This window comes from Ranitomeya imitator, chromosome 10 (genome assembly GCF_032444005.1).
Source record: "Ranitomeya imitator isolate aRanImi1 chromosome 10, aRanImi1.pri, whole genome shotgun sequence".
Taxonomy (NCBI): domain Eukaryota; kingdom Metazoa; phylum Chordata; class Amphibia; order Anura; family Dendrobatidae; genus Ranitomeya; species Ranitomeya imitator.
The window spans coordinates 52,196,473-52,616,385 of record NC_091291.1 but is presented as its reverse complement, the minus strand read 5'-3'; the positions used below and the strand labels follow the sequence as shown (position 1 = coordinate 52,616,385).

At 46.0% G+C, this 419,913-nt stretch overlaps 2 protein-coding genes and 2 long non-coding RNA genes across 14 annotated transcripts in view; 2 read left to right on the top strand and 2 right to left on the bottom strand.

Moving 5' to 3' along the window:
* Positions 1-8,831: 8,831 nt before the first annotated feature.
* LOC138652019 (uncharacterized) lies at positions 8,832-31,875 on the bottom strand. Its single transcript, XR_011315555.1, has 4 exons — positions 31,494-31,875; positions 11,593-11,730; positions 11,367-11,515; positions 8,832-11,274 (listed from the first exon to the last, which is right to left on the bottom strand). It is a non-coding gene; the product is annotated as an uncharacterized lncRNA (long non-coding RNA).
* On the top strand, positions 29,131-296,508 carry LOC138652018 (sulfotransferase 2B1-like). Of its 8 annotated transcripts, none has more exons than XM_069742708.1 (8): positions 29,131-29,375; positions 29,676-29,722; positions 162,261-162,402; positions 205,241-205,452; positions 235,627-235,753; positions 235,835-235,929; positions 286,094-286,274; positions 296,231-296,508. In XM_069742708.1, exons 3-8 carry the CDS (start codon positions 162,267-162,269, stop codon positions 296,353-296,355), a joined length of 876 nt encoding a protein of 291 aa, XP_069598809.1. In that variant the 5' UTR covers positions 29,131-29,375; positions 29,676-29,722; positions 162,261-162,266; the 3' UTR covers positions 296,356-296,508. The 8 variants fall into 8 exon arrangements, with proteins under 8 accessions (XP_069598809.1, XP_069598807.1, XP_069598811.1 ...); XM_069742710.1 differs by lacking the exon at positions 29,676-29,722 and adding an exon at positions 77,930-78,007 and having other exon boundaries at positions 29,227-29,375; XM_069742706.1 differs by lacking the exon at positions 29,676-29,722 and having other exon boundaries at positions 29,145-29,375.
* Positions 296,509-312,040: 15,532 nt separating this feature from the next.
* LOC138652076 (uncharacterized) lies at positions 312,041-314,626 on the top strand. Of its 2 annotated transcripts, none has more exons than XR_011315568.1 (4): positions 312,041-312,655; positions 312,724-312,863; positions 312,970-313,125; positions 313,221-314,626. It is a non-coding gene; the product is annotated as an uncharacterized lncRNA (long non-coding RNA). The 2 variants fall into 2 exon arrangements; XR_011315567.1 differs by having other exon boundaries at positions 312,724-312,879.
* Positions 314,627-326,305: 11,679 nt separating this feature from the next.
* The window catches only part of LOC138651265 (sulfotransferase 2B1-like), a 275,352-nt gene continuing 181,744 nt past the window's right edge, over positions 326,306-419,913 (bottom strand). For all 3 annotated transcript variants that reach the window (XM_069741329.1, XM_069741330.1, XM_069741331.1), the window contains 4 exons: positions 383,529-383,655; positions 383,354-383,448; positions 362,101-362,281; positions 326,306-326,614 (listed from right to left, as the gene is read on the bottom strand). In XM_069741329.1, the coding sequence (XP_069597430.1) occupies positions 326,490-326,614; positions 362,101-362,281; positions 383,354-383,448; positions 383,529-383,655 (528 nt within the window). In that variant the 3' untranslated portion in view covers positions 326,306-326,489. The remainder of the gene's footprint in view (positions 326,615-362,100; positions 362,282-383,353; positions 383,449-383,528; positions 383,656-419,913) is intronic.

Sequence of the window (419,913 nt, the reverse complement as noted above, 5' to 3'; positions counted from 1 at the left end):
CACTGTGTGTACAATAATATTACATGCCTCTTTTTTGACTGTGTTGTGCAGTAACCCATATTTTTTCTACAGTCGCAGACCAGAAGAACCCGAAAAATGTGGGTACACCCAATAGTTGAACAACGAACTGTAAAGGGACATTTTTGTGTTGTATATCAAGATTTGAGGAGGTAAGTTTTTCTTATGTGAAATGACTTCCTATAAACTTATCCATGTCTGACCAAATCTTTACTCCTTTTTTCCAGATACCCAGATAAATTCATGGTGTTTTGTTAGCTCAGCATACTAGCTTTTGATCGACTTCTTTCTTTAGTCCGTGCTGAACTGACATACGTGGACACTGTCATGCGGAAGTCCACCTCTGCTGAGGAAAAGCTGCTCATCACCTTGCGGTAAGTATTTTGGAATTTTTTGTTTTGTATGTCATAAGTCCTCTTTGACACATCAATGTCTCCGGTACGTGTGGTGAAAGTTTTTCCATGTTCTGGAGACACTGACAGATGCCGATTTAAAGGGAACCTTTCCCCCCCAAAATCGTCGCTGAGCTAAGCCCACCGGCATCAGGGGTTTAGCTACATCATCCTGGAATGCTGTACATAAGCCCCTGATGCTGGTGGGCTTACTTCACCCTCGATTTTGGGGGTGACATGTTCCCTTTACTGCCGAGTCTCGCAGGTGAAATCCATCTTCTGGCACCGGCACTGCGGAGCGGAGCGTGCAGCTCCATGTGTTGCTGTGCGGGTGAACGCTCCACTCCGGAGTGCCGGCACCAGAGGAGGGATTTCACATGCGAGACTCGGCAGTAAAGGGAACATGTCACCCCCAAAATCTCACGTATGTGTTATCCCGGCCAAATGATTTGGTGTACGCACAGGTCAGCTTGATTTCATGGAGACTTTTTCTTTTTTTTCTTTTTTACAGGTGTGTAACTGTGTCAGGCATTAGTAACGCATGGTGGCCATCCATGTGTTACTAATGCCTGATACAGTTACACACCTGTACACAGATATCACTGGTCAATTAGTCCTTATCGTTAGTATTGTGACATGTGAAACAAACCTGTCAGCCGTTTTGGCCACTATAGAACACGTTGAAAACCGACCTATCTACTCCATTGTTAAATTGACTGGGGAAGTGTGACTGGGGAGTTATTGACAGCATTCGAAGATGTTCTTGAAAAAAAAGAAAGGCGGTGGCATAGCAGCCATAACTGCTGACAGGTTTCCTTTAACTTGAGGATGACCTTACTAATAATCTTTTCTTTTCCTTACAGATTTCTGGCCACAGGAGGGAGCTATACATCCCTACACCTCCAATTTAGAGTTGGTAAATCTACCATCTCTCAAATTGTGAGGTGCAAATGTACCGTCATCTGGCAGAAGTTGCAGCCCATCGTTATACCTTCCCCAACCGAGGAGACTTGGCTGCAGGTTGCAGCAGACTTTCAGTCTGTGGCCAATTTCCCAAACTGCATAGGTGCAGTCGATGGTAAACATGTAAGGGTTCAGCAGGCAACACGATCAGGATCACGCTTCTTTAATTATAAGAAGTATTTTTCTGTGGTCCTGATGGCGGTGGTTGATGCCCATTGCAAATTTGTTGCCATTGACGTTGGTGCCTGTTACAGTACCCCCAGCACCAAGAATATGTTATGCAGTATATGTATGTATAATAGTTTCCATGTGAAATGCATTGTCCACAGGCTGCATCCCTGGTCAGAGGGGACAAGATATTCTCCTTCTGACCTCCCCCACCTTTGTAATTCCCAAAGTAAATACCAGCAGGCTCCGGGCCCCTTGCGGCTATTGTAATGTATGTCTGGCCTGCTTTTTCTATTGGCCTGCCCTGTGTGTCTGTGCTATATATTCTGTGTCCTGTGAATAAAGTGTGCTCTTTTAGATTGGAAATACGTGGAGTAGCAGTCAGCTTTTAAATGCTCTCACGTAATCAAGGAATTCCAGCCAGCGTCCTTCATTCAGAATCCAGCAAAAGCAGAGTGGACCTCCTGAAACACGGGGGGTGCTGAAAGAGGTACTACAGCACAGTAGACCCCGTTACACTGGTGGCAGACAGCGGGATGTGATACCCCTTCTACAGGAGGAAAGGAATGAATGGAAGACAACTACCAGAAGTTAAAGAGGACTACACTAAAAGATTTGGTGGAAGCCCGAGGGTTACTCGCCAGCAACAAAACAAAAGCGGATTTGATAGCAGCCATCATGGAACACAACAGGGCAGCGCCCCCCAATGTGAATGTGGAGGAGACTGAATTCCAGAGGGAGGTAAAGAAAAGACTGGCGTTCTATGGCCCGAACCCTGCAGTAGAGATCATACGAGAAATGATGGCTAGTGTTGAGCATTCCGATACCGCAAGTATCGGGTATCGGCCGATATTTGCGGTATCGGAATTCCGATACCGAGTTCCAATATTTTTGCGATATCGGGAATCTGTATCGGGATGAAGATTCATGTGTAAAATAAAGAATAAAAATAAAAAATATTGATATACTCACCCTCGGACGCGCCCTGGTTGTAACCGCTGCAACCGCCATGCTTCCCTTCCCGTGACGTCATCGAAGGTCCTTCACGCGCTCATTCTTAGGAAGGGAATCATAGCGGTTGCAGCGGTTACAACCAGGACGCGTCCGAGGGTGAGTATATCAATATTTTTTATTTTTACTCTTTATTTTACACATGAATATGGATCCCAGGGCCTGAAGGAGAGTTTCCTCTCCTTCAGACCCTGGGAACCATTACAGGATACATTCCGATATTTGTGTCCCATTGACTTGTATTGGTATCGGATATCGGTATCGGCGATATCCGATATTTTTCGGATATCGGCCGATACAATCCAATACTTTCAAATATCGGAAGGTATCGCTCAACACTAGTGATGGCTGATGTGCGTACTGATCGGAAGGAAGAGATGGCCGAGCGGACCAGGATAGAGCTAACCAAGATGGAGATGGCAGAGCGGACCAAAGTGGAGCTGGCCAAGATGGAGATGGCAGAGCGGAGAGAGGAGAGTCAGCGAGCAAGGGGAGCTCTGGCCTCCGCCCAGGTACCTTCAACAGTAAGCCACAAAAAGATCCAGTATAATGCCTTCCGACAGTTGGGGGAGGCAGAGGAAGACATTGATGGCTTTCTGCAGGACTTTGAGCGGCAGTGTGCCCTTCATCAAGTGAAGCCGGAGGAACGGGTTCAAATTCTGGCCAGCAAGCTGACAGGCCGGGCAGCGGACGCCTATCGCACGGTACCTGATGAGGACTGTATGGACTATGAGCAGATCAAAGAAGTGATCTTGGCCCGGTATGTGCTGACACCAGAGGCATACCGCCAAAAGTTCTGCGGACTTATAAAACGAGTAACCGATAGCCACGCTGAATGGGCCTGTAAATAACGGCGGTCACTGCTACAGTGGGTACAAGGGAGCCAAGCAACCACTAAGGAGGACGTCCTCCAGCTCTTCTTGTTAGAACGATTCTTTAATGGACTAAACCCCAAGACACAGGAATGGCTTCAGCACAGGCGGCCAATGACTCTTGAGGAAGCCGCTCGTCTGGCCGATGAACATCATGACGCCAGGAGGCCTCAGTTGTCTGGATCAAAGATGGTCACTAGGGGTCCGCCCATGGACCTGGAGGGCCCCAAACCACCAAAAATTGTAGGGGAACCAGCTAGAAATCTGGCCTACCACAGTTCCCCTGGGGCGCGATGCCACACCTGCCATCAGCTGGGCCACCTGCAAAGACAATGTCCCAACTGGACTCAGCATACCCAGTGGCCAAAGGCGGGAACAGCTACCTTCCGCCGGGCCGCTGTACACTGCTACCAAGGTGAAGCTGACCCAGCATTGGGGGCTACAACTAACCAAGGGGTGGAAGACATGGAGGAAGTGCTGCATGAAGTAGACCACGTGCAGGCAGCCCGGGCAGATAATCGACAACAGCATCGAGAGGTCGTGTGGGTTAATGGGAAACGCATGCAGGAACTAAGAGATTCCGGAGCAACTTTGACCCTTGTGAAGCCTCATCTCGTCCGGGACCAAGAGAAGACAGACCGGACAGTGGCAGTCCGTGTAGCAGGGGGAGCCATACATCGACTGCCCACTGCCAGGATTCACCTGAACTGGGGAGTTGGGGATGGACTTGTTGAGGTCGGCTTGATGGAGGATTTGCATGCAGACGTTTTGCTGGGAAATGACTTGGGGCCCATGTTGTCTGCCTTCTCGGTTGCCCCTCTGGCTGAGACATATCCTGTGACCACCCGGAGACAAGCTCGAGCTGCGGAGGCGGAATCACACTCAGAGGAGACCTAGGTAAGACATCCCAGCCCAAAACATATTCCCATAGCCAGACACATTTCTTGGGCCACTCCAGATGAATTTAAGAGGGAGTTACTTGAGGATCCTTCATTGGAGGGATATCGTGGGAAGGCACAGGAGGGGAGAGGGGTACTGGAAGGGGAACAGTTTATATGGAAGCAGGGACTCCTCTAAAGGATCACAGAGCAGCACCACACAGGAATGAGCCCCACTATAAAACGACAGCTGGTAGTTCCCAAGAAGTATAGGCAGGAGTTACTGCGAATCTCTCATGAAATACCCTTGGCCGGGCACTTCAGCGTCAGTCGCACCAGGCATCGTCTGACACAAAACTTCTTTTGGCCGGGGGTAACCTATGATGTTCGTCAATACTGCCAGACCTGTGACAGTTGCCAGCGCATTGGCAAGAGGGGAGATCGATGCAAGGCCAAATTACGCCCCCTCCCCATTGTGGAGGAACCATTTAGCCGAGTAGCGGTCGATCTGATAGGGCCGTTAGCCAAACCCAGTCCGTCAGGGAAAAGGTATATATTGACAGTGGTAGATTATGCCACACGGTATCCAGAGGTGGTTGCGTTACCTAACATACTGGCAGAGACGGTGGCGGCTTCCCTGCTCCAGGTTTTCTCACGGGTTGGATTTCCCCGGGAGATTATCTCAGACCAGGGTACCCAGTTTACAACAGAGGTGACCAACCAACTGTGGAAGCTGTGCGGCGTAAAGTCCATTAGAAGCGCCCCGTACCACCTGCAAACCAATGGGTTGTGTGAACGCTTTAACGGGACTTTAAAACAACTCATTGGGACTTTTACCAGGACCTACAGGGACTGGGAGAAATTCTTGTCTCACCTCCTGTTTGCCTATTGAGAGGTGCCCCAAGAATCACGGAGTTCTCCCCATTCGAACTGGTATACGGGAGATGGGTACAACTAGACTTAGTGCTAGAACACTGGGAAGGGGAGGGCATCATAGAAGGGGTTCCTATTGTACCCTATGTGCTGGAATTTCGGGACCGCCTACAGGAGCTGACCCAGGCTGTACGTGGGAACATGCAGGTGGCCCAGCGGCGCCAGCGCGTATGGTACGATTGGAGGGCCAGAGAGCGCACCTTGGAAATAGGGCAGAAGGTCCTGGTGTTAGAGCCCACTAGGCAGAACAAGTTCCAAGCTGCCTGGCAGGGGCCCTACCAGGTAGTGGGGAAAATAGCTGACACCACCTATAATGTCGCTGATTGTGACGACCCCAGGGTTATCCGCATGTTCCACGTGAATATGCTGAAGCCCTATCGGGAGCGCCCTGAAGAGGTAGTGGCCATCTGTGCACCTGAAGCAGAGGATTTAGCCGGACTTCCCTTGCCTGATGTCTTAGGGGAGAGGACTCAGTCTAAAACATGGGACCAGGTACACTGGGGTGAAGACTTAGGTCCCCGGGAGAGACAGCAGGCGGAGGAGTTGTTGAGGCAGCGACAGAGGATGTTTTTGGGGAAACTCGGGTACACTCACCTGGCACAACACAAGGTTGAGACCCAGAATCAGACCCCCCTGCGACAACCCCCCTTCCGCGTCCCTGAGTCTGTACGAGAAGGGATGCAACAAGAGATACAAGAGATGTTGCGTTTAGGGGTCATTGAAGAGTCAGATAGTCCCTGGGCATCCCCCGTAGTGTTAGTGCCCAAGAAGGAGGGAACTACATGGTTTTGTGTAGACTATCGTAAGCTCAATGAGAAAACAGTAACGGATGCGTATCCCATGCCGCGTGTGGATGAGTTGTTAGACCGGCTGGCGGGGGCAAAGTATTTGACCACCATCGATCTATGCAAAGGCTACTGGCAGATTCCCCTTAGTGCTGATGCTATTCTCAAGTCGGCATTTGTCACCCCGTTTGGCTTATTCCAGTTTCGAGTTATGCAGGCTGGCTGACCGGCTTCTGGATGGTCTCCAAGACTATGCGTGTGCCTACCTGGATGACATGGCCATCCACAGTGCGACATGGGACGAGCATCTAAATCACCTAGAGACAGTATTAGACAGGATCCACAAGGCCGGAATCACCCTGAACCCAAAGAAGTGTCACATGGGCAAAGCAGAGGTTCAGTATTTAGGGCATTGGGTGGGAAGTGGGAAACAGAGACCAGAACCAGCCAAGATTGAGGCCATAGCCAAATGGCCCACCCCACGCAGTAAAACCCAGGTCATGGCGTTTCTAGGGACAGCGGGGTATTACAGGAAATTCGTTACCAATTACAGCAGCATGGCCAAGCCCCTCACTGATCTGACCCGTAAGAACCAACCCCGCCAGGTAACCTGGACCCCAGAGTGTGAGGAAGCCTTCCGCCAGCTAAAGGACGCCCTCACCAATACCCCTGTATTGGCTGCACCCGATCCAACTAAACGTTTCCTTGTTCACACAGACGCTTCTATGTTTGGATTGGGGGCAGTACTAAGCCAAGTCGGGCCGGATGGCCAAGAACAACCGGTAGCTTACCTGAGTCAGAAACTACTACCCCATGAAGTGAGCTATGCGGCCATCGAGAAGGAGTGCCTGGCAATAGTATGTGCACTCAAAAAGTTGCAACCATATTTGTATGGACGACAGTTTTCCCTCATAACGGACCATAATCCCCTAGTCTGGCTTAATCGGGTCTCCGGAGACAACGCCAGATTGCTGCGGTGGAGTTTAGCCCTACAACCTCTGGACTTCACCATCCACTACAGACCCGGCAAACAAAACGGTAATGCCGATGGACTAAGTCGACAAACAGAACTTGTACCAACCCCATAAACTTCAGACATCCCCAAACCGATCCGATAAGGATCAGACTGTGTATGCCGATCGCGTCGCTGAAAAGGGGAGCCGTGTTACAGAACCCACAGCACCAAGAATATGTTATGCAGTATATGTATGTATAATAGTTTCCATGTGAAATGCATCAGTCCACAGGCTGCATCCCTGGGCAGAGGGGACAAGATATTCTCCTTCTGACCTCCCCCACCTTTGTAATTCCCACAGTAAATACCAGCAGGCTCCGGCCCCTTGCAGCTATTGTAATGTATGTCTGGCCTGCTTTTTCTATTGGCCTGCCCTGTGTATCTGTGTTATATATTCTGTGTCCTGTGAATAAAGTGTGCTCTTTTAGACTGGAAATACGTGGAGTAGCAGTCAGCTTTTATATGCTCTCACGTAATCAAGGAATTCCAGCCAGCGTCCTTCATTCAGAATCAAGCAAAAGCAGAGTGGACCTCCTGAAACACGGGGGGTGCTGAAAGAGGTACTAAAGCACAGTAGACCCCGTTACAGTGCCTATGGTAGTACTGGGGATTCTCGGGTGTTGCGAACTTCACAAATTGGGATGCAAATTCTTCAAGATGGCAGAACGCTCCCAGCCCCAAGACCTTTGCCGGGTTCCACACATCCAGTGCCCTTTGTGATGGTACCAGATGAGGCCTTTGCTTTAGCGACCAACCTGCTGCTCCCATACCCACGAAGGGGAATGGATGCCGGACGAAGGATTTTTAATTATCGGCTGAGTCGTGGACGAAGATATGTGGAATGCACCTTTGGGATCATGAGCAGTCAGTGGAGGATCTTTCACACCCATCCAGCTTGATACTGACACCGTTGACACTGTGATTAAGGCTTGCCGTGTGCTCCACAACTATGCTCATGACTACAGCACTGACATAGATGTGGAGTACCAGCAGTCAGTATTTAATCCAGTGGTCAACGTAGGTCTGGGAAGACCATCCAGCTCCGGTGCGTGTGTGAGAGAAACCTTCACTGACTACTTTATGAGTCCAGAAGGTGCCGTGCACTGGCAATACTCCTGTGTCGGTTATGTGCAGCCGGACAAGCAGAGGGTGGACGAAAAACTAAACCAAAGCCCGAAAAATACTCTGAAGACCAAGAAAAATTATTACGCTTTTTTTTGCCAAAAATTTGTATTATATTTTCATTGATTAAAAAATATTGCTAGATCCAAATTGAAGAAAGGGACAGTGCCACACCAGGAAGTGAAAAAGCAGCTCACATTTTATTCTGCTTTCTGCGGCAACGTTTCGGTCCGAAGACCTTTGTCAAGCACTAATATTACTAATCTGAATGTTTTTTTTTTTTTTTCTTTTAAATTTTAAGTATTCTCTTTAGTATAATTATAAGTGATGGGAAAGAGACCGTCACATTATTGTCTCTTCTCCATCACTGGTTGTGTGAATGTTATATAACGCAGAGGGCCAATAGTTGTGTGTGTGCGGTGCCGTGAACGAAGGGTAACCTTGGTGGCTTCATCAGGGCCCAGTCAGGAGTTGTAGGCCTAAGAAGATATTTTTATCTTGTATCTTCTGTAGGTCCCCCAATCCTTTTATTTTTACAAAAATCCAGCTTATTTTATTGAGTTGATAAATTGATAAAAATTATTTGGGTTAATACCCCTTATATTATAGTTGATTAAATACGCCAGTAAATGGTGAAAATATAAATTTATTTAAAACATTTAAATACCGTATGAACAACGCAAAAAATGCTTTGTTTTAAGAAAAACTTACATACAAATTTTTTCTCATTAAATTTTCAATGAAAAGAAATCTCAATTTTAAGAAAATAGGTGATTTTTAGATTGCTTGCCAACAAAAAACCTGGGTGTTGGTATACACAACTAGTGTGACAAACTGTATTGAAATGCATTTAACTGTCACACTTTGAATTCATTTAAACTAGTGCAGTCCTGGCCAAAACCAAATTGTGAGTTGTTATCTGAATAATAATGGCTGTTAGGTCGGTGATAGTGTTGCTCATGCTGCAGTGGCTGTGGCGGTGGTGTCGGTGGTGGTTTTGCTCTCACACACTGTGTGACATGTTATGATAAGGCAATTCAGTACCACAATGGACATAGAAGCCAGAGCACATACAGTGACCTGACAATAACCCAAAAACATAGAAAGAGCTCTGAGACGTGGAAACTCTGCTGACCGCAATCCCTAATCCTCTCCAACACACACTAGAGGCAGCCGTGGATTGCGCCTAACGCTCCCTATGCAACTCGGCACAGCCTGAGAAACTAGCTAGCCTGAAGATAGAAAATAAGCCTACCTTGCCTCAGAGAAATACCCCAAAGGAAAAGGCAGCCCCCACATATAATAACTGTGAGTTAAGATGAAAAGACAAACGTAGAGATGAAATAGATTTAGCAAAGCGAGGCCCGACTTTCTGAACAGAGCGAGGATAGGAAAGGTAACTTTGCGGTCAACACAAAACCCTTCAAACAACCACGCAAAGGGGGCAAAAAGACCCTCCGTACCGAACTAACGGCACGGAGGTACACCCTCTGCGTCCCAGAGCTTCCAGCAAGCAAGAAAAAACAAATACGCAAGCTGGACAGGAAAAAACAGCAAACAAAATAACAAAAGCGGAACTTAGCTATGCAGAGCAGCAGGCCACAGGAACGATCCAGGAGGAAGCAAGTCCTATACTAGAACATTGACTGGAGTCCAGGATCAAAGCACTAGGTGGAGTTAAATAGAGAAGCACCTAACGACTTCACCACATCACCTGAGGAAGGAAACTCAGAAGCCGCAGTACCACTCTCTTCCACCAACGGAAGCTCACAGACAGAATCAGCCGAAGTACCACTTGTGACCACAGGAGGGAGCTCTGCCACAGAATTCACAACAGTGACACCCACTACAATGTCTGCAAGGGGGCAATTGGTGCAGGATCCTCAAATGCATCCAAAAGAGCATGCACAGAGCTCATAAATTTGCTCTGTCTATCCGGTGCCAATAACCGGGCCTTGCTTGCTATACTTGAACCAAATAGATCCATGTAATCCTCTTTAGCTGATTTGTTAAGAAGATCAGTTGTATCATTGACCCTTTTTGTTGTTTGATCTTCTTTTTTTTGTTTTTTTTTTCTTTTTTGGGGGGGTGGCTGTTATGACCTGGTGGTTAGGAGCACCCGGAATGACCTGATAGTTAAAACTCACACAGGACAAGCTCTGGGATGTGGGAGCTCTGCTGACCGCAATCCCTAATCCTATCACACACAATAGAAATAGCCGTGGAGCGCTCCTGACGCTCCCTAGGCGCCTCGTCACAGCCTAAGAGCTAGCTAGCCCTAGAGATAGAAAATAAAGCCTATCTTGCGTCAGAGAAATTCCCCAAAGGAAAAGGCAGCCCCCCACATATATTGACTGTGAGTAAAGATGAAAGTCACAAACGCAGAAATGAAACAGGTTTCAGCAAAGGGAGGCCAGACTTACTAAATAGACAGAGGATATGAAAGGTAGCTTTGCGATCAGCACAAAAAACTACAAAAAAACACGCAGAGTGTGCACAAAAGACCTCTGCACCGACTAACGGTGCGGAGATGCTACTCTGCATCCCAGAGCTTCCAGCTAGCAAGACAAAATCATGATATCCAGCTGGACAAGAAAACAATGAACAAATTAGATACTATCAGGAACTTAGCTTCTGCTGGAGTAGACAGGTCACCAGAAAGATCCAAGAGCGAACTGAACCAATGCAGAAACATAGACAGCTGGCATGGAGTAACGATCTAAGTGGAGTTAAATAGAGCAGCCAACCAAAGGATAAACCATGTCACCTGTGTAAGGAACCTCAGAAGCAGCAGCTCCACTCACAGCCACCAGTGGGAGCCCACGGACAGAACTCACCGAAGTACCATTCACGACCACAGGAGGGAGCTCGACAACAGAATTCACAACAGGTGGCCCAGTTATTGGCACCGGATTGACAGAGATTTGTGGGTTTAGTGGCACATCATTTTGGTCCGCCGAAGCTGTCCCAGACGATGTTGAACCAGATGCAGATGAAGTTCCTGCTACAACAGGGATTGAGCCAGGTGCGCCAAAAGAAGGTACATCATCTGCTGACTCCACTGTTTCTGGGGTTGAGTCCTCTGCGGGCTCAGGAGCCGGAATGTTCCCTTCAGTGCTGTGAAAACAAAGACAAGGAATTTTTTAGTTTGATACAAAAAAATTATATTCATCATTACTGCATTCACTTCAGTTTTAACAAATCACCACCTCAAAGTCCTGCTGGTGAGCAAGAAAGTCAGGTCTTCATACAGACTGAAGTTCCGTTTGACCGGGGAAGACCCGCTTTTCGCAAGGGTGCTCTGCATTTTTTTTAAGCGATCTCGCACCGACCTCCACTGCTTGTTTGACATCTTTATCTAAAAGAATACAATAATATGATCATTACATTCCCTTTAAAAATTATTGTTCTGAAAGGCGTTAACGAAATAATTACTAATTTGCTGCTGCAGGGTCCAGTTGTAGCCATCATAATCGGGAAAAAGGTCACGGTAAATCCTGGTCCAGCAGTTACCCCGTGCATATTTGTCTTTGTAGGCCTCATCGGCCGGATCCCAGATGGTGGGCATGTCCCCTATCTATGATGGATAACAAAAAGTAATTAAAAAACATACTCATATGTACTACTTATACATTAAAAAATGTATTCATTCTCAAAAAAATATAGAAAATGTAGACACAGCGATAGGTTTTATATATATATATATATATATATATATATAAAACATATCTATCTCTCTCTCTCTCCATATATACCGTATATATATATATCTAATATATAAAGCTGAATGTGTGTGTGTGTGTGTATGTATGTCCGGGATTGGCATCTGCACTGTCGCAGCTACAGCCACAAAATTTTGCACAGTCACACGTCTGGAGCCCGAGAGCGTCATAGGCTATGTTGTGAGGCGAAATTTTAACCCCGCACGTTCCAATTCACCAAACAATTTTGTCCCTATCTACATAATGGGGAAAAAAGTGAAAGGAAAAGTGTTGGAGGCATCGCAGCTACAGCCACAAATTTTTGCACAGTCACACGTCATGGCCCTGAGAGCATCATAGGCTATGTTGTGAGGTCAAATTTTAACCCCACGCTTTCCAATTCACCAAACAATTTTGCCCCTATCTACATAATGGGGAAAAGTGAAAGGAAAAGTGTTGGAGGCAAATTGACAGCTGCCAGATGTGAACAAGGGGGACTTAAAGAGTGAGAGCGATGGCGCCAAAGAGTACATACCGTACAGTTGCTAAGGTGGGGCCCCGACATGAGATACTCACCACACACGGGGATATGAACACACACACAAAATGCGCCACACACTACCACGTGCTTGAACACATATCACCCTCAGCACACATTTCACCATACATACATCAACCTCGCCACATAAAAGTCGAAACACAAAAGTCGCCGCTCAAAACTCGCCACGTGCAAAACTCGCCACATACAAAAACTAGGCTCACGCAAAACTCGCCACAAGTGCAAAACTCAGCTCATGGAAAACGCGCCACACGCAAAACTTGCACACGCGTAAAAAATACCCACATGCACAAAAGTTGCAACACATGCAAAAGTTGCCTCACACGAAACTTGAACATACTCAAAAGGCATCACACGTAAAACTCGCCACGCGCAAAACTCGCCATGCGCAAAACTTGCTGCACACAACTTGCTACACTAACCTGTCACATGCAACTCGACACACAAAAAGTTGCTACACGCATTTTGCCACACAAAACTCATCTCACAAAAGTCGCTACATGCATGTCGCCACACGCAACTCAACACACACAACTTGACAAACAAAACTCACCCTAAAGCACACACAAGTCTGGTATTATCCTTCAAAAATAAAAATTTGATTAATAAGCAAACAAACTACAAGAGCAACAAATGTACCATATAGGAAATATGGCAGCCGTCAGTCACATGACCTGTCTATTATGTGTATGTGTGAGCTAATATATACTGCCAGGGGGAGGGCTTCCTGTTGGCTGGGGATTTATCAGGCTGCCAATTTAGCTTACAAATACTGAGGTAAAAATACTGAGTAAATAACGTGTGAACGAGGTCTAATATAGAAGGAGATGACACACAGGTATATACTATATACAGGGGAGATGACACACAGATATATACTATATACAGGAGAGATGACACACAGGTATATACTGTATAGAGGAGGAGATGACATACAGGTATATGCTATATACAGGAGGAGATGACATACAGGTATATACTATATAGAGGAGGAGATGACATACAGGTATATACTATATACAGGAGGAGATGACATACAGGTATATACTATATACAGTGGAGATGACACACAGGTATCTATATATATAATTGTCTAAGGGTTTTTCCGTCTGTCTGTCTGTCTGTCCTGGAAATCCGGTGTCTCTGATTGGTCGAGGCCGCCAGGCTAGTTTTCGTTTGTCCAATTGTTTGGACTCTATTGCTTTGCAAATGTCTCTTTTTGTCCAGCTTGTCACTATGTCTTATTCAGGCTAGCTGGAAGCTCTGGGAAAGCAGATTTGCCCCTCCACACCGTGAGTCGGTGTGGAGTTCATTTTTGTAAACTCTGCGTGGATTTTGTAGTTTTTTATACTGACCGCACAGTATCCTTTTCTCTCTGTCTATCTAGTTTAGTATTGGCCTCCTTTGCTGAATTCTGATTTCATTTCTGTGTACGTCATTTCCCTCTCCATTCACAGTCAATATTTGTGGGGGGCTATCTTTCCTTTTTGGGGGTTTTCTCTGAGGCAAGATAGCTTTCTATTTCCTTCTTAGGGGTAGTTATTTCTTAGGCTGTGAAATGGTGTCTAGTGAGAGTCAGGAACATCCCACGGCTATTTCTAGTGTTGTTGTTAGGATTAGGGACTGCGGTCAGTAGAGATACCACCTTCTCAGAGCTCGCTTCATGTTGCGATTTAGCCACTAGGTCATATCAGTGTGGCCTCTTAACCACCAGGTCATAACAGTACAGCAGGCCAGAAATGAATTAAATGCATCTCAAAAGAAGGAAAAGAAAGTTCTGAACCATTTTTTTTTCTGTGCTCTGTTCTGTCTTTTTTTTCCTCTTGATATCTGGGTGGTGCTGGATATATACTCTGGTATGGAGGTTCAGAGTTTGTTTTCTCGTGTGGATCAACTTGCTGCAAGAGTACAGAGTATCCAGGACTATGTTGTCCAGACTCCGGCTCTAGAACCTAGAATTCCTACTCCTGATTTGTTTTTTGGGGACAGATCCAAGTTTTTGAACTTTAAAAATAGCTGCAAATTGTTTTTTGCTTTGAAACCCCGTTCTTCTGGTGATCCCATTCAGCAAGTAAAAATCATCATATCCTTACTGCGTGGTGATCCTTAAGACTGGGCTTTTGCTCTTGAAACAGGGGATCCGGCATTGTTGAGTGTAGATGCATTTTTTCAAGCGCTCGGATTGTTGTATGACAAACCTAACTCAGTAGAGCATGCTGAGAAAACACTGTTGGCCCTGTGTCAGGGTCAAGAAGCGGCAGAGTTATACTGCCAGAAATTTAGAAAATGGTCTGTGCTCACTAAGTGGAATGAAGAGGTTCTGGCTGCTATTTTCAGAAAAGGTCTTTCTGAAACCCTTAAAGATGTTATGGTGGGCTTTCCTACGCCTACCGGTTTGAGCGAATCTATGTCTCTAGCCATTCAGATTGATCGGCGCTTGCGTGAGCGCAAGGTGGTGCACCATATGGCAGTGTCCTCTGAGCAAAGTCTTGACTCTATGCAATGTGATAGGATTTTGACTAGAGCAGAAAGACAGAAATTCAGACGTCAGAATGGCCTGTGTTTTTACTGTGGTGATTCTGCTCATGCTATTTCTGATTGCCCTAAGCGTACTAGGAGGGTTCCTGGGTCTGTTACCATTAGTACTGTACAGCCTAAATTTCTCTTGTCTGTTACCCTGATTTGCTCATTGTCGTCCTTCTCTGTTATGGCATTTGTGGATTCTGGCGCTGCCCTGAACTTAATGGACTTAGAATTTGCCAAGCACTGAGGTTTTTCCTTGGAGCCTTTGCAGAGTCCTATTCCCTTAAGGGGGATTGATGCTACGCCATTGGCCAAGAATAAACCTCAGTATTGGACTCAGTTAACCATGTACATGGCTCCAGCACATCAGGAAAATATTCGCTTTTTGGTGTTGCATAATTTGCATGATGTTGTTGTGCTGGGTTTTCCATGGTTACAGGTACATAACCCAGTGCTGGATTGGAGATCTATGTCTGTAACTGGTTGGGGTTGTCAGGGGATACATAGTGATATTCCTTTGATGTCCATTTCCTCGTCCCCTTCTTCTGAAGTTCCTGAGTTTTTGTCGGATTTCCAGGATGTATTTGATGAGCCCAAGTCCAGTTCTCTGCCTCCTCATAGGGACTGTGATTGTGCCATTAATTTGATTCCTGGCTGTAAGTTCCCTAAGGGCCGACTTTTCAATCTGTCTGTGCCAGAGCATGCCGCTATGCGGAGTTATGTAAAGGAGTCCTTGGAGAAGGGGCATATTCGCCCGTCTTCATCACCGTTGGGAGCGGGATTTTTTTTTGTTGCCAAGAAGGATGGCTCCTTGAGACCTTGTATATATTATCACCTTCTCAATAAGATCACTGTCAAATTCCAGTACCCTTTACCTTTACTTTCTGACTTTCTGATTTGTTTGCTCGGATTAAGGGTGCCAGTTGGTTTACAAAAATCAACCTTCGAGGGGCGTATAATCTCGTGTGTATTAAACAAGGTGATGAATGGAAAACAGCATTTAATACGCCCGAAGGCCATTTTGAATATCTTGTGATGCCATTCGGGCTCTCTAATGCTCCATGGGTATATCAGTCCTTTATGCATGATATCTTCCGGAATTATCTGGATAAAATCATGATTGTGTATTTGGATAATATTTTGGTTTTCTCCGATGATTGGGAGTCTCATGTAAAGCAGGTTAGGATGGTATTTCAGATCCTTCGTGCTAATGCGTTGTTTGTGAAGGGGTCTAAGTGCCTCTTTGGAGTTCAGAAGGTTTCTTTTTGGGGTTTCATTTTTTCCCCCTCGGCTATTGAAATGGACCCTGTTAAAGTCCAGGCCATTGATGATTGGACTCAACCTACATCTGTAAAGAGCCTTCAGAAATTTTGGGACTTTGCCAATTTTTATCGCCGCTTTATTGCTAATTTTTCTAGTGTGGTGAAGCCTCTGACCGATTTGACGAGGAAGGGCGCTGATGTGGTGAATTGGTCCTCTGCGGCTGTTGAGGCCTTTCAGGAGCTTAAACGTCGTTTTACTTCTGCCCCTGTGTTGCGTCAGCCAGATGTTTCTCTCCCTTTTCAGGTTGAGGTTGATGCTTCTGAGATTGGGGCAGGGGCCGTTTTGTCTCAGAGAAATTCTGATGGCTCTTTGATGAAACCGTGTGCTTTCTTCTCCAGAAAGTTTTCGCCTGCTGAGCGTAATTATGATGTCGGCAATCGGGAGTTGTTGGCTATGAAGTGGGCATTTGAGGAATGGTGACATTGGCTTGAGGGAGCCAAGCATCGCGAGGTGGTCTTGACTGATCACAAGAATCTGATTTACCTCGAGTCTGCTAAGCGGTTGAATCCTAGACAGGCTCGGTGGTCTCTATTTTTCTCACGTTTTTATTTTGTGGTCTCGTATATTCCGGGTTCTAAGAATGTGAAGGCTGATGCCCTTTCTAGGAGTTTTTTGCCTGATTCTCCGGGAGTTCTTGAGCCGCTTTGGATCCTCAAGGAGGGGGTGATTCTTTCTGCCATCTCCCCTGATTTGCGGCGGGTACTTCAGGAGTTTCAGGCTGATAAACCTGACCGCTGTCCTGTGGAGAAATTGTTTGTTCCTGATAGATGGACTAGTAGGGTAATTTCTGAGGTTCATTGTTCGGTGTTGGCTGGTTACCCTGGGATTTTCGGTACCAGAGATTTGGTGGCTAGGTCCTTTTGGCGGCCTTCCTTGTCGTGGGATGTGCGTTCGTTTGTGCAGTCCTGTGGGACCTGTGCTCGGGCTAAGCCTTGCTGGTCCCGTGCCAGCGGGTTGCTTTTGCCTTTGCCTATTCCTGAGAGGCCCTGGACGCATATTTCCATGGATTTTATTTCTGATCTTCCTGTCTCTCAGAAGATGTCTGTCATCTGGGTGGTTTGTGACCGGTTTTCTAAGATGGTCCATTTGGTGCCGTTGCCTAAGTTGCCTTCCTCCTCTGATTTGGTTCCATTATTTTTTCAGCATGTGGTTCGTTTGCATGGTATTCCGGAGAATATTGTGTCTGACAGAGGTTCCCAATTCGTTTCTAGGTTTTGGCGGTCCTTTTGTGCTAGAATGGGCATTGATTTGTCTTTTTCTTCAGCATTCCATCCTCAGACAAATGGACAAACGGAGCGAACCAATCAGACCTTGGAGACCTATTTGAGATGCTTCGTGTCTGCTGATCAGGATGATTGGGTGACCTTTTTGCCGTTGGCCGAGTTTGCCCTTAATAATCGGACTAGTTCTCCTACCTTGGTTTCGCCTTTCTTTTGTAATTTTGGTTTTCATGCTCGCTTTTCTTCAGGGCAGCCTGAGCCTTCTGACTGTCCTGGTGTGGATTCTGTGGTGGACAGGTTGCAGCAAATTTGGACTCATGTGGTGGACAATTTGACGTTGTCTCAGGAAAAGGCTCTGCGTTTTGCTAACCGTCGTCGGTGTGTTGGTCCCCGGCTTCGTGTTGGTGATTTGGTCTGGTTGTCTTCTCGTCATGTTCCTATGAAGGTTTCTTCCCCTAAGTTCAAGCCTCGCTTTATTGGGCCTTATAAGATTTCTGAAATTATCAATCCAGTGTCTTTTCGTTTGGCCCTTCCTGCTTCCTTTTCCATTCATAATGTGTTCCATAGATCCTTGCTGCGGAGATATGTGGTACCTATGGTTCCCTCTGTTGATCCTCCTGCTCCGGTGTTGGTTGAGGGGGAATTGGAATATGTGGTGGAGAAGATTTTGGATTCTCGTTTTTCGAGGCGGAAGCTTCAGTATCTGGTCAAGTGGAAGGGTAATGGCCAGGAGTATAATTCTTGGGTTGTTGCCTCCGATGTTCATGCTGCCGATTTGGTTCGTGCTTTCCATTTGGCTCGTCTTGATCGGCCTGGGAGCTCTGGTGAGGGTTCGGTGACCCCTCCTCAAGGGGGGGGGGGTACTGTTGTGAATTCCGTTCTGGAGCTCCCTCCTGTGGTTGCTAATGGTATTTTTGTGAGTTCTGCCCTTGGGCTCCCTCTGGTGGTTTCGAGTGGAACTGCTGCTCCTTTAGGTAGCTGTAGCAGCTGCCTTCACTAATCGCCTTGCCTGGGTTTGTTATTTAAACCTGCTCTGGGCTTTAGTCTATGCCTGCTGTCAATGTTCTTGGTTGGATTTGGTTCTCTCCTTGGAATTTTCATATGGCCAGTCCTTGTCTGCAAAAGATAAGTGTTTGCTAGTTTTCATTTGTCCATTTGTTTGGACTCTATTTCTTTTCAAATATGTCTCTTTTTGTCCAGCTTGTCACTATGTCTTATTCAGGCTAGCTGGAAGCTCTGGGAAAGCAGATTTGCCCCTCCACACCGTGAGTCGGTGTGGAGTTCATTTTTGTAAACTCTGCGTGGATTTTGTAGTTTTTTATACTGACCGCACAGTATCCTTTTCTCTCTGTCTATCTAGTTTAGTATTGGCCTCCTTTGCTGAATTCTGATTTCATTTCTGTGTACGTCATTTCCCTCTCCATTCACAGTCTATATTTGTGGGGGGCTATCTTTCCTTTTGGGGGTTTTCTCTGAGGCAAGATAGCTTTCTATTTCCTTCTTTAGGGGTAGTTATTTCTTAGGCTGTGAAGAGGTCTCTAGGGAGAGTCAGGAACATCCCACGGCTATTTCTAGTTGTGTTGTTAGGATTAGGGATTGTGGTCAGTAGAGATACCACCTTCTCAGAGCTCGCTCCATGTTGCGTTTTAGCCACCAGGTCATATCAGTGTGGCCTCTTAACCACCAGGTCATAACAATACAGGTATATACTATATATAGAAGGAGATGACATACAGGTATATACAGGGTGGAGCGCGGTAATTTGCTGATTTGGGAATGAAATAAAAAAATTATGATCATTAGAAAAATTTATTTTATATTTTAATTATACTGAACAGTAATGGAATTTTTAAATTACATGGTTTTAAATAGTGTATCTGGCAAATGTCGACCTTCGCTATCCACACACTGCTGCATACGTTTTCTGAAGTTTTCATGAACTCTAACAAGCATGTCCACTGGTATTCTGCCAATTTCAGCTTCAATATTGTTCCTTAGGTCTTCCAAGGTGTTGGGACGGTTGATATACACCTTAGACTTCAGGTAACCCCAAAGGAAAAAATCGCATGGGGCTAAATCTGGTGAGCTTGCTGGCCAGTTCACATCTCCCCTCAAAGAGATAAGCCGTCCAGGAAACATTTGCCTCAAACAATTCATGGTAACCCTCGCTGTGTGTGCAGTGGCACCATCCTGTTGGAACCATGTATCCTCTAGTTCCATTGCCTCAAGAGCCGGCTGAAAATAATCCTGTATCATAGACAAGTACCGTTCGGAGTTCACAGTTATGGCACGACCATTATCCTGAAAAAAGTAAGGACCAATGATGCCTACTCGTGATATGGCGCACCACACAGTGATGCGGTCCGAATGCAGAGGTCTCTCGTGAACTTCTCTGGGGTTTGTTTCACTCCAGTAACGCATATTTTCTTTGTTTACACACCCACTGAGGTGAAAATGTGCCTCATCAGAAAAAAACACAATTGCGTCACGGGGTATCGTTGCTAACATGTCTTCACAAGAGGTCCGCCGTGTCAAATAGTCCCATGCTGACAAATGTTGGACCACGCACATTTTATACGGGTGAAAATTCAGTTCATCATGAAGAATCCGGTGGAGAGAATGTCTTGAAATGCCAAGAGCAAATGATTGCTTCCGAGCAGAGCGTTTCGGAGATTGCAGTACTGCTGCTCTAACTCTCTCAATGTTTTGTTGTGTTGTAATCCTTCTCTCAGGTCCCCTTCGTACACATGACACATTCCCTGCTGTTCTGAATGCATTCACCCAATTTACAATTGATTGCCGTCCAGGAACACATCCGCGTGAAGGACTACGAATTGTAAACGAAAAGCACGCTGCACTGCAATGATCGAGTGGGCATTTGAAAAATACGCTTCAACACAAAATGACCTCTCCTCACGTGTCCACTGCATGATGGCAACTGAAAGGCAGAGGAATACAAATCTCCCATCAGCCACTGTAAGCCACACCCACTCTCCCCTCTCTTCGACCGACAGTGCCGCCACAGCATGCAGTGCAAAAAAGCAAATTACCGTGCTCCACCCTGTACTATATATAGGAGGAGATGACATACAGGTATATACTATATACAAGGGAGATGACACACAGCAGGTATATACTATATACAGGGGAGATGACATACAGGTATATACTATAAACAGGAGATGACATACAGGTGTATACTATATATAAGGGAGATGACAAACATGTATATACTGAGGTGAAAATGAGAGGTGTGAGGTGAAAATGAAAAGGTGTGAGTGCAGTGAGAGGAGTGAGGGAAAATAGTGGAGTGATCGGAAAATGACAGATGTGAGGTCGAAATGACAAGTGTTAGGGGGGAATGAGAGGAGTGAGGGAGAAAATGAGAGGTGTGAGGGAGAAAATGAGAGATGTGAGGGGGAAAATGAAAGATGTGATTGGGAAAATGAGAGGCATGATGGGAAAATAAGAGAAGTGAGGTGCTATAACTAACCACAGATATTTACTATGCCCAGGCAACGCCGGGCTCTTCAGGTAGTATATATATATATATATATATATATATGTTATAAATACATATGTATACCCATAGAGAGAGCTGATATTAACACAAAGATGTAGGATGGTTTAGGAAAAACCCCGGAATCATAACCAAAAAAGATTTGCAGGATCCTGTTTTTTGTCATAGACTTGTATTAGCGACGGATTGTGACAGATTGCCATCCGTTTCATCCGTCATGCGCAGGATCTGGTGTTAAATCAGTGTCATTCTGGCGGAGGCGACGCGGATAACAATGATAGAAAGAAGCCTAACATGGCCCTTGGCCGGGATGACACATGCGAAAAACACGGCTAAGTCATGCATGTTAATACCTGTTCTTGGCAAATGCACTTCAGAGCGAAGTTTGCAGCTCCATGTATTGGTCCGCGGCCGCAGGCTACAATCATGAGTAACAGCGACAATGGCGGGTATTAACAAGCAAGAATTGACTGTGTTTAACACATAATAAAATAAACACCTATAGAGAAAGGCACCACACACAAAATAGTATAAAAAATACACTTTATTAATGACATAAAGACCACAACAGGGTCATAAAATAGCCTAAACAGGCAAGGGTGAGACATAAACAGTCACAAAACAATGATGGACAAAAAAACCTGGAAATAGCAACAAAACATATATAAGTACTTGGTGTAACAGTATAATTCACATTTAGGATATAGGCATACTAAATAAAGCGACAAGGCATGAAGTGGCGTTTTTCTGTAATAATTGATAGGCAATATTATAGTTGTTGCTCAGTATAAAAGAAAAAATGCACATAACACCATATTGAAGGTAACACAGATATTGCACACAAGACCAGTATGTGTCATAATCTTAGTGAAAAGGCTAAATAAGCCATATAGACCAGTCTGTAAGCAATATAAGAACCGCCATTGTCTAACTATTAACCGCTAAAGTGCCTAAAAAACAAGTGTTTACCCAAATGATAAAGAGAAGCCAGGAGTCCACCACACCCGACGCGCGTTTCGCAATGACCCCTGGACGAAGCATTTCATTGCGAAACGCGCGTCGGGTGTGGTGGACTCCTGGCTTCTCTTTATCATTTGGGTAAACACTTGTTTAACGGACACAGTATCGACGTAGATGTCATAATGGTTGCCATGGCGACGATGATGTTATAAAGGTTGCCTTGACCAATCAGCGACGGGCACAGTCTGCTGCGAATTCTGCGAATTCTGGAATCATCATTGTCCATATACGGGGACATGCATATTCTAGAATACCCGATGCGTTAGAATCGGGCCACAATCTAGTAGTATAATACACTCCTCAGTCCTCCATATAGTGTAATGTACTGCCAAAGTTCTCCAAATAGTATAATACACTTCTCATAGTGCTCCATAAAGTATCATGCCCCGCCATTGTCATCCATGTAGTACAATTCACTTCCCATAGTATAATGCACCCCATAGTTCTTCATATAGTGCAATGTATTCCCCATAGTCCTTTATACAATATATGCATCTCACATATAGTATAATGATGCCACTCCAGAGTATAATGCAGCCACCCAACAGAATATATTGTAGCCCCTGAGTATAATGTAACCCCCCAAAGAATATAATGCAGCCCCCTCATATAGTATAATGCAGTCCCTGCATATATATGGTAGCCCCCTCAGAACATAATGCAGCCCCTCATAGAATATAATGTAGCCCCTCCATAGAATACAATGCAGCCCTCCTCATATAGTATAATGCAGCTCCCCATAGAATATAATGTAGCCCCCTCATAGAGTATGATGCAATCACCCCTCATAGAATATAATACAGCCCCCCATAGAATATAATGTAGCCCCCAGGGAATGTAATACAGCCCCCCCCTAGAATGTGATACAGCCCCCCCATAGAATATAATACAGTCCCCTCATAGAATATAATGCAGCACCCGATAGAATGTAATACAGACCACCTCCCCACTGCTTGTTTGACATCTTTATCTAAAAGAATACAATAATATGATCATTACATTCCCTTTAAAAATTATTGTTCTGAAAGGCGTTAACAAAATAATTACTAACCGCTAAAGTGCCTAAAAAATAAGTGTTTACCCAAATGATAAAGAGAAGCCAGGAGTCCACCACACCCGATGCGCGTTTCCCAATGACCCCTGGACGAAGCAATTCATTGCGAAACGCGCGTCTGGTGTGGTAGACTCCTGGCTTCTCTTTATCATTTGGGTAAACACTTGTTTTTTAGGCACTTTAGCGGTTAATAGTTAGACAATGGCGGTTCTTATATTGCTTACAGACTGGTCTATATGGCTTGTTTAGCCTTTTCACTAAGATTATGACACATACTGGTCTTGTGTGCAATATCTGTGTTACCTTCAATATGGTGTTATGTGCATTTTTTCTTTTATACTGAGCAACAACTATAGTATTGCCTATCAATTATTACAGAAAAACGCCACTTCATGCCTTGTCGCTTTATTTAGTATGCCTGTATCCTAAATGTGAATTATACTGTTACACCAAATACTTATATATGTTTTGTTGCTATTTCCTGTTTTTTTTGTCCATCATTGTTCTGTGTCTGTTTATATCTCACCCTTGCCTGTTTAGGCTATTTTATGACCCTGTTGTGGTCTTTATGTCATTAATAAAGTGTATTTTTTATACTATTTTGTGTGTGGTGCCTTTCTCCATAGGTGTTTATTTCATGTTCGGCTAACCACGATAGGATACATTATAGGTGTTGTGTTTAACACATGTGTAATCCTGGACTATTACCTCTCTTCCAACTGCCTGGTAGCGTGGTGAAAAATTTAACTATTGCCATTGTAAGGTGACTTTAATAACCCCGGGTAATAATGGATAATTATTAATGGTTAATAATTATTAACCCCCCCAAAAAAATGGCGTAGGCGCACGCCCAATTTTCATGTCCAGAAAGGGAAAGCCAGTGACTGCTGACTGCTAATTTGTAGCCTGGGAAGGGGTTAATCTTCCAAGGCTATGAATATCAGCCTGCAGCTGTCTGCGTGGCCTTACTGGCTAATAAAAATAGGAGGACCCCAGAAAAAAAAATTACGTGGGGTCCCCCTATATTTTATAGCCAGAAAGGCTACGCAGACAGCTGCTGGCTGATATTCACAGCCTAGATTGGGGCCATGGATATTGCCCCCCCCCCCCGTCTACAAATACCAGCCCGCAGCCACTCCAGAAATGGCGCATCAGTAAGATGCCCCAAATCTGGCATTTAGCCTCTTTCTTCCCACTCCCGTGTAGCAGTGGAATATGGGGTAATAAGGGGTTAATGTCACTGTCACCACCTCGCAGTCCGGGGCGCCTTCTTTCTCTTCCCCGCCTGCTCTTACCTCTTCTGGTCCTGTCCTTAGCCAGCAGGGTCACGCTCCGGTCGTCTGCTGGCGCTCCGGGGTCCGTCCCTGCAGACATGCTGCCCGGGTCCTTGCTCCCATGTCTGCTGCACTTCCTCCTTTCTCTCCCTCTCCTAGGGAGTGCATAGGGGGTGGGCAGGTGAGCTCTCTGGCTTCTTAAAGGGTCAGCCCCTCCCTACTCACTGCCCCTCCTCCCGGCCTATCACCTGGAGGCTGGAGGTATATAAGGATCTCAGTCACTCCTGGACGCCACCTGGGCAACTTCTATTATCCTGAAGTTGCTGCTCCAGGTCTTATCCTGCTAGGCTTATCAGTCCAATTTGCCTGTCTTACTCTGTGTTCCTTTTTCCCTAGGATCGAGTCTGGTCTCCACAGCATCCTGAGTCCAGTATCCTGTGTGGTTCCCTGCAGTCTTCTTCCTGCTTCCAAGTTCCACAAACAGCCCTGTTTTGTTTATTAATTTCTTCCTACCTCCTAGGTCGGTTTAACACAGGTGTCTGCCTCATTGGACCCTCTATTGGTGGTCTAGGGGAAATCCCTGTATAGGGGTCACTCCAGCCTTGGTCTCCTTAGAGGCTTTCTGGTGTTGTGGCCCTGTGGCCTTCCTTTGGGGTGTCTCCCCTAGTGTTTGAATTACTGCACAATAAAGCTTTTGAACCTGCTTTCCTGGTCTGGTTCTCCCTTCCTGGTATCAGTAACTGCTGTATTTGCGGTCCAGTGGGTCCACCCGATAGACACGTCTGTAGGGCGTGACAGTCACCTTGCTATTGTAAAGTGACCTTAACCCCGATTAATAATGGAGAAGCGTCAATAAGAAGCCTATCCATTATTAACTCCAAATTACTGAAAAACAATAACGCATAAAAAATAATTTTTATATTCTAAATTTTACCATACTTACAAATCCCTTGATGGTCTGTAGTCTTTTCTGACATAGTCAATTAATATCGATTGTCCCACGACGATCTGCCTTGGAGAACAGCCACATCAGGAAATGTGACTGCTCTCCACGGCTGCCAAAACACACTGACAGGAGCAAAAGCTCCTGCATTTTGCTTGCGCATGCGCAAGAGTTTACCGGAGTTCAATGAACTCCGGGACTCTCACTTTACGACACTGCTGTGTGAGAAAATTTCACAGCAGGTCAACTGCCGTAAAGTGAGCTCCCGGAGTTCATTTAACTCCAGGAAATGATCGGGCAGCTCCGATACACTGCAGGAGCGATTAACTCCTGCAGTGTATCACCGGAGGACGTCACGGGACAAGTGAAATTATGGATTACGCCGGATTTTTTTTTTTTAAGTATTGGAACGGGATCATCGTGGATGGTGGCCTTCGGGGACGTATGTGTTGAGTATGTACTACATGTTATATGTTGTATGTAATGTATGTTTTATGTGTGTTTGTGTTTTTAACTCATTGTGGTCAGTCGCCTGACGATGGGACAACTCTCCCATCATCAGATTTCAATGGGAGAAGTAGTCAAATCCGACAAATGACTACAGTAGGTCACTACTGACAGATAGACACACAGACAGACACACAGGCAGACACTACATACGATTTCCACCATACGCTTCACATTGAACCCCATGCGATGGTACGACTCCATTTTCACTACACTCTGCCCACACACTTCCTCCACATCACTGACATCACTTCCTTCGGCAGCGGTTTTGACATCCAAATCTGCAGATAATACTCAGATGGTTTTTACATCTGCGGTTTATCTGCAGACAGGGCCGGACTGGGACTAAAATTCAGCCCTGGCATTAGAAGTTACACAGGCCCACTTGTCACATGGTGACTGTATAATATCTTTGTACACTTGTAGGTTACAAGAAGTGAAGGGAGTGTAACACGACTATATAATATATAATCACAGCATTACAGCTCGGTCCTATTTATTGCTTTTAGTTGCAGTACCAAGAAAAGCCGCTACTTTACCTACATAACTGGATCTTGGGATGAGATGACCAAAGGCTATGTAACCTCATTCTGATGCTCCATATACTTTGCCTACAGACACTTTTGATTCCGCTGCGCAGTACGAGACCCGGTGACTCTGAAGAGCGGTGACATCAGTTACATCACCGCTCTTCAGATATTCCGGGTCTTGCGCTGAGCTCAGCGACTGTAAAGAGCGGTACTGTTACTACCGTCACCGCTCTTCAGAGTCGCTGGATTTCACCAGGTCTGGGCTAGTACTGGGGGTGTCTGATAGACACCTCTCCATTACTTACACCAGGGATTGATAGCAACTGACATTACGCAGCTGACATCAACCCTTAAAATCATTGCACATACCAGAATTAATTTCTCTGGTGGCTAGGAAAAGCAGTAGAGTTAGCGCTATTCCCAGGCGTCGGGTGCTAACTACAACTAACATCATCCTTGCTTCATCTCCCTGCGAAGCATTTCTGTTGTATTTACATGCGTTGATCTCAGGCCGCTAAACGAGTGTAATTGACAATACTGAAGTCGTTCACTTGTTTCCCGGCCTCTTTACACCAACTGAAAAAGACTGAAGGGAACAGAACAATCACAATTAGATCAATCTGTCCCCATACAGTATCATGTTATCAGCAGCACATCTACACTTTACACTGGTGATGTGCTGCTGAGAACAAGGATTTCTGTTCCCACTTAAACAATCCAATCACTCGATGAATAGACGGCATTTTGCTTGTTTAGTATAATACACCACATAGTCCTCCATATATTATAATGTGCACCTCAGTCCTCCTGGACCCGTTGAAGCACTCAGTGTGCGAAACAGCCATCGTCCTTTCTCCAATACCGCACCCTCACATGTACCTGATGTTTTAATGGATGTATAATCATTCTACTATTTTACTCCAATAAAGAACACGAATGCTCAGCATAAAGACGGGTGAGTGCCGCATATTTTTCTCTTGTTGCTTGGATTTATATTCAGCTATATGCTTGCTATGCAGAGCACCTTATACCCATCAGCTTCGTGACACCTGCAGTTCGGCTTCTCATCAGAGTCTTATTCCATGAGAACTAGTTTGTCTCTATTATTATTATTATTATTATTATTTATTGTTATAGCGCCATTTATTCCATGGCGCTTTACATGTGAGGAGGGGTATACATAATGAAAACAAGTACAATAATCTTAAACAATACAAGTCATAACTGGTACAGGAGGAATGAGGACCCTGCCCGCGAGGGCTCACAATCTACAAGGGATGGGTGAGAATACAGTAGGTGAGGGTAGAGATGGTCATGCAGCGGTTTGGTCGATCGGTGGTAGCTGCAGGTTGTAGGCTTGTCTGAAGAGGTGGGTCTTCAGGTTCTTTTTGAAGGTTTCGATGGTAGGCGAGAGTCTGATGTGTTGTGGTAGAGGGTTCCAGAGTAGGGGTGATACGCGAGAGAAATCTTGTATACGATTGTGGGAAGAGGAGATAAGAGGGGAGTAGAGTAGGAGATCTTGTGAGGATCGGAGGTTGCGGGTAGGTAAGTACCGGGAGACGAGGTCACAGATGTATGGAGGAGACAGGTTGTGGATGGCTTTGTACGTCATGGTTAGGGTTTTGTAGTGGAGTCTCTGGGCAATGGGGAGCCAGTGAAGGGATTGACAGAGGGGAGAGGCCGGGGAATAGCGGGGGGACAGGTGGATTAGTCGGGCAGCAGAGTTTAGAATAGATTGGAGGGGTGCGAGAGTGTTAGCGGGGAGGCCACAGAGCAGGAGGTTGCAGTAGTCAAGTCTCTAGTGCTGTTCATTTCATTCTTCGCTAATATGATAAAACTGCAACACAATAAACGGGGGCCCAGAGATCTGCTCGACCCCCCACACAGAGGCACGCGTCTCCGTCTGGTGATTTTCAGTTGCCGGCAACACCCTGTAGATTAATTTGGAAATCACTGAGTCAACCGTGAAGGATCACTTTAGATCCTCCCTCAACAGAATGTAATGCAGCCAGCCCCCATAGAATGTAATAAAGCCCCCCCCCCCATATAATGTAATACAGCCCCCCAATTGCCCCACAATCCAGTTATCACTCACTTGATATATTAAAAAAAAAAAAAACACTCTCCCCACCTCTCCTCGTGCCCCACTCTGCTCCGACACACAGCAGGTGCGCAATGATATGATGTCATCGCGCACCCACAGTGTCAGCGCGAGGCAGACCAGGGAATGATGGGAGAGGGAGCGACAGCGGACGCTCTCTCCTCCAACATTTAATTCAACTGTACCGGCGTCATAGACGCCAGTATAGTTGAATGCGGGGTGGGCGATGAGGGGGTGAGTCTGCGCATGCGGGAGGAGTCAGCCCTGGTGCCGCTGATAGCGGCAGCGGCCCACTCCTGGCACCAGCCCCTCTGGCATTTTGCCAGAAGTGCCCAATGGCCAGTCCGGCTCTGTCTGCAGATTTGACCCATAAAATGGAAGTCAATGGGTGCAGAAACGCTGCTGAACCACAGAAAAGAAGTGACATGCACTTCTTTTAAATCCACAGCGTTTCTGCGTGGATTTTTCCGCACCATCTGCACAGTTTTTTTTTCCAATGAACAACATTGGACTGTACATCACAGTGCGGTTCTGCCAGTGCCTAGCCTACAGCTACCGCCCCATGCCGTGCTACATTTGCTGCTTCTATAAGTAATGTGGGACTGCGCAACTTGCCCTCTGCTTTCTGCTTCCTGTTAGCTATAAACTATAGTGCAACATTAATTAACCTACGTCCCTAATAATTGTTATGTTTCAGAGTCTAATTTTCTCTGTGAATATTATTTTCCTGCTGTTCTTTGGATGTTGCTTTTTTCACCTTGTGAAATGTATTTTGCCCATTGGGTGGAGATATTCTGCTGAATATTTCCCAGTGCAGAATCGTCATGTTATTGGTTTTGTGAATAAACCTCCTATTCATGCTGTGATCAGACAGATCATCTGACCACTGGGTCTATTCACACATAAGAACGTGTTTTTCTCAGAGGCTCAACCTCTACTGAACGTAAGTACATTTTACATTTCTATACAACTCTCATTTCCGCTTCGCTTTGTCATAATAGAAGGTAATGAATATAATATTTAATGATGCAATGCTGTTGAGCTTAGAAATGACCAGTGTAAAAGGCATCACTAAGCTCTTTGATTCAGAGCTTGTGCCCCAATTTTAATTGCATTGTCCCAATTCTCTAGTTTATCTATTTGGTGAAATAAAGAAATAACTTTATAGAAATGTCTGCACCACCCACCTGATTCACTATAGTTTTCACTACTTCTCACTTTCGTCCCTGTTGCTTCCCCTCAGTGGAGTCCTCAGTACAGCCGAGAACTTGAAAAGAAGCTGCCTATTATGTACGTACAGTATGTTAAGTTTGTAAGGGTGTGCATGTATGAAGAATGTATGAAGGTTTGTGTTTGGATATATATAGGAATGCAGATTCTCTGCATCAGTGTGTGCATATATGTAGTATATGTGTATGTATTAGGTGCACATACGGTATGTTGTGAATGTGTGTGTGCGTAAATGTGTGCCTAAAAAAAAATGTCCATATGTGTGTATTGGAAAGCATTATCACTAGTAATGGGTGAGCACTAAAATGCTTGGGTGCTCATTCCTCGGGTCGAGCAAATTGGAATACTCGGGTGCTCGACCCGAGCAACTAGCTCAATGTAAGTCTATGGGAGTATTTTTACCGCGATCCCCCCCCCCATCCCCCGAGAGTCCTTTTAAGGTCTAAAAACATCTAAAAATGATGGAAACACTGCTCAAATGACACAGGGACATCATGGGGATCACCCCTGTAAGCATTTCTGACTCCTAAGTCACAGCTGTAAGCAATGTTGTCAGAGTTTCATGCCATTTTTACAGGTGCACCAAAAAACATACAAAAACGAAACCGAAATGGATTTTGCTGGGAAATATGTTAAGGTGCATCCTTTCCAAAATAATGACTTGTATATAAGGCAAAATAATTAACCCCAGACCAAAAAGTTCCTCTACCACTTGGGCTATGTTCACTCGCAGCGTTTTTGATGCGTTTTTCAACTTTAACATTGCTTTCAACTAATGCAAATACATTCACTGGGAAATGTCATTGTAACATTTAACAACCCTAGCTGGCCCTGTGGTGTAATAGGGTGCAGGGTTGAATATGTCACCACTAGTGTTGAGCGATACCGTCCGATACTTGAAAGTATCGGTATCGGATAGTATCGGCCGATACCCGAAAAATATCGGATATCGCCGATACCGATATCCGATACCAATACAAGTCAATGGGACATCAAGTGTCGGAATGTATCCTCATGGATCCCAGGGTCTGAAGGAGAGGAAACTCTCCTTCAGGCCCTGGGATCCATATTAAAGTGTAAAATAAAGAATTAAAATAAAAAATATTGTTATATTCACCTCTCCGGCGGCCCCTGGACATCAGCGGGAGGATCCGGCGTCCGGCACGGCTTCTTTCTTCAAAATGCGCGCCTTCAGGACCTGTGGAATGACGTCCCGGCTTCTGATTGGTCGCGTGCCGCCCATGTGACCGCCACGCGACCAATCAGAAGCCGCGACGTCATTCCTCAGGTCCTAAAAGGCGCTCATTCTAGGACTTTAGCTGAGGAATGACGTCGCGGCTTCTGATTGGTCGCGTGGCGGTCACATGGGCGGCACGCGACCAATCAGAAGCCGGGACGTCATACCACAGGTCCTAAAGGCGCGCATTTTGAAGAAAGAAGCCGTGCCGGACGCCGGTTCATCGCGCAGATGTCCAGGGGCCGCCGGAGAGGTGAATATAACAATATTTTTTATTTTAATTCTTTATTTTACACTTCCGATACCGATACCCGATATCACAAAAATATCGGATCTCGGTATCGGAATTCCGATACCGCAAGTATCGGCCGATACCCGATACTTGCGGTATCGGAATGCTCAACACTAGTCACCACGGAACAGACAGACCAACTGTTGAAGGGGATTTATTAACAGGAGTAAGATTCTCCTCGCAGGGAGTAAACAGAGGGGTTAATACAGATAAAGCAAGCAGTATAACAGTACACAACAAGTTAACTGAAGCTATGAAACAGGTACGCAGAATAGAAATGGAAAAATGAGTGTTCTTGTAACTTATCGGTCCAGGGAGATCCTGACTGGAGGGTCCTTATTCCAATATGGGTACAGTCACCAGCAGCACTTGAAGAATCTGAAGTCTTTCCTGTCTTCTGAGAACTGGAAACTCTGGGGTTAAACCTGTGCAGTCTTTTCTCTTCAAAGTGAAAACTGAAATCATGAACTAGCACAGTCTCGGTCACTGCTGCAGAAGTCTGGCAGTTTCTCTGTAGTAACGATGTCACACACACACTGGGCAGTTACTTATCACACTCAGGGATCTTTGCTTGTCACTGCGGTCACCAGGGCTGCACCCAAGTCACTGTCTCTGCGCTGTCAGGGGAAGAGTCTTCTCTGATTCAGGAGGCTTCCGAGTCTACACCCTCACATCCAGCCTTCACTCTGGTGGGTATCTCAGCCTCAGTGCCCTCACGGGGAGCATGTTGTGAATTCTGTGGCTGAATTCACTCCTGTGGTCACAAGTGGTACTGCAGCTTCTGGGCTTCCTCCCTCAGGTGTTCTGGTGAGCTCGTTGGCTGCTTTGTTATTTAACTCCACCTGATTCTGTCTTCCTTGCTCCTTGTCAATGTTCCAGTGTTGGATCTGAGCTTTGGATCTTTCCTGTGGCCTGCTGCTCTGCTTAGATAAGTGCTTCTTTGCTTTTGTTGCTATTTTTTCTGTCCAGCTTGTCTATTCGTTTTGCTGGAAGCTCTGAGACGCAAAGGGTGTACCGCCGTGCCGTTAGTTCGGCATGGTGGGTCTTTTTGCCCCCTTTGCGTGGTTTTTTGCTTTAGGGTTTTTTGTAGACTGCAAAGTTCTCTTTGCTATCCTCGCTCTATCTAGAATATTGGGCCTCACTTTGCTGAATCTATTTCATCCCTACGTTTTGTCTTTTCATCTTGCTAACAGTCATTATATGTGGGGGGCTGCCTTTTCCTTTGGGGTATTTCTCTGAGGCAAGCCAGGCTTGATTTTCTATCTTCAGGCTAGTCAGTTTCTCAGGCTGTGCCGAGTTGCATAGGTAGTGTCAGGCGCAATCCACAGCTGCCTTTAGTTGTGTTTAGGATAGGTTCAGGTATTGCGGTCTACAGAGATTCCACGTCTCAGAGCTCGTTCTATTGTTTTTGGGTTATTGTCAGATCACTGTATGTGCTCTGATTGCTGGCACACTGTGTCACTGGATTGCCATCATAACAGTACAAGGAGCCATACTAATGATTCTCAATAGAGGGAAAAAAGAAGTTCTGACATCATTTTTTTTCTCAGCTCTGTGTTCAGTCTTTTTTTTCCCCTAGACATTTGGGTGCTTCAGGACACAGCTGTGGACATGGATATTCAGGGTCTGTGCTCTTCAATGGATAATCTCGTTATAAATGTACAAAAGATTCAAGATACTATTGATCAGAAATCTATGCTAGAACCAAGAATTCCTATTCCTGATTTGTTTTTTGGTGATAGAACTAAGTTTCTGAGCTTCAAAAATAATTGCAAGCTATTTCTGGCCTTGAAACCTCATTCTTCTGGTAATTCAGTTCAACAGGTTTTGATTATTATTTCTTTTTTGCGCGACGACCCTCAGGACTGGGCATTTTCTCTTGCGCCAGGAGACCCTGCATTGAGTAGTGTCGATGCGTTTTTCCTGGCGCTCGGATTACTGTACGATGAGCCTAATTCAGTGGATCAGGCTGAGAAAAATTTGCTGGCTTTGTGCCAGGGTCAGGATGATATAGAAGTATATTGTCAGAAATTTAGGAAGTGGTCAGTACTCACTCTGTGGAATGAATCTGCGCTGGCAGCTTTGTTCAGAAAGGGTCTCTCTGAGGCTCTTAAGGATGTCATGGTGGGTTTTCCTATGCCTGCTGGTTTGAATGAGTCTATGTCTTTGGCCATTCAGATCGGTCGACGCTTGCGCGAGCGTAAATCTGTGCACCATTTGGCGGTATTGTCTGAGATTAAACCTGAGCCTATGCAGTGCGATAGGACTATGACCAGAGTTGAACGGCAAGAACACAGACGTCTGAATGGGCTGTGTTTCTACTGTGGTGATTCCACTCATGCTATTTCTGATTGTCCTAAGCGCACTAAGCGGTTCGATAGGTCTGCCGTCATTGGTACTGTACAGTCCAAATTCCTTCTGTCCATTACCTTGATATGCTCTTTGTCATCGTATTCTGTCATGGCGTTTGTGGATTCAGGCGCTGCCCTGAATCTGATGGATTTGGATTATGCTAAACGTTGTGGGTTTTTCTTGGAGCCTTTGCGGTGTCCTATTCCGTTGAGAGGAATTGATGCTACACCTTTGGCCAAGAATAAACCTCAGTACTGGGCCCAGCTGACCATGTGCATGGCTCCTGCACATCAGGAAGTTATTCGCTTTCTGGTGCTACATAATCTGCATAATGTGGTCGTGTTGGGGTTGCCATGGCTACAAACCCATAATCCAGTATTGGATTGGAACTCTATGTCGGTATCCAGCTGGGGTTGTCAGGGGGTACATGGTGATGTTCCATTTTTGTCTATTTCGTCATCCACTCCTTCTGAGGTCCCAGAGTTCTTGTCTGATTATCAGGATGTATTTGAAGAGTCCAAGTCCGATGCCCTACCTCCGCATAGGGATTGTGATTGTGTTATCAATTTGATTCCTGGTAGTAAATTCCCTAAAGGTCGTTTATTTAATTTATCCGTGCCTGAACACGCCGCTATGCGCAGTTATGTGAAGGAATCCCTGGAGAAGGGACATATTCGCCCATCGTCATCACCACTGGGAGCAGGGTTCTTTTTTGTAGCCAAGAAGGATGGTTCGCTGAGACCGTGTATTGATTACCGCCTTCTTAATAAGATCACTGTTAAATTTCAGTATCCCTTGCCATTGTTATCTGACTCGTTTGCTCGGATTAAGGGGGCTAGTTGGTTCACTAAGATAGATCTTCGTGGTGCGTATAATCTGGTGAGAATCAGGCAAGGAGATGAATGGAAAACTGCATTTAATACGCCCGAGGGTCATTTTGAATATCTAGTGATGCCGTTCGGACTTGCCAATGCTCCATCTGTGTTTCAGTCTTTTATGCATGACATCTTCCGTGAGTATCTGGATAAATTCCTGATTGTTTACTTGGATGACATTTTGATCTTCTCAGATGATTGGGAGTCTCATGTGAAGCAGGTCAGAATGGTTTTCCAGGTCCTGCGTGCTAATTCTTTGTTCGTGAAGGGATCAAAGTGTCTCTTCGGTGTGCAGAAAGTTTCATTTTTGGGGTTCATCTTTTCCCCTTCTACTATCGAGATGGATCCGGTTAAGGTCCAAGCCATCCAGGATTGGACTCAGCCGACATCTCTGAAAAGTCTGCAAAAGTTCCTGGGCTTTGCTAATTTTTATCGTCGCTTCATCTGTAATTTTTCTAGCATTGCCAAACCATTGACCGATTTGACCAAGAAGGGTGCTGATTTGGTTAATTGGTCTTCTGCTGCCGTGGAAGCTTTTCAGGAGTTGAAGCGTCGTTTTTGTTCTGCCCCTGTGTTGTGTCAGCCAGATGTTTCTCTTCCATTCCAGGTCGAGGTTGATGCTTCTGAGATTGGAGCAGGGGCGGTTTTGTCACAGAGAGGTTCTGGTTGCTCAGTGTTGAAACCATGTGCTTTCTTTTCCAGGAAGTTTTCTGCTGCTGAGCGTAATTATGATGTGGGCAACCGAGAGTTGCTGGCCATGAAGTGGGCATTCGAGGAGTGGCGTCATTGGCTTGAAGGAGCTAAGCATCGCGTGGTGGTATTGACTGATCATAAGAACCTTACTTATCTCGAGTCTGAAAAGCGCTTGAATCCTAAACAGGCCCGTTGGTCGTTATTTTTTGCTCGCTTCGATTTTGTGATTTCGTACCTTCCGGGCTCTAAAAATGTGAAGGCGGATGCTCTGTCTAGGAGTTTTGTGCCCGACTCTCCGGGTTTATCTGAGCCGGCGAGTATCCTCAAGGAAGGAGTCATTGTGTCTGCCATCTCCCCTGATTTGCGGCGAGTGTTGCAAAAATTTCAGGCGAATAAACCTGATCGTTGTCCGGCGGAGAAACTGTTCGTCCCTGATAGGTGGACTAGTAAAGTTATCTCTGAACTTCATTGTTCGGTGTTGGCTGGTCATCCTGGAATCTTTGGTACCAGAGAGTTGGTGGCTAGATCCTTCTGGTGGCCATCTCTGTCACGGGATGTACGTACTTTTGTGCAGTCCTGTGGGATTTGTGCTAGGGCTAAGCCCTGCTGTTCACGTGCCAGTGGGTTGCTTTTGCCCTTGCCGGTCCCGAAGAGGCCTTGGACACATATTTCGATGGATTTCATTTCTGACCTTCCCATTTCTCAAAAGATGTCAGTCATTTGGGTGGTCTGTGATCGCTTTTCTAAAATGGTCCATCTGGTGCCCTTGGTTAAATTGCCTTCCTCCTCTGATTTGGTGCCTTTGTTCTTCCAGCATGTGGTTCGTTTGCATGGCATTTCTGAGAATATTGTTTCTGACAGAGGTTCCCAGTTTGTTTCAAGGTTCTGGCGAGCCTTTTGTGGTAGGATGGGCATTGACCTATCTTTTTCCTCGGCTTTCCATCCTCAGACTAATGGCCAGACCGAACGAACCAATCAGACCTTGGAAACATATCTGAGATGTTTTGTTTCTGCAGACAAGGATGATTGGGTGTCCTTTTTGCCGTTGGCTGAGTTCGCCCTTAATAATCGGGCCAGCTCGGCTACCTTGGTCTCTCCATTTTTCTGCAATTCTGGGTTCCATCCTTGTTTCTCTTCAGGACAGGTTGAGTCTTCGGACTGTCCTGGTGTGGATTCTGTGGTGGACAGGTTGCAGCAGATCTGGACTCAGGTAGTGGACAATTTGACCTTGTCCCAGGAGAAGGCTCAACTTTTCGCTAATCGCAGACGCCGTGTGGGTCCCCGACTTCGTGTTGGGGATCTGGTTTGGTTATCTTCTCGTCATATTCCTATGAAGGTTTCCTCTCCTAAATTTAAACCTCGTTTTATTGGTCCGTATAGGATTTCTGAGATTCTCAATCCTGTGTCCTTTCGTTTGACCCTCCCGGACTCCTTTTCCATACATAATGTATTCCATAGGTCGTTGTTGCGGAGATACGTGGCACCTATGGTTCCATCTGTTGAGCCTCCTGCCCCGGTTTTGGTGGAGGGGGAATTGGAGTATATTGTGGAGAAAATTTTGGATTCTCGTGTCTCTAGACGGAAACTCCAGTATCTGGTTAAATGGAAGGGTTATGCTCAGGAAGATAATTCCTGGGTTTTTGCCTCTGATGTCCATGCTCCAGATCTTGTTCGTGCCTTTCATGTGGCTTATTCTGGTCGGCCTGGGGGCTCTGGTGAGGGTTCGGTGACCCCTCCTCAAGGGGGGGTACTGTTGGGAATTCTGTGGCTGAATTCACTCCTGTGGTCACAAGTGGTACTGCAGCTTCTGGGCTTCCTCCCTCAGGTGTTCTGGTGAGCTCGTTGGCTGCTTTGTTATTTAACTCCACCTGATTCTGTCTTCCTTGCTCCTTGTCAATGTTCCAGTGTTGGATCTGAGCTTTGGATCTTTCCTGTGGCCTGCTGCTCTGCTTAGATAAGTGCTTCTTTGCTTTTGTTGCTATTTTTTCTGTCCAGCTTGTCTATTCGTTTTGCTGGAAGCTCTGAGACGCAAAGGGTGTACCGCCGTGCCGTTAGTTCGGCACGGTGGGTCTTTTTGCCCCCTTTGCGTGGTTTTTTGCTTTAGGGTGTTTTGTAGACTGCAAAGTTCTCTTTGCTATCCTCGCTCTATCTAGAATATCGGGCCTCACTTTGCTGAATCTATTTCATCCCTACGTTTTGTCTTTTCATCTTGCTAACAGTCATTATATGTGGGGGGCTGCCTTTTCCTTTGGGGTATTTCTCTGAGGCAAGCCAGGCTTGTTTTTCTATCTTCAGGCTAGTCAGTTTCTCAGGCTGTGCCGAGTTGCATAGGTAGTGTCAGGCGCAATCCACAGCTGCCTTTAGTTGTGTTTAGGATAGGTTCAGGTATTGCGGTCTACAGAGATTCCACGTCTCAGAGCTCGTTCTATTGTTTTTGGGTTATTGTCAGATCACTGTATGTGCTCTGATTGCTGGCACACTGTGTCACTGGATTGCCATCATAACAGGAGCACTACTTTTAGGGGAGAACGGCGCTGCAGGCTGCCCTCTCTTTGGTGCGCTGCCCTCTCTCTGCTTTCCTGCTCTTTTCTGACCACACCCCTCTCTCTTCCTAGCAGTCACCTGGTCCCCTCTGTCCAGGGCAGAAAGTCTACCCCCAACAACCCAGCTGTCTGACTAAGTGGCTCCAGGAAAGGAGCAGGGAAAGCAACCTCCTTACATGTGACACATACAATAAGGAGACGCATCTTGTTTAATTTATGAAAGATGGACTCTTAAAGTCACAAAGCCTATTTTTAGAGGGGCCTCAGGCGGCATTAATATTCTTAAAGGGCCATTATTAAACAGTGGGTCTCCTGTCTCCTGGTGAAATCCCAAGAAACAATGAAAACCCTATATTAAGGGTCACCAATCTAACCCAAGAAGAGGTGCGAAACCGGCTAAATAAGATTAAAATAGATAAATCTCCGGGTCCGGATGGCATACACCCACGAGTACTAAGAGAACTAAGTAATGTAATAGATAAACCATTATTTCTTATTTTTAGGGTCTCTATAGTGACAGGGTCTGTTCCGCAGGACTGGCGCATAGCAAATGTGGTGCCAATATTCAAAAAGGGCTCTAAAAGTGAACCTGGAAATTATAGGCCAGTAAGTCTAACCTCTATTGTTGGTAAAATATTTGAAGGGTTTCTGAGGGATGTTATTCTGGATTATCTCAAGGAGAATAACTGTTTAACTCCATATCAGCATGGGTTTATGAGAAATCGCTCCTGTCAAACCAATCTAATCAGTTTTTATGAAGAGGTAAGCTATAGGCTGGACCACGGTGAGTCATTGGACGTGGTATATCTCGATTTTTCCAAAGCGTTTGATACCGTGCCGCACAAGAGGTTGGTACACAAAATGAAAATGCTTGGTCTGGGGGAAAATGTGTGTAAATGGGTTAGTAACTGGCTAAGTGATAGAAAGCAGAGGGTGGTTATAAATGGTATAGTCTCTAACTGGGTCGCTGTGACCAGTGGGGTACCGCAGGGGTCAGTATTGGGACCTGTTCTCTTCAACATATTCATTAATGATCTGGTAGAAGGTTTACACAGTAAAATATCGATATTTGCAGATGATACAAAACTATGTAAAGCAGTTAATACAAGAGAAGATAGTATTCTGCTACAGATGGATCTGGATAAGTTGGAAACTTGGGCTGAAAGGTGGCAGATGAGGTTTAACAATGATAAATGTAAGGTTATACACATGGGAAGAAGGAATCAATATCACCATTACACACTGAATGGGAAACCACTGGGTAAATCTGACAGGGAGAAGGACTTGGGAATCCTAGTTAATGATAAACTTACCTGGAGCAGCCAGTGCCAGGCAGCAGCTGCCAAGGCAAACAGGATCATGGGGTGCATTAAAAGAGGTCTGGATACACATGATGAGAGCATTATACAGCCTCTGTACAAATCCCTAGTTAGACCGCACATGGAGTACTGTGTCCAGTTTTGGGCACCGGTGCTCAGGAAGGATATAATGGAACTAGAGAGAGTACAAAGGAGGGCAACAAAATTAATAAAGGGGATGGGAGAACTACAATACCCAGATAGATTAGCGAAATTAGGATTATTTAGTCTAGAAAAAAGACGACTGAGGGGGGATCTAATAACCATGTATAAGTATATAAGGGGACAATACAAATATGTAGCTGAGGATCTGTTTATACCAAGGAAGGTGACGGGCACAAGGGGGCATTCTTTGCGTCTGGAGGAGAGAAGGTTTTTCCACCAACATAGAAGAGGATTCTTTACTGTTAGGGCAGTGAGAATCTGGAATTTCTTTCCTGAGGAGGTGATGATGGCGAACTCAGTCGAGGGGTTCAAGAGAGGCCTGGATGTCTTCCTGGAGCAGAACAATATTGTATCATACAATTATTAGGTTCTGTAGAAGGACGTAGATATGGGGATTTATTATGATGGAATATAGGCTGAACTGGATGGACAAATGTCTTTTTTCGGCCTTACTAACTATGTTACTATGTTACTATGCTGTTATTGCCTATGCAGTGAGTGGCTGGGCAGCCAAGAATTATGACGCACCCCAATACCCCTTTCATGAGAGGTACAAGAGGGCTTCCTGAAAAAAAGTTGCATTGAATGCAAGGCCTGCCTTGCTACCAAGTCATATGCACCCCAATAGGCCTTTGAAGCCAGGTACTGGATGGCCACAGGAAAACCCACTTCACATTCTTCAGTTGGTCCTGTCATACTGTTTCCTTATGCATTGAATACAAGGGCCACCTTAACCCAAATTTGCACGCAACACAAAACCCCTTGGAAGAAACATGGAGGAGGGCCTAATAAAAAACTGTCCCATTACAAAGGAGCGGGTCTCCTACACTTGTAATGCCCATACACTAAGTGCATGTGCTGATAAACATTTCCCCATGGGGGGTACATTTTTTAAAAATATTTTATGGGCATCATAAACACCCTTGGCATAAATTGGACTGGCTGTATCAGCACGGAACACGTTAACCCTGGTGATCTTGTGGTGTAGAATAATGAGACGTTGATGAAAGTCTCATTAAAAACTAAGCCCAATTTAAAGGAACGGGTCTCCTAGATTCGCAATGCCCATATGCTAAGTGCCTGTGGCTGACAAACATTTCCCCCTGGGGGAGTAAAATTTTATTGGGTATCAAATTATTAATGGGCATCATAAACCACAATTGCACAAAAATTTAGTGACTTTTGAATCACGGAATCTGTTCACTCTGGTGTTCTAGTGGTCGTGGATGATGAGGATAAGGAGGAGGATAACACCAAACAGATCAAGTCATGAAGGGTATAACCATGTGTGGTTGTGAAGAGGTACAGGAGAATACACCTCCACAAAAAAGACAATGTATTGATGGTTAATATGTTTCGCTGTTTTCATTCAGTGGTGTACAGAAATCTTGCCCAATCTAGCCCTTGTTCATTTTTATAAGAGTCAGCCTGTCAGCATTTTCAGTTAACAGGCGGATGTGCTTATCTGTTATAATTCCACAAGCGACACTAAAAACCCGCTCTGACAGAACGCTAGCAGCAGGGCCAGTCCAGGACCTCCAAGGCATAGAGATCCAGATCATGCCATGTGTCCAGCTTGGATACCCAAAAATTAAATGGCACAGAGGTATCCAGGAGGACATGTGTAGAATCAGCAAGGTACTCCCTCAGCATCTTCAAAAACATTGCACTTTTTGTGACAGCACCCCTTGCCTCTGCAGCGCCCCAGAGACCTGGTCTTTGCAGTATGGCCCCAAGGCGAGTAGCGGTACATCCGATGGCACTAAAGAGTTCTCCTGACCAGGTATCACCAGAACACATTACACTTCACACTCCGGCCACTAGGGGGAGAAAAAGGCTTTATTTATTGGGCCACTCCTCACACTGGTAAAACTAGGGGCTGGGGAAGAAGTTAGTCAGAAGCTGACTGGGTTGGAACCAGGCAACATCCCGTGGCAGGGGGTGATGCAGGGAGAAGGCACAGGGGGGTCCCTGTCAGGCGTGGGAACCTGGCAGGTGCCTAGCGAACAGAAGAGAATGTAACGGAACCGCGCCTGCACACCTTGTGGCGGTATCCTAAGAGAGAGACAATGAAGGGAAGAATATTGTGGAAGAGTGTAAACGAGATCAGCACAAAGGAGAGCCAGTAAGAGTCGTGCCGAGAGAGGAAGGCAACATCTTACTGAGGCGCATAGTCGGTGGCCGGATCACCGTAGGAGTAACTGACTTCAGGCCTTACTTCAAATTCCGCTGGACAGTTGATTATAGGTTGGCTGTCTACCTTCTACACCTACGAAGACATAGGGGGCAACATTGGGAGAGGGGCGTCTCTAGGGTCCCGTAAGACCTCCAAGCCTTCCCGTCAAACGGGTGACGTCCTAGCCAAAATATACCTGGGGGATGTTAGAAACTAGCAACATCTGGAACCAAAGAGAGAGAGAGAGAAAGCTGTAGAGAACAAATGAACGAGAACAGCAGTTGTGAGGACTATTCCTAATGCTCAGCAGGGTAGGACTACAACACACAGGTGCTATTGGTAGGCAACGATTTCCATCTGCGAGGGAAGCTCTGGATGTGCCCATCGGACCGGCCGGTCTCTGATAGCCCGGTTGTACGTGCTCTGGACTGAGTATATTGAAGCCTTCAGTAAAAAGGTAAAGAGACTGCAACCTTGTGTCCTCATTATTGCCTGCACCTCACACCATCACCATCCACCTTACTGGGAAGCCCTGGGGACATACTTCACCTGTGGGAAGGTATACCATCCAGCTGCCATTCCATCACCCCAGCGGACCCCACAGCAGCATCGGTCACCCTGACCGAACACCACAGGTGGCGTCACGAACCCCTGACAGACTGTTCTAACAGCTTCATTGGACACCCCTTAGCAGGGTCATGACCGGGTCCAGCCACCATGACAACCGCAGAACTGAAGAGAAAGGACCGGTACCGAGTGATCTGTGGCCCTGTGTCTGGGGGCGCTCCACCTCTGTATCGGCACGATGGGAGGGTCTGAGAAAACTGTCTCAGAACTTTGACATTGTTCCCCTGCCTGTGCTGGATTGCACTTCTGTCTCTCTCGCTTGGACTCCTTGAATGTACAACAAACTATGATGTCTGCTGCCAACCTTCTCAGAATGGACCTTTTTTTATTAACTCCACTACATGGGCTGTCATGATCCCAATGGCAGGGAATCACAAAAGGACAAGCACAAACGAGCTCTAGGGTGATGGAACCTGAGCTGACCGCGACCCTAAACCTAAACACACAAATAATAATAGCCGGGGAACGTGCCTACGTTGATCCTAGACGTCTCGCACCAGCCGAAGATCTAACTTCCCCTATTAGAAGAAACACAGACCTCTCTTGCCTCCAGAGAAATACCCCACTGAAATAGCAGCCCCCCACATATAATGACGGTGAAATGAGAGGAAGGCACATACGCAGTATGAAAACAGATTCAGCAAAATGAGGCCCGCTAAAACTAGATAGCAGAGGATACAAAAGTAAACTGTGCGGTCAGCAAAAAACCCTTCAAAAAACCATCCTGAAATTACTTGAACTCATGTTCCAACTCATGGAACATGAGGAGCAATTACAGCCCACTAGAGCAACCAGCAGCAAAGAAACACGTATCTGCAAGCTGGACAAGACAAAAATAAAGCAAAACGAGAAACAAGAAAATCAAAACTTAGCTAGTCCTGAAGATTACTGAAGCCAGAAGCTGAGGTAACAAAACACTCTGATAACCTTGATAGCCGGCCAGGAAATGACAAGAAAGCCCGGTTAAATAGGAAACTCCCATATCCTGATAGAACAGGTGGAACCCAGAGACAGCAGAACACAAATCACCCAGTACCATCAGTAACCACCAGAGGGAGCCCAAAAACAGAACTCACAACAGTACCCCCCCCCTTGAGGAGGGGTCACCGAACCTCACGAGAACCACCAGGGCGACCAGGATGAGCCCTATGAAAACCGCGGACCAAATCATTAGCATGAACATCAGAGGCAACCACCCAAGAATTATCCTCCTGACCATAACCCTTCCACTTGACCAAATATTGGAGTTTCCGTCTGGAAACACGAGAATCCAAGATCTTCTCCACAACATACTCCAATTCTCCCTCCACCAGCACCGGAGCAGGAGGCTCAAGCTAAGGAACAACAGGTACCTCATACCTCCGCAACAACGACCGATGGAACACATTATGAATAGCAAACGATGCCGAGAGATCCAAACGAAATGACACAGGGTTAAGAATTTCCAAGATCCTATAAGGACCGATGAACCGAGGCTTGAACTTAGGAGAAGAGACCTTCATAGGAACAAAACGAGAAGACAACCACACCAAGTCCCCAACACGAAGTCGAGGACCCACGCAGCGACAGCGATTAGCAAACTGCTGAGCCTTCTCCTGGGACAACTTCAAATTGTCCACCACATGACTCCAAATCTGATGCAACCTATCCACCACCATGTCCACTCCAGGACAATCAGAAGGCTCCACCTGACCAGAGGAAAAACGAGGATGAAACCCCAAATTACAAAAGAAAGGAGAAACCAAGGTAGCAGAACTAGCCCGATTATTAAGGGCAAACTCGGCCAGCGGCAAAAAGGTAACCCAGTCATCCTGATCAGCAGAAACAAAACACCTCAAATAAGTTTCCAAGGTCTGATTAGTTCGCTCCGTCTGGCCATTCGTCTGAGGGTGGAATGCAGACGAAAAGGACAAATCAATGCCCATCTTAGCACAGAACGTCCGCCAAAATCTAGACACAAACTGGGATCCCCTGTCAGAAATGATGTTCTCCGGAATCCCATGCAAACGAACCACGTTCTGGAAAAACAGAGGGACCAACTCAGAGGAGGAAGGTAACTTAGGCAAGGGTACCAGATGAACCATTTTAGAAAAGCGGTCACACACAACCCAGATGACGGACATTTTTTGAGAGACAGGGAGATCCGAAATAAAGTCCATGGAAATGTGCGTCCAAGGCCTCTTCGGGATAGGCAAAGGTGACAACAATCCACAGGCTCGAGAATAGCAAGGCTTAGCCCGAGCACAAACCTCACAAGACTGCACAAAAGAACGCACATCCCTCGACAAGGAAGGCCACCAAAAAGACCTGGCCACCAAGTCTCTAGTACCAAATATTCCAGGATGACCTGCCAACGCAGAAGAATGGACCTCGGAGATGACTCTACTGGTCCAACTATCCAGAACAAACAGTCTCTCAGGCGGACAACGATCAGGTTTACCCGCCTGAAACTCCTGCAAAGCACGTCGCAAGTCTGGGAAGACAGCTGACAAAATCACCCCATCCCTAAGGATACCAGTGGACTCAGAATTTCCAGGGGAGTCAGGCACAAAACTCCTAGAAAGAGCATCCGCCTTCACATTCTTTGAACCTGGTAGGTATGAAACCACAAAATTGAAACGAGAGAAAAACAGTGACCAACGAGCCTGTCTAGGGTTCAAACGCCTGGCAGACTCAAGGTAAATCAGATTTTTGTGATCAGTCAAGACCACCACACGATGTCTAGCACCCTCCAGCCAATGACGCCACTCCTCAAATGCCCACTTCATGGCCAAAAGTTCCTGATTACCAACATCATAATTCCGCTCAGCGGGCGAAAATTTTCTAGAAAAGAACGCACATGGCTTCATCACCGAGCAATCGGAGCTTCTCTGTGACAAAACCGCCCCCGCTCCAATCTCGGAAGCATCAACCTCAACCTGGAAAGGAAGCGAAACATCTGGCTGATGCAACACAGGAGCAGAAGAAAACCGGCGTTTAAGTTCCTGAAAGGCCTCCACAGCCGCAGGAGACCAATCAGCAACATCAGCACCCTTCTTAGTTAAATCCGTCAAAGGCTTAACAACACTAGAAAAATTAGTTATGAAACGACGATAGAAATTAGCAAAGCCCAAGAACTTCTGTAGACTCTTAAGAGATGTAGGCTGCGTCCAGTCACAAATAGCCTGAACCTTGACGGGATCCATCTCAATATTAGAAGGGGAAAAAATATACCCCAAGAAAGAAATCTTCTGGACTCCAAAGAGACACTTTGAGCCCTTTACAAACAAAGAATTGGCCCGCAGGACCTGAAACACCTTCCTGACCTGCTGAACATGAGACTCCCAGTCATCAGAAAAAACCAAAATATCATCCAAATACACAATCATAAATTTATCCAGATATTCACGGAAAATATCGTGCATAAAGGACTGGAAGACTGAAGGAGCATTAGAAAGTCCGAAAGGCATTACCAAATACTCAAAATGGCCCTCAGGCGTATTAAATGCGGTTTTCCACTCATCACCTTGCTTTATTCGTATAAGATTATACGCACCCCGAAGATCAATCTTAGTGAACCATTTAGCCCCCTTAATGCGAGCAAACAAATCAGTCAACAAAGGCAAAGGATACTGATATTTTACGGTAATCTTATTCAAAAGACGATAATCTATACAAGGCCTCAAGGAACCATCTTTTTTGGCCACGAAAAAAAACCTGCTCCCAAAGGGGACGAAGATGGACGGATATGTCCCTTTTCCAAGGACTCCCTAACATAATCCCGCATAGCAGTATGCTCTGGCACTGACAGATTGAACAAACGACCTTCAGGAAATTTACTACCAGGAATTATATCTATAGCACAATCGCAATCCCTGTGAGGAGGAAGCGAACTGAGCTTAGGCTCCTCAAAAACATCCCGATAATCAGACAAAAATACAGGAATCTCAGAAGGAGTAGATGAAGCGATAGAAATCGGAGGTGCATCATCATGAACCCCCTGACATCCCCAGCTTAACACAGACATTGTTTTCCAGTCAAGGACTGGATTATGAGTTTGTAACCATGGCAGACCAAGTACTAGAACATCATGTAAATTATACAATACCAGGAAGCGAATCACCTCCTGATGAACGGGAGTCATACGCATGGTCACTTGTGTCCAGTACTGAGGTTTATTCATAGCTAAAGGTGTAAAGTCAATTCCCTTCAAAGGAATAGGGACTTCCAGAGGCTCAAGACTAAACCCACAGCGCTTGGCAAATGACCAATCCATAAGACTCAGGGCAGCGCCTGAATCTACATAGGCATCGACGGAAATGGATGATAATGAACAAATCAGAGTCACAGACAGAATGAACTTAGACTGTAACGTACTAATGGCAACAGACTTATCAACCTTTTTTGTGCGTTTAGAGCATGCTGATATAACATGAGCTGAATCACCACAATAAAAGCACAACCCATTTTTCCGCCTATAGTTTTGCTGTTCACTTCTGGACTGAACTCTATCACATTGCATTGTCTCAAGTGCCTGTTCAGAAGACACCGCCAAATGGTGCACAGGTTTGCGCTCCCGTAAACGCCGATCAATCTGAATAACCATAGTCATAGACTCATTCAGACCTGTAGGCGCAGGGAACCCCACCATAACATCTTTAATGGCCTCAGAAAGGCCATCTCTGAACTTTGCAGCCAGGGCGCACTCATTCCACTGAGTAAGCACTGACCACTTCCGAAATTTCTGACAATATATTTCTGCTTCGTCTTGCCCCTGAGAGAGAGCCAATAAAGCTTTTTCAGCCTGAATCTCTTGGTTAGGTTCCTCATAGAGCAAACCCAATGCCAGAAAAAACGCATCCACATTAAGCAACGCAGGATCCCCTGGTGCCAATGCAAATGCCCAATTTTGAGGGTCACCCCGCAGGAAAGATATAATAATATTAACCTGCTGAGCAGGGTCTCCAGAAGAGCGAGATTTCAAAGAAAGGAACAACTTGCAATTGTTCCTAAAATTCAGAAAACTAGATCTATCTCCAGCAAAGAACTCTGGGATAGGAATTCTAGGTTCAGACATAGGAGCATGTACAACAAAATCTTGTATATTTTGAACCTTAGCAGCAAGATTATTCAGGCTCGAAGCTAAACTCTGGACGTCCATGATAAACAGCTAAGGTCAGAGCCATTCAAGGATTAAGAGGAGGAAAAAATCAGCCAGGCTGCAATTAAGGCTAGGCAGCAACCTCAGAGGAGTGGGAAAAAAAAGAAAAAAAAAAAACTTCCTCAGACTACTTTTCCTCCTACTTCAGCCAAAACTTTCGGGCCGGCTATACTGTCATGATCCCAATGGCAGGGAATCACAAAAGGACAAGCACAAACGAGCTCTAGGGTGATGGAACCTGAGCTGACCGCGACCCTAAACCTAAACACACAAATAATAATAGCCGGGGAACGTGCCTACGTTGATCCTAGACGTCTCGCACCAGCCGAAGATCTAACTTCCCCTATTAGAAGAAACACAGACCTCTCTTGCCTCCAGAGAAATACCCCACTGAAATAGCAGCCCCCCACATATAATGACGGTGAAATGAGAGGAAGGCACATACGCAGTATGAAAACAGATTCAGCAAAATGAGGCCCGCTAAAACTAGATAGCAGAGGATACAAAAGTAAACTGCGCGGTCAGCAAAAAACCCTTCAAAAAACCATCCTGAAATTACTTGAACTCATGTTCCAACTCATGGAACATGAGGAGCAATTACAGCCCACTAGAGCAACCAGCAGCAAAGAAACACGTATCTGCAAGCTGGACAAGACAAAAATAAAGCAAAACGAGAAACAAGAAAATCAAAACTTAGCTAGTCCTGAAGATTACTGAAGCCAGAAGCTGAGGTAACAAAACACTCTGATAACCTTGATAGCCGGCCAGGAAATGACATGAAAGCCCGGTTAAATAGGAAACTCCCATATCCTGATAGAACAGGTGGACACCAGAGACAGCAGAACACAAATCACCCAGTACCATCAGTAACCACCAGAGGGAGCCCAAAAACAGAACTCACAACAATGGGCCCTCTGGTACTGCAACATTTTAGTACACCTACCTGCCTCTGGAAGAAGAGATTGAAAGTTCTCCTTGTAGCGTGGATGTAGAAGTGTCACCAACCAGTAATGATTGTCACTGAATATTTTAATAATGCAATTGTCACGGGAAACGCAGTGCAACATAAAATCAGCCATACATGCCAGACTGCTAACAGGCAAGAGTTCCGTGTCCTCACCAACAGGATGACTGACCATGCTGTCCTCCTCCTCCTCCCTGTCCTCAGGCAATCCATGCAGAAACAGACGGTATGACAGCTGTGCTTGCAGTACCGTCATCTTTAGTGCTTGAAAATAGCTCCTGTTCTTCCTCCTACTCCTCTTCCTTATTGTCTAACAATCTACGTTGGACAACATGAGACTGGGCTGATTGTAATCACCTTGTATAGTTCCTTGAGCCATGTCCTAGTGCTCCGCCTGCAATGCATCCTCTTTAATTGTGAGCAGAGAGGTTTTCTGAATGCAGAGAAGCAGGATGGTGACGCTAATTATGGCATCATCGCCGCTCATCATCTTGGTGCAGTCCTCAACGTTTTGGAGGATGGTAAATATGTCTGACATCCATGTCCACTCCAGAGGTCAAATGTGTGGAGTCTGAACTGAATGCTGACGGCATTGTTGACGCTGGTAGTCAACAACTGCCCTCTTCTGCTCACAAATCCTTTCCAACATATGGAGTGTAGAGTTCCAATGCGTGGGGACATCACACACCAGTCAGTGAGCCAGAAGATGCAAATGCTGCTGAAGCATGGCAAGGGTGGCTGAGCTGTAGCTGACTTTCTAAAAAGGGCAGACAGGAGGCGAACTTTCAATAGCAGATCTGGCAGCTCTGGATAGCTTTTGAGAAAACTTTGAATGACGAGGTTAAGCACATGAGCCAGGCAAGGTACGTATGTGAGCTCACCTTGCATCAGAGCCGCCACCAGGTTCTGGTCATTGTCACATATGACCATGCCTGGCTGTAGGTTCAGCGGTGTCATCCAAAAAATCTGACTGCTCTTTCCACGCTGTCCACAACTCTTCAGCATTGTGTGGTTTGTCACCTAAGCAGATTTGCTTCAGCACAGCCTGTTGCCGCTTGGCTGAGGCAGTGCTGCATTGCATCCAGCTACTAACTGATGTGCTCATTTCAGAGATGGAGGCTGAAGTGGAGGAGGAGGATGAGGTGCAGGAGGCAACTGTGGGGGCAACCCTGATTGACGTAGGCCCCGCAATCCTCATCGACGAGAGGATGTGTTGCATCCCAAGGTCTGACGGGGTCCCAGATTCCACTATTCTAACCCAGTGTACCATCAGTGAGATGTACTGTCCCTGCCCTCAAGCACTTGTCCACATGTCAGTGGTTATGTGGACTTTCCAAGTAACCGCATTGTTGAGGGCATGGATAGTGCTGTGGGACATTTACTGGTGTAATGCAGGTACGGCACACTGGGAGAAATAGTGGTGACTGAAGACCGAGTACCTTGTGACAGCCGCCACCATCAGATTGTGGAAAGCTTCCGTCTCAACAAGCCTAAAAGGCAACATTTCAAGTGCAAGCAGAAAAGAAATGTTAGAATTTAGTACTGTGGACTGGGGATGGTCAACTACGCAAAACAGTGAAAGAAGCAGTGGAGTAACCTGCACACTGTGTTCCTTGAGCCTAGGGTTCAGCCCACAAAGTCGGGCGCTTTGCTGCCATGTGCCTGATCATGCCAGTAGTGGTCAGGCTGGTAATTTTGCTACCCCTGCTGATGCAGGCATCGCAGGTGCTTCAAATGTCCTGTTTGAGGTTATCTGCAAAGTCTTTAAAATATAACCAGACTCGGAAAGATCTATCAGTTGGGATGGCAAATTCATGTTGGTGCTACGGGGAATGGATGCAAGCCTTCTGTCTGCGGCCACCACACTGCTTCTTCATGCCTGTTGGGGTGCTAGGTCTCTTTCCCCATGTGTGCTGATATCCTTGATCTGCATGTCTTCCTGCCAGGTTGGGTCAGTTACTATGTCATCCACCACTTCGTCTTGCACATCCACACCCTGCTCCCCCTCCTAATTTTCTGGCAATTGTGTCTCATCATCATCCACCTCTTGTGACACTTTCCCACCATCGCCTTTGTGTGACCGTGGTTGTTCAAATCTTTGTGCATCGCTACATGCACGTTGACCGGCCGAGAGTCCGGAATCTTCAAAGCGAAAACTGAACAGCTCTTTGGAGTGTCCAAGTGTGGGATCAGTTGTTTCAGGCCACTCGGCATGGTGGGTGGAAGTAGGATCAGGGTGAGTAATATACGGTCCACACTCACGGCTACTCAGACTTGACCATGTGGAAGACGTGGTGGTGGTGGCTAAGTGACTGGACTGGAAGCATTATCCGCTATCCAACCAACAACCGTTTCACACTGCTCTGGCTTAAATAGTGGTGTGTTGTGGTCCCCTAGAAACTGAGACAGGAATCTCGAGTGAAAAGATGTGGGTCTTTGTTGTGGCCCACTTTCAGCTTGGCCACGGCCTCGGCCTCTGCATGCAACATCAGCATCACGTCCACTTTCCCGTCCTTTGCCCCTTGCCTTGTCCATTTTAAATGGACTACTGAAACATTTTAAAAGTTCAATACAAATGGATTAATTTTGAGAACACTTATATGTGATCAGTGTGCCTGAAAAGCATGTATATGGAGACCACAGATACACCGGACGTCTGATGGAGATAACATAAATATGTGGCCTTTTTAAAAAAAGTATATATATTTTTTCAACCACAAAATAAAGAGTTGAACAAGGCTAGCAGACAAAACAATGCAATGTATGCCTGCAAAGTGAGGATTTTGACACCACAGATACTCCGGGCATCTGATGGAGATAACAGATTGTTTAAACATGTGGCCTTTAAAAAAAATATTCAACCACAAGATAATGAGTAGAACAAGGCTAGAAGACAATACAATGCAATGTATGTTAGGGGTCAAGTTCCCGCCTCTGCACAGGGGGAATCTCGGGCTATCTCCGCTGCGGTCTCCTATTCTTCTCCTGCCAGCAGTGGAGCCTGCTCAGCGGAGACGTTGGTCCCAGCGTCTCGCTCAGTCTGACACTGTCCTACTTTTCCTCTTCTGAGCATGCCCAGGGTAAGATCTCTCATTGGAGTTCAAGGGTCACATGCTTAGATACTGCAGCAAATCCCATTGGTCCTCTAGGACTGTCCTGAAGTTGCTCAAGTTCTGTGCCTCCCATTGGTCCTTCTGGGAAGGTCCTGTACTTGCTGCAGCTATAAAAGGTTCGCATGACCGCACGGCCATGCGCTAGTATCAATTCATGTCATGAGATTTGCGCCAATGTGGTCATACATGTGTGTATTCAGGTCCCCGGCTGAAATAAGCAACTAGAATACCGGCTCCTCCGGTGAGGAGATTGTATGAGTGCCTCTTTGACTGCGTGACCACAGACTTCTATCTGCTCGGCAGTTGCTGTGTACTCCTGTGAGCTAAACAGGACCCAGTGCTTTCTTTATAGGCGACTCTGTGAAGTAACAGTTTTTTTCTACCGCCATAGAGTGCGGCCATTTCCCAGCAGCAGGTTCTCTCCTGCACGGTGGACCCCGGGCTGCGAACACACCAAATATCATCTCACTATTTACTCAGTGTTTTCTGCCAGCCCCTAACAATATATGCCTGCAAAGTGAGGATTTTGACACCACAGATACACCGGGTGTCTGATGGAGATAACAGACTGTTTAAATATGTAGCCTTTTTAAAAACAAAACAAAATTCAACCACAAAATAATAAGTAGAACAAGGCTAGCAGACAAAACAATGCAATGTATACCTACAAAGCGAGGATTTTCACACCACAGGTACACCGGGCGTCTGACAGAGATAATAGACTGTTTAAATATGTGGCCTTTTTGTAAAAAAAAAATTCCAACCCACTAAATACTGAGTAGATCAAGGCTAGCAGACAAAAAATACAATGTATGCCTGCAAAGTGAGGATTTTGACACCACAGATACACCAGGCTTCTGACAGAGATAACATACTGTTTAAATATGTGGCCTTTTAAAAAAAAATTCAACCACAAGATAATGAGTAGAACAAGAATAGAAGACAATACAATGCAATGTATGTTAGGGGTCAAGTTCCCGCCTCTGCACAGGGGGAATCTCGGGCTATCTCCGCTGCGGTCTCCTATTCTCCTCCTGCCAGCAGTGGAGCCTGCTCAGCGGAGACGTTGGTCCCAGCGTCTCGCTCAGTCTGACACTGTCCTACTTTTCCTCTTCTGAGCATGCCCAGGGTAAGATCTCTCATTGGAGTTCAAGGGTCACATGCTTAGATACTGCAGCAAATCCCATTGGTCCTCTAGGACTGTCCTGAAGTTGCTCAAGTTCTGTGCCTCCCATTGGTCCTTCTGGGAAGGTCCTGTACTTGCTGCAGCTATAAAAGGTTCGCATGACCGCACGGCCATGCGCTAGTATCAATTCATGTCATGAGATTTGCGCCAATGTGGTCATACTTGTGTGTATTCAGGTCCCCGGCTGAAATAAGCAACTAGAATACCGGCTCCTCCGGTGAGGAGATTGCATGAGTGCCTCTTTGACTGCGTGACCACAGACTTCTATCTGCTCGGCAGTTGCTGTGTACTCCTGTGAGCTAAACAGGACCCAGTGCTTTCTTTATAGGCGACTCTGTGAAGTAACAGTTTTTTTCTACCGCCATAGAGTGCGGCCATTTCCCAGCAGCAGGTTCTCTCCTGCACGGTGGACCCCGGGCTGCGAACACACCAAATATCATCTCACTATTTACTCAGTGTTTTCTGCCAGCCCCTAACAATATATGCCTGCAAAGTGAGGATTTTGACACCACAGATACACCGGGTGTCTGATGGAGATAACAGACTGTTTAAATATGTAGCCTTTTTAAAAACAAAACAAAATTCAACCACAAAATAATAAGTAGAACAAGGCTAGCAGACAAAACAATGCAATGTATACCTACAAAGCGAGGATTTTCACACCACAGGTACACCGGGCGTCTGACAGAGATAATAGACTGTTTAAATATGTGGCCTTTTTGTAAAAAAAAAATTCCAACCCACTAAATACTGAGTAGATCAAGGCTACCAGACAAAAAATACAATGTATGCCTGCAAAGTGAGGATTTTGACACCACAGATATACCAGGCTTCTGACAGAGATAACATACTGTTTAAATATGTGGCCTTTTAAAAAAAAAAAATTAAACCACAAAATAATGAGTAGAACAAAGCTAGCAGACCAAAAAATGCAATGTATGCCTGAACAGGAAAAAATAACCAAAACTAATACCGTAAAATTACAACTTTATTTCCTCAAAAAATTATTTATCAAAAATACTTATTAACAAATCAGGACTTTTAAAAGCATACACAGCACCCAACAACTTGAAAAAAGAGTGGGTCCATAGACAACCTAGCCAGATTTTCCGATATAGATGGGTGGGGGCCTATGTGGATATATTGTCACTCTACCTATCCCTCCTTTCTCCCTACCTGCCTGCGGTGGTTGGCACCCTCTTGGACGCAATATGGTGCCCCCGCTCCTCGACGGCTCACCCTGCCAACCCTACGAGTCCCTTACCATGAGTCAAACACCTTAACTGCAACCATATAACCTAAAGCCCCCATGGCTAGACAGCAGGGCCCAGAAACCAAGACAGGTAAATGCTAGGTACAAAATCACCAAAATGTTACCCAATCTTATATGGTCTGAGAGTCCTATATATAACTAACTAAATAAAAGTCCTGCTCTAATAGCTGTTACACCCTAATAAGTCCCTGAAAAGGCATCCCTACCTGCCTGCGGAGGTTGGCACCCTCTTGAACGCAAATTGGCACCCCCGCTCCTCAGCAGCTCACCCTAATAGCCCTACTAGATCCCTTATTTTATACAGGGATACTACAGGGGAAGGTGCCTTAGGGGCTATACTAGTGAACCAAATCCACGGACCCCCTTTATTTTATATGACAGTCAGTCTATAACCGCAATTAAAAATCAAAAAACAAAGCAAAAACCAGGGAAGGTGAAATGCATTCAAAAAACATCCAAAGGACACTTGAGAGAAGATATATTATCAGCCAACAGGGGTTTACTCACAGACCCCTCAACAAATGTATGCCAGATAAATGATTAATGGTGACAGCGTCTTCTTAGTTCAATGTGTCTCAATGTTGCTTAAAGCACCATACCCAAACAAAGATTGTAAATCAACATATGGTGATAAAATCAAAAATAGAAAAACACTGATACACTTATCTGTGTTCATATCACGCCTCAACGTGTTTCCCCCCCATGATGTGGTTCCTTAGGAGGCATGTGGGAAATTCTGTGTGTATGGATCACATCAGAGATGTATGCTGCACCTGATTGCACCCACAAAATAATGAGTAGAACAAAGCTAGCAGACCAAAAAATGCAATGTATGTCTGAACAGCAAGACGTTGGAGACCACAGATAGACCGGGCATCAGACGGAGATAACAGACTGATCAAAATGTGGCCTTGATTTTTGGGGGCCCACCAAAATTGTGTCAATAGGTAGATTATGACACTAAAAACAAAATTGGAGTGCTAAAATTGTAAAATATTTACCGCAATGATATCGATGCGTGTGGCGTACAAATTACAGTGATAAATATAAGAATTGTAGCTAAATATTTTTTGGGCAATCTACAGATTTTTGGGGCAGCAAAATGGTGTCCAAAAATGTTGTAAGACACTCCAAAAAAGGGCAGATTTTTCTGATGCCTTGGACAAAAAAAAATTGTAGTATGCAGCGTGGCCAAGCAAATAAATGTAGAAAGAAGGGGGCTATGGATAGCTTTCTAATAAAATTAGCAGCTATAAACTGCACAAAAAACAAATTGCCACAGATACCTACAGCTATGTATATATAAAATACGCAGCAGCATACAGGAATGGAGCTTTTTTGAGGTATGCAGTGAGATCTATATGCTCACATACAGTGCCTGACGGCCTTGCAGTGATGTGAATATGTGCACATAGACTTCCCTGCCTACCTAGCGCTGAAATCTATGTACTCCCGAATTAGCCCTAAAAAGGACTTTTGGTTTATCAGGATTTGTGGATTGAACACTAGTAGACCCACACTAACTAACAAATGTAAGAATCTGACCCTATCTCAGAACAAGCTCTCCCTACACTTGCTGAGTCCGGAGCAGAATGCGGCAAGCAGGGCGGCCCCAGGTCTCTTATAGACCTGATGACGCTGGGCGGCCAGCCAATCACTGCAATACCACAGCAAAGACGGTGTGGTATTACAATGCATGGCAGACAATCCCTGCATGCTGTTTGGCTCTCTTAAAGCACAAAATGAAAAGGAGGGGACCTGATCTCCCGCCGAATAATCCCGGAAATACTCGGTGCTCGCCGAGTACACCGAGCATACTGATACTCGGGTGAGTACCGAGTAGTTGCAAGCATGTTGGCTCATCACTAATTTTTACTAGTGATGGGCGAGCACTAAAATGCTCTTGTGCTCGTTGCTCGGGTCGAGCAAATTGGAATACTTGGGTACTCGACCCGAGCAACGAGCCCAATGTAAGTCTAAAAAACAAAAGCAAAATGGATTTTGCTGTGAAATATGTTATGGAACATCTTTTCCAGGGAAGTGAATTATATAAAGAAAAATAACTAAACTCAACCAAAAATGTTCCTCCACCACTTGGGCTATGTTCACACACAGCGTTTTTGATGCGTTTTTCAACGTTAGCATTGCCGATACAATTGCATTCACTGGGTAGTGGGATGCTCATGCTTATGATGGCGTCATCTGCACTTACCAGCCGTGTGCATTCCTCAAAACACTGAAGGACTTGACAGAGGTCTTGTAGCTTCGACCACTGCACACCAGACAACTCCATGTCTGCGATCCAACTCCCCTATATTTTATAGCCAGAAAAGGCTACGCAGACAGCTGCGGGCTGACATTCATAGCCTAGAGAGGGGCCATAGATATTGGCCTCCTGACTACAAATACCAGCCCGCAGCCGCTCCAGAAATGGCGCATCAGTAAGATGCGCCAAATCTGGCACTTAGCCTCTCTCTTCCCACTCCCTAGTAGCGGTGGGATATAGGGAAATAAGGGGTTAATGTCACCTTGCTATTGTTAGGTGACCTTAAGACGCCTATTCATTATTAATCCCAAATTACTGAAACACAAAAAAAGACAGACAAAAAAATATTTTAATATTCTAAATTTTACCATACTTACAAATCTTTTGATGATCTGTAGTCTTTTCTGACGTAGTCCATTAATATCGATTGTCCCACGACGATATGCCATGGAGAACAGCCACATCAGAAGATGTGACTGCTCTCCACGGCTGCCCAAACTGTTGTGAATTCTGTGGCAGAGTTCACTCCTGTGGTCACAAGTGGTACTTCGGCTGATTCTCTCTGGGAGCTTCCGTTTGTGGAGGAAAGTGGTGCTGCAGCTTCTGAGTTTCCTCCCTCAGGTGATCTGGTGAGGTCGTTAGCTGCTTCTCTACTTAACTCCACCTAATGCTTTGATCCATGCTTCCTGTCTATGTTCCAGTGTTGGACTTGTGTTTCTCTGGATCATTCCTGTGGCCTGCTGCTCTGCATAGCTAAGTACTTCTTTGCTATTTGTTGCTATTTTTTCTGTCCAGCTTGTCTATTTGTTTTGCTGGAAGCTCTGGGACGCAAAGGGTGTACCTCCGTGCCGTTAGTTCGGTACGGAGGGTCTTTTTGCCCCCTTTGCGTGGTTTTCTTTAGGGTTTTGTGTAGACCGCAAAGTTATCTTTCCTATCCTCGTTCTGTCTAGAATATCGGGCCTCACTTTGCTGAATCTATTTCATTCCTACGTTTGTCTTTTCATCTTACTCACAGTCATTATATGTGGGGGGCTGCCTTTTCCTTTGGGGTATTTCTCTGAGGCAAGGTAGGCTTATTTTTCTATCTTCAGGCTAGTTAGTTTCTCAGGCTGTGCCGAGTTGCATAGGGAGCGTTAGGCGCAATCCACAGCTGCCTCTAGTTGTGTTTGGAGAGGATCAGGAATTGCGGTCTACAGAGATCCCACGTCTCAGAGCTCGTTCTATTATTTTGGGTTATTGTCAGATCACTGTATGTGCTCTGATCGCTATGTACATTGTGTTACTGAATTGCCTATCATAACAGTACAGGAAGCCAAAAATACTAATGATTCTCAATAGAGGGAAAAAAGAAGTTCTGAGACCATTTTTTTTCCTTTGCACTGTGATTTGTCTTTTTTTTCCCCTTAACATTTGGGTGGTTCAGGACACAGGTGTTACAATGGACATTAAAGGTCTGTCTTCATGTGTAGATCAGCTCATGGCAAGAGTTCAAGATATTCAAAATTTTGTGGTTCAGAATTCTTTGTTAGAACCGAGAATTCCTATTCCAGATTTGTTTTTTGGAGATAGAACTAAATTTCTGAGTTTCAAGAATAATTGTAAACTGTTTCTGGCTTTGAAACCTCGCTCCTCTGGTGACCCAGCGCAACAGGTTAGGATCGTCATTTCTTTTTTGCGTGGCGACCCTCAGGACTGGGCATTTTCTCTTGCGTCAGGAGATCCTGCATTAAGTAATATCGATGCGTTTCTCCTGGCGCTTGGATTGCTGTACGATGAGCCTAATTCAGTAGATCAGGCAGAAAAAAATTTGCTGGCTCTTTGTCAGGCTCAGGATGAGATAGAGCTATATTGCCAGAAATTTAGAAAATGGTCCGTGCTCACTCAATGGAATGAATCTGCGCTTGCAGCCATTTTCAGAAAGGGTCTCTCTGAAGCCATTAAGGATGTCATGGTGGGATTTCCTATGCCCGCTGGTTTGAATGAGTCTATGTCTTTGGCCATTCAGATCGGTCGACGCTTGCGTGAGCGTAAATCTGTGCACCATTTGGCGGTATTACCTGAGATTAAACCTGAGCCTATGCAGTGCGATAGGACTATGACCAGAGTTGAACGGCAAGAACACAGACGTCTGAATGGGCTGTGTTTCTACTGTAGTGATTCCACTCATGCTATCTCTGATTGTCCTAAGCGCACTAAGCGGTTCGCTAGGTCTGCCGCCATTGGTACTGTACAGTCAAAATTTCTTCTGTCCGTTACCTTGATATGCTCCTTGTCATCGTATTCTGTCATGGCGTTTGTGGATTCAGGCGCTGCCCTGAATTTGATGGACTTGGATTATGCTAAACGTTGTGGGTTTTCCTTGGAGCCCTTGCAGTGTCCTATTCCATTGAGAGGAATTGATGCTACACCTTTGGCCAAGAATAAGCCTCAATACTGGACCCAGCTGACCATGTGCATGGCTCCTGCACATCAGGAGGTTATTCGCTTTCTGGTGTTGCATAATCTGCATGATGTGGTCGTGTTGGGGTTGCCATGGCTACAAGCTCATAATCCAGTATTGGATTGGAATTCCATGTTGGTGTCCAGCTGGGGTTGTCAGGGGGTACATGGTGATGTTCCATTTCTGTCAATTTCGTCATCCACCCCTTCTGAGGTTCCAGAGTTCTTGTCTGATTACCGGGATGTATTTGATGAGCCCAAGTCCGATGCCCTACCTCCGCATAGGGATTGTGATTGTGCTATCAATTTGATTCATGGTAGTAAATTCCCAAAAGGTCGACTGTTTAATTTATCCGTGCCTGAGCACACCGCTATGCGCAGTTATGTGAAGGAATCCCTGGAGAAGGGGCATATTCGCCCGTCATCGTCGCCATTAGGAGCAGGGTTCTTTTTTGTAGCCAAGAAGGATGGTTCGCTGAGACCGTGTATAGATTACCGCCTTCTTAATAAGATCACTGTTAAATTTCAGTACCCCTTGCCATTGTTGTCTGATTTGTTTGCTCGGATTAAGGGGGCTAGTTGGTTCACTAAGATAGATCTTCGTGGTGCGTATAATCTGGTGAGAATCAGGCAAGGCGATGAATGGAAAACTGCATTTAATACGCCCGAGGGTCATTTTGAGTATCTAGTGATGCCGTTCGGACTTGCCAATGCTCCATCAGTGTTTCAATTCTTTATGCATGACATCTTCCGTGAGTACCTGGATAAATTCCTGATTGTGTACTTGGATGACATTTTGATCTTCTCGGATGATTGGGAGTCTCATGTGAAGCAGGTCAGAACGGTTTTTCAGGTCCTGCGTGCTAATTCTTTGTTTGTGAAGGGATCAAAGTGTCTCTTTGGTGTGCAGAAGGTTTCATTTTTGGGGTTCATCTTTTTCCCTTCTACTATCGAGATGGATCCGGTTAAGGTCCAAGCCATCCATGATTGGACTCAGCCGACATCTCTGAAAAGTCTGCAAAAGTTCCTGGGCTTTGCTAATTTTTATCGTCGCTTCATCTGCAATTTTTCTAGTGTTGCCAAACCATTGACCGATTTGACCAAGAAGGGTGCTGATTTGGTCAATTGGTCTTCTGCTGCTGTGGAAGCTTTTCAAGAGTTGAAGCGTCGTTTTTCTTCTGCCCCTGTGTTGTGTCAACCAGATGTTTCTCTTCCGTTCCAGGTCGAGGTTGATGCTTCTGAGATTGAAGCAGGGGCTGTTTTGTCACAGAGAGGTTCTGGTTGCTCAGTGGTGAAACCATGCGCTTTCTTTTCCAGGAAGTTTTCGCCTGCTGAGCGAAATTATGATGTGGGCAACCGAGAGTTGCTGGCCATGAAGTGGGCATTCGAGGAGTGGCGTCATTGGCTTGAAGGAGCTAAGCATCGCGTGATGGTATTGACTGATCATAAGAACTTGACTTATCTCGAGTCTGCCAAGCGCTTGAATCCTAGACAAGCCCGTTGGTCGTTGTTTTTTGCCCATTTTGACTTTGTGATTTCGTACCTTCCGGGCTCTAAAAATGTGAAGGCGGATGCTCTGTCTAGGAGTTTTGTGCCCGACTCTCCGGGTTTATCTGAGCCGGCGGGTATCCTCAAGGAAGGAGTAATTGTGTCTGCCGTCTCCCCTGATTTGCGGCGGGTGCTGCAAAAATTTCAGGCTAATAAACCTGATCGTTGCCCAGCGGAGAAACTGTTTGTCCCTGATAGGTGGACGAATAGAGTTATCTCTGAACTTCATTGTTCGGTGTTGGCTGGTCATCCTGGAATCTTTGGTACCAGAGAGTTAGTGGCTAGATCCTTTTGGTGGCCGTCTCTGTCGCGGGATGTGCGTACTTTTGTGCAGTCCTGTGGGATTTGTGCTCGGGCTAAGCCCTGCTGTTCTCGTGCCAGTGGGTTGCTTTTGCCCTTGCCGGTCCCGAAGAGGCCTTGGATACATATCTCTATGGATTTTATTTCTGACCTTCCCGTTTCTCAAAAGATGTCAGTCATTTGGGTGGTCTGTGATCGCTTTTCTAAGATGGTCCATCTGGTACCCTTGTCTAAATTGCCTTCCTCCTCTGATTTGGTGCCTTTGTTCTTCCAGCATGTGGTTCGTTTGCATGGCATTCCAGAGAATATTGTTTCTGACAGAGGTTCCCAGTTTGTTTCGTGGTTTTGGCAAGCCTTTTGTGGTAGGATGGGCATTGACTTGTCTTTTTCCTCGGCTTTCCACCCTCAGACTAATGGCCAGACCGAACGAACCAATCAGACCTTGGAAACATATCTGAGATGTTTTGTTTCTGCTGATCAGGATGACTGGGTGTCCTTTTTGCCTTTGGCTGAGTTCGCCCTTAATAATCGGGCCAGCTCGACTACCTTGGTTTCGCCGTTTTTCTGCAATTCTGGGTTCCATCCTCTTTTCTCTTCAGGACAGGTTGAGTCTTCGGACTGTCCTGGTGTGGATACTGTGGTGGACAGGTTGCAGCAGATTTGGACTCAGGTAGTGGACAATTTGACCTTGTCCCAGGAGAAGGCTCAACTTTTCGCTTATCGCAGACGCCGTGTGGGTCCCCGACTTCGTGTTGGGGATCTGGTTTGGTTATCTTCTCGTTATATTCCTATGAAGGTTTCCTCTCCTAAGTTTAAACCTCGTTTTATTGGTCCGTATAGGATTTCTGAGGTTCTTAATCCTGTGTCTTTTCGTCTGACCCTCTCAGATTCTTTTTCCATACATAACGTATTCCATAGGTCATTGTTGCGGAGATACGTGGCACCTATGGTTCCATCTGTTGAGCCTCCTGCCCCGGTTTTGGTGGAGGGGGAATTGGAGTATATTGTGGAGAAGATTTTGGATTCTCGTGTTTCAAGACGGAAACTCCAGTATCTGGTTAAATGGAAGGGTTATGCTCAGGAAGATAATTCCTGGGTTTTTGCCTCTGATGTCCATGCTCCCGATCTTGTTCGTGCCTTTCATGTGGCTCATCCTGGTCGGCCTGGGGGCTCTGGTGAGGGTTCGGTGACCCCTCCTCAAGGGGGGGGGTACTGTTGTGAATTCTGTGGCAGAGTTCACTCCTGTGGTCACAAGTGGTACTTCGGCTGATTCTCTCTGGGAGCTTCCGTTTGTGGAGGAAAGTGGTACTGCAGCTTCTGAGTTTCCTCCCTCAGGTGATCTGGTGAGGTCGTTAGCTGCTTCTCTACTTAACTCCACCTAATGCTTTGATCCATGCTTCCTGTCTATGTTCCAGTGTTGGACTTGTGTTTCTCTGGATCATTCCTGTGGCCTGCTGCTCTGCATAGCTAAGTGCTTCTTTGCTATTTGTTGCTATTTTTTCTGTCCAGCTTGTCTATTTGTTTTGCTGGAAGCTCTGGGACGCAAAGGGTGTACCTCCGTGCCGTTAGTTCGGTACGGAGGGTCTTTTTGCCCCCTTTGCGTGGTTTTCTTTAGGGTTTTGTGTAGACCGCAAAGTTATCTTTCCTATCCTCGTTCTGTCTAGAATATCGGGCCTCACTTTGCTGAATCTATTTCATTCCTACGTTTGTCTTTTCATCTTACTCACAGTCATTATATGTGGGGGGCTGCCTTTTCCTTTGGGGTATTTCTCTGAGGCAAGGTAGGCTTATTTTTCTATCTTCAGGCTAGTTAGTTTCTCAGGCTGTGCCGAGTTGCATAGGGAGCGTTAGGCGCAATCCACAGCTGCCTCTAGTTGTGTTTGGAGAGGATCAGGAATTGCGGTCTACAGAGTTCCCACGTCTCAGAGCTTGTTCTATTATTTTGGGTTATTGTCAGATCACTGTATGTGCTCTGATCGCTATGTACATTGTGTTACTGAATTGCCTATCATAACACCAAACACACTGACAAGAGCAAGAGCTCCTGCAGTGTGTTTGCCCATGCGCGAGAGTTTACCGGAGTTCAATAAACTCTGGGACTCTCACATTACGACACTGCTGCGTGAGAAAATTTCACAGCAGGTCAACTGCGGTAAAGTGAGCTCCCGGAGTTCAATTAACTCCAGGAAACAAACGGGCAGCTCCGATACACTGCAGGAGCGATTAACTTCTGCAGTGTATCACGGGAGGACGTCGCGGCACAAGCGAAATTATGGATTACGCCTTTTTTTTTTTAATTATTGGAACGGGATCATCGTGGATGGTGGCCTTCGGGGACGTATGTGGTGAGCATTACTACATGTTATATATTGTATGTAATGTATGTTTTATGTGTGTTTGTGCTTTTAACCCATTGTAGTCAGTCGCCTGATGATGGGACTACTCTCCCATCATCAGATTTTGATGGGAAAAGTAGTCCCATCCGACGAATGACTACAATGGGTCACTACTAATAGACAGACACACAGACAGACACACAGACAGACACTACATACCATTTCCACCATACGCTTCACATCAATCCTCATGTGACGGTACGACTCCATTTTCACTACACTCCGCCCACACACTTCCTCCACATCACTGACATCACTTCCTTCTGCAGCGGTTTTGACACCCAAATCCGCAGATAATCCGCGGATGGTTTTTACATCTGCAGTTTATCTGCAGATTTGACCCACAAAATGGAAGTTAATGGGTGCAGAAACGCTGCTGAACCGCACAAAAGAAGTGACATGCACTTCTTTTAAATCCGCAGCTTTTCTGCACGGATTTTTCCGCACCATCTGCACAGGTTTTTTTTTCCAATGAACAACATTGTACTGTACATCAAAGTGCGGATCTGCAGCATTTCTGCACAGAAAAATCCGCTGCGGATCCGCAGCACATCTGCACCGTGTGCACCACCCTAGTGCAAAAAATGATGTCTGTGGTCTGCCAGTGACCCTCCGTGTCTAGCACGCAGCTACCGCTTTATGCTGTGCTACATTTGCTGCTACTATAATTAATGTGGGACTGTGCAACTTGCCCTCTACTTTCTGCTTCCTGTTAGCTAAAAACTATAGTGCAACAGAAATTAACCTTCGTCCCTAATAATTGTTATGTTTCAGAGTCTAAATTTCTCTGTAAATATTATTTTCCTGCTGTTCTTTGGATGTTTCTTTTTTCACCTTGTGAAATGTGTTTTGCCCATTGGGTGAAGATATGAATAATATTTCCCAGTGCAGTGCAGCGGTGTCATCCAAAAATCTGACTGCTCTTTCAGTGCTGTCCACAACTCTTCAACATTGTGCGGTTTGTCACCTAAGCAGATTTGCTTCAGCACAACCTGTTGCCACTTGGCTGAGGCAGTGCTGCATTGCATCCAGCTACTAACTGATGTGCTCATTTCAGAGATGGAGGCTGAAGTGGAGGAGGAGGATGAGGTGCAGGAGGCAACTGTGGGGGCAGCCCTGATTGACATAGGCCCCGCAATCCTCATCGACGGGAGGATGTGCTCCATCCCAAGGTCTGACTGGGTCCCGGATTCCACTATTCTAACCCAGTGTACCATCAGTGAGATGTACTGTCCCTGCCCTCAAGCACTTGTCCACATGTCAGTGGTTATGTGGACTTTCCAAGTAACAGCATTGTTGAGGGCATGGATAATGTTGTGGGACATTTGCTGGTGTAATGCAGGTACAGCACACCGGGAGAAATAGTGGCGACTGAAGACCGAGTACCTTTTGACAGCCGCCACCATCAGATTGTGGAAAGCTTCCGTCTCAACAAGCCTAAAAGGCAACATTTCAAGTGCAAGCAGAAAAGAAATGTTAGAATTTAGTACTGTGGACTGTCGTATTGGCTGGGTATTTCCATTCGCGTTCCAATGACTAGGCTGCGCTGAGACAAGGATGTGGACGGGCTTGATGATGGTGCTAGTTGACTGTGGGCAACAACAGGTACAGGGCACATGGCTTTTTTGCATGCATGGTGGACTGGGGATTGCCAACTATGCAAAACAGTGAAAGAAGCAGTGGAGTTACCTGCAGACTGTGTTCCTTGAGCCTAGGCTTCAGCCCACAATGTCGGGCAATTTGCTGCCATGTGCCTGATCATGCTGGTAGTGGTCAGGCTAGTAATTTTGCTACCCCTGCTGATGCAGGCATGGCAGGTGCTTCAAATGTCCTGTTTGAGGTTATCTGCAGAGTCTTTAAAAAATAACCAGACTTGGGAAGATCTATCAGTTGGGATGGCAAATTCATGTTGGTGCTACGGGGAATGGATGCAAGCCTTCTGTCTGCGGCCACCACACTGCTTCTTCCTGCCTGTTGGGGTGCTAGGTCTCCTTCCCCAAGTGTGCTGCTGTCCTTGCTCTGCATGTCCTCCTGCCAGGTTGGGTCAGTTACTATGTCATCCACCATCTTGTCTTCCACATGCGCACTCAGCTCATCCTCCTAACTTTCTGGCAATTTTGTCTCATCATCGTCCACTTCTTGTGACACTTTCCCACCATCGCCTTCATGTTACCGTGGCTGCTCAAATCTTTGGGCATCACTACAGGCAATCTCATCTTGCCCCACTTTAAGTTGACTGGCCGAGAGTATGGAATCTTTAAAGGGAAAAGAGAATCGCTCTTCGGAGTGTCCAAGTGTGGGATCAGTTGTCTCAGGGCACTCGGCATGGTGGGAGGAAGGAGGATCAGGGTGAGCATTATGCGGTCCACACTCACGGCTACTCAGATTTGACCATGTGGAAGACGTGGTGGTGGTGGTGACAAAGTGACTGGAAGCATTATCCGCTATTCAACCAATTACCATTTCACACTGTTCTGGCTTCAATAGTGGTGTGTTGCAGTCCCATAGAAACTGGGACAGGAAGGTCAAGCGAGAAGATGTGAGTCTTTGTTGTAGCCAATTTTCAGCTTGGTCTCGTCCTCTTCATGCACCATCAACATCACGTCCACTTCCCCGCCCCTTGCCTTGCCCATTTTAAATGGACTACTGAAATATTTTAAAAGTTCAATACAAATGGATTAATTTTAAAAAAACTTATATGTGATCAGTGTGCCTTCAAAACACACTGTTAATTCATTGGAATGTTGGTAATTTTTTTATTTTGTTCTTAGCAAATTTTATTAATAACTAGGGTAAGTCACACCAAAACCAGTTCAAAGGAGCACTCAAATGCAATTTTTTAAACCCACTGATAGAGGAGGCATCTGACAGAGAAACCACAATGTTCAATATGTGGCTTTTTTGGGGGGGGAAAGTAAATTACTGTCACGAAGTAGGCTAACACAACGATAAAAAAAAGTTGAGTGTATGCCTTAAAAGCAAGTATTTGTAGACCACAGATAGACCGGGTGTCTGACTGAGATAACAGACTGTTTCAATATGTGGCCTGGAGTTTTTAAAAATTTTCAACCCCAAAATACTGTCTAGAGCAAGGGTAGCAGACAGACAAAAAAGTGGAATGTATGCCTGAAAAGCAAATATTCAGAGACCACAGATAGTCCGGCTGTCTCACTGAGATAACAGACTGTTTCAATATGTTGCTTGTAGTTTTTAACATTTTTTGAAACCCAAAATACTGTATAGAGCAAGGGTAGCAGACAGACACAAAGTGGAATGTATGCCTGAAAAGCAAGTATTTGGAGACCACAGATAGACCGGGTGTCTGACTCAGACAACAGACTGTTTCAATATGTGGCTTGGAATTTTAAAAAAATTTTCAACCCCAAAATACTGTATAGAGCAAGGGTAGCAGACAGACAAAAAAGTTGAATGTATTCCTGAAAAGCAAGTATTTGGAGACCTCAGATAGACCGGGCGTCTGAGAGAGATAACAGACTGTTTCAATATGTGGCCTGGAATTTTTAAAAAAATTTTACCCCCAAAATACTGTATAGACGAAGGATAGCAGACAGACAAAAAAGTGGAATGTATAGATTTTCACGGTCTTTTATTGAAATGACCTGGCTGTAGTCTGTGGTGTGAGCAAGCAAATAAATGTAGAAAAAAGGGGGCTATGGATTGCTTTGTAATAAAATTAGCAGGTATAAGGTACAAAAAAAAAATCCTATCCATGAATACCTGCAGCTAGGTATATATAAAATACGCAGCAGCAAACAGTAATGGAGCCTTTTGATGTATGCAGGGAGATCTATATACTCACATAAAGTGCCTGCATGCCTTGCACTGATGTGGAAATGTGCACATAGACTCCCCTGCCTACCTAGCACTGCAATCTATGTATCCCCGAATTAGCCCTAAAAAGTACTTTTGGTTAATCAGGATTTGTGGATTGAACACTAGTAGACCCACACTAACTAATAAATGTAAGAATCTGACCCTATCTCAGCAGCAGCTCTCCCTACAGTAGCTGAATTAGGAGCAGAATGCGCCGAGCAGGGCGGCGCCAGGTCTCTTATAGACCTGATGACGCTGTGCGGCCAGTCAATCACTGTAATACCACAACAAAGATGGTTGCTGCATTACAGTGCATGGCAGACAATCCCTGCATGTTCATTGGCGCTCTAAAAAGCGCCTAAATTTAAAGTAGGAGACCCAAACTACCGCCGATTAATTCCAGAAATGCTCGGTGCTCGCCGAGTACACCAAGTACCGTGATACTCGGGCGAGTACCGAGTAGTGGCGAGCATGCTCGCTCATCACTAATTATTAAATGACAAGTATGCAGTTCTATTTTTATATAAAGTAATGTATTTATGACATTATTGGTCTCCACTTGGCATATAACTTGGGCAAAGTTCCTGATTAGTGATTAGCAAATTTGTTAGGAAAACGATCGCCAAACATAAATTCGGCACAAATATGGCACATTCGGTTTACTGATCGGAAACGCGAGCAAAATTTTTAAAAATCGGTAACATTCGGTAATAAGTGCGGGAAAATATTTGCATTGCCACAAAAGTATTTTCAGTACTTTTGCAAAGATAATGGTGGTGTATCATGAGTGTTTTGCATGTGTTTGATGAGGGAGGGGGTTTGCAAAGCTCAGAGGTGCATTCTTGTAAACATTTTTTTCCCCTAACTTTATGTGTGCACATTGCGGCTAGCCAATCAGGGCGCATGAAGCATCCACAATGTCCTAACACCATATAAAGAGAGGACATCATGCTTCAGCACCATTTTGACACTGTAACAGCGCAGAGAGGCTTCTCCTGACGCTGGCACTGTTAGCAGCAAGATTTTAGCTAATTAGCTAGGCAGTTGTATATCAATCAGATAGTGTAGATAGCTGGTGTCCAGTGTTGCTGTTCAATTTACCCTACGGCATTATTTTTTGGCCATCACTGAGGTCCACAGACAAAGCCAGCAGGGCACATGTCCTACATGTGTGTTGTGCACTGCTTCTATTGTGCTCCATGCACGAGTATAACATTCTAAATAATATTTTTTCACTAGCTAAATGTGAAACAGCCTGCTGTATCAGACCTTGTCATTGGATGCTGTGGTGATATGAAACTGTCTGCAGACCTAATGCACATTAAAAAGAAATTATAATTTCTCAGTTGCAAAAAGTTAGACAGCTTGCCATATCACACTTTGTCATATTGTTGGGTTGAAATTAAGCTGTCTGCAGATCTCAAACACATAACCAAAAAATGTTTTCAGTTGCTAAACTTCACACAGTAGGGGACCTGACTTTAAAATAGTTTGTAGCATCTAGTGAGTTATAGAGGCCTGATCCAGAAGCCGCAAAACAAATTCTTCTGCTCCTAGTGTCAAACAGTAGGGGACCTGACTTAAAAATAGTTTGTGGCATCTAGTGTGTTTTAGAGGCCTGATACAGATTCCAGCAAACATTCTTCTGTTCCCATACAGTAGGGCACCTGACTTTCAAATAGTTCATAGTATCTAGTGTATTATAGAGGCCTGATCCAGAGGCCACCAAAAATTCTTCTGTTCCTAGTATCATACAGTAGGGGATTTGACTATAAAATAGTTTGCAGCAAGTATTGTTTTATGGAAGCATGATCCAGAGTCCACCAAAAATTCTTCTGTTCCTAGTGTCATACAGTAGGGGACCTGTTATGACCTGGTGGTCAGGACAATAATGGACCTGGTGGTTAAGAGCACACGGAATGACCTGATAGTTATTGATAATATGGGACGTGGGAACTCTGCTGACCGCAATCCCTAATCCTATCAACCACACTAGAAATAGCCGTGGATTGCTCCAAAACAAAACAGCCCCAGCTCCAATCTCAGAAGCATCAACCTCAACCTGAAACAGGAGCGAAACATCTGGCTGGCACAACACAGGGGCAGAAGAAAAACGACGCTTCAACTCCTGAAAAGCCTCTACAGCTGCAGAAGACCAATTGACCACATCAGCACCCTTCTTGGTCAAATCAGTCAACGGTTTAGCAACACTAGATAAATTAGCGATGAAGCGCCGATAAAAATTAGCAAAGCCCAGGAACTTTTGCAGGCTCTTCACAGATGTCGGCTGAGTCCAATCGTAAATGGCTTGGACTTTAACAGGGTCCATCTCGATAGTAGAAGGGGAAAAATGAACCCCAGAAATGAAACCTTCTGAACTCCAAAGAGACACTTTGACCCCTTCACAAACAAGGAATTCGCACGAAGGACCTGGAACACCATTCTGACCTGCTTCACATGAGACTCCCAATCATCCAAAAAGACCAAAATATCATCCAAATACACAATCAGGAATTTATCCAGGTACTCTCAGAAGATGTCATGCATAAAGGACTGAAATACTGATGGAGCATTGGAAAGCCCGAATGGCATAACCAGATACTCAAAATGGCCCTTGGGCGTATTAAATGCTGTTTTCCATTCATCGCCTTGTTTAATATGCACAAGATTATACGCCCCTCGAAGATCTATCTTGGTGAACCAACTAGCTCCTTTAATACGAGCAAACAAATCAGACAGCAACGGCAAAGGATACTGAAATTTGACTGTAATTTTATTGAGAAGGCGGTAATCAATACAGGTCTCAAAGAACCATCCTTCTTGGCCACAAAAAAGAACCCTGCTCCTAACGGTGACGACGACAGGCAAATATGGCCTTTCTCCAAGGATTCCTTTATATAACTCCGCATAGCGGCGTGTTCTGGCACAGATAAATTGAACAATCGGCCCTTAGGAAACTTACTACCAGGAATCAAATTAATTGCACAATCGCAATCCCTATGAGGAGGTAGGGCACTGGCTTTGGGCTCATCAAATACATCCCGATAATCCGACAAAAACTCTGGAACTTCAGAAGGAGTGGAAGACGAAATAGACAAAAATGGAACATCACCATGTACCCCCTGGCAACCCCATCTGGACACAGACATAGATTTCCAGTCCAATACTGGATTATGAACCTGTAGCCATGGCAACCCCAAAACGACCACATCATGCAGATTATGCAACACCAGATAGCGGATATCCTCCTGATGTGCAGGAGCCATGCACATGGTCAATTGGGTCCAGTATTGAGGCTTATTCTTGGCCAAAGGCGTAGCATCAATTCCTCTCAATGGAATAGGATACTGCAAGGGCTCCAAGAAAAAACCACAGCGCCTAGCATACTCCAAGTCCATCAAATTCAGGGCAGCGCCTGAATCCACAAATGCCATAACAGAATAGGATGACAAAGAACAAATCAGAGTAACGGACAATAGAAATTTAGACAGTACCGTACCAATGGTGTCAGACCTAGCGAACCGCTTAGTGCACTTAGGACAATCGGAGATAGCATGAGTGGAATCACCACAGTAAAAACATAGCCCATTCCGACGTCTGTGTTCTTGCCGTTCAGATCTGGTCAAAGTCCTATCACATTGCATAGGCTCAGGCCCATGCTCAGATAGTACCGCCAAATGGTGAACAGCTTTACGCTCACGCAAGCGTCGGTTGATCTGAATGGCCAAAGATATAGACTCATTCAGACCAGCAGGCATGGGAAATCTCACCATGACATCCTTAAGGGCTTCAGAGAGACCCTTTCTGAAGATTGCTGCCAGGGCACATTCATTCCACTGAGTGAGCAGAGACCACTTTCTAAACTTCTGACAATATATCTCTGCTTCATCCTGACCCTGACACAGAGCCAGCAAGATTTTCTCTGCCTGATCCACTGAATTAGGTTCGTCATAAAACAATCCAAGTGCCAGGAAAAACATCATGCAATGCCGGATCTCCTGGCGCAAGGGAAAATGCCCAGTCTTGAGGGTCACCACGTAACAAAGAAATAATGATCTTTACTTGTTGAACAGGGTCACCTGAGGAGCGAGGTTTCAAGGCAAGAAACAATTTACAATTATTTTTGAACTTCAAGAACTTAGATCTATCACCAAAAAACAAATCAGGAATTGGAATCCTAGGCCCTGACATCGGATTCTGAACCACAAAATCTTGAATGTTTTGTACACTTATAGTGAGATTATCCATCAAAGAGGACAGACCTTGAATGTCCATGTCTACACCTGTGTTCTGAACCACCCAGATGTAAAGGGGAAAAGAGAGACAAAACACACTGCAAAGAAAAAAAAATGGTCTCAGAACTTCTCTTATCCCTCTATTGAGATGCATTAGTACTTTGGGCCACCTGTACTGTTATGACCTGGTGGTCAGGACAATAATGGACCTGGTGGTTAAGAGCACACGGAATGACCTGATAGTTACTGATAATATAGGACGAGCTCTGGGACGTGGGAACTCTGCTGACCGCAATCCCTAATCCTATCAACCACGCTAGAAATAGCCGTGGATTGCTCCTAACGCTCCCTATGCAACTCGGCACATCCTAAGGAACTAGCCAGCCCTAAAGATAGAAAAATAAAGCCTACCTTGCCTCTGAGAAATTCCCCAAAGGAAAAGGCAGCCCCCCCACATATAATGACTGTGAGTAAAGATGAAAATACAAACACAGAGATGAAATAGATTAAGCAAAGTGAGGCCCGACTTACTGAACAGACTGAGGATAGGAAAGGTAGCTCAAGGTAAGGTCAGCACAAAAACCTACAAAAAGACCATGCAGAGGGCGCAAAAGGACACTCTGTGTCCCAGAGCTTCCAGCAAGCAAGACAACAATCCAAATAGCAAGCTGGACAGAAAAATAGCAAACCAGAGAAAAACAAGCAGTCACTTAGCTTCTGCTGGGAAGACAGGTGACAAAAACGATCCAGGAGTGAACTAGACCAATACTGGAACATTGACAGGTGGCATGGAGCAAAGATCTAAGTGGAGTTAAATAGAGCAGCCAGCTAACAAATTAACCTCGTCACCTGTGGAAGGAAACTCAGAAACACCCACAGCCACCAGAGAAAGTCCATGGACAGAACCAGCCGAAGTACCATTCATGACCACAGGAGGGAGCCCGACAACAGAATTCACAACAGGGACCTGACTATAAAATGGTTTGAAGCATCTAGTGTGTTATAGAGGCCTGATCCAGAGGCCACCAAAATGAGTCTGTTCCTAGTGTCATAAAGTAGGGGAACTGCATTTTAAATAGTTTGCAGCATTTAGTGTGTTATAAATGCCTGATCCAGAGACCACCAAAAAATTCTTCAATTCCTAGTGTCATACAGTAGGGGACAATTGACTTTCAAATTATTTGTAGCATATATTCTTTGTCATACAGGCCTCATCCACACCCAAACAATTCATTTTTCTGTGACTAACGCGATACAGCACGTCATACTTCACCTTGGAATTTTCTGCCGCTGAAATTCAACTGTCTGTAGAGGTGGTGCAGAGTTTAAAATCTATTTTTTTGTGCAAATACTGTGCTCCTACCACACTACCTAAACAACATGTCTTTGAAAAAGCGAGGCCGTGGTGGAAGGGGAAGTAGGCTTGGTATACAAGGTGTATATGGGGTACGTGGTAAGGTTAGTGAAAGTGCTAGTGAACCAACAACGTCACGTCTTATGCAAAGACATCTGACAACTTCTGTTACTAGAAGGGATACTCCACAACCTTTCTTTGGCAGATGCACACTAGTACGCCTTGTTGATGAGGCCAGAAAGGGCACGTACTCGAGTGGATGGCAAGCACAGCTTCAAGTGGCCTCTCCTCCTCTTCCTTCACCTCAACATCACAACCAGTACAGTCCACAGAGGTGGCACTCACATTCCTGTACGGAATTACAGATGGGTGAGTCTGAAGCGCTGTTTACACATTCTATGCCATGGTCATCAAAAGTGTACTAAAAAGCTTCACAGAGTCAAGAGGAGGAAATCTGCATCGATGTCCAAGATTTTTTCAGCTTTGATCCAGGGCAGGTTGCAGTAGGGTCAAACAGGATCCTGACCCTCATCATCAGATGTTAACTCCTGGGTGGCAAGGTGATCATGATGAGATGCAAATATCTGAGGCTCACGTGGACTGTACTGTGCTGTCAGGGCTGGAAGAGGAGGAGAAAGATTCCAAGGGCGAGGAATGTGATAACACAGAGGACCTCAACAATCATTAGCCGCCCCAATCGCATCTGCTGCTTATTCATCCTCCTCTGTTACCATGCCAACTATTGAGATGCAGGTCTTTGATGGCAGAACCTCAGGTTCTTTACCCTCTCCAGTCATGCTGAGAGCCCGCCTTCAGCTGTAATGGAAGTGGACTTGCCTGCTGTTTTTCACTGATCTCAGATAAAGAGCACACCACAACTTTCTCAATCCACCATAAAATCTCTGCCTGAACCTCTCTCACGGTTCAGCAGTTTTTCCGGTTCACTGTATTCTGCCCTCTCTCAGCACTACAGCTAGCTCATGGTTTCACTGTTACAGTCATGTAAAAAATTGTTTCCTCCTACGCATGACAAAGCTAAGAGGTTGAACTCCACCATCTCCTATCTGTTTGCCATGGAAATGCTGCCTTTCAAACTGGTAGATACAGACAGTTTCCGAAAGTAGATGGCTGTCGCAGTCCCCCTGTACCAACTGCCCAGTCACCATTACTTTTCGAAGAAACTGTGCAAGCACTAAACCAGCATGTCGCAGACATCACCCATTCATTGACTAAATCTCTGTCTACCAGAGTGCATTTCACCACAGACACTTGCACGAATAAGCATGGACAAGGGCGTTACATCTTGCTGACTGGGCACTGGGTGACTCTGGTGGCTGTCGGGGCAGGAGCTGCTCCACAAGTCTTGGAATCTCCAAGACTTGCAGGACAAACCTCTACATTTCACACTTCATTCACTGCTTCTGCCTCCTCCTCTATCTCCTCTAGGGCCTCCACTTGCGCCCTCAACCTCTGCCTTAACCCCTTTACCCCCAAGGGTGGTTTAGACGTTAATGACCAGGCCAATTTTTACAATTCTGACCACTGTCCCTTTATGAGAATATAACTCTGGAACGCTTCAACGGATCCCGGAGATTCTGACATTGTTTTCTCGTGACATATTGTACTTCATGATAGTTGTAAAAATTTCTTTGATATTACCTGCGTTTATTTATGAAAAAAATGGAAATTTGGCAAAAATGTTGAAAATTTACCAATTTTCCAAATTAGAATTTTTATGCAATTAAATCACAGAGATATGTCACACAAAATACTTAATAAGTAACATTTCCCACATGTCTACTTTACATCAGCACAATTTTGGAACCAAAATGGTTTTTTGTTAGGGAGTTATAAGGGTTAAAAGTTTCTAATTTTTACAACACCATTTTTTTTTAGGGACCACATCTCATTTGAAGTCATTTTGAGGGGTCTATATGATAGAAAATAAACAACTGTGACACCATTCTAAAAACTGCACCCCTCAAGGTGCTCAAAACCACATTCAAGAAGTTTATTAACCCTTCAGGTGTTTCACAGGAATTTTTAGAATGTTTAAATAAAAATGAACATTTAACTTTTTTTCACAAAAAAATTAATTCAGTTCCAATTTGTTTTATTTTACCAAGGGTAACAGGAGAAAATGGACCCCAAAGGTTGTTGAACAATTTCTCCTGAGTACGCTGATACCCCACATGTGGGGGTAAAACACTGTTTGGGTGCATGGCAGAGCTCGGAAGCGAAGGAGCGCCATTTGACTTTTCAATGCAAAATTGACTGGAATTGAGATGGGACGCCATGTTGCGTTTGGAGAGCCCCTGATGTGCCTAAACATTGAAACCCCCCACAAGTGACACCATTTTGGAAAGTAGACCCCCTAAGGAACTCATCTAGGTGTGTTGTGAGAGCTTTGAACCCCCAAGTGTTTCACTACAGTTTATAACGCAGAGCCGTGAAAATAAAAAATCTTTTTTTTCCCACAAAAATTATATTTTAGCCCCCAGTTTTGTATTTTCCCAAGGGTAACAGGAGAAATAGGGCCCCAAAAGTTGTTGACCAATTTGACATAAGTACACTGATACCCCATATGTGGAGGGGAACCACCGTTTGGGCGCATGGGAGAGCTCGGAAGGGAAGGAGTGCCATTTGGAATGCAGACTTAGATGGAATGGTCTGCAGGCATCACATTGCGTTTGCAGAGCCCCTAATGTACTTTAACAGTAGAAACCCCCCACAAGTGACCACATATTGGAAACTAGACCCCCCAACGAACTTATCTAGATGTGTCATGAGAACTTTGAACCCCCAAGTGTTTCACTACAGTTTATAACGCAGAGACGTGAACATAAATAATCTTTTTTTTTCCACAAAAATCCTTTTTTAGCCCCCAGTTTTATATTTTCCCAAGGGTAACAGGAGAAATTGAACCCCAAAAGTTGTTGTCCAATGTGTCCTGAGTACGCTGATACCCCATATATTGGGGTAAACCCCTGTGTGGGCACACGGGAGAGCTCGGAAGGGAAGGAGCACTGTTTTACTTTTTCAACTCAGAATTAGCTGAAATTGAGATCGGATGCCATGTCGCGTTTGGAGAGCCCCTGATGTGCCTAAACCAGTGGTCCCCAACTGCAGGCCTCGAGGGCCGCCAACAGTGCAGGTTTTCAGGATTTCCTTAGTATTGCACAGGGGTTGGAATCATCACCTGTGCAGATGATCACATTACCACCGATGCAATACTAAAGAAATCCTGAAAACCTGCACTGTTGGCAGCCCTCGAGGCCTGGAGTTGGGGACCCCTGGCCTAAACAGTGGAAACCACCCAATTATAACTGAAACCCTAATCCAAACACACCCCTAACCCTAATCTCAATGGTAACCCTAAACACACCCCTAACCCGAATCCCAACCCTATTCCCAACCGTAATTGTAATCCAAACCCTAACCCTAACTTTAGCCCCAGCCCTAACCCTAACGTTAGCCCCAACCCTAACCCTAACTTTAGCCCCAACCCTAACTGTAGCCTTAACCCTATCCCCAACCCTAACCTTAGCCCTAACCCTAACCCTAGCCATAACCCTAACCCAAGCCCTAACCCCAACTCTAACCCTAGCCCTAACCCTAACCCTAACCCCAGGGCCGCCATCAGGGCATTACAGCCGTGACTGGCGTAAGGGGCCCGGTGAGCAGAGGGGGCCCGCATCGGGCCCCCTCTTACCTGCTCACCGGGCCCCTACCGGCAGCCGCAGGCTGAACCGGGCCCTTAGCGGCGGCCGGCGCTGCAGCTGTACGCTATTGACATGCGGGCCCGCGCCCGCACGTCAATAGTTAACAGCCGCCAGCCGCAGCGTGCAGGTCGCCGGCGTCTGACGTCATTGTCAGTCGCCGGCGAGTGCACAGTGCAGCTGCGTGGAGAGATCAGGAGCGCGGCAGGTAAGTAGAACTTTTTTTTTTTCTATTAAGAGCGGAGAGCGGCGATCGGGGGGGGGGAGGTTTGGGCAGAAGGCAGCTGGACACAGAGGGGGCAGAAGGCAGCTGGACACAGAGGGGGCAGAAGGCAGCTGGACACAGAGGGGGCAGAAGGCAGCTGGACACAGAGGGGGCAGAAGGCAGCTGGACACAGGGGGGCAGAAGGCAGCTGGACACAGGGGGGCAGAAGGCAGCTGGACACAGGGGGGCAGAAGGCAGCTGGACACAGAGGGGGCAGAAGGCAGCTGGACACAGAGGGGGCAGAAGGCAGCTGGACACAGAGGGGGCAGAAGGCAGCTGGACACAGGGGGGCAGAAGGCAGCTGGACACAGGGGGGCAGAAGGCAGCTGGACACAGGGGGGCAGAAGGCAGCTGGACACAGAGGGGGCAGAAGGCAGCTGGACACAGAGGGGGCAGAAGGCAGCTGGACACAGGGGGGCAGTAAAGCTGGACACAGAGGGGGCAGAAGGCAGCTGGACACAGGGGGGCAGAAGGCAGCTGGACACAGAGGGGGCAGAAGGCAGCTGGACACAGGGGGGCAGAAGGCAGCTGGACACAGAGGGGGCAGAAGGCAGCTGGACACAGGGGGGCAGAAGGCAGCTGGACACAGAGGGGGCAGAAGGCAGCTGGACACGGGGGCAGTAAAGCTGGACACAGAGGGGGCAGAAGGCAGCTGGACACAGGGGGGCAGTAAAGCTGGACACAGAGGGGGCAGAAGGCAGCTGGACACAGGGGGGCAGAAGGCAGCTGGACACAGAGGGGGCAGAAGGCAGCTGGACACAGAGGGGGCAGAAGGCAGCTGGACACAGGGGGGCAGAAGGCAGCTGGACACAGAGGGGGCAGAAGGCAGCTGGACACAGAGGGGGCAGAAGGCAGCTGGACACAGAGGGGGCAGAAGGCAGCTGGACACAGAGGGGGCAGAAGGCAGCTGGACACAGAGGGGGCAGAAGGCAGCTGGACACAGAGGGGGCAGAAGGCAGCTGGACACAGAGGGGGCAGAAGGCAGCTGGACACAGAGGGGGCAGAAGGCAGCTGGACACAGGGGGCAGAAGGCAGCTGGACACAGAGGGGGCAGTAAAGCTGGACACAGGGGGCAGTAAAGCTGGACACAGAGGGGGCAGTAAATCTGGACACAGAGGGGGCAGTAAATCTGGACACAGAGGGGGCAGTAAATCTGGACACAGAGGGGGCAGTAAATCTGGACACAGAGGGGGCAGTAAATCTGGACACAGAGGGGGCAGTAAATCTGGACACAGAGGGGGCAGTAAATCTGGACACAGAGGGGGCAGTAAAGCTGGACACGGGGGGGGGGCAGAAAGCTGGACACGGGGGGGGGGCAGAAAGCTGGACAGGGGGGGCGGGGCAGAAAGCTGGACACGGGGGGGGGCAGAGAGCTGGACACATGGGGGGCAGAAAGCTGGACACATGGGGGGCAGAAAGCTGGACAGAGATGGGGCAGAGTGCTGGACAGAGATGGGGCAGAGTGCTGGACAGAGATGGGGCAGAGTGCTGGACAGAGATGGGGCAGAGTGCTGGACAGAGATGGGGCAGAGTGCTGGACAGAGATGGTGCAGGATTGGAAACAGATGGGGCAGGATGGATACGATGGAGACAGATGGGGCAGGATGGGGAGATCATATGGGGTAGAATGGATACTCATGAGGGCAGGATGAGAGAACATATGGCTGGAGCCTGAAATGAGACACACGGTGGCCAGGATGGCGAATATTACCATAGGGGCTAATTAAGGGATATTATTATTGCAGTGATGTATTTATTTTATTTTTTGAGTATACTGTTTTAAATGGGGGGGGCGGTCCTGTTACTGTGTAGAGTGATACTATGTTGCCTTCTTCATGTGGTGTAATGTAGAAGTTGGGAAAATTAAGTAATGTGTTCTACAAGCGGAACTCGAGATAACTGTTTTATTTCCTGCAGAGACGAGTCCTGGCTGGATAAAGTGATGGCGGTCTGTGCTGGATGAAAGATGAAGGACTTCACCTAGAGACGTCACTGGTGAGTCAGTGTTACCTATACACTTACACTATACACTGTATACTATATACAGAGGTCCTGTGTACAATGTCACCAGTGATCACTGTATTATCTATACATTATATACAGAGCTCCTGTGTGTAATGTCACCAGTGATCACTGTATTACCTGTACACAGACACTGCTTACTAATTACAGATCTCCTGTGCATAATGGCACTGATGGTGATAGTATTGTGGGGTTTTTTTGTATTACTGATCAGTATTGTAGTATTCAGTCATTGTTGGTAATATGTGGTCTGGTCATGATGTGGAGGTAATATGTGGTCTGGTCATGGTGTAGCGGTATTTGTTCCTTGTATTTTATATTATTCGATCACTGTGGTGGTAATATGTCATCTGGTCATAGTGCTGTGGTATTTGTTCCTTGTATGTAGTATTATAGGTCATTTTAAAAATTGAAAAATAAATAAAAATATACCTAAATTGTATTGCATATTTTAACAAATATTTAGTAGGTTACAGTAGAGTAGGGCCCGGCCAAAAGTGTCTACCTTGTTGTGGTGGCGGCTTAAAAAATCTTTTGGCCAAAACAAAAGCTGCCGGCTATATGTGTGATCTGGTGATGGGAACTGTTAATGTGTGATAGGTGAGAAGTGGAGATTTTCCAAGAGAGAGTGGTGGGACTGTGGACAGTTCGTGGGGTGGAGCCTGGAGGCGGGGCTGGGGTGGAGCCTGGGCGGAGTTTCAAGGGGGCCCCGAAAATTTTGCCAGTATGGGGCCCCGAAATTTCTAGTGGCAGCCCTGCCTAACCCTAAAGGGAAAATGGAAATAAATACATTTTTTAAAAAAAATTTAATTTTTCTCTAGCTAAGGGGGTGATGATTTACTTTTATTGCAGGTTATTTAGAGGATTTTTATGATTGTCAGCCGTCACACACTAAAAGACGCTTTTTATTGCAAAAAATAGTTTTTGTGTCTCCACATTTTAAGAGCTAGAATTTTTCCATATTTTGGTCCACAGAGTCATGGGAGGTCTTGTTTTTTGCGGGACAAGTTGACGTTTTTATTGGTAACATTATCGGGCATGTGACTTTTTTATCGCTTTTTATTCCGATTGTTGTGAGGCAGAATGACCAAAAACCAGCTATTCATGAATTTCTTTTGTGGGGGCGCTAATACTGTTCCATGTTTGGTAAAATTGATAATTGCGGCGATACTAAATATGTGTACTTTTATTGCTTTTTTTGTTTAGATAATGGGAACAAATTATGGGAACATTATTATGGGAACATTATGGGAACAATTTTTTTTTTCTTTTTTTAGGAATTATTATTATTTTTTTTTTACACATTTAAATTTTTTTTTTTTTACATTATCTCATTGGCCCAGGTTGGACATCACTATATAGTGACAGATCGCTGATCTGACACTTTGCAGAGCACTGTGTCAGATCAGCGATCTGACGTGCACTACTCCAGGCTTACAGGCGCCTTCTCTGATTTTGGATCCGGGGCCTGCAGGGAGGAGACGCTTGGTACAAGTTGAGCACATCGCCTTGTACCGAGGGTCTCAGGGAAGCCCGCACGGAGCCCCCACCCTGCGCAATGCTTCCCTATGCCCCCATAACGCTGCGATCAGTGTTCCAGGGGTTAATGTGCCAGGGGCGGTCTCTTGGCTGGCTGATTGCTGCAGTGCCATGCTACAATTTGTACTGTGGGGGAATTGAGGCCACTTTCCTGGAGTCTATCCCTTATTTGATATGTTTTGGCAGAATTTGGGGCTGTTATAAGGTGTTGTGCATGCGTTTGTTTTTGCCTCCCATTGACATGAATGGCGTTTGGTTATGTTTTGCAAATATTCAGCGAATTAATTGGCAATATTTTATTTTGCAAATTCGGCGATCGTAATCCACACCGAACATTGAAATATTCGCTCATTTCTACTCCTGATATACCTCTAATGGATGCTATACAGTGGCATTTGCCACCTGTAGGTCCACATGGTATACTACACAGTTTACATTTTTACTGTACATTGTGCAGGACAGCATACTTTACTATGCTATGATACCCAAAGGCAAAGGAAGTGCAAAATCAGAGTAAAGTGAAAAAGTTTATTCATTAAATTTAAAATATTTAATAAAAAATAGAAAGATTAATGGTGAGGGTATGAAAAAAAGGTAGAGTGAATCCGTGGCATCCAATATCATGAATGAGACATTTATGACAGGTAATGCACAAAAATACCCAAGTGAAGATGATCACAACATGGATGTGTATCATAAGTTAAATTCAAAATGGCCTAAACAGTTGATATACATGTGTGACAATCAAAAATAGCATGCCAACGTGCTAGTGCAAAGGCAGTATATTCGTATAGGAGATGATGCCAGTAAGCCTATGATCATGTGAAGCTACTCCTAGTATGGATGGAGATGCAAATAAAAAAATCAAAAGAATATCAAATAAATATATCAAGAGAAAATGTTCCACACCAATTGAAATTGCAGTGAGCTAAAGTGCAGATGCATGGGAGGTGGAAACATTAGATAATTATGTTGAAAAGTAAAAAAAAAATTCATAAAAATGGGCATAAAACAAAGAAGTGCAAAACGACAAAATCACAGTGCTGAGTGTAAGGGAATGAATGACATGATACCAAAACCGGTGTGAGGAGGTTGCTAAGGCAAAAAAATCTCCGATACGCATTTCGCTGTCGCTTCTTCCTTACACATTCCCCCTACGTGGATGACTGGATTACATACTAAGGCCGGCGTCACACTCAGTGTATAAAAATATGGTCTGTATTTTACGGCCGTAATACGCCAGAAAAGTAAAAAAATGGTGATCCGTAAGTACTTCGTAGGCAGGGTGTGTCAGCGAATTTTGCGCATGGCATCCTCCGTATATAATAGATTATAGATTTTCTCGCAGGCTTGCAAAACCGACATACGGACATACAATGGATCCATGTGCTCAAAAAATCATAAAAACATATATACTGTCTATATATATATACCGTATTTTCCGGCGTATATGACGACTGGGCGTATAAGACGACCCCCAACTTTTCCAGTTAAAATATAAAATCTTCTCAAAAGTCGGGGGTTGTCTTATATGCCGGGTGTCGTCTTATAGGGTGGGTGTGGAGCAATCTGTGGTCGACGTATATAGTGGGGGGGAGTGGTCCCGATGACGAGGTGAGGGAGCGCCTCACCAGGAAGGTGTAAGTGAAGCAAACTGTCAGCGTCTGGGATGCCAGGGTTATGCAAAAGAGAGAGAGAGAGCGGTGCTGTGCCTAGAAAAACACTCCTCTTTCACTCATCTGGCTCGCCCTTGTATCCTATTATCTCCTTCTCTGCCCCTGCTTCACTTACACCTTCCCGGTGAGGCGCCCCCTCACCTCGTCATTGGGACCGCTCCCCCCACAATATGCGGCGACCGCAGATTACTCCGCATCTGCCCTACAAGACGACACCTGGCGTATAACACGACACTCGACTTTTGAGAAGATTTTCAGGGGTTAAAAAGTAGTCTTATACGCCAGAAAATACAGTATATATATATATATATATATATATATATATATATATGTCAGTAAGACACATATATGTATATATATTAATATTTCATCCAGCGCGAGATAGCTTAAAAGCCAGTAATTCAATTGCCGGCTTTTGCTCTCTCCTTCCTAAACCCGACATGATATGAGACGTGGTTTACATACAGTAAACCATCTCATATCCTTTTTTTTTTGCATATTCAACACTACTAATGTTAGTAGTGGGTATGTGAAAAATTTGGGCTCTGTAGCTATTGAATTAAAGGGTTAAATCCCAGAAAAAATTGGCACGGGCTCCCGCGCAATTTTCTCTGCCAGAATGGTAAAGCCAGTGACTGAGGGCAGATATTAATAGCCTGGAGAGGGTCCATGGTTATTGCCCCCCCCACCTCCCCCGGCTAAAAACATCTGCCCCCAGCCACCCCAGAAAAGGCACATCTGGAAGATGCGCCTATTCTGGCACTTGGCCACTCTCCTCCCATTCCCGTGTAGAGGTGGGATATGGGGTAATGAAGGGTTAATGTCACCTTGCTATTGTAAGGTGACATTAAGCCAGATTAATAATGGAGAGGCGTCAATTATGACACCTATCCATTATTAATCCAATAGTAGGAAATGGTTAAAAAAACACACACACACATTATTCCAAAGTATTTTAATGAAATAAACACACAGGTTGTTGTAATATTTTATTATTCTGGTAATCCACCTGAAGACCCTTGTCCTGTAAAAAAGTTAAAATTAAAAAAAAAGCAATATCCCATACCTTCCGTCATTCTGTAACGTCCCATGATGTAAATCCATCTGAAGGGGTTAACTATTTTTACAAGCAGGCCTGCTAATGAAGCTGTGCTTCTGTCTGTAAAACCAAAGTAAATGAATGGAATGTAGGTCATTGACCTGTAGTTACCTTCAGTTGCGGTGAGGCGCCCTCTGCTGGATATCCTCATATGAACTCGAGCGTGGGAAAATATTCAGAAAAGTTCCCAGGTTGAATTACCGGCTTTTAAGCTATCTAGCGCTGTATGAAATATTAATATATATACATATATGTGTCTCACTGATATATATACCCCTATACTATGTGTACACATTTTTCTTAGCTATTCTATTCTAACCTGTCAGTGTGATTTTACTGTACACTGCACTGAATTGCCGGCTTTTCTATAGAACACCGCTGCGTATTTCTCGCATGTCACACTGTTGGTCCGTGTGTAATCCGTATTTTTCTCGCCCCCATAGACTTTCATTGGCCTATTTTTTGCGCAATACCGTGACAAATGCAGCATGCTGCGATTTTCTACGGCCGCAGAAGACCGTATAATACGGATCAGTAAAATACGGCTGATTGGAGCTGGGGCATAGAGAATCATTGTACCGTATGCAATCCATATTTTCAGCACCTCTCTTACGTCCGTAAAACACGGTAGTGTGACGCCGGCCTCATTGTGTGGTCTTCCAGCGTGTGGTGACCATACTGGGCTTCATTCATTATCTCAATAGCAATTACGTCAATTTGCAGTTTACTTTCAACGGTCCCATCAACATCATAGAATTTCTTGATATTCCCCTCATGAGCGTTGTGACAACAAAAAAATTGATATGTTCCCTTTTTTGAAAACCAGTCAGTGGCAATACCACATTGCGTGTAGAAAACTGCCACCCTTCTCATACAATTGCAGCCATTCCTTATGGAGAGTTTGTTGGAGCAAAGAGATTATGCTCTTACAACACGGCATATTTAAAATAATCATCTATTATTAAAACCAGACTGAAGAAAATAGAATACACTAACAAAATTATCGCTACAGCCTAAAATAAAACCTATGGGCTAGAAAGAAAAGAAATGTTCTCCTGCTCCTCCAAAAAAAACAAAATGAAAAATTAATATCCTAATGAGACCAATCAAATTATTACTTTCAGTACCCCATACAGCACTCAGTTCAATAAAATCAAAAACCTTATAATGAAATACATCCCTGATTTACACGAAGATGATAACTTACTTGACATCTTAAATAAAGGTATTAGGCTTCTTTCACACTAGCGTCGGAATCTCCCCGTCGCAATGCGTCGGGGAGAGATTCCGACCCTAGCGTTTGCTGCATTGCACAATGGAGGCAGCGGATGCATTTTTCCGGCGCATCCGCTGCCCCATTGTAAGGTGCGGGGAGGTGGGGGCGGAGTTCCGGCCGCGCATGCTCGGTAGGAAAAAGCGGTCCGTCGGGAGAAAAAAACGTTACATGTAGGGTTTTTTTCTCCCGACGGTCCGCCAAAGCACGACGCATCCGTCGCAAGACGGATGCGAAGTGTGCCAATCCGTCGCAAATGCGTCGTCAATAGAAGTCTATGGGGAAAAAATGCATCCTGCAAGCACTTTTGCAGGATGCGTTTTTTCTGCAAAACGACGCATTGTGACGGATTTAAAAAAACGCTAGTGTGAAAGTACCCTTAGGCTACTTTCACACTTCCGTCTTTTCAGATCCGTTGCAATGCCTCGTTTTGGGAAAAAAACGGATCCTGCAAATGTGCCCGCAGGATCCGTTTTTTCCCCATAGACTTGTATTAGTGACGGATCGCGACGGATGGCCACACGTCGCATCCGTCGTGCGACGGATCCGTCGTGTTTTGGCGGAGTGTCGTCTGGAAAAAACGTTCAGTGTAACGTTTTTTTGTCTGCGTCGAAAAAACGTACAACAACGGATCCTGCGGCGTCTGTCGTTGGCTAGAATGGAAGCCTATGGATGCAGGATCCGTTGCTGTCCGTCATATGACGGAATCCAGCAACAGATTCCGTTTTTTTACACTGAGCATGCCTGGAAGGATTTCTATTTCTTTAATTTAAATGTGTTGCCAGAAGGGGAAAATCGATAGGCACTCAGCTTTCACCCAGTCTATACGAAAAACGCCCCAATAATACAGCATGGCTAACGGGGAAGGGATTTCACAAATGTTTCCGCAAAAAATGCAATATGTGTCAATACGCTAAAAAACTATGAAAATAGCTGATAATCACAATATTAATTATTTTATTCATTGTGAAACATGTTATGTTCGTTTATTGCATCAAATGCACTGTTTGTGGAATTGGATACATAGGATGCATTAGCCGCAAACTGAAAAAAAGAATTTCTGAACATATTTACAATATTAACAGCAGTAATATAACTTATTCAGGAGCAGTTAGGTTACGTTCACTCTAGCGGCGATGCAACGCACAACGCACGCAAAAACGCAGCAAAACGCACGCAAAAACGCTGCGTAGTTTTTTGGCGAAATTTGGACGCAAGAAAAATGCAACTTGTTGCGTTTTCTTGGTCCGACGCTAGCGGCAAAAAAGACGCATGCATCGCACAACGCAACAAAAAAAACGCATGCGTCCCCCATGTTAAATATAGGGGCGCATGACGCATGCGTCGCCGCTGCGTCGCCCGACGCAAACTAGCATAATATGTTAGTGTGGACGTTACCTTAGATACTTTTTAGAACAACATGAAGGGAAATTAGATAGTTTTAGTTTTTTTTGGCATAGAGAGAGTTAAAAATCCGAAATGTGGTGGTAGTTGGCAGCACAAACTGTTTATGAAAGAAGCCTTTTGGATCATTGCATTAGACCCTGAACAGCCTAAGGCCAGTTTCACACGTCCAGATAATTCCAGTACCATACAAAAACGGTACTGGAGTTATCCGTGTCCGTGTGCACACGTGGCACATCAGTGTGGCACACGTGTGCCGCCCATGTGCCCACTGGGTACCACACGGAGCGTGCCGGAGACAGCGCTAAAGTTTAGCGCTGTCCCCGGCATTGTGCTGAAGCCCCATTCATATGTTCCCTGCAGCAGCGTTTGCTGCAGGGAAGATATGAATATTAGTGTTTAAAATGCAGATCCAGGTCCCCCCCCTCCCACTTCCTGTGCGCCTCCCAAATCCCCCCCCCCCCGCTGTGATTAAAATACTCACCTAGCTTACAGATGCCTCGCCGCAGCGTCCTCTTCTGGCCGCAGCTTTTCCTGTATGCGGTCACGTGGGGCCGCTCATTTACAGTACTGAATATGCGGCTCCACCCCTTTGAGAGGTGGAGCCGCATATTCATGATTGTAATCGGCGACCCCACGTGACCGGATACAGGAGAAGCTGCGGCCAGAAGAGGACGCTACAGCGAGGGATCCGGAAGCTAGGTGAGTATTTTAATCACAGATTTTTATGTGTCTACGTGTGTCAGTGGCTCCGGTACGTGAGGAAACTGTCACCTCACGTACCGGAGCTACTGACGTGTGAAACTGGCCTAAGGGAATGAATTATAAAACAGATACGGTGTTCATTTATTGAAAAAAACATTCTACACAAATATCGTTATAGTTTTGATACGTTTTTCTTTTATAGATATAAGTATCCATTGCCACACAAATATATATATATACTGCGTATATGTATCCAGCTTTCCAGTGTTGAATGTTTTGCATAATTGGTAATTGGTTGCACATGTGTGATTTTTTTCTTTAAAAGTCTCATTCCACCTTGTAACTCATGTACTGTATGACTAAGGGGAAACCAGTGCCAGAAATGCGTCAGAGTGTTCCTGCCAAACATGTGGAAATGTTATATTTTTTGACTATGGAATAAAGCTTTGAAGATATTTGTACAGAGGTGCCTTCGTCCTCCTTATACCTTTGTGAACATGTAATGATTAGTGATGAGTAGTGCTGAGCATTCCGATACCGCAAGTATCAGGTATCGGCCGATATTTGCGGTATCGGAATTCCGATACAGAGTTCCGATATTTTTGCAATATTGGGAATCGGTATCGGGATCCATATTCATGTGTAAAATAAAGAATAAAAATAAAAAATATTGATATTCACCCTCGGACGCGTCCTGGTTGAAACCGCTGTAACCGGCAGTCTCCTCTCCTAAGAATGAGCGAGTGAAGGACCTGCGATGATGTCGCGGCTTGTGATTGGTCGCGTGAGCGGTCACATGAGCGGTCACGCGACCAATCACAAGCCGCGACGTCATCGAAGGTCCTTCACCCTGCATTCTTAGGAGGGGAGACTGCTGGTTACACCGCTAAGGTCCAGGGTCCGCCGGACGGGTGAGTGTATCCATATATTTTTTTTTTTATTCTTTATTTTTTACATGAATATGGATCCCAGGGCCTGAAGGAGAGTTTCCTCTCCTTCAGAGCTTGGGAACCATTACAGGATACCTTCCGATATTTGCGTCCCATTGACTTGTATTGGTATCGGATATCGGTATCAGCGATATCCGATATTTTTCGGATATCGGCCGATACAATCCGATACCGATACTTTCAAATATCGGAAGGTATCGCTCAACACTAGTGATGAGCGAATGTACTCGTTACGCAAGATTTCCAGAGCATGCTCTTTTGTCCTACAAGTATTTTTTAGTGCTCTGAAATTTAGTTTTTATTGCCGCAGCTGAATGATTTACATCTGTTAGCCAGTATAAGTACATGTGGGGGTTGCTTACCGCTGGGGTTGGTTTGGCCCCAGCGAGGCTCCATAGGCCAGTGATGTCACACGCTGCTTTTTAGTGTCGGCCATTCTTCTTCTGTGTATCCATGGATGCCACTGGCCAGGACGTCTCCGACTCTGCACGGAGTAGCGGTAACTCTCTGCCTGCTGCTGTCAGCATCGGAAGATGTGCGCCTACCTTCTAGAGCATGCGGGTAGTTATCCTGCCCTAGCCAGCACCGGCGTGTGCAAGTTCCTTCCTCACACCATCCGGAATGCGGTCAGCTCCATAACAACCTAGCAAACGCCTTCCTGTATTAGGTATGTAAAACTCGCAAATAGGCATCAATGGCATCTGTATCTATATTGTGTACCAGGATTGAAGTATATATAGGCCCAACATATATTCTAAAGGGCACCTTGGTTGACATGCATATTAGTGGTGCGCACGAGGTGGTGTATATGATCTTTCAGGACAGATTTGGTAATATTGTGATTCTCTCCAGGCACTTGTAGCGCGGTATTTCTCATTATTTATCTAGTCTACTTATTGTTGGCAGAATAGTCACAGTATCTGTCCGATATAGCAGCAGCACTTGTGCGTTTTTAAGTTGTAGCGCCAGTGTATTTTATAAATTTTAAGCTAAATATGGTGCTTAATAAGCATTAATTTTAGTTGACCTATTGAGCTCTTAGGATTGTTCTTATATAAGTACTGTTTTCCTTTTTATATTTGTTATGACGTGTTACTCCTGGGATTGAGTGTGTACACTACCTGTGCTGCACTTTAATATATATTTTTGTGTACTTGTGTATTACGGTACACAGGGCTATTCATCGTTGAGCGGGGGCGCCATTTCGCATATTGGGTGCCATCCTCCGGATTGAGGTAGGTGCAGAGTAGGACTCATTGGGGAGAACTAATCTCTTTTTTTTTAATCCTACCCCCACTTTGGAGCTCTTTGATCCTGATCATCCCCATGTTTAGGAACACTTCTCTCTTTAATTTTTTGGAGTGTGTTTTTCTATTATTTTGTGTTTTACATGTAATTTAATAAAAGTTATATTTTAGGGGTTATCTATGTTGGTTTCTAGGCGATAAAGCAAACCAGGACGCAGTAACCCCATGTGGAGGAGTCTCTCCAGAATACAAAAATAAACTTGCTTACTGAAGGAATAGATACACCATATATACAATAGGTAGCAGAAATCACACTTGACTTTTACATCTCCTGTACTATACAGAGGTTCACGCTTTGTGTTTGCAGGTTGCAGCACATATCTTGTGAAGAACAATAATACATCAAGTCTCAGCCTGATCCGCCATCTCCAGTTAGCTTCTTCATACCCTGGCAAGCTCAGTAATTTTTCACCAATGGTCCCAGGTCAGGCCTGCATGCCAGTATCAGTAACGATATTCCACTATGCAGTCTCAGGGTCCACGATAACCCATTGCTATCGCCTTCTGACCTCCACCTCTGTACCCCAGAAGCTGAACTCTTCAGTGTACTACTTCTTCCTCATACACAAGGCACCCAGTTTTCCTGCAGTTTCCTGATCTATCTGTCACTTCTTTAATTCAGATGCTGGCTTGCTACCTGTGTATCAGGATCACTTCTTTAAAGGGGTTGACCACTATTTTACAAGTCACTTTCAAGTGAATGAACTGCCATAGATAAGCTCTTTTTGAAACATATATTTATGTCACATGAGCTGCTCTCTTCTCTCTCATGATGCCTGGCTGATAATTTCCTAACTTCCTACGATGTCACTTCAACACCTCCCTGAGATCTGTGGGGTTCTGGAAACTCGTGGGTGGGCATATCTTTCTGAGTCGGTGGCTGGGACTCCATTCATTAGAGCTTACAGTGCTCCTGTGCATGCTGCTGCTGACACCGCTCTCTTTTCAGACATAGCTCTGGGCTGCAAGTCAGCAGTGAGCACAGACCTGAAACTCTGCTTAAACCCCTCACTCAGCATCATCCAAAGCCCCAGCTCCATCTCTTATACAAGACACTGTTGTTACAAGGAATAAAAGTAATGTTCAATGCACCAAGACACCAGCCCAGAAAATAAGGATTATCCCATACCCCCCTCACTGCCTAATAGATTGAAAGGATGGGAATTAAGGGATAATCCTCATTTTCTGGTCTGTATCCTGGTACTTTGTACATTACTTGCATTCCTGTAACAACAGTGTCTTCAATAGGAGATGAGGCTATGGCTCTGTGGGATGCTGTGGGAGGAGTTAAGGCAGAGGTATAGGTCTGTGCTTATTGCTGATTTGCAGCCCAGCACAAAGGCTGATGGGTAATTAGTCATAAGAAAGAAGATTATTGTGAGGAGGAAGTAATGTCTATGTGAAACAGGTATTCGGATGCAGTGACACAGACGCACAGAGCAAGGGTTAACAATTACTTATTTTATCCATACAGGGAGCGACAGGAAATAAAACAAATAAAGGATGAGGGTGAAAACTAGGGGAAATGTCATTCAAAATGGCAATCTATATATCAATTCCACTTAGCGTGAATCCGCTGTCCGTTTCCGCTCCTGGGACAGATGGTTGGTCGGCCACCAGCTGAGGCTGGTGATGAGTTGTTCCGGCTTCCCCACCTAACAAGCTGTCCTCACTTCTGGCAGCAGTGGGCGGTCACCGGTCTTACCTGCTGAGCCCCTAGTCCGTTATGCTGCAGCTCCACCAAGTGATGTTCACCACAATTCTCCACACTGCGTGCGTTCGTCCGCAAGCACCCCGAAACCCAGCAGCCATTTCTGTACCCGGATGTGATCGCTACTACGTGGCTTATTTTTCCCCGCAGTTCACTGTCGTTCCTCTCTGAATCCTCTCTCCGCGGGAAGCCCCTTTCTTTTCCCACCAAAACCCTTTTATACATTCCTGGCTCGCCACGCCCCTTCTACCCAGGTTAAAGAACTTCGCCATCCCCATTCTCCTTCCCTCCTGCAACTGTAGGTTTAGCCCCCACAGTTTCGGACCCAGTGTTCTGTCAGCACCCACAGCCTGGTCTTCTCCTTTACATCTATGGCAGGGCACATAAAGCAAAGCAGAAAGCCATAAAACAAGACAAAATTGGAAGAGAAGATTCAAGGGGTTCTTTAGGGGAATGTCTTAAGCATTTGTGGCAAAAACAGTAACTGAGTTGGGTAATGGATATACTCTTTAATGTGTTACAGAGCGAAATTTACATTCTTCAGTGACACCTGTTTTTATTCTGCCCAATAGTCTCCTAACCCACAGCTCCCGGGGGGCTGAGGAAAATTCTATACCAAAACAACTTCTTTCAGTATATTTATTGGAAGAAATGCACAGCCAGTCAATGTACTCAGAAGACATGGTTATGGAATAAAAGGAGAACATGATGCTAATGCTAAGCTGTCTTACTGGCTTATAGAGTCATTGTCAAAGGGGCACTGTCAGCCATAATGGCATTCTAAACCTGTGCGAATCTCAAGAAGGGAATCAGGTAGGCGGACATGAAGCTCATGACAATTCCCGCAAAGAGGCAAATATCACACAACTTTCAGGGAAGATGATTATGGGGTGGTCAAAATTTGGATACAAGATGGGGTGCAAAAGGTAATGCCATCAGAGGAGCAGGGTGTTGGTCATGGCGACGCACAGTGCTAGCAACATGCTGCTGAAAGTTTCCCTGGGGAAAAATTTGCTTGTTTTATGGTCATTATGCAAATTGTCTCTTCAGAGAGGAAGAGAGCTAGAACTCTAGTGCCACCTATTGGAAGGTAGCCATCCTACAAGTCAATGTTGACCCTTTAACGAGCCTTGTCACATGACTTAGGATAATAGCCAAACCAGAATCTCAATTTGCAGACACTGTGTTTCGGGGTACTGCCCCTCGTCAGTGCAAAGCGGAGATCTGGTTTGGCTGTGTGAGAGGCATCAGACCATTATCCAAGAAGTCTCATTTCTCCCCTCGAAACACAAATTTCTCTACTCCAACCTGTACTCTTTTTAGATGTATTATTTATTTATTTTTGTTTAAGTGAATGTGTCACATACATTTTTTAAAAAGAACAATAATACCACATATAAGAGGCAAATACTGTCACAATATGGCCAGACCACATATTACCACCACATAGTGACTCAATAATACCTCGTACAAGGAAGAAATACTGCCACACCATGACCAGACCACATATTACCACCATATAGTAACTGAATACTATAATAATGTTTATTAAAGGGAACCTGTCACCCCGTTTTTTCAGATTGAGATATAAATACTGTTAAATAGGGCCTGCGCTGTGCGTTACAATAGTGTATGTAGTGTACCCTGATTCCCCACCTATGCTGCAAAATACATTACCAAAGTCGCCGTTTTAGCCTGTCAATCAGGCTGGTCAGGTCGGGTGGGCGTGTTCACAGCGCTGTTTCTTCCTCAGCTTTACGTTGGTGGCGTAGTGGTGTGCGCATGTTGAAGTGACTAATCCACTGTGGGCACGTGAACAAGCAGCGCGCGATCTGCGCTATCATCCCCTGTCATCGGTGGGGGCGGCCATCTTCCTAGGGCCGCGCGTGCGCAGATGGAGTGCTCTGCTGCACGGGGCTTCAGGAAAATGGCTGCGGGATGCTGCGCGTGCGCACAAGAGATCGCGGCGGACATTTTCCCAAAGCCGAGATGCAAACTCGGCTTTGGGAAAATGGCTGCCGCGATCTCTTGTGCGCACGCGCGGCATCCCGTGGTCATTTTCCTGAAGCCCCGTGCAGCAGAGCACTCCATCTGCGCATGCGCGGCCCCAGGAAGATGGCCGCCCCCACCGATGACAGGGGGTGATAGCGCAGATCGCGTTCTGCTTGTTCACGTGCCCACAGTGGATTAGTCACTTCAACATGCGCACACCACTACGCCACCAACGTAAAGCTGAGGAAGAAACAGCGCTGTGAACACGCCCACCCGACCTGACCAGCCTGATTGACAGGCAAAAACGGCGACTTTGGTAATGTATTGCGCAGCATAGGTGGGGAATCAGGGTACACTACATACACTATAGTAACGCACAGCGCAGGCCCTATTTAACAGTATTTATATCTCAATCTGAAAAAACGGGGTGACAGGTTCCCTTTAATACAAAACCACAATACTAATATTACCATAAGTCCCATTATACACAGGAGCTCTGTACATCGTAAACAGTGCATAATGTGAGTGCACAGGTAATACAGTGATTATTAGTGACATTATACACAGGAGCTCTGTATATATTGTCATTGTACAAATAATATTGGGATTAGAGATGAGCGAATATTTCAATGTTCGATTCGGATTACGATCGACGAATTTGCAATATTCACAGATTAATTTGTGGAATATTCACAGAACATAACCAAACGCCATTCAAGTCAATAGGAGGCAAAAACAAACGCATGCACAACACCTTATAATGGCCCCAAATGCTGCCAAAACACATCAAAAGAGGAACAGACACCAGGAAAGTGGCCTCAATTCACCCACAGTACATACAGTATTTTAGCATGGCACTGCAGCAATCAGCCACGCATGAGGTATCAGGGTCTTGGACAGCATTTACAGCTTTCAATTTAACCTCACAGTAAGATGAGGTTGATGAGAGTTCGATGTAGGCCTCCTTTGCTGGGATCCCTGATACCACATGCAACACTTCTACGTGCTTTCATGCTAAGCCATACTCAGGTGGCACAAATATCAGTTTTGTAGACTAGACTACCATTGTCAGAAAAATTTAAGGATAGTAAAACAGGTAATTGAGTCTAAAGAAGTGGAGGCCTGACGGTCTCAGAGGCCTACTGCTACAGGCAACACGCATGAAGGAGACCCAAACAGGAGTGTTCACATTTCCAAAAGTTATTTGTTAGGGGTCAAGTTCCCGCCTCTGCACAGGGGGAATCTCGAGCCATCTCCGCTGCTGTCTCCCATTCTTCTCCTGCCACAGTGGAGTCTGCTCATCAGAGACGTCGGTCCCAGCGTCTTGCTAGGTGTGACGCTGTACAAAGAGTTACTGCTGCTTTTCCTGCTTTTGCCACTGAAGTCAGTGCTGGGCAGCGGCGAGCAGATGCTTCTAGGACTAAGTCCTGCTTTTCTCATTCTGAGCATGCCCAGAGTAAGATCTCTCAGTGGAGATCGAGGGTCACATGTTCAGATACTGCAGCTAAATCCATTGGTCCTTCTAGGAAGGTCCTGTAGGTGCTCAGGCTCTGTAGCAGCTTTTCATTGGTCCTTCTAGGAAGGTCCTGTACGTGCTGCAACTATTTAAGGCTCGCATGACCGCACGGCCATGCGCTAGTATCTTCTAAGTTATGTGCTTTGTGCCTGAGTGGTCATGTAAGACTGTGTTCAGCTGAAATAAGGCCCTAGAATGCTGGCACCTCCAGCGAGGAGTTTGTGTTTGTATGTATTCAGGGACCAGGCTGAAATAAGCCCCTAGAATGCTGGCACCTCCGGCGAGGAGTTTTGTGTGTGTGCATGACCACTGACTGCTCTCATTTGGGTATTTAGCCTGTGCCTCTGTGAAAGTCTAACAGGGCGCAGTGCTTTGCTTTCACGGCTACTCTGTGAAGTAACAGAGCTAGTTCATACCACCATATAGTGCCGCCGTTTGCTAGCAGCAGGTTCTCCTGCACAATGGACCCCGGGCTGCGATCGCATCAACTACAGTAAAACATCTATTTATTCGGTGCGTTCCGCTAGCCCTAACATTATTGGCAGACACCACAAAAGTGGCATCAATTTCACCATGATGGAAATAGTATATTAGTGACTGACATGTCTTCCACTATGCCCAATCCAGCAGATGGGCACCCAACCAGGAATGTTCAAATTTAAACAAATGAGGGCCTTATACCACAGAAGTGGCATAAATTTCATGAGAGTAGAACTAGTTTTATAGGGACTTACAGGTCTTCCACTACACACAATCCAGCAGAACCAACCCGCGAGTGTTCACATTTCCAAAAATTATTGGCAGACACCATGAAAGTGGCATCAATTTCACCACAGTAAAAATAGTATAATAGGGACTGATAGCTCTTCCACTACACTCAATCCAGCAGATGGACACCCAACCATGGGTATTCACATATAAACAAATTAGGGCCTTTCACTACAGAAATAGCATCAATTTCACCACAGTAGAAATAGGATTATAGGGACTGACAGGTCTTCAATTACTTCAAATCCAGCAGCTGGACACCCACCAGTAGTGTTCATATTTAAACAAATTGGGGCCTAACATCACAGACTTGGCATCAATTTCACCACAGTAGAATATACTATAGTATATTGTATATTATAGTACTATAGTACGGTATATTGTATATAGTAACTATTTAGTATAGTTATAATAGTATAATAGGGACCGGCATGCCTTCCACTATACCTAATCCAGTTGATGGACACCCAACCAGGAGAATTCACATTTAAACAAATGAGGGCCTTACACCACAAAGAAGTGGCATAAATTTCACAAAAATAGAAATAGTATAATAGGGAATGATAGGTCTTCCACTACACTCAATCCAGCAGATGCCCACCAACCAGGAGTGTTCATGATTCGCCCACCAGGGCCATGGGGTACCCGATATTGAGTCCGGTGTTCACCGGGGATATCAGAGTGGCGACCCGGTCCATGGCCCTGGTCGCCCATGTAAAAGGGGAAAGTCTTTAAAGGGGTTTGGTGAAAAGAGTTTTTTTGTGACTCCACCTGTGGTACTCGGTCAGTGGGGACCGACGCTGCATTAAGGGGTCCTGTGGGGTGATGTTATGGCAGTTAGATGGTATAACTTCCCACAGGTGAAGTATATCCCCAGGGCTCCCGATGTGTAGATGGAAGATGGTGAATGGTGCAGTAAAGAACGAGGACACAGGTTTGCAGTCTCTTCACCTGGCTTACTGTAGGCTTCAGTCCAGGGCAAGAGATCACAGGTTCAGGCAGGGTCCGACTGACTTGGAAGCGAATCCAGAGTTCCCCTTTACCAGGTGGTGTTAAAAGCCTTCCTCTAGAGTGGTGATGTTGTAGTCCCTTACTGCCTGTGGCTTCTGATAAGATCCTCACAGTTTTTCTCTGTCCCCCATGTAGGATAGGACACAACCCCATATGACAGCTGACTCGAGCCTTTCTACAGGATCTCTATCATGACCCGGGCTCTATGCGTCACTGTGCCTCCTTGGTATTGACGCGGACAGGTAACTTGCAGTTCAGCTGTCCTGCCGGTCTCTGCTGTAAGTGGTAGAGTCCCTTACAACTTCGGTATTCCGGCTAACAGTTGTCACGCTGCAGCAATGCAGATATGTTCAGACTCCACGAGGGAGAGTGGGTGAGAGAAAAAGAGGTGTCACTTGCTGCACCGCAGCCCAGTGCAAGCTGCACTGCACCACCAGGTGGCGACAGAGAGTGGTCAAAACGAGCCAAGTCAGTAAATGTCGGTAAGCGTATAGTTTAAAGGGGAAAACAGAACTCGCGGTCAAAATACAAGCCGAGGGTCAGAACCAGCCAGGAGCAAAGGTACCAGAGACATGAGACAGAGAACGGAGTCAGAGTAAGCCAAAAGGTCAAAAAGCCAGACAGACGTGTGGTAACAAAGACGGAAAACAGGAGACGAAGTCAGAGTTTTAGCCGAGTCACAAACAGATTGGATACACACCAGAGTCACACTAGGTCAGGTACAGGAGACAGGTGAGGTACAGGTAAGGGAGGTCAGAGGCAAAAGGAACACAGGGGTTTCACAGGTTAGCAGTCCCAGCAAGCCCAAAACTATCACTGACACAAGCTGCCAGCAAGAGCACCAAGAAATAGCCATTCCCAAATCAAAGAGAGGCAGAAATAGTTAACCCCACCATGACCAGACCAGAGTAGGAGAAACAAAGCAAACTCCAACCCAGATCATGACACTGGTTATCTGCGCTTCATAGGGAGGCAGCTCATTCTCAGCTGGTCTCCCCTGACATCACTCTCCTGTGCTTTGCTCTCTTTCGCACTCACTGAACGATGTTCTTTCCTTCTGCATGCCTTTTTCTCCAGGGGCTGTAGTACTTCAGACTACAGGGCCCCTTCAGACCCTCTGACACTCTATGTCGGTCTGCACTCTCCTTTGTCTCTCTGTGACAGGAACTGACTCACTTTCCTTCCAAACCACAATATATATAAGGGAGTCACCTAGGAATAGGATCAAAATCTCCCCCTTGTGGCCTGGAGTGTGAACATGTTGTATGCATTGTGATTACCTGATAAAAAGATATCCCTCATTGCATCCAAGCGTAACATCACTCTCCTCGTGAGGAAAGCAATGTCACTGTGACGACCAGGACCCTGGGGTGCCACACTCCCCCCCGTTAAATCCCGTCTCCCGGAAAAATGGGAAAAAGAAAAATAAACAGTTACAAGTTAGATGAAAGACATACAACATTTTTGATTGCTTGTAAACAGGTAAAACACGTTAATCAATGTAACTGGAGCTTCCCTTTATGGGAGGAATTGATGTCTGAATGTTGCTGGAACATACAGGTCCTTCTCAAAAAATTAGCATATAGTGTTACATTTCATTATTTACCATAATGTAATGATTACAATTAAACTTTCATATATTATAGATTCATTATCCACCAACTGAAATTTGTCAGGTCTTTTATTGTTTTAATACTGATGATTTTGGCATACAACTCCTGATAACCCAAAAAACCTGTCTCAATAAATTAGCATATTTCACCCATCCAATCAAATAAAAGTGTTTTTTAATAACAAACAAAAAAAACATCAAATAATAATGTTCAGTTATGCACTCAATACTTGGTCGGGAATCCTTTGGCAGAAATGACTGCTTCAATGCGGCGTGGCATGGAGGCAATCAGCCTGTGACACTGCTGAGATGTTATGGAGGCCCAGGATGCTTCAATAGCGGCCTTAAGCTCAACCAGAGTGTTGGGTCTTGCGTCTCTCAACTTTCTCTTCACAATATCCCACAGATTCTCCATGGGGTTCAGGTCAGGAGAGTTGGCAGGCCAATTGAGCACAGTAATACCATGGTCAGTAAACCATTTACCAGTGGTTTTGGCACTGTGAGCAGGTGCCAGGTCGTGCTGAAAAAATGAAATCTTCATCACCATAAAGCATTGACCCTGCCCTTGATGAAACACAGTGGACCAACACCAGCAGCTGACATGGCACCCCACACCATCACTGACTGTGGGTACTTGACACTGGACTTCAGGCATTTTGGCATTTCCTTCTCCCCAGTCTTCCTCCAGACTCTGGCACCTTGATTTCCGAATGACATGCAAAATTTGCGTTCATCAGAAAAAAGTACTTGGGACCACTTAGCAACAGTCCAGTGCTGCTTCTCTGTAGCCCAGGTCAGGCGCTTCTGCCGCTGTTTATGGTTCAAAAGTGGCTTTACCTGGGGAATGCGGCACCTGTAGCCCATTTCCTGCACACGCCTGTGCACGGTGGCTCTGGATGTTTCCACACCAGACTCAGTCCACTGCTTCCTCAGGTTTCCCAAGGTCTGGAATCGGTCCTTCTCCACAATCTTCCTCAGGGTCCGGTCTCCTCTTCTCGTTGTACAGCGTTTTCTGCCACATTGTTTCCTTCCAACAGACTTACCATTGAGGTGCCTTGATACAGCACTCTGGGAACAGCCTGTTTGTTGAGAAATTTCTTTCTGGGTCTTACCCTCTTGCTTGAGGGTGTCAATGATGGCCTTCTTGACATCTGTCAGGTCGCTAGTCTTACCCATGATGGGGGTTTTGAGTAATGAACCCGGCAGGGAGTTTATATAAGCCTCAGGTATCTTTTGCATGTGTTTAGAGTTAATTAGTTGATTCAGAAGATTAGGGTAATAGGTCGTTTAGAGAACCTTTTCTTGATATGCTAATTTATTGAGACAGGTTTTTTGGGTTATCAGGAGTTGTATGCCAAAATCATCAGTATTAAAACAATAAAAGACCTGACAAATTTCAGTTGGTGGATAATGAATCTATAATATATGAAAGTTTAATTGTAATCATTACATTATGGTAAATAATGAAATTTAACACTATATGCTAATTTTTTGAGAAGGACCTGTATATACATGGTATGCATACTTTCAAAAATAGAAAACAGTACTACAGTTGACTATGAAATGCAATTACCCTCTAAGGGTATACTATATTTAAGGCTTCAAAGGGCAAAACAAACGTCATCTATTCTGACTATATCAAATACTATCACTTTATTAAACAAAGTGCAACCAGTTCAACATTTTACTATGCTTTCTGCTGCATATTTCCTTATCAACTGAGGTAGCATTTTCAAAAGTGCAATTTATTATTGAAGTCAATCATTTAAACAGCAACAACAATGCGAGGGACTCATCATGAACCCCCAACGTAGGGATGGGCAGGCTTCAAGGCGTCTCGGCGCTCAGCTGCATCCGCAGGAGTTGGTTGCTCAGCTCCTCCACTTCTTCTTGCAGGAACTCTGGGACTTCGATAGGTGGCTTGCCGCGACTTCCATCCTGGTGGCTGGGGGAGTTCTCGGCTTTCACCCCACGCTCCTGGTCTGGGCTGCTAACCATGTCATCCTCCACGGTCCTCTCTACTTCCTCATCTCATTCCCGCTCTCTTCTGCGAGGGCGGAGCTTCTTCCTCCTCTTTCTCTCGCCATTTAGGATCAGGAGGCGGATCTCAGTTGCTGATGGGCAGGTCCGCATGGTGCAGAAATATTTGGAGTGGGTGGCCATTATTTTCACGCCTTGCAACTAGTCCCCGCCCACGATGGCGCACTTTTCTTTTCCAGTGCTCCTCGTGGCGCTATAACGGTGGCAGTTTTGGCGGCAATTCACAATGCACAGTCTCTCAATAAATCAGTTAGGCACAGTCTTTTAAGCACACAAGACCCGATTCTCAGGGTCGGTCCATCCTGTTCGTGATGCCAAAATGAGTCGCTCGCCTGGGCCATGGGGTACCCGGTGCTGGATCTGCTGTTCACCGGGGGATGTCACAGTGGCGACCCGGTCCATCGCCCTGGGTGCCCATGTAAAAGGGGAAAGTCTTTAAAGAGGTTTTGTGAAAAAAGTTTGTTCGTGACGCCACCTGTGGTATTCGGTCAATGGGGACCGACGTTGTTTAAGGGGTCCTCTGTGGTTATGGCAGCTAGATGGTATAACTTCCCACAGGAGAAGTATGTCCCCACGGCCCCCGATGTGTAGATGGAAGATGGTGAATGGTGCAGTAAAGAATGAGGACACAGATTTGCAGTCTCTTTAACTGGTTTACTATAGGCTTCAGGCAACCGCAGTCCAGGGCACCAGATCACAGGTACAGGCAGGGTCCGGCCGTTTTGGAAGCAAATCCAGAGTTCTCCTTTACCAGGTGTAGTTAAAAGCCTTCCTCTAGCGTGGTGGTGTTGTAGTCCTTTACTGCCTATGGCTTCTGATAAGGTCCTCACAGTTCTTCTCTGTCCCCCATATAGGATAGGACACAAACCCGTATGACAGGTAACTCGAGCCTTTTTACAGGATCTCTATCATGGCCCGGGCTCTATGCATCACTGTGCCTCCTGGGTCTTGAGGCAAACAGGTAACTTGCAGTATCCTGCCGGACTCTCCTGTAAGTCATAGAGTCCCTTACAACCTTGGTATTCTGGCTACCGGTTATTTGCTCTCCTTCACGCTCACTGAATGATGTTCTTTCCTTCTGTATGTCTCTTTCTCCAGGAGCTGTAGAACTTCAGATTACAGGGTCCCTTCAGAACCTCTGACACTGTATGTCAGTCTGCACTCTGCTCTGTCTCTCTCTGACAGGAACTGACTCACTTTCCCTCCAAACTACAATGTATATAGGAGAGTCACCTAGGAATAGGATCAAAAGCTCCCCCTTGTGGCCTGGAGTGTGAACACGTTGTGTGCATTGTGATTACCTGATAAAGAGATATCCATCATCACATCCAAGCATAACATCACTCTCCCCATGAGGAATGCAATGTCACTGTGATGACCAGGACCCTGGGGCACCACATTCACATCTCCAAAAATTATTGGCAGGCACCACAAAAGTGGCATCAATTTCTGCACAGTAGAAAAAGTATAATAGGGACCACAGGTCTTCCACTACAACCAATCCAGTCGATGGACTCCCAGCTAGAGTTTTCACATTTTAAAAAATGAGGGCCTGACACGAACGAAGTCATGTCATCAGAATAGAAATAGTATAATTGTTATTGACACGTCTTCCACTACAGCAAACCCAGCAGATGTAAACCAACCATGACTGTTCACCTTCCCAGAAATTTGTGCTAACATTAGCAGAAGCAGCAGCCACAGAGGCACAGAAGCTGCGCTAAAGATATCACAGAGTGCAGTTACTTGACATTAATGCATCACACTAAAAAATGCAATATCACCTAGCCTGTATAGTCTGCGATTGGGGTGCAAATGTTCTTGGGGTTATATGACTTGTTGTTAGGCGGTCTACACTTTCAGGGAACAGCCAGCTGCGCTTATCCGTCACCACCAGCGGCCCTGAAGACACGTTCTGAGAGAATGCTGTCTGCCGGGCACGATAAAACCTCCAAGGCCTGTGTGGCGAGCTCAAGCCACTTATCTATTTTGGAAGACCCTCCCTGATGGTATTGATATTCAGTTGTAAACACTTCTGCACCATCTTCTCCATTCGTTCACCACATGTAAGACTTGGACTAAAAAAAGTGTCGAATGACTCACAGTTAGTGTTGAGCATTCCGATACGCAAGTATCGGGTATCGGCCGATACTTGCGGTATCGGAATTCCGATACCGAGTTCCGATATTTTTGTGATATCGGGAATCGGTATCGGATCCATATTAAGGTGTAAAATAAAGAATTAAAATAAAAAATATTGATATACTTACCTCTCCGGAGGCCCCTGGACATCACCGCTGGTAACCGGCAGCCTTCTTTGTTTAAAATGAGCGCGTTTAGGGACTTCCATGACGTCACGGCTTCTGATTGGTCGCGTGCCACTCATGTGACCGCCACGCGACCAATCAGAAGCCGCGACGTCATTCTCAGGCCCTAAACTCCTCATTCTAGGAATTTAGGACCTGAGAATGACGTTGCGGCTTCTGATTGGTCAAGTGGCGGTCACATGAGCGGCACGCGACCAATCAGAAGCCGCGACGTCATTCTCAGGTCCTAAACACGTTCATTTTAAGCAAAGAAGGCTGACGGTTACCAGCGGTGATGTCCAGGGGCCTCCGGAGAGGTGAGCATATCAATATTTTTTATTTTAATTCTTTATTTTACACATTAATATGGATCCCAGGGCCTGAAGGAGAGTTTCCTCTCCTTCAGACCCTGGGAACCATCAGGATACCTTCCGATACTTGGTGTCCCATTGACTTGTATTGGTATCGGATATCGGTATCGGCGATATCCGATACTTTTCGGGTATCGGCCGATACTATCCGATACCGATACTTTCAAGTATCGGACGGTATCGCTCAACACTACTCACAGTGCTTCTTTCACAAATAACTCACAGTGCTTCTTCCGCTTACATCACTGCTGATGCTAATGTTTTGATGTTAATGAATTGACATGCCGGAGATCGGCAGACTAGAGCTGTGATGTGAACTGTGTGATTCACTGCTGTCTTCGGGAAAAGCTCTCTTAAGGTTGTTTAAAAGTTTGTTTCGATACTCCAGCATTCTTGGGTCCTTTTCCAGCGTGGGATGCATCTGGCAAAATTTGGTTTTATAATGTGGATCTAACAGAGTGGCAACCCAGTAGTCAGCAGTATTCTTAATCATAACTATATGGGGATCATGTTGCAGGTAGTGCAGAAAGAAGGAACTCAAATGCCGGGCTCTACCATGAGGTCCAAGCTCATGCTGTGTTGATGGCTGGGTTACAATGAGGCTCATTTCCTCCATCCCCTCCCATCAACCAGGAACAACAGAGTGGGGAGGATTATCCTCTTCATCTGACAGTTGCTCACCTATCACCTCTTCCGCCTCCATTTTTTCCTCGGATCTTGCATCTTCGATAACAGTTTGTTTTCACCAGCCCCCTTGATCGCAGTAATCCACCCTCCCTTGGCACCTGCCTGGGTGATGACAGTCTGGAACTTAGAGACAATGTTATCCTTTCCGCATCCTCCTTTGCTTCCTCCTCCTCTTCTGGGACCACCTTCTCCTCCTGCAGGCTATTCAAAGTCTGCTCCAGCATTTAGATGGAAATAGCTCTTGGTAACAAATAGAATTATAAGCTTATAGTACTCAATATATGCTAGATAGTACCAATGTAAGGATAGGATTCAACAAGGACACATCGACAACTTGTATTAAAGGAGAAGCAGGGAAAAATACGATCAGAAATTCCAACATCGAAATGAAAAAATTACATCTTTATTGTATGAGAAGCAGGGTAAATTATCCAACAAAAGTCCAAATGGAAATAGCAAGTGGATATATAAAACTTAATCTTTATTTGGTATATATAAAGTTATATCAAAATAGAATCACATTAGAACGAGTAAGAAAAGGAGGGGGGGGGGGAACCCCTGTGCAAAGGTGAACCCTATACCAACACAGAAATGGGGGGGAAAGGAAGAAGTAAATAAAATGCTGACAGTGCAAAAGGGTCACCAATCCTATGACCCTGTAGACAACAAAGGGCTAGTAGCTTTATAAAGTCCAAAATATTCTAAAAAACAGGACATAGATGTGTGTCAATTCTCCAAGCAAACCTACAAGTATGTCAGCTACTAATGTTCCTTATGACCACAGTCACTTGCAGGGTGTCTCCCTATTCATCAAGTGCCATGACTTATAATGCCCTTAATGACACAGTTACTGGGTACCCAAGTATGGTATAATCAAATCCACATGAGTATACAAATAGTTCCCTCTGTCAAAGATTACTTATTCAGCATATATATATTTAACCACTGTCAGTAAAGAGGCAAGTTGTACTCCCGTATTCCTTTGTTTTACACATTGGCAGCAAGGCCAGCCCTGCTGCATAGTCAGTCATATGCACCCAATTACGCCTTGGAACCCACATACTGGATGGGCCCATTAAAATCCACTTAACAATATGCATTTTATACTCCCGTACGCCTTTGTTTACACAGTGATAGCAACGTCTGCCCTGCTGCATAGTCATATGCACCCCATTACGTCTTGGAACCTCCACACTGGATGGGCCCATGAAAATCCAAGCAAACAGGTTATTCAGTAGATTCCGCAGATGTGAATCCATAGGCAAATGGGATCATGCTACCTTATCAAAAAAGTTATGAGCGTCCCTTGTGGTCATTATTATGCGGTGGCTATGAAATTTATACCAAGTTTGTACTGTGACGCTGGCTTGTGTGGAACAGCGTTATGATTAGTGTTGAGCGATACCGTCCGATACTTGAAAGTATCGGTATCGGATAGTATCGGCCGATACCCGAAAAATATTGGGTATCGCCGATACCGATATCCGATACCAATACAAGTCAATGGGACATCAAGTATCGGAAGATATTCTCATGGTTCCCAGGGTCTGAAGGATAGGAAACTCTCCTTCAGGCCCTGGGATCCATAGGGATGTGTAAAATAAAGAATTAAAATAAAAAATATTGATATGCTCACCTCTCCGGCGGCCCCTGGACATCATGCGGCTAACCGGGTGGCTTCTCTGTTTGAAATGCGCGCCTTTAGGACCTGGGAATGACGTCCCGGGTTCTGATTGGTCGCGTGCCGCCCATGTGACCGGCACGCGACCAATCAGAAGCCGCGACGTCATTCTCATTCACAAAAACTCCTAATTCTAGGATTTGAGGACCTGCGAATGACGTCACGGCTTCTGATTGGTCGCGTGCCGGTCACATGGGCGGCACGCGACCAATCAGAACCCGGGACGTCATTCCCAGGTCCTAAAGGCGCGCATTTCAAACAGAGAAGCCACCCGGTTAGCCGCATGATGTCCAGGGGCCGCCGGAGAGGTGAGCATATCAATATTTTTTATTTTAATTCTTTTTTTTACACATCCCTGTTGATCCGATACCGATACCCGATATTACAAAAATATCGGATCTCGGTATCGGAATTCCGATACAGCAAGTATCGGCCGATACCCGATACTTGCGGTATCGGAATGCTCAACACTAGTTATGATTTATGCCCAATAATATGGGTAAATCTCACCCGATGTTGGAGGGACTCTGATTGCCATGAAATCTTGCAAGGGAGGGTGAGGTAGAAGTCAAGTGAGTCGCCCGCCAGGTCCTGGGGTACTCGCCACCAGGCCGGTTGCATTTAAAGGGGTGGACACGGTGGCTGCGAGCCGGTCCGTGCCCTGGACATTTAAATGAAGGGGAATGGTCTTTTAAGGGGAATTGTGAAAGTCTATTTTCGTGACTCCACCTGTGGCTCTCGGTCAGTAGGGACCGGCACTGCTTTAAGGGGTCCTCTGGGGTGATGTTGTTGCAGCAAGGTGGTGACGCTTCCCACAGGTGAAGCAGGGTCCCCAGGGCTCCTAAGGTGTATAGCATGGATGATGTGTTGCGGGTAAATAACGGAAGACATAAGGCTACGTTCACATTGGCGTTCCGCCAATGTGCGTCGCTGTTGCGCCGGCGACGCGCCGGCGACGCAGCGGCGACGCAGCGGCGACGCGCCCCTATGTTTAACATAGGGGACGCGTGCGTCGTTTTGGTGGCGTTTTTCGCCACGTGCGTCGTTTCCGACGCTAGCGTCGGACGCAAGAAAACGCTACATTGTAGCATTTTCTGTGCGTCCGATTTTCGTCAAAAACGACGCACGCGTCGCAAAACGCGCGCGTTTTTGCGCGCGTTTGCGCGCGTTTTTACGTGCGTCGCGCGTTGCGTCGCCGACGCAGGGCGGCGCAACGCTAGTGTGAACCTAGCCTAAGAGTGCCATTCTTTACCTGGTTTACTTTAGGTAGAAGGTCACAGGTCCAGGGTAATGGCAACAGGTAAAGAAGGAGTCCAGGCAGCCTGGAAACAAGTGGAAATCCCCTTGGCAGGTCAGGTTGAGAGCCTTCCACTGTGCGCTGCTTTTCTGGTCCCGTGCTCCCTGTAGTTTCCAGGCAAGGTACTCCTTTTTCTCCTGTCCTCGGATGATACCTGCACGGTAGGCAGCTTGAGCCATTCTCTTGGGGTCTCAGACACAGTGACTCCAGGCTCTAACTGCTGCTGTACCTCAGGTGTTGTACGGGCAGTTTATGTATAGCCCTATGCCCTCCGGTTCTGCTATCGACCTTTCAGTTGTCCACAACCTCAGACTCACGGTGCCCTTGTTTCTGCACTCTGGCTCCTAGGAGGCCCAATCTCCTTTCCTGTCTATCTTCACTCTCAGACTATCTGACTCCTCCCCCAAACCAAGATCTATATATCAGGGAAGCTCCCCTAAAAACAGGGTTTTGAGATCCCCTTCTGGCTTGGAGTTAGAATGTGTTGTGCGAGGGATAACCTGCTAAAGGGATCCCTCTTGTCTCCAGGCATAGCACTACCCTCCCCGAGAGGAAGGCAGCACTACTGTCGTACCCGAACTCCTGGGGTGACACACAAGCCTCTGTTGAAACTGGCGTCTCTCAACACGTTTCATCCTCTTGGAATCATCAGAGGAGTGTGACAACCTGTATCAGCCGCTTTCAGTAATCCACTCTCCCTTGGCATCTGCCTGTGTGAAGACATTTTGGAACTTAGAGACAATGTTATCCTTTCCGCATCCTCCTCTGCTTCCTCTTCTTTTGGGACCACCATCTCCTCCTGCAGGCTATTCAAAGTTTGCTCCAGCATATAGATGAAAATAGCTTATGAACAACATTGGTAACAAATAAACGTATATGCATATAGTACTCAACATATGGTAGATAGTACCAATATAAGGATAGGACTCAACACGGACAAATAGTCAACTTGTATTAAAGGAGAAGCAGGGAAAAATACGATCCGAAATTCCAACATCGAAATGAAAAAATTACATCTTTATTGTATGAGAAGCAGGGTAAATTATCCAACAAAAGTCCAAATGGGAATAGCAAGTGGATATATAAAACTTAATCTTTATTTGGTATATATAAAGTTATATCAAAATAGAATCACATTAGAACGAGTAAGAAAAGGAGGGGGGGGGAACCCCTGTACAAAAGTGAACCCTATACCAACACAGAAATGGGGGGGAAAGGAAGAAGTAAATAAAATGCTGACAGTGCAAAAGGGTCACCAATCCTATGACCCTGTAGACAAAAAATGGCTAGTAGCTTTATAAAGTCCAAAATATTCTAAAAAACAGGACATAGATGTGTGTCAATTCTCCAAGCAAACCTACAAGTATGTCAGCTACTAATGTTCCTTATGACCACAGTCACTTGCAGGGTGTCTCCCTATTCATCAAGTGCCATGACTTATAATGCCCTTAATGACACAGTTACTGGCAGTGGCGTAGGAAGGGGGATGCGGGGGGGGCGGTCCGCCCTGGGCGGCACAATGCTGGGGGCGGCCGGCGCTGCAGGAGGAGAAGATAAAAAAAAAAAAAAAAAAAGACGCCCCTTTAAATCTTCGGGCGGCGCCGTCCGCCGCCACGACCAGGGCCAGCTCCCCCCACCCCCGGGTCCCGCCCCCCGCTCTAATACTCACCTCTCCTGGTTCCTGCGGCTTCAGCGTCCTCTGACTCTGCGACGTCTCAGAGCAGAGGGCGCGATGACGTCACTACTGTGCGCGCCGCTCTGCCTCTCTGTACTGAGCGTCGCAGAGCCGGAGAGACGCTGACTGCACCGGACCTGCGCTGGGAACGGGAGAGGTGAGGATTTTACTTTTTTTTTTTTTTCTTTATGTCTGACTGTCTGGGGCTGGGGCAATGCTGGAGACCATGGGGCAGATTGCTGGACACACTGGGGCAGTACTGGAGACCATGGGGCAGAATGCTGGACACACTGGGGCAATACAGGAGACCATGGGGCAGAATGCTGGACACACTGGGGCAATACAGGAGACTATGGGGCAGATTGCTGGACACACTGGGGCAATACAGGAGACCATGGGGCAGATTGCTGGACACACTGGGGCAATACAGGAGACTATGGGGCAGATTGCTGGACACACTGGGGCAATACTGGAGACCATGGGGCAGATTGCTGGACACACTGGGGCAATACTGGAGACCATGGGGCAGATTGCTGGACACACTGGGGCAATACAGGAGACCATGGGGCAGATTGCTGGACACACTGGGGCAATACAGGAGACCATGGGGCAGATTGCTGAACACACTGGGGCAATACAGGAGACTATGGGGCAGATTGCTGGACACACTGGGGCAATACTGGAGACCATGGGGCAGAATGCTGGACACACTGGGGCAATACTGGAGACCATGGGGCAGAATGCTGGACACACTGGGGCAATACTGGAGACCATGGGGCAGAATGCTGGACACACTGGGGCAATACTGGAGACCATGGGGCAGAATGCTGGACATACTGGGGCAATACTGGAGACCATGGGGCAGATTGCTGGACACACCGGGGCAATACTGGAGACCATGGGGCAGAATGCTGGACACACTGGGGCAATACAGGAGACCATGGGGCAGATTGCTGGACACACTGGGGCAATACTGGAGACCATGGGGCAGAATGCTGGACACACTGGGGCAGTACAGGAGACTATGGGGCAGAATGCTGGACACACTGAATACTGGAGACCATGGGGCAGATTTCAGGACACATTGAGGCAATGCTGGAGACCCTGGGGCAGACTTCTGGACATACTGGGGCAATACTGGAGACCATGGGGCAGATTGCTGGACACACCGGGGCAATACTGGAGACCATGGGGCAGAATGCTGGACACACTGGGGCAATACAGGAGACCATGGGGCAGATTGCTGGACACACTGTGGCAATACTGGAGACCCTGGGGCAGATTGCTGGACACACTGGGGCAATACTGGAGACCCTGGGGCAGATTTCTGGACACATTGAGGCAATGCTGGAGACCCTGGGGCAGACTTCTGGACACACTGGGGCAATGCTGGACACTGGGGCAGATTGCTGGACACACTGGGGGTAATATACTGGACACACTGGGGCAATGCTGGACACTGGGGGTAATATGCTGGACACACTGGGGCAGACTGCTGGACACACTGGGGAAAGGCTGGACACTGGGGCAGATTGCTGGACACACTGAGGGCAGATTGCTGGACACACTGGGGGTAATATGCTGGACATACTGGGGCAGATTGCTGGACACACTGGGGGTAATATGCTGGACACACTGGGGCAGATTGCTGGACAACATGGGGGTAATATGCTGGACACACTGGGGCAGATTGCTGAACAACATGGGGGTAATATGCTGGACACACTGGGGGCAGGACTTGAGGCATGGGCAGAATGTAGATACGGGGCATGATTGGAGACACGGGGCAGGATTGGATCATGGGGCAGGACGGATACGATGGAGGCTGGTGGGGCAGGATGGGGAGATCATATGGGGTAGAATGGATACTCATGAGGGCAGGATACGACAACATATGGCTGGAGCCAGGAATGAGATAAACGGGGCCAGGGTGGGGAATATTATTACCATAGGGGATAATTAAGGGATATTGTTACTGCAGTGATGTATTTATTTTATTTTTTGAGTATACTGTTTTAAATGGGGGGGCGGTCCTGTTACTGTGCAGAGTGATACTATATCACCTTTTTTTCTTCATGTGGTGTAATGTAGAAGTTGTGAAAAATTAAGTAATGTGTTCTGCAAGCGGAGCTCGAGATAACTGTGTTATTTCCTGCAGAAACGAGTCCTGGCTGGAAGGAATGATGGCGGCCTGTGCTGGATGAAAGATGAAGGACTTCACCTAGAGACGTCACTGGTGAGTCAGTGTTACCTATACACTGACACTATACACTGTATACTATATAGAGGTCCTGTGTATAATGTCACCAGTGATCTCTGTATTACCTCTACACAGACCCTGCATACTAAGTACAGATCTCCTGTGAATACTGGCACTTATGGTGATAGTATTGTGGTTTTTTTTTTATTACTGATCAGTATTGTAGTATTCAGTCACTATGTGGTGGTAATATGTGGTCTGGAAATGGTGCGGTGGTATTTGTCCCTTGTATGTAGTATTATTCGGTCACTATGTGGCCTGGTCATGGTGTGGTGGTATTAAGTCACAGGTGTGGCATGTGGGGGTGACACCATTAGGCCCAGTTTAAGTTCTACAAAACAGGAAAACCATTTTTGGTAACCTTTGTGTGTATTGAGCTGGGAGGGGGGATGGGGGGGGGGGCGCCAAACTCGGGATCAGCACCGGGCGGCAAAAGCTCTAGCTACGCCTCTGGTTACTGGGTACCCAAGTATGGTATAATCAAATCCACATGAGTATACAAATAGTTCCCTCTGTCAAAGATTACTTATTCAGCATATATATATTTAACCACTGTCAGTAAAGAGGCAAGTTGTACTCCCGTACTCCTTTGTTTTACACATTGGCAGCAAGGCCAGCCCTGCTGCATAGTCAGTCATATGCACCCAATTACGCCTTGGAACCCACATACTGGATGGGCCCATGAAAATCCACTTAACAATATGCATTTTGTACTCCCGTACTCTTTTGTTTACACAGTGATAGCAACGTCTGCCCTGCTGCATAGTCATATGAACCCCATTACGCCTTGGAACCTCCACACTGGATGGGCCCATGAAAATCCAAGCAAACAGGTTATTCAGTAGATTCCGCAGATTTGAATCCATAGGCAAATGGGATCATGCTACCTCATCAAAAAAGTTATTAGCGTCCCTCAGTGGCGTAGGAAGGGGGGTGCGGGGGGGGCGGTCCGCCCCGGGCGGCACAATGCGGGGGGCGGCCGGCGCTGCAGGAGAAGAAAAAAAAAAAAAAAAGACGCCCCTTTAAATCTTCGGGCGGAGCCGTCCGCCGCCACGACCAGGGCCAGCTCCCCCCACCACCGGACCCCGCCCCCCGCTCTATACTCACCTCTCCTGGTTCCTGCAGCGCCGGCAGCTGCAGCGTCCTCTGACTCTGCGACGTCTCAGAGCAGAGGGCGCGATGACGTCACTACTGTGCGCGCCGCTCTGCCTCTCTGTCCTGAGCGTCGCAGAGCCGGAGAGACGCTGACTGCACCGGACCTGCGCTAGGAACGGGAGAGGTGAGGATTTTACTTTTTTTTTTTTTTCTTTATGTCTGACTGTCTGGGGCTGGGGCAATGCTGGACACACTGGGGCAATACTGGAGACCATGGGGCAGATTGCTGGACACACTGGGGCAATACAGGAGACTATGGGGCAGATTGCTGGACACACTGGGGCAATACTGGAGACCATGGGGCAGAATGCTGGACACACTGGGGCAATACAGGAGACCATGGGGCAGATTGCTGGACACACTGGGGCAATACAGGAGACCATGGGGCAGATTGCTGGACACACTGGGGCAATACTGGAGACCATGGGGCAGAATGCTGGACACACTGGGGCAATACAGGAGACCATGGGGCAGATTGCTGGACACACTGGGGCAATACAGGAGACCATGGGGCAGATTGCTGGACACACTGGGGCAATACAGGAGACCATGTGGCAGAATGCTGGACACACTGGGGCAATACTGGAGACCATGGGGCAGATTGCTGGACACACTGGGGGTAATATGCTGGACACACTGGGGCAGACTGCTGGACACACTGGGGCAAGGCTGGACACTGGGTCAGATTGCTGGACATACTGGGGCAGATTGCTGGACACACTGGGGGTAATATGCTGGACACACTGGGGCAGATTGCTGGACAACATGGGGGTAATATGCTGGACACACTGGGGCAGATTGCTGGACAACATGGGGGTAATATGCTGGACACACTGGGGGCAGGACTTGAGGCATGGGCAGAATGTAGATACGGGGCATGATTGGAGACACGGGGCAGGATTGGATCATGGGGCAGGACGGATACGATGGAGGCTGGTGGGGCAGGATGGGGAGATCATATGGGGTAGAATGGATACTCATGAGGGCAGGATGCGAGAACATATGGCTGGAGCCAGGAATGAGAAACGGGGCCAGGGTGGGGAATATTATTACCATAGGGGCTAATTAAGGGATATTATTACTGCAGTGATGTATTTATTTTATTTTTTGAGTATACTGTTTTAAATGGGGGGGCGGTCCTGTTACGGTGCAGAGTGACACTATATCACCTTTTTTTCTTCATGTGATGTAATGTAGAAGTTGTGAAAAATTAAGTAATGTGTTCTGCAAGCGGAGCTCGAGATAACTGTGTTATTTCCTGCAGAAACGAGTCCTGGCTGGAAGGAATGATGGCGGTCTGTGCTGGATGAAAGATGAAGGACTTCACCTAGAGACGTCACTGGTGAGTCAGTGTTACCTATACACTGACACTATACACTGTATACTATATAGAGGTCCTGTGTATAATGTCACCAGTGATCTCTGTATTACCTCTACACAGACACTGCATACTAAGTACAGATCTCCTGTGAATACTGGCACTTATGGTGATAGTATTGTGGGGTTTTTTTTATTACTGATCAGTATTGTAGTATTCAGTCACTATGTGGTGGTAATATGTGGTCTGGAAATGGTGTTGTGGTATTTGTCCCTTGTATGTAGTATTATTCGGTCACTATGTGGCCTGGTCATGGTGTGGTGGTATTAAGTCACAGGTGTGGCATGTGGGGGTGACACCATTAGGCCCAGTTTAAGTTCTACAATACAGGAAAACCGTTTTTGGTAACCTTTGTGTGTATTGAGCCGGGGGGGCGCCAAACTCGGGAACAGCCCCGGGCGGCAAAAGCTCTAGCTACGCCTCTGGCGTCCCTTGTGGTCATTATTATGCAGTGGCTATGAAATTTATACCAAGTTTGTACTGTGACGCTGGCTTGTGTGGAACAGCGTTATGATTTATGCCCAATAATATGGGTAAATCTCACCCGATGTTGGAGGGACTCTGATTGCCATGAAATCTTGCAAGGGAGGGTGAGGTAGAAGTCAAGTGAGTCGCCCGCCAGGGCCTGGGGTACTCGCCACCAGGCCGGTTGCATTTAAAGGGGTGGACACGGTGGCTGCGAGCCGGTCCGTGCCCTGGACATTTAAATGAAGGGGAATGGTCTTTTAAGGGGAATTGTGAAAGTCTATTTTCGTGACTCCACCTGTGGCTCTCGGTCAGTAGGGACCGGCACTGCTTTAAGGGGTCCTCAGGGGTGATGTTGTTGCAGCAAGGTGGTGACGCTTCCCACAGGTGAAGCAGGGTCCCCAGGGCTCCTAAGGTGTATAGCATGGATGATGTGTTGCGGGTAAATAACGGAAGACATAAGAGTGCCATTCTTTACCTGGTTTACTTTTGGTAGAAGGTCACAGGTCCAGGGTAATGGCAACAGGTACAGAAGGAGGCCAGGCAGCCTGGAAACAAGTGGAAATCCCCTTGGCAGGCCAGGTTGAGAGCCTTCCACTGTGCACTGCTTTTCTGGTCCCGTGCTCCCTGTAGTTTTCAGGCAAGGTACTCCTTTCTCTCCTGTCCTCGGACGATATCTGCACGGTAGGCAGCTTGAGCCATTCTCTTGGGGACTCGTACATGGTGACTCCAGGCTCTAACTGCTGCTGTACCTCAGGTGTTGTACGGGCAGTTTATGTATAGCCCTATGCCCTCCGTTTCTGCTATCGACCTTTCAGTTGTCCACAACCTCAGACTCACGGTGCCCTTGTTTCTGCACTCTGGCTCCTAGGAGGCCCAATCTCCTTTCCTGTCTATCTTCACTCTCAGACTATCTGACTCCTCCCCCAGACCAAGATCTATATATCAGGGAAGCTACCCTAAAAACAGGGCTTTGAGATCCCCTTCTGGCTTGGAGTTAGAATGTGTTGTGCGAGGGATAACCTGCTAAAGGGATCCCTCTTGTCTCCAGGCATAGCACTACCCTCCCCGAGAGGAAGGCAGCACTATTGTCGTACCCGAACTCCTGGGGTGACACACAAGCCTCTGTTGAAACTGGCATCTCTCAACGCGTTTCATCCTCTTGGAATCATCAGAGGAGTGTGACAACCTGCATCAGCCGCTTTCAGTATCCACTCTCCCTTGGCACCTGCCTGTGTGAAGACAGTTTAGAACTTAGAGACAATGTTATCCTTTCCGCATCCTCCTCTGCTTCCTCTTCTTTTGGGACCACCATCTCCTCCTGCAGGCTATTCAAAGTTTGCTCCAGCATATAGATGAAAATAGCTTATGAACAACATTGGTAACAAATAAAAGTATACGCATATAGTACTCAACATATGGTAGATAGTACCAATGTAAGGATAGCACTCAACACGGACAAATAGTCAACTTGTATTAAAGGAGAAGTGGGGAAAAATACGATCAGAAATTCCAACATTGTAGTGAGAAAATAACATCTGTATTGTACAAAAGTAATGGGAAAGATGCAACAACCATGAAGCACATACAGTACAAGAAAATTTTAAAAATGCTAAGGGACTTGTAGGACCTAAGAGAGTAACTTATTAAACAGTCAGTGTACAGGTAATACAGGGATCACCAATGCATTATACACAGGAGCTCTGCACACAGTGTAAAGGGTACAGGGAATACAGGGATCATCAATGACATTATACAATGGATCTCTATATATAGTGCATATCATACAGGTAATACAGTGATCCCCAGTGACATTATACACAGGAGCTCTGTGAATAGTGTAAAATGTTCAGGTAATTCAGGGATCACCAGTTATATTATACACAGGAGCTATGTACAGTATATAGTATATAGTGTATAGTGTAAGTGTACAGGTAACACACTGACTCACCGGTGACGTCTCCACTTGAAGTCCTTCATCTTCATTTTTCTTCTTCATCAAGCACAGACTGCCATCACTTCTTCCAGCCAGGATTGATATCTGCATAAAATAACACTGTTATCTAGAGCGCTGCTTCTAGAGCACATTCCCCACTTTTCCTCCAACTTCTATACAACAAAGCTGAATACAGACGTGCACCCACCATTAATATATAATTAGTTATTATACAACAATTAATTCCAAATATCATCTGTAATCCACCATTGTGTCCCCACGAACTATTAACAACCATTTTCCCACCCAATAGATATATACATTAATTAGCACCTTTACTCTTTTCTCTCTTTCCCACCCTTAATTCAACATCATGTGCTCTCCCCCACACTAAATTAATCATTTACTCTCCCCCACCCTCAATTTATCATCATTTGTTGTCCCCCAACCTCAATTCATCATCATTTGCTCCCCCACCCTCAGTTCATTATTTGCTGTCCCCATCCCCTCAATTCATGATAATTTCTCTCTCCCACCATCATCATTATTTGCCCTCCCCACCTTCCAACCTCAAGTCATCATTTTCTGTCCCCACCCTCCAAATTCAATTCATCATTCACTGCACCAGCAATTATGGGAAGGGACAATACATGAATTTCAGAGCCCACTGTTTGAATGTTTGTAGTGGAAGGAATGCACCACTGCAGCAAGGACAAGTGTGTTAAAGCCTCCTTGATTGGTAGATATGTCTGTTTCCACCTCCAGGCATCAGTTATCTGACTCTTTCTACACCTCCTCTGGATCCTACTGAACAAACATGACCCCATCCCCAACAACCAAATAACCAACTATGTCCTCAATATATTTCATCATCTTTAAGTTCCAATACCATGATACAGCTACTCACCAGCGCTGTCATGTGCATAATATAACTAATTTTGTTCCAAAGCTTTTTTATAACAAAAAGTACATTCATTTTACAGGTTTGAGGGTCAAACTTTCACCATTTTTACCTAGCTAAGATTTAAAATATCCAAACGTGGTAAGGTGTGGACGAGGCAGAAATTTAATTCCAATTTAGGTTAGGCAACGCCAAAGTGGTATTTGAAAACCCACACTATGGCCACATTTCAGGGTTCCCCCTTTCTCAAACATGCAGCTCATCGTAGTGTCCTTTGTTAAAGGATGAACACTATTTGATACCCAGCACAAATCCTGAAATAAGTGTGGTGACAGAGTCACTGGTGAAGTGATGGAGGGGAGATATGTATCATGGTCGTGTCAGTGATGTGAAACCAGGTTAGTTTCCTCCAGCACTGCGTGCTACAACAGTATATATAAAATTATATAATGGGCTGGTTTTAGTGGACATTCATAGACCAGGAGGGAGAATGTCCATGTATTGCCTCCAAAAAAACTGCCAGGACCTGTGTGATGTCAGAATCATGTGATCAGTCACATGATAAAGGAGCCACAAGGTCAGGGCATAAATAGATGATTGGCAGAGCTTCCAGTGTTCAGTAGTTCCAGGAAAGATAGGACTCTAGGGAGTTCTATGCCCTAACTGAACAGTGCACATTGCTATGTGTTAGCAGTCTGATCCCGCTAGGAAAAAGGACTGGGTTTTCTTTCTTTTGTTTCTTTCTTTTTCTGTTTTGCCCAGAGGGCTGTGTTTACTTTTAAGCTTGGGTGCTACAATAAACCAAACACTTAAACAGATGGTGTTTCAGAGATGTCTTTGTGTCCAGCTGAATGAGGCATTATATTACAGTGTTTAAAATATATACAGTGGGGCAAAAAAGTATTTAGTCAGTCAGCAATAGTGCAAGTTCCACCACTTAAAAAGATGAGAGGCGTCTGTAATTTACATCATAGGTAGACCTCAACTATGGGAGACAAACTGAGAAAAAAAAATCCAGAAAATCACATTGTCTGTTTTTTTAACATTTTATTTGCATATTATGGTGGAAAATAAGTATTTGGTCAGAAACAAAATTTCATCTCAATACTTTGTAATATATCCTTTGTTGGCAATGACAGAGGTCAAACGTTTTCTGTAAGTCTTCACAAGGTTGCCACACACTGTTGTTGGTATGTTGGCCCATTCCTCCATGCAGATCTCCTCTAGAGCAGTGATGTTTTTGGCTTTTCGCTTGGCAACACGGACTTTCAACTCCCTCCAAAGGTTTTCTATAGGGTTGAGATCTGGAGACTGGCTAGGCCACTCCAGGACCTTGAAATGCTTCTTACGAAGCCACTCCTTCGTTGCCCTGGCGGTGTGCTTTGGATCATTGTCATGTTGAAAGACCCAGCCACGTTTCATCTTCAATGCCCTTGCTGATGGAAGGAGGTTTGCACTCAAAATATCACGATACATGGCCCCATTCATTCTTTCATGTACCCGGATCAGTCGTCCTGGCCCCTCTGCAGAGAAACAGCCCCAAAGCATGATGTTTCCACCACCATACTTTACAGTAGGTATGGTGTTTGATGGATGCAACTCAGTATTCTTTTTCCTCCAAACACGACAAGTTGTGTTTCTACCAAACAGTTCCAGTTTGGTTTCATCAGACCATAGGACATTCTCCCAAAACTCCTCTGGATCATCCAAATGCTCTCTAGCAAACTTCAGACGGGCCCCGACATGTACTGGCTTAAGCAGTGGGACACGTCTGGCACTGCAGGATCTGAGTCCATGGTTGCGTAGTGTGTTACTTATGGTAGGCCTTGTTACATTGGTCCCAGCTCTCTGCAGTTCATTCACTAGGTCCCCCCGCGTGGTTCTGGGATTTTTGCTCACCGTTCTTGTGATCATTCTGACCCCACGGGGTGGGATTTTGCGTGGAGCCCCAGATCGAGGGAGATTATCAGTGGTCTTGTATGTCTTCCATTTTCTAATTATTGCTCCCACTGTTGATTTCTTCACTCCAAGCTGGTTGGCTATTGCAGATTCAGTCTTCCCAGCCTGGTGCAGGGCTACAATTTTGTTTCTGGTGTCCTTTGACAGCTCTTTGGTCTTCACCATAGTGGAGTTTGGAGTCAGACTGTTTGAGGGTGTGCACAGGTGTCTTTTTATACTGATAACAAGTTTAAACAGGTGCCATTACTACAGGTAAAGAGTGGAGGAAAGAGGAGACTCTTAAAGAAGAAGTTACAGGTCTGTGAGAGCCAGAAATCTTGATTGTTTGTTTCTGACCAAATACTTATTTTCCACCGTAATATGCAAATAAAATTATAAAAAAACAGACAATGTGATTTTCTGGATTTTTTTTTCTCAGTTTGTCTCCCATAGTTGAGGTCTACCTATGATGTAAATTACAGACGCCTCTCATCTTTTTAAGTGGTGGAACTTGCACTATTGCTGACTGACTAAATACTTTTTTGCCCCACTGTATATACAACTAAATAAACTTATTACCCATCACTTCAATATAATAGCCCTCTACAATATAATAAAAGTAAAGGATGAAAATAATGTATACTCTCCCAGCCCACACTTATCTCTCGCCTGGTTGTGTTCTTCATCACAATGTTTATTGGGTCATTCTCTATCATTTCTTGATGATCATGACGTTACAGCCATGTCACAGCAAGACATGACCAGAATGAAGATGAGAGGTGAAGGCCCATAGAGAATTTTTTTTTTTTAGATTTTCCTGACATTTTTTAATCCAGCAAAGTGAAAGCCGGCCACTGCTAGCAGGATTTGTATAAATGGAAAAAAATAAGAAAATCTGATTTTGGTTAATCTGAATTATTTAAGACATTTGCTTGCAATTAAAGCAGTTTGATTACAGTGGTAACATTTTTGTTACTTATAGATTTTTGGTGCTCCTGGGAATGGCAACAGCAACAGCCCACTTAGCTTCCAGGGCTCATGGCAAGGATCACAAGTGAAAGAGGGGATGCAAGCTGTGCACAGTACATCAAAATAAATAAAAATAGGGTTAAACTAAATAACATTAAAATTCAAGGGACGAGTTGCAAATCCTGAAGCATTCCCTCATATAAAGTTCTGCTTTGTCAGGTCACGTATTACTCTGAAAGGTAAATAATTGCTATTGAAAAGAACATTGGATTAAGTTATGAAGAAATACCTGCTTATCCCTAAAGTTTCTCAATAACAGAGAACTTATTTCTGTTTTCTGGCACAAAACTTGCACATTCATATCATATAATCACTCCTGAATGTGAAGTGCTCACTATCAGAAAGGTTGTGAGTAGTGTTGAGCATTCCGATACCGCAAGTATCGGGTATCGGCCGATACTTGCGGTATCGGAATTCCGATACCGAGGTCCGATATTTTTGCGATATCGGGAATCGGTATCGGATCCATATTAATGTGTAAAATAAAGAATTCAAATAAAAAATATTGATATGCTCACCTCTCCGGAGGCCCCTGGACATCACCGCTGGTAACCGGCAGCCTTCTTTGTTTAAAATGAGCGCGTTTTGGGACTTCCATGACGTCACGGCTTCTGATTGGTCGCGTGCTGCTCATGTGACCGCCACACGACCAATCAGAAGCTGCGACGTCATTCTCAGGTCCTAAATTCCTAGAATGAGGAGTTTAGGACCTGAGAATGACATCGCGGCTTCTGATTGGTCGCGTGGCGGTCACATGTGCGGCACGCGACCAATCAGAAGCCGCGACGTCATTCTCAGGCCCTAAACTCCTCATTCTAGGAATTTAGGACCTGCGAATGACGTCGCGGCTTCTGATTGGTCGCGTGGCGGTCACATGAGCGGCACGCGACCAATCAGAAGCCGCGACGTCATTTTCAGGTCCTAAACGCGCTCATTTTAAACAAAGAAGCCTGCCGGTTGCCCGCGGTGATGTCCAGGGGCCTCCGGAGAGGTAATTATATCAATATTTTTTATTTTAATTCTTTATTTTACACATTAATATGGATCCCAGGGCCTGAAGGAGAGTTTCCTCTCCTTCAGACCCTGGGAACCATCAGGATACCTTCCGATACTTGGTGTCCCATTGACTTGTATTGGTATCGGGTATCGGTATCGGCGATATCCGATACTTTTCGGGTATCGGCCGATACTATCCGATACCAATACTTTCAAGTATCGGACGGTATCGCTCAGCACTAGTTGTGAGACTGCTTCTATATACAGTTAGGTCCATATATATATTTGGACAGAGACAACATTTTTCTAATTTTGGCTATAGACATTACCACAATGAATTTTAAACAAAATAATTCAGATGTAGTTGAAGTTCAGACTTTCAGATTTCATTTGAGGGTATCCACATTAAAATTGGATGAAGGGTTTAGGAGTTTCAGCTCCTTAACATGTGCCACCCTGTTTTTAAAGGGACCACAAGTAATTGGACAGATTCAATAATTTTAAATAAAATGTTCATTTTTACTACTTGGTTGAAAACCCTTTGTTGGCAATGACTGCCTGAAGTCTTGAACTCATGTACATCACCAGACGTTGTGTTTCCTCCTTTTTGATGCTCTGCCAGGCCTTCACTGCGATGGTTTTCAGTTGCTGTTTGTTTGTGGGCCTTTGTGTCTGAAGTTTACTCTTTAACAAGTGAAATGCGGCTCAATTGGGTTGAGATCAGGTGACTGACTTGGCCATTCAAAAATATTCCACTTCTTTGCTTTAATAAACTCCTGGGTTGCTTTGGCTTTATGTTTTGGGTCATTGTTAGTGTTGAGCATTCCGATACCGCAAGTATCGGGTATCGGCCGATATTTGCGGTATCGGAATTCCGATCCCGAGTTTCGATATTTTTGCGATATCGGGAATCGGTATCTGGATCCATATTCATGTGTAAAATAAAGAATAAAAAAAAAAAATTATTGATATACTCACCCTCGGACGCGCCCTGGTTGAAACCACTGTAATCGGCAGTCTCCCCTCCTAAGAATGAGCGAGTGAAGGACCTGCGATGACATTGCGGCTTGTGATTGGTCGCGTGAGCGGTCACATGACCAATCACAAGCCGCGACGTCATCGAAGGTCCTTCACCCTGCATTCTTAGGAACAGAGGCTGCCGGTTACACCGCTTATAGCCAGGGGCCGTCGGAGGGGTGAGTATATTGATATATTTTTTTTTTTATTCTTTATTTTACACATGAATATGGATCCCAGGGCCTGAAGGAGAGTTTCCTCTCCTTCAGACCCTGGGAACCATTACAGGATACCTTCCGATATTTGCGTCCCATTGACTTGTATTGGTATCGGATATCGGTATTGGCGATATCCGATATTTTTCGGATATCGGCCGATACAATCCGATACCGATACTTTCAAATATCGGAAGGTATCACTCAACACTAGTCATTGTCCATCTGTAGTATGAAATGATGACCAATCATTTTTGCTGCATTTGGCTGGATCTGAGCACACAGAATGGCGGCTCGGAATACCTCAGAATTCATTCGGCTGCTTCTGTCCTGTGTCACATCATCAATAATCACTAGTGACCCAGTGCCACTGGCAGCCATGCATGCCCAAGACATCACACTGCCTCCGCCGTGTTTTACAGATGATGTGGTATGCTTTGGATCATGAGCTGTACCACGCCTTCGCCATACTTTTCTCTTTCCATCATTCTGGTAGAGGTTGGTCTTGGTTTCATCTGTCCAAAGAATGTTCTTCCAGAACTGTGCTGTCTTTTTTATTTGATGTTTTTTAGCCAAGTCCAGTCTAGCCTTTTTATTCTTGATGCTTATGAGTGGCTTGCACCGTGCAGTGAACCCTCTGTATTTACTTTCATGCAGTCTTCTCTTTATGGTAGATTTGGATATTGATACGCCTACCTCCTGGAGAGTGTTGTTCACTTGGTTGGCTGTTGTGAAGGGGTTTCTCTTCACCATGGAAATTATTCTGCGATCATCCACCACTGTTGTCTTCCATGGGCGCCCAGGTCTTTTTGCATTGATGAGTTCACCAGTGCTTTCTTTCTATCTCAGAATGTACCAAACTGTAGATTTTGCCACTCCTAATATTGTAGCAATTTCTCAGGTGGGTTTTTTCTGTTTTTGCAGCTTAAGGATGGCTTGTTTCACCTGCGTGGAGAGCTCCTTTGACCGCATGTTTACCTCACAGCAAAACCTTCCAAATGCAAACATCACACCTCAAATCAACTCCAGGCCTTTTATTTGCTTGAGAATGACATAACAAAGGGATTGCCCACACCTGTCCATGAAATAGCCTTGGAGTCAATTGTCCAATTACTTTTGGTCCCTTTAAAAACAGGGTGGCACATGTTAAGGATCTGAAACTCCTAAACCCTTCATCTAATTTTAATGTGGATACCCTCAAATGAAAGCTGAAAGTCTGAACTTCAACGGCATCAGAATTCTTTTGTTTAAAATTCATTGTGGTAATGTCTATAACCACAATTAGAAAAATGATGTCTCTGTCCAAATATATATGGACCTAACATTACCCTAGATTATCTCTTATAACACAAAATACCACCAGAGACAATTTCCTGTTTGGTGGAAAATGGTCACAGTTTTATTGTATTAATTTCCTTAATTAAAACACCACAATCCCCTGACCAAAATTTCTTCCATAACAAATCCCAACATGCCTGTCAGTGTATCACAGTGAGCATGTTATTACAATGGGCCAAAATTTACCGCTAGCTGTGACAATAACCGAAACATGCGGAAAAACCAAAGTACTAAAAAATTGGGGAGGGACGGTGGTTGTTTTATCTCATGACAGAGATAGGAAAGAGGGGGGACATTTTCCCACTCTAAAACCTGTATAAACCTTTGACCCTTCCTCTTTCTCCTATAACCAATTAACATTCCCCAAAACCCCATTTCAAAAGATATCATCACACCTTATTTTAATTGTTAACCCTTGCAGTCCCTGGCAGCTTCATTAACCACTGTGGTGCCTGCAAGGCTTCTTTGATATATAACTGTAAGGAGGAAGACCGGGCTGTGGGTACTTGTGCAATATTGGGTCCGGAACTGCCGAGACTGCGTCCAGTGTAGCAGGGGGAAGGAAATGAGAGCCGGACAGGACCCATGACCTGGAGAGAAGGGGCATAGTAAGCAGGGGTATGAGAAAGCGTGTAGCATGAGAAAAGCCGGAGAGTTCCCACCGGAGGAAGGAGAAGGCAGGGGCCGACTGTGCTCTGCGATGTAAGGTGAAGCGTGGAGCAGAAACCCAGGAGGAGTTCAGTGAGGGCTCCCGAGTACCAGTGAATGCACAGAGAGACGGGCACTGAGCAAACTGTGCAGTGCAGGCAGTAGCGTAGCATCGCCCCGGGCGCTGTCACATGAAGGGGCCCACTGGGAGCCAGAGCAGGGCTACTTCTGTGACGAGGCAGAACACAGCATAGGAGCAAAGCAGTATGTCTGCTCCCGTCTGACGGAGACTTTGCAAGCTGGCTAGCACACTGGCAGGCTACAGAGTCTCCCTCCTGCAGTGAATGGTACTGCCTGTATCTGACCTGATGAGGAAGCTTTTCCGGGCTGCAGTTCTTCTTCACTCTGTGCAGTGTGCCCGCTGGGTCCTAGTGCCCACCTTGCATTTCACTGACACTTAGACGCTTCCTGGTCCTGCCTGCAAACTTCATCAGTAAGTGGGGATGGAACTTATTAGGTTTATTAAATTCAGGTATTTCACTGTGAGGTGAATATGAGACCATTGGGGTATTGTGGGGGCTGAAAGTGGGTGAGGGGGACAGGGTACTGGGGGATGAATTTGGGACCATGGGGATATTGTGGGGAAGGGGAGATAGGGCACTGGGGGGGTGAATGTGAGGCCATGGAGGTATTGTGGGCGATGGGAGACAGGGCACTGGGGAGTGAATGTGAGGCCATGGGGGTATTGTGGGGGAGGGCAGTCAGGGCACTGGGGGTGAATGTGAGACCATGGGGGCATTGCTGGGGAGGGTAGACAGGGCAATGGGGGGTGAATGTGAGGCCATGGAGGTATTGTGGGGGATGGGAGACAGGGCACTGGGAGGTGAATGTGAGGCAATGGAGGTATTGTGGGGGATGGGAGACAGGGCACTGGGAGTTAATGTGAGGCTATGGGGTTATTGTGGGGGAGGGGAGACAGGGCACTGGGGGTGAATGTGAGGCCATGGGGGTATTGTGGGGGAGGGGGGCAGGGCACTGGGGGGGTGAAGGTGGGACCATGGGGGTATTGGGGAGGGGAGACAGGGCACTGAGGGGGTGAATGTGAGACCATGGGGGTGTTGTGGGGACTGAGGTGGGTGAGGTGGTACAGGGCACTGAGGGGGTGGATGTGAGATGAAGGGGGTGTTGTTGGGGCTGAAGTGGGGGAGGGGGGAAGGGAACCGGGGGGTCAATGTGAGGCCATGGGGGTATTGTGGGGGAGGGGAGACAGGGCAATGGGGGTGAATGTGAGGCCATGGGGGTATTGTGAGGAAGGGGGGACAGAGCACTGGGGTGTGAATGTGAGGCCATGGGGGTATTGTGGGGGAGGGGGGACAGGGCACTGGGGGGTGAATGTGATACCATGGGAGTGTTGTGGGGGCTGAAGATGAGTGAGGTGGGACAGGGCACTGAGGGGGTGGATGTCAGATGATGGGGTATTGTTGGGGCTGAAATGGGTGAGGGGGGGACAGGGCACTGGGAGCTGAATATTATAATGTTTTGTTATGATATTATATGTTCTCCATCACATGTAATATTTGCTGTCTGGGGAGGCTGGAGATGGGGAGGCGTTAGGGAGCTTTTGATATGTACCACCTGGGTCTTTTATGAGTGTTAGTATAAGAAGCCCCATACAGTAACTAAGAACGGCATCACATTTATAGCACCATTACGGTATTTTTTTTTTATTTCACTGCTGGAGCGTTGCTGAAAATCCAAGTCCCCTGCACCCTGTCTAATACTCACCTTCCGGTGTTTTCATCTGTTTTCACTTCCGCTCTGTCTCCTGCAGTATGTGACCTGTCTGCTGCTCAAGTGTTTCATGGAGCAGTGCAGAGGTCACTAATCAATGTAAGTCTATGGGAGCCTCGTTCTGGCCTGTTTCTCGCTCTCATAGTCTTACATTGAGGACTTGTGACATAGCTTCTAACTTCTGGCCAGTCAGAAGCTGCGCTCACAAGTTTGAGCCGCGGCACTGCAGCAGTGCCACAAAATAGTGAATACGCCGGAGGATGAATAAAGTCTGGGGCAGGAGACTTGCGCTTAAAACACCATTCCAGCAGTGGAAAAAAACCCTGTGAGAGTGGTGCTTTAATAATTTAATAATAAGCAATTTATTACTATAAAGATGATAAAGACTTGGAATACAAGTCGGCAGTCACTTTATGTGACTGCAGACTGCCAAATCATGACCGGGAGCTGTGGACCCATCATACTGTGTATAGGGGAGCTGCAGGCCAATCATACTGTGTATAAGGAAGCTGCGGGCCTATCATACTGTGTATAAGGGAGCTGCAGGCTCATCATACTGTGTATAAGGGAGCTGCGGGCCCATCATACTGTGTATAAGGGAGCTGCAGGCTCATCATACTGTGTATAAGGGAGCTGCGGGTCCATCATACTGTGTATAAGGGAGCTGCAGGCTCATCATACTGTGTATAAGGGAGCTGCGGGCCCATCATACTGTGTATAAGGGAGCTGTGGGCCCATCATACTGTGTATAAGGGAGCTGTGAACACATCATACTGTGTATAAGGGAGCTGCGGGCCCATCATACTGTGTATAAAGGAGCTGTTGGCCCATCATACTGTGTATAAGGGAGCTGCGGGCCCATCATACTGTGTATAAGAGAGCTGCGGGCCCATCATACTGTGTATAAGGGAGCTTTGGGCCCATCATACTGTGTATAAGGAGCTGTGGGTCCATCATACTGTGTATAAGGAGCTGTGGGCCCATCATACTGTGTATAAAGGAGCTGCGGGCCCATCATACTGTGTATACGGAAGCTGTGGGCCAATCATACTGTGTATGAGGGCAAGTGCACACGTTGCGGATTTTGCTGCGGATTCACAGCGGATTTGACGCTGTGGATTTGCAGCAGTTTTCCATGCAGTTTACAGTACCATGTAAACCTATGGAAAACAAAATCAACTGTGCACATGCTGTGGAAAATACCGCATGGAAACATTGTGGATTATTTTCCGCAGCGTGTCAATTCTTTCTGCGGATTCCGCAGCGTTTTATAGGATTCTGCAGGTATGAAAACGCTGCCAAACGAGCACAAAATCCGCAGTAAAACGCGGGTAATTTTACCTGCAGATTCTGCTGAATCTGCACGGAAAAATCCGTAAATGAATAGGCAACGTGTGCACATACCCTAAGGAAGCTATGCCCCCATCATACTGTGTACAAGGGAACTGTGGGGGACATCATACTGTTTGTATGAGAGCTGCAGGCTCATCATACTCTGTATAAAGGAGCTGCAAGCCCATCATACTGTGTATAAGGAAGCTATGGGCCCATCATGCTGTGTACAGGGGAACTGTGGGAGACATCATACTGTTTTTACAGGAGCTGCAGGCCCATCATACTGTGTATACGATAGCTGCGGGCCCATCATATTGTATATAAGGGCGCTGCGGGCCCATCATACTGTGTATAAGGGAGCTGCTGGCCCATCATTCTGTGTTTAAGGGAGCAGTGGGCCCACCATACTGTGTATCTGGATCTGTGAAGGCATTAAATTGTGCATATGGGAACAGTTGGCCCATCACACTGTATATAGGGGGGGCTCTGGGGGCATTATACGTACTTTCTATAGTGGAGCTCTGTCATCATTATACTGTGTAAAGTGGAGCATTGGCTCATACTGTCTATAGGGGAGCAGTGGGAACATCATACTGTGTAAAGGGGAGCAGTGGGAACATCATACGGTGTATGGGAGAGTTATGGGATCATCATACTGTGTATAGGGGAGCTGCGGGGGCCTTATACTGTGTATAGGGAAGCTTTGAGCTCACCATACTGTGTATAATGAAGCAGTACATGGGGGAACTTGGGGGACATTATTAAATGTTAAGTGGGCACTTAAGCATTATTGTTAAAGGGGCACTCAGAGTACTGTGACCATCAAAGTTGCATATGGGGTATTATTACTTTCTAGGGCAAAAATGTGGAGGGCACTAGCAAAGAGCATTAATATTTTCTAGGGGGGGCAATTTTACTACAGACAGCACAAAGGAGTCATTATTACTATGTAAGGGGCACAGTGGTGGCATTATTATGTAGGGCGGTAAGAAGAGCCATTATTGTACTACTCAGCAGGTGCAGTAATAGGGACACATATGGCAGCAGCAGGTCAGTATTGGGGTATCAGCAGGATGAGGAGTTTGTGCAGATTGGGGAAAGAAGGGGACAGTGCAGGAAATGTGAGAAGTCAGATGGGTCTTTGTTGTATTCTCTGCAGATGAGTCCTTGATGGAGGAGTTGTCATGTCGGTCTGGGCCAGATGGAAAAGACAGGAAAGTGAATGACTCCACCAGAGAAAATGTCAGCTGTAAGGCTACTTTCACACATCAGTTTTTTTCGTTCAGGCACAACCCGGGAAATAAAATAAAACGAATCTGTCACAAATAGTGAAAATCTGATACGACGGATCCGTTTTTTCTTTTTAACACGGGGATACAGTGACTTCCTGTTCCGGGGAGGGGAGAAAGAGAGAGCGAGAGAGATTTTCCGGAATGGATAAATGATTTGTGTGAAAAACTGGATCAGGTCACCGGATTCGGTCATTTCACCTTACGTTTCATACTTTTTTTGCCGGATCAGTCACTGTGTGGTTTTCCGCCGGACAGAAAAAACGTTCCTCTAGATGTTTTCTCCGGTCACTGGAAAACTAATTTTTGACAGATCTGGAAAAAATGGATGAAACGTTAAGACATCAGGCGCAATCCGATGCTAATATAACTATGAGAAAAAAAGGATCAGGCGTAAAAAAAACGGATCTGTTTTTTAAAAAAAAATCGCCGGATTGTGCATGATGCCAAAAAACTGATGTGTGAAAGTAGCCTAAGGCTACTTTCACACTAGCGTAGGTATGGGCCCGTCGCAGTGCGTTGGGCCGACGTACCGACGCATACTGTGAAATAAAATCACAACGGGGCAGGGGATGCAGTTTTTCAACGCATCCGCTGCCCCATTGTAAGGTCCGGGGAGGAGGGGGCGGAGTTACGGCCCCGCATGTGCGGTCAGAAATGGCAGACTCGACGCTCAAAAAATTACATGTAACGTTTTTTGTGCCGACGGTGCGCCAAAACACGACGCATCCATCGCACGACGGATGCGATGTGTGGCGATACATCGCAATGCGTCACTAATGAAAGTCTATGGAGAAAAAATGCTTCCTGCGGGCAACTTTACAGGATGCGTTTTTTCTCCAAAGCGACGCATTGTGACGTGCGTCGAACGACGCAAGTGTGAAAGTAGCCTAAGTCACCATCTATAACTCTGCTGTAGTCTCTTATATAGTCTGCAGAACTGGTATCTACCACTATATGGTCACAATATGGCAGTAAAATCAATGTTCGTTTTCGTATATAGATTTATTTTCAATAACAGCGCGGTCATATTCTGAGGTTCCACTATATTCACAATTAAAGTGCGCAACTGCAGCGCCCCAGGGTCCTGGTCGTTGCAGTAATGTTATTCTTCCACCAGGGGGAATGATGTTACGTCTGAAGGCAATAAAGGAGATCACAAACCACACAACACACTTCACACTCCAGTCCACCAGGGGGAGCTATGCTCCTATCTATTAGGGCACTCCTCACAATTAGGTAAAACTGGTGGGTTGGAGGGGAAATGAGGCAGAAGCGAGCTGGGTTTCAACCGGGCAGCACCTGTCTGGCGGAAGCTGGCTGGGCTGGACTCATTGAGCAGCGATCTGAGCTCCGCTCAGGTAGTGGGTCCCTGACAGGGGTGGGATCCTGTCAGAGGCCTAGACAGAGGGCCACGGAGCTGTGCCTGCCCCACGTGCGGCAGCATCCTAAGAAAGAGACATTGAAGGAGAATTGCATTGCAGAGGGTGAGAAACGAATTCATAGCACAAGTAGAGGAATCCAGAAGGAGTTCTGCCCTGCAACAGGCTGCCTCCTTCTGAGGTGCAGAACCCGGTAGCCGGAACACCGGGGGAGTCATTTTCTCCACGCCTGGCTGCAGAGACCGGCAGGACAGCTAGTTCCATAGTAGTTGCCCGATCATATACCCAGAAGGAACGGTGGCAACTTGTGGGGGTTTGGGCATGCTAGAGTCCCTGAAAAAATCCTCAGGCCATCAGTCATACGGGTTTGTCCTATCCGTAAGGGGGACAGAGAGAAAGACATAACATCTTGAACACCAACATCAGTTGTGAGGACCTTACCGAGAAGCTCAGCAGGAAGGGACTACAACACTCAGGCACTAGAGGAAGGCTACTGATTTCCACCTGGATAACAGGACTCTGAATTTGCCTTCAGACTGGCCGGACTCTGCCTGCCCTGTGATCTGGTGCTCTGGACTGTGGATGCTGAAGCCTTCAGTAAAAAGGTAAAGAGACTGCAACTTTGTGTCCTCATTCTTCACTGCGCCTTTCACCATCCACCATCCACACACTGGAAAGCCCTGGGGACGTACTTCACCTGTGGGAAGGTATACCATCTAGCTGCCATAACATCACCCCAGCGGACCCCTAAGCAGCATCGGTCACCCTTACCGAACACCACAGGTGGCGTCACGAACATTATCCCTTTAAAGACCTTTCCCCTTTTATCAACGGACCTCCCGAGGGCCACGGACCGGGTCAGCCACCGTGACATCCCCCTTGAGAACTGAAGGGCCCAGTGCCGAGTTCCCCTAGCCCTTGGGGGCGCTCCACAACCATAGTTGTAATCAGGGTTAGCTGGTTAGGGGCCCACTCAGATGTTTCGCCCCCTAAGTTGAAACCCTTGCTACACCTCTGGGCGCAGGTGCACTGAGGAACAAGCATCAGGAGCAGTATCATGGGGTGTGTATCCAGCTATCGGCAGGTGCACAGCGGAGCACATGCCGAGTACAGACTTATGCAGAGCTCCACACTTCGGCTCTGCAGTTTAATGGACTAGGAGCTCAAAACCGGTGACCTCCCGTTGCCGCCAGAAGCGAAACCGCGTGTTGAGCTGGGAAACCTGAAGATGCAGTGTTGGCCTCTGCCGGCATTTCATCATCCATTGGACCGCAAGCAACTAAAGGATGGTGGAGTCACGATAAGTTAAATTTGATAGCAAGACTGTTGTGTCATATCACAATTACACTGTTTTCATCTGCTTTCCCCCTCCCTGTTATCTCCTTGCTAGGTGTTTATAACAGTAAATTAAACCGCACTCTTGTTAACCCTTGCTCTGTATCCTTGTGGCATCCATTTAACCTGCTTACATTTGGCGTAGTCGGCATGATACAGACTACCAATGCAAAGGCAGCAGATTAATCTATCATGAGTGCCCCGAGGTCTAGCTTGCCACTGGGGGCCATGTTCAGCAATCTCCCAAAATTTATGGGGAGTAATCTAATGCTGTGGGACTGGACCGAGCTGATTAAAATCATGTTGAGGACGCACCCATGACCCCTGCTATGCAAGCAGAGATTGCTGTGATGGCCCTGGATGGTGAGCGTTGGTGTTCTGTGATGTTTTGCCTTCCCATGAACGGGATACTCTGGACAAGATGATGCAGATTCTGGAAGAGATGCCTTGGGAAGCCATTAAGGTTGAAGGAAGACTTTAAGTCCATCTAGTTCAACGCATAGCCTAACCTAACATGCCCTAACATGTTGATTCAGAGGAAGGCAAAAAAAAAAAAAACATGTGGCAAAGAGTTGCACCTTGGGGAAAAAAATTCCTTCCCGACTCCACATACGGCAATCAGACTAGTTCCCTGGATCAACACCCTATCAAGGAATCTAGTGTATATACCCTGTAACATTATACTTTTCCAGAAAGGTATCCAGTCCCCTCTTAAATTTAAGTAACGAATCACTCATTACAACATCATATGGCAGAGAGTTCAATAGTCTCATTGCTCTTACAGTAAAGAATCTGTGTCTGTTATTATGTTTAAACCTTCTTTCCTCCAGATGCAGAGGATGCCCCTTGTGCCTGTCAAAGTCTATGATTAAAAAGATCATCAGAAAGGTCTTTGTACTGTCCCCTCATATATTTATACATTAACATAAGATCACCCCTTAGCCTTCGTTTTTCCAAACTAAATAGCCCACAAGTGTAATAACCTATCTTGGTATTGCAGACCCCCAGTCCTCTAATAACCTTGGTCGCTCTTCTCTGCACCCGCTCTAGTTCAGCTATGTCTTTCTTATACACCGGAGATCAGAACTGTACACAGTATTCTAAGTGTGGTCGAACTAGAGACTTGTATAGAGGTAAAATTATGTTCTCCTCATGAGCATCTATGCCTCTTTTAATGCATCCCATTATTTTATTTGCCTTTGTAGCAGCTGCCTGACACTGGCCACTGAATATGAGTTTGTCATCCACCCATACTTCCAGGTCTTTTTCATTGACGGTTTCGCCCAGAGTTTTAGAATTTAGCACATAGTTATACATCTTATTACTTCTACCCAAGTGCATGACCTTACATTTATCCCCATTAAAGCTCATTTGCCATTTATCAGCCCAAGCTTCTAGTTTACATAAATCCTCCTGTAATATAAAATTGTCCTCCTCTGTATTGATTACCCTGCAGAGTTTAGTGACATCTGCAAATATTGAAATTCTACTCTGCATGTCCCTTCAAGATCATTAATAAATATGGTAAAAAGAAGAGGGCCCAATACTGACCCCTGTGGTACCCCACTGCTAACCGCGACCCAGTCCGAGTGTGCTCCATTAATAACCACCCTTTGTATCCTATCCCTGAGCCAGCTCTTAACCCACTTACACATATTTTCCCCTATCCCCATTATTCTCATATTATGTATCAACCTTTTGTGTGGCACCGTATCAAAAGCTTTTGAAAAGTCCTTATACACTGTGCCCACTAGGTTCCCTTGGTCCAGTCCGGAACTTACCTCTTCATAGAAGCTGATCAGATTAGTCTGACATGAACGGTCTCTAGTAAACCCGTGCTGATACTGGGTCATAATAATGACTTTTCCTTGAGTCGCAGCTTCATTTATTTGCTTTATGAGGATATTCTCCGTTGCTTCTATTATTTTTGGAGACAAACCCCTATCAGTAATTTATTATTTTTTCCCCCTCCCCTTATCTCCACCCACATGGACTCTACATTTTCATTAGATTCACCTATATTCTCAAGCAGGATGGGTTTTAAGGATGATTTTACATATAGACACACCCCTCCCCCTCGCTTATCCATTCGGTCATTTCTGAACAGACTATAACCCTGCAGGTTAACAGCCCAATCATGGCTCTCATCTAGCCACGTTTCATATATCACCACCATGTCATACTTATGCTCCAACCAACACCATTAATTCTAACTCCTTCATTTTGTTGGTGAGACTTCTGGCATTAGTATAAATACATTTTATGTATCTCTCTCCACCTCTATTCTTTCTTAAATTATTAATTGATCTAACCCCACCCCCCATGCCATACAGCCCCATGCTGAGTGGAATACGACTTATTTCAAGTGTGGAAACATCGGACACTACACCCAAGGGTGTGCGAGACAGAGACGGTCCATACCCCGGCAGCCGTTAAACTAGTGGTCTCTGTGGCAGGAGGACACCACCCGGAGCCTGAAAGACCAAGGAGGAAAGACAGGAGGCCCGAAGGTTTAATCTCTATGAGCCTTAGTGTCTGGGCTGAAGTGAATGGGTGAGCCATTCATTGTTTAAATCATACCGGATCTCAAGTGACCCCCATGCTTGAAGCTTACTTTAGACATAATTTTCCAGAAGTGTCGCGGCCGGGCCCAGTAATGAGACTGACGGCAGCCAACCAACTGCCCATCCCGGTCGCACGGGTGGTCTGGATGGAGATTAAAGTGTGCAGAAATGATATAGGCCAAAAAGGGTCGCGTTGGTCACCAGAGATGTCAGCAGAGGGCCTGTGGTGACTCGCGGGATGAATGTACTGAAAGAAGTTGGATCTCTCCTGAATAGTGAACTGAAAGAGGCCTTTTTAGACCGTTGGAGCCCATGAACTCCCCAGAGAAAGTTATTTCAGCAACTGATATGGGCTGCCCTGGCCCAGTAAACGTCAAGCGAGTGGAACGTTCTAGGCAAGGTGATGGTTCCCGCAGCTGCTAAACTCATTCTACCGCCTGGTCAGACTGTGCTCACATTGCCAGTACGAACCTCTACGCCCCTCAAGGGGGTGGAAGTGCAGATAGAGCTGACATCAGGTACCCCCAGGACTCCTTGTAGCTCAGATCTTAACCACAGTCCATGACGGTAATGTGGTGGTGCGGTTTGTCAACCTGGGAGAAGATAACCTCACCCTAACGCCTAAGAGTGAAGTGTCTCAGGTCCTGGGGATGCCAGTGGAGTTGGTGCAACCTGAGGCAGTGCATTTGGCAGTAATGCAAGGAGATCCATGGACCCTAGCCATTACAATGACACAAGAGCACCAACCTGGAATCCTGAAGGAGGGTGTTATGCTACGTTCACATTAGCGTTAAGCTAATGTGCGTCGGGTTTGCGTCGGCGACGCAGCGGCGACGCATGCGTCATGCGCCCCTATACTTAACATGGGGGACGCATGCGTTTTTTTTTGTTGCGTTGTGCGACGCATGCGTCTTTTTTGCCGCAAGCGTCGGACCAAGAAAACGCAACAAGTTGCATTTTTCTTGCGTCCGATTTTCGGCAAAAACCGACGCATGCGTTGCAAAACGCAGCGTTTTTGCGTGCGTTTTGCCGCGTTTTTGCGTGCGTTGTGCGTTGCGTCGCCGACGCAGCGGCGCACAACGCTAGTGTGAACGTAGCCTAAGGTGTCGAGTTCCCACAGCTGCACAGGAGGAATCTCGAGCCACCTCTGCTGAGGTCTCCCATTCTCCAGCTGCAGTGGAGTCTGCTCAGCAGAGATGTCAGTCCCAGCATCTGGCTCAGGCTGACACTCTGCGCTTGGTTACTGCTGCTCTTCCAGGCTCAGCCATTGTAGCCAGTACTGGTCTGCAGCGAACAGTCGTCTCTGGGATTAAGTCTTGCTTTTTCCATTCTGAGCATGCCCAAGGGAGGACCTCTTATTGGAGGTTAGGGGTCACACACTCAGGTCCTGTAGCAGCTCCCATTGGTCCTCTATGAAGGTCCTGAAGTTGCTGCAGCTATAAAAGGTTTGCATGGCCGCACGGCCATGCGCTAGTATCATTTGTATTTTTTTGCTTGTCGCCAGTCATACTCTGCCAGTCAGGCTACACGTGGAGAGTGTCCGTTAGCCGTGGGAATTCTTATAGGCAGGCAGCTAGCGTCAGTGGGGGCAATTAGTCGCTTGGCCTAGCATCTGGTTCCTTCATGTGTGCAGTTACCACAGAAGAGTTCCAGAGCAGGCACAACCCTAGTTAGGGTCTTCAGTCCCACTTATTATTCCACGACCATATGAAGCAACAGGGGTCATGCTATACTGACCAAGTGAAAGAACTCGCATCTAATTTGACTTTATACCACCATATAGGGCCGCCATTCCTCTTGCAGCAGGCTTCTCTCCTGCACGGTGGACCCTGGGCTGCGAACGCACCAATAATAAGTCATATCATTACTCGGTGTGTTCCGCCTGCCGTAACAGAGGGTCATCGATTCTTGGAGCAGATGCAGGCCAAATTGACAGGACTCTCACCGCAGCAAGTGCAACAGGTGGAAGTTGTACTGGAGCGCTACCAGGAGGTCTACGCTCACCTTGAGGATGACTTTGGGTGCACCCAAGCTATCACCCACGAAATTCTCACGGGAAGTGCTGCACCAGTTCGGGAAATATATTGACAGATACAACGTCTTATGTATAAGGAAGTAATGGAGATGCTGGCTCACAAACTGCAGAGAGGAGTCATATGGGAGAGTCAAAGCCCATGGGCAGCTCCCATTGTTTTAGTCCAGAAAAAGGACAGAACCCTGCGCTTCTGTGTTGATTACAGATGACTGAATGCTTGTGCGGTGCGGGGCTCCTATCCATTACCCAGAATTGAGGAATCTCTGTCCAGCTTGGGAAAGGCAAAGTATTTTTTGTCCCTGGATCTGGCCATCGGGTACTGGCAGGTGCCCATGGCTGAACACGACCGGCCAAAGATGGCATTCATACTGCCCATGGTACTGTTTGAGTCTAATAGGATACCCTTTGGCCTGATCAATGCTCCCAGGACGTTTCATCGGTTGATGGAAAGATGCTTGGGAGACTTGAATTTTGAAGCAACACTTAACTATCTTGACGATATCATCGTCTTCGCCTCTACCTTTGAAGAACATCTTTGGTGGCTGAAGCAAGTTTTGAGTCGGCTGCAGAGTTACGGCCTGAAGATGAAGCCCCCAAAAAGTCAGCTTTCACAAATAAATTGAGTATCTTGGACACATTGTATCTGCTGCAGGAGAGAGGACTGCGCTTGGGAAGATAGTGGCTATGCAAGAATGGCCCACATCGACAACAGTGAAGGACGTTTGGGCCTTCCTTGGTCTCACCAGTACTACCGAAGATTCGTGAAGGTTTTCACTCGCCTCGCAAATCTACTGTTAGAGCTGCTAAAAGTAGTGCTGTCTGGTTCAAAGACTTGATCTATTCAGTGAGGAAGCAGCCAGGAAGAAGCCTTCAGAGCCTTGAAAATGGCCTTGACAGAGGCCCCAATACTCACACATGCTGATTTCTCACAGCCCTTCATCCTTCACACTGATGGAAGTCTACGTGGTCTGCGGGCTGGTCTATCACAAATGCAGGAAGGAAAGGGATGAGTGATAGCCTAGGTAGGCCGATCTCTTCACGACTCAGAACGTAACCCGAACAATTACTGCTCCTTCAAGTTGGAACCGCTGGCGTTGGTGTGGGCAATGACCGAAAAGTTTGCATAGTATTTGTTGGGGTCGGAAGTCCTGGTGTGCACCAATAATAATCCCCTAGCCCACCTGGAAAATGCAAAATTGGGGAACTTGGAACAACGATGGGTGGCACGGCTACTCTCCGTTAGGGCGGTAGGACCCACTACGAGGTTTGCCGTGATGTGATAGTGGGCTTGATACAGTCTGATCAGAATGTTAAAACTAAGAACCTCATGTTCAGTTATATACATTTTTGCCTACATCAACATATGATTTTTGGAGGTGCGGTTCATGCTCTTTTTTTTCTTTTTGTGCAGATAAAGAACTTGCCAAACTGAGACAGTGGGTGGCCCTGAAGCAACAAGAGAGAGTCCCCAGGGACTATACAGATTCTAAGACAGTGGGAGAGACTTCAGCTGGAAGATGAGTTGCTATACAGAAGAATGCAGCTGCTACAAGAATTAGGGGTTGCTCCCAGAAAAATTGATCCGTGTGGTGGCTACGGAGGCCCTTGAAAGAGGGGCTCGCTTTGGTCTGGAGAAGATGTTCCAGTGGTTACAAAAGCTGGTGTATCACCCCAGATTGAAAACTGCAGTAGAGGAGGCCTGTCAAAGATGTTGGAGCTGTGAACTATCTAAATCTCCAGAGCAGAGAGCCCTGACGCAGACCATCATGACTTCTGCCCCCTTAGAGTTATTGATGATTGGCTACTTAGCCGTAGGCCCGGCATATCTCGGGTATGAGCATTATCTGGTGATGACTGACCACTTTACCAAGTTCACTGTAGTGACTCCAACCTGGGACTGCTGAGTCAACTGCACAGGCCATTTGCAGAGACTTCCTACGGGTATACGGTTGACCGAAAAGAATTAATTCTGATCAAGGTGCTTGCTTCCAAGGTCGAGTGATGGAGGAGTTACATTGTTTGTGCCGGATTGAGAAGTCGAGGATTATGCCCTATCATCCTCAGGGGAATGGAACTTGTGGATGCTTCAAACAGATGTTGATCCAGATGCTCCAAACTTTGGAGGAAGATTGAAAGATACGATGGCCTGAGGTAGTAGCTGAATTGGTGTAGGCGTATAACAATCGAGTGCACAGTACAATGGGCTACACCCCATATACTTTACTGTTCAGACGCAAAGGGCGAGAGATCACTGAGCTGGAGTAAGTCCCAGAAGAGGACTACCTGGGTACGGGGGTGCCTTCCTGGGTTCAGGAACATTGACATCGACTACAGATTCTTCACCGACTGGTGCAGATGAAGTTTCGAGAACTCCAGCACCCTAAAATGATGCCTGCTCAAGGGACAGCTATGAGTGCAGGAGATCGGGTGTTGATCCGGAACAAACAACCCTAGGGAAAACAGGAACACAGATAGGAGAAGACATCGCATTGGGTGACACGCTGAGTCTATTCTGACGGGCCGGTGTATGAAGTCCAGCCTGAATGGGAAGAAGAAGCACATACCTGGATAGTTTATGGGGAAACACCACAAAGAAACAGGCAAAGGTGCTTACCTGTCTAGACCTCAAGTCAAATGCACCATCATGGTGCAGCGGGCCCAAGTAAAGATGGCGACTACACAGGTGCGGTAATACCAAATGAGCCAGCCAGCCTACAATCAGGGATTGGCCGCTTGGCACACCAGTGCAAATAAATAATATGCAGCAGTTTTCGCACAGAGTATGCACAGCACCTGGATCATAACCTATTAGTAGTGTTGAGCGATACCTTCCGATATTTGAAAGTATCGGTATCGGATGGCATCGGCCGACACCGGCAAAATATCGGATCTCGCCGATACCAATACCCGATACCAATGCAAGTCAATGGGACACAAATATCGGAATGTATCCTGGATGGTTCCCAGGGTCTTAAGGAGAGGAAACTCTCCTTCAGGCCCTGGGATCCATATTCATGTAAAAAATAAAGACTAAAAATAAAAAATATGGATATACTCACCCCTCCGAAGAACCCTAGCTGTCACCGCTGCGAGTGTCTGCCTCCGTCCTTAAGAATGCTGTGAGTGAAGGACCTTCGATAACGTCGTGATCAGGTGACCGGTCACCTGACTGCTCACATGACCGCGACGTCTTCGAAGGTCCTTCACTCTCAGCATTCTCAGGAACAGAGGCAGATGCTTGCAGCGGTGACAGCCAGGGTTCACCGGAGGGGTGAGTATATCCATGTTTTTTATTTTTATTCTTTATTTTTTACATTAATATGGATCCCAGGGCCTGAAGGAGAGTTTCCTCTCCTCCAGACCCTGGGAACCATAAGCACCGCACACGCCGAAGATGACTGGGAACTTCCGATTCCGATTTCCGATATCACAAAAATATCGGAACTCAGTATCGGAATTCCGATACAGCAAATATCGGCTGATACCCGATACTTGCAGTGTCGGAATACTCAACACTACCTATTAGTAACACCCTGTGGCGGGCTGCCCAGTGCTAACTTTAATGCGTCCTGTGTGAACAGAGGCCACAACTTACAAAGCAATCAGGGCCCAACTGCACCCAAAAAAGTCAAAGTTAAGTGAAGCAAAAGAAACAGCAGACTCATCTGACCAAAACATCTCCTCGCCTTCTATCAGTCAACCTGGATTACGCCTATCAGAGCCTATCAGAGCGGACGAAAGCTGGAGTTCCTCCCACCCGTTATGAACAATTCAGCTGCCAATGAATCATTCAAAGAGTGGAAGAATGTGAACACCTGGGGAAGAAGCTCTTGTCCGTGGAATGGGGAGTTAAAGGAGAATGGGGGTTTAAAGAGAAAGACCGGGTTTTGGGTACCTGTGCAATATCGGACCCGAAACTGCCAAGGCTGCATCCAGTGTTGCAGGGGAGAAGGAAATGGGAACTGGACAGGACCCATGATGTGGAGAGAAGGGGTGTGGAAAGCAGGCAGATGAGAGAGAGTGTAGCGTGGGAAAAGAAAGAGTTCCCGCCTGAGGAAGGAGAAGATAGGGGCTGACTGCGCTCTGCGAAGTAAGGTAAAGCATGGAGCAGAAATCCAGGAGGGGTTCAGTGAGGGCTCCCAAGATCGCGCAAAGACATGGGCATCGAGTAAAGCCACAAGGCGCAGGTGCACTGAGGAATGAGCATCAGGAGCAGTAACGTGGGGTGTTTATCCAGCTATCAGTTGGTACGCAGCGGAGCACACAGAGTAGACACTTGTGCAGAGCTCCACACTTCGGCTCTGCAGTTTAATGGACTAGGGGCTCAACGGACAAAAACAGTGACCGCCTGTTGCCACCAGAAGCGAGACCGTGTGGGGCAGGGAAGCCTGAAGACGCAGTGTCGGCCTCCACCAGCATTTCATCATCTATCAGACCGCAAGCGACTAAAGGACAGCGGAGTCACGATAAGTTAAATTTGATTGCAAGACGGTTGCGTGGTATCACAATTACACTGTTTTCACCTGCTTTCCCCCTTCCTGTTATCTCCCTGTTATCTACCTGCCAGGAGTTTATTACTGTGAATTAAACCGCACTCATGTTAACCATTGCTCAGCAGTTCTGCGTCGCTGCATTTGTTTAACCTGCTTACATAACCTTCCCATGAATGATCTCTTTTAACAGAAAATAAGAACAGAGGCAACTTGTTTACCTGAGACGTTACTCAATAACAGAGAACTGTTTTCTGGCACAAAACTTGCACATGCATATCACATAATCACTCCTAAATGTGGAGTGCCCACTAGCAGAAAGGTTGTGAGACTGCTTCTTTATATAACCTTACCCTGGTTGATCTCTTATAACACAAAATAACACCGGAGACAACTTCCTGTTGGGTGGAAAATGATCACAGTTTTATTTTATTAATTTCAATCATTAAAACACCACAATCACTTGACTCAAATTTCTTCTATAACACATCCCAAAATGCCTGTCAGTGTATCACAGTGAGCATGTTATTACACAGGGCCAAAATTTACCACCAAGGGAGGAGACTGAAAAGCCTCTTTGACCCTCCGACCACCACCACCCAACAAGAATAAAGCAGTTTCAACACCTTCCTACAAGCCGTTTAAAAAGATGTCATTACCTATAGCATTCAAATGAACCCCATCGGACAGCAATATATCTCTGTTGTCGCCTTCTAACATATGATGCTGATTGGCCACCCCTCATGTTCAGCAATCTCCGAGCTATCTCTAGAACCGTCAAGTCACTCCCCTCCAACTTTTTCGAGGCACCGCTTCAGACTAAACCAAGACACATTTTTGAGGAAACAATCTTCTAAACCTTGTACAATCAGATTTTATGATACCATTGAGTTCAGCCAACTTTACTTTTCCTAAATCGTTACCCCCTGCATGTATGACTAACACATTAATGTTTGTGCACAACTTGCTTATCTCCTTTATCCTGCCAAGCATCTGAAATCACCTAGGAACACAAATCCAGTCTCACATACGTCAGAAAACACGAAGACCTGCCCTGGGGGTTTATTGCTTAATTAGCAAAATCTAAGGCATTAGCGTCGGTAGTTGCTCTTATCCTGAAAGAATGCGTCCCGAACTGTGACGCATCCTTACCACCCTGCATTAAGCATGTTTTGAATACAGCCTTGAACTTATACAATGTGAACAACTAGAAATGAGCGAATATTTCAATGTTCAGCTCCGATTATGATTAAAGATGATACAGAGGCGTAGCTAGGGGTTCAGCTCAGGGGGTGGGGTGGGGCGAAACAACTGAGTGGGCCCCTAACAGGAGGACATATCATTGGTGCAACCTGCTCAACCGCACATGGGCGCAAGAGGTAAGGGGGCCCATATCTACCTCCAAAGAAGGTGCAATTTTGCATTTTTAGGAGCTCTTGGGCTGTAAAGGATGCATATATAGTTCTAGCACAGGGGCCATTTCTGTCTGTGTCTTCTTGTGGCCCCTAACTAGGTAATCATGATTATAGCTATGGTTGGACAGGGGAACCTCAGGAGATGGACACACTGTTATTGAAAATAAATCTCCATACAAAAACCAGCACTGATATTTCCGCCATATGGTGACCCATAGTGGTAGATACCAATCCTGCAGAACATATAAGAGATTACAGTACAGTTACAGATAGTGACTTACAGGTGTCATTCTTTCAGGTGGAGTTCCCGTCTTTTCCATCTGGGCCAGACCGACATGACATCTCCTCCTATATACCACAGCCACGTAGTATATAGCACAGCCCACATAGTTTATAGCACAGAGATGTACTATATAACACAGCCCACGCAGTATCTAACACAGCCCATGTAGTATATATCAATGTGGGCACCATATCCCTGTTAAAAAAAAGAATTAAAATAAAAAATAGGTATATACTCACTTCCGTCGGCTCCTGGATCCAGACGAAGCATTTACCGATGCTCCTCGCAACGCTTCAGTCCCAAGAGTGCATTCCGGTCTCGTGAGATGATGACGTAGCGGTCTCTCGAGACCGCTACGTCATCATCTTGCAAGACCGCAATGCATGGACCGGACCGTCGCGAGGAGCGAGAAAGGCGCCGGAAGGTGAGTATATAATGATTTTTAATTTTTTTTTATTATTTTTAACATTAGATCCTTTTACTATTGATGCTGCATAGGCAGCATCAATTGTAAAAAGTTGGTCACACAGGGTTAATAGCAGCGTTAACGGACTGCGTTACACTGCGGCATAACACAGTCCGTTAACACTGCCATTAACCCTGTGTGAGCGCTGACTGGAGGGGAGTATGGAGCCGGCACTGACGGCAGGGGAGAAGAGAGCGGCCATTTCACGGCCGCACTGTGCCCATCGCTGATTGGTTGTGGCCGTTTGACCGCGACCAATCAGCGACTTGGGATTTATGTGACAGACAGACAGAAATACATACAGACAGAAAGTTTGAAAATTGCAAAATTTTAAATTTTTTTGGCAAATTTCCATTTTTTTTCCATAAATAAACGCAAGTTATATCGAGGAAATTTTACCACTAATATGAGGTACAATATGTCACGAAAAAACAGTGTCAGAATCAGTGGGATACCTTGAAGCTTTCCAGAGCTATAACCTCATAAATTGACTATTATTATTATTATTATTATTATTATTATTATCATTACACATTTTTAAGGTGCCATTTATACCATGGCGCTTTACATGTGAAAAGTGAGGCAAATATAGACAAATACATTAAACATGAGCAAAAAACAAGGCACACAGGTACATAAGGAGGGAGGACCCTGCCCGCGAGGGTTCACAGTCTGCAGGGGATGGGTGAGGATACACTAGGAGAGGGTAAAGTTGGTTGTGCGGCAGTTCAGTAGGTTGAGGATCACTACACGCTGTAGGCTTGTCGGAAGAGGTGGGTCTTCAGGTTCTTTTTGAAGCTTTCTATGGTAGGCGAGAGTCTGATGTGTTGTGGTAGAGCGTTCCAGAGTATGGGGGAAGCACGGGAGATGTCTTGGATGCGGTTTGTGCAAAGAAGAGATGAGAGGGGAGTAGAGAAGGAGATCTTGAGAGGATCGGAGGTTGCGTGTAGGTGAGTACCGGGAGACCATATCACAGATGTATGGAGGAGACAGATTGTGGATGGCTTTGTATGCCATTGTAAGGCTTTTGAACTGGAGTCTCTGGGCAATAGGAAGCCAGTGGAGGGCTTGGCATAGGGGAGAGGCTGGGTAATAGCGGGGAGACAGGTAGATTAGTCGGGCAGCAGATGGTGGGATGGATTGGAGTGGTGCCAGAGTGCTAGAAGGGAGGCTAGAGAGTAGGAGGTTGCAGTAGTAAAGGCGGGAGATGATGAGGGCATGCGCTAGTGTTTTGTGGTGTCGCGGTCAAGGAACGCGCGGATCCAGGAAATATTTTTGAGTTTGAGACGGCAGGAGGAGGCAATGGTCAGAAATGTAAAAATTGATTTGATCATAAAGTACAAATTTGGCTCTGTCACTAAGGGGTTACAAACAAATTACAATAATTTAAAATAAATTAAAACATTAATAATAATTTAAATTTTTTCTATTGTTGAAAAACTTTTTTTATGGCACCTTCCCTTTGAGGCCTTCTTCATACTTTGTAAGTCTGTTTCTTATGTCTGTATGTGGTCCGTTTTTTTTGGACCGAAAATATGGACCTGCACACACCTATTGTATTCAAAGTAGGTGAGCAAATGTCAGGTTTTTCACACGGACCGTGTGTCCATCTGAAAAACTTGCAGATAGTTGTATTCATCTGCCAGCGCCTGGGAAAAGTGGTACAGTTTGCACTGATCTCACGTGTCGGTGGCTTATGAAGACAGCTTTCATCATTGCCACCTGGTCTCCATGAGATCAGCGCGACCTGGAGACAATGATGGGCCTGCACAATTTTCACAACCATCAGAAGCAAAGCCCACTGCTGGGAGATGATGTCAATAATCTGGGACAAGGAACAATATCCCATAAGGTTCCCAGTCTATTGATAACAGATCACAGCTGTTTTCTCAGCATTTCTTAGTGAATTTATGGGAAGACCACAGAAAAAAATGAAGTAGGAGGGTCCTCCTATAAATTTAAACCAGCAAAGGCTAAACAAACAGCTGTGGCTTGATATTAGTAGCCTGGGAAAGGGTCAGAGCTATTGCCCCTTCAAGGCTACCAACATCGGCCCTCAGCCACCTCAGAAATGGCCCATAAGATGCTCCAAATCTGGTGCTTGCTCTGTGGAGGTGGCAAGTGGGGTAAATAGAATTGAGGTTGATGTCACCCAGGGGTTAGTAATGGAGAGGCGACTTTACGATGCCCCAATTGCTAACCCCATAGTAAATAAACACACGGCAAGAATAAAGTCCTTTATTCGAAATACAAAACGCCCTGTTTTACACATTTATTTAAAAATAAAAAACACAGTTATACTCAACTTACGCCCAATCCATTGGAGCCTTTGTCCCCTGTAAAAAAATAAAAAATAATAAACAACCATATTCCTCAACTGTCCCATTTACTGTCCCATGCTGTAATCCATCTCAGCGACCGACAACTGGTTTTCAACCTGAACCGTACCTTGATGCGACTACCCAGGCTGAAAGCCAGGATGCAATGATGTGATGTGACAAGCGGTGATATCATAGAGGTTACCGCCAGTTATTGAAGCTGCATTCCCACACTGAATTGTGAGCGACCTGATGAACTGCAGTGACCTCAATGAGATCACCGCGAGCATCGTGATGAGGCCTTATGGTGTTGCAGCCTCTGTGGCCTTTCTAAAAAAGTGTGTATATGCTGACAGACCATGTGACACTTAGATTGCACACAGGTGGATCTCCTTTCGCCGAGCATGTGACTTGTTAAGTTAATTACTTGCAGCAAAAATTTTTAGGGGCTTCATAGCAAAAGGGGTGACTACATATGCACGTGCCAATTTTTAGTTATTTCCTCTCATAAATTTAATGTATGCCTTTTTTTCACTTAACCAACTTACACTATTTATGCATGACAGACAAAACGAATAACAAAAATATTTAAACACATGTTGTAATGTAACAAAAATCCAAGGTTAAAATTCAAGGGGGTGAATACATTCACAAGACACTGTATGTAGGGGGCTGTGTGGGGTCTCATACTGTATATTGGGGATGTGTGTGAGCTCGTCCACTAGATAAGGGGAGTGTGTACAATCTCATACCGTTTATAAGGAGGTGTCAGCATTAGTGATGGACGAGGACTAAAATGCTCGGGTGCTCATTGCTCGGGTTGAGCAAATTGGAAAACTCGTGTACTCGACCCGAGCACAGAGCCCAATGTATGTCTATGGGAAACCCGAGCATTTTTACCGCGACTCGGGGAACCTTTTAAGGTCTAAAAACATCTGAAAGTGATGGAAACACTGCTCAAATGACACAGGAACATTATGGGGATCGCCCCTGGAAGCATTTCTGACTTCAGAGTTTCACACCATTTTAACAGGTGCACCAAAAAACATATAAAAACTAAACCAAAATGGATTTTGCTGGGAAATGTGTTAAGGTACATCCTTACCAGGGTAATGACTTGTATATAAGACAAAATATTTAACCCCAGACCAAAATGTTCCTCCTCCACCACTTGGGCTATGTCCACACGTAGCATTGCAACATTTAACAACCCCAGCTGGCCATGTGGTGTGTGAAACATAAGCAGACACATCTTGTTTCATTTATGAAGAAGTGACTCTTAAAGTCACAAAGCCTATTTTTAGAGGGGCACCAGGCCGCATTAATATTCTTAAAGGGCCATTATTAAACAGTGGGTGTCTTATCTTATGCTGTTATTTCCTATGCAGTGAGTGGCTGGGCTGCCAAGAATTACAAAGCACAGCAATACCCCTTTCACGAGAGGTACAGGAGGGCTTCTTGAAATAATGTTGCATTGAATGCAAGGCCTGCCCTGCTATTAATTCATATGCACCCCAAGAAGCCTTTGAACCCAGGTACTTGATGGCCACAGGGAAATCCAATTCACGGTATTCATTTTGTAATCCCATATGGTTTTCTTATGCAATGAATGCAAGGCCTGCCCTGCTACCAAATATGCACAAAACAACCAGCTCAAATAGTATCAGGATATACTCAGTTAGACAACCAAAAAAGAACGCAATATCCTAAAAAAATATACTTTATTAGTAATATCTAAAATTCATAAACAATGAAAATACTGAAATGTATGTTACCCACATCAACCATCTGGGTTAGGGTAGATCAGAAAAAATATCAGGGAGGATTAATGCCTATATTCCTTACACAGTCCCTATGAGGTGGCCCTAAAGTAGCTTGCACCTACCTACCAGCGGAGGTTGGCACCCTAGATTGCGATATGGCGCCACCGCTCCACGTCGACTGTCCCTTCTTGCCCTATTAGGCCCTGTCAGCTACCCACGCCCAGGTACCCCACAGACATACACACAAAACGACCAAAGGGTCACACTAACCAAAAAACGTGAAAAAAAGGTGTATAAAAAAGTGAAAAAAGTGAAACAAAAAACTACAAAAAATCTAAAAACAACGCAGCAGAAAAATAATGCCGCGTAAAAAGTCACTGAGTTGCTTGTACCCCGCGGCACAATCAGCCGAGAATATTGTATACATCGCTTGAGACAAGAAAAATATTTACAGTATAGATAGTGATACTCAAGCAGAAATTCAAAAATTCAAGATCAGGGGTACAATAGGGCACAGATATATTGTGCTCATAGATACTCAGAGGTCAAAAAAGGAATATACCTCTGGTATCTATACCAATGTGTCACTGTTTTTATTAGTACGTGATCTATACGTCATTAAGGGCAGATTTGCACACAGAACCCATGGACAGGGCCAAACACAAAAGTATTAGCTCACTCAAAATTTATAATAAATTCTATGCTCATCAATCCAAATGGGATTCAAAATAGCACCCTAGATACCTGCATGTTCAATATCGCATATAAAGCATCAAAAAATAAATAAAATATCAAATATATGCTGTATCACATATGTATCACAAATGATGTCTCCCATTTATGTTGGGTCAGTATATAAAGAAGCCCAGTACATCCAAAAACAGCCCTTTCTTTTATATATTGATAGATAATTAGCTCAAAACTATGTGGGCTTATGCGGGTGATATATAAATTTCCACCCTACATACCATGCAGATATATATATGTGAGCTTGACAGGGAACCGAGGCCAATCCCTCATTCCTTACCTACACATAGAAACTATGTGCAGTCTGCCGTAACAAATCAAAATAACTTATCTGAGTATGTGACATCATTCGTCCCATCTCACCATCCCTACGCGTTTCGCCCCTTCCCAGTATAGGGGCTCATCAGGGGATAAATTAGGGTGTAGCAACAGTGGCTCAGGAAAAGGATAGTGATACCAAATATGCACCCAAATAAGCCTTTGAAACCACATACTGGAAGGCCCCAGGAAAACCACTTCACAACATTCATTTTGTACTCCCATACTGTTTTCTTATGCATTGACTGCAATGGCTGCCCTGTTACCAAGTCACATGCACCGCAATAAGCTTTTGAAGCCAGGTACTGGATGCCCACATAAAAACCCACTTCACGCTATTTAGTTGGTCCTGCCATACTGTTTTATTATGTATTGACTGCAAGGCCTGCCCTGCTACCAAGTCATATGCACCCCAAAAAGCCTTTGAACCAAGGTACTGGATGGCCACAGGAAAACCCACTTCACATTCTTAAGTTGGTCCTGCCATACTGTATCCTTATGCATTGAATGCAAGGGCCGCATTGACCCGAATTTGCACTCACCCCAATCCCCTGTTGTGAATTCTGTTGTCGAACTCCCTCCTGTGGTCGTGAATGGTACTTCGGCGAGTTCTGTCCATGGACTCCCTCTGGTGGCTGTGAGTGAAGCTGCTGCTTCTGAGGTTCCTTACACAGGTGACGTGGTTTATTCTTTGGTTGGCTGCTCTATTTAACTCCACTCAGATCGTTACTCCATGCCAGCTGTCAATGTTCCTGCATTGGTTCAGTTCGCTCTTGGATCTTTCTGGTGACCTGTCTTCTCCAGCAGAAGCTAAGTTCCTGATAGTTATTATTTGTTCATTGTTTCCTTGTCCAGCTGGTTATCATGATTTTGTCTTGCTAGCTGGAAGCTCTGGGATGCAGAGTGGCATCTCCGCACTGTTAGTCGGTGCGGAGGTCTTTTTGCACACTCTGCGTGGTCTTTTGTAGTTTTTTGTGCTGACCGCAAAGATACCTTTCCTATCCTCTGTCTGTTTAGTAAGTCTGGCCTCCCTTTGCTGAAACCTGTTTCATTTCTGCGTTTGTGACTTTCATCTTTACTCACAGTCAATATATGTGGGGGGCTGCCTTTTCCTTTGGGGAATTTCTCTGAGGCAAGGTAGGCTTTATTTTCAATCTCTAGGGCTAGCTAGCTCTTAGGCTGTGAAGAGGCGTCTAGGGAGTGTCAGGAACGCTCCACTGCTATTTCTAGTTGTTGTGATAGGATTAGGGCCTGCGGTCAGCAGAGCTCCCACATCCCAGAGCTTGTCCTGTGTGAGTTTAACTATCAGGTTGTGCCGGGTGCTCCTAACCACCAGGTCATAACAATCCCCCCTTGGAAGAAACATGGAGCTCATTACAAAGGAGCGGGTCTCCTCTACTCGTAATGCCCATACACTGTTGTGAATTCTGTGGCCAAGCTCCCTCCTGTGGTCGTGAGTGGTACTTCGGCTGGTTCTGTCTATGAGCTTCCTTTGGTGGATGAGAGTGGTACTGCGGCTTCTGAGTTTCCTTCCTCAGGTGTTGAGGTTAAGTCGTTAGGTGCTGCTCTATTTAACTCCACCTAGTGCTTTGATCCTGGCCTCCAGTCAATGTTCTAGTATTGGTCTTGCTTCCTCCTGGATCGTTCCTGTGGCCTGTCTGCTCTGCATAAGCTAAGTTTTGCTTGTGTTGTTTTTTGTTTGCTATTTTTTCTGTCCAGCTTGCTTATTGGTTTTTCTTGCTTGCTGGAAGCTCTGGGACGCAGAGGGAGCACCTCCGTACCGTTAGTCGGTGCGGAGGGTCTTTTTACCCCCTCTGCGTGGTTGTTTGTAGGGTTTTGTGTTGACCGCAAAGCAATCTTTCCTATCCTCGGTCTGTTCAGTAAGTCGGGCCTCACTTTGCTAAATCTATTTCATCTCTGCGTTTGTATTTTCATCTCAACTCACAGTCATTATATGGGGGGGGGCTGCCTTTTCCTTTGGGGTATTTCTCTGAGGCAAGGTAGGCTTATTTTTCTATCTTCAGGGCTAGCTAGTTTCTCAGGCTGTGCTCGAGGCGCATAGGACTGGTCAGGAGCGCTCCACGGCTACCTCTAGTGTTGTTGGATAGGATTAGGGATTGCGGTCAGCAGAGTTCCCACGTCTCAGAGCTCGTCCTATGTTTTTTGGTAATTGTCAGGTCACTTTGTGTGCTCTGAACTTCAAGGTCTATTGTGGTTCTGAATTACCTGTTCATAACAGTACTGGAGGCCCAAAGTACTAATGCTTCTCAATAGAGGGAAAAGAGAAGTTCTGAGACCATTTTTTTTTCTTTGCACTGTGTTCTGTCTTTCTTTTCCCCTTTACATCAGGGTGATTCAGAACACAGGTGTGGACATGGACATTCAGGGTCTGTTCTCTTTGATGGATAATCTCGCTATAAATGTACAAAATATTCAAGATTTAGTGGTTCAGAATCCTATGTTAGAGCCCAAAATTCCTATTCCTGAGTTATTTTCTGGAGATAGAGCTAAGTTTTTGAATTTTAAAAATAATTGTAAACTATTTCTGGCTTTGAAACCCCGCTCCTCTGGTGACCCAGTTCAACACGTTAGGATCATTATTTCTTTATTACGTGGCGACCCTCAAGACTGGGCATTTTCCCTTGCGCCAGGAGATCCTGCATTATGTAATATTGATGCGTTTTTTCTGGCGCTCGGATTGCTGTACGATGAACCTAATTCACTGGATCAGGCAGAGAAAAATTTGCTGGCTCTGTGTCAGGGTCAGGATGAGATAGAGATTTATTGTCAGAAGTTTAGAAAGTGGTCCGTGCTCACTCAATGGAATGAATGTGCGCTGGCAGCTATTTTCAGAAAGGGTCTCTCTGAAGCCCTTAAGGATGTCATGGTGGGATTTCCTATGCCTGCTGGTCTGAATGAGTCTATGTCTTTGGCCATTCAGATCGGTCGACGCTTGCGTGAGCATAAATATGTGCACCATTTGACGGTATTATCTGAGCATAAACCTGAGCCTATGCAGTGCGATAGGACTTTGACCAGAGCTAAAAGGCAAGAACACAGACGTCAGAATGGGCTATGTTTCTACTGTGGTGATTCCACTCATGCTATCTCCGATTGTCCTAAGCGCACTAAGCGGTTCGCTAGGTCTGCCACCATTGGTACAGCAGCAGCACGGTGGCGCAGTGGTTAGCACTACAGCCTTGCAGCGCTGGGGTCCTGGGTTCTAATCCCACCCAGGACAACATCTGCAAAGAGTTTGTATGTTCTCTCCGTGTTTGCGTGGGTTTCCTCCGGGCACTCCGGTTTCCTCCCACATTCCAAAGACATACTGATAGGAATTCTAGATTGTGAGCCCAATCGGGGACAGTGATGATAATGTGTGCAAAACTGTAAAGCGCTGCGGAATATGTTAGCGCTATATAAAAATAAAGATTATTATTATTATTGGTACGGTACAGTCGAAATTTCTTTTGTCCGTTACTTTGATCTGCTCTTTGTCTTCCTATTCTGTCATGGCATTTGTGGATTCAGGCGCTGCCCTGAATTTGATGGACTTGGAGTTTGCTAGGCGCTGTGGGTTTGTCTTGGAGCCCTTGCAGTGTCCTATCCCATTGAGAGGAATTGATGCTACTCCTTTGGCCAAGAATAAGCCTCAGTATTGGACCCAGCTGACCATGTGCATGGCTCCTGCGCACCAGGAGGATATTCGCTTTCTGGTGTTGCAGAATCTGCATGATGTGGTCGTGTTGGGGTTGCCATGGCTACAAGTCCATAACCCAGTATTAGATTGGAAATCAATGTCTGTGTCCAGCTGGGGTTGTCAGGGGGTACATGGTGATTTTCCATTTCTGTCTATCTCGTCATCCACCCGTTCTGAGGTCCCAGAGTTCTTGTCTGATTACCGGGATGTATTCGATGAGCCCAAGTCCAATGCCCTACCTCCGCATAGGGATTGTGATTGTGCTATCGATTTGATTCCTGGTAGTAAGTTTCCTAAGGGTCGACTGTTTAATTTATCTGTACCTGAGCACGCCGCTATGCGGAGTTACGTGAAGGAGTCTTTGGAGAAGGGTCATATTCGCCCGTCATCGTCGCCATTGGAAGCGGGGTTCTTTTTTGTGGCCAAGAAGGATGGTTCGCTGAGACCTTGTATTGATTACCGCCTTCTAAATAAAATTACGGTCAAATTTCAGTACCACTTGCCGCTGCTGTCTGATTTGTTTGCTCGGATTAAGGGGGCTAGTTGGTTCACCAAGATAGATCTTCGTGGTGCATATAATCTTGTGCATATTAAACGGGGCGATGAATGGAAAACGGCATTTAATACGCCCGAAGGCCATTTTGAGTACCTGGTTATGCCATTCGGGCTTTCTAATGCTCCATCAGTGTTTCAGTCCTTTATGCATGACATCTTCCGAGAGTACCTGGATAAATTCCTGATTGTATACTTGGATGATATTTTGGTCTTCTCGGATGATTGGGAGTCCCATGTGAAGCAGGTCAGAATGGTGTTCCAGGTCCTGCGTGCTAATTCTTTGTTTGTGAAGGGGTCAAAGTGTCTCTTTGGTGTTCAGAAGGTTTCATTTTTGGGGTTCATTTTTTCTCCTTCTACTATCGAGATGGACCCTGTTAAAGTTCAGGCCATTTAAGATTGGACTCAGCCAACATCTCTGAAGAGTCTGCAGAAGTTCCTGGGCTTTGCTAATTTTTATCGTCGCTTCATCTATAATTTTTCTAGTATTGCTAAACCGTTGACTGATTTAACCAAGAAGGGTGCTGATGTGGTCAATTGGTCTTCTGCTGCTGTGGAAGCTTTTCAGGAGTTGAAGCGTCGTTTTTCTTCTGCCCCTGTGTTGTGCCAACCAGATGTTTCTCTTCCGTTCCAGGTCGAGGTTGATGCTTCTGAAATTGGAGCAGGGGCTGTTTTGTCGCAGAGAAGTTCTGATTGCTCGGTGATGAAACCATGCGCTTTCTTTTCCAGGAAATTTTCGCCTGCTGAGCGAAATTATGATGATGGCAATCGAGAGTTGCTAACCATGAAGTGGGCATTCGAGGAGTGGCGTCATTGGCTTGAAGGAGCTAAGCATCGCGTGGTGGTCTTGACTGATCACAAGAACTTGACTTATCTCGAGTCTGCCAAACGGTTGAATCCTAGACAGGCTCGTTGGTCGCTGTTTTTCTCCCGTTTTGACTTTGTGGTTTCGTACCTTCCGGGCTCTAAAAATGTGAAGGCGGATGCCCTGTCTAGGAGTTTTATGCAAGATTCTCCGGGTTTGTCTGAGCCGGCGGGTATTCTCAAAGAGGGGGTAATTTTGTCTGCCATCTCCCCTGATTTGCGGCGGGTGCTGCCAAAATTTCAGGCTAATAGATCTGACCGTTGCCCAGCGGAGAAACTGTTTGTCCCTGATAGGTGCACAAATAAAGTTATCTCTGAGGTTCATTGTTCGGTGTTGGCTGGTCATCCTGGAATCTTTGGTACCAGAGATTTGGTGGCAAGATCCTTTTGCTGGCCGTCTCTGTCGCGGGATGTGCGTTCTTTTGTGCAGTCCTGTGGGATTTGTGCTCGGGCTAAGCCCTGCTGTTCTCGTGCCAGTGGGTTGCTTTTGCCCTTGCCGGTCCCGAAGAGGCCTTGGACACATATCTCTATGGATTTTATTTCGGATCTCCCCGTCTCTCAAAGAATGTCGGTCATTTGGGTGGTTTGTGATCGCTTCTCTAAGATGGTCCATTTGGTGCCCTTGTCTAAATTGCCTTCCTCCTCTGATTTGGTGCCATTGTTTTTCCAGCATGTGGTTCGTTTACATGGCATTCCAGAGAACATCGTTTCTGACAGAGGTTCCCAGTTTGTTTCGAGGTTTTGGCGAGCCTTTTATGCTAGGATGGGCATTGATTTGTCTTTTTCCTCGGCTTTCCATCCTCAGACAAATGGCCAGACTGAACGAACCAATCAGACCTTGGAAACATATCTGAGATGTTTTGTTTCTGCTGATCAGGATGATTGGGTGTCCTTTTTGCCTTTGGCTGAGTTCGCCCTTAATAATCGGGCCAGCTCGGCTACTTTGGTTTCGCCGTTTTTCTGCAATTCTGGGTTCCACCCTCGTTTCTCTTCAGGGCAGGTTGAGTCTTTGGACTGTCCTGGTGTGGATACTGTGGTGGATAGGTTGCAGCAGATTTGGACTCATGTAGTGGACAATTTGACTTTGTCCCAGAAGAAGTCTCAACGTTTCGCTAACTGCAGGCGCTGTGTGGGTCCCCGACTTTGTGTTGGGGATTTGGTTTGGTTGTCATCTCGTTATATTCCTATGAAGGTTTCCTCTCCTAAGTTTAAGCCTCGTTTCATTGGTCCATATAGGATTTCTGAGGTTCTTAATCCTGTGTCTTTTCGTTTGACTCTTCCAGCTTCTTTTTCCATCCATAACGTATTCCATAGGTCATTGTTGCGGAGATACGTGGCACCTGTGGTTCCATCTATTGATCCTCCTGCTCCGGTTTTGGTTGAAGGGGAGTTGGAGTATATAGTGGAGAAGATTTTGGATTCTCGTGTTTCGAGACGGAAACTCCAGTATCTGGTTAAGTGGAAAGGTTATGGTCAGGAAGATAATTCCTGGGTCTTTGCCTCTGATGTCCATGCTGCCGATCTGGTTCGTGCCTTTCATGTGGCTCATCCTGGTCAGCCTGGGGGCACTGGTGAGGGTTCGGTGACCCCTCCTCAAGGGGGGGGGGGTACTGTTGTGAATTCTGTGGCCAAGCTCCCTCCTGTGGTCGTGAGTGGTACTTCGGCTGGTTCTGTCTATGAGCTTCCTTTGGTGGATGAGAGTGGTACTGCGGCTTCTGAGTTTCCTTCCTCAGGTGTTGAGGTTAAGTCGTTAGGTGCTGCTCTATTTAACTCCACCTAGTGCTTTGATCCTGGCCTCCAGTCAATGTTCTAGTATTGGTCTTGCTTCCTCCTGGATCGTTCCTGTGGCCTGTCTGCTCTGCATAAGCTAAGTTTTGCTTGTGTTGTTTTTTGTTTGCTATTTTTTCTGTCCAGCTTGCTTATTGGTTTTTCTTGCTTGCTGGAAGCTCTGGGACGCAGAGGGAGCACCTCCGTACCGTTAGTCGGTGCGGAGGGTCTTTTTGCCCCCTCTGCGTGGTTGTTTGTAGGGTTTTGTGTTGACCGCAAAGCAATCTTTCCTATCCTCGGTCTGTTCAGTAAGTCGGGCCTCACTTTGCTAAATCTATTTCATCTCTGCGTTTGTATTTTCATCTCAACTCACAGTCATTATATGGGGGGGGGGCTGCCTTTTCCTTTGGGGTATTTCTCTGAGGCAAGGTAGGCTTATTTTTCTATCTTCAGGGCTAGCTAGTTTCTCAGGCTGTGCTCGAGGCGCATAGGACTGGTCAGGAGCGCTCCACGGCTACCTCTAGTGTTGTTGGATAGGATTAGGGATTGCGGTCAGCAGAGTTCCCACGTCTCAGAGCTCGTCCTATGTTTTTTGGTAATTGTCAGGTCACTTTGTGTGCTCTGAACTTCAAGGTCTATTGTGGTTCTGAATTACCTGTTCATAACAGTACTGGAGGCCCAAAGTACTAATGCTTCTCAATAGAGGGAAAAGAGAAGTTCTGAGACCATTTTTTTTTCTTTGCACTGTGTTCTGTCTTTCTTTTCCCCTTTACATCAGGGTGATTCAGAACACAGGTGTGGACATGGACATTCAGGGTCTGTTCTCTTTGATGGATAATCTCGCTATAAATGTACAAAATATTCAAGATTTAGTGGTTCAGAATCCTATGTTAGAGCCCAAAATTCCTATTCCTGAGTTATTTTCTGGAGATAGAGCTAAGTTTTTGAATTTTAAAAATAATTGTAAACTATTTCTGGCTTTGAAACCCCGCTCCTCTGGTGACCCAGTTCAACACGTTAGGATCATTATTTCTTTATTACGTGGCGACCCTCAAGACTGGGCATTTTCCCTTGCGCCAGGAGATCCTGCATTATGTAATATTGATGCGTTTTTTCTGGCGCTCGGATTGCTGTACGATGAACCTAATTCAGTGGATCAGGTAGAGAAAAATTTGCTGGCTCTGTGTCAGGGTCAGGATGAGATAGAGATTTATTGTCAGAAGTTTAGAAAGTGGTCCGTGCTCACTCAATGGAATGAATGTGCGCTGGCAGCTATTTTCAGAAAGGGTCTCTCTGAAGCCCTTAAGGATGTCATGGTGGGATTTCCTATGCCTGCTGGTCTGAATGAGTCTATGTCTTTGGCCATTCAGATCGGTCGACGCTTGTGTGAGCGTAAATATGTGCACCATTTGACGGTATTATCTGAGCATAAACCTGAGCCTATGCAGTGCGATAGGACTTTGACCAGAGCTAAAAGGCAAGAACACAGACGTCAGAATGGGCTATGTTTCTACTGTGGTGATTCCACTCATGCTATCTCCGATTGTCCTAAGCGCACTAAGCGGTTCGCTAGGTCTGCCACCATTGGTACGGTACAGTCTAAATTTCTTTTGTCCGTTACTTTGATCTGCTCTTTGTCTTCCTATTCTGTCATGGCATTTGTGGATTCAGGCGCTGCCCTGAATTTGATGGACTTGGAGTTTGCTAGGCGCTGTGGGTTTGTCTTGGAGCCCTTGCAGTGTCCTATCCCATTGAGAGGAATTGATGCTACTCCTTTGGCCAAGAATAAGCCTCAGTATTGGACCCAGCTGACCATGTGCATGGCTCCTGCGCACCAGGAGGATATTCGCTTTCTGGTGTTGCAGAATCTGCATGATGTGGTCGTGTTGGGGTTGCCATGGCTACAAGTCCATAACCCAGTATTAGATTGGAAATCAATGTCTGTGTCCAGCTGGGGTTGTCAGGGGGTACATGGTGATTTTCCATTTCTGTCTATCTCGTCATCCACCCGTTCTGAGGTCCCAGAGTTCTTGTCTGATTACCGGGATGTATTCGATGAGCCCAAGTCCAATGCCCTACCTCCGCATAGGGATTGTGATTGTGCTATCGATTTGATTCCTGGTAGTAAGTTTCCTAAGGGTCGACTGTTTAATTTATCTGTACCTGAGCACGCCGCTATGCGGAGTTACGTGAAGGAGTCTTTGGAGAAGGGTCATATTCGCCCGTCATCGTCGCCATTGGAAGCGGGGTTCTTTTTTGTGGCCAAGAAGGATGGTTCGCTGAGACCTTGTATTGATTACCGCCTTCTAAATAAAATTACGGTCAAATTTCAGTACCACTTGCCGCTGCTGTCTGATTTGTTTGCTCGGATTAAGGGGGCTAGTTGGTTCACCAAGATAGATCTTCGTGGTGCATATAATCTTGTGCATATTAAACGGGGCGATGAATGGAAAACGGCATTTAATACGCCCGAAGGCCATTTTGAGTACCTGGTTATGCCATTCGGGCTTTCTAATGCTCCATCAGTGTTTCAGTCCTTTATGCATGACATCTTCCGAGAGTACCTGGATAAATTCCTGATTGTATACTTGGATGATATTTTGGTCTTCTCGGATGATTGGGAGTCCCATGTGAAGCAGGTCAGAATGGTGTTCCAGGTCCTGCGTGCTAATTCTTTGTTTGTGAAGGGGTCAAAGTGTCTCTTTGGTGTTCAGAAGGTTTCATTTTTGGGGTTCATTTTTTCTCCTTCTACTATCGAGATGGACCCTGTTAAAGTTCAGGCTATTTAAGATTGGACTCAGCCAACATCTCTGAAGAGTCTGCAGAAGTTCCTGGGCTTTGCTAATTTTTATCGTCGCTTCATCTATAATTTTTCTAGTATTGCTAAACCGTTCACTGATTTAACCAAGAAGGGTGCTGATGTGGTCAATTGGTCTTCTGCTGCTGTGGAAGCTTTTCAGGAGTTGAAGCGTCGTTTTTTTTCTGCCCCTGTGTTGTGCCAACCAGATGTTTCTCTTCCGTTCCAGGTCGAGGTTGATGCTTCTGAAATTGGAGCAGGGGCTGTTTTGTCGCAGAGAAGTTCTGATTGCTCGGTGATGAAACCATGCGCTTTCTTTTCCAGGAAATTTTCGCCTGCTGAGCGAAATTATGATGATGGCAATCGAGAGTTGCTAACCATGAAGTGGGCATTCGAGGAGTGGCGTCATTGGCTTGAAGGAGCTAAGCATCGCGTGGTGGTCTTGACTGATCACAAGAACTTGACTTATCTCGAGTCTGCCAAACGGTTGAATCCTAGACAGGCTCGTTGGTCGCTGTTTTTCTCCCGTTTTGACTTTGTGGTTTCGTACCTTCCGGGCTCTAAAAATGTGAAGGCGGATGCCCTGTCTAGGAGTTTTGTGCAAGATTCTCCGGGTTTGTCTGAGCCGGCGGGTATTCTCAAAGAGGGGGTAATTTTGTCTGCCATCTCCCCTGATTTGCGGCGGGTGCTGCCAAAATTTCAGGCTAATAGATCTGACCGTTGCCCAGCGGAGAAACTGTTTGTCCCTGATAGGTGCACAAATAAAGTTATCTCTGAGGTTCATTGTTCGGTGTTGGCTGGTCATCCTGGAATCTTTGGTACCAGAGATTTGGTGGCAAGATCCTTTTGCTGGCCGTCTCTGTCGCGGGATGTGCGTTCTTTTGTGCAGTCCTGTGGGATTTGTGCTCGGGCTAAGCCCTGCTGTTCTCGTGCCAGTGGGTTGCTTTTGCCCTTGCCGGTCCCGAAGAGGCCTTGGACACATATCTCTATGGATTTTATTTCGGATCTCCCCGTCTCTCAAAGAATGTCGGTCATTTGGGTGGTTTGTGATCGCTTCTCTAAGATGGTCCATTTGGTGCCCTTGTCTAAATTGCCTTCCTCCTCTGATTTGGTGCCATTGTTTTTCCAGCATGTGGTTCGTTTACATGGCATTCCAGAGAACATCGTTTCTGACAGAGGTTCCCAGTTTGTTTCGAGGTTTTGGCGAGCCTTTTATGCTAGGATGGGCATTGATTTGTCTTTTTCCTCGGCTTTCCATCCTCAGACAAATGGCCAGACTGAACGAACCAATCAGACCTTGGAAACATATCTGAGATGTTTTGTTTCTGCTGATCAGGATGATTGGGTGTCCTTTTTGCCTTTGGCTGAGTTCGCCCTTAATAATCGGGCCAGCTCGGCTACTTTGGTTTCGCCGTTTTTCTGCAATTCTGGGTTCCACCCTCGTTTCTCTTCAGGGCAGGTTGAGTCTTTGGACTGTCCTGGTGTGGATACTGTGGTGGATAGGTTGCAGCAGATTTGGACTCATGTAGTGGACAATTTGACTTTGTCCCAGAAGAAGTCTCAACGTTTCGCTAACTGCAGGCGCTGTGTGGGTCCCCGACTTTGTGTTGGGGATTTGGTTTGGTTGTCATCTCGTTATATTCCTATGAAGGTTTCCTCTCCTAAGTTTAAGCCTCGTTTCATTGGTCCATATAGGATTTCTGAGGTTCTTAATCCTGTGTCTTTTCGTTTGACTCTTCCAGCTTCTTTTTCCATCCATAACGTATTCCATAGGTCATTGTTGCGGAGATACGTGGCACCTGTGGTTCCATCTATTGATCCTCCTGCTCCGGTTTTGGTTGAAGGGGAGTTGGAGTATATAGTGGAGAAGATTTTGTATTCTCGTGTTTCGAGACGGAAACTCCAGTATCTGGTTAAGTGGAAAGGTTATGGTCAGGAAGATAATTCCTGGGTCTTTGCCTCTGATGTCCATGCTGCCGATCTGGTTCGTGCCTTTCATGTGGCTCATCCTGGTCAGCCTGGGGGCACTGGTGAGGGTTCGGTGACCCCTCCTCAAGGGAAGGGGGTACTGTTGTGAATTCTGTGGCCAAGCTCCCTCCTGTGGTCGTGAGTGGTACTTCGGCTGGTTCTGTCTATGAGCTTCCTTTGGTGGATGAGAGTGGTACTGCGGCTTCTGAGTTTCCTTCCTCAGGTGTTGAGGTTAAGTCGTTAGGTGCTGCTCTATTTAACTCCACCTAGTGCTTTGATCCTGGCCTCCAGTCAATGTTCTAGTATTGGTCTTTCTTCCTCCTGGATCGTTCCTGTGGCCTGTCTGCTCTGCATAAGCTAAGTTTTGCTTGTGTTGTTTTTTGTTTGCTATTTTTTCTGTCCAGCTTGCTTATTGGTTTTTCTTGCTTGCTGGAAGCTCTGGGACGCAGAGGGAGCACCTCCGTACCGTTAGTCGGTGCGGAGGGTCTTTTTGCCCCCTCTGCGTGGTTGTTTGTAGGGTTTTGTGTTGACCGCAAAGCAATCTTTCCTATCCTCGGTCTGTTCAGTAAGTCGGGCCTCACTTTGCTAAATCTATTTCATCTCTGCGTTTGTATTTTCATCTCAACTCACAGTCATTATATGTGGGGGGCTGCCTTTTCCTTTGGGGTATTTCTCTGAGGCAAGGTAGGCTTATTTTTCTATCTTCAGGGCTAGCTAGTTTCTCAGGCTGTGCTCGAGGTGCATAGGACTGGTCAGGAGCGCTCCACGTCTACCTCTAGTGTGGTTGGATAGGATTAGGGATTGCGGTCAGCAGAGTTCCCACGTCTCAGAGCTCATCCTATGTTTTTTGGTAATTGTCAGGTCACTTTGTGTGCTCTGAACTTCAAGGTCTATTGTGGTTCTGAATTACCTGTTCATAACAATACACTAAGTTTATGGGCTGACAAACATTTCCCCATGGGGTTTACATTTTTTAAACATTTTTATGGGGATGATAGACCCCCTTTCCAAAAAATAGACTGCCTGTAGCAGCATAGAACACGTTAACGCTGGTGATCTAGTGGCGGTGGATGATGAGACGCGGAGGAAGGCATCTTTAAAAAACAGGCCAATTTATAGGAGCGGGTTTCCTAGACTTGGAATACCCATAGACTACCGTACTTCCTGGCGTATAAGATGACTTTTTGACCCCTAATAATTGTCCCAAAAGTTGGGGGTCGTCTTATACGCCGGGTACGGCGTGTGCAGGGAGCGATCCTGCATTTCGGCGTGTGGTTCCCAGGGTCTGGAGGAGAGGAGACTCTCCTTCAGGCCCTGGGATCCATATTCATGTAAGAAATAAAGAGTAAAAATAAAAAACATGGATATACTCACCCTCGGACGGGCCCTGGATCACCTGACCGCTCATGTGACCGCGACGTCACTGAAGGTCCTTCACTCACCGCATTCTAAGGAACAGAGGGAGACGCTAGCAAAAAATAGGCCCAATTTAAAAGGAGTGAGTCTCCTAGACTTGGACTGCCCATACACTAAGTGCATGGGCTGACAAACATTTCCCCATGGGGGGTACATTTAAAAAAAATAAATTTATGGGGATCATAGACGCCCTTGCCAAAAAATAGACTGACTGTAGCAGCATAGAACACGTTCACCCTGGTGTTGTAGTGGCGGTGTATGATGAGAAGTGGAGGAATCACTAATTAAATAATAGGCCCGATTTTAAAGGAGTGGGTCTCCCAGACTTGGAATGCCCATACACTAAGTGCATGGGCTAACAATCATTTCCCCATAGGGGGTACATTTTTGAAATTTTTTTTAGAGGATCAAAAAACACCTTTGCAAAAGAATAGACTGGCTGTAGCAGCATAGAACACATTAACCCTGGTGATCTAGTGGTGGTGGATGATTAGACGTGGAGGAATATCTCATTAAAAAATAGGCCCAATTTAAAGGAGCGTGTCTCCTTGACTTGGAATGCCCATCCACTAAGTGTATGCTGCTGACAAACATTTCCCCCTGGGGGAGTAACTTTTTTGAGCTTCAAATCATTAACGGGCATCATGAAAACACCCTTGCACAAGAATTTAGTGACTTTTGCATCACGAAATGCATTCGAATGGTGTTATAGTGGCTCTGGATGATGAGGATTAGGATAAGGAGGAGGATAACACCAAATAGACAAAATCAGGAAGCGTTATACCCATGTCTGGTTGTGAATAGGTGCATAAGAAGACACCTCCCCCAAAAAGACAATGTATTTGAGGTTATTTTTCGCTGTTTTCATTCGCTGGTGTACAGAGGTCTTGCCCAATCCAGCCCTTGTTCATTTTGATAAGAGTCAGCCTGTCAGCATTTTCAGTTGACAGGTGGATGCGCTTATCAATTACAATTCCGCGAGCGGCACTAAAAACCCGCTCTGACAGAACGCTAGCCGCAGGGCAGGCCAGGATCTCCAAGGTGTAGAGAGCCAGTTCATGCCATGTGTCCAGCTTGGATACTCAATTATTAAAAGGCACAGAGGAATCTCAAGGACATTTGTACGATCTGCAAGGTACTCCCTCAGCATCTTCCCAAACATTGCACTTCTCATCGTGACAGCACCACTTGCCTCTGTGCTGGCACGATGGGCGGGTCTGAGAAAACTGTCCCAGAACACTGCCATTGTTCCCCTGCCTGAGCTGGATTGTACTTCTGTCTCTCTCGCCTGTACTTCTTGGTTGTACAGCAAATTCTGACGTCTGCTGCCAGCGTTCTCAGATGGGAATTTTTTTAGTAATTCCCCTACTACAAGGGCCCTGTGGTACTGCACCATTTTAGTTCACCTGTCTGCCTCTGGAAGAAGAGATTGAAAGTTCTCCTTGTAGTGTGGGTCTAGAAGTGTCACCAACCAGTAATGAGTGTCACCAAAAATTTTAATAATGCGAGGGTCACGGGAAATGTATCACAACATAAAGTCAGCGATGCGTGCCAGACTGCTAACAGGCAAGACTTCTGTGTCCTCACCAACAGGAAGACTGACCATGCTTTGCTCCTCCTCCTCATCCTCCGTCTCCTCCTCCCTATCCTCAGGCAATCCACGCTGAACAGACGGTATGACAGCTGTGCTTGTAGTATCGTTTATAGCATATGAATGTAGCTCTTTTTCTTCTTCCTCTTCCTCATTGTCTACCAATCCACGTTGGGACGACATGAGGCTGGGCTGTGTGTAATCATCCTGTATGGTTCCTTGCTCCATTTCCTCAAGCTCCGCCTGCAATGCATCCTCTTTAATTGTGAGCAGAAAGGTTTTCAGAATGCAGAGAAGCAGGATGGTGATGCTAATTATGGAGTCATCGCAGCTCACCATCTTGGTGCAGTCCTCAAAGTTTTGGAGGATGGTACATATGTCTAACATCCATGTCCACTCCTGAGGTCTTATGTGTGGAGTCTGAACTGAATAACGATGACCATGTTGATAATGGTACTCAACAACTGCCCTCTTCTGCTCAAAAATCCTTTCCAACATAAGCAGTGTAGAGTTCCAATGTGTGGGGACATCACACACCAGTCGGTGAGCCAGAAGCTGCAAATGCTGCTAAATCAGGCAAGGGTGCCTAAAGCTGTAGCTGACTTTCTAAAATGGGCAGACAGGAGGTGTACTTTCACTAGCAGATCCGACAGCTCCAGGTAGCTTTTCAGAAAGCGTTGAATGACGAGGTTAAGCACATGGGCCAGGCCTCACCTTGCCTCAAAGCCACCACCAGGTTCTGGCCATCGTCACACAAATATCAGTTCTCAGTTACCCAAGAAATGGTGCATCCATAAGATGAGCAAAATATGGCTCTTAGCATCACCCTTTCCACTTGCCCTGAGGCAGTGGCAAGTGGGGTAATAGGGTTAATAGGGTTGGGGAGTTGATGTCACCTTTGTATTGCCAGGTGACACCAAACCCAGCAGTTAGTAATGGAGAGGTGCGTATCAGATGACTCTTCATTACTAACCCCATATTCATATTGCAAATAAAGAAACAGCAAGAATAAAGTCCTTTATTTGAAAGAATACAAACACCCTGTTTAAAACATGAATTTAAAAATAAAAAACACATTTATACTCAACCTACGCTCGTGCCATTGAAGCCCTTGTCTCCTGTAAAAAAACTGAAAAATAATAAATCACCATATCCCTCACCTGTCCGACATACTGTCCCACACCGTAAATCAATCTCAGCGATAAGTGCTTTATAACCTGGATGGTGCCAAGTTGCGACTGTCCAGGATGAAAAGCAGGATACAATAAGGTGCTGCGTGCGCTGCTCAGTGATGGGCGGTGATGTCACAGAGTTCTCATACTTCACTATGGGTGGCTTAATGAATATCGGTGACCTCAAGGAGACATGGATAGGAGATAATGATAAGGTCTGCCTTCAGCAGCTGCTGATGCCAGTGATCAGCGTGAACTGTACCTCTTCTCCCAGGCACCGGTTACTACTCCCATCATTGTCTCCTGGTTGCGCTGATCTGTTATCCCTGTGTCATCAAAGTGCACCATGCAATTTGTCTGTCTTGCACAGAAAAAAATGTCATGTCTGCGGGTTTCCATGCAGACACGTGGTCAGTGTGAAAAATCTTACATGTGCGCACCACTGAATTCAATGGGTGTGCATATGTCTGTATTTGAGGTCCTTAAAAAACGAACTGCATACGGACATACAAAGCAGATGTGTGAAGATATATTTCCAAAGTGCCTCGGGAACAGATGCCTTTATACATTCTGCAGTCACAATGCCTGCAACTGAAAACTCATATAAATTGACTGAAAATGTACCTTCCATAAAGTTTATGGTAGTAAAAAAACACCCATAACTGCTTCAGGTTCAGGTGAGACATAAGTCCCAGCCACTGATATCTTCATGGTGCCTGACAAGATGCCTCTTTAGTAATCCAGCCTCTCGTGCTCAGTAAGCGAATTGTTCAGCAGATAAATGTTGATCATATTTGCATGTTACACCCAGTAACTGACGTTAGTACCTAAGTTGGGTTATGGTAAGTGACAGTTTCCATTCTAAAGTCTAAAGAGATAAAGGAACTTACTCTGTGAACTTTGTGTTATATTTCAGTATCTCGAAGTATGCATATTACCTCATTGTGACCTCATTTTTTATTTCTCTTAAAGTAAGACATGTCGGATATTTACATTGAATACAAGGGAGTCCTTTTTCCAAAAATATCAACCGCTACAGAAGATCTGGAGTTTATAGAAAATGAATTTCAAGTTAGAGATGATGACATCTATAATATAACGTATCCAAAATCAGGTAAAGGATTATTAAAGTCAAAGTTTAAATACAAATCATTTCATTCTAGATAATATGGTTCTTCTGCATTGTCAGTGTTTCTTCACACTTTATCTTCATGTTTTCTCTTTTTTTACAATATTTTATAAACAAAGTAAAGAATTGTGTTTTATTTCCAAGCTAATGTGTGTTTCTGACTTTGACAACATTTCCACAAATATTAAAATTATTGCATAGGGGCTTATTTTCCCCACCTCCATATCCCAACCTTCCCCTCCGTCCCTTCATAGCTTTTCCTACCCGGTTAAAAAAGTTATAATTCCCAATAAAAATTATTTGAAAAAAAAAAAAAAAAAAAATTAGTGTTAGACTTGCTTGACAAAGGCCCAACAATAACATTGACTATTTGGCCCCACTTTTCAGCTACGTGCAAAAATGACCTGATTCTAGTACGCAAATTTACTTTTGCTTCTATAGAAAATTAATTTTGCTAGCCTGTTTACTGAATGATTAGATTATGTCTTTTTTTCTGTAAATAGTGAATCAAGTGCTCATCAGCACTGCTTCAGAGGGACCTTCCAGAGAACTATCATGTTCCCCTGCTGGCCAGTTCAAGACTGTTTAGAACCGTTGGCTTGTGGAATAAATCTTGGTGTCTAACTTGGAGGCATCAAACGGAGAGATTATGAATATGAGACAGCAACTTGAGAAAAAACAGTGCTGATATGTGTGTAAAATTAACTCAATTAATTAAAAAAACAATGGCAACAAATTGGCAAAATTATTGGACCAATGACAAAGTCAGTTAGTATTGATAAAACAAATAAAAACAATGTAAGGAATCAACTAACCCCTTAGTGATGGAGCCAATTTGGTACTTAATGACCAAGCCAATTTTTACAATTCTGACAACTATCACTTTATGAGGTTATAACTCAGAAATCAACGGGATCCGTTAAAGCATTTCAGAGAATGTTTTTTCGTGACATAATTTACTTAACCCCTTTACCCCCAAGGGTGGTTTGCACGTTAATGACCGGGCCAATTTTTACAATTCTGACCACTGTCCCTTTATGAGGTTATAACTCTGGAACGCTTCAACGGATCCCAGTGATTCTGACACTGTTTTCTCGTGACATATTGTACTTCATGATAGTGGTAAAAATTCTGCGTTTATTTGTGAAAAAAAACAGAAATTTGGCGAAAATTATGAAAATTTCGCAATTTTCCAACTTTGAATTTTTATGCAATTAAATCACAGAGATATGTCACACAAAATACTTAACAAGTAACATTTCTCACATGTCTACTTTACATCAGCACAATTTTGGAACCAACATTTTTTTTTGTTAGGGAGTTATAGGGGTTAAAAGTTGACCAGCAATTTCTCATTTTTACAACACCATTTTTTTTTAGGGACCACATCTCATTTGAAGTCATTTTGAGGGGTCTATATGATAGAAAATAGCCAAGCCCTAACCCTAATCCTAACCGTAACCCTAGCCCTAACCCTAACCCTAGCCCTAATGGGAAAATGAAAATAAATACATTTTTTTAATTTTTCCCTAACTAAGGGGGTGATGAAGGGGGTTTTTGATGTACTTTTATAGCGAGTTTTTTAGAGGATTTTTATGCCGTCACACACTGAAAGACGTTTTATTGCAAAAAAAATTTTTGGCGTTACCACATTTTGAGAGCTATAATTTTTCCATATTTTGGTCCACAGAGTCATGTGAGTTCTTGTTTTTTGCGGGACGAGTTGACGTTTTTATTGCTAACATTTTCGGGCACGTGACATTTTTTGATCACTTTTTATTCCAATTTTTGTGAGGAAGAATGACCAAATACCAGCTATTCATGAATTTCTTTTGGGGGAGGCGTTTATACCGTTCCGCGTTTGGTAAAATTGATAAAGCAGTTTTATTCTTCGGGTCAGTACGATTACAGCGATACATCATTTATATCATTTTTTTATGTTTTGGCGCTTTTATACATAAAAACTATTTTACAGAAAAAATAATTATTTTTGCATCGCTTTATTCTCAGGACTATAACTTTTTTATTTTTTTGCTAATGATGCTGTATGGTGGCTCGTTTTTTGCGGGACAAGATGACGCTTTCATCGGTATCATGGTTATTTATATCTGTCTTTTTAATCGCGTGTTATTCCACTTTTTGTTTGGCAGTATGATAATAAAGCGTTGTTTTTTGCCTCGTTTTTTTTTTTTTCTTACGGTGTTTACTAAAGGGGTTAACTAGTGGGCCAGTTTTATAGGTCGGGTCGTTACGGACGCGGCGATACTAAATATGTGTACTTTTATTTTTTTTTTTATTTAGATGAAGAAATGTATTTATGGGAATAATATTTTTTTTTTCATTATTTAGGAATATTTTTTTTTATTTTTTTTTTATACATTTGGACAAAAATTTTTTAACTTTTTTATTTTGTCCCATGGGGGGACATCACAGATCAGTGATCTGACAGTTTGCACAGCACTCTGTCAGATCACCGATCTGCCTTAGAGCACTGCATGCTTCACAGTGCCTGCTCTGAGCAGGCTCTGCGAAGCCACCTCCCTCCCTGCAGGACCCGGATCCACGGCCATCTTGGTAAGAGACCCTCGCAGCAACGCGATGCTTCCCTGTACCGCCGGCACATCGTGATCATCTTTGATCGCGGTGTGCCAGGGGTTAATGTGCCGGGGCGGTCTGTGACGCGCCTGGCACATAGTGCCGGATGTCAGCTGCAATAGGCAGCTGACACCCGGCCGCGATCGGCGGCGCTCTCCCCGTGAGCGCTGCCGAGTCACATATGACATACTATCCCGTCGTTGGTCATACGGGCCCACCCCACCTCGACGGGATAGTATGTTTAATGTCAGAAAGGGGTTAATGATAGTGGTAACATTCATTCGATATTACTTGTGCTTATTTATGAAAAAAAACGGAGATATGGCAAAAAAAATTAAATTTTGCAATTTTCAAATTTTGAATTTTTATGCCCTTAAATCAGAGAGATATGTCACACAAAATAGTTAATAAATAACATTTCCAACATGTCAACTTTACATCAACACAATTTTGGAAATAATTTTTTTTGTTAGGAAGTTGTAAGAGTTAGAAGTTGACCAGTGATTTCTCATTTTTACAACAAAATTTACAAAACCATTTTTTTAGGGACCATCTGTTAGGAGTCGAGTTTCCTCTGCTGCACAGGGAGAATCTCGATCCGTGTCTTCTGCGGTCTCCTATTCTGCATCAGCCGCAGTGGACCCTGTTCAGCGGAGATGTTGCTCCCACCGTCTCACTGGGACTGATGCTGTGCATAGGGTTACTTCTGTCTCTCCAAGCTCTGCTATGGTACCCTGCACTGATCTGCGGCGAGCAGGCTTTTCTGAATCTAAGTCCTGCTTTGCACACACTGAGCATGCCCAGGGCAAGATCTCTCAGTGGAGATCTAGGGTCACATGCTCAGGTACTGCAGCAACTTCCATTGGTCCTTCTCACGGAAGGTCCTGCAGGTGCTAGGACTAAGTTCTGCTTTACTCTGAGCATGCCCAGGGCAAGATCTCTCAGTGGAGATCTAGGGTCACATGCCCAGGTACTGCAGCAATTCCATTGGTCCTTCTTTGAAGGGTCCTTTACGTGCTGCAGCTATTTAAGGCTCACATGGCCACACGGCCATGCGCTAATATCATATGTCTTGTGGCTTATGCCAGTGGATACTATACCACTTAGTTCAATGTGGTGTGAAGCTGTAGCATTGGGACTGTACACTCAGGCAGGCAACTAGCGTCAGTGGGGACAATTAGCCTAATTAGGGCTTTAGCTCTGTGTACAGCGTGACTCTGTGAGACAACAGGGTTCGCTACCAGTTCACACGGGGTGAAGCCTAACCCACGTGTGAGCTCAGAGTTCATCCGCCTTTACTTAGCAGCAGATATCTCTGCACGGTGGATCCCGGGCTGCGAACGCACCTAGTAGCTAACAACTTATTACCCTGTGCGTTCCGCTAGCCCTAACACCATCTCACATTTAAAGTCACTTTGAGGGGTGTTCATGACAGAAAATACCCAAAAGTGACACCATTATAAAAACTACACCCCTCAAGGTGCTCAAAACCACATGCAAGAATTTTATTAACCCTTTACGTGCCTCACAGGCAGTGAAGCAATGTGGAAGGAAAAAATTAACATTTAATTTTACTTCAGAATCAATTTTTTTTATTTTCACAAGTGTAAAAAGAGAAAATGAACAACAAAATTTGTTGTGCAATTTCTCCTGAATATGCCAATACCCATTTGTGTGCGTAAACCACTGTTTGGGCGCACGGCAGAGCTTGGAAGAGAAGGAGTGTCGTTTGACTTTTTCATCACAGAATTGGCTGGAATTGAGATAGGACACCATGTTGTGTTTAGGATGCCCCTGATATGCCTAACTAGTGCAAACCCCTGACAAGTGACACCATTTTGGAAACTAGACCCCTTAGGAACTTATCTAGATGTGTGGTGAGCACTTTTAACCCCCAAGTTTTTCACAGAAGTTTATAACATAGAGCCATGAAAATCAAAAATCGTATTTTTTCCACAAAAATGATTTTTCGCCCCCAAATTTTTATTTTCACAATGGTAACAGGAGAAATTAGACCACCAAAGATGTTGCGCAATATGTCCTGAGTACGACAATACCCCATATGTGGGGATAAACCATTGTTTGGGCACATGGAAGAGCTTGGAAGTGAAGGAGCGCCGTTTGACTTTTTCAATGCAGAATTGGCTGGAATTGAGATTGGGTGCCATGTTGTGTTTAGAGAGCCCCTGATGTGCCTAACCAGTGGAAACACCCCACAAGTGACAGCATTTTGGAAACTAGACCCCTTAGGGAACTTATCTAGATGTGTGGTGAGCATTTTGAACTCTCAAATGCTTCACAGAAGTTTATAACGTAGAGCCGTTAAAATAAAAAATCATATTTTTTCCACAAAAATGATATTTTTTGACCCCCAAATTTTTACTTTCACAAGGGTAATAGGAGAAATTGGACCATGAACGTTGTTGTGCAATTTGTCCTGAGTACGTTTATACACCATATGTGGTGGGGACCACTGTTTGGGCGCATGGCAGAGCTTTGAATGCAAACTTTGCTAGAATGGTCTGCGGGCGTCATGTTGTGTTTGCAGAACCCCTGATGTGCCTAAACAGTAGAAACCCCCACAATTGACCCCATTTTGGAAACTTGACCCCCCAAGGAACTTATCTAGATGTGTGGTGAGCACTCTGAACCCCCAAGTGCTTCACATAATTTTATAATGTAGAGCCTGAAATTAAAAAAAAATCATATTTTTTCCACAAAAATGATCTTTTCACCTCCCAATTTTTATTTTCACAAGGGTAACAGGAGAAATTAGACCAAAAAAGTTGTTGAGAAATTTGTCTTGAGTACGCCAATATCCCATATGTGGGGGTAAACCACTGTTTGGGCGCACGGCAGAGCTCAGAAGGGAATGAGCAACTTTTGACTTTTTTCAATGAAGAATTGTCTGGAATTGAGATCGGACGCCATGTTGCATTTTGAGAGCCCCTGATGTGCCTAAACAGTGGAAACCCCCACAAGTGACACCATTTTGGAAACTAGACCCCTTAAGTAACTTATATAGAAGTGTGGTGTGCACTTTGAACCCCCAAGTGCTTCATAGAAGTTTATAATGTAGCGCCGTGAAAATAAAAAATCTTTTGTTTTCCTCAAAAATATTTTTTTAGCTCGCAATTTTTTACTTTCACAATGGTAACAGGAGAAATTGGACCCCAAAAGTTGGTGTCCAGTTTGTCCTGAGTACACTGATATGACATATGTGGGGGGGCACTGTTTGGGTTCACAGCGGGGCTCAGAAGGGAAGTAGTGATGTTTTAAAATGCAGACTTTGCTGGAATGTTGCATTTGCAGAGTCCCTGATGTACCTAAACATTAAACCCCCCCACAAGTGACCCCATTTTGGAAAATAGACCACCAAGGAGCTTATCTAGATGTGTGGTGAGCACTATGAACCCCAAAATGCTTCACAGAAGTTTATAACGTAGAGCCGTGAAAATAAAAAAATCATATTTTTTCCACAAAAATGATATTTTCACCCCCAAATTTTTACTTTTACAAGGGTAATAGGAGAAATTGGACCATGAATGTTGTTTTGCAATTTGTCCTGAGTATGTTGATACCCCATATGTGGGGGAGGACCACGGTTTGGACGCATGGCAGAGCTCGGAAGGGAAGTAGTGATGTTTTGGAATGCAGACTTTGATGAAATAGTCTGCGGGCGACATGTTGTGTTTGCAGAGTGCCTGATGTCCCTAAACAGTAGAAACTCCCCACAAGTTACCCCATTTTGGGAACTAGACCCCCCAAGAAGCTTATCTAGATGTGTGGTGAGCACTTTGAACGCCCAAGTGCTTCACAGAAGTTTATAACACAGAGCCGTGAAAATAAAAAATCATTTTTTTTTCCAAAAATGATTTTTTAGCCCCCAAATTTTTTATTTTCCCAAGGGTAGCAGGAGAAACTGGGCCACAAAAGTTGTTGTCCAATTTGTCCTGAGTACGCTGAAGCCCCATATGTGGGGGTAAACCACTGTTTGTGTGCACGGCAGAGCTCAGAAGGGAGGGAGCACCATTTGACTTTTTCAACACAAAATTGGCTGGAAACAATGGTGGAGCCATGTCGCGTTTGGAGAACCCCTGATGTACCTAAACAGTGGAAACCCCCAATTCTAACTCCAACCCTAACCAGAACACACCTCTAACCCTAATCCTTACCCTAACTATAATCCTATTCACAACCCTAACCCCAACACACTACTAACCCTAATTCCAACCCTAACCATAACTCTAATCACAACCCTAACCCCAACATACCCCTAATCCTAATCCAACCCTATTCCTAATCACAACCCTAACCCCAACACACCCCTAACCCTTATCCCAACCCTAACCATAACCCTAACCACAAACCTAACCCTCATTCCAACACACCCATAGCCCTATTCCTAACCCTAATCTCAAAATCTCAAACCTAACCCATATCACAAACCTAACCCTAACCATAATCCCCATCCCTAACCATAACCCTAATCCCAAGCCTAACCCTAATCCCAAACCTAAGGCTTCTTTTACACTTACCGGGTTTTTGGCGGCCCGTTATTGCGGGCTTTTTTTGTGGGCTGTATTGATGCAATTTTTGCTGTGTGCTGCAATAACAGACAGCAAAAAACTGGCAGATTGCCGTGTTTCGTGTTTGCAATACTATGGCAAAAGTATTTGAAAAAAACGGCAGTCTGCAAAATTGAATTACAATGAGGGCCATGTCCGTTAGCCGTGAAAAATATAGAGCAGACTCGATATTTTTTCTCAGCCGTAAATACAGTCCTCAGGGCCATACAGCGTACAGCGCTCCAAAGAATTATTGCGGCCCGTTTTTGCGGCCCCATAGAAATCTATGGGGCTGCAAAAACAGGACGCAAAACTACGGTGAGTGTAAAAGCAGCATTACCCTAACCCTAATTTTAGCCCAAACCCTAACCCTAATTTTAGCCCCGACCCTAACCCTAATGGGAAAATAAATACATTTTCTTTGTTTTATTATTTTTCCCTAACTAAAGGGATGATAAAGGGGGCTATTTACTATTTTTTTTATTTTGATCACTGATAGGTCTGCGGGCAGATCTCGGTGGGCACACTGCGTATGCTCTCGCCATTTTTTTTCCCTGATAAAGATGGTGGTGACCACGAGAAGAAGCAGGAGGGCCGAGGAGCCACGGGAGACACTCGTAAGTATGAGGTGGATCGGGGATTCTATTTCTCTCTCCTTTGATATGCGATCACATCAGAGGAGAGAGAAATTACTCGGCACATTGGACTTTATTTTTTGCGGCCGCCGCTACACCATTAGTAGCGGCGATCCCAAAACTAGCTTGGTAAAAACCAGCCCGAATTATGTTCTTTGGGGTCTCGGCTACCCCCGGCAGCCGAGACCCTGAGATCTGCCGAGTACTGGCCGGCAGATCTTGGCGGGCACACTACGCACGCGCCCGCCATTTTTTTCCAGGAAAAGATGGCGGCGCAAATGGGGGGAGGAAGTGGGAGGACCCACGGACACCGGGAGACACCGGTAAGTATCTGGGGGGATTGGGGCCCCTATTTCCCTCTTCTCTGATGTGCAATCACATCATAGAAGAGATAAATTAAATGGCAAATCGCGCTTTTTTTTGCGGTTGCCAGTAAATGGTTAATTAAAACCTACCCGATTCATGTTCTCTGGGGTCTCGGCTACCCCCAGCAGCTGAGACCCCGGAGAAAATCGGACTCTGGGGGGCACAAAACACTTTTTAAGTACCCTTAACTGCCGCTGTTAGAAGGCGTATCGGCGGTCGTTAAGGTGTTAAGAAGGGTGTCAGGCCCAAAATATAGAATTATTTTGAATGCAGATCGTTCATGTTTTACAAGTGATTAAAACCTGATTTTGTCTGTGTGTAAGACCAGTTAATGCAAAGAATCTCTTCAGCGAGAAAGACATCAGGAGCTCTAAGTTCCAGTCTTCTTCCTCTCTGATCGCTTATATAAATTCCCAAGGGAAAATTGCATGACCTATAAATCTGCCTACCCTAACTTGGCACTCTCCATAACGGGAATAATAATAATAATAATAATAATTTTTATTTATATAGCGCCAACATATTCCGCAGCGCATTACAAATTATAGAGGGGACTTGTACAGACAATAGACATTACAGCATAACAGAAATACAGTTCAAAACAGATACCAGTAGGAATGAGGGCCCTGCTCGCAAGCTTACAAACTATGGGGAAAAGGGGAGACACGAGAGGTGGATGGTAACAATTGCTATAGTTATTCGGACCAGCCATAGTGTAAGGCTCAGGTGTTCATGTAAAGCTGCATGAACCAGTTAACTGCCTAAGTATGTAGCAGTACAGACACAGAGGGCTATTAACTGCATAAAGTGAATGAGAACATAATGCGAGGAACCTGATTTTTTTTTTTTTATATAGGCCACACAGGGATCGTTAGGTTAATGCATTGAGGCGGTAGGCCAGTCTGAACAAATGAGTTTTTAGGGCACGCTTAAAACTGTGGGGATTGGGGATTAATCGTATTAACCTAGGTAGTGCATTCCAAAGAATCGGCGCAGCACGTGTAAAGTCTTGGAGACGGGAGTGGGAGGTTCTGATTATTGAGGATGCTAACCTGAGGTCATTAGCGGAGCGGAGGGCACGGGTAGGGTGGTAGACTGAGACCAGAGAGGAGATGTAGGGTGGTGCTGATCCATGGAGTGCTTTGTGGATGAGGGTAGTAGTTTTGTACTGGATTCTGGAGTGGATGGGTAACCCAGTGTAATGACTGGCACAGAGTAGAGGCATCGGTGTAACGGTTGGTGAGGAATATGATCCTGGCAGCAGCATTCAGCACAGATTGGAGCGGGGAAAGTTTGGTAAGAGGGAGGCCGATTAGTAGAGAGTTACAATAGTCCAGACGAGAATGAATAAGTGAAACAGTAAGAGTTTTTGCAGAGTCAAAAGTAAGAAAAGGGCGAATTCTAGAAATGTTTTTGAGATGCAGATAAGAAGAGCGAGCCAGTAATCGGATGTGGGGGGTGAATGAAAGGTCAGAATCAAGGATGACCCCAAGGCAGCGGGCATGTTGCTTTGGATGGTGGAACCGCACATGGAGATGGCAATGTCAGGCAAAGGTAGGCTAATAGAGGGAGAGAACACGAGGAGTTCAGTTTTTGACAGGTTTAGTTTCAGATAGAGGGAGGACATGATGTTAGAGACAGTGGTAAGACAATCACTGGTGTTTTCTAATAAGGCAGGCGTGAGATCAGGAGAAGAAGTGTATAATTGGGTGTCATCAGCATAGAGATGGTACTGGAAACCAAATCTACTGATTTTTTGTCCAATAGGGGCAGTATACAACGACTGATCCTTGAGGAACCCCAACAGTAAGGGGAAGGTGAGAGGAGGAGGAACCAGCAAAACATACAGTGAAGGATAGGTCAGAGAGATAGGAGGAGAACCAGGAGAGAACAATGTCCTTGAGGCCGATGGAGCGGAGCATAGTGAGGAGGAGCTGATGATCCACAGTATCGAATGCTGCAGAGAGATCCAAGAGAATTAGCATGGAGTAGTGACCATTAGATTTAGCTGTTAGTAGGTCATTAGAGACTTTAGTGAGGGCAGTTTCAGTAGAGTGTAAAGAGCGGAAGCCAGATTGAAGAGGGTCGAGAAGAGAGTTATCTGAGAGATAGCAGGTAAGACGGGAGTGGACCAGGCGTTCGAGGAGTTTAGAGATGATGGGAAGATTAGAGACAGGTCTATAATTAGCGGCACAATTTTGGTCGAGGGATGGTTTTTTAAGTAATGGATGTATGATGGCATGCTTAAATGAGGAGGGAAAAATACCGGAAGTGAGGGAAAGGTTGAATATTTTTGTTAGGTGAGAGGTGACAGCTGGGGAAAGGGACTGGAGGAGATGTGACGGAATGGGGTCACTAGTGCAAGTGGTCGGGCGAGAAGATGCAAGGAGCCTGATTACTTCTTCTTCTGTAACTGCTTCAAAGTCAGAGAGTGAATTAGATGCAGTGGGGGAGGGAGGACAGTGCATGGTATGAAGAGATTGGGAGATGATTTCCTGTCACCTTACTACATAGAGTGCCTAATGACTAGAGATGAGCGAATATTTCAATGTTCGGTTCAGATTACATTCGCAGAATTTGCAATATTCGCCAATTAATTTGTTGAATATTCACCGAACATAGCCGAACACCATTCATGTCAATGGGAGGCAAAAACAAAAGCATGCACACCTTATAATGGCCCCAAATACTGCCAAAACACATTAAATGAGGGACAGACACCAGGAAAGTGGTCTCATTTCACCCACAGTACAGATTTTAGCATGGTACTGCAGCAATCAGCCAGACATGAGGTATTGGGGCCTGGGACAGCATTTACAGCTTTTAATTTAGCGTTACAGTAAGACGAGGTAGGTGAGGGATCAGTGTAGGCCTCCTTTGCTGGGATCCCTGATACCACATGCAACACCTCTACCTGTTTTCATGCTGAGCCATACTCAGGTGGCACAAATATCAGTTTTATAGACTACCATTATCAGAAAAAATTAAGGATAGTAACACGGGTAGTTGATATCAAGGAGGTGGAGGCCTGCCATTCATGGAGGCCTACTGCTACAGGCAAAATGCATGAAGGAGACCCAAAAAGAAGTTTACACATTTTCATAAATTAGTGGCAGACACCAGCAAAGTGGCATCAATTGCAATAAAGTAGAATTATTATAGTGGGGACCAACACCTCTGTCACTACAGCCAACCCAGCAGATGGATACTCTAAAGGGCAAGGTGGTAGAATCACTGTTCCGTATCCCTCTGAAAGTCTGGAAGGGGCGTAACTAGGTGGCCTACCAAATCCCTACTCGGACAAGTGGCAGCAAGCGAAAACTGCAACCCAAGGAGCTACAAAGCGTTGGCACCAGGTGCCACTCCATGGCTGACCTACAGAATGTAGCAGCTGACCTCCTACAGCGGGTAAGCTGCTACAGCCCAAAGGAAGGATGAAAAATGCAGGTAGGCACTATAGGGACTCTGGAACCATGGGTGCAGATGGGACCAGCTGAGGACAGAAGAGCGCAGACAGGCATGAGCAGATGGGCACAGACAGGTAAGAGCAGATGGGTACAGGGTAGACAAGCAGACAGGCAGACCTGGGGAACCTGACAACTAGCAAGCATGCAAGGCAAACTAACAATGTAGGCTCAGGCACCTCTATATCGGAGGAGATGCCTTAAATAAAAGGTGTTGTCCAGCTAAAGGTTAGGAATACCTTAGATTGATGCTGGTGGTCCCTTTAAGCATAGTTCCTGGTCCTACAAATGAACCTTGGTGGAGACCGACACATAGTGGGCAAGATGAGGAGGTAGTGTGTGAGTGGGAGACACTGAATGTCCTGTCTGTTAGGTACGAGGAGATACAAGAAATGGCCAAGTCTGTAATGTCAACAGATCAGAAAGTCTGTAGTAAGATGGAATGGTCCATTGTGTCAAAGACAGATGCCAGGTCCAGGAGAAGAAAGAGGACAAACACGTGTCTCTTTCATTTGTCAGTTAGTAGGTCATTGGTGACTTTAATCAGGGCATTTTCAGTGGAATAGTCCCGTCTGAAGTCAGATTGTATGTGGGAGCAAGAAGAGATGTGGGAGGACAGTTCTAAATGGATATGTGTTTCCAGTGGTTTAGTGGCTAGGGGAGAAATTATATGGGGTGATAGGTAGACACAGAGGATGGGTCAAGGGTGGTCTTTTTGAGGATGAGTGTGAGCGAAGGGTGGAAGATACCAGTTGTTAGTGACAGGTTGAATAAGTGATGAAGACTGTGGTAAAGTTTGGAATTGGGTGGGAAGTTATTGTGTCACATTCACAGGTGGTGAGGTAAAGTACTCAGCTGAGATGAGAGGAGAGGGAGGGGGAACTAGTGGACACAGGAAAAAATTGAAAGTGCTGAATAGCTGTTTAGGGTTGTGAGATAGGTATGATATGAGGGATGTGAAGTCGGTTTGTTTTGCTGCAGTCACAATTTGCGCAGCATTTTTACAACTACTGTTACTGGACAGGCAACTGTGCTCCCTCTCTTTGGTAGCCATACAATGGTACGCTTTGTAGATGAGGGCCAGAAAGAACATGTGCTCCAGCAGATGGCAAGCACTGCATTAAGTGGCCTCTGTTCCTCTTCCTCCACCTTAACATCACACACAGTACAGTCCTCAGTGGTGGCACCCTAATTAACCTTTTTTTTCCCCCCATATCACACCACTCCAATTGCCCAACTGACTGTTGGGAACCAAAGATATCTGCAGATCTCCTCACATATGGTATGCCATGGGCATAGGAAGTGTACACTAAAGATTCACAGAGTAAAGAAGAGGAAATCATCTGCACTGATGGCCAAATTTTTTCTCACTTTCAACCATGGCCGGACAAAAGTTTTGTCTGAGCATAAACCAAACACTCGTCAACAGACGTTAACCCCGTTGAGTGAAGGTGATCCATTTGTGACGAGACTCAGATATTAATAATAATAATAATAATAATTTTATTTATATAGCGCCAACATATTCCGCAGCGCTTTATAAATTATAGAGGGGCCTTGTACAGACAATAGACATTACAGCATAACAGAAATCACAGTTCAAAATAGATACCAAGAGTAATGAGGGCCCTGCTCGCAAGCTTACAATCTATGAGGAAAAAGGGGAGACATGAGAGGTGGATGGTAACAATTGCTTTAGTTATTTGGACCAGCCATAGTGTAAGGCTCGGGTGTTCATGTTTAGCTGCATGAACCAGTTAACTGCCTAAGTATGTTGCAGTACAGACACAAAGGGCTATTAACTGTATAAAGTGCATGAGAACATGATGCGAGGAACCTGATTGTTTTTTTTTCTTTTTGAATGGGCCACACAGGGATAGTTAGGTTAATGCGTTGAGGCGGTAGGCCAATCTGAACAAATGAGTTTTTAGGGCACGCTTAAAACTGTGGGGATTGAGGATTAATCGTATTAACCTAGGTAGTGGATTCCAAAGAATCGGCGCAGCACGTGTAAAGTCTTGGAGGCGGGAGTGGGAGGTTCTGATTATTAAGGATGCTAACCTGAGGTCATTAGTGGAGCGGAGGGCACGGGTAGGGTGGTAGACTGAGACCAGAGTGGAAATGTAGGGTGGTGCTGAGCCGTGGAGTGCTTTGTGGATGAGGGTAGTAGTTTTGTACTGGATTCTGGAATGGATGGGTAGCCAGTGTAATGACTGGCACAGGGTAGAAGATTCGGTGTAATGGTTGGTGAGGAATATGATCCTGGCTGCAGCATTCAGGACAGATTTGAGCGGGGAGAGTTCGGTAAGATGGAGGCCGATTAGTAGAGAGTTACAATAGTCCAGACAAGAATGAATAAGTGAAACAGTAAGAGTTTTTGCAGAGTCGAAAGTAAGAAAAGGGCGAATTCTAGAAATGTTTTTGAGATGCAGATAAGAAGAGCGAGCCAGTGATCGGATGTGGGGGGTGAATGAAAGCTCGGAATCAAGGATGACCCCAAGGCAGCGGGCATGTTGCTTTGGAGTAATGGTGGAACCGCACACGGAGATGGCAATGTCAGGCAAAGGTAGGCTAATAGAGGGAGAAAACACGAGTTGTTCAGTTTTTGACAGGTTCAGTTTCAGATAGAGGGAGGACATGATGTTAGAGACAGCAGTAAGACAATCACTTGTGTTTTCTAAAAAGTTTGGCGTGATAACAGGAGAAGAAGTGTATAATTGGGTGTCGTCAGCATAGAGATGGTACTGGAACCCAAATCTACTGATTGTTTGTACAATAGGGGCAGTATACAAAGAGAAGGGGAGGGGGCCTAGGACTGATACTTGAAGAACCCCAACAGTAAGGGGAAGGTGAGAGGAGGAGGAACCAGCAAAAGATACAGTGAAAGAGCGGTCAGAGAGATAGGAGGAGAACCAGGAGAGAACGGTGTCCTTGAGGCCGATGGAGCGGAGCATAGTGAGGCGGAGCTGATGATCCACAGTGTCGAATGCTGCGGAGAGATCCAAGAGAATTAGCATGGAGTAGTGACCATTAGATTTAGCTGTTAGTAAGTTAGAGACTTTAGTGAGGGCAGTTTCAGTTGAGTGTAAAGAACGGAAGCCAGATTGAAGAGGGTCGAGAAGAGAGTTATCTGAGAGATAGCGGGTAAGATGGGAGTGCACCAGGTGTTCGAAGAGTTTAGAGATGAAGGGAAGATTAGAGACAGGTCTATAATTAGTGGCACAGTTTTGATCGATGGATGTTTTTTTTAAGTAATAGATGTATGATGGCATGCTTAAATGAGGATAGAAAAATACCAGAAGTGAGAGAAAGGATGAATATTTTTGTTAGGTGAGAGGTGACAGCCGGGGAAAGGGACTGGAGGAGATGTGATGGAATGGGGTCACTGGTGCAAGTGGCTGGGCGAGAAGATGCAAGGAGCCTGATTACTTCTTCTTCTATAACTGGTTCAAAGTCAGAGAGTGAACTAGATGCAGTGGGGGAGGGAGGACAGTGCATGGTATGAAGAGATTGGGAGATGATTTCCTGTCAAATATGGTAAATTTTTTTCTTTGAAGTAATTGGCCAGATCGTCAGCGTGGAGATCCGTGGTTGGAGCCTGTACTCTTGGGTTGAGTAGGGACTGGAAAGTGTCAAAGAGATGTTTAGGGTTATTGGACAGCGAGGTGATGAGGGTGTTGAAATAGGTTTGTTTGGAGAGGTGAAGGGCAGAGTTGTATGTTTTTAGCATGAACTTATAATGGATGAAATTTTCGGGTAGATATTTGAGTCACCTGCGGACTGTACTGTGCTGTCAAGGCAGGAAGAGGAGGAGGTTGACTCTCGGGGTGAGGAGTGGGAGAACAGAGAGGATGACGATGAGTTAGAAGATCACACTTGGTGTAAACCCAGAGGCATGCAGTTCAGTAGCTCAGTAAAAAAGGAGGAGGAGGAAGACGAAGAGGTTATGCAGACACAGAGTTATGCAACCACAACAACCAATTCATCCTGAGGCCTAACTCTGGCAATGGACCGAAGCATTCAAGGTTCTGCAGTTGGCTATCTTGGGTCTTTTTTCAGGCCGTCAAAAATCAAAAAAATCATGTTAGCTGTCACCTTTAAAAATAAAGACATAGTAGAGTAAAAATAATAATTTCAGTACTACATGCATGAACTTGCTTCTGCGCGATCAATGTGGGTTAATCTGGGAATGTCATTGTGCTAAAATGCAAATTAGCGTGTCTTTTCATCAACCACATCTTCTGATTCTTCCTCCTCCATCACTGTGGCAGTTGTCAGAAAGGCTGAAGATCCTCCACTTGTTTACCCCCTACAGTTGGGGTGATTGTGTGATGTATTGTACAGTTTATTTAGAGTCTTGTGCTTGGGTGCAAGGAAGACATAGTAGTCAGAGGTTTAGTTATGACTTGCTTGTATTACTGCATACAAGTATGCCACAGGAAAAAAGGTTTTACACAATTGCAGGTACATAGGCATGAGACACGGCAGGTCAGAGTAAACGTTAAGTTCAACATTAAGCACAAACTGCTTCAGAGTCTCTCTGTTACTTCCCTTGCAAATGTAGATTAGCATGCAGCAGAGTTCCAGTGTCCACAAGTGTCCAAGAGAGATGGAAGGAATACTAAGTCCAAGACTTCAAGGAGCAGGTCACAGACTGACTGCAGACATGATTCAGAAGCACTGATTGAACAGCTGAGGCTGCTTAAAAAGGCAAGAGGCAGAGTACAGGGCAGAAACATAGAAGCTAGAAACTCCATACTGACTCACAGTAGCTGCAGCAGGACAAAGCAAAATGGCTGACGGAAAAGTTAGGTTTCAATAACAGAAAACAACAGCAGATATAGCAAAGATACTGAGAACCTTACATTACTCCCCCTTAGGGACAGCCTCTGGATGACCTCAGACCAGGCTTGTCTGGGTACCTCTGATGGAACTGGCGGAGTAATGTTATTAACCGGTTCCCATGAATTGTCCTCAACTGGGTAGCCCTGCCATTTAATCAGATATTGTAGCTGTTTTCTATATAATCTGGAATCCAGAATCTTCTCAACCATAAATTCCTCCTCACCATCAATCAGCACTGGATCAGGATAAGGCAAAGAACGTCCAGGAAACGTATTGGGTACTGCTGACTTTAGTAGGGAAACGTGAAAGACAGGGTCAATTCTCATAGTTCCGGGCAGTTGAAGACAACAAGCAACGGCACTTACAATCTTACTGATCTTATAGACCCATTGGCGAGGAACGTGGTGTCTTGCATCTCGCACAAACTTCACATGAAGTGACATAATTTAGAATGTCCTTACTAGAGTTGAGCGATTTTTGTTTTTATAGGATCGGGTCGGATTTCACGAAACCCGACTTTTTCAAAAGTCGGGTCGAGTGAAATCGGCCGATCCTATAGAAAAGTCGGGGTCGGGGTCGGCCGAAACACGAAACCCAATGCAGTGCATTGGATTTCTAATGGTTCCCAGGGTCTGAAGGAGAGGAAACTCTCCTTCAGGCCCTGCGATCCATATTATTGTGTAAAATAAAGAATAAAAATAAAAAATATTGCTATACTCACCCTCGGACGCGCCCTGGTTGTATCCGGGAGCCTTCCTTCCTAAGAATCAGCGCTTGAAGGACCTTTCGATGACGTCGCGGCTTGTGATTGGTCGCGTGAGCGGTCACATGGGCGTCACGCGACCAATCACAAGCCGCGACATCATCGAAAGGTCCTTCAAGCGCTGATTCTTAGGAAGGAAGGCTGCGGGTTAGAACCAGGGTGCGTCCGAGGGTGAGTATATTCCTAATAGGTATCCTTGAGAGTGCATCAACCTTTCCATTGCACAATCCTGGCCTATAAGAGATTGCAAAATTAAATTGGTTTCAGAAAAGATTCCAACGAGCCTGGCGAGGAGTCAGGCACTTAGCCGACCTTAAAAATTCAAGGTTGCGGTGGTCAGATAAGACGACTATTTGATGTGCAGCTCCAGGAAGAAGGTGTCTCCATTCCTTGAATGCAGCAATAATAGCTAACAATTCTCTATTGCCTACATCATAGTTCCTCTTAGCTGCAGATAACCGCTGGGAAAAGAAAGCACAGGGATGCAAGACATTCTTCTCACCTGTTCTCTGGGAGAATATAGCACTGACGGCACAGTCTGAGGCATCCACTTCTATTACAAAAGCAAGTTCAGGGTTGGGATGCACTAGGATAGGAGCTGTGGTGAATTTATCCTTCAGGCTGGAAAATGCTTCTTGGGCTTGAGGGGTCCAAGTGAAGCTAGATTCTTTCGAGGTAAGTTGTGTGATAGGTGACACTACCTCAGAAAAATTCCTAATAAAACGTCTGTAGAAATTGGCAAACTCGATGAAGCGCTGCACTTCCTTTACATTCTTAGGAACTAGCCAATTTTTGATGGTTTAAATCTTGCTTCCATCCATACTGATTCCTTGTGTAGACATTACATACCCCAAAAATTGAATTTCGGTCCAATGGAATTCACACTTCTCAAGTTTAATGTAAAGATGGTTCTGTCTTAGGCGTTCTAGGACCATTCTTACGTGTCCATGATGTTACTCTGTGGAGTTAGAAAAAATCAAAATACACCCAGATAAATCACCACGAATGTATCCAAAAGATCCCTGAAAATGTCATTCACTAAGTGTTGGAAAGTGGCTGGGGCGTTACACAGACCGAATGGCATAACTAGATATTCAAAGTGTCTGTAGCGTGACCTGAATGCAGTCTTCAATTCATCCCCAGGTCTAATACGGACCAAATTGTAGGCCCCACGGAGATCCAGTTTAGAAAATATCTTGGCATGCCGTACTCTCTCCAATAACTCAGGGATCAATGGCAATAGATAACGGTTTCTAATAGTAACCTTATTCAGTTCCCGAAAATCTATGCAGAGTCTAAGAGATCCATCTTTTTTCTTAACAAAGAAGATGGGTGCACCTGCATTAGATGAAGAGTGGCGTATGAAGCCCTTGGCTAGATTTTCATCAATATAGTCCTTCAACGCCTTTAGTTCGGGCCCTGCCAGAGGGTAGATCTTACCAAAGGGTATTCCTGCTCCAGGCAATAATTCAATTGGACAATCGTATGGACGGTGAGGGGGAAGCTGGTCAGCGTTCCTCTTGTGACTTACATCCGCATACTCCTGATATATACAGTTAGGGCCAGAAATATTTGGACAGTGACACAAGTTTTGTTATTTTAGCTGTTTACAAAAACATGTTCAGAAATACAATTATATATATAATATGTGCTGAAAGTGCACACTCCCAGCTGCAATATGATAGTTTCCACATCCAAATCGGAGAAAGGGTTTAGGAATCATAGCTCTGTAATGCATAGCGTCCTCTTTTTCAAGGGACCAAAAGTAATTGGACAATGGACTCTAAGGGCTGCAATTAACTCTGAAGGCGTCTCCCTCGTTAACCTGTAATCAATGAAGTAGTTAAAAGGTCAGGGGTGGATTCCAGGTGTGTGGTTTTGCATTTGGAAGCTGTTGCTGTGAGCAGACAACATGCGGTCAAAGGAACTCTCAATTGAGGTGAAGCAGAACATCCTGAGGCTGAAAAAAAAGAAAAAATCCATCAGAGAGATAGCAGACATGCTTGGAGTAGCAAAATCAACAGTTGGGTACATTCTGAGAAAAAAGGAATTGACTGGTGAGCTTGGGAACTCAAAAAGGCCTGGGCGTCCACGGATGACAACAGTGGTGGATGATCGCCGCATACTTAATTTGGTGAAGAAGAACCCGTTCACAACATCAACTGAAGTCCAGAACACTCTCAGTGAAGTAGGTGTATCTGTCTCTAAGTCAACAGTAAAGAGAAGACTCCATGACAGTAAATACAAAGGGTTCACATCTAGATGCAAACCATTCATCAATACCAAAAATAGACAGGCCAGAGTTAAATTTGCAGAAAAACACCTCAAGAAGCCAGCTCAGTTCTGGAAAAGTATTCTATGGACAGATGAGACAAAGATCAACCTGTACCAGAATGATGGGAAGAAAAAAGTTTGGAGAAGAAAGGGAACGGCACATGATCCAAGGCACACCACATCCTCTGTAAAACATGGTGGAGGCAACGTGATGGCATGGGCATGCATGGCTTTCAATGGCACTGGGTCACTTGTGTTTATTGATGACATAAGAGCAGACAAGAGTAGCCGGATGAATTCTGAAGTGTACCGCGATATACTTTCAGCCCAGATTCAGCCAAATGCTGCAAAGTTGATTGGACGGCGCTTCATAGTACAGATGGACAATGACCCCAAGCATACAGCCAAAGCTACCCAGGAGTTCATGAGTGCCAAAAAGTGGAACATTCTGCAATGGCCAAGTCAATCTCCAGATCTAAACCCAATTGAGCATGCATTTCACTTGCTCAAATCCAGACTTAAGACGGAAAGACCCACAAACAAGCAAGACCTGAAGGCTGCGGCTGTAAAGGCCTGGCAAAGCATTAAGAAGGAGGAAACCCAGCGTTTGGTGATGTCCATGGGTTCCAGACTTAAGGCAGTGATTGCCTCCAAAGGATTTGCAACAAAATATTGAAAATAAAAATATTTTGTTTGGGTTATGTTTATTTGTCCAATTACTTTTGACCTCCTAAAATGTGGAGTGTTTGTAAAGAAATGTGTACAATTCCTACATTTTCTATCAGATATTTTTGTTCAACCCTTCAAATTAAACGTTACAATCTGCACTTGAATTCTGTTGTAGAGGTTTCATTTCAAATCCAATGTGGTGGCATGCAGAGCCCAACTCGCGAAAATTGTGTCACTGTCCAAATATTTCTGGCCCTAACTGTAGCTAGTAGTTCAGAGACTGACGTGGGTCTCTTAGGAGCTGGACAAGCTGAAACTTCTGGACCCATCTGTTTCTCTGGAAAATGCAGCTTCTTGGTCTCCCAGTTAAATGTAGGCTTCTGAGCCTGCAGCCATGGTAGCCCTAGAATAATGGGGAAGTGGGGAGAAGAGATGAGCATAAAACACAGCCTCTCCTGATGATCTTTACCCATAAGGACCTTCAAAGGCTCCGTTTCCTGATCCACTGGTCCAGAGTTTAGCAGGGAACCATCCACAGTTTCCATCTGTAAAGGAGTAGCCTTCTTCACTGAACGTATCCCATGTTTCAGGGCAAAAGAGATGTCCATAAAATTACCGCTTGCCCCTGAGTCAATCATAGCAGAGCTAGACACCCAGACCGAGTCAACCCAGAGCTTGATGGAAAGAAAGCATTGAGAATTGTTCTTACAGCTCAGCTGGGACACTGCTGAGGAAACTTGAAAAACTGCCACATTTACACAGTCATCAGAATCTGAAATAATGGAGTTTAAGTCCAAAAAATCAACATCTATAGCTGCAGATCTTTCTGGGGCCTGAGATTCAGACATGACTGATCTCCTCTCGCAACACTCACAGTGAATGACTGCTGCAGTAGTCTTACGAGAACGGCTGGGGCAATTTATAATGAAGTGCCCTGACTTACCACAATAGAAACATAGAATTTCTTTTAAGCGATGTTCTTTGCGTGTATCACTAACCCGTCTCTGTAAAGAGTCCACCTGCATGAGTTCAGGTTCTGGTTCCCATGTGATCCTGCTCAGACGTTCCCTAGCTGGGGAGGATGGTAGGAAATGGTTAATGCGATTACTTTCAGACCATCTCTCCTGTCTGTGTTCAGTAAGACGGGCATCAATACGGATGCAGTAGTTAATAAAGTCACCTAACGCAGTGGGAGGGTCAGCACGAGCAAGTTCATCCTTAATCATTGGAGGCAACCCTTTCTGGAAGAGAGATTTTTGGGCGGAACTGTCCCAAGTGGTATCAAGGGCCCATCTCTTGAAATCCAAGGCATATTCGGCTACTGAGCGCTTACCGTGGCGCAAAGCCAACATGGCTGCTTCAGCTGTCGCACCTCGGTTAGGGTCATCAAACACCTGCCCCATGGCTGAAATGAAAGCATCCAGATTGTTCAAACATTCATCCTCATTCTCAATCACGGGGTTTGCCCACATCAGAGATTTGTTGGAGAGCAGCATGATTATAGTAAGCACTTTGGATTGTTCCGAGGTAAATTGCGAAGCATGTGCAGAAAAAAAAAAAGTTTGCATTGGTTAACAAACCCCCTGAATTTTTCACGTTCACCACCAAAACGAAAAGGGGGTAACTTGGGAAACCCAGAACCTGGAGGTAAGGATGGTGCCTGGACTCGTTCCTCCAGATCCTCAATCCTGGCTTGTAAATCCTGAGTATTTTGTCCAAAAACTTGCAGATTGTGATTAAGATCCTGTAGACTTGCAAAGCTGGTCTTTAAAGCCTGTATATCCGCAAGGATTGAATCAGTAATTCCACACAAGTCCTTTACGCAAGCCTTCATCTTCCCATATCCTTTAAGGCAGAAGTGCTAGAAACGAAAAGGAGCACATTAGTGTTTACCCATGGTAACACACCTGACTGGATAGAAGGGAATGTGCTCACCTGAAATGGTTGTGAGAAGTCACAACCACAATCATCACAGAAGGTATAAATGAAATATTTTCCCAGATCCTCTAAGGCAAAAATGCTAGAAGAGAAACAAGGGCGCACAATAGTGTTTACCTGTGGTAAACACACCTGGCTGAAAAGAAGGGAATGCGCTCACCTGAAATGGTTGTGAGAATACTAAGTCCAAGGCTTCCAGGAGCAGGTCACAGACTAACTGCAGACATGATTCATAAGCACTGATTGAACAGCTGAGGCTGCTTAAAAAAGCAAGAGTCTGAGAACAGGGTGGAAAAATAGAAGCTAGAAACTCCATACTGACTCAGGGCAAAGTAGCTGCAGCAGGACAAAGCAAAATGGCCGATGGAAAAGTTAGGTTTCAATAACAGAAAACAACAGCAGATATAGCAAAGATACTGAGAACCGTACGAAAATGACATGCCTGCTGTTTTTGACCGATCTTACATATCAATCACACCCCATCTTTCTCAATCCAATGTAACATCTCCTCCTGCACCTCTCTCACAATACAGCAGCTTGTCATTTTCACACTACTCCACCCTGTGTCAGCACAGCAGCAAACCCTCATTTGTGCAGTTGTGCTCATGTAAAGGATTTTTTCATTCCTACACATGGCAAAGTTAACAGCTTGAATTTCCCCATCTTCAATCTACTACTAATAATAACCTTTATTTATATATTGCAAACACATTCCGCACAGCTTTACAAGTCATCAGTTCATATAAAAAAGAGAAAAGCTACCAAGTTTAAGATAATCAAACAATTCAAGCAAAAATAAAGATGACCCTTCTCTTCAGAGTTTACAATCTACAATGAGGTGGGGGTGACACCAATTACAGGTGCTTATTTACAATAATGATACAACCATCTAGAGTAAATTAGGGGTAGATAAATGCTGCATGAGCCTTATGGCTACGATTGAGTTTGATGGTGAATCATGATCAGAGAAGAAGAAAATAAGCTATATATATAAACAGAACTTTGATTAGAGGACGTGATGGGCAGTCGTAAACAGATGTGTTTTTATGGAGCACCTAAAAATGTATAAGGTATGGTTATACTCCTAATTTCATGGGGGACAAATGGAAAGATATGAGTCATCGAGGTAGGAGATTGAACTGAGCTGGACAAAGTCCAGATCTGGGTTGTTACTGAATTTGTGTGTCTCAGAGTTTGAAAGTTGTGAGAGGCCACGAGAATTGGCTAGAGATAAAAACTGGGATGCAGTTGGGGAGGTGGAGCTGTTGACATCTCCCAGGATAAGGGTTGTCAATCCTGAGGACATGAAATGTGGCCGCAATGCATAAAACTGGTCAAGGAAGTGAGTGAGTGAGCCTGGGGGCCGGTATATAACTGCTACTCTGAGGGAGAGGGGGATGGAAAACCGTGATGGTGTGATCCTCAAAAGAAAAAAGGCGTCCAATTGGCCTGCAATTACTTATTATGTAACAAACTGGATTGCTGTTGGCAGTGAGGTTTAGGGTGATTGTGGAGTTAACAAAGCTTGTACAGAGGGACATATGCATATTCCATGTGTTGTAATCTGGACATGGATAAGTCATATGCTCACTATTACTTTCTTGAAAACTCTTTATTGTGAACAGCTTGCGGCCTCCTCGGATAATTTGTCATCCAATCGTGTCATTGTCTGGACGATAGGGGCCAGCTGAGAGCTATATGCTTCTACTATCACAGTGCTTGTTTCTGTATGACTCATGGCCTGTGATCTCTATGATAATTGCATGGCCACCCCAATCTGTTGGCGACGGAAATGCAGCCATTCCCTTTCCGCCTTATGGATACAGAAGGTTTCCGAAAGCTGATGGCCGGCTTTCTCCCCCAATACCAGTTGCCCAGTCACCATTACTTCTCTAAGAAAGATGTGCCTGTGCTACAGCAACAAGTTGCAGACAACATCACCTGTTCCCTGAAAAATTCTATGTCTGAGAGTGTGCAATTCAACAATGACACCTGGACTAGCAAGCATGGACAAGGGAGTTACGTCTAAATGAATGGGCACTGGGTGACTCTGGTGGCTGTAGGGGAAGTCGGGGAAGGGGCTGCACCACAAGTCTTGCAATACCTAAGGCTTGTAGGGCACTTGGGACTGGAGAAATAAACCACTACACACCACAAGATGGATAACTAAACAACTAGACAACAGGATTTGGAGAACTAAACTACTAAACAGCTAGGTTTGGAGGACTAAACCACTGCACACCATACGATGGATAACTAGACTAATAGACAAACAGGGGTTCGAGAACTAAACTACTAAACAGCTATGATTGCAGAAACAAACAAATTAACACCAGAACATGGAGAAATAAACTAATAGTAACATAGTAACATAGTTAGTAAGGCCGAAAAAAGACATTTGTCCATCCAGTTCAGCCTATATTCCATCATAATAAATACCCAGATCTACGTCCTTCTACAGAACCTAATAATTGTATGATACAATATTGTTCTGCTCCAGGAAGACATCCAGGCCTCTCTTGAACCCCTCGACTGAGTTCGCCATCACCACCTCCTCAGGCAAGCAATTCCAGATTCTCACTGCCCTAACAGTAAAGAATCCTCTTCTATGTTGGTGGAAAAACCTTCTCTCCTCCAGACAGACAACTGTGATTGGAGAACTAAACTACTAAACAGCTTGGGTATGAGAACTAAACTAGTACACACCAGGGGATGGAGAACTAAAGCAGTAGACACCAAGGTGTCACTAGACACCAAGTCTTGGAATCCCCAGGGCTTGCAGAATAAACCTCTGTGTGTAACAGTTACTGCAGTACTTCTGCATCCTCCACCTCCTCTAGAGCCTCCACCTATGCTCTCAACCTCTGCCTTAAATAAGCACATGTTACAACACTGCAGAAAGAATACATCCCCCACCTGTCCGCGTATCGCCAAGACTGGGTCTTCTCCGTACCCAATCTTCCTAAACCCCCATACCCAGGACACCAATCTCCACTCCTCCTGCTAAACATTAAAATTAAGACACAACACGTAAATTTCTTTGGATAATTTTGGCCACAGCGGCCATTTTATTAAAACAAACAATAACATGAATAACAACATGTATACCATATGTAAAAACCTTGAGGGGAGGGTTGTTGGAGCTAAGAAATCTGGCTCAAAAATAGGCATAAAGCCACCACCAAACTTGAAAAAACCAAACACTTCTTTACCCTCAGCCGTAACTACCAGCTCAAGGGCACCATGTAACCCATTTCGGGCAAACCAAACCCCAAAGCTCCCTAGGTAAACTCCCCATCCAGAGCCCGTAAAAAAAAGCCAGATCAACCCCATAAAACGTCATCACCCAACTCCAAGAACCCCACCCCCCGCCCACCTGCCACTGTGACAATGTTAACGAAAACTCCCCTCCGAGATTGAACTGCCTAAACCAAAAAAACCCCACTCCCTGGCAACCCCCATCAAAGAACTGTTCACTCAAACTGATACGAAAAAAGGGAGGGAGGGTGGGCTTCTCTCTTCATGATTCACCGCACAAGTGATCCTTCCCACACTTATTCCAGCCCCCGCCTCCTTGCTACACTAAGAACACCCCCCTATTCAAAATTCCCACCAATCCTGTGACTATCCCTGTTTTTATTCAAAAACTCCAAACCCCTCCTCTCGGCAACGCAGTCATGTGGGGGCTTCCATCAAGCTGCGCCCATTACAGCCCCCCCTCTTTCGCACTGCGCAGTCAGGGCTCACCATAATCAGGAAGTGTTTACAATAATATGCCTTGCAGTCATACAGATCAACAGTTGTGGACAGCTATCCATGCCGAGTTTGAGCAACGGCTGTCTACACTCAACCTGGAGCCAGGGAAGGCCGTGCGCAACAGCGGTGCAAACCTGGTGGCGGCCCTACACCTGGCCTACCTTACACACGTGCCCTGCATGGTTCGCATCCTCAACTTGATGGTATATCAATTCCTCTGCTATGGTCCCAGCCTGGATGTGCTGCTCCAAAAACCACTGTTGTGCTGACTTTCATCATTGTACTTCAGTTGCAAACGAGATCATTCGGACTACCGGTTAACCGGTTGATATGTGATATGACCACACCATGGAATTAAACTCTGCATATGTTGCAGCGACTGTGGCAGCAGCGCCGACAACTGATGTAGGGTGACATATTTCATAGCCTTAGCCTGGCACAATGGATGTGGTGCAATTCACACTTGCGTACTAGATCCAGATGAAGGACCTTTGCACCCTTTTGTACGTTTTCTTATTGACTACTAAGATGGTTAGCATTGATGATGCCATCATCAGCATCCCTATTATTGTCATCTACATGTTATAGCACACTTCAAGTTCAGGTCTGTCATCTCACAGACGTTTGCCATGGGAGGAACAAATGAAGATGGAAAATGAAAAGGACGAGAAGTAAGAGGTGATGGACGCGCAACAGTTAGGAGATGAAGATGGTAATAATTCCCTCTATGTTGTCTGTGGTTGTCTGGAGGGGATTGAGGAAGAAAGCTTGAGTATTATACGACCACCAACACACTGTGGAGTTGGACCTCATGAAAGAGACCGACCCATGAGCGCCTTCTTGCAGCACTATCTGCAACATGATTGTTACTCGTAAAGTTATGATTCCAAATAATGCTGACTACTGGGTTGCACGTGTGTTCTAGCCACAATACAAAAGTAAATTTTGCCTGTTGCTTTCCCCGTAGAAAGGGACATGCCCATGCTGCAATATCAAAACATGCTGGAAGACAATCTTGAAAGTGGTTTTCCCCAACACAGCAGTGAGGCACACAGTTTGAATCACAGTGATAGCCTTCCAACCACAGAAACGTTCAGTTGTCAATGCAAAAACATTAGCAGTCTTTCAGCACTGTAGTCCTATGTTACAGTCCCACCAAGGACAGCATCTGCAAAGAGTTTCTATTTTCTACCCTTGTTTGCGAGGGTTTACTTCCAGTAATTATTTTTCTACCCACACTACAAAGACATACAGATTGTAAATTTAAATTGTGAGTCCCAATCATGACAGTGCCAGTAATGTCTGTAAAGCAAATTTGAATCATTGGCGCTATATTAGCGATAAAAACCCCCCAAAAATTGAAAGTGATGCTCAGCCACACTCAGGTGGCACACATATCAGTTTTGTAGATTACCATTGTCAGAAAAATGTGAGGATAGTAAAAAGAGTAGTTGAATCAAAGACAATGGAGGTCTACCGGTATCGGACTCATGAAGGAGACCCAATGCAAAATCTACACATTTACAAAAATTAGTGTCAGACATTAAAAAAGGCATCAATGTTACCACAGAAGAAATAGTATAATAGGGATTGACAAGTCTTCCATTACACCTTACCCAGCAGATGGACACCCAACCAGTAGTGCTCACATTTCCACAAATTATTGTTAACATTTCCAACAGCAGAAGCAACATCAGGCATATAAGCCCCACTACAGGTATCAGAGACTGCAATTATGCAAGAACAATGCAGCACACTAAAAAATACAACATCCAGTAACAGAAGTTGTCCATTTTGTTTGCATAGCACGTCACATTAGTGGGTCACTAGTGCTTTCAGAAACATTAACATCTACCCCATATACACATCAAACACCAAGCCTAGTCACCCTTCCTCCACAACCTCGCTTTTTCACAGTCATGTTTCTCAGATAGAGTGCTAGGAGCAAACAATTAGCAACTGTCTACTGTATGACATTAGCAACAGATTTTTTTTTTTTTGGGGTGTGGATGAGGCCCGTATAACATTGATGAGATGCTGCAAACAATTTTAAAGTCACATGTCCACTACTGCATGACGTTAGAACAAAAGAATTTTTGGGGGCGGGAATGGGAACGCACAACAGGATCAATAACAGGGCAGCTATGGGAAATACGAGATCCAAGATCCAGCCTACAGCTATTGCTCATCTACCCAACAACAATTACCAGAGAAAATTTTATGCTTGTCCGAAGATAGGTGTAACAGGTGTGTCTCAATCTAGGTATAAAAGACGCCCGTGAGAAATTGGATGCCAAAAATGCACATCATCTAGAACAGAGGTCTCAAACTGCATTCCTCGAGGGCCGCAAACAAGTCATGTTTTCAGGATTTCCTTGGATTGCACAGGTAATAATTTAACCACCTGCACAGATAGTGATTCCAGCAACTTGTGCAAAGCTAAGGAAATCTTGAAAACACGCATGGTTTGAGGCTCTCAAGGAATGCAGTTTGAGACCCCTGATCTAGAGGATAGGTGCCAAAAAATTTCACAGTGAGATGTCCCCTACTGTATGATGTTAGTAACAGAAGAAACTTTTTGGGTCTATTGATAAGGCCTGTATAAGATTGAGTAGATACTCCAAACCCTTTAAGCTTCACATGTACCCTACTGTATGAAGATAGTAACAGAAGAATTTTTTTGCGTGTGAAATCTGAACGTACAACAGGATCAATAACAGGGCGGCTATGGGAAGTACGATGTTAGGAGTCGAGTTTCCTCTGCTGCACAGGGAGAATCTCGATCCGTGTCTGCTGCGGTCTCCCATTCTGCTTCGGCCGCAGTGGGCTCTGCTCAGCGGAGGCGAGCGTCTTGCTGGGACTGATTCTGTGCATGGGGTAACTGCTGCCTTTTCTGGCTCTCCTGTTGTACCCTGCACTGATCTGCGGCGAGCGGGCTTCTCTGGGACTAAGTCCTTATTTGCACACACTGAGCATGCCCAGAGCAAGATCTCCCGTTGGAGATCGAGGGTCACATGCTCAGGCACTGCAGCACATCCCATTGGTCCTCTTGGCAGGTCCTGAAAGGGCAAAACTTCTGTAGCTGCTTCCTGTGCTGCAACTATATAAACTGTGCATGACCGCACGGCCATGCGCTAGTATTGTCTTGATAATGTGTGTGTGTAGATGGATGTATGTCGATGGATGAAAGCTCCTAAGTATCCCTCCCTAGTGTTGTTGACTGCTCGCGGATGATGGTAGCTATCTAACGCCCGACTAGCCATCTGCACGTAACACACATCACAGCGTCCAGTTGCTGTGTCCGCCAGTACGGCGCCGTGCGCTTCCTCTGCGCTTTCCTTACCCAAGCCTGGGTGGTTAGTAGCGTTCGTCAGTGCGGCACCGCACGCACTCTCGTGCCTTTATATTCTATTTATTAGTTTCCTTACACACCCAGTTGCGGTGTTGTGCCAGCAAGTGTCTAATCGGACTTCAATCCTGAGTAGGGGTTGAGTTCGCTGACTTCTTGCTCGCGCTCTATGTGCGGTACTGCGGTCCTGTGACGCAACAGGATCGCTTCCTTCACGCAGGGTGAAGTTAACCCATGTGTGTATACTTAGTACCGCCATATAGTCCGTCTTACTAGCAGCAGGGTCCTTACCTGCACGGTGGACCTCGGACTGCGAACGCACCTAGTTTCATATCATCTATACTTGGTGCGTTCCGCCGGTCCTTAACATACGAGATCCATGATCCCGCAACACCTATTATTCATCTACCCAAAACCAATTTCCAGAGAGTGTTTGATGCTCGTCAGAAGATAGGTGTAACAGATGTATGTCTCAAGCTCGGTATAAAAGATGCACATGAGAAATTGGATGCCAAAGATACACATTATCTAGAAGATAGGCTCCAAAAAAATTCTAAGTGAAATGTCCACTACTGTATGACGTTAATAACAGAAGAATTTTTGGGGCCTATCGATAAGGCCTGTATAACATTGACCAGAAGCTCCAAACAATTTAAAAGTGACTTGTCTCCCACTGTATGACGTTAGTAACAGAAGAATTTTGGGGGGCCTGTTGATAAGGCCTGTACAAGATTGAGTAGATACTCCAAACAATTTCAAAGTCACATGTCCCCTACTGTATGACGTTAGTAACAGAATAATTTTGGGGGGCAGGAATGGGAAAGTACAATAAGATCAATAACAGGGCAGCTATGAGAAGTACAAGATCAAGGATCCAGCTTACATCTACCCGACGCCAAATACCCAGAGAGCATTTGATGCTCGTCAGAAGATAGGTGTAATAGATGTGTGTCTCAAGATAGGTATAAAAGATGCCCACGAGAAATTGGATGCCAAAAATGCACATAATCTAGAAGATAGGCTCAAAACAATTTTAAACTCAGATCTCGGATGTTGTATCACATTTTATTTGAATGTGAAACAGCTCTGCACACAGAACAATTTCAATGCCACTAAATGAAAAAGTTGGATATAGCATGCTGTATCACGTTTATCCAAAGAAAAAAAGAAATATTTCAATATGCTTGAGGTCTGCAGACATCTTCATATCACCACTACAACATGACAGTGTTCGATACAGTGGGTTGTATCACATTCAGCAACAGAAAAAAGTAGATTTTTTTAAAATGCGTGTTACGTCTGCAAACAGCTTCATATCACCACCACGACATGACAATGTGGGATAAGGCAGGCTGCATCACATTCAGCAACAAAAAAAAATTAGATTTTTTTTAATGCGCCTTAGGTCTGCAGAAAGGTTCATAGCACCGCCACAACATGACAATGTGGGATATGGCGGGCAGTATCACATTCAGCAAAAGAAAAAATTATAATTTTTTTAATGAATGTTAGCTCTGCACACAGGTTCAAATCACCGCCACAAAATGACAACATGGGATACAGCAGGCTGTTTCACATTTAGCAACAGAAAAATATTATAACTTTTTTAATGTGCCTTAGGTCCGCAGACAGTTTTATATCACCACAGCACTAAATGACAAGGTGGGATACAGCAGGCTGTTTAATATTTTTCCACCAGCAACATGTGATTTAGAATGCAATACTCGTGCATGGATCAATATAGAAGCAGTGCACAACACATGCCCTGCTGACGTTCTTTGTGTAGCTCAGTAATATCCAAAAAAGAAAAAAAAATGCTGGAAGGTAAATTAAACAGCCACACTGGACAGGAGCTTGTTACACTATTATTATTATTATTATTATTATTATTATTATTATTATACATTTTTATAGCACCATTTATTCCATGGCACTTTACATGTGAAAAGGGGGCAAGTATAGACAAATACAATAAACAAGAGCAAAAACAAACAAACAAGGCACTAACAGGTACAGAGGGAGGGAGGACCCTGCCCACGAGGGCTCACAGTCTGCAGGGGATGTGTGAGGATACACTAGGAGTGGGTAGAGCTTGTTGTGCGGCGATTCAGTAGGTTGTAGATCACTGCAGGCTGTAAGCTTGTCAAAAGAGGTGAGTCTTCAGTTTTTTTTAAGGTTTCTATGGTAGGGGAGAGTCTGATGATTTAGGGTAGAGAGTTCAAGTGGATGGGGGAAGCACAGGAGAAGTCTTAAATGCGGTTGTGGGAAGAAGAGATAAGAGGGGAGTAGAGAAGGAGATCTTGTGAAGATCAAAGGTTGCGTGTAGGTAAGTACCAGGAGAACATATCACAGATGTATGGAGGAGACTGGTTGTGGATGGCTTTTTATGTCATATTAAGGGTTTTAAACTGGAGTCTCTGGACAAGGGAGAAGCTGGGGAATAGCGGGGAGACAGGTAGATTACTCGGGGAGCAGAGTGTAGGATGGATTGGAGTGGTGCTAGAGGGGAGGCCAGAGAGTAGGAGGTTGCAGTAGTCAAGGTGGGAGATGATAAGGGCAAGCACTAATGTTTTTGTGGTTTCGTTGTCAAGGAATGCGCGGATTCGGGAAATATTTTTGAGTTTGAGATGGCAGGAGGAGGCAAGGGCTTGGATATGTGGCTTGAAAGAGAGGGTAGAGTCAAGGATCACTCCGAGGCACCGAGCATGCGGGACTGGGGAAAATGAGCAGCCATTGAACTTGACGGATAGGTCTGGTGGAGGGGTAGAGTGAGATGGGGAAAAGATGATGAATTCTGTTTTGTCCAAGTTCAGTTTTAGAAAGCGAGCAGAAAAGAAGGCCGAGAAAGCAGACAGGCATTGTGGGATATTGGTGAGTAAGGAGGTCAGGTCAGGTCCAGATAAGTAGATCTGTGTGTCATCGGCATAGAGATTATACTGCAAACCATGGGATTCTATGAGATGTCCCAGGCCGAAGGTTTAGATGGAGAAGAGTAGGGGTCCCAGAACTGAGCCTTGAGGGACACCGGCAGACAAGGGGTGGAAATGCTCGGTACACCGAGTACAGTGATACTCAGGCGAGTTACGAGTAGAGGCGAGCGCGTTCGCTCATCACTAATAGTTATTTATACTGAAGTTTTCTTTTTTAGTCCTATTTATTGTTCCTTTCACAATAAAAAGAAAACGAAATATTCAGAGTTGTAGACATGCTCTTTACATGAACTGATGCAAACCCTTTCAAAAAGGTTGTGAGATTGCAAAACACAAAAAATACCAAGGGTTGAATACTTTTACAAACCTCTGTATCTACAGTATTCTATTTACTATCTATATATTTTAGATCTTTCTGTCATCTTTTTATCTATATCTATTGTTGTGAATTCTGTGGCTGAGTTCACTTCTGTGGTCACAAGTGGTATTGCAGTCTCTGGGCTTCCTCCCTCAGGTGTTTTGGTGAGCTCGTTGGCTGCCTTGCTATTTAGCTCCACCTGAGTCTGTCTTCCTTGCTCCTTGTCAATGTTCCAGTGTTGGATCTGAGCTACTGCATCTTTCCTTGGGCCTGCTGCTCTGCTAGATAAGTGCTTCTAGTTTGTTTTCTGTTTTTTCTGTCCAGCTTGCTATTAACTTTTGCTGGAAGCTCTGAGAAGCAAAGGGGTGCACCGCCGTGCTGTTAGTTCAGCACGGTGGGTCTTTTTGCCCCTTTGCGTGGTTTTCGTTTTAGGGTTTTTTGTAGACTGCATAGTTTTCTTTGCTATCCTCGCTCTGTCTAGAATATCGGGCCTCACTTTGCTGAATCTATTTCATTCCTACGTTTGTCTTTTCATCTTGCTAACAGTCATTATATGTGGGGGGCTGCCTATTCCTTTGGGGTATTTCTCTGAGGTAAGTCAGGCTTGTATTTCTATCTTCAGGCTAGTCAGCTCCTCAGGCAGTGCCGAGTTGCATAGGTAGTGATAGGCGCAATCCACTGCTGCTTATAGTTGTGTGAGGATAGATCAGGTACTGCAGTCTACAGAGATTCCACGTCTCAGAGCTCGTCCTATTGTTTTTGGTTATTGCCAGATCTCTGTATGTGCGCTGATTACTGCACGCTGTGTTGCCTGATTGCCAGCCATAACAGTACAAGGAGCCCCCCAATGATTCCCAATAGAGGGAAAAAAGAAATCCTGACATCATTTTTTTTTCTTAGCTCTGTCTTCAGTCTTTTTTTTCCCCTAGACATTAGAGTGCTTCAGGACACAGCTGTGGACATGGATATTCAGGCTCTGTGCTCCTCAATGGATAATCTCGTTGTAAATGTACAAAAGATTCAAGATACTATTGATCAGAAATCGATGCTAGAACCAAGAATTCCGATTCCTGATTTGTTTTTTGGTGACAGAACTAAGTTCCTGAGCTTCAGAAATAATTGTAAGCTATTTTTGGCCTTGAAACCTCATTCTTCTGGTAATCCTATTCAACAGGTTTTGATTATTATTTCTTTTTTGCGCGGCGACCCACAGGACTGGGCGTTTTCTCTTGCACCAGGAGATTCTGCATTGAGTAATGTTGATGCATTTTTCCAGGCGCTGGGATTGCTTTACGATGAGCCTAATTCAGTGGATCAGGCTGAGAAAAATCTGCTGGCTTTATGCCAGGGTCAGGATGATGTAGAAGTATATTGTCAGAAATTTAGGAAGTGGTCAGTACTCACTCTGTGGAATGAATCTGCACTAGCGGCTTTGTTCAGAAAGGGTCTCTCTGAAGCTCTTAAGGATGTAATGGTGGGATTTCCTATGCCTGCTGGTTTGAATGAGTCTATGTCCTTGGCCATTCAGATCGGTCGTCGCTTGCGCGAGCGTAAATCTGTGCACCATCTGGCGGTATTGTCTGAGAGTAAACCTGAGCCTATGCAGTGCGACAGGACTATGACTAAAGTAGAACGGCAAGAACACAGACGTCTGAACAGACTGTGTTTCTATTGTGGTGATTCTACTCATGCTATTTCTAATTGTCCTAAACGCACTAGGCGGTTCGATAGCTCTGCCGTTATTGGTACTGTACAGTCCAAATTCCTTTTGTCCATTGCCTTAATGTGCTCTTTGTCATCGTATTCTGTCATGGCGTTTGTGGATTCAGGCGCTGCCCTGAATCTGATGGATTTGGATTATGCTAAACGTTGTGGATTTTTCTTGGAGCCTTTGCGGTGTCCTATTCCGTTGAGAGGAATTGATGCTACACCTTTGGCCAAGAATAAGCCTCAGTACTGGGCCCAGCTGACCATGTGCATGGCTCCTGCACATCAGGAAGTTATTCGCTTTCTGGTACTGCATAATTTGCATGATGTGGTCGTGTTGGGGTTGCCATGGCTACAAACCCATAATCCAGTATTGGATTGGAACTCTATGTCGGTAACCAGCTGGGGTTGTCAGGGAGTACATGGTGATGTTCCATTTTTGTCTATTTCGTCATCCATTCCTTCTGACATCCCAGAGTTCTTGTCGGACTTTCAGGATGTATTTGAAGAGTCCAAGTCTGATGCCCTACCTCCGCATAGGAATTGTGATTGTGCTATCGATTTGATTCCTGGTAGTAAATTCCCTAAGGGTCGTTTATTTAATTTGTCCGTACCTGAACACACCGCTATGCGCAGTTATGTGAAGGAGTCCCTGGAGAAGGGACATATTCGCCCATCGTCGTCACCATTGGGAGCAGGGTTCTTTTTTGTAGCCAAGAAGGATGGTTCGCTAAGACCGTGTATTGATTACCGCCTTCTTAATAAGATCACTGTTAAGTTTCAGTATCCCTTGCCATTGATTTCTGACTTGTTTGCTCGGATTAAGGGGGCTAGTTGGTTTACTAAGATTGATCTTCGTGGTGCGTATAATCTGGTGAGAATCAGGCAGGGAGATGAATGGAAAACGGCATTTAATACGCCCGAGGGTCATTTTGAGTATCTGGTGATGCCGTTCGGACTTGCCAATGCTCCATCTGTTTTTCAGTCTTTTATGCATGACATTTTCCGTGAGTATCTGGATAAATTCTTGATTGTTTACTTGGATGACATTTTGATCTTCTCAGATGATTGGGAGTCTCATGTGAAGCAAGTCAGAATGGTTTTCCAGGTACTGCGTGCTAATTCCTTGTTCGTGAAGGGATCAAAGTGTCTCTTCGGTGTGCAGAAAGTTTCATTTTTGGGGTTCATCTTTTCCCCTTCTACTATCGAGATGGATCCGGTTAAGGTTCAGGCCATCCAGGATTGGACTCAGCCGACATCTCTAAAAAGTCTGCAGAAATTCCTGGGCTTTGCTAATTTTTATCGTCGCTTCATCTGTAATTTTTCTAGCATTGCCAGACCATTGACCGATTTGACCAAGAAGGGTGCTGATTTGGTTAATTGGTCTTCTGCTGCCGTGGAAGCTTTTCAGGAGTTGAAGCGTCGTTTTTGCTGTGCCCCTGTGTTGTGTCAACCTGATGTTTCTCTTCCGTTCCAGGTCGAGGTTGATGCTTCTGAGATTGGTGCAGGGGCGGTTTTGTCACAGAGAGGTTCTGGTTGCTCAGTGTTCAAACCATGTGCTTTCTTTTCCAGGAAATTTTCTGCTGCTGAGCGTAATTATGATGTGGGCAACCGAGAGTTGCTGGCCATGAAGTGGGCATTCGAGGAGTGGCGTCATTGGCTTGAGGGTGCTAAGCATCGCGTGGTGGTTTTGACTGATCATAAGAACCTTACTTATCTTGAGTCTGCCAAGCGCTTGAATCCTAGACAGGCCCGTTGGTCGTTATTTTTTGCTCGTTTTGATTTTGTGATTTCATACCTTCCGGGCTCTAAAAATGTGAAGGCGGATGCTCTGTCTAGGAGTTTTGTGCCCGACTCTCCGGGGTTATCTGAGCCGGCGAGTATCCTCAAGGAAGGAGTCATTGTGTCTGCCATCTCCCCTGATTTGCGGAGAGTGTTGCAGAAATTTCAGGCTAATAAACCTGATCGTTGTCCGGCCGAGAAACTGTTCGTCCCTGATAGGTGGACTAGTAAAGTTATCTCTGAACTTCATTGTTCGGTGCTGGCCGGTCATCCAGGAATCTTTGGTACCAGGGAGTTGGTTGCTAGATCCTTCTGGTGGCCATCTCTGTCACGGGATGTGCGTGCTTTTGTGCAGTCCTGTGGAATTTGTGCTAGGGCTAAGCCCTGCTGTTCACGTGCCAGTGGGTTGCTTTTGCCCTTGCCGGTCCCGAAGAGGCCTTGGACACATATTTCGATGGATTTCATTTCTGACCTTCCCGTTTCTCAAAAAATGTCGGTCATTTGGGTGGTCTGTGATCGCTTTTCTAAAATGGTCCATCTGGTGCCCTTGGTTAAATTGCCTTCCTCCTCTGATTTGGTGCCTTTGTTCTTCCAGCATGTGGTTCGTTTACATGGCATTCCTGAGAATATTGTTTCTGACAGAGGTTCCCAGTTTGTCTCGAGGTTCTGGCGAGCCTTTTGTGGTAGGATGGGCATTGACCTATCTTTCTCCTCGGCCTTCCATCCTCAGACTAATGGCCAGACCGAACGAACCAATCAGACCTTGGAAACATATCTGAGATGTTTTGTTTCCGCTGACCAGGATGATTGGGTGTCATTTTTGCCGTTGGCTGAGTTCGCCCTTAATAATCGGGCCAGCTCGGCTACCTTGGTCTCTCCATTTTTCTGCAATTCTGGGTTCCATCCTCGTTTCTCTTCAGGACAGGTTGAGTCTTCGGACTGTCCTGGTGTGGATTCTGTGGTGGACAGGTTGCAGCAGATCTGGACTCAGGTAGTGGACAATTTGACCTTGTCCCAGGAGAAGGCTCAGCTTTTCGCTAATCGCAGACGCCGTGTGGGACCCCGACTTCGTGTTGGGGATCTGGTTTGGTTATCTTCTCGTCATATTCCTATGAAGGTTTCCTCTCCTAAATTTAAACCTCGTTTTATTGGTCCGTATAGGATTTCTGAGATTCTCAATCCGGTGTCTTTTCGTCTGACCCTCCCAGACTCCTTTTCCATACATAATGTATTCCATAGGTCGTTGTTGAGGAGATACGTGGCACCTATGGTTCCATCTGTGGAGCCTCCTGCCCCTGTTTTGGTGGAGGGGGAATTGGAGTATATTGTGGAGAAGATTTTGGATTCTCGTGTCTCTAGACGGAAACTCCAGTATCTGGTCAAATGGAAGGGTTATGCTCAGGAAGATAATTCCTGGGTTTTTGCCTCTGATGTCCATGCCCCAGATCTTGTTCGTGCCTTTCATGTGGCTCATCCTGGTCGGCCTGGGGGTTCTGGTGAGGGTTCGGTGACCCCTCCTCAAGGGGGGGGTACTGTTGTGAATTCTGTGGCTGGGTTCACTTCTGTGGTCACAAGTGGTATTGCAGTCTCTGGGCTTCCTCCCTCAGGTGTTTTGGTGAGCTCGTTGGCTGCCTTGCTATTTAGCTCCACCTGAGTCTGTCTTCCTTGCTCCTTGTCAATGTTCCAGTGTTGGATCTGAGCTACTGCATCTTTCCTTGGGCCTGCTGCTCTGCTAGATAAGTGCTTCTAGTTTGTTTTCTGTTTTTTCTGTCCAGCTTGCTATTAACTTTTGCTGGAAGCTCTGAGAAGCAAAGGGGTGCACCGCCGTGCTGTTAGTTCGGCACGGTGGGTCTTTTTGCCCCTTTGCGTGGTTTTCGTTTTAGGGTTTTTTGTAGACTGCATAGTTCTCTTTGCTATCCTCGCTCTGTCTAGAATATCGGGCCTCACTTTGCTGAATCTATTTCATTCCTACGTTTGTCTTTTCATCTTGCTAACAGTCATTATATGTGGGGGGCTGCCTATTCCTTTGGGGTATTTCTCTGAGGCAGGGCCGGCTCCAGGTTTTTGAGGGCCCCGGGCGAAAGAGTCTCAGTGGGCCCCCCCCCCTTAACACATACCCGATTTATGATGCTCAGATACGGCAGAGAAATGTATAGTACAATGCCAGATTTCACTTCTTACATGAGTGACAGCTATTGTAAATTCTGCAGTGTATATATACAGGACAGGAGGAGTGGTACTGTGCAGTGTATATATACAGGAGGAAAGGTGCTGTGCAGTGTATATATACAGGAGAGGTGCTGTGCAATGTATACATACAGGAGGAAAGGTGCTGTGCAGTGTATATATACAGGGGGAAAGGTGCTGTGCAGTGTATATATACAGGAGAGGTGCTGTGCAGTGTCGTGAGCAGGGCGTTGTTGTATCAGAAAATCTTTTCTGTTTTAAGTTTTTCTATGAAACAAAGACTTTTCTACATAAACAACGTTGTTTGGTTTTGCGGCCCTAACAGATCTGTGCTACAAAGTAACATCGCTCGGGCATTAATGAGGGACCTGATGCTGAATCCTTTCCACAAACCCTAATGACCCAATTAGTGCCCCGTCATTAGAAGCTCATTTAACGCCTCCCTGTCCCGAGCAATCATGTACAGTATGGGGGGATCCTGCAGCCCACCCGTGACTGCTCCATACCATACACTGCCCTCGCTCTCACTATTATCCTGTGCATTTCTCCTTCATCGTTACCCCATGTTACACTTGTCACCCCCCACTACAGAGTAGCAGGGCAGCCAATGTCACCCCCTCCCGGACCCTAATGGCAGCAGGAAATGTCTGCTCCTCTATTGGGTTGGAACCTGATTTAATCAAGGAATAATGTGGATTTGTTGCCGGTGGCTGCAGGGGAAGGGTTAAGTGATGCCATGTCCTTGGTGGGAGCAGTGGCAGCTGCTGGGACCTGGACAGACACAACCAATGTTGCTGTGACTGCACAGTGTGACCTGGAGGAGAGAAGCTGAGACTCCGGAGCAGAAATCACCCACATGCCAGCACTGGGCAGAGTCCCTCCAGTCACCAGCATGGGGCCACGGGGCCCCAACCTACAGCCCACATGGCAGCAGCTCCCCTTCCTCCTGGCATCTGGTTAACCCCATTTATGCGGGTCAGATTGTTATATTTAAGGTTTAGCAATAACCTTCATACAGATGGGAAGGGGTTAAGCTTCTTCCTACCCCACTGGTGCAGGTTTGGTGCAGCATGCATGTATTCTGGGGTTCTGGGAGAGCTGGGTGGCTGCAGGCTGCACCCCACCAGCTGCTCCTCCAGACATCACCCACATTTTTAGGCAGCAGAGACAGACAGCAGCAGACTGAGCCACAGGACCAACTGCAATTATTGCTGGATACCTTTGCACTCTGGTAGGACTAGCTCCTCCGGAATCTTCCTGATAAGTTCAGCTCAGCAGCACTGTCTGCAGCCAGCCAGGGGCCAGAGCAGAGAACTGCTCTCTCCGCCCACAAACAGTCACACTGGCTGCCTTCTGTTAACCCCTATGTGTGCCTGCCTGGCTGCACTGACTGAGTGAGAAGATGCTTGTGTCAGAGCTGGCACATAGGGGTTAAGAGAACGCAGCCAGCAGTGACTTTGTGGGCGGAGAGAGCATGTTATCTCCTGCTCTGCTCTCCCAGCTGCTAGTGGGCCCCCCTTTCTTCCCAAGGCCCCGGCATTTGCCCGCTGTGCCGGGTGCTGACGCCGGCCCTTCTCTGAGGTAAGTCAGGCTTGTATTTCTATCTTCAGGCTAGTCAGCTCCTCAGGCAGTGCCGAGTTGCATAGGTAGTGATAGGCGCAATCCACTGCTGCTTATAGTTGTGTGAGGATAGATCAGGTACTGCAGTCTACAGAGATTCCACGTCTCAGAGCTCGTCCTATTGTTTTTGGTTATTGCCAGATCTCTGTATGTGCGCTGATTACTGCACGCTGTGTTGCCTGATTGCCAGCCATAACAATCTATATGCATGATTGCTTTATTTTTGTCAACTAGCTATTAAGTTTACATAGTGTATTATAGAATGTAAAAGAGGATTATAAAAATGCATTGCTTAGGCTACGTTCACATTTGCGTTGTGCGCTGCTGCGTCGGCGACGCAACGCACAACGCAAACAAGAACGTATGCAAAACGCATAGTTTTGCGACGCATGCGTCCTTTTTTTGCCGGATTTTGGACGCAAAAAAAATGCATCTTGCTGCGTCCTCTGCGCCCTAACGCTTGCGGCAAAAAAGACGCATGCATCGCAAAATGCATGCAAACGCATGTCCATGCGCCCCCATGTTAAATATAGGGGCGCATGGTGCATGCATTGCCGTGGCTGCGCCCGACGCAGCCCGGCAGAATGCTAATGTGAATGTAGCCTTACGGATTGCTTATGAATCCAAGATGAGAAAATAATCTTACACTCACATTGCATTATCATGACAAAAGGTGAACCGTATGTATTTCACTAGACCAATTTTTCAGGATGAGAATGGGACCGAATTTTTAGATGCTAGTGTGAGTGAACTGTAAGGCCGGCGTCACACTAGAAAGAAATACGGACGTATGAGAGGTGCAAAAACAATGCATTGCACTCGGACCAATGTTTCTATATGGGGCCGGTTCCATCAGCCGTATATTTCTCAGCCGTATTTTATGGGCTGAGACAATCACAGCATGCTGTGATTGTCAGCGTATTCCAAGAAAAATATGCCAATGCAAATCTATGGAGGCAAGAAAAATATGGATTACACATGGACCACACGTGTGACTTGCGAGAAATATGCATCGGTGATCTAAAGAAAAGCCGGCAATTCAGTGCAGTGTACAGTAAAATCACACTGACAGGTTAGAATAGAATGGATAAAATAAATGTCTACACAATATAGAGGTATATATATACAGTACAGACCAAAAGTTTGGACACACCTTCTCCTGTAAAGATTTTTCTGTATTTTCATGACTATGAAAATTGTACATTGACACTGAAGGCATCAAAACTATGAATTAACACATGTGGAATTATATACTTAACAAAAAAGTGTGAAACAACTGAAATTATGTCTTATATTCTAGGTTCTTCAAAGTAGCCACCCTTTGCTTTGAGGACTGTTTTGCACACTCTTGGCATTCTCTTGATGAGCTTCAAGAGGTAGTCACTGGGAATGGTCTTCCAACAATCTTGAAGGAGTTCCCAGAGATGCTTAGCACTGGTTGGCCCTTTTGCCTTCACTCTCCGGTCCAGATCACCCCAAACCATCTTGATTTGGTTCAGGTCTGGTGACTGTAGAGGCCAGGTCATCTGGTGTAGCACCCAATCACTCTCCTTCTTGGTCAAATAGCACTTACTCAGCCTGGAGGTGTGTTTGGGGTCATTGTCCTGTAGAAAAATCAATGATGGTCCAACTAAACGCAAACCGGATGGAATAGCATGCCGCTGCAAGATGCTGTGGTAGCCATGCTGGTTCAGTATGCCTTCAATTTGAATAAATCCCCAACAGTGTCACCAGCAAAGCACCCCCACACCATCACACCTCCTCCTCCATGCTTCACGGTGGGAACCAGGCATGTAGAGTCCATCTGTTCACCTTTTCTGCATCGCACAAAGACATGGTGGTTCTAACCAAAGATCACAAATTTGGACTCATCAGACCAAAGCACAGATTTCCACTGGTCTAATGTCCATTCCTTGTGTTCTTTAGCCCAAACAAGACTTTTCTGCTTGTTGCATGTCCTTAGCAGTGGTTTCCTAGCAGCTATTTTACCATGAAGGCCTGCTGCACAAAGTCTCCTCTTAACAGTTGTTGTAGAGATGTGTCTGCTGCTAGAACTCTGTGTGGCATTGACCTGGTCTCTAATCTGAGCTGCTGTTAACCTGTGATTTCTGAGGCTGGTGTCTCGGATAAACTTGTCCTCAGAAGCAGAGGTGACTCTTGGTATTCCTTTCCTGGGGCGGTCCTCATGTGAACCTGTTTCTTTGTAGCGCTTGATTGTTTTTGCCACTGCACTTGGGGACACTTTCAAAGTTTTCCCAATTTTTCAGACTGATTGACCTTCATGTCTTAAAATAATGATGGCCACTCGTTTTTCTTTACTTAGCTGCTTTTTCATAGTCATGAAAATACAGAAAAATTTTTAAATGAGAAGGTGTGTCCAAACTTTTGGTCTGTACTGTATATAGACTGTATATATGTTTTCACGAATATTTGAGCCCATGGATCCATTATATGTCCATTTTGCCAGACGGCAAGAAAATCTCGCCGTACGGATGCCATACAGAGGTTTACATGCACAAAATATGCAGCCACACCTTGCCAACGGATGACATATGGATCACTGTTCAGGGAACATTTCTGCGTATTTGGTCTGTAAAAAACAGACCGTATTTTTAGACGTTATGTGTGACCCTGGCCTAAAATTCAGGATCATTGTATTAGGTTTTGAGTTTGTCTCCACTGCAATCATTCTGTTCCTAATAAAGCTTTTGATGTCAATAAACCTTGTACCATCCTGACCACAAAAAATGTCGATCACAGATGGTTTACAAGTGAGAAAATGCATTTCTGAGTTCAAATTGGCTTCTTCCATGTATCTTATTTGTAGTTGTGTATTTTTTATTGTAATTTATTGTGTCATTTAATATATGTTTTACATGCATCATATAAGATGTATTCAGATCTGGCCCCATAAATTTAAATGTCTTGTACAAATGCTCAGAGATCATCTTGAATACCTAGAATTTCTCAAATGTTAAAATATATTTTTTTCTTTTTGCTTTTAATAACATTATTAGGTACCACATGGATGATTGAGATTTTAAGTCTCATTCATAAGAATGGAGACCCAACCTGGAACAATACTGTACCAAACTGGAAAAGAGTACCTTGGATTGAAGAGTTGGATGTTGCCAAAGAGCTACAACAAAGTGAGGAACACCCTCGCCTTATTACCAGCCACTTGTCCAGACAACTTTTTATGAAATCATTTCAAGGTTCAAAAGCAAAGGTAAATTATTACACAAAAAATCATCAAAAACATTCAGCAACGCTGTAGTGTGATCACATTTGTATTGTTGTATTGTATGTTTATCAATATAATTATTGTGTCATAATGAAAAGTACATAACAGCTAGTAGAGTTGAGCGACCTTGACCTTTTTAGAGTCGAGCCGGGTTTCGCGAAACCCGACTATCTCAAAAGTCGGGTCGAGTGAAATCGGCCGATTATGACGTAAAGTCGGGATCGACCGAAACACGAAACCCAATGCAAGTCAATGGGGCAGCATAGTCGGCAGTGAGTGGGGGCCAGGAAAACACCTAGAGTGCCCATTTTAATGTCAAAACCATCCATTCTTCTTAATGAAGCTTGTCAAGCGTAATTTACCTTATAATAATTGGAAGGCATTTGAAATTGGGGGTCATTTGGCTAAAGTTGTGGTGGGTAGGGCTGGTTCAAGTAATTAGTGGGCCCAGGAAATCTGGACCACGTCACGGCAGTGGAGCAGGGAGAGGTAAGTATTTCAACTTTGCAAGTGCTGTGAACCTGAGCAAGCAGGGGGGGCCCACTCGTTGGCATTGGCACTGGCACAGGGCCCCTCAAAGTACAGCGGTGTGTTTGCACGGCGGGGGCGCCTCCCACCGGCAGCAACACTTTTGCGTACTATGAGAGGCCCTGTGCCAGTGATGTCGCCAACTAGTATTCCTCCCCCCACCTGATGAAGGAACCTGCACTTTCATCTGCACCTTCCTCTTTGTCCCAGTGTAAGGTGGTATGGTATGCGGGAAGAGCAACCTGACTTTCAGCAGGGTCACAATGTTGTTGTGTAGCGTGCACGGGGAATGTTGCGTTATGGGTCAATGTACCAGCAGACTCATCTATCACTGGCTGGGCAATGGGCAGGATGAGGAGGAAACACAGATATAGGCCCAAAGAATAAAGTTGGCTAAATGCAGTTCAAAATTGGTAACACAGGAATAACCAGGGGGCATTGCAGTGGAGGACAACTGGAATGAGAGGCTGACACAGAGAGTAGGCCCAAATCAGTAAGTAGTCGAAATGCAGTTCAAAATTGGCAACCGTAGTAAACAGGCGGCACAGCTTTGTTCAGTGGAGGAGAACAGCAAGGAGTGGCAGACACCGATAGTAGGCCCCAACCCAACTAGTAGGCCAAATGCAGTCTAACATTAACAACTACTTAACGAGCGCCTGAAAACGGAATTTCAGGACAGGAAACCAGGAGAACAGCAAGGAGCGGCAGACACTGTTAGTAGGCCCCAAACCAACTAGTACGCCAAATGCAGTTGTTCCATTTAACCACAATTTAACGAGAGCCTGAAGATAGAAGCTCAGGAAAGGCAACCTGGAGAACACCTTGGAGTGGAACACACCATCTCTCTCCACCCCATACCCATTTTGTAGGCCTAATGCAGTGTAGTTTTCTACAACTACTAAACGAGAGTCGGAAGACCGAAGCAATGGCAAGGAAACCTGGGGAACACCTTGGAGTGGAACACACCATCTCTCTCCACCCTATACCCATTTTGTAGGCCTAATGCAGTGTAGTTTTCTACAACTACTAAACGAGAGTCGGAAGACCGAAGCAATGGCAAGGAAACCTGGGGAACACCTTGGAGTGTAACACACCATCTCTCTCCACCTGATACCCATTTTGTAGGCCTAATGCAGTGAAGTTTTCTACAACTACTAAACGAGAGTCTGAAGACCGAAGCAATGGCAAGGAAACCTGGGGAACACCTTGGAGTGTAACACACCATCTCTCTCCACCCCATACCCATTTTGTAGGCCTAATGCAGTGTAGTTTTCTACAACTACTAAACGAGAGTCGGAAGACCGAAGCAATGGCAAGGAAACCTGGGGAACACCTTGGAGTGTAACACACCATCTCTCTCCACCCCATACCCAATTTGTAGGCCTAATGCAGCCTACTTTCCGACAACTACTAAACGAGAGCATGAAGATCGAAGCTCAGGAAAGGCAACCTGGGGAACACCTTGGAGTGTAACACACCCTCTCTCTACACCACGGAAGGGCTGATTCTTAGGAAGGAAGGCTGTCGGAAAGAAGCAGGGCGCGTCCGAGGGTGATTATATTCTTATTAAGTATATACTCACCCTCGGACGCGCCCTGCTTCTTTATTTGTAATGAATGTTTATTTGCAATGTGGTTTTGACTTACTCTATTTTTTTGGTAAATAATGATTTTATTATTTTCATTGTTTTGCATCTTCTTGGCAATAATATAAAGAAGACGCGACAGGACAACACTCGGTGGATGCCATATCTGTGTTTTCAATTGAAAAAAACTTTCAGTTAACTACTTGCAGGAGAAAGTTATTGTAGCTGGTGGCCATTTTTAGTACTGTACCAGATTTTTGTTGTATGTGTTTGTTTTTAATGTTAAAATGTCTGCATTTGATATCTCTCCAGTATTTTCTTTTTTATAAGCAAAATACTTATTTTTATATTTTCTGATGTTGGTTCAAGGGGTACACGGGCAGCAGTAGACAGGTCAGTGGAGGCCTAGTGGAAGGAGGGACCGCAGACAGGCTTCGAAGCCCTAACATAATAAATTGGGCTGGCTGTAGGCAATTTAAAATTGGTTCCAGGGGAACACGGGCGGCAGTAGCCAGGTCAGTGTAGTAGTAGTGGAAAGAACGGGCCGCAGACAGGCTTCGAAGGCCTAACATAACAAAAATTGGGCAGTAGGCAATTTAAAATTGGTTCCAGGGGAACACGGGCAGCAGTAGACAGGTCAGTGGAGGCCTAGTGGAAGGAGGGACCGCAGACAGGCTTCGAAGCCCTAACATAATAAATTGGGTTGGCTGTAGGCAATTTAAAATTGGTTCCAGGGGAACACGGGCGGCAGTAGACAGGTCAGTGGAGGCCTAGTGGAAGGAGGGACCGCAGACAGGCTTCGAAGCCCTAACATAATAAATTGGGCTGGCTGTAGGCAATTTAAAATTGGTTCCAGGGGAACACGGGCGGCAGTAGCCAGGTCAGTGTAGTAGTAGTGGAAAGAACGGGCCGCAGACAGGCTTCGAAGGCCTAACATAACAAAAATTGGGCTGTAGGCAATTTAAAATTGGTTCCAGGGGAACACGGGCGGCAGTAGACAGGTCAGTGGAGGCCTAGTGGAAGGAGGGACCGCAGACAGGCTTCGAAGCCCTAACATAATAAATTGGGCTGGCTGTAGGCAATTTAAAATTGGTTCCAGATGAACACGGGCAGCAGTAGACAGGTCAGTGGAGGCCTAGTGGAAGGAGTGACCGCAGACAGGCTTCGAAGGCCTAACATAAGAAAAATGTCAATACAATGGTATTGACAGTGCCAGGCATTGAAGGATGTCAGCGCATAGACTAAACATTGGTGGAGCTGTGAGAGAAAATTTTGCAAGTGGTAGAGCACTGTTTGAGCTGGGGGGGGACTGTCTTGTGGCCGGCGGTACAGGCCCAGGGCCCCTCATATTACAACGGTGTGTCTGACGTTGGGTGCGCACCACCACCGCCAGACACTTTATTGTACTATGAGGGACCTAGTGGCAGTGCCGTCGACCAAAAGCGGGCACACCCACCTCTTCAGACAAACAGTACTCTCACGGGTGCTGGCGCCAAGTGGCGATACCACGGCCCCGTGTGGGGACTTTGGCCATTTAGGGAGGTGTTAACATGTCGGATGCTGGACAATCAGGTGCTGCAAATTACGAGATTGGAAAAGTCGTTGAGAATAGTCCACAGGCAAGACCTTTACATAGGAAAGCTAGGTGTCAGCCGGGCAAGGTGGGGCAAAAGATTTCGAAATCCAGTTGTGGTTCATTTTAATGAAGGTTAGATCATCTACATTTTGGGTAGCCAGACGAGTCCTTTTTTCTGTTAGTATTGAACCTGCAGCACTGAATACTCTTTCTGATAGGACACTAGCTGCCGGGCAAGCAAGCTCCTGCAATGCATATTCTGCCAATTCTGGCCAGGTGTCTAATTTTGATGCCCAGTAATCAAATGGGAATGACGGTTGAGGGAGAACGTCGATAAGGGATGAAAAATAGTTAGTAACCATACTGGACAAATGTTGTCTCCTGTCACTTTGAATTGATGCTGCAGTACCTGTCCTGTCTGCGGTCATAGCAAAATCACTCCACAACCTGGTCAGAAAACCCCTCTGGCCAACGCCACTTCTGATTTCTGCCCCTCTAACACCTCTGGTCTGCTGGCCCCTGCAGCTCGTGTTAGAACGATCACGGGCGCTGTGTGCAGGGAATGCCAGAAGCAAACGGTCAATAAGAGTTGATTGTTTGGTTGCTAATATTAGTTCCAAGTTCTCATGTGGCATTATATTTTGCAATTTGCCTTTATAGCGAGGATCAAGGAGGCAGGCCAACCAGTAATCGTCATCGTTCATCATTTTTGTTATGCGTGTGTCCCTTTTGAGGATACGCAAGGCATAATCCGCCATGTGGCCCAAAGTTCCAGTTCTCAAATCTGTGGTTGTGCTTGGTTGAGGGGCAGTTTCAGGCAAATCCACGTCACTTGTGTCCCTCCAAAAACCAGAACCCGGCCTTGCCGCGCCAACAATTTCCACTGGCCCCGGAAAAGCTTCCTCATTAAAAATATAATCATCCCCATCATCCTCCTCGTCCTCCTCCTCCTCTTTGCCCGCTACCTCGTCCTGTACACTGCCCTGGCCAGACAATGGCTGACTGTCATCAAGGCTTTCCTCTTCCTCAGCTGCAGACGCCTGATCCTTTATGTGCGTCAAACTTTGCATCAGCAGACGCATTAGGGGGATGCTCATGCTTATTATGGCGTTGTCTGCACTAACCAGCCGTGTGCATTCCTCAAAACACTGAAGGACTTGACACATGTCTTGAATCTTCGACCACTGCACACCTGACAACTCCATGTCTGCCATCCTACTGCCTGCCCGTGTATGTGTATCCTCCCACAAAAACATAACAGCCCGCCTCTGTTCACACAGTCTCTGAAGCATGTGCAGTGTTGAGTTCCACCTTGTTGCAACGTCTATGATTAGGCGATGCTGGGGAAGGTTCAAAGAACGCTGATAGGTCTGCATACGGCTGGAGTGTACGAGCGAACGGCGGATATGTGAGCAAAGTCCACGCACTTTGAGGAGCAGGTCGGATAACCCCGGATAACTTTTCAGGAAGCACTGCACCACCAGGTTTAAGGTGTGAGCCAGGCAAGGAATGTGTTTCAGTTGGGAAAGGGAGATGGCAGCCATGAAATTCCTTCCGTTATCACTCACTACCTTGCCTGCCTCAAGATCTACAGTGCCCAGCCACGACTGCGTTTCTTTCTGCAAGAACTCGGACAGAACTTCAGCGGTGTGTCTGTTGTCGCCCAAACACTTTCATAGCCAATACAGCCTGCTGACGTTTGCCAGTAGCTGCCCCATAATGGGAGACCTGGTGTGCAACAGTGGCAGCTGCGGATGGAGTGGTTGTGCGACTGCTGTCTGTGGACGAGGTCTCGCTTCTGCCAGAGGACGAGGAGGAGGAGGAGGGGGTGCGAACGGCTACAGCCAACTGTTTCCTAGACCGTGGGCTAGGCAGAACTGTCCCAAACTTGCTGTCCCCTGTGGACCCTGCATCCACCACATTTACCCAGTGTGCCGTGATGGACACGTAACGTCCCTGGCCATGCCTACTGGTCCATGCATCTGTTGTCAGGTGCACCTTTGTGCTCACAGATTGCCTGAGTGCATGGACGATGCGCTCTTTAACATGCTGGTGGAGGGCTGGGATGGCTTTTCTGGAAAAAAAGTGTCGACTGGGTAGCTCGTAGCGTGGTACAGCGTAGTCCATCAGGGCTTTGAAAGCTTCGCTTTCAACTAACCGGTAGGGCATCATCTCTAACGAGATTAGTCTAGCTATGTGTGCGTTCAAACCCTGTGTACGCGGATGCGAGGCTAAGTACTTCCTTTTTCTAACCATAGTCTCATGTAGGGTGAGCTGGACTGGAGAGCTGGAGATCGTGGAACTAGCGGGGGTGCCGGTGGACATGGCAGACTGAGAGACGGTGGGAGATGGTATTGTTGCCGCCGGTGCCCTAGATGCAGTGTTTCCTACTACGAAACTGGTGATTCCCTGACCCTGACTGCTTTGGCCTGGCAAAGAAACCTGCACAGATACTGCAGGTGGTGCAGAAAATGGTGGCCCTACACTGCCGGAAGGGATGTTGCGTTGATGACTAGCTTCATTGGCCGAGGGTGCTACAACCTTAAGGGACGTTTGGTAGTTAGTCCAAGCTTGCAAATGCATGGTGGTTAAATGTCTATGCATGCAACTTGTATTGAGACTTTTCAGATTCTGCCCTCTGCTTAAGGTAGTTGAACATTTTTGACAGATGACTTTGCGCTGATCAATTGGATGTTGTTTAAAAAAATGCCAGACTGCACTCTTTCTAGCATCGGATACCTTTTCAGGCATTGCAGACTGAGCTTTAACCGGATGGCCACGCTGTCCTCCAACAGGTTTTGACTTTGCCACGCGTTTTGGGCAAGATACGGGCCCGGCAGATGGAACTTGTTTCGATGTTGATGCCTGCTGCGGCCCCTCCTCCTCCGCTTCAGAACTACTGCCGCCTGCACCCTGTTCCCCCAATGGCTGCCAATCGGGGTCAAGAACTGGGTCATCTATTACCTCTTCTTGTAGCTCGTGTGCAACTTCGTCTGTGTCACCGTGTCGGTCGGTGGTATAGCGTTCGTGATGGGGCAACATAGTCTCATCAGGGTCTGATTCTTGATCAGCACCCTGCGAGGGCAATGTTGTGGTCTGAGTCAAAGGACCAGCATAGTAGTCTGGCTGTGGCTGTGCATCAGTGCACTCCATGTCAGATTCAACTTGTAATGGGCATGCACTGTTAACTGCTTCACTTTCTAAGCCAGGGACAGTATGTGTAAAGAGCTCCATGGAGTAACCCGTTGTGTGGCCTGCTGCATTCTTCTCTGTTGTTGTTTTTGCTGAAGAGGACAAGGAAGCGACTTGTCCCTGACCGTGAACATCCACTAACGACGCGCTGCTTTTACTTTTACCAGTTTCACGAGAGGAGGCAAAAGAGCTAGAAGCTGAGTCAGCAAGATAAGCCAAAACTTGCTCTTGCTGCTCCGGCTTTAAAAGCGGTTTTCCTACTCCCAGAAAAGGGAGCATTCGAGGCCTTGTGTAGCCAGACGACGAACCTGGCTCCACAGCTCCAGACTTAGGTGCAATATTTTTTTTCCCACGACCACCTGATGCTCCACCACTACCACTACCCTCATTACCAGCTGACAATGAACGCCCCCGGCCACGACCTCTTCCACCAGACTTCCTCATTGTTTTAAAAACGTTACCAAACTAACGGTATTTGTTGCTGTCACACAACTTACATGGTGAGCTATAACTTCAGTATGATTTAGCTACCCCTTTACAGGTGGGTGAGACCACAACGAAAATCAGGCACAATGTTACACACTCTGTTGTTGGTGGCAACAAATGAGAGAGATGCCACACACGCAGGACTGTCACTGAAGCGCAAATGTAAATATTAATCTCCCACTGATAAATAATAAAATAATAAAATAATAAATAGGCTTTCTATGGCCCACTATCTGAGAGAGAGAGATGGCACGCTTAGGACTGGCACACAAGCCCAAAGGCCAATATTAATCTCCCACTGATTGATTTATTGATTTTTTCAGGTAGAATTTAGAACCCAAATCAACCAAAAAAATAAATAGGCTTTCTATGGCCCACTATTTGTGAGAGAGATGGCACGCTCAGGACTGGCACACAAGCCCAGAGGCCAATATTAATCTCCCACTTTTTTTTTTTCCAGGGAAAATTTATAAACCCAATAAAAAAAATAATAAATAGGCTTTCTATGGCCCACTATCTGAGAGAGAGAGATGGCACGCTTAGGACTGGCACACAAGCCCAAAGGCCAATATTAATCTCCCACTGATTGATTTATTGATTTTTTCAGGTAGAATTTAGAACCCAAATCAACCAAAAAAATAAATAGGCTTTCTATGGCCCACTATTTGTGAGAGAGATGGCACGCTCAGGACTGGCACACAAGCCCAGAGGCCAATATTAATCTCCCACTTTTTTTTTTTTTTCCAGGGAAAATTTATAAACTCAATAAAAAAAATAATAAATAGGCTTTCTATGGCCCACTATCTGAGAGAGAGAGAGATGGCACGCTTAGGACTGGCACACAAGCCCAAAGGCCAATATTAATCTCCCACTGATTGATTTATTGATTTTTTCAGGTAGAATTTAGAACCCAAATCAACCAAAAAAATAAATAGGCTTTCTATGGCCCACTATTTGTGAGAGAGATGGCACGCTCAGGACTGGCACACAAGCCCAGAGGCCAATATTAATCTCCCACTTTTTTTTTTTTTTCCAGGGAAAATTTATAAACCCAATAAAAAAAATAATAAATAGGCTTTCTATGGCCCACTATCTGAGAGAGAGATGGCACACTTAGGACTGGCACACAAGCCCAAAGGCCAATATTAATCTCCCACTGATTGATTTATTGATTTTTTCAGGTAGAATTTAGAACCCAAATCAAGCAAAAAAATTAATAGGCTTTCTATGGCCCACTGAGTGAGAGATGGCACACACAGGAGTCAGGAGTGGCACACAAGCCCTGAGGCCAATATTTTTCTCCCACTGATTGATGTAGTGATTTTTTCAGGTAGATTTTAGAACCCAAATCAAGCAAAAAAATAAATAGGCTTTCTATGGCCCACTGAGTGAGAGATGACACAGACAGAGATGGCACTCTAGCAGAAATGTCAATCTTAATCTCCCACAAAAAAAAAAAAAAAAAGGAACTGTCCTTCAATTACTATCTCCCTGCAGTAATCTCAGCCAGGTATGGCAGGCAGCAATAAGGAGTGGACTGATGCACAAATTAAATAAAAAGTGTGGACAAACAAACAAGATAGCTGTGCAGAAAGGAAGGAACAAGAGGATTTGTGCTTTGAAAAAAGCAGTTGGTTTGCACAGCGGCGTACACACAGCAATGCAGCTATCAGGGAGCCTTCTAGGGCAGCCCAATGAGCTACAGCGCTGAGGGAAAAAAAAAAAATGTAGCTTCCACTGTCCCTGCACACCGAAGGTGGTGTTGGGCTGTGGAAATCGCTACAGCACAAGCGGTTTGGTGGTTAATGGACCCTGCCTAACGCTATCCCTGCTTCTGACGAAGCGGCAGCAACCTCTCCCTAAGCTCAGATCAGCAGCAGTAACATGGCGGTCGGCGGGAACGCCCCTTTATAGCCCCTGTGACGCCGCGGACAGCAAGCCAATCACTGCAATGCCCTTCTCTAAGATGGTGGGGACCAGGACCTATGTCATCACGCTGCCCACACTCTGCGTTTACCTTCATTGGCTGAGAAATGGCGCTTTTCGCGTAATTGAAACGCGACTTTGGCGCGAAAGTCGCGTACCGCATGGCCGACCCCGCACAGGGGTCGGATCGGGTTTCATGAAACCCGACTTTGTTAAAAGTCGGCGACTTTTGAAAATGTTCGACCCGTTTCGCTCAACCCTAACAGCTAGATGTACTATGTAGATCAAATATATAATGTAAACAGTGCAATCTAAATAGTGCGGAAGCACAGTGTAAGTACTAAGATGTGAGCAAACATTAACCCTTTTACCCAGGGCCGTATTTAGAGTTTCTGCTGCCCTAGGCACTTTTAGTGCTGCCTCCCCCATTGGTGAGTATGACACTATCGGCAGTGACTTTGCCATAAATCGCTGATGTGAAAGGAGCCTTTTGCAGCAGATCCGGCAGTTTTTCCGCATCTGCCGCGTAATGGATCACTTATGGCAACACTGCGTTCGGCCTCATTCATTCATATAAAATTGGAAGACTGGCGGGCACCACTACAAGGGATCTCCCATCACATGCCACAAGTACATATATATAAAGAAGCAAAGAAAAAGGAGGCATGTACAAAGTGGGGATCACCACAATCTAATAGTACAAATATAATAAATTTTTATTAGAAACACACAGCACCAAACACTGCAAAAAGACTTTAAAAACACATAAAACAACTAAAAAATTGGTAAGTACAAAGACCCATAATAGGGTCTATAACCCTGGTTCAAAAAACACACACCCCCACATACAATAACGTGTTCAACACCAGTATAATACACTGAAGGTAGATACACTATGCTGTCCCAGAGGCAAAAATAGTAAAATATACAGACCTACACTTATATGTAAGCAGAAAGTGCCCAATCCAATGTACCCATACAAATGTAGGCACAAGGGGTAGCCCCCAGTTAATCCTAGGGTCCGGTATAAAAGCACAGAGAATCTAACATACCAAGATGGAGGAAGATATATACACTCTGCGAGGCTCGGCCCCAGTCCCTATAGAGTATCAAGGGGTACTGAAGGACAGGCAAGGAGGGTGAAGAACCAGGGCAAAGAACCGCCCGACGCGTGTCGCCAGGAAATCTGGCTTCCTCAGGGGCAATGAATACAGTGCAAGTGCCCGCATTATAAATACCTATTAATTATATGAGGCTAGGAGCAGCTGGTACCTGATATCCAGCGTATGGGGCATGGCGCTGAAGCTAGCCGGAGAGGACCGGAAGTGATGAAGGACGCCGGCATCTGCCTCATTCATTCCCTATGGGACTTGCAGACATGTGCGGCACTTGCGGTTTTGCCACGATCCGGCAAATGCGGTACTTGCAGCAATGGGAAAAAACACTGCTAGCAGTGTTTTTTGTATCACCGCAAGTGTAAAACCGCAATTGCCGCACATGTCCGCAAGTAGCCATCGTTACCTGTCCCTGCACCTTTCTAGCTCATTCCTAACCATCCCTCTGACCTAAAACTACACTATAAAGCTTTAGAAAAACAATTTATTAACTGACATATTCCTATGATAATGAGGGCTCCAGGCTACAGCGTAGACTAGGACCGGCAGTCTCCGGATCTCCATCCTCTCTGTGCACACCCTCAGTCCCTGCCTCACTCCCTGTGCACAGACCTCCCTCCACCGGACCCGGTAATCGCCGCTCGCAGTTGCATACCGGCAGAGTTGTATCTAGGTTTTCTGGCACCATGGGCAAGAATTCATTTTGGTGCCCCCCTCCACCAAGGACATATGCGATTTGCACACTCAGTCATGTACCCACAAACTCTTCTCCCTCATGCTCTCAATGTTCAGTGAAAAACTGAGAGAAGCAGAAGAGAAGCTCGTTGTCACAGGACAATGAGTATGAAAATCGCATATGAGTGAAGTGTCTATGCGATGACTACTGGAACCTGCAGAGCTGAATCCTGACATTGCAGATTCTGAATTCTCACAGCACACTTTTAGGATTCTCCCTTGCCGGTGGACAGTCATGTCAGCACAAGCTTGTGATTTGTATACTTATGACCACATTCCGACTAGACGTGCCCGGCCTCACTCAGTTCATTTTCATTGACGGATGCCACACATGTCTAGTCAGCATGTGACCGCATTAATGTAAATCCCCAGCATGAGAGAATTCTGACAGCGTGCAGTGCGCACTGTGAGAATTCAGAAGTCTGCAGTCACAAAGAATGACTGCAGACTCATCACAAACCTGGACATCCCCTTTAATGCTCCTAACATAAATAAAAACATGAGTTAGTCAGTATCACAAATAACATTTACATCCAGGTACCTTATAGATGACTTCATCTCTGGAGTAATTCTCCTTCTTTTCTTCATCTTGTCCAGACCCCATGATGAGTTTTCTCATTCACAGCAGTCTCTGCAGACTTCCATATTCTCCGTTCTTTTGCAGAAAATCTCCACATGATGCCGTTAAAGATACAAGTGTCATTATAATGCTACTGAAAAAAAATTGCCCCTCACTATATTGTCTGCACAAAATATGACCCCCACACTGTCCCTCTTATGGTATATGCTCTTCACACGGACCTCTCCTTTCCATACCAGCCCCCTCTTCACACTGTCCCCTCACACTGTGTCCCCCCTATAGGGCCCAGTATTTATACTCCATATTTATACTCCATCCTTCCACCCTGTGTGCATGGCTCCCCCATCTTCCCACCCTGTGTGCATGGCTTCCCCATCTTCCCACCCTATGTGAATGGCTCCCCCATCCTCCCACCCTGTGTGCATGGCTCCCCCATCCTCCCACCCTGTGTGCATGGCTCCCCCATCCTCCCACCCTGCGTGCATGGCTCCCCCATCCTCCTCCCCTGCATGCATGGCTCCTCTATCCTCCCACCCTGCATGCATGGCTCCTCTATCCTCCCACCCTGCGTGCATGGCTCCTCTATCCTCCCACCCTGCGTGCATGGCTCTCCCATCCTCCTCCCCTACGTGCATGGCTCTCCTATCCTCCTCCCCTGCATGCATAGCTACTCTATCCTGCCACCCTGCATGCTTGGCTCCCCTATCCTCCTCCCCTGTGTGCATAGCTCCTCTATCCTCCTCCCCTGCGTGCATGGCTCCCCTATCCTCCTCCCCTGCATGCATGGCTCCCCCATCCTCCTCCCCTGGGTGCATGTCTCCTCTATCCTCCTCCTCTGTCATACTCACCTCTCACCACGCGGCACAGAACTTCCCGGCATCACTGCAGCATCTTCCTTCCTGTATGAGCAGTCACGTGGTACCGCTCATTAAGGTGATGCATATGCGCGTATTCATCACTTTAATGAGCGGTACGACGTGACCGCTGATGACAGGACGTGCTGCCGTCGCTGAGACGGAGTTGCAGCCACCACTGGAAGAGAGTGAGTATGACGTCTAGGAGGGATGGAGGGAGGAGGGGGGCGGGCACTGGACCCCGGACTTTTATTAAAAAGAAAAAAAAAAAAAGAAAATACCTAGCTCAAGTGCGCCCCCCGCATCTTGGCGCCCTAGGCACGTGCACTCAAGTGCCTAGTGGCAAATACGGCCCTGCTTTTACCCCCCAAGGTGGTTTGCATGTTAGTGACCAGGCCAATTTTTTCAATTCTGACCACTGTCAATTTATGAGGTAAAAACTCAGAAATGCTTCAACGAATCCCACTGATTCTGAGATGATTTTTTGTGACATATTGTACTTCATGATAACGGTAACATTTCTTCGATATAAGTTTTATTTATTTGTGGGGAAAAAATAAAGAAATTTGGCGAAAATTTGGAAACTTTTGCAATTTTCCAACATGTCACACAGAATAGTTAATAAATAACATTTCCCACATGTCTACTTTACATCAGAACAATTTTTTAAACAATTTTTTCAGGAAGTTATTAGTGTAAAAAGTTGACCAGCGATTTCTCATTTTTCCAACAAAATTTACAAAACCATTTTTTTAGGGACCATCTCACATTTGAAGAGACTTTGATAGGTCTATATGATAGAAAATACCCAAGAGTGACACCATCCTAAAAACTGAACCATTCAAGATGCTCAAAACCACATTCAAGAAGATTAGTAACTAGTGTTGAGCATTCCGATACCGCAAGTATCGGGTATCGGCCGATATTTGCGGTATCGGAATTCCGATACCGAGTTCCGATATTTTTGCGATATCAGGACTTGGGATCGGAATAAATATTCATGTGTAAAATAAAGAATAAAAATAAAAAATATTGATATACTCACCCTCGGACGCGCCCTGGTTGTAACCGCTGCAACCGGCAGCCTCTGTTCCTAAGACCTGCGATGACGTTGCGGCTTGTGATTGGTCGCGTGAGCGGTCACATGAGCGGTCACGCGACCAATCACAAGCCGCGATGTCATCGAAGGTCCTTCACCCTGCATTCTTAGGAATGGAGGCTGCCGGTTACACCGCTAAGGTCCAGGGTCCGCCGGAGGGGTGAGTATATCGATATTTTTTATTTTTATTCTTTATTTTTCACATGAATATGGATCCCAGGGCCTGAAAGAGAGTTTCCTCTCCTTCAGACCCTGGGAACCATCGAGGAATACCTTCCGATATTTGTGTCCCATTGACTTTTATTGGTATCGGGTATCGGTATCGGCGATATCCGATATTTTTCGGATATCGGCCGATACAATCCAATACCGATACTTTCAAATATGGAAAGGTATCGCTCAACACTATTAGTAACCTTTCAGGTGCTTCACAGGAATATTTGGAATGTGGAAAAAAAAATGAACATTTACCTTTTTATCGTCAAAAAAATTACTTTTGGCCCATTTTTTTTACTTTCATAAGGTAACTGGAAAAATGGACAATAAAATCTTTTGTGCAATTTCTCCTGAGCATGCTGATACCCCATATATGAGGGAAAACCAATGTTAGGGCGCACAGTAAAGCTCGGAAGGGAAGGTGTGTCATTTGATTTTTTGAACCCAAAAATTTGCAGGAATCATTTGTGGATGACATGTCCCTTTTGGAGAGCCCCTGATGTGCCTAAGCAGGGGAAAACCCCCCACAAGTGACACCATTTTAAAAACTAAACCCCTCAAGGAATATATTTAGATATATGGTTAGCACATTGAACTCCAAGGTGCTTCACAGAGGTTTATAACGTTGAGCTGTAAAAATAAAAAAATCACATTTTCCTCACAAAAATATCACGTTAGCCCCATTTTTTTTATTTTCACAAGGGTAACAGGAGAAATTGCACATACAATTTGTTGTGCGATTTCTCCTGAGTACGCCGATACCCCATATGTGGGGGAATACTACTTTTCAGGCACAGTGCAAAGCTCAGAAGGGAAGATGTGCCATATTGAAGTTCAGATTTTGCTGCAATGGTTTCAGGGTGCCACTTCTCATTGGCAGTGCCCCTGAGGTACCAGAACAGCAGAAATCCCCCATATTTGAAATCATTTTACAAACCACACTCCCCATTGAATTCATATAGGGGTGTGTTATGACCTGGTGGTCAGGACAATAATGGACCTGGTGGTTAAGAGCACACGGAATGACCTGATAGTTACTGATAATATAGGACGAGCTCTGAGACGTGGGAACTCTGCTGACCGCAATCCCTAATCCTATCACACACACTAGAAATAGCCGTGGATTGCTCCTAACGCTCCCTATGCAACTCGACACAGCCTAAGGAACTAGCTAGCCCTAAAGATAGAAAAATAAATCCTACCTTGCCTCAGAGAAATTCCCCAAAGGAAAAAGCAGCCCCCCACATATAATGACTGTGAGTAAAGATGAAAATTACAAACACAGAGATGAAATAGATTTAGCAAAATGAGGCCCGACTTACTGAACAGACAGAGTATAGGAAAGGTAGCTTTGCGGTCAGCACAAAAAACTACAAAAAGACCACGCAGAGGGCGCAAAAAGACCCTCCGCACCGACTCACGGTGCGGAGGCGCTCCCTCTGCGTCCCAGAGCTTCCAGCAAGCAAGACAACAATCAAAATAGCAAGCTGGACAGAAAAATAGCAAACTAAAGAAAAACAAGCAGGAACTTAGCTTCTGCTGGGAAGACAGGTCACAAGAATGATCCAGGAGTGAACAGGACCAATACTGGAACATTGACAGGTGGCATGGAGCAATGATCTAGGTGGAGTTCAATAGAGCAGCCAGCTAACGAATTAACCTCGTCACCTGTGGAAGGAACCTCAGAAGCCGCAGCCCCACTCACAACCACCAGAGGAAGCCCATGGACAGAACCAGCCGAAGTACCATTCATGACCACAGGAGGGAGCTTGACAACAGAATTCACAACAGGGGTGTAGTGATCATACTGACACCACATGTGCCTCACAGAATTTTATACCATTGAGTGGTGAAGAAAGAATAAATTACATTTTTACCTCTAAAATGTTGTTTTAGCCCCAAGTTTATAATTTTTTAAGGGCTAATAGGAATTCTTTTTTACAAGAAACTGAGGTCCTTTTTCCTTAGTGTGCCAATACCCTATATGTAATTGGGAAATATTTTTCAGGCAAATCGCAAAGCTCAGAAGTGAAGGAGCGCCATACTATAGTGCAGATTTTACTGTTATGGATTGTGGGTGCTTTGACCCACTAGGAGAGCCCCTGAGTTGTCAGAACAGCAGAAACCCCCGTAAGTGACCCCGTTTTGCAAACTGCAGCTCTCAACAAATTCATATAGGGGTGCAGTGATCATATTGACACCATGGGTGTGTCACAAAATTTTATACCATTGGGCAGTGAAGGCACAATAATTTGTCCCACAATTTCTACAGAACGTGGCAATACCCCATATGCAGCTGTACAGTTATGCTTAACCATACGGAGACACTCAGGAGGGGCGGACAGCTATTTGCCCCTGAAGAACAGATTTTCCTATAATAGTTTGACATATGCAGAGCTAATTGCTAGAAGAGCAGAGTCCCTCCTTCTACTGACCCAATTTTTTAAATGGGAATTTATTTACATGTGTATTCCGAAAGAAAACTGAGGGCTCCACTGCTCAATAATCCAACAAAATGGGTTCGCCTGTAGTATGCTGTATAGCAATTGATTAAACAGAAGGGAGAAAGATGCATGCTAGAAGTAGGCAAAACCAATAAATAAATAAATAAATAAAAAATGATTTTTATTAATCTAAACAACACACATCACATGCAACAAAACAGACTAATAAAAGCAATTGAAAAAAACAAAGAATGGTTAAGTGACTGGTAACGCCTATGATATTTTAGTAGCCAACCTCCACTAAGATTGATTAGCAATATTTCAATATATGGAACCAAAAGAAAAAATCTAAATTTTATAGGAAACAAAACAATTTTATACAATTCTGTTATATGGTGAAACCAATAAACCCATAAATGTACAAAGCTGCAAAAATACCCAGCATAAAATGGCCTAGGTTAAATGCCCCTGATCACAGCACCATGTTAGAAATCAACTGGCTATAGGCTCTAGGAAAGATAGCCCCAAAAATATCTATATATTTACCCAAATAAATGTTATCCCCAAGATGAGAAAATTGTAGAAAAAATGAGAAATGTCGTATGGAAGGAACCCTTGCTTATAAAATAGATGACATGTATAGGGAACAATCCGGGTTCAAACCTACAGGAGTGAAAATGTAAGATGACTTTCTGGAACCATATTTGCCAAGGAGAAACTTAGGGAAGAGCTGACCCTATGTGTATCACCACCATCATGCGTGGCTTCTTCAGGGAAAATGTCTGCTTCAAGTTGCATGTAACAAATATTTATACGTTGTCAATAGAAGATTATTAACTATTCAAAACTGGTAATTATTGGCCGAGAGAAGCAGCGCGTCCATTCAACATGGTGCCAGCCATATTTGTCAGCATTCAATGAGCTCAATAGCAATAAAGTTTGCTGGCAACACATTCTGCGCATGTGCTGTACAAAATAACCATATGCGCATCCAGCGTCTGTTTCTAGAAAGGAGCTCCCATTAAGGTTTCATGGCAAAGTCTTGGAAGATAAGGGGACAGAATTTCTTGGAAGGTCTTGCAATAGGAGGTAGGGAGACCGTCTGGTCCTGGGTTTTTGCTTATTGGGATGTTCGACAGAGTAGACCGGAGTTCGCTTACTGTAAAGGGGGAAATCAGTTTGTTTTGTTGTATTTCAGTGAGAGTTGGGAGTTTGATAGATTTTAAAAATTTCCTTATATCGACTCTTCTCTTTTCTAATTGATCCTCAGTTTCATTGGGGTGTATGTTGTAGAGGGAGACATAATATTCTCTGAAAGCAGAAGCTATTTCTTCTGGGTTTATGATCTAAAGGTACCGTCACACTCAGCAACTTTGCAACGAGAACGACAACGATCCGCGACATTGCAGCGTCCTGGATAGCGATCTCGTTGTGTTTCACACGCAGCAGCGATCTGGATCCCGCTGTGCCATCGCTGGTCGGAGCTAGAAATCCAGAACTTTATTTCGTCGTCAGGTCGGCGTGTATCGTCGTGTTTGACATCAAAAGCAACGATGCCTGCAATGTTTTACATGGAGCTAACAACCAGCGAAAACGATAAGTGAGTCGCCGTTACGTCACTGGATCGCTCCTGCATCGTTCTGGAGCTGCTGTGTTTGACGTCTCTACAGCGACCTAAACAGCGACACTGCAGCGATCGGCTCATTGTCTATATCGCTGCAGCGTCGCTGAGTGTGACGGTACCTGTAGTACCAGTTGAGCTTTTTAATGAGTATATAAGAGACTTAGCTTTCCTTTTTTTAATCAGGGAGACCATAAACTTTGACATTTTGTTTCCATGCGCGAAAATTCTGCTTTTCTGTTTTGTGTTAGGTGCATAGATGTTCCCTATCATGACTAGTTTGTGTGCCAACTTCCCCTTTATAAATATGTATCTGCCAGAAAATTCTATCCTTAAAGGTAAAAAAAAAAATTATGAGTCAAAGTAAACTGCAAGAGATCAATAATAAAATGCACTAGATCGTCATCCTGATCTGTCATTTGTAAAAATAACCTAGATGCCGTGATTCCATGGTCGTAACATATTGATGTATCTAATGACTCAACATTGCAAACCACTAAGACCTGTAATCAGAACCTGGAGAAGAAACATAAGTTTTGTGCACTGCCACAGATGTTTTGCTTAGATTTGCGGCTGGTGACGGTGTGGCATATGACATTGCAAAGTCAAAGCTGGGATTGTTTCTAATTCTTGCCTGTTGATATATAAAGTCTACAAAAAACAGAGAAGGGAGGGAATGGAACACTGTTCTTGTATTTAAACGTGGAACCACGTGTGAGCCACCTCTCCTGTAGATTGTAAGGCAATTTTTGGACTATAGAGTTTACACCTCTGGCTGTGTCGAGGAATGCATGTCCCTGTAGGTCATCTTCATATTTTGCAACTTTGACTTCCATTAGAAAGTCGCTTAGTTTTCTAAGTTTCTGGAGACCTTTGTTAGATATTTTAGGAAAGTCATTGATTCTTTTGAAAAAGGCTCTTTCAATTACCTCTGCTGAGCCGTAACACTCATCCAGCCTCTTCCAGATCTCTTTGAGGCCAGTCTCAGGGTGGACTATATTAATGTCTTAGATCCCCGCTGCAAGTTTGACTGACTCTTCTCCCAAGTATTTGACTAAGAGGTCTATCTCTTCCCTGTGTTGTAGACCTAAGTCTTTAGTGACATTTTGGAAGAAAGTTTTCCACGCTCTGTAACCTTCAGCTTGGTCAATGAATTTCATGAGTCCCTTGGCAACCAGTTCACGTCTTGTAACGAACTTAGCAAATTCTGTTGTGAACTGGTTGTCAGCAGAGTATACTAGTGATGGGTCACCCTGATAGTGATGTAAGGTGCGTTCGTACCTGTTAGTAATAATAATAATAATAATAATAATTTTTATTTATATAGCGCCAACATATTCCGCAGCGCTTTACAAATTATAGAGGGGACTTGTACATACAATAGACATTACAGCATAACAGAAATACAGTTCAAAACAGATACCAAGAGGAGTGAGGGCCCTGCTCGTAAGCTTACAAACTATGAGGAAAAGGGGAGACACGAGAGGTGGATGGTAACAATTGCTATAGTTATTCGGACCAGCCATAGTGTAAGGCTTGGGTGTTCATGTAAAGCTGCATGAACCAGTTAATTTTTTTTTTTTTTTTTTTTTAATATAGGCCACACAGGGATCGTTAGGTTAATGCATTGAGGCGGTAGGCCAGTCTGAACAAATGAGTTTTTAGGGCACGCTTAAAACTGTGGGGATTGGGGATTAATCGTATTATCCTAGGTAGTGCATTCCAAAGAATCGGCGCAGCACGTGTAAAGTCTTGGAGACGGGAGTGGGAGGTTCTGATTATTGAGGATGCTAACCTGAGGTCATCAGCGGAGCGGAGGGCACGGGTAGGGTGGTAGACTGAGACCAGAGAGGAGATGTAGGGTGGTGCTGAGCCATGGAGTTAGTATCCTCTGGGTGACGCCAGCAGGTGTCATATTGCTTCGGTCTGACGTACGATGTGTGAGCAAGGTGATTTAAGTTGGTTATCTGGTGAAGGGCAAGGTAATCATTAGCAGAGTTGTTTTGCTCATTTTTGTATCTGTCTTGGAGATGAGCCTCATGATGACTCTTGTTCGCTTTGCTAGAGATGTTGTGTTCTTGTTTTGATACCGGCTTGGGGTCATAGTTAGGATCAGGAAGTTCCTTAATGTATTGAGATGTGCATTTTGATGAACCTTGCAGTGGAAACTCCAGACTAGGCGTCCTACTTTGCCTATAAAGCTCAGGGTTTTGCGCTGCTTCTAGCGATTCTGCTTTGGTGAGGGCTGCGGAAGCTTCCCTTTTTGCTGCTAGGCTTTCTAAGGCGGCATCCACACATGCATTTTCTAACTGCGACCTTCTCTCTTGGTCACCTAAGCATGCTTTCTCTAATTTAAGTTGCATCTCTTGGTCAGCAAAGCTCGCTCATATTTTGGCATCTTCAGCAATGGCGATCGCGCTGCTGATAGATGATGTTTTTGAGGAGACAGGTGCAACAGATCTTGTCTTGTGTGATTTATGGGACATGGAGTCTTCGGCAGTGCATGGCTGAGCAGAGATTGCTGTAGCTGTATTAAGTCTCTGTGTAGCCAATGACTTGAATCCCACTAGCTGGATGGCTGCCGTTTCACTGTTCTGTCCTCACTAAATGAGGCAGGCTCATGTAGCTCTACAGGCGGCTAAACTGCAATACCAGAGTCCAGTAAGGAGAATGTGGTTGTCTGTGCTTTTATTGAGCGCAATAGTGTATGGCGCGGTGAAACTGGGAACAATCAGAATACATACAATCAGTGCATGATACAGCAGAAATACACTTTACACGTTAGAAAGAATGAGGCTGAGCTACCATAATGCATTGCAAAAAGAGGGGAGGAGAATCAGACATAGAAAATAGAAAAAAACAGACAACAGGACCATGAACATGACTCTGACCGCTAGAGGGCGTCAAAACCCTACAGACAAATAAAGATTATGAATATACTCACACTAATGATTAACTGCAAAATTATGCAAACAGATAATCAGAGGTAACAAATTAGATGTTGGAGACAGAACACCGGCCTTAATTTGAGAGAAAAATTAAACCTAGAGGTGGTGATGGAGAACTCAGTCGAGGGGTTCAAGAGAGGCCTGGATGTCTTCCTGGAGCAGAACAATATTGTATCATACAATTAGGTTCTGTAGAAGGACGTAGATCTGGGGATTTATTATGATGGAATATAGGCTGAACTGGATGGACAAATGTCTTTTTTCGGCCTTACTAACTATGTTACTATGTTACTTGAGAAAAAGATGTACCAATTGGCCTGTCTGGGTGTTAATCATTTAGCTGACTCAATGTAAGCTAGATTTTTGTGACATATGACTACAGTAATTTTATGAACTGCCCATTCCAAAAAATGCCTCTATTCCTCAAAGGCCAGTTTAACAGCAAGTAGTAGTGGGGTAAAATAGTGGTCAGAGGAGTGCTAGGAACTACAGGACACATGTGTATTGGTTAATGAGTTTAAATCTAATACTACGGGTGTTAATAATAAAATTAATCATCATATTAACTGTCAGTTCACTTATGTAATTTATCTAATAGAATGTGGATGCGGACTTCAATATGTAGGTCACACTATACAAACTATGCATGCAAGGTTAAGTAAGCACTGTCAGAACATTCGGAAAGGTTTTTTTACTTCATACTTTGTCTAAACATTTTCTGACCATGCATCATAAAAATTTGAATTCACTAAGACTGACAATTATTGACTTTATACCAGATACTGTTCCTGATTGATATAACAGTTTAATCAACAGAGAAAGCTTTTGGATATTCAAGCTTGGTACATTGACCCCTGAGGAATTAAACCTTACTATTGAAAAAGTTATATATAGATAAATATGACAAACAAACATGGTAGATTTTTTAAAAACAATTGCATAACACCATTTATATATTTTTTTTACACCATCAAATCAAAAGGACTTATGCTTCCTATCATCAATTACAACATAGATCAGAACAAAATTGATGATCACAAGGTCACTATTGGGTAATAACACGTTAAATATTTATTGAAAAACATAATTTTAAAACCATACTAACCAGGTGAAACAAAGAGACAAAACTCCCACTCATCACAGTCACCCATAATCAACGTGCCGCTGTAGGTGACACAAAGCTGGCATACACAAATCTATCGAGACAGGTGGCTAGTAGGGTTGAGCGACTTTTCTTTTTATAGGATCGGGTCGGGTTTCACGAAACCCGACTTTTTCAAAAGTCGGGTCGAGTGAAATCGGCCGATCCTATAGAAAAGTCGGGGTCGGCCGAAACACGAAACCCAATGCAGTGCATTGGGTTTCGAATGGTTCCCAGGGTCTGAAGGAGAGGGAACTCTCCTTCAGGCCCTGGGATCCATATTTAAGTGTAAAATAAAGAATCAAAATACAAAATATTGATATACTTACCCTCGGACGCGCCCTGGTTCTCACCGGCAGCCTTCCTTCCTAAGAATGAGCGCCTAAAGGACTTTCGATGACATCGCGGCTTGTGATTGGTCGCGTGAGCGGTCACATGGGCGTCACACGACCAATCACAAGCCACGACGTCATCTAAGGTCCTTCAAGCGCTGATTCTTAGGAAGGAAGGCTGCGGGTTAGAACCAGGGCGCGTCCGAGGGTGAGTATATACCTATTAGGAATATACTCACCCTCGGACGCGCCCTCGGACGCTTCCTTCCTAAGAATTAGCGCCTGAAGGACCTTAGATGACGTCGCAGCTTGTGATTGGTCGCGTGACCGCCCATGTGACCGCTCACGCAACCAATCACAAGCCGCGACGTCATCGAAGGCCCTTCAGGCGCTCATTCTTAGGAAGGAAGGCTGCCGGTGAGAACCAGGGCACGTCCGAGGGTGAGTATATCAATATTTTTTTATTTTTATTCTTTATTTTACACTTAAATATGAATTCCGATACTGATTCCCGATATCTTAAACATATCGGAACTCGGTATCGGAATTCCGATTCCAGATCAGAAGATCGCCGACCTCATGGCCGACCCCACACAGGGGTCGAGTCGGGTTTCATGAAACCCGACTTTGCCAAAAGTCGGCGACTTCTGAATCTGGCTGACCCGTTTCGCTCAACCCTAGTGGCTAGTAATAAATAAATAATAGATGAATAAATAGTACCCAGGAGGAACAAAGAATCCGAGAAACAATTGCTCTATGTAATTACATCTCATAGTGTGCAGAAAATCCAAGTCCTAACATGTTGTTCACTCCTGTATTACTCCATCCACCCCTGGCTATATCCTACCACAATGGGTAATATACCCTTCTATGATACCATGCTCAGATGAAAATAATCCAGTACAATTACCTTAAGATGACCGTGGTAGATAATGCCACTAACACCCGTAGCAGCGCGTCCGCCCCGATGCACGTTTCGGACTCCTTTGCCAAGGGACCTCCCATTCATCCACTGTCTCCACTATTTATATCTCCCAGCTGCAGCGTGATATGCCACGCAGCCGGAAGTGACATTCCCTCCATGAGTTGTGTCGCACACCATTGCCCAGTCAACGGCAACGCCGGCACGCGTCGGCGTCACAACGTGGGCAGAGCCGGAGCGGGCCCCTACCACGTTACAAGAAGCCGAAAGCGGGCAGACGCAGCAGTGAATGGGCCCAGTGCGTGTCAGGGGGAGGAAATGCGGAGACCATCAGTGCACATTAACTCCATCACAAACAACCCATACAAATAAAACCGGCATACAACAGTCAGTGGCAATTCACCCATTCACTACATATCACCTAATATTGATACCCATATGTCCATATCATATAAATCACAATACAATACAATATCTTAGGTCACTGGAGAGTGGAATAGCACATATATTATAACAAAATGATAACAGTAATTAAACATAAAGTCTTTATAATTAAACGATGTTATCCATACTAATGCACTTCATACTGTAGCTCTTCCAGAAAATATGGGACCATATCCTGCCACTTCCCACACCTCCTAAGGATAGCGATATGTGCACAAAGAATAGTTTGAATACTAAAAAACATAAAACAATGTTAAAATTAAAAACATTGGGACAGTGTAGAGTGGGTCATGAACAACAACAAGCAAAATATAGGACAAAACTATAAAAATGTGACATAACTAATATTTTCATTGAGTCCAGATGGATGGACTGTGCCAAGGGTCCATATCCACCTGGACTCTAACTGGGCCAATTTCCTGGTCACATCTCCCCCACGGATGCCCATATCGAGCATATCAATACCGCAAAATCTAAGGAGATCCCCATTGCAGTTGTGATACTTTCTAAAGTAACGAGGAATAGTTTTCAATGATGTTACATCCTCCGCTGTTGCTGCTGCCATCATACTAACACATGTTTCCTAACTTGTATTTTTAATGGCCTAGTGGTCATATCGATATAAATTTTATGACACGGACATACCACGTAATAGATCATATGTCTACTAGTACATGTGATCTGTTTTTTGATCTTAAACACATGTGATCTATCCTGACTCTCAAAATTATCTATACGGTCAATGTTGTTGCAGGCAACGCAACGGCCACATGAAAAACATCCATTTCGTACCATCACCTGATCCAGAAAAGTATTTCTGGATTCTCCGGTGTAATGGCTACGGACCAAATGATCCCGCAGATTTCTGGATCTTCTAGCTGCAATTGCAGCTTTTTCGGGCAAAATTCTGAAGATCACTGGGTCGGCCCTCAAAATATGCCAAGATTTGTCCAATATGCCTCTCATGCGGGCAAACTGTGAGTGATAACCCGTCACAAATCTTAACAAACTTTGACCATTTTTTGACTCCTTTGGGCCATAGAGTAAGGTGTTCCTAGATGCATACCTAGCCCTGTTAAAGGCCTTCTTGATCATGCGGTTACTAAATCCGTGTTCTTTAAGTCTCTGTTTGAGATCATCGGCCTGTTCAAAGAACTCATCATCTGTTGAGCATAATCTCCGCAATCGTAGAAATTGTCCGGTGGGGACTGATTGAATCATGTAACCCGGATGGGATGAGGTCGCGTGCAACAGCATGTTCGTCGAGGTTGGTTTGTGAAAGATGTTAGTTTGTACCTCCCCCTTCTCATGTTTTTGAAGTAATAAATCCAAAAACTCAATAGTTTTTGGATCATGTTTATAAGTAATGTATATATTCAACTGGTTGTCATTCAGGGAAGCCATGAATGTCTCAAGGTCCTCCTGTGACCCCTGCCAGATCAGTAATATAGAACCAAAAACACATGGGCTACTTGCATAGTGAACAAGTCTGTAGAAACCTGTTCACACCACCAAAGAACTTGAAGACACAAAAACGCACAGAAAGGTCAAAAATACTCTGTTGTAAAAAAGTCACAGTAAATAAGCAAGTGCTAGTCAAAAAATGAAAAAAATACAGGGTATTTAGTTAATACGTTTTTTTTGCAAACAAATGTATGTTAAGCAGCTCCACCAATCGCCAAGGTATACCCATAATAGAGCAGTCCTATCTAATGTATATAATCCCTATCTGATGTATTTAAAAACCTGATCATCTGTATAGTACCTGTATAAGCAGGGTTCAGAGAGAAAAAATATACATGTGGACATGCAGGATGGAACAGCTACAATGCAAATGACCCACAGAGGAGTGGTGGACTCCCCAGTCTTGTAGAAACAAGAGAACAATTATAGAACCAAAAACACATGGGCTACTTGCATAGTGAACAAGTCTGTAGAAACCTGTTCACACCACCAAAGAACTTGAAGACACAAAAACGCACAGAGAGGTCAAAAATACTCTGTTGTAAAAAAGTCACAGTAAATAAGCAAGTGCTAGTCAAAAAATGAAAAAAAATACAGGGTATTTAGTTGATACGTTTTTTTGCAAAAAAATGTATGTTAAGCTGCTCCACCAATCGCCAAGGTATACCCATAATAGAGCAGTCCTATCTAATGTATATAATCCCTATCTGATGTATTTAAAAACCTGATCATCTGTATAGTACCTGTATAAGCAGGGTCAGAGAGAAAAAATATACATGTGGACATCCAGGATGGAACAGCTACAATGCAAATGACCCACAGAGGAGTGGTGGACTCCCCAGTCTTGTAGAAACAAGAGAACAATTATAGAACCAAAAACACATGGGCTACTTGCATAGAGAACAAGTCTGTAGAAACCTGTTCACACCACCAAAGAACTTGAAGACACAAAAACGCACAGAGATGTCAAAAATACTCTGTTGTAAAAAAGTCAGTAAATAAGCAAGTGCTAGTCAAAAAATGAAAAAAATACAGGGTATTTAGTTAATAGGTTTTTTTGCAAAAAAATGTATGTTAAGCTGCTCCACCAATCGCCAAGGTATACCCATAATAGAGCAGTCCTATCTAATGTATATAATCCCTATCTGATGTATTTAAAAACCTGATCATCTGTATAGTACCTGTATAAGCAGGGTTCAGAGAGAAAAAATATACATGTGGACATGCAGGATGGAACAGCTACAATGCAAATGACCCACAGAGGAGTGGTGGACTCCCCAGTCTTGTAGAAACAAGAGAACAATTATAGAACCAAAAACACATGGGCTACTTGCATAGTGAACAAGTCTGTAGAAACCTGTTCACACCACCAAAGAACTTGAAGACACAAAAACGCACAGAGAGGTCAAAAATACTCTGTTGTAAAAAAGTCACAGTAAATAAGCAAGTGCTAGTCAAAAAATGAAAAAAAATACAGGGTATTTAGTTGATACGTTTTTTTGCAAAAAAATGTATGTTAAGCTGCTCCACCAATCGCCAAGGTATACCCATAATAGAGCAGTCCTATCTAATGTATATAATCCCTATCTGATGTATTTAAAAACCTGATCATCTGTATAGTACCTGTATAAGCAGGGTCAGAGAGAAAAAATATACATGTGGACATCCAGGATGGAACAGCTACAATGCAAATGACCCACAGAGGAGTGGTGGACTCCCCAGTCTTGTAGAAACAAGAGAACAATTATAGAACCAAAAACACATGGGCTACTTGCATAGAGAACAAGTCTGTAGAAACCTGTTCACACCACCAAAGAACTTGAAGACACAAAAACGCACAGAGATGTCAAAAATACTCTGTTGTAAAAAAGTCAGTAAATAAGCAAGTGCTAGTCAAAAAATGAAAAAAATACAGGGTATTTAGTTAATAGGTTTTTTTGCAAAAAAATGTATGTTAAGCTGCTCCACCAATCGCCAAGGTATACCCATAATAGAGCAGTCCTATCTAATGTATATAATCCCTATCTGATGTATTTAAAAACCTGATCATCTGTATAGTACCTGTATAAGCAGGGTTCAGAGAGAAAAAATATACATGTGGACATGCAGGATGGAACAGCTATAATGCAAATGACCCACAGAGGAGAGGTGGACTCCCCAGTCTTGTAGAAACAAGAGAACAATTATAGAACCAAAAACACATGGGCTACTTGCATAGTGAACAAGTCTGTAGAAACCTGTTCACACCACCAAAGAACTTGAAGACACAAAAACGCACAGAGAGGTCAAAAATACTCTGTTGTAAAAAAGTCACAGTAAATAAGCAAGTGCTAGTCAAAAAATGAAAAAAATACAGGGCATTTAGTTAATACGTTTTTTGCAAAAAAAATGTATGTTAAGCTGTTCCACCAATCGCCAAGGTATACCCATAATAGAGCAGTCCTATCTAATGTATATAATCCCTATCTGATGTATTTAAAAACCTGATCATCTGTATAGTACCTGTATAAGCAGGTTCACTATGCAAGTAGCCCATGTGTTTTTGGTTCTATAATTGTTCTCTTGTTTCTACAAGACTGGGGAGTGCTGCTATTTTTCTCTCTGAACCCTGCTTATACATTAGATAGGACTGCTCTATTATGGGTATACCTTGGCGATTTGTGGAGCAGCTTAACATACATTTTTTGCAAAAAAACGTATTAACTAAATACCCTGTATTTTTTTCATTTTTTGACTAGCACTTGCTTATTTACTGTGACTTTTTTACAACAGAGTATTTTTGACCTCTCTGTGCATTTTTGTGTCTTCCAGATCAGTAATATGTTGTCGATGTACCGCATCCACGAAAGGACGCGGCACATTGGCGGCAACTCATCCGGCAGGGAGAGGTCTCTCTCCCACAGCCCCAAGAACAGGTTGGCATATGATGGGGCAAAGGAAGCCCCCGTTAACATGACCCTAAGGAGTTCAATGAATAGTTTTCTGATATCCACAGGTAGATTGGACATACTCAAAAATACTTCTGTAGCATGGATCCCATCTTCATACCTGATGCTGGTGTATAAGGACTCTACGTCCCCCATCACCAGGATCATATCATCCTCCAATTGCAAACCATCCACCCTCCTCAATAGTTCACCAGTATCTTGCAAAAAAGATGGCAACCACTCCACTATAGGTTGTAGCTTCGAATCTATCCACTGATTTACATGTTCAAGATAGTTACCCCTTCATGAGATAATTGGGCGTCCAGGGGGAGTCTGCGCATCCTTATGAATTTTTGGTAATAGGTAGAAGGTTGGGATGGTAGGCTCGGATACAATCAGAGCCGTTGCCAGTTCTTTAGTTATAGTACCCGACTCTTTCGCCTGATTAATGATCAGATGCAATTGTGTGGTAAAGGAGGGCAATGGGTTAAACATACGTTTTTTATAACAGATGTTATTATTTAATTGGCGAAAGGCCTCTTTTTCATAGAGTGTCTTTGGCCAGATAACCACATTGCCCCCCTTATCTGCTGGTTTGTATACCACATCTGTCAAATTCTGCAGGACACACAGACGCCCCCTCTCTTCCCTTGTGAGATTGTCCTTGCATATATAACGTGGGATCTCCATAAATTCTTTGGAGACAATTTGCACAAATAAATCTATATTCAGACATGATGACAAGGGGGGAAACTTCTTAGATTTAGGACGTATTGAAGTTGGTACTTTACCTCCCTCTGGAGTGTTGTGCTCGACAGCTAATTAGTCCAAGATACGTAGAGCTACTTGCTCTTCTGTAGGAAAAAGTTGGGAGAGGTTACCATCAAAAAAATGTTTTTTACAAATCAAAGAGCGAGCAAACAGATGCAAGTCCTTAACTGCTGAAAATGCATCGAAGCTTGCAGCCGGAGAAAAAAACAGACCCTTCTCAACGTTTGACCTCTGTCATTGCCAACAAAGGATATACTGTATAATAACATATTGAGTTGAACTTTTGTTAATGACTAGTGTTGAGCATTCCGATACCGCAAGTATCGGGTATCGGCCGATACTTGCGGTATCGGAATTCCGATACCGAGATCCGATACTTTTGTGGTATCGGGTATCGGTATCGGATCAAAATGAGTGCCTTCATTACCTGCGAATGACGTCGCGGGTTCTGATTGGTCGCGTGCCGCCCATTTGACCGGCACGCGACCAATCAGAAGCCGCGACGTCATTCTCATTCACAAAACTCCTAATTCTCGGAATTAAGGACCTGCGAATGACGTCGCGGCTTCTGATTGGTCGCGTGCCGCCCATGTGACCGGCACGCGGCCAATCAGAAGCCGCGACGTCATTCGCAGGTCCTGAAGGCGCTCATTTTAAACAAAGAAGCCGGCCGGTTACCAGCGTGATGTCCAGGGGCCGCCGGAGAGGTGAACATATCAATATTTTTTATTTTAATTCTTTATTTTACACATCCCTATGGATCCCAGGGCCTGAAGGAGAGTTTCCTCTCCTTCAGACCCTGGGAACCATGAGAATACCTTCCGATACTTGATGTCCCATTGACTTGTATTGGTATCGGATATCGGTATCGGCGATATCCGATATTTTTCGGGTATCGGCCGATACTATCCTTTCAAGTATCGGACGGTATCGCTCAACACTATTAATGACCAAATACTTATTTTCCACTATAATTTGAAAAATAATCCTTGCCAAATCAGGCAAGGTAATTTTCTGGATTTGTTTTCTCAATTATGACTTTCATAGTTGTGGTCTACATATGATGTCAATTACAGGCCTCTCTAATCTTTTTAAGTGGGAGAACTTGCACAATTTGGTGGCTGACTAAATACTTTTTTCTCCACTGTATAGAGGAAGTACATCTTAAAAGTAAATAGTCAAACATAATATTGTATAAACAATCATATAACAATATACATTTTTCATTTCTTGTTTTTGAAATGTTGTTTTAGATCATATATACAATCAGAAATCCTAAAGATGCCGCAGTGTCTCTATATTATTTTTCAATAATGAGCAATTACTTCGAAGATCCAGAAAATATGGATCATTTTCTAAAAGGATTCTTAACTGAAAACAGTAAGTAATTATGATTAATATAAGCTTACAAAATTGTCAGTTATAAGCATATTCTCTGCTCTCATATTTTATCAATTGCAGTTGCATATGGATCTTGGTTTAATCACGTCAAGGGATGGATGGGATTGCTGGGAAAAGATAACTTTATGTTTCACACCTATGAGGATCTTCAGAAGGTAAATCTTTAATATGTAATTATTGGCATGTGGAGGAAACATTCTTATGATTATCCATTTTAAGTATACGCATAAACCTCAAAAAAAGGTTAAAAAAGTAAATATATATTTATTTGAGATTTAAATCTCACCTTTGCAAAAACAAAATATCAGGAGAATGGATGTTATATCATTAGTGTTGAGCGATACCTTCCGATATTCGGAAATATCGGTATCGGATTGGATCGGCCGATATTGACAAGATATAGGATATCGCCGAACCCGATACCAATACAAGTCAATGGGACAAAAATATCGGAATTAAAATAAACCCTTTCTTTCCTTGTGGTTAATTCCACATGAAGGAAAACAACAAAGAATAACATAGAATGTATCGGGGGAGGTGGAGGAGACATTAAAGGCATAGAGGTTTAGCCCAAATCAAATGGAAGATCATGAATTAATTTTTTTTTAAGACATTCGGAGTTACAAAGATATTGACTATGTTTAGATTTTTAATATTTTGTCACATATTTATGTTTCACTTCTTCCATGCTCTGCACCGTTTTGTTTACTTCACCCACACTTTCCTCTTCATCATCCTCAGCAGCAGCATCTTTTTCATCAACATCTTCTTCACCTTATTCATCTTCTTTTTTTTCACCTTCTTCCTATTATTCTTTTTGTAAAAATTCTCCATATTCTTCCTATTTACAGTAACTCTTATTCTTCTTCATGTTCTACTTCTTCATCTTCTTCATATTGTTCTTCTTCATAATATTCTTATTTGTGACAGGGATTCCTGTAGTTGTTACACCTTCCGTTCTGCCTGTCAAAAAAGATTTACTACAGTATTTGTTCACGTTCAGTTTTGCCTGCAGCAGCAGGTATTTTCCAGGGGCACAACGAGGAGGAACGGACTCACCCCCATACACTGCTTAGTCTTCTTCTGCTAATAAAATAGATAATATCTTTTGCTCTGATTTTTAGTCTTATGCTTAATGTTCTTCTGCTTTTTGTTCTGCAGCTTTTTGTTCTTCTGTTTCTCGGTCTTCAGGGTCGTCATCTTTAGGGTCTTGAACTTGGAAATGTAGCAGAAGTTACAACAGCAAAAGAACCTGCCGAGAACCAGCTGACGGTACTGGAACCCGGATGGCTAGCCGAAGGTAGAAGAGCCAATGGCACGACCGAGGACCAGCTGACGGTACTGGAACCCGGTTACTAAGCAGGAGGTACTCGTGCCAGAAAGCACTACCAAGGACCACCTGTCGTTGGTGGAACTCTGATACCCAGAAGGAGGCACGTAAGCAAAAAGCTCTGCCCGGAACCAGCTGACAGTGCTGGAACCAGGCTGGGGAGCAGAAGGTAGAAGAGCAAAAGACCCTGCCGAGAACCAGCTGACGGTACTGGAACCCGGATGGCTACCAATGGAACTACCGAGGACCAGCTGATGTTACTGGAACCCGGTTACTAAGCAGGAGGTACCCGTGCCACAAAGCACTAACAAAGACCACCTGATGTTGGTGGAACTCGGATACCCAGAAGGAGGCACCTAAGCCAAAGGCTCTGCCTTGAACCAGCTGACGTTACTGGAACCAGGGGGACCTAGTCAAGATTGTCTTCCCAAGAACCAGCTAATGGTGCTGGAACTCAGATAGGCAGCAGAAGGTCCACAGGAAAAGAAACAATAGCTAGGCCGCAAGCCAGCCGCAGTTACCGAAAAACCACAGTCCTACAGGAGGAGCTTGTCCTATTGGCACTACAGAACCAGCCTTGATTGCCACTTCCCGCAGCCCACATAGGAAGCACCTAAACTGCCGGCACCATGGAGTTGGCTAACCTGACTGCAACACGACAGGACAACGTTTCGGAGTCTAAGTGACCTTGACACTACCCGGAAACAGGAGGCGTGCTGGAACCAGGCTAGGCAAGAGGGAGTACCCGTGCCAAAGACACAGCCGAGAACCAGCTGACGGTACTGGAACCCGGATGCATTGCCCAAGGTGCAAGAGCCAATGGAACGACCGAGGACCAGCTGACGGTACTGGAACCCGGTTACTAAGCAGGAGGTACTTGTGCCTGAAAGCACTACCAAGGACCACCTGATGTTGGTGGAACTCGGATACCCAGAAGGAGGCACCTAAGCCAAAGGCTCTGCCCGGAACCAGCTGCCGGTGCTGGAACCAGGATGGGGAGCAGAAGGTAGAAGAGCAAAAGACACTGCCGAGAATCAGCTGACGGTACTGGAACCCGGATGGCTACCCGAAGGTAGAAGAGCCAATGGAACTACCGAGGACCAGCTGACGTTAGTGGAACCCGGTTACTAAGCAGGAGGGTACCCGTGCCACAAGGACTACCAAGGACCACCTCACGTTGGTGGAACTCGGATACCTAGAAGGAGGCACCTAAGCCAAAGGCTCTGCCTGGAACCAGCTGACGGTACTGGAACCAGGGGGACCTAGTCAAAATTGTCTTCCCAAAGAACCAGCTAACGGTGCTGGAGCTCAGATAGGCAGCAGAAGGTCAACAGGAAAAGAAACAATAGCTAGGCCGCGAGCCAGCTGCAGTTACCGAAAAACCACAGTCCTACAGGGGGATGAAAACAAAAACCGACACAGCGGACGTAACCAAAAGTGAAAAAATCCCTTGTATACGGCATGCCAATCGCATACCACCGGGGAAAAAATCGGGGAAAAAAAACTCCCCAATACTATAAACCTACAAACTTGAAAGAGCAAAATGCCCCATGAATAAATATAACACAAAAGATTACCATAAAAAATATACAAATTTTATTAATGAACAGAACGTAAAACAGACATACAAAAATGAGAATACGGTGAATGATAAACAAGCAGAACACTCACATGGGAGTATATACAGACACATAGGGACAGAAAAAAAGTGCCATAAATAGTGTTGAGCATTCCGATACCGCAAGTATCGGGTATCGGCCGATATTTGCGGTATCGGAATTCCGATACTGAATTCCGATACTTCCCGCGTATCGGATACCGGAATCGGAAGTTCCCAGAATTCAAATTGAACGCAGCAGCCAATGAGGAATGAATGAAAGTGTGGGCACATCCTGTTTAGCATGGTGGGCATGTAAGTACTGGCAAGGCTTGGATTGGCTGCTGAAATGATGTCACTCTGCACTATAAAAAAGCGCTGCCGCCATTTTGCGCTCACTCTGCTGTGATTTCAGTTAGGGACAGGACGCTGTGTTCTAACTGAGGGCCAGTTGAGCTAGCTAATTGCTTTATTTTCCTTTCCAAAGGCTAATTTAGCAAAACGCTGTGTGTTCTTCACTGTTCACCTTGCTCTTGCCTTGCAGCGCTGTTTTAACAGCGTTCTGCAAGGTCTGTGTGTGTGTGTGTGTGTGCAGCTCACTCTGTAGTCTGTGTGCAGCCATATACCCGGTTGTATTCAGCTCAGGGGGGGTTCACACTGCCTCACACAGTTGTTCTTTTTTGCTCTTAGTGCAGCCTGCTGCACATTTTTTCTCAAATTTCCTATTAGTGTTTTTCCACCAGTCTCCAGCTCTATTGTGGAAAAACACTACATAGGATAACCTAGAGGGGGGTTTTTGGGCCTTGCAGCGCCGTTTACGGCTGTCTGCACGGTCTCCGTGTGAGCCCAGCTCGCCCTGTAGTCTGTGTGCAGCCATAGCCGGTTGGATTCAGCTCAGGGTTCGTTACTGGCTCATACCTTGAGAAAAATTTTCCTTTTTTTCAAATAGTGCAGCCTGTTTAAAATTTGAAAAAAAAAATTCCTATTAGTGTCTTTCCACTCGTATCCAGCTAAATAGTGGAAAAACACTATATAGGATAACCTAGAGGAGGGTTTTTTGGCCTTGCAGCGCCGTTTACGGCTGTCTGCACGGTCTCCGTGTGAGCCCAGCTCGCCCTGTAGTCTGTGTGCAGCCATAGCCGGTTGGATTCAGCTCAGGGTTCGTTACTGGCTCATACCTTGAGAAAAATTTTCCTTTTTTTCAAATAGTGCAGCCTGTTTAAAATTTGAAAAAAAAAATTCCTATTAGTGTCTTTCCACTCGTATCCAGCTAAATAGTGGAAAAACACTATATAGGATAACCTAGAGGAGGGTTTTTTGGCCTTGCAGCGCCGTTTACGGCTGTCTGCACGGTCTCCGTGTGAGCCCAGCTCGCCCTGTAGTCTGTGTGCAGCCATAGCCGGTTGGATTCAGCTCAGGGTTCGTTACTGGCTCATACCTTGAGAAAAATTTTCCTTTTTTTCAAATAGTGCAGCCTGTTTAAAATTTGAAAAAAAAAATTCCTATTAGTGTCTTTCCACTCGTATCCAGCTAAATAGTGGAAAAACACTATATAGGATAACCTAGAGGAGGGTTTTTTGGCCTTGCAGCGCCGTTTACGGCTGTCTGCACGGTCTCCGTGTGAGCCCAGCTCGCCCTGTAGTCTGTGTGCAGCCATAGCCGGTTGGATTCAGCTCAGGGTTCGTTACTGGCTCATACCTTGAGAAAAATTTTCCTTTTTTTCAAATAGTGCAGCCTGTTTAAAATTTGAAAAAAAAAATTCCTATTAGTGTCTTTCCACTCGTATCCAGCTAAATAGTGGAAAAACACTATATAGGATAACCTAGAGGAGGGTTTTTTGGCCTTGCAGCGCCGTTTACGGCTGTCTGCACGGTCTCCGTGTGAGCCCAGCTCGCCCTGTAGTCTGTGTGCAGCCATAGCCGGTTGGATTCAGCTCAGGGTGCGTTACTGCCTCATACCTTGAAAAACAATTTCCTTTTTTTCAAATAGTGCAGCCAGTTTAAAATTTGAAAAAAAAAATTCCTATTAGTGTCTTTCCACTTGTATCCAGCTAAATAGTGGAAAAACACTATATAGGATAACCTAGAGGAGGGTTTCTTGGCCTTGCAGCGCCGTTTACGGCTGTCTGCACGGTCTCCGTGTGATTTAAACTAGCTCTGTAGCCCGATCTGCACCAAAAAAAAGGTTAAGTTCACCAAACACAACTTACACTTGTGTAGGCCACATTTGAAAAATAATAAAGTTTAGTCCACAATTTACAACATTAGTGTTTCTTACACCTGTTAGGAGGAGCATTACAGGAATAAGCACACTAAGGCCTTAGTACTTTTCTGCTTATCTTTATCTGTCAACCAAGATGAAGAGGGCAGGGAGTAAGGCACGTGGGCGTGGGCGCGGAGCAGGGAGAGGAGCAGGGAGAGGACGTGGTGATTCTGTGCCTGCTGCGGGCGCCGGTGACTCGTCGTCACTCAGTTTCAGCAGGGAACAGTCCTTCATGCGCAGCTTTGTCGGAGAGCGCCGTGCACCGCTGCTGCGTGAAGACCAAATTGAAGCCGTTGTCGGGTGGATGGCAGCTAACGCCTCGGCATCGACTTCAGTTAGTGCCACATCCTCTCAGGCACAGAGCACTGGAGAGCAGCCATCTGTCTCTTCACCACCTGCCAAATTGGCCAGGCAGTCAGAGAGCCCAGGACAGGAGCCGTCTCTACTTCTGTTCTCTGAATCTCTTGGCTTGGAAACAGGGGGCCAGCCAAGCAGCATTGGAGAAATGGAAGAAGAGGCAGTGTGCAGTGATGCCCAACACCTTTTTCTCTCTGACTCTGAAGAGGCAGGTGGGCCAGTGCCTCCGGTGACCACAGCGCAGTACGCATCTGATGATGAAACTCAGGTGCCGCTTTCTCGTGCGTACTGTGCTGCTGAGACTACCCAGGAGGAGCAGTTGGTGGCAGAGGGTAGTGGAGATGATGAGGTCCTTGACCCATCGTGGCGTGAGGAACAGGAAGGTGGTGGGAGCAGCTCAGAGGAAGAGCTTCCTCTTACGGGCCAAAGAGGGAGAGGGAGGGGGAAGACTGCGGAGCCTGTAGCCTCCACTTTGGCACCCGTTAGGAGCCTGTCTCTTTCCAAAGCCAAAAAGGGCGCTCCCAAGACTTGCAGTGCCTGGTCCTTTTTTGACACAGTTGCAGATGACATTTGTTTTGTCAAATGCAAGCTGTGTCATCATAAAGTAAAAAGAGGGAAAAATGTCAGCAACCTCAATACCACAAATATGTGGAAACATGTGCGGACCAGGCACGCGGTGGAGTTACAGAAACACACTGAAGATGTAGGCCAACCAACAGCGGCAGCTACCACCTCTTCAGCTCGTGTTGCCTCTTCCTCCAGCTCACGCACAGCTGGTTTGGCTTCCTCCCAGAGACCTTGTGTAATTCCACCCACAGCACCACCTTCCCAGTCATCCTCACACTCCCAGTCTACTCTACAGCCATCGGTAGTACAGGCATGGGAGAAAAGGCGGGCATTCTCGGCCAACCACCCCCGAGCACAGGCTCTGAATGCAGGCATTGCCAAACTGTTGTCCCTGGAAATGCTCTCGTTCAGGCTGGTGGAGACTGACAGCTTCCGTGACTTGATGGCATTGGCAGTCCCACAGTACAAGGTGCCCAGCCGCTTTTACTTCAGCAGGCAGGCTGTCCCTGCCCTGCACAGGCATGTTGAGGCAAACATAAAACATGCGCTACTGAACGCCGTCAGTAGCAAGGTCCACCTCACCACCGATGCGTGGACCAGTCAGCATGGACAGGGGCGATATGTTTCCCTCACTGCCCATTGGGTTAATGTTGTTGAGCCAGGTACAGATCGTGCGAGTGGCGCAGGACGTGTCCTGCCCACTCCAAGGATTGCAGGAATCCAGTCTGTACGCATCGACTCCTCCTCTTACACCAGTTCCTCTGATTCCTCTCTGCAGGATCCGTCACAGTCCACCCCCACATGGACCCGTGAACGTTTACCTATGACCGACATGAGCACAGCCGTGGCCAAACGTCAGCAGGCCGTCTTGAAACTAGTTTCATTGGGGCATCGAAGCCACACAGCGCAGGAGCTCTGGAATGCCATAAAGCAGGAGAGCGATGTGTGGTTACTGCCAGCGAATCTCCAGCCAGGCATGGTAGTGTGTGACAATGGCCGAAATCTGGTGGCAGCTTTGGCCCTTGGCAACCTCACTCACATCCCATGTCTGGCACATGTGCTCAATTTGGTTGTGCAGAGTTTTCTGAGGGACTATCCGGATCTTGATGCCCTGCTGCACAAGGTCCGCCTAGAGTGTGCTCACTTGCGGCGTTCCAGCTTGGCCAGATCCCGCATTGCTGCTCTGCAGCGCCGATTCCGCCTTCCGGAACACCGCATCATATGTGACCTACCTACCCGGTGGAATTCCACGTTACATATGTTGGAGCGGTTGTGTGAGCAGCAGCAAGCAGTTATGGAGTACCAGCTGCATCAGGCGCAAAGAAGTCGCAGTCAGCGCCGATCAGACTTCACAACCACAGAGTGGGCCACTATGAAGGACGTCTGCCAGGTTTTGCGTCCTTTTGATTATTCCACGCGGATGGCAAGTGCAGATGATGCACTAGTCAGCATGACTGTCCCCCTTATCTGCCTGCTTCAGCAAACTTTGCAAGGGTTAAGGGATGATGTGGTGGAAGAGGTGGAGGATGAGGAGTCACCTTTTCCATCAGCTTCTGGAGAGTCAGCGCCACGTGGTTCCTCACAAAGGGGTACGCAGGGGCCAATTTGTGAGGAGGATGAGGAGGAGTCAATGGAGGAGGAAGAGCTCCGTCCAGAGGAGGGAGCGACACAATTGTCCAGTGGTCAGTGTGTACAGCGAGGGTGGGGTGATGACGAGCGGGCAGAGATCATGTCTCAAGCAGGGGACAGCGTTTCTGGGCCGGTTGGCACTCTGCAGCACATGGTGGATTTCATGCTGCAGTGCCTGAGAAACGACCGCCGCATCGACCACATTCTCAACATGCCTGATTATTGGGTGTTCACCCTCCTCGATCCTCGCTACCGGGACAACGTCCAAAACCTCATCCCTGCGTTGACCCGGGAGCGTAAATTGCGGGAGTACCACGACACACTGGTGAATTCCATCATCTTCTCCTGTCCAACTGAGAGGAGTGCTGCTAGTGCTTTACAAAGCAGCTCAGTGCGTCGAGGCAGTGGGGGAGGCTCTGCCCAAAGAGGGAGCAGAAGCAGTGCCTCTGCCCAAGGCAAGCCCAGTATGGCACAACTCTGGCACACTTTTGTGTGCCCGCCCCAAATGTCTACACCATCACCGGCGGCTCCAGTCAGCAGGAGGCAACGGTTCCGTCAGATGGTGACAGACTACATGGCTTGCCCTCTTACTGTACTCCCAGACGGCTCTTCCCCGTTCAAGTTTTGGGTCTCTAAGCTGGATACATGGCCAGAGCTAAGCCAGTATGCATTGGAGGTGCTGGCTTGCCCTGCGGCTAGTGTCTTATCGGAACGTGTCTTTAGTGCCGCAGGTGGTGTACTAACAGACCGTCGCATGCGACTATCCTCCGATAACGTTGACCGGCTTACTTTCCTGAAAATGAACCAGGCCTGGATCTCGCAGGAATTTGCCACTCCTCTGCCTGATTAAGTAATTGGGTGTCATCCAGGTCTCCTGCTGTGTTCATCTTTCTACCACCTGAACTGCTATTCCTGGGCTCCAACACCGCCAGTTGCGGCTCAGAAGTGCAGGCTGCACAGTAAAAACATACGACCCAGTGTTATTGGGTTTCAGTAACGTCAGCTGATCCCCAGCTGTGTAGCCGGCAATGTGTCCTGCGACCGCCACGCTGGCACAACAACCTAAATGTAAGGGAACCTGTCCCCCCCCCCCCCCCGTCGTTTGTTACTGAAAGAGCCATCTTGTGCAGCAGTAATGCTGCACAAGGAAAAGGTAGCTCTTTTTTTTTAGCTCTTTGCACACGCAGAACTTAACACTTATAAAATGTGTTCACTGATACCGTTATACCGTCCCGGAGCTGGGACTTTCCTTCGTAATGTGACGCAGCACAGCCGTCATTCCTACCCCCTTGGTGCCATGCGCTGCCTCCTCAGCGTTGTTTTAAGCTGTCACGGAGCCTGCGCTGTTCTGTTATCCCTTGGGCATGCCCTATTTGCGCTGCCTGTCTTCTGACATAATTTGGTGTCAGGCTGGCTGCGCCTGTGCGGCCGCGGTGCCCGAGATCCCGCCTCGCAGTGTCTTCTGATTGAGTCACACTGCGGGCCTGGGATCCATGGGCATGCGCAGTGCATATCTTCCCCTCGGGCTCTCGCTCATTTCCCTCCGCCTTCTTTAGACTGTGCGCCGTCAGCTGATCCCTAGCATGCCACGGCCGTGACACCGCACAGTCTGAAGAAGAGGGAAGGAGGGGAGTGAGAGTCGAGGTTATGCACTGTGCATGCCCATGGTTCCAAGGCCCGCAGTGGGATTACGTTAGATGAGACTGCGAGGTGGGATCTGGAGCAGCGTGGACGCACAGGCACTGACAGCCTGACACCAAATTATGTCAGAAGACAGGCAGCGCTAATTGGGCATGGCCAAGGGCTAACAGAACAGCGCAGGCTCCGTGGCAGCTTAAAACAACGCTGAGGAGGCAGCGCACGGCATCAAGGGGATAGGAATGACAGCTGTGCTGTGTCCCATTACGAAGGAAATTCGCACCTCCGGAACGGTTTAACGGTATAAAGGGACACATTTTTAGTGTTTACTTCGGTGTTTGCAAGGAGCATAATTAAAAGAGCAACCTTTTCCTTTTGCATCCTTAGTGCTGCACAACATGGCTCTTTCAGCTACAAACGTCTTGGGGGGGGGGGTTAAAGGTTTCCTTTCAACTTGCTCCAATCAGGCTTCGGCCTACACTCTGTTCCTCTGCTCCTCCTGCTGTCCCTGGGCTCTAACACCGCCAGTTGGTGCCTGGAAGTGCTGTGTGCACAGTCAACAGTCGCTCCTCTGTTATTGGGGTTCAGTAACGTCAGCTGATCCCCAGCTGTGTGTGCGGCAATACCTCCAATCTGCTCCTCCTGCTGTCCCTGGGCTCTAACACCGCCAGTTGGTGCCTGGAAGTGCTGTGTGCACAGTCAACAGTCGCTCCTCTGTTATTGGGGTTCAGTAACGTCAGCTGATCCCCAGCTGTGTATCCGGCAACGTGTCATGCGACCGCCACGCTGGCACAACTAAAATGTAAGGGGACCTGTCCCCCCCCCCCCCTAGGCGTTTGTTACTGAAAGAGCCACCATGTGCAGCACTAATACTGCACAAGGGAAAGGTCGCTCTTGAAATTATGCTCCTTGCAAACGCTGAACTACACACTCATGTAATGTGTCCCCTCACACCGTCCAACCGTCCCGGAGGTGGGACTTTCCTTTGTAATGTGACACAGCACAGCCGTCATTGCTACCCCCTTGGCACCGTGCGCTGCCTCCTTAGCGTTGTTTGATTCCGTCATGGACCCTGCGCTGTTATGTTATCCCTTGGCCATGCACAGTTTGCGCTGCCCGTCCTCTGACATCATTTGTTGTCGTCCTGGCTGCGCCTGTGCGTCCACGCTGCCCGAAATCACACCTCGCAGTGTCGTCTAATGTGATCCCACAGTGGGCCTGGTATCCATGGCCATGCGCAGTGCATATACTAGCCTCTCACTCCCCTTCTTCACGCTTCTTCAGACTAGGCGGCGTCAGCTGATCCCTAATAGCATGCCACGGCCGTGACGCCGCACAGTCTGAAGAAGCAGGAAGGAGGTGAGTGAGAGGCGATGATATGCACTGCGCATGCCCATGGATCCCTGGCCCGCAGTGGGACTACATTAGATGACACTGCAAGGTTGGATCTCGGGCAGCTTGGACGCACAGGCACTGCCAGCCTGACACCTACATGATGTCAGAAGACGGGCACCGCTAACTGTGCATGGCCAAGGGATAACATTACAGTGCGGGCTCCGTGACAGAACCAAACAACGTTGAGGAGGTGGTGCCCGGCACCAAGGGGGTTGGAATGACGGCTGTGCTGTGTCACATTACAAAGGAAAGTCCCACTTCCGGGATGGTTTGACGGTGTGAGGGGACACATTATATGAGTGTGTACTTCAGCGTTTGCAAGGAGCATAATTTTCGGAGCCACCATTTTCCATGTGCAGTATTACTGCTGTACAAGATGGCTCTTTCAGCAACAAATGCCTGGGGGGGGGGGTTAAAGGTTCCCTTTCAACTTGCTCCACTGCAGGCTTCGGCCTACACTCTGCTCCTCTTTGATTCCCTGGGTTTCAACACTGTCAGTTGCCACCTGGAAGTGTTGTCTACACAGAAAAAAACACTAGGTGATGTGTCAGTGGGGTTCAGCACCGCCTGCTGTTCCCCCGCTGTGTAGCCGGCATCGTGTCCAGCACAAGCCACGCTGGCACAACCGACCAAAAGCTGCCACCAGTGCAGGCTTCGGCCTACACTTTGCTCCTCTCCTCCTCCTCCTGCTGACCCTGGGCTCTAACACCGCTAGTTTTTGCCCGGACATGCAATCTGCACAGAGAAAAACACCAGTCAATGTGTCAGTGGGGTTCAGCAACGCCAGCTGTTCCCCTGCTGTGTAGCTTGCAACGTGACCTGCAAACGCCACGCAGGCACATGAACTGAAATTGAAGGGAGCCTGCCCCCCACCCACAGGTGTTTCTATGTATATCAGCCACCTTGTACAGCAGTACTGCTGCATTTGTACAAGGTGGCTGACTTTTTCTCCTTGCCCACGTGGAACTCAACACGTACAAAATGTGTCTCATTACAGACCATTACAATGTCCCTGAGGTGTGACTTTCCTTTGTAATGACACGCAGCACCACCCTTGTTAGCGCTGCCCGTCTTTTGACATCATTGGTTAGCTGGCTGCGCCTGTGCATCTCCCCTGCTCGAAACAACGGCCCTCGGTGTCTTATTTTTTTGGACAGCGAGGGTGTGATTGATGGGCATGTGCAGTGCATATGTTTGCCTGTGTTCACTCATCTCCTTCCGCCTTCTTCAGACTGTGCGGCCTCCTGGCCGTGGTAGGCGATAAGGGATCAGCTGAGGCCGCCCAGTCTGGAGCAGGTGTAAGGACATGTGTAAGCGGCAAACCTATTTACTGCACAAGGCCACGAATCCCAGCCACGCAGTGTGATTTTTTGAAAACACACTGTGGGTCTGGGATTCATGTCCATCGCTAACCGCAACGGCCGACATGAAATGAGGTCAGAAGACAGGAAGCGCTCACAGCGCATGGCCAAGGGATCACAATAGCGCAGACTCCTGTACAGCAAATAACAACGCTCAGGAATCTGCGCCCAGTACCTAGGTGCAAATTTTGACACCTGTGCTGCGTCTCGTTAAAAAGACAAGTCACGCCTCCACAACTGTTTGACAGTATAATGGGCTAAATAGTGTACGTGTTTTAGTCAGCGTGTGCAAGGAGCAAAACAAATAGAGCAACCTTTCACTTGTGCAGCATTAATGCTGCACAAGGTGTGGCTCTTGTACCTTGCAACACCTGAGGGGGGGGTTAAAGGTAACCTTTGAAATTGGTTCAACTAGGCTTCGGCCTACACTCTGCTCCTCTACTCCTCCTGCTGACCCTGGGCTCAAACACCGCTAGTTTTTGCCAGGAAATGCTAGCTGCACAGAGAAAAACACCAGCCAATGTGTTAGTGGGGTTCAGCACCGCCAGCTGTTCCCCTGCTGTGTAGTCGGCAACGTGTCCAGCACAAGCCACGCTGGCACAACAGAACAAAAGCTGCCACCAGTGCAGGCTTCGGCCTACACTTTGCTCCTCTCCTCCTCCTGCTGACCCTGGGCTCTAACAACGCCAGTTTCTGCCCGGACATGCTAGCTGCACAGAGAAAAACACCAGCCAATGTGTTAGTGGGGTTCAGCACCGCCTGCTGTTCCCCCGCTGTGTAGCCGGCATCGTGTCCAGCACAAGCCACGCTGGCACAACCGACCAAAAGCTGCCACCAGTGCAGGCTTCGGCCTACACTTTGCTCCTCTCCTCCTCCTCCTGCTGACCCTGGGCTCTAACACCGCTAGTTTTTGCCCGGACATGCAATCTGCACAGAGAAAAACACCAGTCAATGTGTCAGTGGGGTTCAGCAACGCCAGCTGTTCCCCTGCTGTGTAGCTTGCAACGTGACCTGCAAACGCCACGCAGGCACATGAACTGAAATTGAAGGGAGCCTGCCCCCCACCCACAGGTGTTTCTATGTATATCAGCCACCTTGTACAGCAGTACTGCTGCATTTGTACAAGGTGGCTGACTTTTTCTCCTTGCCCACGTGGAACTCAACACGTACAAAATGTGTCTCATTACAGACCATTACAATGTCCCTGAGGTGTGACTTTCCTTTTTAATGACACGCAGCACCCCCATTGTTAGCGCTGCCCGTCTCCTGACATCATTGGTTGGCTGGCTGTGCCTGTGCGTCCCCCCTGCCCGACACAACGCCCCCCGTTGTCTCATATATTTTGACTGCGAGGGTGTGATTGATGGGCACGAGCAGTGCATATGTTCCCCTGTTTTCACTCCCCTCCTTCCGCCTTCTTCTGACTGTGCGGCCTCATGGCCGCGGCATGCGATAAGGGATCAGCTGAGGCCGCCCAGTCTGAAGCAGGTGTAAGGACATGTGTGAGCGGCGAACATATTTACTGCACAAGGCCACGAATCCCAGCACCGCAGTGTGACTTTAGGAAAAGCCACTGTGGGTCTGGGATTTATGGCCATCGTTAACCGCACCGGCCAACATGAAATGAGGTCATGAGACGGCCTGCACTAACAGGGTATTGCCAAGGGATAACACAAGAGCGCAGTTTCCTGTACTGCAAATAACAACGGTAAGGAATCTGCGCACAGCACCTAGGTGTAAATTTGTACACCTGTGCTGCGTCTCCTTAAAAAGACTAGTAGTCACGCCTCCACTACTGTTTGACAGTATAATGGGCTAAATAGTGTACGTGTTTAATTCAGCGTGTGCAAGGAGCAAAATTAAATAGAGCAACCTTTGACTTGTGCATCATTAATGCTGTTCAAGGTGTGGCTCTTGTACCTTGCAACACCTGAGGGGGGGGGTTAAAGGTAACCTTTGAAATTGGTTCAACTAGGCTTCGGCCTACACTCTGCTCCTCTACTCCTCCTGCTGACCCTGGGCTCAAACACCGCTAGTTTTTGCCCGGAACTGCTAGCAGCACAGAGAAAAACACCAGTCAATGTGTTAGTGGGGTTCAGCAACGCCAGCTGTTCCCCTGCTGTGTAGTCGGCAACGTGTCCAGCACAAGCCACGCTGGCACAACTGACCAAAAGCTGCCACCAGTGCAGGCTTCGGCCTACACTTTGCTCCTCTCCTCCTCCTGCTGACCCTGGGCTCAAACAACGCCAGTTTCTGCCCGGACATGCTAGCTGCACAGAGATAAACACCAGCCAATGTGTTAGTGGGGTTCAGCACCGCCAGCTGTTCCCCTGCTGTGTAGCTGGCAACGTGTCCTGCAAACGCCACGCAGGCACATGAACTGAAATTGAAGGGAGCCTGCCCCCCACCCCCCCAGGTGTTTCTATGTATAACAGCCACCTTGTACAGCAGTACTGCTGCATTTGTACAAGGTGGCTGACTTTTTCTCCTTGCACACGTGGAACTCAACAAGTACAAAATGTGTCTCATTACAGACCATTACAATGTCCCTGAGGTGTGACTTTCCTTTTTAATGACACGCAGCACCCCCATTGTTAGCGCTGCCCGTCTCCTGACATCATTGGTTGGCTGGCTGTGCCTGTGCGTCCCCCTGCCCGACACAACGCCCCCCGTTGTCTCATATATTTTGACTGCGAGGGTGTGATTGATGGGCACGAGCAGTGCATATGTTCCCCTGTCTTCACTCCCCTCCTTCCGCCTTCTTCTGACTGTGCGGCCTCATGGCCGCGGCATGCGATAAGGGATCAGCTGAGGCCGCCCAGTCTGAAGCAGGTGTAAGGACATGTGTGAGCGGCGAACATATTTACTGCACAAGGCCACGAATCCCAGCACCGCAGTGTGACTTTATGAAAAGCCACTGTGGGTCTGGGATTTATGGCCATCGTTAACCGCAGCGGCCAACATGAAATGAGGTCATGAGACGGCCTGCACTAACAGGGTATTGCCAAGGGATAACACAAGAGCGCAGTTTCCTGTACTGCAAATAACAACGGTAAGGAATCTGCGCACAGCACCTAGGTGTAAATTTGTACACCTGTGCTGCGTCACCTTAAAAAGACTAGTAGTCACGCCTCCACTACTGTTTGACAGTATAATGGGCTAAATAGTGTACGTGTTTAATTCAGCGTGTGCAAGGAGCAAAATTAAATAGAGCAACCTTTGACTTGTGCATCATTAATGCTGTTCAAGGTGTGGCTCTTGTACCTTGCAACACCTGAGGGGGGGGGTTAAAGGTAACCTTTGAAATTGGTTCAACTAGGCTTCGGCCTACACTCTGCTCCTCTACTCCTCCTGCTGACCCTGGGCTCAAACACCGCTAGTTTTTGCCCGGAAATGCTAGCTGCACAGAGAAAAACACCAGCCAATGTGTTAGTGGGGTTCAGCACCGCCAGCTGTTCCCCCGCTGTGTAGCCGGCATCGTGTCCAGCACAAGCCACGCTGGCACAACCGACCAAAAGCTGCCACCAGTGCAGGCTTCGGCCTACACTTTGCTCCTCTCCTCCTCCTCCTGCTGACCCTGGGCTCTAACACCGCTAGTTTTTGCCCGGACATGCAATCTGCACAGAGAAAAACACCAGTCAATGTGTCAGTGGGGTTCAGCAACGCCAGCTGTTCCCCTGCTGTGTAGCTTGCAACGTGACCTGCAAACGCCACGCAGGCACATGAACTGAAATTGAAGGGAGCCTGCCCCCCACCCACAGGTGTTTCTATGTATAACAGCCACCTTGTACAGCAGTACTGCTGCATTTGTACAAGGTGGCTGACTTTTTCTCCTTGCCCACGTGGAACTCAACACGTAGAAAATGTTTCTCATTAGAGACCATTACAATGTCCCTGAGGTGTGACTTTCCTTTGTAATGACACGCAGCACCACCCTTGTTAGCGCTGCCCGTCTTTTGACATCATTGGTTAGCTGGCTGCGCCTGTGCATCTCCCCTGCTCGAAACAACGCCCCTCGGTGTCTTATTTTTTTGGACAGCGAGGGTGTGATTGATGGGCATGTGCAGTGCATATGTTTGCCTGTGTTCACTCATCTCCTTCCGCCTTCTTCAGACTGGGTGTCCTCATGGCCTCGGCAGGCGATAAGGGATCAGATGAGGCCGTCCAGTCTGAAGCAGGTGTAAGGACATGTGTGAGCGGCAAACATATTTACTGCACCAGGGCACGAATCCCAGCACCGCAGTGTGATTTTTTAAAAACACACTGTGGGTCTGGGATTCATGTCCATCGCTAACCGCAACGGCCAACATGAAATGAGGTCATAAGACAGGAAGCGCTCACAGCGCATGGCCAAAGGATCACAAGAGCGCAGACTCCTGTACAGCAACTAACAACGCTCAGGAAGCTGCGCCCATGCAAAAAGGTGTTGTTTTCGACACCTGTGCTGCTTTTCTTTAAAAAGACAAGTCACGCCTCCACTACTGTTAAACAGTATAATGGGCTAAATAGTCTACGTGTTGCATTCAGCTTGTGCAAGTAGACAAATTAATAGAGCAACCTTTTACTTGTGCAGCATTAATGCTGCAGAAGGAGTGGCTCTTGTTCTTTGTAACACCTGAGGGGGGGTTAAAGGTAACCTTTGAAATTGGTTCAACTAGGCTTCGGCCTACACTCTGCTCCTCTCCTCCTCCTGCTGACCCTGGGCTCTAACAACGCTAGTTTTTGCCCGGAAATGCTAGCTGCACAGAGAAAAACACCAGCCAATGTGTTAGTGGGGTTCAGCAACGCCAGCTGTTCCCCCGCTGTGTAGCCGGCATCGTGTCCAGCACAAGCCACGCTGGCACAACCGACCAAAAGCTGCCACCAGTGCAGGCTTCGGCCTACACTTTGCTCCTCTCCTCCTCCTCCTGCTGACCCTGGGCTCAAACACCGCTAGTTTTTGCCCGGAAATGCTAGCTGCACAGAGAAAAACACCAGCCAATGTGTTAGTGGGGTTCAGCAACGCCAGCTGTTCCCCCGCTGTGTAGCCGGCATCGTGTCCAGCACAAGCCACGCTGGCACAACCGACCAAAAGCTGCCACCAGTGCAGGCTTCGGCCTACACTTTGCTCCTCTCCTCCTCCTCCTGCTGACCCTGGGCTCAAACACCGCTAGTTTTTGCCCGGAAATGCTAGCTGCACAGAGAAAAACACCAGCCAATGTGTTAGTGGGGTTCAGCACCGCCAGCTGTTCCCCTGCTGTGCAGCTTGCAACGTGACCTGCAAACGCCACGCAGGCACATGAACTGAAATTGAAGGGAGCCTGGCCCCCACCCCCAGGTGTTTCTATGTATAACAGCCACCTTGTACAGCAGTACTGCTGCATTTGTACAAGGTGGCTGATGTTTTCTCCTTGCCCACGTGGAACTCAACACGTACAAAATGTGTCTCTTTGAGACCATTCCACTGTCCCTGAGGTGTGACTTTCCTTTCTAATGATACGCAGCACCCCCCTTGGTAGCGCTTCCCGTCTTCTGACATCATTGGTTGGCTACTTGCGCCTGTTCGTCCGCCCTGCCTGAATAAAATGCTCCTCGTTGTCTTAATTATTTTGACTGCGAGGGTGTGATTGATGGGCACGAGCAGTGCATATCTTCGCCTGTCTTAACTCATCTCCTTCAGCCTTCTTCAGACTGTGCAGCCTCATGGCCGCGGCATGCGAGAAGGGATCAGCAGAGGCCGCCCAGTCTGAAGCAGGTGTAAGGACGTGTGTGAGCGGCCAAAATATTTACTGCTCAAGGCCACGAATCCCAGCACCGCAGTGTGGCTTTATGAAAAGACACTGTGGGTCTGGGATTTATGGCCATCGTTAACCGCACCGGCCAACATGAAATGATGTCATAAGATGGGCAGCGCTAACAGGGCATTGCCAAGGGATAACACAAGAGCGCAGACTCCTGTACAGCAAATAACAACGCTCAGGAAGCTGCTCCAAGCACCAAGGCGTTATTTTGGACACCTGTGCTGCGTCTCATCAAAAAACCAAGTCACGCATCCACTACAGTTTGACTGTAGAATGGGGTAAATTGTGTATGTCTTTCATTCAGCGTGTGCAAGTAGACAAATTAATAGAGCAACCTTTCACTTGTGCAGCATTAATACTGCACAAGGTGTGTCTCTTGTACTTTGTAACACCTGAGGGGGGGGTTAAAGGTTTCCTTTGAAATTGGTTCAACTAAGCTTCGGCCTACACTCTGCTCCTCTCCTCCTCCTCCTGCTTCAACACGGGCTCTAACATCGCTAGTTTTTGCCCGCAAGTGCTAGCTGCACAGAGAAAAACACACGCCATTGTGTTAGTGGGGTTCAGCAACGCCAGCTGTTCCCCCAGTGTGTAGCCGGCAAAGTGTCCTGCAAACGCAACGCAGACACAAAGCTGCCTCCAGTGCAGGCTTCGGCCTACACTCATCTCCCCCTGCTTACCCTTTGCTCCAACACCGCTAGTTGGGGCTCTAGGAAGACAATCTTTAATAGGCAAGGCAACGCATCCGTGTTCCAGCACCGCCAGCTGGTTCTCGGCAGTGTTCTTGTCACAGGTACTCCCTCGTGCCAAGCCTGGTTTCAGCACCGTCAGCTGTTTCCGGGTTGTGTCAACTTCACTGAGACGCCTATGCTTGCCCCGTCGTGGTGCGGTCGAGTTAGCCAACTCCAGGGTGCCTCCAGTTTAGGAGCTTCCTATGTGGGCTGCGTGAACTGGTAGTCAAGGCTGGTTCTGTAGTGCCAGTAGGCCCAGCTCCCCCTGTAGGACTGTTGGGGTTCGGTAACTGCGGCTGCCTCGCGGCCTAGCTGTTCTCTCCTCTCCTGTGGGCCTTGGGGTCCACCACCTGGTTCCAGCACCGTCAGCTGGTTCCGGGCCGAGCCTTTGGCTTAGGTGCCTCCTCCTGGGTATCCGAGTTCCGCCAACGCCAGGCGGTCCTTGGTAGTGCTTTTAAGCGCGGGCACCTACAGCTTAGTAACCGGGTTCCAGCACCATCAGCTGGTCCTCGGTCGTGCCATTGGCTCTTGCACACTGGGGCAACGCATCCGGGTTCCAGCACCGCCAGCTGGTTCTCGGCAGTGTTTTTGTCACAGGTACTCCCTCGTGCCAAGTCTGGTTTCAGCACCGTCAGCTGTTTCCGGGTTGTGTCAAGCTCACTGAGACACCTATGCTTGCCTCGTCGTGGTGCGGTCGGGTTAGCCAACTCCAGGGTGCCTCCAGTTTAGGAGCTTCCTATGTGGGCTGCGTGAACTGGTAGTCAAGGCTGGTTCTGTAGTGCCAGTAGGCCCAGCTCCCCCTGTAGGACTGTTGGGGTTCGGTAACTGCGGCTGCCTCGCGGCCTAGCTGTTCTCTCCTCTCCTGTGGACCTTCGGGTCCACCACCTGGTTCCAGCACCGTCAGCTGGTTCCGGGCCGAGCCTTTGGCTTAGGTGCCTCCTCCTGGGTATCCGAGTTCCGCCAACGCCAGGCGGTCCTTGGTAGTGCTTTTAAGCGCGGGCACCTACAGCTTAGTAACCGGGTTCCAGCACCGTCAGCTGGTCCTCGGTCGTGCCATTGGCTCTTGCACACTGGGGCAACGCATCCGGGTTCCAGCACCGCCAGCTGGTTCTCGGCAGTGTTCTTGTCACAGGTACTCCCTCGTGCCAAGCCTGGTTTCAGCACCGTCAGCTGTTTCCGGGTTGTGTCAAGCTCACTGAGACACCTATGCTTGCCTCGTCGTGGTGCGGTCGGGTTAGCCAACTCCAGGGTGCCTCCAGTTTAGGAGCTTCCTATGTGGGCTGCGTGAACTGGTAGTCAAGGCTGGTTCTGTAGTGCCAGTAGGCCCAGCTCCCCCTGTAGGACTGTTGGGGTTCGGTAACTGCGGCTGCCTCGCGGCCTAGCTGTTCTCTCCTCTCCTGTGGACCTTCGGGTCCACCACCTGGTTCCAGCACCGTCAGCTGGTTCCGGGCCGAGCCTTTGGCTTAGGTGCCTCCTCCTGGGTATCCGAGTTCCGCCAACGCCAGGCGGTCCTTGGTAGTGCTTTTAAGCGCGGGCACCTACAGCTTAGTAACCGGGTTCCAGCACCGTCAGCTGGTCCTCGGTCGTGCCATTGGCTCTTGCACACTGGGGCAACGCATCCGGGTTCCAGCACCGCCAGCTGGTTCTCGGCAGTGTTCTTGTCACAGGTACTCCCTCGTGCCAAGCCTGGTTTCAGCACCGTCAGCTGTTTCCGGGTTGTGTCAAGCTCACTGAGACACCTATGCTTGCCTCGTCGTGGTGCGGTCGGGTTAGCCAACTCCAGGGTGCCTCCAGTTTAGGAGCTTCCTATGTGGGCTGCGTGAACTGGTAGTCAAGGCTGGTTCTGTAGTGCCAGTAGGCCCAGCTCCCCCTGTAGGACTGTTGGGGTTCGGTAACTGCGGCTGCCTCGCGGCCTAGCTGTTCTCTCCTCTCCTGTGGACCTTCGGGTCCACCACCTGGTTCCAGCACCGTCAGCTGGTTCCGGGCCGAGCCTTTGGCTTAGGTGCCTCCTCCTGGGTATCCGAGTTCCGCCAACGCCAGGCGGTCCTTGGTAGTGCTTTTAAGCGCGGGCACCTACAGCTTAGTAACCGGGTTCCAGCACCGTCAGCTGGTCCTCGGTCGTGCCATTGGCTCTTGCACACTGGGGCAACGCATCCGGGTTCCAGCACCGCCAGCTGGTTCTCGGCAGTGTTCTTGTCACAGGTACTCCCTCGTGCCAAGCCTGGTTTCAGCACCGTCAGCTGTTTCCGGGTTGTGTCAAGCTCACTGAGACACCTATGCTTGCCTCGTCGTGGTGCGGTCGGGTTAGCCAACTCCAGGGTGCCTCCAGTTTAGGAGCTTCCTATGTGGGCTGCGTGAACTGGTAGTCAAGGCTGGTTCTGTAGTGCCAGTAGGCCCAGCTCCCCCTGTAGGACTGTTGGGGTTCGGTAACTGCGGCTGCCTCGCGGCCTAGCTGTTCTCTCCTCTCCTGTGGGCCTTGGGGTCCACCACCTGGTTCCAGCACCGTCAGCTGGTTCCGGGCCGAGCCTTTGGCTTAGGTGCCTCCTCCTGGGTATCCGAGTTCCGCCAACGCCAGGCGGTCCTTGGTAGTGCTTTTAAGCGCGGGCACCTACAGCTTAGTAACCGGGTTCCAGCACCGTCAGCTGGTCCTCGGTCGTGCCATTGGCTCTTGCACACTGGGGCAACGCATCCGGGTTCCAGCACCGCCAGCTGGTTCTCGGCAGTGTTTTTGTCACAGGTACTCCCTCGTGCCAAGCCTGGTTTCAGCACCGTCAGCTGTTTCCGGGTTGTGTCAAGCTCACTGAGACACCTATGCTTGCCTCGTCGTGGTGCGGTCGGGTTAGCCAACTCCAGGGTGCCTCCAGTTTAGGAGCTTCCTATGTGGGCTGCGTGAACTGGTAGTCAAGGCTGGTTCTGTAGTGCCAGTAGGCCCAGCTCCCCCTGTAGGACTGTTGGGGTTCGGTAACTGCGGCTGCCTCGCGGCCTAGCTGTTCTCTCCTCTCCTGTGGACCTTCGGGTCCACCACCTGGTTCCAGCACCGTCAGCTGGTTCCGGGCCGAGCCTTTGGCTTAGGTGCCTCCTCCTGGGTATCCGAGTTCCGCCAACGCCAGGCGGTCCTTGGTAGTGCTTTTAAGCGCGGGCACCTACAGCTTAGTAACCGGGTTCCAGCACCGTCAGCTGGTCCTCGGTCGTGCCATTGGCTCTTGCACACTGGGGCAACGCATCCGGGTTCCAGCACCGCCAGCTGGTTCTCGGCAGTGTTTTTGTCACAGGTACTCCCTCGTGCCAAGCCTGGTTTCAGCACCGTCAGCTGTTTCCGGGTTGTGTCAAGCTCACTGAGACACCTATGCTTGCCTCGTCGTGGTGCGGTCGGGTTAGCCAACTCCAGGGTGCCTCCAGTTTAGGAGCTTCCTATGTGGGCTGCGTGAACTGGTAGTCAAGGCTGGTTCTGTAGTGCCAGTAGGCCCAGCTCCCCCTGTAGGACTGTTGGGGTTCGGTAACTGCGGCTGCCTCGCGGCCTAGCTGTTCTCTCCTCTCCTGTGGACCTTCGGGTCCACCACCTGGTTCCAGCACCGTCAGCTGGTTCCGGGCCGAGCCTTTGGCTTAGGTGCCTCCTCCTGGGTATCCGAGTTCCGCCAACGCCAGGCGGTCCTTGGTAGTGCTTTTAAGCGCGGGCACCTACAGCTTAGTAACCGGGTTCCAGCACCGTCAGCTGGTCCTCGGTCGTGCCATTGGCTCTTGCACACTGGGGCAACGCATCCGGGTTCCAGCACCGCCAGCTGGTTCTCGGCAGTGTTTTTGTCACAGGTACTCCCTCGTGCCAAGCCTGGTTTCAGCACCGTCAGCTGTTTCCGGGTTGTGTCAAGCTCACTGAGACACCTATGCTTGCCTCGTCGTGGTGCGGTCGGGTTAGCCAACTCCAGGGTGCCTCCAGTTTAGGAGCTTCCTATGTGGGCTGCGTGAACTGGTAGTCAAGGCTGGTTCTGTAGTGCCAGTAGGCCCAGCTCCCCCTGTAGGACTGTTGGGGTTCGGTAACTGCGGCTGCCTCGCGGCCTAGCTGTTCTCTCCTCTCCTGTGGACCTTCGGGTCCACCACCTGGTTCCAGCACCGTCAGCTGGTTCCGGGCCGAGCCTTTGGCTTAGGTGCCTCCTCCTGGGTATCCGAGTTCCGCCAACGCCAGGCGGTCCTTGGTAGTGCTTTTAAGCGCGGGCACCTACAGCTTAGTAACCGGGTTCCAGCACCGTCAGCTGGTCCTCGGTCGTGCCATTGGCTCTTGCACACTGGGGCAACGCATCCGGGTTCCAGCACCGCCAGCTGGTTCTCGGCAGTGTTTTTGTCACAGGTACTCCCTCGTGCCAAGCCTGGTTTCAGCACCGTCAGCTGTTTCCGGGTTGTGTCAAGCTCACTGAGACACCTATGCTTGCCTCGTCGTGGTGCGGTCGGGTTAGCCAACTCCAGGGTGCCTCCAGTTTAGGAGCTTCCTATGTGGGCTGCGTGAACTGGTAGTCAAGGCTGGTTCTGTAGTGCCAGTAGGCCCAGCTCCCCCTGTAGGACTGTTGGGGTTCGGTAACTGCGGCTGCCTCGCGGCCTAGCTGTTCTCTCCTCTCCTGTGGGCCTTGGGGTCCACCACCTGGTTCCAGCACCGTCAGCTGGTTCCGGGCCGAGCCTTTGGCTTAGGTGCCTCCTCCTGGGTATCCGAGTTCCGCCAACGCCAGGCGGTCCTTGGTAGTGCTTTTAAGCGCGGGCACCTACAGCTTAGTAACCGGGTTCCAGCACCGTCAGCTGGTCCTCGGTCGTGCCATTGGCTCTTGCACACTGGGGCAACGCATCCGGGTTCCAGCACCGCCAGCTGGTTCTCGGCAGTGTTCTTGTCACAGGTACTCCCTCGTGCCAAGCCTGGTTTCAGCACCGTCAGCTGTTTCCGGGTTGTGTCAACTTCACTGAGACGCCTATGCTTGCCCCGTCGTGGTGCGGTCGAGTTAGCCAACTCCAGGGTGCCTCCAGTTTAGGAGCTTCCTATGTGGGCTGCGTGAACTGGTAGTCAAGGCTGGTTATGTAGTGCCAGTAGGCCCAGCTCCCCCTGTAGGACTGTTGGGGTTCGGTAACTGCGGCTGCCTCGCGGCCTAGCTGTTCTCTCCTCTCCTGTGGGCCTTCGGGTCCACCACCTGGTTCCAGCACCGTCAGCTGGTTCTCGGCAGTGTCTTTTGCTCTTGTACCTTCTGCTCCCCATCCTGGTTCCAGTACCGTCAGCTGGTTCCGGGCAGAGCCTTTGGCTTAGGTGCCTCCTTCTGGGTATCCAAGTTCCACCAACGTCAGGTGGTCCTTGGTAGTGCTTTCAGGCACGGGTACCTCCTGCTTAGTAACCGGGTTCCAGTAACGTCAGCTGGTCCTCGGTAGTTCCATTGGCTCTTGGACCTTCGGCTACCCATCCGGGTTCCAGTACCGTCAGCTGGTTCTCGGCAGTGTCTTTTGCTCTTGTACCTTCTGCTCCCCATCCTGGTTCCAGTAACGTCAGCTGGTTCCGGGCAGAGCCTTTGGCTTAGGTGCCTCCTTCTGGGTATCCGAGTTCCGTCAACGTCAGGCGGTCCTTGGTAGTGCTTTTTAGCACGGGTACCTCCTGCTTAGTAACCGGGTTCCAGTAACGTCAGCTGGTCCTCGGTAGTTCCATAGGCTCTTGAACCTTCGGGTAGCCATCCGAGTTCCAGTTCCATCAGCTGGTTCTTGGCATTTTCTCAGCCTTCTTGTACCTTCTGCTACATTTCCAAGTTGAAGACCCTAACGTCGACGACCCGGAAGACCACCACGATGACGACGACACGGAAGACCACCCCGATGACGACGACGACGACGGCGGAGACGACGACGGCGGAGATGACGACACTGGAGACGACGACCCTGGAGACGACAACATGGAAGACCGAGAAGCAGAAGAACAAGAGGCTGCAGAACAAAGAGCAGAAGAACATTAAGCATAAGACTTAATATCAGAGCAAAAGATATTATCTAAATTATATGCAGAAGAAGACTAAGCAGTGTATGGGGGTGAGTCCGTTCCTCCTCGTGGTGCCCCTGGATAAAGCCTGATGCTGCAGGCCAAACTGAACGCGGACAAATGTAACTTTTGTGACTGGCAGAACGGAAGGTGTAATCTTCAAACTTTTATAGATAACAACTACGGGAATGCCTGTCACAAATGAGAATATGATGAAGAAGTAGAATAGGAAGAATAATAACAGTGGAATAAAAAGAATATGTAGAATAAGAAGAATAATAATAGTTGAATAAAATGAATATGAAGAATGTAATAAAAAAAAAAAAATAGGTAGAAGATGAAGAAGAAGATGAATAAGGTGAAGAAGTTGATGTCAAAGATGCTGATGATGATGAAGATGAAAGTGTGGGAAAAGAAAAAAAAAAAGAAAAAAAAGAAGGGGAAGGGCGTGGAATAGTGAAACATCAATATCTGACAAAATAAAAAAAAAATTTACATAGTCAATATCTTTGTCACTCCGAACGTCTTAAAAAAAAACAAAAAACATGCTATTCTATTTGATTGGGATAAACCTCTATGACTTTAATGTCTCCGCCACCTCCCCAAATACATCCGGCATTATTCTTAGTTGTTTTCCTTCATGTAGAATGAACCTACAAGGAAAGAAAGGGTTTATTTTAATTCCGATATTTTGGTCCCATTGACTTGCATTGGGATCGGGTATCGGTATCGGCGATATCCGATATTTTTTGAATATCGGCCGATCCAAACCGATACCGATACTTTCCGATATCGGAAGGTATCGCTCAACACTAGCCATAAACCGTAACATGTGCATAGTGCACAGGGTAATTAGCCTGCACTTGTGTGCATGCACTGAATCGTATACTGAAGTGGCAGAAAAATAACACAAACGCAGCCCCATATGTAAAGAGAGGCACTGCCTATTTATAATACAACAGAATGCGTCTGCATATACATGCTAAATGAGGGTACCAGGCATCAGGATATATGTAACCTAAGTATCCAACATAGTGCTAATACCTATGCCTCTGCGGTGTCCTGCCGCACACATCTACCAAACAGCAGATAGTGACATAACGGGAGTACCCAAAGTTAGCCCATCCAGTGCTTACCCATGCCGTATAACTGCCCAATGCAACGTGTCCTGCTGGAAGCCCCGACGCACGTTTCGCGTATTTAGATGCTTCCTCGGGGGGCTGTGTGGTCTCTCTAATGTCCCTGGTTTTTATATTGTGTGTGCACCTGAAGACAATCAGCCACAGCGATGTGCGGCGCATGCGGACGGCGAGAGCAGTGAGTAACGCGTCACTTCCGGCCTATCTGCTGTTTGGTAGATGTGTGCGGCAGGACACCGCAGAGGCATAGGTATTAGCACTATGTTGGATACTTAGGTTACATATATCCTGATGCCTGGTACCCTCATTTAGCATGTATATGCAGACGCATTCTGTTGTATTATAAATAGGCAGTGCCTCTCTTTACATATGGGGCTGCGTTTGTGTTATTTTTCTGCCACTTCAGCATACGATTCAGTGCATGCACACAAGTGCGGACTAATTACCCTGTGCACTATGCACATGTTACGGTTTATGGCACTTTTTTTCTGTGCCTATGTGTCTGTATATACTCCCATGTGAGTGTTCTGCTTGTTTATCATTCACCGTATTCTCATTTTTGTATGTCTGTTTTACGTTCTGTTCATTAATAAAATTTGTATATTTTTTATGGTAATCTTTTGTGTTATATTTATTCATGGGGCATTTTGCTCTTTCAAGTTTGTAGTCCTACAGGGGGAGCTTATCCTATTGGCACTACAGAACCAGCCTTGATTGCCACTTCCCGCAGCCCACATAGGAAGCACCTAAACTGCAGGCACCATGGAGTCGGCTAACACGGCCGCAACAAGACAGGACAAGGTTTTGGAGTCTAAGTGACCTTGACACTACCCAGAAACAGCAGGCGTGCTGGAACCAGGCTGGGCTGGAGGGAGTACCCGTGCCAAAGAAACTTCTAAGCAACAACTGGCGGTGTGGAAACCCAGGGAAAGCAGGAGGAGCAGACTTTAGTTTTTGCCACACACACAGCAGGGGAACAACTGGCGTTACTGAACCCCAATAACAGAGTAGCAACTGTTGACTGTGCAGACAGCACTTCCAGGCAACAACTGGTGGTGTGGAAACCCAGGAAAAGCAGGAGGAGCAGACTTTAGTTTTTGCCACACACACACAGCAGGGGAACAGCTGGCGTTACTGAACCCCAATAACAGAGGAGCAGCTGTTAACTGTGCAGAATGCACTTCCGAGCACGAACTGGTGGTGTAAGTGCCCAGGGTCAGCAGGAGAAGCAGAGTGTAGGCCGAAGCCTGCACTGGAGGCAGTTTAATATCTGATGTTGAGCCAGTGTGGCGGTCGCATGACACATTGCCACACACACAGCAGCGGAACAGCTGGCGTTACTGAACCCCAATAACAGAGGAGCAACTGTTGACTGTGCAGACAGCACTTCCAGGCAACAACTGGCGGTGTTGAAATCCAAGGAAAGCAGGAGAAGCAGACTTTAGTTTTTGCCGCACACACACAAGCAAAAGGGGCAGAGTGTAGGCCGAAGCCCGCACTGGAGGCAGTTTTATATCTGATGTTGTGCCAACGTGGCGGTCACATGACACATTGCCGCACACAGCTGGGGGATCAGCTGACGTTACTGAACCCCAATAACACGGCAGCAAGTGTTGACTGTGCAGACAGCACTTCCGAGCACGAACTGGCGGCGTAAGTGCCCAGGGACAGCAGGAGCAGAGTGTAGGCCGAAGTCTGCACTGGAGGGAGTTTAATGTCTCTTGTGTCTGCGTGGCGGTCGCAGGACACGTTGCCGGATACATAGCAGGGGAACAGCTGGCATTACTGAACCCCAATGACACATGAGCGAGTGTTTGTCTCTGTGCAGCCAGCACTTCCGGGCACTAACTGGTGGTATTGGAGCCCGGGGAATCATGGAGGAGCAGAATGGAGGCAGGTTAATGTCTGTTGTTGTGCCAGCGTGGCGGTTACTGGACACGTTGCCGGATACACAGCAGGGGAACAGCTGGCGTTGCTGAACCCCACTGACACATGAGCGAGTGTTTGTCTCTGTGCAGCCAGGACTTCTGGGCAACAACTGAAAGTGTTGAAGCCCAGGGAATCCAGGAGGAGCAGAGTGTAGGCCGAAGCCTGCACTGGAGGCAGGTTAATGTCTGTTATTGTGCCAGCGTGGCAGTCGCTGGACACGTTGCCGGATACACAGCAGGGGAACAGCTGGCGTTACTGAACCCCACTGACACATGAGCGAGTGTTTGTCTCTGTGCAGCCAGCACTTCTGGGCACCAACTGGCGGTATTGGAGCCCGGGTAATCATGGAGGAGCAGAATGGAAGCAGGTTAATGTCTGTTGTTGTGCCAGCGTGGCAGTCGCTGGACACGTTGCCAAATACACAGCAGGGGAACATCTGGTGTTACTGAACCCCACTGACACATGAGCGAGTGTTTGTCTCTGTGCAGCCAGGACTTCTGGGCAACAACTGAAAGTGTTGAAGCCCAGGGAATCCAGGAGGAGCAGAGTGTAGGCCGAAGCCTGCACTGGAGGCAGGTTAATGTCTGTTATTGTGACTGCTTGGCGGTCGCTGGACACGTTGCTGGATACACAGTAGGGGAACAGCTGGCGTTACTGAACCCCAATAACACTCGGTCATGTGTTGACTGTGCGGCCGGCACTTCTGAGCAGCAACTGGCGGTGTTGGAGCCCAGGGATTAAAGTTCAGGTGGTAGAAACATGAACACAACAGGAGACCTGGATACTGTTGCCAACCAAGTATTTAATCTGGAGGAGGAGTGGCAAATTCCTGAGAGATCCAGGCCTTGTTCATTTTCAGAAAAGTAAGCCGGTCGACATCGGAGGATAGTCGCATGCAACGGTCTGTTAGTACACCACCTGCGGCACTAAAGACACATTCCGATAATACACTAGCAGCAGGGCAAGCCAGCACCTCCAATGCATACTGGCTAAGCTCTGGCCATGTATCCAGCTTAGAGATCCAAAACTTGAAAGGGGAAGAGCCGTCTGGGAGTTCACTGAGAGGGCAAGACATGTAGTCTGTCACCATCTGATGGAAACGTGGCCTCCTGCTGAGTGGACCCGTCTGTGATGGTGTAGACAATTGTGGTGGGAACACAAAACTTTGCCACTGTTGGGCAAGACTGGTCTTGCCTTGTGCTGAGGCACTGCTTCTGCTCCCTCTTTGTGCAGAGCTTCCTTCACTGCCTCAACGCACTGAGCTGCTTTGTAAAACACTAGCAACACTTCTCTCGATTGGACTGGGGAAGATAATGGACTGCACCAGTTTGTCTTGGTACTCCCGCAGTTTACGCTCCCACTGCAACGGTGTTATGAGGGTTTGTAAGTTGTCATGGTAGCGCAGATCTAGGAGGGTGTACACCCAATAATCAGCCGTGGTAAGAATGTGGGCGATGCGGTGGTCGTTTCTCAGGCACTGCAGCATGAAATCAACAATGTGCTGCAGACTGCCAACAGGCCAAAAAACGCTGTCCCCTGCTTGAGGCGTGATCTCTGCCTGCTCAGCATCACTCAACCCTCGCTCTACATACTGACTACTGGAGATTTGAGTAACTCCCTCCTCTGGACAGATGTCTTCCTCCTCCATTGACTCCTCCTCATCCTCCTCACAAAGTGTCCCCTGCCTAGGCCTTTGTGAGGAACCACGTCGGTACAGACTGTCCAGAAGCAGATGGCATTTGTACCTCCTCATCCTCCACCTCTTCCACCACCTCATCCCTTAGCGCTTGCAGTGTTCTTTCAAGCAGACAGATAAGGGGGATAGTCATGCTGACTAGTGCATCATCTGCACTCGCCATCCACGTGGAATCATCGAAGGCATGCAAAACCTGGCAGACGTCTTTCATAGTGGCCCACTCAGTGGTTGTGAAGTCTGAACGGCCCGCACTGCAACTTCTTTGCGCCTGATGCAGCTGGTACTCCATTATTGCTGGCTGCTGCTCACACAACCGCTCCAACATATGTAAGGTAGAATTCCACCTGTTGGGTAGGTCACATATGATGCAATGTTCCAGAAGGCGGAATCGGCGCTGCAGAGTTGCAATGCGTGATCTTGCCATGCTGGAATGCCGCAAGTGAGCACACTCTAGGCGGAACTTGTGCAGCAGTGCATCAAGATCCGGATAATCCCTCAAAAAACTCTGATCGACCAACTTGAGCACATATGCCAGACATGGGATGTGAGTGAGTATGCCTAGGCCCAGAGCTGCCACCAGATTTCAGCCATTGTCACACACTACCATGCCTGGCTGGAGATTCACTGGCACAAACCACACGTCGCTCTCCTGGTTGATGGCATTCCAGAGCTCTTGCGCTGTGTGGCTTCGATTCCCCAAAGAAATTAATTTCAGTACGGCCTGTTGATGTTTGGCCACGGCTGTGCTCATATCGGTCAGATCAGGTAAGCGTTCATGGGTCCATGTGGAGGTGGACTGTGACGGCTCCTGCAGCGATGATTCTGAGGAACTGGAGTATGAGGAGGAGTCAATGTGCACAGACTGGATTCCTGCAATCCTTTGAGTTGGCAGAACACGTAGAGCGCCACTCTCACGATCTGTACCTGGCTCCACAATATTAACCCAATGGGCAGTGAGGGAAAGGTATCGTCCCTGTCCATGGTGACTGGTCCACACATCCGTGGTGAGGTGGACCTTGTTACTGACGGTGTTTAGTAGTGCATGTTTAATGTTTCCCTCCACATGCTTTGCAGGGCAGGGACGGCTTGCCTGCTGAAATAAAAGCGGCTGGGCACATTGTATTGTGGGACTGCCAATACCATCAAGTTACAGAAGCGGTCAGTCTCCACCAGCCTGAATGACAGCATTTCAAGGGAAGTAGTTTTGCAATGCCAGCATTCAGAGCCTGTGCTCGTGGGTGGTTTGCCGAGAATGGCCGCTTTTTCTCCCATGCTTGTGCTACTGATAGCTGTAGACTGGGCTGGGAGTGTGAGGATGACTGGGAACATGGTGCTGTGGGTGGAATTACACTGGGTCTCTGGACAACGGTGCCAGAGGTTCTTCCATGGCGATCCTGTGAGGAAGCCGAACCAGCTGTGTGTGAGCTGGAGGAAGAGGCTCTAACACGACCTGAAGAGGTGGTAGGTGCCACTGTAGGTTGGCCTAGGTCTTCAGTGTGTTTTTGGAACTCCACCGAGTGTTTGGTCCGCACATGTTTCCACATATTTGTGGTATTGTGGTTGCTGACACTTTTCCCTAGTTTGATTTTCTGATGACACAGCTTGCATTTGACTAAGCAAATGTCAGATGCAACTGTTTAAAAAAAGGACCAGGCACTGCAAGTCTTGGGAGCGCCCGCTTTGGCTTTTGGAAGAGGCATGCTCCTAATGGGTGCCGAAGTGGAGGCACTGCAGTCTTCCCCCTCCCTCTCCCTCTTTGGCCGTTTGGGGAATCTCTTCCTCAGAGCTGCTCCCACCACCTTCCTGTACCTCACGCCATGATGTATCAAGGACCTCATCATCTACGCTACCCTCTTCCACCAACTGCTTCTCCTGGGTAGTCTCGGCAGCACAGTACGCACCAGAAAGTGGCACCTGAGTCTCATCATCAGATGCATACTGAGGTGTGCTGACCGGAGGCACTGTCCCACCCGCCTCTTCAGATTCAGAGAGACAAAGCTGTGGGGCATCACTGCATACAGCCTATTCTTCTGATTCTGGAATACTGCTTGGCTGGCCCCCTCTTTCCAAGCCAAGAGATTCCGAGAACAGAAGAAGAGATGGCTCCTGTCCTGGGCTCTCTGACTGACTGGGCAATTTGGCACGTGGTGTAGAGACAGATGATTGCTCTTCAGTGCTCTGTGCCTGAGAGGATGTGGCACTAATTGAAGTCGATGGTTTAACTGCCATCCATCCGACAATGGCTTCAATTTGTTCGTCCCGCAGCAGCGGGCTACGGCGAGCTCCTACAAAGCTGCGCATGAAGGTCTGTTCCCTGCTAAAACTGGAGGATGATGAGTCACCGGTGCCTGCAGCAGGCACAGAATCCCCATGTCCTCTCCCTGCTCCATGCCCACGACCACATTCCTTACTCCCTGCCTTCTTCATCTTGGTAGACTGATAAAGAAATGCAGAAAAGTACTAAGGGCTTATTGTGCTTATTTATGAACAGCTGCTAAGGTATAAGAAACACTAATTTTATCAAGTGTGGACTATACTTTAATATGAGCTAATGTGGCCTACACAACTGAAAAGTGGTGTGTTTGGTGAACTTTATTATTATTTTTTTCGCACAACAGACACTACAGAGTGAGCTGCACTCACACAAAGACAGTGCAGACAGCCGTGAACGGCGCTGCAAGGCCAAGAAAAGCTCCTCTATCTAATCCTATATAGAGTTTTTCCACAATCTAGCAGGATACGGATGGAAAGCCACTAATAGGATAAATTTGAAAAAATGTGCAGCAGGCTGCACTAATTGCAATAATGGACGATGGATTCAGCAGTATGAGGCAGTGACGCACCCTGAGCTGACTACCACCGGCTGTGGCAGCAGAACAGACTACAGAGCGAGCTGCAGTCACACACAGACCGTGCAGACAGCCGAGAACAGCGCTGCAAGGCCAAGAAAAGCTCCTCTATCTAATCATATATAGTGCTTTTCCACAATCTAGCAGGATACGGATGGAAAGCCACTAATAGGATAAATTAGAAAATATGTGCAGCAGGCTGCACTAATTGCAAAAAAGGACAATGGATTCAGCAGTATGAGGCAGTGACACACCCTGAGCTGACCACAATCTGCTGTGGCTGCGGACAGACTACAGAGTGAGCTGCACTCACACACACAGAGACCTTGCAGACAGCTGTGAACAGCGCCACAAGGCAAAAGCAAGGTTCTCACACAGCGGTTGCTAAATTAGCCTGGGTAAAGCACAATGAAGCAAATCGCTATCTCAAAACTGGCCCTCAGTCAGAACACAGCGTCCTGTCCATAACTGAATTCACAGCAGAGTGAACCCAAAATGGCGACGGCGACTTTTATAGGGCATTGTGACATAATTTCAGCAGCCAATCACAGCCATGCCAGTAGTTACATGCCTACCATGCAGAACAGGATGTGCCCACACTTCTAATCATTCCTCATTGGCTGAATTAAATAAAACCGTGACTTCGCATTATGGGAACTCCCGATTCCGGCATCCGATATACTGAAAGTATCGGAACTCGGTATCGGAATCACGATACCGCAAATATTGGCCGATACCTGATACTTGCGGTATCGGAATGCTCAACACTACTCATCAGGCAACCTAAAGCTTGAAATGCTTTCAGCATTTGTCCGAAGATTTTTTTGTAGTCAGGGTCTTTGTTATTGCCTAAAAATTTTTCTACGACCTCTTTAAATGCAAACCACCCTTTTTTTGAGGATGCATCATGGTATTGATAAACTCTGCATCAGCTTTATGCCTTCTAATGTCCGATAAACACACCTTCCTTCAATTTTTGCCTCCGAGAGGCCTGGAAACTTGGTGACCAAGTATTTGAAGCATTCTCCATCTTTTGGAAGTGATATTGCAAATTGCTTGCAACATGTTGATGCTGGTTTCATTAGCTCACTCGGAAAGTTCTTTTCTTTGAAAGTTATATTTTTTTGGCATTGTATGTCTTCAATGCATTGATGTGAATTAATTAATAGTAATTTTGACTTTCAAAACCCTAAGATAAAAAAATACCAAAAATTTAGAAAAATATACTAAATTTGAAGAGAATTTTGCATTTTGTGGCAAATCCTGACGTCCAGGACTTCTTTCAATATTTTTGTCGTTTTCAGCACACCAAAATACATGGAAATTAGATGAAAATAATCCATTAGCTTTTTGGTCGCAGACCTGTGTTATTGTATCCTAATTATCAATGCGCATTGTAAACTATTAGATTTAATATCTTAATATTTTTTTAAATATTTCCTAAATACAAATTACCTAACACCATGTAAACCATTCTATAGATAGAAGGACTCAAAAGAAAATTGGGCATGAGTTGTAACCAAATATTTAGTGCAGGGACTGCAACTGAATCCAAACCCTGAAACATAGGCCTAAAGAATTAACTTGACTTGCAAAAAATTAAGCCTCTCAGTTCTTCTTCCTAAGGTTACACGTGCTTTAAATTGAAACAGGGGTGTATGGTATCCTTATTATTAGTCCACAGTTTAGATGTCACCTGTTGTGACTAGAGTTGAGTGACTTACTTTTTTAGGATCGAGTCGGGATTCGCGAAACCCGACTTTGTCAAAAGTAGGGTCGGGTGAAATCGGCCGATTATTTTGAAAAGTCGGGGGCCAACCGAAACACGAAACCCAATGCAAGTCAATGGGGAATCAAAGTCGGCAGTGAGTGGAGGACACCTACAGTGCCCATTTTAATGGCAAAAACATCCATTCTTGTTACTGAAGCTTGTCAATCTTAATTTAACTTATAATATTAGTTAGGCATTGGAAATTGGGGGTCATTTGGCTAAAGTTGTGGGGGGTAGGGCTGGTTCAAGTTTTTAGTGTGCCCAGGAAACGTGGACTACGTCACGGCAGTGGAGCAGGGAGAGGTAAGTATTTCAACTTTACAAGTGTTGTGATCCTGAGCAAGCAGGGGGGGCCCACTCGTTGGCATTGGCACTGGCACAGGGCCCCTCAAAGTACGGCGGTGTGTTTGCACGGTGGGGGCGCCTCCCACCGGCAGCGACACTTTAATCTGCACCTTTCTCTTTGTCCCCGTGTATGGTGGTATAGTATGCGGGAAGGGAACCTGACTTTCAGCAGGGTCAGATTCAGACTGTGTAGAGTGCAAGGGGAATGTAGTGGTCTGGGTCAATGTACCAGCAGACTCATCTAGCAGTGGCTGGGCAATAGGCAGGATGAGGATAAAACACAGATATAGGCCCAAATAATAAAGTAGGCTAAATGCAATTCAAAATTGGTAACAGGACTAAACAGGCGGTATAGCTTTGTTCAGTGGAGGACAACTGTAATGAGTGGCGCAGACACAGTTAGTAGGCCCAAATACAAAAGTAGGCTAAAAGCAGTTCAAAATTGGTAACAGGACTAAACAGGCGGCATAGCTTTGTTCAGTGGAGGACAACTGTAATGAGTGGCGCAGACAAAGTTAGTAGGCCCAAAATAAAAAAGTAGGCTAAATGCAGTTCAAAACTGGTAACAGGACTAAACAGGCGGCATAGCTTAGTTCAGTGGAGGACAACTGTAATGAGTGGTGCCGACACAGTTAGTAGGCCCAAATACAAAAGTAGGCTAAATGCAGTTCAAAATTGGGAACAGGACTAAACAGGCAGCATAGCTTTGTTCAGTGGAGGACAACTGAAATTAGTGGCGCAGACACAGTTTTTAGGCCCACAATAAAAAAGTAGGCTAAATGCAGTTCTAAATTGGTAACAGGACTAAACAGGCGGCATAGCTTTGTTCAGTGGAGGACAACTGTAATGAGTGGCGCAGACACAGTTAGTAGGCCCAAATACAAAAGTAGGCTAAATGCAGTTCAAAATTGGTAACAGGACTAAACAGGCGGCATAGCTTTGTTCTGTGGGAGACAACTGTAATGAGTGGCATAGACACAGTGAGTAGGCCCAAATACAAAAGTAACATAGTAACATAGTAACATAGTTAGTAAGGCCGAAAAAAGACATTTGTCCATCCAGTTCAGCCTATATTCCATCATAATAAATACCCAGTAGGCTAAGACAGACAGGCAGACACAGTTGGTAGGCCCAAATAATAAAGTGGGCTAAATGTCTGCCAAAGAATAGTTCATAAATAAACATGTGGCATAGCTAGGTACTGGGGTGGGCTCCTCTGCTGAGTAGCAGACAGTGGTAGTTGGCGCAAAGTTTTAACAGGTCTAATTAGAGGCCAGGGCCCCTGTATTTTTTAACTATCATCTACCATTTCAACAAATTTGTATTGGCAGTGCCATTGAATTATTTAACAGCACAGACTACACAGTGGTGGAGCAGAGAGATGTAAGTATTGCAAGTGGTAGACCACTGTTCGAGCTGGGGGGGAACACTCTCTCGTGGGCGGCGGTACTGGCACAGGGCCCCTCATATTACGACGGTGTGTCTGACGTTGGTTGTGCACCACCACCGTCAGAGACACTTCATTGTACTGTGAGAGACCCTGTGCCAGTGCCGTCACCCAAGAGTGGGCGCACCCACCTGTCCAGGCAAACGGCACTTGCATGGGTGCTTGGGCCAGGTGATGACCACGACCCTGTGGGGGGAGTCAGCCCATTTAGGGAGGTATAAAAATGGCCAATGGTGGACATTCAGCAGCTGCAAATGGCGGAATTGGAGAAGTCAGTAAGAGGAGGTCAAAAGCAAGACAATTTTCAGGCAAGCTACGTGTCAGCAGGAGAAGGTGGGGCAAAATAATTTGAAATCCATGATTGGTTCATTTTAATGAAGGTTAGATCATTAACATTCTGGGTAGCCAGACGTGTCCTTTTTTCAGCAGCACTGAAGACTCTTTCTGATAGCACACTAGAAGCAGAGTAAGCGAGCTCCTGTAATGCATATTCTGCCAATTCAGGCCAGGTGTCTATTTTAAATGCCCAGTAATCAAAGGGGAATGACCTTTGAGGGAGAACATCGATAAGGGAGGAAAAGTAGTTTGCAACCATACTGGACAAATGCTGTCTCCTGTCACTTTGAATCGATGCAGCAGTACCTGTTGTGTCAGCGGTCATTGTGAAATCACTCCACAACCTGGTCATAAAACCCCTCTGTCCAACGCCATTTCGGATTTGTGCACCTCTAACACCTCTGCCATGTTGCCCCCTACAGCTCATGTGAGAACCATCACCGCTGCTGTGTGCTGAGAATGCCTGAACCAAATGGTCTACAAGAGCTGCTTGTTTGGTAGCCAAAATTTGCTCAAGGTTCTCATGTGGCATGATATTTTGTAATTTTCCTTTATATCATGGATCCAGGAGGCAGGCCAACCAGTTATCATCATCGGTCATCATTTTGATAATGCAGGGGTCCCTTTTTAGGATACGCAAGGCATTCTCAGCCATGTGGGCCAATGTTCCAGGTGTCAATTCACTGCTTGTGCTGGGTTGAGGAGCACTTTCTTGCAAATCAACATCACTTGTGTCCCGCAAAAACCCTGTACCTGACCTTGCAACGCCACCAGTTTCTATTGCCCCCTGAGAAGCATCCTCCTTCCGTAAATATTCATCCCCATCATCCTCCTCCTCCTCTTCGTCCGCCACCTTGTCCATTAGAGTTCCCTGAGCAGACAATGGCTGACTGTCATCAAGGCTTCCCTCCTCCTCGGCTGTAGATGCCAGCTCCTTAATGTGCGTCAAACTTTGCATCAGCAGACGCATTAGTGGGATGCTCATGTTTATGATGGCGTCGTCTGCACTTACCAGCCATGTGCATTCCTCAAAACACTGAAGGACTTGACAGAAGTCTTGTAGCTTTGACCACTGCACACCAGACAACTCCATGTCTGCCATCCAACTGCCTGCCCGTATATGTGTATCCTCCCACAAATTAATTACAGAACGCCTCTGTTCGCACAGCCTCTGAACCATGTGCAGTGTGGAGTTCCACCTTGTTGCAATGTCGATTATTAGGCGGTGCTGGGGAAGATTCAGCGATCGCTGATGGTTCAGCATACGGCTGGAGTGTACGGGCGACCGGCGGATGTGTGAGCAAATTTTTCGCACCTTCAGGAGCAGAGCTGGTAACTCAGGGTAATTTTTGAGGAAGCACTGCATTACCAGGTTCAAGGTGTGAGCCAGGCAAGGAATGTGTTTCAGTTCTGAAAGGGCTATGGCAGCCATAAAATTCCTTCCGTTATCACTGACTACCTTGCCTGCCTCAAGATGTACACTGCCCAGCCATGACTGAGTTTGTTACTGCAAGTACTCGGCAAGTACTTCCGCGGTGTGTCTGTTGTCGCCCAAACACTTCATTTCTAACACAGCCTGCTGACGCTTACCACTAGCTGTTCGATTATGGGACACCTCATGTGCAACACTGGCAGCTGCGGAAGCAGTGGTCGTACGACTGCGCTCTGTGCATTCGCTTCTGGAGGAGGAGGATGAGGAGGGGTGGCGAACGCCTACAGCCAACTGTTTCCTAGACCGTGGCCTAGGCAGAACTGTGCCACTATGGCTGTCCCCTGTGGACCCTGCATCCACCACATTAACCCAGTGTGCCGTGATGGACACGTAACGTCCCTGGCCATGCCTACTGGTCCATGCATCTGTTGTGAGGTGCACCTTTCTACTGACTGATTGCCTCAGTGCATGGACAATGAGGTCTTTGACATGCTGGTGGAGGGCTGTTATGGCTTTTCTCGCAAAGAAGTGTCGACTGGGTATGTCATAGCGTGGTACTGAGTAGGCCATCAGGGCTTTGAAAGCTTTGCTTTCAACCAACCGGTAGGGCATCATCTCTAACGAGATTAGTCTAGCAATGTGGGCGTTCAAACCCTGTGTACGCGGATGAGAGGATGAGTACTTTCTTTTCCTAACGAGAGTCTCTTGTAGGGTGAGCTGAACTGGAGAAGTGCATATGGTGGAACTAGCGGTGGTGGTGGACATGGCAGATTGAGAGAGGGTTGGTGATGGTATTCTCGATGTTGGCCTACATACAGTGTTTCCTACCAATAACCTTGTGATTCCCTGACTGCTTTGGCCTTGCAACGATACCTCCACAATTGCTGCTGGTGGTGTCCTAACCGGTGGGCTTACAGTGAGGGAAGCAATGTAGCGTTGCTGACTACCTTCATTCTGAGCAGGTGCACCAACGGTACGGGACGTTTGGTAGTTCGTCCAGGCTTGCAAGTGCATGCTGGTTAAATGTCTAAGCATGCATGTTGTATTTTGAAGATTCTTCCCTCTGCTAAAGGTCTTTGAGCATTTCTTACAGATAACTTTTGACTGATCATTCGGATCTTGGTTAAAAAATTGCTACACTGCACTCTTCCTACTATGGAATACCTTTTTAGGCATTGCACGCTGTGCTACTTTCACCGGATGGCCACGCTGTCCTAAAACTGTTTTTGTTTTTGACAAACATTTTTGGCCTGATACGGGCTTTCCAGATGACAGCTGTTGCGATGTAGATGTCTGCTCTGGATCATCCTCCTCCACTCCAGAGCTACTTACAGCGGCACCCTCTTCCCCAATGGCTGCCAAACTGGGTCAACAACTGGGTCATTTATCACCTCCTCTTGAATGTCATGTGCACCTTCCTCTGTGTGACCGTGTAAGATGCTGTAGCGTTCGGGACGGGGCACCATAGTCTCATCAGGGTCAGATTCTGGCTCAGTACACTGCGAGGGCAATGTAGTGATCTGTGTCAATGTAACAGCATTATAATCTAGCTGTGGCTGTGCATCTGTGCACTCCATGTCCAATTCATCTTGTAATGGACAGTTAACAATTTCCCATTCTAACCCAGGCACGGTATGTGTAAAGAGCTCCATGAAGTAACCTGTAGTGTCGCCTGACGCATCCTTCACTTTTGGTTTGGGTGAAGGACACAAGGAAACGTCTTGCTCCTGATTGGGAGCATCCACTGACGACTCGCGGCTTTTATACTTGGAACTTTCTGAAGAGGAGGCGAAAGAGCTAGAGGCTGAGTCAGCAAGGAAAGCCAAAACTTGTTCCTGCTGCTCCAGCTTTAAAAGCCGTTTTCCTACTCCCAGATAAGGGAGCCTTCAAGGCCTTGTGTAGCCAGACAATGACACTGGCTCAACACCTCCAGCCTTAGGTGCTATTGTGCTTTTGCCACTATCACCAGATGCACCACCGCCACCATCAGTACCAGCTCGCAACCACCGCCCACGGCCTCTTCTACCTGACTTCCTCATTTTTTGGAAAATCTAACCAAAATAACAACCATTATATGGTACTGTAAAACAAGGTAGAAGGTGTATATAAACGTGTTGAGATTTTAAATCTCCCTTTTTTTGGGGGGAGACAACAAAAAATCAGGCCACGTGCAAAAAGCAACACAATGTAAGTGGCTAAAAGTGGCTGGCTGATATACGACAAACTAACAGGACAGAAGTACAGTATATCCACTTTGTGAGAATTTTAATCTCCCTTTTTTTTCTGGGAGACTGAACCACAACTTAGGCCCAGTGTATATAACAACGCAATCTAAGTGGCAGAAAGTGGCTGGCTGATATACGACAAACTAACAGGACAGAAGTATATCCACTTTGCGAGAATTTGAATCTCCCTCTTTTTTTGGGAGACTGAACCACAACTTAGGCCCAGTGTACTGTATATAACAATGCAATCTAAGTGGCAGAAAGTGGCTGGCTGATATACGACAAACTAACAGGACAGAAGTATATCCACTTTGTGAGAATTTGAATCTCCATCTTTTTTTGGGAGACTGAACCACAACTTAGGCCCAGTGTACTGTATATAACAATGCAATCTAAGTGGCAGAAAGTGGCTGGCTGATATACGACAAACTAACAGGACAGAAGTATATCCACTTTGTGAGAATTTGAATCTCCATCTTTTTTTGGGAGACTGAACCGCAACTTAGGCCCAGTGTATATAACAACGTAATCTATGTGGCAGAAAGTGGCTGGAAGATATATGAAAAAATACAAGGACCGTAGTACAATTTCAATCTCCCTACAATGATCTCAGGAAAAGTATGGCAGCAATAAAAAGGACTGCTGCACACAAAAGTGTGGACAAATAAACAAGATAACTGTGCAGAAAGGAGCAACAGTTGGTTTGCACAGCAGCGTACAAACAGCAATAGCACTTCCAACAAAGTAGACACTCCAGCTCCAGCAAGATGGATAAAAAGTTACAAATTTTATTAATCCAAAGTGGCAATAAAAGCAGAAAAATTCCTTACAAAAAGTGGACCAGACAGGTGATTGTAAGAATACGGCTACGCGTTTCGACCTATAGCGGTCTTACTCATGCCCATGCAGCTCCAGGAATGAGCGCGCTATATCTCCCATACAGGCTTAAGACACGCCCCCCATATCACATGACAGGTTCGTAAGGTCCTAGAGCTACAAATGTCTGAACATATTAAAAATAGACTATAACATACACAACATACTAAAACACTAACAATAGTGATACATAATTTCACTTTTCTTGTTCATGCCTGCAGGATAACGAGTATTTAGATTGTAGATCCAAAAAGCCTCTCTAGTGAGCAGGCGTCTCCTTGAATCTCCTCCGCGATGTGACATATACACTTTCTCAATACCCTGCACCCTTAGAGCGGTGATATCCCCATTATGTTGTAAATTAAAATGTCTCGATACCATAGAGATATTTTTATTTGTATTTCTTATATTGGGGTTAATAGCGTCTCTAATGTGTTCAGTTATTCGAGTTTTTAATTTACGTGACGTACACCTTATATACCACATTTATTGTATGGCAATTTATAAAACTATTTATTTTATACTCTTTGGTATTATCCGAATTCTGAAAAATGTTACCTACTTGTATATGTGCACAGGTGCTACATGCAGAGGTCCCACATCTAAAAAAAACCTTACATTCCAGCCATGTACTGGATCTGGGATTATTGGAAACAGAGGAAGAATTTGGGGCAATTGAATCACCAATAGTACGTGCCCTTCTTGCTACCACATTTATTCCATCCTTCAAAATATCCGACAATATTTCATCCTCATATAGGATAGATAATCTCCTGTTGCTAAAACCTTTGGGTTTTGGATCAGGACGGGCTCCTGTGCTCCGCTGTCGATGGTCTGGTTGGTGAGCTGGCTGCGACTTTTTTAGTCGTTTTTTTTTTTCTTGTTTTTGTACAAACAGCAATGCAGCTATCAGCGAGCCTTATAAGGCAGCCTAATAAGCTACAGAGCTGATGCACAAAAATATAAACTCCACTGTCAATGTAAACAAATGGTGGTGTTGGACAGAGGAAATCGCTACAGCACAAGCAGTTTGGGGGCTTAATCTTCCCTCCCTAACTATATCCCTTCTTCTGATGAAGCTGCAGCAACCTCTCCCTATGCTACGATTGGCAGAAGTAAGATGGCGGTCGGCGTGCACGCCCCTTTATAGCCCCTGTGACTCCGCAGAAAGCAAGCCAATCACCGTCATGCCCTTCTCTAAGATGGTGGGGACCGAGACCTATGTCATCATCACGCTGCCCACACTCTGGGTCCTCCTTCATTGGCTGAAAAATGGCACTGAAAGCGTCATATGAAACGCGACATTGGCGCAAAGATCGCCGACCTCATGGCCGATCCCACACTAGGATCGGGTCGGGTTTCATGAAACCCGACTTTGCCGAAAATCGGCGATTTTTGAATTTGTCCGATCCGTTTTGCTCAACCCTAGTTGTGACTGTCATTTCATGCCATGCAGTAAAGATATATTTATTACCATGCAAAGAAAAAAATTAGCAAAATCTTACAAAAAACGTTAACAATACACAAAACTAAATTTTAGATTGTTAGTCATTTCTTTTAAGTGTTCAATATATAAAATCATGCAGTTATTATAACTTCCTGTGTGAATAAAGACATAAATCCACGTAAGAGGTTTTTTGTTCAAATTCTGCTTTGAAATGAAAATTCTAAGGAGAAATAAAAGAAAAGATAGATTTAAATATCAAATTCATACAGAAACAAAACATTTTAAATATCTTATATGTATATTATATATGTATATATATATATATAATGTAATTCTAAGTATTATTACTGGAGAAAATGTTAATTATTTCAATATAAATATAAAAATACAGTTATACAATCTCTACTTATACAAATATACTATTTACTGTATACTGTATGAATATACAGTATAAAGTACCTCATACCTCAGGGCTCAGTCCTTGGCCCCCTTCTCTTCTCTCTCTACACAGCCCCAATTGGACAGACCATCAGCAGATTTGGCTTTCAGTACCATCTTTATGCCGACAACACACAACTATATACGTCATCCCCTGACCTTACCCCGGCTGTACTACAGAACGCCACTGACTGTCTGTCTGCAGTCTCCAACATCATGTCCGCTCTCTATCTGAAACTCAACCTCTCCAAAACTGAACTTCTTCTGCTCCCACCATCTACTAACCTCCCTAAACCTGACTTTTCCCTCTCCATGGGTGGCACCATAATAACACCCCGGCGCGCTGTCTGGGTGTTATGTTTGACTCCGATCTCTCCTTCACATCCCATGTACAATCCCTTGCCCGCTCATGCCGCTTACACCTAAAGAACGTCTCTAGAATCCGCCCTTTTCTCACCATAGAAACAACAAAAACCCTCACTGTCGCCCTGATCCACTCCCGCCTGGACTACTGTAACACTCTATTAATTGGCCTCCCCCTCACTCGACTTTCCCCTCTCCAGTCCATCCTTAATGCAGCAGCCAGGGTCGTCTATGTAGCTAATCGTTACTCAGATGCATCCACTCTTCGCCAGTCATTACACTGGCTACCCATTCATTACAGGATACAATTCAAGTACTTGTTCTCACCCACAAAGCTCTTCACAGTGCGGCACCCCCTTACATCTCCTCCCGTATTTCTGGCCTAACCGACCTCTTCGCTCTGCAAATGACTTTCAACTAACCTCTGCACTAATCCGTACCTCCCACTCCCGACTACAAGACTTCTCCTGTGCTGCGCCAATCCTCTGGAATGCTCTACCCCAAGATATTAGGACCATCCACAATTTGCATAGTTTTAGGCGCTCGCTCAAAACACATTTGTTTAGAGCGGCCTATCATGTTCCCTAATCAGTTATTTTGTTTGTGTGCAGCCCATTCACTACTTTCATCTATACCCCACTCCCTGAAGATGGCTGGACCATCATTGCAAATACATCATTGTAAATACACACCTGTACTTTGTATTTCCCCACCTCATTGTAGATTGTAAGCTCTCACGAGCAGGGTCGTCTTGTGGTGCTTTAATTATTGTATTGTTAACATTGTTACCTATGACTGTTGTGTTTGAAGCTGTTAAACTGTAAAGCGCTGCGGAATATGTTGGCGCTATATAAATAAAGATTATTATTATTAATATATATATATATATACACAAAAACTATAGAACTACAGAATTATACTGTTTAAGATAATTACAAATTACTAAATAATACATTGTATAACACTTTTACACAACATATAATTACATTTTTAGCCAATTCCTAAAACAAATCTTATCTCTGTTGATAATGTCCTGAAAAGCTCTATTTAAAATTGCTATTTTTAAATTTACAGATTTTTGAAGAGCTCCGATAATGTAGTCTTCAGCTTACTTCTCATGATGTGGCTCTCAGAAGTCACCTGTTTCCGTCTGTCAATTTCCGTCATTTGTCTTTTTACGGAAAGATCTGAACTATGAATTTTTAACTCTGCAATTTCTTTAATGGACTCTTGGATCATTTGGTAGGGCTTATAACAAATATGTAATTTTCTTCGTACTTCATAGATTTGATTTTGGGGATAATTCAGTTTTGGAGATTTTGATTTTGGCTTCTGATAAGATTTTACTCTGTCTGTTTAGAAAAACTTAGTATGATTTATTTTATTTTCAAGATTCTCATGTTTTCTAGAAAAATGAATCGATTGCGCTTTTTCAAATAAAGAATCTTTTTGTGATGCAATAACACGAGATACAGAATTTAGGAATCCAAATTTGTTTTCAAAACATTTTATCATTGATTGTCTTTTGACATTTTTAATAAGAGTTTTGTATAACCTTTCAAATATGGACATGAATGTAAAAGTACATTTTTCCAGCCAATCCTTATTTTTTGAAGAATATCAATATGTAGATAATTTTCATTTAATCCACAGAACATCAGAATTCTTAATCTGCCATATCGGTTAACTCTTCGTGTAACTCATCATCATTCTGCATTTTCAATGTTAACTTTCTAGAAAAAGTTATTCGAAGCCACATTTTAAACAACTGATTTTTCTCCTCATTAGTCAAATCAAAGCAAAACTCTCAAATATCTCTGAATTTCTGCACACATGGATTTTGTTATCATATGCAGGAATTATTTTGTATAATTTTACCAAGTTTTTAGTAATTTTAATTTGGTGTTGGAGTTGAGCCCCTAAGATGTCTTCTATTTTTAGTGACCCTTGTAAATATGTCCCTAGTACGTCATCTACGTCAGTTCTTATGTCTCCTCCCACGTTTCCTACATCTTTTTTACATCATGAGACACAAGGTCACGTTGAGTGGCCATTACAGACACGTGTCTCACAGCTTGTTCACTCTCCACATTACAGTCAATCTTGGCAACATCACTACTTTCCTTTGACATTCTTTCTACAGTCTTTTTTGGATTTCTCTGACACAAGCTTGTGAAATACATCAGCCAAATGTAAAATATTTTTCAATTTTTCTTTTTCTCTATTGTAGGACACCAGCTTAGAATCTATCTTTAGATTTTCCATCTTGCATTCTACATATAAACTAAGCCATAAGTCTTCAACATTTTTAGACACGTTTAAAGATATAAATTTCAATTGATTTAACTTAGAATACAAATTAATTAAATTCAGGTTTTTTACCTTGAAATATCTCAGCTTGTAATTCCTTTGTTGGACAACGCTGGGCTCTGGTCATCAGCGCATCTATCTTCAGTATGTCTGGCACTTATAGTACTTCTAGTACTTGTCAATCCATCCTTCACCTGTTAGTCTCACTCCTAGGTTCCTGCCTGATCCTTGAGACTTGAAGTATCATAGTGGAATTCCTGAAAACTTGCACAATTGATGTTTAGCGAAGCTCTTCTCTCTTCCCCGTGTGCAAGTAGAGCAAAATCCACAAAAATAGCACAAAAAAATCAGGTATGGCTGGCTGGCCTAATGTTAAATATGCTTATTTTGCATATTTATTTAATCAAGACTCTTTATCAGATACAATACTTTAAAGAAAATGTAGTGGTTTATTGGATTGTCCACCAAAAAGCACCATTGCAGCAAAACATAAAATAGGTGAAATAGTTACAAAGAGATTGTCCATTTGTCCATATCAAAGCTTGTTCCCATCTTTCCTGAGATTCTGAATGGTAAATGGTGTTTGTCTCTGTCATGGAGTAGAAGTCATCAAGAAGCACATTGCTGCCAGCTGTTCATTCTGTCTGTGTGAAGTCTAATATCTGTAGAGAGTGAAGAAGGCCCAAATGAGAGAACCCAAGTGCCAGCATCCCCTTCCTAAGAGCCGTGGATATATATGTCCCATAGAGAATGTGTTCTCTCTATATGGTGTTAACTTTTACTCTGAGCTAAATATACAGAAATACTATTTGTAATGTCAGTGAAACCTTCCACAAGGCTTAGTACAGAAATGAGTGTAATAATAAGTCGAGAATCAATAATTAATATTTAACAGTCTGATACATATGCAAATGCCTAAGTGTCACTGCCTAGAAAAAATTGATTAAAGGGAATTTAGAGTTAAAATGGAGACATAAGATAGGAGTAGAGTATACATTGATGATGTAATTGCTGGTTGCGCTAGAATAAACCTGGAAAATGTCTGTTGTGGACCAAATGGAGTTATATGGATACAAGGATGGTGATAACCATGCAAATTAAGTTTATTGGGGCACGCTCACCTCAAGTGGTACTATTCTCAGCGAGTCTAGGGAATAGAGAACATGGATTAATGGAGCATGACATTCAAAATAAGAAAAATAAGAAAAATTAAAAAATGGGAAAATGAAGAATAAAAAAGGAAAAAATAAAAGGGAAAAATACTTTTCCTAGCCACTCTATTTCTCTGTTGAGGCCCGTTGTTGATAGGGTATCAAGAGTAAAAATCCAAAATGTCTCCCTAGACTTAAAGGGTATCAATCACTGAGGACTCTCAATTCCAAATATTTTCCCTAGACTTAAGGAGTCTTATGTGATTACCCCCTCTTCTAGGGTGTGGGACCTGTTCCAGGACTTGAAACTTGAGCTGTGTCACTGAATGTTTAAAATTGCAAAAATGGTCAGGTAGTGGGATGTTATGATCTGGTGGTTTAGGAGCAACATGGGACGAGCTCTGAAGGAGGTGGTACCTGTACTGACCGCAGTCCCTAAGCTCAACACAACACTAGAAGTAGCCGTGGGATGCTCCTGTCACTCCCTAGGCACCTCGTCACAGCCTGAGAACTAACTACCCCTAAAGATAGAAACAGGAAAACTTTCTTGCCTCAGAGAAAATCCCCAAAGGATAGATAGCCCCCCACAAGTAATGACTGTGAGTGGAGAGGGAAAAGACATACACAGAATGAAACCAGGATGAAGCACAGGAGGCCAGTCTAGCTTGATAGATTGGACAGGATAGAATACTGTGCGGTCAGTATTAAAAACTACAAAAATCCACACAGAGTTTACAAAAATCTCCACACCTGACTAAAGGTGTGGAGGGTAAATCTGCTTCCCAGAGCTTCCAGCTTAACTGAATTAATCCATACTGACAAGCTGAACAAAACATAGAATGCACAGAACGAATAAGTCCACAACATGTGGACAGAAAAGAGTAAAGCAAGGACTTATCTTTGCTGAACTGGTCAGGATATCAGGGAAATCCAAGAGAGATGTGAATCCAACCAGGAACCATTGACAAGTGGCACTGGCTGAAGGGAAGAGCCAGGCATAAATAGCTGAGCAGAAAGACAATCAGTGGAAGCAGCTGCAGACTGCTAAATCCAAGGAGCAGCCATACCACTTAAAACCACCGGAGGGAGCCCAAGTGCAGAACTCACAAAAGTGCCACTTACAACCACCGGAGGGAGCCCAAGAGCGAAATTCACAACAGTGGGAGCCATGTTTTGCCACAGCATATTGTGGACTTGTGATTAGCTATGCGGTCTCTGACATGTTGGGTGGTCTCACCCACATATAAGAGACTACAAGGACACTTGATAACATAGACAACGAAATTTGATTCACAAATGTCACAAATGTCATGCATTTCTGGTCTGGCTGTAACTGCAGCGGCTGGTGCAGTGCTTGGTGTTACTGCAGGGGTTTGTTTACTTTTTGGCACCTTTGGTACTGCTGGTTTGTCAGAGCTGGCAGCCTCTAAATTCAGGCGCAGTGCATTTACATTTCCTAACATTCAGGGCATACCAGCCTTTTTCACCCCAATGATGGGTGTAAGTCATGAGGTCCCCTGGGTATAGATATCACTCAGGGTGTCCCTCCAGAAGGTGTGATTCTACGTCCCGCTGGGTGACAAATAATTCCACCAACAGTGCACGCTCTTTAATGAAACCCCAGCCCTTTTTAAGCTGGAAGGCCACCACGGTGCCCTGCCTCCATGGGCTCCAGTCTGCTTGCTTGGCCTTGGGGCATAAGCTTTGGCCCTCAGGTTACATTCTTCTATGGCCCTACGCCTGGCATTGCGCTCCTCATCCTCTTTTTCCTACCTAGGCGTTAGTTCTTGCTTATATTCCTCCCAGCTGAGGACTTCTACGTGGGACCCCTTGGGGCTGAGCCTCCCCTGGAAACCAGATCAATTCAGTCCCACACTGTTCCCAATGGAACATCACCTTTTCCACGCTCACCTCTAATGGTTGAGGGGCTGGTGGTGTTGGAAGTGAGCCCACTAGAGTCCCTTCAGTTACAGGTGCGGGGCTCTCGGTTGTCGGAGAAGAGTCTATCCCCGGAACGATGTCAGTCGCCAGAGTGGGAGCAGTCACCTGAGTGGGAACAATCGCCAGAGCGGGGTCGGTCACCGGGACAAGGTCAGTCGCAATATCTGCTATAGATGTTGTTCCTCCAGTGCCAGTCTTCTCCTCCGCTGAGGCTGTAAATGTCTATCACAGGACAGGACGCTGCTCCTCTAGCTTAGTCTTCTTCCGCAGGGCTGCCTTACATCTGCTTACTGCAGTCATCTCCGTGCCCAGGAACTGGCGGCTCAGCTCCTCCACTTGAGCTCCCAGGAGCCCCAGATCCACAGTTGTCAGTTGGTCCGGGTCCTCATCCCATTGACCAGGAAAGTACTCTGCTGCTTCCCCACCCTCTGGGTAGCCACCGCTTGCTATCTTTGGTTCCGGGTTCTCTGCAACACCCACGTGTTGTTTCTCTTCCTTGCTTTGTGGGTGGGCCTTCTTTTTCTTCCTGTTCCCGCCATACCAAACTAGGAGGCGGATCTCTTATACTGATGGGCATGTCCTCGTAATATAGTAGTATCTGTAGTGGGCAGGCATAGTCTTCGTGCCTTATAGCTGAATCGTGCCCGCAATGACACGCCTTTCTTTTCCTCCGCGCCTCTTTTCACTGTATTGGCAGGAAGCTTTGCACAATTTAGCAGTCTATGGCACACAGGACCGGATTTTTTGGGTCAGTTCATCCTGTTCGTGACGCCAAGCTGGAGCACCCGCCAGGGCCGTGGGATACTCGGTTCCAGGCCGGTTCTTAAAGGGGACATGTCATGGCAGCAGTGACATGGTCTCTGGCCCTGGCCATCCAATAAAAGAGGATTAGTGATGATGGAATAGGGGAATTGTTTGTGATGCTACCTGTGTTATTCAGAAAATAGGAGATGTTAGCCGACCCTGCTTGAAGAGACAGCTGGGGCTGATGGTGATGCAGCAGTATTGTTGCAGTTCTCCACAGGTAGAGCTTTAGTCCCAGGGCACTTAGGTTGTAAATGATGCTGATGCTGATGGTGGATGTAGTGCAGGGTGGATGGTGTAGTAAATAAATGTGAGGACACAGCAGGGTGCAGTTTCCAATGCTTTACTCACAGTTCTTAGTTGCCCCAGCCGGGGTGCTGAGTCCTCCGAGTAGGTGGTCCAGCCAGCTCTCAATTGGGTACACTTTCCAGAACCCCCTTTTCATATGTCCCTTGCCTGGCCGTCTTTGTGTGCTGGCTTCGTCTCTCCTGCCCTGCACCTGCCACACAGTTTCCCAAGCCAGCAGCCTCTGATCTTGTCAGGCGGTGAGCTCTAAGTCCCACCTGGATCCTATATGGCTGCCTTTTCAGCGAATGTGTGCAGATGTGGCTGTGCTTCTTGCAAAAGCCACAGCCTCCGGTTATCTAGCTGAGTCCTCAGTTTCTCCACGGGTGGACTTCTCACTACCCATGCCTCTAAGGACCCCTTCCTTCTCTTCTTTCTTTATCTTCACTTTCCTTCAGTTCCCTCTCTTTGGGAACTCCTGTCTGTCTGTCTTGATCTTTCTGCTTCCTCTATCTCTCTCATGTCTGCCCTACTCTCCTTCTCCCTGCAGACTCCTACTCTCCACCCACACCATCTACTTATATACCCCCTCCAGGCTGGGATGAGGCCATTCTCCCTAAGGGTATGCCCTGACTGAAGTGTCTAGTGTTGGATGCTGGTGTTAGGGTTCTGTTCAGTGCCCCCTCCTTACCTGAGAGTGGAATACCACACCTCTGGATGAGGTGCCATACTCTGTGGCGACTGGACTCCATGGGCGCCACCTAAACAGTATGAGCGGAGTTTTGGCCTCATGTGTCCAGTCTCATTGTGTGGTCTCACCACAAAAGTAGAAACATAAATATTTAATTTCATTTTGCATATTATTATACTAAATATTGGATTTTCTTAATTGCCAACAGGACCTACGAGGAAGCGTGATTAAGATTTGCAAATTTCTTGGAAAGGAGTTAGATGACGATGCAGTGGACTCTGTGGTAAAAAATGCTTCCTTTACGAACATGAAACAGAACAATATGTCTAATTACAGCCTCGCGCCACCTGGTCACATGGACCAGGAGAAAAGCCCATTTTTTAGAAAAGGTAAAAACTGAGCACCATATTGAGAAAAAAAATGTATAATCAAGGTCATATCTTGCGTTTATTCTGCACTACTCACTTTCTGTCATGCCTTCTACTGGCAAGTTAGACAGAAGGTATGCGCACAAAGTGTTTTTATCTGGCAGATTCCACCTAAAACTTGCCTGAAAAGCTTAAAAAAGAGAAAATGAATTAACTTATGCGCAGCAATGTCAAATTGGCTTGCTGTTCATAGGTCCCATCGTTTGTAACTTCTTTTAAATTGAAGCTCCAAAAGTGGCTAAAGGATAAGAAAAACCCAATATTCCGGTGGTCCAACCTTTTTTACTTTTTTCAGTTGGGTATGCTATATAACCTACCTGAAAAGTGTACTTTAAAAGGTCTGAACACATGCACTCCAATGTGAAAATGGTTTGCTGTTGAGGCTCCATTAACTGTTTTGGGCTTCAAAAGATGTCAAGTGGTTGAAAGAATTGAGTTGTCCAAAATGGGCAAGCAAAAAAGTTGAGGAAAAACTGATGAAACAAAAGGGATACAAAATAAGACTCTTCCGGTTGAAAACACACCTGCATGTCCTGAAATGTCTTCCACCAGTAAAAATGTGTCTGGTTCGCAGACATTTAACCCCTTCCCGACCCATGACGCCACGTAGGCGTCATGAAAGTCGGTGCCAATCCGACCCATGACGCCTATGTGGCGTCATGGAAAGATCGCGTCCCTGCAGATCGGGTGAAAGGGTTAACTCCCATTTCACCCGATCTGCAGGGACAGGGGGAGTGGTAGTTTAGCCCAGGGGGGGTGTGGCTTCACCCCCTCGTGGCTACGATCGCTCTGATTGGCTGTTGAAAGTGAAACTGCCAATCAGAGCGATTTGTAATATTTCACCTATTATAACGGGTGAAATATTACAATCCAGCCATGGCCGATGCTGCAATATCATCGGCCATGGCTGGAAATACTAATGTGCCCCCACCCCACCCCACCGATCGCCCACCCAGCCCCCCGATCTGGCCGGTACACTGCTCCGGCTCCCCTCCATCCAGTGCTCCGCTCCCCCCGTGCTCTTGTCCGCTCCCACGTGCTCCAATCACCCCCCCGTGCTCCAATCACCCCCCCTGCATTCCGATCCACACACCCCCTTCCTCTGTTCCACCCCCCCGTGCTCCGTTCCAGCCCCCCCGTGCTCCGCTCCACGCCCCCCGTGCTCCGTTCCACGCCAGCCACGCTCCGATTCCCCCCCGTGCTCCGATCCCCCCCCCACGTGGTCCCCCCCACCCCATCATACTTACCGATCCTGCCGGGGTCCCGTCCGTCTTCTCCCCGGGCGCCGCCATCTTCCAAAATGGCGGGCGCATGCGCAGTGCGCCCGCCGAATCTGCCGGCCGGCAGATTCGTTCCAAAGTGCATTTTGATCACTGAGATAGATTATATCTCAGTGATCAAAATAAAAAAAATAATACATGACCCCCCCCCCTTTGTCACCCCCATAGGTAGGGACAATAAAAAAATAAAGAAATTTTTTTTTTCCTCTAATGTTAGAATAGGGTTAGGGGTAGGGTTAGGGTTAGGGTTAGGGGTAGGGCTAGGTTTAGGGTTAGGGTTAGGGGTAGGGTTAGGGGTAGGGTTAGGGTTAGGGTTAGGGCTAGGGTTAGGGTTTCGGTATGTGCACACGTATTCTGGTCCTCTGCGGATTTTTCCGCTGCGGATTTGATAAATCCGCAGTGCTAAACCGCTGCGGATTTATGGCGGATTTACCACGTTTTTTTCTGCGCATTTCACTGCGGTTTTACAATTGCGATTTTCTATTTGAGCAGTTGTAAAACCGCTGCGGAATCCGCACAAAGAAGTGACATGCTGCAGAATGTAAACCGCTGCGTTTCGGTGCAGTTTTTCCGCAGCATGTGTACAGCGATTTTTGTTTCCCATAGGTCTACATTGAACTGTAAACTCATGGGAAACTGCTGCGGATCTGCAGCGTTTTCCGCAGTGTGCACATACCTTTAGAATTAGGCTATGTGCACACGGTGCGGATTTGGCTGCGGATTGGCCGCTGCGGATTCGCAGCAGTGTTCCATCAGGTTTACAGTACCATGTAAACATATGAAAAACCAAATCCGCTGTGCCCATGGTGCAGAAAATACCGCGCGGGAACGCTGCGTTGTATTTTCCGCAGCATGTCAATTCTTTGTGCGGATTCCGCGGCGTTTTACACCTGTTCCTCAATAGGAATCCGCAGGTGAAATCCGCACAAAAAACACTGGAAATCCGCGGAAAATCCGCAGGTAAAACGCAGTGCCTTTTACCCGCGGATTTTTCAAAAATGGTGCGGAAATATCTCACACGAATCCGCAACGTGGGCACATAGCCTTAGGGTTAGGGTTGGAATTAGGGTTGTGGTTAGGGGTGTGTTGGGGTTAGGGTTGTGGTTAGGGGTGTGTTGCGGTTAGGGTTGTGTTTAGGGTTATGGCTACAGTTGGGATTAGGGTTAGGGGTGTGTTGGGGTTAGTGTTGGAGGTAGAATTGAGGGGTTACCACTGTTTAGGCACATCAGGGGTCTCCAAACGCAACATGGCGCCACCATTGATTCCAGCCAATCTCGTATTCAAAAAGTCAAATGGTGCTCCCTCACTTCCGAGCCCTGACGTGTGCCCAAACAGTGGTTTACCCCCACATATGGGGTATCAGTGTACTCAGGATAAACTGCGCAACAATTACTGGGGTCCAATTTCTCCTGTTACCCTTGTGAATCTAAAAAAATGCTCGCTAAAACATCATTTTTGAGGAAAGAAAAATGATTTTTTATTTTCATGGCTCTGCGTTGTAAACGTCTGTGAAGCACTTGGGGGTTCAAAGTGCTCACCACATATCTAGATAAGTTCCTTGGGGGGTCTAGTTTCTAAAATGTGGTCACTTGTGGGAGGTTTCTACTGTTTAGGCACACCAGGGGCTCTGCAAACGCAATGTGACGCCCGCAGACAATTCCATCAAAGTCTGCATTTCAAAAGTCACTACTTCCCTTCTGAGCCCCGACGTGTGCCCAAACAGTGGTTTACCCCCACACATGGGGTATCAGCGTACTCAGGAGAAACTGGACAACAACTATTGGGGTCCAATTTCTCCTGTTACCCTTGGGAAAATAAAAAATTCTGGGCTAAATAATTATTTTTGAGGAAAGAAAACGTATTTATTATTTTCACGGCTCTGCATTATAAACTTCTATGAAGCACTTGGGGGTTCAAAGTGCTCACCACACATCTAGATAAGTTCCTTTCGGGGTCTAGTTTCCAAAATGGGGTCACTTGTGGGGGGTTTCTACTGTTAAGCCACATCAGGGGCTCTGCAAACGCAACGTGACGCCCACAGAGCATTCCATCAAAGTCTGCATTTCAAAACGTCACTACTTCACTTCCGAGCCTCGGCATGTGCCCAAACAGTGGTTTACCCCCACATATGGAGTATCAGCGTACTCAGGAGAAACTGGACAACAACTTATGGGGTCCAATTTCTCCTGTAACCCTTGGGAAAATAAAAAATTCTGGGCTAAATAATTATTTTTGAGGAAAGAAAACGTATTTATTATTTTCACGGCTCTGCATTATAAACTTCTATGAAGCACTTGGGGGTTCAAAGTGCTCACCACACATCTAGATAAGTTCCTTTGGGGGTCTAGTTTCCAAAATGGGGTCACTTGTGGGGGGTTTCTACTGTTAAGCCACATCAGGGGCTCTGCAAACGCAACGTGATGCCCACAGAGCATTCCATCAATGTCTGCATTTCAAAACGTCACTACTTCACTTCCGAGCCCCGGCATGTGCCCAAACAGTGGTTTACCCCCACATATGGGGTATCAGCGTACTCAGGAGAAACTGGACAACAACTTTTGGGGTCAAATTTCTCCTGTTACCCTTGGGAAAATAAAAAATTGCAGGCTAAAAGATCATTTTTGAGAAAATAATTTTTTTTTTTTTTTTCATGGCTCTGCGTTATAAACTTCTGTGAAGCACTTGGGGGTTCAAAGTCCTCACCACACATCTAGATTAGTTCCTTTGGGGGTCTAGTTTCCAAAATGGGGTCATATCTGGGGGATCTCCAAAGTTTAGGCACACAGGGGCTCTCCAAACGTGACATGGTGTCCGCTAATGATTGGAGCTAATTTTCCATTTAAAAAGCCAAATGGCGTGCCATCCATTCCGAGCCCTGCCGTGCGCCCAAACAGTGGTTTACCCCCACATATGGGGTATAAGCGTACTCAGGACAAACTGGACAACAATATTTGGGGTCCAATTTCTCCTATTATCCTTGGCAAAATAGGAAATTCCAGGCTAAAAAATCATTTTTGAGGAAAGAAAAATTATTTTTTATTTTCATGGCTCTGCGTTATAAACTTCTGTGAAGCACCTGGGGGTTTAAAGTGCTCAATATGCATGGTGTCCGCTAACAATTGGAGCTAATTTTCCATTCAAAAAGTCAAATGGCGCGCCTTCCCTTCCGAGCCCTGCCGAGTGCCCAAACAGTGGTTTACCCCCACATATGAGGTATCAGCGTACTCGGGAGAAATTGCCCAACAAATTTTATGATCCATTTTATCCTACTGCCCATGTGAAAATGAAAAAATTGAGGCGAAGAGAATTTTTTTGTGAAAAAAAGTACTTTTTCATTTTTACAGATCAATTTGTGAAGCACCTGAGGGTTTAAAGTGCTCACTAAGCATCTAAATAAGTTCCTTGGGGGGTCTAGTTTCCAAAATGGGGTCACTTGTGGGGGAGCGCCAATGTTTAGGCACACAGGAGCTATCCAAACGCGACATGGTGTCCGCTAATGATGGAAATAATTTTTCATTCAATAAGTCAAATGGCGCTCCTTCCCTTCCGAGCCTTACCATGTGCCCAAACAGTGGTTTACCTCCACATGTGAGGTATCAGTGTACTCAGGAGAAATTGCCCAACACATTTTAGGATCCATTTTATCCTGTTGCCCATGTGAAAATGAAAAAATTGAGGCTAAAAGAATTTTTTTGTGAAAAAAAAGTACTTTTTCATATTTACGGATCAATTTGTGAAGCACCTGGGGGCTCAAAGTGCTCACTATGCATCTAGATAAGTTCCTTGGGGCGTCTAGTTTCCAAAATGGGGTCACTTGTGGGGGAGCTCCAATTTTTAGGCACACGGGTGCTCTCCAAACCTGACATGGTGTCCGCTAAAGAGTGGAGCCAATTTTTGATTCAAAAAGTCAAATGGCGCTCCTTCCCTTCCAAGCCCTGCCGTGCGCCCAAACAGTGGTTTACCCCCACATATGAGGTATCAGCGTACTCAGGACAAATTGGAAAACAACTTTCGTGGTTCAGTTTCTCCTTTTACCATTGGGAAAATAAAAAAATTGTTGCTAAAAGATAATTTTTGTGACTAAAAAGTTAAATGTTCATTTTTTCCTTCCATGTTGCTTCTGCTGCTGTGAAGCACCTGAAGGGTTAATAAACTTCTTGAATGTGGTTTTGAGTACCTTGAGGGGTGCAGTTTTTAGAATGGTGTCACTTTTGGGTATTTTCAGCCATATAGACCCCTCAAACTGACTTCAAATGTGAGGTGGTCCCTAAAAAAAATGGTTTTGTAAATTTCGTTGTAAAAATGACAAATCGCTGGTCAAATTTTAACCCTTATAACTTCCTAACAAAAAAAAATTTTGTTTCCAAAATTGTGCTGATGTAAAGTAAACATGTGGGAAATGTTATTTATTAACTATTTTGTGTCACATATCTCTCTGGTTTAACAGAATAAAAATTCAAAATGTGAAAATTGCGAAATTTTCAAAATTTTCGCCAAATTTCCGTTTTTATCACAAATAAACGCAGAATTTATTGACCTAAATTTACCACTAACATGAAGCCCAATATGTCACGAAAAAACAATCTCAGAACCGCTAGGATCCGTTGAAGCGTTCCTGAGTTATTATCTCATAAAGGGACTCTGGTCAGAATTGCAAAAAACGGCAAGGTCTTTAAGGTCAAAATAGGCTGGGTCATGAAGGGGTTAAAAGACATAGTGTGCACATACTCTAATGGTGTCCATACTCTGAGGCGGATTGTATGCGTTTTTGCCCTGTTTTTTTCTGATAAAAACACATGCTCTTCAAAACCCATTGAATTCAATGTGATTCCTCAATGCTGTGCTAAAGTTGCATATTTTTCTTGCATATTTTTCTTCGGCGGAATCGCATCGCGGAAAAGTACGCAGCATGCTCATTCTTTGTGTAGAATCGCGGCGATTCCGCAAACATAGGAATGCATTGATCCACTTACTTTCCGCATAGGGCTATGTCCACCATGCGCAAAGTAAGCGGCTCATGTGCGGATGGTACCCAGGGTGGAGGAGAGGAGACTCCCCCCCAGGCCCTTAAAAAGAATTAAAATAAAAAATAGTTGTATACTCACCTTCTGGCGGCCCCCGGATCCAGCCCAGGCTTTAGCGATGCTCACGGCAGCTCCCGTTCCCAGGGATGCATTGCGCGAATCACCTGGATGAAGTAGCAGTCTTCGGTGATGCTATGTCATCTGGGGCCATTGTCGCAAGGCATCGCTGGGAACGAGAGTTGCCGGGAGTATCGCGAGTATCAGGAAGGCTTTGGGGGCCACCGGAAAGGTGAGAATATCACTAGTTTTTTTATTATTATTATTATTTTTAACATTATATATTTTTACTATTTATTCTGCATAGGCAGCATCAATAGTAAAAAGTTGGTCACACTTGTCAAACACTATGTTTGACAAGTGTGATCAACCTGTCAATCAGTTTTCTAAGCGATGCTAGAGATCGTTTGGAAAACACTAGCATTCTGCAAGCTAATAATGCTTGCAAAACACTAGTGTTTATCGGGAATATGCATGCCAATTCCGCATGCAAATTTCCAGCAGCAGGGAGTTGTGGAATTGCCACGGCAATTCCGCAACGTGTGCACATAGCCTAAAAATCACAAATAAACATAAGACTAACGGTGACCAAACCTGCCAATATCAAAAGGTTCTGCTTGCAGTACAGTATGTATGGGTGCCTCTGACTGATGATTGTTGGAGGGGATAAGAATCTGGCCTGTCCAATTTCATATTGTAGATCTTTTTATTCTCTCAAGGTACCTTCACACATAACGATATCGTTAACGATATCGTTGCTTTTTGTGACGTAGCAACGATATCGTTAAGGAAATCGTTATGTGACAGCGACCAACGATCAGGCCCCTGCTGGGAGATCGTTGGTCGCTGAGGAAAGTCCAGAACTTTATTTCGTCGCTGGATCTCCCGCTGACATCGCTGGATCGGCGTTTGTGACGCCGATCCAGCGATGTCTTCACTGGTAACCAGGGTAAACATCGGGTTACTAAGCGCAGGGCCGCGCTTAGTAACCCGATGTTTACCCTGGTTAAGAGCGTAAACGTCAAAAAAACAAACACTACATACTTACCTCTCTGCACTCCTCCTGCATCCTGTGTCAGCGCCGGCCAGCCAGAAAACACAGCAGTGACGTCACCGCTCTGCTTTCCGGCTGACCGGCGCTGACAGTGCAGAGGAAAGCAGAGCGCCGGAGTAACCCGATGTTTACCCTGGTTACCCGGGGACTTCGGCATCGTTGGTCGCTAGAGAACTGTCTGTGTGACGGCTCTCCAGCGACCAAACAGCGACGCTGCAGCGATCGACATCGTTGTCGGTATCGCTGCAGCGTTGCTGAGTGTGAAGGTACCTTCACAGATAAGTCACTACCAGAAATGTTTGTAGCAGCTCTCTCAAAGAAAACAGAAAAGCACTCCACAAAGTGGGGGGAGGGATAGTATGAGATAAGCCAGCTGCCAACTGAACTATCTGACAGTATGTCTTTGGAATGTGGGAGTAAACCCATGCAAACACAGGGGGAACATAAAAACTCCTTGCATATGTTGTCCTTGGTGGTATTTGAACCCAGGACCCCAGTACTGCAGTGCTAACCACTAAGCCACCGTGCTGCCCATTTGGGGGCTTTAGCCAAACACTAATTCAGGTGCCACTCAGATGGCTGTATATTCAGTCTTTGTGTTTTCTATGTGTGAAACAAACACACTGACCCTATGATCATCTATTGTAAAGTCTAATGAATAAAATATTAATACATCTATAGAGAGGCATAGCTAGGGTTTTGGCTCAGGGTGGGAAAGAGTTTTGAGTGGGCCCCTAACCAGGTAACCTTGATTATAACTGGTTGACGCACCCTAATAGTGGATATAAGAGAACATAAGCAGATGACCATGCAGTCGCTGAAAATATATATAAAGACCAACATGGATGTTACTGCCATATGGTCAGTGGTACATACCAGTCCTATGAAACAAATAAGAGATCACAGCACAGTTATATATGGTGACTTACCACTGACCTTCTTTCTGATGGAATCGTTCACTTTTCCCGCCTTTTCTATCTGGAACAGACCAACATGACAACTTCTCCAGCCAGGACTCAGCTGCAGAGAATACAACAGACACATTTTATGTCTCATATTTTCAGCACTGTCCCCATCTGTCCCCAACCTGCACAACCTCCTCATTCTGTTGGTACCCCAATGCTGCTGCCGTATGTGACCCCATTACTGTACTTGCTGTGTGGATCTCTGTGCCCTCTAAATTCTAAAGCAATCCTCTAGAATATAGTAATGCTGGGTGCAAGTGCCCTAGAAAACAGTGCCCACGTTTTGTCCCCTAGAAAGTAATAGTGCCTTGCGTGCCCCTTTGACAGTTACAGTAACCTGAGTTCCCCTATAACAATAAGTGCCCACTTTACATTTAATAATGTCCCAAGTCTCCCCATTCAGCTCCCCTATACTCAGTAAGATGCTCTTTTATACACAGTATAAAGCCCCCTCACTGTATATACTGTATACTGACCTCTTAGTTTCTCCAAAAGTGTCTGATGGCTCCAACTCTGCAATGGCCCTGTCACTGTAATCTCCACACTGTATGATGACCCCCTAGATAGCCTTCATATAGTATAAAGCACCAGATAGTCCTCAATATAGTATAATACACTCCCCATAGGCCTCCATATAGTATAATGTACTCCCCATAGGCCTCTATAGTATAATACACTCCCAATAGGCAGACTCTATATTGTATAAAGCATTCCCTATAGACCGACTCTATATTGTATAATGCATTTCCCATAGGCAGACTATATTGTATAATGCACTCCCCATAGGCCTCCATATAGTATAATGCACTCCCTATAGGCAAACTCTATATAGCATAATGCACTCCCCATAGGCAGATTCTATATTGTATAAGACACTCCCCATAGGCCTCCGTATAGTATAATGCACTCCTCATAGGCCTCTATAGTATAATGCACTCCCCATAGGCAGATTCTAAATTGTATAATACACTCCCCATAGGCCTCCATATAGTTTAATGCACTCCTCATAGGCCTGTACAGTACAATGCACTCCCCATAGGCAGACTCTATATAGTATAATACATTCTCCATAGGCAGACTCTATATAGTATAATGCACTCCCCATAGGCCTCCATATAGTATAATGTACTCCACCTAGGCAGACTCTATATTGTATAATGCACTCCCCATAGGCAGGCCCTATAGTATAATACACTCCCCATAGGGCTTCACATAGTATAATGTATGCTACATAGGTCTCCAAATAGTATAATGCACCAGATAGTCCTCAATATAGTATAATGCACTCCTCATAGGTAGACTCTATATATTATAATGCACTCCCCATATGTAGACTGTAATATAATGCTTATAATTCTTTTTACCCTTATCTAATTGTGTATGGACTATGCCACATTCTCCACAGTTTTTATTTCTTTATATTTCCTATGTACAGTATTTGGTTTTGGGAATGTTACTATTTTAGGGGTTACTATGTGCATATAACAGATCTTTTAAATATAAATTTAAATATTTTGTCACCATTTGTGATTTGCAGGAATAGTCGGAGATTGGAAAAATAATTTTACTGTGGCTCAAAATGAATATTTCGACAAGATCTACAAGGCAGAAATGGAAGACTTCAGTGTGAAGTTTCCTTGGGATACAAACGTACCGGAATAACAAGGCTTTGCCAGCTGACCAAATGTTCTCAGTGCAGTAAATTTACCAGTCTGTGATGATTATTGGTTACAAATTAACACTTTATATGCAAGATCACATAAGGCTTTATGAATAAGATTAATGATCTATTAAAGGACATTGATGTTTTCTGAATGTTCTTCCTGTACTGAGTTCATTTCAATATTTTAAATAATTTTTTTGCATTTGAGTGGAATCCATGTTTCTATATCTGTATATAACACAACTTCACAGGTAACAGGTTGGTGGCTAGTAATGGCTGACCTTGTATAGCTCTTATTTGTTAGCCATGTTCTTGATGGCAGTCCCTTGGTTTATAGATGATCGACCATACCAGACATTTCCCATAGACACATGTGGTTCTGTTTTAGTGTAATTTTATTTTAGACCAGTGCATCAAGCTGTAAGTAGCTGGCCAGGACTTGGTGATGGATGACAGAGAAGGCTATTTTCAAAGAAGTGATCATATCCTTCAGTATTTTCTATGAATAAATCTATAATTGGGAAACTGAGCCCACAATAGGGTGATACCCCATGGAGGGAGAGTAGGAGAGAGCTGGTAACACTCATCTGGTGGTGTGGTGACTGGCACAACTACTATGTAGGCATGAAGAAAGATAGCTGCTGCTGCCCCATGGCTGGTGGATGAATCCTCCAGTAGATATTGGATCCAGTTGGATTAACACGTGGGTGGACTGCACTGCCGGAGAAAATCAATTCTTCACAAATGATGATGAGAATAAGGATTTTATTCACAATGCGTCTCAATGGTGTATTGGGGTCTTTATCAAGTTAAAAAAACAAATATGCAAAACATGTCAGCAAATTTTTTTTATAGGCCCAAAATGGATTCCATTACATAGGGAACACCCACAGGAACACTTAAACCAATAGGTGAAATGGGAAGGAGAGAGAAGTTCAAATGTCAATTGCAAATTGATTAAAGTTAGAGAGAATATAAAAGAGATACCATACTTATTGATGATATGATGTGAATGGAGGACAATGAGTTGAGGAAAAATAATTGGAATGTTGAAGAAATAAGATAAGAACCCAAGATGGGCCAGTGAATAGGAGCTAGAAAGAGAAAATTTAATGGAGGAGCCACCTAAACAGATGATGAAAAGGTGATACAGAAAACAGAACTAAATATATAAATGATAAAATTTGAATAGATGAAAAAGGACAAAGTCTAGAAAAGAAAGTAGCTAAAAGATGAGTGTAGGAAGAATAGAATTAGAACCCTGGATGAACCCCGGTGCATAGAACCAGTGATGAGCGAATTTGTTCGGAAATCGATCGCCAAACATAAATTCAGCACGAATATGTCACATTCAGATTCATGATTGGGAACACGAGCAAAATTTTCTAAAATCAGAAAAATCGGTAACATTTGCCAAAAAAGTGCGGGAAAATATTTGCGTTGCCACAAAAGTATTTTCAGTACTTTAGCAACGATAATGGTGGTGTATCATGAGAGTTTGGCATGTGTTTAATGAGGGGAGGGCAGGTTGCAGAGCTCGGAGGTGCGGCATTCTTGTAAACAGTCATTTTTTCCCCCTAACTTTATGTGTACACATTGCAGCTAGCCAATCAGCGAGAAGGAAACATTCACAATGTCCTGACACACGGCTTGTGTCATTGGCTGTGGAAATCACATGTCCCTCTCTATATAAATAGCACACATCTTATTTTAGTGCCATTTTGACACTGCAACAGCGCAGAGAGGATGCTCCTGATGCTGGCACAGTTAATAGCAAGATTTTAGCTATTCAGCTAGGCGGTTGTTTATCGGTCAGATAGTGTAGCTAGCTACTGTCCAGTGTGGCTGTGAGATTCACCTTCCAGCATTTTTTTTGCCATTACAGAGGTCCACAGACAAAGCCAGCAGGGCACATGTCATACAAGTGTGTTGTGCACTGCTTCTCTAGAGCTCCATGCACGAGTATAGTGTTCTAAATCTAGCTAAATGTGAAACAGCCTGCCACATCATTTATTTTCTGTTGCTAAATGTCTGCAGGTATAAAACACATTAAAAAACAAAAATTATATTTTTTTCTGTTCCTGAATATGATACAGCCTGCTGTATCCCACATTGTCATTTTATAGTGGTGATTAGTGATGAGTGAGCACTAAAATGCTCAGGTGCTCCTTGCTCAGGTCGAGCAAATTGGAATACTCGGGTACTGGATCCGAGTAACAAGCCCAATGTAAGTCTATGGGAAACCTGAGTATTTTTGCCGTGACCGCCCCGAGGGTCCTTTTAAGGTCGAAAAACATCTGAAAATGATGGAAACACAGCTCATCATGGGGATCGACCCTGGAAGTATTTCTGACTCCTAGGTCACAGCTGTAAGTAATGTTGTCAGAGTTTCACTCCATTTTTACAGGTGCACCAAAAAACATACAAAAACTAAACCAAAATGGATTTTGCTGGGAAATATGTTAAGGTGCATCCTTTCCAGGTTAATGACTTGAATATAAGGCAAAATAATTAACCCCAGACCAAAATGTTCCTCCACCACTTGGGCTATGTTCAAACGCAGAGTTTTTGATGCGTTATTGAACTTTAACATTGCTTTCAACCAATACAAATGCATTCACTTGGAAATGTGATTGTAACATTTAACAACCCTAGCTGGCCATGTGTTGTGTGACACATCTTGTTTAATTTCTGAATGAGGGACTCTTAAAGTCACAAAGCCTATTTTTAGATGGGTATCAAGCGACATTAATACTCATAAAGGGCCATTATTAAACAGTGGGTCTCCTATGCTGTTATTGCCTATGCAGTGAGTGGCTGGGCTGCCAAGAATTACAACGCACCCCAATACACTTTTCACGAGAGGTACAGGAGGGCCTCCTGAAAAATTTTCATTGAATGCAAGCCTGCCCTGCTATCAAGTCATATGCAACCCAATAAGCCTTTGAACCCAGATACTGGAATGCCACTGGAAAACCCACTTCACAGTCTTCAGTTGGTCCTGCCAACTTCTTCAGTTGGTTCCTTATGCATTCATGCTGCCTTGACCCAAATTTGCACGCACCCCAATCCCCCCTTGGAAGAAACATGGAGGAGGGTCTCCTAAACAAAACTGTCCCATTACGAAGGAGAGTGTTTCCTAGACTCTTACTGCCCATACACTAAGTGTATGGGCTGGCCAACATTTCTTCATGAGGGGGGTAAAACATTTTTTTTTTAAAATTCATGACAAAAAAGGAGAATGGAAGCCTCGAAAGCACACTTTGTAGCCCACAGATAGAAGAGGTGTGTCACGGAACAACCACACTGTAAATTTTTTTTGTTTTAACCAAGATAATGTATAGACCTAGAGTATTAGACAGACCAAAAATGTATGTATTGGAGTGTATAGACCACACATAAGATGGACATCGGACAGAGATAACAGACTGTTTCAATATGTGGCCTGTATTTTGAAAAATTTTCAAACCACAAAATACTGTATACCTCAAGGGTATCAGAGTAAAAAACGGAATATATGTCTGAAAAGACAAGATTTGAACACCACACATAGACCAGACAAGTGACTGAGATAAAATACTGGTTCAATATGTGGGATGTATTTTTTAAATTTTAAAAAACGCAAAATACTGTAAACAGCCAGGATATCAGACCAAAAAATGGAATGTATGACTGAATAGCCACGATTAGAAGACTACACATAGACCTGACATGTGACTGAGATAACAGACTGTTTCAATATGTGGGATTTATTTTTAAAAATACATTTTTTTTATAAAACACAAAATACTGTTTACACCAAGGGAAGCAGTCTAGCAGACCCAAAAATGCAGTCTATGCCTGCAAAGGAAGGATTTGGACAACACAGATACACCGTGCATCTGCCGGAGATAACAGAGTGATCAAAATGTTTTCTTGTTTTTTTTGGGGGCCCACTAAAATTGTGTCCGTAAGTAGGCTATGCCACTAAAATAAAACATTTGGAGTACTAAAATTGTCCAAACATTTCCCCATAGGGGGTACATTTTTAAAAAATCTTTTATGGGTATGATACACACCCTTGCCCAAAAACTGAATGGCTGTAGCAGCATACAACACCTTCACCATGGTGTTCTAGTGGCGGCGAATGATTATATGTTGAGGAAGGACTCATTGAAAACTAGGCCAAAATGTTAAGGAGCGTGTCTCCTAGACTTGTAATGCCCATACACGAAGTGCTTGTGCTGACAAACATTTCCCCATGGGGAGAAAATATTTTAAAAATTATACTATGAGCATCATAGACACGCTTGACAAAAATTGAATGGCTGTAGCAGCATACAACACGTTCACCATGGTGTTCGAGTGGCAGCGAATGATGATATGTTGAGGAAGGCCTCATTGAAAAGTAGGCCAAATGTTAAGAAGCGTGTCTCGTAGATTTGTAATGCCCATACAAACATTTCCCCATGGGGGTCACAGTTTTAAAAAAGTATTTATGGGTATCAGTCATCCTTGCCCAAAAATTGAATGACTGTAGCAGCATACAACATGTTCACCATGGTGTTCTAGTGGTGGCGAATAGGGTTGAGTGAAACGGATCGGTCAATTTCATAAGTCGCCGACTTTCGGCAAAGTCGGGTTTCATGAAACCGGACCCGATCCCAGTGTGGAATCGGCCATGCGGTCGGTGATCTTCGCGCCAAAGTCGCGTTTCATATACGCGTTCAGTGCCATTTCTCAGCCAATGAAGGTTGACGCAGAGTGTGGGCAGCGTGATGACATAGGTCTCAGTCCCCACTATCTTAGAGAAGGGCATAACAGTGATTGGCTTGCTTTCAGCAGCGTCACAGGGGCTATAAAGGGGCATGCACGCCGACCGCCATCTTAATTCTGCCGATCTGAGCATAGTTAGAGGTTGCTGCAGCTTCGTCAGAAGCAGGGATATTGTTAGGGAGGGAATATTAACCCCCAAACTGCTTGTGCTGTAGCGATTTCCACTGTTCAACACCACCTTTTCTTTGCAGGGACAGTGGAGGCTACATTTCTGTGCATCAGCTCGGTAGCTTATAAGGCTCCCTGATAGCTGCATTGCTGTTTGTACGCTGCTGTGCAAACCAACTGCTTTTTTCAAAGCAAAAATCCTGTTGCTTCTTTCTGCACAGTTCTCTTGTTTCTTTGTTTGTCCACACTTTTGTGTGCAGCAGTCCTTTTTACTGCTGGCAGCCATACTTGTCGTGAGATCATTGTAGGGAGATTGTTATTGTAGCACAGTCCCTTTTTTTTAATATATACCATATATACTCGAATATAAGCCGAGATTTTCAGCCCAAAATTTTGGGCTGAAAGTGCCCCTCTCGGCTTACACTCGAGTCACAGTGGGCGGCAGGGTCGGCGGGTGAGGGGGAGAGGGCGCTGAGGCATACTCACCTAGTCCCGGCGATCCTGGCGCTCCCTCTGCCCGTCACACGGTCTTCGGTGCTGCAGCTCTTCCCCTGTTCAGCAGTCACGTGGGACCGCTGATTAGAGAAATGAATATGCGGCTCCACCTCCCATAGGGGTGGAGCCACATATTCATTTCTCTAATCAGCGGTGCCGGTGACCGCTGATAGAGGAAGAGGCTGCGGCACCAAAGACCCTGTGTCAGACAGAGGGAGCGGGACGCCGGGAGCAGGTAAGTATGTAATATTCACCTGTCCGCGTTCCACACACCGGGTGCCGCTCCATCTTCCCGGCGCCGCTCTGTCTTCTCTTCCTCTTGCTCTGACTGTGCAGGTCAGAGGGCGCGATGACGCATATAGTGTGCGGCGCCCTCTGCCTAATCAGTCAGTGCGGAGAGACGCCGGGACCGGATGCCGGAAGCTGCAAGCAAGAAAGGTGAGTATGGCTTTTTTTTTTTTTATTGCAGCAGCAATGGCACAGCTTTATATGGCACAGCTATGGGGCAATAATGAACGGTGCAGAGCACTATATGGCAGCTATGGGGCAATAATAAACGGTGCAGAGCACTATATGGCAGCTATGGGGCAATAATGAACGGTGCAGAGCACTATATGGCACAGCTATGGGGCAATAATGAACTGTGCAGAGCACTATATGGCAGAGCTATGGGGCAAAAATGAACGGTGCAGAGCACTATATGGCAGCTATGGGGCAATAATGAACGGCGCAGAGCACTACTGGCAGAGCTATGGGGCAATAATGAACAGCGCAGAGCACTATATGGCACAGCTATGGGGCAATAATGAACGGCGCAGAGCACTATATGGCAGCTATGGGACAAAAATGAATGGTGCAGAGCACTATATGGCAGCTATGGGGCAATAATGAACGGTGCAGAGCACTATATGGCACAGCTATGGGGCAATAATGAACGGTGCAGAGCACTATATGGCACAGCTATGGGGCAATAATGAACGGTGCAGAGCACTATATGGCACAGCTATGGGGCAATAGTGAACGGTGCAGAGCACTATATGGCACAGCTATGGGGCAATAATGAACGGTGCAGAGCACTATATGGCACAGCTATGGGGCAATAATGAACAGTGCAGAGCACTATATGGCAGCTATGGGGCAATAATGAACGGCGCAGAGCACTATATGGCAGCTATGGGGCAATAATGAACGGCGCAGAGCACTATATAGCACAGCTATGGGGCAATAATGAACGGTGCAGAGCACTATATGGCACAGCTATGGGGCAATAATGAACAGTGCAGAGCACTATATGGCACAGCTATTGGGCAATAATGAACGGTGCAGAGCACTATATGGCACAGCTATGGGGCAATAATGAACGGTGCAGAGCACTATATGGCAGCTATGGGGCAATAATGAACGGCACAGAGCACTATATGGCATCTATGGGGCAATAATGAATGGCGCAGATCACTATATGGCATCTATGGGGCAATAATGAACGGTGCAGAACACTATATGGCACAGCTATGGGGCAATAATGAACGGCGCAGAGCACTATATGGCACAGCTATGGGGCAATAATGAACGGCGCAGAGCACTATATGGCACAGCTATGGGGCAACAATGAACGGTGCAGAGCACTATATGGCACATCTATGGGGCAATAATGAATGGCGCAGAGCACTATATGGCATCTATGGGGCAATAATGAACGGTGCAGAGCACTATATGGCACAGCTATGGGGCAATAATGAACGGCGCAGAGCACTATATGGCACAGCTATGGGGCAATAATGAACGGCGCAGAGCACTATATGGCACAGCTATGGGGCAATAATGAACGGCGCAGAGCACTATATGGCACAGCTATGGGGCAACAATGAACGGTGCAGAGCACTATATGGCACATCTCTGGGGCAATAATGAACGGCGCAGAGCACTATATGGCACAGCTATGGGGCAACAAGTGCTAAGTGCATCTGCGTCAGTCCTGTTTGTGGCATATCTGTTGATCACTTTCTGACACAGAAACTGTGTAGTGTAATACAGTGGGCCTGATTTTCCCAGCAGTCTCCCACACCTATTAAGGGACATTTCTATTGCCACTAAGTGCATCTGCGTCAGTCCTGTTTGTGGCATATCTGTCAGCCACTTTCTGACACAGAAACTGTGTAGTGTAATACAGTGGGCTGATTTTCCCAGCAGTCTCCCACACCTATAAAGGGAAAATTTTATTGCCACTAAGTGCATCTGCGTCAGTCCTGTTTGTGGCATATCTTTCAGCCACTTTCTGACACAGAAACTGTGTAGTGTAATACAGTGGGCCTGATTTTCCCAGCAGTCTCCCACACCTATAAAGGTAATTTTCTATTGCCACTAAGTGCATCTGCGTGAGTCCTGTTTGTGGCATTTCTGTCAGCCACTTTCTGACACAGAAACTGTGTAGTGTATTACATTGGGCCTAATTTTCCCAGCAGTCTCACACACCTATTAAGGGAGATTTCTATTGCCACTAAGTGCATCTGCGTCAGTCCTGTTTGTGGCATATCAGTCAGCCACTTTCTGACACAGAAACTGTGTAGTGTAATACAGCGGGCCTGATTTTCCCAGCATTCTCCCACACCTATAAAGGGAAATTTCTATTGCCACTAAGTGCATCTGCATCAGTCCTGTTTTTGGCATATCTGTCGGCCACTTTCTGACACTGAAACTGTGTAGTTTAATACAGTGGGCCTGATTTTCCCAGCAGTTTCTCACACCTATAAAGGGAGATTTAAATTCACAACAAGTTTACGTACACCTTCTAACAGGTTTTACAGTACCATATAACGTTTGTTAGTTTGGTTACATTTTTCCAAGAATGAGGAAGTCTGGTGGAAGAGGTTGTGGCCGTGGGCAGTCATTGCCAGTTGATAATGATGGTAGTGGTGGTGGAGCATCAGGTGGTCGTGGGAAAAGCAATATAGCACCTAAGTCTCGAGGTGTTGAGCCAGCATCATCGTCTGGCTACACAAGGCCTCGAACGCTCCCTTTTCTGGGAGTAGGAAAACCGCTGTTAAAGCCGGAGTAGCAGGAACAAGTTTTGGCTTTCCTTGCTGACTCTGCCTCTAGATCTTTTGCCTCCTCTTCGGAAAGTGCAAAATTTAAAAGCAGCTCGTCGTCAGTGGATGCTCCCAGTCAGGAACAAGTCGCTTCCTTGTGTCCTTCACCCAGAACAACAGAGCTCTTTACACATACCGTGCCTGGGTTAGAAAGGGAAATTGTTAACAGGCCATGCCCATGACAAGATGAATTTGACATGGAGTGCACAGATGCACAGCCACAGCTAGATTATTATGCTGTTCCATTGACTCAGATCACAACATTGCCCTTGCAGTGTACTGAGCCAGAATCTGACCCTGATGAGACTATGGTGCCCCGTCCCGAACGCTATAGCAACGGCTTAAATGGTGACACAGAGGAAGGTGCACAGGACATAGAAGAGGAGATGATAGATGAACCAGTTGTTGACCCCGATTGGCAGACATTGGGGGAACAGGGTGCCGCTGGCAGTAGCTATGAAGCGGAGGAGGAGCCGCAGCAGGCATCAACATCGCAACAGCTTTCATCTGGCAGGCCCGTATCTGGCCAAAAACGTGTGTCAAAACCAAAAACAGTTGTAGGACAGCATGGCCATCTGGTTAAAGTAGCTCAGTGTGCAATGCCTGAAAAGGTATTCGATGGTAGGAAGAGTGCAGTCTGGCAATTTTTTAACCAAGATCCGAATTATCGGTGCAAAGTGATCTGTAAGAAATGCTCAAGGACCTTTAGCAGAGGTCAGATTGTCAAAAATTTAAATACAAGTTGCATGCGTAGACATTTAACCACCATGCACTTGCAAGCCTGGACTAACTACCAAACGTCCCGTAACGTTGTTGCATTCGCTAACAATGAAGCTAGTCAGCAACGCTACATTCTTTCCCTTACTGTAAGCCCACCGTTTACGACACCACCTGCAGCAAATGTGGAGGTATCATCGCAAGGTCAAAGCAGTCAGGGAATTACCAGGTTCTGGGTAGGAAACACTGTATGTAGGCCAACAGCAAGAATACCATCACCAACCCTCTCTCAGTCTGCCATGTCCACCACCACCCCCGCTAGTTCCACCATATGCAGCTCTCCAGTCCAGCTCACCCTACAAGAGACACTGCTTAGGAAAAGGATGTAGTCATCCTCTCATCCGCGTACACAGGGTTTGAACGCCCACATTGCCAGACTAATCTCGTTAGAGATGATGCCCTACTGGTTGGTTGAAAGCGAAGCTTTCAAAGCCCTGATGGCCTACACAGTACCACGCTATGACCTACCCAGTCAACACTTCTTTGCGAGAAAAGCCATCCCAGCCCTGCACCAGCATATCAAAGACCGCATTGTCCATGCACTCAGACAATCTGTCAGTAGAAAGGTGCACCTCACAACAGATGCATGGACCAGTAGGCATAGCCAGGGACGTTACGTGTCCATCACGGCACACTGGGTTAATGTAGTGGATGCAGGGTCCACAGGGGACAGCCATATTGGGACAGTTCTGCCTAGCCCACGGTCTAGGAAACTGTTTGCTGTAGGCGTTTGCCACCCTTCCTCCTCGTCCTCCAGCAGAAGCGAGAGCTCGTCCACAGACCGCAGTCGCACGACCCCTCCATCCGCAGCTGCCAGTGTTGCACACGAGGTGTCCCATTATGGAACAGCTAGTGGTAAGTGTCAGCAGGCTGTGTTGTAAATGAAGTGTTTGGGCGACAACAGACACACCGTGGAAGTTCTGTCCGAGCTCTTGCAGCAAGAAACTAAGTCATGGCTGGGCAGTGTACATCTTGAGGCAGGCAAGGTAGTCAGTGATAACGGAAGGAATTTTATGGCTGCCATAGCCCTTTCACAACTGAAACACATTCTTTGCCTGGCTCACACCTTGAACCTGGTGGTGCAGTGCTTCCTGAAAAGTTATCCGGGGTTACCCGCCCTGCTCCTGAAGGTGCGAAGTCTTTGCTCGCACATCCGCCGTTCGCCCGTACACTCCAGCCGTATACAGAACCATCAGCAATCTTTGAAGCTTCCCCAGCACCGCCTGATAATCGATGTTGTAACAAGGAGGAACTCCACACTGCACATGCTTCAGAGGCTGTGCGAACAGAGGCGTGCTGTTATGTATTTGTGGGAGGATACACATACACGGCAGGCAGTTGGATGGCAGACATGGAGTTGTCAGGTGTGCAGTGGTTGAAGCTACAAGATCTGTGTCAAGTCCTTCAGTGTTTTGAGGAATGCACACACCTGGTTAGTGCAGACGACGCCATCATAAGCATGAGCATCCCCCTTATGCGTCTGCTGATGCAAAGTTTGACGCACATAAAGGAGCAGGCGTCTGCAGCCGAGGACGAGGGAAGCCTTGATGAGTCAGCCATTGTCTGCTCAGGGAAGTGTCCTGGACGAGGTGGCAGACGAAGAGGAGGAGGCCAAGGAGGATGATGGGGATGAATATTTATGGGAGGAGGAAGCTTCTCAGGGGGCAATAGAAACTGGTGGCGTTGCAAGGTCAGAGGGAGAGGGAGACAAATGATGTTGATTTGCCAGAAAGTGTTCCTCAACCCAGCACAAGCAGTGAATTGACACCTGGGACATTGGCCCACATGGCGGATTATGCCTTGCGTATCCTAAAAACGGACCCCCGCATTATCAAAATGATGACCGATGACGATTACTGGTTGGCCTGCCTCCTGGATCCACGCTATAAAGGGAAATTGCAAAATATCATGCCACATGAGAACCTTGAACAAATATTGGCTACCAAACAAGCAACTCTTGTAGACTGTTTGGTTCAGGCATTCCCAGCACACAGCGGCGGTGATGGTTCTCACAAGAGCTGCAGGGGTCAACATGGCAGAGGTGTTAGAGGTGCACAAATCAGAAGTGGCATTGGACAGAGGGGTTTTATGACCAGGTTGTGGAGTGATTTCGCAATGACCGCAGACACGACAGGTATTGCATCCTCAATTCAAAGTGACAGGAGACAACATTTGTCCAGTATGGTTACTAACTATTTTTCCTCCCTTATCGATGTTCTCCCTCACAAGTCATTCCCATTTGATTACTGGGCATCCAAAATAGACACCTGGCCTGAATTGGCAGAATATGCATTGCAGGAGCTTGCTTGCCCAGCAGCCAGTGTGCTATCAGAAAGAGTATTCAGTGCTGCTGGTTCAATACTGACCAAAAAAAGGAGTCATCTGGCTACCCAAAATATTGATGATCTAACCTTCATTAAAATGAACCAATCATGGATTTCTAATTATTTTGCCCCACCTTTCCCTGCTGACACCTAGCTTTCCTGTAAAAAGGTCTTGCTTTTTGACTGGTCTTACTGACTGCTCCAATTTCTCCATTTGCAGCTGCTGTATGTCCAGCATACGCCATTTTACACCTCTCTAAATTGGCTGACTCCCCCCTCGGGCTGTGGTCACCACTTGGCGCAAGCACCCGTGCGAGTGCCGTTTGGCTGAAGAGGTGGGTGTGCCCACTTATGGGCGACGGCACTGGCACAGGGTCCCTCATAGTACAATGAAGTGTCTCTGGCGGTGGTGGTGCACACCCAACGTCAGACACAATGTCGTAGCAAGAGGGGCCCTGGGCCAGAACCGCCGCCCACGAGAGAGTGTCACCCCCAGCTCAAACAGTGCTCTACCACTTGCAAAATTATCTCTCACTGCTCCACCACTGTTTAGTCTGTGCGGTTAAATCCGTCAATGGCACTGCCAATACCAATTTGTTGACATGTATGATGCTAGTAAAAATATTCAGGGGCCCTGTCCTACATTTACACCAGTTAATACTTTGTGCCAAATACCACTGTCTGCAAGTCAGCAGAGGAGCCCACCCCTGTACATAGGTATGCCACCTGTTTATTTGTGAAAAAAAGATTGCCAGACATTAACCTCACTTTATTATTTTGGCCTACTAACTGTGTCAGACACTCCTTCCAATTGTCCTCCACTGACCACACCAATGCTGCCTGTGTACCCCTGTAATCTATTTAAACCTGCATCAAGCCTACTTTTTTGTTTCAGGCCTAGTAAGTCTGTCTGCGGTCCCTCTTTGCAATCGTCCTCTGCTGACCACACCAATGCTGCCTGTGTACCCCTGTAACCTATTTAAACCTGCATCAAGCCTACTTTTTTGTTTCAGGCCTAGTAAGTCTGTCTGCGGTCCCTCCTTGCAATCGTCTTCCGCTGACCACACCAATGCTGCCTGTGTACCCCTGTAACCAATTTAAACCTGCATCGAGCCTACTTTTTTATTTTAGGCCTAGTAAGTCTGTCTGCGGTCCCTCCTTCTAATTGTCCTCCACTGATCACACCAATGCTGCCTGTGTACCCCTGTAACCAATTTAAACCTGCATCGAGCCTACTTTTTTATTTTAGGCCTAGTAAGTCTGTCTGCGGTCCCTCCTTCTAATTGTCCTCCACTGACCACACCAATGCTGCCTGTGTACCCCTGTAACCTATTTAAAACTGCATAGAGCCTACTTTTTTATTTTAGGCCTAGTAAGTCTGCCTGCGGTCCCTCCTTCCAATTGTCCTCCGCTGACCACACCAATGCTGCTTGTGTACCCCTGGAACCTATTTAAACCTGCATCGAGCCTCCTTTTTATTTTAGGCCTAGTAAGTTTGTCTGCGGTCCCTCCTTCCAATTGTCCTCTGCTGACCACATCAATGCTGCCTGTGTACCCCTGTAACCTATTTAAACCTGCATAGAGCCTACTTTTTTATTTTAGGCCTAGTAAGTCTGTCTGTGGTCCCTCCTTGCAATCGTCCTCCGCTGACCACATCAATGCTGCCCGTGTAGCCCTGTAACCTTTTTTAAACTGCATTGAGCCAAGTAGTTTGGTTGAGCCTACTAACGGTGTAAGCTGCTCCTTGCTGTTCTCCTCCACTGAACAAAGCAGGGCCGCCTGTTTACTACTGTTACCAATTTTGAACTGCATTTAGCCTACTTACTGGTTTGGGCCTACTCACTGTGTCAGCCTCTCATTACAGTTGTCCTCCACTGAACAAAGCAATGCCGCCTGTTTAGTCCTGTTAGCAATTTTGAACTGCATTTAGCCCACTTTATTATTAGGGCCTATATCTGTGTTTCCTCCTCATCCTGCTCATTGCCCAGCCAGTGCTAGATGAGTCTGCTGGTACATTGACCCAGACCACTACATTCCCCTTGCATGCTACACAGCCAGAATCTGACCCTGTTGAAAGTCAGATTCCCCTTCCCGCATACTATACCACCTTACACAGGGACAAAGAGGAAGGTGCAGATGAAAGTGCAGGTTCCTTCCTCAGGTGGGGTGGGGCATACTCGTTGGCGACGTCAATGGCACAGGGCCCCTCATAGTACGCAAAAGTGTCGCTGCCGGTGAGAGGCGCCCCCACCATGCAAACACAACGCCGTACTTTGAGGGGCCCTGTGCCAGTGCCAATGCGAACAAGTAGGCCCCCTCCCCTGCTTGCTCAGGATCACATCACTTGCAAAGTTGAAATACTTACCTCTCCCTGCTCCACTGCCGTGACGTAGTCCACATTTTCTGGGCCCACTAAAAACTTGAACCAGCCCTACCCCCCACAACTTTAGCCAAATGACCCCCAATTTCCAATGCCTAACTATTATTATAAAGTAAATTAAGATTGACAAGCTTCAGTAACAAGAATGGATGTTTTTGCCATTAAAATGGGCACTGTAGGTGTTTTCCTGGCCTCCACTCACTGCCGACTATGCTTCCCATTGACTTGCATTGGGTTTCGTGTTTCGGTTGATCTCCGACTTTTCGCCATAATCGGCCGATTTCACTCGACTCGACTTTTGAGAAAGTCGGTTTTCGCGAAACCCGACTCGATCCTAAAAAAGTAAAAGTCGCTCAACCCTAGTCCCCAGAGGTCCTGAACTGCTTATCGGCGATAGTATAGACCGGTAAAATGAGTAAAGGACACAAGTCTTTACCTGGTTTACTGTAGTTGGCAGGTCACAGTCCAGGGCACCAGACATGGGTGGTGGTAATCCGTCTGGCTCAGAGGCAATGGGAGAATCTCATTTCCAGTTGAAATCCGTGAGCCTTTCCAACTAGCGCTTGCTGTATATGAAGTCCCTGCTGCCTGAAGCTTTTCGGCAGAGTCCTTTATTCCCCCTGTCCTGGCACAGGTACCTGCATGACAGGCAGCTGGAGCCGTTTTACAGGGACTCTATCATGCCCCGGGCTCCTAAGGTGCTGCTGCATCTCAGGTGTCGTGTGGGCCAATTACATACAGTTCTCAGACCTCCGGTTCTGCCAAGTGTCCTACAGTCCCACTAAGGCCTCGGGCTCCCGGTCCCCGGCTGTTGCGCTCTGGCTCTGAGGGTGTCCTTCCGCTGTTCCCCTCTAAGCCCTTCCTCTCTCCTTTGCTCCTTCCCTCTCAAGCTCCACCACATACAACAACCCTTCAGGTTCTCTCCTATCAGAGGCTGCAGCTCCCATGTGGCTGCTGGCCTCTCTGTCTGCTCTCAGTTCCAGACTTCCTTCTCCTTCAGTGTCCCTCTCAGACTGTCCTTACTCCTTGGTCTCCCTGGATCAACTGCCTAGCTCCTCCTCCAGATCAGGATACATAAAGCCTAGGAAAGCTCCATTGAATCCAAGTCCTGAGCTCTTCCTCCTAGCCTGGATTTGAAATGTGTTGTATGTGGGTGCCTTACCTGGTAAAGAGAACTCCATTGCCTCTAAGCATGATATTACCCTCCCCAAAGGGAAAGGCAACATCATTGCAGTAACCAGTCACCTGGGGTGCTGCACATACATCCTACCCCAGACACTGGAACATCTTACAAACGGCTCATCTGGAAATTCCAGAATTCTGTAATCCATTTTTACCATGTTTCAAAAGGGCTCCCAATGTTAGGGATACCCTCATCAGGGCTGACATAGGCTCATCAAAATCTACCACTATTCAACGATTTTTATAAACCCCTAAGACAGGCTCTTTTCCCTGCCTTCAGTGTAATCAATGCAACAATGTACTAAGGGGAAGTGCCTCCTACCAGCCACACACAGGCAAAAGGTATGCTATCAATCATTTTTCTACATCTGACACCATCGTGGTATACATGGACAATTTTGAAGTTGGCCATTTTTAATCCAACTTTATTTTTTTAAATGGGAAGAGGGTCATGTGACATCAAAATTATTGAGAATTTTACAAGAAAAACAATGTGCTTTGGTTTTAACTTAACTTTATTCTGTCATGAGTTATTTACAAGTTTTTGACCAATTATAAAATGTGTTCAAAGTGCTACTTATTGTGTTGGATTGTCATTGCAACCCTCTTTGCCCACTCAACACACTGATAGCAACACCACAGAAGAAATGTTAGCACAGACTTCCAGTATCTGTTGTTTCAGATGCAGCACATCTCGTATCTTCACAGCATAGACAATTGCCTTCAGATGACCCCAAAGATAAAAGTCTAAGAGGGTCAGATCGGTAGACCTTGGTGGCCATTCAACTGGCCCATGAAGACAAATCCACTTTTCAGGAAACTGTTCATGTAGGAATGTTCGGACCCGACACCCATAATGTGGTGTTGCTATGAAAATGTCTGTTTCTCTCACTGCAGTCTCTACTCACTTCTGTCTCTCTTGCAGCATTCCTCATCAAAGATGTCTTCCAGGGAAGAGCATACCTCCCAGAGCGGACAGGAGACTGCTGAAATGACTACATTTGCTACTGATTGGTAAATATTGACTGTCAATATGACACAGGGGGTAAAATCATGTATTTTTTTGCAGAATAGTTCCAGTGCGAAAGAGCAGGAGCAGACTCAGGCCCAAGTTCTGGTGGAAAGACGGTGGGTAAGTATTCTTGACAGTTTTTTTGTTTTATGTTTACAACTGTATTAATGTGTTTCTTTGATTTCTAGGTTCCACATCGTGAAGCCACCATCGAGTTCCGTTGCGGGACATCCGAGATCAGCAGCACTCAAACATTGTGGTAATTTGGCTGCTATGGGATGAAGTGGCCAGATCGCTGTTGGATGATTGGGACCATGCCACGCCACAAGTCAGAAAGGATTTTTGTAATTTTTGTATAAGTATTGCAATGTGGTCTGACCTTGCAGTGAACTTGTGATGCATTGTTTTACAATTTCTTTTTTTCCCCTTCACAGTGAGGAGAGTCAAAGTCCGGTGGAGTTCAATAAAGGATCTCTTCAATAAGGACGTGAGAGATGAGAGACGGGTTCAAAGTGGTGCTGCTGAAAGATTCCCATATACAAGTACCATCGTAGTCTCTCCTTCTTGAGGCCTGCGGTTGGTCATCGAACGTAAGTATTTTTGTGTTGTATTTCATTGTATAAAATCTGAATTTTTCTTTTCAACAGGATATGTTGGCGCTTTAACATTTTCTATTTTTTTGCAGTATTGTTTTTCATTTCTTTTAGAAACAGAACTTGGAGCAGCACCGCTGAACCTGGATTGTCCTCTGTTGGATCAGACCCTCATCGAACAGCCACCGAACTGTCCCAGTCATGGACCAGTGATGCATCAAATGGGCAGGCTTCACAGGCTGGGGAACTGGCAGCTGGTCTTTCAGGTTTTCCCCTGTCCCAGTCCTCTGCCACACTGTTTTTTTGCTCTTCTGGTCAGCCTCAGAAGGCCTGAAACAGGCCACTCATGCCTGAGTTTGTTCACATAGGCTCGCTCTTCCAGAATGGCCTAAAGGCCGTTGGAGACAGACTGGAAAGTGGGTTCACGCATGTGAACTCACTTTTCCAGGAAGTCAACCTCTGCCTTGACTGCCTGGAAGCAGACCTTCAGAGACCGGCACAACTTTTTTTTAATGCTATAGAGGGGGGCATGTTGGAAAACCTTACGCCTGATCTCCAGCTGAATGTGATGCAGGCCTGCCATGCTGCTTACAGCCATGCTATTGTTAAATATTAATTATTGATTACTGACTTATTATTACACTCAATTCTGTACTGAGCCTCGTGGACAGTTTGGCTGACATTACATGTGATATTCCTGTATATTTAGCTCAGAGTAAACGTTATCACCATATATCGAGAACACGTGCTCTATGGGGCATATATACACTGCTCAAAAAATAAAGGGAACATTAAAATACCGCATCCTAAATATCTCGGAATGAAATATTCCAGTTGCAAATTTTTGTTCATTGCATAGTGGAATGCATACAGAACAATAAAATATAACAATTATCAATGTAACCTTCTCAAACAGAAAGGGTGAAAAAACAAAAATACAAAACCAATATGGTAAAAATATGTAAATTTGATTAAATAATATTAAAATACACACTATGGAGCGCATTATACTGATGACTCGTGATTGAATATTTTGATGTTATAATAATGATATACCTTCACTGGTGTTACATGTAATTACACACCTTTTTTGGTTTATGGCTATTTTTAATTTAAAACACAGTGTCAGTATATTTTTTATTACTTCCAGTTCGTAGGTCGGATGCATCCCATTCGGGATCGCGTCTGACTTTCGTACCACGGGTTTTTGATTCATTTTTTGATGACTCATTAGTTTACTTTTAGGTATGGTCACAGCGGTTATTTGCTTCTATTATTCTTATTTTTGCACTAGGTTTTATGGAGTTATCAGCAGGGTATCCTCCGTTCTGTTACTTCCAGTTTTGATGAGTGCAGTACGTATAATACAGTTTACCAACTTTATTCAACATGTTATTTCACATTTATGTTCTTGTGATGGGATTCGGGTCTATTCCCTTATTCTTTTATTTTATTTTGGAGGTTAGTTATTTTCTTTTTTTCAGATGATGATTACACTAATTATAATCAAACAAATAGGGCAGCACACTGCAGCGCCAAAACATGCAAACTTGAAAACACGAAATTTTTAAACTGCATTACTGCACTAGAAATATGAAAAATGAGAGCTTTTAGCGCATAAAAATGGCCAATTTTATGTGTACCTCGTAGCCACGTTACGGCATCTCTCTTATACGAGGTCCTACTCTAAACCTACCTCTCTGAGAATAAACGTCTCCATCTGAATGGGTACATGTGAAACCTCTCCTTGGACTCAAATTCTCTCTCACTGTGGAGGGGTATTGGACCTACTATAATTAAAACACCTGAAGCTAGGAGGCAGGGAGTGCACGATCAGAAGGCTAGAGAATACATTTCAAAAAACCTGATCTGCACATCCAAACATAGACACAGTGTGAACAGGTGCTGAACCCAGAGTCGCCAACTCGTATATAATCAAACAAATAGGGCAGCACACTGCAGCGCCAAAACATGCAAACTTGAAAACACGAAATTTTTAAACTGCATTACTGCACTAGAAATATGAAAAATGAGAGCTTTTAGCGCATAAAAATGGCCAATTTTATGTGTACCTCGTAGCCACGTTACGGCATCTCTCTTATACGAGGTCCTACTCTAAACCTACCTCTCTGAGAATAAACGTCTCCATCTGAATGGGTACATGTGAAACCTCTCCTTGGACTCAAATTCTCTCTCACTGTGGAGAGGTATTGGACCTACTATAATTAAAACACCTGAAGCTAGGAGGCAGGGAGTGCACGATCAAAAGGCTAGAGAATACATTTCAAAAAACCTGATCTGCACATCCAAACATAGACACAGTGTGAACAGGTGCTGAACCCAGAGTCGCCTACTCGTATATAATCAAACAAATAGGGCAGCACACTGCAGCGCCAAAACATGCAAACTTGAAAACACGAAATTTTTAAACTGCATTACTGCACTAGAAATATGAAAAATGAGAGCTTTTAGCGCATAAAAATGGCCAATTTTATGTGTACCTCGTAGCCACGTTACGGCATCTCTCTTATACGGGGTCCTACTCTAAACCTACCTCTCTGAGAATAAACGTCTCCATCTGAATGGGTACATGTGAAACCTCTCCTTGGACTCAAATTCTCTCTCACTGTGGAGGGGTATTGGACCTACTATAATTAAAACACCTGAAGCTAGGAGGCAGGGAGTGCACGATCAGAAGGCTAGAGAATACATTTCAAAAAACCTGATCTGCACATCCAAACATAGACACAGTGTGAACAGGTGCTGAACCCAGAGTCGCCAACTCGTATATAATCAAACAAATAGGGCAGCACACTGCAGCGCCAAAACATGCAAACTTGAAAACACGAAATTTTTAAACTGCATTACTGCACTAGAAATATGAAAAATGAGAGCTTTTAGCGCATAAAAATGGCCAATTTTATGTGTACCTCGTAGCCACGTTACGGCATCTCTCTTATACGAGGTCCTACTCTAAACCTACCTCTCTGAGAATAAACGTCTCCATCTGAATGGGTACATGTGAAACCTCTCCTTGGACTCAAATTCTCTCTCACTGTGGAGGGGTATTGGACCTACTATAATTAAAACACCTGAAGCTAAGAGGCAGGGAGTGCACGATCAGAAGGCTAGAGAATACATTTCAAAAAACCTGATCTGCACATCCAAACATAGACACAGTGTGAACAGGTGCTGAACCCAGAGTCACCAACTCGTATATAATCAAACAAATAGGGCAGCACACTGCAGCGCCAAAACATGCAAACTTGAAAACACGAAATTTTTAAACTGCATTACTGCACTAGAAATATGAAAAATGAGAGCTTTTAGCGCATAAAAATGGCCAATTTTATGTGTACCTCGTAGCCACGTTACGGCATCTCTCTTATACGAGGTCCTACTCTAAACCTACCTCTCTGAGAATAAACGTCTCCATCTGAATGGGTACATGTGAAACCTCTCCTTGGACTCAAATTCTCTCTCACTGTGGAGGGGTATTGGACCTACTATAATTAAAACACCTGAAGCTGTGGATGTGCAGATCAGGTTTTTTGAAATGTATTCTCTAGCCTTCTGATCGTGCACTCCCTGCCTCCTAGCTTCAGGTGTTTTAATTATAGTAGGTCCAATACCCCTCCACAGTGAGAGAGAATTTGAGTCCAAGGAGAGGTTTCACATGTACCCATTCAGATGGAGACGTTTATTCTCAGAGAGGTAGGTTTAGAGTAGGACCTCGTATAAGAGAGATGCCGTAACGTGGCTACGAGGTACACATAAAATTGGCCATTTTTATGCGCTAAAAGCTCTCATTTTTCATATTTCTAGTGCAGTAATGCAGTTTAAAAATTTCGTGTTTTCAAGTTTGCATGTTTTGGCGCTGCAGTATGCTGCCCTATTTGTTTGATTATATACGAGTTGGCGACTCTGGGTTCAGCACCTGTTCACACTGTGTCTATGTTTGGATGTGCAGATCAGGTTTTTTGAAATGTATTCTCTAGCCTTCTGATCGTGCACTCCCTGCCTCCTAGCTTCAGGTGTTTTAATTATAGTAGGTCCAATACCCCTCCACAGTGAGAGAGAATTTGAGTCCAAGGAGAGGTTTCACATGTACCCATTCAGATGGAGACGTTTATTCTCAGAGAGGTAGGTTTAGAGTAGGACCTCGTATAAGAGAGATGCCGTAACGTGGCTACGAGGTACACATAAAATTGGCCATTTTTATGCTCTAAAAGCTCTCATTTTTCATATTTCTAGTGCAGTAATGCAGTTTAAAAATTTCGTGTTTTCAAGTTTGCATGTTTTGGCGCTGCAGTGTGCTGCCCTATTTGTTTGATTATATACGAGTTGGCGACTCTGGGTTCAGCACCTGTTCACACTGTGTCTATGTTTGGATGTGCAGATCAGGTTTTTTGAAATGTATTCTCTAGCCTTCTGATCGTGCACTCCCTGCCTCCTAGCTTCAGGTGTTTTAATTATAGTAGGTCCAATACCCCTCCACAGTGAGAGAGAATTTGAGTCCAAGGAGAGGTTTCACATGTACCCATTCAGATGGAGACGTTTATTCTCAGAGAGGTAGGTTTAGAGTAGGACCTCGTATAAGAGAGATGCCGTAACGTGGCTACGAGGTACACATAAAATTGGCCATTTTTATGCGCTAAAAGCTCTCATTTTTCATATTTCTAGTGCAGTAATGCAGTTTAAAAATTTCGTGTTTTCAAGTTTGCATGTTTTGGCGCTGCAGTGTGCTGCCCTATTTGTTTGATTATATACGAGTTGGCGACTCTGGGTTCAGCACCTGTTCACACTGTGTCTATGTTTGGATGTGCAGATCAGGTTTTTTGAAATGTATTCTCTAGCCTTCTTATCGTGCACTCCCTGCCTCCTAGCTTCAGGTGTTTTAATTATAGTAGGTCCAATACCCCTCCACAGTGAGAGAGAATTTGAGTCCAAGGAGAGGTTTCACATGTACCCATTCAGATGGAGACGTTTATTCTCAGAGAGGTAGGTTTAGAGTAGGACCTCGTATAAGAGAGATGCCGTAACGTGGCTACGAGGTACACATAAAATTGGCCATTTTTATGCTCTAAAAGCTCTCATTTTTCATATTTCTAGTGCAGTAATGCAGTTTAAAAATTTCGTGTTTTCAAGTTTGCATGTTTTGGCGCTGCAGTGTGCTGCCCTATTTGTTTGATTATATACGAGTTGGCGACTCTGGGTTCAGCACCTGTTCACACTGTGTCTATGTTTGGATGTGCAGATCAGGTTTTTTGAAATGTATTCTCTAGCCTTCTGATCGTGCACTCCCTGCCTCCTAGCTTCAGGTGTTTTAATTATAGTAGGTCCAATACCCCTCCACAGTGAGAGAGAATTTGAGTCCAAGGAGAGGTTTCACATGTACCCGTTCAGATGGAGACGTTTATTTTCAGAGAGGTAGGTTTAGAGTAGGACCTCGTATAAGAGAGATGCCGTAACGTGGCTACGAGGTACACATAAAATTGGCCATTTTTATGCGCTAAAAGCTCTCATTTTTCATATTTCTAGTGCAGTAATGCAGTTTAAAAATTTCGTGTTTTCAAGTTTGCATGTTTTGGCGCTGCAGTGTGCTGCCCTATTTGTTTGATTATATACGAGTTGGCGACTCTGGGTTCAGCACCTGTTCACACTGTGTCTATGTTTGGATGTGCAGATCAGGTTTTTTGAAATGATTACACTAATTATGTTACAGGTGTTTTGTTGTTGCCTTGGCCTCTTATTGGTCTGCTTCGTATATAAATCATTCCCCTTCCCTTTTCTCCTTCACTCCTTGAAAAAGCCACGTCCAGGCGAATTGTGCGTTGGAGCTAGCAGGATACTATTGGGTATGGACTGTTTAATGTTATAGGATACTTGTTCTATCCCATTCCCCTTTGCCTTTTTGATTTTCTGAATGCATGTTTGCAAAACAGATGTAGGCTATGTAATATGGGATATATTTTTTGCATTATTATGTTTACTATTTTGTCTATAAGCCCACTCCAATTATTGCACTAGGGTTTTTTTGTATTGTTCTGTTTTTCTTTCCCTTTTTTATGTGCATTTTAATATTATTAAATAAAATTTACATAATTTTACCATATTGGTTTTGTATTTTTGTTTTTTTACCCTTTCTGTTTGAGGAGGTGGTATTTAGTTACAGGGGGTGATACCTGTTATATTTATATAACAGGTTATATTTATATTTATATCCTATTGATTATTATATCCTATTGATTGTGCAGTTGTATTTAATTATCAATGTAAGTCAAAATGATTATCCCATGGAGGTCTGGATTTGGAATGATACTTAAAATCAAAATGGAAAATCAAATTACAGGCTGACCCAACTTCAGTGGAAATACCTCATGACAAGGAAAAGATGCTCAGTGTTGTGTGTGGCCTTCACATGCCTGTATGACCTCCCTACTGATAAGGTGGCAGATGGTCTCCTGAGGGATTTCCTCCAAGACCTGGACTAAAGCATCCTCCAACTCCTAGACAGTCTGTGGTGCAACGTGACATTGGTGGATGGAGTGAGACATGATGTCCCAAATGTATTCAATCAGATTCAGGTCTGGGGAACGGGAGAGCCAGTCCATAGCTTCAATGCCTTCATCTTGCAGGAACTGCTAAAATACTCCAGCCACATGAGGTCTGGCATTGTCCTGCATTAGGAGGAACCCAGGGCCAACCTCACCAGCATATGGTCTCACAAGGGGTCCGAGGATCTCATCTTGGTACCTATTGGCAGTCAGGCTACCTCTGCTGAGCACATGGAGGGTTATGCGACCCTCCTAAGAAATGCCACCCCACACCATTACTGACCCACTGCCAAACCGGTCATGCTGAAGGATGCTGCAGGCAGCAGATTGCTCTCCATGGCATCTCCATACTCTGTCACATCTGTGACGTGCTCAGTGTGAACCTGCTTTCATCTGTGAAGAGCACAGGGTGCCAGTGGCAAATTTGCCAATCCTGGTGTTCTGTGGCAAGTGCCAAGCATCCTGCAAGGTGTTGGTCTGTGAGCACAACCCCCATCTATGGATGTCAGGCACTCCGACCATCCTCATGGAGTTGGTTTCTAATCGTTTGTGCAGACACATGCACATTTGTGGCTTGCTGGAGGTCATTTTGCAGGGCTAAGGCAGTGCTCCTCCTGATCCTCCTAGCGCAAAGGCAGAGGTAGTGGTCCTGCTGCTGGGTTATTGCCCTCCTGTGGCCCCCTCCATGGCTCCTGGTGTACTGGCCTGTCTCCTGGTAGCACCTCCAGCCTCTGGCCACTACACTGACAGACACAGCAAACCTTCTTGCCACAGCTCGCATTAATGTGCCATCCTGGATGGGCTGCACTACCTTAGCCACTTGTGTGGGTTGTAGAATCCGTCTCATGCTACCACGGATGTGAAAGCACAACCAACATTCAAAAGTGACCAAAACATCAGCCAGAAAGCATTGGTACTGAGATGTGGTCTGTGGTCTACACCTGCAGAACCAATCATTTATTGAGGGTTTCTTGATAATTGCCAATAATTTCCATCTGTTGCTATTCCATTTGCACAACAGCATGTGAAATAGATTGTTAAACAGTGTTGCTTCCTAAGTGGACAGATTGATTTCACAGAAGTTTGATTTACTTGGAGTTATATTCTGTTGTTTAAGTGTTCCCTATATTTTTTTGAGCAGTGTATATCCAAGACTCACAGGAGGGAAGGGCTGTCATTTGGGGGATTTTTCTTCACTCCCTGATGACACACATGACACAGACTTCAGACAAGATGGACAGTTGGTATGAGAGTTAGCCATGTGCTTCTTGATGGCTTCTACAGAGACCGACGCCATTTACCATTCAGAATCTCAGGAAAGATGGAAAACAAACTTTGATATGGACAAATGGACAATGTTTGTAACTATCTTACCTATTTTATGTTTTGCTGCAATGATGCTTTTTGGTGGACAATCCAATAGACCACTACATTTTCTATGAGAAATATCATGACATTTTCTTTAGAGTATCGCATCTGGTAAAGAGTCCTGAATTATTAAATATGCAAAATAACTATTTTTAACAGCTATGCAGCAGACTCGGTACTTCCAGCTGCCACACATGGCATTTGCAGCTGTTCCACCCACCACTAACCAGGTTCACCACCATGCCGAGTTCTGCTGCACTCCTGTCTACCTCCGCCACCATGCCGAGTCATGCTGCACGCCTGTCTACCTCCACCACCATGCCGAGTCCTGCTGCGCAACAGTCTACCTCCACCACTATGCCGAGGCCTGCTGTGCAGCAGTCTACCTCCACCACGATGCCGAGTCCTGCTGCGCAACAGTCTACCTCCACCACTATACCGAGTTTTGCTGCACACTGGCCTCAAGCCACCTCTCCCACCATCCCAAAGAAAAAAAAGAATCAAACAGAAGGCCAGTACCAGTTCAGCACAGGAAACCAATAAGAAGACAAGGACCAGTCAATACACGCTTAAAACTGTCCTACTACCTTCACCCTCACCTTCCAATGTGTCTCTCTTTTATAATTTATATAGAAAATGTTCAGCACAGCCAAAAGGAGGAGGTGCACGGTCATAGGTTCCCAAGCCTTTATGTAAAATGCAAGTGACTAGCACACTCCAAAAGTGTTGTGATGCAAAGTGGGGGTTTTATTTACATACAGTATTCACAAACGTTTCGGTCGTTACTGGACCTTCATCAGTGTGCTAATATACTAGTATGTTTAGAGAAGCCCCGAGTAGCAAGGTTAGATTGCATCAATAAAAAGCCTAAAGACATATAGGTCGCGGGGGTGGGCACAAGCCGCAGAGATACAATGGTGTGTCACAAGTGACACTAACTGCTGGATGGAGCAGGAGCCACGCGGAATGTACTACCAGTATTGGCTGCAAAATAGTGTGCATGAGGTAGAAACAAGCTACTGAGATAGGGTAATGTGTCACGGACTGACACTATCTGCTGAATGAAGCAGGAGGCACGCGGTATGTACCGCCAGTATGGGCTGCAAAATAGTGCTCAAGGGGTAGGCACAAACTGCTGAATGAAGCAGGGGCCACACGGTATACACCGCCAGTCTGGGCTGCAAGAATAGTGCGCACTATCCGCCTCATCAGCAACAGGAAGCACGCGGTGGACACAAACTGCTCCATCCAGCAGTTAGTGTCACTTGTGACACACCATTGTATCTCTGCAGCTTGTGCCCACCCCCGCGACCTATATGTCTTCAGGATTTTTATTGATGCAATCTAACCTTGCTACTCGGGGCTTCTCTAAGCATACTAGTATATTAGCACACTGATGAAGGTCCAGTAACAACCGAAACGTTTGTGAATACTGTATGTAAATAAACCCCCCACTTTGCATCACAACACTATTGGAGTGTGCTAGTCTCTTTTATAATTTGTCTCTCCCATCTCACGCTTCCCCTTCTCATGTGTCTACTTCCATCTTTGACCTTCCAGACCCCACCCATTTTGTAGGCCCTTCCCCTGGAACCCCTTCATCATCCACACATGCTAGCCAATCATCCCAGCTCCATATCCCCATGTCCATTATATTTCACCCTCCAACATTCCCCAAATCTAATTTTTTATTCCCCAAAACTAATTTTTTTATTGTTAAATAAAATGTAGCTTTTGTTTGCACATTCACAGTGTGTTCTTTATCTATGTATGCGCTGTCACCACACTATGCGCCGTCACCGCAAACACACACTTATGTGTACTGTATTGTTGAGGGAACTTCGAAAAGGTGTTTTATTATTTCAGTCAGCAAACATTACAGGAACATTGTAACATTACAGGTAAATTTAAACATAACATTACAGGTACATTTTAGCGGCTTAAACCATTTCATCTTGTCATGACAGATGTCCATTATCAGAAACAATGTAGGCAGCAAATGTATCCCTCATTTGGGCAACTTCCACTGTAGTCCTCAGAGGGTGATCTTGGTAATCACGCAATGTGGTAGTAACAGGTTCCTCCAGTTATAAGTTTGGTCGCTTTTGAGCCAGGATGTAGTTGTGCATAACTACACATGCTTTCACAACCTCATCAATAGTATCAATTTTTAGATTAATGGCTGTTCCCAAAATACGCCATTTGGAGACCACCAATCCAAAGGCACACTCCACAGTTCTTCGTGCCCTTGTCAGTCGGTAGTTGTAAATCTTTTTTGTGTGATTTAAGTCCTGACTTGAGCATGGTTTTAGGAGGTTTGCACACATTTCGAACACTTCATCCCCAACCACAACAAATGGCATTGGCAGACCTTCAGTAATGGGAAAAGGTTGTGGCGGTGGAAAATTAAAATCATTACCATACAAACGTCGGACCATGTCAGAGCTTTTAAAAGTCCGTGAGTCATTTCCTCGTCCAAATGATCCAATGTCAATGGCGACAAATCTACAGTCAGCATCTGCAGTTGCCATGAGAACAATAGAAAAGTATTTTTTATAATTGAAAAACTTGGATCCATTTCCAAATGGTTTCCTCATGCGAATGTGTTTGCCGTCCACAGCCCCCAAACAGTTAGGAAAATTGCAGATGTCCATAAATTTTACACCATTTTCCAGCCACAGTTCAGTAGTGGGTTGTGGGTTGGGGGAAAAATTCTGCACGCAGAACGTCACATAAAGCACAGCAGGTGTCTGCAACAATCCCAGAAAGGGTGGACACTCCAATCCGGAATTGGAATTGGAGAGATGATAATGTCTCTCCAGTAGCCAGGAATCTGCGGATTAGAAAATGGAAAAAAAAAATCAGTACATTGATTTTAGAAAAAAATGGGAAAAAAAAATAAGTACATGGCTTTTAGAACAATCATATTATTAAAGACAGGTGTTTCTTTTTCAAAATTACGTACCTTAGGGTCAACAGATGCTCCTCAGCAGGAATTGCTCGTCGTAGCTGTGTGTCATGCCTGGTAATGACACACGTTGCAGCAAGCCATCGAAGCTCTTTTCCAACATCCTAGTGTAGTAAAAAAAACTTCTGAGGGTTTGCACGCAGCTCAGTGTACAACGTGTGGTAGGCTCCACGGCTCTCTCGGACTTCAACGATGAGGTCTTCTCCATCTTTCTCTTTTTCTTTCTTCATAGCAAACAACAGCATAGGCATAAGCCAAGTTCAAATACAAAACCAGTTTATGATATAAGCTCTCCATGTGGAGATCCATCTTGCAGTAGGATACAGCAGCAAAATATAGGGTTTCATCTGTACAAGGGTCTATATAGAGATTTTCCATGAGACACGCCCATTGGACATATCTTGTGTCAGGGAAATTCTTCGGGAAAAGCAATGTCCTATCGAACGCATTCGCATAAATAAAGAAAACGCACACCAAAACACATGCAAAGGTAGCAATTTTTTTGTGTCATGTGTAAGATGATGCGGATAAAAAATGCAGAGTAAACATGCGTTTTCATGCATTTTGGCATGCGTTTGTGCATGCAGATGATACGCTGCGCACAGAAACGCTAACGTGAACCTAGCCTTAGTTCATTTTTTCACCCATCCATCTTTTTACTCTTATAACTTCCATTCGTTAGAATGACTTCCTCTCTATATGAAAAATCTATTAATTTTTCCTTACTTCTTACAGCACCTTTCACTCCACAAAATTCCATCTGCTAATATTTTTTGCACTTGTTTCCTATGCGAGCTCATTTCACTGCACCTTCTCTTGAGTCCTAAAGATCTTCTCTTGGGTCTCTCACACTATTTCACTTGTAATTCTCTACTGTACTTATTCATTGTATCATCATTTTGATCCCCTTTCTCTCTTTTATAACTTACCACTATCTCCCTAGATTGCTCTTCCGACAAATGTTCTCTTTCTGGCTTCTATTCACTATCTCATCTTGAGTTCAAATCCTGTTTCTCCTGTACTATAAACTGTTATCATTACACTCTTTTCTTTTCAACACTTTTTGTCCTTTTTCATCTATTCAGATTTTTTATTTTTATATGCATATGTGGATTTTTTTTTGCTTCGTTTTTTTTGTTATGTTTGGATCGTCTTTTTTGGTGGCTTCTCTGCTTAAAGGCCTCCTTCTGGTTCTTATTCATGGGTTCATCCTGGGTTCTAATCCCATTTCTCCTACACTCATCTTTTCAACACTTTGTCCTTTATTCATCTATTTATATTTTATCATTTATATGTTTAGTTCTCTTTTCTGTATCACCTTTTCTTCATGTGTTTAGGCGGCTCCTACATTAAATTATCCCTTTCTTGCTCCTATTCACTGACCCATCCTGGGTTCTTATCTTACTTCTTAAACATTCCAATAATTTCTCCTCAACTCCTTGTTCTCTATTTACATCGTACCATTAATAAGTATGGTCTTTCTTTTTTTTCTCACTAACTTTAATCAATTTGCAATTGCCAGATGAACTTCTCTCTCCTTCACAATTTCCCTATTGGTTTAAGTGTTCCTGTGGGTGTTCCCTATGCAATTGGCATCCATTTTGGGTCTTAACAATCCATCTGTTCTCATGTTTTGCACATTTGTTTTTCAACTTGATAAAGACACCAGTACAGCATTGAAATGTGTTGTGAATGAAAAACCTTATTCTCCGACACTGCAGTCCACCTATATGTTAATCCAACTGGATCCAATATCTCCTGGTGGATTCATCCACCAGCCACGGGGCAGTAGCAGCTATCTTTCCTCATACCTTCTGTGCCTGCCACCGCACCACCAGATGAGTGTAACCAGCTCTCTCCTACTCTCCCTCCATGGGGTATCATCCTATTGTGCGCTCAGTTTCCCACTTCTAGATTTATTCATAGAAAATACTGAAGGATATGATCACTCCTTTGAAAATAGCCTTCCTGTCGCCCAGCACCAATTCCTGGCCATCACCTTACAGTTTGAAGCACTGGTCTAAAATAAAATTACACTGCATTTTTCACTAAAACAGAACCACATGTGTCTATGGGAAATGTCTGGTATGGTCAATTATCTATAAACCAAGGGACTGCCATCAAGAACCTGACTAGCAAATAAGAGATATACAAGGTCAGCCATTACTAGCCACCAGCTGCAGGAACCAACCTGTTTCCTGTGAAGTTGTGTTATATACAGATATGGAAACATGGATTCCAATAAAATGCAAAAAAATATTTTAAATATTGAAATTAACTCAGTACAGGAAGAACATTCAGAAAACATCAATATCTTTTACTAGATCATTAATCTTTTCATAAAAAAAACTATGAATGTGTCAAAGCTTTTTGTGATCTTGCATAAAAATGTTAATTTGTAACCAATAATCATCACAGACTGGTAAATTTAGTGCACTGAGAACATTTGGTCAGCTGGCAAAGCCTCGTTATTCCGGTACGTTTGTATCCCAAGGAAACTTCACACTGAAGTCTTGCATTTCTGCCTTGTAGATCTTGTCAAAATATTCATTTTGAGTCACAGTAAAATTATTTTTCCAATCTCCGACTATTCCTGTAAATCACAAATGGTGACAAAAAAATTTAAATTTATGTTTAAGAGATCTGTTATATGCACATAGTAACCCCTAAAATAGTATAATTCCCAACGCACAATACATAGGAAATATAAAGAAATATAAAACTGTGGAGAATGTGGCATAGTCCAGACAAGATTGGATAAGTTCAAAAAGAATTTTATCATATAAAAATAAACTACACGTTCCTGCATTGTACTGATGCCTTCCACAGATACATCAGAATAAAGGGAGCTATAAATGGGATAAAAGGTCGAGAACACAAGTCTAAAGTCTAATTATGAAATCAATAGTAGAACATTTCATACAGACTTAAATCCTTGAAAAAAGTCAATATACAATAAAAAACAAATGATCATGTAGAAATAGGTCATCAATATCTGATCAGTAGGGGTTTAACAACCTAGCCTAGTTCTCAGATTATGCCGGGAATACAGAAGCTGTGTAAAAATGATAGTGACCACAGTCAGGTACTGCACATTGCCCCCTATTCACTTAAATAGTGCAGTATTTGGCTCAGGTCGCTATAGAAATGAAGGAGTGGCTGTGTTCTGGCAGCGTCTGAGAACTTCCAGCCACCGCCGATAACAGCTGATCGGTGTGGGTGACAGGTGTCGCACCCCTTAATCACATGTTGATAGCCTATTCTAAGGTTAGGTCATCAATAAATAAGTAGTGGTCAACTCATTTATTATATTGCAGTGATAGTAGCACAAACACTACAAATAATAACATATTGAATAAATTCCTAAATACAAATCTTGCACTTCACTGAAAAGGGGTGCAGGAAAAATTATATACATATATGTCAGCGCTGGGGTCATCATGTATGAATGGGGGTCAAGAGCCGAGTCCCTATCAATTCTTTTAACCATATAGTTGTTGAAGTGAATATATGACAACAGCATTTAAACGGAAAAGTTAGTGGTAGACGTGCACTGCCTCCTGTCAGCCCTCTGCAACGTGACAGCTAGTAAAGGTGTATCTAGGTTTTCTGGCACCCGGGGCAAGAATTCAGACCCCACCCCCAAGGACAAATATGATTTGCCCTTAGTCATGTACCGACAAGCTCCTCTCCCTAAAGCTCTCAATGTTCAGTGAAAAACTGAGAGAAGCAGGAAGAGAAGCTCGTTGTCACAGGATCATAATTATGAAAGTCGCATATGAGTGAAGTGTCCAAGAGACGATGACTGGAACCTGCAGAGCTGAATCCTGACATCACAGCTTCTGAATTCTCACAACTAATGCACTGCACACTATTAGGATTCTCCCTTGCCGGTGGACAGTCATGTCAGCACAAGCATGCGATTTGTATACTTCTGATCACATTCTGACTAGATGTGTCCGGCCTCGCTCAGTTCATGTTCATTGATGGAGGCCACACATGTCTAGTCAGCATGTGACCGCATGTATGTAAATTGCCAGCATTAGGGTTTGAGCGAAACGGGTCGGTCATTTTCAGAAGTCGCCGACTTTTGGCAAAGTCGGGTTTCATGAAACCCGACCCGGTCCCTGTGTGGGGTCGGCCATGCGGTATGCGACTTTCGCGCCAAAGTCGCGTTTCAATTATGCGAAAAGCGCCAATTCTCAGCCAATGAAGGTGGGCGCAGAGTGTGGGCAGCGTGATGACATAGGTCTCAGTCCCCACCATCTTAGAGAAGGGCATTGCAGTGATTGGCTTGCTTTCGGCGGCGTCACAAGGGCTATAAAGGGGTGTTCCCACTGACCGCCATGTTACTGCTGCTGATCTGAGCATAGGGAGAGGTTGCTGCCGCTTCGTCAGAAGCAGGGATAGCGTTAGGCAGGGTCCATTAACCACCAAACCGCTTGTGCTGTAGCGATTTCCACTGTCCAACACCACCTTTTGTTTGCAGGGACAGTGGAGGCTACATTTTTTTTTCCTCAGCGCTGTAGCTCATTGGGCTGCCCTAGAAGGCTCCCTGATAGCTGCATTGCTGTGTGTACGCCGCTGTGCAAACCAACTGCTTTTTTCAAAGCACAAATCCTGTTGCTCCTTCCTTTCTGCACAGCTATCTTGTTTGTTTGTCCACACTTTTGACTTTTTTGTGCAGCAGTCCACTTCTTGTTATTGCTGCCTGCCATACTTTGCTGAGATTACTGCAGGGAGATAGTAATTGTAGGACAGTCCCTTTTTTTTTTTTTTTTGTTTCGTTATATCTCTTCAAGCCACTTTCTGCCACAGAAAATATACTCTAATACAGTGGCCCAGATTTATTCACTAGTCTCCCTGAAGAAAAAAAAAAAAGGGTGCAGATTAAAATTGGCAAATCTGCATCAGTGGCAGTCCTGTGTGTGGCATCTGTGTCTCATTTTCTGGCACAGAAAACATACAGTCTAACAGTGGGCCTGATTTCTTGCCAATTCTCCCATAAATTAAAAAAAAAATAGTGGGAGATTAAGATTGGCAATTTTGCCTCAGTGCCAGTGCTGTGTGTGGCATCTGTCTCTAATTTTGTTCCACTTTAAACCTATTGTGTAATACTGGGCCAGATTTCTTGTAAATTCTCCCTGACAAAAAAAACAGTGGGAGACTAAGATTGGCATTTCTGCTTCAGTGCCAGTCCTGTGTGTGCCACCTGTCTCAAATTTTGTGCCACATTAAACCTAGTGTGTAAAACTGGGCCAGCTTTTTTTAAAATTCTCTCTGAAAAAATAAAAATAGTGGGAGATTAAGATTGGCATTTCTGCCTCATTGCCAGTGCTGTGTGTGCCACCTGTCTCAAATTTTGTGCCACATTAAACATAGTGTGTAATACTGGGCCAGATTTCTTTTCAATTCTCCCTGAAAAAAAAAATAGTGGTAGATTAAGTTTGGCAATTCTGCCTCATTGCCAGTGCTGTGTGTGGCATCTGTCTCTAATTTTGTTCCACATTAAACCTATTGTGTAATACTGGGCCAGATTTCTTTTAAATTCTCCCTGAAAAAAAAATAGTGGAAGATTAAGATTGGCATTTCTGCTTCAGTGCCACTCCTGTGTGTGCCACCTGTCTCAAATTTTGCGCCACATTAAACCTAGTGTGTAATACTGGGCCAGATTTCTTTTAAATTCTCCCTGAAAAAAAAAATAGTGAGAGATTAAGGTTGGCATTTCTGCCTCATTGCCAGTCCTGTGTGTGCCATCTGTCTCAAATTTTGTGCCACATTAAACCTAGTGTGTAATACTGGGCCAGATTTCTTTTCAATTCTCCCTGAAAAAAAAATTGTGGGAGATTAAGATTGGCATTTCTGCTTCAGTGCCACTCCTGTGTGTGCCACCTGTCTCAAATTTTGTGCCACATTAAACCTAGTGTGTAATACTGGGCCAGATATCTTTTAAATTCTCCCTGAAAAAAAAAATAGTGGTAGATTAAGTTTGGCAATTCTGCCTCATTGCCAGTGCTGTGTGTGGCATTTGTCTCTAATTTTGTGCCACAGAACATATACAGTATAAGAGTGGGCCACATTTCTTCAATATTCTCCCAGAAAAAATAAAAAGGGGGAATTTTTATTGGTAGTGTCTGCATCAGCGTCAGTCCTGTTAGTGGCATATCTGTCTGCAACTGAAGCTGTGTACTGTTATACATTGAGCCTGATTTTCCCTGCAGTCTGACCCACCTATAAAGGGATATATAAATCCAACAGAAGTTTGAGTTCACCTTGTAACTGGTTTTACAGTAACAAATACCGTTAGTTTGGTTATGTTTTTCAAACAATGAGGAAGTCTGGTGGAAGAGGTCGTGGCTAGGGTTGAGCGAAACGGCTCGGTCATTTTCATAAGTCGACGACTTTTGGCAAAGTCGGGTTTCATGAAACCCGACCCGATCCCTGTGTAGGGTCGGCCACGCGGTACGCGACTTTCGCGCCAAAGTCGCGTTTCAATGACGCGAAAAGCGCCATTTCTCAGCCAATGAAGGTGGACGCAGAGTGTGGGCAGCGTGATGACATAGGTCTCAGTCCCCACCATCTTAGAGAAGGGCATTGCAGTGATTGGCTTGCTTTCTGCGGCGTCACAGGGGCTATAAAGGGGCGTTCCCGCCGACCGCCATCTTACTGCTGCTGATCTGAGCATAGGGAGAGGTTGCTGCCGCTTCGTCAGAAGCAGGGATAGCGTTAGGCAGGGTCCATTAACCCCCAAACCGCTTGTGCTGTAGCGATTTCCACTGTCCAACACCACCTTTTGTTTGCAGAGACAGTGGAGGCTACATTTTTTTTCCTCAGCGCTGTAGCTCATTGGGCTGCCCTAGAAGGCTCCCAGATAGCTGCATTGCTGTTTGTACACTGCTGTGCAAACCAACTGCTTTTTTCAAAGCACAAGTCCTGTTGCTCCTTCCTTTCTGCACAGCTTCCTTGTTTGTTTGTCCACACTGTTGACTTTTTTTGTACAGCAGTCCACTCCTTGTTATTGCTGCCTGCCATACATTGCTGAGATTACTGCAGGGAGATAGTAATTGTAGGACAGTCCCTTTTTTTTTTGTTTCGTTATATCTCTTCAAGCCACTTTCTGCCACAGAAAATATACTCTAATACAGTGGCCCAGATTTATTCACTAGTCTCACTGAAGAAGAAAAGAGTGCAGATTAAAATTGGCAAATCTGTATCAGTGGCAGTCCTGTGTGTGGCACCTGTCTCAAATTGTGTGCCACATTAAACCTAGTGTGTAATACTGGGTCAGATTTCTTTTAAATTCTCCCTAAAAAAAAAAAATAGTGGGAGATTAAGATTGGCATTTCAGCTTCAGAGCCACTCCTGTGTGTGCCACCTGTCTCAAATTGTGTGCCACATTAAACCTAGTGTGTAATACTGGGTCAGATTTCTTTTAAATTCTCCCTGAAAAAAAAAATTGTGGGAGATTAAGATTGGCATTTCTGCTTCAGTGCCACTCCTGTGTGTGCCACCTGTCTCAAATTTTGTGCCACAGAACATATACTGTATGAGAGTGGGCCACATTTCTTCAATATTCTCCCAGAAAAAATAAAAAGGGGGAGATTTGAATTGTTAGTGTCTGCATCAGCGTCATTCCTGTTAGTGGCATATCTGTCTGCCACTGAAGCTGTGTACTGTTATACATTGGGCCTGATTTTCCCTGCAGTCTGACCCACCTATAAAGGGATATATAAATCCAACAGAAGTTTGAGTTCACCTTGTAACTGGTTTTACAGTAACAAATACCGTTAGTTTGGTTACGTTTTTCAAACAATGAGGAAGTCTGGTGGAAGAGGTCGTGGCCGTGGGCGGTCATTGCCAGCTGGTAATGATGGTAGTGGTGGTGGAGCATCAGGTGGTCGTGGGAAAATCAATATAGCACCTAAGTCTCGAGTTGTTGAGCCAGGTTCGTCGTCTGGCTACACAAGGCCTCGAACGCTCCCTTTTCTGGGAGTAGGAAAACCGCTTTTAAAGCCGGAGCAGCAAGAACAAGTTTAGGCTTTCCTTGCTGACTCAGCCTCTAGCTCTTTCGCTTCCTCTTCTGAAACTGCTAAATGTAAAAGCAGCGCGTCGTTAGTGGATGTTCACGGTCAGGGACAAGTCGCTTCCTTGTCTTCTTCACCAATAACAACAGAGAAGGATGCGTCAGGCGACACAACGGGTTACTCCATGGAGCTCTTTACACATACCGTTCCTGGGTTAGAAAGTGAAACAGTTAACAGGCCATGCCCATTACAAGTTGAATCGGACATGGAGTGCACAGATGCACAGCCACAGCCAAATTACTATGCTGTTCCTTTGACTCAGACCAGAACATTGCCCTCGCAGTGTACTGATCCAGAATCAGACCCTGATGAGACTATGGTGCCCCGTCACGAACGCTATACCACCGGCTTACACGGTGACACAGACGAAGTTGTACATGAGATAGAAGAGGAGGTCATAGATGACCCAGTTGTTGACCCCGATTGGCAGCCATTGGGGGAACAGGGTGCCACCGGCAGTAGCTCTGAAGCGGAGGAGGAGCCGCAGCAGGCATCAACATCGCAACAGGTTCCATCTGCCAGGCCCGTATCAGGCCAAAAACGCGTGGCAAAACCAAAACCAGTTATAGGATAGCGTGGCCATCCGGTTAAAGAAGCTCAGTCTGCAATGCCTGAAAAGGTATCCGATAGTAGAAAGAGTGCAGTCTGGCATTTTTTTAAACAACATCCAAATGATCAGCGCAAAGTCATCTGTCAAAAATGTTCAACTACCTTAAGCAGAGGTCAGAATCTTAAAGGGAACCTGTCACCCCGTTTTTTCAGATTGAGATATAAACAGGGCCGTATTTAGAGTTTCTGCTGCCCTAGGCACTTTTAGCGCTGCCTCCCCCTCTGGTGAGTATGACACTATCGGCAGTGACTTTGGGAAGAATCACTGATGTGAAAGTTGCCGTTTGCAGCAGATCGGGCAGTTTTTCTGCATCTGCCACGTAACGGATCACTTACGGCAACACTGCGTTTGGTTTCATTCATTCCTTATGGGATTCGCGGTACTTGATGTGATCTGGGAAATGCGGTGCCATACCTCCCAACTTTTGAAGGGAAAAAGGTCTAAAGGTTGCGGCAAATTTTAGGCCACGCCTCTGACCACACCCATTTCACAACTAATCACACCCATATCCAAGTCCCAACCACACCCATTTAGCACTGCTGATCACACTGTTTCATATACATTAAAACAAAAAAAAAATATGGCCACACAGTGCTTCATACTGTACAATGGCTATGCAGTGCTCCACATACTGTATAATGGCCCTACATGATGTTCCATACTGTATAATGGCCACACAGTGCTCCATACTGTATAATGGCCACGTCTGTCCTGTGTCCTTGTGTGTACCACATTGAGAATGGAGAAAAGAAAGAAGACCAAAGAACTGTCTGAGGACTTGAGAAACCAAATTGTGAGGAAGCATGAGCAATCTCAAGGCTACAAGTCCATCTCCAAAGACCTGAATGTTCCTGTGTCTACCATGCGCAGTGTCATCAAGAAGTTTAAAGCCCATGGCACTGTGGCTAACCTCCCTAGATGTGGACGGAAAAGAAAAATTGACAAGAGATTTCAACGCAAGATTGTGCGGATGTTGGATAAAGAACCTCGACTAACATCCAAACAAGTTCTAGCTGCCCTGCAGTCCGAGGGTACAACAGTGTCAACCCGTACTATCCGTCGGCGTCTGAATGAAAAGGGACTGTATGGTAGGAGACCCAGGAAGACCCCACTTCTTACCCCGAGACATAAAAAAGCCAGGCTGGAGTTTGCCAAAACTTACCTAAAAAAGCCTAAAACGTTTTGGAAGAATGTTCTCTGGTCAGATGAGACAAAAGTAGAGCTTTTTGGGCAAAGGCATCAACATAGAGTTTACAGGAGAAAAAAAAGAGGCATTCAAAGAGAAGAACACGGTCCCTACAGTCAAACATGGCGGAAGTTCCCTGATGTTTTGGGGGTGCTTTGCTGCCTCTGGCACTGGACTGCTTGACCGTGTGCATGGCAGTATGAAGTCTGAAGACTAACCAACAAATTTTGCAGCAGAATGTAGGGCCCAGTGTGAGAAAGCTGGGTCTCCCTCAAAGGTCATGGGTCTTCCAGCAGGACAATGACCCAAAACACACTTCAAAAAGCACTAGAAAATGGTTTGAGAGAAAGCACTGGAGACTTCTAAGGTGACCAGCAATGAGTCCAGACCTGAATCCCATAGAACACCTGTGGAGAGATCTAAAAATGGCAGTTTGGAGAAGGCGCCCTTCAAATATCAGGGACCTGGAGCAGTTTGCCAAAGAAGAATGGTCTAAAATTCCAGCAGAGCATTGGAAGCAACTCATTGATGGTTACCGGAAGTGGTTGGTCGTAGTTATTTTGGCTAAAGGTTGTGCAACCAAGTATTAGGCTGAGGGTGCCAATACTTTTGTCTGGCCCAATTTTGGAGTTTTGTGTGAAATGATCAATGTTTTGCTTTTTGCTTCATTCTCTTTTGTGTTTCTTCATTTAAGACAAATTAAATGAAGATAATAATACCAAAGAATTTGTGTTTGCAATCATTTTCAGGAAGAAACTGAGTATTATCTGACAGAATTGCAGGGGTGTCAATACTTTTGACCATGACTGTACTGAGCCCGAGTGACGGGCGAGACACCACATGTACTGAGCCCGAGTGACGGGCGAGACACCCCATGTACTGAGCCCGGGTGACACTGTAATATGTAAGTAACATCAGACTGTATTGTGGGGACCATTCACTTCTATGGGAGGGTGTTAAAGGGAACCTGTCACCCCCAAAATCGCGGGTGAGGTAAGCCCACCGGCATCAGGGGCTTATCTACAGCATTCTGGAATGCTGTAGATAAGCCCCCGATGTAACCTAAAAGATGAGAAAAAGACGTTATATTATACTCACCCAGGGGCGTTCCCGCTGTTGGTCCGGGTCCGGCGCCTCCCATCTTCATCAGATGACGTCCTCTTCTGGTCTTCACACCGCAGCTCCGGCGCAGGCGTACTTTGCCTGCCCTGTTGAGGGCAGAGCAAAGTACAGCATTGTGCAGGCGCCGGGCCTCTCTGACCTTTCCCGCCACCTGCGCAATGCAGTACTTTACTCCGCCCTCAACAGGGCAGGCAAAGTACGCCTGCGCCGGAGCTGCGGCGTGAAGACCAGAAGAGGACGTCATCTGATGAAGATGGGAGGCGCCAGACCCGGACCAACAGTGGGAACGCTCCTGGGTGAGTATAATATAACGTCTTTTTTTCATGTTTTAGGATACATCAGGGGCTTATCTACAGCATTCCAGAATGCTGTAGATAAGCCCCTGATGCCGATGTGCCTACCTCACCCGCGATTTTGGCGGTGACAGGTTCCCTTTAAGGAGGAGGAGGAGGTGAGCTGTGACATCTCCTATTGTGACTGTTGGATCTGGTTGCCGGGGTCTACCTTCCTGTGGTTGTTACAAGTATCCTCCGCTCACCTTTCGGGGTGTTGCGCTCCTCGTCCACTTGTCTCAGGAGATTCGGTTGAACGCTCGGTCCGGCGCTGACATCCTGCAATATAATGGAAATGGCGGCTGAAGCTGCAGCACAAGGAGACACCGGAGAACGGCGGGGACAGAGCGCTCTGTAGCCGTGGACACGTGCAGTATAGCACGCGGCTGCCGATCATGTGACGCCTGCACTCACTTTCACCAGAGGAGCGGCGCTATAGGTCAGAATATCAGAGTAGAAGCCTCGCTGTCTGATCACCGGATATTTCCGCGGGAGGACGGCGCTGATCCGCGCGGGTGACACCGGCACAAGCGACTGCGGACACGGGATCTCCCAGTGTGGACGGGACTCCGCGGAGGATGGGGGTCGCCTGCCGTTATCTGCTCCATCTGCGCCCAACAGAGAAGACAAACATGTCCGATAACTCTACAGGACCGTGACAGCTGCAGAACATCGCCCCCCCCTCCCCCCCTCCCTCCCTGCAGAGCTTCATCGCCCCCCCTCCCTCCCTGCAGAGCTTCATCGCCCCCCCTCCCTGCAGAGCTTCATCGCCCCCCCTCCCTCCCTGCAGAGCTTCATCATCGCCCCCCTCCCTCCCTGCAGAGCTTCATCATCGCCCCCCCTCCCTCCCTGCAGAGCTTCATCATCGCCCCCCCCCTCCCTGCAGAGTTTCATCATCGCCCCCCCTCCCTCCCTGCAGAGCTTCATCATCGCCCCCCCTCCCTCCCTGCAGAGCTTCATCATCTCCCCCCCTCCCTCCCTGCAGAGCTTCATCATCGCCCCCCTCCCTCCCTGCAGAGCTTCATCATCGCCCCCCTCCCTCCCTGCAGAGCTTCATCATCGCCCCCCCTCCCTCCCTGCAGAGCTTCATCATCGCCCCCCCCTCCCTCCCTGCAGAGCTTCATCATCGCCCCCCCTCCCTCCCTCCCTGCAGAGCTTCATCATCGCCCCCCCTCCCTCCCTGCAGAGCTTCATCATCGCCCCCCCTCCCTCCCTCCCTGCAGAGCTTCATCATCGCCCCCCCTCCCTCCCTCCCTGCAGAGCTTCATCATCGCCCCCCCTCCCTCCCTGCAGAGCTTCATCATCGCCCCCCCTCCCTCCCTGCAGAGCTTCATCGCCCCCCCTCCCTCTCTCCCTGCAGAGCTTCATCGCCCCCCCCTCCCTCCCTCCCTGCAGAGCTTCATCGCCCCCCCCTCCCTCCCTGCAGAGCTTCATCATCCCCCCCTCCCTCCCTGCAGAGCTTCATCGCCCCCCCCCTCCCTCCCTGCAGAGCTTCATCGCCCCCCCCCTCCCTCCCTGCAGAGCTTCATCGCCCCCCCTCCCTCCCTCCCTGCAGAGCTTCATCGCCCCCCCTCCCTCCCTCCCTGCAGAGCTTCATCGCCCCCTCTCCCTCCCTCCCTGCAGAGCTTCATCGCCCCCCCTCCCTGCAGAGCTTCATCGCCCCCCCTCCCTCCCTGCAGAGCTTCATCGCCCCCCCTCCCTCCCTCCCTGCAGAGCTTCATTGCCCCCCCTCCCTCCCTCCCTGCAGAGCTTCATTGCCCCCCCTCCCTGCAGAGCTTCATCGCCCCCCCTCCCTGCAGAACATCGCCCCCGTCCGTCCTCATACTCACCTGTCACTCAGCTCAGCTGCCTGCCCACACACTGCGCGCGCCGCAGCCGCCGACATCCCTCTGGCGCTCTGTCCCGCCGCAGTGCCTTCTTCCTGACTGAGTGAGCGGTCATGTGATACTGCTCAATAAGGTCATGAATATGCGCATATTCATGACCTTAATGACCGGTACCATGTGACCGCTCACTCAGGACGCGCTACAGACGGTGAGAACAGGCATCGCTGGAGGCTGGAGCAGGAGGTGAGTATCGTCTCTCTTCATGGAGGGTGGGTGGGATGCGGAGGCGGGGAGGGGCGCGGGGAGGGGAGGGGCGCGGGGAGGCAGGCGGGGGGGCGGGGTTTTGCGTCGGTCGCGTTTGTGACTTAAAAAAAAAAAAAAAAAAAATCCTTGCCCAGGTGCCGCCCCCCCGCAATGTCGCCGCCCTAGGCACGTGCCCTCGAGTGCCTAGTGGCAAATACGGCCCTGTATATATATATATATATATATATACCTGGTATTTACTCCTGTGTTTCTTTTAAAATGTCACCATATTACGCCCAAAATACGCCAATGCAAGTCTATATATATATGGGAAAGTTTCTGAACATTTTCTCATGCTGTCAAGTTTACCTCAGGTCAGGAAGGGCCAACTACCGCTGACGTCACTGAGGCTGCGCAGACTCCCCGCCTGACGCGGTGAACTTGACAGCGTGGGAAAATGTTCAGAAACTTTCCCATGCTACAGAGTTCATGTCCGGTTAGGCGGGGAGGCTGTGCTGGCAGCTTTTCATTCATTCCTCTGTGGTTTACAGCCCGGCTGGTAGCATTAGCACCGCTACGGGTTTTAAACTATTTAACCCCTTGAGATGGATTTACAGCGTAGGACTTGACTGTACGGCGGACATGTAGGGGATATTGTTGCTTTCTTATTTTGGATTTTTTTTTACAGGAGAACGAGGGCTTTGCTTGGATTGAGCGTGCAATAAAAATGTAAAACCTGTGCGTTTCATTATTTCATTAACCCTTTTCTGACCTGGGACGGGATAGTACAGATGTTCCCCTTGTGCCAGTGACTGGCATAAGTGCCTTGTTTCTGAATAGAGAATCGTCATTTTAACTGGGAAGCCCCATCAATATAAAATGTAATTGTCTCTCAACACTTTAGCTACATTCACTAATTCCCTTTTCTTAGCAAGTGTTGACATAAACAAATCTGAAAAAACTTAAATTGTCTGAAAAGGGTCTGACAAGTTAGACTTTATCCTCAGATTTAGTTAAATGGCTTTCTTAGCTTTAAAAAATGGAATTGCGCCAATATATTCGTTGGCAAAACTGGGTTAAGATGTTTGGCTTAGGAATGATATGATTCTCTCTATCATCAAGTCCCATGGTCGTGTTCTGGAAGGACCATCTGCTGCAATTTAGAAAAATGAATACTAAGTTCTGAGTCTTGAATAGTCTCTGAGAGCCCCTCACACAAACATTATTGCGGCATGATCTGTCTTCTAGATCACAAATCTTTCCTTTAAGATAAAGTTACCTCTTCTTCTAGGGCTGCATTAGCATCTATTAGATCATTATGTGAACTGGCATATTTCACCACTTTTGTTTCGATATTTGCCTTGCGGTCCTCCACAGAATTAATATCCCCTTTTAGTTCTGTAAGCATACCTCACAGATCTTCTTGGGTTGAGGTTCTAAGTGATGTAAGAAGACTTTGCATCGTCTTTTTGTAAGAGGAATCTCACAGCAGTTGCCATCCGCTGTTTCTACCATTATCTTGGGAGAGGAACACGGAGACACCGGGTGATGGGGAAGGGCTGCAGCCGAAGATGTCTGTCACATGAAATATTCGTTAAGCTTTGTTGAGGACACCTGCTTGCGCGACTTGACCCTCAGCATTGTACCTTGCTGAGCTCACCGGAGATTACTGGAGCGACACACATGAGGAGGAGATCACTTTACGGTAAGTTAGCTGGTTTGGTTGCTTCGGAGTCCATGAATGCCGGAGCTCAGGATCAGGCACTTAGCGCCATCAGCTTGCAAGTCATGCCCCAACCGCAATTAGTTTTGATTTTTTTCCTCTTTATGGCATTTACCATATGGGTTATATTTAATTAGACCGGAATTTTATGGACGTCCATCTTTTAAACTTTTTTAAACTATTTCTAATCCCCTTCGGGGTCTTGAACATGTGGTCATCCAATTGCTTATATCGTATCTGCAATACCACAAAATTACAGTATTTAGAGAAAATTTCAGTGTCGTAATAAGTTTTGCCTGTGGCTGAGCTTCACATAAGCACAAAAATGGCAGCAATGTCACCTTCAGCAGGTCCCTAGCTGTCAGATGCGTATCTGGGGAATGTGCCCCGGGTGCAGCTGGCAGGGGGACGAAGTCAGGCCACCTAATGCGGCAGTCCGCAGTGTCTCAACCGGTGGCTGCATTCTGCTGCCACGCAGACGGAGAGTCAGCTGTTCTCTGTGCCGACTGTCAAGCTGACAGCTGGCACAGAGAAGCTGCAGCGCGCCGGCTCTGAGTATTCAATTGTACTGGCAGCATCTTACAGAAGCGAGTACAATTGAGGCTCTGACTGCGGTCAGAGCGATGCCAGCAGCGTGATCAGATCATGTGATCATGCTGCTGACGTCACTCGCCCATGCTGCAGACTGCAGAGGCGAACACTGGTGGTAAGTGCTCCAGAGGAGCTGAATACACCAAGGATTAAATGCACGGGGGTGCTTTATTTTGTGTGAGGAGAATTGGAGTGGGGATGGGGGGCTTTATTATATGTGGGGAGAATTGGACGGGGGGCTTTATGTGTTGGGCGAATTTGAGTGGGGATGGGGGTGTTTAATGTGTGTGGGGAGAATTGGAGTGGGGATGAGGTCTTTATTTTGTGTGGGGATAATTGGAGTGGGGATGGGGGGGTTGTTATGTGTGGGGAGAATTTGAGTGGGGATGGGGGGTTTTATTATGTGTGGGGAGAATTGGAGTGGGGATGGGGGTGTTTAATGTGTGTGACGAGAACTGGAGTGGGGATGGGGGTGTTTAAAGTGTTTGGGGAGGACACAAAATGAAGAGCAAAGGGGGAGATGGGGGGCATGTATGAGGAAACAGTACATGGGAATGGGGGCATGTATGAGGAAACAGTATGGGGGAATGGGGGGCATGTATGTGGAAACAGTATGGGGGAATGAGAAGTATATATTATTATTATTCATTTTTATAACGCTATTTATTCCATGGCGCTGTACATGTGAAAAAAACGGCATACATAGACAAGTACAATCAATATGAGCAATGCAATGCACACACAAGTACAGAAAGAGGGAGGACCCTGCCCGCTAGGGCTCACAGTCTACAGGGGATGAGTGAGGATATACTAGGAGAGGGTAAAAATGGTTGTACAGCGGTTCAGTAGACTAAGGATCATTGCAGGTTGTAGGCTTGTCGGTAGTGGTGGATCTTCAGGTTCCTTTTGAAAGTTTTCGTGGTAGACGAAAGTCTGATGTGTTGTGGTAGAGAGTTCCAGAATATGGGGTAAGCACAGGACAAGTCTTGTATGCGGTTGTGGGAAGAAGAGATAAGAGGGGAGTAGAGAAGGAGATCTCGAGAGGATCGAAGGTTGCATGAAGGTAAGTACCGAGTGACCATGTCACAGATGTATGGAGGAGACACGTTGTGGATGGCTTTGTATGTCATAGTTAGGGTTTTGAACTGGAGCCTCTGGACAATGTCCACATGGATTTTTCCTCTCTGAATCCTGTTCACACAGGTAATATACAGATGATCAGGTTTTTAAATACATCAGACAGGGATTGCATACATCAGTTAGAACTGCTCTGATATGGGTATACCTTGACGTTTGGTGGAGCAGCTTAGTATACATTTTTTGCAAAAAACGTATCAACCAAATACCCTGTTTTTTACATCTTTTTACTTGCACTTGTGGATTACTGTGACTTTTTGAAACTGAATGTTTTTAGTTCTACTATGCTCTTTTGTGTCTTCAGGTTTCTTAGTGGTGTGTGAACATTTTCCTACAGACTTGTTCACTGTGCAAGTAGCCCATGTGTTCCTGTTTCTACCATGTCACAGATGTATGGAGGAGACACATTGTGGATGGCTTTGTATGTAATAGTTAGAGTTTTGAACTGGAGCCTCTGGACAATAGGAAACCAGTGAAGGGCTTGGCAGAGAGGAGAGGCTGGGGAACAACGGGGAGACAGGTGGATTAGTCAGGCAGCAGAGTTTAGGATATATTGGAGTGGTGCAAGATTGTTACAGGGGATGCCAGAGAGCAAGAGGTTGCAATAGTCAAGACAGGAAATGATGAGGGAGTGCACAAGCGTTTTTGCAGTTTCTTGGTCAAGGAATGTACACATCCGTGAAATGTTTTTGAGTTGGCAAGAGGAGACAAGGGTTTGGATATGTGGCTTGAAAGAGAGGGCAGAGTCGAGGATCACCTCGAGGCATCGAGCATGAGGGACTGAGGAAAGAGAGCAGCCATTGACATTGATGGATAGGTCTGGTGGAGGGGTAGAGTGAGATGGGGAAAGATGATAAATGCTGTTTTGTCCATGTTCAGTTTTAGAAAGCAAGTAGAAAAGAAAGATGAAATAGCGGACAGACATTGTGGAATTTTGGTCAGTAAGGAGGTGATGTCAGGTCCAAATAGGTAGATCTGCTGTCATCGGCATAGAGATGATACTGCAGACCGTGGGATTCTGCTGTCCCAGGCCAAAGGTGTACATGGAGAAGAGCAGGGGTCCTAGAACTAATCCTTGGGGAACACTGACAGACAATGGGCGAGGTGAGGAGGTGGTGTGGGAGAGGGAGACACTGAATGTTCGATCTGTTCGATATGACGAGATCCAGGATAGGGCCAAATCTGTGATGCCAAGAGATGACAGAATCTGTAGCAAGAGGGAATGATCCACAGTGTCAAAGGCTGAAGACAGGTCCAGGAGGAGGAGGACAGAGTAGTGTTGCTTGCTCTTGGTGGTTAGTAGGTCATTGATGACTTTAGTTAGGGCAGTTCCAGTTGACTGATGTGGTCAGAAACAATATGAGGAAACATTATGGGGGGATGGGCCTGGTCAGTATGGGGAGCGAACAGACACAGTATGGGGAGTCAGGTGAGTAGGAAGTATAGAAATTGAGCGTGTAGATATAGGAGGAAACAGAATGGTGAACAGGGGATGTGAGACGAGACAGTATGAGGAGGGAAGGGAATAGTGTGAGGAGACAGTATGGGGGGAGAAAAGTGAGTGTTCACAGAATAGAAACTGAGTAGTGGGGGCGTAGCATGGAGAGACAGTGTAAGGGCACAGCCAGGAGGGGACAGTATACCAAGGAGAGGGAGTGTGATGAGAGAGTATAGTATAAATACTGGGCCTTATAGGGGGGACACAGTTTGAGAGGACAGTGTGAAGAGGGGGCCAGCATGGAAAGGAGAGGTCAGTGTAATGTACTATAAAAGGGACAATATGGGGGTCATATTTTGTGCAGACAATATAGTGAGGGGCAATTTTTTATTCACGAGCATTATAATGACACTTCTATCTTTAAGGGCATCATGTGGAGATTTTCTGCAAAAGAGCAGAGAAGATGGATGTCTGCAGAGATGAGAAAACTCATCATGGGGTCTGGACAAGATGAAGAAAAGAAGGAGAACAACTCTAGAGAAGACATAATCTATAAGGTACCTGGATTTAAATGTAATTCGTGATACTAATTCTCATGTTTTAATTTATGTTAATAGCATTAAATGGAATGTCCAGGTTTGTGATGAGTCTGTAGTCATTCTTTGTGACTGCAGACATCTGAGTTCTCAGAGTGCGCACTGCACGCTGTCAGGATTCTCTCATGCTGGCTAGGGTTGAGCGACTTTTAGTTTTTTAGGGTCGAGTCGGGTTTCGCGAAACCCGACTATCTCAAAAGTCGAGTCGAGTGGAATCGGCCGATTATCGCGAAAAGTCGGGTATCGACCGAAACACAAAACCCAATGCAAGTCAATGGGGGAGCATAGTCGGCAGTGAGTGGAGGCCAGGAAAACACCTACAGTGCCCATTTTAATGGCAAAAACATCCATTCTTGTTACTGAAGCTTGTCAATCTTAATTTACCTTATAATAATAGTAAGGCATTGGAAATTGGGGGTCATTTGGCTAAAGTTGTGGGGGGAAAGGGCTGGTTCAAGTATTTAGTGGGCCCAGGAAATCTGGACCACGTCACGGCAGTGGAGCAGGGAGACGTAAGTATTTAAACTTTGCAAGTGCTGTGATCCTGAGCAAGAAGGGGGGGCCCACTCGTTGGCATTGGCACTGGCACAGGGCCCCTCAAAGTACGGCGGTGTGTTTGCACGGCGGGGGCGCCTCCCACCGGCAGCGACACTTTTGCGTACTATGAGGGGCCCTGTGCCAGTGACGTTGCCAACGAGTATTCCCCCCCACCTGATGAAGGAACCTGCACTTTCATCTGCACCTTCCTCTTTGTCCCCGTGTAAGGTGGTATGGTATGCGGGAAGGGGAACCTGACTTTCAGCAGGGTCACATTCTGGTTGTGTAGCGTTCTGGGTCAATGTACCAGCAGACTCATCTATCACTGGCTGGGCAATGGGCAGGATGAGGAGGAAACACAGATATAGGCCCAAATAATAAAGTGGGCTAAATGCAGTTCAAAATTGGTAACAGGACTAACCAGGGGGCATTGCTTTGTTCAGTGGAGTACAACTGTAATGAGAGGCTGACACAGTGAGTAGGCCCAAATCAGTAAGTAGGCTAAATGCAGTTCAAAATTGGTAACAGAAGTAAACAGGCGGCACTGGTTTGTTCAGTGTAGGAGAACATCAAGGAGCGGCAGACACCGTTAGTAGGGCCAACAAAGCAAGTAGGCCAAATGCAGTGTTATATTAAAAACAATTTAACGAGAGCTTCAAAGATAGAAGCTAGGGAGAGGCAACCTGGAGAACACCTTGGAGCGCCAGACACCATCCCTACAACCCTGACCCAACTTGTAGGCCAAATGCAGTGTTGTTTCAACAACTACTTAACAAGAGCTTGAAGATAGAAGCTAGGGAGAGGCAACCTGGGGAACACCTTGGAGCGGCAGACACCGTCCCTACAACCCAGACCCAACTTGCAGGCCAAATGCAGTGTTGTTTCAACAACTACTTAACAAGAGCTTGAAGATAGAAGCTAGGGAGAGGCACCCTGGAGAACACCTTGGAGCAGCAGACACCGTCTCTAGAACCCAGACCCAACATGTAGGCCTAATGCAGTGTTGTTTCAACAACTACTTAACGAGAGCTTCAAAATAGAAGCTAGGGAGAGGCAACCTGGAGAACACCGTGGAGCGGCAGACACCGTCTCTACAACCCAGACCCAACTTGTAGGCCTAATGCAGTGTTGTTTCAACAACTACTTAACGAGAGCCTGAAAATGGAATTTCAGGACAGGAAACCTGGAGAACAGCACGGAGCGGCATACACCGTTAGTAGGCCCCAACCAAACTAGTAGCCCCACTGCAGTTGTTCGATTAAAAAACTATTTAACAAGAGCCTGAAGATTGAAGCTCAGGAAAGGCAACCAGGAGAACACCTTGGAGCGGCAGACACTGTTAGTAGGCCCCAACCAAACTAGTAGCCCCACTGCAGTGGTTTGATTAAAAAACTATTTAACAAGAGCCTGAAGATTGAAGCTCAGGAAAGGCATCCAGGAGAACACCTTGGAGCGGCAGACACCGTCTCTACAACCCAGACCCAACTTGTAGACCTAATGCAGTGTTGTTTCAACAACTGCTTAACGAGAGCCTGAAAATGGAATTTCAGGACAGGAAACCTGGAGAACAGCATGAAGCGGCATACACCGTTAGTAGGCCCTAACCAAACTAGTAGCCCCACTGCAGTTGTTTGATTAAAAAACTATTTAACAAGAGCCTGAAGATTGAAGCTCAGGAAAGGCAACCAGGAGGACACCTTGGAGCGGCAGACACTGTTAGTAGACCCCAACCAAACTAGTAGCCCCACTGCAGTTGTTTGATTAAAAAACTATTTAACAAGAGCCTAAAGATTGAAGCTCAGGAAAGGCAACCAGGAGGACGCCTTGGAGCGGCAGACACCGTCTCTACAACCCAGACCCAACTTGTAGGCCTAATGCAGTGTTGTTTCAACAGCTACTTAATGAGAGCTTCAAGATAGAAGCGAGGGAGAGGCAACAGAGAGAACACCTTGGAGCGGAAGACTCAGTTTGTAGACCACAACGAAACTTGTGGCCCCAATGCAGTTTTATCATTCTGACAAGCTGAAAATCAGCCTTTTTTTTTTTTTTTTTAAAGGAGGAGGACAGCTGTATTAAGTGGTGCAGACAGACACTGCTAGTAGGCCTTACACCACAAAGTAGGCTCACTGCAGGATGAAAAAAGGTTACATGGGTACACGGTCGGCATTGTTGTGCTCAGCGGAGGACAAATGGAAGGAGGGACCGCAGACAGACTTAGTAGGCCTAAAATAAAAAAAATTAGGCTCAATACAGTTTGAATTATCTTGCAGGGGTACACAGGCAGCATTGGTGTGGTCAGCGGAGGACGATTGGAAGGAGTGTCTGACACAGTTAGTACTCCCAAAAAAGAAATAGATGTTAATGTCTCGCAAAACAACAAAACCAAAAAACAAAAGGGTGGCATACTTAGGTAGAGGGGTGGGCTCCTCTGCTGAGTTTCAGACATAGTAATTTGGCGTAAGTATTTACTGGTGTCAATATAGGACACTGACCCTAACTATTTTAACTAGCATCATACATGTCAAAAAATTGGTATTGTCAGTGCCAGGCATTGAAGGATGTCAGCGCATAGACTAAACATTGGTGGAGTTGTGAGAGATAATTTTGCAAGTGGTAGAACAGTGTTTGAGCTGGGGGGGAAACTCTCTTGTGGCCGGTGGTACAGGCCCAGGGCCCCTCATGTTACAATGGTGTGTCTGGCGTCACAGAGACACTTTATTGTACTATGAGGGACCCAGTGGCAGTGCCGTCGACCAAAAACGGGCACACCCACCTCTTCAGACAAACGGCACTCTCACGGGTGCTTGCACCAAGTGGCGACACCACGGCCCCATGGGGGAAGTTAGCCCATATAGGGAGGTGTAAACATGTCGTATGCTGGACAAACAGCTGCTGCAAATTAAGAGATTGGAACAGTCAGTAAGACCAGTCCACAAGCGAGACCTTTTTATAGGAAAGCTAGGTGTCAGCCGGGAAAGGTGGGGCAAAATAATTTGAAATCCATGAGTGGTTCATTTTAATGAAGGTTAGATCATCAACATTTTGGGTAGCCAGACGAGTCCTTTTTTCGGTCAATATTGAACCAGCAGCACTGAATACTCTTTCTGATAGCACACTAGCTGCTGGGCAAGCAAGCTCCTGCAATGCATATTCTGGCAATTCAGGCCAGGTGTCTATTTTGGATGCCCAGTATTCAAATGGGAATGACGGTTGAGGGAGAACACCGATAAGGGATGAAAAATAGTTAGTAACCATACTGGACAAATGTTGTCTCCTGTCACTTTGAATTGATGCTGCAGTACCTGTCCTGTCTGCGGTCATTGCGAAATCACTCCACAACCTGGTCTGAAAACCCCTCTGTCCAACGCCACTTCTGATTTGTGCAACTCTAACACCTCTGCACTGTTGCCCCCTGCAGCTCGTGTGAGAACCATCACCGCCGCTGTGTGCTGGGAATGCCTGAATCAAACGGGCTACAAGAGTTGCTTGTTTGGTTGCTAATATTTGTTCGAGGTTCTCATGTGGCATGATATTTTGCAATTTGCCTTTATAGCGAGGATCAAGGAGGCAGGCCAACCAGTAATCGTCATCGGTCATCATTTTAATAATGTGTGGGTCCCTTTTGAGGATACGTAAGGCATAATCCGCCATGTGGGCCAAAGTTCCAGTTGTCAAATCTGCGGTTGTGCTGGGTTGAGGGGCAGTTTCAGGCAAATCTACGTCACTTGTCTCCCTCAAAAAAACTGAACCCGGCCTTGCAACGCCACCAGTTTCTATTGGCCCCGGAGAAGCTTCCTCATTCAAAAATTACTCATCCCCATCATGCTCCTCGTCCTCCTCCTCTTCGCCCGCTACCTCGTCCTGTAGATTGCCCTGACCAGACAATGGCTGACTGTCATCAAGGCTATCCTCTTCCTCGGCTGCAGACGCCTGCTCCTTTATGTGCGTCAAACTTTGCATCAGCAGACGCATTAGGGGGATGCTCATGCTTATTATGGTGTTGTCTGCACTAACCAGCCGTGTGCATTCCTCAAAACACTGAAGGACTTGACACAGGTCTTGTACCTTTGACCACTGCACACCTGACAACTCCATGTCTGCCATCCAACTGCCTGCCCGTGTATGTGTATCCTCCCACAAATACATAACAGCACGCCTCTGTTCGCACAGTCTCTGAAGCATGTGCAGTGTGGAGTTCCACCTTGTTGCAATGTCGATGATTAGGCGATGCTGGGGAAGGTTCAAAGACCGCTGATGGTTCTGCATACAGCTGGAGTGTACGGGCGAACGGCGGATATGCGTGCAAAGTCTGCACACTTTGAGGAGCAGGTCGGATAACTCCGGATAACTTTTCAGGAAGCACTGCACCACCAGGTTTAAGGTGTGAGCCAGGCAAGGAATGTGTTTCAGTTGGGAAAGGGCTATGGCAGCCATAAAATTCCTTCCGTTATCACTCACTACCTTGCCTGCCTCAAGATGTACAGTGCCCAGCCATGACTGAGTTTCTTTCTGCAAGATCTCGGACAGAACTTCCGCTGTGTGTCTGTTGTCGCCCAAACACTTCATTGCCAATACAACCTGCTGACGCTTGCCGCTAGCTGTCCCATAATGGGACACCTTGTGTGCAACAGTGGCAGCTGCGGATGGAGTGGTCGTGCGACTGCAGTCTGTGGACAAGCTCTCGCTTCTGCAGGAGGATGAGGATCAGGAGGAGGGGGGGCGACGAACGCCTACAGCCAACTGTTTCCTAGACCTTGGGCTAGGCAGAACTGTTACAATATTGCTGTCCCCTGTTGACCCTGCATCCACCACATTAACCCAGTGTGCCGTGATGGACACATAACGTCCTTGGCTATCCCTACTGGTCCATGCATCTGTTGTCAGGTGCACCTTTGTGTTCACAGATTGCCTGAGTGCATGGACGATGTGGTCTTTTACATGCTGGTGGAGGGCTGGGATGGCTTTTCTCGAAAAGAAGTGTCGACTGGGTAGCTCGTAGCGTGGTACAGCGTCGTTCATCAGGGCTTTGAAAGCTTCGCTTTCAACTAACCGCTAGGGCATCATCTCTAATGAGATTAGTCTAGCAATGTAGGCAAACTCGGCTTTGGGAAAATGGCCGCCGCGATCTCTTCTGCGCACGCGCGGCATCGCCCGGCCATTTTCCTGGAGCCCCGTGCAGCAGAGCACTCCATCTGCGCACGCACGGCCCCAGGAAGATGGCCGCCCCCACCGATGACAGGGGGTAATAGCGCAGATCGCGCGCTGCTTCTTCACGTGCGCGCAGTGGATTCGTCACTGCGACATGCGCACACCACTACGCCACCAACGGAAAGCTGGGGAAGAAAAGAGCGATGTCACCATGCCCACCTGACCAGACCAGCCTGATTGACAGGCGAAAACGGCGACTTTGGTAATGTATTTCTCAGCATAGGTGGGGAATCAGGGTACACTACATACACTATTGTAACGCACAGCGCAGGCCCTATTTAACAGTATTTATATCCAGGGCCGTATTTGCCACTAGGCACTCGAGGGCACGTGCCTAGGGCGGCGACATTGCGGGGGGGCGGCACCTGGGCAAGGATTTTTTTTTTTTTTTTTTTTTAAGTCACAAACGCGACCGACGCAAAACCCCGCCCCCCCGCCTGCCTCCCCGCGCCCCTCCCCTCCCCGCGCCCCTCCCCGCCTCCGCATCCCACCCACCCTCCATGAAGAGAGACGATACTCACCTCCTGCTCCAGCCTCCAGCGATGCCTGTTCTCACCGTCTGTAGCGCGTCCTGAGTGAGCGGTCACATGGTACCGGTCATTAAGGTCATGAATATGCGCATATTCATGACCTTATTGAGCAGTATCACATGACCGCTCACTCAGTCAGGAAGAAGGCACTGCGGCGGGACAGAGCGCCAGAGGGATGTCGGCGGCTGCGGCGCGCGCAGTGTGTGGGCAGGCAGCTGAGCTGAGTGACAGGTGAGTATGAGGACGGACGGGGGCGATGTTCTGCAGGGAGGGGGGGCGATGAAGCTCTGCAGGGAGGGGGGGCAATGAAGCTCTGCAGGGAGGGAGGGAGGGGGGGCAATGAAGCTCTGCAGGGAGGGAGGGAGGGGGGGCGATGAAGCTCTGCAGGGAGGGAGGGAGGGGGGGCGATGAAGCTCTGCAGGGAGGGAGGGAGGGGGGGCGATGAAGCTCTGCAGGGAGGGGGGGCGATGAAGCTCTGCAGGGAGGGAGGGAGAGGGGGCGATGAAGCTCTGCAGGGAGGGAGGGAGGGGGGGCGATGAAGCTCTGCAGGGAGGGAGGGAGGGGGGGCGATGAAGCTCTGCAGGGAGGGAGGGGGGGGGCGATGAAGCTCTGCAGGGAGGGAGGGGGGGGCGATGAAGCTCTGCAGGGAGGGAGGGGGGGGATGATGAAGCTCTGCAGGGAGGGAGGGGGGGGCGATGAAGCTCTGCAGGGAGGGAGGGAGGGGGGGGCGATGAAGCTCTGCAGGGAGAGAGGGAGGGGGGGCGATGAAGCTCTGCAGGGAGGGAGGGGGGGCGATGATGAAGCTCTGCAGGGAGGGAGGGGGGGCGATGATGAAGCTCTGCAGGGAGGGAGGGAGGGGGGGCGATGATGAAGCTCTGCAGGGAGGGAGGGAGGGGGGGCGATGATGAAGCTCTGTAGGGAGGGAGGGAGGGGGGGCGATGATGAAGCTCTGCAGGGAGGGAGGGGGGGGCGATGATGAAGCTCTGCAGGGAGGGAGGGGGGGCGATGATGAAGCTCTGCAGGGAGGGAGGGGGGCGATGATGAAGCTCTGCAGGGAGGGAGGGGGGCGATGATGAAGCTCTGCAGGGAGGGAGGGGGGGAGATGATGAAGCTCTGCAGGGAGGGAGGGGGGGCGATGATGAAGCTCTGCAGGGAGGGAGGGGGGGCGATGATGAAGCTCTGCAGGGAGGGGGGGGGGCGATGATGAAGCTCTGCAGGGAGGGAGGGGGGGCGATGATGAAGCTCTGCAGGGAGGGAGGGGGGCGATGATGAAGCTCTGCAGGGAGGGAGGGGGGGCGATGAAGCTCTGCAGGGAGGGAGGGGGGGCGATGAAGCTCTGCAGGGAGGGAGGGGGGGAGGGGGGGGCGATGTTCTGCAGCTGTCACGGTCCTGTAGAGTTATCGGACATGTTTGTCTTCTCTGTTGGGTGCAGATGGAGCAGATAACGGCAGGCGACCCCCATCCTCCGCGGAGTCCCGTCCACACTGGGAGATCCCGTGTCCGCAGTCGCTTGTGCCGGTGTCACCCGCGCGGATCAGCGCCGTCCTCCCGCGGAAATATCCGGTGATCAGACAGCGAGGCTTCTACTCTGATATTCTGACCTATAGCGCCGCTCCTCTGGTGAAAGTGAGTGCAGGCGTCACATGATCGGCAGCCGCGTGCTATACTGCACGTGTCCACGGCTACAGAGCGCTCTGTCCCCGCCGTTCTCCGGTGTCTCCTTGTGCTGCAGCTTCAGCCGCCATTTCCATTATATTGCAGGATGTCAGCGCCGGACCGAGCGTTCAACCGAATCTCCTGAGACAAGTGGACGAGGAGCGCAACACCCCGAAAGGTGAGCGGAGGATACTTGTAACAACCACAGGAAGGTAGACCCCGGCAACCAGATCCAACAGTCACAATAGGAGATGTCACAGCTCACCTCCTCCTCCTCCTTAAAGGGAACCTGTCACCGCCAAAATCGCGGGTGAGGTAGGCACATCGGCATCAGGGGCTTATCTACAGCATTCTGGAATGCTGTAGATAAGCCCCTGATGTATCCTAAAACATGAAAAAAAGACGTTATATTATACTCACCCAGGAGCGTTCCCACTGTTGGTCCGGGTCTGGCGCCTCCCATCTTCATCAGATGACGTCCTCTTCTGGTCTTCACGCCGCAGCTCCGGCGCAGGCGTACTTTGCCTGCCCTGTTGAGGGCGGAGTAAAGTACTGCATTGCGCAGGTGGCGGGAAAGGTCAGAGAGGCCCGGCGCCTGCACAATGCTGTACTTTGCTCTGCCCTCAACAGGGCAGAGCAAAGTACGCCTGCGCCGGAGCTGCGGTGTGAAGACCAGAAGAGGACGTCATCTGATGAAGATGGGAGGCGCCGGACCCGGACCAACAGCGGGAACGCCCCTGGGTGAGTATAATATAACGTCTTTTTCTCATCTTTTAGGTTACATCGGGGGCTTATCTACAGCATTCCAGAATGCTGTAGATAAGCCCCTGATGCCTGTGGGCTTACCTCACCCGCGATTTTGGGGGTGACAGGTTCCCTTTAACACCCTCCCATAGAAGTGAATGGTCCCCACAATACAGTCTGATGTTACTTACATATTACAGTGTCACCCGGGCTCAGTACATGGGGTGTCTCGCCCGTCACTCGGGCTCAGTACATGTGGTGTCTCGCCCGTCACTCGGGCTCAGTACAGTCATGGTCAAAAGTATTGACACCCCTGCAATTCTGTCAGATAATACTCAGTTTCTTCCTGAAAATGATTGCAAACACAAATTCTTTGGTATTATTATCTTCATTTAATTTGTCTTAAATGAAGAAACACAAAAGAGAATGAAGCAAAAAGCAAAACATTGATCATTTCACACAAAACTCCAAAATTGGGCCAGACAAAAGTATTGGCACCCTCAGCCTAATACTTGGTTGCACAACCTTTAGCCAAAATAACTACGACCAACCACTTCCGGTAACCATCAATGAGTTGCTTCCAATGCTCTGCTGGAATTTTAGACCATTCTTCTTTGGCAAACTGCTCCAGGTCCCTGATATTTGAAGGGCGCCTTCTCCAAACTGCCATTTTTAGATCTCTCCACAGGTGTTCTATGGGATTCAGGTCTGGACTCATTGCTGGTCACCTTAGAAGTCTCCAGTGCTTTCTCTCAAACCATTTTCTAGTGCTTTTTGAAGTGTGTTTTGGGTCATTGTCCTGCTGGAAGACCCATGACCTTTGAGGGAGACCCAGCTTTCTCACACTGGGCCCTACATTCTGCTGCAAAATTTGTTGGTTAGTCTTCAGACTTCATACTGCCATGCACACGGTCAAGCAGTCCAGTGCCAGAGGCAGCAAAGCACCCCCAAAACATCAGGGAACTTCCGCCATGTTTGACTGTAGGGACCGTGTTCTTCTCTTTGAATGCCTCTTTTTTTTCTCCTGTAAACTCTATGTTGATGCCTTTGCCCAAAAAGCTCTACTTTTGTCTCATCTGACCAGAGAACATTCTTCCAAAACGTTTTAGGCTTTTTTAGGTAAGTTTTGGCAAACTCCAGCCTGGCTTTTTTATGTCTCGGGGTAAGAAGTGGGGTCTTCCTGGGTCTCCTACCATACAGTCCCTTTTCATTCAGACGCCGACGGATAGTACGGGTTGACACTGTTGTACCCTCGGACTGCAGGGCAGCTAGAACTTGTTTGGATGTTAGTCGAGGTTCTTTATCCAACATCCGCACAATCTTGCGTTGAAATCTCTTGTCAATTTTTCTTTTCCGTCCACATCTAGGGAGGTTAGCCACAGTGCCATGGGCTTTAAACTTCTTGATGACACTGCGCATGGTAGACACAGGAACATTCAGGTCTTTGGAGATGGACTTGTAGCCTTGAGATTGCTCATGCTTCCTCACAATTTGGTTTCTCAAGTCCTCAGACAGTTCTTTGGTCTTCTTTCTTTTCTCCATTCTCAATGTGGTACACACAAGGACACAGGACAGACGTGGCCATTATACAGTATGGAGCACTGTGTGGCCATTATACAGTATGGAACATCATGTAGGGCCATTATACAGTATGTGGAGCACTGCATAGCCATTGTACAGTATGAAGCACTGTGTGGCCATATTTTTTTTTTGTTTTAATGTATATGAAACAGTGTGATCAGCAGTGCTAAATGGGTGTGGTTGGGACTTGGATATGGGTGTGATTAGTTGTGAAATGGGTGTGGTCAGAGGCGTGGCCTAAAATTTGCCGCAACCTTTAGACCTTTTTCCCTTCAAAAGTTGGGAGGTATGGCACCGCATTTCCCAGATCACATCAAGTACCGCGAATCCCATAAGGAATGAATGAAACCAAACGCAGTGTTGCCGTAAGTGATCCGTTACGTGGCAGATGCAGAAAAACTGCCCGATCTGCTGCAAACGGCAACTTTCACATCAGTGATTCTTCCCAAAGTCACTGCCGATAGTGTCATACTCACCAGAGGGGGAGGCAGCGCTAAAAGTGCCTAGGGCAGCAGAAACTCTAAATACGGCCCTGTATATATATATATATATATACAGATTATTACCAGTAGTATGTATACCCTATGTATAGTATCACTGCTATACCCAGTGCCACCTGTGTCAAAAAATGTAGTGACACCACTACATGAACAGAAAAAGCATATACCAAATATGGATAAGACCAAAGGATACAAAGGATAACCGGGAATATTAAAATATATTATTTTATTATTGTGCAATAGCAGCCAAGACAAAAAATAGAAATTAAAATATTACATAGATATATATGACCATACATACATATATATATGTATATATGTATATAGTACATGTGTATTCGTATTAATTTATGGGCACATAAAAACCTCAATATATGAATCAAATGGGCAATTATTTTGTGACCTGCCCATTTGATTCATAAATTGAGGTTTTTATGTGCCCATAAATTAATACGAATACACATGTACTATATATATATATATATATATATATATATATATATATATATATATATATATGTATGTATGGTCATATATATCTATGTAATATTTTAATTTCTATTTTTTGTCTTGGCTGCTATTGCACAATAATAAAATAATATATTTTAATATTCCCGGTTATCCTTTGTATCCTTTGGTCTTATCCATATTTGGTATATGCTTTTTATGGTGACATTTGCAGCATGCTGTGATTTCGTACGCACTTATAATACAGCCAAGAAAACAACGGATGATAGGAGCTGCCCCATAGATTAACATTGGTCAGAGTGGTATGCGATTTTTTATCGCATAGCACCCGTCCGTATTATGTTCTAGTGTGACTCCGGCCTTAGAGAATAAAAGGATCTACAATCTGAAATTGGACATGCCAGATTCTTATCTCCCCCAACAATTATCAGTCAGAAGCACCCATACATACTCTACTGTCAGCTGTACCTTTGATATTGGCCAGTGTTAGTCTTTTGTTCATTTGTGATGTTTAAGGTATGGGCACTGTTGTGAATTCTGCTTTTGGGTTCCTCCAGTGGTTGTAGGTGGGAATGGAGTTGTCTCTGAGGCGCAGTCCTGGCCAGGTGTATCTGCTGATTGCAGTTCTGACTGGGATATTTCGGTGTGCAGGATTCTTTAGTCCTTGCCAGTTGTCAATGTTTCTTGTGAAGTGTTGGATCTATTTCTGGCTTCTCCTGCTTAGCAGCCAATTCAGCAAAGATAAGTGTCTGTTTCTTTTTCTGTGGCACACATGCAGTGTGCTTATATTCTGTGCTATTCATTTGTTTTCTCTTGTCCAGCTTAGACTGTGTCAATGTTTTCTCAGTCTTGTTGGATTCTCTGGAGTTGCAGATATACGCTCCACATCTTTAGTTGGATGGTGGAGTTTTTGTATTTTCTGCTGTGGATATTTTTGGAAGGATTTTAATACTGACCGCTTAGTATCCTGTCCTCTCCTTTCCTATTTTAACTAGTGTGGCCTCTTTTGCTAAATCCTGTTTCCTGCCTGCGTGTGTCTTTTCCTCTACTACTCACAGTCATTATTTGTGGGGGGCTGCCTATCCTTTGGGGTTCTGCTCTGAGGCAAGGTAGAATTCCTATTTCCATCTATAGGGGTATTTAGTCCTCCCACTGTGTCGAGGTGTCTAGGTCTTGTTAGGCACACCCCACGGCTACTTCTAGTTGCGGTGTTAAGATCAGGGTTTGCGGTCAGTATAGTTACCATCTACTCCAGTGAAAGTTTTCATGCTGCTCCAAGGTCACCTGATCATAACAGTACAACTGGCCCATAATGCATTTCAGAAGAAGGGAAGAAAGGTCTTGAGCCATTTTTTTTTCTTCAGTCTACTTTGTCTTCTCCTCCCTCTTTATCTCTGGGTGGCTGAAGAGCCTTGTGCTAGCATGAATGTTCAGGAATTAGCTTCTCGTGTAGACCAGCTTGCTGCTAGGGTGCAGGGTATTTCTGATTATATTGTTCAGACTCCTGTTTTAGAACCGAAGATTCCTACTCCTTATTTGTTTTTTGGTGACAGGTCCAAATTTTTGAGTTTTAAAAACAACTGTAAACTGTTTTTTTGCTTTGAGACCTCGATCCTCTGGTGATTCCATTCAGCAGGTTAAAATCGTCATCTCCCTGCTGCGTGGCGACCCGCAGGATTGGGCATTTTCCCTGGAATCTGGGAATCCGGCTTTACTTAATGTAGACTCCTTTTTTCGGGCTTTGGGATTATGATATGATGAACCTAATTCTGTGGATCAAGCTGAGAAGACCTTGTTGGCCCTGTCTCAGGGTCAAGAGGTGGCAGAATTGTATTGTCAGAAATTCAGAAAATGGTCTGTGTTGACTAAATGGAATAATGATGCTTTGGCGGCAATTTTCAGAAAGGGTCTTTCTGAATCCGTTAAACATGTCATGGTGGGGTTTCCCACGCCTTCTGGTCTGAGTGATTCTATGTCTTTGGTCATTCAGATTGACCGGCGCTTGCAGGAGCGCAGAACTGTGTGCGCTGTGGCGTTATCCTCAGAGCAAATTCCTGAGCCAATGCAGTGTGATAGGATTCTGTCTAGAACGGAACGACAAGGTTTCAGACGTCAGAATAGGTTGTGTTATTATTGTGGCAACGCTTCTCATGTCATTTCTGTCTGCCCTAAGCGGACAAAGATGATCGCCAGTTCAATTACCATCAGTACTGTACAACCTAAATTTTTGTTATCTGTGTCCTTGATCTGCTCATTGTCATCATTTTCTGTCATGGCGTTTGTGGATTCAGGCGCCGCCTTGAACTTAATGGACTTTGAGTTTGCCAAGCGTTGTAGTTTTCCCTTGCAGCCTTTGCAGAACCCTATTCCTTTAAGGGGCATTGATGCTACACCCTTGGCTAAAAATAAGCCCCAGTTTTGGACACAGGTGACCATGCGCATGGCACCAGCCCATCAGGGAGACTGTCGATTTCTGGTGTTGCATAATTTGCATGATGCTATCATGCTGGGTTTTCTGTGGTTGCAGGTACATAATCCTGTGTTGGATTGGAAGTCCATGTCTGTGACTAGTTTGGGTTGTCAGGGGGTTCATAATGATGTTCCTTTGATGTCAATCTCCTCTTCTTCCTCTTCTGAAATTCCAGAGCTTTTGTCTGATTTTCAGGATGTATTCGATGAGCCCAAGTCCAGTTTCCTTCCACTGCACAGGGACTGCGATTGTGCTATTGACTTGATTCCAGGCTGTAAGTTTCCTAAGGGTCGACTTTTCAACCTGTCTCTGCCTGAACATACCGCCATGCGGAGCTATATTAAGGAGTCTTTGGAGAAAGGGCATATTCGACCATCTTCTTCACCGTTGGGAGTGGGGTTCTTTTTTGTTGCTAAAAAAGATGGTTCCTTGAGACCCTGTATTGATTATCGCCTCTTGAATAAGATCACGGTCAAGTTTCAATACCCTTTACTTTTGCTTTCCGATTTGTTTGCTAGGATTAAGGGAGCTAGTTGGTTTACCAAGATTGACCTTCGGGGGGCATATAATCTTGTTCATATTAAGCAGGGTGATAAATGGAAAACTGCGTTTAACATGCCCCAAAGGCCATTTTGAATACCTTGTGATGCCATTCGGACTCTCTAATGCTCCATCTGTTTTTCAGTCCTTCATGCATGATATCTTCCGGACTTATCTTGATAAATTCTTGATTGTATATTTCGACGATATTTTGATTTTTTTCCGATGATTGGGAGTCTCATGTGCAACAGGTCAGGATGGTATTTCAGATCCTTCGTGACAATGCTTTGTTTGTGAAAGGGTCTAAGTGTTTCTTTGGGGTGCAGAAGGTTTCTTTTTTGGGCTTTATTTTTTCTCCCTCGTCTATAGAGATGGATCTGGTTAAGGTTCAGGCCATTCATGATTGGATTCAGCTCACATTCATGAAGAGCCTTCAGAAATTTTTGGGTTTTGCAAATTTTTATCGCCGTTTCATTGCTAATTTTTCCAGCGTGGTTAAACCCTTGACCGATTTGACGAAGAAAGGCGCTGATGTGGCGAATTGGTCCTCTGCGGCTGTCTCTGCCTTTCAGGAGCTTAAACGTCGATTTACTTCTGCTCCGGTGTTGTGCCAACCGGATGTTTCTCTTCCGTTTCAGGTTGAGGTTGACCCTTCTGAGATTGGGGCAGGGGCCGTTTGGTCTCAGAGGGATCCTGTTGGTTCCTTAATGAAACCATGTGCCTTCTTTTCCCGTAAGTTTTCGCCTGCAGAACGCAATTATGATGTCGGCAATCGGGAGTTGTTGGCTATGAAGTGGGCGTTTGAGGAGTGGTGACATTGGCTTGAGGGAGCTAAGCACCGTATTGTGGTCTTGACCGATCATAAGAATTTGATATACCTCGAGTCTGCCAAACGGCTGAATCCTAGACAGGCTCGATGGTCCTTGTTTTTTTCCCGTTTTGATTTCGTGGTCTCGTACTTTCCGGGTTCTAAGAATATTAAGGCTGATGCCCTCTCTAGGAGTTTTTTGCCTGACTCTCCTGAGGTCTTAGAACCGGTCGGTATTCTGAAAGAAGGGGTGGTCCTTTCTGCCATTTCCCCTGATTTACGACGGGTTCTTCAGGAATTTCAGGCTGACAAACCCAACCGCTGTCCTGCGGGGAAACTGTTTGTTCCTGACAGATGGACTAGTAGAGTGATTTCTGAGGTTCACTGTTGCGTGTTGGCTGGTCATCCTGGCATTTTTGGTACCAGAGACTTGGTTGGTAGGTCCTTTTGGTGGCCTTCTTTGTCATGTGATGTGCGTTCTTTTGTGCAGTCCTGTGGGACTTGGGCGCGGGCCAAGCCTTGTTGTTCCCGTGCTAGTGGGTTGCTTTTGCCATTGTCTGTCCCTGAGAGGCCCTGGACGCATATTTCGATGGATTTTATTTCTGATCTTCCGGTCTCCCAGAAGATGTCTGTTATCTGGGTTGTTTGTGACCGGTTCTCTAAGATGGTTCATTTGGTGACTTTGCCTAAATTGCCTTCCTCTTCAGATTTGGTTCCGTTATGTTTTAAGCATGTGGTTCGTTTGCATGGTATTTCGGAGAATATTGTGTCCGACAGATGTTCCCAGTTTGTTTCTAGGTTTTGGCGGGCCTTTTGTGCTAGGCTGGGCATTGATTTGTCTTTTTCTTCTGCATTTCATCCTCAGACAAATGGCCAGACCGAGCGAACTAATCAGACTTTCGAGACTTATTTGAGATGCTTTGTGTCTGCTGATCAGGATGATTGGGTGGCCTTCTTGCCATTGGCCGAGTTTGCCCTTAATAATCGGGCTAGTTCGGCTACTTTGGTTTCGCCTTTCTTTTGTAATTTTGGTTTTCATCCTCGTTTTTCTTCTGGGCAGGTTGAGCCTTCTGACTGTCCTGGTGTGGATTCTGTGGTTGACAGGTTGCAGCAGATTTGGGCTCATGTGGTGGACAATTTGGTGTTGTCTCAGGAGGAGGCTCAACGTTTTGCTAACTGTCGTCGGTGTGTTGGTTCCCGGCTTGGGTTGGGGATCTGGTCTGGTTGTCTTCCCGTCATGTTCCTATGAAGGTTTCTTTCCCTAAGTTTAAGCCTCGGTTTATTGGTCCTTATAAGATTTCTGAGATTATTAATCCGGTGTCTTTTCGTCCGGCGCTTCCGGCCTCTTTTGCTATCCATAATTTCTTCCATAGATCTTTATTGCGGAAATATGTGGTGCCCGTTGTTCTCTCTGTTGATCCTCCGGCCCCTGTGTTGGTTGATGGAGAGTTGGAGAATGTGGTTGAGAAGATTTTGGATTCTTGTTTTTCGAGGCGGAGGCTTCAGTACCTCAAATGGAAGCGTTATGGCCAGGAGGATAATTCTTGGGTTTTTGCCTCTCATGTCCATGCTGCTGATTTGGTCCGTGCCTTTCATCTGGCTCATCCTGATGGTCCTGGGGGCCCTGGTGAGGGTTCGGTGACCCCTCCTCAAGGGGGGGGTACTGTTGTGAATTCTGCTTTTGGCTTCCTCCAGTGGTTGTAGGTGGGAATGCAGTTGTCTCTGAGTAACAGTCCTGGCCAGGTGTATCTGCTGATTGCAGTTCTGACTGGGATATTTAGATGTGCAGGATTCTTTAGTCCTTGCCAGTTGTCAATGTTTCTTGTGAAGTGTTGGATCTATTTCTGGCTTCTCCTGCTTAGCTGCCAATTCAGCAAAGATAAGTGTCTGTTTCTTTTTCTGTGGCACACATGCAGTGTGCTTATATTCTGTGCTATTCATTTGCTTTCTCTTGTCCAGCTTTGACTGTGTCAGTGTTTTCTCAGTCTTGTTGGATTCTCTGGAGTTGCAGATATACGCTCCACATCTTTAGTTGGATGGTGGAGTTTTTGTATTTTCTGCTGTGGATATTTTTGGAAGGATTTTAATAGTGACCGCTTAGTATCCTGTCCTCTCCTTTCCTAATTTAGCTAGTGTTGCCTCTTTTGCTAAATCCTGTTTCCTGCCTGCGTGTGTCTTTTCCTCTACTACTCACAGTCATTATTTGTGGGGGGCTGCCTATTCTTTGGGGTTCTGCTCTGAGGCAAGGTAGAATACCTATTTCCATCTATAGGGGTATTTAGTCCTCCAGCTGTTTCGAGGTGTCTAGGTTTTGTTAGGCACACCCCACGGCTACTTCTAGTTGCGGTGATAAGATCAGGGTTTGCGGTCAGTATAGTTACCACCTACTCCAGTGAAAGTTTTCATGCTGCTCCAAGGTCACCTGATCATAACAGGGCACCATTAGAGTATGTGCACACTATGTCTTTTAAATTTCTGTGAACCCGACAAATTTTTCAGGTGGAAGACACTTCAGGACATGCTGGTGTCTTTTCTCCTGAAGAGTCTTATTTTGCATCTTTTTTTTCCATCAGTTTTTCCTCAACATCTTTTGTTTGCCAATTTTGGAGAAGTCACTTCTTTTAAACTCTTGACATCTTTGGAAGCCTAAAACAGTTAATGGAATCGGAACAGCAAACCGTTTTCACATTGGAGTGCATATGTTCAGACCATTTAGAGTTTACTTTTTCAACCAGGTTATACAGCGTACCCAACTGAAAAAAGTAAAAAAGCTGAGGCCGTCTGAATATTGGGCCTTTCACATCTTTTATCCACTTCATGACTTTTGAAGCTTCAATTTAAAAGACGTTACAAACTATGGTAACTATGAACAGGAAGTCATTTTGACAATGCTGCACATAAGTTAATTCATTTTTTCTACTTTTTAAGCTTTTCAGGCAAGTTTTAGGCAGAATCCGCCAGATAAAAACACTGTGTGTGCATGTGGCACCCCAGGAGTTTGGGTACCACAGTGGTGCTGCCTTCCTCTCGGGGAGGGTAGTGCCATGCCTGGAGACAAGAGGGATCCCTTTGGCAGGTAATCCCACACACACAACACATTCTGAATCCAGGCCAGAAGGGGGAGCTCAAAACCAGGTTTTAGGGGAGCGTCCCTCAATAAACATCCTGGTCTGGAGGAGGAGTCAGACAGTTGGTCCAGAGAGACTAGAGAGAGCAGGCGTCTGGTGCAGATGAGAAAGGAGGGAGAGGAAAGGAGCGGTAAAGAGATTAGGAGCTCTGGGAGGCTGCGATTGGGCCTCCCGTGAGCCAGAGCGTAGAAAATGGGCACCGGGAGCCTGAGGCTGTGGGGATCTGCAAGCCCCATAGCAGAACCGGAGGGCATAGGACTGCATCTAAATTGCCCATACCACACCTGAGGTACAGCAGCAGTTAGAGCCTGGAGTCACCGTGTCAGAGACCTCAAGAGAATGGCTCAAGCTGCTTACCGTGCAGGTACTGTCCCAGGACAGAAGAGAAAAGGGTACCTTGCCAACAAGCTACAGGTAGCAAGAGACCTGAAAAGCAGCGCATAGTGGAAGGCTTCCAACCTGACCTGCCAAGGGGATTTTCACTTGTTTCCAGGCTGCCTGGACTCCTTCTACACCTGTTGCCAGTACCCTGGACTGAGGCGACTACTACTTCAGTAAACCAGGTAAAGACAGCAAACCTGTGTGCTCTGTTATTTACTGGCAACCCACCATCCTTGCCATATACCTTGGGAGCCTTGGGCACCCCGCTTCACCTGTGGGAAGCATCACCATCTTGCTGCAACAACACCACCCCAGAGGACCCCTTAAGCAGCGTCGGTCCCTATTGACCTGAGAACCACAGGTGACGTTACGAATATAGACTTCATTAATCCCTTTTTAAGACCTTTCCCCTTTAATTTGAGTGCCCAGGGCACGGACCGGGTCGCTGCCACCGCTGCCACCTTTTAATCACAACCGAACCCAGTGCAGAGTACCCCAGGCCCTGGCGGGCGACTCATGCATACTTCAGTTTGACTTGCCAGGAGAAGGAATGACAGAAAGTGACTAGTGCAGAATGAACGCAAGATATGACACTTGACTATACATATTTTTTTTTCTCAATATGGTGCTCAGTTTTTACCTTTTCTCAGAAATGGGCTTTTCTCCTGGTCCATGTAAAAAGCTGGCACGAAACTGTAATTAGCCATATTGTTCTGTTTCATGTTCTTAAAAGAAGCATTTTTCACCACAGAGTCTATCGCTTCGTCATCTAACTCCTTTCCAAGAAATTTGCAAATCTTAATCACGCTTCCTCGTAGGTCCTGTTGTCAATTAGAAAAATCCAATATTTAGCATAATAAATATGCAGCATTAAATGAAATATTTATGTTTCTACTTTTATGGTGAGACTACACACTGCGACTGGACACATGAGGCCAAAACTCCATTCATGCTGTTTGCCAATTGCTGCATAATTTTACTTACAAATAGTGCAGACATTGGCCCTCGGGGGCCGGAAGCAGCCTTAATGCATGATGTGTATCTGCATCATATGACTGCACTTACATCTTACAAGTTACTACCTTCATTACTGCATGTCTATCTGTATCTTGCTCTGCTCCATGATGGCATGCTATGATGTAACACATCAGTTATTCAGATTATCTAACTGAATTCTCAAGCAGTCTAAAAGTAATTTTCATCTTCATTAGGGATGAGTGAATCCATGGAGGTTCAGGTTCGGTTACCCAACTGAACTTTAGTTCTGCCTCTTTTTCTCTCTTTTCCTCTCTTTTTCTCTCTTTAGCTCTCTTTCTCTCTCTCCAGACTCCTGAAATGTAAAACAGACTTCCAGGAGAAGCCTATATTCGGAGTTCAGCATAGGACACTATATGTCCAATATGCACCCCAATCTTTACAGTTCAAGATTGCTCAGCTCTAATCTTCATCATCATAGGTTCCTGCTACAGTGTTGTATCTAATTGTTCAGACTGGTTGCAAGTTTACTAGGAATTTGATGCGCGGATATTTTCTTATGTTGAATATAGAATGAATACAAGTAGCAAGAAACAGAACTAGCAGCAATAAATATGCATAACTAGAGTTGCATTCACTTTTGACAACTAATCAACACTTTTTTTGCTTTGAGGATGGTGGCAGAGGTCAATGATTATGATTATGGGACAACCTCTTTAAACCATTTACCCCCGAAGGTTGTTTGCACATTAATAACCAGGCCAATTTTTACAATTCTGACCACTGTCAATTTATGAGGTAATAACTCTGGAACGCTTCAACGGATCCTACTTATTCTGAGATTGTATTTGCATGACACATTGTACTTCATGATAGTGGTAAAATTTCTTTGGTATGATTTGCACTTTTTTGCGAAAAAAAATGGAAATTTGGGCGCATGACATATCTCAGAAGGGAAGAAGTGGCATTTGACTTTTTGAATGCAAAATTTGCTGGAACAATTGGCAGACGCAATGTCACATATGGATTGCCTCTGATGTGCCTAAACAGTAAAAATCCCACACAAGTGGCACCATTTTGGAAATTAGACCACTCAGGAAACTGAAATAGATGTGTGGTGATAACAATGAACCCTCAGGTGCTTCATAAAAATTTATAATGTTGAGGGGTGAAAATTAAAAAAATGATGTTGAAAATTTTGCCCACAAATATGTTTTTGCCCCATATGTTGCAATTTCTTAAGGGTAGCAGGAGAAATTGCACCATACAATTTGCTTTGCAATTTCTCCTGAGTATGCCGATACCCATTATGAGGAAGAAAATTACTGTTTGGGCGCACGGCAGGGTGCGAAAGGAAAGGAGCGTCATTTGACTTTTTGAATGTAAAATGTCCTGGAATCATTAGCGGACGTCATGTCCCATTTGGAGAGCCCCTGATGTGCCTAAACAGTGGAAACCCTCTACAAGTGACCCCATTTTGGAAACTAGATCCATCAAAGAATGTATTTAGCTGTGTGGTGAGCATCTTGATCCCCCAGGTGCTTCACAGAAGTTTATAATGCTGAGTCACGAAGATATTAAAATCACATTTTCCTCACAATAATGTTATTTCAGCCCCAAATTTTGCATTTTCAAAAAGGTAACAGGAGAAATTGCACCATACAATTTGTAGTGCAATTTCTCCTCAGTATGCCAATACCCAATATGAGGGAGAAAACTACTGTTTAGGTGCATGGTAGTGCTCGGAAAGGAAAGAGCGAATTTTGACTTTTTGAATGTAAAATTTCCTGGCATCATTAGTGGAGGCATGTCCCATTTGGAGAGCCCGTGATGTACATAAACAGTGGAGAATTTCCACAAGTGACCCCATATTGGAAACTAGACCTCTCAAGGAATGTATTTAGATGTGTGGTGAGCATATTGAACCCCCAAGTGCTTCACAGAAGTTTATAACTTTGAGACATGAAAATAAAAAAAAACACATTTTCCCCACAAAAATGTTATATTGGCCCAAGTTTTGCATTTTCAAGGGGAACAGGAAAAATTTCACCATACAATTTGTTGTGCAATTTCTCCTGAATACACCGATACCCCAAATGTGGGGGAATACTAATTTTGAGGCATAGTGCAAAGCTCAGAAGTGAAGAGGTGCCATATTGGAGTTCACATTTTGCTGGAATGGCTTGAGGGTGCCATGTCACATTGGCAGAGCCCTTGAGGTGTCAGAACAACAGAAAATACCTATATGTGAAGTGATTTTACAAAATACACTCCCCAATGAATTCATCTAGGGGTGCAGGGATCATATTGACACAACATGTGCCTCACATACAAATTACATTTTTACCATTATAATATTGTTTTAGCCCCAAGTTTTTAATTTTTCTAAGGGCTAATAGGATTTTTTTTTACAACAAACTGAGGTCCAATTTTAGCTGAGTGCGCCAATACCCTACATGTAATCGGGTAATATTTTTCAGGCACAGGGCAAATCTCAGAAGGCAAGGAGCACCAGATTTTATGGTTATGGTTTGCTAATTCCTTGACCCACTCGGAGAGCCCATGAGGTGCCAACAGAGCAGAAGCCCCAATAAGTGACCCCATTTTATAAAGTAAACTTCTTAATGAATTCATCTAGGGGTGTAGTGATCATATGGACACCCCGAGTCTGTCACATAATTTTACACCTTTGGGCATTGAAGAATAAATAACTACATTTTTACCACCAAAATTTAGTTTTAGCCCCAGATTTTACATTTTCACACAAGCAGTGAGTAAAAATGGCACCACAATTTGTCCCACAATTTCTACTCAACGTAGCAATAAACCATATGTGGCTGTACACTACTACTTAGCTATACGAAGAGACTTGGGATGAACGGAGAGCTATTTGCCTCCTGGAGCGTAGATGTTCCTAGAAGAGTTTGCAGACTCCATATACAGAGCTTCTAATTGCTAAAAGAACATAAGTCCCCTTAACCCCTTCCCGACCCATGACGCCACATAGGCGTCATGAAAGTCGGTGCCAATCCGACCCATGACGCCTATGTGGCGTCATGGAAAGATCGCGTCCCTGCAGATCGGGTGAAAGGGTTAACTCCAATTTCACCCGATCTGCAGGGACAGGGGGAGTGGTAGTTTAGCCCAGGGGGGTGGCTTCACCCCCCCGTGGCTACGATCGCTCTTATTGGCTGTTGAAAGTGAAACTGCCAATCAGAGCGATTTGTAATATTTCACCTATTATAACTGGTGAAATATTACAATCCAGCCATGGCCGATGCTGCAATATCATCGGCCATGGCTGGAAACACTAATGTGCCCCCACCCTACCCCACCGATCGCCCCCCCAGCCCCCCGATCTGACCGGTACACTGCTCCGGCTCCCCTCCGTCCTGTGCGCCGCTCCCCCGTGCTCTTGTCCGCTCCCCCCGTGCTCCAATCACCCTCCACGTGCTCCAATCACCCCCCCTGCACTCCGATCCACCCCCCACAGTGCTCCGTTCCACCGCCCCGGTGCTCCGTTCCACCCCCCGTGCTCCGTTCCACCACCCCCCGTGCTCCGTTCCACCCCTCCCGCGCTCCGATCCACCCCCCCATGCTCCGACCCCCCCCCCCGTGCTCCCCCCCACCCCATCATACTTACCGATCCTGCCGGGGTCCGTCCGTCTTCTCCCTGGGCGCTGCCATCTTCCAAAATGGCAGGCGCATGCGCAGTGCGCCCGTCGAATCTGCCGGCCGGCAGATTCGTTCCAAAGTGCATTTTGATCACTGAGATATAATCTATCTCAGTGATCAAAATAAAAAAAATAATAAATGACCCCCCCCCCTTTGTCACCCCCATAGGTAGGGACAATGAAAAAATAAAGAATTTTTTTTTCCACTAATGTTAGAGTAGGGTTAGGGGTAGGGTTAGGGTTAGGGTTGGGGGTAGGGCTAGGGTTAGGGGTAGGGTTAGGGCTAGGGTTAGGGCTAGGGTTAGGGATAGGGTTAGGGCTAGGGTTAGGGCTAGGGCTAGGGTTACGGCTAGGGTTAGGGGTAGGGTTAGGGCTAGGGTTACGGCTAGGGTTACGGCTAGGGTTAGGGGTAGGGTTAGGGGTAGGGTTAGGGCTAGGGTTAGGGTTTCGGTATGTGCACACGTATTCTGGTCCTCTGCGGATTTTTCCACTGCGGATTTGATAAATCCGCAGTGCTAAACCGCTGCGGATTTATGGCGGATTTACCGCGTTTTTTCTGCACATTTCACTGCGGTTTTACAACTGCGATTTTCTATTGGAGCAGTTGTAAAACCGCTGCGGAATCCGCACAAAGAAGTGACATGCTGCGGAATGTAAACCGCTGCGTTTCCGTGCAGTTTTTCCGCAGCATGTTTACAGCGATTTTTGTTTCCCATAGGTTTACTGTAAACTCATGGGAAACTGCTGCGGATCCGCAGCGTTTTCCGCAGCGTGTGCACATACCTTTAGAATTAGGCTATGTGCACACGGTGCGGATTTGGCTGCGGATTCGCAGCAGTGTTCCATCAGGTTTACAGTACCATGTAAACATATGGAAAACCAAATCTGCTGTGCCCATGGTGCGGAAAATACCGTGCGGAAACGCTGCGTTGTATTTTCCGCAGCGTGTGCACCATTAGAATTAGGCTATGTGCACACGGTGCGGATTTCGCTGCGGATCCGCAGCAGAGTTCCATCAGGTTTACAGTACCATGTAAACCTATGGAAAACCAAATCCGCTGTGCCCATGGTGCGGAAAATACCGCGCGGAAACGCTGCGTTGTATTTTCCGCAGCATGTCAATTCTTTGTGCGGATTCCGCAGCGTTTTACACCTGTTCCTCAATAGGAATCCGAAGGTGAAATCCGCACAAAAAACACTGGAAATCTGCGGAAAATACGCAGGTAAAACGCAGTGCCTTTTACCCACGGATTTTTCAAAAATGATGCTGAAAAATCTCACACGAATCTGCAACGTGGGCACATAGCCTTAGGGTTAGGGTTGGAATTAGGGTTGTGATTAGGGTTATGGCTACAGTTGGGATTAGGGTTAGGGGTGTGTTGGGGTTAGGGTTGTGGTTAGGGTTGTGATTAGGGTTATGGCTACAGTTGGGATTAGGGTTAGGGGTGTGTTGGGGTTAGTGTTGGAGGTAGAATTGAGGGGTTACCACTGTTTAGGCACATCAGGGGTCTCCAAACGCAACATGGCGCCACCATTGATTCCAGCCAATCTCGTATTCAAAAAGTCAAATGGTGCTCCCTCAATTCCGAGCCCCGACGTGTGCCCAAACAGTGGTTTACCCCCACATATGGGGTACCAGCATACTCAGGACAAACTGCGCAGCAATTACTGGGGTCCAATTTCTCCTGTTACCCTTGTGAAAATAAAAAAATGCTTGCTAAAACATCATTTTTGAGGAAAGAAAAATGATTTTTTATTTTCACGGCTCTGCGTTGTAAACGTCTGTGAAGCACTTGGGGGATCAAAGTGCTCACCACATATCTAGATAAGTTCCTTGGGGGGTCTAGTTTCGAAAATGGGGTCACTTGTGGGGGGTTTCTACTGTTTAGGCACACCAGGGGCTCTGCAAACGCAACGTGACGCCCGCAGACCATTCCATCAAAGTCTGCATTTCAAAAGTCACTACTTCCCTTCTGAGCCCCGACGTGTGCCCAAACAGTGGTTTACCTTCACACATGGGGTATCAGCGTACTCAGGAGAAACTGGACAACAACTTTTGGGGTCCAATTTCTCCTGTAACCCTTGGGAAAATAAAACATTCTGGGCTAAATAATTATTTTTGAGGAAAGAAAACGTATTTATTATTTTCACGGCTCTGCATTATAAACTTCTATGAAGCACTTGGGGGTTCAAAGTGCTCACCACACATCTAGATAAGTTCCTTTCGGGGTCTAGTTTCCAAAATGGGGTCACTTGTGGGGGGTTTCTACTGTTTAGCCACATCAGGGGCTCTGCAAACGCAACGTGACGCCCGCAGAGCATTCCATCAAAGTCTGCATTTCAAAACGTCACTACTTCAATTCCGAGCCCCGGCATGTGCCCAAACAGTAGTTTACCCCCACATATGGGGTATCACCGTACTCAGGAGAAACTGGACAACAAATATTGGGGTCAAATTTCTCCTGTTACCCTTGGGAAAATTAAAAAATTCTGGGTTAAATAATTATTTTTGAGGAAATAAAACGTATTTATTATTTTCACGGCTCTGCATTATAAACTTCTGTGAAGCACTTGGGGGTTCAAAGTGCTCACCACACATCTAGATAAGTTCCTTTCGGGATCTAGTTTCCAAAATGGGGTCACGTGTGGGGGGTTTCTACTGTTAAGCCACATCAGGGGCTCTGCAAACGCAACGTGATGCCCACAGAGCATTCCATCAAAGTCTGCATTTCAAAACGTCACTACTTTACTTCCGAGCCCCGGCATGTGCCCAAACAGTGGTTTACCCCCACATATGGGGTATAAGCGTACTCAGGAGAAACTGGACAACAACTTTTGGGGTCAAATTTCTCCTGTTACCCTTGGAAAAATAAAAAATTGCAGGCTAAAAGATCATTTTTGAGAAAATAACTTTTTTTTTTTTTATTTTCATGGCTCTGCGTTATAAACTTCTGTGAAACACTTGGGGGTTCAAAGTCCTCACCACACATCTAGATTAGTTCCTTTGGGGGTCTAGTTTCCAAAATGGGGTCATTTCTGGGGGATCTCCAATGTTTAGGCACACAGGGGCTCTCCAAACGTGACATGGTGTCCGCTAATGATTGGAGCTAATTTTCCATTTAAAAAGCCAAATGGCGTGCCTTCCCTTCCGAGCCCTGCCGTGCGCCAAAACAGTGGTTTACCCCCACATATGGGGTATCAGCGTACTCAGGACAAACTGGACAACAACATTTGGGGTCCAATTTCTCCTATTACCCTTGGCAAAATAGGAAATTCCAGGCTAAAAAATCATTTTTGAGGAAAGAAAAATTATTTTTTATTTTCATGGCTCTGCGTTATAAACTTCTGTGAAGCAGCTGGGGGTTTAAAGTGCTCAATATGCATCTAGATAAGTTCCTTGGGGGGTCTAGTTTCCAAAATGGGGTTACTTGTGGGGGAGCTCCAATGTTTAGGCACACAGGGGCTCTCCAAACGCGACATGGTGTCCGCTAACAATTGGAGCTAATTTTCCATTCAAAAAGTAAAATGGCGCGCCTTCCCTTCCGAGCCCTGCCGAGTGCCCAAACAGTGGTTTACCCCCACATATGAGGTATCGGCGTACTCGGGAGAAATTGCCCAACAAATTTTATGATCCATTTTATCCTATTGCCCATGTGAAAATGAAAAAATTGAGGCAAAAATAATTGTTTTGTGAAAAAAAAGTACTTTTTCATTTTCACAGATCAATTTGTGAAGCACCTGAGGGTTTAAAGTGCTCACTAGGCATCTAGATAAGTTCCATGGGGGGTCTAGTTTCCAAAATGGGGTCACTTGTGGGGTTGCGCCAATGTTTAGGCACACAGGGGCTCTCCAAACGCGACATGGTGTCCGCTAACGATGGAGATAATATTTCATTCAAAAAGTCAAATGGCGCTCCTTCCCTTCCAAGCCTTACCATGTGCCCAAACAGTGGTTTACCCCCACATGTGAGGTATTGGTGTACTCAGGAGAATTTGCCCAACAAATTTTAGGATCTATTTTATCCTGTTGCCCATGTGAAAATGAAAAAATTGAGGCTAAAAGAATTTTTTTGTGAAAAAAAAGTACTTTTTCATTTTTACGGATCAATTTGTGAAGCACCTGGAGGTTCAAAGTGCTCACTGTGCATCTAGATAAGTTCCTCGGGGCGTCTAGTTTCCAAAATGTGGTCACTTATGGGAGAGCTCCAATTTTTAGGCACACGGGGGCTCTCCAAACGTGACATGGTGTCCGCTAAAGAGTGGAGCCAATTTTTCATTCAAAAAGTCAAATGGCGCTCCTTCCCTTCCAAGCCCTGCCGTGCGCCCAAACAGTGGTTTACCCCCACATATGAGGTATCAGCGTACTCAGGACAAATTGGACAACAACTTTCGTGGTTCAGTTTCTCCTTTTACCATTGGGAAAATAAAAAAATTGTTGCTAAAAGATAATTTTTGTGACTAAAAAGTTAAATGTTCATTTTTTCCTTCCATGTTGCTTCTGCTGCTGTGAAGCACCTGAAGGGTTAATAAACTTCTTGAATGTGGTTTTGAGTACCTTGAGGGGTGCAGTTTTTAGAATGGTGTCACTTTTGGGTATTTTCAGCCATATAGACCCCTCAAACTGACTTCAAATGTGAGGTGGTCTCTAAAAAAAATGGTTTTGTAAATTTCGTTGTAAAAATGAGAAATCGCTGGTCAAATTTTAACCCTTATAACTTCCTAGCAAAAAAAAATTTTGTTTCCAAAATTGTGCTGATGTAAAGAATACATGTGGGAAATGTTATTTATTAACTATTTTGTGTCACATAACTCTCTGGTTTAACAGAATAAAAACTCAAAATGTGAAAATTGCGAAATTTTCAAAATTTTCGCCAAATTTCTGTTTTTATCACAAATAAACGCAGAATTTATTGACCTAAATGTACCACTAACATGAAGCCCAATATGTCACGAAAAAACAATCTCAGAACCGCTAGGATCCGTTGAAGCGTTCCTGAGTTATTACCTCATAAAGGGACACTGGTCAGAATTGCAAAAAACGGCAAGGTCTTTAAGGTCAAAATAGGCTGGGTCATGAAGGGGTTAAGTAACCCCATTTTGGAAATTATACCCCTTAGGGAAATTATCTACAGGTGTAGTGTGACGATTTTGACTCCATTGGTATTTTTCAGAAACAAGCAGCAATGAATGTTGCTGAGTGAAAATTGCAAAATGCCATTGTAGTGACCAGTACATTGCAATCACCAGTACCTTATGCCCAGCCCGAGCTATCGGAGGCATGCACCCGTAAGTTAGGCAAGCTCTCGTCACTTCAGAAATGCCAAACGTCCTCTTCCCTCTCTACCAGTCTGTCATTGTTAGTTTTGTTTACTGTAAGTGATATTTGTATTTTGATGTAACCCCTTCTCATGTACAGCACCATGGAATTAATGGTGCTATATAAATAAATCATAATAATAATAGTAATAATAAAATGCTGTATGTGGTTTAGGTACACTGTGGGGCTGAGAAAGAAGGGGGCATTTGGATTTGGGAGTGCAGAATTTGCTGAATTTCTTTCTTGGGTGAGGAGCCATGTTGATTTTTCAGTGCCTTTGTGCTTCCAGTAACATGGAAGCCCAGTATATTTCCATTAACAGATGACAGACCTGATTGGGGACTTGCTTTTTTTTGGATTGAGATGACGCTTTTATTGGGAACATTTTACATAAAGTTTGGGATCATATTTATCCGGCAGTCTATGCTGAGTAGGCTTGAGCGAAACGGATCAGTCGCCGACTTTTGGCAAAGTCGGGTTTCATGAAACCCGACCCGATCCTAGTGTGGGATCGGTCATGCGTTCGGCGATCTTTGCGCCAAAGTCGCGTTTCGTATGACGCGTTTGGCGCCATTTTTTCAGCCAATGAAGGAGTGTGGGCAGAGTGATGACATAGGTCTTAGGGGCGTGGATGCTTATCGCCATCTTCTCGCTTGTGCGCTGTAGCGATTTGCAATGTGCAACACCAGCTTTCCTGTTCAGGGATGGAGGGGAGAGAGAGAGAGAGAGAGAGAGAGATCTCCTGATCGCAGGAGCGTGTCAGACACTGCGAGATCGTAACTATATCGCTGGAACGTCACGAATCGTGCCATCGTAGCGATCAAAATGCCACTGTGTGACGGTACCCTAAGCCAGGTAGTTTGCTGATTTTTTTTAAACAGAGGAATACAATAAACACAAACAGATTTTATACACTGTGTTCCAAATTATTATGCAAATAATATTTCCTCATATTCTCTCTAAATTACCCATCTGAATTGCAGTCATTGTTATTTTCCAGTCATCTACTATTCTAGTATAATTGCAATGCTTTGGAACAAACTGCCTATGAAAACAGTATATTTAAAAAAATAAATAAATACTCAAAATGCATGTTCCAAATTATTATGCACAGCAGAGTTTTCAACCTTTTTTATTTAATTTTGAACAAAAAAATGGTCAATTGTGAAGTTATAAGCATTATCAGCTTATTACAAAATTAAATCAAACAGTTTTCAAGTGAAAACTTTATTCTAGGTGATGTTACATTTGCACATAGGACCCCTTGTTCGAAAGAAGCTTCTGAACTCTCGTCCATTGAATTTGTCAGTTTTTGGATGGTTTCTGCTTCAATTGTTTTGCATGTGGACAGAATACCCTTCCAGAGCTGTTGCTTAGATGTGAACTGCCTCCCGCCATCATAGACACTCCTTTTGATGATGCTCCAGAGGTTCTCAATGGGGTTGAGGTCAGGGGAAGATGGTGGCCACACCATAAGTTTGTCCTCTTTTAGGCCCAGAGATGAAGATGTGTTTTTTGCAGCATGAGACGGTGCATTATCATGCATGAAAATGATCTTGCTGCGGAAAGCACGGTTCTTCCTCTTGAACCCTGGCAGGAAGTGTTGTTTTAGAAACTCCACATAGATTATGGAGTTCATCTTTACCCCTTCAGGTATCATAAAGGGGCCAACAATCTCTCTCCCCTTGATTCCAGCCCAAAACATTACTCCACCTCCTCTTTGTTGGCACCTTAGCTGTGTTTTCATGGGGTGTCTATCAACCAGCCATCCTCCACTCCATCCATCTTGACCATCGAGCGTTGCACGGCACTCATCGGTGAACAAAACAGTTTGGAAGTCAGTCTTCATGTATCGTTTGGCCCACTGGAGCCATTTCTGCTTGTGTGCAGTGGATAGAGGTGGTCGGCAGCTGTGTTGTGAATTCTGTGGTCAAGCTCCCTCCTGTGGTCATGAGTGGTACTTCGGCTGGTTCTGTCTATGAGCTTCCTCTGGTGGATGTGAGTGGGGCTGCGGCTTCTGAGTTTCCTTCCTCAGGTGACGAGGTTAAGTCGTTAGGTGCTGCTCTATTTAACTCCACCTAGTTCTTTGTTCCTGGCCTCCAGTCAATGTTCCAGTATTGGTCTTGCTTTCTCCTGGATCGTTCTTGTGGCCTGTCTGCCCTTCATAAGCTAAGTTTTGCTTGTGTTACTTTTGTTTGCTATATTTTCTGTCCAGCTTTCTATATTGGTTTTTCTTGCTTGCTGGAAGCTCTGAGATGCAGAGGGAGCACCTCCGTACTGTTAGTCGGTGCGGAGGGTCTTTTTGCCTCCTCTGCGTGGTTGTTTGTAGGTTTTTGTGCTGACCGCAAAGCTATCTTTCCTATCCTCGGTCTATTCAGTAAGTCGGGCCTCGCTTTGCTAAAGTCTATTTCATCTCTGTGTTTGTATTTTCATCTTAACTCACAGTCATTATATGTGGGGGGCTGCCTTTTCCTTTGTGAAATTTCTCTGAGGCAAGGTAGGCTTATTTTTCTATCTTCAGGGTTAGCTAGTTTCTCAGGCTGTGCCGAGTTGCATAGGGAGCGTTAGGCGCTATCCACGGCTACCTCTAGTGTGGTTGATAGGATTAGGGATTGCGGTCAGCAGAGTTCCCACATCTCAGAGCTCGTCCTATGTTAGTAACTATCAGGTCACTTTCTGTGCTCTTAACCACTAGGTCCATTGTGGTTCTGAATCACCTGTTCATAACAGTACTGGAGGCCCTAAGTACTAATGCTTCTCAATAGAGGGAAAAGAGAAGTTCTGAGACCAATTTTTTTTCTCTGTACTGTGTTTTGTCTTTCTTTTCCCCTAGACATATGGGTGGTTCAGGACACAGGTGTAGTGATGGACATTAAAGATCTGTCTTCTTGTGTGGATCATCTCATTGCAAGAGTACAAAATATTCAAGACTTTGTGGTTCAGAATTCTATGTTAGAGCCAAGAATTCCTATTCCTGATTTGTTTTCTGGAGATAGAGCTAAGTTTCTGAGTTTTAAGAATAATTGTAAACTGTTTCTGGCTTTCAAACCCCGCTCCTCTGGTGACCCAGTTCAACAAGTTAAGATCATTATTTCTTTATTACGTGGCGACCCTCAAGACTGGGCATTTTCCCTTGCGCCAGGAGATCCTGCATTATGTAATATTGATGCGTTTTTTCTGGCACTCAGATTGCTGTATGATGAACCTAATTCAGTGGATCAGGCAGAGAAAAATTTGCTGGCTCTGTCTCAGGGTCAGGATGAGGTAGAGATATATTGTCAGAAGTTTAGGAAGTGGTCTGTGCTCACTCAATGGAATGAATGTGCGCTGGCAGCAATTTTCAGAAAAGGTCTCTCTGAAGCCCTTAAGGATGTCATGGTAGGATTTCCTATGCCTGCTGGTCTGAATGAGTCTATGTCTTTGGCCATTCAGATTGGTCGACGCTTGCGTGAGGGTAAAACTGTGCACCATTTGGCGGTATTATCTGAGCATGGACCTGAGCCTATGCAGTGCGATAGGACTTTGACCAGAGTTGAACGGCAAGAACACAGACGTCAGAATGGGCTGTGTTTTTACTGTGGTGACTCCACTCATGCTATCTCCGATTGTCCTAAGCGCACTAAGCGGTTCGCTAGGTCTGCCACCATTGGTACGGTACAGTCGAAATTTCTTTTGTCCGTTACTTTGATCTGCTCTTTGTCATCCTATTCTGTCATGGCATTTGTGGATTCAGGCGCTGCCCTGAATTTGATGGACTTGGAGTATGCTAGGCGCTGTGGGTTTTTCTTGGAGCCCTTGCAGTATCCTATTCCATTGAGAGGAATTGATGCTACGCCTTTGGCCAAGAATAAGCCTCAGTACTGGACCCAGCTGACCATGTGCATGGCTCCTGCGCATCAGGAGGATATTCGCTTTTTAGTGTTGCATAATCTGCATGATGTGGTCGTGTTGGGATTGCCATGGCTACAAGTCCATAACCCAGTATTGGATTGGAAATCAATGTCTGTGTCCAGCTGGGGTTGTCAGGGGGTACATGGTGATGTTCCTTTTCTGTCTATTTCATCATCCACCCCTTCTGAGGTCCCAGAGTTCTTGTCGGATTACCGGGATGTACTTGATGAGCCCAAGTCCAGTGCCCTACCTCCGCATAGGGATTGTGATTGTGCTATCGATTTGATTCCTGGTAGTAAGTTTCCTAAAGGTCGACTGTTTAATTTGTCTGTGCTTGAACACGCCGCTATGCGGAGTTACGTAAAGGAATCCTTGGAGAAGGGTCATATTCGCCCGTCGTCGTCGCCATTGGGAGCAGGGTTCTTTTTTGTGGCCAAGAAGGATGGTTCGCTGAGACCTTGTATTGATTACCGCCTTCTAAATAAAATCACGGTCAAATTTCAGTACCCCTTGCCGCTGCTGTCTGATTTGTTTGCTCGGATTAAGGGGGCTAGTTGGTTCACCAAGATAGATCTTCGTGGTGCGTATAATCTTGTGCGTATTAAACAGGGCGATGAATGGAAAACAGCATTTAATACGCCCGAGGGCCATTTTGAGTACCTGGTTATGCCATTCGGGCTTTCTAATGCTCCATCAGTGTTTCAGTCCTTTATGCATGACATCTTCCGAGAGTACCTGGATAAATTCCTGAATGTATACTTGGATGATATTTTGGTCTTCTCGGATAATTGGGAGTCTCACGTTAAGCAGGTCAGAATGGTGTTCCAGGTTCTGCGTGCGAATTCTTTGTTTGTGAAGGGGTCAAAGTGTCTCTTTGGTGTTCAGAAGGTTTCATTTTTGGGGTTCATTTTTTCCCCTTCTACTATCGAGATGGACCCTGTTAAAGTTCAGGCCATTTATGATTGGACTCAGCCGACATCTCTGAAGGGTCTGCAAAAGTTCCTGGGCTTTGCTAATTTTTATCGTCGCTTCATCAATAATTTTTCTAGTATTGCTAAACCGTTGACTGAGTTAACCAAGAAGGGTGCTGATGTGGTCAATTGGTCTTCTGCTGCTGTGGAAGCTTTTCAGGAGTTGAAGCGTCGTTTTTCTTCTGCCCCTGTGTTGTGCCAACCAGATGTTTCGCTCCCGTTCCAGGTCGAGGTTGATGCTTCTGAGATTGGAGCAGGGGCTGTTTTGTCGCAAAGCAGTTCTGATGGCTCGATGATGAAACCATGCGCCTTCTTTTCCAGGAAGTTTTCGCCTGCTGAGCGTAATTATGATGTTGGCAATCGAGAGTTGCTGGCCATGAAGTGGGCATTCGAGGAGTGGCGTCATTGGCTTGAAGGAGCTAAGCATCGCGTGGTGGTCTTGACTGATCACAAGAACTTGACTTATCTCGAGTCTGCCAAACGGTTGAATCCTAGACAGGCTCGTTGGTCGCTGTTTTTCTCCCGTTTTGACTTTGTGGTTTCGTACCTTCCGGGCTCTAAAAATGTGAAAGCAGATGCCCTGTCTAGGAGTTTTGTGCCCGACTCTCCGGGTTTGTCTGAGCCGGCGAGTATTCTCAAAGAGGGGGTAATTTTGTCTGCCATATACCCTGATTTGCGGCGGGTGCTGCAAAAATTTCAGGCTAATAGACCTGACCGTTGCCCAGCGGAGAAACTGTTTGTCCCTGATAAATGGACGAGTAGAGTTATCTCTGAGGTTCATTGTTCGGTGTTGGCTGGTCATCCTGGAATCTTTGGTACCAGAGATTTGGTGGCTAGATCCTTTTGGTGGCCGTCTCTGTCGCGGGATGTGCGTTCGTTTGTGCAGTCCTGTGGGATTTGTGCTCGGGCTAAGCCCTGCTGTTCTCGTGCCAGTGGGTTGCTTTTGCCCTTGCCAGTCCCGAAGAGGCCCTGGACACATATCTCTATGGATTTTATTTCGGATCTCCCCGTCTCTCAAAAAATGTCGGTCATTTGGGTTGTTTGTGATCGCTTCTCTAAGATGGTCCATTTGGTACCCTTGTCTAAATTGCCTTCCTCCTCTGATTTGGTGCCATTGTTCTTCCAGCATGTGGTTTGTTTACATGGCATTCCAGAGAACATCGTTTCTGACAGAGGTTCCCAGTTTGTTTCGAGGTTTTGGCGAGCCTTTTGTGCTAGGATGGGCATTGATTTGTCTTTTTCCTCGGCTTTCCATCCTCAGACAAATGGCCAGACTGAACAAACCAATCAGACCTTGGAAACATATCTGAGATGTTTTGTTTCTGCCGATCAGGATGATTGGGTGTCCTTTTTGCCTTTGGCTGAGTTCGCCCTTAATAATCGGGCCAGCTCGGCTACTTTGGTTTCGCCGTTTTTCTGCAATTCTGGTTTCCATCCTCGTTTCTCTTCAGGGCAGATTGAGTCTTCTGACTGTCCTGGTGTGGATACTGTGGTGGATAGGTTGCAGCAGATTTGGACTCATGTGGTGGACAATTTGACATTGTCTCAGGAGAAGGCTCAACGTTTCGCTAACCGCAGGCGCTGTGTGGGTCCCCGACTTCGTGTTGGGGATTTGGTTTGGTTGTCATCTCGTTATATTCCTATGAAAGTTTCCTCTCCTAAGTTTAAGCCTCGTTTCATTGGTCTGTATAGGATTTCTGAGGTTCTTAATCCTGTGTCTTTTCGTTTGACCCTTCCAGCTTCTTTTTCCATTCATAACGTATTCCATAGGTCATTGTTGCGGAGATACGTGGCACCTGTGGTTCCATCCGTTGATCCTCCTGCCCCGGTTTTGGTTGAGGGGGAGTTGGAGTATATAGTGGAGAAGATTTTGGATTCTCGTATTTCGAGACGGAAACTCCAGTGCCTGGTTAAGTGGAAGGGTTATGGTCAGGAAGATAATTCCTGGGTCTTTGCCTCTGATGTTCATGCTGCCGATCTGGTTCGTGCCTTTCATTTGGCTTATCCTGGTCGGCCTGGGGGCTCTGGTGAGGGTTCGGTGACCCCTCCTCAAGGGGGGGGTACTGTTGTGAATTCTGTGGTCAAGCTCCCTCCTGTGGTCATGAGTGGTACTTCGGCTGGTTCTGTCTATGAGCTTCCTCTGGTGGATGTGAGTGGGGCTGCGGCTTCTGAGTTTCCTTCCTCAGGTGACGAGGTTAAGTCGTTAGGTGCTGCTCTATTTAACTCCACGTAGTTCTTTGTTCCTGGCCTCCAGTCAATGTTCCAGTATTGGTCTTGCTTTCTCCTGGATCGTTCTTGTGGCCTGTCTGCTCTGCATAAGCTAAGTTTTGCTTGTGTTACTTTTGTTTGTTATATTTTCTGTCCAGCTTGCTTAATTGGTTTTTCTTGCTTGCTGGAAGCTCTGAGACGCAGAGGGAGCACCTCCGTACCGTTAGTCGGTGCGGAGGGTCTTTTTGCCCCTCTGCGTGGTTGTTTGTAGGTTTTTGTGCTGACCGCAAAGCTATCTTTCCTATCCTCGGTCTATTCAGTAAGTCGGGCCTCACTTTGCTAAAATCTATTTCATCTCTGTGTTTGTATTTTCATCTTAACTCACAGTCATTATATGTGGGGGGCTGCCTTTTCCTTTGGGAAATTTCTCTGAGGCAAGGTAGGCTTATTTTTCTATCTTCAGGGTTAGCTAGTTTCTCAGGCTGTGCCGAGTTGCATAGGGAGCGTTAGGCGCTATCCACGGCTACCTCTAGTGTGGTTGATAGGATTAGGGATTGCGGTCAGCAGAGTTCCCACGTCTCAGAGCTCGTCCTATGTTAGCAACTATCAGGTCACTTTGTGTGCTCTTAACCACTAGGTCCATTGTGGTTCTGAATCACCTGTTCATAACACAGCTGCAAACCTCTGAAGGACCCTGCATCTTGTTGTTCTAGGGACGTTGGAGGCACCAGCAGCTTCAAAAACTTGTCTGCTGCTATGACAAGGCATTTTTGCAGCTGCTCTTTTAACCTTACGCAATTGCCTGTTGGAAAGAGTCCTCAATTTTTCCTTATCAGCATGCACACGTGTGTGCTGGGAATCAGCTACATACTTCTTGATTGTGCGATGATCACGATGAAGTGTCTTGGCAATGTTGATTGTAGTCATGCCTTGACCTAAATACTCCACAATTTGTTGCTTCTCAGCAGCCGACACATTCTTTTTCTTTCCCATTTTGGCCATAAATGTAGGCTGCTTAATAATGTCGAACAGCCTTCTTAAGTAGTCTTGCCTTTATTTGGACACACCTGCCAAACTAATTTGCACAGGTATCTGCAATTGCTTTCAGTAATATAAAGAGCCCTGACACACATCACCATCAATGAGTTTAAATGACAAACAAAAAAATTCTAACCTTATCACTCCTAAACTCTTTGTGCATAATAATTTGGAACACAGTGTATAATCAAACAAGGCGACTTGGTTGTCACCTTCTTCAGGGTATCTGTGACGCTAGACTGAATGACACTTGTTTAAACATAAAAAGAGGTGATATGCCTTTGTATAGTTTGACAGAGACAGAGAGAGAGACAGCCAGAGATTCTGCCAAGACATCCAAATATCCAGGGGAACCTACAGGACTGCTGTCAATTCATCATGGCCCCATCACAAGGAACACGGATCTATCATTCTACAGGAAACAACCTAAGGTTTTTCGGCCTCGGTTGGAAGAATACAGATCTGCTCTATTGACCATCGCTGAACCATGAATATATTTGGAGAAAGCCTGGCTCCATGGACATGTTCAAAGAATCCAGGTTGTGACCCTTAGGTCAACTGGTATTGTACTTGAAAGGACTGTCATCTCCCTATGCTTGTAGTTACCTCCTCTCTGTGTGCGTGCCATAGGTGGGGTATCCGACCCTGGGAGTAACAGCTGCCATTATCCCGGTGAGTCAGCAGACGGATGAGACTCTGTAATATGCACCATCTTGGGGTATTTTGCTGGGACTGTTCTATGAGTTATTTGCCTATTTGTGGCTCAATAAATCATTGCCACACGGTTTTACTCTCACCCTATGTTTTCTGAGCAGAGTTATGCCACATTAAAAGGAGAGCAGGTGTTCGGCATGGGATTTTGGCTACTGGACCTGGGAGCCTGCGGACCCCCTCCCCCATGTCTCTACAGGGCTTTCCATCTAAATCTCTGAGCGATGTGATTCAGATGAAACTCCTTTGGGATTCATTTATTATTGTAAGGCAGCAGAGTTACTCTGGACTTCCTTATGTTCAATCCTTCTTTTCAAAAGTGCACAAAACTGTGGCCAACTACACTTTTATGCAATCCCAAAAAGACGGACACCGACAGATCACAGATCAGACAGTATCCACAGAGCCTCCATCTGCCTCATTATAGGGAATCTTCCTCCAGGGGTTCCATCTGAATCACGTATTTCAGAGGTTGACACAGAAGCCCGGGTGCAAGCGCTCAGTTCACCGTGCAGGATAAATGTGTGTCGAGCCTTACTGCGATTTTTGGGAGGCAGAATGAAAAAATTGGTTTTATTTATTTTTTCTCGTGCCGTATTAGTGACTAGGTGACTTTATTATTCTGGTCCGTGAGATTACAGCGATACTAGATTTATATTGGGTTTTTATGCTTGGCTGCGATCACACACTAAAAAACTAAAATAGTTTTTGCATCACTATATTTTGAGAGATATCATTTTTCCATGTTTTGGGCCACAGAGTCATGTGAGGGTTTGTATTTTGTGGGACAAGTTGATGTTTTTATTTGTACAATTTTAAGGCACATGACATTTTTTGATCGCTTTTTTTTCCGATTTTTGGGAGGCAGCATGAAAAAAAAACAGCAATTCAGGAATATTTTTGGGGGGGTTCATGCCATTCCATGTGTGGTAAAATTGATAAGGCAGTTTTATTCTTCGGGTCAGTACGATTACAGCGATACTACATCTATATCTTTGTTTATGTTTTGGCGCTTTTACACAATAAAAACAATTTTATAGAATAATTATTTTTGCATCGGTTTATTCTGAGAGCTATAACTTTTTTATTTTTCTGTTGGTGTAGCTGTATTGTTGCTTGATTTTTGCTGGACAAGATGGCTTTTTCAGCGTTACCATGCTTATTTATATCCATCTTTTTTATCACATTTTCATTACACTTTTTGTTAGGCGGGATAGTAATAAAGCATTTTTTTGCCTCGCCTTTTATTTATTTTTTTAAGTTGTTCCCTAAAGCGGCTAACAAGTAGGACAGTTTTATAGGTCGGGTTGTTGCGGATGGGGCAATACCAAATATGTGTACTTTTATTGTTTTACTTTTTTTTTCTTACAAATATTTATTTATGGATACAATATATGTAGATTTTTTGTTATTATTTTAGTTTTTTTTATATTTTTAAAATTATTCTAAAAAAGTAACTTTTTTAACTTTTTAACTTTGTCCCACTATCATTTTTTGCAGGCTGATTGCTGCTGCAGCCCCATGCTGTATAAACTGTCAGCTCTGCACTGACAGAGAAAGTTGCTGATCATACTGTACACTGCTCATGGTTAAGCAACTATCCTAGCTCTGGTGACCCTGATGTCATCATGACGACCTCGGGTCACCATGGCAGCTATCAGGAGCCTGCGTCACGTCGCGGGGTCTCTGATCCAAGAGCAGAGGGGCTGTCATCCCTCTGCCGGCCCCCGGAATTCTGCGATCATGTTCAAATGCAGCATTTAGGGGGTGAAAGTTTTAGGAGCGGTGCATGACCTCTCCAAAAATCAGCTGACTCCCGGCAGGGATTGCTCGCGCACAGCTTGTGTGCTTGGGCATTCGCAATGACGTAATAATGTGTCCCTGGTCAAATAGGCCCAGGACACAGGGACGTATTATTATGACAAATGTCATAAAGGGCTAATATGTTTTGTTACATAATATACATTTATATCAAACCACACTGATTGAAAGGAGTTGCCCATGACTATTGATCACGGCAAGACAGCTGTCAGACTTTAGCTCTTTTGCTTAGCTGGTGCCAAAGACTTAAAATGCAGAGAACCATAGGCATGTAAAGAGAACCTGTTAGTATGATTTGTAATGTTAAGTAAAGGTAATGTAATGTAATGTCCTCCAACACGCGGCTGTTCTCCTTACTGGAACCGCGTCCTCCGGATGCACCACACGGCACACTTTTGTTAGAAATTTTTTAAAGATGAGATGAATGAGGTAACACTTCCTGTGCTTTCCCTATTAAAATATGCACCACGGTTGGCTCTCATTCGGTCTCAGAGAACCAACAGTCTTTAGGTGGGCACTTCCAAAAATCCAGTGCCCATTCCCACTGACCGGCAGTCCTTGGCAGTAAGTTATTCTCCTCCAGGGATATATCCTGCTCCCAACAGCGGTGCACGTCCTGCCTCGGGCAAGCCTGCCCGGGCTTTGCTGGAAACAGGAACTGCTTCTTTTAAACTGTTAATCCAGCCCCCTTGATTAACTCCTTCCTTACCTAATCTCAATTTAGACAGCTTAGACAATACAAAGACATACAATTACATGGAATAAAGGGAACATCACACATTACACTTAAACATGGCATAACAGTGTAAACACCAGGGAACCATTGGGTGCAGCATGACTCAGTCTTTAGGAGAGAGGAGGCCAATGAGGGTCTTCTTCACTTATCTTTTTTAATCACCTCCCATCTCTATTTGAAACCTCCACTTCAGAAAGAGGAGGCAGACAAAGGAGCCATAAAATCACAGACAGTGAGGAGAACACCCAGTGCACAGTCCAGTCCCTGTGCATCAAAATCTTATTAGCAGAAAAACTCAAATGGCGGTTAAAAAAGAACCAGAAAGTGGATTTCTTCACTAAAGGTATTAATGTAATCTGTATTTCTGCACCTTACAGTAATCACACATTTGGATGATATAACATCCATTCTCCTGATATTTTGGTTTTGTAAAGGTGAGATATAAATCTATTAAATTTTTAACCTTTTTTATGAGGTTTATTTCTATACTTAAAATGGATATTCATAACAATGTTTCCTCTACATGCCAATAATTTCATATTAAAGATTTACCTTCTGAAGATCCTCATAGGTGTGAAACATAAAGTTATCTTTTCCCAGCAATTCCATCCATCCCTTGACGTGATTAAACCAAGATCCATATGGCGCTGCAATGGGTAAATATGACAGCTGAGAATATGCTTATAACTGACAATTTTGTAAGCTTATATTAATCATAATTACTTACTGTTTTCAGTTAAGAATTCTTTTAGAAAATGATCCATATTTTCTGGATCTTTGCAGTACGTACTCATTGTTGAAAAATAATAAAGGGACACTGCAACATCTTTAGGATCTCTGATTGTATAAATGATCTAAAACAAATTTTTTTAAAAACAAGAAATGAAAAATGTATATTGTTATGTGATTGTTTATACAATTTTATATTTGACTACTTATTTTTAAGATGTATTTCCTCTATTAAAGAAGGGATGGAATTTCTTTCAAAATGGTGTAAAAACTAAATTAATCCACCCAGAGGTTTACAGTTGATGGGTGATATAATATATCCTGATATTAATATCTGGCTTCTATAAAATCTAACATGATATTTTTCCTAATGCAGAACCAAAATGCAGCACTTGATCACAATAGTTTAAAAAAGAGCTCGCCGAGTATTACCGGCTTTGCCCGGCGGGAGCTTGTGTCTCCGCACTGTATGTTTGGCGCTCTTTAGAGAGCCAATGAACATGCAAGGATTGTCTGCCACACACTGTAATGCCGCAGCTGTGTTGGTCGCAGCATTATAGTGATTGGCTGTCCGCACAGCGTCATCAGGTCTATATCAGACCTGGCGCCGCCCTACTCGTCACAGTCAGCTCTGGATTCATGCAGTGTAGGGGTCCTGTGCTGTATATGGGGTCCTGTGCTGTATTGTATATGGGTAGTGCTGTGCTGTATATGGCAGTGCTGTGCTTTATTTTATATAGATAGGGGTGCTGTGCTGTATTGTATATGTGGGTGCTGTGCTATATATGGGGATGCTGTGCTGTATATGGGGGGTGCTGTGCTGTATACAGAGGGTGCTGTATTGTATTGTATATAAGGGCTGCTGTGCTGTATAATGGGGGGTGATGTGTATGGGGATGCTGTATATGACTGTGATGAATATGGCAGTGTTGTATTGTATATGGGGGTGTTGTGCTGTATATAGGGGTTCTGTGCTGTATATAGCGGTTCTGTGCTGTATATGGGGGATGCTGTATATGGGGTGCTGTATATGGCAGTGCTGTGCTGTATATGGCGATGCTGTATTGTATATGTGGGAGCTGTGCTGTATATGGGGGGTGCTGTGCTGTATAAAGGGGGTACTGTCGTGTTGTATATGTGGATGCTGTGCTGTATATGTGGGGTGCTGTATTGTATATAGGGGTGCTGTATATGGGGGTGCTGTGCTGTATTGTATATGAGGGTGCTGTGCTGTATGTGGGGGCACTGTGCTGTATGTGGGGGTGCTGTGCTGTATATGTGGATGCTGTGCTGTATATGTGGGGTGCTGTATTGTATATAGGGGTGCTGTATATGGGGGTGCTGTGCTGTATTGTATATGAGGGTGCTGTGCTGTATGTGGGGGCACTGTGCTGTATGTGGGGGTGCTGTGCTGTATATGTGGATGCTGTGCTGTATATGTGGGGTGCTGTATTGTATATAGGGGTGCTGTATATGGTGGTGCTGTGCTGTATTGTATATGAGGGTGCTGTGCTGTATGTGGGGGCACTGTGCTGTATGTGGGGGTGCTGTGCTGTATATGTGGATGCTGTGCTGTATATGTGGGGTGCTGTATTGTATATAGGGGTGCTGTATATGGTGGTGCTGTGCTGTATTGTATATGAGGGTGCTGTGCTGTATGTGGGGGCACTGTGCTGTATGTGGGGGTGCTGTGCTGTATATGTGGATGCTGTGCTGTATATGTGGGGTGCTGTATTGTATATAGGGGTGCTGTATATAGGGGTGCTGTGATGCATATGAGGGGTTCTGTGCTGTATTATATATAGGGAGTGCTATGCTGCATATAGGGGTGCTGTGCTGTATTGTACATGGGGGTGCTGTATAGTATATGAAGGGCTATGGGGAATGCATTGTAGTATATGGAAGGCTATGGGTGAGGCATTATAGTATTTGGAGGGCTATGGATGGTGCATTATATTATATGGAGGACTCTGGGGTTGCCTTATAATATATGGAGGATTATGGGGTGTATTTTCTATGGGGGTGCATTATACTATATGGAGGGCTTTGGGGGTGCATTATAATATATGGAGCCAATTATACTACGTGGAAACCATTATATTTGTAGGGCTCTGTGGGGGCATGATAATACTTGGAGGGCTATGAGGGCACTGCCCGCATCTCCATCTTGGGAAGTTCTCTGCACCCAGCTTGTGCTTAGTATTAGTTGGCCATGGTAAGTTGCTTTTTGAACTTTTTCTGTGGTTTAATAATTAGGGCTATGAGGAAACCTTTATACTTTTTGGGGGGCGATTTGAGAGCTGTGTTGGGGGCCATTTTTTAGTGTGAAGAGATGTAGGGGCCATTATACTGTATGTGGGTCAATTATACTACATGGAGGGCTGTGTGGGGGTCACAGTTGTGAATCATACTGTGCCGGAGTAGTTGCCGGGGGTACAGTAGGGTCATCATGCTGTGTGTAAAGGGTCCTGTGGAGCAATTCACTGTGGGGGGATCACAGTGGTTTTGGGACACTTTTGTTGGCGTCACATTTTATGGGGGCAATGAAAGAATGAAAGAGGAATCTAGGGGCTTCAATAGGAGTAAAATTATTTTGTAATGGCAGCAAAGACGTGAGATATTATGTGACTCAGCCAAATATTCTTTTTTTTGAGGGGGGCCCAATTAGAATTTCTGCTCTGGGGCCCCATGATTCCTATGTACGCCTCTGGTGCAGGATGCATTTGCCCTTTCCCATACGCCTCTCCTGCAGCACTGATTGGCCATAACTTACACACCAGGTACATTGCTGCCCCTCGGTACATACAGTCATCCAGCCGTGTTCCTCCCGAGTGACGGTTGGTCGGTGGAGCTCGTCCCTCTTCCCACTCCCCTTAGTAAACCCCATTGGATGGCCCCTGCTATTAGCTCCGGACAGCCCTGTGTGCGGTACTTGTGATTGGCTAGGCATTTTGGGAGGAGGCTTGGTCTGTTGGGGAAGATGCGCCATTTTACCAGGTTAGTGTAGTGGCGTCTTGTTGATGCTCAGAATGCAGATTGTTGCATGTGGTGTGTGGACGATGCTACATGGCGGACATGTCTGACTGGTCAGTGCCAGGCAGCGGCCACATTGGAGCTGCCCAGAGTTTTGTAGGCGTGTACCAGAGATAATAGGTTGGCGATCAGTGCTGCCTCCTGTGTTCTAAGGATGCAGGACTGTGTCTGCCTACGGGACTACAGCTCTGCCAGCCATCACTGTGTATCTGAATGTTTGTGCCAGGGGGGTGAGCAGTACTGGGTTGCCGCTGACAGATGTAACAGCAGAAGGCAAGGTAAGCGATCTCCCCTGCACAGTGTCAGGCAGTGAGAGTCAGTCACGCTGTATAATTATAGCAGGAGAGCTCCGCTGCACTGAGATGAGAGACAGGCTGACATAAATTAAATGCAGGCTGGCTGCTCTGCTAAAATTCCTGCCCTAGGCTGCATTAACCTGTATTAGTATATTTCCCACATGTACTCATTTGTACAAGGACATTTGTCCTGACGCGCGTTTCTCCGGTGTACCAGCTTTTTCTAAGGGCAGAGTAGGCTACACTCACCGGATACAGATACAGGCGATTAAGTTTAACAATCACTGTGTCTATTTAGTGTTGACAGTATAACATAGTGCTGCAAACATAAGCAGCAGCCAAGTATTAAATGAGGCTTTTTACACATTGGCTTTGTGTCCAATGACACATAGATCAAATAAAATCATATGTATAATAACCAATAATATAAGCTTTTACCCCTGATTTACTACATATGGGACATCATCAGACTGATAATTATAAGGGACACTAGTCTAGAATTCACATTTATTTTAAATGATTTTCCCACATCTACCATTACCAGGAATCAGCAGGTAACAATTAGTACCAACTCGTGACCCAATATACAGTACATCTGAACTGGATGTATGTACATAATACATTTTATAAAGAATAAAAATAACTTTTTTTTTAATTCACATGAAACAAAAGTTACATTTTAATTACACATTTTCTCCTCTTTAGTTTACTACTAGTTTAGTTCTCCAACCCGAGCTGTTTAGTAGTTTAGTTCTCAACCCCTCTTCTCTATTTAGTTCTCCATGTTTTGCAGTGTATTTTTTTTCCTTCCACAGTCATTGCTGTTTAGTAGTTAAGTTATCCAACTCATTTTGTCTATTACTTAACTTCTCCAGGTTCTGGTGTTATTTTGCTTTGTTCAGAATTGACAACCCTTACATAGTTACATAGTTACATAGTTATTAAGGTTGAAGGAAGACTATAAGTCCATCTAGTTCAACCCATAGCCTAACCTAACATGCCCTAACATGTTGATCCAGAGGAAGGCAAAAAAAACCCATGTGCAAAGAGTAAGCTCCACATTGGGGAAAAAAATTCCTTCCCGACTCCACATACGGCAATCAGACTAGTTCCCTGGATCAACGCCCTATCAAGGAATCTAGTGTATATACCCTGTAACATTATACTTTTCCAGAAAGGCATCCAGTCCCCTCTTAAATTTAAGTAATGAATCACTCATTACAACATCATACGGCAGAGAGTTCCATAGTCTCACTGCTCTTACAGTAAAGAATCCGCATCTGTTATTATGCTTAAACCTTTTTTCCTCCAGACGTAGAGGATGCCCCCTTGTCCCTGTTTCAGGTCTATGATTAAAAAGATCATCAGAAAGGTCTTTGTACTGTCCCCTCATATATTTATACATTAAAATAAGATCACCCCTTAGTCTTCGTTTTTCCAAACTAAATAGCCCCAAGTGTAATAACCTATCTTGGTATTGCAGCCCCCCAGTCCTCTAATAACCTTGGTCGCTCTTCTCTGCACCCGCTCCAGTTCAGCTATGTCTTTCTTATACACCGGAGACCAGAACTGTGCACAGTATTCTAAGTGTGGTCGAACTAGTGACTTGTATAGAGGTAAAATTATATTCTCCTCATGAGCATCTATGCCTCTTTTAATGCATCCCATTATTTTATTTGCCTTTGTAGCAGCTGCCTGACACTGGCCACTGAATTTAAGTTTGTCATCCACCCATACACCCAGGTCTTTTTCATTGACGGTTTTGCCCAGAGTTTTAGAATTAAGCACATAATTATACATCTTATTACTTCTACCCAAGTGCATGACCTTACATTTATCCCCATTAAAGCTCATTTGCCATTTATCAGCCCAAGCTTCTAGTTTACATAAATCATCCTGTAATATAAAATTGTCCTCCTCTGTATTGATTACCCTGCAGAGTTTAGTGTCATCTGCAAATATTGAAATTCGACTCTGAATGCCCCCTACAAGGTCATTAATAAATATGTTAAAAAGAAGAGGGCCCAATACTGACCCCTGTGGTACCCCACTGCTAACCGCTACCCAGTCCGAGTGTGCTCCATTAATAACCACCCTTTGTTTCCTATCCCTGAGCCAGCTCTCAACCCACTTGCACATATTTTCCCCTATCCCCATTATTCTCATTTTATGTATCAACCTTTTATGTGGCACCGTATCAAAAGCTTTTGAAAAGTCCTTATACACTACATCCACTGGGTTCCCTTGGTCCAATCCGGAACTTGCCTCTTCATAGAAACTGATCAAATTAGTCTGACATGAACGGTCCCTAGTAAACCCGTGCTGATACTGGGTCATGAGGTTATTCCTCTTCAGATACTCCAGTATAGCGTCCCTTAGAATGCCCTCCAGGATTTTACCCACAGTAGAGGTTAAGCTTACTGGCCTATAGTTTCCGAGTTCAGTTTTTGTTCCCTTTTTGAATATTGGCACCACATTTGCTATACGCCAGTCCTGTGGCACAGACCCTGTTATTATGGAGTCTTTAAAGATTAAAAATAATGGTCTATCAATGACTGTACTTAATTCCTGCAGTACTCGAGGGTGTATCCCATCCGGGCCCGGAGATTTGTCAATTTTAGTGATTTTTAGACGCCGCCGCACTTCCTGCTGGGTTAAGCAGGTGACATTTAATTGGGAATTTTTATCACTAGACATTTTGTCTGCCATGGGATTTTCTTGTGTAAATACTGATGAAAAAAAGTCATTTAGCATATTGGCTTTTTCCTCATCCTCATCCACCATCTCACCCAGACTATTTTTAAGGGGGCCAACACTATCATTTTTTAGTTTCTTACTATTTATGTAGTTAAAGAATATTTTAGGATTATTTTTACTCTCTCTGGCAATGAGTCTCTCTGTCTCAATCTTTGCTGCCTTGATTTGCTTTTTACAGAATTTATTTAATTTTCTGTATTTATTTAATGCCTCCTCACTACCTACTTCCTTTAATTCTCTAAATGCTTTCTTTTTGTCCCTTATTGCGCCCCTTACAGCTCTATTTAGCCATATTGGTTTCCTCCTATTTCTAGTATGTTTATTCCCATACGGTATATACTGTGCACAGGTCCTATCCAGGATGCTAATAAACGTCTCCCATTTTCTTTGTGTATTTTTTTGTCTCAGGATATCGTCCCAGTTAATTGCACCAAGATCCTCTCTCATCCGTTGGAAATTTGCCCTCCTGAAGTTTAGTGTCCTTGTAACCCCTCTACTACACATCTTATTAAAGGATACATGAAAACGTATTATTTTGTGATCACTATTCCCCAAATGACCCCCAACCCTTATGTTTGATATGCGGTCTGGCCTGTTGGCTAATATTAGGTCTAGCAGTGCCCCCCTTCTTGTTGGGTCCTGAACCAGTTGTGAGAGGTAATTGTCTCTCATAATTGTCAAAAACCGATTACCTTTGCTGGAACTGCAGGTTTCTGTTCCCCAATCTATTTCAGGGTAGTTGAAGTCCCCCATAATAATGACTTCTCCTTGAGTCGCAGCTTCATCTATTTGCTTTACGAGGATATTCTCCATTGCTTCCATTATTTTTGGAGATTTATAACAAACCCCTATCAGTAATTTATTATTTTTTCTTCCTCCCCTTATCTCCACCCACAGGGATTCTACATTTTCATTAAATTCACCTATATTATCGCACATGATGGGTTTTAAGGATGATTTTACATATAGACACACCCCTCCCCCTCGCTTATCTGTACGGTCATTTCTGAACAGGCTATAGCCCTGCAAGTTAACAGCCCAGTCATGGCTCTCATCCAGCCACGTTTCAGATATCCCCACCATGTCATAATTATGCTCCAACAACATTAGTTCTAATTCGTCCATTTTGTTGGCGAGGCTTCTGGCATTAGTATACATGCACTTTATGTTCCTCTCTGTACTTCTATTTCTTAAATTATTAACTGTTCTGACCCCACCCCCCATGCCACCGCCACCCCCAACTTCCTTATTTGTGCCCAGGTCTCTTTTTCTGCACTATCTTCCCCTCCTATAAAATGAATACCCTCCCCCCCAATTCCTAGTTTAAACACTCCTCCAACCTTCTAGCCATTCTCTCCCCCAGCACAGCTGCACCCTCCCCATTGAGGTGCAGCCCGTCCCTAGCGTAGAGCCTGTAGCCAACTGAGAAGACGGCCCAGTTCTGTAGGAACCCAAACCCCTCTTTCCTACACCAATTCTTGAGCCACTTATTAACCTCCCTAATCTCCCGTTGCCACTCTGGCGTGGCACGTGGTACCGGCAGTATTTCGGAAAATACCACGTTGGAGGTCCTTGCTTTCAGCTTGCAGCCTAATTCCCTGAAATCATCTTTAAGGACCTTCCACCTACCTCTAACTTTGTCATTAGTGCCAATGTGCACCATGACCGCTGGGTCCTCACCAGCCCCTCCCAATAATCTGTCCACCCGATCAGCGATGTGTTGGACTCGAGCGCCAGGTAGGCAGCACACCGTTCGACGATCCCTGTCTTTGTGACAGATTGCCCTATCTGTTCCCCTAATAATTGAGTCGCCCACTACCAGCACCTGTCTGGCCTGCCCTGCTCTCCTATTTCCCTCCTTACTGGAGCAGTCACTCCTCCGGCTTTCAGAGGACATGCCTGGCTGCAGCAGTGCTACCCCTGTACTGGCACCCCCCTCATCTGCCAACTTAGCAAACTTATTGGGGTGTTCCAGATCAGGACTAGCCTCCCTGGCACTCTTCCCTCTACCCCGCTTCCTAACTGTCACCCAGCTTGCTACTTCATTGTCCTGCAGCTCCATCCCACCATCCCCCCCCTCATCTGTCCCATTGAGCGTCTGCTCCGTGAGCAGAAGACTCCTCTCCATATTGTCTATGGATCTCAGTGTTGCCAGCTGCACATTTAGAGTCAGAATCTGGGTTTCCAAATGCACAACGTGCTCACATCTCGCACAGCAGTAGGGTAAGACAAGACACCCTCGATCGGCTGCTCAAGGACTGCATACATGTGGCAAGATGTGCACTGGATGGCATTAACAATCGTGGAGCACATTTCCTAATGGGGATTGCACCAGACAGAACAGTTCAATAAAAAAAAAAAAAATAAATACAAAGTATTAATAAAAATCAGACAGCAATTCAGTAATTCCTCCCTTGGAAACTCCCTGACTCCAAAGTCACTGAATCACAAGTCACACTTACCGCCGTCCACACTTACACTCAGGCCACACTCAGCTCGCTCACACTCGCTCTGCTGAAGATTTATAGAGATTTTTTTTTTTTCCTAGTTCCCCTCAACAGCAATCAACCTTGCTGTTCAAATGCACTTCCAAAAAAAAGGAAGACTGGGAGGTCAAGAGGTCCACCCCCCCAACTACATCCCAGCTTCTATGTCTACCCACTTCTCATGGCCTCTCACAACTTTCAAACTCTTGGGCACGCAAAGATGCTAACACCCCTGATCTGGACTTTGTCAGGCTCAGTTCATTCTCCTACCAAGATGACTCGCCTCTTACCCTTTGTCCTCCATGACATTAGGAGTATAACCACAACTTAGACATGTTTAGGTGCTCCCTAAAAATAAGTCTTTTTAAGGCAGCCTATCACGTTCCCTAATCAAAGTCCTTTTTATATCTAGCCTATTCTCTACTTCTTTAAACATAATTAGCCATTAAACTCAACTGTACCCATAAGGCTCATGCAGCCTTTATCTACCCCCCATTTCCTCAAGATGGATGTACCATCATTGTAAATAAGCACCTGTAATTTGTGTCACCTCCACCTCATTGTAGATTGTAAGCTCTGAAGAGCAGGGTCGTCATTATTTTTGCTTTCTTTGATTATCTTAACCCCATAAAGACCAGGGGTATTTCCGTTTTTGTGTTTCCATTTTTTTCTCCCCTTCTTCCCACAACCATAACTTTTTATGTTTCCGTCAATATGGCCATGTGTGGGCTTGCTTTTTGCGAGTCGAGTTGTACTTTTGAAAAGCATCATTGATTTTACCATATGATGTACTGGAAAGCAGGAAAAAAATATTCCAAGTGCGGGGAAATGGCAAAAAAAAGTGCAATTCCACAACAGTTTTTTAAAAAAATTTTTTATCATGTACAATAAATGCTAAAACTGACCTTCCATTATGATTCTCCAGTTCTTTACGATTTCATGAGTCGCCCACCAGGGTCGATGTCACGATGTTCACAGGGGGATGTCACGGTGGCGACCCGGTCCATGGCCCTGGGCGCTCATGTAAAAGGGGAAAGCCTTTAAAGGGATTTAATGAATAAAGTTTATGTTCATGACACCATCTGTGGTATTCGGTCAGTGGGGACCAATATTGCTTTAAGGGATCTTCTGGGGTGATGTTATGGCAGCTAGATGGTATAGCTTCCCACAGGTGAAGTATATCCCCAGGGCTCCCGGTGTGTAGATTGAAGATGATGGTGAATGGTGCAGTAAGGAATGAGGACGCAGGTTTGCAATCTCTTTACCTTGTTTACTGAAGACTTCAGGAAGCCACAGTCCAGGGTACCAGATCACAGGATAGGCAGAGTCCGGCCGGCTTGGAGGCAAGTTGGGAGTCCCCTTTTTCAGGTGGACATTAAGAGCCTTCCCTCTAGCACGGTGGTATTTTAGTCCCTTACTGCCTATGGCTTTGGATAAAGTCCTCACAGTTCTTATATCTGTCCCCCATATAGGGTAAGACAATACCTGCATGATAGGTAACTTGAGCCTTTTTACAGGGACTTTATCACACCCCGGGCTCTATGTGTTACTGTATCTTCAGGTGTGTGTGGCGGATAGGTAACTTGCAGTTCAGCTGCCCTGCTGGTCTCTGATGTAAGTCTCATGGGGTCTCATCGGTAGCCGGACCCCAAAAGTTGTTGTCCAATTTGTCCTGAGTACGCTGATACCCCATATGTGGGGAGGAACCACCGTTTGGGTACATGGGAGAGCTTGGAAGGGAAGAAGCGCCATTTGGAATACAGACTTAGATGGATTGGTCTGAAGGAGTCACATTGCATTTGCAGAGCCCCTAATGTACATAAACAGTAGAAACCCCCACAAGTGACCCCATATTGGAAATTAGACCCCCAAGGAACCTATCTAGATACGTTGTGAGAACTTTGAACCCCAAGTGTTTCACTACAGTTTATAACACAGAGCCGTGAAAATAAAAAATATTTTTTTTTTCCACAAAAATTATTTTTTAGCCCCCAGTTTTGTATTTTCCTCAGAGTAACAGGAGAAATTGGACCCCAAAAGTTGTTGTCCAATGTGTCCTGAGTACGCTGATACCCCATATGTTGGGGTAAACCCCTGTTTGGGCGCATGGGAGAGCTCGGAAGGGAAGGAGCACTGTTTTACTTTTTCAACGCAGAATTTGCTGGAATTGAGATCGGACGCCATGTCGCGTTTGGAGAGCCCCTGATGTGCCTAAACAGTGGAAACCCCCCAATTATAACTGAAACCCTAATCCAAACACACCCCTAACCCTAATCCCAATGGTAACCCTAACCACACCCCTAACCCTGACACACCCCTAACCCTAATCCCAACCATATTCCCAACCGTAAATGTATTCCAAACCCTAACCCGAACTTTAGCCCCAACCCTAACCCTAAATTTAGCTCCAAATCTAACCATAGTCCTAACCCTAGCCCCAACCCTAGCCCTAACACTAACCCTAGACCCAACCATGACCCTAACCCCAACCCTAACCCCAATCCGAGTCCTAACCCTAGCCCCAACACTAACCCTAGCCCCAACACTAACCTTAGCTCCAACCCTAACCCTAGCCCCAACAATAACCCTAGCCCCAACCCTAACCCTAGAGCCAACCCTAACCCTAGCCCCAACCCTAACCCTAACTTTAGCCCAAACCCTAACCCTAACGGGAAAATGGAAATAAATACATTTTTTTAATTTTATTATTTTTCACTAACTAAGAGGGTGATGAAGGAGGGTTTGATTTACTATTTATAGCTTTTTTTTAGCAGACTTTTATGATTGGCAGCTGTCACACACTAAAAGACGCTTTTTATTGCAAAAAATAGTTTTTGCGTCTCCACATTTTGAGAGCTATAATTTTTCCATATTTTGGTCCACAGATTCATGTGAGGTCTTGGTTTTTGTGAGACGAGATGACATTTTTAATGGAACTATTTTTGGGCACATGACATTTTTTGATTGCTTTTTATTCCGATTTTTGTGAGGCAGAATTACCAAAAACCAGCTATTCATGAATTTCTTTGTTTTTTTTTGGGGGGGGAGGGGGCGTTTATACTGTTCCGAATTTGGTAAAATTAATAATGCAGTTTTTTTCTTTGGGTCAGTGCGATTACAGCGATACCTCATTTATATTTTTTTTATGTTTTGGCGCTTTTATACGATAAAAACTATTTTATACAAAAAATAATTATTTTTGTATCGCTTTATTCTGAGGACTATAACTTTTTTATTTTTTCGCTGATGATGCTGCATGGTGGCTCGTTTTTTTGCGGGACAAGATGACGTTTTCAGCGGTACCATGGATATTTGTTTTTGAGCCCGCGCCTGAGGACATCCTGAGTCAGATGCTGAGTCCAAGCGGAATTCCCACCCTACACTGACAGGCTGTCAGGAAAGTGCACTGATTGCACACGGTGCCGTATAAGTGGGCACTGCAAAGGCACTGTAACGTGTGCTTAGTGTGCAGATGGCACTGTTGGGCGCTAGATAGCAAACATCCACATCCACCATACGCGAGCAAACAACAACATAAGGAAGGGGGATGATTAAAGAGCTACTTTCACACATCTACACACACACGTTTTTCAAGTATACACTAACGCACCTTTCATAGCAGTAGTTCTACGGGACCTTCCAGATGGTCCAATAAGAGGTGCAACAGGACCTGAGCATGTGACCTGCTACCACCAATGAGAGGTCGTCCCATGGGCATGCTCAGTATGGGAAAAGCAGGCCTTAGTCCCAGAAAGACCTGCTCACTGCTGATCAGTGCTGGCTACAAAGGCCGAGCCTGGAAAGGCAGCAGTAACCAGTCACACAGTATCAGCTTGAGCCAGATGCTGGAATCGACATCTCCGCTGAGCAGGCTTCACTACGGCTGGAGAAGAATGGGAGACCGCAGTGGACATGGTTCGAGATTCCCCCTGTGTGGAGGCGAGAACTTGACACCTAACATGGGCCCCTCTCCCTGGGCCTCGCTATGCTCAACGGCTGAAATGAGCTGCGGAGCCCGAATGTGCTCCACAGGCTCCCTGGTTCTGTCCTCTGGGCCGTGACCCTTCCAGTCCACCAGATAGAACTTTTTGCCACGTACCACCTTGCACCCCAAGATAGTGTTCACCTCATAATCGTCCATGGACGAACCCGATGTCCCGGCAGATGACTCAGAACACCAGGACATGTGAACGGCCTTTAAGAGGGACACATGAAAGGTGTCAGTGATACCCAGGCATGGAGGAAGAGCCAGACGATAGACCACAGAGTTAACCTGTTCCAGAACCTTGAAAGACCCTAAGTAGCGAGGTGCAAACTTAGTGGACTCAACTCGCAGCCTGATATTGCGGGCGGAGAGCCACACTAAGTCGCCAGGAGCAAAGGTCGGAGCGGGACACCGATGTGCATCGGCAGAAACCCTCATTCATTCCTTGGAAGCCCGGATAGCATCCTGTGTATGGTCCCAAATGTCCCGTGCTTCCACTTCCCAGTCTGCCACCCTAGAGTCAGCAGAAGACATGGGCATGGGCACAGGAACCCATGGATGCTGGCCATAATTAAGGAGGAATGGGGTCTGCCCAGTGGAGTCAGCTACTGCGTTGTTCCAGGCAAACTCTGCCCAAGATAGCAGGGATGCCCAGTCATCCTGCCTGGCTGAGAAAAAATGTCAGACATGTGACCAGGGTCTGGTTGGCCCTCTCTACCAACCCATTCGTCTCGGGATGGTACGCTGAAGAGAGAATCAGCTCAATACTAAGTAGGCGACAAAGCTCTCTCCAGAACCAAGACGCAAACTGGGGACCCCTGTCACTGACAATCTTGTCAGGCATACCGTGTAAATGGAAGACATGTTTGACAAACCACGCCGCTAAGGCTCGTGCTGAAGGTAACCGTGGGAGAGGCACCAAATGCACCATTTTAGAGAAATGGTCGGTAACTACCCAAATAACGGTGCAGCCACGGAACTTGGGTAAGCCTACCACAAAGTCCATCCCGACCATCTCCCAGGGCCTATCAGCCACCGGTAGGGGGTAGAGTAATCCAGCAGGCCATTGTCGAGGAGACCTACTCTTCGCGCAGGAGATGCATGACTGAATATAGTCTCTAAATTCACAGGCCATATGTGGCCACCAGTACATCCTCGCCAGAAGCTCAAATGTCCATTTGATCCCAAAATGACCACACACCCTGGACGAGTGAGCCCAAGAGAGAACCTCCGGTTGCAAATTGGATGGAACAAAAGTCTTGCCCGGAGGAACAGACTCTAGCGACCCCGGAGCCACAGTTCTCAAACTCCTAGAGGGAACAATTAGCCAATGCTCCTCCTCCTCTGATGACACCACGGAGCGGGAGAGAGCATCAGCGTGAATGTTCTTCTCCACAGATAGGAAATGAGGTGTGAAGTGGAACCGGGAGAAGAACAGGGACCATCTGGCCTGACGAGAATTCAGCCACTGGGCTGTCTGCAAATATACCAAATTCTTATGGTCAGTGTAGACTTGGAAGGGAAAGCGAGCCCCTTCCAGATGGTGTCTCCATTCTGAAAAAGCCAACTTCATTGCTAACAACTCCCCGGTCACTGATTTGGCTAGCATAGCCAGGGGTATTGCATGCCGTTGGGCAAAGGAAGAAGACATGAAATTTCCCTCCGCCCAGGAATCCACACAAAGCTCAACCGTAAAAGTGGAAGTGCCAAAAGTAATTGTCCCCTTGAAGGACAATTTGGAGGAAAATGCCGCTGAGTCTAGTGAACCTGCTCCTACAGTTACTAGACGTGGTCGTTTCCCTGCCGCTGTGTACAATTCTTGGAATAATGCCCCGACTGCTGGCAGACACTACAGACTATGGGTGATCGAGCAGCTTGAGACTTAGGACCTGCTCGAGATACCTCCATGGCCTCATAGGGCTTGGACGCCTGGACAGGTGACTCCAGAGGATGGGCGAAGGTAGGTGCCAACCGAAACCTCTGTCTACACTGGGCTCACTCCAACCTTCGCTCATTAAAATGGAGGTCTATGCGAGTGGATAAAGTTATTAACTCCTCCAGTGTAGCGGGAATCTCACTAGTGGCCAAGGCGTCCTTTATATCAGGGGTCCCCAACTCCAGTCCTCAAGGCCCACCAACATGTCATGTTTTCAGGATTTCCTTAGTCTTGCCCAGGTAATAATTGCATCACCTGTGCAATGCAAAGGAAATCCTGAAAACATGACCTGTTGGTGGGCCTTGAGGACTGGAGTTGGGGACCCCTGCTTTATATGGTCAGCCAGTCCTCTCCAAAACACTGGAATCAGAACATTTTCCAGCCACTCCAGCTCAGATGCTAATGTCCCGAAGTGGACAGCAAAATGGCTTACCAAGGGCGAACCCTGTGTCAATGCCAACAGTTGAAGCACCGAATCATGTGTGACGCAAGGTCCCAAAAAGACCTGTTTCAGAGTGTCCAGGAACCTGGGAGCACTCTGCACCACATGATCGCCATGCTCCCACAGTGGCATTGCCCACTCCAACCCCCTGCCTGACAGAAGGGATATAAAATATCCCACTTTAGCCAGTTCCATGGGAAAACATGCAGCCAGGAGCTCAAGATGTATAGCGCACTGGCTAACGATTCCCCGACACAGCTTACTGTCTCCAGCAAACTTGTCCGGTAACGGGAGATGAGATAATGTCGGAGCAGGGGTGGCAGTGGACAGACTGGCTGCAGCCGCGCTAGCAGCCTGAACAGGGACTGCGGTAACATACACAGCCAAGGTTGTGAGCTCAAGAGCCGCCAATCAACCCTCCAGCTGCTGGATGTACCGTGGTAATCGCTGTTTGTCCGCCATTACTAGCCAGATCCTGGCGCTAGTGCAATGTTAGGACTGGCGGAATGCACCAAATAATCTTAATAGGAAATATGAGGTGCGTTCGCAGTTCCGGGTCCACCGTGCAGAGATGAAACCTGCTGCTAAGTAATGGCCGACGGACGCTTGCTCACACGTGGGTTAGACCTCACCCAGTGTGAATAGAAGCGAACACAGTTGCTTCACAGAGTTGCCACAAATATGCTGCACCCTGTTTGCAGTCACAGGGTGAAGCTGAATTATACTAGTGAGATCCCTTTGAATAACCCCCACTAAGCTGGTGATTGGACCAGCTCTGACCCTCGGTGGCTTCTGAGCCCGCACCTGAAGACACCCTGAGTCACATGCTGAGTCCAAGCGGGAATTCCCACCCTACACTGACAGGCTGTCAGGAAAGCGCACTGATTGTGCACGATGCCGTATAAGCGGGCACTGCAAAGGCACTTTTTTTTTTTCAACAATTGTCTATAAATAAGCTACAAATAGCACTTCAAATGTCTATACCAACCATAAGCGGATTTAAATCCAATTAACCGCACGAAGAGATCCATATAGGTTCAAACAAAATATCTTTATTAATGATACTATATAAAAACATACAAAAAGACAAAACCTGATATATAGCAACAAAGTGTCCTATGAGAGATGAGACATCACGCACAATAAATAGAGCATATTAGAGTATCAATCAATATCTAACTAAGGCTGCTGCTAGATGAGAAGGCTATATAATCTCCTAGTAACTAAGACACAGTTCAGAATGAAGAAATACAAGGGGGGACCCTGATGCCACCATATGCCTAGGCAATAACCTTGTCCACGTACTGAATACTATGTCATATAACTAGTCTTCCATCCAGTAAACCATATAGCGGACATACAGCCAGTAGTGCAAATAAACGATATATTACCTTTGGTGCAGTGTGTCTCAACTCCCACGTGCGCCATGCAAACCTTTTATAGCAGTAGTGCTACGGGACCTTCCAGATGGTCCAATAGGAGGTGCAACAGGACCTGACCATGTGACCCCCTACCTCCAATGGGAGGTCGTCCCGTGGACATGCTCAGTATGGGAAAAGCAGGACTTAGTCCCAGAAAGACCTGCTCGCTGTTGATCAGTGCTGGCTACAAAAGGCAGAGCCTGGAAAGGCAGCAGTAAGGCTACTTTCACACTTGCATCGGTACGGGTCCATCGCTATGCGTCGGGCCTACGTACAGATGCACTTTGTGAAATTTGTGCACAACCGCTGCCCATTCTGAAGTTCGGGGAGGAGGGAGCGGAGTTTCGGCTGCACATGCACGGTAGAAAATGGCGGACACGAAGGCCAAAAAAAAGTTACATTGAATGTTTTTTGTGACGATGGTCTGCCAAAACACAACGGATCCGTCGCACGACGGACGCGACGTGTAGCCATTCGTCGCGATCCATCACTAATACAAGTCTACGGGCAAAAACACTTCCTGCGAGCATATTTGCAGGATCCGTTTTTTGCCCAAAACGACAGATTGTGACGGATTGCTAAAAAACGCAAGTGTGAAAGTAGCCTAACCAGTCGCACAGTATCAGCTTTAGCCAGACGCTGGGACTGACATCTCTGCTGAGCAGGCTCCACTGCGGCTGGAGAAGGATAGGAGACTGCAGTGGTCATGGTTTGAGATTCCCCCTGTGTGGAGGCGGGAACTCGACACCTAACAGAGTGTAGTTGGTAAAATGACATACAGTGGGTACAGAAAGTATACAGACCAATTTACATTTTTCACTATTTGTTACATTTCAGCCATTCGGTAAATTCAAAAAAGTTCATTTTTTCACATTAATGTACACTCTGCACTCCATCTTGAATGAAAAAACAGAAATGTAGAAATTTTTGAAAATTTAATAAAAAAGAAAAACTGAATTATCACATGGTCATAAGTATTCAGACCCTTTGCTCAGATATTCATATTTAAGTCACATACTGTCCATTTCCTTGTGATACTCCTTGAGATGGTTTTACTCCTTTATAGGAGTCCAGCTGTGTTTAAATAAACTGATAGGACTTGATTTGTAAAGGCACACACCTGTCTATATAATACCACAGAGTTCACAATGCATGTCAGACCAAATGAGAATCATGATGTCAAATGAACTGGCCAAGGAACTCAGAGACCGAATTGTGGCAAGGCACAGACTGGCCAAGGTTGCAACAAAATTTCTGCAGTACTCAAGGTTCCTTAGAGCACAGTGGTCTCCATAATCCTTTAATGGAAGAAGTTTGAGACCACCGGACGTCTTTCTAGACCTGGCCGTCCAGCCAAACTGAGCTATCGTGGGAGAAGAGCCATAGGGAGAGAGGTAGAGAAGAACCCCAAGATCACTGTGGCTGAGCTCCAGAGATGCAGTAGGGAGATGGGAGAAAGTTTCACAAAGTCAACTATCACAACAGACCTCCAACAGTTTGGCTTTTTTGGCAGAGTGACCCAACAGAAGCCTCTCCTCAATGCAAGACATATGAAATCCCGCATAGAGTTTGCTAAAAAAAAAAAACACACGAAGGATGTCCAGATTATGAGAAATGAGAAATAAGATTCTCTGGCCTGATGAGACGAAGATAGACCTTTTTAGTGATAATCCTGAGTGGTACATATGGAGAAAACTAGGCTCTGCTCATCACCTGCCCAATACAATCCCAACAGTGAAACATGGTGGTGGCAGCATCATGCTATGGGGGTGTTTTTCAGCTGCAGGGACAGGACGACAGGTTGTTATTGAAGGAAGCATGAATGCGGCCAAGTACAGAGATATCCTGGATTAAAATCTCTTCCAGAGTGCTCTGGATTTCAGACTTGGCCGAAGGTTCACCTTCCAACAAGAAAATGACCCTAAGCACACAGCTAAAATAACAAAGGAGTGGCTTCAGAACAACTCTGTGACTTTTCTTGACTGGCTCAGCCAGAGCCCTGACCTAAACCCAGGTGAGCATCTCTGGAATGACCTAAAAATGGCTGTCCACCAATACAAAACCCCGAAACAGCTGTCTGTGGATGGATACCATGCTTGGCATAGGTGGCTTTCCTTCATAGGATGCTGCCCTTCCCGTGGTTATTCCTTCCCGGGGAAAGGCCTGGCTATTCACTGCTTGCGTCGAGAAACACGTGATGGTGTCTCCGCAGCTTCTTTACATGCATCTGCATATTTCCCATAAGGGATGGGGGCAGTGTTCTGGAATCATTGCGTTGAGAAACACGTGATGGTGTCTCCGCGGTGTTGGATGTTTTGGTCTCCCCGAGGCCAATCATCTGTGCCTTTATAGCCTTTTTACTAGGCACTGCTCCTAATAGCCAGATTCCTACTCCACACTGATGAGGGGCAAAAACCCCGAAACAGCTGTCTGTGGATGGATACCATGCTTGGCATAGGTGGCTTTCCTTCATAGGATGCTGCCCTTCCCGTGGTTATTCCTTCCCGGGGAAAGGCCTGGCTATTCACTGCTTGCGTCGAGAAACACGTGATGGTGTCTCCGCAGCTTCTTTACATGCATCTGCATATTTCCCATAAGGGATGGGGGCAGTGTTCTGGAATCATTGCGTTGAGAAACACGTGATGGTGTCTCCGCGGTGTTGGATGTTTTGGTCTCCCCGAGGCCAATCATCTGTGCCTTTATAGCCTTTTTACTAGGCACTGCTCCTAATAGCCAGATTCCTACTCCACACTGATGAGGGGCAAAAACCCCGAAACAGCTGTCTGTGGATGGATACCATGCTTGGCATAGGTGGCTTTCCTTCATAGGATGCTGCCCTTCCCGTGGTTATTCCTTCCCGGGGAAAGGCCTGGCTATTCACTGCTTGCGTCGAGAAACACGTGATGGTGTCTCCGCAGCTTCTTTACATGCATCTGCATATTTCCCATAAGGGATGGGGGCAGTGTTCTGGAATCATTGCGTTGAGAAACACGTGATGGTGTCTCCGCGGTGTTGGATGTTTTGGTCTCCCCGAGGCCAATCATCTGTGCCTTTATAGCCTTTTTACTAGGCACTGCTCCTAATAGCCAGATTCCTACTCCACACTGATGAGGGGCAAAAACCCCGAAACAGCTGTCTGTGGATGGATACCATGCTTGGCATAGGTGGCTTTCCTTCATAGGATGCTGCCCTTCCCGTGGTTATTCCTTCCCGGGGAAAGGCCTGGCTATTCACTGCTTGCATCGAGAAACACGTGATGGTGTCTCCGCAGCTTCTTTACATGCATCTGCATATTTCCCATAAGGGATGGGGGCAGTGTTCTGGAATCATTGCGTTGAGAAACACGTGATGGTGTCTCCGCGGTGTTGGATGTTTTGGTCTCCCCGAGGCCAATCATCTGTGCCTTTATAGCCTTTTTACTAGGCACTGCTCCTAATAGCCAGATTCCTACTCCACACTGATGAGGGGCAAAAACCCCGAAACAGCTGTCTGTGGATGGATACCATGCTTGGCATAGGTGGCTTTCCTTCATAGGATGCTGCCCTTCCCGTGGTTATTCCTTCCCGGGGAAAGGCCTGGCTATTCACTGCTTGCGTCGAGAAACACGTGATGGTGTCTCCGCAGCTTCTTTACATGCATCTGCATATTTCCCATAAGGGATGGGGGCAGTGTTCTGGAATCATTGCGTTGAGAAACACGTGATGGTGTCTCCGCGGTGTTGGATGTTTTGGTCTCCCCGAGGCCAATCATCTGTGCCTTTATAGCCTTTTTACTAGGCACTGCTCCTAATAGCCAGATTCCTACTCCACACTGATGAGGGGCAAAAACCCCGAAACAGCTGTCTGTGGATGGATACCATGCTTGGCATAGGTGGCTTTCCTTCATAGGATGCTGCCCTTCCCGTGGTTATTCCTTCCCGGGGAAAGGCCTGGCTATTCACTGCTTGCGTCGAGAAACACGTGATGGTGTCTCCGCAGCTTCTTTACATGCATCTGCATATTTCCCATAAGGGATGGGGGCAGTGTTCTGGAATCATTGCGTTGAGAAACACGTGATGGTGTCTCCGCGGTGTTGGATGTTTTGGTCTCCCCGAGGCCAATCATCTGTGCCTTTACACCAATACAATATGTCATGAAAAAACAATCTCAGAATCAGTGGGATTCGTTGAAGCGTTTCAGAGTTATTACCTCATAAATTGACAGTGGTCAGAATTGTAAAAATTGGCATGGTCATTAATGTGCAAACCACCTTGGGGGGTAAAAGGGTTAATATTTGCATTCATCTTAGTGCTTGCACTGTGCTTCTGCTCTCTTTTTACATTATATATTTGATCTACGTATTACATCTAATTGTTTTGTGCTTTTCATTATGACACAATAATCGTATTGATAAATATAATATTAATAATTCAAATGTGATCACGCTAAAGCATTGCAGAATGTTTTTAAAGACTTTTTGTGTAATAATTTACCTTTGCCTTAGAACCATTAAATGATTTCATAAAAAGGTGTTTGGGTATGTGGCTGCTAGTGTTGAGCATTCCGATACCGCAAGTATCGGGTATCGGCCGATATTTGCGGTATCGGAATTCCGATACCGAATTCCGATACTTCCCGCGTATCGGATACCGGAATCGGAAGTTCCCAGAATTCAAATTGAACGCAGCAGCCAATGAGGAATGAATGAAAGTGTGGGCACATCCTGTTTAGCATGGTGGGCATGTAAGTACTGGCAAGGCTTGGATTGGCTGCTGAAATGATGTCACTCTGCACTATAAAAAAGCGCTGCCGCCATTTTGCGCTCACTCTGCTGTGATTTCAGTTAGGGACAGGACGCTGTGTTCTAACTGAGGGCCAGTTGAGCTAGCTAATTGCTTTATTTTCCTTTCCAAAGGCTAATTTAGCAAAACGCTGTGTGTTCTTCACTGTTCACCTTGCTCTTGCCTTGCAGCGCTGTTTTAACAGCGTTCTGCAAGGTCTCTGTGTGTGTGTGTGTGTGCAGCTCACTCTGTAGTCTGTGTGCAGCCATATACCCGGTTGTATTCAGCTCAGGGGGGGTTCACACTGCCTCACACAGTTGTTCTTTTTTGCTCTTAGTGCAGCCTGCTGCACATTTTTTCTCAAATTTCCTATTAGTGTTTTTCCACCAGTCTCCAGCTCTATTGTGGAAAAACACTACATAGGATAACCTAGAGGGGGGTTTTTGGGCCTTGCAGCGCCGTTTACGGCTGTCTGCACGGTCTCCGTGTGAGCCCAGCTCGCCCTGTAGTCTGTGTGCAGCCATAGCCGGTTGGATTCAGCTCAGGGTTCGTTACTGGCTCATACCTTGAGAAAAATTTTCCTTTTTTTCAAATAGTGCAGCCTGTTTAAAATTTGAAAAAAAAAATTCCTATTAGTGTCTTTCCACTCGTATCCAGCTAAATAGTGGAAAAACACTATATAGGATAACCTAGAGGAGGGTTTTTTGGCCTTGCAGCGCCGTTTACGGCTGTCTGCACGGTCTCCGTGTGAGCCCAGCTCGCCCTGTAGTCTGTGTGCAGCCATAGCCGGTTGGATTCAGCTCAGGGTTCGTTACTGGCTCATACCTTGAGAAAAATTTTCCTTTTTTTCAAATAGTGCAGCCTGTTTAAAATTTGAAAAAAAAAATTCCTATTAGTGTCTTTCCACTCGTATCCAGCTAAATAGTGGAAAAACACTATATAGGATAACCTAGAGGAGGGTTTTTTGGCCTTGCAGCGCCGTTTACGGCTGTCTGCACGGTCTCCGTGTGAGCCCAGCTCGCCCTGTAGTCTGTGTGCAGCCATAGCCGGTTGGATTCAGCTCAGGGTTCGTTACTGGCTCATACCTTGAGAAAAATTTTCCTTTTTTTCAAATAGTGCAGCCTGTTTAAAATTTGAAAAAAAAAATTCCTATTAGTGTCTTTCCACTCGTATCCAGCTAAATAGTGGAAAAACACTATATAGGATAACCTAGAGGAGGGTTTTTTGGCCTTGCAGCGCCGTTTACGGCTGTCTGCACGGTCTCCGTGTGAGCCCAGCTCGCCCTGTAGTCTGTGTGCAGCCATAGCCGGTTGGATTCAGCTCAGGGTGCGTTACTGCCTCATACCTTGAAAAACAATTTCCTTGTTTTCAAATAGTGCAGCCAGTTTAAAATTTGAAAAAAAAAATTCCTATTAGTGTCTTTCCACTTGTATCCAGCTAAATAGTGGAAAAACACTATATAGGATAACCTAGAGGAGGGTTTCTTGGCCTTGCAGCGCCGTTTACGGCTGTCTGCACGGTCTCCGTGTGATTTAAACTAGCTCTGTAGCCCGATCTGCACCAAAAAAAAGGTTAAGTTCACCAAACACAACTTACACTTGTGTAGGCCACATTTGAAAAATAATAAAGTTTAGTCCACAATTTACAACATTAGTGTTTCTTACACCTGTTAGGAGGAGCATTACAGGAATAAGCACACTAAGGCCTTAGTACTTTTCTGCTTATCTTTATCTGTCAACCAAGATGAAGAGGGCAGGGAGTAAGGCACGTGGGCGTGGGCGCGGAGCAGGGAGAGGAGCAGGGAGAGGACGTGGTGATTCTGTGCCTGCTGCGGGCGCCGGTGACTCGTCGTCACTCAGTTTCAGCAGGGAACAGTCCTTCATGCGCAGCTTTGTCGGAGAGCGCCGTGCACCGCTGCTGCGTGAAGACCAAATTGAAGCCGTTGTCGGGTGGATGGCAGCTAACGCCTCGGCATCGACTTCAGTTAGTGCCACATCCTCTCAGGCACAGAGCACTGGAGAGCAGCCATCTGTCTCTTCACCACCTGCCAAATTGGCCAGGCAGTCAGAGAGCCCAGGACAGGAGCCGTCTCTACTTCTGTTCTCTGAATCTCTTGGCTTGGAAACAGGGGGCCAGCCAAGCAGCATTGGAGAAATGGAAGAAGAGGCAGTGTGCAGTGATGCCCAAAAGCTTTATCTCTCTGACTCTGAAGAGGCAGGTGGGCCAGTGCCTCCGGTGACCACAGCGCAGTACGCATCTGATGATGAAACTCAGGTGCCGCTTTCTCGTGCGTACTGTGCTGCTGAGACTACCCAGGAGGAGCAGTTGGTGGCAGAGGGTAGTGGAGATGATGAGGTCCTTGACCCATCGTGGCGTGAGGAACAGGAAGGTGGTGGGAGCAGCTCAGAGGAAGAGCTTCCTCTTACGGGCCAAAGAGGGAGAGGGAGGGGGAAGACTGCGGAGCCTGTAGCCTCCACTTTGGCACCCGTTAGGAGCCTGTCTCTTTCCAAAGCCAAAAAGGGCGCTCCCAAGACTTGCAGTGCCTGGTCCTTTTTTGACACAGTTGCAGATGACATTTGTTTTGTCAAATGCAAGCTGTGTCATCATAAAGTAAAAAGAGGGAAAAATGTCAGCAACCTCAATACCACAAATATGTGGAAACATGTGCGGACCAGGCACGCGGTGGAGTTACAGAAACACACTGAAGATGTAGGCCAACCAACAGCGGCAGCTACCACCTCTTCAGCTCGTGTTGCCTCTTCCTCCAGCTCACGCACAGCTGGTTTGGCTTCCTCCCAGAGACCTTGTGTAATTCCACCCACAGCACCACCTTCCCAGTCATCCTCACACTCCCAGTCTACTCTACAGCCATCGGTAGTACAGGCATGGGAGAAAAGGCGGGCATTCTCGGCCAACCACCCCCGAGCACAGGCTCTGAATGCAGGCATTGCCAAACTGTTGTCCCTGGAAATGCTCTCGTTCAGGCTGGTGGAGACTGACAGCTTCCGTGACTTGATGGCATTGGCAGTCCCACAGTACAAGGTGCCCAGCCGCTTTTACTTCAGCAGGCAGGCTGTCCCTGCCCTGCACAGGCATGTTGAGGCAAACATAAAACATGCGCTACTGAACGCCGTCAGTAGCAAGGTCCACCTCACCACCGATGCGTGGACCAGTCAGCATGGACAGGGGCGATATGTTTCCCTCACTGCCCATTGGGTTAATGTTGTTGAGCCAGGTACAGATCGTGCGAGTGGCGCAGGACGTGTCCTGCCCACTCCAAGGATTGCAGGAATCCAGTCTGTACGCATCGACTCCTCCTCTTACACCAGTTCCTCTGATTCCTCTCTGCAGGATCCGTCACAGTCCACCCCCACATGGACCCGTGAACGTTTACCTATGACCGACATGAGCACAGCCGTGGCCAAACGTCAGCAGGCCGTCTTGAAACTAGTTTCATTGGGGCATCGAAGCCACACAGCGCAGGAGCTCTGGAATGCCATAAAGCAGGAGAGCGATGTGTGGTTACTGCCAGCGAATCTCCAGCCAGGCATGGTAGTGTGTGACAATGGCCGAAATCTGGTGGCAGCTTTGGCCCTTGGCAACCTCACTCACATCCCATGTCTGGCACATGTGCTCAATTTGGTTGTGCAGAGTTTTCTGAGGGACTATCCGGATCTTGATGCCCTGCTGCACAAGGTCCGCCTAGAGTGTGCTCACTTGCGGCGTTCCAGCTTGGCCAGATCCCGCATTGCTGCTCTGCAGCGCCGATTCCGCCTTCCGGAACACCGCATCATATGTGACCTACCTACCCGGTGGAATTCCACGTTACATATGTTGGAGCGGTTGTGTGAGCAGCAGCAAGCAGTTATGGAGTACCAGCTGCATCAGGCGCAAAGAAGTCGCAGTCAGCGCCGATCAGACTTCACAACCACAGAGTGGGCCACTATGAAGGACGTCTGCCAGGTTTTGCGTCCTTTTGATTATTCCACGCGGATGGCAAGTGCAGATGATGCACTAGTCAGCATGACTGTCCCCCTTATCTGCCTGCTTCAGCAAACTTTGCAAGGGTTAAGGGATGATGTGGTGGAAGAGGTGGAGGATGAGGAGTCACCTTTTCCATCAGCTTCTGGAGAGTCAGCGCCACGTGGTTCCTCACAAAGGGGTACGCAGGGGCCAATTTGTGAGGAGGATGAGGAGGAGTCAATGGAGGAGGAAGAGCTCCGTCCAGAGGAGGGAGCGACACAATTGTCCAGTGGTCAGTGTGTACAGCGAGGGTGGGGTGATGACGAGCGGGCAGAGATCATGTCTCAAGCAGGGGACAGCGTTTCTGGGCCGGTTGGCACTCTGCAGCACATGGTGGATTTCATGCTGCAGTGCCTGAGAAACGACCGCCGCATCGACCACATTCTCAACATGCCTGATTATTGGGTGTTCACCCTCCTCGATCCTCGCTACCGGGACAACGTCCAAAACCTCATCCCTGCGTTGACCCGGGAGCGTAAATTGCGGGAGTACCACGACACACTGGTGAATTCCATCATCTTCTCCTGTCCAACTGAGAGGAGTGCTGCTAGTGCTTTACAAAGCAGCTCAGTGCGTCGAGGCAGTGGGGGAGGCTCTGCCCAAAGAGGGAGCAGAAGCAGTGCCTCTGCCCAAGGCAAGCCCAGTATGGCACAACTCTGGCACACTTTTGTGTGCCCGCCCCAAATGTCTACACCATCACCGGCGGCTCCAGTCAGCAGGAGGCAACGGTTCCGTCAGATGGTGACAGACTACATGGCTTGCCCTCTTACTGTACTCCCAGACGGCTCTTCCCCGTTCAAGTTTTGGGTCTCTAAGCTGGATACATGGCCAGAGCTAAGCCAGTATGCATTGGAGGTGCTGGCTTGCCCTGCGGCTAGTGTCTTATCGGAACGTGTCTTTAGTGCCGCAGGTGGTGTACTAACAGACCGTCGCATGCGACTATCCTCCGATAACGTTGACCGGCTTACTTTCCTGAAAATGAACCAGGCCTGGATCTCGCAGGAATTTGCCACTCCTCTGCCTGATTAAGTAATTGGGTGTCATCCAGGTCTCCTGCTGTGTTCATCTTTCTACCACCTGAACTGCTATTCCTGGGCTCCAACACCGCCAGTTGCGGCTCAGAAGTGCAGGCTGCACAGTAAAAACATACGACCCAGTGTTATTGGGTTTCAGTAACGTCAGCTGATCCCCAGCTGTGTAGCCGGCAATGTGTCCTGCGACCGCCACGCTGGCACAACAACCTAAATGTAAGGGAACCTGTCCCCCCCCCCCCGTCGTTTGTTACTGAAAGAGCCATCTTGTGCAGCAGTAATGCTGCACAAGGAAAAGGTAGCTCTTTTTTTTTAGCTCTTTGCACACGCAGAACTTAACACTTATAAAATGTGTTCACTGATACCGTTATACCGTCCCGGAGCTGGGACTTTCCTTCGTAATGTGACGCAGCACAGCCGTCATTCCTACCCCCTTGGTGCCATGCGCTGCCTCCTCAGCGTTGTTTTAAGCTGTCACGGAGCCTGCGCTGTTCTGTTATCCCTTGGGCATGCCCTATTTGCGCTGCCTGTCTTCTGACATAATTTGGTGTCAGGCTGGCTGCGCCTGTGCGGCCGCGCTGCCCGAGATCCCGCCTCGCAGTGTCTTCTGATTGAGTCACACTGCGGGCCTGGGATCCATGGGCATGCGCAGTGCATATCTTCCCCTCGGGCTCTCGCTCATTTCCCTCCGCCTTCTTTAGACTGTGCGCCGTCAGCTGATCCCTAGCATGCCACGGCCGTGACACCGCACAGTCTGAAGAAGAGGGAAGGAGGGGAGTGAGAGTCGAGGTTATGCACTGTGCATGCCCATGGTTCCAAGGCCCGCAGTGGGATTACGTTAGATGAGACTGCGAGGTGGGATCTGGAGCAGCGTGGACGCACAGGCACTGACAGCCTGACACCAAATTATGTCAGAAGACAGGCAGCGCTAATTGGGCATGGCCAAGGGCTAACAGAACAGCGCAGGCTCCGTGGCAGCTTAAAACAACGCTGAGGAGGCAGCGCACGGCATCAAGGGGATAGGAATGACAGCTGTGCTGTGTCCCATTACGAAGGAAATTCGCACCTCCGGAACGGTTTAACGGTATAAAGGGACACATTTTTAGTGTTTACTTCGGTGTTTGCAAGGAGCATAATTAAAAGAGCAACCTTTTCCTTTTGCATCCTTAGTGCTGCACAACATGGCTCTTTCAGCTACAAACGTCTTGGGGGGGGGGGTTAAAGGTTTCCTTTCAACTTGCTCCAATCAGGCTTCGGCCTACACTCTGTTCCTCTGCTCCTCCTGCTGTCCCTGGGCTCTAACACCGCCAGTTGGTGCCTGGAAGTGCTGTGTGCACAGTCAACAGTCGCTCCTCTGTTATTGGGGTTCAGTAACGTCAGCTGATCCCCAGCTGTGTGTGCGGCAATACCTCCAATCTGCTCCTCCTGCTGTCCCTGGGCTCTAACACCGCCAGTTGGTGCCTGGAAGTGCTGTGTGCACAGTCAACAGTCGCTCCTCTGTTATTGGGGTTCAGTAACGTCAGCTGATCCCCAGCTGTGTATCCGGCAACGTGTCATGCGACCGCCACGCTGGCACAACTAAAATGTAAGGGGACCTGTCCCCCCCCCCCCCTAGGCGTTTGTTACTGAAAGAGCCACCATGTGCAGCACTAATACTGCACAAGGGAAAGGTCGCTCTTGAAATTATGCTCCTTGCAAACGCTGAACTACACACTCATGTAATGTGTCCCCTCACACCGTCCAACCGTCCCGGAGGTGGGACTTTCCTTTGTAATGTGACACAGCACAGCCGTCATTGCTACCCCCTTGGCACCGTGCGCTGCCTCCTTAGCGTTGTTTGATTCCGTCATGGACCCTGCGCTGTTATGTTATCCCTTGGCCATGCACAGTTTGCGCTGCCCGTCCTCTGACATCATTTGTTGTCGTCCTGGCTGCGCCTGTGCGTCCACGCTGCCCGAAATCACACCTCGCAGTGTCGTCTAATGTGATCCCACAGTGGGCCTGGTATCCATGGCCATGCGCAGTGCATATACTAGCCTCTCACTCCCCTTCTTCACGCTTCTTCAGACTAGGCGGCGTCAGCTGATCCCTAATAGCATGCCACGGCCGTGACGCCGCACAGTCTGAAGAAGCAGGAAGGAGGTGAGTGAGAGGCGATGATATGCACTGCGCATGCCCATGGATCCCTGGCCCGCAGTGGGACTACATTAGATGACACTGCAAGGTTGGATCTCGGGCAGCTTGGACGCACAGGCACTGCCAGCCTGACACCTACATGATGTCAGAAGACGGGCACCGCTAACTGTGCATGGCCAAGGGATAACATTACAGTGCGGGCTCCGTGACAGAACCAAACAACGTTGAGGAGGTGGTGCCCGGCACCAAGGGGGTTGGAATGACGGCTGTGCTGTGTCACATTACAAAGGAAAGTCCCACTTCCGGGATGGTTTGACGGTGTGAGGGGACACATTATATGAGTGTGTACTTCAGCGTTTGCAAGGAGCATAATTTTCGGAGCCACCATTTTCCATGTGCAGTATTACTGCTGTACAAGATGGCTCTTTCAGCAACAAATGCCTGGGGGGGGGGGTTAAAGGTTCCCTTTCAACTTGCTCCACTGCAGGCTTCGGCCTACACTCTGCTCCTCTTTGATTCCCTGGGTTTCAACACTGTCAGTTGCCACCTGGAAGTGTTGTCTACACAGAAAAAAACACTAGGTGATGTGTCAGTGGGGTTCAGCACCGCCAGCTGTTCCCCTGCTGTGTAGTCGGCAACGTGTCCAGCACAAGCCACGCTGGCACAACAGAACAAAAGCTGCCACCAGTGCAGGCTTCGGCCTACACTCTGCTCCTCTCCTCCTCCTGCTGACCCTGGGCTCAAACACCGCTAGTTTTTGCCCGGAAGTGCTAGCTGCACAGAGAAAAACACCAGCCAATGTGTTAGTGGGGTTCAGCAACGCCAGCTGTTCCCCTGCTGTGTAGCCGGCAACGTGACCTGCAAACGCCATGCAGGCACAGGAACTGAAATTAAAAGGGAACCTGGCCCCACCCCCCCAGGTGTTTCTATGTATAACAGCCACCTAGTACAGCAGTACTGCTGCATTTGTACAAGGTGGCTGACTTTTTCTCCTTGCCCACGTGGAACTCAACACGTACAAAATGTGTCTCATTGAGACCATTCCACTGTCCCTGAGGTGTGACTTTCCTTTGTAATGATACGCAGCACCCCCCTTGGTAGCGTTTCCCGTCTTTTGTCATCATGGTTAGCTGGCTGCGCCTGTGCATCCGCCCTGCTAGAAACAACGCCCCTCGTTGTCATATTTATTTTGTCAGCGAGGGTGTGGTTTATGGGCACGAGCAGTGCATATGTTCGCCTGTCTTAACTCATCTCCTTCCGCCTTCTTCAGACTGTGCGGCCTCCTGGCCGTGGTAGGCGATAAGGGATCAGCTGAGGCCGCCCAGTCTGGAGCAGGTGTAAGGACATGTGTAAGCGGCCAACCTATTTACTGCACAAGGCCACGAATCCCAGCCACGCAGTGTGATTTTTTGAAAACACACTGTGGGTCTGGGATTCATGTCCATCGCTAACCGCAACGGCCGACATGAAATGAGGTCAGAAGACAGGAAGCGCTCACAGCGCATGGCCAAGGGATCACAATAGCGCAGACTCCTGTACAGCAAATAACAACGCTCAGGAATCTGCGCCCAGTACCTAGGTGCAAATTTTTACACCTGTGCTGCGTCTCGTTAAAAAGACAAGTCACGCCTCCACAACTGTTTGACAGTATAATGGGCTAAATAGTGTACGTGTTTTAGTCAGCGTGTGCAAGGAGCAAAACAAATAGAGCAACCTTTTACTTGTGCAGCATTAATGCTGCACAAGGTGTGGCTCTTGTACCTTGCAACACCTGAGGGGGGGGTTAAAGGTAACCTTTGAAATTGGTTCAACTAGGCTTCGGCCTACACTCTGCTTCTCTACTCCTCCTGCTGACCCTGGGCTCAAACACCACTAGTTTTTGCCCGGAAATGCTAGCTGCACAGAGAAAAACACCAGCCAATGTGTTAGTGGGGTTCAGCACCGCCAGCTGTTCCCCTGCTGTGTAGTCGGCAACGTGTCCAGCACAAGCCACGCTGGCACAACCGACCAAAAGCTGCCACCAGTGCAGGCTTCGGCCTACACTTTGCTCCTCTCCTCCTCCTGCTGACCCTGGGCTCAAACAACGCCAGTTTCTGCCCGGACATGCTAGCTGCACAGAGAAAAACACCAGCCAATGTGTTAGTGGGGTTCAGCACCGCCTGCTGTTCCCCCGCTGTGTAGCCGGCATCGTGTCCAGCACAAGCCACGCTGGCACAACCGACCAAAAGCTGCCACCAGTGCAGGCTTCGGCCTACACTTTGCTCCTCTCCTCCTCCTCCTGCTGACCCTGGGCTCTAACACCGCTAGTTTTTGCCCGGACATGCAATCTGCACAGAGAAAAACACCAGTCAATGTGTCAGTGGGGTTCAGCAACGCCAGCTGTTCCCCTGCTGTGTAGCTTGCAACGTGACCTGCAAACGCCACGCAGGCACATGAACTGAAATTGAAGGGAGCCTGCCCCCCACCCACAGGTGTTTCTATGTATATCAGCCACCTTGTACAGCAGTACTGCTGCATTTGTACGAGGTGGCTGACTGTTTCTCCTTGCCCACGTGGAACTCAACACGTACAAAATGTGTCTCATTAGAGACCATTACAATGTCCCTGAGGTGTGACTTTCCTTTGTAATGACACGCAGCACCACCCTTGTTAGCGCTGCCCGTCTTTTGACATCATTGGTTAGCTGGCTGCGCCTGTGCATCTCCCCTGCTCGAAACAACGGCCCTCGGTGTCTTATTTTTTTGGACAGCGAGGGTGTGATTGATGGGCATGTGCAGTGCATATGTTTGCCTGTGTTCACTCATCTCCTTCCGCCTTCTTCAGACTGGGTGTCCTCATGGCCGCGGCAGGCGATAAGGGATCAGATGAGGCCGCCCAGTCTGAAGCAGGTGTAAGGACATGTGTGAGCGGCAAACATATTTAGTGCACCAGGGCACGAATCCCAGCACCGCAGTGTGATTTTTTAAAAACACACTGTGGGTCTGGGATTCATGTCCATCGCTAACCGCAACGGCCGACATGAAATGAGGTCAGAAGACAGGAAGCGCTCACAGCGCATGGCCAAGGGATCACAATAGCGCAGACTCCTGTACAGCAAATAAGAACGCTCAGGAATCTGCGCCCAGTACCTAGGTGCAAATTTTGACACCTGTGCTCCGTCTCGTTAAAAAGACAAGTCACGCCTCCACAACTGTTTGACAGTATAATGGGCTAAATAGTGTACGTGTTTTAGTCAGCGTGTGCAAGGAGCAAAACAAATAGAGCAACCTTTTACTTGTGCAGCATTAATGCTGCACAAGGTGTGGCTCTTGTACCTTGCAACACCTGAGGGGGGGGTTAAAGGTAACCTTTGAAATTGGTTCAACTAGGCTTCGGCCTACACTCTGCTCCTCTACTCCTCCTGCTGACCCTGGGCTCAAACACCGCTAGTTTTTGCCCGGAAATGCTAGCTGCACAGAGAAAAACACCAGCCAATGTGTTAGTGGGGTTCAGCACCGCCAGCTGTTCCCCTGCTGTGTAGTCGGCAACGTGTCCAGCACAAGCCACGCTGGCACAACCGACCAAAAGCTGCCACCAGTGCAGGCTTCGGCCTACACTTTGCTCCTCTCCTCCTCCTGCTGACCCTGGGCTCAAACAACGCCAGTTTCTGCCCGGACATGCTAGCTGCACAGAGAAAAACACCAGCCAATGTGTTAGTGGGGTTCAGCAACGCCAGCTGTTCCCCTGCTGTGTAGCTTGCAACGTGACCTGCAAACGCCACGCAGGCACATGAACTGAAATTGAAGGGAGCCTGCCCCCCACCCACAGGTGTTTCTATGTATATCAGCCACCTTGTACAGCAGTACTGCTGCATTTGTACGAGGTGGCTGACTTTTTCTCCTTGCCCACGTGGAACTCAACACGTACAAAATGTGTCTCATTAGAGACCATTACAATGTCCCTGAGGTGTGACTTTCCTTTGTAATGACACGCAGCACCCCCATTGTTAGCGCTGCCCGTCTCCTGACATCATTGGTTGGCTGGCTGTGCCTGTGCGTCCCCCCTGCCCGACACAACGCCCCCCGTTGTCTCATATATTTTGACTGCGAGGGTGTGATTGATGGGCACGAGCAGTGCATATGTTCCCCTGTTTTCACTCCCCTCCTTCCGCCTTCTTCTGACTGTGCGGCCTCATGGCCGCGGCATGCGATAAGGGATCAGCTGAGGCCGCCCAGTCTGAAGCAGGTGTAAGGACATGTGTGAGCGGCGATCATATTTACTGCACAAGGCCACGAATCCCAGCACCGCAGTGTGACTTTAGGAAAAGCCACTGTGGGTCTGGGATTTATGGCCATCGTTAACCGCACCGGCCAACATGAAATGAGGTCATGAGACGGCCTGCACTAACAGGGTATTGCCAAGGGATAACACAAGAGCGCAGACTCCTGTACAGCAAATAACAACGCTCAGGAATCTGCGCCCAGTACCTAGGTGCAAATTTTGACACCTGTGCTGCGTCTCGTTAAAAAGACAAGTCACGCCTCCACAACTGTTTGACAGTATAATGGGCTAAATAGTGTACGTGTTTAATTCAGCGTGTGCAAGGAGCAAAATTAAATAGAGCAACCTTTGACTTGTGCATCATTAATGCTGTTCAAGGTGTGGCTCTTGTACCTTGCAACACCTGAGGGGGGGGTTAAAGGTAACCTTTGAAATTGGTTCAACTAGGCTTCGGCCTACACTCTGCTCCTCTACTCCTCCTGCTGACCCTGGGCTCAAACAACGCCAGTTTCTGCCCGGAAATGCTAGCTGCACAGAGAAAAACACCAGCCAATGTGTTAGTGGGGTTCAGCACCGCCAGCTGTTCCCCTGCTGTGTAGTCGGCAACGTGTCCAGCACAAGCCACGCTGGCACAACAGAACAAAAGCTGCCACCAGTGCAGGCTGCGGCCTACACTTTGCTCCTCTCCTCCTCCTCCTGCTGACCCTGGGCTCAAACAACGCCAGTTTCTGCCCGGACATGCTAGCTGCACAGAGAAAAACACCAGCCAATGTGTTAGTGGGGTTCAGCAACGCCAGCTGTTCCCCTGCTGTGTAGCTTGCAACGTGACCTGCAAACGCCACGCAGGCACATGAACTGAAATTGAAGGGAGCCTGCCCCCCACCCACAGGTGTTTCTATGTATATCAGCCACCTTGTACAGCAGTACTGCTGCATTTGTACGAGGTGGCTGACTTTTTCTCCTTGCCCACGTGGAACTCAACACGTACAAAATGTGTCTCATTAGAGACCATTACAATGTCCCTGAGGTGTGACTTTCCTTTGTAATGACACGCAGCACCCCCATTGTTAGCGCTGCCCGTCTCCTGACATCATTGGTTGGCTGGCTGTGCCTGTGCGTCCCCCCTGCCCGACACAACGCCCCCCGTTGTCTCATATATTTTGACTGCGAGGGTGTGATTGATGGGCACGAGCAGTGCATATGTTCCCCTGTTTTCACTCCCCTCCTTCCGCCTTCTTCTGACTGTGCGGCCTCATGGCCGCGGCATGCGATAAGGGATCAGCTGAGGCCGCCCAGTCTGAAGCAGGTGTAAGGACATGTGTGAGCGGCGATCATATTTACTGCACAAGGCCACGAATCCCAGCACCGCAGTGTGACTTTAGGAAAAGCCACTGTGGGTCTGGGATTTATGGCCATCGTTAACCGCACCGGCCAACATGAAATGAGGTCATGAGACGGCCTGCACTAACAGGGTATTGCCAAGGGATAACACAAGAGCGCAGACTCCTGTACAGCAAATAACAACGCTCAGGAATCTGCGCCCAGTACCTAGGTGCAAATTTTGACACCTGTGCTGCGTCTCGTTAAAAAGACAAGTCACGCCTCCACAACTGTTTGACAGTATAATGGGCTAAATAGTGTACGTGTTTAATTCAGCGTGTGCAAGGAGCAAAATTAAATAGAGCAACCTTTGACTTGTGCATCATTAATGCTGTTCAAGGTGTGGCTCTTGTACCTTGCAACACCTGAGGGGGGGGTTAAAGGTAACCTTTGAAATTGGTTCAACTAGGCTTCGGCCTACACTCTGCTCCTCTACTCCTCCTGCTGACCCTGGGCTCAAACAACGCCAGTTTCTGCCCGGAAATGCTAGCTGCACAGAGAAAAACACCAGCCAATGTGTTAGTGGGGTTCAGCACCGCCAGCTGTTCCCCCGCTGTGTAGTCGGCAACGTGTCCAGCACAAGCCACGCTGGCACAACAGAACAAAAGCTGCCACCAGTGCAGGCTGCGGCCTACACTTTGCTCCTCTCCTCCTCCTCCTGCTGACCCTGGGCTCTAACACCGCTAGTTTTTGCCCGGACATGCAATCTGCACAGAGAAAAACACCAGTCAATGTGTCAGTGGGGTTCAGCAACGCCAGCTGTTCCCCTGCTGTGTAGCTTGCAACGTGACCTGCAAACGCCACGCAGGCACATGAACTGAAATTGAAGGGAGCCTGCCCCCCACCCACAGGTGTTTCTATGTATAACAGCCACCTTGTACAGCAGTACTGCTGCATTTGTACAAGGTGGCTGACTTTTTCTCCTTGCACACGTGGAACTCAACAAGTACAAAATGTGTCTCATTACAGACCATTACAATGTCCCTGAGGTGTGACTTTCCTTTTTAATGACACGCAGCACCCCCATTGTTAGCGCTGCCCGTCTCCTGACATCATTGGTTGGCTGGCTGTGCCTGTGCGTCCCCCCTGTCCGACACAACGCCCCCCGTTGTCTCATATATTTTGACTGCGAGGGTGTGATTGATGGGCACGAGCAGTGCATATGTTCCCCTGTTTTCACTCCCCTCCTTCCGCCTTCTTCTGACTGTGCGGCCTCATGGCCGCGGCATGCGATAAGGGATCAGCTGAGGCCGCCCAGTCTGAAGCAGGTGTAAGGACATGTGTGAGCGGCGATCATATTTACTGCACAAGGCCACGAATCCCAGCACCGCAGTGTGACTTTAGGAAAAGCCACTGTGGGTCTGGGATTTATGGCCATCGTTAACCGCACCGGCCAACATGAAATGAGGTCATGAGACGGCCTGCACTAACAGGGTATTGCCAAGGGATAACACAAGAGCGCAGACTCCTGTACAGCAAATAACAACGCTCAGGAATCTGCGCCCAGTACCTAGGTGCAAATTTTGACACCTGTGCTGCGTCTCGTTAAAAAGACAAGTCACGCCTCCACAACTGTTTGACAGTATAATGGGCTAAATAGTGTACGTGTTTAATTCAGCGTGTGCAAGGAGCAAAATTAAATAGAGCAACCTTTGACTTGTGCATCATTAATGCTGTTCAAGGTGTGGCTCTTGTACCTTGCAACACCTGAGGGGGGGGGTTAAAGGTAACCTTTGAAATTGGTTCAACTAGGCTTCGGCCTACACTCTGCTCCTCTACTCCTCCTGCTGACCCTGGGCTCAAACAACGCTAGTTTTTGCCCGGAAATGCTAGCTGCACAGAGAAAAACACCAGCCAATGTGTTAGTGGGGTTCAGCACCGCCAGCTGTTCCCCCGCTGTGTAGCCGGCATCGTGTCCAGCACAAGCCACGCTGGCACAACCGACCAAAAGCTGCCACCAGTGCAGGCTTCGGCCTACACTTTGCTCCTCTCCTCCTCCTCCTGCTGACCCTGGGCTCTAACACCGCTAGTTTTTGCCCGGACATGCAATCTGCACAGAGAAAAACACCAGTCAATGTGTCAGTGGGGTTCAGCAACGCCAGCTGTTCCCCTGCTGTGTAGCTTGCAACGTGACCTGCAAACGCCACGCAGGCACATGAACTGAAATTGAAGGGAGCCTGCCCCCCACCCACAGGTGTTTCTATGTATAACAGCCACCTTGTACAGCAGTACTGCTGCATTTGTACGAGGTGGCTGACTTTTTCTCCTTGCCCACGTGGAACTCAACACGTACAAAATGTGTCTCATTACAGACCATTACAATGTCCCTGAGGTGTGACTTTCCTTTGTAATGACACGCAGCACCACCCTTGTTAGCGCTGCCCGTCTTTTGACATCATTGGTTAGCTGGCTGCGCCTGTGCATCTCCCCTGCTCGAA

Bases quoted from the DNA above. Each gene is read 5' to 3' on its own strand.
- LOC138652018 (XM_069742708.1), top strand. From the start codon at position 162,267: ATGTCGGATATTTACATTGAATACAAGGGAGTCCTTTTTCCAAAAATA. The intron at 162,403-205,240 runs GTAAAGGATTAT...TAACATTATTAG, and splicing joins TATAACGTATCCAAAATCAG to GTACCACATGGATGATTGAG. The intron at 286,275-296,230 runs GTAAAAACTGAG...TGTGATTTGCAG, and splicing joins AAGCCCATTTTTTAGAAAAG to GAATAGTCGGAGATTGGAAA.